The sequence below is a fragment of the Lepus europaeus genome, chromosome 15 (assembly GCF_033115175.1).
Source record: "Lepus europaeus isolate LE1 chromosome 15, mLepTim1.pri, whole genome shotgun sequence".
Lineage (NCBI taxonomy): Eukaryota > Metazoa > Chordata > Mammalia > Lagomorpha > Leporidae > Lepus > Lepus europaeus.
This window is the reverse complement of record NC_084841.1, coordinates 94,642,807-95,160,126: the sequence shown is the minus strand read 5'-3', so window position 1 is coordinate 95,160,126 and position 517,320 is coordinate 94,642,807. Positions and strand designations below refer to the sequence as shown.

Here is a 517,320-nt window from a genome sequence, read left to right as displayed (position 1 = left end):
AGCCACACTTGCCTGTGGTTGGTCGGTCGTGATCCCCTGGGGCTCCTCTCCCTGGTGTGTGCTGTGCAGTTTGCTCATCACTCGGTCGGGGGTTCCTGCTGGCCTGATCATGGTGTGCGCTCGGCCTGGGTGGGGACGGTGCCTCCTCCACTTCTGGGTTCCCTGTGGCCCCACACAGACCTTGGGGAGCCCTCGGTCACTGCTGGATGCCGCTGGCTCCCCCTCGTCTGAGCAGGCTGTGTTTGACTCCCTGACCCCGGCAGCTTCCACAAGCAGGGAGTTTGTCCCAGCCACACCAGGTGGCAGTGTGACCCACGCCTGCAGGCCTCCGAGGCTGGGGTGATTCTGCAAAGACCGTGCACAGCGAGGGAGCAATGGACTTAATGTTGTGTATTCAGTCGGGGATTTAAACAGTCAGGCAGCTGCTGCTGACAGAGAAGCGGAAAAACAAGTCTTACTCCCGCGCTGTCGATAGATGCCCAGGCCTGAGCGTGTGTCCCTCGGGGGTCGGGAGTGGCGTGGGCAGTGATCACACTGTCCCACCTACCAGAAGTCAAGATGAACCTGGTTGTCAACACGCTGTGTTGGGAGTTATGAAGGCTGAGTTTTGGTGTAGCTGAAGGATTTGTGCCGAATACTTCTCATCCATGTCACAGTAAACTCCCATAGCGTTAAAGCTGCGATTCCAGTTGAGGGCCTGTGCATGGAGTACCGAGGGACAATGGCGTTGGTGGCGTCCCTGGCAGGTCACTCCCAGCTCCGAGCCGCGCTCTGAGTGTGGGTCGGGAGCAGGGCAGGAATCCATCCTCCAGGGCCTGCTGTGGACACTTCCGGCCGCCCCGTACCCTTAACGCTGCCTCGTGTCTGGGATGTGCCCACAGCTCGGCGGGGGCGGGAAACTCGCTTTCCCAGCTTCCCTTGCAGCAGGCGCTGGATCTCCCAACTCAGTGCACCTGGGAGTGAGCAAGCTGCCCCCCGGCAGGCAGGCGTGGCAGCAGAGGGGCCGGGGCTCCTCGGCAGCACCCCTTCCGGCGTCCCTGGCCGCTGGACCTGGGCGTCCCCAGGAGAGCTGGCAGCGTTTGTGCGGACCTGGAAGCAGCGGCTCCTGGGAGTGCTGGCTCTGGTTCCTGGCCGCTCACAGCGGCCATACCAGCTCTGCAGCCCCTCGGGGCCCTGAGCTCCCGCTTCGCTTTCCCGTAAGCCGCTCAGGGTCAAGGTAGGTTCTCTCGCTGACCTCTTAAAACCTGCTGGAGCCGGATAAGAGGATTTGTTGTTCTTTTTCTAGATACCAGTGAGGAAGGAAGGGTGTGAGGTGCTTCAGGAAGTTCATGGAAAGTAGAACTAAAAGAATTTACTTTGGCCAGAAAATTTTAAAATCCATGCATAGTTTTGTTGTTGTTGCCTTTCTTTCTTTCTTTCTTCCTTTCTTATTTTATTTATTTAAGAGGTAGAGTTAGAGAGAGAGACAGAGAGAGGTCTTCCACTCCCAAATGGCTGCAACGGCCAGAGCTGGGCCAATCTGAAGCCAGGAGCTTCCTCCAGGTCTCCCATGCTAGTGCAGGGGCCAAAGCACTTGGGCCGTTTTCCCAGACAATAAGCAGAAAGAGGAGCAGCTGGGACTTGAACCAGCACCCACAGGGGATGCTGGCCCCACAGGCAGAGGCTTAACCGGCTATACCACAGTGCCAGCCAGGGGCCATGTTGTTGGGGACAGGGTGAGAAAGGGAGGAGGTGGCTGGCGGGAGGGAGTGGCGTCACAGGAGTTGACATTGTTCATCACTTTAATGAACTCTTGCTTTGGGTAATTGAAGGTACAATCCATTTGAGTATGTCGGTCAGACTTTGGACAGAAACCTACAGCTGTTGATGGCCGTCCACGGGCCTCAGCGCCCCCTCCCAGGCCTGCTTCTGAACCACCACCGCTTCCGGGGGCGGGGGCGGGGGCGGGGCAGGAGTGGTTCCGGCCAGAGCGAGGGCGCCCATCTCACACCGGTCACTGCTGCCCAGCGTGGCTGAGGTGTCCCCTCCCTGTGGGTGGGGCATGGTGCTCTTCGCAGTCTGGGTGATTAATGCTCAAATACTTCTCACCTTGTGGACTACGTTCCGTTCTCTTGGGAAAACGCCCAAGGTGGACAGATGCCGCGTGGTAGCTGTCTGTGCGTGTCTGCGGGCGCTTGGCCCTGTGTTTCCTGCCTCCCCGGCCCCCTGAGCCACTGCGGGCACCTTCTGGCCACCTTCTGGCCGCAGAGGCGTGCAGGACTGTGCTCGCCGCGGGAGCTGAGGGAGAGCGCCCAGGAGGTAATTGAGACAGGGCTGCCCGGGAGGGAGGGCCCCGGGGAGGGTTTTCCGGGGACCAGGAGCTCACAGGTGCTGAGGTCAGAGGGCATGGGCGCTCAGGGTGGTGCGGCCATGGACAGGAGCTCGCGCCTTCAAGGCCCGTCTGCGCCTGTCAGCGGCGCCCTTTCCCGCCCTGTGTGGCTCATTCCAGGCATCTTGGGAGGCATAGGTCGGAGGTCACCTCGGAGCTCTGTCTCTGGTGGGTGTGGGGTCCCGGCGGGGGGCGTGCACCCTGGGGGTTTGTTACAGCGTGGCCGCGGGGAGGTCGGCGGGCGCTCCGGCCTGTGGAGGGGGGCCTCACCCCTGCTGCCGTTCACTGAGACTCAGCGGGGTCTCTGTGGAGTGAGGACCCCGCGGGGCCGGGCAGGTGGTCAGCCTCAGGACGTAGAGGTGCGGATGGGTGTGGCTGGCCGGCCGCACGGGGCGGGGTTCGCGGTCTTTTCTGCCTCTGAGACAGGCAGTGTGGCAGGTGGAGGACTCCGGTGGAGACGCGGGCGCTGCGGGTGGTGGGAGGTGCGCTCCGGGCTGGCCCGGGCCCACTGTGCTGGAGGCAGCGCCCTCGGCCCTGGAGCTGGGTGGTCACTTCTGTCGCGGCTGTTAAGTGGTCTCTCCTGACTCGGAGCCAAACGCTGACTTTGTCCTTGCGTTTGTGGTCCGCCGTCTTCTGTCAGCGTGAATTCCTTTCTTACTGGTTTCCTAAGGTCAGCCTAGTGCACCCCACAAGTCAGGCAGCTCTTGGACTTAGTAAGGACTCTGAAAACAGGGCAAGCAGGGCCCATTGTAAGACTGGAAATGTCTTCGTGAGGCCTTGCACGGGTGTGGGCGGTGGGGGATCTGCCTCTCCTGTGGAGGGAGACCGTCTCTGTGCCTGCGTCTGTTTCCTAAGATCCATCTGCCACCGATGTATTTGGCCTGGGTGTGCATGTGTGTGCACAGTGTACATGTGTGTGCACAGTGTGTGCGTGTGCACAGTGTACCTGTGTGCACGTGTGTGCGTGTGCACAGTGTACATGTGTGTGCACAGTGTGTCTGTGCACAGCGTACATGTGTGTGCACAGTGTGCCTGTGTGCACGTGTGTGCATGTGCACAGTGTACATGTGTGTGCACAGTGTACATGTGTGTGCACAGTGTGTCTGTGCACAGTGTACATGTGTGTGCACAGTGTGCCTGTGTGCACGTGTGTGCATGTGCACAGTGTGCCTGTGTGTGCACAGTGTGCCTGTGTGTGTACAGTGTGCCTGTGTGCACAGTGTACATGTGTGTGCACTGTGTACATGTGTGTGCACAGTGTGCCTGTGTGTGTGTGCTCAGTGTGCCTGTGTGTGCACAGTGTGCCTGTGTGCACGTGTGTGCACACTTATGGGTGTCTGAGTCTCAGCGTCTCCATGGTTTCCATATGATCAGACATTTTTGAGAGACTTATTCACTAAGTCTTTGAACGCAGTGAGAACTGGTTTAACTCCGGCTCACAGGGTTCTCTTGAGGCTGGAATGCAGGTGAAATCTGCAGTGCTCGAGGGTGACAAGGCCTGGCGTTTACTTGTGCTGCAGGAAACTGGTCCTGGCCTCGATTCCAGACAGGCTCGGGGAAGCTGGCGAGCGAGGGTGTCTCAGAACGTTCACGGAGAAGGGGATCACAGAAGAGCTTATTTGGGTTCCAAAAATGAGAAACCCACGTGCAGTTTTTCCACACCGTGCGTTTCCCGCACGTGGTGTTTTGGGACTTTAACTTCCTGCAGGGCTGAGGGCTAGGGTCTGAGGTGAAGCCGGCAGGGAACCACCGAGTGTAGCGGGAGGTGTGCTGCACTGTGAGGCGGGTGACCCCCGAGACCACTGGGACCAGAACGCTGTGCGCTGTCCCTGGCCTGGGGGCCCTTTTGGGACCACGCTCGCCAGCCTCCCCCACCCCAAACTCTGCAGGCACCTGAGCAAGGCTCTGGCTGCTGCAGTCACAGGCAGGCCTGCCATCGTGAGACTCAGCACCTGATGAATCCCAAAGCCTCTGGCCCAGGCCAGAGCTCGCTACGGTGTCTCTAGACCTGCCTCCGTGTCTGTGGGACAGACTCGTCGTGGTGAGCATCACTGCCGGCCTCCTGCAGGCCTGGCCTGACCCCCGACTGAGGCCCAGGGGTGGCTCAGCCCGTGCCAGCGTCGGTGGCCAGGGAACTGCCTGTCACCCTCCCTCCACCTTGGGCACATAGCCAGGAACCACACAGTTGTGTCTTGTGACTCAGCGCCAGGCTGGCAGAATCCATCACTGGGCAGCTTCTCACAGGCCTAGGGATGGAGGCTCTGGATTGGCCCCTGTGCCAAGTGGGGTCCCATGGCCCTAGAAGATGGAGCCCAGCTGGTGGCAGTAACCTTGGGCTGCGAGAGCACACAGCACAGAGAAGCAGGGGGCTTGAGCTGCACTTGAGCTGTGCTGGCCCTGGTGGGCCCTGGGCTCTGGTGTGGCCCAGCATGGCAGCCCTGGTGGCCATGGGGCTGAATGTCGTGGCTTCTCCCAGCTCAAGAGGAGGCTTTCGGGGACAGACTACAGTTGTTTTACAAAATGTTTCTTTATTTTCAAAGTCAGAGTTACAGAGCGAGATAGAGGTCTTCCATGTGCTGGTTTACTCCCCAGATGATCACAATGGCCGGGGCTGGGCCAGGCTGAAACCAGGAGCCAGGAGCTTCAATTGAGGGAGGGACCTGGATGCCGTGTGCCTTCGGGAGATGATGTTAGAAGCCGTGAGCCTGGATAAGTCCACCGAGGGCAGGGGTCCAGATCAGGAGGGAAGCGGAGCAAGAGCTGAGCTGTGGGGTACCCCCTGCCAGCCAGCAGAGGGAGTGGGGTGCACTCTTAGAGCACAACTCCCAGGGGCTGCTTTCCATTTTCTGAAAACTCTGCTGTGCGTGTCCATGTGTGTACTCTGATGCACATGTACACATGTGTACAAGGCATGTGTGCAATGTGTATATACATGTACATGCATGTGTGCATATATGTGTGTGCATGGCCATGTTTGTGTGCAATGTGTACACACGTGTACAAGGCATGTGTGCAATGTGCATATAAGTGTACATGCATGTGTGCATATATGTGTGTGCATGGCCATGCTTATGTGCATGCATGTGTAATGTGTATATACGTGTACAAGGCATGTATGTAATGTGTATATACATGTACAAGGCATGTGTGCAATGTGTATATGCGTGTACACACATGTGTGCATATATGTGTGTGTGCATGTCCCTGTGTGGGCTGGACAGAGCTCTGGGACTTGCAGTAGGTGGATTTGCTGGTAGAGTTGAACCTCTTTCGGGTATTGTGAGCGTCTTTCTCCTTTCCTCCCGTGCAGTGCCGATTCCAGTCAGATTTTACGGGGTGCCCGCTGGATGCCCCCCTCCCCTCATCCCTTCAGCCCTGCTTCCTGGCTTTACAAACTGTTCTTCTTCGATGCCTGCTCCCACTCGGGCTCGTCTCGGTGCCTTGGGGGAACACAATGCCCTTCAGTGCGTTGAAGCGGCTGGATCGTCTGCTGTGAGGCTCCTCTCCCTAGGAGGGAAATGAAGGCAGTCTGATTCACATTAGGGGGTTCTCATTCTCCTCTCAGCCCCTGGAGACCATGCTTGCTCGCGGTACTGGTCGTGCCCGGTCCGTGTCCGCCCGAGGCTCTGCTGTCTCTAACTGAGGTTTGCCTCGGGTCATTGCTGCCACGCAGCAGGCGCCTGCTTAGCTGACTTTTGCCCCAAGACCTGGCAGTCACTGCCGTCGCTGCTCCTTTTGGAGGGAGTCCGTGACACCCCACACCCAGTTAGGGAGCAAATCAGTGATTGGAGCTTCTGTCCCAAGAAGCTGGGCCAAGAACAGCAGGTTAAATCCAAGATTGGAACAGAAACCACACAGATCGAGTCAGAATTGATGAAATACAGAGCAAATATCATGGAAAGGATCAACAGAAACGGAAGGAGGGACGCAGACGACAGAGTGGCTGTAGGTGACCGTTTATGACCTGAAGACGCCGTGATTGACTATGGATGAGGTCCTTTAAAGTTGAGTCCAATGAATCAAAAAATCATTTCATGATAAAATACAGCATGAAACAAATGTCTATTTCTGGTATAAACAGAACTATGAGGGATCTTTTTATTAGTCACTGATTCATATTCTGTGTCCATGTTTTTGCTATGATATTCGCCTATTAAAATTGGTATATGGGTTGCTGGTGCTGTGGTGCAGTGGGTTAAAGCTGTGGCCTGAAGCGCTGGCATTCCATATGGAGGCTGGTTCGAGTCCTGGCTGCTCCAGTTACAATCCAGCTCCCTGCTAATGTGCCTGGGAAAGCAGCAGAAGATGGCCCAAGTCCTTGGGCCCCTGCACCCATGTAGGAGACAAGGAAGAAGTTCCTGGCTCCTGGCTTCAGATCGGCTCAGCTCTGGCCGTTGTACCCATTTGGGCAGTGAATCAGCAGATGGAAGAAAGACCTCTCTCTGACTGTGTCTTTCAAATAAATAAAATAAATCGTAGAAGCCCAGTTTTGAATATCGACATACGTTATCTCCAAGGTCAGGTGAGTAACATCACAGGTCTGCTGGAACGGTGAACCGGGATGAGAATGCCGGGCCAGTTCCTGGCACGCAGGGCTTGCTTGTAGACTGACACAGCAAAGACCCCCGCTCTGCTGCCTGTGCCAGATGGCGGCTCTCATCTTATGCATGGCATCTGGGCTCTCTCTATGGGGGTCTCTCCTTTTAGGGGCGTATTTAACTCCTTCAGAGCAATTCTGTAGTGTTCTTCCTATCAACCATACACTTTTTAGGTTTATTCATTAATATTTTAGGATTTTTGGTAAAGTTGTTATTTTACATAAAGTCGATTTTCTCCCATTTCATCTTTTTGGTCACTGACTACACGGGCAAGACTAGATAATGTAATTTAACTTGTATCTGGCTACCATGCTGTCTTTCAAACATTAATTTAAAAGGCCTTGGGGCTGGCACTGTGGTGTAGTAAGTTAAACCTCCACCTGTAGCCCCGGCATCCCATATGGTGCTGGTTCTAGTACTGGCTGCTCCTCTTCCCATCTAGTTCTCTGCTATGGCCTGGGAAAGCAAGAGAGGATGGCCCAAGCGGTTGGACCCCTCGCCCACATGGGAGACCCGGAAGAAGCTCCTGGCTCCTGGCTTCATTTTGGCTCAGCTCTGGCCATTGCAGCTGTTGGGGAATGAACCAGTGGATGGAAGACCTCTGTCTCAGTCTCTGCCTCCCTCTGTCTGTAACTCTGCCTCTCGGATAAATAAATAAATATTTAAAAACAAAAGACGTTCGGGGGCAGGCACTGTGGCACAGCAGGTGGGGCTGCTGCCTGAGCTGTCGGCATTCCCTATGAATGCTGGTTCACGTCCTGGCTGCTCCACTTCTGATCCAGCTCCCTGCTACTGCACCTTGGGAAGGGAGAGCTTGATGGCCTGAGTGTTTGGGCCCCTGCCACCCATGTGAGAGGCCCTGATGGAGTTCCTGGCTCCTGGCTTACAGCCTGGCCCAGCCCTGACCTCTGCAGCCGTTTGGGGAGCAAACCAGTGGATGGAAGATCTCTCTCTCTGTCTCTCCCTCGCTGGGTGCATGAGGGCGGCAGCTCGAGGTGTGGAGCCGGGCAGAGGGCGTCATGGTGGGCAGGGAGCCACGGCCTCTGCCTGCTTGCCCGCTGGCTGTTCCTGTGGGGCACATCCTGCACTGAAGTTTTAATCATGAAAAGAAGAAGCAGCTGTTACTCAGACACCTGCTCTTTGTTTGAGAAAAGATTTATCTTATTTGAAAGCAGAGTGGCAGAGACAGGGAGAGAGGAAGAGAGAGGATGGAGAGAGACAGGCACAGAGAGAGGTCTCCATTCACTGGCTCACTCCCCAAATGGTTGCAATGGTCAAGGCTGGGCCAGGCTGAAACCAGGAGCCTGGACCTCCATCCTGGTCTCCCCTATGGGTGCAAGGACCTGAGCACGTGGGCCATTTTCTGCTGCTTTCCCAGGCGCATTGGCAGGGAGCTGGATCGGAAGTGGAGCAGCTGGGAATTGAGCCAGCACTCTGCTATGATGTCCCAGTGTTGGGGGCTGTGGCTTCACCCGCTGTGCCACATGGGCCCCACGCCTTCCCCTTTGAATATTTTCAAAGCTAAGATACGCTCCGCGAATACCCCGAGTACTGTGTGTATTCTGTTACATATATCTCTGTTAACATACCTTGCCTTTTGAGCCCTTCTGTGCAGTTAAAGGGTAAGTGGGCAGGGCTGAGCCCAGGTGTCTGCCAGCAGGAGACAATCAGAAAACAGGAGAGGAGGAGCTCCTGGCGTCTGCAGCAACACCTGGGTCTGGGGGAATCCCGTGCAGGAAGAAGCAGGCCCGGAGAGACAGGCGTGGTCTCCCCGCGTGTGCAAACTTGAGAAGCTGAGTTCACGGGTGTGGGCTGTGGGGCCCTGGCCTGAAGGGGCAGCTGAGTGGGCAGGCAGCGGCGTTCATCTTGGGGTTTGTTGGGGGCTCGGAGAGAGGCCTGCAGGGTTTCTAACATGAACACCGGCAGACGCCCAGCGCAAGGGAGGTGCTGACCACCTGACTGTATCGCTGTGCACTGGACAGGGGGCTGATCTCACCATGCCACAGACACAGGCCACCAAAAAGAACAGGAGTTTTTACCTGAAACTGTCGGTGCACGGACCAGGCTGTGACTGTCCCACTGCCCTGCTGCCTGTGCCCTGGGGGTCAGGGCATGGGGCTTCTTTGCAGGACCGGAAGTGGATGCACAGGGCCTCCGGGCTCTGCTCAGGGAAAGCCCGCCCTGTCTCGAGCTGGCCAGCCCTGGGACATGCAGCCCGTCGGGCGAACGCGCCTCCTCCCCCGTGTGTGTCCCTCTGCCTCTGAGTACCCCAGTCCTGGCGGTGACCCTCTGCACGGGTGGTGCTGACCCTCTGCACGGGTGGTGCTGACCCTCTTCACGGGTGGTGCTGTGCAGGGCCCGGCTCACCCACGGCGCTCAGCCCAGCTCTTGCGACTTCCATGAGAAGCGTTGGAGCCCCAGCACGGGAGACAGAGCCAGTGGGAGCCCTTGCATGGGAGGTGCAAACGTGGAGAAAGAAAATGAGTGAGGGGAGCCTTCTGTTTGGCTTTTTATTTCCTCCTCGGGAAAAAGCCTGTTTTGATGGGCGGCGTCATCCACGGCTGATGGCTCCCGGGCCGGTCTGCAGTGGCACTGTCCTGGCGTGTGTGTGGGTTCTGTTGGTGCAGGCTAGGCTGGGGGGGGGGCAGGGCTCACCTTCGTGGGAGGACAAGTGTCACCAGATGCTGAGCATTTAGGGTCACAATCTTCCCCAAACGCCCCAGCCAGGGGCCGGAGGGCACCGTCCCCGTCACGGGGTGTCAGCGGTGTGGGCGGATTCTGTTCATTAAGAACCCACTGAAGCTGAGCATGGCCTGAAGAACTGAGCACAAGTGGCCTTTGTGCTTGATGAGAATTCCTGCTGGGGACACGGGCAAAGGCAGTGCACCCGAGGCCGCCGGCAGCTGCGGCGTGGAAGGCGGCGCATTCCCCTCTGGGCTGCCTCCCTGCCCTGCACACGCACACAGGGAGATTGTAGAGCTCGCAGCCAGCGAGTCAGAACTCAAGCCCAGGATTTCTCTTTTGCCTCCAAACACTGAAATCAGTTGATTTGCTAAAGCAGTAATAATTGCATTCATGGGAGGCAAGAACTGTAGTATCGCTGAGACGAGGAAAACCCAATTTGCGGCATGAGCGGCAGGCAGTTGGAACAAAACGTGTTGGTGATTTTGAAGCCGTCTGTGTGTGTGCAATGAGGAGAAGCGCACGGGGACAGCAGCTCCCCCGGGACCGGCCCTGCGCGGGAGCCGCTCCCCGCCCTGCAGCCCTGGGTCACGGGGAGCTGTGCAGGCGTGGTGCAGCCTGCTGCCTGGTGCACTCGCGGCGCTTCTGCATTCAGCTCACGCAGCCTCCCTGGAGCCGCCAGGAGTTCAAGCTGTTCCACAGCCATCATCAGGATCCATTACGCTCTGTTCCCTGCAGCTTTTGTTCCCAGCTGCCTGTGACGCTGTAATTGAGAAAGAAAATCGAAAACACAGGCTGACTCTGAGGTTGGCTGCCCAAAGCAATATTGAACGTACTGCCCAAAATCTGGCATGAGCAATCCAGGGCAAAGTGACATTTCAGTGGGGGAACCTCAAATCAGCGGTTCTTTTATGTTAAAATAAGTCCCGTAGGGGAAAAATGCTTGCTGAAGGCTGGGATGGATTTACGTGTGGAAAACAGAAAATTCAAACCAGCAATTTAAGCCCTAAAGGTTTACTGTAAAATCACTACCCATCACTGAAGCAAACGAGCTTCCTGAAAACCAATCGTTATAATGGTTTATTTTAGAAACTTTGTCAATAATTTGTACAGGTATTGATTCTACATCTAGAAAACAATATAAGACGTGAGGTATGGTGATCTACATGTGCAGTGTGAGATGTTATGTGTGGTGATCCAGGTGTGCAGTGTGAGGTGTGACGTGTGGTGATCTATGTGTGCAGTGTGAGATGTGACGTGTGGTATCCAGGTGTGAAGTGTGAGATGTGATGTGTGGTATCCAGGTGTGTAGTGTGAGATGTGACATGTGGTATCCAGGTGTGCAGTGTGAGGTGTGACATGTGATCTAGATGTGCAGTGTGAGATGTGTGGTATCCAGGTGTGAAGTGTGAGATGTGATATGTGGTATCCAGGTGTGCAATGTGAGATGTGATGTGTGGTATCCAGGTGTGCAGTGTGAGATGTGATGTGTGGTATCCAGGTGTGTAGTGTGAGGTGTGATGTGTGGTGATCCAGGTGTGCAGTGTGAGATGTGACGTGTGGTGATCCAGGTGTATAGTGTGAGATGTGACGTGTGGTATCCAGGTGTATAGTGTGAGGTGTGACGTGTGGTGATCCAGGTGTGTAGTGTGAGATGTGATGTGTGGTATCCAGGTGTGTAGTGTGAGGTGTGATGTGTGGTGATCTATGTGTGCAGTGTGAGATGTGATGTGTGGATCCAGGTGTGAAGTGTGAGATGTGAGGTGTGGTATCCAGGTGTGCAGTGTGAGATGTGATGTGTGGTGATCTAGATGTGTAGTGTGAGATGTGATGTGTGGTATCCAGGTGTGTAGTGTGAGATGTGACATGTGGTATCCAGGTGTGCAGTGTGAGATGTGATGTGTGGTGATCTAGATGTGTAGTGTGAGATGTGATGTGTGGTATCCAGGTGTGCAGTGTGAGATGTGACATGTGGTATCCAGGTGTGCAGTGTGAGATGTGATGTGTGGTGATCTAGATGTGTAGTGTGAGATGTGATGTGTGGTATCCAGGTGTGAAGTGTGAGATGTGACGTGTGGTATCCAGGTGTGCAGTGTGAGATGTGATGTGTGGTGATCTAGATGTGTAGTGTGAGATGTGATGTGTGGTATCCAGGTGTGCAGTGTGAGGTGTGACATGTGATCTATGTGTGCAGTGTGAGATGTGACGTGTGGTGGTCCAGGTGTGTAGTGTGAGATGTGACGTGTGGTGATCCAGGTGTGTAGTGTGAGATGTGATGTGTGGTGATCCAGGTGTATAGTGTGAGATGTGACGTGTGGTATCCAGGTGTGTAGTGTGAGGTGTGATGTGTGGTATCCAGGTGTGTAGTGTGAGATGTGACATGTGGTATCCAGGTGTGCAGTGTGAGATGTGATGTGTGGTGATCTAGATGTGTAGTGTGAGATGTGATGTGTGGTATCCAGGTGTGCAGTGTGAGGTATAACATGTGATCTATGTGTGCAGTGTGAGATGTGACGTGTGGTGGTCCAGGTGTGTAGTGTGAGATGTGATGTGTGGTATCCAGGTGTGAAGTGTGAGATGTGACGTGTGGTATCCAGGTGTATAGTGTGAGATGTGATGTGTGGTGATCTAGATGTGTAGTGTGAGATGTGATGTGTGGTATCCAGGTGTGCAGTGTGAGGTGTGACATGTGATCTATGTGTGCAGTGTGAGATGTGACGTGTGGTGGTCCAGGTGTGTAGTGTGAGATGTGACGTGTGGTGATCCAGGTGTGTAGTTTGAGGTGTGATTGTGATGATCCAGGTGTGTAGTGTGAGGTGTGACGTGTGGTGATCTAGATGTCTAGTGTGATTTGGGACGTATGGTAATCTAGGTATGTAAACAGAGCAAATGTGGTTTGGTTGAAGCAAGAGAGGTAAGGCACAGACTTGTTCCAATGAGACCTGTGCTTGCTAGCTGGTTGGCTCCCAAGATGCTGTGTTTACTCCCACAGAATGCTGGCAGCGCAGGAAATGAGGGTTTAGAGATGAGCTTGTCATCCAGGGTCGTGAAGCTGTCAGTACAGAGCTGGAACAAGGTCAAGTTCACCTTGGGGCCTCTGTTGTTCCATCACACTGCCTGTGTCACCATCCCTGTCTGATCCCTGGATCGTTGCAGTGCTGTATTTGAAAAATGTTTGTGTTTTTGGCCAAAAGACACTTGAAGAAATGTTCAGAATCATTAACCATCGGGAAAATGCAGATCAAAACAACAGTGAGGTGGTACCTCGCCAAGTTAGAATGGCTCCCATACAGAAATCAACAACTACTGGCGAGGATGTGGGGAAAAGGTACCCTAATCCACTGTTGGTGGGAATGCAAACTGGTGCAGCCACTGAGGAAGGCAGTGTGGAGACTCCTCAGAAAGCTGAATACAGACCTACCACATGACCCAGCCATCCCACCCCTGGGAATTTACCCTAAACTAAAATCAGCGTATGAAATGTTATCTGTACCCCCATGTTCATTGCAGCACAGGTCACAATAGCTAAGATTTGGAATTAACACATATGTCTATCACCTGAAGACTAGATAAAGAATTTATGGTGTATATACACTATGGAGTGCTACTACATAGCCATAAAAAATGAAATCCTGTGTTTTGCAACAACATGGATACAACTGGAAACCATTATACTTAGTGAAATAAACAGGTATCCTATGTTTTCCTGTGCAGTAGTAACTAATAGTGTACCTGAAATGTAATGTATTGGAGTCAAGTGAACACTTTGAGATCCGATGATCGTTTACAGCCCTTGTCTCTTCTGTTCAGGGACCGTGTTTTTTTTTTTTTTTTTCTCTTCATACTGTTTGTTGAACTCTTTTACTTGGTATTAGGTTAACCTTATAAATCATAAGTAAACTGAAAGTAGATCTCTGTAAAAATTAAGAGTGGGAATGGGAGAGGGGGAGAACGGGGTTGGAGCATGGGTGGGAGGGAGGGAAGTTTCACTGTGTTCCTGGATCTGCGTACATGAAAAGCATGAAACTTGTATAACTTAAAATAATGAAAAGTTGTAAGCGTGTGATAGACCTGTGAAAGTCGTACATACGTGTGGGGTTGTAGGAGATGTTTCATTACACACACACGTTGTATAATACTCAAACAGGGCACATATACTGATGCTTTCAGGAACATTTCCTTGCAGCGAGGACATCCACAGGCCTTATCTTCTAGGCCTTCGAAACAGAGACGCGTGCAGCAAATAAACACGTCTTCATCCAGCTGTGCCGTAAGATCCCAGCTCTTCTTGCTCCTACCCAGCTGTAACCTCCTGCCCACCCAGCAACCCTCGGAACCCCCGTCCCTGCCACCTCCCTCCCCAGCCTCTGAAAACCACAGAGCATTTCCACTCCTGTGAAGTCGCTGGTTGTCACAGGTGTCACGCGTGAGTGAGGTCACGTGGCGTTTGTGTCTGTGTGCTTGTGAGGTTGCCTGTCACAGGTGTCAGGCGTGAGTGAGGTCACGTGGCGTTTGTGTGCTTGTGAGGTTGCCTGTTGTCACAGGCATCACGCGTGAGTGAGGTCACGTGGCGTTTGTGTCTGTGTGCTTGTGAGGTTGCCTGTCACAGGTGTCACACGTGAGTGAGGTCACGTGGCGTTTGTGTCTGTGTGCTTGTGAGGTTGCCTGTCACAGGTGTCACACGTGAGTGAGGTCACGTGGCGTTTGTGTCTGTGTGCTTGTGAGGTTGCCTGTCACAGGTGTCAGGCGTGAGTGAGATCACGTGGCGTTTGTGTGCTTGCGAGGTTGCCTGTCACAGGTGTCACACGTGAGTGAGGTCACGTGGCGTTTGTGTCTGTGTGCTTGTGAAGTCGCCTGGTTGTCACAGGTGTCAGGCGTGAGTGAGGTCACGTGGCGTTTGTGTCTGTGTGCTTGTGAGGTTGCCTGTTGTCACAGGCATCACGCGTGAGTGAGGTCACGTGGCGTTTGTGTCTGTGTGCTTGTGAGGTTGCCTGTCACAGGCGTCACACGTGAGTGAGGTCACGTGGCGTTTGTGTCTGTGTGCTTGTGAGGTTGCCTGTTGTCACAGGCATCACGCGTGAGTGAGGTCACGTGGCATTTGTGTCTGTGTGCTTGTGAGGTTGCCTGTTGTCACAGGTGTCACACGTGAGTGAGGTCATGTGGCGTTGTGTCTGTGCTTGTGAGGTTGCCTGTTGTCACAGGCATCACGCGTGAGTGAGGTCACGTGGCGTTTGTGTCTGTGTGCTTGTGAGGTTGCCTGTTGTCACAGGCATCACGCGTGAGTGAGGTCACGTGGCGTTTGTGTCTGTGTGCTTGTGAGGTTGCCTGTCACAGGCGTCACACGTGAGTGAGGTCACGTGGCGTTTGTGTCTGTGTGCTTGTGAGGTTGCCTGTTGTCACAGGCATCACGCGTGAGTGAGGTCACGTGGCATTTGTGTCTGTGTGCTTGTGAGGTTGCCTGTTGTCACAGGTGTCACACGTGAGTGAGGTCATGTGGCGTTTGTGTCTGTGCTTGTGAGGTTGCCTGTTGTCACAGGCATCACGCGTGAGTGAGGTCACGTGGCGTTTGTGTCTGTGTGCTTGTGAGGTTGCCTGTCACAGGTGTCAGGCGTGAGTGAGGTCACGTGGCGTTTGTGCTGTGTGCTTGTGAGGTTGCCTGTTGTCACAGGTGTCACATGTGAGTGAGGTCACGTGGCGTTTGTGTCTGTGTGCTTGCGAGGTTGCCTGTCACAGGTGTCACACGTGAGTGAGGTCACGTGGCGTTTGTGTCTGTGTGCTTGTGAGGTTGCCTGTCACAGGTGTCACATGTGAGTGAGGTCACGTGGCGTTTGTGTCTGTGTGCTTGTGAGGTTGCCTGTCACAGGTGTCACACGTGAGTGAGGTCATGTGGCGTTTGTGTCTGTGTGCTTGTGAGGTTGCCTGTTGTCACAGGCATCACGCGTGAGTGAGGTCACGTGGTGTTTGTGTCTGTGTGCTTGTGAGGTTGCCTGTTGTCACAGGCGTCACGCGTGAGTGAGGTCACGTGGCATTTGTGTCTGTGTGCTTGTGAGGTTGCCTGTTGTCACAGGTGTCACACGTGAGTGAGGTCATGTGGCGTTGTGTCTGTGCTTGTGAGGTTGCCTGTTGTCACAGGCATCACGCGTGAGTGAGGTCACGTGGCGTTTGTGTCTGTGTGCTTGTGAGGTTGCCTGTTGTCACAGGCATCACGCGTGAGTGAGGTCACGTGGCGTTTGTGTCTGTGTGCTTGTGAGGTTGCCTGTCACAGGCGTCACACGTGAGTGAGGTCACGTGGCGTTTGTGTCTGTGTGCTTGTGAGGTTGCCTGTTGTCACAGGCATCACGCGTGAGTGAGGTCACGTGGCATTTGTGTCTGTGTGCTTGTGAGGTTGCCTGTTGTCACAGGTGTCACACGTGAGTGAGGTCATGTGGCGTTTGTGTCTGTGCTTGTGAGGTTGCCTGTTGTCACAGGCATCACGCGTGAGTGAGGTCACGTGGCGTTTGTGTCTGTGTGCTTGTGAGGTTGCCTGTCACAGGTGTCAGGCGTGAGTGAGGTCACGTGGCGTTTGTGCTGTGTGCTTGTGAGGTTGCCTGTTGTCACAGGTGTCACATGTGAGTGAGGTCACGTGGCGTTTGTGTCTGTGTGCTTGCGAGGTTGCCTGTCACAGGTGTCACACGTGAGTGAGGTCACGTGGCGTTTGTGTCTGTGTGCTTGTGAGGTTGCCTGTCACAGGTGTCACATGTGAGTGAGGTCACGTGGCGTTTGTGTCTGTGTGCTTGTGAGGTTGCCTGTCACAGGTGTCACACGTGAGTGAGGTCATGTGGCGTTTGTGTCTGTGTGCTTGTGAGGTTGCCTGTTGTCACAGGCATCACGCGTGAGTGAGGTCACGTGGTGTTTGTGTCTGTGTGCTTGTGAGGTTGCCTGTTGTCACAGGCGTCACGCGTGAGTGAGGTCACGTGGCGTTTGTGTCTGTGTGCTTGTGAGGTTGCCCGTCACAGGTGTCACACGTGAGTGAGGTCACGTGGCGTTTGTGTCTGTGTGCTTGTGAGGTTGCCTGTTGTCACAGGCGTCACGCGTGAGTGAGGTCACGTGGCGTTTGTGTCTGTGTGCTTGTGAGGTTGCCTGTTGTCACAGGTGTCACGCGTGAGTGAGGTCACGTGGCATTTGTGTCTCTGTGCGTGGCTCATTTCACTTCACGGTTGCATCCCGGTTGTTGCAGAAGACAAGAGTTCGTCCTTTCTGTGGCTGAGTGACGTGCCACTGGGTGTGTACTGAGTGACGCACCACTGGGTGTGTGTACTGAGTGACGCACCACTGGGTGTGTGTACTGAGTGACGCACCACTGGGTGTGTGTACTGAGTGACGTACCACTGGGTGTGTGTACTGAGTGACATACCACTGGGTGTGTACTGAGTGACGTACCACTGGGTGTGTGTACTGAGTGACATACCACTGGGTGTGTACTGAGTGACGTGCCACTGGGTGTGTGTACTGAGTGACGCACCACTGGGTGTGTGTACTGAGTGACGCACCACTGGGTGTGTGTACTGAGTGACGTACCACTGGGTGTGTGTACTGAGTGACGTACCACTGGGTGTGTGTACTGAGTGACGTGCCACTGGGTGTGTACTGAGTGACGCACCACTGGGTGTGTGTACTGAGTGACGCGCCACTGGGTGTGTACTGAGTGACGTACCACTGGGTGTGTGTACTGAGTGACGTACCACTGGGTGTGTGTATTGAGTGACGCACCACTGGGTGTGTACTGAGTGACGCACCACTGGGTGTGTGTACTGAGTGACGCGCCACTGGGTGTGTGTACTGAGTGACGTACCACTGGGTGTGTGTACTGAGTGATGCACCACTGGGTGTGTACTGAGTGACGCACCACTGGGTGTGTGTACTGAGTGACGCACCACTGGGTGTGTACTGAGTGACGCGCCACTGGGTGTGTGTACTGAGTGACGTACCACTGGGTGTGTGTACTGAGTGACGCACCACTGGGTGTGTGTACTGAGTGATATACCACTGGGTGTGTGTACCACAGTTTGTGCCACTGGGTGTGTGTACCACAGTTTGTGCCACTGGGTGTGTGTACCACAGTTTGTGCATGCGTCAGTCCCTTCCCTGGCCGTTGTGAGCAGTGCTGTGTGAACACGGGAGTGCAGCGTCTTCCACAGCGCGTTCATGGCCCTTCAGTGCACACCCAGAGTGGGACTGCTGGGTCCCACGGCCGCTCCATTTTTACCTCCGTGCTGTTCCGCACAGCGGCTGCACTGAGGTGCGTTCTCAGCCACAGTGCACAGGGGTTCCGCTTCTCCACACCCTCACCAGGACTTACCCTCTGTCGTCTGACAGTAGCCAGTCCAACTGCAGTGAGTTAGGGTCTCGTGTGGCTTTGATTTGCAGTTCTCTGATCGCTAGTGATGTTGAGCATTTTTTCGTGTTCCTGTTGGCCATTTGTGTGTTCCTCTGAGAAATGTCTGTTTAGATCTGTTGCCCATTTTTAATTGGATTTTTTTCTTTTTGTAATGGAGTTATTTGAGTTTTTTAGTGTGTTCTGGATATTAACCCCTTACCAGATGCAGCCTTGAAATATCTTCTCTCGTTCTGTAGTGCGTTTCCTTGCTCTGTTGGTTGTTCCATCGCCATGCACAAGCCCTTTAGTTGGGTGAAGTAGCATTTGTGTGTTTTTGCTTTTATTTTGTGAGCTGTAGGGGCCTGGTGTAGAGATTTCTTTCCTATCCCAGGGTCATGAAGCGTTTCCCTGTGTTCTTCTGTTAGTCTCAAAGTTTCAGGTCTCACATGTGGGTCTTTATATCCCATTTTGAGATGATTTTTGTACGTGGTGAGAGGAGTTCAGTTTCTTCTGCCTCTGCACAACTGATTTCCAGCGCTCTTTATTGAAAATACGGCCCTTGTTGCCAGGCCTGTTCTTGGCACCTTGGTCAGCTGGCCATAGATGCATGGGTTTACTTTAGGTCCCTATTTGTCCCATTGACCTGTGGTCTGCTTTATGCTAATATCATGATGTTTTGATTGATGTGGCTTTGAAATACATTTTAAGGTCAGGTAGTGTGATGCCTCCTACTTAGTTCTTTTGGCTCAAAACTGCTTTGGCGATTTGGGGTCTTTGTAGTCCATTCAATCTCAGTAGGGTTTTCTTCTGGTTCTGTGAAAAATGTCCCTGGGGTTTTGACAGGGGTTGCATTGAGTCTGTAGGCCACTTTGGGTGCCGTGCTCATCTGAACAACGTTCACTCTTGTAATCATGAATCCGGGTGGTATTTCTTTTTCACAGTTGACACAGTGGTGTGCAGGGCACGTCTGCCACTCTGTTGAGTGCACATGGACTGGAGGTGGCTGATTCTATACATGGCGACAGGGCCAAGGACCCAGGGATGATGGGTGTTCACCGACGGTGCGTGCCAGCCCCCTTGTGGTAGGCAATGGCTCACCTGGCTGGACCGCAGGCACCTCAGAGGAAAACGTGAGTGTACACATGAGGTTAGTGCAGACCACCAGGTGTGCTCTGGTGGCCTTGTGCAGCCGGCACTGCCTGTGACAGCAGCACTGACGCCGGGGGATGCTGTGCTAGTTTCTCCCACAGCCAGCCGTGGGCACAGGTGATGGTCTCGCCAGGTGCATCCCCACCTTGAGAAGCACTCGGCCATTGCAGACGCCAAGTGTGCCGGTGTCAGCCCTGCCTGAGCGGAGGTGCAGTGTCCGGTCCTTGCTCAGGAAACCAGGCGTCATCCTGACAAATGGGAACCTTCGCTCCGGGGTCGGAGGGGCCTGCGGGACAGACTTGAGAGACAAAGGCTGATGCAGGAATCACAGAAGTCGAGAAGGAGCCTGCTGGGCCTGCCTGCGCCCGTGCCCGAGTCTCCTGTCTGCCGGGGCTGCCTCCTCCTGCGCCCGTGCCCGAGTCTCCTGTCTGCCGGGCCTACCTCCACCTGCGCCCGTGCCCGAGTCTCTTGTCTGCCGGGCCTGCCTCCTCCTGCGCCCGTGCCCGAGTCTCCTGTCTGCCGGGCCTGCCTCCTCCTGCGCCCGTGCCCGAGTCTCCTGTCTGCCGGGCCTGCCTCCTCCTGCGCCCGTGCCCGAGTCTCCTGTCTGCCGGGCCTGCCTCCTCCTGCGCCCGTGCCCGAGTCTCCTGTCTGCCGGGCCTGCCTCCACCTGCGCCCGTGCCCGAGTCTCCTGTCTGCCGGGCCTGCCTCCTCCTGCGCCCGTGCCCGAGTCTCCTGTCTGCCGGGCCTGCCTCCTCCTGCGCCCGTGCCCGAGTCTCCTGTCTGCCGGGCCTGCCTCCACCTGCCCTCGTGCCCGAGTCTCCTGTCTGCCGGGCCTGCCTCCACCTGCGCCCGTGCCCGAGTCTCCTGTCTGCCGGGCCTGCCTCCTCCTGCGCCCGTGCCCGAGTCTCCTGTCTGCCGGGCCTGCCTCCACCTGCGCCCGTGCCTGAGTCTCCTGTCTGCCGGGCCTGCCTCCACCTGCGCCCGTGCCCGAGTCTCCTGTCTGCCGGGCCTGCCTCCTCCTGCGCCCGTGCCCGAGTCTCCTGTCTGCCGGGCCTGCCTCCTCCTGCGCCCGTGCCCGAGTCTCCTGTCTGCCGGGCCTGCCTCCTCCTGCACCCGTGCCCAAGTCTCCCGTCTGGCTGAATGGTATTCCTTCACTCTCAGATCAGACTTTGCCGTAGGGAGACCAGAGAGATGCTTTAATCTTTGCTCTGTCAGGGTTGATCAAGATTTATTTCATTATAGTTTAGAAAGGTTTTGGCTGGCACCGTGGCTCACTAGGCTAATCCTCCACCTGCAGCGCCGGCACCCCAGGTTCTAGTCCCGGTTGGGGCACCGGATTCTGTCCCGGTCGCTCCTCTTCCAGTCCAGCTCTCTGCTATGGCCTGGGAGGGCAGTGGAGGATGGTCCAAGTGCTTGGGCCCTGCACCCGCATGGGAGACCAGGAGGAAGCACCTGGCTCCTGGCTTTGGATCGGTGCAGCGCACCGGCCATAGCAGCCGTTTAGGGGGTGAACCAACAGCAAAGGAAGACCTTTCTCTCTGTCTCTTTCTCTCTCTCACTGTCTAACTCTGCCTGTCCAAAAAAAAAAAAAAAAAAAAAAAAAAGAAAGAAAGAAAGAAAGAAAGGTTTCACTACTTGTTAGTGTCAAAATTGTTTAACATTCACTATTGTTGCAAAATACTGGAAAATCTCTGTCCCGGATTCTTCCGTTTGAGCTGTGAGGTTTCAGGGCCTTTTGAATCTGCTTGTGCAGGGACTAATCTCAGCTGTCTCTGAGCAGTCTCTGGCTGGCCTCACTGCCCTGGTGCATTGTGGGCTTTGTGTTACCTGGCGAGAGAGGATTCCATCCCGAATGGGCAGCCATGAGGATGGGGTCTTTCACTGAACAGGCCTGATGTTGCAGAGGTTTTCCTCATGGCTGTCTTCCGGGCTCTTCTGGGCCCTTCTGGGCCACACTTGTCCTTGTGCCAAACACCAGAGAACACACTCACACCTTGGTGTGACATCTGCTCTGGCAGGGCTGTGTCCCGACCCTGACCTGGCTCTAGGGCGCAGGTGCCTCCCTGGAGCCTGTCCTGACCCTGACCCTGACCTGCCCCTGACCTGGCTCGGGGGTGCAGGTGCCTCCCTGGAGCCTGTCCTGACCCTGACCTGGCTCGGGGGTGTGGGGGCCTCCCTGGAGCCTCTGCCAGCACAGGAGACCGGTCCCCAGCTCGTCCGCACAGGAAGTGGTCACATCCATGTGTCCCCCCATCCAAGATGAAATGTTGTCCACTAGGTTGATGCTGAGCTGGCCCCAGATGTGCATAGCCGAGCCCACAGCTTGTGGCATGAAGGGAACTGCAGGGACACACTGTCTCACGGTGCACGTCTGACCGGCTTGCCGAGCGTGGCTGTGAGGTCAGCATTGCAGCCAGCTTGCCTGGGAGGCGTGTTCCGAGTGCGGGTCCTGAGAGCGGCTGAGTGTGTCCCAGCTGCTGAGCTCAGAGGGCAGGCTGGGGCAGAGAGAACGGCTCCTGCTGATCCATGAAGAGCTCAGGCTGTCCACCTTTTCACGTTATTAGTTGTTTAGTGGGTAAAATATCCACATGGTAGAAAACTCAGTACTTGGGGCCGGCGCCCTGGCGCAGTAGGTTAATCCTCTGCCTGCGGTGCCGGCATCCCACATGGGCGCCGGTTCTAGTCCCGGCTGCTTCTCTTCCAATCCAGCTCTCTGCTATGGCCTGGGAAAGCAGTAGAAGATGGCCCAAGTGCTTGGGCCCCTGCACCCGCATGGGAGACCAGGAAGAAGCTCCTGGCTCCTGGCTTTGGATCAGTGCAGCTCCGGCTGTTGTGGCCATTTGGGGAGTGAACCAATGGAAGGAAGACCTTTCTCTGTCCCTCTGTCTATAACTCTACTTCTCAAATAAATAAATAAAATCTTAAAAAAAAAGAAAAGTCAGTATTCAAAAGGAGCATCGGAGGAACTTCCTTCTTGACCTGTGACCCTGAGCCCGCACGGCTCCTGCACGGCTCCTGTGTGCACGTCCAGAGGGAATCACACCACGTTTCTGCTTCTGTTCCTTTTACATGAACGGCAGCATACTCTGCACAGGTTCTGTACTTAGCTTTTTAATTTTTTAAACATTTATTTTTTTTTTTAAAAACACAGAGAGAGAGAGATCTTCCCTCTGCTGGTTCACTCCCCAAATGGACTCAGTGGCCAGAGCTAGGCTGATCCAAAGCCAGGAGCCAGGAGCTTCTTCCCACATGGGTGTAGGGGCCAGGCACTTGGGCCATCCCCTCCTCTGCTTTCCCAGGCCATTAGCAGAGAGCTGGATCAGAAGTGGAGCAGCCGGGACTGGAACTGGTGCCGGTATCGATGCCAACGAGGCAGGCGTAGCTTTACCCACTGGGACACAGCGCTGGTCCCTGCACTTTGCTTTTTAAAAAGCTTTGGTTTTGAGGTTTTTTTTAGGCTTACTGAGGGGCTGCAGAAATAGTTGAGATTCCCCTGCGCCGTAAGAGAACCATCACCAAAGCTGGATTCCCCAGCGCAGTCACCAAACGCCGCCGAGGAGGCGCAGGCTCTGGGAGGAGTTGTGCCTGGGCCGGGCGCCTGGGCAAGACCTCGTGTGCTCCCACACGGCCGCGTCCCACCAGGTCCGTTACAGAGGCGGAGCTGGCTCAGCACTGCTGGGGGGCTGGTTTCTGTGTGAGTGACCAGGTCTGAACGGGGGCGTATCTTCCTGAGAATCTTGCGTTTCTACTCAGAAAACAGAACAGAAGACGCTGCTTTTCAGTTTTAGCTGTGCAGAACCGCTCTCGGTGGACACTTAGTTCAGAAAATACTCTAAGGCTCCAGTTAGGAAGTTCTAGAAGCAGCAGCCCAGGGAGACAGTCCAGGACAGGCTGTGGACTGCGCTCGCATTCTGACAGCCACATGCTGCATGGCCATGGTTCAGTCCACCCCACACTGCTTATGCCACAGTGGTCAGTGGAGCTGGAAAATTCATGTCATCTGGTGCCATGGCCATGGCTGTGTCCCCGTGTAGCCATGGCTGTGTCCCCGTGTAGTCATGGCTGTGTTCCCGTGGAGCCATGGCTGTGTCCCCCTGGAGCCATGGCTGTGTCCCCGTGTAGCCATGGCTGTGTCCCCGTGTAGCCATGGCTGATCCCCGTGTAGTCATGGCTGTGTCCCCCTGGAGCCATGGCTGTGTCCCCGTGTAGCCATGGCTGTGTCCCCGTGTAGTCGTGGCTGTGTCCCCCTGGAGCCATGGCTGTGTCCCCGTGGAGCCATGGCTGTGTCTCCGTGTAGCCATGGCTGTGTCCCTGTGTAGTCGTGGCTGTGTCCCCCTGGAGCCATGGCTGTGTCCCCCTGGAGCCATGGCTGTGTTCCCGTGGAGCCATGGCTGTGTTCCCGTGTAGCCATGTCCCTGTGCAGCCATGGCTGTGTCCCTGTGTAGTCGTGGCTGTGTCCCCCTGGAGCCATGGCTGTGTTCCCGTGGAGCCATGGCTGTGTTCCCGTGTAGCCATGTCTCCGTGCAGCCATGGCTGTGTCCCCGTGTAGCCATGGCTGTGTCCCCATGTAGTCATGGCTGTGTTCCCGTGTAGCCATGGCTGTGTTCCCATGTAGCCATGTCCCCGTGCAGCCATGGCTGTGTCCCCATGTAGCCATGTCCCCGGGTAGCCATGGCTGTGTTCCCGTGTAGCCATGGCTGTGTCCCTGTGGAGCCATGGCTGTGGCCCCGTGCAGCCATGGCTGTGTGCCCGTGTAGCCATGGCTGATCCCCGTGTAGCCATGGCTGTGTCTCTGTGTAGCCATGGCTGTGTCCCCATGTAGTCATGGCTGTGTCCCTGTGTAACCATGGCTGTGTCCCTGTGTAGTCATGTCCCCGTGTAGCCATGGCTGTGTCCCCCTGGAGCCATGGCTGTGTCCCCGTGTAGCCATGGTTGATCCCCGTGTAGTCATGGCTGTGTCCCCCTGGAGCCATGGCTGTGTCTCCGTGTAGCCATGGCTGTGTCCCTGTGTAGTCGTGGCTGTGTCCCCCTGGAGCCATGGCTGTGTCCCCCTGGAGCCATGGCTGTGTTCCCGTGGAGCCATGGCTGTGTTCCCGTGTAGCCATGTCCCTGTGCAGCCATGGCTGTGTCCCCGTGTAGCCATGGCTGTGTCCCTGTGTAGTCGTGGCTGTGTCCCCCTGGAGCCATGGCTGTGTTCCCGTGTAGCCATGTCTCCGTGCAGCCATGGCTGTGTTCCCATGTAGCCATGTCCCCGTGCAGCCATGGCTGTGTCCCCGTGTAGCCATGTCCCCGGGTAGCCATGGCTGTGTTCCCGTGTAGCCATGGCTGTGTCCCTGTGGAGCCATGGCTGTGTCCCCGTGTAGTCATGGCTGTGTTCCCGTGTAGCCATGGCTGTGTTCCCATGTAGCCATGTCCCCGTGCAGCCATGGCTGTGTCCCCATGTAGCCATGTCCCCGGGTAGCCATGGCTGTGTTCCCGTGGAGCCATGTCTCCGTGCAGCCATGGCTGTGTCCCCGTGTAGCCATGTCCCCGGGTAGCCATGGCTGTGTTCCCGTGGAGCCATGTCTCCGTGCAGCCATGGCTGTGTCCCCGTGTAGCCATGGCTGTGTCCCCGTGTAGTCATGGCTGTGTTCCCGTGTAGCCATGGCTGTGTTCCCGTGTAGCCATGTCCCCGTGCAGCCATGGCTGTGTTCCCGTGTAGCCATGTCTCCGTGCAGCCATGGCTGTGTCCCCGTGTAGCCATGGCTGTGTCCCCGTGTAGTCATGGCTGTGTCCCCGTGTAGCCATGGCTGTGTTCCCGTGTAGCCATGGCTGTGTCCCTGTGGAGCCATGGCTGTGGCCCCGTGCAGCCATGGCTGTGTGCCCATGTAGCCATGGCTGATCCCCGTGTAGCCATGGCTGTGTCTCTGTGTAGCCATGGCTGTGTCCCCGTGTAGTCATGGCTGTGTCCCTGTGTAACCATGGCTGTGTCCCTGTGTAGTCATGTCCCCGTGTAGCCATGGCTGTGTCCCTGTGTAGTCATGGCTGTGTCCCTGTGTAACCATGGCTGTGTCCCCGTGTAGCCATGGCTGTGTCCCTGTGGAGCCATGGCTGTGTGCCCGTGTAGCCATGGCTGATTCCCGTGTAGCCATGGCTGTGTCTCTGTGTAGCCATGGCTGTGTCCCCGTGTAGTCATGGCTGTGTCCCTGTGTAACCATGGCTGTGTCCCTGTGTAGTCATGTCCCCGTGTAGCCATGGCTGTGTCCCCGTGTAGTCATGGCTGTGTCCCTGTGTAACCATGGCTGTGTCCCTGTGTAGTCATGTCCCCGTGTAGCCATGGCTGTGTCCCCGTGTAGTCATGCCTGTGTCCCTGTGTAACCATGGCTGTGTCCCTGTGTAGTCATGTCCCCGTGGAGCCATGGCTGTGTCCCCGTGTAGCCATGGCTGATCCCCGTGTAGTCATGGCTGTGTCCCCCTGGAGCCATGGCTGTGTCCCCATGTAGCCATGGCTGTGTCCCCGTGTAGTCATGGCTGTGTCCCCGTGTAGCCATGGCTGTGTCCCTGTGGAGCCATGGCTGTGTGCCCGTGTAGCCATGGCTGATTCCCGTGTAGCCATGGCTGTGTCTCTGTGTAGCCATGGCTGTGTCCCCGTGTAGTCATGGCTGTGTCCCTGTGTAACCATGGCTGTGTCCCTGTGTAGTCATGTCCCCGTGGAGCCATGGCTGTGTCCCCGTGGAGCCATCTGTGTCCCCATGCAGCCATTGCTCCTGTTTCTGTGGAACCTGGTGCTGCACTATCACATACTGTACAGCACACAGCTCCTGCTGCTGCTGACGCGCACGTGTGAGGTTGTGGTACAGCAGGTAAAGCCCCTGCCTGTGACCCTGGCATCCCATACGGGCAGCAGTTCGTGTCCTGGCTGCTCCACCTCTGATCCAGCTGCCTGCTAACAGTGTGGGAGAAGCAGTGGAAGATGTCCCAAGATGCCCCCAATGTGAGAGACCCAGAAGAAACTCCTGGCTTCATCCTGGCCCAGCCCTGGCCTTTGTGGCCAGCTGGGGAGTGAACCAGCAGGTGGAAGACCTCTGTCTCTCTCCCACCCTCTACATGGCATTCTGTCTGACTTCCTCTGTCTGCCTAGGTTTCATGCATGGTTCCTCTGAGCTGTTCTCTTCACATCTCGCAAATGGTCCCGTGTTCCCTAACCATCAGGCTTACACTCAGGGCCATCCTGGGCCCCTCCTCCTCCTGTTTCTGGTGTGTCCATCATACAGCCCAGGGCCATCCTGGGCTCCTCCTCTCCTGTTTCTGCTGTGTCCATCATACAGCCCAGGGCCATCCTCGGCTCCTCCTCTCCTGTTTCTGGTGTGTCCATCATACAGCCCAGGGCCATCCTCGGCTCCTCCTCTCCTGTTATTGGTGTGTCCATCATACAGCCCAGGGACATCCTGGGCCCCTCCTCCTCCTGTTTCTGGTGTGCCCATCATACAGCCCAGGGCCATCCTCGGCTCCTCCTCTCCTGTTTCTGGTGTGTCCATCATACAGCCCAGGGCCATCCTCGGCTCCTCCTCTCCTGTTTCTGGTGTGTCCATCATACAGCCCAGGGCCATCCTCGGCTCCTCCTCTCCTGTTTCTGGTGTGTCCATCATACAGCCCAGGGCCATCCTCGGCTCCTCCTCTCCTGTTATTGGTGTGTCCATCATACAGCCCAGGGACATCCTTGGCTCCTCCTCCTTCTGCCCATGGCGTGTTTGTCCCACAGGCCAGTGCTCAGCTCATGGCTTTTTGCCCCTCTAGAATTTTTGTGTGTGTGATATATTTGAGAGACAGAGAGCTGCCAGCCCTGGTTCACTCCCCAAATGTCTGCACTGACCAGGCTGGGCCGGGAGCTGGGAACCCCGTCCAAGCCTCCCATGTGGGAGCCATTACTGCTGCCATAGCAGGAGGCTGGAGTCAGGAGCCAGAGCCCGGGAAGGGACCCAGGTTCTGCAGGCAGGAAGCCCCAGGCCGAACAGCTACCCTGGCCCTCTGTTTCGGCACCCAGACACGCCGTCCTTAGTCATCATCCATGGCTGCTTCTGTGCCACAGTGGCTGAGTTGAGTGCTCACAAGGAGACCCCCACCCCAGCCCCAGCCCCACAAAGTGTAAAACATCTGCAGCCCGCCCTTTGCAGACAGATGCGTGTGCCCGTGCTCGGCTCCCGCGGCACATCCACGCTGGCCCCAGCCAGGATAGGAACGCCGCCTGCCCGCCCGGTGCCTGCCGCCGCCCAGGTGCTCCCTCACGGCCCCAGCGTCGCTGTGCGGCACTGTGCGTTCAGAGCTGCTGTTAGCACAGGGCTGACATTCGCAACACACGTGTGCTTCCCGCACGTCAGAGATGGGCGAGTGGGAAACGTCACTTGTCTCGGAATCATTGCCGTCCACACCGGTTTGGTTTTAAGGCACTTTGTGTTGTGACAGAAGAGGTGCCCCCAGATTATTTTTATGAAACGTGTCATCACTCTTCCTTTGGATCAGTGAACTGGATGACAGCTCAATTTGAAGCAGGCAAAACAAACAACGTGCCTTAGGGGACGCATTTACGGTGGTGGAAAAAGAATTCTGTTGCCTCTCGGGATAGAGCTATGTGACGCGAGCCAGGAAAACTGTGAGGGAATAAGGGCTGTGTGGGGGGCCTCACCTGGTCCTGAAAGGAGATGTCTCAGTGAGCAGGAAACGCGAGAAAGAAAGGAGATGTCTCAGTGAGCAGGGAGCGCGCTTCCAGTCCGTGCAAATAAAGTCTCAGAGTTCCAGAAACCTGCGAACAGTGTCCCCAGAACTGAAATGCCTGCTCGCTGGGATGCAGGAGTCAGCATTTGTGTGTTAGATACAGAGAGAGAGAGGGAGAGGGAGAGAGAGAAGGAGAGAGAAGGGGAGAGAGAGAGAGAAGGGGAGAGAGAGAGACGGAGATGGAGAGAGATGGAGGGGGAGAGAGAGACAGGGAGGAGGAGGATAGTGAGAGAGGAGGGGGATAGAGAGACAGTGAGCGAGAGAGACGGGGATGGAGAGAGAGGAAAGGGCGAGAGACAGAGGGGGAGACAGAGAAGGTCTCAGTTCTGTCTAGTTTACTTCTGTGTGTGAATCCTGAGGCAGTTGTCTCAAACATGGGTGGATAAATGCTCATACAATCCTGACCTCAACAGCAAAACAGGAATGAAGCAAATAAGAGCGGAAGTATCTGCTGTGTCTCGGGAACGGTGCTGGATGCTGGCGGCTGAACAAACAGGAGTGTGAGGAGTGACGTTGAGCCGAGGCCGAGACCACAGGAGCAGGGGACTCCACCCGTGACCTGCTGAGAAGGTGAGCAGCTCTGTGCAGCGAGGGGGCGGGGGGCGCGGAGGGACAGCTGGTGGGGGAGGCATCTCGCGAGAACAGTGACACAAGGAGCGGACTTGCACTATAAACACGTGCCGTGCGCTGGATACCTGGGCGTCGAGCTCATCTTTCCTTCTTTCTGTTTGTAAAGATTGATTGATTGATTTGGAAGTCAGAGTTGTAGACACAGATGGAGAGACAGAGAGAGAGCTTCCGTCCACTGGTTCACTCTGCAGATGGCTACAACACCCAGGGCTGGGCCAGGCTGCAGCCAGGAGCCAGGAGCCTCTCCCAGGTCTCCCACGTGGGTGTCGGGGCCCAAGCACTCAGGCCATCCTCCACTGCCCTCCTGGGCCACAGCAGGGAGCTGGGTGAGAATGGCGCAGCTGGGACTTGAACCGGTGCCCATGTGGGATGCCGGCATCGCAGGCAGTGGCTTTACCTGCTACACCACAAGTGTGTCTCCTCCACGTCCACTTTTGACCAGAATGCTGCCACATCACCATATTTGGTGGCCGTAGAACCATGGAAATTTACACCTACCCGTGTTTCTACTTAAATCTGTAAAGTGGCAGTTGTGCTGAATGGTCAGCGTTTCTGCTTCACTCTGTCTGTGCTAGGTCAGGCCCCTCCCCTGACCCCAGGCGTAGTAGATTTCAGAGTGTAACTTCGAAAAAATAGCTCTTTTTTGTCTAGAAGGTGGGTTACCACTCACAAGAACTTGCAGAAATCTCCTGCTTCCCTGATGACAGCTGGGTACCCGTGCATAATACGAAGCCGCTCCCCCAGGGTGGGGAGCGTGGGGGTGTCACGTTTCTTGTGCGTGACTTTCTCTTTTGGATGTGATTCTGTGCTGTTTTAGGGCACATCTGCATCGCAGTAACCCACGTCTCTGTCCCCAGAGAGGAACGCCCCCTGCCGCCCTCTGGTACCCACAGCCTTCCCTGACACTTGGTTCAGGTCGCAGGCCACGGCACAGCAGGGCACGGGCCTGGAGAGGGGCTTTTCCCTCAGCATCAGTGCTGCGTCCCTTTGTTGAGTATACTCCTCTGCGTGGGCTGGTCTTGGCCACCGTGGGCTGGCACATTCGTGCCGTTGGCTTGTTTCCAGTTCTGTCTGTTGCTAGCAGAGCTGCGGTAAACTCCGCCAGCAGAGCGTGTTGTGTGTTCTCTCTGCCACAGTTCAGTGTGCAGTGAGCTTGACTCCTTTCCCTCCCATAAAATACCACTTTTCCACGCCACAGATGACTTAATTCTGATTGGACCCAGTGAGCAGGCGTAGCAGCTGTTTTATACTAACTGATAAGACGTTTGCCCGTCACAGGGCAGGACATTAATCTGAAGAACCCAGGGACCTTCTGCCTGAGCGGAGTGTCTGTGGCTCACGGGGTGGTGTGTGCAGGCCCGACCCTGCTTAGCTTCCTGGATCAGAAGAGATCGGACGTGTTCAGGGTGGTATGGCCGTGGACGAGACCCTCCTTCTAAAGCGAAAGGCGAGCTGTTACCCCTGCTCCTCCTGCAGAATCCTCCTCTGGGTGTGTGGCCCTGGCTGCTGGTTTCGAGTGGGGCCTGCAGTGGCCTGCACCCTGCCTCGGGTCCTGGGTGCTGCACCCAGGCCACCCGCTCCAGCAGATCCATGGTGCGTGAAGTTCCAGTGGAAGACAGGGTCTGGTTGTAGCACCTGGCAGGAGGCCCTAGGACGACAGAGCAAGGCCAAGCTGTCATCTGCAGAAGGCTGCTCTCCTTTTGAGAGATAGCTCTTGGCCTGTGGCTAACTGAACACGTGACCTTGGGCCACCAGGTCACCTTGCTTCCTGAGCTGCCTCCTATCCTGGTGTCGTTGGCCCCATCAGGCCGTGAAGTTTGTCTGTGTGCATTGCTAGGCTGAGGAGGCCCTCGGACACAACCCAGTGGCCGATGCCCCCGGCTCCCACGCCTGCTGTGCCGCCTTTTCCCTCCCAGCCTGCACCTGAGGCCTCCCGGGGAGTGCTGACAGGAAGCCAAGACCCAGGCCTGGTTTCTAGGCGGAGCTGCACAACGCACAGGCACCACCCGTTGGGGCACAGCCTCACTGTGGTGTCCCCGAAGGACAGTGTGAGAGGGAGAGCTTCGGCAGGGCACATGGCCTGGGCTTTCCCTGGAAGGTGGCGTCACCAGACCTGACTCAGGTACAACCCTAGAGCTGTGGCCAGCTGTACGCTGGAGAGTCATGGACTTGGAGGAACAAAAATGGAAGAGTGAGGAAAAGCATGGGCACCTGATACAGGACTGCGGTTCCTGATGGTGCACAGGGGTGGTGTGTGGCTCCTGATGGTGCACAGGGGTGGTGTGTGGCTCCTGATGGTGCACAGGGGTGGTGTGTGGCTCCTGATGGTGCACAGGGGTGGTGTGTGGCTCCTGATGGTGCACAGGGGTGGTGTGTGGCTCCTGATGGTGCACAGGGGTGGTGTGTGGTTCCTGATGGTGCACAGGGGTGGTGTGTGGCTCCTGATGGTGCACAGGGGTGGTGTGTGGCTCCTGATGGTGCACAGGGGTGGTGTGTGGTTCCTGATGGTGCACAGGGGTGGTGTGTGGCTCCTGATGGTGCACAGGGGTGGTGTGTGGCTCCTGATGGTGCACAGGGGTGGTGTGTGGCTCCTGATGGTGCACAGGGGTGGTGTGTGGTTCCTGATGGTGCACAGGGGTGGTGTGTGGCTCCTGATGGTGCACAGGGGTGGTGTGTGGCTCCTGATGGTGCACAGGGGTGGTGTGTGGCTCCTGATGGTGCACAGGGGTGGTGTGTGGCTCCTGATGGTGCACAGGGGTGGTGTGTGGCTCCTGATGGTGCACAGGGGTGGTGTGTGGTTCCTGATGGTGCACAGGGGTGGTGTGTGGCTCCTGATGGTGCACAGGGGTGGTGTGTGGCTCCTGATGGTGCACAGGGGTGGTGTGTGGCTCCTGATGGTGCACAGGGGTGGTGTGTGGCTCCTGATGGTGCACAGGGGTGGTGTGTGGCTCCTGATGGTGCACAGGGGTGGTGTGTGGTTCCTGATGGTGCACAGGGGTGGTGTGTGGCTCCTGATGGTGCACAGGGGTGGTGTGTGGCTCCTGATGGTGCACAGGGGTGGTGTGTGGTTCCTGATGGTGCACAGGGGTGGTGTGTGGCTCCTGATGGTGCACAGGGGTGGTGTGTGGCTCCTGATGGTGCACAGGGGTGGTGTGTGGCTCCTGATGGTGCACAGGGGTGGTGTGTGGTTCCTGATGGTGCACAGGGGTGGTGTGTGGCTCCTGATGGTGCACAGGGGTGGTGTGTGGCTCCTGATGGTGCACAGGGGTGGTGTGTGGCTCCTGATGGTGCACAGGGGTGGTGTGTGGCTCCTGATGGTGCACAGGGGTGGTGTGTGGCTCCTGATGGTGCACAGGGGTGGTGTGTGGTTCCTGATGGTGCACAGGGGTGGTGTGTGGCTCCTGATGGTGCACAGGGGTGGTGTGTGGCTCCTGATGGTGCACAGGGGTGGTGTGTGGCTCCTGATGGTGCACAGGGGTGGTGTGTGGCTCCTGATGGTGCACAGGGGTGGTGTGTGGCTCCTGATGGTGCACAGGGGTGGTGTGTGGCTCCTGGTGGTGCACAGGGGTGGTGTGTGGCTCCTGATGGTGCACAGGGGTGGTGTGTGGCTCCTGATGGTGCACAGGGGTGGTGTGTGGCTCCTGATGGTGCACAGGGTGGTGTGTGGCTCCTGATGGTGCACAGGGGTGGTGTGTGGCTCCTGATGGTGCACAGGGGTGGTGTGTGGTTCCTGATGGTGCACAGGGGTGGTGTGTGGCTCCTGATGGTGCACAGGGGTGGTGTGTGGCTCCTGATGGTGCACAGGGGTGGTGTGTGGCTCCTGATGGTGCACAGGGTGGTGTGTGGCTCCTGATGGTGCACAGGGGTGGTGTGTGGTTCCTGATGGTGCACAGGGGTGGTGTGTGGTTCCTGATGGTGCACAGGGGTGGTGTGTGGCTCCTGATGGTGCACAGGGGTGGTGTGTGGCTCCTGATGGTGCACAGGGGTGGTGTGTGGCTCCTGATGGTGCACAGGGGTGGTGTGTGGCTCCTGATGGTGCACAGGGGTGGTGTGTGGCTCCTGATGGTGCACAGGGGTGGTGTGTGGCTCCTGATGGTGCACAGGGGTGGTGTGTGGCTCCTGATGGTGCACAGCGGTGGTGTGTGGCTCCTGATGGTGCACAGGGGTGGTGTGTGGCTCCTGATGGTGCACAGGGGTGGTGTGTGGTTCCTGATGGTGCACAGGGGTGGTGTGTGGCTCCTGATGGTGCACAGGGGTGGTGTGTGGCTCCTGATGGTGCACAGGGGTGGTGTGTGGTTCCTGATGGTGCACAGGGGTGGTGTGTGGCTCCTGATGGTGCACAGGGGTGGTGTGTGGCTCCTGATGGTGCACAGGGGTGGTGTGTGGCTCCTGATGGTGCACAGGGGTGGTGTGTGGCTCCTGATGGTGCACAGGGGTGGTGTGTGGCTCCTGATGGTGCACAGGGGTGGTGTGTGGCTCCTGATGGTGCACAGGGGTGGTGTGTGGCTCCTGATGGTGCACAGGGGTGGTGTGTGGCTCCTGATGGTGCACAGGGGTGGTGTGTGGCTCCTGATGGTGCACAGGGGTGGTGTGTGGCTCCTGATGGTGCACAGGGGTGGTGTGTGGCTCCTGATGGTGCACAGGGGTGGTGTGTGGTTCCTGATGGTGCACAGGGGTGGTGTGTGGCTCCTGATGGTGCACAGGGGTGGTGTGTGGCTCCTGATGGTGCACAGGGGTGGTGTGTGATCCCTGCTGTGCGCGGAGGGCTGTGTGTGATCCCTGCTGTGCGCTGAGGCTGTGTGATCCCTGCTGTGTGCTGAGGGCTGTGTGTGATCCCTGCTGTGTGCTGAGGGCTGTGTGGCTCCTGCTGTGGGCTGAGGGCTGTGTGTGGCACCTGCTGTGTGCTGAGGGCTGTGTGTGGCTCCTGCTGTGCGCTGAGGGCTGTGTGTGGCTCCTGCTGTGGGCTGAGGGCTGTGTGTGGCACCTGCTGTGCACTGAGGGCTGTGTGTGATCCCTGCTGTGCGCTGAGGCTGTGTGTGGCTCCTGCTGTGCGCTGAGGGCCGTAGTTCTGGGTCATTGTTTTGTTCCTGGTGTGGCTGCTGATGCTGAACCTGCCTTCCTCGGGAGCACAGACACAGCGTCTCTCTGTGCAGTTCTCATCACCTCCCAGTGCTCACAGCCCAGCCTTGGCTGCTTCTCTGCTGATGGAGGCCTTGTTCAGGGTTGGCTGAGTCCTGTTCAGGTTCAGAGCTGACTTTTTCTCATGGGTTTGTGCATCTCGTTGAGTGTTTGAAACGGGAGGCCACTGTCAGGCTACAGATGTCTCCCTTCCCCATACATGCTCCCAGCATGCAGTCTGCACAGTGGCCACTGTTGGGGCAGGCGCTCCTGGAGCCGCAGGAGCGCGTCGCCACCGCGAGCCGCCTTCTCCCTGCTGAGGGTCACTGCTCCTCACTGCAGGTCTCACGAGGAGACACTGACTGTGCCTGGGCAGGAGTGGGGCTGCCGAGGGGACCAGGACCCCGCTGTGCCACAGCGTAGGCCACACTCCTGTCATTGCGCCCCTCTTCTGTGTGGGACGCTGGTGCTGGTCCAGCAGCTCAGTGCCAGGTCGGGATGGGGCAGCTGCCCACGAGCTCCGGCGGGCAGCCTGGCAGTGAGAGGCTGCCAGTTCCAGGGCCACCTCTCGCGTGGGGTTTGCCGTGAGATGTTCCTTGTGCCTCTGTGTCCCTGAGAGCCAGTGTCTCTGTGAGCCCAGCACCGTCCTGGGCTCTCTCCACAGAGTGGCCCTCGGTTCCCAGCGGCCTCAGAGTCGAGCTGCCGCTCAGGGCTGCACACCTCAGGGTGGATGGATGTCACCGCGTTGGGTTTCAACGCCCTTCCTTTCAGGAATGATGCCCCAGGACGCTGTGTGTGTGAGTCACCGGCCGCACTGCTGGCAGGCCTTCCCGGGCTGAGGACTAATTACGGGAGCGCTAATTGTTCTGAACTCATCAGAGCAAGCGGTGCTGCCGACAGGACGATTCTGACGGTTTTTCCTTTTAACACTGCCAGCAGGTTGCCAGCGCTTGCCGTCTGCCTGGCTGATTGTGCACAACGGGCGTCCACGCTGTTGTGCTCAGCACCGGCCTGAGAGCAGTCGGCGTGTACCGAACGCATTGATTTCCACCTCGGGTGCCTGTCTTGGTCCATCTTCTGTAACACACAAGAAAAGAGGCTCATCTGATTGTGATTCCGGCAGCCGCGAAGTCCAAACGTCACTGTGCTGGTGACTGGGGAGGGCCTCCCCGCCCCCGGCTGTGTCACTCTGTCACCGCCTGCTCTGTGTGACAGCACAGCAGAGGGGGCCGGGCAGGTGGCAGCCCCACTCTGTCTCCACTGCTCTCACAGTCTGACCTTGTCCTGAGAACAGGAATCCCTTTGCGGGGCTGCCCATGGCCTTCGCAGCTGCCCCCAGGTCCCCCACCTCTCAGTGCACTGGGGACCAAGGCTCCAGCACAGCGACCTTCTCGGGGCACAAACCCCAGCAGAGCACGTTGTCCCTCCTCAGGCCACATTCCCTGGTCCTGTTGTGTCATTGCCCCACTGGAACCCCAGGTGATGTGTGGGGAGTCCAGCAGCTGAACTCTTTGGATTCCCTGCTGTGGCCTCTCCCTGTCTCAGAGATGGACATGAACTTGGCAGAAGTAGCTGTGGCTCAGCTGGAGGGAAGACTCAGCTGGGAGGTGGGCCCCCAGCGCCCGGGCAGGTGGACGGGCGATTTCCCATCCTGGTGAATGCGAGGGTAGCAGAGCTGGCTTCGCGGCGCCTCTCATCTGTCCTGGCTTCCTGTGCGTTTGGAAGATTGGAGCCGACGTGGTCCGGGGTTAGGTGCCTGGAGGTCGGCACATCGTTTTCCCAGTGCCCACTGTTGACATCCTCTCAGCTGCCCTTCCAGAACACTCTTGGGAGGGGGGTTAGAGACTGGAGTTAGAGCCGCCTGCAGAGAGTGGGTGCGGCTGGAGTGTGGGAGAGCGGGTGGAGTGTTGGAGAGCGGGTGTGGCTGGAGTGTGGGAGAGCGGGTGGAGTGTGGGAGAGCGGGTGCGGCTGGAGTGTGGGAGAGCGGGTGGAGTGTCGGAGAGCGGGTGTGGCTGGAGTGTGGGAGAGCGGGTGGAGTGTTGGAGAGAGGGTGTGGCTGGAGTGTCAGAGATCGGGTGGAGTGTTGGAGAGCGGGTGCGGCTGGAGTGTCAGAGAGCGGGTGCGGCTGGAGTGTGGGAGAGCGGGTGGAGTGTGGGAGAGCGGGTGGAGTGTCAGAGAGCGGGTGCGGCTGGAGTGTCAGAGAGCGGCTGGAGTGTCGGAGAGCGGGTGCGGCTGGAGTGTTGGAGAGCGGGTGTGGCTGGAGTGTCGGAGAGCGGGTGTGGCTGGAGTGTGGGAGAGTGGGTGGAGTGTTGGAGAGCGGGTGTGGCTGGAGTGTCAGAGAGCGGGTGGAGTGTCGGAGAGCGGCTGGAGTGTCGGAGAGTGGGTGCGGCTGGAGTGTCAGTGTTTCTTGACAGGTGGCCTGCAGTGCTGATTGCTCCTCAGGACCCAAGGTCTGACCGGTGGGTTTGGGGCAAATGTGCCAAATGGTGGCCGTGGGTACAGGTGCCAGTAGCGACTCTGAATGCCTTGAAGGGGTCCACCTGTGTTTCAGGGTTTGGACTGTGGATGGTCTGTAAGTGGGGAGGCAGCTGGCCCTTCCCAGAGGGAAGGAGTCACTGACCTTGAGGATCTCACGACCACTTTCTTTTTTCTTTTTTTTTTTTCCCAGAGAAACCTTTTATTTAATGAGTACAGATTTCAAAAGTACAACTTCAGAAATACAGTGATTCTTCTCCCCATACCCGCCCTCCCACCCTTGCTCCCACCCCTCCTCCTCCTCCCTCTGATAGTCCCAGTCCCATTCTCCATTAAGATTCATTTTCAGTTAACTTCATACACAGAAGACCAACTCAATACTAATTAAAGATTTCAACTATTTGCATATATATGCACACACATGAAAAAACTGTTTGAGAACTGGTTTTACAGTTAATTCTCATAGTGCAACTCATTGAGGACAGAGGTCCCTACCTGGCGAGTAAGTGCACAGTGACTCCTGTTGTTAATTTAACAATTGACACTCTTATGTGTGACATCAGTGACCACCTGAGGCTCTTGACATGAGCTGCCTAGGCTATGGAAGCCTTTTAAATCCACAGTCTCTGTCAGTATTTAGACAAGGCCATAAGCAAAGTGGAAGTTCTCTCCCTTCAGAGAAAGGAACCTCCTTCTCTGATGGCCCCTGCTTTCCACTGGGGCCTTCCTCAAGAGGTCCTCCATGTAGCACATTTTTTTGCCATAATGTCTTGGTTTCCCATGCCTGAAATGCTCTCATGGGCTTTTCAGTCAGACCAGAGTGCCTTAAGTGCAGATTCTGAGGACAGAGTGCTATTTAAAACGATTATCATTCTTTGAGTCTGCTGTGTGGACTGCTTCCCATGTTGGAGCATTCCCTCCTTTTTAATTCTACTATTATTACCAGACACTTTCTTCTTGGCAGGGTCTGCTCAGGCCCCAGTGCCACTGGAGATCGTGTTGTTCCCACTCAGGATCCCTGCCCCTGGGCTGTTTCGTGGGTGTGGCCGTGTGTGAGTGACTGTACCCAAAGATACCCTGTTCTGGAGCTCCACGTGTGGTATCTCTGTAAAGCCAGCTCAGCCCCTGCCATGGTTCCAGAGCTGTTTGCTGCTCCGTGAACACACGTGCTGTGTCCCCACGAGGACGGAAGCTCATCACTCGCTTCCAGGAAGGCACCCACCGGGGAAGCCTAGAGTCAGCCTGGTTGGTCTCCAGGATGAGGCTGCCCTGTGGCAGCGAGAGTGAGTGATTGGTTCTTGCCTGTTCTGGCAGGTTTTTAATGTGACTGGGCCCCTCAGCCCGGGGTAACAGCGTGGCACTGTTGGGAAGATGGTTTGGCCGTTTCTACAGAGCTGAGCAGAGTGATAACCTGTGACCGCTTCTAGGCACTTACCCAGGGGAGCTGAAAACCTGTGTCCGTGCAAAAGCCTTCACATGAATATTTCTAACAGACTCGTGCATAATCTCCGAAAGACCCAGTACAACAGGTCTCAACAGGCGGGCGGACAAGCGACCGGCCGTGTGCGATGGGAAGGCGTGGCCCAGAAGGCACACGGAGACGTGGAGGAAATGCAGATGTGGACTGCACGTGATGTGTGGTGACAACTGGGGGCATTCTGGAAGCAAAACCAGACAGAGAGGAGAGGGGCTGGCGGTTGCCAGGGATCTGAGGGGGAGGGGGCTGGAGATGTCAGGCCGGGGTGGTGTGAGCGCAGGGAGACACAGGGTGGCAGGGACAGATGTGCAAGTACCTGGGTTGCTGCCACCCGTGTGGAGACCTGGATTGAGATCTCTGCCCTGGCTTTGGCCTGGTCCAGCCCCAAGCTGTTTTGAGCATGGGAATCACCGGATGGAAGACCTACAATTCTTTCTTTCTGCCATCCAGATAAAAAAACTTAAAAGAGTGAGGCTTATCAAACGCCTTGAAAAGAGCATTTAGAGGGTCTAGGGGCCCCAGCGTGGAAGGCAGGCTGTGGGAAGAGAATCCAAGGGCATTAGAAGTATTTGAGACACGCTTGCTTGAGTGGTGGGGGAGGTGGACGTGGCCATGGGTGGTGGAGAAAGTGGCCTCGCTGGCTAGAGGACGACAGCTTGGACAGCTTAGACCTGGTGTGTGCGATCCTGGTGAACACCATCCTGGTGAATGGTCCACCTTCCCAGCCGCGGGAGAACCCCAGGTAATCTGTGGCGGTCCCTGCCCTGCAAGAAGGGAGCAGAACACCCACCTGGCTGTGCCCCCCAGGAGAGAACATCCACCCCGCTGTGCCCCCCAGGGGAGAGAACACCCACCCCCCTGTGCCCCCCAGGGGAGAGAACACTCACCCCACTGTGCCCCCCAGGGGAGAGAACACCCACCCCACTGTGCCCCCCAGGGGAAAGAACATCCACCCTTCTGTGCCCCTCAGGGGAGAGAACACCCACCCCGCTGTGCCCCCCAGGGGAGAGAACACCCACTCCATAGTGTCCTCTGGGGAGAGAACACTCACACCGCTGTGCCCCCCAGGGGAGAGAACACCCAACCTGCTGTGCCTCCCCTGGGGAGAGAACACCCACCCCACTGTGCCCCCCAGGGGAGAGAACATCCACCCTGCTGTGCCCCCCAGGGGGGAGAACACCCACCCTGCTGTGCCTCCCCAGGGGAGAGAATACCCACCCCGCTGTGCCTCCCAGGGGAGAGAACACCCACCCCGCTGTGCCCCCCAGGGGAGAGAACACCCACCCCGCTGTGCCCCCCCAGGGCAGAGAACACCCACCCCGCTGTGCCCCCCAGGGGAGAGAACACCCACCCCGCTGTGCCCCCCAGGGGAGAGAACACCCACCCCACTGTGCCCCCCAGGGGAGAGTACACCCACCCCACTGTGCCCCCCCCCGGGGAGAGAACACCCACCCCACTGTGCCCCCCCAGGGGAGAGAACACCCACTCCGTAGTGTCCTCTGGGGAGAGAACACTCACACCGCTGTGCCCCCCAGGGGAGAGAACACCCAACCTGCTGTGCCTCCCCTGGGGAGAGAACACCCACCCCACTGTGCCCCCCAGGGGAGAGAACATCCACCCTGCTGTGCCCCCCCAGGGGAGAGAACACCCACCCCGCTGTGCCCCCCAGGGGAGAGTACACCCACCCCACTGTGCCCCCCCAGGGGAGAGAACACCCACCCCGCTGTGCCCCCCAGGGGAGAGAACACCCACCCCGCTGTGCCCCCCAGGGGAGAGAACATCCACCCTGCTGTGCCCCCCCAGGGGAGAGAACACCCACCCCGCTGTGCCCCCCAGGGGAGAGTACACCCACCCCACTGTGCCCCCCCAGGGGAGAGAACCCCCACCCGGCTGTGCTGCAGCTCCTCCTCTGACCCCTCCATGGGCACCCACGACTTCTGCACCTGCAGACTGCACCAGCCAGGGTTGAGTCTGCAAACGCTGTCCCGGCTGACGCGCCCATGGCCAGGCTGGCTGGGCAGGTCAGTCTCACACAGCAGTTACGCCGTGCTGGCTTGGAGGAAATCGGAGGTGACTTAAAGCACTCAGGGTTCCTCGTAAACACCGTGCCCTTCTGCACCAGGGACACGAGCATCCTTGGATACTGGAATCTGCAGGGGTCCTGGACCCCCGTGCTTGTACAGGACGGGCTCACGGGAGAAACCTGATGATCCCTGCACAGGCACATCGTGGTTACGAACGCCCTGAGGGGCCCTCAGCTCTGTGAGAAAAGCATCAGACAAATAAAGGGGACCTTGCAGGACTGCCAGGGATGTCAGCGGCAGGGGGTGGGGACGGAGGAGCCGTCACAGCCGAGGGCTTAGAAGAGACTGCTTGGGCCGGCCGAGGGGTCCTGGAGAGAAGCCTGCAGGCGACCCCCAGGGGCTCATTAAGCCTGGGACTTGGTTACATGAGTGCCACGCGACAGCGCTGGGCTCCCAACAGTGGAAACCACTGTGAATTCGCTCTCTTAAAAATAGTCTACTCAACAGACGTGTTCTCCGACAAAACGTGTGTTCCGTTTCGTTGCAGTTGGAGTCTGGAAACAGCAGGCAGAGGGGCCCCACCCCCGGGCCTAGCAGAGACCACTCTTGGTGGCCTCAGCTGGGAACTGAGCTCTGGCCTCTGGGTCACTGTTAACCATAGGCTCTTCCCGGAACTGCACACTGGGTGTGTGTGGACGGTGCTCTGTGGGATGGTCAGAGTGGGGTGTGTGTGTGTGTGAGAGAGAGAGAGAGAATGAGAATGAGACAGAGAGAGTGAGAGTGTGTGTGTGTGTGTGTGTGTGTCTCAGGCCAGGCAAGTCTGAAGCAGTCACAAGAGAAGCCGGTGGAGTCCCAGCGCCCCCCTTGCTCCTCTGCAAGGTCCCGTGTCAGACAGGCCCCCCCTCAGACAGGGCCCAGCTGCACCTGTTTGGCGTGCGGAGCCTCTGCCTCCGGCTGTGCCTCTACCGCCGGAGTCAGAGGAGGTGAGGGTCTGATTCTCACATCGCTCATTCCTCCCATTTCCAGGGCTTCTTCCTGGTTGGAATCGCAGGACAGCAGGAGCTGGTACTTCTGTGTGCACACAGCCTGTGGGGCAGCTCGGGGCTCCATGGCCCCGTGACCCGTGCACGGACCCCACCCGGACACTCTGCCTTTCCTTTGTTCCCGTCCTGTCTCCAGAACCCCCAGCCAGCCTGCTCCTCTTGGGGCAGGGGAGTCACGGCAGGCAGACGAGCGCCTGCCACTCTGCCAGCCATCCCCAGGGGGCGGAGACTGGCTCCAGGATGAGTGATTTCAGGGTACTCGGAAAAGCAGGATGCTGTGGCGTCAGAGGGGGCAGCACAGGCCACACCCTCCCTGGGCAGGGGCGGGGACTGGGGCCCAGGACTGCGTGGTGCTGTCACTCTTTGTGGACAGGATGCTCATCATGGCCAGCCGAGCTCGGGTGGGAGTTGGCAGTTACTGTGGGAGTGGTGTCATGGGACCGGGCCCCACCGCGCTCATGGCTGTGAGGCCGTGGTGCGCGATCTCGGGAGGCAGAGCGGGAGTACCCGTGGCTTTACCCTGTGGGTGCCGCCGAGTGCTTCTGGGGATGATGTTGACGTTAGAGCCCTGAGCAGGAGAGGGGCTGGAGGGTGAGAGGGTCCCGCCCCACCCTCCGCAGGGCTCCCACTGGCCCCGCGTGCTCTCTGCAGGGAGGGCAGGAGTGGTACCTCCGGACCGGGTCGGGGGAGGGCCCTGGAGGAGGACGAGGGCCGTGTGAGGAGGGGGAGTCTGTCCACCCAGGTCCTCCCTTGCTCCCTTTCCGACAGCAGGCTTTCCCCTCGCCGGATGCAGACTGCCTGGACCTGGCTTCTGTGCCCAGCCACTGGTCAGGTGGACAGGCACAGAGGTGCGGTCAGTGAGAAGGCAGGTGCCCCCTTGCTCTGCCACTTGGAGCCCCCCCACCCTGCAACACACATGGGACTGAACACATTGCAGTTTTCAGAGGGTCTCATTCTAACACAGAGAATGGTCTCACAGTCGGCCGAGAACACGGAGTTACCACGTGCATCTCGGAGCTCGGGCTCCTTGGCGTTCTAGAACCCGGGGCCAGGTTTGTGGGGAGGGAGCGAGCACCGCGTGTGGGCTCTTCTCGCCCCACCTCCCCTCCCTGAGGATCAGTGCTCCTCATCGCTCTGGCAGCGAATGCTTGGCTTGCTCCGGCCTGGGCACAGCAGGAATGTTTGGGGCGAGTGTTCTCATGTACACGTCCCCTAGGGTGTGTGCTCCCAGGGTGTGGCTGGGGAGGCACCTGCACTTCCAAGGCGGCCAGCTCTAGAACTGCTTCCCGCTTGTACCCCGCGCACGAGGGTGTGACCCCACCTCCTCACCGTCCTTGTGGTTGTCAGAGTTACCCGATGGTGTGGCTGGGTCCACACTGCAGTTCCTGTTGTCTTCCTTCTGGTGTTGTTAGTAACTGGGCAGGGAGAACGAGTGGCCCAAGGCCTCTCGGTCAGTGGGAGCTGAAATGGGGCGGTGCTGGTGCAGCCTGACTGCGTTGGGAGCCGGTGGCCCGCTGGCCGTACTGCGCCCCGTGCACTGGGGCTGGCCGGGTGCAGCCGTCCAGGGCGGGAGCAGAGTGGAGCCACCTCGGCCCCTTTGCCCCGGGCTCCTCCAGGCACTGCTCCCATGCCTCGTCTGAACCTCGCCCTGTCCACCCTTCCTGTCCTCTGTCTCCTTTATCCCCTATCTCCCTCTCTCCACACTTCCTTCCCGCTCTTTGAAAAGTCAACACAGCTGCTGCTAGGATTGAGACAGGGACACGAATATGCGTAATAGAGCCTGATACTAATTGATTTTCCTTGTGTTCTAGTGAAGGCATTACAAACCCACTCTCGTGGAGGCTGAGCCCGTGTGTGATTGGAGATGGCTCCCGGGAGCAGCTGCCTCTGGTACACCCTGCTCTCGCTTGTAATTACAACAGAGCCTAATCTTCTTAGCAAATGAAATTATGCAGCAAATTTATATTTAACACAGAAATGCTGAATGGGGAGTAGCCCGTCACTCATTACTGCAACGATGTTTTGGCAAGTTCTGTTCTTGGCTGCAAAAGTGAGACCATTGTTGGTGAAAAACTGGGTGATCCACAGGTGTACACCTGGGGCAGTGGTGCTGAGCCAGTGCTGGGTGAGCCTGCAGACCTAGACCTGGGGCAGTGGTGCTGAGCCCAGTGCTGGGTGAGCCTGCAGACCTAGACCTGGGGCAGTGGTGCTGAGCCCAGTGCTGGGTGAGCCTGCAGACCTAGACCTGGGGCAGTGGTGCTGAGCCCAGAGCTGGGTGATCCTGGAGAACTGAACTAGGGGAGTGCTGCAGACGTAGACTGGAGCTCACCTGTTGGAAGCTATAGCCATGGGGGTCACACAGACTTCTCACTCTGATTTAGGGCACATAGGGTGGTGGAAAATACTCTTTTGTCTTCCTCCCGCCATCCAGTTTCCTGACAGGGCCTACCATTGACCTCAGCAGCCGTTACCACAGGTAGGGTGCTTGGAGAAGCTGGTGCGAGACGGGGGACAGCGCCTTGTCACACGGCAGGAGGTCGGCGTCAGAGCCACATGCAGCACAGCAACACAGCAAGGCTCTCCTGAGTGCGGTGTTCCCTCCGCATGGTGGACGCCAGTGTGGGTGCTGGTCCTCCACCCCTCCCCATGGTGGACGCCAGTGTGGGTGCTGTCCTCCACCCCTCCCCATGGTGGACACCAGTGTGGGTGCTGTCCTCCACCCCTCCCCATGGTGGACACCAGTGTGGGTGCTGTCCTCCACCCCCTCCCCATGGTGGACGCCAGTGTGGGTGCTGTCCTCCACCCCTCCCCATGGTGGATTCCAGCTGGGGGCTGCTCCTCCATGGCCTTCCCCGTGTGGATTCCCCGTGTAGATTAATCCTCACTCCCCACAGAGAACCCGTGGTGCCTGCAGTCCTGGCCTCCCCTCACTGTGAGGCTCTGTGCTCCTGCACACCCGAGCCACCGCAGTTCCTGTGTAAATCGTGGGTACTGCAGACCAGGGGTGTGTAGCCACGTAACGCACACTGATTCCATTTCCGTTGGATTTTCAGCTGCGGTAACATACGCTTGGTGCGATCCACACAGTAGCCATTTAGAGTGCACAGGTCAGCGGGCTCGGTGCTGCACACTGTGGTTCAGCCGGCCGCCATCCAGCAAGAGCTCCCTCCCCTCCCCGGCTCGCTGCAGTCCAGGTGCTTTATCTGTGCAGGTGCGACTTGGGCACAGGCGCCTCGTGTGAGGGGGGTTTGCGGGGTTTATCCAAGCAGGCGCGGGGCCCCTCCTCTCCTGGGCTGAGCCCTGCTCCGTCGCACGCAGGCACATTTTGTTATCCGCTCATCCATCTCAGGACGGTCCTGCTTCTGCCGTTTGGCTGCTGGAATCGTGTGGCTGGGTGCACAGCTGCCTCTGTGAGGCTCTGACCCGAAGCCTCTGGGATACTCTCCCATATCCAGAAGCCTCTGGGATACTCTCCCATATCCAGAAGTGCATCCGCTGGCTCGCGTGGCCTCTGTTTTCAAGTATTCGGGGAACTGCCGCGCTGTTTCCGTGGCGGATACAGCGTGTTAGCTCCAGTGCCGCACGGGACTCGGGTGTCTTCAGATCCTGGCTGTACCTGTGGTTTTCTGTTTTAAAAATGTATTTATTTATTTGAGAGTCAGAACAAGAGGGTGTCCCTTTGCCGACTCCCTCCGCAGATGCCCACGATGACTTGGTCTAGAGCCAGGAGCTCAGGGTGGGTTTCCCGTGTGAGTGTCCAGGATCCAACCGCTGAGCCATCGCCCACTAACTCCCAGAAAGCTGGGCTCCAGATGGGACTAGAACTTGCGCACAGGAGCCCCGCCACAGGAGGTCTTGCCACTGGCCTCTTAACTGCAGGCCAAATGCCTGCCCCTTTGTTTGGTTTCTGATAGCGGCGTTGCGATGGGGCCAAGGTAGTATCTCACTGTGGTTTTGATTTTGATTTCCTTAATGTTTAACGCGAATCGTTTTATTTGCTTGGTGGGCACTTGTGTGCCTTATTCTGGGAAATGTCTCTTCGGGTCCTTGCCCACTCCCTGAGTGGATTCCTTGTTGTGGGTGTCGATCCTCACTGGGAGTCCGAGACGCAGGTTCCCTCGCCCGTGCGTTGTGTTCTCACGGTGGGTGGCGTCCCTGCTGTCAGGGGTTTGGATTCACTGTTGCTGTTCCAGTATGCTTTTGTGTCACACCCAGTCAATCATGGCTGCGTGCCGTCACGGGGCTTTTCCCCACGAGCTATTCTAGGAACTCTGTAGCTTTCAGCCTCGCCTTGGGTTGGAGCCGTTCGGCGTTCACGTGTCTGTGGCTTAGGGGCCCAGCCTCATCCTCTCCCACGTGGCCGCCCGGCCGCCCCAGCACCATTGGACGAGAAGCCTGCTCCTTCCCTGCTGCTGGTCCGGGTTCCTCGAGGGAAATCCTCCGGCCAGCTAAGGGCTGCTCCTGGGCTCTCCTCTCTCCTCTTGGTCTGTGCGTCTGCTTCTGCCAGCACTACACGATTTTGATTACTGTGTTTTTTTTATTTAAAAAAATTTTTTTTAAAAACAAAGTGTTTTCTTTATTTAATTGAAAGGCAGACAACACACACGTATGCACACACAGACACACACATGTACGCATACACGCTCACAGAGCCTCCACCTGCTGACTCATTCCCTACATGCCCACCACAGCTGGGCTGGGCCAAGCCAGAGCCAGGAGCTCAGCATGCAGTCTGGGTCTCCCACGCGGGCGACAGGGACCCAGGAACCGGGGCATCGCCGCTGCTTCCTGGGCTGCGCATTAGAAACTGCAGCCAGAAGCGGAGCCTCAGGGCGTCTGGACCGCTGTGCCGACACCGCCGGTGAGCCCGAGAGCTGCAGCCGCGTGCCGCGGAGGCCCCGAGTGCCACTCGCATCTCTGAACGTTTCTCTCTCTGCAGAAATTATCCCTGGGGCTGTGGCAGCTTTGCACAGTCAGCAGCCGTCCCCGGTGGCACGACTTCTTACTGCGGTAATCCTGCCGATCACGACACGGGCTGCCCCGCACTGCCGTGGTCGTCCGGGCTTCTCCAGTGCCGCTCCCCGTTCTCAGCGTGCACCTGTCTGGCCTCCGTGGTGGCGCCTCTTCCTGAGCGTTGCCCCTAGATGTCGTCGTCAGTGCCGTGGTTCCTGTCATTTCCCTTCCGTTGTCGCTCATGTGCAGGAGCGTTTTGACGCTCTGTGTTTTAGCTTCGTTGCACTGATCTCTTGGTTGTCACAGATGTTTGTGGAATCTCCAGCGTCTTCTACAGATATGTCTCATTGTCTGGATGGTCTTCTTTTCGACTGTCGGGGCTGGGACTTTGGCCTGGGGAAGCGACCACGGGCTCCCTGCCCACCTCTGCCCCACCACCTGTACCTGCCCTGTCCCCACTCTGCCCCACCCCACCCTGCCCCTGCCCCGCCCCTGCCACGCCCAGTCATGCCTGGACAGCCTCGCCCCTCCGTTCTGCGTCTCACTCTTGCTCTCGCGGGGTCGGAGCTGAGAGCAGGCTCCTTGTGATCACCCAGGGTGGGCAGTGTGCGCACAGGGCTTGAGGCTGGAAATCGTTTCCCTCAACGCTCTGCAGCCTTGGTCTCTCTCCTGCCGGCTCTCACTTTGCTGCTCTGACATGTGCCGGTATTTGACCACACTGTGCCTGGTGTGCTGGGTGGGCCTTGACGACCAGAGCTCATGCCCTTCCTGTGCGGCAGCCCGTGTGCATGTGTGTAAGTGCGTGTGCTTGCACGTGAGTGTGTGTGTGTCAGTGTAAGGCATCCTCCTCTCCATGTCCGGCTCTCTCTGAAACTTTTTGTAAAAAATTAATTTATTTACTTGAGAGGCAGAGCTACAGACAGAGCAGGAGGGACAGAGAGATAAATCTTCCATCCACTGGTTCATCCCCAAATGGCCACAATGGCCGGAGCTGAGCTGATCCGAAGCCAGGAGCCAGGAGCTTCTTCCAGGTCTCCCATGTGGTGCAGGGCCTAAGCGCCTAGGCCATCTTCCCCTGCTTTCCCAAGGGCATTGGCAGAGAACTGGACTGGAAGTGGAGCAGCTGGGACTCGAACTGGTGCCTCTAGGGGATGCCAGCACTGCAGGTGGAGTCTTATTCTACTACGCCACAGCGCCGGCCCCTCTGGAACTCATTAACTGAATTAGATGCTGAACTTCCTCTTCGTTTTCCCCTCACCACTGTTCTTGTCTTTTCCCTCGATTTCCCTAACTTTGTCCTCTGATTCCTTTATTCAGATTTAAACGTCCATGTCTGTGTCTTCATTTCCAAAGAACTTTCTGTGGACGGTCCCCTCGCTCTGGACTCCCTGTCTTCAGGACGCGATGCTTTCTGTTATCTCATTGACTTTTTCCTATAATCTTATGCCTTTACTTTATTTTTCTTATCATTATACCAAATGAGGGCCTTGAATACTATGTTTTCATTATATTATTTATTTCTTAACTGCCAGGGAAAAATTGTGCATGTTTGTGGTGTACAGTACAGCATTGTGAAATGTGCATACGAAGTCTAAATATGCATCGCCCCACGCAATTAGCCTTCTTTGTGGCAGCGCTGTGGCTGTGGCTGTGATGGACCTGCTGTCTCCTCACCTGTGGGGCTGTGGCTGTGGCTGTGGCTGTGATGGACCTGCTGTCTCCTCACCTGCGGGGATGTGGCTGTGGCTGTGGTGGACCTGCTGTCTCCTCACCTGCGGGGATGTGGCTGTGGCTGTGGCTGTGGCTGTGGTGGATGTGCTGTCTCCTCATCTGTGGGGCTGTGGCTGTGGCTGTGGCTGTGAATCTGGCTGTGGCTGTGATGGATACACACTATCCTCTCTGCAGGGATGTGGCTGTGGTGGACCTGCCGTCTCCTCACCTGCGGGGATGTGGCTGTGGCTGTGGCTGTGGCTGTGATGGACCTGCTGTCTCCTCCTCTGTGGGGCTGTGGCTGTGGCTGTGGCTGTGATGGACCTGCTGTCTCCTCCTCTGTGGGGCTGTGGCTGTGGCTGTGGCTGTGGCTGTGGCTGAGGCTGTGGCTGTGGTGGACCTGCTGTCTCCTCCTCTGTGGGGCTGTGGCTGGGGCTGTGGCTGTGGCTGTGAATCTGGCTGTGGCTGTGATGGATACACACTATCCTCTCTGCAGGGATGTGGCTGTGATGGACCTGCTGTCTCCTCCTCTGCGGGGCTGTGGCTGTGGCTGTGATGGACCTGCTGTCTCCTCCTCTGCGGGGCTGTGGCTGTGGCTGTGGCTGTGGTGGATGTGCTGTCTCTTCACCTGTGGGGCTGTGGCTGTGGCTGTGGCTGTGGCTGTGGCTGTCATGGAGCGCCGTCTCCTCATCTGGAGGAGCACGTGGTCATCAGCAGGCCGTGCACTGGAAGCACAGACCCGGGAGAAGCCTCGCTTTATCGGAGAGCCTGAGGAATCAGACGTGACTGTGCTGATCCGTGCGTGATCTCACCCGTGACTCACTACATCCTGCAGGAAGCATGTCCTGTGCTGGTGTCGCTGTGCCCTGAGCTGGTGTTGCTGTGCCCTGCGCTGGTGTTGTGTGTCCTGCGCTGGTGTTGCTGTTTCCTGAGCTGGTGTTGTGTGTCCTGAGCTGGTGTTGCTATTTCCTGAGCTGGTGTTGCTGTGCCCTGAGCTGGTGTTGCCGTTTCCTGAGCCGGTGTTGCCGTGCCCTGAGCTGGTGTTGCTGTGTCCTGCGCTGGTGTTGCTGTTTCCTGAGCTGGTGTTGCTGTGCCCTGAGCTGGTGTTGCTATTTCCTGAGCTGGTGTTGCTGTGCCCTGAGCTGGTGTTGTGTGTCCTGCACTGGTGTTGTGTGTCCTGCACTGGTGTTGCTGTGCCCTGAGCTGGTGTTGCTGTGCCCTGAGCTGGTGTTGTGTGTCCTGCACTGGTGTTGCTGTGTTCTATGCCGGTGTTGCTGTGTCCTGAGCTGGTGTTGTGTGTCCTGCACTGGTGTTGCTGTGCCCTGCACTGGTGTTGCTGTGCCCTGAGCTGGTGTTGCTGTGCCCTGAGCTGGTGTTGCTGTGTCCTGAGCTGGTGTTGTGTGTCCTGCACTGGTGTTGTGTGTCCTGCGTTGGTGTTGCTGTGCCCTGCACTGGTGTTGCTGTGCCCTGAGCTGGTGTTGCTGTGCCCTGAGCTGGTGTCGCTGTGTCCTGAGCTGGTGTTGTGTATCCTGCACTGGTGTTGTGTGTCCTGCACTGGTGTTGCTGTGTCCTGCACTGGTGTTGCTGTGCCCTGAGCTGGTGTTGCTGTGCCCTGAGCTGGTGTCGCTGTGTCCTGAGCTGGTGTTGCTGTGTCCTGCACTGGTGTTGTGTGTCCTGCGCTGGTGTTGCTATGTCCTGCGCTGCTGTTGCTGTGCCCTGAGCCGGTGTTGCCGTGCCCTGAGCTGGTGTTGCTGTGTCCTGCGCTGGTGTTGCTGTGTCCTGTGCTGTGTTGCTGTTTCCTGTGCTGGTGTTGCTGTGTCCGAGACTCAGGATGTGCAGTCAGGCCCGAGGCTGTGGCATGTGCTCACGAGGGTTGCTCCTTGAGAAGCTTTTGGGTTTTTCTCACATCCACCCTGTGGCATGCTGACATCTCACGGTGGCTGTGCTCATTTGACCTAATCACTACGACAGCCTTGCTTGCTCTTTCTCCCGTGGGAGGACAGGGAATCGCTGTGCCCTAATTCTGCACGTCTCTGGTCTGGAGTGACAGGCCCTTGTTCTCTGTAGCTTCTAGAGACAATGAACAATGTGTGTGGGCTGAGTTGGTTGCCTGGTAACTGCTACTTAAAACTTCCCTCAACCTCCTTGCATCTCTGATCCCACGAATTCGCGCTGAACTCAGCTCCTGTATCCAGTACCACATCTCAAGTTAATTTTTTTAAAGATGTATTTTATTTGAAAGCCAGAGTTAGAGAGAAATTGAGATTGATCTTCCATCTGCTGGTTCACTCTCAGATGGCTGTAATAGCTGGTGCTGGGCCAGGCCAAAGTCAGGAGTCAGAGCTTCTTCCGGGTCTCCCAGGTGGATGCAGGGGCCCAAGAACTTGGACCGTCTTAGATTGCTTTCCCAGGCCACAGCAGAGAGCTGGATTGGAAGTGGAGCAGCTGGGACTTGAACTGGCGCCCATATGGGATGCTGGCACTGCAGGTGGCAACTCTGCCAGCTACACCACAGTGCCGGCCCCATAAAATTACTATTTTCAGAAAGACGTCCTGTCCTGGGGAGCTCAGTGTCCAGGGTTGACACCTGCAGCCCAGGGTGAATAGGTGACCTGGGGTTGGTCAGATGTATTCAGGGAGAGTTACCTCTGAGCTGGGGAACCTGTCAGTGGGTTTGGTGGAGGTTTATTTTTTTATTTTTTAAGAATTATTTATTTATTTGAAAGGCAGAGTTAGAGAGAGAGATAGGGAAAGGGAGAGACATCTTCCATCTGCTGGTTCACTCCCCAAATGGCCACAATGGCCAGAGCTGTGCTGATCTGAAGCTAGAAGCCAGGAGCCTCTTCCAAGTCTCCCACACAGGTACAGGGGCCCAAGGACTTGGGTCATCTTCTACTGCCTTCCCAGGCCATAACAGAGAGGTGGATCAGAAGCGGAGCAGCCAGGACTGGAACCGGCAACTATATGGGACACTGGCATTGCAGGCGGCGGCTTTACTTGCTACACCACAGCGCCAGCCCCAGGGGAGGTTTGTTAAGAGAGCTTCAAGTGGATTCCCCATTTTGAGACTGTGCAGTTAGCTGGAATTCTTGCCCACGTACAAGGCCCAGTGTGGACTGCATTTGGGCCTGCAGTGTAGAACTGGGGCGTTTTTGGTGGAGACGGCTGAGTGCTTCCCACGCAGGCTCACGGGTGTGGGCGTTGTCACCATCACACCTGAACACACTGAGGCAGAGACAGGCACACCGCTTGTCCGGGGCGCACAGCCGGCGGGCCCGGCTCTCTCACCACTGGATGCCTGAATCCCTCTCAATCGCCGCGCCGTGCTGCCTCGTGGAGCAGTGCATGTGGGGGTGGACACGGGCACGGCCGCGTGGCCACAGGAAGTGAGGCCTCCTTGTTAACTCCTCCTCAGGTCAAGGGGACAGTGAGACCTTTTGTCCTTGGGAAGCTGGGTCAGGACCCCCTCCCGGTGAGGGGCCTCGCTGCCTGGACTGAGCCCAGTGAGGTGCGGCCAGGTCCCCGTCCACCCATCACTGACCAGGCGTGTGCTCATGGGAAGTGTGGGCACAGAGAGGGTGGCTGTTTCTGAGACGTGTGGCCTCCATGCGTGGGACTGAGACGTGTGGTTCACCTGGAGGGACAGGACCAGGCTGGGGGACAGACTGGAGGGCAAGACAAACAGCGTCCCAGGGAATGGTGCGGACTGGAAGCGCTCTGGGGTGTGGGGGTGGGGGTCAGGTCAGGACCGAGCTCGGGATGGTGGCGTGAAGGACGCCGGCTTGGTGCCGGGCCTGGGGAGGGGTCGCCGGTCAAGGTGTGGGAGAAGGAGCAGACTCGGGGTGGGACCGTGTGTTGGGAGCTGGTCTGCCTGCACAGGGGCCTCACCCAGGGCTGGAGAGGGACAGGAGTTGGGAGAACTGGGACAGCAGGCCGAGAGCAGGGGTGCCCTGCTGTGGGTGACGGGGAGCAGAGGGCTGAGCTGCCGGGTTGAGGGATGCCCTGGCCCAGGACCCTGAGAGCGGTGGAGACTCCCAGCCACTGGGGCAGCAGAGGCTGCGCCTGCTCCCGCTGTGCCCTCTCTTGCCCCACCTCCAGTGCTGACATCTCTGCAGCCAGGCCAGCCCTGGGCAGGACGCAGGCCCTCGTGGGCAGCCCTGCCCCTCCAGGGTGTGGGTGTCATAGGCTCCCGGGACTCCCAGGGCGGAGCTGTGCTGGGGACACAGCCGTCACTGCTGCCCTCCCGTCCCCTGCCCTTCTCCCCGTGAGCTCTGCAGCCTAGAACGGGTGAAAGCGGAGCATGTGGGCCAGCAGGGCTGTGGAGTGCTGGGCAGGCGACACTGGGGTCCCTGCTGGCGTCCTCGGGGCAGCCCCGCCCAGAGAGGGGCAAGAAGGAGGCCACAGGGGAGCTCCCTCTCAGGGCCGGCGCCGAGTGCGGGGCCCCATGTTGAGGGCCCTACTGGGGCGCTGCGGCCTTGGGCCTCAGTGGCTGCTGTGTCCAGGTCTTAGCACAGAGTCTGGTGCCCAGATAAACCCTTAGAAACGCTTGTTTAATGACTGACAGGTGAGATTTTGCGCAGCGGGTCCCTGTCACAGAGCTGGGCTGCACCACCAGCACCACCCATGGAAGTGTGGTCTCCTACGACTGCCCCGGGCAGCACGCACTGGATGGACACAGTCCACCTGAGCTCGCTCGCTCCTGAAGTTTCTGCAAGAAATGAGAGCTGGGCTTCTCCATGCTTTCCGATTCGTTGTGCGATCTGTAGGCAGCAGGACAGACGGGGTGGCATATTTGTTGTCACTTCAAGGAGACACAAGTTGCTGTAATGTGTAAATGAGCGACTGTTAGGGTTTGGGGAAGGCCGTCAGCTCTGAGGGCGGACGCTGGCTGTCCGAGGCCAGAGGAGGGGTTCTGTGTTGGCCGCCCCCTCTGAGGGGCCACGCAGTCAAGCCTCAGAGCACTCGCTCCTGACATGGGATTTGGGGGGCGCATAGTGGGTGACAGGAGTGCCGCATGCCCCAAGAGGCAGCAGAGCCTGGGGACAGAGGGAAGTGGGGCAGGTGCACCTGGCCCAGCCGTCTCATCCCCAACACGTGCACGCCCAGGGTCTGAGCAGCAGATGGTGGGATGCAGTGTTGTGTCGCTTCACCTACAATACTGGAGAGCAGCTTCTATGGGAAAGAAGAGCTTCCTTCAGCTCACGGCTTCGAGGTCACAGCTCAGGACTGGGAGGCCCCAGAGCCCGGAGGTTGGTGCAGGCTGGGCGTGGCGGGTGTGGCAGCAGGAAGGAGAGAGCCTGGGCCAGACTGGAAGTGAAATGAGCCAACCTCTCAGGAGACCACTCTGCGCGCACAGCCCCCGGCCCCGCCCCACCTCGCAGAGGCCATCAGTAAGCCATGGGTCCCTGCGGACCTAACATGAGGACAGCAGGGGTTAAACAGCCGCTGAGCGCTGGCAGACAAGACAGTGCCTGTCCCCCTGCAGGTACCGATCGCAGGAAGAGCTGCTGCCCCTGCCTGAAGCCCGTGGAGGGCCGCTCGCCAGAAGCACACGCGGTTTTCTGATGGGCTGATCATCCCCCACAAGGCTCCCAGCAGCTCCGCAGTCCCTGACCGGCAGTGAAGAGCGCGTCCGTGCGTCAGCCCGCGGGGCTCCGTGGGATTCTCGGCGGTGGGTGGGTTTGTTCTTTCTGCTCAGCACGGAGAGGGAGCACCAGCTGTGGGTGCTGCTGGGACGGACGGCAGAGCGGGAGTGGGCGCCGCCCCCTGCTCTGTTGGTGCCTGGCCGCTGCCTCACGACGGGAACCGAAGTCCCCGCACAACTGTATTCATCCATGTCCTCGTGGTGCGGCAGGCAGCCCCTGCCCAGGAAGACGCGAACTGCAAGCACTGAACCTTCCTGAGAAACCCGGGACCCTCCCCCATGTGCATCCCCAGCCACGTTACACTCAAGACCCGGAACGCTGTCCCTGCTGACCAGCACCTCGCTGGGAACAGCAACCCTGATTACCACATCACAGCCCTGGGTCCTCACATCACAGCCCTGAGTCCTCACATCACAGCCCTGAGACATTACATCACAGTCCTGAGTCATTACATCACAGCCCTGAGTGCTTACATCACAGCCCCGAGTTATTACATCACAGCCCTGAGCCATTACATCACAGCCCTGAGTTATTACATCACAGCCCTGAGTCATTACATCACAGCCCTGAGTCATTACATCACAGCCCTGAGTCATTACATCACAGCCCTGAGTCATTACATCACAGCCCTGAGACATTACATCACAGCCCTGAGTCATTACATCACAGCCCTGAGTCATTACATCACAGCCCTGAGTCATTACATCAAGCCCTGAGCCATTACATCACAGCTCTGAGTCATTACATCACAGCCCTGAGACATTACATCACAGCCCTGAGTCATTACATCAAGCCCTGAGACATTACATCACAGCCCTGAGTTATTACATCACAGCTCTGAGTCATTACATCAAAGCCCTGAGCCATTACATCACAGCCCTGAGTTATTACATCACAGCCCTGAGTTATTACATCACAGCCCTGAGACATTACATCACAGCCCTGAGTCATTACATCACAGCCCTGAGTCATTACATCAAGCCCTGAGCCATTACATCACAGCTCTGAGTCATTACATCACAGCCCTGATTCATTACATCACAGCCCTGAGTCATTACATCACAGCCCTGAGACATTACATCACAGCCCTGAGTCATTACATCACAGCCCTGGGTCCTCACATCACAGCCCTGAGTCCTCACATCACAGCCCTGAGTCCTCACATCACAGCCCTGAGACATTACATCACAGCCCTGAGTTATTACATCAAAGCCCTGAGCCATTACATCACAGCTCTGAGTTATTACATCACAGCCCTGAGACATTACATCACAGCTCTGAGTTATTACATCACAGCTCTGAGTCATTACATCAAAGCCCTGAGCCATTACATCACAGCCCTGAGTTATTACATCACAGCCCTGAGACATTACATCACAGCCCTGAGTCATTACATCAAGCCCTGAGACATTACATCACAGCTCTGAGTCATTACATCACAGCCCTGAGTCATTACATCAAGCCCTGAGCCATTACATCACAGCTCTGAGTCATTACATCACAGCCCTGAGACATTACATCACAGCCCTGAGTCATTACATCAAGCCCTGAGACATTACATCACAGCCCTGGGTCCTCACATCACAGCCCTGAGTCATTACATCAAGCCCTGAGACATTACATCACAGCCCTGGGTCCTCACATCACAGCCCTGAGTCCTCACATCACAGCCCTGGGTTCTTACATCACAGCCCTGAGTTCTCACATCACAGCCCTGAGACATTACATCACAGCTCTGAGTCATTACATCACAGCCCTGATCATTACATCACAGCCCTGAGTCATTACATCACAGCCCTGAGTTCTCACATCACAGCCCTGAGACATTACATCACAGCTCTGAGTCATTACATCACAGCCCTGAGTCATTACATCACAGCCCTGAGTCATTACATCACAGCCCTGAGTCCTCACTCCTCACATCACAGCCCTGAGCCATTACATCACAGCCCTGAGTCATTACATCACAGCCCTGAGTCATTACATCACAGCTCTGAGTTATTACATCACAGCCCTGAGTCCTCACATCACAGCCCTGAGCCATTACATCACAGCCCTGAGACATTACATCACAGCCCCGAGTCATTACGTCACAGCCCTGAGTCATTACATCAAGCCCTGAGCCATTACATCACAGCTCTGAGTCCTCACATCACAGCCCTGAGACATTACATCACAGCCCTGAGTGCTTACATCACAGTCCTGAGTCATTACATCACAGCCCTGAGTGCTTACATCACAGCCCTGAGCCATTACATCACAGCCCTGAGTCCTCACATCACAGCCCTGAGTCATTACATCACAGCCCTGAGTCCTCACATCACAGCCCTGGGTTCTTACATCACAGAGACCGTGGGGTCCGTGCTAATCACTGGACACTGGAGCGCCAGCATCTGGGCTTCCTGCAGTGTTAGGCTGAAACGGCTTCGCGTGCATCTCGTTCCGCTGCTTTGACAGAGATGGTGACACTCGCTTGAGCAGAGTTGTTTCTGACTTAGGAGAGGAGTCAGCATCCAGGGTGGCTGTGAACTCTCCCTGAGCGTCGCCGAGCTCTGTCTGTGGCACGGCTTGCAGCTGCCCAGCCCGTGTCTTGCAGAGTATTGTGGTTCATCTCAATGGGAATCTTTATCAGACATGGTGAAGCGTCCTTGGCGAGAGCAGGATCTGCGGTGCTGCAGTCGCGGTGGATCTAACGGGCGTCACTGCTTGTGCAGCATCTCTGCCCTCTTGCTTGCTTCGGCGAGCGACACCAGTTTCCACTTCTTGGTTGTGCATCGTCTCCATCTCTGTTCTCTGCTTGTGGTTCTCCTGGCCATGACTGGCAGACGTTGGATGGCCCGACTCCACTTGTCAGCTGTGTATTTGGTGGCTCCTGGGCTCTGAGCCCAAGTCCCCTGAACAGCGAGGGGAACGCGCATCCTCACGGGCGCAGAGGCGGGCCGCAGACTGGGGAGGGGGCCGTGGACGGGCGCTGCTGGGTGGAGGCAGGCAGAGCCACGTGGGGCCAGGGCAGGGACAGACACGCCATTCTCATATCCACAGCTGGAGAACCCCGGCTAGTTCCTTCTAGCCCTTGGGGCACGCCTGGCTGCACAGTGGGCCAGAAGTATCAGCTTCCTCCTGGAAGGGAGACATTAAGAACCAGCTCCCAGGGGAGGGTTCACCTGACTCCCAAGCCTCTGTGCGGTTTCAAACAATACAGTTTGCATTTCAAACCCTGAGCTTTGAAGATCAAAAGCTCATATTCTGAAGGATGTGGTGCATCCAAGTTTCTGCATGAGCACAGTGGCTGGAAGGAGCAGAGTGGGTGCCGGGCACGGTTACCGACCGGCAGGCAGAGACTGGGGTGCGGGCACTCTGAGCTGCACACACTGCAAAGCTGCTGTGCACGACACACCCCAGCTGCACCAATGCGCGTGTGCCCGTCACAGGGGGGCTGCAGGAGCCCCGTCCGTCTCAGGCCTGCTCCTTCCCTTTGCCTCTGCCCACAGCGGATGCCCACGGAAGCCTTTCGCCAGATGCTGCACCTTGGTGTTGGACACCCCAGCTCACAGCACACAGCCTAGACCTCTCTGCTGTGTGAGGCTACCTGGTCTCTGTGTGAGCAGCAGTAAGCAGGAGCACTGTGCACCAGTACCTCTGTGCTGTGTCATGGGCACTAAGCATGGTCACTGTGCACCAGTACCTCTGTGCTGTGTCGGCAGCACTCAGCAGGAGCACTGTCACCAGTACCTCTCTGCTGTGTGAGGCTACCTGGTCTCTGTCAGCAGTACTAAGCACTGTGCACCAGTACCTCTCTGTGTTGTGTCATGGGCGCTAAGCATGAGCACTGTGCACCAATACCTCTCTGCTGTGTGAGACTACTTGGTCTCTGTGTGAGCAGCAGTAAGCAGGAGCACTGTGCACCAGTACCTCTCTGTGCTGTCATGGGCACTAAGCATGGTCACTGTGCACCAGTACCTCTGTGCTGTGTCGGCAGCACTCAGCAGGAGCACTGTCACCAGTACCTCTCTGTGCTGTGTCATGGGCACTAAGCACAAGCACCTCTCTGTGCTGTGTGAGGCTACCTGGTCTCTGTGTCAGCAGTGCTAAGCACTGTGAACCAGTATCTCTGTGCTGTGTTGGCAGCACTCAGCAGGAGCACTGTCACCAGTACCTCTCTGTGCTGTGTCATGGGCACAAGCACCTCTCTGTGCTGGGAGGTTGCCTGTGTCTATGGCCTCTGCAGCCCCGGTGCCATCAGGCAGGAAGCCATGCACCCACTGTTGGGTCTGCAGGAGGCGCCCTGGGCTCCATGTCCAGGTGCACCTGAGCCGGGGCTTGGATCAGAGCCTGAGTCCCACCGCACGTCGGTGTCAGGTGTCAATGAGCCTCCAGCCCCGCGGTGGGCAGAGCAGCTGTGGGCAGTGGGAAGACGATTTGCCCTCTGTGGCCGTGAGCAGCCTGGGGCTGCTCCACAGCCCGTGCAATGGAGGGCCGTCGGCCGTGGGGACCCTGCTGGCCGCTTGTCACAACGCAGTTCCAGAGCTCACAGCCTGCCCGCCCCACCCGAGCCTGGAGGAGGAGGAGGGCGGGAACCAGCGCGAGGGAGAGGACCCACCTGGCTCAGGCCATGCCAGCCTGGGGCTGGGGAGGAGGCTCTCAGCAGGTCCCGAGCTCCACCTGGTCACACGGGCAGCGTGGACACTGCACAGCTCAGACACGTTCCCCGTGGACCTGACGCCCTCTTCTAGAAGGTCGTCGCCCAGCAGCCCCCACCCTGGACCGGCTAAGGACGCTGACCAGGCACAAACACGTGGCTGGCCGGCGCGCAGCTGCCCAGCTCCCCAGGGAGACACCCCAGGCCTGCCGCGAGGGGGTGCCGGAGAGCGGCCGGGAGCAGGGACCCGAGGGTCCCGAGAAGTGGGAGGGGGCTGCGGACACTGCACCGGAGCCGGAACTTCGAATGTGGATGCGCTGGCTGTGGACATGAGCTCCTGGCGGCCCTAGCAGGTGTGCGCGGTCCCCCAGCACTCAGGGACAGGCGGCAGTGCGCCTGTCCGAGCTCACTGGGACCTCAAGGGGCCTCTGCTCTGCCCGTGTGACCCCACGGGGCCTGACGGGGCCTGGGGAAGCCTGGGGGCGAGCTCTGCTCCTGGCCTGCTGCCCAGCGCCCCCTGTACCTCACCCCAAGCCCCCAGGCCTCAGGGAGTCTGGGGCGGTGCTGGACGGCACCGAGCCTGTTCACCGGCTTCTTCAAAGACCCCCGTGTGGCCTTCTGGTTTGAACACCAGGACACCACCGCCGGTGGCTGCTTCGTGCTACCTCTATGGCTGGGCCATGTCTTACCCAGCAGCCCCCTCATAATGGCAGTTAGGCTGTCTCCAATTTTTCCCTATTTTAAGAAATGCTGTGATAAGAATCTATGCCCATAAATTCTTAAGGACTTGTCCTAATACCGCAGACACTTTAAAACAATGCATAAGAGAAATATTATCAGCTTTTGAACAATCTGGGATAAAAAAGGGATACACATGGGAATTCTTTATTTATAAGCATGGATTGCTTTAATAATTGGTCTACGTGCTGTCTTACCTACCCACCTTGACTATCTGTCTACTTCTTTCCAAAAAGATTTTGAGATAGCTTATTAAAACGATGCAAACAACTTGAGACAGGAAAACTTCAAAGTTAAGAGGAGAAAAGCAGGTATGACAACAATAAAATCCAAACAGCCGACTGAGCGTGAAACCACCCTGAGCCTCCAACAACTGGACCAGAGGACAGCTCCATGACACCCTTGTCAGGTGCTGGGGGGGACCCAGCTTCCCCAGGTGCTGTGGGGGGGCCCGGCTTCCCCAACTGACACAGCTGGACCAGGGGACAGCTCCATGACACCCTTGTCAGGTGCTGGGGGGGGACCCGGCTTCCCCAGGTGACACAGCTGGACCAGGGGCAGCTCCATGACACCCATGTCAGGCTCTGTGGGGGGACCCGGCTTCCCCGGGTGCTGTGGGGGGAACCCGGCTTCCCCGGGTGCTGGGGGGGGGAACCCGGCTTCCCCGGGTGCTGGGGGGGACCCAGCTTCCCCGGGTGCTGTGGGGGAACCCAGTTTCCCCGGGTGCTGGGGGGGGACCCAGCTTCCCCGGGTGCTGGGGGGGAACCCGGCTTCCCCAGGTGGCACAGCTGGACCAGGGGACAGCTCCATGACACCCATGTCAGGCTCTGTGGGGGGACCCGGCTTCCCCGGGAGCTGTGGGGGGACCTGGTTCCCCGGGTGCTGTGGGGGGACCCAGCTTCCCCAGGTGCTGTGGGGGGACCTGGCTTCCCCCGCTGACACAGCTGGACCAGGGGACAGCTCCATGACACCCATGTCAGGCTCTGTGGGGGGACCCGGCTTCCCTGGGTGCTGTGGGGGGACCCGGCTTCCCCAGGTGCTGTGGGGGACCTGGATTCCCCCGCTGACACAGCTGGACCAGGGGACAGCTCCATGACACCCATGTCAGGCTCTGTGGGGGGGCCCGGCTTCCCCGGGTGCTGTGGGGGGACCCGGCTTCCCCGGGTGCTGTGGGGGGACCTGGCTTCCCCGGGTGACACAGCTGGAACAGGGGACAGCTCCATGACACCCATGTCAGGCTCTGTGCGGGGACCCGGCTTCCCTGGGTGCTGGGGGGGGATCCGGCTTCCCCGGGTGCTGTGGGGGTCCCGGCTTCCCCGGGTGCTGTGGGAGGACCCGGCTTCCCTGGGTGCTGTGGGGGGACCCGGCTTCCCCGGGTGCTGTGGGGGGCCTGGCTTCCCCGGGTGGCGCAGCTGGACCAGGGGACAGCTCCATGACACCCATGTCAGGCTCTGTGGGGGGTCCAGCTTCCCCGGGTGCTGTGGGGGTCCCAGCTTCCCCGGGTGCTGTGGGAGGACCCGGCTTCCCTGGGTGCTGTGGGGGGACCCGGCTTCCCCGGGTGCTGTGGGGGGGCCTGGCTTCCCCGGGTGGCACAGCTGGACCAGGGGACAGCTCCATGACACCCATGTCAGGCTCTGTGGGGGGACCCAGCTTCCCCGGGTGCTGGGGGGGACCCGGCTTCCCTGGGTGACGCAGCTGCATGGAGTCTGAAGTCCCAGCGCTGATGCTGCTCGGTACCGGAGTGCACACCAACTCACTCCGTGCGAGGTGGGTCTGGGGGCTGCCCTCAGCGGAGGTCCCTGCCTTCTGTCCACTTCCTGGGTCGCCAGGTGAGCGGCCCTGCACAACCCCTCTGCCGTGGCCAGCCTCCGCCAGATGCCAGCGCCTGACTGCGAATCTGCAGACCGCGGGTGAACCTTTCCCACCCAAGCAGCTCCCCTAGGGCGCCTCGTCACAGCAGGAATGGCCTTGCGGCCTCTTTCACGTCAGATCTATTTTAAAATTCAAGCGTAACGGGCAGTGTCTCCCACTGCTGTTCAGAGCGAGAGCAGGAGCAAAGCTTGTGTTTAAACTCTGCTCAGACTGGCGGACACGTCTGACGTCGCCATGCCATGTTGCTGTCAGCAGCAGAGGAACGTGCGGGAGGGACCCTGTCACTCTCAGGAGCAGGGGATGCTGGGAAGGGGCCCTGTCACTCTCAGGAGCAGGGCGTGCTGGGAAGGGCCCCCATCGTGGCTCTCAGGAGCAGGGGGTGCTGGGAAGGGCACCGTCATGGCTCTCAGGAGCAGGGGGTGCTGGGAAGGGCCCTGTCACTCTCAGGAGCAGGGGGTGCTGGGAAGGGGCCCTGTCACTCTCAGGAGCAGGGGGTGCTGGGAAGGGGCCCTGTCACTCTCAGGAGCAGAGGGTGCTGGGAAGGGCCCTGTCACTCTCAGGAGCAGGGGGTGCTGGGAAGGGCCCTGTCACTCTCAGGAGCAGGGGGTGCTGGGAAGGGGCCCTGTCATCTCAGGAGCAGGGGGTGCTGGGAAGGGCCCCCGTCGTGGCTCTCAGGAGCAGGGGGTGCTGGGAAGGGGCCCTGTCACTCTCAGGAGCAGGAGGTGCTGGGAAGGGGCCCTGTCACTCTCAGGAGCTGGGGGTGCTGGGAAGGGCCCTGTCACTCTCGGAGCAGGGGGTGCTGGGAAGGGGCCCTGTCACTCTCAGGAGCAGGGGGTGCTGAGAAGGGCCCCCGTCATGGCTCTCAGGAGCAGGGGGTGCTGGAAGGGGCCCTGTCATTCTCAGGAGCAGGAGGTGCTGGGAAGGGGCCCTGTCATGGCTCTCAGGAGCAGGGGGTGCTGGGAAGGGCACCGTCATGGCTCTCAGGAGCAGGGGGTGCTGGGAAGGGCCCCCGTCATGGCTCTCAGGAGCAGGGGGTGCTGGGAAGGGCCCCCGTCATGGCTCTCAGGAGCAGGGGGTGCTGGGAAGGGCCCCCGTCATGGCTCTCAGGAGCAGGGGGTGCTGGGAAGGGGCCCTGCCATGGCTCTCAGGAGCAGGGGGTGCTGGGAAGGGGCCCTGCCATGGCTCTCAGGAGCAGGGGTGCTGGGAAGGGGCCCTGTCACTCTCAGGAGCAAGGGGTGCTGGGAAGGGGCCCTGTCACTCTCAGGAGCAGGGGGTGCTGGGAAGGGCCCCCGTCATGGCTCTCAGGAGCAGGGGGTGCTGGGAAGGGGCCCTGCCATGGCTCTCAGGAGCAGGGGGTGCTGGGAAGGGGCCCTGCCATGGCTCTCAGGAGCAGGGGTGCTGGGAAGGGCCCTGTCATCTCTCAGGAGCAGGGGGTGCTGGGAAGGGCACCGTCATGGCTCTCAGGAGCAGGGGGTGCTGGGAAGGGCCCCGTCGTGGCTCTCAGGAGCAGGGGGTGCTGGGAAGGGGCCCTGTCACTCTCAGGAGCAGGGGGTGCTGGGAAGGGGCCCCGTCATGGCTCTCAGGAGCAGGGGGTGCTGGGAAGGGGCCCTGCCATGGCTCTCAGGAGCAGGGGGTGCTGGGAAGGGGCCCTGCCATGGCTCTCAGGAGCAGGGGTGCTGGGAAGGGCCCTGTCATCTCTCAGGAGCAGGGGGTGCTGGGAAGGGGTCCCGTCATGGCTCTCAGGAGCAGGGGGTGCTGGGAAGGGCCCTGCCATGGCTCTCAGGAGCAGGGGGTGCTGGGAAGGGGCCCTGTCACTCTCAGGAGCAGGGGGTGCTGGGAAGGGGCCCTGTCACTCTCAGGAGCAGGGGGTGCTGGGAAGGGGCCCTGTCATCTCAGGAGCAGGGGGTGCTGGGAAGGGCCCCCGTCGTGGCTCTCAGGAGCAGGGGGTGCTGGGAAGGGGCCCTGTCACTCTCAGGAGCAGGGGGTGCTGGGAAGGGCACCGTCATGGCTCTCAGGAGCAGGGGGTGCTGGGAAGGGCACCGTCATGGCTCTCAGGAGCTGGGGGTGCTGGGAAGGGCACCGTCATGGCTCTCAGGAGCAGGGGGTGCTGGGAAGGGGCCCTGTCATGGCTCTCAGGAACAGGGGGTGCTGGGAAGGGGCCCTGTCACTCTCAGGAGCAGGGGGTGCTGGGAAGGGCACCGTCATGGCTCTCAGGAGCTGGGGGTGCTGGGAAGGGCTCCCGTCGTGGCTCTCAGGAGCAGGGGGTGCTGGGAAGGGCACTGTCATGGCTCTCAGGAGCAGGGGGTGCTGGGAAGGGCACCGTCATGGCTCTCAGGAGCTGGGGGTGCTGGGAAGGGCACCGTCATGGCTCTCAGGAGCAGGGGGTGCTGGGAAGGGGCCCTGTCACTCTCAGGAGCAGGGGGTGCTGGGAAGGGGCCCTGTCATGGCTCTCAGGAGCAGGGGGTGCTGGGAAGGGCTCCCGTCGTGGCTCTCAGGAGCAGGGGGTGCTGGGAAGGGGCCCTGTCACTCTCAGGAGCAGGGGGTGCTGGGAAGGGGCCCTGTCATCTCAGGAGCAGGGGGTGCTGGGAAGGGCCCCCGTCGTGGCTCTCAGGAGCAGGGGGTGCTGGGAAGGGGCCCTGTCACTCTCAGGAGCAGGGGGTGCTGGGAAGGGCACCGTCATGGCTCTCAGGAGCAGGGGGTGCTGGGAAGGGCACCGTCATGGCTCTCAGGAGCTGGGGGTGCTGGGAAGGGCACCGTCATGGCTCTCAGGAGCAGGGGGTGCTGGGAAGGGGCCCTGTCATGGCTCTCAGGAGCAGGGGGTGCTGGGAAGGGGCCCTGTCACTCTCAGGAGCAGGGGGTGCTGGGAAGGGCACCGCCATGGCTCTCAGGAGCTGGGGGTGCTGGGAAGGGCTCCCGTCGTGGCTCTCAGGAGCAGGGGGTGCTGGGAAGGGCACTGTCATGGCTCTCAGGAGCAGGGGGTGCTGGGAAGGGCACCGTCATGGCTCTCAGGAGCTGGGGGTGCTGGGAAGGGCACCGTCATGGCTCTCAGGAGCAGGGGGTGCTGGGAAGGGGCCCTGTCACTCTCAGGAGCAGGGGGTGCTGGGAAGGGGCCCTGTCATGGCTCTCAGGAGCAGGGGGTGCTGGGAAGGGCTCCCGTCGTGGCTCTCAGGAGCAGGGGGTGCTGGGAAGGGGCCCTGTCACTCTCAGGAGCAGGGGGTGCTGGGAAGGTGCCCTGTCACTCTCAGGAGCAGGGGGTGCTGGGAAGGGGCCCTGTCATGGCTCTCAGGAGCAGGGGGTGCTGGGAAGGGGCCCTGTCACTCTCAGGAGCAGGGGGTGCTGGGAAGGGCTCCCGTCGTGGCTCTCAGGAGCAGGGGGTGCTGGGAAGGGGCCCTGTCACTCTCAGGAGCAGGGGGTGCTGGGAAGGGGCCCTGTCACTCTCAGGAGCAGGGGGTGCTGGGAAGGGCCCCCGTCGTGGCTCTCAGGAGCAGGGGGTGCTGGGAAGGGCTCCCGTCGTGGCTCTCAGGAGCAGGGGGTGCTGGGAAGGGCCCTGTCATGGCTCTCAGGAGCAGGGGGTGCTGGGAAGGGCCCTGCCATGGCTCTCAGGAGCAGGGGGTGCTGGGAAGGGGCTCTGTCACTCTCAGGAACAGGGGGTGCTGGGAAGGGCCCTGTCACTCTCAGGAGCAGGGGGTGCTGGGAAGGGGCCCTGTCACTCTCAGGAGCAGGGGGTGCTGGGAAGGGCCCCCGTCGTGGCTCTCAGGAGCAGGGGGTGCTGGGAAGGGGCCCTGTCACTCTCAGGAGCAGGAGGTGCTGGGAAGGGGCCCTGTCACTCTCAGGAGCAGGGGGTGCTGGGAAGGGGCCCTGCCATGGCTCTCAGGAGCAGGGGGTGCTGGGAAGGGGCCCTGTCATCTCAGGAGCAGGGGGTGCTGGGAAGGGGTCCCGTCATCTCTCAGGAGCAGGGGGTGCTGGGAAGGGCCCTTTCATCTCAGGAGCAGGGGGTGCTGGGAAGGGGCCCTGTCACTCTCAGGAGCAGGGGGTGCTGGGAAGGGGCCCTGTCACTCTCAGGAGCAGGGGGTGCTGGGAAGGGGCCCTGCCATGGCTCTCAGGAGCAGGGGGTGCTGGGAAGGGGCCCTGTCATCTCAGGAGCAGGGGGTGCTGGGAAGGGGTCCCGTCATCTCTCAGGAGCAGGGGGTGCTGGGAAGGGGCCCTGTCACTCTCAGGAGCAGGGGGTGCTGGGAAGAGCCCCCGTCATGGCTCTCAGGAGCAGGGGGTGCTGGGAAGGGATCCCGTCATGGCTCTCAGGAGCAGGGGGTGCTGGGAAGGGGCTCTGTCACTCTCAGGAACAGGGGGTGCTGGGAAGGGCCCCGTCATCTCTCAGGAGCAGGGGGTGCTGGGAAGGGATCCCGTCATGGCTCTCAGGAGCAGGGGGTGCTGGGAAGGGCACCGTCATGGCTCTCAGGAGCAGGGGGTGCTGGGAAGGTGCCCTGCCATGGCTCTCAGGAGCAGGGGGTGCTGGGAAGGGGCCCTGCCATGGCTCTCAGGAGCAGGGGGTGCTGGGAAGGGGCCCTGTCATGGCTCTCAGGAGCAGGGGGTGCTGGGAAGGGCCCTGTCATGGCTCTCAGGAGCAGGGGTGCTGGGAAGGGCCACATAATGCAAGCCGAGAGCTCTCTTGCTGCCTCAGGTTTTCCGGGCAGGAGCAGGGCTGCCCTGGAGGGCGCGCACTCCCCTGGAGGCTCCCGTAGCTGCGCCTGGAATCCCAGCCGTATTCAGGGAGCTCAGTGGTGGTGTCCACAGGGGGCTGGGGGCCGGCTCTGCTGTGTGTGGTGACTGGGCCGTCAGACATGGGCCATTGTGGGTCACTTCAATAGTTTTCACCACTTGGCTACTTTGACAAAGACCCACATGTGCGGTTATAAATACTGCTTCACTGACTCATACCGTGTAAACAACAATGTACTCTGACTCCACACATCAAAAAACAACTCTTGGGGTACTGGTAATGCTTTGTTTTTAATGTGAGTGTTGGTTAGGGGGGTGCTCATATCACCAAAAATACTCGTTTATCTAAAAAATAGAGGACCCACGCGGAGGGGAAGGATCAGGAAGTTTTCATTTTCATAAGTTATAAAATGACAGATGCCACCGAGTCGTCTGACCAGAACGGCTCTGGGAAGCCTGGCTCCCGGAGCAGCCCCTCGGTGGCTTCCTGCTCTGACCACCATACGCCTGCACTGGCCTCCGTAGCCACAGAGCCTTGGGAAACGCAGGGCTGTGAGAGTGACCACTGACCACCAGGAAACACAGGGCTGTGAGAGTGACCACGGACCACCAGGAAACACAGGGCTGTGAGAGTGACCACGGACCACCAGGAAACACAGGGCTGTGAGAGTGACCACTGACCACCAGGAAACACAGGGCTGTGACAGTGACCTCCTGAGTTCTCCTTCCCCCAGAGGTCACCTGCCTGCCCCTGCGTTCTCTCTGCAGGGACCACCCACCCCCTGCTGTGCACTCTGCGGGGGGGTGGGGTGGGGGTGGGGGGGTGGACCCGCCCCCTGCTGTGCACTCTCTGTGTGGGGGGGTACCCACCCCCTGCTGTGCGTGTCACTCACACACTGTCCTCTCCCGCTGCTGCACTGTGACCCCCCCCCCCCCCCCCCGCACGGCACCCACAGCAGCTGTGTTTGTAGCAGGATTGGGCCCTGCTGTGTGGTTTCTGGGAAGGGCCTGGCGGCAGTGCCCCGTGTGGAGCCGTGAGCCCAGGCCCCTCTCCCCGGGCGCCAGGGCACAGAGAGAGCAATGTGCTCACAACTGGTGGCTGGGGTGGAGGGTGTGAGCCCGGGGTCTCGGACGTCAGTCTTGGGGTGTCACCAGGACATACCCTCAGGCTGGGAGGGAAGTGAGCCCCAGATTCCAGAAGTCACCTTCCTCCTCCCTCTTCCCAGTGTCTGACCCCTCACTGCCCCGGTCCTATTTTGAGGGGAAGAAAAATGGAAATTAGCTCAAGGGATCAGCTCTCATCAGCCCAGAGCACTGGACTCACGTGGGGCTGTGGTCCTGCTGAGAGCGAGGTGAGCCGCAGGTGAGGGGCCCGCAGCAGGGCTGTGCCTAGGGCTCACGAGCGGGGAGTCTCAGAGAGGAGTTTACACTCTGTGCTTGCAAGGGATCTTCAAGGACATGTACAGAGGATGTGTTACGAAAACGCAGGTGGCACAGGCTGGGGCAGGGGTGGCCAGAACCAGAGGGGAATGGTTGCTTTTTGTGCCAAAATGACTCTTAATTCCGCCTTCTGCGGACTGTCTGAAGAGCCGTCGTATACTACCCGTGGTGTCGTGAGCCTCGCCGCGGGGACGATGGTGATTGGGGGTCGCATTCCAGCCCCGGTGCACCCGGTGCCCACTGCGCAGGCCTCGAGGGCAGCAGTGTGGAAGCCTGCCCCACGGGGGGCCAGCGCGGTGGCCTCGGGGTTCAGTGCGTGGTGCTCTGGCGCAGCCACTGTCGGAAAAGGAAAAGAAATCAGAAAAACAGAGACGCGCAGGGGCGCCCCAGGAGAATCGGGAACCACGTGGGCCTGCACCTCACCATTTGGGGAGGTGAGCAAAGCCCTCCCTCACTCCCTCAGCCCAGGGGTAGCTCACGGGGCAGGCAGTGCCCTGTGCCGGAGGCGAGGAAGGGTGTGAATGGTGAGGCTGGGGTGGTCACCAGCTGCCCACCGTCAGCTCCCGCAATGTGCACACACGCAGGCCACGTGGTGCTGTCCAGGCACGTCCTCTCGGCCATATCAGACGCAGCCATTTTAATGTCTCTTCATTTATTATTCTAAACTACATGCGTAGATGTCGCCGACTACCTTATGAGTTACAAATACTTTAAAAAGTATAACAAAAAGGATGGGGAGAGGAAAGTAATTGATAGCTAGGTATCACCGCTGGATAGCAGGGCGCGCGACTGTGTTAGGTGAGGAGCAGCCGGGTGCGTGCTGTGGACGTGGGCCCTGCAGGCTTGGGCTGGCACGGTGCCAGCTTCTCTCCACCTCCAAGGGGAATCTTCATTCTTGGAATCTGTGATAAAAACTGAAGTCCTCCCTTGTTTGCTGGGTGAAAAAGTGTGTTTTGGTAGGTCTGACACACGTGACGTCCCGGGTGACACATGCATGGTGCCCTAGGCAGGATTGACACACGGCAGCCCTGGTGAGGCTGACACACATGACATCCCTGGTGATGCTGACACACGTGACGTCCCCAGTGAGGCCAATACCCATGACATCCCCAGTGAGACCAACACTCATGACATTCCCAGTGAGACCAACATGCACGGTTATCCTTGGTAGGTCTGACACATGTGACGTCCCGGGCGACACGCACAGTGCCCCGGGCAGGACCCACACATGGCGGCCCTGGTGAGGCTGACACACGTGATGTCCCTGGTGATGCTGACATATGTGATGTCCCCAGTGAGGCTAACACTTGTGATGTCCCGGGTGACACGCACAGTGCCCCAGGAAGGACTGACACATGGCAGCCCTGGTAAGGCTGACTAGCAGTTCGTCTGCTTCTTAGCTAGGAGCTCCCCCTGCTCTGGCGGCCAGCAGAGTGACCCGGCTTAGCCTGCTCAGCCCTGGAATCCACCATGCGTGTACCGTCCCTGCCAGTGCCTGCTTGTGTTCTGTGTTGTGAGATTGAACGTGGGTTACTGAGTCCAAGGCAGTATTTCCCACACTGAATGTTTGCCCTGACAACGGACATTCTTGTTGGAAACGAGCTGCCTTCTCTCTTGAATGCATCCATTCCCCTCTGGTCCTGCCCCCCCCCCCGCGCCCGTGCCACCTCATGCCCCGAGCCCCAGGTGCTGCGACCCTGGCTGGTGCCGGGCATCAAACTAAACAGAAGACATGAACTTGAGTTGAGGCAGGCGGCTGGGCGTGCTCTGCTCGGTCAGTGTTGATGTTCTACTCCTGGCCTGGAAAAGTCACTTTGTCACTGGAAGCAGTGTCAGCTGATGACTCATTGGGAACGTCTGCCATTCAGTTCATCTCATCAGTCCCAGGGCCTGGATGGGAATGGCAGTGACCTCCACCCAGGCTCTCGCTGTGTTACAGTCTCGTAGGCAAGAGGAGCTTCTTAGATCAGGTGCTTAAACAGAATGAGCTTCGTCCGCAGAACTCTGAGTCTGTGCTCCAGTGCTGGGTCTCCTGGGACAGCCCTGCTCTTTTCTCAACCTTCTTTCCAACGCAGGTGCTGACACCCACACAAAACAGAAGGCTGCACACAGCACACACCACCACGCCAGGCCCATGATTCTGAGTGACAGCCCCAGAACAGAGCAGTGCCCACGGCACCACCCCAGGCCCAGCTCCTGAGTGACAGCTCCCAGACAGAGCAGTGCCCACGGCACCACCCCAGGCCCAGCTCCTGAGTGACAGCTCCCAGACAGAGCAGTGCCCACGGCACCGCCCCAGGCTTGGTCCTGAGTGACAGCTCCCAGAGAGAGCAGTGCCCACGGCACCACCCCAGGCTTGGTCCTGAGTGACAGCCCCCAGACAGAGCAGTGCCCACGGCACCGCCCCAGGCTTGGTCCTGAGTGACAGCTCCCAGACAGAGCAGTGCCCACGGCACCACCACAGGCCCAGCTCCTGATGACAGCTCCCAGACAGAGCAGTGCCCACGGCACCGCCCCAGGCTTGGTCCTGAGTGACAGCTCCCAGACAGAGCAGTGCCCACGGCACCGCCCCAGGCTTGGTCCTGAGTGACAGCTCCCAGACAGAGCAGTGCCCACGGCACCGCCCCAGGCCCAGCTCCTGAGTGACAGCTCCCAGACAGAGCAGTGCCCACGGCACCGCCCCAGCCCCAGCTCCTGAGTGACAGCTCCCAGACAGAGCAGTGCCCACGGCACCACCCCAGGCTTGGTCCTGAGTGACAGCTCCCAGACAGAGCAGTGCCCACGGCACCACCCCAGGCCCAGCTCCTGAGTGACAGCTCCCAGACAGAGCAGTGCCCACGGCACCGCCCCAGGCCCAGCTCCTGAGTGACAGCTCCCAGACAGAGCAGTGCCCACGGCACCACCCCAGGCTTGGTCCTGAGTGACAGCTCCCAGACAGAGCAGTGCCCACGGCACCGCCCCAGGCTTGGTCCTGAGTGACAGCTCCCAGACAGAGCAGTGCCCACGGCACCGCCCCAGGCCCAGCTCCTGAGTGACAGCTCCCAGACAGAGCAGTGCCCACGGCACCGCCCCAGGCCCAGCTCCTGAGTGACAGCTCCCAGACAGAGCAGTGCCCACGGCACCGCACCCAGGCCCAGCTCCTGAGTGACAGCTCCCAGACAGAGCAGTGCCCACGGCACCACCCCAGGCTTGGTCCTGATGACAGCTCCCAGACAGAGCAGTGCCCACGGCACCACCCCAGGCTTGGTCTTGAGTGACAGCTCCCAGACAGAGCAGTGCCCACGGCACCGCCCCAGGCCCAGCTCCTGAGTGACAGCTCCCAGACAGAGCAGTGCCCACGGCACCACCCCAGGCTTGGTCCTGAGTGACAGCTCCCAGACAGAGCAGTGCCCACGGCACCACCCCAGGCTTGGTCCTGAGTGACAGCTCCCAGACAGAGCAGTGCCCACGGCACCGCCCCAGGCTTGGTCCTGAGTGACAGCTCCCAGACAGAGCAGTGCCCACGGCACCACCCCAGGCCCGCTCCTGAGTGACAGCTCCCAGACAGAGCAGTGCCCACGGCACCACCCCAGGCTTGGTCCTGAGTGACAGCTCCCAGACAGAGCAGTGCCCACGGCACCACCCCAGGCCCAGCTCCTGAGTGACAGCTCCCAGACAGAGCAGTGCCCACGGCACCGCCCCAGGCCCAGCTCCTGAGTGACAGCTCCCAGACAGAGCAGTGCCCACGGCACCGCCCCAGGCTTGGTCCTGAGTGACAGCTCCCAGACAGAGCAGTGCCCACGGCACCGCCCCAGGCTTGGTCCTGAGTGACAGCTCCCAGACAGAGCAGTGCCCACGGCACCGCCCCAGGCTTGGTCCTGAGTGACAGCTCCCAGACAGAGCAGTGCCCACGGCACCACCCCAGGCCCAGCTCCTGAGTGACAGCTCCCAGACAGAGCAGTGCCCACGGCACCACCACCCCAGGCTTGGTCCTGAGTGACAGCCCCCAGAGAGAGCAGTGCCCACGGCACCGCCCCAGGCTTGGTCCTGAGTGACAGCTCCCAGAGAGAGCAGTGCCCACGGCACCACCCCAGGCTTGGTCCTGAGTGACAGCCCCCAGACAGAGCAGTGCCCACGGCACCGCCCCAGGCTTGGTCCTGAGTGACAGCTCCCAGACAGAGCAGTGCCCACGGCACCACCACAGGCCCAGCTCCTGATGACAGCTCCCAGACAGAGCAGTGCCCACGGCACCGCCCCAGGCTTGGTCCTGAGTGACAGCTCCCAGACAGAGCAGTGCCCACGGCACCGCCCCAGGCTTGGTCCTGAGTGACAGCTCCCAGACAGAGCAGTGCCCACGGCACCGCCCCAGGCCCAGCTCCTGAGTGACAGCTCCCAGACAGAGCAGTGCCCACGGCACCGCCCCAGCCCCAGCTCCTGAGTGACAGCTCCCAGACAGAGCAGTGCCCACGGCACCACCCCAGGCTTGGTCCTGAGTGACAGCTCCCAGACAGAGCAGTGCCCACGGCACCACCCCAGGCCCAGCTCCTGAGTGACAGCTCCCAGACAGAGCAGTGCCCACGGCACCGCCCCAGGCCCAGCTCCTGAGTGACAGCTCCCAGACAGAGCAGTGCCCACGGCACCACCCCAGGCTTGGTCCTGAGTGACAGCTCCCAGACAGAGCAGTGCCCACGGCACCGCCCCAGGCTTGGTCCTGAGTGACAGCTCCCAGACAGAGCAGTGCCCACGGCACCGCCCCAGGCCCAGCTCCTGAGTGACAGCTCCCAGACAGAGCAGTGCCCACGGCACCGCCCCAGGCCCAGCTCCTGAGTGACAGCTCCCAGACAGAGCAGTGCCCACGGCACCGCACCCAGGCCCAGCTCCTGAGTGACAGCTCCCAGACAGAGCAGTGCCCACGGCACCACCCCAGGCTTGGTCCTGATGACAGCTCCCAGACAGAGCAGTGCCCACGGCACCACCCCAGGCTTGGTCTTGAGTGACAGCTCCCAGACAGAGCAGTGCCCACGGCACCGCCCCAGGCCCAGCTCCTGAGTGACAGCTCCCAGACAGAGCAGTGCCCACGGCACCACCCCAGGCTTGGTCCTGAGTGACAGCTCCCAGACAGAGCAGTGCCCACGGCACCACCCCAGGCTTGGTCCTGAGTGACAGCTCCCAGACAGAGCAGTGCCCACGGCACCGCCCCAGGCTTGGTCCTGAGTGACAGCTCCCAGACAGAGCAGTGCCCACGGCACCACCCCAGGCCCGCTCCTGAGTGACAGCTCCCAGACAGAGCAGTGCCCACGGCACCACCCCAGGCTTGGTCCTGAGTGACAGCTCCCAGACAGAGCAGTGCCCACGGCACCACCCCAGGCCCAGCTCCTGAGTGACAGCTCCCAGACAGAGCAGTGCCCACGGCACCGCCCCAGGCCCAGCTCCTGAGTGACAGCTCCCAGACAGAGCAGTGCCCACGGCACCGCCCCAGGCTTGGTCCTGAGTGACAGCTCCCAGACAGAGCAGTGCCCACGGCACCGCCCCAGGCTTGGTCCTGAGTGACAGCTCCCAGACAGAGCAGTGCCCACGGCACCGCCCCAGGCTTGGTCCTGAGTGACAGCTCCCAGACAGAGCAGTGCCCACGGCACCACCCCAGGCCCAGCTCCTGAGTGACAGCTCCCAGACAGAGCAGTGCCCACGGCACCACCCCAGGCTTGGTCCTGAGTGACAGCTCCCAGACAGAGCAGTGCCCATGGCACCACCCCAGGATTGGTCCTGAGTGACAGCTCCCAGACAGAGCAGTGCCCACGGCACCGCCCCAGGCTTGGTCCTGAGTGACAGCCCCAGAACAGAGCAGTACCCACGGCACCACCCCAGGCCCAGCTCCTGAGTGACAGCTCCCAGACAGAGCAGTGCCCACGGCACCACCCCAGGCTTGGTCCTGAGTGACAGCTCCCAGACAGAGCAGTGCCCACGCCACCGCCCCAGGCCCAGCTCCTGAGTGACAGCTCCCAGACAGAGCAGTGCCCACGGCACCACCCCAGGCTTGGTCCTGAGTGACAGCTCCCAGACAGAGCAGTGCCCACGGCACCACCCCAGGCTTGGTCCTGAGTGACAGCTCCCAGACAGAGCAGTGCCCACGGCACCGCCCCAGGCCCAGCTCCTGAGTGACAGCTCCCAGACAGAGCAGTGCCCACGGCACCACCCCAGGCTTGGTCCTGAGTGACAGCTCCCAGACATTGCAGTGCCCACGCCACCGCCCCAGGCCCAGCTCCTGAGTGACAGCTCCCAGACAGAGCAGTGCCCACGGCACCACCCCAGGCTTGGTCCTGAGTGACAGCTCCCAGACAGAGCAGTGCCCACGGCACCACCCCAGGCCCAGCTCCTGAGTGACAGCTCCCAGACAGAGCAGTGCCCATGGCACCACCCCAGGCTTGGTCCTGAGTGACAGCTCCCAGACAGAGCAGTGCCCACGGCACCGCCCCAGGCTTGGTCCTGAGTGACAGCTCCCAGACAGAGCAGTGCCCACGGCACCGCCCCAGACCCAGCTCCTGAGTGACAGCTCCCAGACAGAGCAGTGCCCACGGCACCGCCCCAGGCTTGGTCCTGAGTGACAGCTCCCAGAGAGAGAAGTGCCCACGGCACCACCCCAGGCCCAGCTCCTGAGTGACAGCTCCCAGACAGAGCAGTGCCCACGGCACCACCCCAGGCTTGGTCCTGAGTGACAGCTCCCAGACAGAGCAGTGCCCACGGCACCACCCCAGGCCCAGCTCCTGAGTGACAGCTCCCAGACAGAGCAGTGCCCACGGCACCACCCCAGGATTGGTCCTGAGTGACAGCTCCCAGACAGAGCAGTGCCCACGGCACCACCCCAGGCCCAGCTCCTGAGTGACAGCTCCCAGACAGAGCAGTGCCCACGGCACCACCCCAGGCCCAGCTCCTGAGTGACAGCTCCCAGACAGAGCAGTGCCCACGGCACCGCCCCAGGCTTGGTCCTGATGACAGCTCCCAGACAGAGCAGTGCCCACGGCACCACCCCAGGCTTGGTCCTGAGTGACAGCTCCCAGACAGAGCAGTGCCCACGGCACCACCCCAGGCCCAGCTCCTGAGTGACAGCTCCCAGACAGAGCAGTGCCCACGGCACCACCCCAGGCTTGGTCCTGAGTGACAGCTCCCAGACAGAGCAGTGCCCACGGCACCGCCCCAGGCCCAGCTCCTGAGTGACAGCTCCCAGACAGAGCAGTGCCCACGGCACCACCCCAGGCCCAGCTCCTGAGTGACAGCTCCCAGACAGAGCAGTGCCCACGGCACCGCCCCAGGCTTGGTCCTGATGACAGCTCCCAGACAGAGCAGTGCCCACGGCACCACCCCAGGCTTGGTCCTGAGTGACAGCTCCCAGACGGAGCAGTGCCCACGGCACCACCCCAGGCCCAGCTCCTGAGTGACAGCTCCCAGACAGAGCAGTGCCCACGGCACCGCCCCCAGGCTTGGTCCTGATGACAGCTCCCAGACAGAGCAGTGCCCACGGCACCACCCCAGGCCCAGCTCCTGAGTGACAGCTCCCAGACAGAGCAGTGCCCACGGCACCGCCCCAGGCTTGGTCCTGAGTGACAGCTCCCAGACAGAGCAGTGCCCACGGCACCACCCCAGGCTTGGTCCTGAGTGACAGCTCCCAGACAGAGCAGTGCCCACGGCACCGCCCCAGGCCCAGCTCCTGAGTGACAGCTCCCAGACAGAGCAGTGCCCACGGCACCACCCCAGGCCCAGCTCCTGAGTGACAGCTCCCAGACAGAGCAGTGCCCACGGCACCGCCCCAGGCTTGGTCCTGAGTGACAGCTCCCAGACAGAGCAGTGCCCACGGCACCACCCCAGGCTTGGTCCTGAGTGACAGCTCCCAGACAGAGCAGTGCCCACGGCACCGCCCCAGGCCCAGCTCCTGAGTGACAGCTCCCAGACAGAGCAGTGCCCACGGCACCACCCCAGGCTTGGTCCTGAGTGACAGCTCCCAGACAGAGCAGTGCCCACGGCACCGCCCCAGGCCCAGCTCCTGAGTGACAGCTCCCAGACAGAGCAGTGCCCACGGCACCGCCCCAGGCCCAGCTCCTGAGTGACAGCTCCCAGACAGAGCAGTGCCCACGGCACCACCCCAGGCTTGGTCCTGAGTGACAGCTCCCAGACAGAGCAGTGCCCACGGCACCACCCCAGGCTTGGTCCTGAGTGACAGCTCCCAGACAGAGCAGTGCCCACGGCACCACCCCAGGCTTGGTCCTGAGTGACAGCTCCCAGACAGAGCAGTGCCCACGGCACCACCCCAGGCTTGGTCCTGAGTGACAGCTCCCAGACAGAGCAGTGCCCACGGACCGCCCCAGGCCCAGCTCCTGAGTGACAGCTCCCAGACAGAGCAGTGCCCACGGCACCGCCCCAGGCCCAGCTCCTGAGTGACAGCTCCCAGACGGAGCAGTGCCCACGGCACCACCCCAGGCTTGGTCCTGAGTGACAGCTCCCAGACAGAGCAGTGCCCACGGCACCACCCCAGGCTTGGTCCTGAGTGACAGCTCCCAGACAGAGCAGTGCCCACGGCACCACTCCAGGCTTGGTCCTGAGTGACAGCTCCCAGACAGAGCAGTGCCCACGGCACCGCCCCAGGCTTGGTCCTGAGTGACAGCTCCCAGACAGAGCAGTGCCCACGGCACCACCCCAGGCTTGGTCCTGAGTGACAGCTCCCAGACAGAGCAGTGCCCACGGCACCACCCCAGGCTTGGTCCTGAGAGACAGTTCCCAGAGAGAGAAGTGCCCACGGCACCGCCCCAGGCCCAGCTCCTGAGTGACAGCTCCCAGACAGAGCAGTGCCCACGGTACCGCCCCAGGCCCAGCTCCTGAGTGACAGCTCCCAGACGGAGCAGTGCCCACGGCACCACCCCAGGCTTGGTCCTGAGTGACAGCTCCCAGACAGAGCAGTGCCCACGGCACCACCCCAGGCTTGGTCCTGAGTGACAGCTCCCAGACAGAGCAGTGCCCACGGCACCGCCCCACGCTTGGTCCTGAGTGACAGCTCCCAGACAGAGCAGTGCCCACGGCACCACCCCAGGCTTGGTCCTGAGTGACAGCTCCCAGACAGAGCAGTGCCCACGGCACCGCCCCAGGCCCAGCTCCTGAGTGACAGCTCCCAGACAGAGCAGTGCCCACGGCACCGCCCCAGGCCCAGCTCCTGAGTGACAGCTCCCAGACGGAGCAGTGCCCACGGCACCACCCCAGGCTTGGTCCTGAGTGAAAGCTCCCAGACAGAGCAGTGCCCACGGCACCACCCCAGGCTTGGTCCTGAGTGACAGCTCCCAGACAGAGCAGTGCCCACGGCACCGCCCCAGGCCCAGCTCCTGAGTGACAGCTCCCAGACAGAGCAGTGCCCACGGCACCGCCCCAGGCTTGGTCCTGAGTGACAGCTCCCAGACAGAGCAGTGCCCACGGCACCACCCCAGGCTTGGTCCTGAGTGACAGCTCCCAGACAGAGCAGTGCCCACGGCACCGCCCCAGGCCCAGCTCCTGAGTGACAGCTCCCAGACAGAGCAGTGCCCACGGCACCACCCCAGGCTTGGTCCTGAGTGACAGCTCCCAGACAGAGCAGTGCCCACGGCACCACCCCAGGCCCAGCTCCTGAGTGACAGCTCCCAGACAGAGCAGTGCCCACGGCACCGCCCCAGGCCCAGCTCCTGAGTGACAGCTCCCAGACAGAGCAGTGCCCACGGCACCACCCCAGGCTTGGTCCTGAGTCACAGCTCCTAGACAGAGCAGTGCCCACGGCACCACCCCAGGCCCAATCCTGAGTGACAGCTCCCAGACAGAGCAGTGCCCACGGCACCGCACCAGGCTTGGTCCTGATGACAGCTCCCAGACAGAGCAGTGCCCACGGCACCACCCCAGGCTTGGTCCTGAGTGACAGCTCCCAGACGGAGCAGTGCCCACGGCACCACCCCAGGCCCAGCTCCTGAGTGACAGCTCCCAGACAGAGCAGTGCCCACGGCACCGCCCCCAGGCTTGGTCCTGATGACAGCTCCCAGACAGAGCAGTGCCCACGGCACCACCCCAGGCCCAGCTCCTGAGTGACAGCTCCCAGACAGAGCAGTGCCCACGGCACCGCCCCAGGCTTGGTCCTGAGTGACAGCTCCCAGACAGAGCAGTGCCCACGGCACCACCCCAGGCTTGGTCCTGAGTGACAGCTCCCAGACAGAGCAGTGCCCACGGCACCACCCCAGGCCCAGCTCCTGAGTGACAGCTCCCAGACAGAGCAAGGCCCACGGTACCGCCCCAGGCCCAGCTCCTGAGTGACAGCTCCCAGACGGAGCAGTGCCCACGGCACCACCCCAGGCTTGGTCCTGAGTGACAGCTCCCAGACAGAGCAGTGCCCACGGCACCACCCCAGGCTTGGTCCTGAGTGACAGCTCCCAGACAGAGCAGTGCCCACGGCACCGCCCCACGCTTGGTCCTGAGTGACAGCTCCCAGACAGAGCAGTGCCCACGGAACCACCCCAGGCTTGGTCCTGAGTGACAGCTCCCAGACAGAGCAGTGCCCACGGCACCGCCCCAGGCCCAGCTCCTGAGTGACAGCTCCCAGACAGAGCAGTGCCCACGGCACCGCCCCAGGCCCAGCTCCTGAGTGACAGCTCCCAGACGGAGCAGTGCCCACGGCACCACCCCAGGCTTGGTCCTGAGTGAAAGCTCCCAGACAGAGCAGTGCCCACGGCACCACCCCAGGCTTGGTCCTGAGTGACAGCTCCCAGACAGAGCAGTGCCCACGGCACCGCCCCAGGCCCAGCTCCTGAGTGACAGCTCCCAGACAGAGCAGTGCCCACGGCACCGCCCCAGGCTTGGTCCTGAGTGACAGCTCCCAGACAGAGCAGTGCCCACGGCACCACCCCAGGCTTGGTCCTGAGTGACAGCTCCCAGACAGAGCAGTGCCCACGGCACCGCCCCAGGCCCAGCTCCTGAGTGACAGCTCCCAGACAGAGCAGTGCCCACGGCACCACCCCAGGCTTGGTCCTGAGTGACAGCTCCCAGACAGAGCAGTGCCCACGGCACCACCCCAGGCCCAGCTCCTGAGTGACAGCTCCCAGACAGAGCAGTGCCCACGGCACCGCCCCAGGCCCAGCTCCTGAGTGACAGCTCCCAGACAGAGCAGTGCCCACGGCACCACCCCAGGCTTGGTCCTGAGTCACAGCTCCCAGACAGAGCAGTGCCCACGGCACCACCCCAGGCCCAGCTCCTGAGTGACAGCTCCCAGACAGAGCAGTGCCCACGGCACCGCACCAGGCTTGGTCCTGATGACAGCTCCCAGACAGAGCAGTGCCCACGGCACCACCCCAGGCTTGGTCCTGAGTGACAGCTCCCAGACGGAGCAGTGCCCACGGCACCACCCCAGGCCCAGCTCCTGAGTGACAGCTCCCAGACAGAGCAGTGCCCACGGCACCGCCCCCAGGCTTGGTCCTGATGACAGCTCCCAGACAGAGCAGTGCCCACGGCACCACCCCAGGCCCAGCTCCTGAGTGACAGCTCCCAGACAGAGCAGTGCCCACGGCACCGCCCCAGGCTTGGTCCTGAGTGACAGCTCCCAGACAGAGCAGTGCCCACGGCACCACCCCAGGCTTGGTCCTGAGTGACAGCTCCCAGACAGAGCAGTGCCCACGGCACCACCCCAGGCCCAGCTCCTGAGTGACAGCTCCCAGACAGAGCAGTGCCCACGGCACCGCCCCAGGCCCAGCTCCTGAGTGACAGCTCCCAGACAGAGCAGTGCCCACGGCACCGCCCCAGGCCCAGCTCCTCAGTGACAGCTCCCAGACAGAGCAGTGCCCACGGCACCGCCCCAGGCCCAGCTCCTGAGTGACAGCTCCCAGACAGAGCAGTGCCCACGGCACCGCCCCCAGGCCCAGCTCCTGAGTGACAGCTCCCAGACAGAGCAGTGCCCACGGCACCACCCCAGGCCCAGCTCCTGAGTGACAGCTCCCAGACAGAGCAGTGCCCACGGCACCACCCCAGGCCCAGCTCCTGAGTGACAGCTCCCAGACAGAGCAGTGCCCACGGCACCACCCCAGGCTTGGTCCTGAGTGACAGCTCCCAGACAGAGCAGTGCCCACGGCACCGCCCCAGGCCCAGCTCCTGAGTGACAGCTCCCAGACAGAGCAGTGCCCACGGCACCGCCCCAGGCTTGGTCCTGAGTGACAGCTCCCTACAGAGCAGTGCCCACGGCACCACCCCAGGCTTGGTCCTGAGTGACAGCTCCCAGACAGAGCAGTGCCCACGGCACCGCCCCAGGCCCAGCTCCTGAGTGACAGCTCCCAGACAGAGCAGTGCCCACGGCACCACCCCAGGCTTGGTCCTGAGTGACAGCTCCCAGACAGAGCAGTGCCCACGGCACCACCCCAGGCCCAGCTCCTGAGTGACAGCTCCCAGACAGAGCAGTGCCCACGGCACCGCCCCAGGCCCAGCTCCTGAGTGACAGCTCCCAGACAGAGCAGTGCCCACGGCACCACCCCAGGCTTGGTCCTGAGTCACAGCTCCCAGACAGAGCAGTGCCCACGGCACCACCCCAGGCCCAGCTCCTGAGTGACAGCTCCCAGACAGAGCAGTGCCCACGGCACCGCACCAGGCTTGGTCCTGATGACAGCTCCCAGACAGAGCAGTGCCCACGGCACCACCCCAGGCTTGGTCCTGAGTGACAGCTCCCAGACGGAGCAGTGCCCACGGCACCACCCCAGGCCCAGCTCCTGAGTGACAGCTCCCAGACAGAGCAGTGCCCACGGCACCGCCCCCAGGCTTGGTCCTGATGACAGCTCCCAGACAGAGCAGTGCCCACGGCACCACCCCAGGCCCAGCTCCTGAGTGACAGCTCCCAGACAGAGCAGTGCCCACGGCACCGCCCCAGGCTTGGTCCTGAGTGACAGCTCCCAGACAGAGCAGTGCCCACGGCACCACCCCAGGCTTGGTCCTGAGTGACAGCTCCCAGACAGAGCAGTGCCCACGGCACCACCCCAGGCCCAGCTCCTGAGTGACAGCTCCCAGACAGAGCAGTGCCCACGGCACCGCCCCAGGCCCAGCTCCTGAGTGACAGCTCCCAGACAGAGCAGTGCCCACGGCACCGCCCCAGGCCCAGCTCCTCAGTGACAGCTCCCAGACAGAGCAGTGCCCACGGCACCGCCCCAGGCCCAGCTCCTGAGTGACAGCTCCCAGACAGAGCAGTGCCCACGGCACCGCCCCCAGGCCCAGCTCCTGAGTGACAGCTCCCAGACAGAGCAGTGCCCACGGCACCACCCCAGGCCCAGCTCCTGAGTGACAGCTCCCAGACAGAGCAGTGCCCACGGCACCACCCCAGGCTTGGTCCTGAGTGACAGCTCCCAGACAGAGCAGTGCCCACGGCACCACCCCAGGCTTGGTCCTGAGTGACAGCTCCCAGACAGAGCAGTGCCCACGGCACCGCCCCAGGCCCAGCTCCTGAGTGACAGCTCCCAGACAGAGCAGTGCCCACGGCACCGCCCCAAGCTTGGTCCTGAGTGACAGCTCCCAGACAGATCAGTGCCCACGGCACCACCCCAGGCTTGGTCCTGAGTGACAGCTCCCAGACAGAGCAGTGCCCACGGCACCACCCCAGGCTTGGTCCTAAGTGACAGCTCCCAGACAGAGCAGTGCCCACGGCACCGCCCCAGGCTTGGTCCTGAGTGACAGCTCCCAGACAGAGCAGTGCCCACGGCACCACCCCAGGCTTGGTCCTGAGTGACAGCTCCCAGACAGAGCAGTGCCCACGGCACCACCCCAGGCCCAGCTCCTGAGTGACAGCTCCCAGACAGAGCAGTGCCCACGGCACCACCCCAGGCTTGGTCCTGAGTGACAGCTCCCAGACAGAGCAGTGCCCACGGCACCACCCCAGGCTTGGTCATGAGTGACAGCTCCCAGACAGAGCAGTGCCCACGGCACCGCCCCAGGCCCAGCTCCTGAGTGACAGCTCCCAGACAGAGCAGTGCCCACGGCACCGCCCCAGGCCCAGCTCCTGAGTGACAGCTCCCAGACGGAGCAGTGCCCACGGCACCACCCCAGGCTTGGTCCTGAGTGACAGCTCCCAGACGGAGCAGTGCCCACGGCACCACCCCAGGCTTGGTCCTGAGTGACAGCTCCCAGACAGAGCAGTGCCCACGGCACCACCCCAGGCTTGGTCCTGAGTGACAGCTCCCAGACAGAGCAGTGCCCACGGCACCACCCCAGGCTTGGTCCTGAGTGACAGCTCCCAGACAGAGCAGTGCCCACGGCACCACCCCAGGCTTGGTCCTGAGTGACAGTTCCCAGACAGAGCAGTGCCCACGGCACCGCCCCAGGCCCAGCTCCTGAGTGACAGCTCCCAGACAGAGCAGTGCCCACGGCACCGCCCCAGGCCCAGCTCCTGAGTGACAGCTCCCAGACGGAGCAGTGCCCACGGCACCACCCCAGGCTTGGTCCTGAGTGACAGCTCCCAGACAGAGCAGTGCCCACGGCACCACCCCAGGCTTGGTCCTGAGTGACAGCTCCCAGACAGAGCAGTGCCCACGGCACCGCCCCAGGCCCAGCTCCTGAGTGACAGCTCCCAGACAGAGCAGTGCCCACGGCACCACCCCAGGCTTGGTCCTGAGTGACAGCTCCCAGACAGAGCAGTGCCCACGGCACCACCCCAGGCTTGGTCCTGAGTGACAGTTCCCTGACAGAGCAGTGCCCACGGCACCGCCCCAGGCCCAGCTCCTGAGTGACAGCTCCCAGACAGAGCAGTGCCCACGGCACCGCCCCAGGCCCAGCTCCTGAGTGACAACTCCCAGACGGAGCAGTGCCCACGGCACCACCCCAGGCTTGGTCCTGAGTGACAGCTCCCAGACAGAGCAGTGCCCACGGCACCACCCCAGGCTTGGTCCTGAGTGACAGCTCCCAGACAGAGCAGTGCCCACGGCACCACCCCAGGCTTGGTCCTGAGTGACAGCTCCCAGACAGAGCAGTGCCCACGGCACCGCCCCAGGCCCAGCTCCTGAGTGACAGCTCCCAGACAGAGCAGTGCCCACGGCACCGCCCCAGGCCCAGCTCCTGAGTGACAGCTCCCAGACGGAGCAGTGCCCACGGCACCACCCCAGGCTTGGTCCTGAGTGACAGCTCCCAGACAGAGCAGTGCCAATGGCACCACCCCAGGCTTGGTCCTGAGTGACAGCTCCCAGACAGAGCAGTGCCCACGGCACCGCCCCAGGCCCAGCTCCTGAGTGACAGCTCCCAGACAGAGCAGTGCCCACGGCACCACCCCAGGCTTGGTCCTGAGTGACAGCTCCCAGACAGAGCAGTGCCCACGGCACCACCCCAGGCCCAGCTCCTGAGTGACAGCTCCCAGACAGAGCAGTGCCCACGGCACCGCCCCAGGCCCAGCTCCTGAGTGACAGCTCCCAGACAGAGCAGTGCCCACGGCACCACCCCAGGCTTGGTCCTGAGTGACAGCTCCCAGACAGAGCAGTGCCCACGGCACCACCCCAGGCCCAGCTTCTGAGTGACAGCTCCCAGACAGAGCAGTGCCCACGGCACCGCCCCAGGCTTGGTCCTGAGTGACAGCTCCCAGACAGAGCAGTGCCCACGGCACCGCCCCAGGCCCAGCTCCTCAGTGACAGCTCCCAGACAGAGCAGTGCCCACGGCACCACCCCAGGCTTGGTCCTGAGTGACAGCTCCCAGACAGAGCAGTGCCCACGGCACCACCCCAGGCTTGGTCCTGAGTGACAGCTCCCAGACAGAGCAGTGCCCACGGCACCGCCCCAGGCCCAGCTCCTGAGTGACAGCTCCCAGACAGAGCAGTGCCCACGGCACCACCCCAGGCCCAGCTCCTGAGTGACAGCACCCAGACGGAGCAGTGCCCACGGCACCACCCCAGGCTTGGTCCTGAGTGACAGCTCCCAGACAGAGCAGTGCCCATGGCACCACCCCAGGCTTGGTCCTGAGTGACAGCTCCCAGACAGAGCAGTGCCCACGGCACCGCCCCAGGCCCAGCTCCTGAGTGACAGCTCCCAGACAGAGCAGTGCCCACGGCACCGCCCCAGGCTTGGTCCTGAGTGACAGCTCCCAGACAGAGCAGTGCCCACGGCACCACCCCAGGCTTGGTCCTGAGTGACAGCTCCCAGACAGAGCAGTGCCCACGGCACCGCCCCAGGCCCAGCTCCTGAGTGACAGCTCCCAGACAGAGCAGTGCCCACGGCACCACCCCAGGCTTGGTCCTGAGTGACAGCTCCCAGACAGAGCAGTGCCCACGGCACCACCCCAGGCCCAGCTCCAGAGTGACAGCTCCCAGACAGAGCAGTGCCCACGGCACCACCCCAGGCCCAGCTCCTGAGTGACAGCTCCCAGACAGAGCAGTGCCCACGGCACCACCCCAGGCCCAGCTCCTGAGTGACAGCCCCCAGACAGAGCAGTGCCCACGGCACCGCCCCAGGCCCAGCTCCTGAGTGACAGCTCCCAGACAGAGCAGTGCCCACGGCACCACCCCAGGCCCAGCTCCTGAGTGACAGCTCCCAGACAGAGCAGTGCCCACGGCACCACCCCAGGCTTGGTCCTGATGACAGCTCCCAGACAGAGCAGTGCCCACGGCACCACCCAAGGCTTGGTCCTGAGTGACAGCTCCCAGACAGAGCAGTGCCCACGGCACCACCCCAGGCCCAGCTCCTGAGTGACAGCTCCCAGACAGAGCAGTGCCCACTGCACCACCCCAGGCTTGGTCCTGATGACAGCTCCCAGACAGAGCAGTGCCCACGGCACCACCCAAGGCTTGGTCCTGAGTGACAGCTCCCAGACAGAGCAGTGCCCACGGCACCACCCCAGGCCCAGCTCCTGAGTGACAGCTCCCAGACAGAGCAGTGCCCACGGCACCGCCCCAGGCCCAGCTCCTGAGTGACAGCTCCCAGACAGAGCAGTGCCCACGGCACCACCCCAGGCTTGGTCCTGAGTGACAGCTCCCAGACAGAGCAGTGCCCACGGCACCGCCCCAGGCCCAGCTCCTGAGTGACAGCTCCCAGACAGAGCAGTGCCCACGGCACCGCCCCAGGCCCAGCTCCTGAGTGACAGCTCCCAGACAGAGCAGTGCCCACGGCACCACCCCAGGCTTGGTCCTGAGTGACAGCTCCCAGACAGAGCAGTGCCCACGGCACCACCCCAGGCTTGGTCCTGAGTGACAGCTCCCAGACAGAGCAGTGCCCACGGCACCGCCCCAGGCTTGGTCCTGAGTGACAGCTCCCAGACAGAGCAGTGCCCACGGCACCACCCCAGGCTTGGTCCTGAGTGACAGCTCCCAGACAGAGCAGTGCCCACGGCACCGCCCCAGGCCCAGCTCCTGAGTGACAGCTCCCAGACAGAGCAGTGCCCACGGCACCACCCCAGGCTTGGTCCTGAGTGACAGCTCCCAGACAGAGCAGTGCCCACGGCACCACCCCAGGCTTGGTCCTGAGTGACAGCTCCCAGACAGAGCAGTGCCCACGGCACCGCCCCAGGCCCAGCTCCTGAGTGACAGCTCCCAGACAGAGCAGTGCCCACGGCACCGCCCCAGGCCCAGCTCCTGAGTGACAGCTCCCAGACGGAGCAGTGCCCACGGCACCACCCCAGGCTTGGTCCTGAGTGACAGCTCCCAGACAGAGCAGTGCCCATGGCACCACCCCAGGCTTGGTCCTGAGTGACAGCTCCCAGACAGAGCAGTGCCCACGGCACCGCCCCAGGCCCAGCTCCTGAGTGACAGCTCCCAGACAGAGCAGTGCCCACGGCACCACCCCAGGCTTGGTCCTGAGTGACAGCTCCCAGACAGAGCAGTGCCCACGGCACCACCCCAGGCTTGGTCCTGATGACAGCTCCCAGACAGAGCAGTGCCCACGGCACCACCCCAGGCCCAGCTCCTGAGTGACAGCTCCCAGACAGAGCAGTGCCCACGGCACCACCCCAGGCTTGGTCCTGAGTGACAGCTCCCAGACAGAGCAGTGCCCACGGCACCACCCCAGGCTTGGTCCTGAGTGACAGCTCCCAGACGGAGCAGTGCCCACGGCACCACCCCAGGCCCAGCTCCTGAGTGATAGCTCCCAGACAGAGCAGTGCCCACGGCACCGCCCCCAGGCTTGGTCCTGAGTGACAGCTCCCAGACAGAGCAGTGCCCACGGCACCACCCCAGGCTTGGTCCTGAGTGACAGCTCCCAGACAGAGCAGTGCCCACGGCACCGCCCCAGGCCCAGCTCCTGAGTGACAGCTCCCAGACAGAGCAGTGCCCACGGCACCGCCCCAGGCCCAGCTCCTGAGTGACAGCTCCCAGACGGAGCAGTGCCCACGGCACCACCCCAGGCTTGGTCCTGAGTGACAGCTCCCAGACAGAGCAGTGCCCACGGCACCACCCCAGGCTTGGTCCTGAGTGACAGCTCCCAGACAGAGCAGTGCCCACGGCACCACCCCAGGCCCAGCTCCTGAGTGACAGCTCCCAGACAGAGCAGTGCCCACGGCACCGCCCCAGGCTTGGTCCTGAGTGACAGCTCCCAGACAGAGCAGTGCCCACGGCACCACCCCAGGCCCAGCTCCTGAGTGACAGCCCCCAGACAGAGCAGTGCCCACGGCACCACCCCAGGCTTGGTCCTGAGTGACAGCTCCCAGACAGAGCAGTGCCCACGGCACCACCCCAGGCCCAGCTCCTGAGTGACAGCTCCCAGACAGAGCAGTGCCCACGGCACCACCCCAGGCCCTGCTCCTGAGTGACAGCTCCCAGACAGAGCAGTGCCCACGGCACCACCCCAGGCTTGGTCCTGAGTGACAGCTCCCAGACAGAGCAGTGCCCACGGCACCGCCCCAGGCTTGGTCCTGAGTGACAGCTCCCAGACAGAGCAGTGCCCACGCCACCGCCCCAGACCCAGCTCCTGAGTGACAGCTCCCAGAGAGAGCAGTGCCCACGGCACCACCCTAGGCTTGGTCCTGAGTGACAGCTCCCAGACAGAGCAGTGCCCACGGCACCGCCCCAGGCCCAGCTCCTGAGTGACAGCTCCCAGACAGAGCAGTGCCCACGGCACCGCCCCAGTCCCAGCTCCTGAGTGACAGCCCCCAGACAGAGCAGTGCCCACGGCACCACCCAAGGCCCAGCTCCTGAGTGACAGCTCCCAGACAGAGCAGTGCCCACGGCACCGCCCCAGGCTTGGTCCTGAGTGACAGCTCCCAGACAGAGCAGTGCCCACGGCACCACCCCAGGCTTGGTCCTGATGACAGCTCCCAGACAGAGCAGTGCCCACGGCACCACCCCAGGCTTGGTCCTGAGTGACAGCTCCCAGACAGAGCAGTGCCCACGGCACCACCCCAGGCCCAGCTCCTGAGTGACAGCTCCCAGACAGAGCAGTGCCCACGGCACCGCCCCAGGCTTGGTCCTGAGTGACAGCTCCCAGACAGAGCAGTGCCCACGGCACCACCCCAGGCTTGGTCCTGAGTGACAGCTCCCAGACAGAGCAGTGCCCACGGCACCACCCCAGGCTTGGTCCTGAGTGACAGCTCCCAGACAGAGCAGTGCCCACGGCACCACCCCAGGCTTGGTCCTGAGTGACAGCTCCCAGACAGAGCAGTGCCCACGGCACCGCCCCAGGCCCAGCTCCTGAGTGACAGCTCCCAGACAGAGCAGTGCCCACGGCACCGCCCCAGGCCCAGCTCCTGAGTGACAGCTCCCAGACGGAGCAGTGCCCACGGCACCACCCCAGGCTTGGTCCTGAGTGACAGCTCCCAGACAGAGCAGTGCCCACTGCACCACCCCAGGCTTGGTCCTGAGTGACAGCTCCCAGACAGAGCAGTGCCCACGGCACCGCCCCAGGCTTGGTCCTGAGTGACAGCTCCCAGACAGAGCAGTGCCCACGGCACCGCCCCAGGCTTGGTCCTGAGTGACAGCTCCCAGACAGAGCAGTGCCCATGGCACCACCCCAGGCTTGGTCCTGAGTGACAGCTCCCAGACAGAGCAGTGCCCACGGCACCGCCCCAGACCCAGCTCCTGAGTGACAGCTCCCAGACAGAGCAGTGCCCACGGCACCACCCCAGGCTTGGTCCTGAGTGACAGCTCCCAGACAGAGCAGTGCCCACGGCACCACCCCAGGCCCAGCTCCTGAGTGACAGCTCCCAGACAGAGCAGTGCCCACGGCACCACCCCAGGCCCAGCTCCTGAGTGACAGCTCCCAGACAGAGCAGTGCCCACGGCACCGCCCCAGGCTTGGTCCTGAGTGACAGCTCCCAGACAGAGCAGTGCCCACGGCACCGCCCCAGGCTTGGTCCTGAGTGACAGCTCCCAGACAGAGCAGTGCCCACGGCACCGCCCCAGGCTTGGTCCTGAGTGACAGCTCCCAGACAGAGCAGTGCCCATGGCACCACCCCAGGCTTGGTCCTGAGTGACAGCTCCCAGACAGAGCAGTGCCCACGGCACCGCCCCAGACCCAGCTCCTGAGTGACAGCTCCCAGACAGAGCAGTGCCCACGGCACCACCCCAGGCTTGGTCCTGAGTGACAGCTCCCAGACAGAGCAGTGCCCACGGCACCACCCCAGGCCCAGCTCCTGAGTGACAGCTCCCAGACAGAGCAGTGCCCACGGCACCACCCCAGGCCCAGCTCCTGAGTGACAGCTCCCAGACAGAGCAGTGCCCACGGCACCGCCCCAGGCTTGGTCCTGAGTGACAGCTCCCAGACAGAGCAGTGCCCACGCTACCGCCCCAGACCCAGCTCCTGAGTGACAGCTCCCAGAGAGAGCAGTGCCCACGGCACCACCCCAGGCTTGGTCCTGAGTGACAGCTCCCAGACAGAGCAGTGCCCACGGCACCGCCCCAGGCCCAGCTCCTGAGTGACAGCTCCCAGACAGAGCAGTGCCCACGGCACCGCCCCAGTCCCAGCTCCTGAGTGACAGCCCCCAGACAGAGCAGTGCCCACGGCACCACCCCAGGCCCAGCTCCTGAGTGACAGCTCCCAGACAGAGCAGTGCCCACGGCACCGCCCCCAGGCTTGGTCCTGAGTGACAGCTCCCAGACAGAGCAGTGCCCACGGCACCACCCCAGGCTTGGTCCTGATGACAGCTCCCAGACAGAGCAGTGCCCACTGCACCGCCCCAGGCTTGGTCCTGATGACAGCTCCCAGACAGAGCAGTGCCCACGGCACCACCCAAGGCTTGGTCCTGAGTGACAGCTCCCAGACAGAGCAGTGCCCACGGCACCGCCCCAGACCCAGCTCCTGAGTGACAGCTCCCAGACAGAGCAGTGCCCACGGCACCACCCCAGGCCCAGCTCCTGAGTGACAGCTCCCAGACAGAGCAGTGCCCACGGCACCACCCCAAGCTTGGTCCTGAGTGACAGCTCCCAGACAGAGCAGTGCCCACGGCACCACCCCAGGCCCAGCTCCTGAGTGACAGCTCCCAGACAGAGCAGTGCCCACGGCACCACCCCAGGCCCAGCTCCTGAGTGACAGCTCCCAGACAGAGCAGTGCCCACGGCACCGCCCCAGGCTTGGTCCTGAGTGACAGCTCCCAGACAGAGCAGTGCCCACGGCACCACCCCAGGCCCTGCTCCTGAGTGACAGCTCCCAGACAGAGCAGTGCCCACGGCACCACCCCAGGCCCAGCTCCTGAGTGACAGCTCCCAGACAGAGCAGTGCCCACGGCACCGCCCCAGGCCCAGCTCCTGAGTGACAGCTCCCAGACAGAGCAGTGCCCACGGCACCGCCCCAGTCCCAGCTCCTGAGTGACAGCCCCCAGACAGAGCAGTGCCCACGGCACCACCCCAGGCCCAGCTCCTGAGTGACAGCTCCCAGACAGAGCAGTGCCCACGGCACCGCCCCCAGGCTTGGTCCTGAGTGACAGCTCCCAGACAGAGCAGTGCCCACGGCACCACCCCAGGCTTGGTCCTGATGACAGCTCCCAGACAGAGCAGTGCCCACGGCACCACCCCAGGCTTGGTCCTGATGACAGCTCCCAGACAGAGCAGTGCCCACGGCACCACCCCAGGCTTGGTCCTGAGTGACAGCTCCCAGACAGAGCAGTGCCCACGGCACCGCCCCAGGCCCAGCTCCTGAGTGACAGCTCCCAGACAGAGCAGTGCCCACGGCACCGCCCCAGGCCCAGCTCCTGAGTGACAGCTCCCAGACAGAGCAGTGCCCACGGCACCGCCCCCAGGCTTGGTCCTGAGTGACAGCTCCCAGACAGAGCAGTGCCCACGGCACCACCCCAGGCTTGGTCCTGATGACAGCTCCCAGACAGAGCAGTGCCCACGGCACCACCCCAGGCTTGGTCCTGAGTGACAGCTCCCAGAGAGAGCAGTGCCCACGGCACCACCCCAGGCCCAGCTCCTGAGTGACAGCTCCCAGACAGAGCAGTGCCCACGGCACTGCCCCAGGCTTGGTCCTGAGTGACAGCTCCCAGAGAGAGCAGTGCCCACGGCACCACCCCAGGCTTGGTCCTGAGTGACAGCTCCCAGACAGAGCAGTGCCCACGGCACCACCCCAGGCTTGGTCCTGAGTGACAGCTCCCAGACAGAGCAGTGCCCACGGCACCACCCCAGGCTTGGTCCTGAGTGACAGCTCCCAGACAGAGCAGTGCCCACGGCACCACCCCAGGCTTGGTCCTGAGTGACAGCTCCCAGACAGAGCAGTGCCCACGGCACCGCCCCAGGCCCAGCTCCTGAGTGACAGCTCCCAGACAGAGCAGTGCCCACGGCACCGCCCCAGGCCCAGCTCCTGAGTGACAGCTCCCAGACGGAGCAGTGCCCACGGCACCACCCCAGGCTTGGTCCTGAGTGACAGCTCCCAGACAGAGCAGTGCCCACGGCACCACCCCAGGCTTGGTCCTGGGTGACAGCTCCCAGACAGAGCAGTGCCCACGGCACCGCCCCAGGCCCAGCTCCTGAGTGACAGCTCCCAGACAGAGCACTGCCCACGGCACCGCCCCAGGCTTGGTCCTGAGTGACAGCTCCCAGACAGAGCAGTGCCCATGGGACCACCCCAGGCTTGGTCCTGAGTGACAGCTCCCAGACAGAGCAGTGCCCACGGCACCGCCCCAGGCCCAGCTCCTGAGTGACAGCTCCCAGACAGAGCAGTGCCCACGGCACCACCCCAGGCTTGGTCCTGAGTGACAGCTCCGAGACAGAGCAGTGCCCACGGCACCGCCCCAGGCCCAGCTCCTGAGTGACAGCTCCCAGACAGAGCAGTGCCCACGGCACCGCCCCAGGCTTGGTCCTGAGTGACAGCTCCCAGACAGAGCAGTGCCCACGGCACCGCCCCAGGCCCAGCTCCTGAGTGACAGCCCCCAGACGGAGCAGTGCCCATGGCACCACCCCAGGCTTGGTCCTGAGTGACAGCTCCCAGACAGAGCAGTGCCCACGGCACCACCCCAAGCCCAGCTCCTGAGTGACAGCTCCCAGACAGAGCAGTGCCCACGGCACCACCCCAGGCCCAGCTCCTGAGTGACAGCTCCCAGACAGAGCAGTGCCCACGGCACCACCCCAGGCCCAGCTCCTGAGTGACAGCTCCCAGACAGAACAGTGCCCACGGCACCGCCCCAGGCTTGGTCCTGAGTGACAGCTCCCAGACAGAGCAGTGCCCACGGCACCACCCCAGGCTTGGTCCTGAGTGACAGCTCCCAGAGAGAGCAGTGCCCACGGCACCGCCCCAGGCTTGGTCCTGAGTGACAGCTCCCAGACAGAGCAGTGCCCACGCCACCGCCCCAGACCCAGCTCCTGAGTGACAGCTCCCAGACAGAGCAGTGCCCACGGCACCACCCCAGGCTTGGTCCTGAGTGACAGCTCCCAGACAGAGCAGTGCCCACGGCACCGCCCCAGGCCCAGCTCCTGAGTGACAGCTCCCAGACAGAGCAGTGCCCACGGCACCGCCCCAGTCCCAGCTCCTGAGTGACAGCCCCCAGACAGAGCAGTGCCCACGGCACCACCCCAGGCCCAGCTCCTGAGTGACAGCTCCCAGACAGAGCAGTGCCCACGGCACCGCCCCCAGGCTTGGTCCTGAGTGACAGCTCCCAGACAGAGCAGTGCCCACGGCACCACCCCAGGCTTGGTCCTGATGACAGCTCCCAGACAGAGCAGTGCCCACTGCACCACCCCAGGCTTGGTCCTGATGACAGCTCCCAGACAGAGCAGTGCCCACGGCACCACCCCAGGCTTGGTCCTGAGTGACAGCTCCCAGACAGAGCAGTGCCCACGGCACCGCCCCAGGCCCAGCTCCTGAGTGACAGCTCCCAGACAGAGCAGTGCCCACGGCACCGCCCCAGGCCCAGCTCCTGAGTGACAGCTCCCAGACAGAGCAGTGCCCACGGCACCGCCCCCAGGCTTGGTCCTGAGTGACAGCTCCCAGACAGAGCAGTGCCCACGGCACCACCCCAGGCTTGGTCCTGATGACAGCTCCCAGACAGAGCAGTGCCCACGGCACCACCCCAGGCTTGGTCCTGAGTGACAGCTCCCAGAGAGAGCAGTGCCCACGGCACCACCCCAGGCCCAGCTCCTGAGTGACAGCTCCCAGACAGAGCAGTGCCCACGGCACTGCCCCAGGCTTGGTCCTGAGTGACAGCTCCCAGAGAGAGCAGTGCCCACGGCACCACCCCAGGCTTGGTCCTGAGTGACAGCTCCCAGACAGAGCATTGCCCACGGCACCACCCCAGGCTTGGTCCTGAGTGACAGCTCCCAGACAGAGCAGTGCCCACGGCACCACCCCAGGCTTGGTCCTGAGTGACAGCTCCCAGACAGAGCAGTGCCCACGGCACCACCCCAGGCTTGGTCCTGAGTGACAGCTCCCAGACAGAGCAGTGCCCACGGCACCGCCCCAGGCCCAGCTCCTGAGTGACAGCTCCCAGACAGAGCAGTGCCCACGGCACCGCCCCAGTCCCAGCTCCTGAGTGACAGCTCCCAGACGGAGCAGTGCCCACGGCACCACCCCAGGCTTGGTCCTGAGTGACAGCTCCCAGACAGAGCAGTGCCCACGGCACCACCCCAGGCTTGGTCCTGGGTGACAGCTCCCAGACAGAGCAGTGCCCACGGCACCGCCCCAGGCCCAGCTCCTGAGTGACAGCTCCCAGACAGAGCACTGCCCACGGCACCGCCCCAGGCTTGGTCCTGAGTGACAGCTCCCAGACAGAGCAGTGCCCATGGGACCACCCCAGGCTTGGTCCTGAGTGACAGCTCCCAGACAGAGCAGTGCCCACGGCACCGCCCCAGGCCCAGCTCCTGAGTGACAGCTCCCAGACAGAGCAGTGCCCACGGCACCACCCCAGGCTTGGTCCTGAGTGACAGCTCCCAGACAGAGCAGTGCCCACGGCACCGCCCCAGGCCCAGCTCCTGAGTGACAGCTCCCAGACAGAGCAGTGCCCACGGCACCGCCCCAGGCTTGGTCCTGAGTGACAGCTCCCAGACAGAGCAGTGCCCACGGCACCACCCCAGGCCCAGCTCCTGAGTGACAGCCCCCAGACGGAGCAGTGCCCACGGCACCACCCCAGGCTTGGTCCTGAGTGACAGCTCCCAGACAGAGCAGTGCCCACGGCACCACCCCAGGCCCAGCTCCTGAGTGACAGCTCCCAGACAGAGCAGTGCCCACGGCACCACCCCAGGCCCAGCTCCTGAGTGACAGCTCCCAGACAGAGCAGTGCCCACGGCACCACCCCAGGCCCAGCTCCTGAGTGACAGCTCCCAGACAGAACAGTGCCCACGGCACCGCCCCAGGCTTGGTCCTGAGTGACAGCTCCCAGACAGAGCAGTGCCCACGGCACCACCCCAGGCTTGGTCCTGAGTGACAGCTCCCAGAGAGAGCAGTGCCCACGGCACCGCCCCAGGCTTGGTCCTGAGTGACAGCTCCCAGACAGAGCAGTGCCCACGCCACCGCCCCAGACCCAGCTCCTGAGTGACAGCTCCCAGAGAGAGCAGTGCCCACGGCACCACCCCAGGCTTGGTCCTGAGTGACAGCTCCCAGACAGAGCAGTGCCCACGGCACCGCCCCAGGCCCAGCTCCTGAGTGACAGCTCCCAGACAGAGCAGTGCCCACGGCACCGCCCCAGTCCCAGCTCCTGAGTGACAGCCCCCAGACAGAGCAGTGCCCACGGCACCACCCCAGGCCCAGCTCCTGAGTGACAGCTCCCAGACAGAGCAGTGCCCACGGCACCACCCCCAGGCTTGGTCCTGAGTGACAGCTCCCAGACAGAGCAGTGCCCACGGCACCACCCCAGGCTTGGTCCTGATGACAGCTCCCAGACAGAGCAGTGCCCACTGCACCACCCCAGGCTTGGTCCTGATGACAGCTCCCAGACAGAGCAGTGCCCACGGCACCACCCCAGGCTTGGTCCTGAGTGACAGCTCCCAGACAGAGCAGTGCCCACGGCACCGCCCCAGACCCAGCTCCTGAGTGACAGCTCCCAGACAGAGCAGTGCCCACGGCACCACCCCAGGCCCAGCTCCTGAGTGACAGCTCCCAGACAGAGCAGTGCCCACGGCACCACCCCAAGCTTGGTCCTGAGTGACAGCTCCCAGACAGAGCAGTGCCCACGGCACCACCCCAGGCTTGGTCCTGAGTGACAGCTCCCAGACAGAGCAGTGCCCACGGCACCACCCCAGGCCCAGCTCCTGAGTGACAGCTCCCAGACAGAGCAGTGCCCACGGCACCACCCCAGGCTTGGTCCTGAGTGACAGCTCCCAGACAGAGCAGTGCCCACGGCACCACCCCAGGCCCAGCTCCTGAGTGACAGCTCCCAGACAGAGCAGTGCCCACGGCACCGCCCCAGGCTTGGTCCTGAGTGACAGCTCCCAGACAGAGCAGTGCCCACGGCACCACCCCAGGCCCAGCTCCTGAGTGACAGCTCCCAGACAGAGCAGTGCCCACGGCACCGCCCCCAGGCCCAGCTCCTGAGTGACAGCTCCCAGACAGAGCAGTGCCCACGGCACCACCCCAGGCTTGGTCCTGAGTGACAGCTCCCAGACAGAGCAGTGCCCACGGCACCACCCCAGGCTTGGTCCTGAGTGACAGCTCCCAGACAGAGCAGTGCCCACGGCATCACCCCAGGCTTGGTCCTGAGTGACAGCTCCCAGACAGAGCAGTGCCCACGGCACCGCCCCAGGCCCAGCTCCTGAGTGACAGCTCCCAGACAGAGCAGTGCCCACGGCACCACCCCAGGCTTGGTCCTGAGTGACAGCTCCCAGACAGAGCAGTGCCCACGGCACCGCCCCAGGCCCAGCTCCTGAGTGACAGCTCCCAGACAGAGCAGTGCCCACGGCACCGCCCCAGGCTTGGTCCTGAGTGACAGCTCCCAGACAGAGCAGTGCCCACGGCACCACCCCAGGCCCAGCTCCTGAGTGACAGCCCCCAGACGGAGCAGTGCCCACGGCACCACCCCAGGCTTGGTCCTGAGTGACAGCTCCCAGACAGAGCAGTGCCCACGGCACCGCCCCAGACCCAGCTCCTGAGTGACAGCTCCCAGACAGAGCAGTGCCCACGGCACCACCCCAGGCCCAGCTCCTGAGTGACAGCTCCCAGACAGAGCAGTGCCCACGGCACCACCCCAAGCTTGGTCCTGAGTGACAGCTCCCAGACAGAGCAGTGCCCACGGCACCACCCCAGGCTTGGTCCTGAGTGACAGCTCCCAGACAGAGCAGTGCCCACGGCACCACCCCAGGCCCAGCTCCTGAGTGACAGCTCCCAGACAGAGCAGTGCCCACGGCACCACCCCAGGCTTGGTCCTGAGTGACAGCTCCCAGACAGAGCAGTGCCCACGGCACCACCCCAGGCCCAGCTCCTGAGTGACAGCTCCCAGACAGAGCAGTGCCCACGGCACCACCCCAGGCCCAGCTCCTGAGTGACAGCTCCCAGACAGAGCAGTGCCCACGGCACCACCCCAGGCCCAGCTCCTGAGTGACAGCTCCCAGACAGAGCAGTGCCCACGGCACCGCCCCAGGCTTGGTCCTGAGTGACAGCTCCCAGACAGAGCAGTGCCCACGGCACCACCCCAGGCTTGGTCCTGAGTGACAGCTCCCAGACAGAGCAGTGCCCACGGCACCGCCCCCAGGCCCAGCTCCTGAGTGACAGCTCCCAGACAGAGCAGTGCCCACGGCACCACCCCAGGCTTGGTCCTGAGTGACAGCTCCCAGACAGAGCAGTGCCCACGGCACCACCCCAGGCTTGGTCCTGAGTGACAGCTCCCAGACAGAGCAGTGCCCACAGCACCACCCCAGGCTTGGTCCTGAGTGACAGCTCCCAGACAGAGCAGTGCCCACGGCACCACCCCAGGCCCAGCTCCTGAGTGACAGCTCCCAGACAGAGCAGTGCCCACGGCACCGCCCCAGGCTTGGTCCTGAGTGACAGCTCCCAGACAGAGCAGTGCCCACGGCACCACCTCAGGCCCAGCTCCTGAGTGACAGCTCCCAGACAGAGCAGTGCCCACGGCACCGCCCCCAGGCCCAGCTCCTGAGTGACAGCTCCCAGACAGAGCAGTGCCCACGGCACCACCCCAGGCTTGGTCCTGAGTGACAGCTCCCAGACAGAGCAGTGCCCACGGCACCACCCCAGGCTTGGTCCTGAGTGACAGCTCCCAGACAGAGCAGTGCCCACGGCACCACCCCAGGCTTGGTCCTGAGTGACAGCTCCCAGACAGAGCAGTGCCCACGGCACCGCCCCAGGCCCAGCTCCTGAGTGACAGCTCCCAGACAGAGCAGTGCCCACGGCACCGCCCCAGGCCCAGCTCCTGAGTGACAGCTCCCAGACGGAGCAGTGCCCACGGCACCGCCCCAGGCCCAGCTCCTGAGTGACAGCTCCCAGACAGAGCAGTGCCCACGGCACCGCCCCAGGCCCAGCTCCTGAGTGACAGCTCCCAGACAGAGCAGTGCCCATGGCACCGCCCCAGGCCCAGCTCCTGAGTGACAGCTCCCAGACAGAGCAGTGCCCACGGCACCGCCCCAGGCTTGGTCCTGAGTGACAGCTCCCAGACAGAGCAGTGCCCACGGCACCACCCCAGGCTTGGTCCTGAGTGACAGCTCCCAGACAGAGCAGTGCCCACGGCACCACCCCAGGCCCAGCTCCTGAGTGACAGCTCCCAGACAGAGCAGTGCCCACGGCACCACCCCAGGCTTGGTCCTGAGTGACAGCTCCCAGACAGAGCAGTGCCCACGGCACCACCCCAGGCCCAGCTCCTGAGTGACAGCTCCCAGACAGAGCAGTGCCCACGGCACCGCCCCAGGCCCAGCTCCTGAGTGACAGCTCCCAGACAGAGCAGTGCCCACGGCACCACCCCAGGCCCAGCTCCTGAGTGACAGCCCCCAGACAGAGCAGTGCCCACGGCACCACCCCAGGCCCAGCTCCTGAGTGACAGCTCCCAGACAGAGCAGTGCCCACGGCACCACCCCAGGCCCAGCTCCTGAGTGACAGCTCCCAGACAGAGCAGTGCCCACGGCACCACCCCAGGCTTGGTCCTGAGTGACAGCTCCCAGACAGAGCAGTGCCCACGGCACCACCCCAGGCCCAGCTCCTGAGTGACAGCTCCCAGACAGAGCAGTGCCCACGGCACCGCCCCAGGCTTGGTCCTGAGTGACAGCTCCCAGACAGAGCAGTGCCCACGCCACCGCCCCAGACCCAGCTCCTGAGTGACAGCTCCCAGAGAGAGCAGTGCCCACGGCACCACCCCAGGCTTGGTCCTGAGTGACAGCTCCCAGACAGAGCAGTGCCCACGGCACCGCCCCAGGCCCAGCTCCTGAGTGACAGCTCCCAGACAGAGCAGTGCCCACGGCACCGCCCCAGTCCCAGCTCCTGAGTGACAGCCCCCAGACAGAGCAGTGCCCACGGCACCACCCCAGGCCCAGCTCCTGAGTGACAGCTCCCAGACAGAGCAGTGCCCACGGCACCGCCCCCAGGCTTGGTCCTGAGTGACAGCTCCCAGACAGAGCAGTGCCCACGGCACCACCCCAGGCTTGGTCCTGATGACAGCTCCCAGACAGAGCAGTGCCCACTGCACCACCCCAGGCTTGGTCCTGATGACAGCTCCCAGACAGAGCAGTGCCCACGGCACCACCCCAGGCTTGGTCCTGAGTGACAGCTCCCAGACAGAGCAGTGCCCACGGCACCGCCCCAGACCCAGCTCCTGAGTGACAGCTCCCAGACAGAGCAGTGCCCACGGCACCACCCCAGGCCCAGCTCCTGAGTGACAGCTCCCAGACAGAGCAGTGCCCACGGCACCACCCCAAGCTTGGTCCTGAGTGACAGCTCCCAGACAGAGCAGTGCCCACGGCACCACCCCAGGCTTGGTCCTGAGTGACAGCTCCCAGACAGAGCAGTGCCCACGGCACCACCCCAGGCCCAGCTCCTGAGTGACAGCTCCCAGACAGAGCAGTGCCCACGGCACCACCCCAGGCCCAGCTCCTGAGTGACAGCTCCCAGACAGAGCAGTGCCCACGGCACCACCCCAGGCCCAGCTCCTGAGTGACAGCTCCCAGACAGAGCAGTGCCCACGGCACCGCCCCAGGCTTGGTCCTGAGTGACAGCTCCCAGACAGAGCAGTGCCCACGGCACCACCCCTGGCTTGGTCCTGATGACAGCTCCCAGACAGAGCAGTGCCCACGGCACCACCCCAGGCCCAGCTCCTGAGTGACAGCTCCCAGACAGAGCAGTGCCCACGGCACCACCCCAGGCTTGGTCCTGAGTGACAGCTCCCAGACAGAGCAGTGCCCACGGCACCACCCCAGGCTTGGTCCTGAGTGACAGCTCCCAGACAGAGCAGTGCCCACGGCACCGCCCCAGGCTTGGTCCTGAGTGACAGCTCCCAGACAGAGCAGTGCCCACGGCACCACCCCAGGCCCAGCTCCTGAGTGACAGCTCCCAGACAGAGCAGTGCCCACGGCACCACCCCAGGCCCAGCTCCTGAGTGACAGCTCCCAGACAGAGCAGTGCCCACGGCACCACCCCAGGCCCAGCTCCTGAGTGACAGCTCCCAGACAGAGCAGTGCCCACGGCACCGCCCCAGGCTTGGTCCTGAGTGACAGCTCCCAGACAGAGCAGTGCCCACGGCACCACCCCAGGCTTGGTCCTGATGACAGCTCCCAGACAGAGCAGTGCCCACGGCACCACCCCAGGCCCAGCTCCTGAGTGACAGCTCCCAGACAGAGCAGTGCCCACGGCACCACCCCAGGCTTGGTCCTGAGTGACAGCTCCCAGACAGAGCAGTGCCCACGGCACCACCCCAGGCTTGGTCCTGAGTGACAGCTCCCAGACAGAGCAGTGCCCACGGCACCGCCCCAGGCTTGGTCCTGAGTGACAGCTCCCAGACAGAGCAGTGCCCACGGCACCGCCCCAGGCTTGGTCCTGAGTGACAGCCCCCAGACAGAGCAGTGCCCACGGCACCGCCCCAGGCCCAGCTCCTGAGTGACAGCTCCCAGACGGAGCAGTGCCCACGGCACCACCCCAGGCTTGGTCCTGAGTGACAGCTCCCAGACAGAGCAGTGCCCACGGCACCACCCCAGGCTTGGTCCTGAGTGACAGCTCCCAGACAGAGCAGTGCCCACGGCACCACCCCAGGCTTGGTCCTGAGTGACAGCTCCCAGACAGAGCAGTGCCCACGGCACCGCCCCAGGCCCAACTCCTGAGTGACAGCTCCCAGACAGAGCAGTGCCCACGGCACCGCCCCAGGCTTGGTCCTGAGTGACAGCTCCCAGACAGAGCAGTGCCCACGGCACCACCCCAGGCTTGGTCCTGAGTGACAGCTCCCAGACAGAGCAGTGCCCACGGCACCGCCCCAGGCCCAGCTCCTGAGTGACAGCTCCCAGACAGAGCAGTGCCCACGGCACCACCCCAGGCTTGGTCCTGAGTGACAGCTCCCAGACAGAGCAGTGCCCACGGCACCACCCCTGGCCCAGCTCCTGAGTGACAGCTCCCAGACAGAGCAGTGCCCACGGCACCGCCCCAGGCTTGGTCCTGAGTGACAGCTCCCAGACAGAGCAGTGCCCACGGCACCACCCCAGGCTTGGTCCTGAGTGACAGCTCCCAGACAGAGCAGTGCCCCCGGCACCGCCCCAGGCCCAGCTCCTGAGTGACAGCTCCCAGACAGAGCAGTGCCCACGGCACCACCCCAGGCTTGGTCCTGAGTGACAGCTCCCAGACAGAGCAGTGCCCACGGCACCACCCCTGGCCCAGCTCCTGAGTGACAGCTCCCAGACAGAGCAGTGCCCACGGCACCACCCCAGGCTTGGTCCTGAGTGACAGCTCCCAGACAGAGCAGTGCCCACGGCACCACCCCAGGCCCAGCTCCTGAGTGACAGCTCCCAGACAGAGCAGTGCCCACGGCACCACCCCAGGCCCAGCTCCTGAGTGACAGCTCCCAGACAGAGCAGTGCCCACGGCACCACCCCAGGCCCAGCTCCTGAGTGACAGCTCCCAGACAGAGCAGTGCCCACGGCACCACCCCAGGCTTGGTCCTGAGTGACAGCTCCCAGACAGAGCAGTGCCCACGGCACCGCCCCAGGCCCAGCTCCTGAGTGACAGCTCCCAGACAGAGCAGTGCCCATGGCACCGCCCCAGTCCCAGCTCCTGAGTGACAGCCCCCAGACAGAGCAGTGCCCACGGCACCACCCCAGGCCCAGCTCCTGAGTGACAGCTCCCAGACAGAGCAGTGCCCACGGCACCGCCCCCAGGCTTGGTCCTGAGTGACAGCTCCCAGACAGAGCAGTGCCCACGGCACCACCCCAGGCTTGGTCCTGATGACAGCTCCCAGACAGAGCAGTGCCCACTGCACCACCCCAGGCTTGGTCCTGATGACAGCTCCCAGACAGAGCAGTGCCCACGGCACCACCCCAGGCTTGGTCCTGAGTGACAGCTCCCAGACAGAGCAGTGCCCACGGCACCGCCCCAGACCCAGCTCCTGAGTGACAGCTCCCAGACAGAGCAGTGCCCACGGCACCACCCCAGGCCCAGCTCCTGAGTGACAGCTCCCAGACAGAGCAGTGCCCACGGCACCACCCCAAGCTTGGTCCTGAGTGACAGCTCCCAGACAGAGCAGTGCCCACGGCACCACCCCAGGCTTGGTCCTGAGTGACAGCTCCCAGACAGAGCAGTGCCCACGGCACCACCCCAGGCCCAGCTCCTGAGTGACAGCTCCCAGACAGAGCAGTGCCCATGGCACCACCCCAGGCTTGGTCCTGAGTGACAGCTCCCAGACAGAGCAGTGCCCACGGCACCACCCCAGGCCCAGCTCCTGAGTGACAGCTCCCAGACAGAGCAGTGCCCACGGCACCACCCCAGGCCCAGCTCCTGAGTGACAGCTCCCAGACAGAGCAGTGCCCACGGCACCGCCCCAGGCTTGGTCCTGAGTGACAGCTCCCAGACAGAGCAGTGCCCACGGCACCGCCCCAGGCTTGGTCCTGAGTGACAGCTCCCAGACAGAGCAGTGCCCACGGCACCACCCCAGGCCCAGCTCCTGAGTGACAGCTCCCAGACAGAGCAGTGCCCACGGCACCGCCCCCAGGCCCAGCTCCTGAGTGACAGCTCCCAGACAGAGCAGTGCCCACGGCACCACCCCAGGCCCAGCTCCTGAGTGACAGCTCCCAGACAGAGCAGTGCCCACGGCACCGCCCCAGGCTTGGTCCTGAGTGACAGCTCCCAGACAGAGCAGTGCCCACGGCACCACCCCAGGCTTGGTCCTGAGTGACAGCTCCCAGACAGAGCAGTGCCCACGGCACCACCCCAGGCCCAGCTCCTGAGTGACAGCTCCCAGACAGAGCAGTGCCCACGGCACCACCCCAGGCTTGGTCCTGAGTGACAGCTCCCAGACAGAGCAGTGCCCACGGCACCACCCCAGGCTTGGTCCTGAGTGACAGCTCCCAGACAGAGCAGTGCCCACGGCACCGCCCCAGGCTTGGTCCTGAGTGACAGCTCCCAGACAGAGCAGTGCCCACGGCACCGCCCCAGGCTTGGTCCTGAGTGACAGCCCCCAGACAGAGCAGTGCCCACGGCACCGCCCCAGGCTTGGTCCTGAGTGACAGCTCCCAGACAGAGCAGTGCCCACGGCACCGCCCCAGGCTTGGTCCTGAGTGACAGCTCCCAGACAGAGCAGTGCCCACGGCACCGCCCCAGGCCCATGCACCGGTGACCTTGTGCTGGCTGGGTCTTAATGCAGCTTGCGCAGCACACGGCCTCTTTGGGGGGGCTGTCGCATGTAACACCTGTGTGCTGTCACTGATTCTCCTTGTGCAGGTTTCTAGGGCCATGCCTGTTCTGGCCCTGCAGGCTGCGCTCCCGTGTCCACCTGGGCCGGCGCACGCTACAGCTCTTTGTAAAGGCTGACGTGGAGGCACACCCAGTGCCTGCAGGTGCGAGGGCCTGTTCTTCCAGCAGTCACTGAACCCAAGTTAAATTTCTTTCTCACAGAAAACCATGTTCATATGTAACCACTCTGTCCCGGGGTGTCTATGAGGACTGTTCCTGACGTTGGCGCCTCTGCCTCCCCCAGTCCTACTTTGCTGTCTGCACAGAGTGGCCGTGGGCCCCTGCCAGCAGTCCCCTGTCAGGCCTGGAACACCAGGCACTTCCTCTTCCCAAGGAGTGTATTGCGGGGTGGTGGGGGTGCAGAGCTTTCAGCACATTGAGATCAATGGTGTTTGACCCAGGAGCTCCGGAGCACAGCCAGGAAGCGGGACTGCCCCAAAGCGTGGCACTGGATTCCAATGCAGCCAGCAGGAGGACAAGAGCACGAGTGTGCGTGCACGTGCATCTGCGACCAAGGGTGTGCAAGTGTGTGGTATTGCATGGACACTGTGTGCATGCGTGTGGTATTGCATGTATGTGTGTGTGTACATGTTCGTGCATCTGCAGGCATGGATGTGTGTGGCTGTATACGTGTTTGCATTTGCATTTGTGTGCGTGTGCACACGTGAACGTATGTGTGTGTGAGTGTACACTGTGTGCATGTGTGTAGTATTACACGTGCTTTGTGTGCCTGTGCGTGTGGGTGTACACAGGTGTGGCACATGCCTCCTCCCCAGCCCTCCCAGGTGAGCAGTTTCTCGTGCACACTTACGTGTGTTCTCTCCCTCCAGCCAGTTCCCCTGCAGGCTGGGAAGATAAAACGCCGGAGATGCTCCATGTCTTTGTTAACTCGCCGCTTCCCGCGACTCGCCTTCGGCACACGCACTCAGCGGTTCTCGGGTCGCTGGTATTTTGGCGCGGGTGGTTCTGTGTCTGATGGGGCCACGACGTGAGGTGTTGTGAGATCCTGGGCCCCTCTGCCAGAGGGGGCAGCACTCAGCCCAGGGACAAGCAGAGCTGTCCTCTCGAGTGAGCGCTCCTGGGAGAGCCGCTGAGGCCGCGGCTCGGCCGCCGCCAGGAGTGGGGATTCAGGTGTCTCCAAACCCCAGACGTGTAAGTTTGCCTGACGCTGCTCTGTCTGTGCCGGTGTACTGTCACCAGGAGACCGCGGGTGCAGGGCAGCTCACCCCCGAGGCCTGGACAGAGCACCGTCACCAGCACGCCAGTCCCCGGCACACACCTGGGGTTCTCCTGCTGCCTTCAGTCGTCGCGTCCTGAACATCGGTGAGCACGGCGAAATTACGACCCGTCGATTCGCTTCTCGTCTCCAGGAACAGCTGGGTCCTTCACCCATGCATGGGGCGGGCTCTCTATTTTATTCCATTTCTGGGGCTCTTGCAGGGAAGTCACCCTGTCCCTGTGACAGCCCTGTGTGACGTCACCTATGTCCTGTGACTGCCCTGTGTGACGTCACCTATGTCCTGTGACTGCCCTGTGTGACGTTATCTCTGTCCCCCGACTGCCCTGTGTGACGTCATCTCTGTCCCCTGACTGCCCTGTGTGATGTCATCTCTGTCCCTGTGTGACGTCATCTCTGTCCCCTAACTGCCCTGTGTGATGTCATCTGTGTTCCTGTGTGATGATGTCATCTCTGTCCCGTGACCGCCCTGTGTGACATCATCTGTGCCCCTCTGTGACTGCTCTGTGTGCCCTCAGTCCTGTCCCTCTGACCACACGTCAAACAAGCTGTTCCCGAGTTCTGTGTTAGGAGAGTAACTGCCCATGGGCAGTGCCACAGCTGCCTCCCCTTGTCCATTCTGCATTTGTTAGCAATGTTTTATAGCTCTCATTTCTTGTCTGATTTCTCCTGTTGTCCCTTTGACAACCATTAGAAATGTCAATATTTCCTTCACTTTTTAACCTGTTGCATCCAGCCAGTGCCTTGGTAAATTCAGCTGGTTTTTCAAGTGGCTTTCTTGTGGCTTCCTTTCATGTTCTGCGCGGTCCCTCCCGAGACAGCCTCTGTGGTCATCCCCTGGCTCTCATTTCTTTCATGTTGTGTTTTGCTTTGTTGCTTTCTAAGTTTTTAATTGCTAATTGACATAATAATGCTGCAGAGCATGGTGCAGTGTGCTGCTTCAGGACCCGTACACACGCTGTGAAGATCAGGTCGGGGGGGCAGTTGGCGCATCCGTCCCTCCCAGCGTTTGCCATCTCTCCGTGCTGGGAACACCGAAATCCTCTACCAGCTACCTCGAGATGAACAGATGTTCTTAGCCATGGCTGCCCTCCTGGATACAGAACGCTGGCATTTATTCCTCCTAGCCAGCTGCACCCCTGTGCCCGCCAGCCGTCCCCCTCCTCAGCGGCCCTTCTCTTCTCTGCTTTCACGACGTCAGTGCCGTTAGCGTCTGGGTGTCAGTGAGCACAGGTGATGCTGTCACTCATCTGTGACTTGTTTCATCAGCATAATGTCCTGCACGTCCATCCAAGTTGCCACAAATGTCAGAATGTCATTTCTTTTAGTGGCTGATAAAGTTCGGCCGTGTGCGTGTGTGCGTGCGTGTGTGTGTGTGTGTGTACACCCCGTGTTTTCCTTATTTCATCCGTGGACGTAGCAGTGGGTTCCTTGCTCAGCTCCGCATCTTGACCGTTGCTTGCTTTGGCTCATCCTCTGGTTACCTCTGGCACTGAGTTGCAGAGCTGGGTTCGACTCCGTGGATCTTCCTAACGACGCTTTCCTACAGCAGCGAGCAGACGGTCCCTTCCTCTCCACTCCTGTGCCGCGAGTAAAACCTTCAATGCAATGTTGAGCGGAACGGGGGGCCAGGCCTCGTCATCTCGCCTCTGATCTCAGGAGATAGCGCGGCGGCGTCAGCTAAGACGTGCGATGGGTTTTCTGCAGATTGTTTTACGTCGGCTTGAGGAAGCTCCATCCGCCGCCATCCATGCCTGTTTGTTACTCTCCTGAGTGAACCTGGGGCTTTTGAAATGTGTTTGCTGTTGCGATGACCACGTGTTTGGTTTTGGTGTGTTGTGGTGAGTCACACTGATTGAATTTTAAATGATAAACCCACCTTGCGTTCCAAGGATAAATTGTTGCTGTGTGATATTGTTGTGTGATCCACAGTGCCGCCTTTGGAGTTCGGTTATCACCGGTCGCAGGCACTGTTTCCATTTTGTGAGTCTGTGAACATCACAGCCGTGGCAGTAAAGGTTCCTGAGCATGGATCTGGGATGCGCTCGCTGGCAGCCTGAGGCATTGGATCTTGCGGTTGGAGTCTGCTGGGTGGCACTGGGCGGGGCTCAGTCTGGGTCAGATGCTCATCAGCCCCCAGACAGGGCCCTGGGTGTGCTCCGCCCCGTGCCTTGGAGTCGCCAGCTCCCGCTGTGGCTGCAGGCAGCAGGTGCTTCTCCTTGCCTGTGGCAGCTGCGAGCACTGTGCCTGCAGGCCTGTGCTGAGTTCCCAGCCTCCGGGGAGTCCCTGACCCGTGTGGTCAGGACTCAGCTGACCCCTTGAGGGGCTCTTTGTAGACCCCTGGAGTCCTTACCCAGTACAGCATTCTCCTCTCTGCGGCTGTACCCCAAAGTGCACCCACCTCGGTCTCCCAGACTTGCAGTGGAGTCTCCTGACCCAGGAGCTCAGCTGGCACCTGCACCTCCCTGCCTGAACCAGCGTGGGGCCCTCCCCACAGCCCCGCCTCCCCTGTGTGGGGTCCTCCCCACAGCCCTGCCTCCCCTATATGGGTCCTCCCCACAGCCCTGCGTCCTCTGCTCCTGTGTGGGGCCCTCCCCACAGCCCTGCCTCCCCTGCTCCTGTGTGGGGTCCTCCCCGCAGCCCCGCCTCCTCTATGTGGGGTCCTCCCCACAGCCCCGCCTCCCCTGCTCCTGTGTGGGGTCCTCCCCACAGCCCCGCCTCCCCTGTGTGGGGTCCTCCCCACAACCCCGCCTCTCCTGTGTGGGGTCCTCCCCACAACCCTACCTCTCCTGTGTGGTGCCCTCCCCACAGCCCTGCCTCCCCTGCTCCTGTGTGGGGTCCTCCCCACAGCCCCGCCTCCCCTGTGTGGGGTCCTCCCCACAACCCTACCTCTCCTGTGTGGTGCCCTCCCCACAGCCCTGCCTCCCCTGCTCCTGTGTGGGGTCCTCCCCACAGCCCCGCCTTCCCTGCTCCTGCGTGGTGCCCTCCCCAGGCAGTCACAGGGCTTCGGTCCACTCTTGCCTCTCTGGTTCCCTCCTCAGCCCCAAGTCTTGAGGACCGTCCCGCTCGTATGTTCCATCATGGCTGCTGCCATCCGGGCTGGAAGGAAGTGCCGGTGTCAAGGGTGGAAGATGATCACTTCTTAACATCTCCTGGAATGTGAGACCCCTGGGCCACATAAAGCTGAGCCAGAGGCCACCGGGGATGCCTTGGTCTGTCCCACCGCATGCGTGGAGTCGCAGCGTCGTGTCGCTGGCTGTGTCATGGCGCAGTGAGAACACCCTCCGTGTCGGCACCGTCGGTAGGGCTGTGCCTAGCTGCCCCTTCTTCCACCCAGTGTGGGCAGAGAGGCGCGCACGGGGGCAGGCTGGCGTCTCAGGGCCTTTGCAGAGTTCCCGAGTGACCGGGCCTCGTGGAGCGGACGGGGCAGAGTGAGGTGGATTTCTCAGCTCTCACTGCAGGCTGGGTCATTTTGTTTGGGGGTGGGGGAATGTGCATGGAGGAAGCCCAGCAGCGGCCTGGCCACCAGCTGCTGGACGTCACCCCCGCCCCTGTTGTAACAGCAGAAAGTGTCTCTAGAAGCCACCAGGAGCCGCGAGGATGGGAGCTGTCACTGTTCCTGTGTCCCCGGCGCTCAGGAACTCCTCGGTAAATGGCTGTGAACGAGTGAATGGGTGACGTCCACGCCTGCTTGTGGAGCATCTGCTCCCGTCCTCCCTGTGCCTGTCTTACTCACAGATCTAATTGGATGCACCTGCCATGCACCAGATGGTCTGCTTTGATGTATGCATGTGCTGTGAGTCGATTCCATGTGGCCGGTTAACACGGGCGCCACCCAAGGTACCCGCTTTGCCATGAGGACACCTGACACCCACTGCAAAAGCAGGATTCCTTGTTACCAGTGCGGTCACCAGGCCACACCTGCCCACTGCTCTCGCTCCGGCCATCTGACTGCTGGGGACGCACGCCTCCCACCCAGCCTCACTGTTCTTGACAAACACTGGACTTCTCCAGGGAACGCCAGGGGGTTGTCAGGTAGAAGATGGATCACCACCACCCCCAACCCTTCAAATAAATCCTAAAGAGGGTGCACCTGCCGGCTGCCCTCACAGATGCTGATCTGCCAGGAGGAGGTGGGACGATGGAGCCCACGGGGGAACAAGCCCCAGAGACTTCTCACCCAGACCCCGGGGCCCGGGGCAGGCTGGAACCCGGGGCAGGCTGCGGACACGACACGACCCTTATACGCCACGCCCGTGACACTGTCTCTGCTGTTTTTTTTTTTTTTAAAGAAACCCTGTTCTCTCTCTTTAAAAAAAAATATTTTATTTATTTATTTGAGAGGTAAAGGTACAGATAGAGAGAGGGAGACACAGAGAGAAAGATCTTCCATCCGATGATTCACTCCCCAAATGACCCCAATGGTCAGAGCTGGGCCGACCCAAAGCCAGGAGCCCGGAGCTTCTTCCAGGTCTCCCTCACGGGTGCAGAGGCCCAAGCACTTGGGCCATCTTCCACTGCTTTCCCAGGTCATAGCAGAGAGCTGGATCAGAAGAGGACTAGAACCAGCCCCCATATAGGGTGCCAGTGCTGCAGGCAGAGGATTAACCTACTGCACCATGATGCCGGGCCCCCTCTGCCGTTGTTACCCTGATTCAGTGGGCATGTGAGAGAGCAGGGCAGGTGCACAGAGCTTCCATGGGACCCACAAGAACTTAACCTGACTGTCCACCCCACCGGCCTCACCACGGGTCTGCTTGGAACTCAACTGGGCTCCTCATGTAAGAGCTGGGTACAAGCAGTGGCCGGGTTCTGTGGTTGGAGCAGGGCTTAGAGCCAGGGCTCCACCTTGCACAACTTCAGGGGCACAGCCTTCAGCCCTGGGGGAGATCCCACAGCAGGCGGCCTGGGACCCCAGCCGCCGTGGCCAGGATGTCACAGCGCAGGAGGGCCAGGAAGGATTTGGATGCTTACCTGTTTCTTTGTTTCTGAAAAACTTACTTGTTTGCAAGGCAGAGTGACAGAGAGGACAGCGAGCCAGTGAGAGCGAGTAGGAGAGCGAGCGAGTGAGAGAGAGAGAGAGCAACACCTCACGGCTGTCGGTCTCTGTGGGACTTTCCCGGGCCCGCTGCCTCATCACTGTCCGTCCCCACGAGTGACTTTCCGACCTTCCTGGCGCCCCAGCTGCAGTGTTTGGCCTCCTGTCCTGGCCCAGGGAGCTCCCGGCTCCCCTCTGCGCTCTGCCCTGCTGTGCCCAGGCCACCACACCTGCTGCTCTGCTGCCCTGTGCCCTGCCAGGGCTCAGGCTGTTTCTCCTCCCCTGGAACCCAGGAGGGCTCTGCTACTGCTTTGACCTGGGGGCAGAGGTTAGAGGTGACCTCCGGTGTCTCTGGGCCTGGCTGCTTCCATGACAGGCTAACAAGTGCGCTCCCTGCCTCGCCCACTGCACACAGATGCTCTGGGCTTGTGGTCCTCCCGTGCTGGGCTGAGGCTCGGCTGCTCCAGGCAGTGTGAGTGTCAGGGACCTGGGGGCCTGCTGTGCCCCCCCCCCATGACTCCTGGCACCACACTCCTCAGGGTAAGGGAAGCTGTGGGAAGCTCCGGCCACAGAAGCTCCAACCACGGCTGGTGAGGGCCAACAGGCTGACCTGGGCGGGGCTGGCAGGTGCCAGGGAGCCATGGAGCTCAGCCTTGGGGTGGGGGGTGGGGCTCTGGGGCGGGCCCAGGGCGGGTGGTGCTGCAGGCATGTGCGGCTCATCGTGGGCATGAGTCCAGGGTTCACCTGGTGCTCGGAGAGGCCACCTGGGGGTGACCTCGCACTAGGAGAGCTGTCCCTGGAGAGATGACTCCCACGGGTGAAGAGTCAGAGCAGGGGGAGGGGATCTGTGTGTTGTCATCTGTGCCAGGCACTGCCCGCTGCTGGGTGTTCAGAGAGCCCCGCCCTGGAACTGGAACAACAAGACCGTCCTAGCTTCATCACCACCACCATCTTCCTTTAAAAACAGTAGGCGCACAGGAAGAGCCCCGGGGAAGGGGATGAAAGGGCAGGATTCTGAAGGGGCACAGGAAAGGAGGGCTCCCTGGAGGAGGTGCTGTTCAAGTTGGGTCTTTTTTTGAAAGGCAAGAGTTAAAGAGAGAAAGGGAGAGACAGATCTTCCACCTGTTGGCTCACTCCCCAAAGGGCCACAATGGTCAGGGCTGGGCCAGGCCAAAGTCAGGAGCCAGGAACCCCATCTGGGTCTCTCACATGGATACGGGGACCCAAGCACTCAGGCCATCTTCTGCTGCCTTCCCAGCACATTAGCGGGGAGCTGGACTGGAAGTGGAGTAGTTAGGACTCGGAGCCGTGCTCACATGGGCTCCCGTGTCCTGAGTGGCAGCTTTACCCACTGAGCTATAGTGCTGCAGGAGGAGGGGGCGGTCACAGGGAGCTCTAGAGCTGAGTGGGGTCTGTGCCAGGGCTGCCGCTGCTCCAGGTCCCCATGCCGCGGGCAGGTTTGACTGTCCCTGGACCCTCAGAAGTTTGCCAGGGGACAGGGACTCCTTTCCCACAGCTCTCAGCAAAGTGCACAGCACGGGGCTCTCGTGGTCAGAATGGAGCTGCTGCGTCAGCGCTTCTGGAACAAAACCCTGCGGCTCTGAGCCAGAGACCCCTGGGAGGGGGCAGGCGGAGCCCTGGCCTTGGGAAGATCCGCAGTGACCGTCCTTGTGCCTCAGCTTTGCCGCTCGGCGCTCCGCCAGGGACTCTATGCCTTACACGAGTCGGAAGTCGGGCTATTTGTCCCAGGTCTGTCTGTAACGGTTACAGGGCCTTGGCCGCTGTCCCGGCCGCCTCCCGAGCCAAACGCGCCGGTCGCTGCAGAAGAGGAACTGAATTTTCCCTTATCTGACCCCCCACCCCGCCCCTAGTGAACCTGATTCCTGGGCTTTCTCCTAGGGTGCCTGGCAGTGGCTTCCCACAGGCCTCTGGGTGGTGGGGCGTGGGCAGCAGAGGGGAGCCACAGCCCAGGGGGCACGAGGATGGCTGTGGCAAGGTGGGTGTGACCGGCACCCAGCGTGGGAGGCAGCCGCCGCCCCACCCCAGAAGCCCCTCTCCCCTGTCCCCAGGTGTGGCCCTGCTCCAAGGACTGGCGGCAGGGAGGGGTCTCGGCTGTTGAGGTGTAAATGGGTACCATGGCGTCTTTGACCCACATCCAGTGTGGTCTGTCCTTGCGGGTGGGGTTCGCTGTGCACCTGTGCCCTCTGCTGTTGGAGGCATTTGCGCTGCTCCCGTTTGGGGCTTTAAATCCATGAACCACATGTAATTGATAAGGAAAAGTAAGATGCTACTCATGGATACGCAGTTGTTCCAAGTGGAATTCCAGCTGGGACAGTCACTGGAGTTAATGCCTTGAAAGCAAGGCCAGACAGACAGCTCCGGGGGCCTCCTGCCCCACACGGCAACCCTGCCTTGAAGCCCCTGGGCATGGGGGCCCAGCGTCCTCACCGCAGCAGGGCCAGCTCCGCAGAGGGCTGCGTGTGGTCAGCTGGGTTTGGTCCTCCCACAATGAGTGCGCTGGAAAACACTGTGGCACACAACACTCGAGAGCAATTGTATCTGCGCTTCTAAAAAGAAGATACAAGTTAGACATTCCCAAAAGAGCTGTTGCAGAGCGGAGTGGAATAGTTCTTGTCTCTCTGCAAGAAACATTTCAGACCGGAGACAGAGATGCGTGGTCAGCGGGGTGGGTGGGGCGGGGCACCCTCAGGACGGGTGGGCGCCTCTCCACACAGAACCGAGACAGAGGTGCCCGCCACTCAGACTGCGGGAAGCAAGGTCACGTGGTTCCATGGAGCGCGCACACCTGCCAGGCAGGCAGGAAGGAGCGGAGAGTTGAGCACGCAGGGTGCACTCGGAAGGGAAGTGGGGGGAGGGTCCCTGCTCTCCTCCTCCCCCTCCCTCTTCAGTGGACCCAGGCTTTGTGAGCATGCTTAAGAGGGCTTAAGAGGGAAGGGGGGCACCGTTCTTCTCGGTTTCTCCCCCCCTTCTCCTGGACAGAGGCTTTGCTGAGCGTGAAGTAGGGGAAATTTCTCCCAAGGTTTTACAACTCACTGCTGTCAGACTGGCCAGCCAGGGCGCCTTCCCTGGGGGAGGCTGTGGAGGAGTCACTGCCCGGTGTCAGCAGCCTGGGTAGCCCACTCGGCACTGGGCAGGGGGACTCTCCCGGGGAGCGTTCCCTGGGGGAGGCTGTGGAGGAGTCACTGCCCAGTGTCACCAGCCTGGGTAGCCCACTTGGCACTGGGCAGGGGGACTCTCCCGGGGAGCGTTCCTTGGGGGAGGGCTGGGCCCACCTGTCAGGTTATCAGGGTGTGGGCGGGACCTCGCGCTGAGAGAGCCTGGGCAGCTTCAGGCAAGCTTTGGAGCTGCTGTGTCCTCTCCCTTCCAAGGCACCTTGCTTTCCCCGGGCCCCGCTAACACGCACAGGCTGATGTCCAGCCTCCTCCCTCACAGGACGGGGAGAGAGGTGACCGGAACCTGCCACGGGACAGTGGTGGGCACTCGTGCCTGTCAGTCCCTGCTGCAGACCCAGGAAAGGGGGCGGTGATGCCCATCTGAGCCCCAGTCCTGAGCAGCTGCGGCCCAGCTTGGGGCTCTGGTCGTCCCTCCCTCCACTGCTTGCCCTACCCATGCTCTGCGGTGGACACCACCCGCGCGGTGAGGGCGCCTCCGTGCCGGCTCTGCTGCTTTATCTCAGCTGCAGGGACCCGCAGCCACACACGCATTATTTCTAAGCAGAGTCTGCCCAGCCCAGGCAGGTGAGCATCCAGCTGGCCCCGGAAGCTGCTGATGGGGGAACTGCACAAACGCGTGGGGCTTAGACCTGGTCCCCGTCCAACCTGCCTGGTGTCCTTAAGTGAGGGATATCTGGATGTGGGCACAACCAGCCCTGCCGACGCCTTGGTCAGGTTCTGCCGCTCAGTCCAGAGTGGAGGGGGAGAGGGAGGAGAGGGAAGAAAAGGCAGCAAGAAGGTCTGTGTCTTTGGCTCCTCCGTCTGCAGAGCCAGCTCCACGCTGGAAGCCGACAGGCACACGGACCAGCGAGCGCTGCACGGGCACGTGAGTGAGCGCCCCACAGAGGTGGACTCCGTCCGCCCAGCTCACTAACTGAGCTCACTGGGAAGGGGCTGGAGAAGGAGGACCCGAGGTGCCGGGAGTCTAGGGGGTGGGCTGTGTGATGTCGCCGTGGCCCCGCTGTGGGCCTCTGGTTTAAAGGCTTTGCTGTCTTTTCATCGCACACTCCCCTTGGAGTGGCAGAGGCACCCCGTGTTTCTTCGGTGGCAGCCTGTGCCCCGCACCTGCCCGGCTTCCCTGGTAACCAAGGCAGTCACAGTCACACCCGTCGGCTTTGGCGATGCTGCTTCCACTCAAGACAGGTGGCAGTTTCATGAAAACGGCACCGTAGCCGTAGAGAGCAGCAGTCAGGGGCCAGATGGAGCCTCACCAGCTCCATCACCTCTCCCTGGCCTTCGACGCCCAGGGAACGAGGGCAGTGGCACCACCTCCTCACGCAGCCCTGGTGGGGATCCTCCCCTGGGCTCTGCAAGCTCCTGACCTGCAGCCATGCACGCTCGGCCCTGGGCTTCTTAAAAGCAGCATCAACGTTGCAGAGCTGGGTCCGGCGCTGCCCAGTGTGTGCGATCAACAACCCTAAAAATCCAGGGATGTAGAGACAAGTTGCAAATCGCGCTGTTCCCTTGGTCTCCATCCTGGCACGCACCTTCTCTGTAACTCAACAGGTAGGGAGGTCGGGGAGGGGCACACACAGCCTCGGGGGTGGGGTCGCTGGCACGCAGGGAAAGGGTGCTCACAGCTGTGCTGGTGGCCACCGCTGGGGAAGCTCATGATCAGAGCCGTGAGGACCCTGGCCTGCTGCGGTGGGCTCCGGGCAACACCAAGATTCTGCCAGGGGCTGGCGGGCGCTGGGTCACACGTGGACAGTGGTCACAAGTTGTTCATTCCTGGAGTCCTCTCTCTTCCGGTGAAGGAGCTGCCCCGTGGCGCCTCTCACCCGACTGCTGATCACAACCCCCGGGCACTGTACAGCTTGGCGCTGAAGCCCGTGTGGAAGCCCCTGCTGGTGTTAATTGCATTTTACCTGTGTGCACTGGACTCAGAGGGCCACCAGCGAGTGACCTGCAGCCGCTCAACCTGTGCAGGGTGGCAATGAGGCCGAGACGAACGCCCAGGGTGGAAACAGCTCCTTCCCGCCACGGGATAGAGGCGCTAGGGAAAGACGACGTGCAGAGGACGGCATCCGGGCTTCCCTCTGGTTGTCTGGATTTAAAATACGGTTGAGCAGGCGAGGCAGGGCATCCATGCATGTGACTGCGCGTGTGTTTGAGAGGTGAAGTTTCGGGATCACAGCATAGCCAGCACCAAGATGAAACCACGGAACCGTGCAGCCACCCTACCAGGCACTCGGCAGCTGCCGTTTGCATGGATCATGAAGAACGCATGTGCAGCCCGGTATGTGACATGTGTGTGTGAAGCGCTCACGCGGGACGCCGTGGGACTTCCTGGCCGCTCGCAGTGGTGAGAAAGCAGCAGCAGGACGTGTGTCCAATCAGCAGGCCGTGTAGCTGGTGCCCCGCAGAGGGGCAGCCAAGGCACCCAGAGAGAACAAGCTGGCGCGGTCCTTTGGGGTTCTGTTTGCCACGGGTGTCACAGAGGTGCTGGGTGGGCACGGGAACAGCTGGGAAGTCACGGCTTAATTGGCAGGGCGCTGCTCAGTGTCACTGGTGAAGCGTGGGACAGGCTTGGCGCTCACAGGGGCCACGTGGAGACCCAAAGGAACCCTAGAGCTTGCGGTACGGCTCCCTGGGGACGCTGTTTCTGGTCCCCGTCAAGCGAGGGCTCCTTTTCCCAAGCGCCACTCCCAGGCTCAGCCGAGGCACTGCCTGCACACCTCTGAGACGTGCCGTCACCGTGCCTCACACAGGCGGCGCTGCGCATACGCACGTGCAGCCGTGCGGGCGCACGAGACCAAGAAGGGACGCGAGCACGGTACCTACAGTGGGCTCCTGGCCAGCTGCACTGTGCGAGGCGCCCTGGGGGCTGAGGCCGGCCCCGATCCCCTGGTCCCTGGACGTAAGCGGGTGGGCGCACCCGACCCCTTTGTGATCTGCTGCCCACCGGCAGAGACCAGTGCTAACATAGCCCTCACTTCTAACTAAAGCACGGGACATGCGGCCGGGCCCGTGCAGCTGTGCTGGGCCTGCGCACTCGGAGGCTTGCGGTCACACACGCTGTTACGTCACACCCTCTTACGTCACACACACCCCCTCTTGCGCATTCTGTGCTCCACGGGGCGCTGTGTTCCCGTGGCAGCCCGTGGCTGCGGCGTTCAAGTGTCCCCCGGATCACCAACGGCTCAGCACCGGAACCCTTGGGGGAGGCCGAGGGGCCGCCGCCCGGCTCCGTGATGCGCACTGCCCAGCGGCTCCTGACTTCTCAGTGGCGACTCCGGGGAGAGTGGAGCCCTCCGGGAGAAGGCAGTGGGTTCTGAAGCTGAGCTGGTCCCGGTGTCTCCTGTCTCCATGGCTCAGCCCTGGGGTCCGGAGCCTGCGTCAGCTGCTCGAGGGACCCGCGCTCTGGACTTGGAATGAGAGGAGCGCGCGCCGAGGTCCATGTGTGCCGGGCAGCAGGCTCCGGCCCTCTGGTCCCGGGCACGAGTCTCTGGCCTTGGCTGGGGCCGAGTGCGGCTGGGAGGCCGCCCTGGTCTCGCCTGAGCGCAGCTGGCCAGGGACCCAGGGGCACCCTCCCTGTCCACGATGCGCGCTTGGAAGTGACTGCGATGGTTTTGTCCTCGGCGGTGGCAGTGGAATGGGGTCCCCCCGCCCCAGTCTGGAGCCGGGGTCTCGGCAGTGGGATGGGGTCCCCCCGCCCCAGTCTGGAGCCGGGGTTTCCAGCCCTGTTGGCGCTGCATTCATCCCCGCTCTGTTACCTCCGGGTCCGGTGTCGGAGATGCAGACAGACCCAGGCTCAGGCCACCCACAGCAGCGCCTGAGCGCCCCCTCCCCATCGGGGGGACCCCGGTCGTCCGGCTCCTCGCGAGGCCGGGACCCCGTGACTGGCGGCCAGAGCGGGCCGTTCGGGTACGTGGGTTACCTGTAACGGTTTGGGTTTTGTTTCTGGCTGAGGCGTGCGCGTGGGGGACAGCCCCGCAGCCTCTGGGCTCGGCTCCCTCGTCCTCCTTTGGCCGGGGCCTCTGGGTGCGGGGCTGACACAGGCCCGGAACGTGGAGCCAGCGAGCAGCGGCTCCTGTCCTGGCCGATGCGAGGTGAAGCCCTCACCACTTGGCCTGATCGCCTTCATCCGGGTTTCTGCCAACCCTGGGCAATTACCACACACACACAAAAGCCCTTCCTTGAAACAGGGCTACCGTGCCTGACTGATAACTCACAGTTTCTTCCGTGAATCTTTTATTTGACAGAGAGGTTTTATCGGTGCTGTTTGGTGGCCGTATCTTTAGGGAGAAATTGCTTGTGTCTGTGGTTGAGGCTTGTTCCACGCAGAGGCACCCTATGGTGTGTCTGATTTCTCCTCTTGTTGCGTGTACACTTTTGATAAATCTACCTCGAGCCAGGTGTTGCATCAGGCGCAATGCCAGGTGCACAGGTGCAGAGAGGAAATTGGCTATGCAACCGCAGAAGTGCCGCCTCCATGGTAACCGGATGCATAGCCCAGGTGTGATCTGAGCCCGAGGTAAGGATCAAACCCTGCTCCCAGGGGAACCGAATCCAGCCTGGATCCACACTGGGACGCACCCAGCGCCCCCATCAGACAGTGCCCCCACCAAGAGCTCAGAGTCACCCTGGAGTGTTTGCAGGGTGTTCTGCCGTGGATGGAGACGCTGTGAGCTGCACCTTTCTAATTCTCAGACTCCTGTGCCTAAGAACCTTGAGAGACGGAGATTTTAAAATGCAAAGACAGCTGCCACCTGTGGTGTCAGCATCCCGTATGGCGCTGGTTTAAGTCTTGGCTGCTCCACTTCTGATCCAGCTCTCTGCTGTGGCCTGGGAAAGCAGTAGAAGATGGCCGAGCATCCATGTGGGAAACCCAGAAGAAGCTCCTGGCTCCTGACTTCAGATTGGCCCGGCTCCAGCCGCTGTGGCCATTTGAGGAGTGAACCTGCAAATGGAAGACCTCTCTGACTCTTTGTCTCTCTCTCTTGCTCTCTGTAACTCTTTCAAATAAATCTGTAAAATCCTTAAAAAGAAAATGCAAGGAGAATTTTTATTCAGTCTACAACTTTATAACCTTACTCTGCCAGAGACTTGCATTAATTCTTAAAAAAGACTTTTTCTTTTTTACTCTGTATGTTTTTCTTTAAAGATTTATTTATTTGAAAGGCAAAGTGACAGAGAGGCAGATACACACACACACACACACACAGAGATATCTATCTTCCATCTGCTGGTTCAACCCCAAATGGCTGCAACGACCAGAGCCAGGATGATCCCAAGCCAGGAGCCAGGAGCTTCTTCCAGGTCCCCCACATGGATGCAGGGGCCCAAGGACTTGAGCCATCTTCCACTGCTTTCCCAGGCCATAGCAGAGAGCTGGGTCAGAAGTGGAGCAGCCAGGTCTCAAACCAGTGCCTATATGGGATGCTGGCACTGCAGGCAGTGGCTTTACCAGCTATGCCACAACACTGGCACCTTCACTCTGTGTGTTTTAGAAACACATTTGGAGATACAGAAGCAAGTGTTAGTTTTTTTTTTTTTTTTTTTTAACTAGCAGAGTTAGAGAGAGAGAGAGAGACAGAGAGAAAAGTCTTCCTTTTTCCATTGGTTCATCCCCCAAGTGGCCGCTACGGCTGGCGCGTTGCGGCCGGCGCACTGCACCAATCTGAAGCCAGGAGCCAGGTACTTCCTCCTGGTCTCCCATGTGGGTGCAGGGCCCAAGCACTTGGGCCATCCTCCACTGCACTCCCGGGCCACAGCAGAGAGCTGGATGGAAGAGGGGCAACCGGGACAGAATCTGGCGCCCCGACCCAGGGTGCCAGCGCCATAGGCGGAGGATTAGCCTAATGAGCCGCGGGCCGGCCCTGTGTTAACAGTTTTACATGATGTCCTAGGAATGATTAAGAAAGACAGACCTGCCCTGGGTCTCTGTGAGCGTACTTAACTAGATACACACAAACATCAAGAGAAGAGTGGTGAAGAAGATGAGGAGAGAGAGGCATAAGAGGCAGTGGTGTGGACGGTGAGCGGTGGTGCAGGGGATACAGTGAGAGGTCTCCAGTGGACACAGTGTAAGAGGTGAGCAGTGGCCACAGCATGAGCGGTGGTGCCTGGACAGTGTGAGCGGTGTGCAGTGGACTCCGGCTGTCCTCTCATGTGGCACTTGGGTCCCAGGAGCTGCGGAGGAAGCGCTGGCCACTGCAGGCTGTGGTGGGCAGGTGAACACTGCTCCAGACATGGGAGACAGAGTGGGGCAGACGGAGAGCTCAAGGGTGGCACCTTCAGGGAGAGCTGGGGCACTGGACCAGGCGTGGGTGCAGGGGCGGTGCCTCCACCCATGCTGCCCCGCTCTGCAGGAGCCTGCCTGGAGGTGAGTGACAAGGCACAACACACAGAGGGCACAGGCAGCCTGCGCTCCACCCGCTGCGTAACCTCTGCTTCCGCCTGGGGAGTCCCTGAGCTTCAGGACTGGGTTTGGTGCGGAGCTCTCGTCACTCGCTCCACTCTTACCCCCAAGGCTTCGTTAAACAGAGCTGTGCTAGGTCCACGCAAGCCAGGAGGAAACTGGGCGATGCAGCCCAGAGGAAGGGGCTCGGACCCCAGCCGCCCTTCCTTCCCAGTCCCATGGGGGAGCCAGGTTGTGTCTGGGCGAGACGGGGGTCGGGTCCCTCTTCTCCCAACCTTCCCCTCTTGAATGTCAGCAGCTAAGCTGTTGAGTCGCCCGGTTCGCCGTGATTTAAGATCAAATGCGACCAAGTTCAAAGGACAGTGCACCTCATCACGGGGGCTGTTTCCTCTCTTCCTTTTATCTTCAGTATTGGGTCTGGAAGAAACTTAAAAAGGAAAACAAGCCTGCGACTTGTCACTGCCTTTGATGAGATAGGTCAGTTTTGATGTTCCTGATTGCTGTGTAACTGTCGCTCTTGTACCTTTATGGGAAGAGTCCCAGGATGTTTTGGTCCCACAACTCTTGCAACATAGAAACAAGGCTCTAAGTAGGAAGAAAGCACAGAGTTGAGCGTTCAGTCTGCATGGCTAAAGGAGGAGGTGCACTTGTGCCTTTGAAAGTGTGATGCTGCTGGGCCCTGTGCTGACTTCATGTGCTGCGACTGCTGCACTGGCTTTTCCGTCCCAACAGCTTCTGGCCGGAGTGCTCAGGTTGTTCCGTGCACAGCATCCTGTCCCTGCAAACATGGACATCTTGGCTTCGTCCTTTCCCATGTCTGTGCTCTTCATTTCTTTCTCTTCCCTGCTTGCCCTCGCTAATACTTCCAGCATGGTATTGAATGGGAGTGGCGACAGCGGACACCCTTGTCTTGCTCCAGCTCTGAGGGGAGTGCTCCCGCCACCGCCCGTGCGGTGTGCTCTTGGCTGCTGCTCTGTCACATACAGGCTTTACAGTTTTGAGCCATGTTCCTTGTACACCTGCTTGTTGAGGGCTTTAATCACGAGCGGACGTTGAAACTTATCGGATGCTTTCTCTGCATCTATTGAGACGGTCACGGTTTCTGTTCTTCATTCTGTTGATGTGATTTACGATGCGTAGTTGTTTGCAAATGTTGAACCACCCTCTCACTGCTGGGATAAATCCACTTGTTCGTGATATATGCCCTTTTTGAACTAGCATTGGATTTGGTTTGCTAATATTTTGTTGAGGATTTTTGCGTTTATGTTCATTGAGGATGTTGGCATGTAGCTTTCTTTGTGTGGTTTTGATACCAGAGTGATGGTGGCCTCCTTAAGCCTTTTTGGCAGAGTTCCCTCCTGTTTTGGATCAGTTTGAGAAGTGCTGGAATTAATTCCTCTGTAAATGTTTTGTAGAATCCAGCTGTACAGCCAGCAAGCCCTGGACTTTTTTGTTGGGATATTTTTATTTATTGCTGAATCTCATGCTTGTGTGGGTCTGGGACGTATCTATTGCTTTGAGGTTTTCTAATTTTTAAAGATTTGTTTATTTGAAAAGCAGAGTGACAGAGCAAGTGGGAGAGAGAGTTGGGGGGGAGAGATATCTTCTACCACTGGTTCGCTCCCCGAATGGCTGCCACAGCTGGGGCTGGGCCAGGCAGAAGCCAGCAGCTCCATCCTAGCCTCCCAGGTGGTTGGTAGGGACCCAAGCACTGGGACCATCTTCCTGTACCTTTTCAGGAACGTTAGCAGGGAGCAGGATCGGAAGCAGAAAAGCTGGGCTGAAACTGATATGGATGCTGGCACGGCAGAGGCCGAACCGCTGAGCCACAGTGCCTGCCTCAATGTTCTCTAATTGATTAGCATGTAGTCTTCATAGTAGTTTCTTGTGATCCTTTGTGTTTTTGTGGTATCCATTGTAATGTCTCCTTTTTATCTCTAATTTTAAGTTTTTCTCTTTTTTCTTTGTTAGGCTGCCTAAAGATGTGTCTATTTCTTTCTTTCTTTTTTTTTTTTTGACAGGCAGAGTGGACAGTGAGAGAGAGAGACAGAGAGAAAGGTCTTCCTTTTTGCCGTTGGTTCACCCTCCAATGGCTGCCACGGCCGGCGCATCTCGCTGATCCGAAGCCAGGAGCCAGGTGCTTCTCCTGGTCTCCCTTGCGGGTGCAGGACCCAAGGACTTGGGCCATCCTCCATTGCCTACCTGGGCCATAGCAGTGAGCTGGCCTGGAAGAGGGGCAACCGGGATAGAATCCGGCGCCCCAACTGGGACTAGAACCCGGTGTGCTGGCGCCGCAAAGCGGAGGATTAGCCTGTTAAGCCACGGCGCCGGCCTATTTCATCTTTTTTTAGAAATCAGCTTTTTATTTTGTTGATTTGTTTTAGTTTCAATTTCATTTATTTCTGTGCTGATCCTAATTTGGAGTGTATCCTTGCTCTCGTAAGTCCTTGAGGGAGATTGTTAGATTGTTTATTTGAGGTCTTTATTTGTTTATGTAAGTCCTTCTTGCTATGAACTCTCCTCTCTATGATTTTTATGCTGTGTTACTTATTTATTTGAAAAGGCAGAGAGGGGGCCAGCCCTCTGGCGCAGTGGGTAAAGCTGCCCCCTGCAGTGCCAGCATCCCATATGGGCGATAGTTTGAGTCCCGGCAGCTCCACTTCTGATCCAGCTCTCTGCTGTGGCCTGGGAAAGCAGTGGAAGATGGCCGAAGTCCTTGGGTCCCTGCACCCACGTGGGAGACCTGGAAGAAGCTCCTGACTCCTGGCTTCAGATCAGCGCAGCTCCAGCCATTGCGGCCATCTGGGCAGTGAACCATTGGATGGAAGACCTCCCTCTGCCTCTCCTTCTCTCTCTGTGTAACTCTGACTTTCAAATAAATCAAAAATCAAAAAAAAAAAAAAAAAAGGCAGAGCAGCAGAGACAGACAGAAGGGAGGGGGTCTTCCGTCTTCCACCTACCAGCTCACTTTCCAAATGGCTGCAGCGGCTGGAGCTGGGCCAGGTCCCATAGGGCGAGTGCAGCTGCTCCTGGAGTCACAGAGCCAGCAGGCACAGGTGCAGGGCCCACATTTCCTGCACAGGTCATGCTGGCATTGTGCACCGGCAGGCACAAACCTGGAGCAGGGGGGTGCAAGTGGGGCCTCTCTGGGTCCCACAGGGAGCGGCCAGGGGCTCTCCTCCCAGGTCCCTTGGGACACTCGGGTCCTGTGGGACACAGCCCGATGTCCCAGTCTCGGAGCTGAGGACTGGCCAGGTGTCGCACCCTGGTCCCACAGAGGGGCCACAGGTTTCCTGGGGACTGTGCCCTGCCAGGTCAGCCCTGGTGCAGTGAGCACGGGTGCCTCTGAGGCTTACAGAACAGACAGCCACAGACCCAGGGCTGCAGAGTGCAGTGGGCTCCTCACCCTGATCCTTGGGGAGAATCGGGGGACTCTGAGAACACAGCTCCCACAGTCCCTGTCCAGAGCTGAGGACTTGGAGGGCCCTGGCCCTGGCCCCCAGTGACTGCAGGTGGGGCAGACAGGGCCTTGTGGCCCTAGAACTTACAGAACCAGAGCTGCAGGCTCAGAGCTGCGGGACACAGAAGGAACTGCCCCCCCACCCCCCGTTCCCATGGGACACGCGAGGGTGACAGTGGGGCTGGCTACCTAGCCACTCAGAGCCCCGTGCTAAGAGATGCAGACGGGGACCTCCTGGGGTCTGGTCCCCTGAGCTTGTGTGTCGGCTGATGCCAGCCTGAACCCCAGCAAACGGGGATCCCCTGGGTCACGCAGAGGGGTGGGTGTGGACAGCATTCCACAGCTGCAGGGTGCAGCTTGCTGTCCACTGTCTGAAGTGCCCTGGTGCTGGGGCTGCCTGTTGCCCCCTAAGACAGAACAGTATCTCAGGATCTCGGTCTGGGGCTTTGGGTGGGCCATGGCGTGGGTTCCTCTTTTGGGACCACAGTGGGCTTTGCAGCCTGGGTCCAGAGCCAGAGAGGGCTGCAGGGCTCTCCTGCGTGCAGCCATGACCGGGCTCCTGGAGCTGTCTCGCTCTTTTCTCTGCATGGGGAGCCCCCCGTCAGGAGCAGCGCTGTGCCCAGTTTCTCTCTCTGGCCCCGCAGAGGTCCCCCATGGCCCGCAGACATAACCCTCCCCGGTGGTCCTCCTTATTCGGGCTCCCTCCGACCCAGGGCTGTGCTGTGCTGGTGCTGTGTCTGTCCACATCCCGGCGGTGACAGTGCTGTCTCTGGTCCACGTGCTCCTTCCTGCTCCAGAGCCTCCTGCAGTGTGGCGCAGGTTAAGGGCTGCTGTGAGGAGCTGACGCCACTCTGTGTACAGGTGTTGGTGAGCTGCAGCCTGCTCTGTCCCTGGACGACTCCTAAAAAAAACACTGGGGAGACTGCTCTTGCTCTCGCTGTCTAGGAAACTGTGCCCCATGGAACAGCCGGTGTCCTGGGCAGGGGAGGCGTCACACAGCCTTGTGTGTGGACAGCCGGTGTCCTGGGCAGGGGAGGCGTCACACGGCCCTGTGTGTGGACAGCCGGTGTCCTGGGCAGGGGAGGCGTCACACGGCCTTGTGTGTGGACAGCCGGTGTCCTGGGCAGGGGAGGCGTCACACGGCCGTGCGTGTGGACAGCCGGCGTCCTGGGCAGGGGAGGCGTCACACGGCCGTGCGTGTGGACAGCCGGCGTCCTGGGCAGGGGAGGCGTCACACGGCTGTGTGTGTGGACAGCCGGTGTCCTGGGCAGGGGAGGCATCACACGGGCATGTGTGTGGACAGTTTGCATCTCCAGGCAGTGTGGGTGACACAGCCAGGCTCTGGTTCCTTTAGCACCATCACAGGAAGCTTCCTGTTTGACCTTATTTTGGCTTCAATCTGATACCTTTACCTTAAAAATAACTTATTTCACTGAGTCTTTAACTGCTCTAAGCCCTTAAAGGAGCTGTGTTCTAACTCACTCCTACGCATTTCCACTGGAGGATGTTTTAAAGCTGGGAAACTCAGGGTGCTCTAAGGTGTGTCTCGGTGGGAATCACTGAGGGGACGTGCGCTCACGTGGCTCGGGGTCCCCCGTGCAGGGTGAGTGAGGGGACGTGCGCTCACGTGGCTCGGGGTCCCCCGTACAGGGTGAGTGAGGGGATGTGCGCTCACGTGGCTCGGGGTCCTCCACACTCTTTCCAGTTCGTCCCTGTGCCTCTGTACCTGCTGTGGCTGTCAGGGCCATCTATCTTGTTCATACTTTGTGCAAATATTTTCCAATTGTGTTTCTGTCATTTTTTGACTTAGAAAAAAACAAGGATTCCTTGCTGGTCAATTACATTTTCCACCCCATTTTTGGAAGCACTTGGCGAGTGAATTGGGTCATTATCACGTCTGAGTTTTCCCATTGCACTTGAGCTTAGAAATGCAAATGCTAGCTTCAGCTGGTACCAGGTACTAAGGGCTGAGTGGTTGTAACGCACTCTGTAGCTCATGAGGTAGGGGTCTACACTCCTGTCTGATAGTCAGTGTGTCCTATCTGAGCACCGTCAGGGGGTGGGGCTTGTTCTGGCCCCCTCAGCTGGGGAAGGGGCTGGTATTGCTCCTTTCCCAATAAACCCCAAGCAAATCCCACCCATTTGGTCTGAGTTCATTTAGAATAATTTTGATAACAGCCTCAAAACTTCCTATAGAATTCTGTGATTTTTTAAAAAGATTTATTTATTTACTCTGAAAGTGAGAGTTACAGAGAGGAGGAGACAGTAAAATCTCCCATCTGCTGGTTCACTCCCCAGGTGGCTGCAACATGCAGCAGGAGGCCAGGCTGAAGCCAGGAGCCAGGAGCTTCTTCCAGGTCTCCCACGCGGGTGCGGGGCCCAAGCACTGGGACCGTCTTTACTGCCTCTCCAGGCACGTTAGGGGGTGCTGGATCAGAAGTGGAGCAGCTGGGACTTGAACAGATGCCCATGGGGATGCTGGTGTTGCAGGCAGTGGCTTTACCCACTACGCCACTGTGCCAGCCTCTAGAATTTTGTCTTTTTTTAATGTGCAGATGGACTTTGAAAGAATGGACACCTTTTTAATGTGCAGATTTTTTTTTTTTTTTGACAGGCAGAGTTAGACAGTGAGAGAGAGACAGAGAGAAAGGTCTTCCTTCCATTGGTTCACCCCCCAAATGGCTGCCACGGCCGGCACGCTGTGCCGATCCGAAGCCAGGAGCCAGGGGCTTCCTCCTGGTCTCCCATGCAGGTGCAGGGCCCAAGCACTTGGGCCATCCTCCACTTCCTTCCCGGGCCACAGCAGAGAGCTGACCTGGAAGAGGGGCAACCGGGATATAATTCAGCGCCCCAAACGGGACTAGAACCCGGGGTGCCAGCGCTGCAGGTGGAGGATTAGCCTAGTGAGCTGCAGCGCCAGCCCAATGTGCAGATTTTTCCATTCAAGGATAACCTTTCGGTAAATTTCTGGGTGTTATGCACGTAATTCCTGCAATTTTTTCGTTAAGCTTATTTTAGGCATTGTTTATTTTCTCTTGCTTGTGTCAACAGTGTTTCCCCAATTATACTTTGTAAAGAGTTCTGCTGCACAGGGTGGCCATGGGATTCTGGATTTTGTCTGCAATCATTTTGCCTCGCAGCTGCAGGCGCCGACAGCGTCTGTGCCATTCCGATGTTCTGTTGCGCCTCGGCTGCTCGTCTCCAGTCCCTTGGCCGCTTCTCCCAAGACTGAGCTAAACGGTGTCGCTAGGGCACGTGTGGCACCTGGCACCCCGTGTTGTGCCGTGGGGACCACATGGCCATCCTTTTACAGCTGTGCCTGGAGTTCCAGAGTGGAGAGGTTTGTGAGGGTCGACATTTCAGTCCTGTTGGAGTCCTGTCGCAGCCGTGAGCTGAGGGCCAACGCGCCTCCTGCGGCCGCACCCGCGCCTTCACTGGGGAGACCTGCTAGGCCCTGGCCTGCTTTTGCAAACAGCACCAAGTCCGATTTGCTGTGATTTTATCAGTATTTTCACATCTCTGTTCAGGATTGAGAATGGTGTACAGGCTTGGGGTTTTCAGTATATTATCACTGTGGGTTTCTCGTATCGTGGTTCTGTTCTTTCGTAATTGGATAGCTTTGACTTTTTTTGAACCTGCAAAATAGTTACCGTAGCTGCAACAATCAGGTATTGCAAAGCTGAAGAATCACTCTGTCCACATCGCCAGTGATTTGTGTCCAGCACCCAGCTGATGGGAAGTCAGGTAGCGGTCTCGCCAGAACCTGTGTGGGGTGAGAAAGGGCAGCCGGACCCCGGGAGCCACGGCCGAGCCGAGCAGCCGCCTAGCGAGCAGCTCCCCAGGGTCTGCTCAATGCCAGCTTCTGTTCCGGAGAGCCAGCCCAGCGGCAAGGCCGGGTTTCCTGCGAGGACCTGGACCCGGGCTGTGGGCGAAAGGCAAGCGCCTGGCGGTTCCCACAGAGCGGCAGGTGCGGCAGGTGAACGGGTGCAGGGCAGAGAGGCACGAGGAAGGGCTCCCGGGAGGCGGCTCCCGCACGGCCTGACGGCCCGAGTGACCGAGGGGCAGAGACAGAGACGGATGGTGTCACCATCAAGGCACCACGGGGACACACAGGGAGCCGCCAGGCCCTGCTCAAGTGGTTCCTGGTTCTGGATGCACGGGGGAAGAGAACAGGTGGTGAAGGCTTGGAGCTGGAGCCGCCCCGGGATCTGGGGTGCACCTCACCCTCCAGCCACGGCGGCCCTCAGGGGGCTCCACCCTCACGCCTCCGGAGCCGTGGGCGGCTTGTGCACCCCTTACCTCAGGGCATCCGTCCACTGCCCAGCCCGGCTGGAGCCCCTCTTGTGAACCGGCCGCCCTGGTGTGCACAGCCCTCCTGCCCTCAGAGGCCTCTCTGCTGGTCTCACAGCCACTCCCACGCGTCCATCAGGTGCCCCTGCTGACCCTGCAGCCTGTCCTGTGCCCCAGACCCTCAGGGGTATCCCAGGCTGTTCACACGAGGATGAGGGGCGGGGTCTCAAAAGAGCCACCTTGGGGCGGGGGTTGTGGCACTGTGGGTTAAGTACCCACCTGGGGTCCCTGCATCCCAAGTGGGAGCTCTGGTTGGAGTCCCGGCTGCTCTGCCTCTGATCAGCTCCCTGCTAGTGCACCTGGGACAGCAGCAGATGACCCAAGTGCTTGGGCCCCCGTCCCCCACGCAGGAGACCTGGATGGAGCTCCTGTTCCTGGCTCTGGCCTGGCCCAGCCCTGGCTGTCGTGGGCATTTGGGGAGTGCAGCAGGGCATGGAAAAGCTCTTTCTGTGTCTCTCACTCTGCCTTTCAGTAAACAAACATTTGCATCAGAGGCGTCTCAGAGCCTGCAGGCTCCTTGCTCCGTCTTCCTCTGGTCTGGTTCCTGTCACTCAGTTTTCTTCTGGTCACTCACCTCTCTCACCCTGCTTTGGCCCACGTCAGTCTCAGGGTCACTTTCTGTGTATTGGGGCCCCTGAGCTGCCGCGGGCCTCACTCCTAGACCTGGCCTGAGCCGCCCTTCACATGGACACCCTGCGGCCCCGCCTGCTGCTGGTGCCTCTGACTGGAGCCCCAGGATCGCCAGCCCTGCCCCAAACCTGAATCCAGTCCAGCGCTCTGTGCCCAGCCCACACACATGATGCTCGGCTTCTCTCATGCTCAGAGTGGACGGCAGGCTCTGAGCTGAGCCCCTGGAGACTGTGCCAGCCTGAGTTGTCTGTGTGTCTCCGTGGCCGCCTGCCCTGCCTTGGGTAGTCCCAGCAGGGGGACACACAGGAGTCTCGACCTCTCTCACACCCAGAGTGGACGGCAGGCTCTGAGCTGAGCCCCTGGAGACTGTGCCAGTCTGAGTTGCCTGTGTGTCTCCGCGGGGAGTCTCAGCGGGGGCCCTGCAGGTACACTGGTATTTCCAGGGAAGCAGAAGAGGAGAGCCCCCTGCTGCCCCAGAGGGCCTGCGCCCCGGCCTGGTCCATCAGTGGCGTTACTGTGCACAGACCCTCGGCAGGGGGCAGACACAGCTTGCACCGCTGGGCATGCGCTCCTCTCTGCAGGGGAGAACCTGGGCGCCGCCTTCCCTGGACCCGAGCTCTCAGCACGCGGCCTGGGCCAGGATCGCCAGCTCCCTGCCACGTGGCGTCGGCACTGTCTGCTGCAGGAGGCGCCTGGGGAGCCGCATGGACCACATGCCAGGTCCCAGCCCTTTCCTGCTGCCCTGTGCCCACCACGGGGCCCCTGGTCTCCACCTGCCTGCTGGCGTCAGTGAGCCCTGGTCACTGGGCATCTGAGACCAAGGTCCCGACATCCTCCGGCCTGGCCACTCCAGCTCTGCCTCGGGACAAGCTGAAGAGCAAACTTTCCAGATGGAAATCCTGGGCACCTCCAGCCCCAGGAAGCCTTGGAGAGCAGCCGCCTCCCCCAGGAACAGGACTGCAAGCTTCCAGGTGCCATCAGAGGCAGTGAGCCCCTCCCTCTGGGGCACCTGCAGGTGCCACAACCCTGGCCCCAGGGCGTGAGGGGGGAGGGTGGGATCCAGGGAAAGGCCTTGTCCCTGTACGCCAGGGGAGCAGGTGCTGCCCCTCGGCCCCAGCACAGGGTCCTCCCCAGGAGCTGGCAAGAGCTGGCGTGGCCCTGGGTGAGTCATCGAGGTGGGAAGCTCCCTTCCTGGGACTCCCAGAGAGGCAGTGACCCCTGCCTTCCCTCGGCCCCTGGGGCTGCTCTAAGAGCACCTGCAGCCCCGAGCTGTGGTGAGCTCAGAAGCGAGACCACCGCACCACAGAGACCTGAATGCACAGGCCGAGGGGCCAGGCGGGATGGAGGGCAGGCCCCTGACACCTCCTGTGGGGCGGGGTGGCGTGAGGGTGTGGCAGTTTGCTTTTTTAAAAAATATTTATTCAATGGAAAAGCAGAGTTACACAGAGAGAGAAACAGACACACAGAGAGGCCTCCATCACTGGTTCACTCTCCAAATGGCTACAGTGGCCAGCACTGAGCCAGGCAGAAGCCAGGAGCCTGAGTCTTCCAGGTTCCCGTGTGGGTGCAGGAGTCAAGGACTTGGGCCATCCTCTGCTGCTTTCCCAGGTACATTAGCAGAGAGCTGGATCGGAAGTGGAGCAGCTGGGACTTGAATCAGCAGCCATATGGGATGCTGGCGCTGCAGGTGGCAGCTTTACCCGCTTTGCCAAAGCGCCAGCCCCAGTGGACAGTTTTCAAACATATTTTTACCAGCAGGGAACAGCTTGTGTCCTCAAAGTGTAGAGAAAACACAAAGCAGACAAACTCTTAGGCCAAATGTTTCCATCGCGAGCATTCCCAGTGTTGTTGCTGCTTAGAGCAAAAAGCCACCTGTGACCCCGAAGCCCAAATCCTGGGAGCTCCCGTGGGGAGGAGAGCACTGTCTCGTACTGAAATGACAGCCGGAGGCCAGAACCCAGTGCGGAGCAGGACGGCCCCACAGACCGAGTCTGAGCCCTGGAACGAGGATCCTCCCTCGAGCAGAGTAACTCAGTGACAGCCGAGGCACGGGCGGACCCCAGCAGGAGGACAGGCGAGACCCGGGAGCCGCTGGGCTGTCGGTCATGTGGACGCAGAGGACCCGCACCTGCAGGTGCACCCTGCACCTGCGGCGGGGCTCAGAGCCCGGGGGTCATGGAGGACACCAGGCTTGCTGCAAGCTGTAGGAACGCAGGGCACTTTGGGGATATCACTCCAGCCCTGTCCAGAGAAGGCCGGCTGTGGACAGGCCCTGGGGCGTGAAGTGCAGCAGGAATGTTGGGAGTGGCAGGAGCAGACCCACACCGTGCATCTGCACCTCGCCCAGGGCAGGCGTTATGTGGGGAGTTGCTGTGGTGTCCCTGGGGCCGGCATTGTGGAGCGCAGGTTAAGCTGCTGTGTGGGGCGCCGGCATCCCACATCCGAGGGCTGATTCAAGTCCCAGCTGCTCCACTTCTGATCCTGCTCCCTGCTAACGCGCCTGAGAACGCAGTGGAAGACGGCCCAAGTGGCTGGGCCCCTGCATCCGTGTGGGAGACCCAGACGGAGCTCCAGGCTCTTGGCTCCAGCTGTTGCAGTTATTTGGGGAGTGAACCAGTGGATGGAAGCCGTGTGTGTGTGTGTGTGTGTGTGTGAAAGAGAGAGAGAGAGAGAGAGAGAGAGAGAGAGAGAGACTGAGACTCTGCCTGTCAAATAAATAAATCTGAGAGGAAAAACATGTGACGTCCTTGTGCTCAGAAGGCTGTGTGACAGAATCACCGGAGTCCAGCGGTACATGGTGGGGCGCTGTGTGTGCAGGAGGCCCCTGCGCCCCCACGTGGGGAGCAGGCACAGGCACTTCTGCCGGCAGGGGTGCCGGGCAGGGCAGCCTGAGGAGCGCCTCAAGGTGGTGAGAAGCAGCCTGGCCGGCCACGGGGTGGCCACGTGACGAGTGGCCGGGCCCTGATGGCAGCAGCCCCGTGGTGGGTTGGCTCCCCTGGTTTGGGGATCACGAGGGGACCTCATGGGAGAGGTGGCCCTGGGGGGGGCAGAGGTGGCCATGAGGCCAGGGAAGGCAGTCAGTGGGTTTGTGAGCTGAGCGGGCTGCTGCTGTGGGCGACTGGGCTGTGTCCCACCAGAGACCCCCAAGAGACCTAGGGCTCCTCACCAGGGGAGCCCCGAAGTGGGGACCCTCAGCCACCCTCCCGCTGTGGTTGTGGGCTCGGGGGCTGTGTGCACGCCCTGGTGTGGTGGTCACCGGGCCTTCCCCTGTGGCATGGCCTCTGATGGGCCCTGGGTGGCACGGGGTCCCCAGGCCTGGGTGTTCCCGAGAGGTCGGCAGCAGGCGCGTCACTTTCCAGACACAGTTCTCTCAGGGTCTCCAGGCTGGGGTGAAGGTGTGGCACCTCGGGCTTCTCTCTGGGACCCAGACTTCAGGAACACCAGTGCCCCCCCAACCATCCCCAAGCAGCAGTGCGCACGAGGCCTGATGCTTTTTAAAAACTATTCTAACCACGCGCTGGGAGCCTTTGGAATGTTCCGGTGCCTCACTGGCTTTTCTGTGTGACAGAAGCTGCCTTGTTACAGACCTGCAGATCAGAGGGGCACCGGCTCCATGGAGGGGCACAGCTGTGAGTCCACAGGGGCCGGGGGGGGCACCACTCAGCCCTGTCTTCCTCACAAGAAACTTCCAGACCTCACAGCTGCCCGTCTTGGCCAGGCGACGTCTCCCATGCCTCACTCCCCGCCCCCACCATACACAGCCTGGCACAGATCTCGCTGTCAGCCCATGGAGATGGACAGCATCCACCTGGGAGAGGTGGTGGGGCCTAGTGACCTTGTTGCTGGAAGACCCAGACAGGAGCTCACCTGGATGTGAAAACCATCCCACCTGCAGGTGCACAAGCCTGGGTGGAGCTGTTGTTCACGATTTCTTCCATTTGTCTTGTACTTTTTCTAAAGATTGATCTGTTTGAAGTCACAAAGAGGGAGAGACAGAGAGAGGTCTTCCATCCACTGGGTCACTCCCTAGATGGCCGCAATGGCCAGGGCTGGGTCAGGCTGAAGCTAGGATACAGGGGCTTCCCCGGGCTCCCCCCATGAGTGCAGGGGCCCAGGGACATGGGCCATCCTCTGCTGCTTTCCCAGGCCATAGCAGGGAGCTGGATCAGAAGTGGAGCAGCCGGGACATGAAGCAGTGTCCATGTGGGATGACGGCATCGCAGGTGGTGGCTTTACCGGCTGCGCCACAGCGCCGGCCTGCCACTTGTCTTGGGTAAGTTTCGCTTTCTTTTCCTCGGGACCGTGGAGTCTCCGGACGAGCTGCAGTCCGCCTGCTGGGAAGTTGCACGTGGCTGTGCGGCGGGATGACAGGGAGTGGGTCCATGCCGCTGTGAGCCCCGTGGAGGACGGTGCTGGGGGAGTTCTGTGGGTGCAGCGAGTGGGGTCCCCAGATGAACCAGGGCTCTTTCAGGAGGGGCAGGTGTGTGTGAGTGTGAGCGGGATGTAAGGACAGACTGAGATGTCTGGGTGCCAGTGGCAGGCAGAGCCGCACAGCAGGCCGGTGGGGGCTGTCCAGTCGGGCGGCTGAGTTACTCTGCCTGCAGCTACTTTTCAGCTGGTCTTTTGTTTCTTGACACGGGGTCCTCCCCCTCCTGCCACATGCGCTGTGCGTCCCCTGCGTCGTCACTTTCTGCACTCGTCATTCTCATTCCTGGGTTTCCTGTGGGGATCTTGAGCTCTGGAGTGCAGAGGCTCCTCCAGGAAGGCTTTGTTCTCCTGTCAGGGCCCTGGGGATGCCAGCCCGGGAACGGCTCCTAGCTTCAGGAGCGCCTAGGGCTGCAGTCTGTGCCGTGTGTGTGCACTGAAAACCGCTCGGCGACCCCACGCCCACCTGCACTTGCTGCACCAGTGAAGGCCTCGGTGCAGCCGTCCCCGTCCCGACGGGCAGGCGAGGGAGGCCGCAGGTGCCTCCCTGTGGAACCTGACACCTTGTGCAGGTCTTGGGTTTTGTCGCCTCTCCCTGTCACTTCATGAGAGGCTGGGAAGAATAGGCCACCGTAAGCCCAGCGTGTGTCTCTTCAGGGTCCCGAGGATGTGTGTTTACGGGATCACGGGATGCAGCCTAGATGCACAGTGTGTCCATAGCAGGAAGCCTCAGCAGGAGCTGCCGTCACAGAGTGCCCAGTAGTGCGCCCCCTACCAGCAGGTCACAGCTACAGAGCTTTGTAGATTTTCTAAAAAGCCACACCCGACTCAGAAGCCAAGGGATGTGCTGTCTGCATTGCAGGAGGCAGCCAGACATGGAACTCAAGAGGCCACAGAATACAGGTGGTGCCTCCAACAACAGGAAGTGTGAAGGCAGGGGCAGGGAGGTGGGCGGCAGCTGAGACCGTCTGGATTCAAAAAACCCCGTTTCTAAAATGGAGCAACCAGCTGTGGAGGAGTGCAGTGGAGGATGGCCCAAGTCCTTGGGCCCTGCACCCACATGGGAGACCAGGAGAAGCACTTGGCTCCTGGCTTCGGATCAGCGCGGTGCGCCAGCCGCAGAGGCCATTGGGGGGTGAACCAATGGAAAAGGAAGACCTTTCTCTCTTTCTCTCTCACTGTCCACTCTGCCTGTCAAAAATTTTTTTTAAAAATTAAAAAAAAAGAAGAAGGAGCAGTGGGGATGGGTTGTCCAGGCTCTGCTCCCGGGGGCAGGAAGGAGGAGCGGCCTGAGCAGCCAGAGCAGCCAGAGCAGCCAGCCACGCCTGGGAGGCCTCGGGGGCGGCGGCTGCAGCTCCCGGCCCTTGGTGGGTCACCCGGGAACATGGGGAGCCACTGCAGCCCAAGTGGCCTGGCCCTGGGCTTCCACCCTCCACGGGTGATCAGTCACCAGAGGAGGACACAGAGGCTGCCTTTGGCACAGGGGGTGGGACACTGGGCCCTGTTGGCCCAGGACCGAGGGTGGTGCCGGGTGGGCTGAGTGTATCGCCCTGAGTGTACACACTGGTGGGTGCACACTTCTGCGTGGATATGAAGCTGCTAACCCTCCAGGAAGTTTCGTGTCCAGGCAGTGACTGAGAGGTCTCGGGACCTCTCAGGCATAGAGTGACCTGGAAGGCTGGGTGTGGCTGCAGCACGCGGAACAATGGGCAGGACTGGGAGTTCCCGAGTGGCTCCTCGCCGGGAGAGGGAAGCTCAGTGAGAACAAGGAGGACACCCCTTCCCACCTCCGGATCCTGTGGTGCGAGAGCTGGAGCCACCAGGTGAGGGCTGTGGGGTGCAGGCTCTTCCGGGCCGCTCTTGTGTGTGCTGGGGGTGTTGACCGGCAGGCAGGACGCTGCGACACCCTTCTGACCCAGCTGCGGCTTAGACACTTGTGCCAACCCGCCCGGGGTTCCCCCTAGCGCGGCTGTTACTTCACTGCACGCTGCCGGCCCAGGCCCGGGATTCCAGGGTCGGCCTCGGCGGTCCTCTGACCTCTTCATGGGATCCTGTGACTGCGGAGGGCTGCTTCTCCAGGGTTTGCTTTTGGGAGCGCGCTACATTGCCAGCACGTTTTGCAATGGAGAGTTTAAGACGCTCTGTGGGAAACCCGGCTGAGAGCCCCAGGGCTGGGTCACAGGCGCTCCCACGGGGCACATGCAGGGCCCTCAAGTCGTGGAACGCGCATGTTCGCAAAAACCCCGGCTGGATCTCAAATCCCTTCGTCCCGAAATCAGGTTGGATCCTCGCGCCTTCTCACAGAATTGGCTCTCCGAAAAGTGGCCACGCGGCGCTAAGCGCACTCACTGACTTCCTGGCTCGCTGACTTCCTGGCTGCCCGACCCGGTGCGGAGCTGAAACCCGCGGGCCACGGCAAGCCCCGGGTGTGGGCGCCACCGACTCACCTCCGCCGTGTGGAGCCGCACACAGCAGCGCCAACGAAAGCAAAGCGCAGCGCGGGCCACAGCGCGTCCCGGGCGCCCCCTGGGGCCTCTCTGCACCCCAGTTTTGTATTCAGATCTGCACCACCAGGCCGGTGGGAGGGCGCGCGGAAGCGCCGAGTGCGGAGCTGGCCAGGCAGGGGCGCGTGGACCACCCCGATGCCTCGCCCTGCCTAGCCCCCCAGGCCCAGCCCCACTCCACGGCCCGGCCCCAGGCTCGCGCGCTCCTGTCCCTGGTGCCTCTGGGCAAGCCGGGTGGCGGCGCGGTGCGCTGCCCGAGCGTGAAGTCGAGGCGCGGGCTCCGCAGGCCGAGGGGAGGAGCGGCCCGGAGAATACACATTTCTCGTGGCTGATAAACACTCGGTAGCGTCGCCCAAGGGGCCGATTCTTCAGCTCAGAGTCCGGCTGTGTGGCCCCCGACACCAGCAAAGTACCCCTGTCTCTTCTGTTTAGCGCTTGGTCCCCCTGCCTGGGCGCAGTGAGGTGGGGTCCAGCCTGGCGGCCTGGGGGAAACCAAGCCAAGTCCAGCGGGCCCAGGCTCCCCAGTCCCCGCGGCATCGCAACTCCGCTGCCCCCAGCACCGGCCGGGCCCAGCAGCCAGGCCCCGCTGCCCCGCACGCCAGCCGTGCCATGGCGCCACGCTCCGTGCCAAGCGCAGGACCGAACCCCTGGACCGCACACCCGCGCCCCGATTCCTCCCGGAGCACCTGCCGCGGGGAGGGGCCTGGCGTCCCCGCCTCCGCCCCGCGCTGCCGCCGCCGCCTCCCGGGCTAGTCGTGCGCCCGCCCCCGCGCGAAGCTGCGCGCCCGCCCGCCGCCCGGCACTGCAGCAGGGGGAGGAGCGCGGAGAGCCCGCAGCGTGCAGGCCGGGAGCCACCTCCCCGCCTCCTTCGCCTCCCACGCGCTCGCGGGAGTAGCCGCTAGCGAGCGCGCCGGGCCAGTGGCAGGCGGAGGCGGCCAGGGCGACGGCGCAGACGCCGCTCGGGGCAGGGGCCCGGCGGCTGGAGGTGAGTGAGGAGCCCCCGGGCCGCGGCGAGACTTGCCGTCCGAAGCCCGGCGCTGGGCGCAGCGGTTTGGGGAACTTTTTACCGCGGGGCGGACACGCAACTCCGCCCCACCCGCCCCAGGGCTGCGGCCGCAGGTGTCCGGGGCCGCCCGGCGGTCGGCTGGGCAGGGGCGGGACTGGGAAAGTCGGCGCCAGGCGGAGGGAGTGACCCTGGTTCGCCGAAGTGGGCTCCCGGGCAGGGCAGCGGGGTGCGGGTCCGCATCCAGCGAGCGCCGCGTTCTGCCTGGCTGGCTGTACCCACAGGCGGCGGATTTAAAACGCGCTGCCAGGACCCTCCCGCAGCCCCGGGCAAGTTTACGGCGGGTCCCCTGCGCAGACGTGCGGGTGGCGCTGGAGGAACCCCGAACGAGCCCCGTGGGTTTGCATTCTCCCGCGTAAGTCCCCGAGGGCTCGCGTGGGATGGCGCGTGGGGAACCCGGGCGGCGGCTCTCGGTGGGCGCTGCTTCGCTTTGCGCCCGCCCAGAGGGGAACCTCGGGCTCCTGCGCGGCGGGCGGCAGCCGATAGTCAGCCTCGCGGGGAGAGCGACGGCTCCCGCGGGTGGCCTGTGGCGGCGCCTGGTCTGGGGGCCCGGGGACACTCTCCTCCGGGCCGCCGCGGGGAGCTCCCGCCGGCTGAGCCCGAGCGACTGCGGAAGACCCGGGTGAGCGTGGCCGGGAGCCGCCGCCCTGGCCGCAGACGCGCAGTCGGGAGCGTTTCCGCGGGCGCGCGGGACCTCGGGCGCCACGAGCAGGGGTGGAGAGGGAGGAGCTGAGTCACGGGGCGGGGGCGCCACGGGGGCGGCGGAGCGGGGCGCGTCACCCGCCGCGGGCGCGAGCGAAGCGCTGCGGACCCGCGCCGTTGGCGGCGTCTCTGTCCGGGAGCGCGCGCCGGGGGCTCTCCGGAGACGCACGCCGGGCGCGCCGCTGCGCGGACCGCGGCTCCGGGGCGGTGCGGCGAGGGAAGCCCGTGGGCCGGGGGCGGGCGGCGCCGCAGTGCCGCAGAGCCGAGGGCGGGGCGCAGCCGCCGCCAGCGCTCCCGGGGATGCCCGCGGGCGCCCTCCCTGCGCGCCGCAGACCCTCAGTGCGGGGAAGCGGTTTCTTGCAGGCTTTGGCGGTAACCTGCCCGGCCTTCGCTCGTTTCTCACCGTTGGGTTCCACGGCCGCGCGAGGTGTGGCGGCCCCCAGGTGCCGACGCCCGGGCCGGGCCTCGCCTTGCTCGTGTTGTGGCCGGAGGCCTGGCCGCGGGGGAGAGCCGCCCGGGGCGCCGCCGCCTCTTTCCTACAGCGGGACTGAAGTGCACCGCGGGTGGAGAGGACCCAGTCCCCTCCATCCTGGTGTGGTGGTGGTGATTTTAAGGACAGCCGTCCGCAGACCCGGTGACAGAGAAATGCGCAGTGTTCCGGCCACACGGAACGAAGAGGGAAAGGGGTCGGCGGTGGTCAGGCCCGATGCCCCTGTGCCCAGCGTGGCGTAGTGCCTGGCTTCAGCCTCGGTCCTCCAGAAACGCGAAGATAGCCCGGGGGCGCCCAGAGTGGTTTGGAACCTGGAGACACACATTTCTATGCATGGAAGATGTTAGGAAACAGCCCCTTCCAGGGAAAAGAAAGCGATGTTATTAGAAATTCTGGAGGTTTCCCAGCTTTGCTCCTTTGGTGAAACTTGACCATCAGGACCAGCGCTGCAGACCACAGCCCTTCCCTGAGCCGCTGGCGCGTGCCAGGGCAAGTGAGGGGTCATGAGTCCCCCACAGCGGGGTAGCTCAGTGACAGGGGGGAGCCATGTCCGCCCTGGGGCTCCCTGCGCGTGGGAGGAGCTGCAGAGGAGCTGGGAGATGGCACCATGTGTCCCAGGGCCAGGAGCGAGGGACTCTGGCCCTGTTCTTACGTAAACCCTGACGCGATTAGTGACTCCAAACAGCTGATGCGTCAGAGCCTCCTGAGCTGGCCCCGGTGATGCATTGGTTTCCGCGAGCCGTGAAGGTGGAAGTGTCCCCTTTGCTCGACCGGGAAAGGCAGCGGCTCCAGCAGGGTCCCCTGGCCCTGGCCCACAGCCTGCCCGTCATCACCCACTTGAGCTCCCACGGGTGGTCTGATTGAGGCGGAGGGCCGCCCCCTGGCGCCGTGTCTGCTGCGATTTTGCAGTCTGAGCAGCAGGGCTTCACTCTGGAGTTTGCTTGTTTCAGGCCCGGGTTGGCCGGGCGATGAATCATTGTTTTGATTCTGGCCTGAAGGCGCCCCTGGGCTGCGAAGTCGCTTGTGCTGTCATCATCCCAGCCTCCCGTCCTCTGGCAGAGAGGGAGCAAATGCAACCGATGGCCAAGGGTGGACCGGGTGGCCGGCCCTCAGCAGTGCCCCGTCCCTGCCCCCGCCCCGGGAGACGCAGTGGCAGACCAGGGTTTCACACTCAGGCTTTGCTGCTACGTGGGATATGGGAGAGGTTCCTTACTCTGCCGCTGACGTTCTGTGCGGAGCGGTGGGCTCTGCTCTGTAGGCAGTCACTGGGTTTGTGTTATGTCTCAGGAGCGTGAAGGGAAGCGTTCAGAAGACTGACTTTGCAAGTCAGAAATTCCGGCTTGACGTGAGGCGAGTATTCTGGTCCGTGCGGCGTGCTGTTTCAGATGTGGGCCACTGCAGGTTCTCTGACAGCCCGTGTTCCCAGGGACAGAGAGCGGATGGCCACGTGATGGCCGCAGCCTCCCCGTGTTCCCAGGGACGGAGAGCAGACGGCCGCGTGATGGCCGCAGCCTCCCCGTGTTCCCAGGGATGGAGAGCGAACGGCCACGTGATGGCTGCAGCCTCTTGGCAGCCGTGGGCCCTCTGAGCACAGAGTGCAGACTGATGACGCACGGGGTCAGGTGCTTTCCTCTGCACTCACCACTGCCTGCAGGTGCCCGAGAGGGACGTCGGCCAGTGGTTCTCACGTGCACTACCCCAGAGCACCCTGGGAGGGTGGTGCTGGTGGTTCTCACATCCACTGCCCCAGAGCACCCTGGGTGGGACGTCGGCCAGTGGTTCTCACGTCCACTGCCCCAGAGCACCCTGGGAGGGCTGGTGCCAGAGGTTCTGACGTCCACTGCCCCAGAGCACCCTGGGAGGGCTGGTGCTAGAGGTTCTGACGTCCACTGCCCCAGAGCACCCTGGGAGGGCCGGTGCTGGAAGTTCTCACGTGCACTGCCCCAGAGCAGCCTGGGAGGGCTGGCAGCCAGTGGTCCTCACGTGATGTCCACTGCCATGTGAGCATTAGGAGGGCCAGAAGCCGACGGTTCTCACGTGCAGGGGGCACCCTCTCCCTCCCCAGGAGGTGCCTGCTCTCCGCGTTTCGGAGCTGCTCCTGGACGTTCTGAGTTAGAGGCTCCTCGGTGGGTGTGGAGCCTGCGGTGTGTGCAGGCTGAGGCGGGCTGGATGTCACCCTTGGGGAGCATGCTTGGCCGTGGTGCCTGACCTAGAACTGGACAGCATGGCAAGGGCTCAGAGCTCTTAGATTCTGTGAGCTGCTCTCTGCTCGGAGCCCCCGGAGAACTCATGCTTTGGCTGGACAGGTGGGCTCCCAGCTGACCACTTCCTGGGAGAAAGCCGTCGGAGGAGCTGTGGGCAGGTGTGGCTGAAGCGGTGACAGGCCGGCCCAAAGGCTGGGAGTGCCTGGCCCTGGCACGCCCTCAGACCCGTCTGCTCCTGCTCCCCGCCGCGCCCCCTGCCCGTACCAGCTCCTGCCTGCCTCGAGAGGCCTGGGGCCACGGCTGTGAGCTGAAGCTCCCTCCTCCCGCGTTGTCAGGCTGGGCGCGCCCGGAGAAGTCTGAATCCGGGGAACAGTGAGGCCTCTCTCAGTGTGACGTGGCCCAAATGCTGCAGTCGCTTTGTGCCGTGGCCGCTCGGTGCCTTCAACGGTCACTTACGAACCACAGGAGTTGATTTCCTCAGGCTGGGGAGCCTGGGGTCGAGGCTCCCACAGATGCCATGCCTGGCGAGGGCCTGTGCCTTGTGGGGTCCTCGCAGCACAGAGACACGGAGGTTCCCTCAGGCCCTTCCCTGAGGCTGTGCGGTGGGGACCAGTGGAGAACATGGGTCACGCGTTCAGCCAGAGCACACGTGTGTGCACCGAGACCTGCTTGTTCTGTGAAGCCCAAGGTTCCGGGGCTGCTGTGTCCTGGGCCCTGGCTCTAAAGCTGTTTCACCCTCTCCTCCACGCCACTCTCTCAACCTGAGCTCCAGGAGTCCGAGGACAGGGCGAGGGACACATGTCCTTCCCCCGCGTTCTCACTCCCCGGCGTCTGGTGTGGCGTCCCTGTGTGATTGGACTCCGGCGAGCAGTGCCCAGTGCGCTGATGACCGCGAGAGGGCACCAGTGCAGGCCTGGTGAGTTCCTCTCTCAGCCGTCAGCTCTGGCTGTCGGAGATTTTGGGGTCCCCTCTCTTGGACTGGGGGTGATGACTGAGCTGCTGGCGTGCGGCAGAAGCACAATGTGTTCAAAGCTGTCATTTCCTGTCTTGTAAAAACGGCGGCCTAAGTGTGATGATACTAATCCCCAACCAGCACTCGGTGTTTCTGGACTTCCTACCAAACGCACAGGGCCCTGTGGGGTCCATTAAGCAGGGGCCGAGTCCTGCCCTTGCTCTGAGGGTCCTGAGGCCCGTGGAGCCGTGGGCATCCCATGGGCCCAGGGCTGTGCGGGGCCATGGAGCCTCAGGTGCCTGGGGACAGCCCCTGTACATAAGCAGTGCACAATGAGCGTGGCACTCAGAGGACCTGTGACTTTTCCACGTGCATCATCCCGCACCTGCTCGCCACCAGCGGGGGACCTTGGGCTCCAGGGTGAGTTCGTGGACGTGTGGCAGTGCATGGCGCTCCCTGCCCACCGTGGCACCGGCAGCAGTGGCCTCTGCCTCAGACTCCTCCCCTCCAACCTTCAGGTGTTCAGATCTGAAAGTTCACACATAAAACGGGGGCCTCGGGGCCGAGCTTTTCCTAGGAGAGGGACGCAAGGTGTTCTGTCCTGTACCGAGTGCCATGGCGGGAGTGGCCGGGAACGTGGTGTGTGCTGGCGCCGGGCAGAGGTGACCGCTGTGCTGCTCCCGCGCCGGCTGGCGGCCTCGTTTAAAGGGACCCGGCTCAGGTCACTTGTCGGCGTGAGCACGTGGGGCTTCCTTTGCTGGTGTGCTCGTGTGTGCCGTGTCCGCGGCACCGGTCTCCTGAGGGCCTTCATGCTGTTCCCAACCCAGGACTGGGGCTGCGGTTACTGCGCTGACGATGGCTGTGTCCAGAGTAGCCGATGAGAGCGCCTGGGGCTCCTGCTGGCCACGTCAGGACGCAGGTACGAGGGTGGGGGACCTCCATGGAGTTCGTGGGGCACGGGAGTGAGGAGGAAGATGCCTTTGGTGCAAAGAGGCTTGGAAGCGAAAGACTCCGCTCACGGGCCCAGGGGTGCGCGCGGCCACTCCTTGGTTCTGTCCCCCCCCAGGTGTGGCCGTCCCACCTGCCCCTGTGCCCTAGGGCTGCTCGCGCTGCCTGATTCTGGCTGCATCACCACCGCAGGGCTGCCTGCCTGCCGTCTGCCATCCAGCCGACGCTGCCACGGGCCCTGAGGTGCTCAGAGTGGTTAGAGGACATGGGAGAGCGTGGGTGCCCTGGAGGACCACGCAGGCAGCACGGCGCCCATCCTCCCAGCCGGCTGGCCCGATGCCGGCCGCACACAGTGCACCCCACGTTGGCTTTGGCCTGTGGTGAGCTTTCCTGGGGGACTCGCCTCTCCCCGTGGATGCGCTCAGGGCTGTGTGAGTGCTGAGGACACAGCACACGGTGTGCACTGCACCTGCCCTGACCTTGCGCGGCTGTGTTTCCTTTGAGCGAAGGGACCTGCCTGCAAGCCTGGGTGGCAAAGAGCAGGTCTGCCCACTGCTGCCTGTGGCCACCAGCGCTGGAGGGATGTCCCCCGTCCTGGACACCCTGCCAGCAGCCGTGCGGTGCCCGTGTAGGTGCTCTCGCTGCTCCGCGTTCCGTTCTGCTCTGCATTTGCGACTGGAGCTGGGTGCTGCTTTATCTCGTCCTGGCTCTCGGCCATCTGTGCAGAGCATCCCGTATCCGCCAGTCTCAGCCCTGGCCCGGCTGCCCGAGGTGCCACTCCTGTGCTGCTGGACCCTGGGCCTTGAGAGTAGAGGCCACATCATGGAGGTCAGGGGCGTTCCTGGCCCTGGACTCTTCTGGGATGGAAGTGTTGTAAATGAAGCCTTTTTGTTGAAGTGTGATGTAGAGAAAGATAAAGAGATATAGAGAAAGTGCACCTCACCCAAGTGGTCCCAAGCTGAGCCCCTCTTTAGAGAGCACCTGTCATGGGGCAGTATTCCTGGTGCTCGGCTACCCCTGGCTGTGTCCCTGCAGCCCTGGCCCTCCCTGGGCTGTGTCCCTGCGGCCCTGTCCCCTCCCTGGGCTGTGTCCCTGCAGCCCTGTCCCTCCCTGGGCTGTGTCCCTGCGGCCCTGTCCTTCTCTGGGCTGTGTCCCTGCGGCCCTGTCCCCTCCCTGGGCTGTGTCCCTGCGGCCCTGTCCCTCCCTGGGCTGTGTCCCTGCGGCCCTGTCCCCTCCCTGGGCTGTGTCCCTGCGGCCCTGTCCCTCCCTGGGCTGTGTCCCTGCGGCCCTGTCCCCTCCCTGGGCTGTGTCCCTGCGGCCCTGTCCCCTCCCTGGGCTGTGTCCCTGCGGCCCTGTCCCCTCCCTGGGCTGTGTCCCTGCGGCCCTGTCCCCTCCCTGGGCTGTGTCCCTGCGGCCCTGTCCCTCCCTGGGCTGTGTCCCTGCGGCCCTGTCCCCTCCCTGGGCTGTGTCCCTGCGGCCCTGTCCCTCCCTGGGCTGTGTCCCTGCGGCCCTGTCCTTCTCTGGGCTGTGTCCCTGCGGCCCTGGCCCTCCCTGGGCTGTGTCCCTACGGCCCTGTCCCCTCCCTGGGCTGTGTCCCTGCGGCCCTGTCCCTCCCTGGGCTGTGTCCCTGCGGCCCTGTCCCCTCCCTGGGCTGTGTCCCTGCGGCCCTGTCCCTCCCTGGGCTGTGTCCCTGCGGCCCTGTCCCTCCCTGGGCTGTGTCCCTGCGGCCCTGTCCCTCCCTGGGCTGTGTCCCTGCGGCCCTGTCCCTCCCTGGGCTGTGTCCCTGCGGCCCTGTCCCTCCCTGGGCTGTGTCCCTGCGGCCCTGTCCCTCCCTGGGCTGTGTCCCTGCGGCCCTGTCCCTCCCTGGGCTGTGTCCCTGCGGCCCTGTCCCTCCCTGGGCTGTGTCCCTGCGGCCCTGTCCCTCCCTGGGCTGTGTCCCTGCGGCCCTGTCCCTCCCTGGGCTGTGTCCCTGCGGCCCTGTCCCCTCCCTGGGCTGTGTCCCTGCGGCCCTGTCCCCTCCCTGGGCTGTGTCCCTGCGGCCCTGTCCCCTCCCTGGGCTGTGTCCCTGCGGCCCTGTCCCCTCCCTGGGCTGTGTCCCTGCGGCCCTGTCCCCTCCCTGGGCTGTGTCCCTGCGGCCCTGTCCCCTCCCTGGGCTGTGTCCCTGCGGCCCTGTCCCTCCCTGGGCTGTGTCCCTGCGGCCCTGTCCCTCCCTGGGCTGTGTCCCTGCGGCCCTGTCCCCTCCCTGGGCTGTGTCCCTGCGGCCCTGTCCCTCCCTGGGCTGTGTCCCTGCGGCCCTGTCCCTCCCTGGGCTGTGTCCCTGAGGCCCTGTCCCTCCCTGGGCTGTGTCCCTGCGGCCCTGTCCCTCCCTGGGCTGTGTCCCTGCGGCCCTGGCCCTCCCTGGGCTGTGTCCCTGCGGCCCTGGCCCTCCCTGGGCTGTGTCCCTGCGGCCCTGACCCCTCCCTGGGCTGTGTCCCTGCGGCCCTGTCCCCTCCCTGGGCTGTGTCCCTGCGGCCCTGTCCCTCCCTGGGCTGTGTCCCTGCGGCCCTGGCCCTCCCTGGGCTGTGTCCCTGCGGCCCTGGCCCTCCCTGGGCTGTGTCCCTGCGGCCCTGTCCCTCCCTGGGCTGTGTCCCTGCGGCCCTGTCCCTCCCTGGGCTGTGTCCCTGCCGCCCTGGCCCTCCCTGGGCTGTGTCCCTGCGGCCCTGGCCCTCCCTGGGCTGTGTCCCTACGGCCCTGACTCCGGCCCCACGTCCTCGGCATCACTGCAGGCTTCCGTGGGCGTCGGCCGCCGTCCTCCCTGTGTCCCTAGTGGGCAGGTTGGAGTGGCAGCTTCTACACGATGGCTTCTCTTCATTCATTCAGGGAACCTCACATCTTTTCATGGCTCAATGCATCATTTTTTATTGCTGAATAATCCTGCATTGTGTGAGTGTACCACACATCGCCCAGACCCTTACTAAAGGATGTGTGGACTGTACGTGGGAACCGTGAATGAACCTGCTGTTGTCCTGTGAGCGTGGTTTTGTGTGGACATCGGTTGCAGCCCGTTGGATAAACAAGGAGCGCGGTGGCTGGGTGTGTGCTGCCTGGTTACCGTGGTCTTCCTCAGGGCTGGCATGACCCTGCGTTACTGGTCAGCTCTTGGTGTGGGCATTACGGCTGGCCTCACCTAACTGCCGTGGCAGCAGCTGCTTACTTTGCAGTTCTTCAGGGATGCACAAGGTCAAACCTTTCCCCACTCACCTCCCAAGTACCCACAATGCTCAGCGTGTCCCCACTCACCTCCCGAGTACCCACAGTGCTCAGCATCTGCTACGCACCTCCCAAGTACCCACAATGCTCAGCGTCTGCTACGCACCTCCCGTGTACCCACAATGCTCAGCGTGTCCCCACTCCTCCCGAGTACCCACAATGCTCAGCGTTTCCCCACTCACCTCCCAAGTACCCACAATGCTCAGCATCTGCTACGCACCTCCCGAGTACCCACAATGCTCAGTGTTTCCCCATTCACCTCCCAAGTACCCACAATGCTCAGCATCTGCTACTCACCTCCCGAGTACCCACAATGCTCAGCATCTCCCACTCACCTCCCAAGTACACAACATTGCTCAGCATTGCCCCACTCCCCTCCTGAGTACCCACAATGCTCAGTGTGTCCCCATTCACCTCCCGAGTACCCACAATGCTCAATGTCTCTCACTCACCTCATGAGTCCCCACAATGCTCAGTGTCTCCCACTCACCTCCAGAGTCCCCACAATGCTCAGCCTCTCCCCACTCACTTCCTCAGTACCCACAGTGCCCAGTGTCTCCCACTCACCTCCAGAGTACCCACAATGCTCAGCGTCTCCCACTCTCCTCCTGAATACCCACAGTGGTCAGTGTCTCCCTCCCGACTCACTTCCCCAGGATATGCAAGGTTGAGAATCGCCCACTCTCATTTCCCAGGGGAACGCTGAGTTTAAAATCTCTCCTGCACCCACTTCTCAGGGCACAAAAGGTGGACATTGCCACACTCAGTTATCCAGAATAGATGACCGTCTTCCCACACTCCCCTGTCTGAGGACACCCACGTCTCCAGGATACTCAAGGCTGAGCACCTGTTCCACGCTCACTCCCACGGGGTGCCAAGGTTGAGCGTCTCCCACACTCCCAGGGCACGGGAGGTTGGATATCTAGCCTGCTCTCTAGCCTAGGGTACACAGGTTGAGTGTCTCACTCTCTTCTTTCCCCAGGGACGTTCAGGGTGGAGAATCTCCCACACTTACTTCCCCACATCACAGTTCTGAATGTCCCCCCCCACTCCCACAGGGAATCCAAGGATGAGCATCTCTCATGCTCACTTGCTCCCCGATGTCCTTTGTGTGAGCTTGTCCAGTTGGGGGATTTTCTTTTCTTTCTTTTTTTTTTTTTAAAGATTTATTTATTCATTTGAGAGACAGAATTAGAGATCGTCCATCTGCTGGTTCACTCCCAAATGGCCACAATCACTAAGGCTGGGCCAGGCCACAGCAGGAGCTTCTTCTGGGTCTCCAGTGTGGGTGCAGGGATCCAAGGACCTGGGCCATCCTCTGCTGCTTTCCCAGGCACTTTCCCAGGGAGCTGGATTGGAAGTGGAGCAGCCAGGACTCAAACTGCTGCCCATATGGGATGGTGGCGCCACAGGCTGTGGCAGCTTTAACCACTGAGCCACAGCGCAGGCCCTGGGTAATTTTCTCTTACTGAATTTTCAGTGTTCTTTGTACATTTTGGGCGTATTCTCTGCCAGCTGGTGTTTGTCTTTTTGCTGTCTTCACCTCCTTTGCGAGAACAGAGCATGCTAACCTGTATGACGTCCAGCCCACCAGGCTGCCCGAGTGAATCGCGGTTCTGGCGCTGTGTCCAGAAGGTCACTGCCAGGACCACGGTCGCCTGGGTTTCCCCTGGACTGCCCTGCAGGAGCCTGGCAGTTCTGAGGGTGGGGTCTATGCCTCTGCTCCCTGCAGCGGTTTGGCTCTTGAACGTGTAGGGCTGCTCTGGATGGGTTACGTTGTGTGTGGGTGTCCACTCTCTCGGTCCCGTTCCCTGAAGGCAGGAGGCCTCTCAGAACAGGCTGGGTATGTCTGTGTGGTTCTGTCCTGGGCTCTCTGTCCTAGTGGTGGGGGATCATCGCTTCTTCTTCCCCTGCTGTGTCTTTGTATTGAGACTTCATAGTAAGCGTGGAAGTGGGGAGAGGCTCCCTGACTGTGCTGTGTGAGACCCCATGGTGAGTGTGGAGTCAGGGGAGGGGCTCCCTGACTGTGCTGTGCTGTGTGAGACCCCATGGTGAGTGTGGAGTCTGGGGAGGGGCTCCCTGACTGTGCTGTGCTGTGTGAGACCCCATGGTGAGTGTGCAGTCGGGGGAGGGGCTCCCTGACTGCTGTGCTGTGTGGGACCCCATGGTGAGTGTGGAGTCAGGGGAGGGGCTCCCTGACTGCTGTGCTGTGTGAGACCCCATGGTGAGTGTGCAGTCGGGGGAGGGGCTCCCTGACTGTGCTGTGCTGTGTGAGACCCCATGGTGAGTGTGCAGTCGGGGGAGGGGCTCCCTGACTGCTGTGCTGTGTGAGACCCCATGGTGAGTGTGGAGTCAGGGGAGGGGTTCCCTGACTGTGTCTGTGTGAGATATCTTCTGTTTCTAATTCTCTAAATTTTTTGTGAATGTGTATTGAATTTCATTTAGTTCTTTTCAGTTTCTGATTTTTTAAAAAGATTTTTAAATTTGTTTTAGAAGCAGACTTACAGAATGAGAGAGAGAAAGAGAGAGAGAGAGAGAGAGATATCTTCCATCCAGTGATTCACTCCCCAAATTGCTGCAATGACTGTAGCTGGGCCGATCAAAAGCCACCAGCCAGGAGGTTCTTCCAGGTCTCGCATGTGGGTGCAGGGGCCCAAGCACTTGGGCCATCCTCCCCTGCCTTGCCAGGAGCATTAGCAGGGAGCTGGATCAGAAGCCGAGCAGCTGGGACTTGAACAGGTGCCCATGTGGGCTGCCAGTGCTGTAGGTGGTGGGTTTACCTGCTGTGTCACAACACCAGCCCTCAGCCTCTGATTATACGTCAATATGTTGCTTTAATAGATAAAGACTATTGAGATTTCAATTTCTTCTTATGTCAGTTTTGGTGTGCTGTGTTTTTAAAAGAAATTTATCACCTTTTTCTGGGTTGTCAGCCTTACCTTCCGAACTGTTGGACTTGTTGCCAGCTGTGGTTCTGTGATTCTTGGGAGAACTGTGTTCCTTCATTGTTCTGGCCACTCGGAAGTTCAGCCAGGCTTTTACATGGATTCCAGAAACTTTACAAAGTCATGTGCATTATACAAAGACTTTTTTCCAGAAAGATTTAATTTATTTATTTTTTGAAAGGCTTACAGAGAGAGAGGGAGAGACAGAGGTCTTCCATCTGCTGGTTCACTTCCTAGATGGCCACAGTGACCACTGCTGGGCCAGGCCAAAGCCAGGATCCAGGAGCTTCATCCAGGTCTCCCACGGGGGTGCAGGGGCCCAAACTCTTGGGCCACATCTTCCACTGATTTTGAAAGAGAGCTGGATTGGAAGTGGAGCAGCTGAGACTCAAACCGACAGCCATAAGGGTTGCCAGCGGATGGTGGCTTTACAGACTATACCACGGTGCTGGCCCTGAGACTTACAAAGCTATGTATTACTTGCATTTAAGAATCATTTCTGTGGGGCAAGAATTATGGCACATTGAGTGGAAGCTGCTGCCTGCGATGCAGGTCCCTGGAGCATTGCTCTGAGTCCTGCTGCTCCACTTCTGATCCGGCTCTGCAGCACGTGGGCCTGGAACGCGTCAGATGATGGGCCAGGTGCTGGGCCCCGGCCGCCCACATGGGCGACCCAGATGGAGCTCGTGGTTCCTGGCTTCCGCCTGGCCCAGCCCTGGGGAGTGAAGCGGCGAATGGAAGCTCTCTCACTATGTGTTTCTCTTTCAAATAAATCCATCAATAAAACCTTATTTTTAAAGAATCATTTGTATTTAATTAGAAAAGGGAAGACTACTTGTCTGTGATTGCATACACATTTTTAAAAATTCGTCACTTCTTTTTTCGTCCTTAAATAAGAGGTCTAAAGCTTGCACCGGGCTCAATAGGCTAATCCTCTGCCTTGCGGCGCTGGCACACCGGATTCTAGTCCCGGTTGGGGCGTCGGATTCTGTCCCGTTGCTCCTCTTCCAGTCCAGCTCTCTGCTGTGGCCCGGGAGGGCAGTGGAGGATGGCCCAAGTCCCTGGGCCCTGCACCCCATGGGAGACCAGGAGAAGCACCTGGCTCCTGCCTTCGGATCAGCGCGGTGCGCCGGCAGCCATTGGAGGGTGAACCAACGGCAAAGGAAGACCTTTTCTCTCTGTCTCTCTCTTTCTCTCTCACTGTCCATCCTGCCTGTCAAAATAAATAAATAAATGAGGTCTAAAAATGTCAGAATGTTAATAAGTAGAATGTAAAAGATCATTTAGGGGCTGTCACTGTGGTGCATCAGGTTAATCCTCCATCTGCGGCGCCGGCATCCCATATGGGCGCCGGGGTTCTAGTCCCGGTTGCTCCTCTTCCAATCCAGCTCTCTGCTGTGGCCCGGGGAGTGCAGTGGAGGATGGCCCAAGTGCTTGGGCCCTGTACCCGCATGGGAGACCAGGAGAAGCACCTGGCTCCAGGCTTCGGATCAGCGCAGCACCGGCCATAGCAGCCATTTGGGGAGTGAACCAACGGAAGGAAGACCTTTCTCTCTGTCTCTTCTCTTTCTCACTAACTCTATCTGTCAAAAAAAAAAAATCATTTAATTAACTTTTAAAATAGCTAAGTGATAGAAGCCAAGTTTGTAGAGGATGCCAGCTCCTTTAAGAGCAGAAATATTGGTAAAACCATCAGTCACGGTTCACCTTGGGTCTCCTGGTGACTGAATGCTGTCTGTGCCGATAATCTAGATGGAAAAGTAAATTGTGCCTTCAGTGCTTGTAACGGAAGTTCTGTCTTGTGACAACTGGTGCTTCCACTATGCTTGTTACGTTCTGCCTGCTGCGGCCCTCATGGACTGGAAACAGGAGGTGTTGTCTACTCTGCCCCAGGGTGACTGTCGGGAGGGTGAGGTCCCCAGGGGCTCGGCCAGTGGCTGCCCTGGCTGACATCTGTCTCCCTCTCCTGCTGTCCAGCCTTTCTCTGCCCTGGCTGACCTTTTAAGAAATATAAAACCCTCCTCGGGTTTACACAGACTCACAGTGAGCCCGCTGGTGCGTCAGGAGAAGCCGGTGTTCTGTTCTGTTAAAGTCCTATTTTTTTCTTTAAATAAAGGGTTTGTTTACTTACTTTGGAAGGGCACAACGTGGTACACGTTGAGAGAGAATCTGCCATCACTGGTTCACTGCAGCAACCAGGGGCTGTGCCAGGCAGAAGCCAGGAGCTCCATCTGGTCTCGCAGATGGGGGCAGGGGCCCCTGCAGGTGGGCCGTCCTCCGCCGCCTTCCCAGGTGCACTAGCGGGAGCAGCTGGGACTCCAGCCCGAGCGCAGAGCCACAGTCACAGGTGGCTGATTGGCCTGCTGCACCCAGTGGCGGCTCCAGTCACTCACTTTCATTCCGCTTCCCTGCAGACGACTCCGAGTCCCCTGTGTCCTGGCAACAGGCGAGCTCCGCCAGGAGTGTTCTCTCCTCAGTTAATTCACTGGCACAGCCTCAGTGGGGCCCTGGGATACCAGCAGCTCCTGTGAGACCCTGGGGCAGCGTGGGAGGGGAGGGGGGAGGGGAGGGGAGAGGGAGGGAGGGAGGGAGGGAGGTGAGGAGGGAGGAGGGAGGAAGGGGAGGGGAGGGGGAGGGAGGGAGGGAGGAGGGGGGCAGGGTGGGAGGTGAGGAGGGGAGGGCGAGAGATGAGAGGGGAGGGCGAGAGGTGAGGTGGGGGGGAGGGAGGGAGGTGAAGAGGGGGAGGGAGGGAGGTGAGGAGGGAGGGAGGTGAAGAGAGGGAGGGTGGGAGGTGAAGAGGGGGGAGGGTGGGAGGTGGGGAAGGAGGGAGGTGAGGAGGGGGCAGGGAGGGAGGGAGGAGAGGGGGGAGGGAGGGAGGGGAGAGAGGGGGAGAGGAGGGAGGTGAGGAGGGGGAGGGAGGGGAGGAGGGGGATGGAGGGAGGTGAAGAGGGGGAGGGAGGGAGGTGAGGAGGGGAAGGAGGGAGGAGGGGGAGGGTGCGAGGTGAGAGGGGGAGGGAGGGAGGTGAGGAGGGGAGGGAGGTGAAGAGAGGGAGGGTGGGAGGTGAAGAGGGGAGGGAGGGAGGTGAGGAGGGGGAAGGAGGGAGGTGAGGAGGGGGAAGGAGGGAGGTGAGGAGAGAAAGTGGTGTCCCAGGGCTCTGACAGTGGACCCTGTGGGTTCCCCAGGGCATCTGTGGCCCTTGTAGGGGTGGTGGCCCCCGTGTGGCTGGGTGGTTGATCTGCGGCCGTGCTGTGAGTTGGTCAGTACAAGTCCCTGCTGTTCACCCAGGAACGCAACGCCGGCGTCACTGGTCTGGTCCTGCCCGGCTGCAGCCCCCTGTGCCCTCGTGTTGTGGCTGGGTTTTGGTTGTCTGGTTTGTTCCTGTTCTGGTAGGCAGCTGCAGGGTGCCCACTGTGCCTCCCAAGCTCCCAGCCGTGAGTTGCCAGATCAGTGCCAGCCGGCAGGGGTGCGTGGGGAGTGGGCAGGGTGGGCGGTGCTGGTGCTGCGTTGGCTGCTCGGTGCCGTGCCAACAGTTCAGGGCTGAGCGCATGGCTCCCGTGCTTTGTCTCGTGGGTGCTGGCACGCACGGCACAGGGCGAGGTCCTGGAGGTGGTCTCCTGCTGAGTTCGTCCCTGACTTCGTCACTGGGGGAGGTGGCATCATGTTTCTCTTGAGCAGAGAGAGATTTCAAGAACAGTCTGGAAGCAGGATAATTAGCGCGGTGTGATGTCCATGTTCTCGGACTTCTCTTAGGGAGTGGGTGCCCCTGGCCTGGGAGGCAGGCAGGCACGTGGTGCTTACAGCAGCAAAGTCTGAAGCCCCTTCCTTCTGTGGTGGGAAGTCCGTCGGGGCCGCCCCGAGCAGGTGAGCGCCGTGCCGGTGTCAGGCTGACCGTGGGCGCTGAGCAGCAGGATCCACTGCTGTGGACGCCTGGGCGCTCCTGGCTGGGAGCCCAGCCTGCTCCCGTGGGCATCTCATTAGTCCTGCAGCCCGGGAGGTGGACGTGATTAGATTCTAACAGGGGAATCCTGTTAGATTCTGAAGATGAAATCATATCGGTTTACAGAGCTCTTCCGGAATATCGGAGGAGGATGGGTCCCCAGCTCACTTTCTGAAATGGTCATTACCGACACTAGAATCGGGAAGAAAGGTCTTAGACACAGAGCCCTGGGGGAAACCCCAGCAAGGGGGGTGGGCGTTGGGCCTGCGGTGTCAACACGCGTGCCGCACTGCAGGGCCTGGCCTCAGTTCCTGACTCCAGCTCCCTGGTGCTGCAGACCCTGGGGGCGGTGCTGGTGACTCAAGCCATGGGCTTTGTGCCACCCACGCGGGAAGCCGGGGTCCCGGCCCTGCCTTCATCCCTGGCCTTTGCAGTCATTTGAGGAGTGGGCCAGTGAATGGGAGCGCGCGCTCTCTCTCTCTCTCTCTCTCTCTGCCTCTCACTTTTAAAAACAGTGGCAGGTAGAGTTCAGAAATATAAAAAAAGGTGGTGCGTGAGGCCAGCACTCATCCTGGGAGTGAGAAGCTTCTGCCCTGATTGACATCAGCACTGTCCTAGGTGGAAACAGCATCCGACAGAACGTAGCTCCCAGGTATGATTTTTGAAAACTCAGTGACCTCCGCAATGGGGCTTCATCATGCCGGGCATCTACGGGGCCCTGCAGCTCAGGAGATGGTGGCGAAAGGCCGTGAGCTTCCTCTCTGCTCTGAGCGCCCGTCTTCAGGGCCACAGCAGAAGCAGCTGGAGAAGCAGTGAGAGCTCGCTGGGAGAGGTAGGGCGCTGTTTGCTGTATACTGGGGTGAGTTACGGCTGCGGCCGTTTCCGACAGCTGTGGCCGGGCCCCCAGCCGGGAAGAGAGGTCGGAGTGGCTCCGTTCTGGGGGCACGAGGACATCACTCCCAGGTGGGCAGCCTGGGTGAGTCAGGGCGGGGACTGCCGTGACGGCCCGCTGTCCTGGGCACTCTCCACATGGGTCCCTTCCAAGGGTAGCGCCCCGGTGACCTCCCAGCCTCTAAGTAGCACCTGGGGGACCCAGCCTCCTTCCCAGGGTCCTTGGGACCATGCCCACACCACGCCCGACCACGGCAGCTTGTGTGTGTATGTGTGGGGGCACCAGTGGGGAAGCTGTGAGCCAGCCCCCAGAAGCCAGGGTGTCCCTGCACCCTGCCAAGCACCTGGGGTACCCAGCCTCCTGCCCAGGGTCCTTCGGGCCATGCCCACACCACGCCTGACCACGGCAGCTTGTGTATGTGTGGGGGCACCGGTGGGGAAGCTGTGAGCCAGCCCTCAGAAGCCGGGGTGTCCCTGCACCCTGGCACGCACCAGCCGGAGATTCAGCTTTCGGAATAGTCCCATTGGCAGTGGCGCGCGGCAGACGAAACCCAGCAGAGTGTGCAGTGTTTGTGCCCGGAGCTGCCCAGCGCTGACAGGAGACTCGGGGTTGACGTAGGTGAGGGCTGGGGCACCCAGAGTACCAGGGCATCGGGTGCCCCGTCGCCCTCTGGGCTCAGCGCCATCCAGCCCGAATCCCAGCTGGAGTTTGCTTTATGTGACGATAAATCAGCAAACGGTCTCTAAGCTGTGTGTGGAAAGACAGGGGCTGGGACACCACGACGGTTTGGGAAGTGTGTTCCTGTCACGCTGCCGGGTTTCAGGCCTGAAGCCGCAGGAACCAAGACGCCATCTACGTGTGACAGCGCAGATGTAGAGGACAGAAAGCGATGGAGTTCTAGAAATAGACCTGCACGCGGAGAGCCCATCGATTTGTGTCTGTAAAAGGCACAGAGGCAGTTCAGTGGGAAAAGAAAAGTCTTTTAACAGCTGGCCCTGCGTTCTTGATTTCCAAGGGCAAAACAGACAATGAACAAACACTCTGCAAAAACTAACCCCAGATGGGTCACTGGCCCTGTGGTGATGTGGAAGCTACAGCAATGCTGGAGAGAAATGTGGGAGAGAGTTCTTGTGCTTTGGAGCTAGGAAAACATGTCTTAAACACAATACTGAAATTTTTTAAAATAATTGGTAAATTGGTTTCATCAGAATTAAGGACTTCAGACAGCACTGACAAATAAAAGACAAGTTGTGGCCTGAGACAGACGACCCGGGGCTGCCCAGGCGCAGCCTTGTCCTGTAGCTCAGCGGTGCTCTTGCTGTTACCACTCAGAACAGCCACAGGAAGGGAGGGGCTCAAAGCCACCCACAGATCCCAGCTTCCCTCAGGGACCGAGGCAGCGAGCCCATTGCCCTCATGGAGCCCCCTGGCCTTTGCCATGAGCCCTGGCAGCTGCCCTCGGCGCCCCATGGTCCCTGGACAGCGTCCAGCGCCTGCCTGTGGTCCTGGGCTCCCAGCCCCATCCTCCCCCAGGGCACATCGCCCTGATGTTCTGGACGCTGGTGTTCTCTGCCCATGGCTGGTGAACCACAGTGCTCCCCCTTGCCGGCCTTTCCAGAGGCGCCGGCTGCCGACCACCCTCCCCATGCCTCAACTGCTGGGGTCAGGTGTGCGAGTTTCTGCTCTCCTACGTCAGTGGTGTCTGTTTAACACAGAGTGGGGAGATGGACTGGTACTGCTTTCACTTATGGAGGCCAGAGCTGTGGCTCTCTGCACGGATCCATGGGCTGAGTGACAGCTTGTCCTGGGCCAGGCCCTGTGGGGGTGAGGCAGCTGAAGCATTTTCTTTTTTTTATTTTTATTTTTGACAGGCAGAGTGGACAGTGAGAGAGAGAGAGAGAGAGACAGAGAGAAAGGTCTTCCTTTTTGCCGTTGGTTCCCCTCCAATGGCCGCCACGGCCGGCGCATCTCGCTGATCCGAAGCCAGGAGCCAGGTGCTTCTCCTGGTCTCCCATGCGGGTGCAGGGCTCAAGCACTTGGGCCATCCTCCACTGCCTTCCCGGGCCATAGCAGAGAGCTGGCCTGGAAGAGGGGCAACCGGGATAGAATCCGGCGCCCCAAGTGGGACTAGAACCCAGTGTTCCGGCGCCTCAAGGCGGAGGATTAGCCTGTTGAGCCACGGTGCTGGCCAGCATTTTCTTTCAAATTTGACTTCCACGTTTGTTTCCTATTAGCTTGTAAATTTGTCGAGTGCTGTCACGTTTATGTGGAAAATGCTAACCGTGTTATTAAGCGTGGAAGTAGCGATCTGGTGTTGAGCGGACTCCTCCTGTAGTTTCCGGCATCAGAGGTCAGTGCAGTTACTAGTAACACTGACATCCAGATGGCTCGCCGGCTCTGCCAGTTCGGTGATAGAAGGCAGAAGCAGTAGTGTTTCTGAGCTTCTCACGCCAGCCTTGTTAATCATGAGACGAAGGAAACAGACCCAACGCCGCTGGGACGCCGGTCTGGAGCTGAGTGATGGCCCTGCGACAGGGGAGGTGTTGCACACAAGCCCCTCCCATCACAGCCAACGGGTCTGTTGACACCGCCCCCCAGCTGGTTCCACTCTGTGCCCTGTACTGAAACGTCCAGGACCTCAGCCCACCATGGAGCAGGAAAATCCCCCACCCACAGAGCTGTCAGGGACACACCCTGGTGTCGGAAACGGGCGATGCGTTTGCTCCAGCCTCGCCAGAACATCCTTCTGCTGGCCCCTGGCCCCTGTTGCCCACACGAAACACCGAGGAGGACGCGGCCACCTGAGTGCAGTCGCCTGGATGTCCTGACGTCACAGAAGCGGAGTGAAGTGTAGGATTGTAGCTGCTTTCTCCTGACGGGGCCTCTGGGTGCCAGTGGAAGACCCCGGACTCTGTGTTTCCCGAGGCTGCTGTGACTCATTTGAAAGCATCAGGTCGGCAGGCAGCAGGCAGGACCGGCGTGGCTGTGGGTCCTGCTACAGGCATTTGCACATGACTGTGTGTACAGTGCCTTCGAGGGGAGCTGGCCAGGGTGCTGAAGTGCCAGCCTGTCCAGCACAGGGCCCTCCCAGGACGGTGGACGGCTGCCACTCAGTCCCCTGAACTGTTTGCCACGCTGATCACCCTTTCCTTGTGCTAATATCAGGACGCTGTCTCTCGCCTCCAAACTTCCCTCTGTTCTCTGTGTGCTGGGGGTGGGACCCTGAAAATACAATTTGGGAGATGGCACCATGCCGGTACGGGGACACCGAGGGGCTGCTCTTTCCTAGTGCCCCGTGGACTTCCTGTCTGCACGTAGGTTCCACCCAAGGAGCAGGTGCATGGCCCAGCAGGTGCACAGCCTGCCTGTATGACTGAACAGGGCCTCCAGAGGCACTGGCCCTGCACGTGCCGTGGCCCCAGGCTGTAGCGTCTCTGCTGTCAGAATCACATGGTTTGTGGCACCTGATGTGCCAGCCCTGGTAAAAAAAAAAAAAAAAAAAAAAGGCACTGCCGCACCGTAGCCATGCACAGACGCACACCCTCGAGCTGGAAGAGGGTCCCTGAGCCGCCGACTGCCTCCTGCTTCTGGGACATGTCTGGCCTTCAGCCCTGCAAGCCTCCCTCTCTGCTTGTTTAATGCTAAAGGCTCGCACTTTGCTGGCCGGCCCTGGAGGGGGTCATTCCCTTTGTGGCCGCCATCACCGTGGTACTGGAGTCCTCTTCCCACCGCCCCACACTTAGCGCTCTGCACTGAAGTCTCTGCTCTCAGACCCCTGGCGCAACCTTGACCCCACACACCACCAACCCCTGTGTCTGATTTCCCAGGAGCCACGCTGTGTGGCCTTCCCCTGCCACGGGGCACTCCCCAGGTCTGGGGGTTGCACTCTTATCCCCTGTGGGCCTGGACACAGAGCTCCCTGCCCTCTGTCTCCGCAGGTGGGGACCTTGCCCACCCTTGTACTCCTCAGCGATGGCTGTGAAGCCCGGAGAACAAGGGGCTCAGAGCCCACGGCTGCTGCTCAGGCTGCCGCTGGCAGTAAAACACAAACTGAACACACAGAGGAACTAACCCCTGCAGGAAGTGACAGAGTCCGCTGGGGAGATAAGGAATCCTAGCATTGAACTCCTTAAGGAAATCAGCACACAATTAAAAATGAAGTCACAGGCAGTGTGGAGCTGTTCTTATCCGAGGACAGCAGCATGTTGCAAAACGTGAGGGCGATCAGGTTGTGCTCGATTCCAGCCAGGTGAGGCGCCGAGACCCAGCTGCTTGTGTGAATTCTAGATGTTTGGTGTCCCTCCCCCCGGGGGTCTCTGCAGCCCGGGTCCCCCCGAGTGTTAGGGTACGCCGCCTCTGAAGGGCTGCCCGGCTCAGCGCCGGGACTTGTCCATCCACGGCACAGATGCGGCAGCGAACAAGGCCCTTTCGTCCCAGCTCCCGCTCAGCTGGCTCAGACCCCACGTCCGGTGGTGAGGAATTGATTGCGGCAGATCAGTAAGGCGCATCGGGAGACCACAGAGGGAGGTGTCTTCTCAAGGGAGTGGACTCTCAGTGTTTGCTGATGACCAGTCATTTAAAAGTAATGTTTAATTCTGGAAATCACTAAAATAGCTGCAGATCCTCTTAAACTTTGCATTGCACGTAAATAGCGTTTCACCAAAGGTCACTGAGTCGGTCTGCACAGCACAGGAGGCGGACGTGGAAGCTGTGCTTCAGAGCCTGGGGGGTTTGTGTGCAGGCGGCTCAGGGGAGGGGTCTGGGGGGTTTGTGTGCACACGGCTCAGGGGAGGGGTCTGGGGGGTTTGTGTGCAGGCGGCTCAGGGGAGGGGTCTGGGGGGTTTGTGTGCAGGCGGCTCAGGGGAGGGGTCTGGGGGGTTTGTCCAGGCGGCTCAGGGGAGGGGTCTGGGGGGTTTGTGTGCACACGGCTCAGGGGAGGGGCCTGGGGGGTTTATGTCCAGGCGGCTCAGGGGAGGGGTCTGGGATGTTTGTCTCCGGGCGGCTCAGGGGAGGGGTCTGGGGGGTTTGTCTCTGGTCGGCTCAGGGGAGGGGTCCGGGGTGTTTGTGTCCAGGCGGCTCAGGGGAGGGGTCTGGGGTGTTTGTCTCTGGTCGGCTCAGGGGAGGGGTCTGGGGTGTTTGTCTCCAGGCAGCTCAGGGGAGGGGTCCGGGGTGTGTGCACACGGCTCAGGGGAGAGGTCTGGGGTGTTTGTCTCCAGGCAGCTCAGGAGGCAGGGGCTGGGGTACATGCACACAGCTCAGGGGGCAGGGGCCAGGGTGCGTGCACACGGCTCAGGGGGCAGGGGCCGGGGTGTGTGCTCTGGGAAGTGTTTGCTGGAGCACAGCTGTCTGACCCCTCTGGGAATCCGCATTGATAAAGCTCAGTGCTGGCGGTGCCGCGGCCATGGTCGTCCTTGCCGTAGTCTGGCGAGGTTTACAGAACAGGCTGCTGCAGGCCGGGTTGGGAGGGGGGTGGGAGGAGCCCAGGCAGGAGCGCTGCCCCAGGCAGGTGAGGCCTGTGCCTGAGGGACAGGCCGGGCAGGGGAGGGCAGGTTCTTCCATCTCAGCCTTCCTCGCCTCCGCTGCACGCTGCACTGTCTGTCCTGTGGGACTGAGGTCAGGACACAGCACGAGGGGGAAGGCGGCACGCGGCGTCCCTGGCCAGTGAAGCAGTGCCCGCGTGGCATGGTGGTGTAGCCGGGCTGCTCATTCCAGGCACAGCCATCTGCCGTCTGGGCGCTCAGTGCTGCTGCCCCGGGGCCTCCCTGTAGGCAACCCCCTCTACCTGGGGAACCGCACCCCAGGTCCCGGTGTGGCTCCGGGGCAGGCACCGCTCTGACTTCCAGAGAGAGCGACCTTCCCACAGCTTCCTGTCTGCCGGGCAGCTGCAGCCGTGCCGTGGACTCTGACCCTGGGGGGCTGCCCTGCCCGCCCAGCCAGGCTGCTCTGGCTTCTGTCTGGGTTTGCACCTTGGGATCCTGTGGAGTCACACACAATTCAGGACCCATGCTTCTCGCCCATGGCCCTCACAGCAGCCCCTGCCGGCCTCTGATTCTGTGCGGGGCGCTGATTCGGTGTCCACACTGCCCTCATTTGTGCAAGAGGCCGGCAGTCTTTGTGAGCCTGAGCTTCGAGACCGGGTCCCTCCTCCTGCCTGGCAGCTGTCAGGAGAGAATGCGCCCAGGCCGGGGTCTGCCCCAGAGTGGAAGGAATCTGCAAGAAGGATGCTTTGGAAACTCGAGTGTTTGCTTGTTACGTTCCTTTGACTTGTTTTTGTGGCTCGATGGTTAGAATCCTTGGGACTAGCGCCGTGCCTCTCCCACGACAGCTGTGGCAGGCGAGGCCCTGTCTGGCCGCCGTGACGCCGCTGCTTGTGGTAGGGAGCAGACAGTCGGATGCAGCCAGCTTTGTGACTGCCGTTCTTGTAGACCATTATTTCGTTTTCTTTATCTAAAAGCCAGCGAGAGAGAACCGCTATCCTTAGGTTCACTCCCCAAGTGCCAGCAGCAGCCAGGGCTGGGCCAGGCCAAAGCCAAGAGCCTGGAACTTGACCCAGGTCTCCTGCCGGGTGACGGGGTTCAGGTAGCTGGGCTGTGACCGGCTGCCTCCCAGGCTGTCGGCAGGGAGCTGGACCAGCAGGGCAGACAGGACGTGGATCCAGGCACCTGGGTGTGGCCGGGGGCTTCCTGCTGCGACGAGGCGCTGGCGTGGGGGCAGGGTCAGCCATGCCTCGGCCCCATCTCTGGCCTCCCTTGGCAGCATCTCGGCTGTCAGTGGCCCAGGAGGAACCGAGAGCAGCGCCTCGGGGGCGGGAGGACTGGCACCGTCAGCTGGGCTCAACGCGTGCGTTCTGTCGGTGTTCAAAGCACGGGCCTCTAAAAAGAAACGGGAGGAACGCCCACCCTGCAGGCGTGTGTTGAGAAGTCTTGTAGTCGTTTGCTTAGCTTCATTGTGCAGCTGCACGTCTGTCCTGCCGCTGGTGCCAACAGTGTGGGCAGGCGACTTGTGGTCCATCACGTGTGACGTTGTCCTGTCTTGGTTGCCGGTTTCTCTGTAGTAGCTGCTGGCCAAGGGCTGTAAAGAGGAGGATGTCCAGGTGGCCTCACAGCGTGGGACTGGGAATTAATGGTGGGGAAGTGACCTGTCCACCGTTCTGCCGTCTGTGGCCGGGTAGGGCAGCCACCAGGAGAGGGTGCAGTGCACAGGTGAGCTGCAGGTGACCGTGTGGTCAGCCCAGGTTCAAGGAGCTAAAGTATAGGCCTCTTGGTGAAAAAGAAAACCCCACGATGTCAGCTGTGGTACCCGAGACAGCAGGCGCCCGGAGTGGCAGTGGGAGGAGTGGGAGGGGCAGAGGTGAAGACAGGGGAGGGCCTGGCTGCAGGGGTGAAGCTGTGACACCCGGGACTCAGCTGTGTGGCTGGCTGGGTGGCAGGTGAAGGGCGGGTCCCACCACCACCATGGGCTCCGACTCGGCAGCCTGGACGCATCTGAGCTGTTGGATGGGCGGTGCAGTTTCCTGCAGGTGGGGCTGCCAACTTGGGGGTGCACTCGTGGTCTCTGTCACCTGTGCTGGAAGGGAGCATGGTGCAGGTGGGGGAGGGAAGCCCCCCGGGTGCAGCCGTGATGCTGTGTGCCAGCTGCTCACTGGCTCAGAGTGAGGAGCCAGGCCATGCTTGGCTCTCCCTCGAAGCGTGCTGGGTGAGAGTGGGCAGCATGACTGTGTTCCGGGTCACGGTGACGCCTCCTCGCACGTCTAAGCTGCCTTGGGTGTTCTTTAAAGGTGCACCTGCCCTGTTTTATTCTTGGGAATGGCTGTTCAGTGTTACCCTGGGGACAGACTTCCTTAAACAGTACTGGGGGCTGTGGGTGCCAGTCCTGCATGGCCATGGCCCTGGGACCCAAGAGGGAAGCACGGTCAGTGGACGGGACCCCGGCCGCTGGGGAGGGGTGCAGAGAGGGACCACGGTGACCCCGCTTCTCTCCTTCTACAGGTCTGTCTCGAGCCCAGAGAGGAAAGCCCCGGACAGGCTAAGAGTGCCCATCTTGCTGCCCGCTGCCCTCGGTGAGATGGACGAGGCTCCCAAGGACAGGACGTCACTGGTGCAGGGCGCCAAGGCTGTCGCCAGGGAGGTGAGGAAGCATGTGCACCAGGCGGTGGACCAGGCCCAAGATGGCTACACACAGAGGTCTTACCACCGCTTCCAGGACGAGGACGACCTCCCCGGGGGGGAGACCTACCCCGGGGACACCCAGGAGGACGAGGGCTCCAGCGAGGCCACGGAGGGCCACGATGAGGACGACGAGATCTATGAGGGGGAGTACCAGGGCATCCCCAGCGAGCCGCAGGCCAAGGACAGTGTCATGGTCGTGGGACAGCCCCCCGGCCCCCAGTACAAGGACCGGCGGGAGCTGGAGTCAGAGCGGCGAGCGGACGAGGAGCTGGCCCAGCAGTACGAGCTCATCATGCAGGAGTGTGGCCACGGCCGCTTCCAGTGGCTGCTCTTCTTCGTCCTGGGTATGGCTGTGATGGCCGACGGCGTGGAGGTGTTTGTGGTGGGCTTCGTGCTGCCCAGCGCCGAGACGGACCTGTGCATCCCAAACTCGGGGTCGGGATGGCTCGGTGAGTGTGGCGGGCACAGGGCGGGCGGGTCTGGCCCTGGTTTATTTGTCGAGCGTGGATGTTGGCATACAGAATCGCTAGTCTTCATCCACAGCACCAGCTGCATTTTTTCCAACAGAATTTTTTATGAGGAGAAATCGTAGACACGCTCAGAACCAAACCAATGGTGCAGTGAACACGTGTGTGTGGCCACCTGTTACCCAGCTGTCAGTGGGTGCCGGGGCCCTGGGGGATGGGTCTGCTCTGACCTGCACCGTGGCAGGTCTTTGTGGATCTGCCCTGGACGATGAACAGAGCTGCTGTGGGACACTGGTTGGTCCCCATCTGGACGTAGAGCCCGCGGCTGCACGGTGCTGACACGTGTGAGGTCAGGGTGCTGGGAAGTGCTGCGTTTACAGCCTTCGGGATCCTGGTGATGTTTAGGTTTCCTGTGATCTGTGGGTAGCTGTTTGCTTATTTTTCCAGTGAGCCCCATTCGCGGAATTTTCTCTGAGTGGCTTTTTAAAAAATATTTTTCAAGGTTTGTACCTAAACAAACTTCATTTCCTGAAATAATTTAAAAGCGATTTCAGATCATTACAGTATTTAAATTACACCTGCTCAAGGTTAGCATGGCCTCTTCACAGCCTGTCTTACTTTTGTTTCAGGTTGCCTGGCCCTCAAGGCTCACCGTCTCACAGAGCTGGGCTCAGGGCTCCCGTTTTCTGTGGGAGGAACGCGAGGGGCTGGGAAGCAGGCACACCGTGGCAGGGGCGTCCCATTGTCTGAGTCGGGAGACTCTGAACCCCCCGCAGATTCTGCCACAGGAACACATTTGTGTGCCTGCTGAACCTGTGTGTGGAAGGAACCTGTAGAAGCCAGGTATTCTTAATACCTGCGTTGGCCCGGGCTGTGTAAACCAAGGCTCGAGAACAAAAGGACCTGATTCTGTTTGTGGAAACCTAATGGCCTTATAAATGAATGTCACAGTCACTGATGCTGGGAAATCGTCCCTGAGTAAAATCAGCTGTCTTGTTTGCTGCCTTGCCGTGTGACACAGGAGCTGTTCATGGACAGCACGTCTTTAACCCCGTGTTGTTACTTTGTGTTGCTTATCTTAATGCTAACCAAAGAAAATAGATTTGTGAAAAAAAATAGATTTGTGGAAGCAAGCTATGGAGGGTAAAGGGACACATTTTGCATATTTTTGCTGGTGGATTGGTGAGAGTTTTTGGCCACCAAAATGCAGACGTGTGAGGTCTGTGAGTCCCAGAGAACATAGGATCACTGATCTGGTCCATCCGTGTCTATCCAGCACTGTCTTTTATTTGTTTTCTTTTGGTGGGCGATTGTCCCCACCCAATGTAAGTGCGGGCTCAACAGACCAGGGCGTTTCAAATGTCTGTGGGAAAGTGGAGTGAAAAGATAACTTTATTTGGGTGCAAAAATGATTGAAGTTAGGGGTAGGTATTGCGGAGTAAGCTGCAGGGTGGGACCCAGGCATCCTCTGTCGGAGCTCCTGCGAGAGGCCCGGCTGCTCCACTTTCTGTCCAGCTCCCTGCTGCTGTGCCTGGGAAGGCAGGGGAGATGGCCCAAACGCGTGGGCCCCTGCACCCACTTGGGAGACCGAAGTGGAGTTCTGGGCTCCCGGCTTCTGCCTGCCCAGCCCTGGCTACTGAATGCATTTGAGGAGTGACCCAGCACATGGGAGATCTCTCTGTCTCTCTTGTTTGCCTTTCAGGTAGATGAGAAGAAATAAAATAAACATAAACCTGAGAAACTTTATGGTGATAATATGGTAACTTAAAAAATTCGAAATCCCTGTGTATGAGGGGGCCTCAGGAAAGTTGCGGGAATGCATATTATGAAAGACACATGCATGGATTTCAAACATCTTTGGTGTCCAAATAAACATAGCTTTAAGAAAATTATTGGAGTCGCATCCTCTGGTTCACTCCCCAAGTATTGGCAATGCCTGGGGCTGGGCCAGGCCAAAGCCAGGAACCAGGAACCCCGTGCAGTTGTCCAGCCTGAGCAGGGACTCAGCTGGGCTGTCTCCTGCTGTCTTCCAGGGTGTGCACAGCAGGAAGTGGGAACCAGAGGGGGGGACCCATGCCCGGGCCCTCTCACACAGAATGCAGGCGTCCCAGGAGTCGCCAGAGGCCCTCGTCCTAACCTGATCTTTCAATTCCATTGTCCATACGCTTTGTGAAGGCCCCTGAGTCTGTTAGGTTTTGCCGCAGCTCCCCCACGCGGATGCTCCACGGCTGCAGGCATCCCCAGAGTAAAACCTCCGGTGCTGTGGTCCTGCTTTTCGCTCCTGGTGCTGATGGGTGCAGAGCCTCCCCACGCCCTCCTACCGGAGCCCTGGTGATGCAGCTCCCGGGGGAGCTCCGGCCTGCGAGAGGCTCCCGGCACCTGCAGCACCGGGCTTGTCATCTGGCCGTGGCTGCTGCCTGCTGCGTGGGTTGCAGCTTCTTCAGCCTCGTGCGTCCCCCCACAAGCCTTCAATGGTTTCCTAGCTGTGCCTTCCAGACTCGCATTTCAGTGATCTTGCCGTGTCATTTCTCATAATTGCATTCTAATGGAGTCTTTTTAGACAGGCATTTAAATTGTTTTCCATTTTCATTTCATCCAGTAATAGCTTTGTAATACAGTTACCACACCGAGTCACAGCAGTGCCATCCACACCCGTGAAGGGAGGACAGGACCTGTGTTGGGGGTGGCCTTCTGAGGATCAGGGTTTGCAAAATAATTTCATTTGCCGCTAAGCATTGTGTGGTTTTGCTCCAGGAAGACCAGGAGCACAAACGTGGCCCAGCTGATCCTTTCTTTGTGTTTGCTGCAAGATTGAGGTACAGGTGGCTAATCTGTGCTGCGCATATCTGTGTACTGTACCAGGACAACCGTCTGTCCGAGGAAGCCGTGGCCTGGTGTGTGCAGGTTTCCAGGACACAAAGCCAGCCTCCATGTGTCCCCGGGAGCCTGTGACGGCCAGGCCCTGGCCGAGGCACAGCAGGGAGGTTGGCATGTGACCCTGGAGGCAGAGCCGGCTCCTTGATTAGTTTGGGAGGCAGGGAGGGGCCGCCGTGGGAGATGGGAAGAAAGGTGGAAGGTTCTGGAACTCTGGTCTTGAGTCCTTGGGGAAGGTCGGAGAGGACGTCACTGGGGAGTGCCCCGTCGGGGCTGAGGTGCTGAGGTTTGGGACTGTCTCATGGTGGCGGGGTCACCGTAGCCTGGGAGAAGGTGGCTTCCTGCTGAATTCCGTGTTTGGGTTCGAGGAAGTGGAGCAGCTGAGGCCAGAGCCAGCGAGGATGAGCAATGCTGGACCAAGAACCAGGTGGACTGCAGCCCATGCTGGATTGACAGGAAGTAGCCGGGTGCCACGAGGCCTGTGTGGGCATCTTGCGGGCTTTCCTGGCTTCCTGTGAAGTTCTGGAAGTAGCCAAGTGCCAGGTACCTACTTATGAGGTCTCGGAAGTAGCCGGGTGTCTTCCTGTGAGGCCGGAAGTGCCGGGCGTCTTCCTGTGAGGCCGGAAGTGCCAGGCGTCTTCCTGTGAGGCCGGAAGTAGCCGGGCATCTTCCTGTGAGGCCGGAAGTAGCTGGGCATCTTCCTGTGAGGCCGGAAGTGCCGGGTGTCTTCCTGTGAGGCCGGAAGTGCCGGGCGTCTTCCTGTGAGGCCGGAGGTACCCGTGTGCCCGGTGTCTTCCTGTGAGGCCGGAAGTGCCGGGCGTCTTCCTGTGGGACACCGAAGGCAGCCGGGTGCCGGGCGCTTGCCGCGAAGCGCACACAGCAGCGCTGAGGGGTGGAGCCAGGCGGGCGGAGGTGGAAGAGATGTCAGGGCGTCAGTACCCAGGCTGAAGTCCCCGTTACTTCTCCTCCACACTCAGGCGCTGTCGAGAATTCTAGAAAACTGAAGGTTGTGTGCGTTGAGCAGTGCTTGGGCGGCGGAGCTGTGGGCTCCCCTTCCCGCAGTGCTGCGCCGCGGCCAGGGCGGGCCAGCCGGTGACCCCGCAGGTGCTGGGGGAGCCCGCGTCCAGCCTTGGGGCGTCCGTTTTCCCGCTCCTGCTTCTCGCAGCAGCGGGGGCGCTTGGCCCAGCGCCCGGGTCCCTCTGCTGGTCCCCTCTGTGCGCCCTGCACGCTGTGCTGCGTGGCAGGGTTCCAGCCCGCGGCCCCGGGCTGGCTCCACGGGGCGTGAAGCGGGCACAGCCACGACTGGGTGGGAAACAGCCGGACGCCGAGTGTTCCAGGCTGTCTCCCGGCCGGGCTCTGCGGCCCTGGCTGCCCATTGCAGCCTCATGGCCCCCAGAGCTCCTCCCAACGCCATGGCCACGTGCCCGGGCTGGGGAGGCGGAGGGGCCCTACTGGTGGCAGCTTTGTTGACATCCGGGGTCTGTGTCTGGACACCCCAGAAACTGTTATAGGACTGAGAGGTACCCAGAGACTGAATACAACCAGACCTACCCCCGAGACCCTGCTCCTAGGAGCAGCACTGTCCAGGTTGGGGAAGGGGGCCGTGGCAGGGTCAGGACAGGCGGGTGGGGACACATCTGAGGGATTTGGGAGTGAACCCCCCATTCGTGATCCCACCTGTGTGCCGTGTGTTGGGACTTCCAGCAGTGGTGTCTGAAGGTGAGGATGGCCCGGCTGTGGACCTGAGCCGCCTCCCGTAACCAGCTCCCCAGCGACGCGCCTGCTGCAGTTCTGGGAGTAGCACTGCAGGCCCCTGGGCCAGTGCAGCCCGTGGGCGGCGGGAGTGCAGTGAGGGCTGTCGGGCTGTGGTGCCGCGGGTGCTCTGAGTGCAGGTGCGCTGGGCGGGCCGTCAGCAAAAGCTGCAGGACTTCCCTGTTCACCGAAGCACCGCAGCGCCCGAGTGCCGGGGCTTCCATGAGTAGACGCTTTCTCCACAGCGGGGAGCTGCTTTCCTCTGCCATGTGGGCTGGCAGTGTCTTCCTGCACGGTGGGGGACACTGCGGGCCCCGGCCACGTCCAGCTTCCCGTCCCAGCATGGGCTGGGAGACACCGGCGCAGTGTGGCTGCTGTGTAGACAGTGTCTCCGTGTGGAGCGCGTCTTCCCTTCTCGCCCTCCCTCCCGTGTGGGTTTCAGAGCTGTGAGTGGCTGTGTTCTCAGCAGGGTCCAGCCGGGTCAGAAGCACTGACTGCACAGCAGGGTTGGAGCCAACTCTGAGAACTGACAGCTAGCCTGTCCCAAGATGGCTGGAAGCCGGCCATGAGCCAGGGCCTCACGGCAGCCTCAGCTAGTGGGGCGGCGTGCCTCCAAGGCGGTCGGCTGCTCCGTGCCCTCTCTCTCTGATTACTGGCTTTGTTTTCTCAGTGATGGAGTGGCCTGGGGTTGACACCTGTGTCCCCTGTGGGAGGGCTGGGTTAGGGTTCACCTCCGACCCCTGACTCCACTCCCTGCTGACGCACCCCTGGGAGGCAGCAGGTGGTGGCTCAAGGACTTGGGTCTCTGCCGCCCATGTGGGATCTTGGCTGCTGGCTTTGGCCTGAGCCAGGCTTGGCTTCTGTGGGCATCTGAGGCGTGAACAGCAGATGGGAGCTATCTCAGTCTCTTGCGCTCTCTCCCTCTCACATACGTGAAAGGTTTAAACGGTTGGCAGTTCTCCCACAGGAAGAGCCTACGGGCCCACGTTCCACCCCTCTCTGTGTCGAGCGTGACCCCGTGCTGTTCTCTTTGGCGGAGCCGTGGCTCTCACAGAAGACGCCGAGGCTGGCGTTGGGGCCGGGCTCTGACTTTCCCAGGGAACCTGCCCTTGCAGGGGTGGGCTGGAGCCAGGTGGTCCCTGGAGGTGGCAGGGGTCCTGCAGTGAGGGGGTGTTGCACTGGGTGCAGACGGTGGTCTGCTCTGTGGGTGGGGAGCACACCGGGAACGCGCGGTGGGACCTGCCTGTTCATGGAGGCCTCGGGTGGAGGTAGTTGCTGTGTGAGAGGGCTGCTAGGCGGGGCTCTCGTTCTGTGCATGGCCGTGGGTGGCTTCACAGGAGAGCAGGGAGCTCCAGTCCCGTGTTGGCTGGCCCATGGGTGAGGTGGGCCTGGCTGTGTAGGGGCTACAGAGGGGCCTGTGGGGCTGCCTGGACCCTCTCAGCTGAGGGGCTGTGGAGCAGGACATGGCTGGCCATCTGGCCTGGAGGCTCAAACCTGGTGTTGTGCATTAGGGATTGGAGCTGGGGCTGGTGGGAGGCGAGTGGGGAGGACACAGGATGTGGGCGGGAGGTTGATGGCAAGGGCTGGGCGTGTCTGTTCTCTGAGCGTACTGCAGAGCCTGTGTGGTGCCTGCTGCCCCTGGGTTTGTGGGGCGCGAGATGGCAACAGGCTGCTCGGGAGGTCTGCCCGGGAAGGCCATGGGAAGTGGTGCAGGGCTCAGTGGGGACACAGCTGTGGCGATGGCCCATTGCAGCGGTCTGGGGGAGCGTGGGGTGGAGGCCCCTGGGGCACACAGGGCTGAGCTGGAGCCTTGGTGATGCTGCACGGGCTCTGGGGAAAGTCATCAGGTAACAGACTTGAGAGCGGCAGGGGAGAGCTCGGAGTGTCCCGGGCAGGGCTAGGGAAGGGGCCGCGAGGCCAGGAGGGGGCAGCTCCATGAGTTCAGGGGACACTCGGGTTAACTGACTGCTGTCCTGATGCCGCTGACCACGCTGGCCAAACTCGGCGTTAATGTGAACCTGTAAAGGGGAGGAAACAGACCAGTGCATACAGGGTGGTTACGGGTGCTCCGTGTGTGGGAAAGCCTGTGTCCAGAGCCCCCACGTGGGCACCCAGGCACAGGTGTGGCCGGAGCTCCTGGGAGGTACACTGCACAGACCAGTGCTGCACACCATGTGTGCTGGGAGTGGGTTTTTAAAAAGACTGACTTATTATCTATTACAGAGAGAGAGCTTTGATCTGCTGGTTATCACCCCCGGTGGCTGGGAGTTGGGCCTGGGCCAGCCTGAAGCCAGGATTCAGGAACTTCGTCCAGATCTCCCACAGGGTGGCAGAGGTAAAGGCACAGGGGCCATCTGCTGCCGCTTTCCCAGGAGTGTTAGCAGGGAGCTGGATCAGAAGTGGAGCGGCTCGGACTTGAACCGGTGCCCGTATGAGACGCTGGCATTGTAGGTGGTGGCTTCACCTGCTGCGCCTCAGCGCTGGCCTCTGTGTATTTTCTATGTTGAAAGGCCATGAATTGCTTGACCTGTCTTGGCACATGGCCACAGCTGCCCGTCCCAGTGGGTGACCCATCTCAGCACAGGGCCACAGCCACCTGTCCCAGTGGGTCACCTGTCTCAGCACTGGGCCACAGCCACCTGTCCCAGTGGGTCACCTGTCTCAGCACAGGGCCACAGCCACCTGTGCCAGTGGGTCACCTGTCTCAGCACTGGGCCACAGCCACCTGTCCCAGTGGGTCACCTGTCTCAGCACAGGGCCACAGCCACCTGTCCCAGTGGGTCACCTGTCTCGGCACAGGGCCACAGCCACCTGTCCCAGTGGGTCACCTGTCTCAGCACAGGGCCACAGCCACCTGTCCCAGTGGGTCACCTGTCTCAGCACAGGGCCACAGCAGCCTTTAGGGCAGATCCCAATATTTATTCCTCCCTCTTCTGGCCGACAGCTGAGGTGTGTGCCCTTCTGAAAACCCAAGGTCACACCGGGCAGCAGAACGTGGGCACTGAGCTTCCTACAGACATGGCCAGAGTTTGTCCTGGGCTAGTCTAGGAGTTATTTTGCCATCTTTGACCCAGATATGAAAACCACCACAGTAGCAAAAGAATATACAGGTAATTTTTCGGTGGCGGGGTCTTGGAGGACTTGTGTGGTTGTTTTCCGATCACTGTTGGCCAGACACCATGTGACCTCTGAGCTCAGGTTCGGGCGCAGCCATGTCCGCATTGTCTGGAAGCGCAGAGCTGAGCAGTGAGCACCCGGCCCTCCAGGCCTTGCGTGGCTGTGTCTATCAGAGGTGTCATGTGGACGCAGATCAGTGTCTCCTTCCCTCCCTCTGAATTCCACTTCCCTTCCTGGTTTGCGCGGCGTGATGGAGTCTCAGCGAAAACCCCTTTCACTGTCTGCAGTTCAACTTGGAGAGAGCAGCGGCTGCCCGTGAGCTGTTTCCCACGCGTCTTCTGGAAGCCAGACCCGTGACGGTGCCGTCCTTCCAAGGCAGCCCTCGCCTGCGTTGCTGTGCCACTGTTCTCTGCTGTGTTTCAGGACACTTGTGTCCCCTGCGCCCCCCCCCCCCCCCCCATGACGCTCTGGGTCGGCCCCGTCCCCTGCTGGACCCTGTCTGTTCCAGTCCCTCCAGCCATGCTGTGCCTCGGGCCGCTCTGGACAGCAGCTGTTGTGAGCCCCGCCCCTGTCTTCCTACCCATGCTGCTTCAGTCTCGACGGGCGGCTTTTGGTTATTACAGCAGAATGGCTACCTGTGGGCAAAGGAAGTTTGTTTTGATTCACAGTTGGATTTTGCCTCTGGCGAAGACAGAGGGTGGCAGTGGTGGAGCTCACGCGGAGGAGGGTCCCCATGGCAAGGCAGGACACGGTGAGGGCACACGCCAGCCCACTGTCACCACCATCACCTGCGTCCACCCTCTGGTACCACCGGCTTACGGCGTTGGGGTTGACCGTCCTGTGTGAGCGCGGGAGCCAGGCCGTGTGCACGGTGCAGCGAATGCCTGGCCCTTGCTTTCACTGCTGTCATCCACACAGGCCTGAGGCCCTTGCAAGCCACCAGTGGTTCTTGGACAAACCTGCGGGTCTTTTCTTCTTTTACAATTTTTTTTGTGTTTAATTTTTGTTCATCTGAAAGGCAGAGAGACAGGCCACACACAGACGCCGAGAGATCTTCCATCCAGTTTCACTCCCCAAATGCCCACAGCAGTTAGGGCTGTGTCAAGCCAAAGCCAGGAATTAGGAACTGAATCCTGGTCGTCACATGGGTGGCAGGGACCCAACTCCTGGAGCCTCCACCTGCTGCGTCTGCACCTGGTGACATGGCTGTTTCAGGCAAGCATGTGGCATGCCTGGGGTTACACAGTGTGACGTGTTGGTGTGGCCCGAGCAGCCGCACCTGCTGTGTCTGTACATGGTGACATGGCCATTGCAGGCAAGCGTGTGGCACGCCTGATGTTATACACATTGTGATGTGTTGGTGTGGTCCGAGCAGCCGCACCTGCTGTGTCTGTACATGGTGACATGGCCATTGCAGGCAAGCATGTGGCACGCCTGGTGTTATACACAGTGTGACGTGTTGGTGTGGCCCGAGCAGCCGCACCTGCTGTCTACACCTGGTGACATGGCCGTTCCAGGCAAGTGTGTGGCATGCCTGGGGTTGCGCACAGTGTGACATGTTGGTGTGGCCCGAGCAACTGCTACTGCTGTGGGAGCGGAACGCAGAGTCCGTGTGACATTGGTAACCGACGTCCACGCCTATGTGTCGGAAGCCTGCCTGACCCGCGTTCTCCCCCCCGCCCCAACCACCGTTTTATTCTCTGTCTACAGCAGTCTCCCCTTCCCCATGTGGTGTGTCTGCTGCCGAATCCACTCCGGCTGCCTCCGTGTCTGGGCTGTCATGAACAACGCTGGCGGGACCGGGGAGGGCAGAGCGTTGCACGGCAGGCGGGCAGCAGTGAGGACCAACGTGATTACCGGGGCAGGCGGCTGCTTGGTTCTGACTCCCCCGGGATCCTGGACCGGATCCTCACCGGCTACGCCTGTGTTCCCACCCTCAACACGTGAGGGGCTCCTGTCCTTATCTGTAGTGATGCTCCACTCCGGCCCTTCCTCCCTCCAGAGGGGTCCCTGTGCCACTGCCACTGCTTCGGGGTTCTGCCCCTTCACGTGTGTAGGGAAGGCGGCTTGTTTGAGACATGGCCCTGCGAGGCCAGCCCCGTGCTCATGCCCACACGTCCTTCTCTGTTGACCTTGTTTAGCCTGTCGCAGGCCACGCTGCCTGCCTCACCCCAGGTTCCCAGGAACTGTGGGTTCTGCCTGCCCAGGCTGCCCCAGCCTCTTCTCCCTTCCCCAGGCACTGGAGTGAGCTGTGGAGAATCGTCCTCCCTCCAGGCTGGGACGCGTGAGGAGGGCAGGTGCCTGGGGCGTGGACGGCAGGGAGCCCCACTTGTGGAGCCACGCGGGGACAGAGCGGACCGCAGGGGCCCCCTCCCTTCCTGCTCCAGCTGCTGGTGTCCTGGGAGTTTTTCAGTTGCCCAAGGGTCAAGCCTGGGTCAGCGCTCGGCTGACCTGACTGCGTTCAGAGGGCCTGGGAGCCGGAGAGGCCGTGTGTGCAGTGTGTCGGGGGTGTTCCAGCGAGGTCAGCACGGGAGTATGGTGGGCCAGATGGGGGCCCAGCCTGGATGTGGGGGCCGGGGGTCTGGAGGGGATACATGCAGAGGCGACTCGGTGCCTGGGGGCTGGGACTCCTCCAGCTCTGTCCAGGAGGCCAGGTGCTGGTACCCAGCCTCCAGGACTCAGACCTGCTGGCACCCGGGCTTCCGGCCTTGCTCGGTCACTGCCTCAGCTGCTCTGGCTCCCAGGCCCTGGACATGGACTGGGCCACGCACCCTGCTTCCCAGGGCCTCAGCTGCCATCAGTCAAACTCAGCAGGGAACATGGTCCTCCTGCCTCCTGGAAACTTTCCAGGGGCCATCCTGTCCATCATCTGAACCCAGCACGCGCACCTCCTCTGTGCAGCCCCTCAAAATTCCCTGGCAGTAATTAAGTAGCCCCTCCTTTCCCACGGGAGCATAATGTGCTTGCCTTCAGCATACCATGTGTCCCATTTGTGGGAATTAGTTTTTGGCAGGTTTAATGTCCCAGGAATGCCCGTGTGTGGCCTGGGCACCTGTGCTGTGTGTGGACCCAGTGTCCCTGTGTGTGGCTCCAGACACTGCTCTCTGTGTGGACCCAGTGTCCCCACGTGTGGCCTGGGCACCTGCTCTCTGGCCCCAGTGTCCCTGTGTGTGGCTCCAGACACTGCTCTCTGTGTGGACCCAGTGTCCCCGCGTATGGCCTGGGTACCTGCTCTCTGGCCCCAGTGTCCCTGTGTGTGGCTCCAGACACTGCTCTCTGTGTGGACCCAGTGTCCCCGCGTATGGCCTGGGTACCTGCTCTCTCTGTGGACCCAGTGTCCCTGTGTGTGGCTTGGGCACCTGTGCTGTGTGTGGACCTAGTGTCCCTGTGTGTGGCTTGGGCACCTATGCTGTATGTATTCCGTGTCCCTGTGTGGCCTGGGCACCTGCTCTCTCTGTGGACCCAGTGTCCCTGCATGTGGCTTGGGCACCTGTGCTATGTGTGTACTCAGTGTCCCCGTGAGTGGCCCCAGGCACTGCTCTCTGTGTAGACGTAGTGTCCGTGTGTGTGACCTGGGAACCTGCTGTCTATGTGGACCCAGTGTCTCCACTGTGGCCTAGGCACCTGCTGTCTATGTGGACTCAATGTCCTCACATATGGCCTGGCCACCTGTGGACCCACTGTCCCCACGTGTGGCCTGGGTATCTGCTGTCTATGTGGACTCCATGTCCCCACATGTGGCCTGGGCACCTGCTGTCTGTGTGGACCCAGCGTCCCCATGTGTGGCCTGGGCACCTGCTGTCTGTGTGGACCCAGCGTCCCCATGTGTGGCCTGGGCACCTGTGCTGTGTGTGTACTCAGTGTCCCCATGTGTGGCCCGGGGACCTGCTCCCTACGTGGACTCAATGTCCCCACATGTGGCCTGGCTGCCTGTTGTCTATGTGAACTCACTGTCCCCGCATGTGGCCTGGGCACCTGCTGTCTGTGTGGACCTACTGTCCCTGCGTGTGGCCTGGCCACCTGCTGTGTGGACCCAGTGTCTCCGTTGTGCTCTGGCCACCTGCTATGTGGACCCACTGTCCCCATGTGTGGCCTGGCCATCTGCTGTCTGTGTGGACCCAGTGTCCATTGTGGCCTGGCCACCTGCTGTGTGGACCAACTGTCCCCATGTGTGGCCTGGCCATCTGCTGTCTGTGTGGACCCAGTGTCTCCATTGTGGTCTGGCCACCTGCTGTGTGGACCCAGTGTCTCCAGTGTGGCCTGGCCATCTGCTGTCTGTGTGGACCCAGTGTCCATTGTGGCCTGGCCACCTGCTGTGTGGACCCAGTGTCTCCATTGTGGTCTGGCCACCTGCTGTGTGGACCTAGTATCTCCAGTGTGGCCTGGCCACCTGCTGTCTGTGTGGACCCAGAGTCTCCATTGTGGTCTGGCTACCTGCTGTGTGGACCCAGTGTCTCCAGTGTGGCCTGGCCATCTGCTGTCTGCGTGGACCCAGTGTCTCCAGTGTGGCCTGGCCACCTGCTGTGTGGACCCAGTGTCTCCATTGTGGCCTGGCCCCCTGCTGCATGGACCCAGTGTCTCCACTGTGGCCTGGCCCCCTGCTGTCTGTGTGGACCCAGTGTCTCCATTGTGACCTGGCCCCCTGCTGTCTGTGTGGACCCAGTATCTCCACTGTGGCCTGGCTGCCAGTGCTTCATGGGGATTTGAAGCTCCCTGGGTGACGCACGTACCAACTGCCCGGTAAGAGCTGCAAGAGGGGAAGGCACACAGCGTTTACTGGACGATGTATGTCTCTCCCATCCCCGTCCTTGGAACCCTGGGGAACTGTGAGGTTAGGGGCTGCTGCTGCACCTGTCGGGGGGTCCGTGGCTGGCACTTTGGGAGCAGGCCCTGTCCTTACCACCCCACCTGCAGCACAGGACTGGGGGAAGAGTCACAGAAACAAATCCCAAATCTCACAGGCATGGAGCTGACACGGTCTCCAGGGTGCATCACAGCCACTGCTTTCGTGCCCCTGATGGCTGACACCTGTGCTGCCGCAGCGCTGAGTCCAAGTGGGTTGCAACTGCCAGATGCCTTGTGGTGGTGGGGTGGTGGCCGCGGAGCCACCCAGGCGTGCTGTCTCCTGACCACTGGGAGGTGGTAGAGATGCGCGAGGGCTGCAGGTGCTGCTCTCTGGATCAGATGGTGTCTTTGGCTCCCGTGTGCTGTGGAGGGCCCAGGTGGACTGAGGCCAGCTGACACAGCACCCCCTGCCTGTGACGGCAGCGCTTGTCCCTGCCAGACCCCTGCCCGCGTGGGGCTTTCCACACCTGCAGCTCAGACACGCTGCTGCTGCATCTAGCATCAGCTCGCCGTGCGGTGCTGTGACTATTGGCAGTGCAGATAAGCACAGTTTTCCCTCTGCACACTTGGCTTTTTTTTAAAGGTTTATTTATTTATGTTTGGAAGTCAGGTCATCCATCTGCTGGTCCACACCCCAGGTGGCAGCAATGACCTGTGCTGGGCCCAGCCGAAGCCAGGAGCCATGATTTCTTCCGGGTCTCCCACTGCGGTGGACGGAGTCTGGTACTTGCACCATCACCTGCTGATTTCCCGGGCTGTTAGCAGTGAGCTGGCTCAGAAGGGTAGCAGCCAGGACACTGTGCCCATGAGGTTGCCAGCATCACGGGCGGTGGCCACACCACAGGCCGGCCCCGCACACCCGCCTTTGGTGCTGTTCCTGTCTGGTTCTGTTTCATTCTGTGGCGGTTCACAAATACCTTTGAGCACGCAGTGCAGGGCCACGGAGCAAAGTGTGGGGGTTGGTTTTAGGAGAAGCCTGGTGACTGTGTCAAGAACTTCAGTTTCAGGAGCGTGTCGTGTCCTTGGAATGAAAAGCAGAGGATGCCCAGAGCTGGCCCAGGCATGTGCTTCTCTGGGTCCTTCCCCTCCCCGGCTGCCCTGTCTCCCCTCACACCCGGTGACGTGAGGGGCCCTTCTCCCGCTAAACCGCAAACGCCTTCAGTGTAGCCCTGTTAGCCCCTGTGTGCCCAGGTAAAAACTGGGGTGCAAGGAAGCTAAGCCACGGCCCCAGGATCACGAAGCCGGGAAGTAGCAGGCAAGAATTCAGATCCGGGTTTTTTGTTTGTTGTTAGAGAAACCTGGTCCTGTCAAACCTGCTTATCTTTTTTAACTCTAAGATTTATTTATTTAAAAGAATCAGAGAGAGAGAGAGATATATATATATATCTCCCCAATGGCCTCACTCCCCAGTGGCCTCAAGGACCAGGGCTAGGCTGTGCTGAGGCCAGGTTCTTCATCCAGGGCTCCCACGTGGGTGCAGGGGCCCAAGCACTTGGCCATCTGCTGTCTCCCAGGCACATTAGCAGGGAGCTGGATCGGAAGTGGAGCAGCCGGGGTTCCAGCTGGTGGTGCTTCTGTATTGGATGTGGGTGTCCCACGTGGCAGCTTACTCCACTGTGCCGCAGTCTGGGATCTTAGCTCTTGGCTGCCCGACTGGAGCTCAGCGAGTAGGTGGTGGTGGGTATGGAGGAGGAAGCCGTGTGTGTGTTTACTACACAAATGGGCTCACCTCCCCAGCACTGTTGGGGAACACAGCAGCAGGAGAGCTGGGCTTAGCTCTAGGTGGTGTCTGATGGCGTGAGGTCAGTGATGAGAAGCAGCAGCAAACTGTAGGCGGAGAGATGCTGTGGCCTTAGCATTGGGAGGGGCGGGGCAGCTGGGGAGGGTCTGCCCACTGGACTTAGCCATTGTGGACAGTGGTGGGGTCTGGCCGGGGCGAGGACAGGTGTGGCTACACTTAGCATTGGGAGGGGCGGGGCAGCTGGGGAGGGTCTGCCCACTGGACTTAGCCATTGTGGACAGTGGTGGGGTCTGGCCGAGGCGAGGACAGGTGTGGCTACACTTAGCATTGGGAGGGGCGGGGCAGCTGGGGAGGGTCTGCCCACTGGACTTAGCCATTGTGGACAGTGGTGGGGTCTGGCCGGGATGAGGCCACGTGTGGCTACACTTAGCATTGGGAGGGGCGGGGCAGCTGGGGAGGGTCTGCCCACTGGACTTAGCCATTGTGGACAGTGGTGGAGTCTGGCCGGGGTGAGGCCACGTGTGGCTACACTTAGCATTGGGAGGGGTGGGGCAGCTGGGGAGGGTCTGCCCACTGGACTTAGCCATTGTGGACAGTGGTGGGGTCTGGCCGGGGCGAGGCCACGTGTGGCTACACTTAGCATTGGGAGGGGCGGGGCAGCTGGGGAGGGTCTGCCCACTGGAATTAGCCATTGTGGACAGTGGTGGGGTCTGGCCGGGGTGAGGCCACGTGTGGCTACACTTAGCATTGGGAGGGGCGGGGCAGCTGGGGAGGGTCTGCCCACTGGACTTAGCCATTGTGGACAGTGGTGGGGTCTGGCCGGGGCGAGGCCACGTGTGGCTACACTTAGCATTGGGAGGGGCGGGGCAGCTGGGGAGGGTCTGCCCACTGGACTTAGCCATTGTGGACAGTGGTGGGGTCTGGCCGAGGCGAGGACAGGTGTGGCTGCACTTAGCATTGGGAGGGGTGGGGCAGCTGGGGAGTAGCAGTCAAGGCTCCTGGGTGAGTGGGGGAGGGAAGATCCCTAAGAGGCATCGAGAGAGACCACCCTGGCCACCCCTCCCTGGGAGCAGAGAGGAGAGCCTGGCTGGCTTTGCAGGGCCCTCCCAGCACCTGTCCCAGCCCCAGCGTTTGGCACAGGGGAAGCTGGAGGCCTGGCCTGAGAGCTCACGGCTAGTTACTAGTCAGTGGAAGACTAGTTCAGTTACTAGTCAATGGAAGACTAACTAGTCCTGCTGTCTCCACCAGCGTAGCAAGGATCTCCCAGGGTGAACCTGGCGCTGGCCCCCGAGTGCTCACAATGTACCCAGGATCTTCACTGCCTCAAAAGAGCCCAAGGACAAGTGGAGAGCGGGGAACGGCCCACAGCAGGGTTTCCCCGGAAAGCGCAGGTGCACTCTCCCCAGGCAGAGTGGCCCCCCTGTGCAGGGTGGTGGTGAAAGTGAAGTGAACCAGTGTTTGGAGTGTTCTGGAAGAGAGCCTGGCACAGACAGATGCCGGGTCAGTGACGTCGGTAGCAGGACTGTTGGCGCCGTTGCTGGGAGATAAGACATTGGGGTGCCAGAGGAATCACCACGGCTCAGTGGTGCCGTCCTGGCGCCTGCCCTCAGGGAGCAGGTGGCTGTGCCCCCAGTGCTGGGCTGGAGCAGACATGGGCACTGTGACCTGTGGGCATCACCCTGGTCTGTAGGGGTTTTAAAGACGGACATTGTCATGAAGAAGCGTGGCTGCTATTACCCTGGGAGGCAGGGAGGACAGACTGAAGCCTCCCAGCCTGTGGACAAGAGGGGGCTGTGTGTGCTGCCTGGGCCGCTTGCCTGCCTAGGGGATTCCCTGTGGACAAGAGGGGGCTGTGTGTGCTGCCTGGGCCGATTGCCTGCCTAGGGGATTCCCTGTGGACAAGAGGGGGCTATGTGTGCTGCCTGGGCCGATTGCCTGCCTAGGGGATTCCCTGTGGACAAGAGGGGGCTGTGTGTGCTGCCTGGGCCGATTGCCTGCCTAGGGGATTCCCTGTGGACAAGAGGGGGCTGTGTGTGCTGCCTGGGCCGATTGCCTGCCTAGGGGATTCCCTGTGGACAAGAGGGGGCTGTGTGTGCTGCCTGGGCCGATTGCCTGCCTAGGGGATTCCCTGTGGACAAGAGGGGGCTGTGTGTGCTGCCTGGGCCGATTGCCTGCCTAGGGGATTCCCTGTGGACAAGAGGGGGCTGTGTGTGCTGCCTGGGCCGATTGCCTGCCTAGGGGATTCCCTGTGTGTGTCATCCATCTGCTCTGGAATTCTCGCACTGTGCATTTCCTGGGCACGTCCATCTGCTCTGGAGTTCCCTGCACTGTGCTTTTCCCAGGCAAACCCATCTGCTTTGGAGCCCCGTGTGTGTGTGTGTGTGTGTGCGCGCGCGCTGGGCGAACGTGTCTGCTCTTGGGTTCCCTGGGCTGTGCATCTCCTGACGAGCCCTCCCGCTCTGGAATCCCTGGCTCTGCTCATGCATCCTTGGAGTTGGCTGCTGGGCGTGTGAGGTCTCGTGCTGTGGTCTGTTGGGAGGGGTCATTTGCGTCTGGTCAGCGCTGTGACAAGTCTGCCTGCACACGGAGGCCCAGGACAGCCACCAGCTGTACAAGAACCCTGTCTCTAAAGACAGCTGTTGTCTTGGTCTGTGGCTACTCCCAGACCTCCGAGCCAGCTGAGCTCAGCCCTGTGCAAAAGCTGCATTGTCTCCTAACTGGCGTGATGGCCACCAGACTTGGCCAGGGGCTGTGCCCCGGGACTCATGTCGATCCGTGAGCCCTGTGGTTAGACTAACCGGGGGTGACCCCTAGCAGCAAGCGGCAGTGTGCTTCTAGAACAGGCTCTCACCTGTCGCTGCTGTCGCTGGACCTGACCGAGAACAGAGCTTGAGGGAAGCAATGGATGTGGGGAAAGATGAGGTCAGGACTCCTGCAGGGCCTCGGCGAGATGGGACCTCCAGTAGTAATCCTGCGCCTCCTCGGGTGCCACGCCAGCTCCACGGGCAACACTGATCACATACTTCCCTCCTCAGAGCCACGCCCAGCTCCCCTCCATCACTGATCACACGGTTCCCTCCTCAGAGCCACGCCCAGCTCCCCTCCATCACTGATCACACAGTTCCCTCCTCACAGCCACGCCCGGCTCCCCTCCATCACTGATCACACAGTTCACTCCTCACAGCCACGCCCGGCTCCCCTCCATCACTGATCACACAGTTCCCTCCTCACAGCCACGCCCAGCTCCCCTCCATCACTGATCACACAGTTCCTCCTCACAGCCACGCCCAGCGCCATCCATCACTGATCACACAGTTCACTCCTCACAGCCACGCCCGGCTCCCCTCCATCACTGATCACACAGTTCCCTCCTCACAGCCACGCCCAGCTCCCCTCCATCACTGATCACACAGTTCCCTCCTCAGAGCCACGCCCAGAGCCTGTCCATCACTGATCACACAGTTCCCTCCTCACAGCCACGCCCAGCTCCTGTCCATCACTGATACACAGTTCCCTCCTCACAGCCACGCCCAGCTCCCGTCCATCACTGATCACACAGTTCCCTCCTCAGAGCCACGCCCAGCTCCTGTCCATAACTGATCACACAGTTCCTCCTCACAGCCACGCCCAGCTCCTGTCCATCACTGATACACAGTTCCCTCCTCACAGCCACGCCCAGCTCCCGTCCATCACTGATCACACAGTTCCCTCCTCACAGCCACGCCCAGCTCCCTTCCATCACTGATCACACAGTTCCCTCCTCACAGCCACGCCCAGCTCCCGTCCATCACTGATCACACAGTTCCCTCCTCACAGCCACGCCCAGCTCCCGTCCATCACTGATCACACAGTTCCCTCCTCACAGCCACGCCCAGCTCCCCTCCATCACTGATCACACAGTTCCCTCCTCAGAGCCACGCCCAGCTCCTGTCCATCACTGATCACACAGTTCCCTCCTCACAGCCACGCCCAGCTCCTGTCCATCACGGAGCACACAGATCCCTCCTCACAGCCACGCCCAGCGCCATCCATCACTGATCACACAGTTCCCACCTCAGAGCCACACCCAGCTCCCCTCCATCACTGATCACACAGTTCCTCCTCACAGCCACGCCCAGCGCCATCCATCACTGATCACACAGTTCCCTCCTCAGAGCCACGCCCAGCTCCTGTCCTGATCACACAGTTCCCTCCTCACAGCCACGCCCAGCGCCCGTCCATCACTGATCACACAGTTCCCTCCTCAGAGCCACGCCCAGCTCCCGTCCATAACTGAGCACATAGTTCCCTCCTCACAGCCACGCCCTGCTCCCATCCATCACTGATCACACAGTTCCCTCCTCAGAGCCACGCCCAGCTCCTGTCCATCACTGATCACACAGTTCCCTCCTCACAGCCACGCCCAGCTCCTGTCCATCACGGAGCACACAGATCCCTCCTCACAGCCACGCCCAGCGCCATCCATCACTGATCACACAGTTCCCACCTCAGAGCCACACCCAGCTCCCCTCCATCACTGATCACACAGTTCCTCCTCACAGCCACGCCCAGCGCCCGTCCATCACTGATCACACAGTTCCTCCTCACAGCCACGCCCAGCGCCCGTCCATCACTGATCACACAGTTCCTCCTCACAGCCACGCCCAGCTCCCGTCCATCACTGATCACACAGTTCCCTCCTCACAGCCACGCCCAGCTCCTGTCCTGATCACACAGTTCCCTCCTCACAGCCACGCCCAGCTCCCATCCATCACTGATCACACAGTTCCCTCCTCACAGCTACGCCCAGCTCCTGTCCTGATCACACAGTTCCCTCCTCAGAGCCACGCCCAGCTCCCATCCATCACTGATCACACAGTTCCTCCTCACAGCCACGCCCAGCTCCCATCCATCACTGATCACACAGTTCCCTCCTCAGAGCCACGCCCAGCTCCTGTCCATCACTGAGCACACAGTTCCCTCCTCACAGCCACGCCCAGCTCCCCTCCATCACCGATCACACAGTTCCCTCCTCACAGCCACGCCCAGCTCCCGTCCATCACTGATCACACAGTTCCCTCCTCACAGCCACGCCCAGCTCCCCTCCATCACTGATCACACAGTTCCCTCCTCACAGCCACGCCCGGCTCCCCTCCATCACTGATCACACAGTTCCCTCCTCACAGCCACGCCCAGCTCCCCTCCATCACTGATCACACAGTTCCTCCTCACAGCCACGCCCAGCGCCATCCATCACTGATCACACAGTTCCCTCCTCAGAGCCACGCCCAGCTCCTGTCCTGATCACACAGTTCCCTCCTCACAGCCACGCCCAGCTCCCGTCCATCACTGATCACACAGTTCCCTCCTCACAGCCACGCCCAGCTCCCATCCATCACTGATCACACAGTTCCCTCCTCAGAGCCACGCCCAGCTCCTGTCCATCACTGATCACACAGTTCCCTCCTCACAGCCACGCCCAGCTCCTGTCCATCACGGAGCACACAGATCCCTCCTCACAGCCACGCCCAGCGCCATCCATCACTGATCACACAGTTCCCACCTCAGAGCCACGCCCAGCTCCTGTCCTGATCACACAGTTCCTCCTCACAGCCACGCCCAGCGCCATCCATCACTGATCACACAGTTCCCTCCTCAGAGCCACGCCCAGCTCCTGTCCTGATCACACAGTTCCCTCCTCACAGCCACGCCCAGCGCCCGTCCATCACTGATCACACAGTTCCCTCCTCAGAGCCACGCACAGCTCCCGTCCATCACTGAGCACATAGTTCCCTCCTCACAGCCACGCCCTGCTCCCATCCATCACTGATCACACAGTTCCCTCCTCAGAGCCACGCCCAGCTCCTGTCCATCACTGATCACACAGTTCCCTCCTCACAGCCACGCCCAGCTCCTGTCCATCACGGAGCACACAGATCCCTCCTCACAGCCACGCCCAGCGCCATCCATCACTGATCACACAGTTCCCACCTCAGAGCCACACCCAGCTCCCCTCCATCACTGATCACACAGTTCCTCCTCACAGCCACGCCCAGCGCCCGTCCATCACTGATCACACAGTTCCTCCTCACAGCCACGCCCATTGCCCGTCCATCACTGATCACACAGTTCCTCCTCACAGCCACGCCCAGCTCCCGTCCATCACTGATCACACAGTTCCCTCCTCACAGCCACGCCCAGCTCCCGTCCATCACTGATCACACAGTTCCCTCCTCACAGCCACGCCCAGCGCCCGTCCATCACTGATCACACAGTTCCTCCTCACAGCCACGCCCAGCGCCCGTCCATCACTGATCACACAGTTCCTCCTCACAGCCACGCCCAGCTTCTGTCCATCACTGATACACAGTTCCCACCTCACAGCCACGCCCAGCTCCCATCCATCACTGATCACACAGTTCCCTCCTCACAGCCACGCCCAGCTCCTGTCCATCACTGATCACACAGTTCCTCCTCACAGCCACGCCCAGCTCCTGTCCATCACTGATACACAGTTCCCTCCTCACAGCCACGCCCAGCTCCCGTCCATCACTGATCACACAGTTCCCTCCTCACAGCCACGCCCAGCTCCCGTCCATCACTGATCACACAGTTCCCTCCTCACAGCCACGCCCAGCTCCCCTCCATCACTGATCACACAGTTCCCTCCTCACAGCCACGCCCAGCTCCCGTCCATCACTGATCACACAGTTCCCTCCTCACAGCCACGCCCAGCTCCCGTCCATCACTGATCACACAGTTCCCTCCTCAGAGCCACGCCCAGCTCCCCTCCATCACTGATCACACAGTTCCCTCCTCACAGCCACGCCCAGCTCCCGTCCATCACTGATCACACAGTTCCCTCCTCACAGCCACGCCCAGCTCCCATCCATCACTGATCACACAGTTCCTCCTCACTGCCAGGCCCAGCTCCCGTCCATCACTGATCACACAGTTCCCTCCTCACAGCCACGCCCAGCTCCTGTCCTGATCACACAGTTCCTCCTCACAGCCACGCCCAGCTCCCATCCATCACTGATCACACAGTTCCCTCCTCACAGCCACGCCCAGCTCCTGTCCTGATCACACAGTTCCCTCCTCACAGCCACGCCCAGCTCCTGTCCTGATCACACAGTTCCCTCCTCAGAGCCACGCCCAGCGCCCGTCCATCACTGATCACACAGTTCCTCCTCACAGCCACGCCCAGCTCCCGTCCATCACTGATCACACAGTTCCCTCCTCAGAGCCACGCCCAGCTCCCCTCCATCACTGATCACACAGTTCCCTCCTCTCAGCCACGCCCAGCTCCCGTCCATCACTGATCACACAGTTCCTCCTCACAGCCACGCCCAGCTCCCCCTCCATCACTGATCACACAGTTCCCTCCTCACAGCCACGCCCAGCTCCCGTCCATCACTGATACACAGTTCCCTCCTCTCAGCCACGCCCAGCTCCCGTCCATCACTGATCACACAGTTCCCTCCTCACAGCCACGCCCAGCTCCCCTCCATCACTGATCACACAGTTCCCTCCTCACAGCCACGCCCAGCTCCCCTCCATCACTGATCACACAGTTCCCTCCTCACAGCCACGCCCAGCTCCCGTCCATCACTGATCACACAGTTCCTCCTCACTGCCAGGCCCAGCTCCCGTCCATCACTGATCACACAGTTCCCTCCTCACAGCCACGCCCAGCTCCTGTCCTGATCACACAGTTCCTCCTCACAGCCACGCCCAGCTCCCATCCATCACTGATCACACAGTTCCCTCCTCACAGCCACGCCCAGCTCCTGTCCTGATCACACAGTTCCCTCCTCACAGCCACGCCCAGCTCCTGTCCTGATCACACAGTTCCCTCCTCAGAGCCACGCCCAGCGCCCGTCCATCACTGATCACACAGTTCCTCCTCACAGCCACGCCCAGCTCCCGTCCATCACTGATCACACAGTTCCCTCCTCAGAGCCACGCCCAGCTCCTGTCCATCACTGATACACAGTTCCCTCCTCTCAGCCACGCCCAGCTCCCGTCCATCACTGATCACACAGTTCCCTCCTCACAGCCACGCCCAGCACCCATCCATCACTGATCACACAGTTCCTCCTCACAGCCACGCCCAGCTCCCGTCCATCACTGATCACACAGTTCCCTCCTCACAGCCACGCCCAGCTCCACTCCATCACTGATCACACAGTTCCCTCCTCAGAGCCACACCCAGCTCCCCTCCATCACTGATATCACAGTTCCTCCTCACAGCCACGCCCAGCTCCCGTCCATCCCTGATCACACAGTTCCCTCCTCACAGCCATGCCCAGCTCCTGTCCATCACTGAGCACACAGATCCCTCCTCACAGCCACGCCCAGCGCCATCCATCACTGATCACACAGTTCCCTCCTCACAGCCACGCCCAGCTCCCGTCCATCACTGATCACACAGTTCCCTCCTCTGAGCCACACCCAGCTCCCCTCCATCACTGATCACACAGTTCCCTCCTCACAGCCACGCCCAGCTCCCGTCCATCACTGATCACACAGTTCCCTCCTCACAGCCACGCCCAGCTCCTGTCCATCACGGAGCACACAGATCCCTCCTCACAGCCACGCCCAGCGCCATCCATCACTGATCACACAGTTCCCACCTCAGAGCCACACCCAGCTCCCCTCCATCACTGATCACACAGTTCCTCCTCACAGCCACGCCCAGCGCCCGTCCATCACTGATCACACAGTTCCTCCTCACAGCCACGCCCATTGCCCGTCCATCACTGATCACACAGTTCCTCCTCACAGCCACGCCCAGCTCCCGTCCATCACTGATCACACAGTTCCCTCCTCACAGCCACGCCCAGCTCCCGTCCATCACTGATCACACAGTTCCCTCCTCACAGCCACGCCCAGCGCCCGTCCATCACTGATCACACAGTTCCTCCTCACAGCCACGCCCAGCGCCCGTCCATCACTGATCACACAGTTCCTCCTCACAGCCACGCCCAGCTTCTGTCCATCACTGATACACAGTTCCCACCTCACAGCCACGCCCAGCTCCCATCCATCACTGATCACACAGTTCCCTCCTCACAGCCACGCCCAGCTCCTGTCCATCACTGATCACACAGTTCCTCCTCACAGCCACGCCCAGCTCCTGTCCATCACTGATACACAGTTCCCTCCTCACAGCCACGCCCAGCTCCCGTCCATCACTGATCACACAGTTCCCTCCTCACAGCCACGCCCAGCTCCCGTCCATCACTGATCACACAGTTCCCTCCTCACAGCCACGCCCAGCTCCCCTCCATCACTGATCACACAGTTCCCTCCTCAGAGCCACGCCCAGCTCCCCTCCATCACTGATCACACAGTTCCCTCCTCACAGCCACGCCCAGCTCCCGTCCATCACTGATCACACAGTTCCCTCCTCACAGCCACGCCCAGCTCCCATCCATCACTGATCACACAGTTCCTCCTCACTGCCAGGCCCAGCTCCCGTCCATCACTGATCACACAGTTCCCTCCTCACAGCCACGCCCAGCTCCTGTCCTGATCACACAGTTCCTCCTCACAGCCACGCCCAGCTCCCATCCATCACTGATCACACAGTTCCCTCCTCACAGCCACGCCCAGCTCCTGTCCTGATCACACAGTTCCCTCCTCACAGCCACGCCCAGCTCCTGTCCTGATCACACAGTTCCCTCCTCAGAGCCACGCCCAGCGCCCGTCCATCACTGATCACACAGTTCCTCCTCACAGCCACGCCCAGCTCCCGTCCATCACTGATCACACAGTTCCCTCCTCAGAGCCACGCCCAGCTCCCCTCCATCACTGATCACACAGTTCCCTCCTCTCAGCCACGCCCAGCTCCCGTCCATCACTGATCACACAGTTCCTCCTCACAGCCACGCCCAGCTCCCCCTCCATCACTGATCACACAGTTCCCTCCTCACAGCCACGCCCAGCTCCCGTCCATCACTGATACACAGTTCCCTCCTCTCAGCCACGCCCAGCTCCCGTCCATCACTGATCACACAGTTCCCTCCTCACAGCCACGCCCAGCTCCCCTCCATCACTGATCACACAGTTCCCTCCTCACAGCCACGCCCAGCTCCCCTCCATCACTGATCACACAGTTCCCTCCTCACAGCCACGCCCAGCTCCCGTCCATCACTGATCACACAGTTCCTCCTCACTGCCAGGCCCAGCTCCCGTCCATCACTGATCACACAGTTCCCTCCTCACAGCCACGCCCAGCTCCTGTCCTGATCACACAGTTCCTCCTCACAGCCACGCCCAGCTCCCATCCATCACTGATCACACAGTTCCCTCCTCACAGCCACGCCCAGCTCCTGTCCTGATCACACAGTTCCCTCCTCACAGCCACGCCCAGCTCCTGTCCTGATCACACAGTTCCCTCCTCAGAGCCACGCCCAGCGCCCGTCCATCACTGATCACACAGTTCCTCCTCACAGCCACGCCCAGCTCCCGTCCATCACTGATCACACAGTTCCCTCCTCAGAGCCACGCCCAGCTCCTGTCCATCACTGATACACAGTTCCCTCCTCTCAGCCACGCCCAGCTCCCGTCCATCACTGATCACACAGTTCCCTCCTCACAGCCACGCCCAGCACCCATCCATCACTGATCACACAGTTCCTCCTCACAGCCACGCCCAGCTCCCGTCCATCACTGATCACACAGTTCCCTCCTCACAGCCACGCCCAGCTCCACTCCATCACTGATCACACAGTTCCCTCCTCAGAGCCACACCCAGCTCCCCTCCATCACTGATATCACAGTTCCTCCTCACAGCCACGCCCAGCTCCCGTCCATCCCTGATCACACAGTTCCCTCCTCACAGCCATGCCCAGCTCCTGTCCATCACTGAGCACACAGATCCCTCCTCACAGCCACGCCCAGCGCCATCCATCACTGATCACACAGTTCCCTCCTCACAGCCACGCCCAGCTCCCGTCCATCACTGATCACACAGTTCCCTCCTCTGAGCCACACCCAGCTCCCCTCCATCACTGATCACACAGTTCCCTCCTCACAGCCACGCCCAGCTCCCGTCCATCACTGATCACACAGTTCCTCCTCACAGCCACGCCCAGCTCCCGTCCATCACTGATCACACAGTTCCTCCTCACAGCCACGCCCAGCTCCTGTCCATCCCTGATCACACAGTTCCCTCCTCACAGCCATGCCCGGCTCCCGTCCATCACTGATCACACAGTTCCCTCCTCACAGCCACGCCCGGCTCCCGTCCATCCCTGATCACACAGTTCCCTCCTCACAGCCACGCCCAGCTCCCCTCCATCACTGATCACACAGTTCCCTCCTCACAGCCACGCCCGGCTCCCGTCCATCCCTGATCACACAGTTCCCTCCTCACAGCCATGTCCAGCTCCTGTCCATCACTGATCACAGTTCCCTCCTCACAGCCACACCCAGCTCCCCTCCATCCCTGATCACACAGTTCCTCCTCAGAGCCACACCCAGCTCCTGTCCATCACTGATCACACAGTTCCCTCCTCACAGCTACGCCCAGCTCCCGTCCATCACTGATCACACAGTTCCCTCCTCAGAGCCACACCCAGCTCCCCTCCATCACTGATCACACAGTTCCCTCCTCACAGCCACGCCCAGCTCCCGTCCATCACTGATCACACAGTTCCTCCTCACAGCCACGCCCAGCTCCCGTCCATCACTGATCACACAGTTCCTCCTCACAGCCACGCCCAGCTCCCCTCCATCACTGATCACACAGTTCCCTCCTCACAGCCACGCCCAGCTCCCCTCCATCACTGATCACACAGTTCCCTCCTCAGAGCCACGCCCAGCTCCTGTGCATCACTGATCACACAGTTCCTCCTCACAGCCACGCCCAGCTCCCGTCCATCACTGATCACACAGTTCCCTCCTCACAGCCACGCCCAGCTCCCGTCCATCACTGATCACACAGTTCCCTCCTCACAGCCACGCCCAGCTCCCCTCCATCACTGATCACACAGTTCCCTCCTCACAGCCACGCCCAGCTCCCGTCCATCACTGATCACACAGTTCCCTCCTCACAGCCACGCCCAGCTCCCCTCCATCACTGATCACACAGTTCCCTCCTCACAGCCACGCCCAGCTCCCCTCCATCACTGATCACACAGTTCCCTCCTCACAGCCACGCCCAGCTCCCGTCCATCACTGATCACACAGTTCCCTCCTCACAGCCACGCCCAGCGCCTGTCCATCACTGATCACACAGTTCCCTCCTCAGAGCCACGCCCAGCTCCCGTCCATCACTGATCACACAGTTCCTCCTCAGAGCCACGCCCAGCTCCCTTCCATCACTGATCACACAGTTCCCTCCTCACAGCCACGCCCAGCGCCTGTCCATCACTGATCACACAGTTCCCTCCTCACAGCCACGCCCAGCGCCATCCATCACTGATCACACAGTTCCCTCCTCACAGCCACGCCCAGCTCCCCTCCATCACTGATCACACAGTTCCCTCCTCAGAGCCACGCCCAGCTCCCGTCCATCACTGATCACACAGTTCCTCCTCAGAGCCACGCCCAGCTCCCTTCCATCACTGATCACACAGTTCCCTCCTCACAGCCACGCCCAGCGCCTGTCCATCACTGATCACACAGTTCCCTCCTCACAGCCACGCCCAGCGCCATCCATCACTGATCACACAGTTCCCTCCTCACAGCCACGCCTGGATGTGACTTCCCTTACTGATAGCACCATTTACCCAGATATTTTCGCCCTTTGGAAACATTCCTCACCTAACCTGGGTCATAGCTACCGTAATGTCCCACGGACAGAGATCTGGACGGGCTGTGGGGCTGTTTTTCTGGAAAGCAGTGGGTGGAGACTCCCAGTGATGGAGACCTGCAGTGAGGACTCCTGCTTCCCTAAGAGTGGAAGCCATCCAGGCCACGTTCAGTGCTTCCCAGCACTCACAGCTCGGTACCCTCTGTCCAGGCTCCTGAATCAGTCTCTTTTAGGAGCAGAGCTAGGAGGGTTTAGGATTAACTCCTGTGTTCGCTCAGCCACAGGTTCTCCAAGGAAGAGCTTCTTCCCCCCCGTGCTCCCAGTGACCCCATCTCCCACTGGGCCCCGGCTCTCCAAGGCCACCAGCAATCCCACCCAGGCCAGTGCCAGAGCAGGATGGAGTCTGGAGGGTTGGGGTGTGGCCCGCACCACTGGTGAGGCAGAGACTTGGAGCAGGGCAGGCTCCACCTTGACCAGGAAGCCCTGGACGTGGTCCTCATCTTGGCAAAGATGGAGCTGCAGTGGGTCAAAGTCCAGGATGCCTGTGCAGGACACTCGGGCCAGCCCGCTGTGTACCGTCTGCAGGGCTTAGAGGCTGCATGTCTGTCTCCTGTGTGTGGGACAGCAGACCCCGTGTCATCCCACCAGCCCTCGCGTGGGCCAGGGGGGCCAAGGTGGCCCCCGCAGCTCAGTTGCCACCTGAATACTGACTGCTGTGTCCCGAAGGGTGTGTTTCATGGAGCCTCCCCACGGAGGGTGCTGGGCGTGTTTTGTTTGTTTGTTACTGTTCCGAGTGTCCTGCCTATCTCTGATGCATCTGTGTTCCGTGTCTTGCAGGCAGCATCGTGTACCTCGGGATGATGGTCGGGGCTTTCTTCTGGGGTGGCCTGGCGGACAAGGTGGGGAGAAAGCAAGCCCTGCTGGTCTGCATGTCCATCAACGCCCTCTTCGCCTTCCTCTCATCGTTTGTCCAAGGCTATGGCTTCTTCCTCTTCTGCCGCCTGCTCTCAGGATTCGGGTAAGGGTGCTCGGCGCTCTGGGCGTGTTTGCTCCCCGTGGTGGTGGTTCTGCAGAACCTTATTGCCAAGAAACTGTCCCTTTGTACGGCCCTGCCCTGCCTCACGTGGCTTTGGGCCGCCTTGCTGGTTCCCAGAAGGCAGTGGTCAGGCTTCAGACACCGCGAGAGGGACCTCCGTGCTCGCTGCTGTCCTGTCTCGCTCCCTTCTGGGAAACTGCTGCTGTTTCGACAATTGCCTGTGCCACAGCCATTCACACAGTGCATTATTTTAAATATTTATTTTACTTATTTGAATGGCAGAGTTTCAGAGGAAAGGGAGAGAGATTAGAGAGAGCCTCCACCTGCTGATTTGCTCCGCAGATGGCTGTAAGAGAGCTGGGCCAGGCGGAAGCCAGCAGCCAAGAGCTTCATTCGGGTCTCCCACATGAGTGCGGGGCCCAGGGGTTTGGGCCGTCTGCAGCTGCCTTCCCAGGTACATCAGCAAGCAGCAGTATTGAAAGTGGAGCAGCCAGGACTTGAACCAGCACCCATGTGGGATGCTGGCACTGCGGGTGGAGGGTTAACCCATTGTGCCACAACACTGGTGCCCCACACACATGTTTATCCTAAACCCTGGATCTAAGCAGGAACTGGCTCTGGTCCTGCCTGCCGTGAATGGTTGAATGAGTGAAAGACCCACACCCATTAGTCATACTCTTAGACCCATAATTAGAGCGTCACACAGGTCTGTGGGCTTAGCCTATCTACTGATAGGAAGCCTCCATCTTCAGACACAGTGGGTTCTTTAGTGAGCCCCTGACTTCTGTTGAATTAATGAAGAAACAATGGTAGCCAAGCACAGTGCATGGTGTGGCGATGATGTCGTCATTTTCTTCAGCTCGAAGCTTTATCACTACTAACTGAATCCCCAGACTTAGGAGCGCCCTTAATCAGGAGTGATGAGAAGAATCCTGCCCTCATCAGGGGCCAGCGTTGTGCAGAGGCAGGAAAAGCTGCCTCCTGCAGTGCTGGTACCCATGTGGGGGCTGATCCATGCCCTGGCTGCTACACTTCTGATCCAGTTTCCTGCTAATGGCCTGGGAAAGCAGAAGAAGATGGCCCAAGTGTTAGGGCCTCTGCACCCATGTGGGAGACCTGGTCGAAGCTCCTGGCTCCTGGCTGGAGCCTGGCCCAGCTTTGGCTGTTGTGGCCATTTGGGGAGTGAATTGGTGGATAGAAAACATCTGTCTGTCTGTGTCTTTCCCTCTCTAACTCTGACTTTCAAATAAATAAATAAATCTTAAAAAAATAGTTTTCCTTAATCAGTAAAGTACTGAAGATGTATAGTTTCTGATTCATTTTTTTAAAAGACTTATTTATTTATTTGAAAGTCAGAGTTACAGAGAAAGAGGAGAGGCAGAGAGAGAGGTCTTCCATCTGCTGGTTCATTCCCTAGTTGGCTGCAACAGGTGGAGCTGCGCCAATCCAAAGCCAGGAGTCAAGAACTTCTTCTTGGTTTCCCCTGTGGGTGCAGGGGCCTGAGGACTTGGGCCATCCTCCACTGCTTTCCCAGGCCACAGCAGAGAGCTGCATCAGAAGTGGAGCAGTCAGGTCTCGAACCGGCACCCCTATGGGATGCCAGTGCCTCAGGCCAGGGTGTTAGCCCGCTGTGCCATGTCGCCAGCGCCCCTCAGATTCATTCTTGAGGATGTAGAGACCTCCTTCTCAAGGTGTCTGGCGTAAAATGAATATCAGAAAATAACAGTAAACAGGGAGTGTGAGGGCGTCGGGGCCGGCGACGGGCTTGGGAAGCCGGCGGTGGTGGTGTGAGTGAGTCAGCATGGCAGCCTGTGGGGCAGGATGTGGTTTTGTGCAGGGGGTGGAGTGGCTGCGTGTCGCCCCTGCTGCACTGTGCCCTTGGCGCCTCTGGGCTCCCCTGCCCGGTGTGCTGGGCGCGGGTGTGAGTGGTACGGTGTCAGGAGCTCTCGTCGGCTGGAGATTAGGGGCCGTGTGGAAATGTCTTCTCTTGGGACAGAAGGTCAGGGTCAGTCATCGCTCTGTGATGACAGAGAGAGGGGCTTTTCCTCCAGTGCCGGGGTTCGATTTGTGTGCCACTGGCTGAGGACACAGTGCTCTCTGGAACAGCTCGGGGTGACGGGGCAGTGGGGTGTGGACGGCACTGTTGAATGCGCGTGGTGTCACTGGGACTGTGTGCTAGGGGACCTCCAGTGAGTGGCATCCATCTTGTCACTGAAGAGGCCGTGGCTTCCGTCTGCCACCTACACCCCAGCAGTGTCTGGGTGCAGCTGCCCGAAGGCTTCGCTGAGAGGCGCCACTGAAACCCAGAGACTCAGCAGTGCTCAACCGTGGTCACATCACCGCATGGATTCCTTGCCAGCCTGGGTGGGGACGCTCAGCCTGCTGCCCTGACAGGGAAGGCTGCCGTGATGGCCATGGTGTGCCCCACACCTGCAGAGTGTCCGGTAGCATATATGGAGCAGGCTGGAGGCAGAGCGGAAGGGGGAAGGGAGGTCACAGCTCCAGGTGCTCCTGCCTCCGGTGTGAGGGTCTGAGTTATTTATTCATATTGGAAAGGCAGAGATTGGGGGGAAGGAGGGAGGGCGGGAGGGAGGGAGAGAGAGAAAGGAGGGGGGAGGGAGGGAGGGAGGGAGGGAGAGAGAGAGAGAGAGAGAGAGAGAGAGAGATCGATCTTCCATCTGCTGGTTCACTCCCCAAATGGCTGCAGCAGCTGGAGCTGAGCTGATCTGATGCCAGGAGCCAGGAGCTTCTTCCTTGTCTCTCACATGGGTGCAGGGACCCAAGGGCTCAGGCCATCTCTGCTGCTTACCCAGGAGCATTACCATGGAGTGGACTGGAAGTGGAGCAGCTGGGACTCAAATTGGCGTCCATGTGGGATGCCGGCACTGCAGGCGGTGGCTCAGCCACAGTGCTGGCCCCAAGGGCAGGTATTGAAGGTCCCTGGTTGGGGAGAAAGTGGTGGTGACTTTGGAAACTCCCTGAGCAGTCCCTGTACCCTCCTCACAGACACACCACATGGACCACCCTCCCCCTGTGCAGGCGATCTGAATCCAGGCAGGTTCACACCTGATCACCTCTCACCTGAGTCAGGGCTGCCTGCCCTGCCCTGTGCCATGACCCAGGGCGTCCTTCGTGGTGATTCTGTCCATCTGGGCCTGTGCCCTGACTCCTGCCCTGGGTCTTGGGAGTCCCTCACCCCACCTGTGTTTCCCAGGTCCACTCCAGTGCAACTCAACAAGCCCCTGACACCCACCCCACCCCTGAGACGGCGCTGGGCCTGTCTCAGGTGGAGCTGGGCCCTGGCCAGGGCGGAAGTGGAAGGAGGCACTGCCCCCACGTGTCAGCCAAGGCCTGGGCGAGGTCACAGGAGGCTGAGGGTGACAGCGGAGGAAGCTAGAGGATCTGCTTTCCATACGAGGCTGCGCTGCTCTGTGCCGGTGCTCTGAGCCCAGTGGGTGGATGTGCTGTGTGGGTTCCCACTCCTCCCTCTGTTAAAACGTGGGCCAGAGAAGCACCACCCCCGAGCAGCCCTGAAGTGAGAATGCCGTTCCCCACAGCTGACCCACACCTGGGAGACCAAGGACATGGGGTCCTGGGGTGTCAGGAACAGGAGTCGCTGGCATTGGATATCTGGTCCCTGCCAGCCTGCAGCCCTGGGAGCAGCGCCTGCCCCTTGCTGGGACTCTCGCCCCCCCCCTCCCCCAGAGGGCGCCCTGGAGCCCTTGCGCTCCTGTCCCAGGCCCACAGAGCTTTGCCTTCTTGGGGCTGCCTCCTCTCCATGGCTGGAGATTGTGCTGGGGGATTCCGGACTGGGCCTCAGTGTCCGTGAGGGGCAGGGCCCAGGACCCCAGCCCGCAGATGCCCGAGTCCCACACGGAGGAGTGCAGTGTGGCGTGGAGCTTCAGATGAGGGCGTTGTACGTGGTTGTTGCCCTGTGTGTGCAGGTCCCGCACCCAGGGATTGGGGGCACTTTCGATGTGCAGTTGGTTGATGAGTCTGCAGGGGGGGGGGGTGCAGGCAGGCGGGCGGTGGTGATAGACGGCAGGTCACAGCACGGTCGCTGTGGACAGATCCAGGGCCATGGCGGGTGGCCCTGCACTCCTGGAGGCGAGATAGAAGCTCCGCAGTGCTCACCTGATCTCTGAGCAGAAGAGGTCACCTCGCCTGGGCCTAAGTCTAATTCAAGTAACAAAAGCTCCAGTTCGAGTCACGACCGCTTGATCAATTCCTAGTCTCAAAGCCCCCCGAGTGGAGGGAGGCCAGGCCCCCGAGGAAGACGCTGCTTCGAGCCAAGGTGGACTTCCTCCCGGCCTTCCCAGCGGGGCCTGTGGCCTCTCACCAGGGTAGCTGCAGTCAGAAAGGAAATCGTTCAATATCTTGGTGCTGAGCTAACCCACCTCTGAGCTGAGACCAATCCCAGGAGACTCAGACGTCCCCGGGGTCCACCGGGCAGAGCAGGGCTTTGGAGGTCGGGCGAGTGGTGGGCCCAGGCATCACCGAGTCCACCCTGTGCCCGTGCCTTGTTCTGGAGCACACGATGGCTCTGAGCCACTCAGCGGTCAGTGCCCCCCCCCCCCCCCCCCCATGGCTCAGGACCTGTCCTAGCTCCTGTGCTGGGACAGAGGAGCACCAGGGGGGCCGGCCGCAGAGCAGCCACACGTCCTCCAGCTTGCGACTCTGAACCCTGGGTCTGGGCGCCCCTGTGCTCTGTGCTCTTCATGGCTCAAGCCCCTGGGCAGCTGTTAGGCTCCTTCCCCTGCGGTCGAAGGTCACTGTGGGTCTGCCCGGCTCCCTCGTTTGTGATTTCATTTTCTCCCAGCGTCTCCCCTTTGAATTCCCTCTGTCAGCTCTGGAGTCTGTCTCCTGGGAGCAGGCACGTGCGTAGCTGCCGTCTTCCATGCGACTTCCAACGTGTGTTCAGTGCGCAGTGATGTCCTGTGGCCTCCACAGCCACTCCCCTGTCTCTCGCCATCCTAAATGAATCTCGCACAGGCACAGACGCTCCCTCCCCTTTGTTCCGGGTAATTAGAAAGATGGGAATGGAGCTGGCATTGAGGGCTCACTTTCCTTTGCTCAGAATTGAATTATTTGTGTCTAGTCACTGTCAATTATGGGGACGATCGCGCATGGGGCGCCAGCCAGTGTCTGAGGAGGGAGCTGCTCAGGGAGGCCTGGCAGTGCTGAGCAGAGCCGGAAGGTGGGGCCGACAGCCGTGAGGCTTCCTGCGTGTGCAGTGGGAGGTGGAAGCGGCGGCGTCACGATGCCCACGTCAGAGCTGTGGTCCGCGTCCACGCTTCCCGGGTGTTAGAATCTGGAGAACACCCGGGCATTGTGGACATGACCACCACCAGTGAGAGGTCTTCTTCAGATGTGACCTCGCTCGCTCACGATGGTTTTTAACGGCTGGGCATGCAAAAAACAGTGCCTCGTTTTTTCTTTAAAGTTTTATTTATTTAGCTGAACGGCAGAGTGACAGAGAGGGAGAGGAAGAGAGATCTCTCTGCTGGCTCACTCCCCAAATTTCACATCAGCTGGGGCTGGGCCAAGCCGAAGCCAGAAGCCAGGAACTCCACCTGGGTCTCCCGTGTGGGTGGGAGGGACCCAAACCCTAGGGCCATCTTCCACTGCCTTCACAAGCCATTAGCTGGCAGCAGGGAGCTGGGTTGGACTTGGAGCAGCCAGGACCCTTAACGGGCGCTGTGATGCCGACGCTGGTGTTATGAGCCGTGGCTTAACCTGCTGTGCCACACGCCAGCCTCTGGACCTGTTTTATAAAAGGAGAAACTTGAGGACCTATCAGGTTACTTCCGAACGGTCAGCAGCCCCCAGGTCTACTTTTTTTTTTTTTTTTTTTTTTTTGACAGGCAGAGTGGACAGTGAAAGAGAGAGACAGAGAGGAAGGTCTTCCTTTTGCCGTTGGTTCACCCTCCAATGGCCGCCGCGGTTGGCGCGCTGCGGCCGGCGCACCGCGCTGATCCGATGGCAGGAGCCAGGGGCTTCTCCTGGTTTCCCATGGGGTGCAAGGCCCAAGGACTTGGGCCATCCTCCACTGCACTCCCTGGCCACAGCAGAGAGCTGGCCTGGAAGAGGGGCAACTGGGACAGAATTGGTGCCCCGACCGGGACCAGAACCCGGTGTGCCGGCGCCGCAAGGCGGAGGATTAGCCTAGTGAGCCACAGCGCCGGCCCAGGTCTAATTTTTAAAACCCAATTCTGGGCTACAAGATTTTCCTATCAAAGGTAGTTTTTCTGTTAAGATATGTCTTGTTCCCCTAATGTATTAGAAAAGTACAGGTTCATGTAAAAATTCATACAACTTTGGAAATATGTCCCGTCAGTCCCCCAGTGCTTGTCCTGGACAGATCTGAGTTCACACTGTGAACACGAGGACACATGTAAGCCTCAGGGACCCTGTGAGGGCGTTCCTGTCGGGCGTACCTTTGCCTGTGCACCCTGGGTAAGGAAGGTCACACAGTAAGTGAGGTTGTCGGGTTTCAGAGCTGGGCAGTCTGGGTCCAGAGCTGTGCTCAGGACCGCCAGGATGTGCTATGCTTGGACTCAGCTGGAAGCATCCCAGGTTTTAAATGGCACCCTGCCTGCCACAGGGCACCTGCCTGCCACAGGGCACCTGCCTGCCACAGGGCACCTGCCTGCCACAGGGAACCTGCCTGCCACAGGGCACCCGCCATGCCTGCCCTGGCAGGTGCCCGCCCTCGCTGTCACAGAGGGACTCACCCTGTCTGCCACAGGGCATCTGCCATGCCCGCCCTGGCAGGTGCCCACCCTCGCTGTCACAGAGGGACTCACCCTGTCTACCACAGGGCACCCGCCATGCCCGCCCTGGCAGGTGCCCACCCTCGCTGTCACAGAGGGACTCACCCTGTCTACCACAGGGCACCCCGCCATGCCCGCCCTGGCAGGTGCCCACCCTCGCTGTCACAGAGGGACTCACCCTGTCTGCCACAGGGTACCCCGCCATGCCCGCCCTGGCAGGTGCCCACCCTCGCTGTCACAGAGGGACTCACCCTGCCTGCCACAGGGTACCCCGCCATGCCCGCCCTGGCAGGTGCCCACCCTCGCTGTCACAGAGGGACTCATCCGTGTCGTGGGAGGGTGAGGTGTGTATGCCAGCGGCTGTGACTGTGTTCCTTCCTCGGATCCTCGCCACGCCTGCTGCCGTCCCGTTCCCTGTGTGGTGCAGTGAGAACGCTCCCTCCCCCTGAGTCGGCGGCTGAATTCTGTTTCTCAAGGCAGCGCTGGGTCCTGGGCCACAGCCGTGCTGCTTTCCCCGGTGTCAGCTCGGCTGCTGTGGGTGCCTGGAGCTCCGAGGTGCGGGGCTTGTGACAGGGGCCGTGGGTGGGGCCTCAGCTGGTGCTGCGTTTCCTTAGCAGAGCACTGGTTTTACCCAGACTCTGCGTTTACAAATGAGTATTTCTAAAATAACCAAGTTTGCTTTCTTCTTTTTAGGTTTTGTTTATTTGAAAGGCAGAGTTGGAGAGGGAGAGACAGAGAAAGATCTTTATCTGCTGGTTCACCCCCCAAATGGCTGCAGTAGCCAGGGCTGGGCCAGGCCAAAGCCGGGGACCTGGAACTTTATTCAGGTCTCCCCTTGGGCCATCTGCTGCTGCTTTCCCAGGTGCATTAGCACGGAGCTGGATCGGAAGTGGAGCAGCTGGGCCTTGAACTGGTGCCCATATGGGATACCGGCATGCGGGCAGCAACTTACATCACTAGGCTGCAGTGCCAGCCCAGATAACCTAAGTTTTCTACCAATTTCTTCTGCTTACAGTTTATATAATGCCAAAAAACTGACAACTTCCCATGTCACAGAATACTGGTCTTGCTCCTGTGACTTGGAGCATGGAGGCCTAGAGCTGACCACGCATGCCCGTGTGCCGATGTGGGCAGAGCAGAGCCCGCTTCTGGTTTTATTGTGGGCGGGGTTGGGCTTCCTAATCCAGGCTCTTGCTTCTTACTTAGAGAAGCATTCTAAATACAGGCACAAACACAACGTGCAAAGTGATAAAGCTCATTTACAAAGTGAGGAAGGCGCTCACACACACACGTGGGCGTTGTTCAGGGAGAGTGGGCCAGGGACAGAAGAGAGGTTTTCATACGCTGCTCACGTAGGTCCATGTGGAGAGACAGGGATTCCCCTCTGCGTCGCCGGGCTTCTTATGATCTTAGAAAGGGAAGTGTTTACATGCACCACCCCAGGTCCCAGGGAAGGGTCATCTGATTGACAGCTGGGTGGATGAGATTACACGGGGCAGGGGAGGTGTGGCTTCCAGCTGTGACCCTACTCCCGCTCCCTGACTTATCCCGTATCAGTTTGACCCTGGGTTTGGCCACCAGTGAGTGTTGGTCATTGTCCTCCTCCCTGTGCCTCCCCCTATGCCCCCTCCCTCCTTCCTGTGTCTCTCCTGATCATGTGTGACAGCTCAGGCCTCCCTCGCAGCCTGCACCCAGCCTGTTGGGGTGTCAGCCTGTGCTTTGTGGCTCACCCCAGGGCTGTGATATTCTGTTTCCTTTAATGACATGGGAGATGCTGGAAGAGCGTCTGGACCCAGCGCACAGACGAGGCACGCCCTCTGCCGGGTCAGTGCCTTCCTCCATCTCTGCTGGTTGTGACTGGGGGTCAGCGAGACGTTTTTCTGCGAGCTGTTTGTGAACCCAGCATCTCCCAGACTGTCCGCTGGTCTTTACGAACCTGAGTGCTCACCCGGTCCTGAGCTGCCAGGGTCTGCTCCCCCAGGCTGTGCCGCTGTCCACCCTCCTGCAGAACACAAGACCTCAGAGCATCATCCAGCTCTCCTACACACGTTCCTCCCAGGTCTGTTTGCAGTGGATGTGGGAAATGGAAGCCGAGCAGCCGCCTTCCCTGGCACAGGGAGCGCGGGGTCCGGCCTCTGTGGTTTCCCTTCAGACCGTTCTCAGTGCACCTGCTCTTTCACCTTAACCTCCCTGCCCGTTCCCTGCGGTCGGGGATGAATCGGACCCACTGACCCGCCGTCTGCTCTGGGCTGAGATGCGGCCTGGCTATGGCTTTGCAGGTTTAGGACATTGGACCTCAGTCTCCCCGTGAACCCGTGCACCCCCCTCCCCCTGCAGGGCTGAACTGATGGAGCAGACACAGCTGCTGTCTCCTGACACAGGAGGGATATTACCTGCGAAGCCAGTGGGTTCTTTCCTTACACAGGAACCCAACCGATGAATTTGCCTTTGGTTATCTCTACAGAGTTATCTGTTTGGAAGAACATCAGAGAGGGAGGGAGGGAGAAAGTGAGAGAAAAGGAGAGAGAGAGATCTCTCTTCTCTCTGCTGGTGCACTCCCCAAGTGGTGGCAAAGCCAAGGCCAAAGCCAGGGAACTCCGCTGGGTCCCCCACATGGGTGGCAGGGACCCAAGTACTTGAGCCATCCTCCACTGCCTTCCCAGGTGCATCCACAGACAGCTGGATTGGAAGCGGGGTAGCCAGGACTCAAAATGGCACTGTAATACCAGATGCTGGTATTGCAAACGGCGGCTTAACCCACTTCGCCACGGTGCCAGTCCCTGCCTCAGGCTGGCAGGGAAATGAATGTTCATGGCCTTTTCCAGGCACATGCACACGTGTTGAGGCGTTGTTTGCATGTGTACTGGCAGCTGCATCACTTGTGTGTCTGTGCGTGGGTGCATTGTGTGTGTGTAAGCTTAGTGTGTGCCTCGGTGGGAGGTCCCAGCTGACTCTCGGAATGTGTCTTCATGTGGAGTGTTTTACTTCTGTTTACATTTCTATCAAGTTGCAAGGACCTAACATTCATGTCACAAAGCTGCACACCTTGACCACTGTCGCGGCTGTGAGGATGAGTGCTGTCGCGGCACGGTGTAAAGGTTGCACAGGGTGTTGTGCACAGTCTGTCCTGTCGTTCCACATCTTGTAAAACGGTTCTGGAATGCACACGTTGCCAGGACATTAACAGTGAACGTTTCCCACACTACCTTACACTGACGTCTCAGCGGTTCCAAAATTCAGGGTTGAGGTTTATTTAAAGTAAGGACTCCGTGGCCCATCCCCCTAGAATGAACAAACTGTGAACCTGTACAGGCCATGTTCTGTTCACACCCGGCCTGCACAGCTGAGCCAGCCCCACTTGGTTGCTGTGTGTACCCGCACCTCCGTGTTCTGTTCTGTCTGCGTCCCTTTTGTGGGTGCTTGGTTCGCGGTGATGTCTGGTAGCTCAGGTCGAGGACTGATCTCAGAAGTGACCCGCAGGTCTGTTGTCAGCCTGGCTGGGCCGCAGGCAGGGACAGCCGTGGGGGAGACGGTGAGGCAGGCTGCAGGCGGCTCTGGGAGTGTTTGACATTGTTCCCACCTATCACAGCATCTCTGCTCAAAAAAAATGAGTTAATGGAAATGCTAGCTAGATCAAACTAAATCATTGCAACTGCTGTTACATATCCTGTGGACCCCCTCCCCAGCCCTGGAAACCTGAGGCCAAGCTCTGCATGACACGGGTGGCTACCACTGCCTCCCCTGGGCCCCAGAGCCTAACTGCAGATTCCGGAGGGAAAGAGAGCCTGCACAAACCGTGCAGGCTAACATCAGTGTAACACAGCAGGAGGAGGTGTGTGCTCCTGGCATGCTGGGGTGGGCAGGGGGAGGCAGGTGTTAGCTCTTCCCTTTGCATCTCACGTGTTCCCTGTGCCTTTTGCAGGATCGGAGGGGCCATTCCCACCGTGTTCTCCTACTTTGCTGAGGTGCTGGCCCGGGAGAAGCGGGGGGAGCACCTGAGCTGGCTGTGCATGTTCTGGATGATCGGCGGCATCTACGCCTCCGCCATGGCGTGGGCCATCATCCCGCACTACGGTAAGAGGCCGGCCTCACGGCAGCCGTCGTGTTCCTCTCTTTCAGTGCTGGTCTCACAGCAGCTCTGCCATCCAGTGCTTCTCGCTTTCAAGGTGTCTGCGAGCCCCCCTACCCCCTGCCCCCAGTGCGGAGATCTGTATAGAGTGGGACTGTGTCACCAGACACGGGCAGTACCTGTTCCCTAGCTGGTCTCCCAGGTCAGTGTCACACAGTTTAACCCCATAGTGACACCATCTGCCTGCGTCTGTGGTCAGGTCCCACAAGACCAGCCCAGCTCTTGGTGCCAGCAGCAAGGCCAGACATGCCATTGCATCTGTATTGCTGCAAAGAGCAGGTTTGCATTCTTTGTAAAGGCTGAATGGGGTGGGTGTGCGCGTGCGTGTGCAGTTTAAACGTTTGCAGTTTATGGATCCCTAACGTGAGGTCTCACATTTAAGCCTTAAATCCATGTTGAGTGGATTCCATGGTGATACAAGACAAGCTCCACGTCCCATGCCCTTTGTGGGTGTTGAGTTTTGCCAGTTGTTCATGGCAGACCTGTCCCTGCCTGCTGTGGGTCTGGGTGCCTTGGTAGGGGCTGGTTTGCCTCTGGGCTCTCGGCTGTGTTCCGTGCTGGTCTCTCTGCGGCGACGGTAGCGCCCTGCTGTGTCGCTGGGGTTTTGTGATGGGATAGAAACCAGGAAGTGCCGTGCCTCCAGCTTCGATCTTCTGTGGATTCCTTCGGCTGTTTGGGGTCCTCTGTGTTCCCATGGGGATTTCACAATTGCTTTCTTCTGTGAAAAATTATCTTGATTTTGCTCAGGATTGCATTGAATCTGTCGATCGCTTCGGGCAGTGTCAGCATTTGGAGAACCGTAATTATTCTAATCCATAAACAAGACACCGCCACACTGACTTGTGTCATTTCTGTCAGAAGAGTTAGGTCATCTTCAGCATACAGATCTTGCCTCTCCTTGGCTGAATTTACTCCAAGTCTTTTGTTCTTTTTTTGATGCTATTGTAAATGGAATTGTTTCTGCAGCTCCCTTTCAGTTGGATCATTGTTCATATATAGAAACAAAATGAGTTTTTCTGTGTTGACCTTATATCCTGAAACCTTCCTGAGTTCATTTGCCTCATAACTGTTGGGGGAGCCTAGAATGTTCTCTGTGTAAGTTCTGTCACCTGCAGAGAGTGCCAGCAGCTTCCTGTCTGATGTCAAGGCCTGGTCTAGCCAGGGCCTGCAGGATCATGCTGGACAGAGGTGGTAGAGGGCATCCTTGTCTTGTTCTCGCTCCTAGAGGAGCTCCTGGCCTGCAGGCGGCCTGTTTGTGCTAAGTGAGGGACAGGCAGGCTGACAGGTCCGGGCAGGGTGGGGGAGACCGCCTTGGGGGAGAGGAAGAGTTGGAACAGGGCGGAGTTTGCTGAACCGCTCAGCTGTGGAGAGGACAGGAGAGGCGACACAGGGCTGCGTGTGTGACCGAGGTGCCTTCCACTCCCAGGCAGCCGCTGAAGCCTGCAGCCCTCTTCCCGGAATCATCTTACAACACAGAAAGTGCACCGAGTAGGCTGTAAGGAAGAGGATTGTTCTGGTTAGATAACGTGGTGTACCGCATCCGAGGGAACAGCAAACAGGGACAGGGCTGCTGGCTCCAAGGCTGCCAATCAGCTTGCACTCCTCCCTAAACACTGGGGACCACTGGGCCCTGGTTCCCTCCATGGGTGCTGGTTGGAGGACACCCAGCAGGCAGCCAGGCCCTCTCAGGCTGGAGGGACCTGAGCTTGCCCAGGGGACACAGTCCCCGTGACCAGAGGAGCAAGAGCCTGGTTTTGCCGGAGGCTGGACGTGAACCAGAGCTGCACGGCAGGCACGGCCCCTCCCATGACAAGGCTCCTTGGTGGCTTGCGCAGGTTTTCACGCACATCAGCCCCGACACAGATGACAGTCGAATTTCTTGGGCACCTGTCCTGTGCGGGCCTGGCGAGGCAGGGGGCCAGGCTGCAAACACAGGCCCTCTCGGACCTGAAGTCCTAGTGGGTGACTGAGTTTCCCTGCTGCAGCGTGGAGGGATCGACTGTTGGGGACGCTTCCGTGTGTGTGACTGCCCTAGACGTGGGCCATTTCCTGTCGTCGCTGCATGGTGGGCGAGTGCGGGCACGTTGGCCGTGGTCGGCTGAACGCTCACTCCCCAGGGAGTGCCTGTGCAATGCACCTGTGCCGCACAGGCTGGGCAGCTCTGCGTCTGCCCTTCCAGGCCCCCAAGGCGATGTTCGCCCGTGTGCAGGCCCCAGTGCATGGCATCACCCCTGCCCGTGGCAGCCTCACAAAACTCCCCGGAGGTTGTCAGAGGAGAAGGTTTCACTCGAACGCTTTGCGTCCTTGGAACCGTGGTTTCCACACTGGAAGAGGTGGGTTTCCTTCTGCCAGCGCCGCCTCGTCCACGGAGAGCGGCTGCCGCGGCCATGACAGCCTCGCTGTGCCCCCGCTGCCGCCGGCCTCGAGGCCCCATCCACGGAGAGCAGCTGGCAGCACGAGGGCACGCCCCGAGTCAGTTCTTCGTCTCTGGGCAGTTATGGGTGGGCTCATTCCCTCGCCCTGCTCTGGCACAGATGTCGGTGGTGTGAGCGCAGTGCATCACCGCCCCGGGGGGCGGAGCCGCCTGATGGATGCTGCCAGGCGGCTGGGTGGGTGCCTGCGCGCTGCTCTGCTCGTCCTGCCGTGACTGCACTGGAGAGATAACAGCCAGCCGGGCCGCGTCGCAGTCACTCACGGAGACAGTGATCGCGGCTGAAGCCGAGTTGCTTTCAGAGCCAGCGGGCGTTCAGGGTTTCCAGCCATCCTCAGCTTGGCCTTTCGGAACAGACCTTGGGTGTGCTGGGACGTAAGTGATAGTTTTCCACAACAGGGGCTGAGACAAGACAAATGGAGATTCATCCATGAAGAAAGGGCAGACAGAAAACGGAGTCAGGAAATGGAGATGAGACATTTGCTGATGCCCTGCGAGGCGCAACGCTGAGGAATAAATTAATATCTTCAGTGAAACGAGGCGATGCCACGAAATGTCTTGGCAGCGAGACGAGCAGGGCTGGGTTCTGTTTTCTCTCCTCAGGGCTGTGCTGGGTTTTGTCTCCTGTTCTGGGCTTTTCTGCAGCGAGATGCACTCCCCTGGAGCGAGGGGCCCACAGCGAGCATCTCTAAGGCTGAGACCCGGAAATGTGTTGAATGTAGTTAATGAGAAAGTACAGAAGAAAGCAGGTCTCGTCGACGTACGACTTGAATACATGCAGTACTGTAGTGCCGGTGGCGCCGGCTGCCCCAGCCTTGTGGTTGAGATGTTCGGGGCTTGCTTCTCTGGAAATCTCAGGCCATCGGCTTGGTGCAAGAAATGAATGAAGATCGAGGAAAAGCACAGCGGGCCGTCTGTTGCCCGAATTTCAGATCAGAAGAGAAGTCCGCGTCCTGCTCCTCCGTAGCTCGCAGACAGGTGCAGCGCATCTCGTGAACTGTGTCTCCTGCGTCCAACTGATGGAAGTGGAGAAGGAGCGGCTGGAGGAGGAGCTCTCCCCCACCGCGCCCGCTGGAGAGGAGGTGGAGGGAGTATCTCAGTCCTAACCAGGAACTGTGGCCGCAGAGGCCCGTGAGGGGCCTGTAGCAAGTCCCGTGCCGTGCCGTGCCGGGCCATGCCGTAGCTGGGCCGCATCGAGAGCGTGGGAACTGGAAGCAGGTGCACCGTGCGCAGGTCAGCAGCCCACCGACTTCAGCTCAGCCCTTTGTGATCCAGCGCCCCGGGGCCCTGGACAGTGGACAGCGGCCAGTGGCCCTTCACAGCTTCAAAACCCAGTTTGTCTATCTTTGCTGGTTTCTCTGGGTCAACGTAACACGTGAGGGCCCTTCAGAGTGTTGGTGGGATTGGGATGAAGAGATAATTTGGGAATAAGCATTTAGCTTAGCACCTGAGGTGCCACCAGAACCACACTGGATCAGTCCCTGGCCCCGGCTCCTTCCTGCCACTTCCTGCGAGTGCAGACCCTGGGAGCAGCCCTGCTGGCTCCAGTACTTGGATCCCAGCCGCCCGTGTGGGAGACGGGATTGAGTTCCTACCCACAGCCAGGCCATGGTGGGAATGTGGGTTGTACACTAGCGGGTGAGAGCTCTGTCTGTGTCTCTGCTTTTCAAATAAATAATAAAATTTTTTGAAGATAAATTTATTTAGATGTGAAAAATTTATAGATCCATGTTTTTTCCTAATACATATTTTCCTTGAACTTTTTGGAGACTCCCCCATAAATCAATACAGATTTCATAGATACAGTTTCAGGGTGTTTTGCACCAAAATTTCTTTTAATGCCATTTTATTGAGCTTTTTGAAGTTCCTGCATGCATCCATAGCCCTAAAGATGAAATGCCCTGAAGACATGAGGAGAAAGAGCAGTCCCAGTTCGCACCTCCAGTGCTTGGTGTCAAGATGAAGTAGCAGTGGTGCCTCCGTCGGTAGGGCAGGTCTGCACTGCACGTGATCTGGTGACTTGTATCAAGCTGAGCTGTGGCGCTGACACAGACCCACCCCCAGAGTCCTTGTCCCATCTCACACGGCCCTGCGTGGCACTGGGGAGGTCAGTGGTCAGAATCCGCGCTGTCTGGCTCCCACTGAGTCAGGCATGGTGTGAGAACACGCTGTCCTGTGCCATTGGTGATCGAGTGTGTCCTCACTTCTTGGTGTCCATGTGTGTCTCCCGGTCTCCCCACATCCATGACCCCACCGTGTATCCACCTGAAGCTTTCCCATGTATTTCTGCCACAGGCCTGGCTCCCCCTGAGGTCTGTGTGCCCGACGCTGCTTGGCTGCGTCTGGACCCACCCTGTGGCACAGCCCAGTCTCAGGCCGTTCCCCGAGAAGAGTGGAATGGGAGATTTCCCCTGTGCCGTTCATTCCCCTGGGTCTGCTGCTTGCTTTGGCCTTGCCCATGGACGTGTTCCTTCTGGGCCGTTGGACGCTCTGGAAGCTGAGCAGGCAGGGCTCGCCACTGCTGCCAGGCAGTGACCGGTGGCCTCTGGTCCAGACTGCCTGGCGCCAGACGGTGCTTTCTGCTGCGCGGAGCCATCCGTCTCCTGATTGGAGGAGGAGGAGGCCTGACTCCTGGGCCCCCGCCGTTCATGTCCTAATTGGAGGAGGAGGCCTGACTCCTGGGCCCCCGCCGTTCCTGTCCTGATTGGAGGAGGAGGCCTGACTCCTGGGCCCCCGCCGTTCCTGTCCTGATTGGAGGAGGAGGCCTGACTCCTGGGCCCCCGCCGTTCCTGTCCTGATTGGAGGAGGAGGCCTGACTCCTGGGCCCCCGCTGTTCGTGTCCTGATTGGAGGAGGAGGCCTGACTCCTGGGCCCACACTGTTCATGTCCTGATTGGAGGAGGAGGCCTGACTCCTGGGCCCCCGCCATTCCTGTCCTGATTGGAGGAGGAGGCCTGACTCCTGGGCCCCCACCGTTCCTGTCCTGATTGGAGGAGGAGGCCTGACTCCTGGGCCCCCACCGTTCCTGTCCTGATTGGAGGAGGAGGAGGCCTGACTCCTGGGCCCACACTGTTCATGTCCTGATTGGAGGAGGAGGCCTGACTCCTGCCGTTCGTGTCCTGATTGGAGGAGGAGGCCTGACTCCTGGGCCCCCCGCTGTTCCTGTCCTGACTGGAGGAGGAGGCCTGACTCCTGGGCCCCCGCCGTTCCTGTCCTGATTGGAGGAGGAGGCCTGATCTGGGCCCCCGCCGTTCCTGTCCTGATTGGAGGAGGAGGCCTGACTCCTGGGCCCCCGCCGTTCCTGTCCTGATTGGAGGAGGAGGAGGCCTGACTCCTGGGCCCACACTGTTCCTGTCCTGATTGGAGGAGGAGGCCTGACTCCTGGGCCCCCGCCGTTCCTGTCCTGATTGGAAGATGAGGCCTGATCTGGGCCCCCGCCGTTCCTGTCCTGATTGGAAGATGAGGCCTGATCTGGGCCCACACTGTTCATGCAGATGGAGACGTTGCTCTGCGTGCCCTGCTGCTCTGAGAAGGTTGTGGTGAACGGCTCTCTGGCTTTCAGCGTCCGAGCATCTCACGTCCCCACCTGCAGGACCCCCGGCCTCCGCTCCCTCAGTTCCAGTGAGGCGCTTCCTGCCCCGTGTCTGCCTGGGGTCCCCCAGGATCTCGTAGGTTCCCTTCCCGCTGCCCTGCCCCTGGTTTCTTTGTTCCCCTCGCTCCTGCTCGGGAGGGAGAAGGCAGAATGTTGCTCGGTTGACCACTGTGGAGAAGTCACACATTAGGGCCCGTGTGGGGCCGGCACACACAGGAGGTAAGTACCGAACCTGGCAGCTCCAAGTCAGGACGCGGGGGACCCGCTGAGCTCTGGACCTTGACTCCTGGACTCGCAGCCTGTGGATCCAAGGCTCAGGAGCCCGGGCTCATCTGGACACTTCTCTGAGCCTGAAGGGTCAGCCTTGCGGGCAGGCGGCTGCCTCACAGGCCTGGCCCAGACCACGTCCCATGAGGGGCCCTTCACAGCCCTGGACTGCCCTGCCTGCCCAGCACTCACGGTCACACAGGGCCCAGGCAGAAGCTGCTGGGAGTTTGCTGGCCTCACCTGGGCAGCCACACGCTGCCGCTCACGTGGCTGCCGTGCCCTCTGCACGAGGCCACCAGCACCAGGACATGGTGTCCACGGTGTCCACCTTCTTGGTGCCCTTCCTTAGGACTTTGGGCTGTGAAGTCCTACGTGACAGTGGAGCCAGATTGCACTCCAGCCATACTGGCAAACATGCCTGCCCTGTGGACAGGTGCTTAATGAAGAAACTCATGTCTTCTAGAAACATCATCAGCCTTCGGGCACCTGCCAGCCTCGCGCGAAGGGCCCGCGGGCTCTCAGGTCCCTTCTCAGTCAACACAAACTGGAGTTTAATTTCCTGGCACAGCTCAGAGGCTCCTCGTGGGGCCCCCACAAGCCTGGGAGAGTTCAGCTGTGAGTGAGCCTGCTGTGGGCCTGCTACAGGCATTGGCTGGGGACGAGTGACCTTTGGAGCAGAGATTTCCTGGGGTGGTCTTCAGTCTGCCGTCCAGTACACGTCAGATGTCAGGCTTAGCACAAGGTTTCGTCCTGGCTGTCATGCCGTCAGGGACCCAGAGCCTCCCCTGATCACCTCCTCCTGCCCCACGAGCCCTCGGGTGCTCCGCAAGTTCACCCTGATCCTGTCCTAGGATCCTGTCCAGGCTCTGGCTTGGGCTCCAAGTCCGTCCCTCTGAGGCCGTCAGAGGGATCCTTCAGATGTCAGCCCACCCTGCCCGGTGTGCGTGTTCTGCTCGTGCTGCTGAGCCGTGGCCCCGGAGGCCTTGCTGGCGGCCAGGGTCCTGCCTGGTCGGCGTCCTGGCTTCCCTCGCATTGTGCGCTCCGCGGTGGCTGTGCTGTGCCTTCCCCTCTGAGTTGGGTTCACAGTCACCTGCATCTGCAGTGTCCTTCCCCCAGACCCCACTGCACTGGCTTCTGCTCCTTGAGTGGCCGTCCCTGGCCACTCCCTGCAGCAGCCGAGCCACCCCTGTGCAGATTTACTGTGGGTGCTCTCTGTGGCTTCCCCAGTTAGAATGAAGCTGCAGGTGGGCAGGAGTCAGCGGCGGATGCCTGACAACAGGCTCCCCCATCAGTACCTGGAGTGGACGCTGGGTGGGTCAGTCGCGCCTGCTCGTGGGTTGTCCTGCTCTCTTGGGAAACACTGATACACAATGCCGTGTGCCAGGATTCAGTCGAGGCCTAGCCCAGTGCTGTCTGACAGAAATCCAGTGCCAGCCCATGCAAATCCTCTCAGTTCTCTAGTCGCCACAACCGGTAAAAACCAGCATGTGTGATGATGCTTCCAATATGTATCCCGTCTATGTCCAGAGAAGCACTGCAGCACGCCATCGAGGGCACAGGTGACACGCGTCACCTTTTGTGGGGACGAGGCCTCAGATCCAGCACGGAGCTCTGACCATGCGTCTCCACCTGGCTGGCGTGGGTGTCCACAGAGACCCTGCACAAACCCAAGCACAGTGCTGTTTGCACTCGCTCCCGAGTTCACTGTCCCCTGGTGCTGAGTGGACTGGGTTCCAAGGCTTGACCTGGTCACCACATTCCCTGCTCGTGACGGGGCGGGTTCTGAAAGGTGAAGGAAGCCGTGAGCAGTGGGTGCTGGCTAGGGGCTGGGCGTGGCTTGTGGGCTCTGGGTCCGAAGATGCTTCAGGATGGGATTGTTGGAGGTGACTGATCCCAGAGCACAGCTCACTCCGAGCCCGCGGAAGCCTGCAGGGCGCTCTGAACGGGGGCTCTGGTTCCGCCATGTGGCGAGGGTTTTGTCGGGCACAGAGCTCACAGTGCAGAAGGGCCTCTCTCCAGGCATGGAGACTGTGGTTGCAGGATTCCGAGGGCAGGTTTAGCTCTTCAGAGTGCTGCACGGTGCCCATCACCAACACAGAAGCGGGGTTCCTGACTCGGTGCTGGCGTCCTGACGGCCCCTGCGTGTTGGGGGATAGCTGGGAGCTTGCGGGGGTCAGCTCCTTGGGCCCACATCTTGAAGGCCATTGTGGGTTCCTTTTTCCTGAGTGCCCCTTCCCCTGTGCCATACAGGGAAACCAGAAGACAACGCAGAATGCCCTCGTGTTTATCTCGGTAGAAAAGTGAGCATCGGCAGCGTACGGCTGCTGGAATGGTCATGGAACTGCGGCCTCAGGGCGGGCTGGGTGGGCCTGGGCTCGGGGCTGTCTGGTTTGTTGTTGCAGCCCTCACGATGACAGCATCCACACGTTTTCCCAGCAGCCCCAGATCCTCAGAGCAGCCGGGGAAGGAGGCCTGTTTGTCACTGTAGACGGTGTCTTCGGCTGCAGGGCCTGCGGCTGTGGGCTGCGCCCAGCAAAGATGCTCTTTGGAGGTCCGCGTGGCGGGAGGGACGGGAAGCTGCCGCGGACTCTGCACTCCGTGTGCAGCCAGCAAGCAAGACGCGGGCTGAGACTCAGGGCCCCTCCCAGCACACGCGTGCTCACACACACACACACACACGCCCTGACGCCACTCCCTGGTGAGAAAGCAGGGCCCTCGCTAGCGGGGACCACGGGGGTGAGGCGGAGGATGGGTGGTGCAGCTGGGAGCTGCAGAGCTGAGAGCGACCCCTGCCCTGCCCTGAGTGAGTGGAAGTGGTGACTTGTCCGGACGGCTCTGGACGGCTTTGACATGTCACACACAGCATGGGGATGGAAGAACCAGCTTGTCCCTCGGAGCCACAGGGCTGGTGCTGCTGACGCACCCTGAGGGAGGGCTCCATAGCCTGCGAGGGCTGTGGGCGGGCGTGGGTGTCTGACCACAAGGGGGCTGTGGGGCGGGCGTGGGTGTCTGACCACGAGAGAGAGCTGTGGGGCGGGCGCGGGTGTCTGACCACAAAGGGGCTGTGGGGCGGGCGTGGGTGTCTGACCACCAGGGGCTGTGGGCGGGCGTGGGTGTCTGACCACGAGAGAGGGCTGTGGGGCGGGCGTGGGTGTCTGACCACAAGGGGGCTGTGGGGCGGGCGTGGGTGCCTGACCACCAGGGGCTGTGGGGCGGGCGTGGGTGTCTGACCACAAGGGGGCTGTGGGGCGGGCGCGGGTGTCTGACCACAAGGGGGCTGTGGGGCGGGCGTGGGTGCCTGACCACCAGGGGCTGTGGGGCGGGCGTGGGTGTCTGACCACAAGGGGGCTGTGGGGCGGGCGCGGGTGTCTGACCACCAGGGGCTGTGGGGTGGGCGCGGGTGTCTGACCACCAGGGGCTGTGGGGCGGGCGTGGGTGTCTGACCACAAGGGGGCTGTGGGGCGGGTGTGGGTGTCTGACCACAAGGGGGCTGTGGGCGGGCGCGGGTGTCTGACCACGAGAGAGGGCTGTGGGGCGGGCGTGGGTGTCTGACCACAAGGGGGCTGTGGGGCGGGCGCGGGTGTCTGACCACCAGGGGCTGTGGGGTGGGCGTGGGTGTCTGACCACGAGGGGGCTGTGGGGCGGGCGTGGGTGTCTGACCACGAGGGGGCTGTGGGCGGGCGCGGGTGTCTGACCACGAGAGAGGGCTGTGGGGTGGGCGCAGGTGTCTGACCACCAGGGGGCTGTGGGCGGGCGTGGGTGTCTGACCACCAGGGGGCTGTGGGCGGGCGCGGGTGTCTGACCACCAGGGGCTGTGGGGCGGGCGTGGGTGTCTGACCACCAGGGGGCTGTGGGCGGGCGTGGGTGTCTGACCACCAGGGGCTGTGGGCGGGCGCGGGTGTCTGACCACGAGAGAGAGCTGTGGGGCGGGCGTGGGTGTCTGACCACGAGAGAGGGCTGTGGGGTGGGCGTGGGTGTCTGACCACAAGGGGGCTGTGGGGTGGGCGTGGGTGTCTGACCACAAGGGGGCTGTGGGGCGGGCGTGGGTGTCTGACCACAAGGGGGCTGTGGGGCGGGCGTGGGTGTCTGACCACCAGGGGCTGTGGGCGGGCGCGGGTGTCTGACCACAAGGGGGCTGTGGGGCAGGCGTGGGTGTCTGACCACCAGGGGCTGTGGGCGGGCGCGGGTGTCTGACCACAAGGGGGCTGTGGGGCGGGCGTGGGTGTCTGACCACCAGGGGGCTGTGGGGCAGGCGTGGGTGTCTGACCACAAGGGGGCTGTGGGGCGGGCGTGGGTGTCTGACCACAAAGGGGCTGTGGGGCGGGCGTGGGTGTCTGACCACGAGAGAGGGCTGTGGGGCGGGCGTGGGTGTCTGACCACCAGAGGACTGTGGGGCGGGCGTGGGTGTCTGACTACGAGGGGGCTGTGGGGTGGGCGTGGGTGTCTGACCACAAGGGGGCTGTGGGGCGGGCGTGGGTGTCTGACCACCAGGGGGCTGTGGGGCGGGCGCGGGTGTCTGACCACGAGAGAGGGCTGTGGGGCGGGCGTGGGTGTCTGACCACAAGGGGGCTGTGGGGCGGGCGTGGGTGTCTGACCACCAGGGGGCTGTGGGGCGGGCGCGGGTGTCTGACCACCAGGGGGCTGTGGGGCGGGCGTGGGTGTCTGACCACGAGAGAGGGCTGTGGGGCGGGCGTGGGTGTCTGACCATGAGAGAGGGCTGTGGGGTGGGCGCGGGTGTCTGACCACGAGAGAGGGCTGTGGGCGGGCGTGGGTGTCTGACCACGAGAGAGAGCTGTGGGGCGGGCGTGGGTGTCTGACCACGAGAGAGGGCTGTGGGGTGGGCGTGGGTGTCTGACCACAAGGGGGCTGTGGGGCGGGCGTGGGTGTCTGACCACGAGAGAGGGCTGTGAGGCGGGCGTGGGTGTCTGACCACAAGGGGGCTGTGGGCGGGCGTGGGTGTCTGACCACAAGGGGGCTGTGGGGCGGGCGTGGGTGTCTGACCACCAGAGGACTGTGGGGCGGGCGTGGGTGTCTGACCACAAGGGGGCTGTGGGGCGGGCGTGGGTGTCTGACCACGAGAGAGAGCTGTGGGGCGGGCGTGGGTGTCTGACCACCAGGGGGCTGTGGGGCGGGCGTGGGTGTCTGACCACAAGGGGGCTGTGGGGCGGGCGTGGGTGTCTGACCACAAGGGGGCTGTGAGGCGGGCGTGGGTGTCTGACCACGAGAGAGGGCTGTGGGGCGGGCGTGGGTGTCTGACCACAAGGGGGCTGTGGGGCGGGCGTGGGTGTCTGACCACCAGAGGACTGTGGGGCGGGCGTGGGTGTCTGACCACAAGGGGGCTGAGGGGCGGGCGTGGGTGTCTGACCACCAGGGGGCTGTGGGGCGGGCGTGGGTGTCTGACCATGAGAGAGGGCTGTGGGGTGGGCGCAGGTGTCTGACCACCAGGAGGCTGAGGGGTAGGCGCAGGTGTCTGACCACGAGAGAGGGCTGTGGGGTGGGCGTGGGTGTCTGACCACGAGAGAGAGCTGTGGGGTGGGCGCGGGTGTCTGACCACGAGAGAGAGCTGTGGGGTGGGCGCGGGTGTCTGACCACCAGGAGGCTGAGGGGCGGGCGTGGGTGTCTGACCACAAGGGGGCTGTGGGGCGGGCGTGGGTGTCTGACCACGAGAGAGGGCTGTGGGGCAGGCGTGGGTGTCTGACCACAAGGGGGCTGTGGGGCGGGCGTGGGTGTCTGACCACGAGAGAGAGCTGTGGGGCGGGCGTGGGTGTCTGACCACAAGGGGGCTGTGGGGCGGGCGTGGGTGTCTGACCACGAGAGAGAGCTGTGGGGCGGGCGCGGGTGTCTGACCACAAGGGGGCTGTGGGGTGGGCGTGGGTGTCTGACCACAAGGGGGCTGTGGGGCGGGCGTGGGTGTCTGACCACGAGAGAGGGCTGTGGGGCAGGTGTGGGTGTCTGACCACAAGGGGGCTGTGGGGTGGGCGTGGGTGTCTGACCACAAAGGGGCTGTGGGGCGGGCGTGGGTGTCTGACCACGAGAGAGAGCTGTGGGGCGGGCGCGGGTGTCTGACCACGAGGGGGCTGTGGGGCGGGCGCAGGTGTCTGACCACGAGGGGGCTGTGGGGCAGGTGTGGGTGTCTGACCACAAGGGGGCTGTGGGGTGGGCGTGGGTGTCTGACAACAAAGGGGCTGTGGGGCGGGCGTGGGTGTCTGACCACGAGAGAGAGCTGTGGGGCGGGCGCGGGTGTCTGACCACAAGGGGGCTGTGGGCGGGCGCGGGTGTCTGACCACCAGGAGGCTGAGGGGCGGGCGTGGGTGTCTGACCACAAGGGGGCTGTGGGGGCGGGCGTGGGTGTCTGACCACAAGGGGGCTGTGGGGTGGGCGTGGGTGTCTGACCACAAGGGGGCTGTGGGGCGGGCGTGGGTGTCTGACCACGAGAGAGGGCTGTGAGGCGGGCGCGGGTGTCTGACCACAAGGGGGCTGTGGGGCGGGCGCGGGTGTCTGACCACGAGGGGGCTGTGAGGCGGGCGTGGGTGTCTGACCACAAGGGGGCTGTGGGGCGGGCGTGGGTGTCTGACCACGAGGGGGCTGTGGGGTGGGCGCGGGTGTCTGACCACGAGGGGGCTGTGGGGCGGGCGTGGGTGTCTGACCACGAGGGGGCTGTGGGGTGGGTGTGGGTGTCTGACCCCGAGAGAGGGCTGTGGGGGTGGGCGTGTGTGGGTGTCTGACCGTGAGGGGGCTGTAGGGGCAGTGGCTGGGATCTGTGGCGAGGCTTCTGGGCTGTGACTGAGCTGGGTGTGTGTTCGCCGGTATTTTCCTGTGGATGTGGTTGTGACCATTGGTGCACTTCTGTTGATTCTCCCTCAATCCGAGTGGCACCGGTGCGCAGCTCCCACTCCCTGCCCCAGGAGAGAAGCGGAGACAGGAGTGAAGGAGACACGGAAGGCAGGGCGTGGCTGCACACACACGTCCTCCTGCAGGTGGCTGTTTGCTGAGCACGCCCGCCAGGCTGTGGGGCAGCCGGCCTGTGCCAGCCTCGTTCACCATCACAGCCTGCTCGCCAGGGAGGCTGCAGCGCCATCTGCTGGGAGGGAAGGAGTCCGTCTTGAGCTTTGAATTTAAGTCAGAACTTTTAAACATTGTGGGGGAAAAGCAGATGTTACGTGTGTTAACAGTGGAGCCACCCAAAGCCCAGCGCCGTCATTGTCAGCCTCTGGGGTCAGTGTGAAACAGGAGACTTCAGGTGGCTGAGGTTTTCTGAGTAGGTAACAGATCAGGCGGGAAACTCAGGGTGTCTGCGTGCCGCGGAAGCTGACTGGTGACCCAGGGTGTGGGGTGCCGGGGGGAAGAGGAGCCGGCCTCGCAGCAGGGAGATTCATGGCGGGCTCCTGACTCGGGCTGCCAGAGGTCAGGCTGTGACAGTGCAGACTGCACAGCTCCTTAGGGCGCGCCTGAGTCCTGTGCCTGTGACAACTCGTGTCAGCCGTGGGGCTGTCTGCCGCGGCTCGAATGTACCGAATAGCCGGCTGTACGACAGCTTTGTCAGTCTGCTGGGGCTGACATCACGGAACCCCACAGTCCAGGGGCTCAAATTTTTGCACACATTGTTTCTGCAGTTCTGGCCCCTGGAACTGGAGGTTGATTGCTTGGTGGGCTGGCTTGTGCTGAGTGCTCTCTGGCTTGAGCTTAGCTGGGTCCCCAGCTGGTGTCCTAAACCCCTCCTCCTGTAATGCAGTCACACCAAGCCAGGTCACACCCAGAAGCGCCATCTTAACTTAATTATCCTTTTTAAAAATTTTATTGATTTATTTATTGAAAGGCAGAGTTAGAGGGAAAGAGAGAGATCTTCCATCTGCTGGTTCACTCCTCATACAGCCACAGGGCCAGTGCTGGGCCAGGCAGAAGTCTAGAGCCTGGAACGACGTTGGGGTCTCCACTTGGGTGGCAGGGACCCAAGTACTTGGGCCATCTTCTGCTGCCTTCCCAGGTGCACGAGCAGGGAGCTGGGTCAGAAGTGGAGTAGCTGGGGCTCAAACCGGCACCTATATGTGATTTGGGTGCTGCCGGTGGCAGCTCAACCTGCTATGCCACAACGCCAGGTGCAAATCTAATTTTGGTTGATTTTCTAAAATTAGTTACGTTGTTATTAAACTGGTAAGAAGAGTAAAACTCTGTGCACTTGTAAAGGGCCAGGAACTGGGGCGAGGGGGACAGCACGCTCACGTCGCTCCCCGAGGCCGCTTCTCCATCGCCTGTGACTCAGGTCCCAGCGGGCGGTCAGAGCTGCTGTGTGTCTGGGAGGGTCAGGCTGGAAGCCCCTCCGTACGCTTTGTTTACTCCGAGAGCAGGCTGTTATTTTAGTGCCCCCACACGGACAAGAGCTGTGTGCCAGAAGACACGGCTGACTTTACATCCTCCATGCCTACCAAGTTAAAGAAAAAGAGCACAGGGAATAAACTGGAAGATGCACGATGCGGTCCCATTATCCGTTCAGTATTCAGCTTTGGCTTTGAAAACTGTTGTGGCTCTCACTGAGCTTTGAGCTGGCTTGGGTAGCACTTTAATAATATTTAGGGCTTCTGCGTAGCTGTATTAGTACCAACAGCTGCTTTTGTTTGGTTAGTAAGATGACTAATTGTATTATTAGCATCTTTAATGAAACTATGGTGAGCATGTGTTTGTCTTGTTAAGGTGTCTGTTTATACCACTCTGCTGGGGTGTGCCAACACCGTCTGGCACTGCCTTGCTGTGGTGTACGGGTGCTCATGGGCCTGCGCCATGTGCGTGGGGTGTTCTGAGGGGCCCAGTGGAGCGCTGAGCTAGCCCGTGTGCGTGGGGTGTTCTGAGGGGCCCAGTGGAGCTCTGAGCTAGCCCGTGTGCGTGGTGTGTTTTGAGGGGCCCAGTGGAGCGCTGAGCTAGCCCGTGTGCGTGGTGTGTTTTGAGGGGCCCAGTGGAGCGCTGAGCCCACCCAGGCCTGCAGAGCCCCAGCTGGGTAACTCCCCAGAGTCCTAGCCCTAGCTGTGTAGCAGCTCAGTCCTGTGCCAGGGCCCCGTGATGAGAGCTTTGCTCTCAGCACTCAGCACGCTCCTGGGGTGTGTGCATGCCTGCCCGCCACGTGTTATTCTGAATGGTCCCCGGGTCTCTTCAAAGTCACTTCTCCAGAGCCTGTCACCAGCTGTGAAGATCCAGCAGCTGGCTTCATGCTTCCTGGTGATGGAGGATCGTCCGCAGATGCTGGCTGTGCCGGCCCCGGCATAACCGTCTGCGGATGCCTGCTCTGTGGCCCGGGGCTATGCACCATCTTTTTTTAAATTTATTAATTTTTTAAAATTTTTATTATTATTTTTTTTTTGACAGGCAGAGTGGACAGTGAGAGAGAGACAGAGAGAAGGGTCCTCCTTTTTGCCGTTGGTTCACCCTCCAATGGCCGCCGCGGCTGGCGCGCTGCGGCCGGCGCACCACGCTGATCCGATGGCAGGAGCCAGGTGCTTCTCCTGGTCTCCCATGGGGTGCAGGGTCCAAGCACTTGGGCCATCCTCCACTGCACTCCCTGGCCACAGCAGAGAGCTGGCCTGGAAGAGGGGCAACCGGGACAGGATTGGTGCCCCGACCGGGACTAGAACCCGGTGTGCCGGCGCTGCAAGGCGGAGGATTAGCCTGTTGAGCCGCGGCACCGGCCTGCACCATCTTTTTGATTCAGGGTCTGTATTCCTTTAGCATAATCATAGAAACTCCAAGCCTAACAGCAAAGGAAATGCCCCCAGACTATCATTTGGCTGGATTCTCGTTCCTTGTGTGTTTTCCACAAGCACACGTACATTTTAAGTCTCCGTGTTGAGGTCTGCCGCTGAGGGGCCGTCTGGAAGTTGCAGGCATCCTGTGTTTCTAGAGTTTGCTTCATTATTCACTTGTGCTGAATAAGCCTCCTGCAGAAATGGCCTCCAAACTCACCAGGATCTGCTATTCCTTTGTAAATTTATGTATTTGATTTACTTGAAAGACAGAGGACAGAAATCTCCCCTCTGCTGATCCAGCCCCCAGAGGCCTGCGACAGCCCTGGTGGGCCAGGGCAGGCAGAACCAGGAATCCCATCTCTCCAGGTCTTCCACGTGGGTGACAGGGACCCACTGCCTCCCAGAGTTGACATCAGTGGAAGCTGGGAAGGGAGGCAGAGCCAGAACTGGAGCCCAGGGTTCCAGTGTGGGGTACGGGCGTCCGCCGCCCCGAGTGCCTTTCCCGGTCCCTGGTATTTCTGAGCACCCCCACCTCTGCCTGCTTGTTAGGTGTGCTGCAGAGGTCACACTGCAAGAGAGGAGCTGAGGAGCTGTGTGTCCACTTGGAGAGGCAGCAACAGACAGTCTTCCCCTGTGCGCCGTCGTGGAAGGTGGCTCCCCTGCCCCGCCTCAGGCAGCCCGTGCTGCACTGATTCAGCTGAGAAGCCCGGGCACTGGACTGACCTCTGTGTTGGATGGAGGGGGTCTGAGCGGCCCGGGCACTGGACTGACCTCTGTGTTGGATGGAGGGGGTCTGAGCGGCCCGGGCACTGGACTGACCTCTGTGTTGGATGGAGGGGGTCTGAGCGGCCCGGGCACTGGACTGACCTCTGTGTTGGATGGAGGGGGTCTGAGCGGCCCGGGCACTGGACTGACCTCTGTGTTGGATGGAGGGGGTCTGAGAGGCCCGGGCTGGGACTGACCTCTGTGTTGGATGGAGGGGGTCTGAGCGGCCCGGGCACTGGGACTGACCTCTGTGTTGGATAAAGGGGGTCTGAGAGGCCCGGGCACTGGACTGACCTCTGTGTTGGATGGAGGTTGTCTGAGAGGCCCGGGCACTGGGACTGACCTCTGTGTTGGATGGAGGGGGTCTGAGAGGCCCGGGCTGGGACTGACCTCTGTGTTGGATGGAGGGGGTCTGAGCGGCCCGGGCACTGGACTGACCTCTGTGTTGGGTGGAGGGGGTCTGAGAGGCCCGGACACTGGGTTTGACCTCTGTGTTGGATGGAGGGGGTCTGAGCGGCCCGGGCACTGGGACTGACCTCTGTGTTGGATGGAGGGGGTCTGAGAGGCCCAGGCACTGGGACTGACCTCTGTGTTGGATTGAGGGGGTCTGAGCGGCCCGGGCACTGGACTGACCTCTTTGTTGGACGGAGGGGGTCTGAGCAGCCCGGGCACTGGACTGACCTCTGTGTTGGATGGAGGGGGTCTGAGAGGCCCGGGCACTGGGACTGACCTCTGTGTTGGATGGAGGGGGTCTGAGAGGCCCAGGCACTGGGTTTGACCTCTGTGTTGGATGGAGGAGGTCTGAGAGGCCCGGGCTGGGACTGACCTCTGTGTTGGATGGAGGGGGTCTGAGTGGCCTGGGCACTGGACTGACCTCTGTGTTGGATGGAGGGGGTCTGAGTGGCCCGGGCACTGGACTGACCTCTGTGTTGGATGGAGGTTGTCTGAGAGGCCCGGGCACTGGACTCGATTCCCTCATTGGACTGCAGCCGTCCGAGAGGCCTGGCGTGTAGGAGGCTGCATGGCTGTTCTGGGCAGCACTGAAGCAGGAAGCTCCTCTCCCAGAGCCAACCCGGTCTTTGTGGGCAGGGGCACAGCTTACTCCCCCCTGAAATCTCGCTAGTGTTTCCTCTCTTCGGTTTCTCTTTTTATAAAAGAGACTTCCTGCCTTGCTCACGAGAAGAGCAACCACTGGCCTGTGGGCCAGGTGTGCCCCTCCGTTACCCTGGCAACGCTTGGGTAACCCCACTCCCATCCCTGAGGTCCTGCTGTTGCCTGACCTGTTGTGGTTGTTGGGGGCAGGCGTGTCACCTGCTGTCCACCTCCGGGGCGTCCCGAGACAGGTGGATGGGGCAAGGAGTCACTGTAAAGGCTTCCTCTCGCCCTCATGCCTGCGTGCTGGGAAACAGCACCCGAAGCCTATGTCTCAGCTCCCTGTGCAGCTGGAGGGTGGCGAAGACGCAGGGGTGGGCCACTGCAGGTCCCGATTGTGCCTGGGGACACCCGGGCTGCTGGTCCAGGTAGCTACGTTGAGCACCACAGCCATCACGGTTGCTCCTGCCTGGCGGATAAGGAGAGCGAGAGTCAGACAGAGGGAGACCTGCATCCTGTCCATGAGGCAGTGGACTTGGGCACGCCCCACGCCGGCTCTGCGGCCCGGACAGGTGTGCAGTCACCATGCAGGGAGACGTTCGCAGTCAGAGTTTCAGCAGAGTCTGTCTGCAGAGGCTGCAGCCCTGCGGCTTCTCCTGAGACCGGCGCGGAGCGCACCCGTGGTCCTCACTCGCCTGGGGAGTTCTCAGATAAGGCACGGCGAGCTCTCGTAATGCCATGGCGAGAAGCAAGGAAGGGCAAGCAGGGGGTACCTCCTGCAGTGTCATGGCTTCTGTGCGCTGCTGTTAACAACATTGAAGGGGGCTCTGGTCAAGTAGGCTGCACCCCATTAACCAAGGCCGTGATGGACAGCTGAGAGCCGGCACTCACGGAATCGGTGGTGTGGCTTCGGTGTGGCTCCTTCCTTTCCTGTTCATGTCCATGAGTGGGGACCAGTGTGTCTGGTGGTGAATCCCAGGAGACGTGAACCAGCGTGTCTGGTGGTGGATCCCAGGAGACGTGAACCAGCGTGTCTGATGGTGGATCCCAGGAGATGTGAACCAGTGTGTCTGATGGTGGCTCCCAGGAGACGTAGGAACCAGTGCCTCTGGTGGTGGATCCCAGGAGATGTGAACCAGCGTGTCTGATGGTGGATCCCAGGAGACGCAGGAACCAGTGTGTCTGGTGGTGGATCCCAGGAGACGTAGGAACCAGCATGTCTATGGTGGATCCCAGGAGACGCAGGAACCAGTGTATCTGGTGGTGGATCCCAGGAGACGTGAACCAGCGTGTCTGGTGGTGGATCCCAGGAGACGTGAACCAGCATGTCTGATGGTGGATCCCAGGAGACGTGAACCAGCGTGTCTGATGGTGGCTCCCAGGAGATGTAGGAACCAGTGCCTCTGGGGGTGGATCCCAGGAGACGTAGGAACCAGCGTGTCTGGTGGTGGATCCCAGGAGACGTAGGAACCAGTGCCTCTGGTGGTGGATCCCAGGAGACGTGAACCAGCGTGTCTGGTGGTGGATCCCAGGAGACGCAGGAACCAGTGTGTCTGGTGGTGGATCCCAGGAGACATGAACCAGTGTGTCTGGTGGTGGATCCCAGGAGACGTGAACCAGCGTGTCTGGTGGTGGATCCCAGGAGACGTGAACCAGCGTGTCTATGGTGGATCCCAGGAGACGTAGGAACCAGCGTGTCTGGTGGTGGATCCCAGGAGACGTAGGAACCAGCGTGTCTATGGTGGATCCCAGGAGACGTGAACCAGCGTGTCTGGTGGTGGATCCCAGGAGACGTGAACCAGCATGTCTATGGTGGATCCCAGGAGACGTGAACCAGCGTGTCTATGGTGGATCCCAGGAGACGTGAACCAGCGTGTCTGATGGTGGATCCCAGGAGACGTGAACCAGCGTGTCTGATGGTGGCTCCCAGGAGACGTGAACCAGCGTGTCTGATGGTGGATCCCAGGAGACGTGAACCAGCGTGTCTGGTGGTGGATCCCAGGAGACGTGAACCAGCGTGTCTGATGGTGGATCCCAGGAGACGTGAACCAGCGTGTCTGATGGTGGATCCCAGGAGACGTGAACCAGCGTGTCTGGTGGTGGATCCCAGGAGACGTGAACCAGCGTGTCTGATGGTGGATCCCAGGAGACGTGAACCAGCGTGTCTGATGGTGGATCCCAGGAGACGTGAACCAGCGTGTCTGGTGGTGGATCCCAGGAGACGTGAACCAGCGTGTCTATGGTGGATCCCAGGAGACGTGAACCAGCGTGTCTGGTGGTGGATCCCAGGAGACGTAGGAACCAGTGTGTCTGGTGGTGGATCCCAGGAGACGTGAACCAGCGTGTCTGATGGTGGATCCCAGGAGACGTGAACCAGCGTGTCTGATGGTGGATCCCAGGAGACGTGAACCAGCGTGTCTGGTGGTGAATCCCAGGAGACGTGAACCAGCGTGTCTGGTGGTGGATCCCAGGAGACGTGAACCAGCGTGTCTGGTGGTGGATCCCAGGAGACGTGAACCAGCGTGTCTGGTGGTGAATCCCAGGAGACGTGAACCAGCGTGTCTGGTGGTGGATCCCAGGAGACGTGAACCAGCGTGTCTATGGTGGATCCCAGGAGACGTGAACCAGCGTGTCTGGTGGTGGATCCCAGGAGACGTAGGAACCAGTGTGTCTGGTGGTGGATCCCAGGAGACGTGAACCAGCGTGTCTGATGGTGGATCCCAGGAGACGTGAACCAGCGTGTCTGATGGTGGATCCCAGGAGACGTGAACCAGCGTGTCTGGTGGTGGATCCCAGGAGACGTGAACCAGCGTGTCTATGGTGGATCCCAGGAGACGTGAACCAGCGTGTCTGGTGGTGAATCCCAGGAGACGTAGGAACCAGTGTGTCTGGTGGTGGATCCCAGGAGACGTGAACCAGCGTGTCTGGTGGTGGATCCCAGGAGACGTGAACCAGCGTGTCTGGTGGTGGATCCCAGGAGACGTGAACCAGTGTGTCTGGTGGTGAATCCCAGGAGACCTAACGTCGGCCCGTTCATAAATGAGCTACAGGGCGGTAGGGGAGTCTCCCTTCATGCTATTTAGCATTGTGCTGCCCATAAAACTCTATTTTTGGTTTAGTAATTGCGCATCAGTGGTAGTTAATTATGTCTGAGTGTACAGTGCATTTTGTGGGTGTTCAGGTGTGTGATGACAGTGATGAACAGCTCAGTCAGTAGAACTCCATCACTTAGAGAACTCTACCACTGAACCACCCATGCTAACTCCATCACTTAGAGAACTCTACCACTGAACCACCCATGCTAACTCCATCACTTAGAGAACTCTACCACTGAACCACCCATGCTAACTCCATCACTTAGAGAACTCTACCACTGAACCACCCATGCTAACTCCATCACTTAGAGAACTCTACCACTGAACCACCCATGCTAACTCCATCACTTAGGAAGCTTGCGGTTATAGTGTGTTGTTTACTTCAGATACTTGGGTTTGTGCAGACGAGGACGGTATAATAAAATCACAAAGTGTGATTCGTGTCTACACTGCGTGAGACGGAATTCTGTGAGAAAGGGAGCGGAAGCTCAGATTCAAGGAGAGAAAGGGCTGTGAGACGCCTCCTTGGGTCCAGTACTTGGCTGTGGTTGCAGGGGCGGGCGGCAGGCTGGGAATCTGGCTCCGTTTTAAGGAGTGCTAAGTGGTGTCGTTTAAAGATGGCGTTGTACAGGATGCTGGGGTCTGCCTTGGTGATAGCTGTTTCCAGAGCCAAGAGGAAGTATCAGTTTGGGGGTGGTAGAGGGGCGTGACTTCCCAGAAGTCCGTGCCAGACTCGCTGACCCTGAACCGGGAGAGTGGCAGGGCTGTTCTCCAGGGTGGTGACGCCACTCCTGCAATGCCGGCGTCCCACACGAGGACCAGTTTTGTTTTTTAATTTTATTTAAGGTATACAAATTTCATGTATTTCTTAAATACGTATTTAGGAACTTAGTGATACTCCCCACCCGGCCCTCCCTCCCACCCATGCTCCAACACTTCTTCCTCCTCCTTCTCCCATTCCCACTCTTAATTTTTACAAAGACCTACCTTCAGCTTACCTAATGATCGTACAGCTAACCCTACACTAACCCTACACTAGGGAAAGAGTTCAACAAATAGTCTGAGGGAAAACACTGAGGACCAGTTTGGGTCTCGCTGCTCCACTTCCAGTCCAGCTCCCTGCCAAAGTGTCTGGGAAAGCAGTGGGGGATGGCCCATGTGTGTAGGTGCCTGCACCCGTGTGGGAGACCTGGAGGAAGCTCCTGGATCTTGGCTGCAGCCGTTTGGGAAGTGGACCAGCACGTGGAAGATCGGTCTCTCTGTGTCTTTCAAAGAAGTAAACATATTTTTGAAAGCATACAGAAAATGAATATTATGAAAAAATGCATGAACTTCAGAATACTCTTTGCACAAAAATAATCTTCAATTCCATCTTCCACAGGCTTCCTGACGCCACTCTTGTCCCCTCCCCACCACATCTCCCATCCCAGAAAGCTCAGCGTTGGCTCCAGGCCGACTTCTTTGTGAAACAAAATGTTTCTGAGTTTCTAACATCATCTGGTTAGTCCTTTCAGCTGTGCCTATGGGCATAATTAATAATTAATTTACAGACTGTTATCCTCACGTATCACAAGAAAAACACCCTCTTCGTGTTGTAAGATGGAAAACTGCTGTGGGATCTTCACCGTCACCAGCCTTGGTGGGAGGTGGAGGTGTGCTGCGTCTGCAGGTCTCCTGGTCAGTCCCCCTCCCCTCCAGGCCTCGGGGGTGCCCGTGAGAGCCGTCCCAGCAGCCGGACAGACCGAGCCCTGGCCCAGGCCTTGCTCCGCCGCCACGTTTGTCCTCAGGGCTGCGCCGCCTGCGGTGACCCTGCCCTTCCAGGAATTAGCTCCTGCTTCCACAGCGGTCTCCCTGTGGGGCGGCGAGTCAGACGCCCAAGGTGAAGGACCAGCGTGCTGGCAGCGTGCGGTGAGCCAGGGTTCAGATCCCAGACTCCTGGTGAACGGAGCTGCGTTTCCTTCTGACCGCTTCCTGTGGTGGTTGTGCCAGCTCCATGCCAGCTGTGTGTTCTGGTGTTGGCACTGGGCTGCTTTCCTGTCTGCAGTGTGCTTGCTTTGCTTGTGTGTGCCATCAGGATTTCTGGTACTAGGATGGAAACTACTAAAAAATTTTACTACTGCATATTGAACAACATCAGTAAGGCTATGGATTGAAGAACACCACTCGCACACTGTACCCATGGGTGCATGGGGACACCTGCCCAGTGGCTGCACACCACCATCCACACGCACCCCATGGGTGTACAGGGACTCCTGCCCAGGGGGCTGCACAGCACCGTCCACACATTACACCCCATGAGTGTGTGGGAACACCTCACCCAGTGGCTGCACACCACCATTCACAGGCTCCATCTCGTGGTATGTAGACAGACACAGTACACCCAGTGAACACATAACCCCATCCACAGATTCACCCCCATGGGAATGTGGGGGCACCACAGCAGTATCTGCAGAGTACCCCTCCTCTTGGCCCCCCATAGAACAGGGGCGTAAATAGCCCACATTCTGTACTGTAGAGAAGGTCCACTGCATTTCAGAAAACCACCCACGGGGCTCTAACCACAATGAGAGCTGGAAATCAGGTACACCCCTAGGGATACCCTCCATGCATTTGAAAATTAGACACAGTAGATAGCTTCCTAAGCACTTCGAGTGTCTTGGACAAACTCATTTTACAGGCACCTGCGAGTGGGCTCTTGGTTAGGGCAGCGTTTATGGAGGGCCTCCTCTCTGGCTGGTGGTACACTGCAGATAAGTGAGAACGGCTCCTGCCTGGGAGAACCAGCTTGCGCACAGAGCATCCATCCCTCTCTGGCGTGGGCTTCCTCTGTGTCTGGGCCCTGGTGAGGGCCGTGGAAATTTACAGGACAACAAGACAGCTGTCTGGGGGGAATCCCTCTCTGGCGTGGGCTTCCTCTGTGTCTGGGCCCTGGTGAGGGCCGTGGAAATTTACAGGACAACAAGACAGCTCGGTCTGAAGGGGAATTTCTTTTACTTCATCGAGGATTTACAGACACGCAGAGTTGTTCCATGGGGGCCGTTGACAGTGAGCTCTGCTGGCCATGGGAGACTCCAGGAAGTGTCTTTGCAAAGGAATTCAGTGAGGGGTGTAGCGATGGACGTCAGAGGTGAGGCAGGGGATGGGGTTGGGGGACAGGAACTTGGTCTTCTGGGCCTGTGGCCACACAAGAAACGTGGGCTCTGCTCTCAGGACGAGCGCAGACCCCTGCTAGGCTTTGAGCCCTTGAGTGCTCTGAGCTGGCTTCTGTTGTGGGAGGGTCTGAAGGCCCTGGAAGACAGAGCCGGCTGTGTGCAAGCCGAGAGTCGCCTGGTGAGGAGTGTTAGGGTCTTACCAGCAGGGCTCTCCGGTCGGCACAGGGGAAAGCCACAGTGGGCCAGCTGTCAGCCCTTGGGTTGTGGCTGTGCACAGCCAAGGCCACAGGACACAGGCTAAGCACAGTGTGAATGCTCCAGTATTTCAGCGGACAACGGACAGGTCACACCCACTGTGCGTCGGCCCTGACAGGTGACCGTCGGAAGGCGAGAAGAGAGCTGGGGTAGGAGCAGTACAGGAAGGAGACTTGAGTCCACAGGGGCTGGCTGGACGCTCGCTGTGGGGTTGGGGGAGCAGAGGCTGGCTCCACATCTCTGGTTGGACGGCTCTGGGGCTGGTCAGGTCACTGCTGGAGCCCAGGTGTTGGGGACACAACCAATGGCACCAAACTGAGGAAACTAAGGTAGCCTGAGCGACGTTCTCTTGGTGGGGACCCAAGATCCGGATGAGCCGGGTCTGCTGGGGCCTACGGCCAGCCCTCTCCGTCCATGCACTCATGTCCTTATGTGTGGCAGAAGGACCAGAAACGAGAGCCCCAGGTCATCATGGCTCGTGAGTGTTCTCCCGTTGTGGAATTTCCCTGACATCCGTGACAAAACTTCAAGGGCCATTTGGGGCCTGAGTTATGAGTAGAGCTGCTGTTTGAGTTGTCAAGGGGTCAGGGGTCAGTGATTTCTTTTGGCTCAGAGACCGCAGGGCAGGAAGTGGGGCCAGAAAAGAAGCAAGTTGGCGAGGTCACAGTTAGCAGAGGTAACTTTGGGCTGCCCCCTGCTGTCAGTGTGGGAAATGTGTCAGCCCCCTAGCGGCTCCCTCCTGCCCCCTGCTGTCTGAAGGCGGGAAATGTGTCAGCCCCCTAGCGGCTCCCTCCTGCCCCCTGCTGTCAGTGTGGGAAATGTGTCAGCCCCCTAGCTGCTCCCTCCTGCTCTCTGCTGCCCCAGTAGGGAATGTCGTGTCAGCCCCCTAGCTGCCCTCTCCTGTCCCCTGCTGTCTGAGTGTGGGAAATGTGTCAGCCCCCTAGCTGCCCTCTCCTGCCCTCTGCTGTCTGAAGGCGGGAAATGTGTCAGCCCCCTAGCTGCTCCCTCCTGCCCTCTGCTGTCTGAATGTGGGAAATGTGTCAGCCCCCTAGCTGCTCCCTCCTACCCCCTGCTGTCTGAGTGTGGGAAATGTGTCAGCCCCCTAGCTGCTCCCTCCTGCCCCCCTGCTGTCTGAGTGTGGGAAATGTGTCAGCCCCCTAGCTGCTCCCTCCTGCCCCCTGCTGTCTGAAGGCGGGAAATGTGTCAGCCCCCTAGCTGCTCCCTCCTGCCCTCTGCTGTCTGAATGTGGGAAATGTGTCAGCCCCCTAGCTGCTCCCTCCTGCCCCCTGCTGTCAGTGTGGGAAATGTGTCAGCCCCCTAGCTGCTCCCTCCTGCCCCCTGCTGTCAGTGTGGGAAATGTGTCAGCCCCCTAGCTGCTCCCTCCTGCCCCCTGCTGTCAGTGTGGGAAATGTGTCAGCCCCCTAGCTGCTCCCTCCTGCCCCCTGCTGTCTGAAGGCGGGAAATGTGTCAGCCCCCTAGCTGCTCCCTCCTGCTCTCTGCTGCCCCAGTAGGGAATGTCGTGTCAGCCCCCTAGCTGCCCTCTCCTGTCCCCTGCTGTCTGAGTGTGGGAAATGTGTCAGCCCCCTAGCTGCCCTCTCCTGCCCTCTGCTGTCTGAAGGCGGGAAATGTGTCAGCCCCCTAGCTGCTCCCTCCTGCCCTCTGCTGTCTGAATGTGGGAAATGTGTCAGCCCCCTAGCTGCTCCCTCCTACCCCCTGCTGTCTGAGTGTGGGAAATGTGTCAGCCCCCTAGCTGCTCCCTCCTGCCCCCCTGCTGTCTGAGTGTGGGAAATGTGTCAGCCCCCTAGCTGCTCCCTCCTGCCCCCTGCTGTCTGAAGGCGGGAAATGTGTCAGCCCCCTAGCTGCTCCCTCCTGCCCTCTGCTGTCTGAATGTGGGAAATGTGTCAGCCCCCTAGCTGCTCCCTCCTGCCCCCTGCTGTCAGTGTGGGAAATGTGTCAGCCCCCTAGCTGCTCCCTCCTGCCCCCTGCTGTCAGTGTGGGAAATGTGTCAGCCCCCTAGCTGCTCCCTCCTGCCCCCTGCTGTCAGTGTGGGAAATGTGTCAGCCCCCTAGCTGCTCCCTCCTGCCCCCTGCTGTCTGAAGGCGGGAAATGTGTCAGCCCCCTAGCTGCTCCCTCCTGCTCTCTGCTGCCCCAGTAGGGAATGTCGTGTCAGCCCCCTAGCTGCCCTCTCCTGCCCCCTGCTGCCCCAGTGGGGAACATCATGTCAGCCCCCTAGCTGCTCCCTCCAGAGGAGAAAACTCTCACCTGACAGTGGTTCCAGTTGGGGTGTTTGTCCTGAAGCACAAAGCTCTTCTGGGAATGACAGATCTCGAGTGAGAGCTTGTGGAGGACACATAGACACAGTGAAAATGAAAGTTTATCTGGAAGCAAACAGGCCTGCAGAGCCGTCCAGAACACGTGTGTGTGTGTGCGCGCGTGTGTGTTTCATTTGAAAGCAGATTGCCTGAGTTGCTAAGCTGTGGAATCATCGCTGTTAATTTGCTCAAAGTCCTCTCCCAAATGTTGTACATTTGTGTCTGAATTAACTGCTGTTTTCAGGGGTTTTGTTCTGGTCAATATTTTCTTTTGGATGTTTCTGTTTCTTGTCATAGATCCATAATCAAAAGAGATTTCTTAGGACCCACTCTGGGGATTGAGGTCAGAACTAGAAAGACCCTTAACCCCAGAAGGAGCTTTCAAGTCTATTAGCCAAGTTTCACCTCATGTGAAAATTCCTAGTATTTACTTGTGTTTGCTTCTCAATCTCTTAAGACTAAATTATATTCACAAAATGAAGATAATTGTTTGTTGTTATTTGTGCGTGGATATCAGCTTATATAAGTTGAGATAGAAGTGCCTACGTTTATATAGCATGTCAGTCTGTGCATTTCCTTTAAAGGAGACGGGTGTGTGAGTAAAGAAGAGAAAGGAGCTCAGTGACTGCCTGTGTATGCTGTAAGATAAGTAGGAGTTCCCGTAGCACAGGTCTGCACACTTACACTGGCTCTGGGTGCACCCGCGATGCCAGCGCCATGGCGTGGGCAGAATGTGGCCATCCTGTTGGATCTTGTGGGGTTGATTTGCGTCAACATTTTTGACGAAGTTCTGACTGACCCGTGTCACTGTAGCATCAATGCTGCAGCCGTGTCTACAGGAGGGAACACAGGGCCTCTGTGGAGAGGAGCGAGCCCACGTGACACCGTACGCGTTTCTCGCGCCAGCTCTGTTGAGGTCCTTGGGCTCGTGGCTTCTCTAGCGGAGCTGAGGCAGTCTCGTGTGCTGGCCCCAGGTTCTCTTTCTGGAAAAGTCCCCTCGTTTGCGCTTTGCATATTTGGAGATATCAGAATAACTGGCCCTGAGAAATAAAGCCATGGATTGTCACTTTCAGAAGCTGCCAGGAAACGTGCGCATTCAGAACCATGGTCCGTCACAGTTCGGGAAGCCAGGGGCATCAGGTGCCTGCCTTCCTCCTGCCGTCGGTCACTGGCTCTGTGCCTTCCAGGTGACAGGGCGGAAGGTAGCAGGGAAGGCCGGCCTGCTGCTGAGACTGGAGTTTAACTTCCACCTCCGGTCGTGCAGGGAGAGCCCTGCCGACTGTTTCCATGCTGATCTCTGTGTCTGCGCAGTTAAATAATTAAATCTTTTATGAGTATGTAATTTAGAAATTTAACTTAAAAAGTAAATCAAGATTATTCTGCTGTTTAGATTTAGAAAAGGGATTCCAAAGAAGACATGGGTCCCTCTGGTCATGGTAGCCTGTGCTTATTCTGCACGTGCTCATTGTGTGTGTGTGAGAGAGAGAGAGACAGAGAGAGAGAGAGGCACTTCCTCTGGGCCAGCACTTGCCGTGGGCCCTAGGGAGATGTAGGAGAGCAGAGAGCGGCACAGACGTAAACAGGCAGAAGCTAAGACATATGACATGATAGCGTTTCATCATGACAGGTGTGCTGGGTGGAAAACAGCTGGGATGTGGTGCAGAGGGGCCTTCAGCGTGTCAGGGAGCTGAGCTCAGACGGGGAGCCCCACCTGCCAGGGAGCTGAGCTGAGACGGGGGAGCCCCACCTGCCAGGGAGCTGAGCCCAGACGGGGGAGCCCCACCTGCCATGGAGCGGAGCTGAGCTGACGGGGGAGCCCCACCTGCCAGGGAGCTGAGCTGAGACAGAGGGAGCCCCACCTGCCAGGGAGCTGAGCCCAGACGGGGGAGCCCCACCTGCCAGGGGGCTGAGCTGAGACGGGGGAGCCCCACCTGCCAGGGGGCTGAGCCCAGACGGGGGAGCCCCACCTGCCAGGGGGCTGAGCTCAGACGGGGGAGCCCCACCTGCCAGGGAGCTGAGCTCAGACGGGGGAGCCCCACCTGCCAGGGGGCTGAGCTCAGACGGGGGAGCCCCACCTGCCAGGGGGCTGAGCCCAGACGGGGGAGCCCCACCTGCCAGGGAGCTGAGCTGACGGGGGAGCCCCACCTGCCAAGACCCTTGGGAGCTGGCACTGAGGACAGATCCCCTCTCACTCCAGCATCTGTAGGAGGGTCGACAAGCACAGCAAACAAGGAGTAGCTTCGGTCGCTAAGATCGCATCAAGCATCAAGCTCAGGTCCCTGGGACTGTGCCGCGTGGGCAAGGGTGTGTGGGAAGAAGCTCGGGGGCTTGGCTGGAGCTTGCTCGGACTTCAGGCGTGCGCACGTCTTCCCAGTGTGTGTGGAGCTACAAGGACTGGGGAGTGCAGTGCGGGGACCAGAGGGGCAGGGCAGCCGTGACACTGTCCCTCGGGGCCTACGCCAGCTGGTACCACTGCCACAGGGCTGTGGGCGTGGAGTTGCTGGTGGGTGGGACCGTGGTGGCTGTGAGCCAGGGGGTCCTGGGTTGGGTTGGAGCACGGATCTCTGGGGTTGGTGGTGCTGGGACAGGGAAGCAGAGGCCCGAGTGTGCTTGGGATCGGATGTCTGTAGACAGATGCTTTGGGATGCCGCGTGGCCTCTGTGAGATGTGCGTAGGCTGGCGCAGGGATGCGGAGCCCTGGAAGGAAAGAGGGGCTGCTTCCGTGGGTCGTGGAGGGCACCTGGGGGGAACCTGCAGCCAGAGGAGGAAACTAACGGCCTGTGGGGTTTGCCCACTTTGGGGGGACAAACAGCGGAGCTGGCTGGGGTTAACCAGAGGAAACCAGTGGGGCGAGAGAGAAGCACGTTTTCCATAAGCAGGGAAGGAGCAGCCGCCAGCATGGCTTGGGTGCTTGAGGAAGATGAGGGTGGAGAGGCGATGGGACCAGCCCCACTCCTGTGGAATTCTGGGACAGAGCCTGCTTGGGTGACGGTGTGGAGTGGTTGCTGTGGACGCTCCTCTGCCCCGCCCTGGTGTGAAGGTGGGCGGAGGAGGCCGTGTGGCTGCAGAGGCAGGTGCATTGGCTATGGGGGTCCACGTGTAAGAGACCCACCCTACCCCACCGCCACCACCACTCTGCAAGAACCCGCTGGGAGGGTTGGCCAGGGGCAGGAGAGGAAGTAGGATGGACGCCAGCCCGTGTGCAGGGGGTCAGAGGGCAGCGCAGACAGCTCGTCTGTTCTAAGCCCCAGGAAGGCAGACCAGGGTGGACAGGTTCAAGGCTGAGGAAGTGGTATGCTTGTCGTTCTGTCTGTTCAAAGTACAGGCAGTGAAGGCCAGCACTGGTGCCGTGGGCTAAGCGGCTGCCTGCAGCGCCGGCATCCCTGAGTGCCGGTTCAAGTCCCAGCTGCTGCACTTGTGGTCCAGCTCCCTGCTAATGCACCTGGGAGAGCAGTGGAAAGTGGCCCAAGTCCTTGGGCCCTGCACCCACGTGGGAGACCCGGAAGAAGCTCCTGGTTCCTGGCTTCGGATCAGCTCAGCTCCAGCTGTTGTGGCCATTTGGGGACTGAACATGCAGATGGAAGATCTCTCTCTCTCTCTGTGTCTCTGTAGCTCTTTCATATAAATACAATAAATCTTAAAAAATGCAGAGTAAGATCAATTGCAAGAAGTGGGCTTGGCTGCTGAGATCTGGGGGAGAATGGACAAAGGGGTAGAGTAGTCTCAGAGACCGAGCGAAGCGTGTTGCAAATAAACGGAAGGAGAAGTGGGGGGCGGAGGTCAGCACGGCTGCCCCTCAGCCCCCTCAGCCCCTTCTCCTGCGTGGGGCAGTGGTAGGAGCCAGGCCCATTAAAAAGCCCTGCTGTGTGCGTCCCCGAGACCAGGCGCAAGGCCTGCAGGGTGTGTTTCCTGCTCCTGGCCTAGTGGCGCCTGTGTGTCGCCTAGTGTCGCCTAACTCCTGAGAGATTGCAGCTTCCTCTTCCTCACCGCGGGGAGCAACCACGTGCCCTGAGGTGTGCGGGGGATCATGTCTCCAAACATTGAGTTCCCAGGAACCTGAGGTGGAGGCAGCACGCCCCAGGTGGGGAGGGTGGGTGTGCACACGCGAGGCTGCGTCTCCTGGCCTGGCGTGGACCTGGGTGCTGTGGCACTGGGGAAACCGTGTCACCTGCACAGTCGCGCTCGTCCCTGTGTGGACTCGAATTCCTCCAGCCCTCCTGGGGTCGCAGAGCCGGCCTGACTGGTCATGAAGCGTCGCAGACGCCGGGCTGGGAGCGGCTGCCCATCACTCCTCTGTGCCTCCCTGCGTCTCTGTGTCATTGGTGGTGTTTGGTGCACCAGAGAATTCACGTTTAGGTTTGCTCTCTGCCAGTTCTGTTCATGCGAGCAGTGGCTGTCTCCCAGCTCCTGGCGAGGGCTGCACCTGTGTCTGGCATTTGTTTCTATTGTGTGATGAAGCATGGGGCTTTGCAGGGCACAGCAAGCGAACCACGGTTTCTGAGCTGTGCTGGCCAGGAGCTGAGTGGAGTATGGGAGGGGGCTGTGGGCCCCTCAGCGAGAAGCAGGGCCTGGTGAGAGCAGGGGTGGCAGGAGGACCCCGGGAGAGGGGAGGCAAGGAGGGGGGCATCCTGACCAGTCTGCCGCTCTGCCCCTTGGCCAGCTTCCTTGATTCCCTCCCAGTTGGGGGCAGTGGCCCAGAGCCCCTGGAGCCTGACCCAAGGGACACCTCCCAGCCCTCAGCAGGGCAGGAAGGAGCAGAGCCCATGTGGAACGGGGAGCAGGAGGAGCCAGCTGGCGCCTGCTGGACACAGCACCGTCCATGAAACACTCCAGGGTCTGCCCCTCTGCACGGATGCCTGCCTTCTTCCAGCCCTGCATCTGGGACCAGTGGTCCTGGTGGGGGGTGAACAATGAGCCCATGGATGGACAACGTGGAGGATCCAGGAGCTAACAGGAGGACGCTCACTGTCCTGTGCCCTGGGAGGACCTCACTGTCCCCTGTGCTCTGGGAGGACCTCACTGTCCTGTGTCCTGGGAGGACCCCACTGTCCTGTGTCCTGGGAGGACCTCACTGTCCTGTGCCCTGGGAGGACCTCACTGTCCTGTGTCCTGGGAGGACCTCACTGTCCTGTGTCCTGGGAGGACCTCACTGCCCCCTGTGCCCTGGGAGGACCTCACTGTCCCCTGTGCTCTGGGAGGACCCCACTGTCCTATGTCCTGGGAGGACCTCACTGTCCCCTGTGCCCTGGGAGGACCCCACTGTCCTATGTCCTGGGAGGACCTCACTGTCCCCTGTGCTCTGGGAGGACCTCACTGTCCTGTGTCCTGGGAGGACCTCACTGTCCCCTGTGCCCTGGGAGGACCCCACTGTCCTTTGTCCTGGGAGGACCTCACTGTCCTGTGTCCTGGGAGGACCTCACTGTCCTGTGCCCTGGGAGGACCTCACTGTCCTGTGTCCTGGGAGGACCTCACTGTCCTGTGCCCTGGGAGGACCCCACTGTCCTGTGTCCTGGGAGGACCTCACTGCCCTGTGTCCTGGGAGGACCTCACTGCCCTGTGATCTGGGAGGACCTCCCTGCCCTGTGTCCTGGGAGGACCTCCCTGTCCCCCATTCCCCGGGAGGACCCCTCCCCTCACTGCTTTCTGCCCTTCTGCAGGGTGGAGCTTCAGCATGGGCTCGGCCTACCAGTTCCACAGCTGGCGCGTGTTTGTCATCGTCTGCGCCCTGCCCTGCGTGTGCTCCGTGGTGGCACTCACCTTCATGCCTGAAAGCCCGCGCTTCCTGTTGGAGGTAACACTGGTCCCGCCCACCACTGCCTGCTGTCTGCCTGTGGGGCTGGCGCATGCTCCCTTCTCCACAGTGCTTGGAGCGCGGGAGCCCTGGACACACACGTTCTGCAGCCCGTGTACAGGAGCCGCCGCAGCAAAGTCCTGATCTGCCTAGTGGCTGACTCTGCTCCTTGAACAGAGTGTGGCTCAGAGATTACCCAGAGATTCAGGCATCCACAGGCCCCCTCTCGAGGTCCAGCAGCTGTGAATTGCTGCTGTGTCAGTGTTGTCAGGACTCTCATATTCCCAGAGGCCTGCACCTAGATACACCTGCACAGGGACAACTGTCTGACCTGAGGCTGGGGGCTGTGAGCTTAGGGGTCTCTGTGCACTAGAGACACCTGCATGGGGACAGCTGTCTGACCTGAGGCTGGGGGCTGTGAGCTCAGGGGTCTCTGTGCGCTAGAGACACCTGCAGGGGGACAGCTGTCTGACCTGAGGCTGGGGGCTGTGAGCTCAGGGGTCTCTGTGTGCTAGAGACACCTGCCTGGGGACAGCTGTCTGACCTGAGGCTGGGGGCTGTGAGCTCAGGGGTCTCTGTGCGCTAGAGACACCTGCCTGGGGACAGCTGTCTGACCTGAGGCTGGGGGCTGTGAGCTCAGGGGTCTCTGTGCGCTAGAGACACCTGCCTGGGGACAGCTGTCTGACCTGAGGCTGGGGGCTGTGAGCTCAGGGGTCTCTGTGCGCTAGAGACACCTGCATGGGGACAGCTGTCTGACCTGAGGCTGGGGGCTGTGGAGGGTGAGGGTCTCTGTGCGCTAGAGACACCTGCCTGGGGACAGCTGTCTGACCTGAAGCTGGGGGCTGTGAGCTCAGGGGTCTCTGTGCGCTAGAGACACCTGCATGGGGACAGCTGTCTGACCTGAGGCTGGGGGCTGTGGAGGGTGAGGGTCTCTGTGCACTACAGACACCTGCATGGGGACAGCTGTCTGGCCTGAGGCTGGGGGCTGTGGAGGGTGAGGGTCTCTGTGCGCTAGAGACACCTGCATGGGGACAGCTGTCTGGCCTGAGGCTGGGGGCTGTGGAGGGTGAGGGTCTCTGTGCACTAGAGACACCTGCATGGGGACAGCTGTCTGACCTGAGGCTGGGGGCTGTGAGCTCAGGGGTCTCTATGTGCTAGAGATACCTGCATGGGGACAGCTGTCTGGCCTGAGGCTGGGGGCTGTGAGCTCAGGGGTCTCTGTGCGCTAGAGACACCTGCATGGGGACAGCTGTCTGGCCTGAGGCTGGGGGCTGTGGAGGGTAAAGGGTCTCTGTGCGCTAGAGACACCTGCCTGGGGACAGCTGTCTGACCTGAGGCTGGGGGCTGTGGAGGGTAGAGGGTCTCTGTGTGCTAGAGACACCTGCATGGGGACAGCTGTCTGACCTGAGGCTGGGGGCTGTGAGCTCAGGGGTCTCTGTGCGCTAGAGACACCTGCATGGGGACAGCTGTCTGGCCTGAGGCTGGGGGCTGTGGAGGGTGAGGGTCTCAGTTTTACCCCCCAGTGTCTCACTCTCCGCTCTCATCTCCTAGGTTGGGAAGCATGACGAGGCCTGGATGATCCTAAAGTTAATTCACGACACCAACATGCGTGCGCGCGGCCAGCCCGAGAAGGTCTTCACGGTGAGTGTGCCATGACCGTGATGCCGTGGGCTACGTGGGCCCTGTGGCCTTTGACACACCCTCGGCTCTGCCCTCGTGGCCTCATCGCATCCGTAGCCACCACGTAAGCCAAGGAGGCCTGTGTTCCGGTGAACGGTACTCGTAGCTGCCCCAGCTGCCGGTGCCGTGCCTCCCTGGAACCAGGCTGTGACCTGTGAAAGGCAGCACCGGCTGAGAGGGGCTCAGGCGAGGCCTGCGTGCTCGTCTTGGGCTTCATCTGCCTCCCAGGCTCAGGGCGTAGCAGGGGCCCTTTCTGGCTCTGTTGAGCCCCCTCTGCCCTCTGCCCCCCGGAAACGTTGCACACAGGACTCAGCGTGGGGTGCACGTCCCCGAGTCTCCCAGGGAAAGCAGATGTGTCTGGGCTCGGCTCTGCCGCTCGCTCTGCGACCTGAGCAGGTAACTTCTGGACTCTGAGCTCCAGGTCCTCACGGCACAGTAGCTACAGCAACACCTCAGGGACGCCACTGAGGCCGACACGCGAGGTGGTGACGCGGGGCACAGGGGCTTTACGCCAGCGTCACGTGCGGGAGTGACATCACACAGCCAGCTTAGCTGACGTATGTACTGAGTTCTCCATGCACAGCCCTGAGTGTCTACAGGTGTGTGCACGTGCACAGGGGGTGAGTGCGGGTACCGAGGGCAGCTGTGCTCCAGGCTAGACCGACGGCCTGCGGTGTCCAGCTTCCTGAACTCCAGGGGCATCCTGGGGACCATCGACTGCCCCTGAGCTGCCGGACCATCTTCTAGGAGCCCTGGCTCAAGACTCACCAAGAAGTGCCCACCTACCCCGAGACGTGTGGGAGAGGAACCCGAGGCCCCAGGCATCTTGTGCTGTGAGAGTGCATGGGCTGGTCAGGCCTCAAGAGGGCGCCCTTGCTCCCAACCCAGGGCAGTCCGTCCCCTAGGGAGGAAGCAGAAGTTCTTGTCTCCTTGGAGCAGCCCAGGAAGGCAGTCCCATGGGACTTTCTGGAAAGTGAAACTCCTCACATCTGCCTCAAGATGAGACCGAACCGAGTGAGCGGGCAGCTTCCTACCAGCCTGCTCTCAGGGTAATAGCAGATATGAAAGAAGCATCAGAAAAATTTTGGAAAAAATTAAAAATTACCAGTTTTTTACATTCTACAACTCTCCAGATTTTTTATACCTGAAGTCACAAAACTTGGAAATAGAATATTTAGGCAAAGCTTACAGAAATGGAGGCTGGAGTATACGTTAGAGCACAGTGAAGATGGAGGTGGACTGGAGCGCGAGGATTTCCGGAAAGTTCATGGGGAGCGCGCGTTACGAACAGCCTGCACAGATGTCCAGTGTTTCGCACCAAAATAAGCTTATCCTCCAACTTGATCTTTAATTTTCCCTGAACGTTCTGAAATACCTTATATACTTTACAAAAAATATAGCTCATTTATAAGGAGAGAGAAAATAAAGGAAGATTCTTTAAACAGGAATCTTAGGGTAAGAAAGGAAATGCTGTTTTAAGTTTTTTTTTTTAGGAAATGAAAATGGTATAAACACTCTGTTAAAGGACAGAAATGACCAGGTTGTGTCAGAGGCCAAAATCCACCCTGTTGCATGTGAGACAAACAGCGGGCACCGCCCACCCCAGCAGCGAGCGTGCGGCCTCCAGCCTGCCAGGAACCAGGAACCGACTCAAGGGCCCCTCCCACCCCGGCTGAGACTGGCTCACAGCCGCCCCAGCCCTCCCGAGGCCTCGGGAATTCTCCATAGTCTGAGGCCTCCGCAGGCTTCCAGCCACTGTAAGACTGAAATTACTTCCTGAGCAGCAAGGAAGAGAGGGAGGGGAGAGCCAGGAGGAAGGAGGCGGGTCCCAGGGCGCAGCTGGGCAGGACGTCACGTCTGGGCTCCCCGGCAGCCTGGGCAGAGGTCAGCAGCAGCTTGTCCCACTCTGGCTCCTGCGGACCTAGTCCGTGGCCGCGTCACAGGGAGCCCCGGACAGCAGCACAGAGGCCGTTGGCACAGCCCTGCCCTGTGAACAGTGTTTTGCACGTGGCCATTTCTGAGGCTGAGTTAGAAGATGGCCATGTGGGAGCTGGGGCATCATCTAGGGGCGTGGCTTCCACTCGGCCACAGGGCCTGAGGAAGCAGCTTCGTTTCCACAAAGGCTACGCTGTGTCCTGTGCACACTGTGGGCACACGCGCAGCACACACTCAGGGTCACGCTAGTCTGGACGCCTCTCTCTGCCCTCCGTCCTCAGCTCCCAGGCTGCCCCTTCTGCCCACCTGCATACACAGTGGGCTGTCCATGGGAGAGCCAGTCTGAGTTCACGCAAAGTGGGGGTGGAGTTTTGGGAAGCAATGATGTTTTTAAATCTTGGATGTGTGCAGTCATACAATTAGATGGAAAATGGTTTGTCTAAAATAATTTAAAGGAATTCAGTTAGATCTTTTTGCTGGCTTGGAAGTAACATCTGTTGGGGTTGGTGTCATGGCAACTGCTGCCTGTGGCACCAGCGTCCCATCTGAGATCCAGTTAGAGTCCTGGCTGCTCCACTTCTGATCCTGCTCCCCGCTAACACACCTGGGAAGGCAGTGGGTGATGACCTGGGTCCTTGGACCCCTGTATCCTCGTGGGAGACCTGGATGGAGCTCCTGGCTCCTGGCATTGGCCTGGGCCAGCCCCAGTCATTGTGGACATTTGAGGAGTGAACCAGCAAATGGAAGATCTCTTTCTGTCCTCTCTCTCTCTCTCTCTCTCTCTCTCCCCCTCTCTCCCTCTCCCCCTCCCCCCTCCCTCCCTCCCCCTCTCTCTCCCTCCCTCTCTCCCTCTCTCTGTAACTCTGCCTTTCAAATAAACAGGTCTTAAAAAGGAAAGAACATCCGTTTAGGTTCTGAAACTTGTGACATAAGCCCTGCTGAGACCTTTAGGAAGTGGAGCTGTCCTGATGCGAGGACAGACGTTGGTTGTCTCTGGTTGTTAACTTGCAGCTTGCTGTGCAGTGTGATGGAGGCGTGAAGACAGTGCCGGGACCCTCCCTGGGGGCCAGCAGGCTTGGCTGACGAGCGCTGGGGCCGGGCCATGGAGAAGAAAGGGCCGCAGGGTGGACTGAGAAAGAGTTGGGTGGGAAGGTGTAAAGGGGACTGCTGGGGACCCAGCTCATCAGATCAGCGGGTCCCGGAGAGAAGCGTTCCTGGCGTCTGGCCCAAGCAGAGTCGTCCCTAACCCAGAGCTCACTCATCGGGGTGTTTTCTCTGCTCACGGTGTCGCCGTGGTCATGGCTCGAGGTGGACGTGTGGCTCCATCTTAGCTCGGTTCCTGACAGGATTCCCTCGCCCTCTACGCCTGTCTGCTGTCAGGGTCCGGGCACTCGAGCTGCGGCCTCTATGTGGAGTGACCGCTGGACACCACTGCTCTTGGGTGTCAGGTTTCGGTCCCTTAGCGTGAGCCCGATCTCGGCAGCTTCAGAGAACTCCAAGCTTTGTGCTCTGTTGGCTCCAGGTGAACAAAATCAAGACCCCGAAGCAGCTAGACGAGCTGATCGAGATCGACAGTGACACAGGGACCTGGTACCGCAGGTGTTTCGTTCGCATCCACACAGAGCTCCACGGAGTAAGTAGCGCGTCCCGCACCAACCTGCCTGTGCACCGATTGCCTTGAGGGTGCATGGGGAAGGGGGTGCCTGGCCTCTGCCACGTGTGGGCTGTGCCCCTGTGCGCAGGACGCCCGACGCTGAGACTGCCCTGGGTAGCCCTTACTACCTCCACCTGGCAGGGACAGGTGTGTGTCCGAGAGGCTGAAAAGTGCAAGTGCCGGCGTTTGTCTCCCTGTGGCCTTGGCTTTCGCGTGTTGAGATGAATCCATCTTGATAAAATCACAGCTTTTTTCTAATTTGGTAGAAAAAATGGGGCGAGAGCAGGTGCGGTAGCTGCATAGGAAGCTAACTCCCTGACATTTCAGATTTGGCTGACGTTCATGAGGTGTTTCAACTACCCCATCAGAGAGAACACCATCAAGCTCACGGTGGTTTGGTTCACGCTGTCCTTTGGGTAAGTCGTGCCTGAGTGTTGGGAGAGCCGCAGTGGTCGGCACCCTCTGGGCCGCTCCCACGTGTGCCGCCTTGGATGCTGTTTACCTGCTGGCTGGGTGCCGTGTGCAGCTCGGATTTGCTCACTACTGTGGTTTCCATAAAGCGGTTATGTCCCCGATCTTGTCTTAAAGCGAGGGCAGCCATACCAGTAGCATTTAGGGAGTCCTAACAGTATGTTTAGGTTCCTGTGTGTGAATTTGGGAGGCACATTCAAGCCATGACGCTACATGTAGGTTCATCATGGGATTCTTCCACCTGTCTCTTCCCCACGGAAGTCTCGGGAATTACGCAGCTAGGGTTGTCCAGGTAACCCCAGCCAAATCCGCACCAGATCAGTTGAGGTGGGGCAGGGAACGAGGCCCTGGTGTGGTGACCCCTGTGGTGCTGTAGGGAGCTAGTAGCACCTGGGACTGCTCCAGGAACCATTGCAGCCCTGTACACGTGAAAGGCACTGTGGCTGCTGGTGTGCAGGACCTTAGCGTGCCCTGTGTCCCTGCAGGTACTGCAGGCTGTGTGTGGTCCCTGCATGGTCCCTCTAGGTACTACGGGCTGTCTGTGTGTCCCTACAGGTACTACAGGCTGTCTGTGTGTCTCTGCAGGTGCTACAGGCTGTCTGTGTGTCCCTGAAGGTACTACAGGCTGTGTGTGGTCCCTGTAGGTACTATAGGTTGTCTGTGTGTGTCCCTGCAGGTGCTACAGGCTGTCTGTGTGTCTCTGCAGGTGCTACAGGCTGTCTGTGTGTCCCTGAAGGTACTGCAGGCTGTGTGTGGTCCCTGCATGGTCCCTGCAGGTACTACAGGCTGTCTGTGTGTCTCTGCAGGTGCTACAGGCTGCCTGTGTGTCTCTACAGATACTACAGGCTGTCTGTGTGTATTCCTGCAGGTACTACGGGCTGTCTGTGTGTGTTCCTGCAGGTACTACAGGCTGTCTGTGTGTCTCTGCAGGTGCTACAGGCTGTCTGTGTGTGTTCCTACATGTACTACAGGCTGTGTGTGATCTCTGCAGGTACTACGGGCTGTCTGTGTGTGTTCCTGCAGGTACTACAGACTGTGTGTGATCTCTGCAGGTACTACAGGCTGTATTGTCATCCCTGCAGGTACTACAGGCTGTCTGTGTGTGTCCCTGCAGGTACTACAGGCTGTGTGTCCCTGCAGATACTACGGGCTGTATTGTGGTCCCTGCAGATACTACAGGCTGTATTGTGGTCCCTGCAGGTACTACAGGCTGTCTGTGTGTCCCTGCAGGTACTACAGGCTGTCTGTGTGTCCCTGCAGGTACTACAGGCTGTCTGTGTGTGTCCCTGCAGGTACTACAGGCTGTCTGTGTGTCCCTGCAGATACTACAGGCTGTATTGTAGTCCCCGTAGGTACTACAGGCTGTCTGTGTGTGTCCCTGCAGGTACTACAGGCTCTATTGTAGTCCCCGCAGGTACTACAGGCTGTATTGTGGTCCCTGCAGGTACTACAGGCTGTCTGTGTGTCCCTGCAGGTACTACGGGCTGTATTGTGGTCCCTGCAGGTACTATAGGCTGTCTGTGTGTGTCCCTGCAGGTACTAGGCTGTATTGTAGTCCCTGCAGGTACTACAGGCTGTCTGTGTGTGTCCCTGCAGGTACTACAGACTGTGTGTGTCCCTGCAGGTACTACAGGCTGTCTGTGTGTGTCCCTGCAGGTACTACAGGCTGTATTGTAGTCCCCGCAGGTACTACAGGCTGTCTGTGTGTGTCCCTGCAGGTACTACAGGCTGTCTGTGTGTGTCCCTGCAGGTACTATGGGCTGTCTGTGTCCCTGCAGGTACTACAGGCTGTCTGTGTGTGTCCCTGCAGGTACTATGGGCTGTCTGTGTCCCCGCAGGTACTACAGGCTGTCTGTGTGTCCCTGCAGGTACTACGGGCTGTCTGTGTGTCCCTGCAGGTACTATAGGCTGTCTGTGTCCCTGCAGGTACTACAGGCTGTCTGTGTGTCCCTGCAGGTACTACAGGCTGTATTGTAGTCCCCGCAGGTACTACAGGCTGTCTGTGTGTCCCTGCAGGTACTACGGGCTGTCTGTGTGTCCCTGCAGGTACTATAGGCTGTCTGTGTCCCTGCAGGTACTACAGGCTGTCTGTGTGTCCCTGCAGGTACTACGGGCTGTCTGTGTGTCCCTGCAGATACTACAGGCTGTATTGTAGTCCCCGCAGGTACTACAGGCTGTCTGTGTGTCCCTGCAGGTACTATAGGCTGTCTGTGTCCCTGCAGGTACTACAGGCTGTATTGTGGTCCCTGCAGGTACTACAGGCTGTCTGTGTCCCTGCAGGTACTACAGGCTGTCTGTGTCCCTGCAGATACTACAGGCTGTCTGTGTGTTCCTGCAGGTACTACAGGCTGTCTGTGTCCCTGCAGGTACTACAGTCTGTCTGTGTGTCTCTGCAGGTACTATGGGCTGTCTGTCTGGTTCCCTGATGTCATTAAGCACCTGCAGTCTGATGGCTACGCACTGCTCACCAGGAACGTACAGAGGGACAGATTTGCCAACTTCAGCATCAACTTCACCATGGAGAACCAGGTCCACACGGGGATGGAATATGACAACGGCAGGTGCGCACTCCTGAAACGCCTTCACTCGTCACTGCTAACAGAGCCTGCTCTGTGACATCTGTACCACACTGGGGCTGCGTAGCTTGGCTTGGCTTTGTTTAGTTTTGTTGTGGTCACTTCGTGCTGCATTTGAATACTTGCAGATGGGGTTTAAGGAAAGCGTGAACTTACATTGGTTAGTGCACTTAAGGTGCTTCTAGAACTGGGCTGCTTCCCGTTTATTAAGTAGTGGGGCTGACCCCCATGAAAAGACTGTGGAGTCCCCCAAGAGCAAGGAAAGCAGGGAAGGGGAGAGTGAGAAGTGTGCGACCAGAAGGTGGGAAGGGGCTTGTTCCGAGGGGAAACCTGAGACGCAGTGCGCCTCTGGCTGGAGATAGCACTTTCCAGACCTCGTCCCTACTACACTGCACTGGCTGCCTCTGGGAATCCGGCTTACATCCCGACAGGAGCAGTTAGCATTCGAGAACTTGGATGAGGGCTTGCAAAATACTCTGTCGAAGGCGATTTACAAATCTAAAATAAAGTTTCCTAGGACAGAACCAGCTCAGGAAGACAGGGGAGAGTTCCATGGCTGCGTGGTCTGTGATGGAGAGGAGGCGCAGCCCTCTAACAGGGGACCCACGAGGGCCACTTCCCGAATGAAGTCCTCACGCGGTCTCACCGAAACCTCGGCATCAAAGGCATAGTGAGTGTAGAGTGAGCATCTACTTTGTGTAAGGAAGTATGGCTCCCCTGCTAGAAAGTTCTAGAATATCTTTAGTGATGTTTGTTAAAGTCCTGAGCTGGATATCCGGCTGTCACTTAGAATGGTTTTGAACTAGCAATACAAGGGTAGTTTAGGAAGTTTATGAAAACTGGAATTAAAAGAAAAGTGTATTTTGTAGCCAAAAAACCATTTTGAAATTCATGTTTGTGAAGGGGACATAGACATTATGAAAAAGCTACGCGGATTTCAGAAACTTTACACCACCTAAGCGTATCACCCATTTCCGTTTCCCATGAGCGAGGGAAGCACCCTCGGGTCAGCCTCTCTTCCTGGTTTCCGTGGCTTCACACAGGGCACCTACAGAGGGGCTGAGCTGCTCATGCGTGGGCCGCCGTGCAGGCTGAGCTCAGCACTCAGACATGGAGGTGAGAGCGCTCTGAGAGCGCCGGGTGGTGGGTGAGTGCACAGCACAGGGTGTCCTCCCACGCCCCTGAGGAGGGTGTTGTGAACAGCCCTGCTCCGGGAGCAAGCATTCTCCTCAGTAACCCTCAGTGTGCATCCCTATCTCTCAGGGACTCATAACACAGCAGTGAACACCTGACTGTCACGGAGCCCTCGAGAGAGGGGCCACTGTGCAGGGGTCCTGATGGCCATGACTGTGGTCCTCAAGGAAATCCATGACAACACCTGGGAACGTGCCTCGGAGGTGCTGAAGTCCTTCCAGATGTGTCCACGCGACCCAAAGCTACAGGAATTCCTGTACTGCCATCGGTCTGAGGGACACTGCTGGCCTGAGGGAGGACTGAGCGCTAGGTGTGAGGGCAGTGCTGACTGAGGGAGGACTAAGTGAGCGCTAGGTGTGAGGGCGGTGCTGACGGAGCGAGGACTGAGTGAGCGCTAGGTGTGAGGGCGGTGCTGACGGAGGGAGGACTGAGTGAGCGCTGGGTGTGAGCAGTTCTGACTGAGGGAGGACTGAGTGAGCGCTAGGTGTGAGGGCGGTGCTGACGGAGGGAGGACTGAGTCCGTGTTAGGTCTGAAGGACTTCTGTTTTTCGTTTTCTGAAAGTACTTCTGCAATAAGGATGACCCCAAGGCTGCTGCTTCTCGCATAAATCGGTGGAATTCTGAGATCCTGTCTTCAGAGTAGGTGCACATTTTGTCTGAGTAGGTAGCAGCCTTGTGTTCTCAGCTTAGGATACTGGCTTCATTTAATTTTGCAGGGACCCTCGAGGGCTATAAACCCCAAACTTAGGATTTTCACATAATCCGAGTAGGATTGAAAATAGTAAGCACAGGGAACCCCACGCCTCAACCTTCTGGTGCACACCCACAAGACCTGCCTACCTACTGTCAGCACTGTCTCTTCACCGGACGGGAAAGCATACTGATGGCTACTGGAGACAAAAGACAGCTGCGTGGGGCGGGGGAGGCCGTTGGAACACCTGCGACCTGTGACCTTTGTAGTTAGTGAAGTCCACGTCGGTCTGACCTGGCTGGACACAGGCCATGCCCTGGTTTTGTGTGTGTGTTGAACAGGTTCCTAGGAGTCAAGTTCAAATCTGTGACCTTTAAAGATTCGGTTTTTAAGTCCTGTACCTTTGAGGATGTGACTTCTGTCAACACCTACTTCAAGAACTGCACCTTCATCGACACCGTGTTCGACCACACAGGTAGGTGAACGTGGTGACCACGTGGCAGCCCAGGCAGCGCACGTGGGGAGCAGAGACCCCAGTTCCCTAGAGCAGCTGGGACAGACACAAGCTGTGTCGTTTGTCTTGTCAGATTTAATGCAGTACAACTTGGTGAAGTTCAAAATTAGCCAAAACAAGAAGGGCCTTTGTTGGCTGCTTTTGGAGCACAGCGAGCCTCTGGTTGGTTTGCTGCGTTGACCCTGACTTCATACGCTGGTGTTTAGCCTGGTCATCCACTAGATCTGAAAACTTCTCTAGGAAGTAAAGGAAACAAGTATTGATTGAGCACCTGCTGTGTGCTGTTGCCTACTGGGCTCATCAGACATCCATCGTCCCGCTCAGTTTTCATGGTGGCTGAGGCTACACTCGTGGACATGGTGACAGGTGACATGACGTCAGAGCCAGGCCTTCACAGCCCACCCCCCAGTGCTGGGAAAGGGTCCAGAGTTACCACCTGGCCCGGCCAGAGGGCCAGCATCTGCTGCTGCCAGCCCTCTGCAGGGTGCCCTGCCCATCTCCAGCAAGAACCCGTCAGGAAGGAAGGTGACGTCTCACTCACAGACTGGCTCTCTGAATCTCTTAGCTGAGCCTGCCACCCCTGCAGACGTGCTGGGACAGCGCCAGGTTCAAGGACAAGTCAGCCGTCAGTGCTGGTGACCCTCAGCTGCAGCCTCCCTGGCCCTCAGAGACCCAGAGAAGGCCCGGTCCCTCCCCTGAGCCCGAGTCCACAGCGGGCAGTGATGAGGCGAGGTGTGTCTGTGACTGTAGCGTGGAAGCTGTTAGTTCTCTGGTGACGGTCCTTACATAGCATGGTCATGAGGACAGAGTGATACTGTAAGGCAGTGGTCAGCAATGGCCAACTACAGCGATCAGAAGCCAGCTTGATTCTAGCTTCGTTTACTCCTTTGTTCAACTCAAGTTCCCTTCATGCAGCTGCTTTGTAGTGTGAGGTCCTGGACTGCACTGTGCCTTGGTCAGGAGAAGGCACAGGAAGTGAAGCCGGCCAGGCATGAAGCCCCCAAGGGTTCGCAGTCCCGATCCCTGCCGGCCCTCAGGAGCTGAGGGTTCCCCGCTGCTGTCTCTGCAGACTTCGAGCCATACAAGTTCATCAACAGCGAGTTCCAGAACTGCTCCTTTTCCCACAACAAGACGGGGTGCCAGATCACCTTCGACGATGACTACAGCGCCTACTGGATTTACTTCGTCAACTTCCTGGGGACGCTGGCCGTGCTGCCGGGGAACATCGTGTCCGCTCTGCTGATGGACAGAATCGGGCGCTTGACGATGCTGGGTAAGCGCTCAGCTCCCTGGGCGGGGCAGCTGCTGCTGCCTGCTCTGCCCCCTGCCCTGAGGGACGTGGCTCAGACCTCTGTTAGCACAGAACTGCAGGGAGAGTGCGGGCTGTTTGAGCGGTGTCCGTGGTTGACACAGAAGTGAGTATGTGTGACTTTCCCCCGAAGTAGCTGAGTGACAGGTGATGTGTGATTCGTACTTGCCGGTCCAGAAGGCCTGCACCTTTCTTCCAGCACCTGTGCTGGAGCTTTCTGGAGCCCACTGCACAAAGCCCCCAGACCCTCACCCTCAGGCCCTGCCCTCCCTGCAGGTGGCTCCATGGTGCTGTCGGGCATCAGCTGCTTCTTCCTGTGGTTCGGCACCAGCGAGTCCATGATGATTGGCATGCTGTGTCTGTACAATGGGCTGACCATCTCCGCCTGGAACTCGCTGGACGTGGTCACTGTGGAGCTGTACCCCACAGACCGCAGGTATGTTGTAGGGCCCCAGGTGACCGCTGAAAAATCGCAAAAATAAGCCGGACTGCTGCCAGACGGCCACTTCCAAGAGAGTGCAAAACCCAAAGTTCTCTGTGCCACGAGACTCCCAGCGCCACCCGTGTGTTTACGGAGAAGACATGGGTGGGGACCGTAGTTCCTAGAGGAGTGAACACGGCACTGGGACCAGCTCAGGAGCTCGCTGCATCTGTGGCTTGGTTTGTGAGCTGACAATCTGGGGGAGCCACAGCAAGGTGGTGAAGGTGAGCGTGTGATTGGGGTTAGTGGGGAATAGGATGACTGGGGTTGGGGTTCATGTGAGTCAGGGTGTGACTGGGGTTGGGGTATATTGTGGGTTAGGGTGTGACTGGGGTTAGAGTATTGTAGGTTAGGGTGTGACTGAGGTTGGGGTATAGTGTGAGTTAGGGTATGGCTGGGGTTAGGGTATAATGTGGGTTAGGATGTGACTGGGATTGGTGTGTAATGTGGGGTCAGGGTGTGACTGGGATTGGAGTGTAATGTTGGTTAGGGTGTGACTGGGGTTGGGATGTAATGTGGGTTAGGGTGTGACTGGGTTGGGGTGTATTGTGGGTTAGGGTGTGACTGGGGTTAGAGTATTGTAGGTTAGGGTGTGACTGAGGTTGGGGTATAGTGTGAGTTAGGGTATGACTGGGGTTAGGGTATAATGTGGGTTAGGATGTGACTGGGATTGGAGTGTAATGTTGGTTAGGGTGTGACTGGGGTTGGGATGTAATGTGGGGTCAGGGTATGATTGGGGTTGGAGTGTAATGTTGGTTAGGGTGTGACTGGGTTGGGGTGTAATGGGGGCCTGGGGTATAACAGATTGGGGTGAGAGTGACGTTAGAGTTAGCACATCGTAACCCCTCTGGGCTCACAGGTTAGTACTCACATGGCTGCCAGGGGCACTCCCTCCCAATTTTCAGGGCTCATGTGAGCCCTGCCTTAAACAACTACAGGGAGGTCTCTGGGACGAACCTCAGCCATCCTGCTCCCATGGAGGAAAACCTGAGGTGGAGATGCAGACCACCCCGCGTGTCAGGACCAGGCTGGACGCAGGCCTGGGGGTGGAGCCAAGCCCCTGAACCAGTCACTTACAGGGAGAGAAGCCCTGTCTTGCCCCGAGCCTGGAGACCTACACCGTACCCTACTTGTGTGCAGCCCTCATTGTTGCCAGGGAGCCTCCTACTGCTGTCCCACAGATGCTGGGTGAGGAAGCAGCGACCCCAGGGCCCGGCCAGGGCAGTGAGACCCCGCCACTTGGCTCGCTGACACAGCGGTGCTTCCCAGGTGGGAGCAGACTCCGGCTGTTGCTCAGAGCTTGCAGGTGCTCCTGCACCCATCCCCCACTGAGCATCTGCAGCCCGGGGTGCTGGGCACATTCACCACACTCTGGTGATGCTCCTCTCGGGTCCTTGGTCTGAAGGATGCTCTGAGGGTTCTTGGTGCGGTTTCTCCTCAGGTCCTTGGTCTGAAGGATGCTCTGAGGGTTCTCGGTGTGGTTTCTCCTCAGGTCCTTGGTCTGAAGGATGCTCTGAGGGTTCTCGGTGTGGTTTCTCCTCAGGTCCTTGGTCTGAAGGATGCTCTGAGGGTTCTCGGTGTGGTTTCTCCTCAGGTCCTTGGTCTGAAGGATGCTCTGAGGGTTCTCGGTGTGGTTTCTCCTCAGGTCCTTGGTCTGAAGGATGCTCTGAGGGTTCTTGGTGCAGTTTCCCCTCTTGGGTCCTTGGTCTGAAGGATGCTCTGACGGTTCTTGGTGCGGTTTCTCCTCAGGTCCTTGGTCTGAAGGATGCTCTGAGGGTTCTTGGTGTGGTTTCTCCTCAGGTCCTTGGTCTGAAGGATGCTCTGAGGGTTCTCGGTGTGGTTTCTCCTCAGGTCCTTGGTCTGAAGGATGCTCTGAGGGTTCTCGGTGTGGTTTCTCCTCAGGTCCTTGGTCTGAAGGATGCTCTGAGGGTTCTCGGTGTGGTTTCTCCTCAGGTCCTTGGTCTGAAGGATGCTCTGAGGGTTCTTGGTGCGGTTTCTCCTCAGGTCCTTGGTCTGAAGGATGCTCTGAGGGTTCTCGGTGTGGTTTCTCCTCAGGTCCTTGGTCTGAAGGATGCTCTGAGGGTTCTCGGTGTGGTTTCTCCTCAGGTCCTTGGTCTGAAGGATGCTCTGAGGGTTCTTGGTGCAGTTTCCCCTCTTGGGTCCTTGGTCTGAAGGATGCTCTGACGGTTCTTGGTGCGGTTTCTCCTCAGGTCCTTGGTCTGAAGGATGCTCTGAGGGTTCTTGGTGTGGTTTCTCCTCAGGTCCTTGGTCTGAAGGATGCTCTGAGGGTTCTCGGTGTGGTTTCTCCTCAGGTCCTTGGTCTGAAGGATGCTCTGAGGGTTCTCGGTGTGGTTTCTCCTCAGGTCCTTGGTCTGAAGGATGCTCTGAGGGTTCTCGGTGTGGTTTCTCCTCAGGTCCTTGGTCTGAAGGATGCTCTGAGGGTTCTCGGTGTGGTTTCTCCTCAGGTCCTTGGTCTGAAGGATGCTCTGAGGGTTCTTGGTGCAGTTTCCCCTCTTGGGTCCTTGGTCTGAAGGATGCTCTGAGGGTTCTTGGTGCAGTTTCCCCTCTTGGGTCCTTGGTCTGAAGGATGCTCTGAGGGTTCTAAGTGCTTCTCCTCTCGGGTCCCTGGTCTGAAGGATGCTCTGAGAGTTCTCGGTGCGGTTTCTCCTCTCGGGTCCCTGGTCTGAAGGATGCTCTGAGGGTTCTCGGTGTGGTTTCTCCTCTCGGGTCCCTGGTCTGAAGGATGCTCTGAGGGTTCTTGGTGCGGTTTCTCCTCTCGGGTCCTTGGTCTGAAGGATGCTCTGAGGGTTCTCGGTGTGGTTTCTCCTCAGGTCCTGGGTCTGAAGGATGCTCTGACGGTTCTTGGTGCGGTTTCTCCTCAGGTCCTTGGTCTGAAGGATGCTCTGAGGGTTCTTGGTGTGGTTTCTCCTCTCGGGTCCTTGGTCTGAAGGATGCTCTGAGGGTTCTCGGTGTGGTTTCTCCTCAGGTCCTTGGTCTGAAGGATGCTCTGAGGGTTCTTGGTGCAGTTTCTCCTCTCGGGTCCCTGGTCTGAAGGATGCTCTGAGAGTTCTCGGTGTGGTTTCTCCTCTGGGTCCTCGGGTCTGAAGGATGCTCTGAGGGTTCTCGGTGTGGTTTCTCCTCTGGGTCCTCGGGTCTGAAGGATGCTCTGAAGGTTCTTGTGTGGTTTCTCCTCCACTGCTCACATCCTCTTCCTTGCTTCACGCCCCGGGGTGAGGGGCCGCCCGCTGCAGGATCAGACCCTGCAGAGCCCATGACTCCTTTCATTGGCCTCTGATCTGCTCACAGGGCCACCCAGCGGTGGACCCATCTGTGCATTTAGCAGCCTTGGCAGGTTAGAGCCGGTTACATCTTTAAAAAAAAAAAAAAAAAACAGATAGCAAAATCTCATATATCCCCTGATTGATCAGCATTTACATGATGGGAAAACACAAAAGAGAATCCAGAAAATTTTTTAAAGATTTATTTATTTAATTGAGAGGTAGAGTTACAGATAGAGAGAGGGAGAGACAGAGAGAGAGGTCTTCCATCCCCTGGTTCACTCCCCAGATGGCCACAATGGCTGGAGCTGGACCGATCCGAAGCCAGGAGCCAGGAGCTTCTTCTGGGTCTCCCACGTGGGTGCAGGGGCCCAAGGACCTAGTCCATCTTCCACTGCTTTCCCAGACCATAGCAGAGAGCTGGATCGGAAGTGGAACAGCCGGAATAGAACCAGCACCCATATGGGATGTCAGAGCTACAGGCAGGGGCTTAACCTACCACACCACAGCACGGCCTTGAGAATCCAGAAATTAAACCTTCTTGTTAGAGTGGAGTGGCATTTCCTGCCTTGGTCTCCTACAGTTTGCAACAGAACAAATCAGAATCAAACCAGAGCAAACCAGCACCAGTGCAGGAGTCAAATGCCTGGTCAGACAGCAGTTTCTGTGCCCCAGGGCCCGGCACTCCCTCAGAGCTCCTGAGAGCCCCCGTTCTGGGCCTCTGGGACAGCTCCAAAGCCAGAGCCTGTTGGGGCCGGGGGCCTAGGCTGCATCTCCCCACATCGCCCCCCTTTAAAAAGCCCCCAGCTGCCGACACACCCAGGCTGGAGCACGACAGGGCAAGAACGCGGTCACACAAGGGGCCTCCAGCAAGTGCGTGGACAGCGGGGTCTCCCGTGTGAACGGCAGGGGCCCAAGCACTTGAGCCATCTGCTGCTGCCTTCCCAGGTGTATTGGCAGGGAGCTGGCTGAGAAGTGGAGCAGCCGGGACTCCACCGGCACTCAAAGATGGGCTGCCAGTGTCCTAGAGGGTAGATAACCGCTGGGCCACGGTGCCAGCCCCAAGACCTCGCTCCCTAAACGTTCGTTCCTTTTCCCGGCTGTGATAAACTGGAAGCTTTGGGTGGAGCCTGAATCAGCAGGGGGCGGGGGAGTGAGCAGAGGCTGAGGGCAGCGCGGCAGCCTGGCCTCCTGCCTGGCTTTGCTGGCAGCCGTCGCTGTTCGCCGCGGTGACGCCCGAGCAGGAAGGCCATGGAAAATGCAATCAAAAGACGGGTTCTCCTGGGTGCTGGAGAGGTTGGAGACCCATGCTTAGAGAACGTCAAACCATCCCGTGGGAGCTGTCGTGAAAACCCGTGCGTGTGCAGCAAGACTACGCCCGGGGCCGCGGCCGCGGCCGTGCCGATGCCCCCTCAGCCTCGTCCGTGTCTCTTGCAGGGCGACGGGCTTCGGCTTCCTGAACGCGCTCTGCAAGGCGGCGGCCGTGCCGATGCCCCCTCAGCCTCGTCCGTGTCTCTTGCAGGGCGACGGGCTTCGGCTTCCTGAACGCGCTCTGCAAGGCGGCGGCCGTGCTGGGGAACCTGATCTTCGGCTCCCTGGTGGGCATCACCAAGGCCCTCCCCATCCTGCTGGCCTCCACCGTGCTGGTGTGCGGGGGCCTCGTGGGGCTGCGCCTGCCGGACACACGGACCCAGGTCCTGATGTGAGGGCGTCCGACGCGACGCCGCTGCGACCGGAAGCCTCGCTGCATCTCCTGCTGCCCCTCCGTGTGACCGACAGGTGTCCCCGCCCTGCTCTCCTCCCCAAACACCAGGGCTGCTCGCCAAGGGGCCCTGGCCGGTCCGGCTGCAGACGCGGTCGAGCTGGCCCGGGGCAGCCACTTCGCGTCCCCAGCAGAGGGACATTTCCTGTTTCCTGAGGGGACAGCCCGCAGTTCTCGCTGTGACAGCACGTGGGCACAGCTGCGGCTGGGCGGGGCTCTTTGGGGCGGACGAGGAAGGTCAGGCTGTGCCCTCAGCCGGAATCTGCGGGAGCTGCATCAGCAGGGGGTGTCGCCCCGTCCCAGGAAGCTTGAGACACATGAGGGGCAAGAGCTGTGCAGGCGTCCAGGGCCGGGGCCTGTGGTGCAGACAGCTGGGAGCCAGGTCAGCCCGAGAGCCCTGCCTCGATTTCCCCTCACCACAGACGGCAGTCAGGGAAGGGCGTCTCTTCACCGAGCTGTGTGCCCCTCCCGCAAGCCTGGGTCCCCAGGCAAGCTCTGGGCTGGGGGCTGCGGCAGGTGGAGGAGGCTCCCACCAGAGCCGTGTGGGAAGAGGGGCAGCCCTGGCCCCCGCCCCACCCTGCTTTGGTGACAGTCACCTGTGGCCTCCCAGGCACATCCTGTCCCTCCAGCTCCCCTGGGCTGGCGCCCCATCCCTGTGCAGCCATAGCGCCTGCCTCCTGGGGCAGACAGGGACAGGGACAGCATCTGCTCGGCCCCCAGCTGCTCCACCTACCTCTGGAGTCTGCGTGGACCATGTGACCTGCTGCTGCCCGAGCTGGCCTGCATGAACCTTTTGAGTTTGAAGCTCCCTCTGCCACTTCCAGGATGAGCAGCAGCTGTGGGGGCGGGGGGGCCTGTTTACACCTGAGTCCTCTCCAGGCCTTTGGAGGTGACCCTTGCTGTAGTGTGGCTCCGTTACTGCCCCAGCCTCTGCCTCCACTCAGTCACAGAGGCCCCACCCCTCCCTCCAGGCCTGCAGGTGCCCAGACCCATGAGAAGCCATCAGTCTCCCCCCCCCCCCAGTGTAGGCCTGGAGGAGAGGGTGGGGGGGGGGGAGGCTCCCTGGGGCAGAGCATCAGGAAACTGAAACCAGGAACAGGGAAGACGACAGGAAGCCGGGCCGGAGCTACCAAGAGCAAAGGGCAGGTCAGGAAGGCGAGCTTGCCGTCTCCCACCGCCGGCACTGCTGACCAGTCAGCACCCCGGTCTGTCGCTGAAGGGCGTCGGCGGTCTGAGCTGAGTGCGGACAGAACCAGATAGGCGCTTGGGGCCCCTGCCCGTCTTCGGAGGCGCTCAGCCCTGCCTTCTCCCACGGGGTCTCCCGAGCCACAGGGCACGGCTGCTCAGAACTGCATCCATGTGATGGGCCGTGTCAGCTGGGGGTGGCCAGCGGAAGCCTGCTTCCCGCGGCCGGCCTTCTTGCCCAGCCCGAGCCCTGGGCACCCAGGATGGGGCTCTGGGCAGTCTGTGCCACAGCTTGTCTTGGCCGCCTTTCCTCTGCCCTCCTCGTGTCGTTCTCCACCTCAGCTGTCCGAGCGCCCGGGGTTTTCCGAGCGCGCAGTGCGCGGCTCGCTGTGGGTTTAGCAGGAGATTGTGCTTTGGCCATGAGGTCAGACAGCAGGTGTTCCCGTGTGTGCCAGCGGCCGGCCCCTCAGCACCCCTGCGATGGCAGGAGACCAGAGGCTGTGCACAGATGCACCACTAGGGGGCAGCCGCATGCACTTTTGCCTCTGCCACTGGTGAGAACCAGAGTGCTCCCTAGACCCCTGAAGGTCCCCAGGGTGGGGAGATGGCAGCCGGGGTCCTGCAGCACCCAGCTTATCTGCAGTGCTGCTTCCCGGTGGCCTCACACCCAGGGTCCTGACGGGGAGACGAGATGGAGGGGTTCTGGGCCAAGCTCCACCCCCGAGCCCGGTGCAACCCATGCCTCACTGGGAGTAGGAAATGGCTGCATGGCTCTGGTCCTCGGCTTCCCCATCCTCACAGGGAGGCAGGGACCCCCGCAGGGCGCCATGATGACAGCTGTGTCTGCTGGTGGCGCTGGGGCTAGACCCATGCGGACAAGCGCCCGCGGGGCTGGTTTGTAACCGAAGCACTGGGGAGTGGTCAGAGCCCCGGGACTTCCTGGGAAGGTGGTGCCCACGTTGTCTGCTGCCAGCTCCCAGGAACCTGAGCTCCATCTCGTGTTGGTGCGGCTCCACAGCTCCCCCTGCCCGTCCAGGAAAGGGACCCTCGTTGTTCCGATCACAGCCCTGGCACAGAGACCGCTTCGGTCCTCACCTTCCTGAATCCGGCATCACCCAGGCCCCAGCCTTCAGAACCGAGTCCTTGGTGGCCCCGTGCACCTGGGCAAGATGCCTTCGTTCACAGATCTCACCTAGTCAGACTTGGGGTTTGCACGGACGTTTCCGTGGCTGGTCAGCAGAGATGGGGCGGTGGAGAGCGGGAAGAGAAGCCCTGGGAAGTTCGCAGAGAGGGGTCTGGGCGCCGTGTGGCCCCTCCCAACCCGGCCATCACACCCAGAGTGCAGGGCGGGGCCCTTTGTGGTCCCCTCTGCCGCCAAAACAGAAGGCAGTGTTCCTGCTCCTAGTCCAGTGCCTGCCTGGCCGGGCACTGCGGCCCCGAGGCCAGTGAGGCCACGTGCCAGGCAGCTGGGGGAGTGCACGCTCGGGGTGTGTGTGTGTGTGTGTGGGCGGGGGAGTGCGTGCCTCCCCAGCGAGGATGAGCTCAGAGCAGAGCTGCCTTGCGCTCTGCGGGATGTAGCCTCCTGTTGGGCGGGTGTGCAATGGTGTTCTGAGGAGTGTTCTGTCCCCACGGTGCCCCTCCGGGCTGAGCCAGGGAGTAGGCGGAGCCAGGAGGCCCCCTCCAGAGCGCAGCCAGCTCCCTCCTGATGCTGAGGGTTTGTGATGGAGCGAAACTGCCTTTGCGGGCACTGTGCTGCACTCTCACCTTCCACCCTGAAGGAGAAGTGAGCCGGAAAACAGGGCCTGGCGGGCACGGCAGGAGTGCTGTCAGCTCTCGGCTGAGGCTGTGCATGGTTCGGACACAGTGTCTGGAAGGTGCCCAGGACCCATGGGGCTCTGGGTTATGGGAAGGCAGAGCATTCCTGCCCCCTCCAACACACACCTCCTCCAGGCAGTCCACCGCCACTGCTCTCCCTTCTCTTCCTAATCTTGTGAGACAGAGCCTCACTGGGCCCTTGACCCCAGAGAACTGCAGATGGTGCCCACGGTGAGGGGTGGGAGCTGAGGGGCCCAGAGCTGACTGCTGGTAGCCGAGGAGTCCCCACCGAGATTCAGAATTCAGGACGCCACCATCCGGGCCTGCAGAGGGCCCCGCCCGGTGCTGGAGGCACAGCTGTGTGCCACACGCATGCTCCCTGCAGAGCGGAAGTGCCCAGGACCCAGAGGGAGGTGGCCCTGCGCCCTCTGCTCACACGCGGGGCCTCCAGCAGGCCAGCGGCACGCCCGGTGCAGGTGTGCCAAGTCCCCGGCAGCCTGGAGGTGACGGTGAGGGGGCAGGGGTCCCCTGAGGCCAGCGGTGGCTGGACCAGGTGCCATGGGCTCCTCAGAGTCAGTTGATGATGGGAATTTTGAGAGCCAGTTGAAAATCATAGCCATTGTTAAAATTCAATATAAATTTATATTTAGATTTTATTTATGTATTGAGAGAAAAAGCTAATATATATGCAGCACGCTGCTTGCTACCGATTTTGCCGCCTTCTGCTGTGACGCAGCCTTTGAGGTCCTCTGGCAGCGTCTGTCACGCGCCGGCACCAGGAGTCCACGCGGGCTGCAGGGCAGGCGCTGGCGTGGGGTCGGCCTGGCCAGAGGGCCGAGGACCCCACTGTGTGCGAGCCGTTCCTGCAGAACACGCAGGCGAGCTGGGAGCTACGCAGCGGCTCCCCTCTGACGCCCAGGTGGGAAACCCTTCTTGCCCCGATACTCCTCGCCCTGCAGCTGGCTGCCACTGTCACCGTGTCCACGTCCAACCTCAGCTCAGAGAATGAAGGTGCTCACTGTGGGCGCGGGCTCCGTGCACGTCCTGCTGGGGTTTGCATGCTGCCACTCAGGGCCCAGAAGAGCCTCTTCTCCGGAAGCTTCCGTGGGTCCCAGGCTAACCTCAGCCGCTCTCCCTGGTGTCGAGATCTTGGAAGGCCGTGTTCCTTGGCCCTGGTGTCTGGGTGTCCTCCTCTGTTTACTTTTCCCGTTTCCGATGCTCTGTGAGTTTTCCTGTCTGGTGTGTCCCGGTGCCCCGTGCCCCGTGTCCGTGTGCTGCATGTGTGAACCCCAGAACATCCTGCGTCTGGGGCTTTCTCCCCGTGTCCAGCCGGCCCCGTTGTGAGCTCATCTTCCCAGGACGCCCCCTGTGTCTGATTTCTGATTGCCACAGTGTCCACGTGCGAGTTCCCGCACACCCAAGCCCGCCGTGCAGTGCGTGTCTCCCGTGTGGAAGTGTGTCCAGTCGTGTGCCAGGTGACACATTTGTGTATCCGCTGCAGAGATGCTCCACGTACGTCAGATTAATAAATGAGCGGTTTTAGCTCCATTCTATTCCAACAGAGATGGCTGTGTGGCTGCTCTTCCAAGCACGACCCGGCCCTCAGGGTCCCTGGGTGCAGAGCGGGCCGGGGCCGGGCTGCTCCGCTGGCTGGTTGCACGCACGTTTTCCAGTGCCGGGAACGCGTTCGGAATAGGCGCTTGTGTGTCTGCCCTGGAGCGGGGGTCTGGGGAGAGCAGGGGGGCGTGGGTGTGTCCCGTGGCTGCCCTGCTGAAGGCAGAGGCATGGGCCACACCACGCCTGCTCTTGTCCCCGCGAGAACACTCCCTGCATTTCACACGAGCCCCAGGTGTCCTCTAACACAGGTGGGGCTGGCCGAGCGCCAGAGACCCAGCCCCCTCGCTCACTGTGGTTCCCTGGGGGACACAAGGCGGCGGCTGCCACTCTCCTATTTTCACACAAAATTGGGGCCAGGAAAGGCGCCGTTCCTTCCTTGTGACGTTCACACGGAGGTGGGGCAGGGGTTTGCCACAGGGACTCCGGCACCCATTAGGACGCCCACACCCCAGGTGAGTGAGAGTGCCTGTGCTGGGGTCCTGGCCCCGCCCCCCAGTCTTGCTCCCTGCCAGGACACACCTGGAGGCTGCAGACTGTGGCCCGAGGACTTGGACCCCAGGTGGAGGGCTGGGCTTCTGAGTGCGGCCAGGCCCAGCCCCGCTGTTGTGGGCGTGGGGGGTGAGCCAGATGGGAGGTGTCTGTGTGCCTGTGGCTCTGCCTCTCGGGTAGTGAAGGTGACTTTGAGACTCAAGGAGCGGTGCCCCTCCTGGGGGACGTGTACCCTCTGCCCCTCAGCAGGCCACAAGCAGGAGGCTGCCCCTGCCGACTGCCTCGCCGGGTCGGTCTCCCCTCCCCGCAGCCCAGCGTCCCGGCGGCGCCTGGCTTCTGACTTGGGAGCAGAGCTGTCAGCTGCCCCACCCCTCGCTGGGCCTGGGGAAGGCGGGGCTCACCCCACCCCCTCAGAGCCTCCGAGACACCTGCTGCCCTTTCCGAAGTGCTGGGGCCCAGGACTGGTGGGCTGTGGCGGGGCCAGGAGGTCCTTGGGAGAGAGCTGCAGAGGGGAGGGCCCAGAGACCCCAGGGGGCCCACAAACCACAACAGCGCCCAGGGAAATGGCACAGTGCGTCCTACTGGTCAACCGCCCGGCGCTGCTCCCCGCCTCCTCTGTGGTGTCTCCCGCATGGCGTCACACACACGCTGTGTGCCACAGAGCCGACGGCTCGGGGAGGCCGTTCCCGCTGCCTCAGCAGTGGCTTTGAGCCACACAAGACGCCCCACGGGCGGGCGCGGCCATGGGGCCGGCCATGTGCCCCATGCAGAGGCCTGGCCGTCCCGCCCGCCCCGGGAGTCAGGAAGGGAACGAGCTGTGGATGCTGCCGTCTCTGGTGGCGCCAGCCCCTCAGAAGCACACGCCCACCCCACGCACCTGCTGGAGGGTGCCCCGCCCCTCAGAGGGGACCCCCGCGGGGGCGGGGAGGAAGCGGCCTCCCTCCCGCAGTTAGAATCCTGACACCTGCCGCCCTGCGGGTGTTGAGGAAGTGAGAACTGGGCCTCCCCGTGCTGGCTTCTGAGGTGGCTGCCCGGAAGTGGTGACAGTTGGTCTTTCTCTGGGGGTTGTGAGGACAGAGTGTCCGGGCAGCTTAGTGAGCGCTGCACACACAAGCTCTCGGAACCGGTGGGAACCGGTGGGAACCGGGAATGCTCCTTCCCTGCAGTACCAGGAGGCTGAGAGCCCACCCCCTGCAGTGCTCAGATGGGCGTGGGAGTGGACGTGGGGATGGTGGGGTGGGCGTGGGTGTGGGAGTTGATATGGGGATGGGGTGGGAGTGGACGTGGGGATGGTGGGGTGAGCGTGCGAGTAGACGTGGGGATGGTGGGGGTGGGAGTGGATGTGGGGATGGTGGTGGGCGTGGGAGTAGATGTGGGGATGGGGTGGGGGGCGTGGGAGTGGACGTGGGGATGGTGGGGTGGGCGTGGGTGGGCAGCTGTCGCAGGTGACTGTGCCTGTGGTGCCCTGGCAGCCCGGCCAGGTCACCCGCCCACATCCCCACACCCCAGGAGCAGCCGGCACCGTGCCCTGCCCCAGCACTCAGATGCCCAGCTCCACAGTGGCCTGTCGCGGCCAGGAAGAGGGGGAGGGGTGGAGGGAGCCAGGACCTTGCACATAGCGGGGCCTGACCCAGGCAGCCGTGGGTCCTGCGTGCAGTGTGGGCCCAGGCGGAAGCCCCGCCCCATGGGGGCTTCTGCCCCTCCCGCAGGAGGTGTTGCCTGTGTCCCTCGGGTCAGGGGCGCTCCCCAGGGGGAAGTCCAGGGCCTCAGGTTTTCCCAGGCGCAGCCGTGGTGGATGGCGCGTGGCCAGAGTCCTGTTGCCTGGGCGTGCAGAGGAAGGCTGGGGGGGCTGTTCCAGCAGACGGAGAATACAGCTGTGGCGGGGGCCACGAGTGGCTCACAGCAGGTGGCACATGGCGGTGGGCCGTGGCCACGCACAAACAGGCACTCCTGAGCGCCACGGCCAGCACCACGCCAGGTGCTGGGGCACACTCTGGAGTCCCCAGACCTGAGCTGCGTGGCCCAGGGCAAGTTCACGAACCTGAGACTCCTCAGCCGGACGAGGGGCCTGTGCCCAGCGCGCTCCCTTGCTGTGCAGGGTTGGGTGTGCAGTGTGGCAGACGCCAGAGACACAAGGGTGCTGGCTTCGATGTGCCGGCGGCCCTGACCCGATGGAAGCTAAGTTATCAACGTTTCTGTTTCGCTCTGGATCACGGGAGATAACCCTTTGTCCCCCAGGGTCTCAGCAGCCTCCTTGCCCGGGGGCTTGCTTGCTTTGCACCTCACATTTGGGAATCCACTGCTGTGTGTCCGGAACTCCCCGGGAGCGCCAAGGACACCTTGGGTGAGAGACAAACTGTGGCGCACTGGGGTCACCACAAGGGGCGCTGTGGAGCACACAGCGGCCAGAGAGGACAGGCGGGCACTGGGGCCCAGAGTGCCCCCTATCCGGCTGCTGGGCTGGCTTGGAGGCTCGCAGTGTGGCACTTGGCTGCCCGTCCAGTGTGGCCAGCAGTGTTCCGTGAAGTGACCTGCAGGCCCGCGCGTGTGGAGCCTGGGCGGAACCCATGAATGGTGACTTCAGTCTTGGGGACCGTCCCCAGCTGCAGACATCCCCAAGTCTTAGAAAGTCAGAGATGGTCCCAGTCGCTGTGGCCTCACGCGAGCCGCAGGACCACACAGGAAACAGCCAGAGACAGCGAGGGGCCCCACAGGCACAGGGCGATGGGCCGTCGCCCCAGCCCACCAGGCCAGCCTGCCGGAGGGACCCCCCGCCGAGTGGCCGTGGGACCCGGGCTTTGCAGAGGTGTTTCTGTGACTGCTAATGGTGTTATAATGAATTATATTTTAGGTACTTTAGCTTGCTTAATTACAAGTGAGCTGTTACAACTTCTCACCTGCGGGCGGCTTGCCTCGCAATCAGTGGTGATAAATTGTTGCAGCTGTCTGGCAGCGCGTGGGTCTAGTCTCGGCCTCCTCGCACAGGTGAGGGGCTGGCTCGGGGGAGTTAGCGACTGACCCAGCTGTCCACAGCCCGGGAGTGACCCCAGCAGGACGGCCCCGCCCAGGGGGCTCCCTTCAGCGGGGAGGCAGTGAGAACAGGTGGGCCGTCGTCAGCCCAGGGGGCACAGGCAGTCCTGCCCTCATGAGCTTCCCCTGTAGAGGACTTCAGGTGGGTGGCGCCCTGGAGAGGGAGCACCACACGGCCACGGGAGGCGCCCTGGAGAGGGAGCAGCCACGAGAGGCCGCCGGCGGACCTGCGAAGCACCCGGCCTCCTCAGGTGTTGGCCAAACATGGTGGAGGGCTTCAAGGGTGCCGGGCCCGCCTTCCGGCATTTTCCACACACCCGCCCCCCCCTCCCCGTGTCCTGCCTGCAGCCCCGCCTGGAGCCTCTGTGTTCACAAGGGGAATGAAGCAGGGGCGAGTCGCCCGAGTGGGGCCCCGGGGAAGCGGCAGGACCGGCACCCCAGCTCCACACGCCCGCCCGCCTCACCCTCGGGGGCACACGGCACACGGGGAGGCGGCACACTTGCCGTCCGTCTCTGCTCGCTCCCAGCCCTGCCGGGCCCACCCCGGGGTGAAGCCGCTGAAGGTGGGCTGGGAGAAAAGGCCCAGTGGTCCCGAGGCAGCGGGTGCGAGTGCAAAACAAGCAGGAAGCGACACACTCCGAGGCTTCGCTCTTCCGCTGTAGCGCAGTTTATGTCACTAAGTGTCTGTGCTGTGACTTGACCCGGCCGGGCTGCTCTGTCTCTACCGGGCCTTCTCCCCCCCCACCCCCGCAGCGAGCTCTGAGAGCTGCTACCGAGCCGTCCCCCACCCCCCAGCCAGGCACGCACAGAAACCCCAGGGCCCCACGTTGACAGCAGCTTAACCCAATTACCGCGCTTGGAGGCGGGCCTGGCCGGGCCTGGCCGGGCCTGGGGGCGCCTCCGACGCCGTCAGTTACAGCAGGTGAGCAGGTGAGCAGGGCAGGCGCATGCTCTCCCGGGCCTCTGGTTTGCACTCCGCACGCGCAGTCCAGGCGCCCTCCTGCCCCACCCACGGCCGGCCCCGCGCGATGCCCAGCGCCCGCCATGGGCCTCGGAACCCCGCCTGGTTAGCAGCTGCCCGTCCCAGACACCCAGTGGTCCAGCCCCCCAGACGCCAGCGGAGAGGGTAAGTTCCTGGCAGGTCCCTAGCGCCCGCTGCGTGGCCGTGGCCAGCGCTGACCTAATGTGACTGTGTTTCCGCCTCGCGGAAGGCTCCCGAGAGACGCGTGCGTACTCGTTCCATGCCCAGGGCACGCCTTCCGCGCGGGGCACACAGCCCTCGTGGCACGAGCCAAGGCCGTCGCGGGGACCCTGTGTGGCCTTGCTCCTGCCGGCCTCTCCTGCTTGGTCCTAGTGTGCAGCCCTTCAGACAAGCATCTGATGCTTAATAGTGTGGGTTCAAGTTTCTTCCAAGTCTTTTAAATAATTCTGACTTTTTTATTTGACTGCCATCCGTTGGTTCACTCCCCAGATGCCTGCAACAGCTGAGGCCAGGCCAGGTCAAAGCCAGGAGCCCAGAACTCCATTCAGGTCTCCCCTGTGGGCGGCAGGGACCCAAGCGCTTGAGCCGTCACCTCCACCTCCTAGGGTCTGTCAGCAGGGAGCCGGAGTGGGAAGCGGGGCCAGGGCTGGAACCCCGGGCACTATGATGCCAGTGCAGGCATCCCAAGCAGGCTCAGGCCCTGAGCCCACGTCCACGGCTTCTCATGGCTTCCTGGCTCATTTCTCTGTCGCCGGGTGGCACCCACTGTCGGGAGCGACCACAGCTACTTAGGGTTCACTACCGAGGGCTGCCCTGGCTGCTTCTGAGGCCGCTGCGAGGCTGCGGGGGTCACCTCCTACGGGCAAACACTGGGGTCACACTGGGCACGCGTCCTCGTGGACACGCTGTCTGAGTGTGAGCATCCTCTCCAGCATCCGGTCTGGCTACTCAGTCACTGTCCAGTCTCCAGCTGCACCCAGCGTCCTCTAGCTGCCCCCTACCAGGCACAGCTCCCCTGCAGGAGCTGGGAGCAGAGCTGTGCCCGCTCCCCTCCCAACATGTGTAACTCCGCCCCCGGGTCCCCACCCGCGGAGGCCACAAGTGACCACTGAAACCAGTGCCTCGGGTGTCCCTGGTCCTATGCACAGCACGGGGTGATGGTCAAGGGCATGGACCTGTGGCCTTTGTGCCAGGTGCGCCCCCTGCCCGTGTCAGGGCTGAGTGGGCTGAGGGTCTGCACCCCCGTTGCTGGGTTGACGCGGGCACGCAGAGCAGAGCCGGCATGTGGCAAGTCCCCCGTGAGTGCGATGACCCCCAAGACAAGCACATTTCTGTCCGGATGGCTGGGGAAGAATGGGGTGTTTTGCACAGAGACTGGGACACCACTGGAGACCCCCACCCACATCCAAGGCCTGGGCTGGGTCCCGGCTCTGCTCCCAGGCACAGGTTCTGCCAGTGCACACCAGGGGGCAGCAGTGAGAGCTCAAGTCTTCGGCCACACCCCACCCCAACGTGCAGACCTGGCCCGGTTCAGGGAGGCAGTGGACCAGGCCCTGGGAGAGGCGCCTGCTCTTTCCCACACACATTTCCTCTCCCATAAGTAGAAAATACATTGCTGACTTAATTACTTAAAACATTTTTACTGTCATCCTTTATCGTTGTCGTGTTAAGGTGAGAGTAACACAAGCAGAAGAGACTCGGGGTGGTTCACGTAGAATTCTCAGAATGGGGTGGTGCCCCGTCCTGCCTGCCAGCTCCCTCCCTCTCCTTGTCTTCCTTCTTCCCTTCATTCCTCCCTTTTTTAGTCCTTGAGACATTTTAAATTTACATTACAGCCAAGGGCTTAATGCTCCATCAAATTAATAGTTGAACAGGTAAATGTAAGACGACCCTAGTGTGGCCGGAACATAGCTGGGGCTGCCGGCAGCAGTCAGCAGTAGATGCCCGTCCCACCCACATAGAGGAGGCTTTGCGATCATCACGGACCCATGAAACTGTAGCAGGATAACATTTTTTAAAAGATTAATTTACTTCAAAGGCTGAGTTCGAGAAGACAGAGAGAGAGAGTGATCTTCCATCTGCTGGTTCACTCCCCAAATGGCCACAATGGCCAGAGTTGGGCCAGACCAAAGCCAGGACCCAGGAACTCCATCTAGGTCTCCCATATGGGTTCAGGGGCCCAAGCACTTGAGCCATCCTTCAACTTCTTTCGCAGGGCCATTAGCAGGGAGCTGAACTGGAAGTGGGGCAGCCAGGACTTGAACCAGTGCCCACAGTGGGTGCCGGCATCCCTGGCAGTGGCTTTACCTGCTCCGCCACGTGTCTGCCCCACAGGGGTACACTCTTACTGATTGGACAGGGCATGAAGCGCAGTCTGACCGAACTGTGCAGCAATACTGGTCCATACTGGCACTTCTTTCGTTTGTTTCTTTTTTTCTTTGTTCTTAAATTTTAGCTCCCACAAACAAGGGAGAACATGCAGTACCTGTGTTTCTGTGTCTGGCTTTTAAACTCAACGTGATGACCACCAGTTGTGTCCATGATGCTGGGAGTGGTGGGATTTCATTCTTAGAAGAAACTAAATGACTTGGAAAAAGCTTCGAAGTGTGGATTCCCCAGAGAACAAACAGGAGAACGAGGCAGGTGGTGCTCCCTGGTGAGGCTGAGTCTGCTGCCCTTGCATAAGGCCACCAATGTCACCTGTCAGCTGTGCACAGGGACCCTCTGTCACCTGTCACAGTGCACGGGGACCCCTCTGTCCCCTGTCAGCTGTGCACGGGGACCCCTCTCTCACCTGTCACAGTGCACGGGGACCCCTCTGTCACCTGTCAGCTGTGCACGGGGACCCTCTGTCACCTGTCACAGTGCACGGGGACCCCTCTGTCCCCTGTCAGCTGTGCACGGGGACCCCTCTGTCACCTGTCACAGTGCACGGGGACCCCTCTGTCCCCTGTCAGCTGTGCACGGGGACCCCTCTGTCACCTGTCACAGTGCACGGGGACCCCTCTGTCACCTGTCAGCAGTGCACAGGGAAACCTGTCACTTGTCACACACAGCCGAGCTGAAGCCATGCTTTGGCAGGCGTGAGTCCCTGCCCACCCTCCTGTAGGTTGCGACCTGTGAGAGCCTTCAGACCCCAGCCCTGTTCTGCCGCCAGGGTCCAGCTGATGGAGTGAAGGAGATGGGTTCTGCAGCGGTGGGAGCCTCACTTTCAAACCTTGCCCGACCTAGACAGGCGCGGCTGCCTGTCCGGCGACCCTGTTCCCCTTAGCGTGTTGGTCTGCTCCCTCAGTTCCCTGGCGCTGCCAGGGAAAGGCTGGGGAGATCTCCCTCCTGGCCACCAGCCTCATTTCCAGGAGGAGCGTCGGGCTGGGAGGTGAGAAGTCAGGGCTGGGGCACTGGGGACTCTCCGGGAGAGGAGCAGGCTCCTCCCCTCTCTCCTGGGTCCCCGTGGCCCCAGTGGCCAGGTCTATGGTCTTGCGTTCAGGGTCAGACACTTGGCTCTTGTGTCTTGGGCAGTGGTGCCCAGGTGGGCTCCAGAGGGCCAGAGTTGGGTCCTGGGTGCCACTCCTGGTTTACCCAGTGGCTAAAAATGCCGCGAGGAAGCAGGCTGTGGCAGGACAGCTCCAGGCTCCAAGAGGAAAGGCTACAGATGTGGCCACGCCCCCCGCCCCCTGCCCCCCACCCTAGCCCCTCGCCCAAGCAGTGGGTTCTGTACACAGAGGAGGACTGCAGAGGCACAGGGGCGTTCCAGGGTGGCGTCCCTGGGGGCCGGGGCGGGGACACAGACACGGGGCCCCCACTGGGCTTCAGCAGTGCGTGACACAGGTGAGCAGGAGGAGGGTGGTGCCCAGCCACAGCCTCCAGGGAGGCCTCGAGCCAGGTCTAGCTGTCCCCCGCCAAGGGTGGCTGTAATGACCCTGGGAGGCAGAGCAGACCCTAAATGCAGCCAAGGGCGTCCACATGCACCTGTGAGCCACTCTGTCCAGGAGGCAGCGGAGTCCACACTGCTCATCCCCTGCAGGGTGGCTATGACAGACACTGCTGGTCCCCTGTAGGGCGGGTGTCACACGGGCACGGAGTGGCTGTGACAGACACTGCTGGTCCCCTGCAGGGCAGGTGTCACACGGGCACGGAGTGGCTGTGACAGACACTGCTGGTCCCCTGCAGGGCGGGTGTCACACGGGCACACGGAGTGGCTGTGACAGACACTGCTGGTCCCCTGCAGGGCAGGTGTCACACGGGCACACGGAGTGGCTGTGACAGACACTGCTGGTCCCCCGCAGGGCAGGTGCCACACGGGCACACGGAGTGGCTGTGACAGACACTGCTGGTCCCCTGCAGGGCAGGTGTCACACGGGCACGGAGTGGCTGTGACAGACACTGCTGGTCCCCTGCAGGGCGGGTGTCACACGGGCACACGGAGTGGCTGTGACAGACACTGCTGGTCCCCCGCAGGGCAGGTGCCACACGGGCACACAGAGTGGCTGTGACAGACACTGCTGGTCCCCTGCAGGGCGGGTGTCACACGGGCACATGGAGTGGCTGTGACAGACACTGCTGGTCCCCTGCAGGGCAGGTGTCACACGGGCACGGAGTGGCTGTGACAGACACTGCTGGTCCCCTGCAGGGCGGGTGTCACACGGGCATACGGAGTGGCTGTGACAGACACTGCTGGTCCCCCGCAGGGCAGGTGCCACACGGGCACATGGAGTGGCTGTGACAGACACTGCTGGTCCCCTGCAGGGCGGGTGTCACACGGGCACGGAGTGGCTGTGACAGACACTGCTGGTCCCCCGCAGGGCGGGTGTCACACGGGCACACGGAGTGGCTGTGACAGACACTGCTGGTCCCCCGCAGGGCGGGTGTCACACGGGCACACGGAGTGGCTGTGACAGACACTGCTGGTCCCCCGCAGGGCGGGTGTCACACGGGCACACGGAGTGGCTGTGACAGACACTGCTGGTCCCCCGCAGGGCGGGTGCCACACGGGCACACGGAGTGGCTGTGACAGACACTGCTGGTCCCCCGCAGGGCAGGTGCCACACGGGCACACGGAGTGGCTGTGACAGACACTGCTGGTCCCCCGCAGGGCAGGTGCCACACGGGCACACGGAGTGGCTGTGACAGACACTGCTGGTCCCCCGCAGGGCAGGTGCCACACGGGCACACAGAGTGGCTGTGACAGACACTGCTGGTCCCCCGCAGGGCAGGTGCCACACGGGCACACAGAGTGGCTGTGACAGACACTGCTGGTCCCCTGCAGGGCGGGTGTCACACGGGCACATGGAGTGGCTGTGACAGACACTGCTGGTCCCCTGCAGGGCAGGTGTCACACGGGCATGGAGTGGCTGTGACAGACACTGCTGGTCCCCTGTAGGGCAGGTGTCACACGGGCACACAGAGTGGCTGTGACAGACACTGCTGGTCCCCTGCAGGGCAGGTGCCACACGGGCACACAGAGTGGCTGTGACAGACACTGCTGGTCCCCCGCAGGGCAGGTGCCACACGGGCACGGAGTGGCTGTGACAGACACTGCTGGTCCCCCGCAGGGCGGGTGTCACACGGGCACACGGAGTGGCTGTGACAGACACTGCTGGTCCCCCGCAGGGCGGGTGCTACACGGGCACACGGAGTGGCTGTGACAGACACTGCTGGTCCCCTGCAGGGCAGGTGTCACACGGGCACGGAGTGGCTGTGACAGACACTGCTGGTCCCCCGCAGGGCGGGTGTCACACGGGCACACGGAGTGGCTGTGACAGACACTGCTGGTCCCCCGCAGGGCGGGTGCCACACGGGCACACGGAGTGGCTGTGACAGACACTGCTGGTCCCCCGCAGGGCAGGTGCCACACGGGCACACGGAGTGGCTGTGACAGACACTGCTGGTCCCCCGCAGGGCAGGTGCCACACGGGCACACGGAGTGGCTGTGACAGACACTGCTGGTCCCCTGCAGGGCAGGTGCCACACGGGCACACAGAGTGGCTGTGACAGACACTGCTGGTCCCCCGCAGGGCAGGTGCCACACGGGCACACAGAGTGGCTGTGACAGACACTGCTGGTCCCCTGCAGGGCGGGTGTCACACGGGCACATGGAGTGGCTGTGACAGACACTGCTGGTCCCCTGCAGGGCAGGTGTCACACGGGCACGGAGTGGCTGTGACAGACACTGCTGGTCCCCTGTAGGGCAGGTGTCACACGGGCACACAGAGTGGCTGTGACAGACACTGCTGGTCCCCTGCAGGGCAGGTGCCACACGGGCACACAGAGTGGCTGTGACAGACACTGCTGGTCCCCTGCAGGGCAGGTGTCACACAGGCACAGAGTGGCTGTGACAGACACTGCTGGTCCCCTGCAGGGCAGGTGTCACACGGGCACAGAGTGGCTGTGACAGACACTGCTGGTCCCCTGCAGGGCGGGTGCCACACGGGCACACGGAGTGGCTGTGACAGACACTGCTGGTCCCCTGCAGGGCGGGTGCCACACGGGCACACGGAGTGGCTGTGACAGACACTGCTGGTCCCCTGCAGGGCAGGTGTCACACGGGCACAGAGTGGCTGTGACAGACACTGCTGGTCCCCTGCAGGGCGGGTGCCACATGGGCACACGGAGTGGCTGTGACAGACACTGCTGGTCCCCCGCAGGGCGGGTGCCACACGGGCACATGGAGTGGCTGTGACAGACACTGCTGGTCCCCTGCAGGGCGGGTGCCACACGGGCACATGGAGTGGCTGTGACAGACACTGCTGGTCCCCCGCAGGGCGGGTGCCACACGGGCACACGGAGTGGCTGTGACAGACACTGCTGGTCCCCTGCAGGGCGGGTGTCACACGGGCACATGGAGTGGCTGTGACAGACACTGCTGGTCCCCCGCAGGGCAGGTGCCACACGGGCACGGAGTGGCTGTGACAGACACTGCTGGTCCCCGGGAGGGTGGGTGGGTATCTCATTTGCTTATCAAGTGCCCAGATTGGCCTGTGGAGGGGTTTCTTATGGATGGCATCCCCCGTTTCCCCTCCCCCTCTCTCTTCTGAGGAGCGGGGTGTGTGTGTGGGGGGGGGGGGTTGACGGAGTGCTCTCTGGGCTGGAATCCGGGGCATTCCTCCCACACCCAGGGAATGGCCCTGGCTGCCCCGAGGCAGGGCAAGGCTTTGCTGTGTAAGCCCTGGGCTGCCCTGGGGCTGCCTGCAGGCTTCCCTCCTCCCCAGGTCCTGCCCTCCAGCCTTCACACACAGCTCAGGTCCCTGGGGGTGGCGCTGGCCCAGGAGCAGCTGGGGAGCGTGCTCGCTGGGCAGCGAGGCCTCCAGTTAGAAAAGACGAGAGGCGGGCGTGCGGCCCCCAGGTCCGCTGCTGGGCTGCTCCGGCTTCCCACACAGGCACAGCGGGGACGCAGCCGTGGTGGCTCACGTCCAGGGTCCTAGCCACCCCCACGGGAGCCCAGGAGTTCCTGGTCCCCCAGCCCAGCTGTGGCAGGAATTTGGGTGTGAACCAGTAGATGGGAGATATCTCTCTCTCTCTCTCTCTTTCTCTCTCTCTCCCCACCGCCCTCCCTTCACCCTCTCAAATAGAAAATTCTTTTAAAATCTGACAGGGCTAAGCCAGTAACATGAGAAAAACACAGTCCCGTGAACAATGCAGCAGCTGCACCCACCAGGACGTGGAGCACCCAGGGGTGCACACACAGAGCGTCACCCGTGGGGTGGGCAGCGTGGACCCCAGGCCTGCCACGGTGTGGTCAGCCAGACCTGCCTCTTCCTCCTCAGCCGGGGCCCCACTCCCCCACCGCTGCGCGGCCCACGAGGCCCTGGCCCCGGGAAATAAGGGCAGGGCACTCCCGGGAACCTGCAGTGTGGACGGGGAGGCTGGGGCGGGTGGTTCTGGGCTCGGGAAGGCAGCCCTGACCCCGGGGACACCAGGCCCCTGTCTCCACTCAGCTTCAGGAGAGGCCAACAAAGGGCACGTCCCCAGCCTCCCCTCACACAGAAGCCACCGTGCGTCACTGTCAGCTGCCTGGAATGTGTGTGAGAGGGCAGGAGCCCCGGCAGTCATTTCGGCCAGGAAATGGAAGCCAGTTTCGGTAAATTGGCAGAGAATTATGTTCAGTTAGAAATCGAGGCGTGAGCTCATTTTCAGTGTTTCCCTTGAGATGCTCGGAGGGAGGGTGCAGGGCGTCCAGAGAGCCTGACAGGACATAGCCAGCAGGCGAGGCTTGTGGCAGGGACACAGGGAGAGGGGTCCCCAGCCCCAGCACCCCGGGGCAATCCAGGAGCTGCGGGGGCTGTGGGAGCGCCCCAGCAGCTCTATGCCTGCTGCCAGCCCCCAGCCCGTGGGGACCCTGCTGGTTTCCCACCACCCTGCGGCACAGGCGTGGGTGACACGCCATCTCCGGGGTCGCTCCCAGGCCCCAGCCGGGCTTCTCCCACAGAAGTCAGCTTGGCCCCCTTTCCCTGGGTGCACTACGGCGCTTGGTCTGGCCATTGTCTGCGCCAGGTTCCACGGCACACGGGAGTTGGGCTCGGCGTGTTTGCCACCCCTCACCAAGGCTTGGCCCCCAGGGCCCCACCCCCGCTGTCACTCCTCTGCACTGTCACCCCTCCCCGCTGTCACCCCTCACCCCGCTGTCACCCCTCCCTGCTGTCACCCCTCACCCCACTGTCACCCCTCCCCATTATCACCCCTCCCCGCAGTCACACCTCTGGGTGTGAGTGACAGGTGCCGGTTCCCCTATATTTCCTCCCTGGCTCTGGTGTGAGTGACAGGTGCAGGGTTCCCCTATATTTCATCCTGGGCTCTGGGTGTGAGTGACAGGTGCCAGGTTCCCCCGCAGGGCTCGGGGCCGCCCGTCAGGAGCAAGCCTCCTGCCCCCTTCTCAGCCGCCTGTCAGAGTCCTGCCTCATTTGGCTCGTTCTTTGCAACCCTGAGACAAGGCCGTGCTGTCTCTGCCCAGGACTCAGACTGTGAGGACTCCCAGCCGCCCTGGTGGCCCCACCTCCCAGGACAGAACAGGCCATGTTCAGCTGGGCGTCGTGGGCACGTCTGGACCTGTACTCTCCCTCCCGCACCGTGAGGAGCGAGAAGCCATTCCCTGATCGCAAAGACCAGGTCACACAGCCTCTGGGGCTGCCCCGTGACAGAGCCCAGGGCTACTCCTGCAGGCCCCTCCCTGTCCCTGGAGACAGGCGCTCCCCACCCCCCACCCCCTGCTGGAGCAAAGAGCAGAGGTGCAGTTTGGAGGGAAACCCTCCCATCTGACCTCCCAGAGAGCGGAGACCTGATGCTGGTGGGGGTCCTGACCCCTCGCCAAGCCCCAGGAGCTGAGGTCCCCTAGCAGCCCCTTCCGGCAGCTCAGGTCCTCTCCCCAGGTCAGGGTCCGGTCAGGGTCAGGAGGGGCACGCGGCTCCCTCTCCCAGCAGCTTGGCTGCCCCCACCCATGATGGCCCTCGGGGCTTCTGGGGGCTGTGCTGGCGAGACCACCACAGGAGGCAGCTCCAACCCAGCCCCACCATCCTCCCTGGCCTGCAGGCTACCCTAGGCTGCCCTCCGTGAACCTGTCGGTTGGCCTCAGAGGGGCTCAGGAGCCCCCCTGGCCCCGGCCTGGGCCGCGGGCTGGTTGTTAAGAACTTGGCCGTTGGTCTCAGTCTGGTTCTAGGTTTGCACTGGGGTTCTTGCTCCTCAGCAGCCCTGGGTTTGCAGGGCTGAGTCCCGGGGCCCCTCACAGAGTCAGGACCCTGCACCGACCCAGTGAGCTCCCGGGCACCCCTGTTTCTCTTCAGACGAGTTGGTCTTGGGTGCCCTCTCCCATGGCATACGCACCGGTGGCAGGTGCTTTGCCGTGTGGACAGTCACAGGCCTGGCTGCAGTCCTGCCCAGACATGGCCCCTCCCCCACTCCCTGGCACCCATGCCGGTGCTCCCACGGTCCCTGGCAGAGGATGGAGGGACTCGGCCGACCCGGGCCACCCTGCCAGGGGAGCTGGCAGCTTCTCGCCGTGGGGGCAGGGCTTCCTCCTGCTGCCCTGGACTTTGCTCCAAGAGCCTTTTCAGCCACGGCCTGGGAGGGGCCTGGTTCGGGATTCCAGGCAGCCCCTGGCCACCAGGGTCTCTGCAGAGCAATGGGGCCTGCAGGGTCTTGGCCCCCGGTTCCAGCTCGTGGGCGAGCAGGTGGCGTCCTTCCTGGCTGCCAGGCCCCTGCGGCCCCGTCCCTGTGGAAGGAACCCCGAGCTTCTGCCCACGCCGTGCCTGCCTCCGGGGGCGGGCTCTGTGCTGGGCGCCGCTGTCCCTGGCCATGGAGCCTGGGCACTGAGCTCTGGCCGCCTCAGCCTTCTCTCCTGTGAAATGGGACGTGCACAGCTTACCGTGATGGTTCATCTGGGTGGCCGTGGCTGGGCCGTGGTCCCAGGTACTTTGTTCTGTGACATCAGCATTTCACTTGGTGGCCCCTGCGTGAAGTGGGTCGACCTCTGTACGGGCCCGGCCTCACCCATCCCCATCGGCTGGAGCTTGCACAGAGTGAAAGGCACCACCCTCCCCACTGCAGCGGGCAGGGACTCGGGTCAGGACTCGCCTGCGCCCTCCCCACTGCAGCGGGCAGGGACTCGGGTCAGGACCTCGCCTGCGCCCTCCCCACTGCAGCGGGCAGGGACTCGGGTCAGGACCTCGCCTGCGCCCTCCCCACTGCAGCGGGCAGGGACTCGGGTCAGGACCTCGCCTGCGCCCTCCCCACTGCAGCGGGCAGGGACTCGGGTCAGGACCTCGCCTGCGCCCTCCCCACTGCAGCGGGCAGGGACTCGGGTCAGGACCTCGCCTGCGCCCTCCCCACTGCAGCGGGCAGGGACTCGGGTCAGGACCTCGCCTGCGCCCTCCCCACTGCAGCGGGCAGGGACTCGGGTCAGGACTCGCCTGACCCGCAGCCGGGCTCCTCGCGGGGTCTCCAGGCTGCCGACCCACCCTGCTGGTGCCTTGGTGGACGCCTCTCTCTCTGTCTGTGGGCACATGAACACACACACACGCACACGCACACACGCCTGCACTCACACGCACACTGCTGCTGGTTGCTGTCTGCTGGGAGCTTACAGCTCCACACGCTGTGTTCCCCGGTCCTCACCAAAGCCCTGCTCTGTGCGGTGGGGAAATGGTGCTCAGACGTGAGCCACGCCCAGCTGGGAGAGGGGGCCCTGGCCCCACTGGGCGCTCCTGCTGCCCTTGTCTGGGAGCTGGGAAGAGACTGGGGACAATGGGCTGCCGTCCAGACCACCCCCCAGAGACCGTCCTGAAAGTGGGGGGCAGCTCCAGCTCTCAGCCCCGGGGAGCTGCCTGCAAGCCCACCAGCGGCAAGGTCACCTCCCTCGTGCAGAGCTGCTCGGCCTGGCTTCAGGGGAGGGAGCCGGCGTGGGGTGGGGCTCCTGCAGGAGGGACGCACAGGCGACCAGGGACTGGACTTTGCTCGCGGCCAGTTCTGAACCTGTGTAAACCTCTCAGGCTGATAAGCCCAGCTTTTACACAGGGCGCCGCATGGCCGCAGGAGGCGGAGAGCTGTGGTTTGCAGGGTGTGGTGGGCGGGGCTCACACCCAGGCGCCCCAGCAGCAGGTGCCAGTGCCCGCCCGAGTTCACCTCCCTGCTGAACGCCTCCCTAGACAATTTCCTTGACCCATGGACAATTATTTTTTTTAAGGATTTATTTATTTATTTGAAGGGCAGAGTTAGAGAGAGAGGTCGTCCATTCGGTGGTTCACTCCCCAGATGGTCTCAGTGGCCAGGGCTGGGCCAGGCCAAAGCCAGGAACCAGGAGCTCCACTTGGGTCTCCATGTGGGTGGTGGGGATCTGAGGACTCGGGCCACCTTCTGCTGCTCTCCCAGGCGCATTCGCAGGGAGCTGGGTCGGAAGCTGAGCACCTGGGACCCAGACCGGCCCCCGCATGGGATGCAGGAGGTGCCTGAATCCCTGGGCCCCCGCGCCAGCCCACATGGATGGCTTTTCTTACGTTGGAAGGAGAAGGACCCAGTGCCGTTTTTAGAAAGTTAGGAAAGCGCCCTGGAGCAGGTGTGCTCGCACATCCACCCTAGAACTGCACAATACCCAGGTGTGTGGGCCTCACTCCCGCAGCCCTGGGCCCAGAGTGCCCCCCCCCCCCGTCTGCCTGGATGCTCCTTCGCCCTGTCCAGTGGGTGTTGCTTGACCAGTGACCGACGGGGGACTTGCTCAGGGTTGCGCGTGCATCCACAGTCCAGATGCCCAGCCCCAGAAGGCTGTGCCCCTCGGTGTCGTCGGCTCTGCAGGACGTGTGCCAGCAGTGACCCGGACCAGCAGGACCTGCACGGACTCGCTTCTGCACTCAACAAAGGGCTGGGGCCCCCACGTGTCAGGCTTGTTTGAGACACTGGGAATCAGACTCAGCCCTGCCGCTCTGGCCAGCGCTGCTACGTCAGGCAGAGCTGTGAACGCCACCTTCAGGGGCCACTGTCGGTGCAGCAGGTTGGGCCTCTGCTTACAGCACTGGCATCCCACAGGGACGGCTCCAGGCCCGGCTGCTCCACTTCCCTTCCAGCTCCCTGCTGATTAAACCTGGGGAGGCAGCAGAGGATGGCCCAGGTGCTTGGGCCCCTGCACCCACATGGGAGACCCGGAGGAAGCTCCCGGCTCCTGGCTCCTGGCTTTGGCCATCTGGGGAGTGAACCAGCAGATGGAAGACATCTCACTCTGTCTTTCTGTGTCCCTCTGCCTTTTAAATACATAAATAATAAAAATTTATTTATGTATTTGAAAGGCAGAGTTACAGAGAGGCAGAGAGAGAGAGACAGAGAGAGAGAGAGATCTTCCATCTGCTGGTTCACTCCCCAGATGGCCACAATGGCCAGAGCTGCACTGATCCGAAGCCAGGAGCCAGGAGCTTCCGCTGGGTCTCCCACGCGCGTGCAGGGGCCCAAGCACTCGGGTCATCTAGTACTGCTTTCCCAGGCCATAGCAGAGAGCTGGATCGGAAGTGGAGCAGCTGGGACTCAAACCGGCACCCATATGGGATGCCGGTGCTGCAGGCAGCGGTTTTGCCCACTACACCACAGTGCCGGCCCCCATAAATAAATCTTTTAAAAATGCCAAGTTCAGCAAAGCCTCGCCTGAAGGATCTCACTTCCTCTTTATCGTGGAGAGATGCAGCACTGGGTTTCCTTCCTTCCCTGGGCTGCTGACCTTGCTGGGCTAAGGTGTGGCCGCAAACACCGCGTCCTGAGCCGCTGCTGCCTGGCGCACCAGCGAAGCGTCTGTCTGTCTTATGCATGTGGCTGTTAGAGGTTCATTTATGTCCTTGACAGGCAGAGTTAGAGAGGGAGAGACAGGGGTCTTCCACCCTGCTTTCTCACGCCATAGTGGGGTGCTGGATCGGAAGTGGAGCAGTCGGGACTCGGACACGGCTTTAACCCATGTGCCGCAGTGCCGGCCCCAGTTCCATTTTTAATCATTGAATTGTGCATGGTTTTCCTAGCTCCCCTCCCGCCAGCCGTGTGCAAGGTGCTGAAGGCGGGCGCGGGGCGTGCGTGCGCAGGGAGGTTGCGGCACGGGTGGGCCCTGTGGTGTGGGCTCTCGGTCTTGGGTTCTGCCAGCACAGGGCGTGGTTGGAAGCCTCTGCTGGAACTCAGTGTCTGTGTCTCGCTCTCTGTCCTGTCTCGGCCTCACGTCCAGCGCCGTCTTGGTGGGGTCCCTCGGCACTGCCAGCTTCGGGGCAGAGGGCGGGGGCTTCCTCAGGGCAGGTCCTCCCTGAACACCCTCCAGGCTCTGCACTTCTGAGCCAGGGGCTGGGGTCTGCAGGAGAGGCAGAAGCCCTGGAATCCAGTGCTGAGTTCCCCGCCCAGGGCCCTTTCCCAGGCTTCCCTGCAGTTTCTTGACCTTGGGCTGTACCTGCAGGCTGAGGGAGGAGCCAAGCGCACCTGTGGGCCTGGTGCTTTGCCAGGGGCCTGGTGCCTGTGGCCATCCCTCATGGCCGCCAGTCTGGGCAGGTTTGCGGAGCCCCGGCTCTGAGGGCCATTCCTGGGAGGAAGCCTGGTTCTGAGAGGAGTGCACCTGCTCGGCCCCCAAAGAGGCCGGAGTCTGGAGCTTGCCCACCCCCCAGGGGAGACAGGACTGCCCACCACTGGCACAATAGGTAGACTGACCGGCACCCAGCCCCCACCTGGCCTGACGCCCGGGCTAACACTCACTCCGTCAGACTTTCCCATAGCCCAGGAAGCCGCTGTGAGGGTGAGCAGGTGCCTCAGCAGAGTGGGCAGTGCCAGCCCCGGGGAGCTGACCCCTGTGACTGTCCAGTGTGCTGGGCTCCACCTGGAAGGGTGCGTGGCTCTGAGAGCCGGCGGGACAGAGCACAGGCTGATGGCCGGGGCAGGGCTCCGAGAGCCAGCGGAGCTCAGCAGAGCCTGACGGCGGGGAGTTAGGAGTCAGCGGCGTCCAGGCTCACTGTGGCAGACGCTGGACTGGAAGCAGCTGGAGGAACAGCGATGGGCAGGGACAGGCAGCCCCAGGGCCCTTCGTAGCCATTGCACAAATCCATTCAAGGAAGAGTCAGGGTGCTGCCCACCTGCCACCCCGCAGACCCTGGCCTGGCCCCAGAAGCCACTCCCCCAACTTGGACAAGGAGAGCGCGCGACTCCGGGAGGGGGCTCTGCACCTACAGGAACCGTGCCTGCTGGTCTTGGGAGTGCTCCCGGGGGTCCCTGGGCCCAGGCAGAGGCCCCGAGTGGCCTTGCGCCTGGCCCTGAGCCGCTCCTCTCTGCCCACTGGAACTGGCGGGGAGGACGCAGGAGCACGCCCGTTCCAGTGTGGAACGGAGTTTGTTCCTCTCTGAAATCAGCAGAGTGTCCTGCTCCGGGGAGCCCAGAAGAGGGGGACCTGGACTTCTCCAGCCCCACCCGGCCGCCTGAGGACCCCAGAGCACAGGGCCCAAGCTGGCAAAGAGTTGGTTGTGGCACCACACTGCGTGGCAGCAAGGCGCCATGAGGGGTGTGAAGGGACAAAGGCCGGTGCGTCCACATGGAGACCCCTGAGCACAAACCTGCCGGGACCACAGCCAGGCACTCGGCAGAGCCAGGAGCCTTTGGACACCCCCCGGGTGTGAGAGCCGCAGGACTGGACGGACAAGTTTAGGGCAGGGAGATGTACTTCCCGTTCTGGGCTCCACGCTCGGCGCTCGGCTCCCGTAACCCACAATTACAGCCGGATTATTGCAGCACGGGAAGGATAAGGATTTGAGTGAAGCAAGGGGAGGTATTTAGGGGATCAGAATGCCCTCCCCCATGATGCATTCAGTTCTTTCGTCCTGGCCACTTTCCTGGTGCTCAAGTGACCACTCACAGCGCTGTCTGGGGGGAGCCGTGCCTCTCCCCTCTCCCGTGGCCCCGGAGACACAGCCGGCACTGCCTGCTCTCCTTCCATTCTATTTCTCATTCACAAACAAGGTTTTGAAATCCTGAGCGTTCACACTATTGTGTATCTGTTACACTTTCCTGGCTCTCCCCGTGCCTCAGTGTCTCCCTGCGTGGACTCAGTTTCCCCAAGAATGCAGCTACCGCCTGGACCCAGTCTGCCCCAGCACCGGCCCACACACCAGGCCCTGAGCCACCTGTGTAGGCTCCCCTGCCACGCTGCTCCTCCCCTTCAGGAGTCCCAGGTTCAAGGCCACAGGGGGCAGGGGGCACACTTGCGCCCTATGCCCTATGCCCTGCACAACGAGGGCTCAGGTCCTCCTGTGTCACCTGTGCTGGCTTTGCTGAGTCCTCTGATGGAAAAGTCCTGTTTAGCAACTTCGAGAGAGAGAGAGAGAGAGAGAGAGAGAGAGAGAGAGAAGGGAGGGGGGGGAGCCTGAGCCAGCTCACAAGGCTCCTCCTCTGGTAGTGCTCACTCCTCCCCCAGGGCCTCCAGGCCACCTGTGACCAGGGCTGGAAGTAACCCCGGCTGCCAGGGCTGGCAGCTCGCAGATTCAGCCACTGCTGTGCGGTGCCGCACACAGAATGAGCACCGGACAAATATCTGTCCAACCCACGGCCGACGCCGTCTCCGCTCCCTCCAAGATGCGGCTCCTGCTCCTTCTTTTGCTGGCCTCCCAGCGGCGGCTTGGGCCTGACGCCTGGCCGAGCCCGAGCCCGCAGATGTCCACTCCTGCAGGGGAGCCTGGGGGAGAACGTGTGCAGAGGTCCGGCCGCAGTCCCGGCAGAAGTTCTCCATGGCGATCCCCAAGCAGGTGCCTCACCCAGAGCGGAATGCGGCAGCAGCGTGGGCAGAATGAGACAAGAGACGGGCGTGCAACCAGGGGAGGACCAGCCACGGCACCCTGTGAGGGAATCCCGGGGAGGCAGTCACCCAACACGGCCGCCCGGACTGGACTTGCGCAGGAGCCTCCTGGGCCAGGCCCGTGTGGGATCACAGGTCCTGCGGCAGTGGCCCACACCAGGAGTTAGTGTGGAGCCACAGTGACAGCCACGTGCTCCATCCACGGCCTGGGGGGGGGGCGGGCCCCGAGGGGCTGGGAAATGCCAGCCACATAAACAGGGAGAGAAGAGGGAGCGAAGCTGCAGGTCCCAGAGTGCCCCCGGCTTGCACTCCTTTCTCGGAAAGCGACTTTGGTGGAATGCACCATGCCACGCCCTCCCTCTGATGGTGGGGCCTGAGGGTCAGGGATGGAGGAGCACACTGCCCGGGAGGACAGAAGCTGGACCATCCATGGCCGCACCTGGCTGTGGGAGAGCTGGGGTCCACGTGGAGGACAGGGTGTGTGGCCGGGTGCAGCCTGGCTGGGGCACTGGGAAGCAGGTGCCGTGGCCCAGGCCAGGTCAGGGGTGGGCCTTTCTGCGGCTCACTGACGTGGGAGACCAGGCCAGGCGTTGGAGAGGGTCAAGGAATGAGGCGCACGCCGTGGACGCTGGGCTGTGCCCTCAGGACACGGCTCCCTTCTGCTCCTGCGCTGTGTTCCACGGGCATCCCGATTCCACAGCCGGGCTTACTTCCAGCCCAGGGACAGAAACCATCCAGGCCCTGAGGGAGGAGTGAGCGCTACCAGAGGAGGAGCCTTGTGAGCTGGCTCAGGCTCCCCTCCCTCCCCCCCCTCCCTCCTCTCTCTCTCTCTCTCTCTCTCTCTCTCTCTCTCTCTCTCTCTCTCTCTCGAAGTTGCTAAACAGGACTTTTCCATCAGAGGACTCAGCAAAGCCAGCACAGGTGACACAGGAGGACCTGAGCCCTCGTTGTGCAGGGCATAGGGCGCAAGTGTGCCCCCTGCCCCCTGTGGCCTTGAACCTGGGACTCCTGAAGGGGAGGAGCAGCATGGCAGGGGAGCCTACACAGGTGGCTCAGGGCCCGGTGTGTGGGCCGGTGCTGGGGCAGGCTGGGTCCAGGCGGTAGCTGCATTCTTGGGGAAACTGAGTCCGCGCAGGGAGACACTGAGGCACGGGGAGAGCCAGGAAAGTGTAACAGATATACAATAGTGTGAACGCTCAGGATTTCAAAACCTTGTTTGTGAATGAGAAATAGAATGGAAGGAGAGGGGGCAGTGCCGGCTGTGTCTCCAGCCCTGAGCAGGAAGCTCCCGGGGCTGGGCAGGTTGTGACTTCAGTCGCAGGTTCTCTGGGTTGCTGACAGGGCCTTGCACCTCTGCATTTCCAGCCAGGGCTCTCCTCTCGCGCACGGCCAGGGAGGCGGCGCGTGGGGCCTGGGCTTTACCAGAGTTCCTGAGTGTAAAACTCCACACACAGGGAGCTTCACTCTCTCTGGCCCATGGGCACTGGCCGTTACTGTTGCTGTTAGCCGCACAGAGGAGTACGAACTGTCCAGGTCGCACGTACACCCCACGGGGGTCCCACAACCGGGCACTGCTTCAGAGATCCGCGGCGGGAGACGCACAGGCTGCTCCTTGTCCCCGCTGCCAAGCACCGCTCCCCTGGTCCCCAGGAGCTGATGCTGTCAGGGGCTGGAGGCCTCCTCCCTTCCACGCTTCCCTCACCTGACCTGCGCGCACGAGTCTCGGTGTGTATTGTGTAACGGTGCTGGGACGTTGTACCTCCCCTGTGTCCTGCTGTACCTGTGTAACACTGCTGTGATGTATCTCCCGTGTGTCCTGTTGTACCTGGGTAACAGGGTGCTGGGACGTTGTACCTCCCCTGTGTCCTGCTGTACACCGCGTAACACTGCTGTGATGTACCTCCCATGTGTCCTGTTGTACCTGGGTAACAGGGCGCTGGGACGTTGTACCTCCCCTGTGTCCTGCTGTACACCGCGTAACACTGCTGTGATGTACCTCCCATGTGTCCTGTTGTACCTGGGTAACAGGGTGCTGGGACGTTGTACCTCCCCTGTGTCCTGCTGTACACCGCGTAACACTGCTGTGATGTACCTCCCATGTGTCCTGTTGTACCTGGGTAACAGGGTGCTGGGACGTTGTACCTCCCCTGTGTCATGCAGTACACCGCGTAACACTGCTGTGATGTACCTCCCATGTGTCCTGTTGTACCTGGGTAACAGGGTGCTGTGACATTGTACCTCCCCTGTGTCCTGTTGTACCTGTGTAACACTGCTGTGTGTTCATGACTGGGCCTCACTGTGACATTGTACCTCCTATGTATCCTGTTGGACACTGTGTAACACTGCTGTGATGTATCTCCCGTCTGTCTTTTTGTACCTATATAACACTGTGCTGTGACATACCTTCCCTGTGTCCTGTCGGACATATATAACAGGGTGCTGTGATGTTGTACCTCCTGTGTGTCCTGTTGTACATGTGTAACAGGGTGCTGTGACATTGTACCTCCCGTGTGTCCTGTTGGACCTGTGTAACACTGCTGTGTGTTCATGACTGCCCTCGCTGTGACGTTGTACGCCCTGCTCAGTCTTCCAGGCTCCTAGTCCACACAGTATCTCTTCAGCCCCTACAGGACCTTCGGTTTGTTTGTTTTTTCCCTGGAGTGGATGTCAGGTACAGGCCCCCCGGTGCTGCGTGGAGCTGCCCTAGAGGGTCCTGGCAGAGGTGGCACGCCCGCATTTCCGGAGGTGCAGACTGTAACCTGAGACAGCACCCGCCCCTCCCGGTGATGGCTCCTGTGCCCTCCCCAGGACTGTGAGAATCCCTCATTCTGCACGACTTGTGAGTTTACTTTTCGTTCCCTGATGAGTGGTGCGGCTCTGCTGAGACGGCCATGCCCCCTGGTCTGCGTCCACCAGCTAGGGCAGCTCTCAGGAGGGCGTGCTAGTGAGGCGGGGGTGAGAGTGAGGACCGGGGCTCTGCTGCAGGCAGGTTCCCCAGGGCTAAGGTCAGGCAGGCGGAGTCGGGGGCAAAGGGCATGCTGGTGGCTAAAGACGGACTCAGAACGACTTTCCAGGGAGCTGGATTGGAAGTGGAGCAGCCAGGACTCAAACCAGTGCCCATATGGGATGCCGGCCCTGCAGGTGGCCCCGAAGGCAGGTACTGAACTTCCCGGCGGGGAGAAGTTATTTGAGGGACACTGAGACCTCTCAACCACCGGCTCACTCCCCAAATGCCCACAACCACCAGGGGCTGAGCCAGGCTGGAGCTGGGCCCTCCATCCAGGTCTCCCACGTGAATGACACAGACTCCGTCGCTTGAGCCATCACTGCGGCTTCTTGGGTCTGCATTGGCAGGGAGCCGGAATCAGGAGCCGGAGCCCGGAATGGAACGCAGGCACTCAGGGTGTAGCACAGGCAATCCCAACAGGGGGTCTGAAACCCTAGGGGAACACCCGCTCCAAGGATGTTTTAAACAATGTTGCTTTAGAAGACTACACCCAGCAGCTTCCCAGTGTTGCCTTCTATTTGGAATTAAAAACTCTGTGCCTGGTGAACCTTTTTTTCACTAGATAGCCTCAGTTTTGTTGTTTAAAGTCCATGCAAGCCGCGCCCCTGCCTGTCACCCACTCCCGCAGCCACACCCGAGATCCAGCCCCCCGCCCCGTTCTGCGTCACAGCCCTCTCACGGGCTGCTGAGGGGGGCTTCACCCAGCCCCATGAGCCCAGACGCCCAGGTGACCGTCAGCCCCTGTGGACACCGGGGGCTCCTGTCTCACAAACACCTGCCACTCCCGGGGAGGCCCAGCCACGGAGAAGCTGGACGAGAAGCTGTGGCCGGCTCCCCTGCCCGTCCCGCAGTGGACAGAGGTGTGTGTCCCCTCCGTGGTGTCTGTCTCGGCTGTGGAAGTGTGTAGCCCGTGCTACTGACATGGCCTCAGCCTGCCGCGGCACCCCCAGGCGCTCGCCTCTCTCTTCCATGGGGTTCGGCACCTCATCCGCTCCAGGGTGCCCTCCCCAGCTCCCCGGCATTGGCAGCTGGTGCCCAAGCTCACTGCTCCCCAACAGTGGACAGTGTCCAGGCCTGCCCCGGGGCCGCTGGTCAGCCTGGCCTCACCTGTGTCCTGGGACGGGACAGTCCCCCTCCGCTTGCGCCCCTGAGCCCCTGACCACCGTGTTCTCAGTGATCCCCCACCTGCGGCCCCACGGCCTCTCACCTGGGCTCTGAATCAGAGCTCAGCCTGCAGGTGACCTGGGCCCGGACTGCCGGCTTAGTAAAAACACCGGGGCAAGGCTCCCCACGCAGGTGGAATCCAGGCCCCTCTGAGGAGCCCTCCCAGCCCAGCTGTGCGCCTGCTTTTTAAGGAGTCAGGCAGGTGTGATGCATTCTCATATCCTGCCCTGCTCCGGGGAGAGCCCCGAGCACCGCCCCTGGCGTTGGCGGCCACGCAAGGTCCCCAGCCCCCGGCCGCGCTGCACACCCCAGCACTGGGGCCCAGCCCGGGTCCCACCGCACTCGGCGAACCCGCTGCCCACCGCAGGGGACGCCCGGTTCTGGATCAGCCTCCGCGGTCTCGTTTCCCGCCGGGCGCAGTTCGCACCCAGTGGATGCGGGGCAGCCTTGGCCCGCGCGCCCGGCTTCCCGTGCGGAGAGCTGAACCCGCATTCTGGAGACCAAAGTCTCAGACGCAACTTGGAAAAAAAAAAAAAAAAAGTTGGCGCCCGGCGGCACGGGCGGAGAGGAAACCGCGCCGCCGGCCCCGCACTGCCGGCCACCAGGCTGGGCCTCGCGCGCCGGCCGGGGTCAGGGCTCCCCGCGCCGCCGGGCTCTCGGCGTCCCGGGCCCAGCGAGGAGGGGCGGTCCCGGGCGCGCGGCGCTGCGCCCCGCACGCGGTAGGGGTCGCTGCGGCGCTCCCGCCGCTCGGAGTAACGGGGCGGGCGCGGAGAAAGGAAGCCCGCGGGGCGGCGCAGGGCGCGGGGCGCAGGGCGCAGCGCACTCCCGCTCGGGGCGGCGGCGGCGGCGGAGCCCGGGGCTCGCTCGGGACACACAGGCGGGCGGGTCGGAGCGCGCGCAGCCCGCGAGCTGGCCAGCGAGGGGAGCCGCGGGGGGCGCGCCCCGGGAGGGCCCCCGCAGGCGCGCAGGATGCCCCATGAGGAGGGGCCGCCGCTGCAGAGGCCCCGCTACGGCTGTAAGTGCGGGCCGCGGGCCGCGGGACCGGCGGAGGAGTGGGCTTCGGCCTCCAGGGGCCTGGCGGAGTCGCCAGCGCCCTCCCTGAATTCCTGTCCGCTGCCGGCAGGCGGCAGCCCGCCCCCCACCCCAAACTCGGAGTGGGCGCAGGGCTGCGCCCCGGGTCGGCGGGGCGGGGGTCCCGGGGGTGTCAGGTGAGGATTCGGGCCGCGGCGGCTCGGGCCGGGGGCGCCGTTGGTCTCCGATTCTTCCCGCCCAGGCCGGGCGAGTCCGCTCTCGCGGGCGGCTACAGGTGGCCCGGGCGCGCTGGGGGCCCCCGCGGGCGCCGCCTCCGGCCGCGCTCCCTGGACTTCGCCGCGCCGAGCCGGCCGGGGCCCAGGTGAGTTCCCCCGGCTGCCGAAGCCGGAAGGGGCAGCCCCGGGCCCCTGGCGCCCGCGCGGGGCCGGCGGCGGGGCCCGGAGCCCGCGTGACCCGGCGAGCCCGTGCCGGGGGCTGCTTCGGGAGGAGGTGGCTCGGACCAATCGCAAGCGGACTGAGCCAGATGAGCGCGGACCACGTGGCTCCGTGCGCAGAGTTCAGAGTCCCAAACCTGTGCCAGGAAGTATTTCCTTTAAAGCAAACAGAAGGTTGGGCCTCTGCCCCCGGGTGTCCCCGGCCCGGGCCGGCCTCGGTGGCGCTGCCTGGGGCAGGTCGTGCACCGGGCGGCCCTGGCGCCCGGCCCCTTTCCCTCCCCTGTCTTCTTGCCCAGGGTCTCTTCCATGCTGGCTGGTTTCCCGCGGGACCCCTGCCGTCGGCGAGGCGGGGCCTGGGTCTGCTCGGCAGGCCCCAGCGCTCTGCCCTGACTTGGAGAACTAGCGGCCCCTTCGGTGCTGGGCGTCAGGGTGGGGCCGGGGCTTCCTGTGTCCCTGCAGCCTGCACAGAGGGGCTGGCGTTCCCCATCGGTCCCCAGGGTGGTGCGGCACAGGGGCCACTTAGCAGTAAGACACGGGGGACATTTGGGTCAGCGGGACAGTAGCCTGCTGTGTTTAAACCAGCATCTGGATGCCTGACAGGTGTGTGAGTGAGGTGCGCTCATGCTGTGTTGGCAAGACACCACCCCAGGGCTACACCTGAGTGTAGACAGGCTCCTCCCGCACCGGGCAGTCAGGCCGGGGGCAGTTCAGCTTCTGGTGGCTGCCTTCCGGGCCCCCGTCACCGTCCCCGGGTCGGCGATGCCGCCGGCTGCTCTCCGGGCGGCCGGGGGAAGGACTGGGCTTTTCCATGTGGTTTGGGGGGCACAGTTCCAGCGGAACCTCATCAGGCTCACTCCAACTCTTAGCAGTCGGCACTTCTGCAGGGCTTAGCTTCTGCTCCAGGGCTAGATGTCCGCGAGATGCTTGTGATAGCGACGACTGGGTGGCTCGGGTTGGGCCGTTGCAGCCGCTCGGGCCTGGCCTCTTTGGCACTGTCTCCCTGGCCCCTGCACCGGCGCCGGGTCTCAGAGCTCTCTCAGCCTGCTCGGCCCTGATACAGCACAGGCTGCGGAAGTCCGGTTACCGAGTTTGACGCCGGCTGCGTGGGCCATGCTCCCCGCAGCCTGGGATGTCCGTATCTGCAGGGCAAGGCTGCAGGCTGCTCAGCCACGCAGTGCCCAGCGGGTGGGGAGCGGCAGCTGTGTGACTGCAATCGGAGACCCCGTGCGCACACACTTCCGTTTCGGTCTGACTTGCAGTGGCTTCCGAGCCGTTGTCACAAGCTGTGGGGGATCTGCCAAGTTACTTTGGAAGACGCCCGCAAGTTCTGTCCCAGTTCCTTGTGTGCTCACAGGCGTGGCGGTAGCGGGGCAGGTGATTTCACTCTTTGTGGGTCGTGCATCAACGCTCGGGCGCCCGCTGCTGGTCACGCCCCTTCGGGTCCCTAACGGCTGTGGCTTCCTACCCCTGCCAAACCCAGATCCTTCCTCTCGTGAGATATGTTGTGAAAGTCACAGTCAGCAGGGCTTCCCTGTTGCTTCCTGCAGAAAGTGCACCCTGCGTCTGGTGCGTGCGGGTCCCGGGGGGTGGGGTGGGGGTGCAGGCTGAGGCTGTCGGGCCCGGCCCCCTGCCGTCGGAGGGCGTGGCACAGAGTTCTGAACCATGGGGCGTGAACACCCGTGCTGCTGAGCGGCCGAGGAGGCCTCGGTGGGCCTGTGTCCAGGGCCTCCCTCGGGTGCCGGTGCTGCAGTTAAGCTTCCTGAAGGGCCTTGAGGTCAGCAGCGGGAGTGTTGTTTTCGTACGCTTTTAGCTCTAATTACACGCGCTCTTAGCCACAGTGACTGGCTTGGGAGGGCCTGAGCTTGAACTGCCGAGCGGGTTGCGGGACTTGGTCGTCTCCAGGGTGTCAGCCGCCCCTGTTGTCTCCGGAGCCATGGACGGGCTGCTGCCCCCGTCCCCTGGGTGACACAGCTGGTCCCTGGCTCCTGCAGCTAGAAGGCAGGTGTGCAAGTGGCCAGTGGTCACCACAGTCCCCGTGGTAGCAGACACATGGAGGATGGCACGGGGGCAGGTGAGCCAGCCGGGCAGGCCGTGGGACAGGGCGTGAAGTCTCCACTCCGGGCTGCTATTCGTGTGCTGTTGTCACCTGCTCACTGTCCCCAAGAGCACCCGTGGTCTCCCCGTGTTACTGCTCCCCGCCAAGCACAGCCAGGCTTCCCAGACAGCACCACTGCTCCCTGGGACGAGGCCGCCCCACTCCAGGAGCCCCCCCGGGCCACTCCTGGCACAACAGCTTGTGACGCATGTGTGTCACGTGCCGGACGCGCCTCTGGCGGGGAGGGGGCAGGTGGCCAGGAGCAGGTGGCATGGGTGGCCGGGCGGGCTCCTCGGCTGCCTGCTCTCCTGTACAGGCGGGGTGATGAGCAGCAGCAGATCCTCTGGAGACTGTACATGTGGATTTGAATTCTGACCTCCTCCTGAGGGGGCATGGCACCGATGTGCCCCGGGGGTGGGCTCCTGGCACAGGTGCACACAGCCACGGTGTGAGTGCCTCCTGTGCACCCAGCGTGTGGGTGAGGCAGATGCTGCTTCGCTGGTCACAGCTTTCAGGAGAACGTGGGACAGGAGCAGCAGCAGGTGTCTCTGCGGGCTGGCAAGGTGTCCTGGGGAGGGTGGGGCCGGTGAAGGTGACCTCGGGGAGGTACCGGGAGTGTTGCCTGGGCTGTGTGTGGTTAGGTGCGGGGCGGGGCCCAGAGGGGAGGGGCCGTGTGCAGAACTGGGAGGGACTGGGTCCTGGAGTCCTTTTATCTGTAGGCAGAGCAGAGCAGGCTGAGTGCGGGGGGGGGGGGGGGGGGGGGGTCACTGGCACGCCCTCCCTGGAGTGCCTTCTCCTTATTTGAAATTCCTTAGAAGGCACTTCTTTCTTCTTCGTTTTGTTGTACTTTTCTTCCCTGGAGAGAGAGACAGAGACAGATAGATGGAGGGACACCTTCCCCTGCTGGCTCACCCCCCATATGCCCATGGTAGCCTGAATCTCCATCCAGGTCTCCCTCGCTTGGGGGGGGGGGTGCAGCAGCAGCAAGCTGAGCCCGAGGTGCAGCTGGGGCTGGGACCCAGCCCCTCAGACCTGCGATTGCTGGCGCCTCAAGTGGCGTCCTGACGTGGGTGGCGCATTCCCTAGGCATCCCTGGGACACACCCCGGAGGACGTTTTCCTTAGGTGTCCCAGGCCCAGTGGCCGGGTGAAGTGGGCGTGGGGAGGCCAGGGACCTCATTTGGAGGCCTCTGGGCATCTGGCTGGCACCTCTGCCAGGCTGGGACCCTGCTGGGACAGGTGCAGGTACGGGAGCATCGGGGGCCAGGGCTTCCTCACCGCCGTCCCCTCGTCCTCTCCATCCCTCGTGGCCATTTCCGCTCCCACATGACCCTGGGCTCAGATGTGTTGGGCAAGGGCTCAGCTGAGTGTCCACTGGCCCTGCAGCTGCCCGGACCTCCTCCCGGGCCCCTTGAGGGTCTGGCGGCCGTGTCAGCAGAGCAGGTTCAGCTGGGAAGCCACAGCAGGAGTGCGTGGCCGGAGCTGAGCCCCCACTTGGGGACCCGGCACACGCCCCGGCATCAGCTTCTGCATGGGTTCTTGTCTGATGACAGTTACGGTGGGGCAGCGGTAAGGTGGCTTTTCTGTCCTGTGGGACACGGATGTGATCTGCAAGGGAGAGCCTGGAATCTGCTGACCGGTCAGGTGAGCTCAGTGCTGGCTTCCTGGAGGCCCGGAGGAGCGGGCGTGGACACCTGGGGGGTCAGGTCGCCCTCCTCCATTCCCCCAGGACAGTTCAGAGTGTGCGTTCCTTCTGTTTCCGGAAGGGTCCCGCGTGTTAGCAGGGATGTGAGTGCTCGGGCGCAGGTGCCCCAGGGCGCCCTCCCCTCGCAGGGGTTACAGGTGTGGGGCTGTGGTGGCAGAGGCGGGGAGGGTGGGGCCCCAGAGACGACACTTTGACACTTCGTCCGTCCTTTCTCCATTAAGCAGAGGGATTCCTGAGAGTTGGCGTGGCTCCCACATTTTATCTGTGGATGCGGTCTTTGGTAGGCAGTGTCGGCATGCCTGTCTGACCCGTGGGGTTCCAGCTGTGGCAGGAAGCGTGGCTCAGCGTCGTGCCGCGGCCCGGCACCTGCACCGGGGGTTCTGGGTCAGTACTTGCCGCTGCTTCAGGTTTTCTTTGATTTGTGTGTACTGCGCCGTGTTAGAATGAGAAAATGCTCTGGTCTCTGCCAGGAAGCAGAAAATAAGATTTGACTTATTTGAAAAGAGAGCGAGCGATGTCGTCCATCGTTCTCCAATCGCCAGGGCTGGGCCAGGCCGAGGCATGGAGACTAATTCCATGGAGTGGTAGGGGACTAACCTTGCTGGGGGCGGGGCCTGGTGCTGGGGGCTGACCTTGCTGGGGGCGGGGCCTGGTGCTGGGGGCTGACCTTGCTGGGGGCGGGGCCTGGTGCTGGGGGCTGACCTTGCTAGGGGCCAGGTCCTGGTGCTGGAGGCCTAGGGCTGGGGGCCTGGGGCTGGGGGAGCTGACCTTGCTGGGGGCGGGGCCTGGTGCTAGAGATGTCCCCCACCCTCCAGACCTTGCTGGGGGCGGGGCCTGGTGCTGGGGGCTGACCTTGCTGGGGGCGGGGCCTGGTGCTGGGGGCTGACCTTGCTAGGGGCCAGGTCCTGGTGCTGGGGGCCTAGGGCTGGGGGCCTGGGGCTGGGGGAGCTGACCTTGCTGGGGGTGGACCTGGTGCTAGAGATGTCCCCCACCCTCCAGACCTTGCTGGGGGCGGGGCCTGGTGCTGGGGTCCTGGTGCTGGGGGCTGACCTTGCTGGGGGCGGGGCCTGGTGCTGGGGGCCTAGGGCTGGGGGCCTGGGGCTGGGGCTGGGGGCTGACCTTGCTGGGGAGGGGCCTGGTGCTAGAGATGTCCCCCACCCTCCCCGACCTTGCTGGGGGCAGGGCCTGGGGCTGGGGACGGGGCCTGGGGCTAGGGGCTGACCTTGCTGGGTTGCTCCCCTCTGAGGTCAAGGGCTGGTGTGGCGGTGGCCTCTGACCTGGAGGTGACCTGCATGCCTTCGCCTTGTGGGCTGCTCCTCTGATGCCCGTCAGCTGTGCTCCTGGGCTCCGTGACATTGTGTCTCACGGGTCAGCACGTGTGTCACACAGAAATGTTTTTCCATGCTTGCTGGGGCCAACAGTCTGATCCCAGCTGAGAACAGTTTCCCACGGCCTGTGGCCGTCTGCGCCTCTCGACGCCCTCAAGCCGGGTACTGGGCTCCTGTCGCGGGCGCTCTGTTTGTGGTGAACACACGTCTGCCCGCTGGCAGCTCACCAGCAAGGCCGAATTAGACCTAATTGCACTCAGGTGCGGCTCTGCAGGAGCTGGCCAGGCCCGCGGTCTTGCTGTGTCATGGCAGGAAGGTCACACTGGAGGGGCTTCTGCGCATCACTTCCGGGTCACAGCGTTGGCTGGGCCTGTGCCGGGCAGACCGGGTCCACTGGCCCCTGCCCATGGCGATGGGCACTGCCCTGCTTTGTGGAGTGGGCCTCACCCGCCGTGCCCCTGGGGGCCGGGCACCTTTCTGGGGAAGCTGAACTATGCCACACGTGCTTCCTCTGCAGGCCCCCGTCCCCGGGACGTGCGTGCTGCTGAGCCGAGGGTGCAGGCTGTGCCGTGTCAGCCCCTTCCGGCTCCCACTGCCGCGGCCGTGGCCGGTGACATGGCCATGAAGAGGGCACAGCGGCCTTGTGCTGGAAGGACAGCCCCTGGCTTCTGCGTCCTGCTGTCCCAGCCCGCGTGGGCTCTCTCCGAGCCACGGGGAGAAGCCTTGCTGTGAGGGCGGGGGGCTGGCAGGTGCTTGGTGGGCACCCAGGGTGGGACCGGGGCACCGAGAGGCACGCAAGGGCCTCCTGGGTGGCAGCATGTCTGTTGTCCTTGGGTACGGGACCCCAGGCACCCTGGCGCTGGGCAAACGCTGCGTGCCCCGTCCCTTCCCATGCTGGAGTGCGTTGGCCTTGCCCAGGCTTTGGGATGCCCTTTCCTGGGCCGTCAGGGCGTGCCGTGGGTGTGATTGACAGCGAAAGGCCCGCCCTTCCAGGAGACAAGGTGTGCGCCCCACCCTGCCCCCAGAGCCCTTTCTGCCACCAGCAGGATTCTGCTTTTTCCACTGCTCAGGGCACAGCTGTGTGTCTGGGATTTCCACCCTGATGAGTCTCTGGTGCTGGGTTTTAAGTGAGGGCTCTCTGGGCCGTGCTCGCCTGGCTAGGGGCCTCTTGTGCGTGGCAGGGCTGGTACACTGCAGGCTGGCTGGGGCCTCCGTGTGGCTCGCAGGCCCCCAGAGATGGGGACAGTGAGAGGCCGCACCTGGAGTAACCCAGCGGTGATCAGGGCTGAGTCACGAGGTGGAGGGGAGGCAGCCGCCTGCCTGAGGGGCGCAGCCGGCTCCTGGCCGCCTGTGTGTGTGTTTGTGTGTGTGTGCACGCTACAGGTGTGCCTGCTCCATCTGCAGCCGTGCAGGTTGTCGGGGGTGGGCATTGCCTGCCGTGGCTTACGTGGCATGGGGGAATGCTTTAACAGGACAGCCTGAGACCCAGGGCTGCACCCCGTATGGGCGTGTCCAGCCCAGCTCAGAGAAGCAGCAGATGGACGGCCTCTGGGCAGCGGCTGGCACCCAGGCCCCATCCAAGCAGAGGCCTCAGGGGACCCCAGCAAAGGGCTCCAGCCCACCTTGTGGGTTGCCCGGCTCTACAGGGGTGACTGGCGGGCAGGCAGGCGCCTGTTTCCCGAGCTCGGGCTGTCTGCTGTGTTGAGCTCTTGCGACCCTGGGACTGTGTCTCTGTGCAGCTGCTGGGTACCACAGGAGGGAGCGAGGCAGGTGCCCTGGGCACTGTGTGGAGAGTGCGAAGCCATCCCCCTGCGGGGGAGAGTGTGCGTGCGTTCTGTCCCCACAGCAGGCACCTGCAGCTCCACGGAGCACTGAGTGCTTCACCAATAAAGGAGGATGGCTGAGCCCGTCGTCTTGGGGGCCCCCTCTGCTCCCTTTGAAAGGAGCCTGCTGGGGGGCTGTGCCGGGCTCTTGGGAGACCACTCCTGCTGAGAGGCCAGGGCCAGTGCCTGCCTGGGGAAGCCCTGGGGACCTGGGCCAGATCTGCAGCACAGGAGCGAGGCACAATTCGTCCCATCCAGGCCACGGGCTGCCCCTGCTCTGCCCAGCCGTGGTGCTGGAGGACAGCCTGCAGGTGCGTCACCCCCGAGACCAACTTCCGAAAAGATAAGAGGGAGATTTTAGAAGCAGTACATTGCCATCCTGGGAGAAAAACCTAGAATGAAGGTTGTGGGTAACCCTCGGGTGTAGTGCGCAGAGGTAACACCGAGAGCATTTGGACGCCCTCTTCTCCAGGTTTCCTCTGCCAGCTGACGGCATCAGGCGAGCTGGTCCTCCCGTCCCCTGCAGGGCCCGAACCTGGCGGTGCTCGGTGGGAGAACTGACGGCCACTGATGGGGACTAGCCTCGCCCACGGTCACACGACGTGTGCTCTGAGTATCCTTGCCGTGGCAGAATAAAGGGGCACACATCACACACAGACATGCATGTGCACACGCACAGAGACATGTACATAACACATGTGCGTGCACATCACATACACATGCCTCACACATGGGCACACAGACACGCATGCGCACACACAGACATGTACATAACACACGTGTGTGTACATCACATGCATATCACATGCACGTGCCTCACACATGGGCACACAAACATGCATGTGCACACACCACACAGACATACATGTGCACACAAGAGACATGTACATAACACGTGTGCACATACATCACATGCATATCACATACACATGCCTCACACATGGGCACACACGCATGTGCATACACACACCACACATGCACAGGCATGTGTATCGCGTGTGCACACACCACATATGGCAGTGCATGTGCACATGCCTCACATACAGGCACACACACCCGTACACATGCACCCACTACATGAACACATACGCACAGCACACACAGACCAGAGATACCATTTCACGCAGGGTGTTAGTGCGTTCCTGGTTCTGTCACTGCGTCTCTAAACAGCCCTTCCTCCTCGCGTGCGAGCGTGGAGCGGGCGCCTCTGCAGGGGCTCCCCCGGGCTGTGTCCTGGCTGGTCCTTTACCTCGCCTGCACCTGTCAGCGGGTCTCAGCAGACTCTTGTCTGGAGCCTGCCTGTGTGGCCTCTTCCCCTGGCTGCGCCGGCAGCTGACTTCCCTTCGAGAGAGTGGGAGGCGGCCGCGAGGGACGGGCCAGCGTGGGAGCTGAAACTGGAACCCGGGGCTCACGTCAGCCTGGCCCCTGTGCTCGGTGCTGTGCGTGCGCCAGTCCGGAAGGAAGCAGAGGGAGCGTCCTGCCTGTCCACATGACAGAGACCTCGTGAGGGTGACAGCCAGCCAGCCTGGGGTCAGCTCTTACAGTTACGTGACTGTGACGTCATGGGGCTTGGTGACGGCCAGCCTGGGGTCAGCTCTTACAGTTACGTGACTGTGACGTCATGGGGCTTGGTGACGGCCGGCCTGGGGTCAGCTCCTACATCACTGTGACATCATGAGTGAGGCTGAGTGACGGCCAGCCTGGGGTTAGCTCTTACAGTTACGTCACTGTGATGTCATGGGGCTGAGTGACAGCCAGCCGGGGGTCAGCTCTTACAGTTACATCACTGTGATGTCATGGAGCTAAGTGACAGCCAGCCTGGGGTCAGCTCCTACATCACTGTGATGTCATGAGTGAGGCTGAGTGACAGCCCAGCCGGGGGTCAGCTCTTACAGTTACATCACTGTGACGTCATGGAGCTGAGTGACAGCCAGCCGGGGGTCAGCTCCTACAGTTACATCACTGTGACATCATAGGGCTGAGTGGCAGCCAGCTGGGGGTCAGCTCTTACAGTGTAGCATTTGGGGCACTTTTGGCAGTGCCACCAGCATCATCCTGTGTGCTGGGAAGAAAGACGTGGTGACAGCGGCCGAGCCTCCTGTCCACACCCTGCTCTGCTTCAGGACCAGGACCAGGCCTTCTGCAGAGCTGCAGGGGGCGGTGGGGACACTCCCGGGAGGGGCTTGGTGACGGCAGCCTGGCTGGGGTGAGCGAGGAGGCTGAGGGGCCAGCACGCTGGCGTCTGCGAGCTCTCGACTCCTCCACACCCTGGCCGAACCGCGTCACCTGAGCCTCCTGCCGGGGCCTCTTCACCCCGTGTCCGTTTCCGTGACCTGCAGAGGAACTCGGCTCAAGCACCTGCTGCCCGTCCCAGCCTGGTGGGCGGAGTCGCCCCTCGCTTCAGGGCGGGTCCTGGGCCTGTTCCTGTGCGCTGGGCCAGGGGGTTCTCATTGGCTACCCAGAAATGCTAGGCAGAGGCTTGGAAACATTCATGGGGGAGTGGAATTATAGGAGAACTTTGTTGCAAAATGGTCAAAGTCCCTGTGCTGTAATCTGTGCATTTCCATGCCCTCCTGGGGGACCCCGGTGTAGTTGCCACCTGGTGCGGGTGCTGTGCAGTCAGTGGAGTCCTGTGAGATCAACGGAACGTGCGGCCCGGCTGCGGGTGGTCGTGAGAGGGGCTGCCGACTCTCCCACCACTGCTGCTCAGCGCCCCCGCTGCTGTTCCTCCATGTGGGTCCCTGTGGGCCTCGCCGGCTGCGTGCCGGTGAAGTCTCTCCCGTCAGCAGGAACACAGAACCAGCTCCCTCCTTGCCCGCTCTTGCGAGGTGGCGTCCGGGGCATGGGGTGGGGGGGAAGAGCCAAAAGGAAGAGGGGATGGGGGGCTGCAAGGGTGCGGCTGTGACAGGTGCTTCCCGCAGAGCTGAGCACAGCGGCCCCGGGCTCAGGCTCGCACCAGACAGATACCCTCTGGCACTCAGCCGCCATGCACGCTGTCACCATGTCTGTACCGTGCGCTGTCCCCGTGTCTGCCCGTGTCCTCAGCGTGCAGTGCTGTGACCAGCTCCACTGCACACACAGCACCCATCTTGCATCAGACGTGAGGGTGCCAGTGCCCCATGTGCCGCTGGCAGAGAGGGCGTTGGAACCTGGGTGTTGAGTGGGGATTTGTATGGGAGGGAGGTCAGGCCTGGAAGCAGTGGGAGGGGGCGCCACTGGCCAGGGAGTGCCCGTGGCGGAAGGGAAGGAACTGGCGGGCGCCGAGCCTATGTCCAAGTCCCTCCTTGCGGAGCTGGCCGACGTGCTTCCTGCGTGCTCCCCGGGTGCGGCCCGAGAGCTGGAGCGGGTGAGGGAGCTGTGTGCACAGCCTGGCCGCGGGGCCTGGCCCCGGCGCTGGGTCTGCTTTCTCGCCTCCTGGGGAGACCAGGGAATTCCTTGTCCGGAAACCCTGGGCAAGGGTGAGCACAGCCATCTGGGGTCGTTTTCTTGGGTGGGAGTGCCGTCCCAGTGGTGAACCCAGTCTGATGGCTCTGCGCGGCCTACCCCGCCCTTGAGCCACCATGGAGTAGGCTGCTGTGTGTGTCCTGGGGTGGAAGGACAGTGAGCCCCTCCCCACGCCCAGGCTCGGGGGCGGGCACAGGGCAGGTGCGAGAACGCCGGCCCCTCCCCTCGTGCAGCTGCCTGTGAACGGCTCCCCTCCCGGGGTCGCTGCTGGGCCGCAGGGCTGCCCCGGGGAGAAGCCCTGGTCTGGGTGCGGGGGCTCCCCAGAGCCTCCCTCATCCCTGGGCTCAGCGGCAGGCTGCGGTCCTCACTGTCATGGCCATCTCGTGTGAAGCGGGGGTGGTGGAGGTCTGGGTGTGTGGGAGGGGCACCCTGGGTGGCTGCCCGGTCTCTGGGCTGCTTTCCTCCAGGTGAGGTTGGGCTCTGGCCCCCGGGTGTCAGGAAGAGCAGGAGCCACATGGGAAGCCCCGGCACAGAGCTGCTGAGCTGAGCACCGGCTGCTGCCACGGAACGTGGCTCACATCCGAGGCCCAGCCAGGGTTTGGTGAAGGGCGGGCGCTCACCTGGGGACTCTGCCGCTGGGGTTTCAGTGCCGTCCCTGAGCAAGCTCTCACTCTGCAAGGTCAAGTTTCAACCCTTTCCTGACACTTTCTCTTTTAAAAAAAGATTTATTTCTTTGAAGATCAGAGTTACAGGGAGAGAGATCTTCCATCCACTGATTCACCCTTCAAATGTCCGCAATGGCCAGAGAGAAGCCAGGAGCCAGGAGCTCGGTCCAGGGCTCCCACACGGGTGCAGGGGCGCGAGTGCTCAGGCCATCTTCCACTGCTTTCCCAGGCCACAGCAGGGAGCTGGACCGGAGTGGAGCAGCCTGGACTGGAACCACCAGTGCCCGGAGAGATGCCAGCGTCACCAGCCACAGCTTAACCTCCTGCACCGCCACGCTAGCCCTGGCCCTGTCTCTGTCAAAGCCACTTTCACATGTTCTTCCCTTGTAATTTGAGTACGGGGGGGGGGGGGGGCAGTTGGCACGCAGTCCGCACGTCTGCCCTGGTGCGGGGGTGCAGGGAGGAGGAAGGAATGACAGAGTCAGCAGCTCACCGTGGCCCCATGCGTGGGACGGTTGACTGCGTGGGCTCACCGTCCCTCCTCACAAGTATCAGAGTGACAGATGGCAGGCAGAGAGTGGACGCGCCGTCCTCAGGTCATCAGCGTGGGCGTCACCGTGTGCCCCGAACTCCGTGTATGATGTCGCGGTGTGCGTGTCACCGTGGGGAAGCGTCTCGTGGTTGGAACTGTGAAGTTGGGGGTCAGCGGGCCCGAAAGACAAGGGCACGGCTGTCCCAGGCTGGAGGAGTGGGACTGGCGACAGCCAGCGCTCCTTGGACAGCAGTGACGTCGGTGGGGACGGAGGGGGTCTGTGCTTGCATTTCCTGGTGCGGAGAGCTGTAGAGCGGCCCTGTAATAGGATCCCCTTGTTTTTCAGGAATAGGATAGAACATGCTGGAAAAAGGGCAGGGAACTCGCAGCCCAGGATGTGGGCCGGCGTGTGTGGCTCTGACCTCTCTGGCTGGCCTCCCCCAAGTCCCCGGGCTCTCTGGCAGGAAGGGAAGGTGGGCAGACACTGCCTGTCCTGAGTGTCCCAGGGGCTGGGCGTGGCCGCAGCTGCCTGTTGACCGTCCTGCTTCCATCGTGGTTTCTAACAGCTCCCCACGTGGTTGGAGTGACGCCCGCCAGCTGCGTGTCACGTCTGAGTGCCCCCCCCCCCCCCCCCCGGTGCACACTGCTCGTGCCAGCCATGGGCCCAGAGCTGGGAGAGGTCGATGCAGAAGTACACCCCTCGGAAGATGGGGGGCAGCACCTGAGAGGCAGGCGAGGCGCTCTCCCAAGGCGTGGGTTTGTTCACGGAACACAGTGCCGCGTGCTGTCGTGGGCAGAGGTGGAAACCCCTGGGGGCAGCGGCTGAGCTAACTCTGTCTTAAGTGAGGGTCACATCAGGGAGCTGCGGCTCTAACCTGCAACTGCGGAAGAGGCCAAGTTGGAGACAGAGCTGTGTGTGTGTGGGGAGCGCTCGGGGTGTGCCGGTGCTGGCTGTCACCGTCTCCTGGGCACTGCTGACCAACCAGTAGCAGGGCCTTTACTGTGCGTCCCATCCGCCCGCTCTCTGCTCCCTGTGCTGACTCAGGAGAAAGGCGGGTCGGAAAACAGCGCATGATGGAGAGTTTTTAGATGAGGGACCTCTGGGTGTGTCTGGGGGCCGGTGGAGGAAGACATTCAGGTGGGAACCTGGGTGTCCAGAGGAGAGCCTAGCCCAGGCGAGGTGTGGGGAGACCAGACAGGGACGCGAATCCTGGCTGCTCCTGGGCCATGCCCTCCCTCCCCACGGTCATGGGCTCCGTGGCTCACAGCGGTTGGGGCAGCGGGGGCCGAGTGCCTGGAATACCATGCTTCCCGGGAAGCTGCCTGCACCTGCACAGCCATGTGTGGGCCCAGCCGGGCGAGAGAGCTGCTCCTCCTGCCCGAGGCCTCACTGCCGGCTGGGAGCCGGGCCTGGCCTGGGGCACTCGTGGGCCGTGTCTTGGAGCTCCGTTTTCTGGTTCGGGGTGAAATGCAGGTCACCGTGCAGTGGGGTGCAAGACGGATGGCTCTTGAAGGCTCCGCGTGAAGGAGACTGTCCCTGCTGAGAGCTGTCTGTGGGCCTCCCCACTCCCACTTGTCCCCGGGGGCTGTTTCTCCATGGCTGACATGGCCTGGGGTGCCTGGAGTGGGGGGGTCCATAGGGCCTGGAAGGCGGGGCTGCTTCCTCCAGGCGTGGGGTGAGGGGCAGGCTGCTGCAGGCTGTGCTCCCAGACGGGAGGCGGCGCCGTCCCAGCCTCTGCGCATCTATGGGACTGTGGATGTCCTGATGGGCAGCCGAGCGGCCAGGCGCACGTGCAGGTGTGCGGGAGACGTGTCTCACGGAGCTGGCTGCAGACGGAATCCACCTGATTTTGTCCGCCTGATTTGTAATTTTACTGTTCTTTCATTTAAGAGACACACAGATCTCATACCCATTGGTTCACTCCCCAAATCTGTCCAACAGCTGGGCTTGGGCTGGGCTGAAGCCAGAAGTTAGGATCCAGGAGCTCCGTCCAGGCCTCCCACGGGCGTGGCAGGGACCCAAGGACTTGAGGGTGTGCACCGGCAGGAAGCTGGTGCCAGGTGTGAGCCCAGGCACGTGGTGTGGGATACGGGGGTCTTAGTCACTCAGCCCCAGATCAGGGCTGTCACCTAGGGGTGCGGGGGACGACAGATCCGTGGGCGCAGAGGGAGGTTTGGTAACTGGGGACGGGGCGGCTCTTGTCCAGTGGGCTGGGGGCCGTTCCACTGGAGCCGTCTCGGGTGCCAGGGCTGCATGGAGAGGCTGTTGCAACAGGAGACACTGCCGACTCCTTGACCGTGTGTTGTCCCCTCACATCCTGTTCCCTGCTCCTGGGCTCCTCGGGAAGCCCAGAGACTTTGGGGAGGGAGAGGGGACAGTCCCGCTTGGGTCTCCCGGAAGCAGAGGCTTTGAGCTCCAGGGCCCAGGGGCGGGTGCCCGGCGTGCCTCTCCCCTGCTCCGGACCTGACTGCAGGGGAGCAGTGTGGCTGCCCCCGTGGGCTGTGCTGGCCTCAGGACCGTGAGGGGCTGGATCACTCTCCGAGTGTTGAGTCTCCTGATGGGAACTTCCCGCGGGCGCGTATTCGCACCAGCTGCATGCCCCTAGCGGTCCCCACGCACACACCCGTCCTCACCCACCCACTCCTCTCTGTGACCGCTCAGTCGGCTGTTAGGAGCCTCAGCCGCCTGGATCTGGGGCCCGTGGGGTGTGCCGGCCCCCTTGTGCTGCACCCCAGGGTGGCTCCCACCTCCTGGCAGGGAGCTGGCGTCTGCAGGAGGAGCAGTGCCTTGACCCTGAAGTCTCACCCATTGCATGTAGGGCGGCTGCTGTGCGAGGGTCTCTGGGCGTTGGATGCAGAGCAGGCTCCCTGTGCAGACCTTGGCGCCCTGCCCTGGTGTCAGACCGGGAGGTGCGCAGTTGGAGGCCGAGCCTGGTCTGAATGCCCACAGCTCTGCTGCCCCCGGGCTGTTACTTCCCCAGGCGGGAGTCACTTCCCACCGTGTGCTGGTGTCACCCCGAGCACGGCACCAGCTGGGCCCCCAGAGCTGATGGTACAGCCGTGTCTCGGAGGCTGTCTGTGATGCACAGAAGTGTGTGTGTTCAGGGCCGGGCCGTGGTTGGCACGGGCGTGGGGCCTTCTCCAGGGCGTCCCCTGCTGGTCCTCAGTGGGTGCCCCCGTCACACTGCAGCGTTCTCCATCCAGGACTGCCGTTGGCACCCGCCGTGTTCCTGGCAGACCCGTCTGGGAGCTGAGTTCCTGGTGGTGTTGTAGGCACTGACGTCCTGACTCGTGTGTCAGTGCTCGCTCACGCAAATGTGGGCGTGGCTGCGTGGATGGGCCCGGCTGTTCTCGCCCGTCTGCTACGAGGCGTTCCACTTGCAAATGCGAGTTTCGGGGTAGAGTCGGCTTCCTGGTGGGTCCCTGGACCCGTGGCTGCGCCTGCGTCTTCCCCTTCGTCGTACGAACTCATCTGTCCATAGCTTGGCTCCTGGGCACCGCGTGGTTGCCACCCCCAGCCTCGGAAGTCACGAAGCGGCTGCCGCTTCCTGCTGCTCCCCTCCTCGTGCCCGCCCTCGCCCATCCTGCTGGTGCAGAGCATCCTGGGCTTCTCCCCCTCACAGCCCGCAGCCTCCTCTGCCCTGCTCGGCCCCGGCGTTCTCAGCTTCTCACACCCCGACTCTTCCTCGAGGTTTGCTCACTGGAAGCAGAGTGACGGAGAGACGGGGCTTCCCCACGGCAGCCGGAGCCGGGAGCCGGGCGCCCCGTCGCGCTCTCGCCCGTGGGTGGCGGCCCGGGGTTGCCTTCTGGAGTTCAGTCTTTGTCTTCTCAGCCCTTGCCTTGCTGGCACAGTCGGATTGCTCTGCTGGTTCTGCGTCTCTGAGAGAGGAGCCTCTGTGCTTTCTCGAGACAGGAGCATGGATTTCACAGGAAAAATACAGTCACAGGAGCCCGTCGGTGGCTGTCAGCTGTGGGGGACCTCAGGAGGGCGTGGCAGGCTCGGCACTGCCCCGGGACCACCCACAGCTGGTGTTGACCCCAGGTGTCTTCCCGGTGCTGGGCAGGGTCTCTGGCTCCTGGGAGAAGCTGGAGTTGCTGGCACTGACCTGAAGACAGGGCTCCGTGGGGGCAGTGCAGGTGACCAGGGCTCCGTGCGGGGTCGTCACACGGAGGAGCATCTGGTGGAGCGGGCTGCTCCTCTGATGGCCCTGGGGGCTGGGGGCTGGGGGCTCGGGGCTCCAGGGCAGCCAGGAGGATGGCTGCAGACGCTGGAGACGGCCGTGCTTGTGTCAGGGCGGTGCCCCCTGCAGGGCCAGCGGGAGCCCACGTCACCTGTGCCTGCAGGCACCAGGTTCAGCACACACCCAGCAGCCTGGCCTGGGCCCCGGCTGTGTGCTCGGCCATGGTCGGGAACTGGAGGGACCTGAGGCCCCCAGGTTTTACCTGTGAGCGTGGTCGCCGTCAGTGTCGGACTCTTCAAGTGCCAGTGAACGTGGCTCCGACCGCGGATTTGCCTGTTTTCGGGGGATTCTGTTTAAGGGCATTTGATCCTGTGGTCCTTGAAGTCCAAGATGAAGCAGCCGCGGTGGCCGGTGTGAAACCATAACAACCTGCCTGGTGTGGCTGCCTGGGCCGTGGACTTCGGCCGGCTCCTCGCCATCCCAGCCCTGCCCCGGTCTTAGTGTCTTGGCGTCAGTTGTGCTTCCGGAGCCGTCTGTGGAGTGTGAACCCCGGCTCTGGGACGACTCCGTACATTCCGAGGGTGGCGGCCTGGCCGTGGAGGGTCCTGCCTGGGTGGGCGCCTCCGTGCACAGCCCAATGACAGCCGAGGACGCCGGAGTTGTGCAGAGCACCTGTGCGCATTGCAGCTGAGCTGTGTGCGCGTCGGCGACTTCCCGTCCCTGATCTTGTCCCCTTTTCTGAACAGCCCTGCCCCGTCCTGTAGTTGATGCCCCCAAGGGCAGGCACCTGTCGTTCTGACAAACTTGCAGAGGCCTGGTGAGTCACGCTAGTCACTTTGTGTCCCCAGGACGGGCTGGCACCGGGCAGCCGCTCTGTGTTTGCGGAGCAAATGAATGAGCTGCAATGCAAAGGGGACGGTGGCCTTGGTGTCCAGGCATGGAGACATTGAACATTGGCAGGGGAGCCCGGAGCACAGGGCGTGGGGCTGTGTGTTCTTGGGAAATGGATCCCAGAGTTCCCGGCAGCTCCGCCTTCCCCGAGGGCACTGCCCGTGAGAAAGGGAGTCAGAAGAGACGTTTGTTTTGGTGCGAAATGTTCTGAAATCCGTGTGTGCTCTTTTCCCCAACACACAGTTGTCGTGGGCGTTCTGAGGACCCCTGGGGTACAGCCTGCGGAATGCCCTGCCCCAGGGTGGGCTTCCCTGTCACTCCTCCACCCACTGTCCGGCTGCCCCAAGCTCCGAGTTCGCCGTCTCAGATGGCTTCTGTGCAATGGAGTTACTTTGTTTTTAAAGATTATTGATATGAAAGTCAGAGAGGGAGAGACAGAGAGAGAGAGGTCATCCATGTGCTGGTTTACTCCACAGATGGCCACAATGTCCAGGGCTGAGCCAGGCTGAAGGCAGGAGTAAGGCCCTCTTCCAGGTCTCCCACGTGGGTGCAGGGGCTCAAACACTTGGACCACCTTCCAGTGCTTTCCCAGGCCATAGCAGGGAGCTGGATTGGAAGTGGAGCAGCTGGGACATACAGTGGCATGCGTATGGGATGCTGGCACTGCAGGCACTGGCTTTAACTGCTATAAACAACACCGGCCGGCCCAGGAATGTAGTTATTTTAGAGCAGCAACATCGGGACAGCATCGTGGCGTGACAGGTTAAGCCACTGTCTGCAACACTGGCATCCCCTATGGAACTGATTCCAGTCCCTGTTGCTCCACTTCCAATCCAGCTCCCTGCTATGGCCTGGAAAAGCAGTGGAAGATGGCCCAAGTGCCTGGGCCCCCGCACCTGTGTGGGAGACCCCGAAGAAGCTCCTGGCTCCTGCCTTCAGCCTGACCCAGACCCAGCTCTTGCAGCCACTTAGGGAGCAAACCAGAGGAGGCCCTCTGATGCTCTCTTGCAAATAAATAATAAGCTAATCTTTATCAGCCAGCGTTGTAGTGTAGCAGCTTCAGCTCCCGCCTGCAGTGCCAGCACCTACATGGGCACCAGCTTGAGACCTGGCTTCTCCACTTCCAGTCCAGCTCCCTGCTGATGCGGCTGGGAAAGCAGTAGAAGATGGTCCAAGCACTTGGGCCCCTGCACCCAGTGGGAGACCTGGTTGGGGTTCCAGGCTCCTGGCTTCAGCCTAGCCCAGCCCTGGCCATTGCAGCCTTTTGGGGACAGTGAATGAGTGGATAGAAGATTCTTTCTGTCTCTCCTTTGTCTTATCTGCCTTTGTGTTTCAAATAAGTAAGTCTTAAAAACAGCAGGGGCGCATTGTAGGCAGCGCAGCTGGTGTTGTGGAGCTGCTGCGAAGTCCAGAAGCCGAGTCCTGCCCTGCACCCACGTTTCTCAGGGCTCAGCCCGGCAGAGGCGCTGGCGAGGGTGCTGTGGGGTGCCCAAGTCTGTTCACACGCGAGCAGCTCCAGGCCCTGGGGCTGTGGGGGATGAGCTCCTTCCCGGCTCACCTGGACCCCGCGGCAGCAGTGGCAGGGGTGAGGGCGGGGCTCTTGTGCCTGCCTGCCCGGCACACCTGGTGTGCCGGAGCCTGGCCAGGCGGTGGTGGGAACTGCATGGCCGCACACAGAGCCCTGCATAAGTGACCATGCTCAGCTCCCCGGTGGCTCTCCCAGCACAGGGCGAGTCCAGTGGCCGCCCAGTCTGTGCTGAGGACTGGAGGACCCGGCGGCTTCTAGATTGGCAGCCTGGGAGGGCGCCAGGGCATGGTGACCAGAGATAGTCTCTACCCGTGAGCAGAGGCGGGGCAGGGGGACGGGCAGCCGTGAGGGACGGTCTCTGCTGTGTCACCTCTGCCCCGGGCTCACACGTGCCCACACGGGAGAGCTGGGAGCTGGACCTGCATGTGTGAGCCCAGTGCACAAGGTCTGTGGCCTGGGCGCCACTAGTGGCCACACCTGTGCTTTATTCAGTGTGCTACGCAAACAGAATTGCCCCACATGGATAATTTGGAGACCTTACGGGGCTTTCCTGGTACAAGACTGTTTGTTCCGGTATGGCCTGGCTGGGAGGCATGCTGGACGCTCCTAGGACGGGTCTGCCTCCCGAGGGGACTGCCCACGCCCAGGGCTGCCCGGAGCTCAGGGAGGAGGAGTTTGGGGTGACCCGGAAGGTGGGTCGGATTCTGTCGTGAGGTCAGCTTTAAACCTTGTGCGTGTGAGCATGCATGTATGTGTGTGTGCATGTGTGCCCTCGGTGCTGACAGGGCAGTCCTGGGTTCCAGCCGAGACGCAGTCGAGGGTGTCACCCTCGGAAGTGGTGGTGGGCGGGGCTGTTCCTGGCTGCAGCACACACAGCAGTGGGAGGAGAGGCAGCTGCCACGCAGAGCTGTGTCCTGTGGGAGGCGGAGCTCCGCCAGACGGCGAGTGGGGGCCGAGGCCGGGCCACAGCACAGAGCCGCTGCTGCAGTGGAGGGGGCGGGGCTGGGCGGCTGCACCTGTTGCAGGAGGAGCCCCAGGCAGGGATGGGGGCATGGAAGTTGGGAAAGCCCCTGCACCCCCTGAAGAATGAGACCCCCTTAACGTGGAGCAGGTTGGGTTATTGCTGAAAAGAGTGGCTGTTGTTGCTGCTGGTGGTGCTGGTCCTGGTGGGTGGGGCCCCTGCTCAGGGGTGGAGCCTAGGGGAGTGCTGGGGGGAGAGGAAGCTGCCCTGGGTGCTGCAGGTGCACACCTTCCTCTGCAGGTCCCTTTCCCCCTCGTTGTCCACAGAGACCCCAGAGCGTGTGCTCAGCTGTGTTCTGGCCTCACTTGGGCACGGCCCCCGCGGCCCCAGTGAGTTTCCCGTGTCTGCAGCCGGCACAGAAAACCCCCACGGGCGGTGCTCTGAGAGGGAGCGTCTGCCCGGGCTCTGTGCTTACAGCCTGGCTGCATCGTTAGGGCCGGGTTGAGTGTCGCGCCCTGCAGCCTGTGCAGTGTAGTGTCCGTGTCAGGTCTTCAGCACCCAGCGTCGTTTGGCTCCAGAGTTCAGCACTCGGCCTTGGTTCCTGTGTCTGCCGGGGTTTTAGCGGGGGCGTCCCTCGCTCCTTCTCCCTCCCGCCTGTGTGGCTGGCAACACTGATGTCCTCCCCTGATGCAAGTGGTGCACGTACACGCGTGTGTGCATACACATACCACGCAGCGAACAGAACACAGCTCCATGTGTGAACACATGCACGTGCAGTACATGTGTGGTCACACACGGGCCACACACATGGATTGCACGTGGCGTGCACATGTGTGAACACAAGCATGCTCGTGTGACGCCTGCAAGCCTGCACACACAGGCACGGGTCTTCCTCCGTGAGTGAACGGACACAGCAGACACTGGACCGGTCACGGGCAGTCAGGGTGAAGAGGGACACACGGCCCCGTGGATGGGAATGAAGGGCAGGAGGTGTGGGCAGGGAGCGCGGCGCCGGTCACCTGGCACCCGGGGCTGTGGCTCCGTGTGCTGCTGACAGGCGGGCAGCCGTGTTGGTGCACAGGTGAGGCCCGCGGGGACTGCGCTTTCTCCTGGGCAGAAGGTTCTGTTGTCAGCGCCAAGAAAGAGGTGAGGGAGGAGCCGGAGACTTTGTTCTCCTGACCTGGGGTCCCTCGTCCTTCTCCGTGCGTGGGAGGGGCTCTAGACTGTGATTCCGTCCAGGACTGGGGACAGACGCGTGCCGTGGGCTCTTTGCTGCCTCCCGGGCGAGCCTGGAGGGACGGTGCTGCTGGCGTGAGTGTGAGTGTGTGGGGCGGAGGCTGCCGGGAGTGACGCTCTGCGCCCTGTGTCCGCAGCGATCGTGGACGATGAGAGGCTCTCTGCGGAGGAGATGGACGAGAGGCGGCGGCAGAACATCGCCTACGAGTACCTGTGCCACCTGGAGGAAGCCAAGAGGTAGAGGCTGGGGGTGCGGGCGTGGGCTCGGTGGCCGTGGTCCTGCGGTCAGACCTGTGGGTGCCTGGGGGGCTCCTGCAGCTCGTGGTTTGGGACCTGGACTGGCCACACGGAGATCAGTGGGCCAGGGTCAGCCCCGCACCCGCCCTGCAGGGACAGAGGGGTGTGTCCCTCGCCAAGCACACACCTGTGGCCGGGATTCCAGAAGTTCGCTACTGCCTTGTGGGTGGCAGACGGGTGGGCAGGGAGCCTGGCTTTCACATGGGCTCAGGCAGGACCAGCCACGGTCAAGGTGCAGCCAGGCACCACTGGGGCAGCCACAGCTCATGTCGACTCCCTGGTCCCACTGCCTCGAATGTGGGATTCTCTCCCTGCAGCGGCCCCTCCCCTCCCCCGCCCTCCCGACAGGACCCAGGGTCTGTGGGTCGCAGGCTGGAGGACGGGCTCTGATCAGCAGTGTCCTCGTTGACCTCTGGGTGAGGCCACTTTGGGTGTTTGGTGTCCGGAACCACAGGGACTCCTGTAGCCGAGGGGCAGGTGCTGATGGTTCCTTATCTGAGGCCGGGCGGAGCTCTGCTGTGCAGGGTGGGGTCGGTGGGGGCGTTGTTGCCTGGGGGCTGCTGCTCCTGCCCCCATGTCCACTTACAGAGCGAACGCGTGGTCATCCGAGTTCATCACCCCTCATCTCTGGAGAGTGACGCGGCCAGGAGGCCGAGGTCTCCATCAGGATGACACATGCCCTAGTTCAGCCTCGAGCAGCCTTCGGGCTCCCTCGTGTTGCTTGGTATTCGATGGCTGTTCACTGTTCACTGTTCTTCAAGCTCCTGAGGTCAGGCCGGAAGTCATGTGACAGTCTGTGGAGTCTCCGGCTTGGTCGCAGGACTCCCAGGGGATCTTAAAGGTGCTGTTAGCCAGGTCGCTGCTAAGGGAGGCGAGCACGGTGGGTGGACGGCCCTCCTCTGCGAGGCGACACCCAGGCTGCAAGGGAAGAGGTGAGCGCCGCGTGGTCACACAGAACCTGCATGAGGCCCTGGGAAGCAGTCAGGGCCACTGAGGCTGTCAGGGCTGCAGGACACCCAGGGAGCGTGGGACACCCAGCAAAGGTAGGACACCTAGTGAGTGTGGCACACCCAGCAAGCATAGGACACCCAAGGAGCGTGGGACACCCAGCGAACGTGGGACACCTAGGGAGCGTAGGACACCCAGGGTAGGACACCCAGGGAGCGTGGGACACCCAGGGTAGGACACCCAGGGTAGGACACCCAGGGAGCATGGGACACCCAGGGTAGGACACCCAGGGAGCATGGGACACCCAGGGAGCGTGGGACACCCAGTGAACGTGAGAATGGATGCAAAACAGTGGACAAAGTGCAAGAGCCGTGTTCACCGATTTCCCCACGTGTAGAGCTCCAGTGAACAAGGCAGGCTGCCATGGACACGGACATGCACAGATCCGTGGGACACAGGACAGGCTCCCAGGGACACAGACATACACACAGATCAGTGGGACACAGGACAGACTCCCAGGGACACGGACACGCCCAGATCCGTGGGACATGGGACAGGCTCCCGGGGACACGGACACGCACAGATCCGTGGGACACGGGACAGGCTCCCAGGGACACGGACACGCACAGATCCGTGGAATGGAATTGGAACCTGGAAGTGCACACTGATGCTGGAGCTCAGCGGATTTCCATTGGAGCAGTCCAGGCTGCTCAGCAGGTGGGGGCAGTGTCCAGCAGGCAGTGCTCTCTGTGAGGACAGCGGCTGTCCGGTGTCTGAGGTGGGCTTCGGCACCCCCAGGGCCTGTGCCGAGAGCCTGGACTGTGGTCTAGCCACAACTCGAAACCTCGAGGGGGATCCCTATGACCTGGGCTCAGCCGTGGTTCTGAGATCCAGCTCCAGGATCACAAGTGACAAGAGAAATGTGGACCAATCAGACGTCGTAAAAATGAAAGCCTTTGCGAGTTCACAAGACGCCATCAAGAAAGCGAAAAGGCAAATCCTGTCTAATAAGGGGGGAGCAGACGCCGTGGCGTGACAGGTCAGCGTGAAAGGCTAGCAGACATTTCTCCAGAGAGCAACGGGCACAGGGCGAAGACGCTCAGCAGGGCCAGGCGGGGAAATGCACAGCAAAGCCAGAGGACACAGCCCCGCCTCCCCCCAGCTGTGAAAATGGCTGCAGCCACCGACGGACGGAGCAGTTGCTGGCCGGGCTGAGGAGGAGCTGGGCCGAGCCTGTGTTGCTGGTCGGAGTGTGCACAGGCCTGGTTGCTGCAGGAAACCGTCCGGCCACTCTCCCTGAAACCAAGCACAGGGCTCTGCCTGACCCGGGCTCCCCTCCCGGCACCGTGCGCCCGTGAAGCGCCAACGCCTCTGTCCACGCAGAAACCTGTGTGCGAGCATTGAGGCCGGCGTCAGGTTAGCAGAAAGTGGAAATAAGCCAGACGTCCACCGAGCGGGGAACAGAGAAACAGCACGCCCACGCCCTGACACGCGGTCGCCCTGCGGGAGAAGACAGGGCGGCATTGGGCACAGCAGTCCAGACGATGCCTGCTTCAATCCCAACATCCTGCTCTCGAGCACCCTGGGAGGGGGCAGGTGCACGCTCATGGATCTGTCCCTGCTTCCATGTGAGAGACCAGAGTTTGGGCCTCTGGGCCAGCGCTGGCTGTTGCTGGCATGTGGGAAGTGAGCCTGCAGACAGAAGCTGCCTCTGTGTCTGCCTTTCAAATACAGTAAGAGCGACCCAGTGCATAGTGAAGGCTCTAGATGACATGCTGGCGCGTGGCGCAGGCTGAGCGCCGGGCAGCGGAGGGCAGAGTTTATTTCTGGACTGGCAGGACTGTCCTGAGATAGGTGGCAGGGTGGCTGCACACCTTCACATATGCTAGGAGACTGAGCACTGACCCCAGGACCCACAGTGCAGTTCCCGTGGAAAGGCAACACCCCCGACTGCTGTACAGAACCACAGAGGGCCCTGGTAATGAGAGCAATCTTGGGCAAAAAGAGAAAAGTTGGAGTCATTACACTGCCTGTCTTTAATTAGCATTGCAAAGCTACAGTAATTAAAACAGTGTAGTATTGTCAATAAACCGACACGTAGGTGAATGGAACATCTGTGGTCAACTGGTCTTTGACGGAAGAGCCAAGAACACACACTGGAGAAAGGACAGACTTTTCAGCTGAAGGGAAAGTGGGATATCCATGTGTGGAAGCCTGACACGGGATGCCTGGCCCTTGTGTGTACAAAGATAATCTTGGGCTGGACTAAAGATCCAGACGTAGGACCTGAGACTTGGAAACTTCCAGAAGGAAACGTAGGGGGACGCTTTAGGACATTGCAATGGGCAGGGGTTTCCTTTTCTCAGATTCCCAAAGCACAGGAGACAAAGGCAAAACTCAACAAAAATGGGATTTCAGCAAACTGAAGGGCTTCTGCTGGCAAAGGAGGCCATCGGCAGAGCCAAAAAGCAGCCACAGGATGGAAGACAACGTCCTCAAACCGTGGTCTGACGGGGCAGCATACAAGGCACGCGAACAACTCAGTGTCAGTGAGATCACAAAACTCTGCAGAGGGGCGCGGACCTACACGTAGACTTCTCAAAGGGAGAAGTGTGAATGGCGAATCAGTATGTGAACAAATGCTGCACGTAGCCCATCAGCTGGGAAACGCACGTCAGAACAGCGCGGTAGCTCCTCGCGCCGGGTAGGTTGTTCCCGAACTCTGGCAGGGACATGGGAACCAGGAACCCTGCACACGGGCGGGCGTGCGCGTTAGTTCCGCCATTGCAGGGGCCGGTGTGGAGCTGCCACAGACCCTCAAGTAGAACTGCCCTGCCCCCCAGCAGCCCTGCCCCAGGTCCCTAGCCAAGGGGAGGGTCAGAAATCTGCACCCTCATGTCGATTGCACACAGCCAGACGAGGGAGACAGCCACGTGTCCATGTGGAGCAAACACAAACAATGGAGCGTGGCATGGCCACGAGACAGGATGAAATGCTGCCGTCTGCATGGGGTGGGTGACCGGGAGGTCGCCGCGCAGCGTGAAGTAGCCAGACACCGTGTAATCTCACCGTGTGCAGCCTCCCGGGGGTAGCGTTCCTGGCACTTAGCGGGCGGTGGTGGTTAGCAAGGCCTGGACAGTGTGTGAAGGGAGTGGAGGGAACAGGTGGACGTAGGGGCTCTCCTAGCTAGGAAGCCGAATTGCAAACCAGAGTTCCGTTGCACAGAGGGAGACCACCAGGGATGTTGGTGTGCTGTGTTTCTCTCAAGAAAGATACAAGAAGAGATTCTGAATTTTCATTATTGAGACAGGATGTTGAAAGAGCTAGGTTTACCCTGCTTGGACGTACAGTGTCAATATTTATCAACACATTCAGTGGTGCCCGACAAGTATGTACAGTTGTTATGTGACAATTAAATACAAAAGGGGGGACTTTGTAGCATGGGTGCTGTTTCACTAAAGCTTTGATTAGATGGACGTTCGCTCAGCCTGGTTAGGTGACGTCCTCGGTGGAGCGCTGGCTGACTGGGGGTATTCAGCAGGTGCATCAACAGGAAGGTTTTCCTGAGGAAAGAGGTATCCCGTGCTGTGTGTGTCTTACAGGGGTCGATTGATTGTGTACTGAGTGTGAGGCAGCACAGCGGGGTGCAGGCGTGTATGGAGTGTGCCCTGGGTGTGAGCACAGCGGGGTGCAGGTATGTATGGAGTGTGCCCTGGGTGTGAGCACAGCGGGGTGCAGGTGTGTATGGAGTGTGCCCTGGGTGTGAGCACAGCGGGGTGCAGGTGTGTATGGAGCGTGCCCTGGGTGTGAGCACAGTGGGGTGCAGGTATGTATGGAGCGAGCACTGGGTGTGAGCACAGCGGGGTGCAGGTGTGTAGGGAGCGAGCACTGGGTGTGAGCACAGCGGGGTGCAGGCATGTATGCAGCGTGCCCTGGGGTGAGCACAGCGGGGTGCAGGTGTGTATGGAGCGAGCACTGGGGTGAGCATAGCGAGGTGCAGGTGTGTAAGGAGTGTGCCCTGGGGTGAGCACAGCGGGGTGCAGGCGTGTATGGAGTGTGCCCTGGGTGTGAGCACAGCGGGGTGCAGGTATGTATGGAGTGTGCCCTGGGTGTGAGCACAGCGGGGTGCAGGTGTGTAAGGAGCGTGCCCTGGGGTGACCATAGCGGGGTGCAGGCGTGTAAGGAGCGTGCCCTGGGGTGACCATAGCGGGGTGCAGGCGTGTAAGGAGCGTGCCCTGGGGTGAGCATAGCGAGGTGCAGGCGTGTAAGGAGCGTGCCCTGGGTGTGAGCACAGCGGGGTGCAGGTGTGTAAGGAGCGTGCCCTGGGGTGAGCACAGCGGGGTGCAGGTGTGTAAGGAGCGTGCCCTGGGGTGAGCACAGCGGGGTGCAGGTGTGTAAGGAGTGTGCCCTGGGTGAGAGCACAGCGGGGTGTAGGTGTATAAGGAGTGTGCCCTGGGTGTGAGCACAGCGGGGTGCAGGTGTGTATGCAGCGTGCCCTGGGGTGAGCACAGCGGGGTGCAGGTGTGTAAGGAGCGTGCCCTGGGTGTGAGCACAGCGGGGTGCAGGTGTGTAAGGAGCGTGCCCTGGGGTGACCATAGCGGGGTGCAGGCGTGTAAGGAGTGTGCCCTGGGTGTGAGCACAGCGGGGTGCAGGTGTGTAAGGAGCGTGCCTGGGGTGTGAGCACAGCGGGGTGCAGGCGTGTAAGGAATGTGCCCTGGGGTGAGCACAGCGGGGTGCAGGCGTGTAAGGAGTGTGCCCTGGGGTGAGCACAGCGGGGTGCAGGCGTGTAAGGAGCGTGCCCTGGGGTGAGCACAGCGGGGTGCAGGCGTGTAAGGAGCGTGCCCTGGGGTGAGCATAGCGGGGTGCAGGCGTGTAAGGAGCGTGCCCTGGGTGTGAGCACAGCGGGGTGCAGGCGTGTAAGGAGCGTGCCCTGGGGTGAGCATAGCGAGGTGCAGGCGTGTACAGAGTGTGCCCTGGGGTGAGCACAGCGGGGTGCAGGCGTGTAAGGAGCGTGCCCTGGGGTGAGCATAGCGAGGTGCAGGTGTGTAAGGAGCGTGCCCTGGGTGTGAGCACAGCGGGGTGCAGGTGTGTAAGGAGCGTGCCCTGGGGTGAGCACAGCGGGGTGCAGGCGTGCACAGAGTGTGCCCTGGGGTGAGCATAGCGAGGTGCAGGTGTGTAAGGAGCGAGCACTGGGGTGAGCTCAGTGGGGTGCAGGCGTGTACAGAGTGTGCCCTGGGGTGTCTCAGAGAAGCTGCCGTTGCCTGTGTGGTTTTTCCTGGAGCCTTTGCCCGTGCCACCCACACCGCTCCTGTCCTCACTGCCCGGCTTCTGCAGGGCCCTGGTTGGTTTCTCCGTCATCCTCTGGCCCCTCAGCCTCTGTCCATGCTGTGGTCAGCCGGATCTCCTGAGAATCTGGCCTGGGGAGGTTGGTCTTGTTTAACACCTTCCAGGTTTCCTCCTGCCTGAAGATAAAGGCCCTCTGCAGGGCCTTCCAGGTTCTGTGTTACCCGCGCTGGGCCTCGGCCGCTCCCGGTCGGGCCGGCTCCCGTGCCGGCTCCCAGCCACTCCCGGTCGGGCCTGCTCCCGTGCCGGCTCCCAGCCGCTCCCGGTCGGGCCTGCTCCCGTGCCGGCTCCCAGCCGCTCCCGGTCGGGCCTGCTCCCGTGCCGGCTCCCAGCCGCTCCCGGTCGGGCCTGCTCCCGTGCCGGCTCCCAGCCGCTCCCGGTCGGGCCTGCTCCCGTGCTGGCTCCGGGGCCTGACCCTCGTGTGTGCTGTGTGTTTCCTCTCCCTCGTCCCTGCCTCTGGTGGTCGCCTGCTCTCGGGGGGTTCTCTGCCCCCCAGGTCTGTCCCTCTGAGTGGTGCTGGCCATTGTCCCGTAGCCTCTGAGGGGCTTGGGGCCCAGCGCTAGATGGGCCACATCCACTCCTAGGGAAGATGGGGTTTCCCTTCATTTTAGCTTCTGTGGGTGGACGAAGAGGACGTGAGTTAGACTGCAGGTGCGCAGGCCTCGGGACGGGTTCTGGGCTGCCGGCCGTAGTCCAGCGGAGAGCTCCGTGTCACAGTCACCTGACACAGGCCCTTCCTGCCCGTCTGTCACCCCTGGGTGTGCGGCTGGGAATTCCGCACAGCCTGGCAGCCCTGATGGCACCTGGGCGTTCTCAGGGACCGTGTGACGAGGCGGGGTGGGGCGTGGCTTGGCGTTGGGGTGACTTCAGCCTTGAAATTGTTGTTCATGCTTGGTAAGGCGATGAGCTTTGTAGGTCTGTGTGCACCGGCTTGGGGTTCGAGTCTCACAATGCGAATCTCACAGCAACCCTCTGTCCAGGAGTGCTAGGCACACCTGCGCTGGGGACACGGGTGCCCGGGGCTGTGTGTCAGTGAACCATGGCCGCCTGCCCAACTACCTGGAAGCCGAGCGGCTCCTCTCAGACTCGGCATCGGGCCTTGCCATTCCCGTGGCTCCCGTCCCTCCCGCAGCTGCAGGGCCTCAGGCTTCACCTGGGGTGCGTCCCCTGCTGGCTCACCTGGCGGCGTGGGCGGGACTCAGATCCGGACCTCTGTTCCCCGCTGCGTCCATCAGAGCCTTCCTCCACGGTGCCACGTGGGTCTGCCATCCAGCCAGCCCGCGACGTGGCAGCCAGCTTCCGTGGAGAGCAGGCGTGAGCCGCGGTGGCCGTCCGTGCCGCAGTGGCTGTGCACCTGCTCTTGGCCTGGCGGCTGTCATGTGTGCCGTTCCCCATTCACTGGCATCAACTTGCTGAAGCCAGGCTGGCCCCAGGGAGAGGGACTCCACAAGGGGCCGATCTGGGGGCCTGGGGGTCTGGGGGGCTGGGGGGTGCCTCAGAAGGTGCCTTCCACATGGGGGGCAGAAGCCTGACAAGATTGACCCCAGAAAGCGTGCCTGAGTGGGGAACCGCTCCCCACACTCCTGCGGCAGCCGTGGTGAGGCCGGGCCAAAGCTGGGGCTGAGTACACGCGACCCGGGTGTCCCCACGAGTGGCTGGGACCCGAGGACTTGAGCCATCACTGCTGCCTCCCTGGGTGTGCGTGGGCAGGAGCTGCAGCTGGGATCAGACCCAGGTGCTCTGATGGGGGTGATGGCTTCTTTTCCCCTTTTAATTTATTTGTTTGAAAATCAGAGAGACAGACGGACACACACACACACACACACGTTTTCTATCCACTGGCTCACTCTCCAAATGGCTGAAGCCAGGAGCTCAGAACTCCATCTGGGTCTCCCACGTCGGTACAGGGGCCGAAACACTCAGGCCGCCTGCTGCTGGTTTCCCAGGTGCATGATCAGGGAGCTGGATTGGAGGGGAAGTAGCCAGGACCCGAATGGGTACCCCATGGGATGCCGGCACTGTGGTCGCTGGCTCCATTGGCTGTGCCATGGCGCTGGTCTCAGTGTGGGGGTCTTAACCGCTAGGTCAGATGCCCACCCTGGGCGGTTCTGTACTAGGCTTTCCGTATGTCTGTCATTCGAGATGAAGCTAAATGAATTTGTAGGTTTTGTCCTGGGCAGGCGCTGGCACTCAGGTTTCTGCTTCCTCCTGCCGCGCCTGGGGTTCCCGCGCCAGGGTGTGCACTGGAGGAGTTTCCAGAGTCAGTGCCGTCGAGCGGGTTCCAGGTTCACGTGTGTAGCATGTGCTCAGATCGTGAGAATCACTCTGTTTTAAACAGTTAGCTTCTTTCGTCTTTTAGACAGCTGAGCATTTAGTACAGCGCCTTCTCCGGGGGAAGCTACCCCACGGCGCCATTGTGAAGACCAGGGGACGTGAAGGCCGGGGAGAGGGCGATGGTACGGGCAGAGGGGCTGCCCTCCTCTCCCGCAGGGACGCCCCGGTGACCTCACTGCCCCCGTTAGGGGAAAGAAAATGCAGCAGGCTCTCGTCCTCTGCTCCTCTGCTCCAGCTGCCTGTCCCACCTCCGAGAATAACAGTGGAGACGCCTCCCCTGGTGGCGGGCTTGTCTGCGGACATCATTGTCCAAGGGCCCTTTGTGTGCCTGTCTGAGAGGCTGGGGAAGTCCCGTACGTGCCAGGAATGAGCACGGGACGTGAACACAGGGCCACCTTGCTGACCGCATGGAGGTGCGGCAGTGGGTGTGAGAGAAGTGCTCGGGTGTCTGAGAGCTGTGCACACGGGTTTGCTTGAGGCCGAGCAGTCCTGGTCCTTCGGGAACACGGCTGTCCCCCAGCCCTCTGTCCCCCTCAGTTCTGCTCCCCACACTTGGAGCTGGAGAGAAACGTCTGTCCTGGAAGCCAGCCAGCTGTCGCCCAATGCAAATGAATGAATTTGTAAGGGATTCCTAATGGCATTTGCAAAACAGAAGCAGCTTTCCTGTTTCTATGGTAACTGCCTCCTCCACCCCCCTTCTCTTCTGTGCTCTGCCCCGCCTCTGAGGAGTCATGGTTGCTCCACACAGGGGCTCCCGGGGGCAGGGGGCATCGCAGGGTTCCCACTCCGGCTGCTCCAGGCAGGGCTGCCTCTTTGGAGGCCCTGGGCTGTGATGCCCAGACCTGTGGGCTGGGGAGCGTGGCCTGCAGGGGGAAGGGGCTCGCTGGGGGTGGCCAGGCAGGGGGTGGGATGTGGAGACATGGCGTGGGTGGGAATCTCCATGGCACAGCGTGGGTCCCGGGGGGGACGTGGTGCTGAGGGTGACAGGCCCCCGCTGAGAGGCTAGAGCAGGGACAGTGGGTAAGGCTGCGGGGTGTGGGAGGAGCTGGGGCAGATGGAATCACCTGGGCGTCTGTGGTGTCGTCGGCTGAGCCTGGCCTCTGGACACGTCGCTGGGAGGACTCTGGCTTTCAGTTTCCCCTGTATGGGGTCCAGCCTTGGATGCTGGCGGCACAGGTGCCCGTCGCCGGTGTTCTGATCCGCGGAAGTGTAGTGTCTCAGAGGGAGGGCATTTTTAAAAGGTATTTATTTTCGTTTCATTTTTAGAGAGAGAGGGAGCTTCCATGTGCTGGTCCCCAGAAGCCTACAGCATCCAGGAGGCCCGGACCAGCACAAAGCCAGGAGCCAGGAACTCCATCCAGGTCCCCACACAGGTGGCAGGGACCCACGGACTGAGCCGGCACTGCTGCCCCCCCAGGCGCATTAGCAGGGAGCTGGAGTCAGCAGAGCTGCGGGACTTGAATCGGGCTCTCCGGTGCGGGGTGTGGGCGCCTCACCCCCGCCCCTGCAGATGAGCTGAGCTGCTGAGGGTTCCGTCCCAGCATTTGTGTTTCACAGACTCCGTGCAGCGAGAGGCGAGAGTCTCTGCTCACAGGCTCAGTGGCCACGGCCTCCACCCTCACAGCCCCGGGCCGGGCAGGGCCAGCCCCACTGATAGAGGAGAAACCAGGTGCTGAGAACGCATGGCTTCTCCCACGGGAGAGACAGTGGGCCGCAGGGATGCATGGCTGCCCGGCCTGTGTGCCCACCAGGACCGCCCACCACTGTCGCCCCTCCTGGCCTTTCCTCCCCGCCATGAGTGCTCCTCCTGCTCCCTGAGTCCTCGTGGAACCGGTGTGACAGAGCCATCCTGACGTCCCCAGTCCTGCCCCTCGAAGCTGGTGCTGCCCAGTGCTGGCTTGGGCAGAGCTGACCTCCTGCTGACCCCCCCCCCCCACTGTCTGTAAAGTTTAGCAGGGATTTCCCGCCCCTGCCCCCCCCCCCCCCCCCCCCCCGCTCGGGGCTCGGTGCCTCCTCTGCCGTGGTCAGGTCTGGGCTCCTCTCTGGCCTGGTGGCCTCCTCCTGCCCGCCTGTGCTCCCAGCCAGGCGCCGGCTCCGGGCAGCCGTCGGGGAAGGCCGTGGAGGCCGCCATGGCCAGCACTAAGAGGCTCCCCTTCCATGTGGCTCTCTGTTGGCTGCTCAGCCTGGTGCCCTCGCTCCTCCCTGAGTCAACTCCTGTTTTCTCACCTGGGGACGCTGGGGCCTGAGACGCCTCCTGGAGAGCAGCCATGGGTCAGCACTGCCGTGGGCGTGGGGCTGGATGCCGGCAGCCGTGCAGGATCAGAGCAGCTTTGGTGAATGGTGGCAGGAGCTGTGGGAGAGCTCACGTAGGGATCCTGAGGCTGCTCCATCAACCATACATAAGCTTCCGTGGGCGACCTGGCCTGGGGAGGCAGAGCTCAATGGCTTCATATCGTGACCCAGGACGTGTGTGTGGGTACACGTGTGTGCATGGGTGTAAATGTGTGCATGTGCTTGTATGCTCCTACATGTGCCTGCACACGAATATGTGTGCATGTATATGTGCACACATGCATGTATGTGTACATGTGTGTGCATGTATCTGTGTGCTCGTATGTGTGTATGATTTGTGTGCTTGTGTGTGTATGCTGTGTGCACCTGTGCATGCATGTGTGTGTGCATGTATGTGTTGCATGCATGTTTGTGTGTATTTGTGTGGATGTGTGTGTGCTGGTATATGTGTGTGTGTCTACACCTGTGTGTGTGCTGGTATATGTGTGTGTGTCTACACCTGTGTGTGTGCTGCAACCTCCACAGCCCTACTGCAACCTGCAGGGCTGTGTGTGAGGACCTGGGTCAGGGTGAGCAGGGCTGTGTGTGAGGACCTGGGTCAGGGTCAGGGTGTGCAGGGCTGTGTGTGAGGACCTAGGTCAGGGTCAGGGTGTGCAGGGCTGTGTGTGAGGACCTGGGTCAGGGTCAGGGTGAGCAGGGCTGTGTGTGAGGACCTGGGTCAGGGTGTGCAGGGCTGTGAGTGTGAGGACCTGGGTCAGGGTCAGGGTGTGCAGGGCTGTGAGTGTGAGGACCTGGGTCAGGGTCAGGGTGTGCAGGGCTGTGAGTGTGAGGACCTGGGTCAGGGTCAGGGTGTGCAGGGCTGTGTGTGAGGACCTGGGTCAGGGTGTGCAGGGCTGTGTGTGAGGACCTGGGTCAGGGTGAGGGTGTGCAGGGCTGTGTGTGAGGACCTGGGTCAGGGTGTGCAGGGCTGTGTGAGGACCTGGGTCAGGGTCAGGGTGTGCAGGACCTGGCCCAGCTCTGACTGTCACAGGCATTTGGGGACCGACCCAGTGGATGGGGCCAAGACCTGTGTGTGTGTGTACACGTGTGTTCATGGACGTATATGGGCCACTCCTTGGCCCCTAGCGTCCCTCTGGACAGTAAATCCTGCTGCTCTCACAGCTTACAGGGCTCGATGCTGGCTGAACCGGACGGGGCCATCTGAGGCTCAGGCTCAGCAAAGGACATCCACACGGCCTGGCGTCCACACTGCCTGGCGTCGGGGAGGTGTAGGCATGCGGCGGGGGGGGGGACCAGAGCAGAACCTCCCGTGCTGCAGAGCCCAGCGCACGGCCCTCCCTCCCCGGGCAGCTGTTTCTAGTCTCCTCACAGGCGGTGGAGGCGCCGTTGTCCACTGCATTCGGCTGTGGCCACCATGGAACACCGGGCTGCGTGGCCGCTGGGATGCTCAGTGCAGCCTCCGGGCAGGCACTGTGCTGTGGTACTGACGGACAGGTGTGGCGGCAGCGCGATGGCCGGCCCGGCCCGTGTGATGCGCCGCTTTCCTTCCTGGGTGGCTCCTCCGTGTCCGAATGACCAGGCGCAGCCCAGGCTCTGTCCTTCAGCCTCTGCATCTGTGAAGTGGGTCCAGGAAGACACTTCACAAAATTGGTGGAAAATGAAATTAAGGGGGGGGGGCTTTATTGTAACACACAGTAGGTGTGCATTGTGAAAAAACTCCCCGTGGATCTCAAGTTTTCTGTTGCAAAATAAGCTTGGAGTTTCGACTCGGTCCTCCATTGCCTTTATGAAGGTCCTGGTCCCTCTCATACCCCGTGGCAGTGTCGCCGTGTGCACGCCGGCCCGGAGTCGAGCCCGAGCCTGGTGTGGGTTACGAGGTGTGGAGGCTCGGGGCCGAGCACCTCCTTCAGGAGTGGGAATGTCTGTGCCAGGGTCCGGCTGCACTGGAGACGGGAATGTGCCGCCGGGTCTGCAGGTTTCCTGCCTGCTGTATGTGAGCAGAGCTGGGGTGGGGCCAGCCTGCATGCAGTCCCCACTCTGACAGCGCTTCCCAGCCTGCCAGCTTGCTGCTCGGGTGGACACAGGTGGGCGCTCGGCCCCTGCAAGGGCTGGGGGCAGCACAGACCCCGCACCCTGAGTTTGCAGTGCCATTGTTGTGTCGTCATCATCTTCAGGAGAAGAAAGGACACTTGCTGTCCACCCCGGGCGGCCTGGACTCACTCGGTGTGGCTCTGTCCGGTGCATTGGGCCACAGCGGGACTGGACTTGGAGTCAGGTGCAAAAAAGCTTTCCCCCGGGGCACTGGGCAGCAATCTCAGATCTGAAGCAAACTCTTGGCTCTGGTCAGCTCCTCTACTCCCTGAGGCTGGGCTGTGAGCCTGCTCTGGCTGAGCCCCCGCCCTAGGTGCTGTCCTGTGCCCAGCCCCCCTGGCACCCCTCGCCAGCCAATCCGGACTGGTGGACAGGGAGAGGACACACACCTTCCAGGCTCCTCAGAGGAGCCCAGGGACAGGCCCGAGTCAGGGAACTGCAGTGGCTTTTCCGGTCTCCTGAGGAAGCTTCTGGAATCAGGGGCTGTGCATGGGTTAGAGGAGATGTCCACCTGGCCGGGGAGGGGAGGTCAGGACGGGGAGTTTTGGGCCATCAGACATGTTGTGCTTCAGGGTTCTCTGCCTGCAGGACACCTAAGGGTTCTCAGGGGTGGTTTGGTTAAGACCACTGCCAGCCCGTACCTGCCTTAAATCCCAACTCAGCTAAGACCCAAAGAAATCACAGGTGATGAGCCATGTTGGGCGTGGCGTGTCGCCTGTTGGAAGGCCCACACCTGTGCAGCTGTGGGCAGGGCAGGTGGTGCCTGGCACCTCTGCACGGCCCCGGGGAAGGGTGTGTGAGCGCCCTGGCTCTCTCCCGTCTCCAGGGCCCTCCCCGCACTCGGCACTGCCCTGGCTCAGTTCCGGTGCCAGGGCGTGGAGCGGGTGGCTCTGCTCCACCTGCGGACGTCTGGCCAGCCAGCATCTCCGCGGCTTTGGTTTCTTACACCCTCTCCCTTCTGCTTTCACACCTGGGGCTGGGGGTGCCGATGGCAGAGGCGGGAGTCGCAATGAGATGCTCAGGCCCCAGGTGACCGCGTGTCCTGGGTGACATCTCTTCCTGGAGTGTGCTGAGCCCTTTGACCTGTGCAGATGTGTCAGAACCCACACGTACACGCATGCACACACGTGGACACGCACATGCTGCAAACAGCGCCCTGGCTTGGTGTGCGTCTCCTGTAGCAGCAGCTCTGAGTCCTGTGCCGCACTGGGGAGGGGATTTGAAGTCTGAGCGCTCTCCTGGGTTTTGGTGAGACCCACTTACTGTTTGCATCTGCGAGGCCTTGGCGTCCGGCAGCACCAGCAGCCGGGGCGGGGGTGACAAGAGTCGAGGGTGGGGGCTGTGCTTGGTCTGTGTGGGCCAGGCCCTGCTCCCCGTGGCCTCTGTTGGAGAGTTCGGGGTGTTCTGAGCGTGTCTCGGCCTTGGGTTTTGATCCGGAGTTTCTCGGGGGGAGCCTGGTGCTCAGTGCGGTGGCTGCCCCGGCTCCCACTTCTCTGGGTTTAGTCTTTGCTTCGCCTTTTTCTCCTCCCAGAATCCAGCGCGGCCCATCTGCGGCCGTCGCCGTGGTCACTTTGGTGGAACCTGGACCTGCGGGAGGCGAAGCCCAGGGCGCTCTCATGGCAGATCTCCTGTGAAATGTGAGGGGAGCTGGCTTTGCCAAGGACGGAACCGGGCGTGTGGGGGTGGGGAGTCCGTTCCCAGGGCCCTCAGGCTTCCTTCAACCACGCCTCATCGGCTTGCGGCCGGCTTGGTCTGCCCGACCCAGCTCAGAGCCGGGCCCAGCGCCTGCCGCCTACCTCCGCCGCCTGCTCTCACCCCGATGAGGCTGAGCTGTGGGCCCCGCTCAGGCTGGCGCCGACGGCGTGCTCCGTGTTGAGGTACCGCGGCCTCTCTTTGAAGCGTGCGTTTCCGTGTCAGAGCCGCGGCCCCGTCGCCGACCCATGGGGTGCTTCCCTGTGACCTTGGCCGGCGTTGCTCTGTGTCAGGTAGACCTCGAGTTACTGTTGGTCTTGGCAGCGTTGCAAGTCAGTGATTTCCTTAGAACAAGCGTTCCCTTGGTGCAGTCAACCTTATCAGACCCTGAAAAGCGACAACACCTGTGCAGAAGAAGGGGCCGCCTATCTGAGCGCCGTAAAAAGGCTGAAGGCAAACTTCCTGCCGGGCTGTTTCCCTCTGCAGCTGCCGCCATGAGCCCAGAGAGAAGGGAGCCATGGTACAGTCTGGGATAAGGTCCGCTCTGGCCAGGCTGTGCGTCTGTGTCTCTCGGACACCCAAGCTTAGGTGTTCCTAGCGTTTGTTGGTCGAGTGGGTTTTGTTTGCACCCTGGCGTGTGAACGTGAACTGGAGGGCGCTGTAGAAGTTTCTTCCTCTGGAAGTTTCCTCCTCCTGCTATCCAGCATGGGGTCAGCTCTGTGCAGGGCTGTCCCAGCCACATCCAGGCACCTGTGTGCACTTGGACAGTGGGGCCTGTGCCTTCCATAGCCTCAGACATGTCCTCAGGGCGTGGGGGACCCCACCTGTGTGTGTCCAGCACTTAGGAGATGGGGGTTCAGCTCTCCCCAGGAACAGGGGTCCTGGGGCTGTGCTTCTCTGGTTCTGCAAATATGTAGGCCAGGGTCGCCCCGGCTTGCACAGCTCACGGCAGCACAACTGACCCGGGCTGCAAATGCCCAGGCTGGAAAGGGGTCCAGGGCTCGGTGTGGGTGCAGGCAGCTGCAAGGTAGGCCTCGCTCAGGGGGTCACTGTCCACCTGCGTGACCTGTGGGTGTCTCCCGAGCCTCCTGGCCCTGGGCTGCCATGAGGATGGGCGCTGTGGTGGGGCTGAAAGTCTTCAGTGCTGTGGCTTCCCTGGGCGTCTGTGGCTGTGGGCGCCTCGTCCTGGAATTGGCAGTGGGAGGGTGGGCAGGGGGTGTCTGCCAGGCCAGGGTATCTGGGGACTCCCTTGACCCACAGGGGAGGGTTGCAGGTTTCACAGGTTCCCGTGATTAGGGGAGGCATGCCGCACAGAAAAGGGCTCGTGGGGAGTCTAAGCTGAGAGCATCCCACCCAGATAAATGCCAGAGCCCACGTCCACTCGCTGGACACAGCTGTGTCCCACGTGCCGGGCATGGGGCCTGTGACAGAGGAGGTGGGAGTGGAGCTCCTCAGTTGTCCTGTTGTCCTGTGAGGTTTGTGTGAGAGAGCTGCCTCCAGGGGAGAGCACGCCAGGACGGGGCCTTTGCAGGCCCAGCTCTCGGCTGCCCCGGCTGTGAGAGGCTTCATCTCTGCAGCACCTCCTGCTGCGTCCCCGGTGTCACTGTGACCTGACCGTGGTCTCACAGGCTACAAAACGCCCTGGTCTAAGACTTTAGTTTTGCAAGTTTTTATTAGGTTGCTTTGAACATTTTTTTAATTAAAGATTTCTGAGCATCAACTACGGAAAAACGTAGAGTCAGGATGTGACGGTTTGCAGTCCAGAAAGGGGAGAGCCGGTGGGGAGCGTTTGCCGTGGCTTCGGTGACAGGTGCTCGGGGGAGGCACATGCTGGATGCACCTGTCTTACCTGTCTGATGGGCAAACACTAAACATGACTGTCATGTTCAGGGCTGGGGAAGCAGGCACCTGTGCCTTCCATGTGGGAGCCTGAGCAATAGAGAACCTTTCAGGAGGGTGATTTCACAGTAAATAACTCTCTTGTGGCTCAGCAAATTCCTCTCCAAGAATGTTAATTGCCACATTGTTTACAGAGGTGAGAAATTACAAGGGAGTTTCATGGCTGGTTAATTAAATGATGTAAACATGGGCGATGGGTTTTTTGTCACTACAGATTAAGTTTGTCAAGTCACCCGATGGTGTGTAGTACTGCAGAGGTCACAGTAAATTGCGTTGTAGTGGAAACAGAGTCGCACAGAATAGTATCTAAAGTAGGTGCTGTATCGGTTCCCACAGATGGATACATTTTCTTAATTGTATTCATTGCTGCGGAAAGCAAGTATCCCTTCTTGATACTTTCAGAGTTTCTTGCTTTTGTAATCGGCCGGCCAGATGACTTCTTTGATCACTTTGATGACTTCTTTGATTAATTATGGGAAGCTGGACAGGTGGAAGCTATGTGATTCCAGGGGGCTTCAATGGGGTTCCTTCAGATTTCGGGGTGTCTTTGTGGGCTGTGCCAACTGAACCCCCATCACCTGAAATGCCCCAGAGCCGGGCCTTCTTCACCCCTGTGCACAGCCAGGTTTGGGGTCTTCAGGGGAGGGGTTGCACGTGGAGGTGGCTGCACATGTTAGTCCCTTTAGGAGCAGTGGCACCACAGTGACTCTAGCTCTGAAGATTCTTCCCCTGTGGTGAACAGATACGGGCGTTTGCTAAAAAGGCCCTCAGTACGACCGTGTTCCACTTTACAGGTCGTTAAAACTGCGGACCAAGGGGAGGCCGTGTGCAGTCGCAGAAGGAGCGGGGGCTCCTAGGTCACAGGAGGCTGGGCTGGTGTCCTGGCTGTCAGGGGCCCTGGGCAGGTTGTCAGCCCCTGCACCTGCCGCTTTCCCGTCTGTCCTTAGGGCACTGCTGAGGTGGCCAGGGCCAGGGGCTCCCCACCCCGCGGCTCAGGGAGCAGAGGGAGAGAAAACCCTCTGGGCCTCGGACTTCCTTCCTGAGGACCAAACACGAAACCCTGAGTCAGGAAGTGATTTCTCACTTCACGGCCAAGGACACTTCCTGGGGATGGGTTTTGCCTCCTGCACTCAGCAGCTTACACACCTGTCACCCAGAGGTCCCTGTGGGTGAGAAGTCTGGGTGTGGCTTTGCTCACTGGGTGCTCTGCTTGGGTCTCTCATGGCTGCATTATCTCTTGTCACTGGGGCAGCATGGACAGAACTAGGGGACAGGAGGGGCCAGCTCTGTGGCGCAGCAGGTTAAACTGCCACCTGTGATGTCACCATCCCATATGGGCACCAGTTCAAGTCCCAGCTGCTCCACTTCCAATCCAGCTCCCTGATAACACACCCAGGAAGCCAGTGGAGGATGGTCCAAGTGCTTGGGCCCCTGTGCTCATCTGGGACACCTGGGTGGAGTTCCTGGCTCCAGGCTTCAGGCTGGCTTAGCCCTGGATGCTGCAGCCATTTGGGGAGTGAACCAGTAGATGGAAGATTCTCCCTCTCCCTCCCCCTCCCCCTCCCCCTCCCCCCTCCTTCTCTCTCCTTGTAGCTCTGCCTTTCGAATAAATAAATGAAACTTTGAAAAAAAACTGGGGAACAGGAAATGAACAGCCACTAAAAGAGGAACAGCAGGAGTCTTCCCTCATGTGGGCACCCTGGACTTGGATCAGGGAAGCAGGGTGGGGCAGGGGCACTGGAGTGGGTGTGAGGGAGGTGTGGGGACCACGTGGCAGGTCCCAGCTGCAGGAGGGAGGAGTGTGGCCTGGTGCTGTCAGCTCCACGGGGTGACTCACTCACGGCCACGGGTTTCTTGTTTTATAGAGAGCTGGGAGGGAGGCGCCAGACACCTCCCCACACAGAGGAGCAACATCTGCGTAGGCAAGGGACTTGCTGGGCCCTGATCTGGAGTTGTCACACCGTCCCCACGCATGTGTCCCGCCAGCTATCCGTCTCTGCGAGTGCTTCCCTGTGTGTGGTCACCGCACCTTCACACATCCCTGGCCACCTGCTCCTCGAAGCCAGCAGGACGGGAGAGCCAGAGCGACAGGTGCAGGACACTGGAGGGCAGAGTCCTGTGCACACGGTGCATTCACCGGGTGCCTGGGTCCTGTGCCCAGCAGTGGCGGTCAGAAGCAAACCCCAGGTCCCGGTGCCCGTGAGAGGCTGTGATCCCCGGTGGCTGATCCGTGGGGGCCTCTGTGACTACACAGGGTGCGCAGGTTCACAACATAGGACAGGCAAATGCATGGCTGGAGAAAGTGATTTGACTGAGAGCAACGCTGGCTGTGCCTGGATAGCTGATGGGAAAACGAGGTGACGCCACAGCACTGCGTGTGCCAGCTCCGACCCCGCCCTGGTCCTGGAAGAGCAGTGACCTACGGCCCCCGAGCCCAGGCTGCTCCCCGACTCTGTACTCTTTATTCTGTAATGAGAGTGTTGTGGAAATTCATGTCAGAGGTGCTTTATAGACGTTTCGTGGAGATGGCATTGTGGTTAATTCACCACCTGGGATGCTGGCATCCACTGGGTGCTGGTTCGAGTCCCGGCTGCTCCACTTCTGATCCAGCTCCCTGCTAATGCACCTGGGAAAACAGCGGAAGATGGCCCAAGTGCTTGGGCCCCTGCACCCACATAGAGACCTGGTTGAAATGCCGGGCTCCTGGCTTTGGCCTGGCCCAGCCCCAGGCATTGTGCCCATTTGGGGGATGAACCAGCAGATCTCTCTCTCTCTCTCTCTCTCTCCCCCCTTCTCTCAAAATCTAGAGAAAAAGTTTTCCAAAATGTGGAAAACTTTGCTTTCATCTGTCATTTTTGCAGTCTTTGTAATAAATGCTCCTTTCAGTGAACTTGAACTTTGCCCTTTCTCACTCAGATCTGTTGTCAGGCGTTCAGCTTTGATTTGTGCTCCAGACTGGAAGGGGCATTTTGCAGTGTTTTGTACCGGCATTCTGAAGGGCGTGTGGCACCCGTGTTCCCTGTGGGTCCCGTCCCCTCCCCCGGGCTCAGAGTTGGGGTCAGCGTCTGTGGGTGGGGCTCGGGGAGCTGTGGGCGTGGCAGGAGCCAAGGTGGGGCTGCTGGCCGCGTGCATGTGCTGAAATGCAAGACGCCTTTGTGTCTGAACATTTGCAGTTGAAGAACGAGGGGTCAGCTGGCCACAGCCTCACAGCGAGGGGCCTGGTCGCTGATGCACAGGTGTGCTGGCCAGCACTCAGCGGTGCCCAGGGGCTGAGAGCCTGGGGGATTCCAACCCCACAGTCAGCATGTGTGGTGTGTGCAGCTGAGCGGCCACTCTCGGGCCGGCACTGGGGTCCTGGGCCCCTCACCGCTGGGAACTCCCGAACAAGGAGACACCGCACCTGCCGCTGTGTGCCAGCTGGCGAGACCAAGACGCCAGTGCCGTCCTCACCACGCGCGCTCTGGGTGTGAGTGACACTGATGGACTCAGAGCCTGGCTAGGTATCTGTGACCTCAGGGCCCTTTATGCCAGAGAGGGGCTGGATCAGCAAACACCCACGCATCTCCGTGGGCCCTGGGGCACGCGCTTGCCTCACACTGAACTTCCGGGCGTCCCGTGGCTCTGCTTCGTGGAATGCCTGTGAGTCACGGAAATGTGGCCGGCGGCATTCGTGCCCCTGAAACGTGAGGAACCCGAGGCTCGGAACTCGACCTCCCCTCCCCCTCACTCCCGCCCCCCTCTTCCTCTCTCTCCCTCTCTCTCTCTCTCACTGCTGACCTGGGTGTGTGAGGTGCTGCAGCACTGGGGGAGCCCCGAGCTGTGCTTGGTCGGGGGCGTGAGTGGTGACAACATGCGAATCCCACGTGGCGGGGGTCTGTGGCCCCGAGCCTGCCTCGTTGGGTTTCCCAGGGTCGGCTTGCTTCTGTTACCATGGTTTCATGTCATTCTTGCTCCCACCTTGTCACAGGCGCTTTCCCACAAAGCCAGGATTTTCAGTTCTTTCTCACCTTGGAGCGTCAGGGAGGCCGCCCTGGTCAGCCTTGCCTCAGTGACCATGGGGTGTCCGACGTGGCCTGTGGCGTTCTCAGTAGGTGCAGAAGGCCAGGGGGCGGCGGTGGCCCCCGTCTTACCAGGTGGAGATGCCACCATTGTGTGTGCCTGTGACCTGCCGGGGAGGAGGCAAGTGGAGGAGCCGAGAGAAAGCTGCAGTCCCAGTGGGCCAGATGCCCACTGCCTGCTGCCCTGCCCACAGCCCCTACCCACTGCCCACTGCCCTCCGCCCACAGCCCACAGCCCCCCGCCCGCCGTGCACTGCCTACTGTCTGCCCCCACAGCCCCCTGCCCACTGCCCACCGCCCACTGCCCACCACCCACAGCCCCCCCCACTGCCTACTGCCCACCGCCCACTGCCCACCACCCATAGCCCCCTACCCACTTCCCACTGCCCACCACCCACTGCCCACCTCCTGCCACCCACTACCCACTGCTGCTATCTCATCTGTACCTTGGGAGCTCAGCCCACGGAGACTTGGCCATTCAGTGTGGTACAAGTGGTCAAAAATTCAGGGAAATTTCATTAGTGTGGGTGGAAAAAACAGCCAGGCACACAGGGGATCTTCAGAAAGTTCATGGAAGATGCACATGAAGAAGCTGTGTCTGAGTGTCACCGTTTCCTCCAAAATAAATGTGAGTTTTAATTCCATTTTCGATGAACTTCCTGAAGTCCTCCCACATTTCTACCAAAGTTGTGTTGTTAAGACTTATTTATCTGAAAGGCTAGCTCACTCCCTGGATGGCTGCGGCAGGCCGGGCCGGGCTAAAGCCAGAACCCCCGTGCTCCGTCTGGGTCTCCCACGTGAGTGCAGGGGCCCGAGGGCATGGGCCATCCTCTGCTGCCTTCCCAGGTGCACTAGCAGGGAGCTGGATTGGAAGTGGAGCAGCCGGGATGTGAACCGGTGCCCAGCCACTGGAACAAGGCTCCACGCTCATCACGATGTTGATGACCGGTGGAGTCAAGGCTGAGGAGTTACGGGGGCCCCTGTGTCAACGTAAAACTGCTGGGAAAAGCCCACTGTTGTCGGGGGCAGTCTGTGGCAGCGGAGCCCCAGCCTCTCCCTGCGGTGTCTGGGCTCCCTCGTTGCTGGACTGACCGCCCCCAGGCCTGCGGCTGCTCCTGCTGACCCCCAGCTCTGTGGACGAGCTCCCCACGTCTGTCCCGCCCCCGGCTCAGCAGCAGCAACGTGATGGCGTCACACGTGCTCTGCCCACACCCTCCCCTCCACTGCACCTCCCGGGCAGGTCCTGGCTCCATCAGAGCCGTGGCCAAAATTCTCATCTACTCATCCCTTGGTCCCCACGCCTGCCTCGTGTGGCCCACACTCTGACGGCTCGATGCCTTTGGAGGTAGCTGTCGTACGTGGTTTGTAACTTTTACATTTGCTTATGTGATATATTTGAAAGGCAGAGACAAGGGCGGGGACAGGGTGGGGTGGGAGGGGAGAGAGAGACCAAGACCGACACAGAGCGATCTCTCATCCCCGACTCATTCCCCAGATGCCCACAAAGCCAGGGCTCGGCTCGGCTGAAGCCAGGAGCCAGGGACTCGGCACAGATCTCCCACGTGGGTGATGGAGACCCCCTGGGGGAGATGCCACAGCTACCTCCCCGGAAGCTGGAGTTGGGAGCAGAGCCAGGGCTGGAAACCGGCACTCCAGTGTGGCACGTGGGACTCCTAGCTGTTGCTAACAGCCAGGCCAGGCCTGCGCGTGGCTGGTGCTGTGCGTTTACTCTGATGGTCACTGTGCCACTTCTTCCTGGCTCACCTGCCGGGCAAGGTATGGATAGTTAGGACCGGCTTCCCTCCTCCTTTGTGTCTGGGTCACCTGTGGTCCCTGAACACAAGGGGATTTCACCAAGTTCCTGGGACATGGAATTTAAACGCTGGTGTATTTAGATGTGAGACTTTGCCGACTCCACGTGCAGTCTTCCCGTAACACGCTCTGACCCTGACCTCTGTGGGGCCCCCTTGTACGATGTGCTACGTTGAGCAAGGAGCTGTGGCCCCATTCTCATCCAGAGCACTGCCGTTAGGAGAAACACAGGAGAAGCCACGTCCACACGAGCACGGGTGTGAGCCACAGCTGGGCACCCCCACGCTGGGTGCTGTCACTCTGTCACTCGTCTGGGGGTGGGGGGTGTCCCTGCTATGGCTGCTGCGCTGTGTCTGGAATTAGAGTCTGGACTGCGAGGCCAGCATCGTGGTGCAGCTTGTGACACGGGTGTCACGTGTCAGAGCGCTGGGTTTCTTCTAAAAGTTTTTTTTTTCTTTTATAATGTTTTGCGGCTTGATTCTAGTGAAAGATTTTTAGCAGCCGGAGGTGTGGTGTAGGAGGAAAAGCTGCCGCCTGCGGGGCCAGCATCCCATATGGGCCCTGTTTAGTCCAGGCTGCTCCACTTCCAGTCCAGCTCCCTGCTAATGCACCTGGGAAAGCAGCAGAGGATGGCCCAAGTGCTTGGTCCCCTGTACCCACGTGGGAGACACGGGAGAAGCTCCTGGCTCCTGGCTTTGGTCTGGCCCACCCTGGCCATTTGGGGAGTGAACCAGTGGATGGAAGACCTCTCTGTCTGTCTCTCTCTCTCTTTCTCTCTGTCTCTCTGTCTCTTTCTCTCTGTCTCTCTCTCTCTCTCTGTCTCCCTCCTTCCCTCCCTGCCCTTCTCTCTCTTTAACTCTTCCTTTCAAATAAATAAAATCTTTTCTAAAAAACCCTGGGCAGTGTAATCCCGTTTTCTTTACAATGCTTGTGGCTGCGTCAGCTCCTCTACCCTCCATGTAAAGTTCGCTCTGGGTTTGTCCAGACCTGGAGGACCATTCTGCTGGGAGTCGTGCTGGGCCTGTGTGGAAGCTATGGTCGGCGTGAGGGACCCGACCTCAGGCACCGATGTCTGCTGGGCTCTGGGCACGGCAGGGCCTTGAGGCTCCACCCCCTGCACAGTGCCAGTGTCCATCAATCCTGACCCTGGGCCTTTCTCAGCTTTGTGCCTGACATACAGTGCTCAAAAGCAAGATTTGGGAAAACTTGTAAAAGTTTGTCACAGTGAAGTGACAAAGAGAAGGCAGGTTTGCGTTTCCCTCACTGCGGAGGGCTTCCAGCAAAGCTGCCGAACATGCAGACCTCACCGTGTTGGCGGCAGTGCCTGGGGCAGCGTGGCCCCCCGGACGGGCAGTGGCGTTCCCACCACGTGGGCTGAGGGCCAGGCCCGCCGCTGTTTCCCGTCTCTCCAGTTACAGTTTTTGTCTTTGGTGAAAAGCAGGCAAAATCCGATTTGTAATGGATAGAATTAGCTCTCCGCTTGAACAATAGAGAACCTGAGTCATAAATTCTGTCTTCATAAAACCTCTCCAAACTTTTGGAAAATGACTCATTTTTAGGCAGCATCCGCCGTAGCTGTTTGCCAGAAAGTGATCTAACTTGGATAAGCGCGCTGCTTTTTGCACACTTCAGAGTTCCCGCAGGGCAAGCCCCAGACCCTCAGCCGGCAGCACGCGCCTCCCTGTGCCAGGCTTTCCATGACGGACACATGTCACTGGGGCGTCTGGAACCTTCTCGTCCAGGTGCCCTCAGACACCTGGAAGGCGTGCACCGCTGCTGGGACAACTGACTGTGGACGGAGAAGCATCCAGCTCTCCTCTCCCAGTGAGCTCTCCCCTCCCGGTGTGAGCTCTCCCAGTGTGAGCTCTCCTCTCCCAGTGTGAGATCTCTTCTCCTAGTGTGAACTCTCCCAGTGTGAGCTCTTCTCTCCCAGTGTGAGCTCTCCTCTCCCAGTGAGCTCTCCCCTCCCGGTGTGAGCTCTCCCAGTGTGAGCTCTCCTCTCCCAGTGTGAGATCTCTTCTCCTAGTGTGAACTCTCCCCTCCCAGTGTGAGCTCTCCTCTCTAGTGTGAACACTTCTCTCCCAGAGTGAGTTCTCCTCTCCTAATGTGAGCTCTCAGAGAGCTGTCCCGTGCTCACCACCACTGTCAGAGTCCCCTGGGGTCCAGCCCTATGGTGTGGGCGGGGCTGTCCCGTGCTCACCAGCACTGTCAGAGTCCCCTGGGGTCCAGCCCTGTGGTGTGGGCGGGGCTGTCTCCTGCTCACCTCCCACCTCACAGCCCGGCCCCTCCTGTGCCGCTGGCTGGGTTGTCTCTGCACTGGAGTTCAGGACTCGTGGGGCGGGGTTCACAGTGCCGTGTGCTGCACGGTCCGTCCCAGCGAGGCCTCTGCTGCTGGACATCTGGGAGCCAGCGCCCCCGGCCCAGGCGTGCACCCGCTGTGGCAGTGCACACAGAGCAGCAGGGGGGACCGGGCCAGCCCCAGCCTGCGCACGCTGGAGGCCATGGTTTCTTACTTCGTTCTTGATGTGGAACCACAAAGAACGTCTTTGATAGCAGTCAGAAAAATGTGCTGCTGACCGAGCCCCAGGAAGAAATGATATCATGGCCCAGCACAATCAGTCCGAGGCGTTTTGATGGGAAAGAGGCGACCTCACCCCCAGGCTCTCCTGGTCTTGTGTGTGCCATAGGAGCCTGCGTCTGAGGAGTGGCTCACAGTGACCTGACCAAGGCCTGGGGAGCATTGGCAGTGCCAGCCACGTGGTAGAAGACCTAGAACGTGCCTCTCTTTCCTGCTGAACCCCCGCGTGTCGATGGAAACATGGAGGATGCCCCGAGCCGGCCCCCAGCACGGCGGCTGCTCGCTCTCTCCCAGCCTCCGTGGGCTCACGTGCGTTGGGAGCGCACTCCTGCCAGACAGCGTCAGTCTGTGGAGGGGATGAGCGATGTCTTGGCGTTCTCAGATACGAGAAATCAGGGGGAACATCACTTGGTGCTCGGAGGCCGCTTCGGAATCCGTTTACTGTTGTTTCGTGGGACAGGTTTTCGGTTTAGCAGCCATGCCATCGTTTGCTGATGCGAGGCATCTGGAGCCGGCAGATGCTGCTGGGCAGTGCCAGGGTTTGTGGCGATGGCAGTCTTTGTGTGAGCAGAGGGGAGCTGGGCATTTGCCCATGACACTTGGAGCCAGTTTGGGACCTAACATCTGGAGCCGTGCGCGTGTGTCAGCGTGACACTGCTGCTGAGGACCCGGAGCCGTGGCTGGGTGCCTGCTTGCATTTGAGTCACTTTTAGGAACTCTGGGGAGTGGAGAGCAAGAGGGGAGTCCACACAGGAACCATGCAGCCACGTGGGGAACAGGAAGGAGGGCGCTCGTGGGAGAGCAGGTGTGCTCACACGGGAGTGCCCAGCACAGAACAGTCATTGGAAAAACAATCGAAAATAAGTTTGTGGGACGTGTGTACAGCCTAGTGGTTAAGATGTGCTTGTCCCACATTGGAGCACTGGTGGGTGCCCTGTTGGGGTCTTAAGCCTGGGCACTCCCAGACAAGGTGAATGGGAAAGGTATGGTCGTGGGTCAAGAACACAGCACAAGCACCGCTGAGTTCTGTTGAAGCAGGAACCACTTTATTGAGGAAGTGTGCAGGCTTATAAAGCTTATGAAGGACTTGCACAGTAGGGGAGCCAATCAGCGAAAAGGTCATGCAGACATGGGTGGACCACGCACAGGGGCATCTTAAGCAAAGTGTAGGGATCACGCACTGTCCATGTGTCCAGAACCAAAGCGGACCTATCCCTGCCGGTGGTCCGATCCTACATAGCTTAACCGCGGCAGCCACAGACACGCCCCTCCAACATCCGCCAGGCGCCATGTTGTAATGGAGGTTTTAGGCAATGCCCAATAGTCCCCTCCCGGCTCTGGCTCCCCACTCCAGCTTCCTGCTGATGTGCGCCCTGGGAGGCAGAGGCGATGGCCCACGTCCTTAGGTGAGACCTGGGTGCGGTTCCCAGCTCCCAGCATCAGCCTGGCCACTGCTGGAGTTTGAGGAGTGGACAGAGACGGACGCTTGTTCTCTACGACATTTTTCTCCCTTTCTTTCTAGAATGTCTTAAGTCTAAATTCCTGAAAATTGTCTTTGAGACCCTTGCACATTTTCCATCACGCCCCTCTCTTGCTTCGGGGCCCCTCGTCCTGCCAGCATCTAGGATGGCAGGAGCCGGCTAGCCAGCAGAGAAAGCTGCCGAACTCGCGGTCATGGCTGTACCTGGGGAGCGACTGGCACTGCACGGGCAGCCAGTGACCCCAGGAAACAAGCACGTGGCACTGCGGCATGTGTGTCTGCAGCGGCGCTCGAGCTGTCAAGGTCAGAGGTGCACAGCACCCACGGAGTTGGCAGCCTGTGTTCCTGGTGGAAGGAACTCCCCCAGGCCGGGGACCATCCGTCACCCCCTTGCTGCTCTGAGGCCACAGCACACCCTCAGCAGAGCTCTCCTGCTGGCTTCTGACTTTGCTGAATGCTCCCCAATGTGGCCGGGCTGCTTCCATCTGCCTGTGTGTCAGATCACCCAGGTGACGTCTGTGGTTGTCGTCCTCATCTCTGGAGAGGCAGGTGCACTCTGGGGGCCGTGGCCGACGGGCTGAGTACTGGTGAGCACCTGGATGGGGCTCGGGGAGAGGCAGTGTCGTGCATCCTCTGGGCGCCTGGCTGGACTGCAGCAGCCGTGTGGCCACCTCTCCCGGAGTCTGGGGTCAGAGCCATGAGCGCAGGGCACGTGGGGTGTGAGCTTGCCCACTAACGTCCTGGTCAGACACACTTCTGATCCAGTGGGTCTGACCGGAAGGAAGGCCGAGACCTGCTCGCTCCTGTGAGGTTCTTCCCTCCATGTCTGGTCTCTTCCAGACCTCAGGCCATGTCCTTGCCCTGCTTTGGCAGCGTGGGCCTCGGGCTCGCTGAGCTGGGCTGTTTGTCGTCAGGCCAGGTTCTCCTCTGCGCTCAGCCACGTGCTGCCCAACACACACGTGCACACAGGCTGGCCCCTCGCTGTCCTTGGTTTTCTTAGATTCATGGATGGCAGATTTTCCCAGCAAGTTAAGTTTCTTATTAGAGAGGAGTGTGCTCTCTTTATCTGGCCTGTCACAGCCCTGAGTGACAGCTCAGTGAGTATCCGAAGGGTGCAGATGGGAGGACCCCGAGTAGCTGCTTCATAGGACACGGGCGTTCGATGGGGCCCCCTGCCTCAGGTGTGCTTGTTTTTTTTTTTTTTTTAATATTTTATTTATTCATTTATCTGAAAAGCTGGTTCCATCTGCTGGTTCCTTCTTTAAATGGTTGTTTTGGCCAGGCAGAACCAGGAGCCAGGAGCTCCATCCGGGTCTCCGACTGGTTGGTTTCTGCTGCCTTCCTGGGTGTGTTAGCAGGGAGCTGGATCAGAAGTGGAGCAGCCAGGGCTCAAACCAGTGCTCTGATATGGGATGCTCACATGGCATGCGGTGGCTTAATCCACTGCACCACAAGCGTGGCTGCTTTATGGAGCCAGATGTTCAGTTCTCCCGCCTGATTCCGACTTGCTGCAGGCTCAGCAATTTCACTCATGAACCGAGCTCAGGGGAGCGACCACCAGCAAGGATCCATATGCAGGCGCTGGGATGCCCGTGGCCGTGGTGCGTGCTTCCCCTCGGCGCGAGGCAGTCAGGCTGTGAGGCCCTCCCGTGTGCCCCCGTTCTGACTGTCATGTAGACGACTGTGCTACAAGAGCGGGGGAGTAGAGGCATCCAGTGCCATTCCACAGCCGCGGGCTTGGGAGCAGCCTAACCCTGCAGACCTGAGCCACGGCCACTGCTGGGGAGCTGGACTGGACGGTGTGGCGAGTGCTGGGCGAGTGCTGGGCGAGGTCAGGTGGCAAAAGAGCTGTGTGACTGGGGTCTGGTGAGTTTCTTTATTTCGTTTGTTCTGAAGCCGGTGTGGCTGGTGATGCTGTGAGCACATCATCTTCACCTATGGTTAGCCGAGCGGATCTTACGTGAAGCATCAGTGTCGTGAACCACGTGTCTGGGCGTGTGGAAGTTGCAGTATTGAGATGCTGTGGCCGTCCACAGGGGCACAGAGGGCCTGCCTGGGCCGTGGCCGTCCACAGGGGCACAGAGGGCCCTGCCTGGGCCGTGGCCGTCCGCAGTGCACACAGAGGGCCCTGCCTGGGCCGTGGCCGTCCACAGGGCACACAGAGGGCCCTGCCTGGGCCATGGCCGTCCGCAGTGCACACAGAGGGCCCTGCCTGGGCCGTGGCCGTCCACAGGGGCACAGAGGGCCCTGCCTGGGCCGTGGCCGTCCGCAGTGCACAGAGGGCCCTGCCTGGGCCGTGGCCGTCCACAGGGACACAGAGGGCCCTGCCTGGGCCGTGGTCGTCCGCAGGGCACACAGAGGGCCCTGCCTGGGCCGTGGCCGTCCGCAGTGCACACAGAGGGCCCTGCCTGGGCCGTGGCCGTCCACAGGGCACACAGAGGGCCCTGCCTGGGCCGTGGCCGTCCGCAGGGCACATAGAGGGCCCTGCCTGGGCCGTGGCCGTCCACAGGGCACACAGAGGGCCCTGCCTGGGCCGTGGCCGTCCACAGGGCACACAGAGGGCCCTGCCTGGGCCGTGGCCATCCGCAGTGCACACAGAGGGCCCTGCCTGGGCCGTGGCCGTCCGCAGTGCACACAGAGGGCCTCTGCCTGGGCCGTGGCCATCCACAGGGCACACAGAGGGCCCTGCCTGGGCCATGGCAGGGGAACTCATGGGTCGAGTTCCACGCTGACACCAGGCCCCAGAGGCAGGACCAGGGGAATGGGGCAATGTTGTGCAGGGGTGGCCAGTGACATCCGACACCCACAGGTTACATGCTGGGGGCCAGCCTTGTGCGTGGATTAAACCACTACCTGCAGTGCTGGCGTCCCATGTGGCTGCCGCACTTCCCATCCAGCTCCCCCTAATGCACCCAGAGAAGCATCAGAGGAGGACCCCAGTTCGTGTTCTCCAGCTTCCAGGATCAGAGTCGTCAGGGGGTGGTGGAGGGGCGAGGTCATCACCCAGCATCCCTGGAGCAGTTGCTTCTCAGAGCATTTAAATCTGGCCAGAAGCACACCGTGCACTGGGCGTTTGGAGCTCCTGGGAAAGCAGTGGCAGCCTGCTGGTTCACGATTGTCCATTTTCTCCCAAGCAAGAAAAGCTTTTACTGAAACGTTTTCTGTTTGGACCTCCTCAGCCCTGCCGGTTCACTAAATTTCATATTTATATATAAAGATTTATTTGTTTACTTGAAAGGCAGAGTTGCGGGGGTTAAGGGGAGACAGAGAGAGGTCTTCCATCTGCTGGTTCAGTTCTCAAAAGGCCATAATGGCCAGGACTGGGTCAGGCCAAAGCCAGGAGCCTGGAACTCCATCTGTGTCTCCACGTGGGTGCAGGGCCCAAGCACGTGGGCCGTCCTCCACTGCTTTCCCAGGCCATTAGCAGGGAGCTGGATCGGAAGTGGAGCAGCCAAGAATCAAATTGCACATTGAATTTCTTACAGAACTCATACGAGGTTCTTGTTTTAGGTGAGCCGTTGAATTTGTTTCCATTGGTGCTTTTCTGGTTGTTCCTCCTGCACTGTCTGAGACGTGGTCCAGGCCATTGGGGCCGTGATGGTGTCTGTGGGGCCCGACCGGGGCTCCATGGGCATTGGCACTGAAGGCCGGAGGGAGGGAGGGGGACCCGCACCTGGGCCCTCGCCGTGGCAGCGGCCCCTGCACCCTCTGAGTGAACTGACGAGTCACGGTGGTGCCGATCAGCGTCCCGGACTTTGGCCTCATTTTACCCATGACCTTGGTTGTACTTTGCAATATTTGACCCTTAGGCAGGGAGCACGGTAGGTGCACAGGCTGTGAGATGGGACAGACCAGCGCATGTTCTAGAAGCTGACAGAAGGCCGGGGAGGTGGGGCCCCAGGGATGAGGGGCAGGGTGAGGCCGAGAGGCCGGCAGGTGCTTGTGTGGATGTGGTGGGCGGAGTCTGGGCTGAGTGAGGAGGCCTTGTTTGTGCTCAGCGGAGAGACACTGGTGTTGGCAGTGTGTGCACAGGGAACACGTGCGTGCCCGGTGCAGGGTCCTTGCCTTGTCCTGGCAAGTGGACGGCTTGTAAGGTGTTTCATAAAATAACACTTGGTTTTTCTTTGTATACCTCGGTGCCCTTTAAGTAACCGGGTTCTGTGCAAGCCCAGGGAAAAAGGAAAATGCGGGGTCCCGTGTTCATCCAGGAAGACCGGAGACGGCAGTGGCAGAGCACCGAGGTGGGAGGGGGGACTGCCCGCAGAGCCCCTCTCCACCGGCCCCAGAGAAAGACGATGGCCCCGTGGACTGCACCTGCCAGGGCCCTCGTTCCCTCCCCCGTGGTGCCTGGGACAGCCGCGAGGTGACAGGAGAGGAAGGGGCGGTGGAGGGGACCCGGAGGTTGTGCCGCTACTGGTTTTATGGGAACCGCAGCCACCGTGGGTCTGTGCCGCAGCCGCGCGGTCTCGGCAGCTAGACACCCAGGTGCCGGCCCTTGCGCTGTCTTCCTGCGTGGTTTGCGGGGAAACTGGTTTCCGTAAGAATGGGTGACACACAGCCTTCTGTCCTGATGTCAGACCTCAGGCCCTTCTGCATCTGTTTTGTGCCCCTGGACAGTGGCTGGGGAAACCTGTGGTGCTCTCTGTAGGTGTCCAGACGTGGAGTTTTTCACTGGAATTTGAGGCGGTGCCGTGTATGTTTCCTGCCGCGGTGTTGAGTCTCAGGGAAAGGTTGGCACCTGGAGAACGGGGTGTTCTGAAATCAGGCCCTGACGTTGGGCTGCCGGGAGCCCTGTGCCCCACGTGGCTCTCATTCCCGGGAAAAGGTGGCGTGCGTGGCCATGGGCCACAAAGGTGCCTCAAAGCCTGATGTCCCCACAGTGACTCCATGGCACATGGGCCACCTGCTGCCATCCCGTGGCGAGCCACGTCCCCGGCTCTGTGTGGCGTGCAGGGCTCTGGGTCATGGGAATGCCACGCCGGAGCTGGGAGGGAGGGTGGTTTTCCAGTGTGGCCCGGGCCCGCGCGGCTGGTGCTGGACTTGACATTAAACACTGGAATTCCACAGTGCGGGCAGCGGGGAAGTCAGAGCCGGGGTGCATTCTGTCCAGAACTCGCTTTTTTTCCTCCTTTCCGTCAATAGTGCTTTGTCCGCGGCTGAAGGTCAGGCTGCTGGGACCGGGACAGGAGTTCCCTGAGTTGCGCTAGGGAGGGGGGAAGGCTTTGGCGTATTTCTGTGTGGCTACACTCTGGCCATCGCAAAGCTGGGCCCCCCAGGTGCCCAAGTGTGACTGGAACTGTGCCCTTCTGCCGGTGGTGGAGACGCCGCTCGGGGCCTGCTCTGCCCTCCCTGCCCGCCTCCCCCACGGGGAAGCACCAGCGTGTGTGTGGCCAGAGTCGCATTTGGGGCTACCCCGTCTGAGTCCCTCGTGAAGTGGTGGCACCGCCACCTCCTGGTAGCGCCGCTGGCTGAGTCCCGGGGTAGCCGCTGAGTCGGGGGCGTGGCTGTGGGTGGCCTGGGTTGGCCTGGGTTTCCAGGGCTGCAGAGTGGGCCCTTCCCATCCCAGGCCACGGGGCTGCCAGAGGCCACTCCTTGGAGAGTGGCCCTAGGGCCCCCTGACCTCGCCTGAAGCTGGGGTCCCACTGGGCAGGATGGGATTGTTCAGGCCGTGGCTGGCGCCCAGGAGGCCCTGCTCCCACCCACCTCCCACCTCTGGGGCACCGCCCGGCACGGCTCTGGCTCCCGCTGTCCCCACACCTGTGCTGCTCCTGCTCGCTGGGCTGGGCAGCAAGGGTCTAGACGTTGCTGCTTGCCCAAGGCTGGCAGCAGGTGAGGAGCTGCCCTGAGCCTGACGCGGGTGCCCCCAGTGCTGTCGGCTGCGACCCCTCCCTCTGGGGGCTGTGCCCCCTCTACGTTGTAGGGTGTTTGGAGCCCCAGCCCCACCCCTGCACTTCCTGCAGGCCTGGTCCAGCAGCCCTGGCAGCCTGCTGACCTCGGGGCTGCCTCCGGGGGAGCTATGCCGACTGCTCGGTCCACTGTCACTTCATGGTGCCAGGAAGAGTCCCCTAAACTCTGCTGGCGTGGGGCACCCCTGCACCCCCACCCCCAAATCCAGCTCGGAAGTGGGCGCCCGTCTCAGGTCCAGGGTGCCCCCACCCCAAGGATGGCGCCAGGTTCCGCAGTTCCTGCCCTGCAGGCCCTGGAGCTGCCCCTGGCCTGTAGCTCAGCCGGCCACAGAGGAGGCCGGCGGCTCCACCTGCCCTTCTCACAGGGGCCCCGGAGCTCCGGCCGGTCCCCAGGAGCCCTTCCTCTGCCCCGATTCTACAGGGGACGCGAAGGCCTGTGGAGGGACTTGCCTCCTGCAAAGCCAGTGCCAGCCCTCGGAATGGGGAGTAGGACTGGCACTCTGACGTCTGACCCTCGGACGAGCCACCGGGCAGTGTCCAGCCCTCCGCAGGGGCGGCTCTCTGAGAGGACGCACAGCCCCGTTGCCTTCAGGGCCACCAGGGCTTCTTGCTGCACGGCAGGAAGTGAAGGGCGGGTGACGAGTGGGCGTGCGCAGCCCGTGGGGGCGTCCCTGCTCCACATCCTGCGCTGGCAGCCACGGCCCCAGGCCTGCGGGACCAGGAAGGCCTCGTCTCCCAGAGAGCAGGCGAGGCTGCCTGCCCACCTCCCGCAGCTCCCCCCAATGCCTCTGCAGTGGCTGCCGGCGCAGCACGGGGAACAAACCGTTTTCCAGACAGGGCCGTGGCCCTGGGAGTGGAGGGGAGGGGGAAGGCTAAGAAGCCAGCAGCTGCCCAGGGGTGACTTGGGGGGCACCACGGAGTGGTACCCGGGAGACTGAGTGTGCGCCTTCCCCAGCCCAGCCCGGCCCTGTGCCTGTGCGCCGCCTGGAGCCTCCTGTGCAGCAGGGGCCCTGGGGAGGCCTGGTCCCCAGGCCACAGCACTTCCTGGAAGGAAGCCCCTGTTTGGACGCCCTCTGCGCCCCTGCCTCTTTGGTTTAACCGTGATGCATGGCAGGAAGTGCACCGCTGTCACCACGTTAAGTGTGCGGCTCAGTGGCATTGAGCGCATTCAAGGTGTCGGCCGTCACCAGCCTCTCCACAAACCTTTTCTTCTTGCAAAACGGAGAGAAAAACTGCACTGACTGAATAGGAGCTCCGTGCCCCCCGCGCCGGCGCCGCGGCCCCCGGGCTGCCGTCTTTCTGAGCAGGCGCTGGGCTCCGTGCTGGGGAAGTGGATTCTCCAGGAAGTGGATTGTGCGATGCGCCAGGTTCCCCCCAGGCTGTCGGACCGCTGTCCCCTCCGTGGGGTGCGCGACTGCGTGGTGAGGTCCCCCACACTCTGTGTCTTCCATGTTGGACAGCACAGCTGTTGGCTCCTGCAGTGGACACGGGAGTGCAAGCCATCTTTGAGCACCGGCCTGGGTTCCTGGTGGTGTGACGAGGGTTCAGCGTGCCTCGGGGTGATTCTGCCGCCTCCTGGGGACCCGCCCACCGTGTGCTGCACCGGCAGGGCGCCAGCGTCTGTTCCTCTGCCTGCTCCCGTCTGTTTAGAGTCGCTGTCCTGCCCGTGTGCCTCTTGTCTGCGTCCGCCTGGGGCCCCTTGCCGTGTCTTCCAGAGGACTTTTCATCCTTGAGAAAGCTGTGCTGTCCAGGAATGTTCTGGAAAGAGCACTGGTTCCCCTGCACGTGCATGGCTGCTGTCCGCCCCCGAGAACTCACCGCACAGCACGTTTCTGCCCCCACGTGGTGCGGGCGGCCCCACCATGTCCTGGGCCGCACATCCATGGATTCAGCTGGCCGTAGATTGAAGATGCTTGTTAACGCTTGTCTGTACAGAGCGTGCAAACGTGTTCCTGTCTGTGGTCCCTCGGCCGGACTCCGGGCGCCTTCAAGAGCCGGGGTGGCGGAGGCGGCAGGCGTGTGGCTTCTGTGCCAGCTGCAGCGTCACGCGTGAACCGGGGTCGTGGGGGACAAGTTACTGCAAAGTCTCGGTGCTTCGTGGGACACATCGGTTCCATCTCCAGGTTAGATGAGAGCTTCAGAAACGAGACAAACTCATAGAGACTGGACACACGACTGCCCAGGAAAGGCCAGGTCTGGCCCTGGCCCTGCCCCGGGGCGTCTGTGGACAGGCCCCGCACGGTGGTTTTCCGAGCTGAATAAACCGGGGGTTATTCCAGCTCAGTCAGTAACTCAAGTGAGGCCGCAGGACTGAGAGCTGTGCTCTCCCCGGCCGCTCAGCGCCCCCAGCGACACCCTGTGTGCCTGTGGACCCCGAGGGCCCCTCATCGGCCCCGCACACGGCGAGGCCTGGGCGCTCACTGCACAATTGACCGACCCTCCCGGTGGACACACACTTCTGATTTGCGCCGCTTGTTCTCTGCTTGTGTCTGTCTGTCCGTCAGGCACAGGAGGGTCCTGCCGCTCTGCCACGCACATGTAGTGGCTCTGGGGTCAGTGGCCACCAAACTCCAGGCCCTGCTTATGATTCTTGTCCACAGGCGATTTCTGAGAATCCGCTGTTCTGTGTTCCTGATCATTGTATGTTTTCGGAAAGACTGATTTATTATTTAGAAGGGAGAGAGAGAGATAGATTGAGATTCCATCCAGTGGTTCTCTCCCCAGATGTCTGCAACAGCCAGACTGGGCCAGATCAAAGCCAGGAGCCTGGAGCTCTATCCTGGTCTCCCAGGTGGGTGCAGAGGCCCAAGTACTTGAGCCGTCACCTGCTGCTTCCCAGTGGCATTAGGGAGCTGGATTGGAATTGAGTAGCCGTGACTGCTATTGGCACTCTGACATGGGAGCTGGCCTGACCCTCCACGGCTTGCTGGGATAGGGCTCGGTGAATGGGAGCTGTTGGTGTCCGTGGTCAGAAGCTGGGTGTGTAGATTGTAAAGGCGATCACTGACCTGGGCCCGGCAGCCAGTCACCAGCAGGTAAAGTGTGGGTGCCTCCCTGCTGCACCTCCCCTAGCCGCAGGCACCGGCTATGCTGTTGCGCAAGCTCTATTTCCGGAAACCTGAGAACCCTGCCAAGCAGACCCAGCTCCTGGTCCCTGAAGCCCCAGTGTGACTGTCCTGGCGTGTGCTCGCTCAAGGCCAGGCCGAAGGTGAAACAGGAGCCCAGTGCCTCGGGGCAGTTGCCTCTTCTTGTGCAAGGCTTTGCTGCCCCTGCAGGCGTCCCGTGCAGGCAGCCGAGCTGTAGAGTGCCTGGGCACCTAGTCAGTTCCCAGCTCGGGGCCTGTGCCCCACCCTACCCCTGCCCCGAGCTCTGTGCCTCCAGTCCTGGTCTGTGACCACCCAAAAGTGCTGTGCCCCCTGGGGCCCTGGTCTGTGATCCCCCCAAAAGTGCTGTGCCCCCAAGAACCCCAGCCTATGTCCCCCCACCCCGATCTCTGGGCCTCCTGTCTCAGGGCCCTGGGCTCTGTCTCCCCAGTTCTGGGTGCCTGTCCTGGGGCCCTGGCCTGTGTCCCTCCCCCCCAGGCTGGCATGCGTCCTGTGTTCCTGGCATGTGTCTATGATGGCTGTCCTGTCCGGCTGCCTCTCCCGTTGGGCTGGGCGCTCACCACCGAGCTGGGTCTGGTTCTCACAGCACAGAGTGTGTGCTATGCTGGCTACCGTGGGCCCCTCCCGGAGCGCTCCTGGCATGCCCTGTCCTCGGGGGAGACTGGGACCCAGGCTCTGAGTGTTCACGTGAGCTTCCTTCCTGCTTTGCCCTTCTGTGTCCATGTCTGCCTGGATGACCCTGGCCTTGTGGGGCCAGGGAACGGCGCTCCTTTGGGTCTGCAGCAGCCATGGTGTGGCTCAGAGGAGGGCCCTGCGGCTGGCAGCTGGGTGCCCGGGCCTGGCCATGCTGCCTGTGCCCCTTGCTGTCCCTTCCTGCTCGTGTGGCCACCTGCCCCAGCTACTGGCGTTTTGACCGCAGAGCTGGCAGGCCACCAACAGGTGGGGCCTTGTTCTTGGAGCTTTGACCGCAGTCACCCAGCGAGGGTGTGAGGACTCTGCTCCGGGGCTCCTGGGTCCCAGCAGAGTTCCCTGGAGCCCAGAGGGGCTGGGAGGATCCCTGGAGTAGACTGGGGTTCTAGCTTATTCACCTGTGCACAAAATCGGGCAGCTGAGCCTCGGCGGGAGCTACTGGGGAAGTGGGGGGGGCAGGACTTGGCGACCCCAGCGGCTCTGCCGGACTTGCACTCTGCTGTGTGTGCAGAGACTCCCTGCCTTAACGCTTTGCGTGGGCTCTGTGCGCACAGTGAAGCCTCTCCTCCCACCCAGGCCTCTGCCCAAGGGTGGCCTCCCCTCCCCCTGCGTCTGCCCAGCGTGTGTAGCCGGTGGAGGGTGATTCCTGAGTTGTTACCTCTAGTTCTGTAGCTGACTACTCCGAGACAGAGCTGCGCGGGTAACTGTAAGCACTGTCCCATCTGGGTGTTCTAGCCTCACGCGACCTTATGTGGACCATGCGCTGGTGACACACGGCGTGACTGAATATCTCCCAGTGACGATGGTGTCCTGCGCCCCTCCCAGGCCATTTTCATCAGAAGGAAACTTGGAGCCAAGCAGCAGGGGAGGTGGCCCTGGCCGCACAACCTCAGCTGTGCCTGGCCTACCTGCAGCGCACAGCTGGGGCTGACCTGCTTGGTAGGGCGTGGCACGGCCTCCCTGGACACACGCTGGCTGGTGCCGGCTCCCTTCTGCCAGGCCCGCTGTTGTGTGTGCCTGTGCAGGTGCGTGATCCCTGCAGGTGGCGGCCATGGCGTGGAAGCCGGCCACTGTGCTGGATGCACAGCTGCTGTATCGCTGCTTTGTGGCGCAGAGCTGAGAGTTCAGAGCGGCTGACGTCACGTTGGTGACTCAGTTTTTGTTGATCACAAACATTAGTTGCACTGACCCGCAGCTGCTCCTCTGACTTGAGAAGTGCTTGTGGCTCTGTAACTGTGCCGACTTTGCTGCACACAGCCAAGCTGTCATCCTGAGTTTTCATACCGCGTAGCGTTTGCTCTACACCAGGGGCCTCCATGTGCATTCATGGAAAACGCGCATCATAAAAAACCTCATGGATTCCAAGGTGATTGGAATCTTAGCTGTTATTGGAAGCTTATCTGTTACTTCCTTTTTCCGGTGTGCCCTCGTGCCGGGCACCGCATCTCACGGTCCCTCCTGTCTGGGGTTTTGTTGCCCTCGTGCCGGGCACCACATCTCACGGTCCCTCCTGTCTGGGGTTTTGTTGCCCTCGTGCCGGGCACCGCATCTCACGGTCCCTCCTGTCTGGGGTTTTGTTGCCCTGGGACGACCGGGGTTACGTCCTCATACTCGTGGTCCTCACAGGTGCTGGGCAGGGGCCACGGACCCGAGAGGACTCCTCCTGTGGTGCGCTCGGTGTGTCCTGTCTCAGTGTCTGTCTTCCAGGTGGTTCTATTTCTAGGGAGTTAGGCTCGGACCTGTTGGCCACAGGAGTGGGTCTGCTGGGGCTCCTGGGGTCGGCCGAGGGGTGGGAGCTGCTTCTCTTTCTCTGGGACCAGTGGCGGCAGGGAGCGCCCTCGGCTACCTGTGTCACGTGTCCTCTGCACCCAGCCGCCACAGGTGTGTGGGCGGAGTCACTGGTGCTGCTCGCTGCGATCAGGATGCACAGCCCCAGCCTGCATGCCGCCCTGCTTGCTGTGGCCCGGGGAGTCCGTGGACCCTGCGCCATAACCACGGACACACAGGTGAAGGTGGGGGAGGACGCTCGTCCTGCCGGTCGGCGGAGTGAAGAGAGCGTGGGAGGCGAGGGTGGAGTGGGGACCGGGTCCTGCTGCTGCTCCGGTCGCTCCCTGGGAGCAGCGGGGGTGGGGACCGTCAGCAGGGGCTGGGTAGGAGAAACGGGCCCCGACCACGGGTCAGGGCGCCTTCCTGTGCTGTCCTCCGCTCTCCCTGCTGAGCGTCCACTGTGGCACCGCAGCCTGCACCCCCCACAAGGTGCGCACTGCGTCCTGCGGCTGTGTCGGCGCTTTTCCCACCTGGCTCATGGCGGTTCTGCTTTCCCGTCTCCCACACTGGGCCCCAGACTCAAGGCTAAGTCAGCAGCCCCGGGGGCGTGCAGCTGAGTGGGGCAGGTTCCACCCCGGGGCTCCGGCTGCAGAGCCCACGCTTGGGGCCGTGAGGGACTGTCCCCTACGGGGCTCACACGCTCAGTGAGGAGTCAGTGGAGCAAGCAGGTGAGGCAGCACAGGAGGCGCAGATCGGATTGGGGGTGCAGGCGTAGCTGTGTCGTGGGGCTGGGGCTGTCACACACAGCAGGGCCCCATACCTCATCTCCCGGAGGCTGGACGGCCACGGCCGCTTGTCCTCCCGTTGTCCCTGTCGGCCTGCAGCCCTGCTGTATCTGTGTCCCCATCCCTGTTTAAGGACACTGCTCAGACTGAGTGACAGCCCACCCCCATGGATGTGCTTCCCACCCAGCGCCTTCCTGGGTCCCTGGGCCTCCCAGCCCTGGTGTCACAGCCGGGAGGACGTCACTGTGGGACCCTTGCTGTCACCTTCTGTGGAGCAGAGGAGGGATGGACGCGTCCACGCACGACGGCCACCACAGCTCTGAGTGCAGGGCTGAGCCCCTCCCCAGCCCCTCCCTGGCTGGCCCTGTTTCCCTTCCCTGCCGCCGCTCTTGTGCACTGACACCAAGCCCTGTATCTGAGACACCCCTTGCTTCTCCTTTCCTGCCTTGTGCTGTCACTCACAGTGGGAAAGGCAGCAGGAGGACTCTGTCCCGGGCGTCCAGAGCCCAAGCTGGCCATCTCTGTCCCGGGCATCCATGGCCCAGGGTGACCATCTCTGTCCCATGCATCCGTGACCCAGAGTGGCCATCTCTGTCCCGGGCACCCATGGCCTAGGCTGGCCATCTCTCTATCAGGTGTTCATGGCCCAGGCTGGCCGTCTCTGTCCTGGGTATCCAGGGCCCAGGCTGGCCATCTCTCAGGTGTTCATGGTCCAGGCTGGCTGTCCCGAGTGTCCGTGGCAGAGGCTGGCTGTCTCTCTCCCAACGTGTCCAGGGCCCAGGCAGGCCGTCTCTGTCCTGAGGCATCCATGACCCAGGCTGGCCATCTGTCCCAGGGTGTCCATGGCACCAGCAGTGGCTCCTCTGTGTATGGCTGGGCCCTCAGGCATGAGCCTCACTCTGCTCCTGGGTGGGCCCTGCAGGCCGGGCTGGGGCCCTGTCTCCCCCTCCCACCCCGCTGTGAGCCCCAGGGCCCTGCTGCTCTTACCCCATGGTGCTCCTAGCTCCCAGCTTCAGTTCCTTTCCCACCCTCCCAGACCTCTGCCCCCGTGGGCCCAGGGCCACGTCCCACTGCTGTTCAGGGTTCTCCTTCCCTGGATGACCCGGCTACGCCCCTGCTCCCGGATTTGAGACGTTACTTCCTTGTTAACTGGCCGCAGCGGCTGTGGGTGTGTGGGGCGCAGTGTGGCAGCCAGGCCAGGCGATGGTCAGTCCCACCTCATCAGCTCTGGGGTCTCCTCTCTCCCAGCTCCTGCCAGTGCACAGTGGCCTGTGGCCCAGCACGGCCACCAGGCGTTCTGTGCCTTGCTTCGCCTCGTGGCCCCACGCACCATGGCTCCCAGCCTTTCCGGACTGCATCGGCTTCCCCGTCATGGCAGGGTTCCTGTCTACATATTTCGCCCTTGCCACAGTTTCTGTGGTGCCGACGCAGTGGCCAGGAACCACTCCTGGGCCTTTCAGAGGGGTCCGTGTCACCGAGACAACGGCTCCCCGCCGCTGGCAGGCCCCTCGGTGCTCCCGTGGGAGGTGTGATCTGTGGTGGGTCCCGGGCCTTGGTTGCTGAGGACTCAGCCCAGCCTGGCACTGGGAGCCGTGGCTGGCATGGGGACCAGCACTCAGAACCCTGCCCAGCAGACTCTCGGCTTCCACCGTGGGCTTGGGCCGCTCCCCTCCCGCCCACGGCCCTGAGCCAGCCACGCTCTTCATGCTCTTTGCTGAACCCTGGCACGCGCTCCCTAGGTTGCACCTCATCCTTGCCGGGAGTTTGTCCTCCGAGCCTGGTCGGTGCCGCCAGAGGTCCTGCTGTTGGAGAGCCCGCGCACGCCTCCCCGCCTCCCCGGCTTCCCAGCCCAGGCGGCTGCAGTGTCCCCTCTCGGGACTGTGCCTCCACAGAGGCCGCATGGGCGTCAATCCTTTGCCCGCTGATGTCAGCCTGACTCATCCCCCCCGCACAGATGGCTCTGCCTTTTCCCCCAGGTTCAAGTGGGCGGTGGGGTCAGTGCCTCACCCGGGGCCTCGTCCCACGATGGCGCCCATGGTGACTCGACAGCACCCGCAGCCTGCAGCCACCACACCTGACTGGGGCTCTCTGCGTCTTTGTAGGTGGATGGAGGTCTGCCTGGTGGAGGAGCTGCCGCCGACCACCGAGCTGGAGGAGGGGCTACGCAACGGGGTTTACCTCGCCAAGCTGGCCAAGTTCTTCGCCCCGACGCTGGTCTCGGAGAAGAAGATCTACGACGTGGAGCAGACGCGCTACAAGGCAAGTGGGGCCAGGCGGCCGCGTTTCCTTCCCGCCCCCGCTCCGTCTGCGCCAGCACTGCGTGGGCGGGGCTTGGTAAAGAGAAGCGCTGAGGCTCGCTGCTCCATGGAGGTCACTGGTGAGAGCAGCTGCCACCCCCGTGTGCACACCCCACGGCTCCCGTCAGGCATGAAGCACCCGCAGGGCCCTGGACGTGAGGCCCCCGGGTGTCCCAGCTGATGTGATAACGCCAGTGGGGGTCGGGAGACAGTCTTTCCCGCGGGTGTGTAGCACACAGCAGCAGTAACCCTTCCACGTGCAGCTGGCTCGGAGAAGGGCCAGGGAGTGGAAGCAGCCACAGCCCGACCACTGTGAGAGCTGGGAGCAGGCGGCTCCACACCAGGCTTGTAGCCGTGAGAGTCGGCTGGGGTGTAGGCTTAGGCTGAGGATTTGGGATTGAGGATTGGGCTTAGGCTGAGGATTGAGCTGAAGGCCTGGTTCACGTGTGAGGTTAGCACTGCGGCAGGGCTGTGGTTGGCTTTAGGTCTGGGGTAGGACTGGACAGGGCTGGGGGCATCAGGTCAGGCTAGGGTTAGGGTGGAGAGTACGTTTCACGTTACAGTTGGCTCTGGGGTGATTGGGTTAGTGCTGGGGTTGAGGGTTAGGGTTAGGGTAGATTTGGGCCAGGGTTAGGGTTAGGCTCGGACACGTCCCGTCCATCCTGAGCGTGCGTGGTCGGCAGGGCCGGGCTTCCCAGGCTCTTTTGGAACACACTATTTCCTCTGTGTGTTCAGCACTGTCTGTCAGCATTTTCATCTGCACATCTTTTTAAATATTTGAGAGGCAGAGAGAGAGAGAGGTCTTCCATCCGCTGGTTCACTCCCCAAATGGCCAAAATGGCCGGAGCTGGGCCGATCCAATGCCAGGAGCCAGGAGCTTCTTCCGGGTCTCCCACGAGTGTGTGGGGGCCCAAGTAGTCTCCCATGCAGGTACAGGAGCCCCAGGACTTGGCCGTCCTCTGCTGCTTTCCCAGGTGTATCAGCAGGGAGCGGGATGGGAAGTGGAGCAGCCAGGACTCAGGCAGTGCCCGCGTGGGATGCCGGTGCTGCAGGCTGAGCCGTAAGCTAGCTCGCCACAGTGCCCATCACCTACCGATGTTCATGGCTGCTTCCCAGCTGCCTGTCAGCTGTGTAGAGCGGTGCTGGGCGTGTTGAAGATGGGCTGCTTTCCCGTCTGTCACCATAGCCACACACCACCTCCGGTCTGTGTAAACACGCAGTCACACCAGCTGGGACGCTGGGGTCATCGTGAACGCACAGCTCCAGCTGGGGCTCGGGGGTCTAATGTCCTCGTGACAACCACCAGTCCCCCCAAGGGAGCCTGGTGGGCGGTACTGAGAGGGCAGGGCCTGATCCTGGTGCATGTGAGAGGCGGAGCTTCTGACAGTTGTGGGGCGGAGCTGCCAGGACTTCTTCCGGGCAGGGGACTTCATCAGAGTCTGCACTTTGAGCACCTCAGAGCCCCGCCTGCACCAGAGCCTTCTCCCGTGGCCGGAGCAGTGGCCTCCCTGAGCGTGGACCCTGAGCCCCCAGAGCTGCCACCCACAGGGTCTCCAGCTAACCAGCAGTTTCCTGAGGCAGAGCTGGCCCCGGGCTAATGGTAGACGTTTGTTCTGTGGCCCAGCCACAGGCAGGGGCTCTCACGCCACAGCTGGCCACCACCCCGGCCTCCTGCCACCACCCGTATCCTCCCCGCCTCTGCTGCCCCACCCCAGACCCTGCAGCACAGCCTGCGTGTCGTGAAGAGAAGTGTGTGGGTCTGTTAGAGGGGCTGAGTCTGGGGAGTCCTGCATCCCACCCCAGAGCGCCCCAGCTCGCTCCAGCTCTCGTAGGACTGTACGACAGAGACTCAGAGACAGTTAAACTCTGTGCAAAGATGTTTTAGAACTGTGTCTAGAAATGCAGACAGCATGGGGAACACCCCGTCTGTGTCCCCTCCCCGCAATGTCCGTGTGCCCGCGAGTCAGACCCCAACTGCTCTTTCCTGTGGCTGTTACAGTGGCTACAGAGGGGTGGTGTCAGTGCCGTCACCCACGTGGGCTCGGTGGCCAAGTGCGGCCGTGAGACACGGGTCCCCACGGCAGGGCCCTGTCCTGATGGAGCTGAGACATGGGGTCCCCACGGCAGAGCCTTGTCCTGATGGAGCTGAGACACGGGGTCCCCACAGCAGAGCCCTGTCCGTGATGGAGCTGAGACACGGGGTCCCCACGGCAGAGCCCTGTCCCTGATGGAGCTGAGACACGGGGTCCCCATGGCGGAGCCCTGTCCTGATGGAGCTGTGACACGGGGTCCCCACGGCAGGGCCCTGTCCTGATGGAGCTGAGACACGGGGTCCCCACGGCAGAGCCCTGTCCTGATGGAGCTGAGACACGGGGTCCCCACGGCAGAGCCCTGTCCTGATGGAGCTGAGACACGGGGTCCCCACGGCAGAGCCCTGTCCTGAGCCTGTGACACGGGGTCCCAGGCAGAGCCCTGCCCCTGAGCCTGAGACACGGGGTCCACATGGCAGAGCCCTGTCCTGAGCCTGTGACATGGAGTCCCCATGGCAGGGCTGTGTCCCTAAGCCTGAGACACGGGGTCCCCACGGCAGGGCTGTGTCCCTAAGCCTGAGACACGGGGTCCCCACGGCAGAGCCCTGTCCCTGAGCCTGTGACACGGGGTCCCCAGGCAGAGCCCTGTCCGTGATGGAGCTGAGACACGGGGTCCCCATGGCAGAGCCCTGTCCGTGATGGAGCTGAGACACGGGGTCCCCATGGCAGAGCCCTGTCCGTGATGGAGCTGAGACACGGGGTCCCCACGGCAGAGCCCTGTCCTGATGGAGCTGAGACACGGGGTCCCCACGGCAGAGCCCTGTCCTGATGGAGCTGAGACACGGGGTCCCCACGGCAGAGCCCTGTCCCTGATGGAGCTGAGACACGGGGTCCCCACGGCAGGGCCCTGTCCGTGATGGAGCTGAGACACGGGGTCCCCACGGCAGAGCCCTGTCCCTGAGCCTGAGACACGGGGTCCCCATGGCAGAGCCCTGTCCTGAGCCTGTGACATGGGGTCCCCACGGCAGAGCCCTGTCCTGATGGAGCTGAGACACGGGTCCCCACGGAAGGGCCCTGTCCTGATGGAGCTGAGACACGGGGTCCCCACGGCAGGGCCCTGTCCTGATGGAGCTGAGACACGGGGTCCCCACGGCAGGGCCCTGTCTGTGATGAAGCTGTGACACGGGGTCCCCACGGCAGAGCCCTGTCCGTGATGGAGCTGAGACACGGGGTCCCCACGGCAGGGCCCTGTCCGTGATGGAGCTGAGACACGGGGTCCCCACGGCAGGGCCCTGTCCTGATGGAGCTGAGACACGGGGTCCCCACGGCAGGGCCCTGTCCGTGATGAAGCTGTGACACGGGGTCCCCACGGCAGAGCCCTGTCCTGATGGAGCTGAGACACGGGGTCCCCACGGCAGAGCCCTGTCCTGATGGAGCTGAGACACGGGGTCCCCACGGCAGAGCCCTGTCCTGATGGAGCTGAGACACGGGGTCCCCACGGCAGAGCCCTGTCCATGAGCCTTATTGGTGTTGGTTCTGACAGCTTTCCCTCTTACAGCCTCTGTCTGCTCGCACAAGGACAACCTCGCCCCTCATTAATGTTACCGGTTGTGGTAGAGGGTGGTTGAAGGAGTGAGTTTTGTGGATTCTTTTTCTTAGCTTAGTATAGACATAAAAAGCCGGAAACAATTTGCAAAGAGGCAGAAGCATTTATTTGACAGGAAAGAAGCTTATTTGATTGGCAGGCGACAGGAAAGTGTCTGGTCCAGGAGACCAGGCAGAGTCCACGCGGGAGGGCTTCAGAAGTGTCCCGGTTATTACGACATTGCTGGTTTTCACGGGGCCACTCTGTGGGGGTGCCCATTGGATGGGGGCTTCACATACTGTATGTTGATTGGCTTGGTGCTCATGGAGACAGCAGGGGTCTCTTGGTGACTGTCCGTCTCCTTAGGGGCTCAGCCCTGTCCTCTGCCAGCCGTGGGTGAAAGATGGCACCCACCCTGGAGGTGTGATAAAGCCGCGAGGTCACGCACGCATCCCGAGGAGCTGTAGTGGGGGAGGCGCTGGTCCATCTGGGGACAGGCCTTCCAGCCACAGCTGGCGGCCTGCTGGTGAGGACACCCTGCCTGCGTCTGAGGGGCCACAGACCCCCAGCCCCACTGGACGGCGGCCACAGACCCCCAGCCCCACTGGACGGCGGCCACAGACCCCCAGCCCCACTGGACGGCCTCAGTTAGTTTTGGGACAGGAAGCTGTCCTCGGGACTGGAGGTGAGTCTTCCATTTCGTGGCCATCTGCGCCCTCACCCTGGGGCCGAGCTGGCGACGGTTGTGCGTCGTGGCACTGACACTCCTCTCTGGCACATGCCGTGACTGCGAAGACGGTCGTGTCATAGAGGCAGGAGCGTGGCTGCTCTCTGCTGTCCCCAGTGAACGGCGCAGGGTCTGCTCCGGGTGGGTGCTGGGGAGCGGCTGCCGGGGAAGGAGGGACGCGAGTGGCTTCGGGTCAGCCACAGGCCCCGTGCCCTTGCTGACCGAGCTTTGCTGGGAGCTCGCAGTGCCTGCCCACGAGCTCAGCCTACGGATGTCCCAGGTGGCTGAACCAGCTGGGTCCCAGGAGTCCGTACGCCAATAGAGCACCTACAGATAACGCTAGTTGTAGACCAAGGCGTGGGAACCCTTGGCTCAGGGGCCAATGAACGTTGAAGCCATAGCTAGCAGTGAGGTCGCTGGGAGAGAGAGGAGGTTGTGCCACGACAGAAGCACGTGCAGGGCAGATCTCACCCGTCCACACCGCACCCGTCAGGGTCTCCCTGTGCTGGCGCTGGGCCCGATGTCATGCGCTTCGAGCTGGAGACACAGACCGGCGGTATTACCCGCTCCTGAGTGGTAGTCAGTGTGAAGGAAGAGAGCAAAGCCGGCAGACGGGCAGGCTGTCGGGGGCGGGGTTTGCTCTGGAGCTGGGAGAACCAGAGGAGAGACAGGGCTGGGGGCAGGAAGAGCAGAGGGAACTCTGGGAGATTCTAGGGGAGAACGAGGGCCGGGGAGGCCACGGGGAGGGATGGTGCTGACAGATGCCATGGGGGACACAGGGGTGAGACCATGTGGTGACACAGGCCCCACAGTGACCTGTGATTTCCTGTGGCATGCACAGGAAGCCACGTGTGTGTGAACCAGGTGCTCCCGGTGCAGCGTGGAAGATCAGTCACTGCACAGAGCAAGTGCGAGGGAGGGGACAAATCCGATGAGGGGATAGTTCAGTCCTCGTGGAAGTGCCTAGGCAGGAAGTGCACGGATAGGAAGTACAGGAACTAGAAGGAAGTGTAGAGACAGGAAGTGCAGAGACAGGAAGTGCAGAGACAGGAAGTGCAGAGACAGGAAATGTACAGACAGGAAGTGCAGAGACAGGAAGTGTACAGATAGGAGGTGCAGAGACAGGAAGTGCAGAGACAGGAGTGCACAGCTTGCAGCGGGAAAACAAAGAATAGATTCTGGAATGGAATTGGAGATGGAGGCCGTGAGGAGAAGGCAGCTGGTGGGCAGGGAGAAAGCCCAAGCCTTGGTTCTGAAGGAGGGGTCGTGAAGAGGTCGTGAAGGCCTCTGCTGAGTGTCCTGGCCCATCTGCTGCTGTCCCAGAGCGCCACAGACGGAGGTTTACGAACAACAGGGGCTTCTTCAGCTCTGGTTCCCCTGGCAGAGGGCGTCACGTGGCGAGAAGGAGTGAGCCACCAGCCCGTGTGTCTTTCCTCCTCTTACAGTGCCACTTGTGCCATCACGGGGCCCCACCTCCCAGTGTCACCACGTGGGTACGAGGTCAAGTTTCCAGCAGGTGGATCTGGGGACACATTCAGACTGGGACAGACAGAGAGGAGGAGGAGGGAGGTCATTGCGTGGAGAAGATTCAGCCTGAAGGCTCCAAGATAAAATGGAATATCCAGGAGGGAGCCTTGATGACAGTGGCCTGTGACCCCTGCGGGCGGAGTGTGTGGGCGAGCCCTGCTCAGGGCTGGGCCGGGCAGGGGTCAGCAGCGGGAGCTCAGGATCCACGTGCTCGAGAGTCCAGTTTCAGCACTGACACTGCCGCCTGTGAGGCAGGGGTGACCACGGCACTTCCCTCACAGTGGCTGTGAAGGGCACACGCGATTGTCCACTCGGCACCGGGAGCGCTCAGTGAGGGGGAGGCACTGTCAGCAGCGGCGGAGCGTTTGGCCTGGACTCAGGGCTGCTGCCGGGGGTCTGCGGCCTGGGCGTCCTCATCACGCATGCCTCAGTTTACCTGTCTGTAGGACTGGGACGGCTCCCGGCTTCTGAGCTCCCTCCTCATTCTGATGTGCTCTGGCTCTGGCGTAGGCAGTCAGCACCCACGGGAGGCTCGTACTCCACCTCGTCACTGTGGTCTAAACGGCCTGTCATGAGCCTGTGGTCAGGGCTGGCAGAGTCAGCAGCAGGATGTCGGCCTTCACGTCCTCTCGCGTGAAGTGCCGGGCCTTTTCCTGACCTTGGAGCGGAGAGCCTTGCCAGGGCAGCCCTGTGCCCTGCCCGCTGTCCTGGCTCACATGAGCTACATCCCCCGTGTAGTCTCACTTCCATCCCGCAGCTCCGAAGCCTGTGTGTGGTCCAGCAGAGTTAGGTTTATCTGCACATCCCCAGGGAGCCCCGGGAGGAAGGGCGAGGGCAGCCAGCCCGGTTCTGTCTGGGAGCAGGCAGCAGCAGGCCGCTGTGGGCCAGCGCACTTGTGATCCATTGGGTGGGATCATTTGTTGGTGCTGGACACAGGAGGGGGCTGCTGAGCTGTGGTGCCTGGGGCCTCGTCACTGTCTTGCCTTGGACTCAATCGAATGCAGGTTTGGTTCTGGTCCCTGTGGTCCCCCTTGTTGGAGAGGCTGCTTTTACCAAGGACTTTTGTGCCTGGCTGTGAGCTCCCCAGCTGCTCTCCTCCCCTTTACCACCCCTCCCCCCATCCCCACTTATGGTAGATTGCGCACTTGACCCTAAGTCCCAGGTTCCTGCTGGGCGAGCGTGGGCACGGGGAGGCTGTTCAGTCCAGGCAGACCTGGTCCAGAATCCCAGCTTTCCTCGTCATTAGCGACCAGCAGTGATATTCACCTGGCAGGGGGCTTTGCAAACAAGAGGGTTAGTCCAGGGCTGGGCACACCCAATCCAGTGGTACATGGAGACCACTGATAGAAAGGCAAAACCCCCACTCAGTGTTAGTCTACTCCTAGCCATGAAAATGGGTGCTGCTGAGTGAGCTCTGAGGTTGTAGAAGGTCAGGGAGTGGACAGAGCCGGTGTCATCCAAGCATGACTGTCTCCCTGGGTGTCAGAGGAGACCCCCTGAGGGGTGCCCTCTTCCCCGGGTGTCAGCTGGTGGAGACACCCTGAGCACAACCCTTTCCTGCTGGGTGGGTCCAAGGAGACCCCCAAGAGTTACTCTGTCCCCAGATGTCAGTGGGAGGAGGCCCCTTCCATGTGACCCTCTCCCAGTGAGTGTCTGGGGAGAGCCCCTGAGTGTGGCTGTCTCGCTGGGTGTCAGTCGGAGGAGACAGCTGAGTGTGGCTGTCTGCCCTTGGGTGTCAGTCGGAGGAGACAGCTGAGTGTGGCTGTCTGCCCTTGGGTGTCAGCTGGAGGAGACCCCTGAGCGGGGCTGTCTGCCCTTGGGTGTCAGCTGGAGGAGTGCTGGGTCTTAGTCCACCCGTACAAGGATGGACTGGGTCTGAGGAAAGGTGAGTGCGCCGCTTGCCCGTTCCCCAGCCTCCCGATCCCAGAGACAATCAGACGCAGCGGGGAGCCAAGTCTAGCAAGAACTCATTTACTTCCTGAGAAACAGAACCTTTTATAGCACAAAACTGCAGAGTCATTGGGGCAGGGCTAAGGACCAACCAATCACTTAAAAAATCACCTTACGGGGGGATTTCTATAGGACTAGCCACATGTCTATACACTTGTTACTAGTTTTGTTACCTCCCCTGATGTTGCACAGCCAATCAGTTTTAGTGGTAAACAACTTTGGATTCCGCCCACCTTACTTCCCCTGGGCACCATCATGTAACTAATTTCCCCACATATTCCCCCTTTTTTGTTTTAGCACGCGGTCCCTGTCTTAGGTTGCCCCTGGCCGTCCTTGCCCTTACCCGTCATTGGTAACCCAGGCAGCTTGGCCATGAGCCCTGTCTTAGGTTGGTGCAGGACGCTGGGTGCTTTACCCGTCTTGGGGTGTCGCGTGACTTGTAATTATGGGAGCGTGGTGAGCTTTCTCCACCGCCTGTCTTAGGTTGTTCCGGTCCATCCGGAATCTTGCCCGTCATTGGCAATGTGGAGAGCACCAGGGGCGCTTCCCCAGTTCAGGGGATCGTAGCCCTCTGTGGCTAGCAGCCTCTAGTAATGAACCTCAACCTGTCTTACCCTTGTTGCCTCTATGTGCTGTTGTATAAACTGTACAAGCCTATTCATTATGCATGGGCCAATAGCAAGGATTAAAAGCAGGGTGAGAAGCAGTCCAAGAAGAGGGAGGAGCTAGGGCAAGAGTCCATTAAGGCCCGTCCAAAGGGGGCTTTCTTGGAGTTCTCTTCGTCTTTTTCAGGTCTTCCTGAAGTGTTTTGATGATCACGTTTGGGTCATCGAATCCCCTGTCACTGGGCTGGGCAATTCAGGATCACAGCGAAGAGTAGCGTCATCACCTGCCTCTGGATCTCTGTCCGTTTCTGGAACAGGAAAGACAAGGGGATCTCCCTCAGGGGCAAACCGCTCCCTGGGTGGGTTGTTCTGTTTTTGAGCATCTTCCTGCATAGAGGAAACAGGCAGAAACTTAAGGTTTCTGGCTGGAAGCCAGATTGGGGCTGTCTCCCCTACGGGGAAGACGCATCCAAATCCTCTGCCCATGGTGATTAAGGGGTCTGGTCCCCTCCATTGTTGCGTTAGAGGGTCCTTCCATTTAACCTGAACCTGGGGCCTGGGGTTTAATTGGCCCCAGTGTCTTTGGAATTTTGATTCAGTTGACCCCTTGGAAAAATTTAAAATATTGATAGTGAACAAAGCCATTTGTAATTGGATATGGGGGCTAATTCCCCCTTTTTGTTTTAAGAGTTGTTCTTTTAGGCACTGATGATTTCGTTCTACAGTTGCCTGGCCCTGAGGGTTGTAAGGTATTCCTGTGATGTGTTTGATATGCCATCTGCTAAGAAAGTCCGACATTGCTTTGCTAATAAAGCAAGGTCCATTATCCGTTTTAACCTGTGCTGGCAGGCCTAGAGTGGCAAAGCATTGAAGGAAATGTGATTGTGAATGTTTAGCCTTTTCTCCTGTATGTGCTGTGGCCCAACAAGCTCCTGAATAAGTATCGATGGAAACAAAAACATATTTAAGCTGACCAAAGGCTGAAAAACGGGTGACATCAGTTGGCCAGAGAGTGTTGGGTTTGAGGCCTCCAGGATTTACTCCCTGTGTCTGTAATGGGGGCGCCTTCAGGAAGGGTTGACACGTTTTGCAAGTGTGGACAATTTTTTTGAGGTCCCATACAGGGACTTGGGGGAGCCTGTATCGTAGGCCCCTCCAATTGATATGGGTTAAGTCATGTAATTGAGTGGCTTCCTGTAAAGTTAATGCTTGTGGGCCGGTGGCTAGTCGATCAGCCCAATTATTTCCAACAGACAGAAACCCAGGGAGCTTTGAGTGTCCCCTCAAGTGCTGGACATGAATGGGAGCCCCCCGTCCCTCTAATAAACCTTTGAGGGTAACCATGAGGGGGGAAATAGGGTTACCGTCCAGTCTAATATGTGCTTGGGGACATGAGGCAGCAGGTTAACCATATACAGGCTATCAGAATATAAGTTAAAGGGCCCTTGAATGTCCTGAAGAACCATAATTACAGCAAGCATTTCTTTATATTGTGCTGACCCTTGGCAGGGTTGGAACCTTTGGCGGCTTGGGGTTTCCTGTTGACCCTCGAAGGCTGCATAGGCAGAGCCTGCTTGACCCCCATCGGTGAAAACATGAGGGGCATGGAGGATGGGTTTGGAAGAGAATAAAGAAGGCATTTTTAAGGGAAGTCGCCAAAGCATGACGGTCCATTTGGATGGCCCATAATGGCAATCGATGTGTCCCAAAAACCCCTCGAGGGAAAGGGCAAGACGGGCATTTGCCCTGGTAAGCCATTCAACGTCTGACATCCGAAAGGGGAAAACAATGGAATGGGGTCAGAGCCATAATGCCTCTGGGCCTGAGTTCTGCCCTTGATTATAGCATCAGCAAGCTGATCAGCCTGAGAGTACACCCAAGGTGTGCCCCCCAAGGGGGTGTGAATCCACTCCATTGGTTCCCCTTCCTGAGTCAGGACTGCAGAAATCAGGGTAATCCCTGCAAACAGCCACAGAGAGAAGGGCTTATTGGCAGAATACCTTTTTAAAGAAACTTTATCTAGGGCTTCTTGAAACTGTAGGAATATCACCCCATGACTATCTGTAAAGGTAATATTATCTTGTGGCGTTTTATTTTTTAGCAGTGTGAACAAGGGCACAAGACTATCCTTGGGGATGGGTACCCAGGGCAGTAGCCAATTAATTTCCCCTAAAAGACTTTGAAGTTGAGTTAGGGTCATGGAGGTTGGGATATCCAACAGAGGTTTAAGGGGACTGACTTGGGTTAGAGTTAAATGGGTACCAAGCACCTTAAAAGGGGGTACCCTCTGAATCTTACTAGGAGCCACCGTGAATCCTCCCTCCGTGAGTGTTGTAAGGACCTGGGTTAAAAGGCCCTCCAGGAGGGCAGGATCTCTGTGTCCAAGGATGATGTCATCCATATAGACATAGGCCAGGGAAACATCTGAACGTAATATGGGCTCCAAAAGTGTGGCCAGGTACTGTTGGCAGAACGCTGGACTATTAGCCATCCCTTGTGGTAATACTGCCCACTCATACCGTTGATCGGGTCGAGAAAAATTAAGGGAAGGGATGGAAAAGGCAAATTTTTCAGTCATCCGGGTGCAATGGGATAGAAAAGAAACAATCCTTAATATCTATTACAGCCAGGGTATACTCTGAGGGTATGGCGGGGGTCCAGGGCATGCCTCTCAAGGGGGTGCCCACCAATTCCATCCTTTCATTTATTTTACGAAGGTCCTGAAGCATGCGCCAGGCCCCAGACGCCTTTTGGATAACAAACACTGGTGTGTTCCAGGGGCTTGTGGAAGGGCGTAAGTGTCCAAGGGTCATTTGTTCCTCCACCAGAAAGCGGAGCGCCGCGAGTTTAGGTTGCGTTAATGGCCACTGCTCCACCCAGATGGGACTTCCCGGCCTCCACCTGATAGGTGGCACCCGGGGGGCAGTGGCCTTTAGGATTGGGGGTATACTCGAGTGGGTTCCTTGGGTTCCTTACAATTGGTGAGACAATCCTTTTGCTTGACCCCTTCCATGCCCCAGTCGTGGCCCTGAGCCTCTCCTTCCTCCAGAATACCCTCATAAAAGGTCTGGTGATCTGTGGTAACCACAGCATCCATTTGCCCTAGCATATCTTGTCCTAATAAATTAACTGTGAGGTTTTTCGCTACCAGGGGCCGTATTTTTCCCTGTTCTCCATCAGGACTGACCCATTTCATGAGGGCAACTGTTTCCTTAGATCGAGAATTGCCCCCCACTCCCAATATTGATGGCCCATCCACTAGCTCCCAGGTGGGTGGCACCTCCTCTTCCCGGAGTACCGTCCTATCCACCCCAGTGTCGATTAGGCAGTGAAACCTTTTTCCACCTATGACAACACTCATTTTGGGACGGAGCCCCTCCATGAGGGGGGCAGTCCAGTGGGCTTGGATTGTTCTAGTACGGGTTACCCCCAGTTTCCCCTTGGATGGGGTTCCTCCTTGAGTTAACAGGGCTGGAGGATGCCCCCCCTCTAGTTTAAAGGCTTCCCTTCTATATCAAATTTGGACCTGCAATCCTTTTTCCAATGATATCCCTTCCTGCACCTAGGGCAGGGGGTATGGGGCGGCTTTGACCCTCCCAGTCTATTAGTCAAGGAGGCTTGAGGGCACTCCCGTTTAAAATGCCCCTCTTGCCCACACTTGAAGCAGGCTCCCTGAGTGGCCTGCCCGAGTGACTTGGAACTTTGGGTGGCCAGAGCCTGAGTAATAGCCTCTGTCATTGCCGATGTCTGGGCTGAGAGGGCCTGGGTCATGGCCGTCGTCTGAGCCTGTAGGGTCATGGCCAGGGATTGATTTTGATGCTGTTGCGTACCTACATCCTGCAAGGCCACTACCCATCGACTTATCGACGCTTCCCTTAGGCCAGCACAGGCCGTCCTATGATCAGCATTCATTCCTTCCCAGACGAGCATCTTAACAAACTGATCCCGAAGGTCCCCAGCTGGCAACTTACGACAGAGACTGTGTTCGACCCTAGCTACAAAATCTGGCAATGACTCTCCTGGCTTTTGTCGCACCCCCGCGATGGGAGATTCAGTGGGCCCCTCATCCAGCTTGTACCAGGCATTAAGTCCTGCCTGCCTCACTTGTTCACGGTACGGAGCAGGTAGCGCAGCTTGCTGGATCCCCGTAGAGAATCCTTCCCCCGTCCCAGCCAGCATAGCGTATGTAATAGGGATAGCTGGCTGGGCTGCTCGGTTAGCTTCGGCTCTCACCCGGCACTCCTCCTTAAAGAAGGCGCACCACTTTATGAACTGTGAACTCGTGAGGACTGCTTTGGCCACGTCCAACCAGTCCTTGGGGACGCATGGATGATAGGCTATATCTTGTAGCAATGTTTGGGCCCAGGGGGAGTTTGGGCCATCCTCTGCTACTGCCTTGCGGAGTTCTTTGAGGTCCTTGGCCTCCCACGGGTACCATTCCAAGGGCCTATTAGCCCCCGGAGCTAAATTAACAGGGTAGGCCTGAGGCGGCAAGTTCCCAGGCCCAGAGTTCAATTCCTTACACTGCTTTATGTCCACCGGACAAGCTTTCGCATAGGTTACCTCCCCAAGTCCCTGTCTTTCAGTGGAGGGCTGGTCATTGGGATTTAGGTCACACAGGTCCCTCTGTGGGGCCACATAGAACGACGCTCCCTCTTCGCTCCCAGGCGCGTATGGTGGGGGCCTGGACTCCTCCGAAATGTAGGCGGGGGGAGGAATTTTTACTTTTGTCCTAACCTCCACTGTCTGTGTCTCCTCATCTTTCCTACTGTCGATATCATCCTCTGTCTCTTCTGTATCCCAGACTGCCTTAAAAATAGAATTACCCATAATAAAGGTTTCACTCACCCTGAGAGACCGCTTGGCCTCGGCCGAAAAGTAACTGTTCGTGCCCCACGTTGGGCGCCAGATGCTGGGTCTTAGTCCACCCGTACAAGAATGGACTGGGTCCGAGGAAAGGTGAGTGCGCCGCTCGCCTGTTCCCCAGCCTCCCGATCCCGGAGACAATCAGACGCAGCGGGGAGCCAAGTCTAGCAAGAACTCATTTACTTCCTGAGAAACAGAACCTTTTATAGCACAAAACTGCAGAGTCATTGGGGCAGGGCTAAGGACCAACCAATCACTTAAAACATCACCTTACGGGGGGATTTCTATAGGACTAGCCATATGTCTATACACTTGTTACTAGTTTTGTTACCTCCCCTGATGTTGCACAGCCCATCAGTTTTAGTGGTAAACAACTTTGGATTCCGCCCACCTTACTTCCCCTGGGCACCATCATGTAACTAATTTCCCCACAGAGGAGACTGCCGAGTGTGGCTGTCTCGCTGGGTGTCAGTTGGAGGAGGCTCCCTGAGCATCACCCTCTCCTGCTGGGTGTCAGTCAGAGGGTGGGACTTGCTGTGAGCACTTCTTCCTGATTACTTACAATGTAAAGCGGGTGACCTCGTGCTGTACGTTCAGTTAATGAGAAGTACACTATGGTTTTAAAGCTCCTGTGGTCCGTTGCCTGTGACAGCGTGGTGGGCTGTGCAGGAGGAGCACAGGTGTCACTAGGCATCGGGAAGACAGGTAGGAGAGACGGGCTGCTGGCCAGCCTCTCGACAGCACGACCGTGTGGCGAGTGCGAGCAGCAGGGTAACGCGCGCTCCGGGTTGTGGACTGCTTTTGTTTCCATCCTCGTATTGCCCAGCACCATCCACGTTTTCTACAGGAAAATTAATCCATGATTAGAAAAACCTTTAGTATGGTAGAAACTGTCTTTCCTGAAGGTGCTGGGCTTGTCAGCAGTGTGCGTGGATGGTGTGTGTGTGTATGTGTGTGATATTTTTCTGTATGTGTGATGTGTGTGGTGTGCATGTGGTGGGTGTATGATGTGCCATGTGTAGAATGCATGTGGAAGGCATGTGTGTGATGTTTCTATGTGAATGATCTGTGAGGTGTATGTGGTATATATTTGTGTGTGGTGTATTTCTGTGTGTATGAAGTGTGTGGTACAGGTATGGTGTGTGTGGCAGCTGTGTTGTATGCACGTGGTAGGTATGTGTATAGTTACTGTGTGGCATGTGGGTTGTATGTTGTGTGTGGTATGTATGTTGTGTGTGGTAGGTGTGTGTATTGTGTTTTTGTATGTTGTGTGTTGTATGTAGTGTATTGTGTATGCTGTGTGCATGTGGCAGGTGTGTGTGGTGTGTGTGATATGTTGTGTGTGGAATGTTTCTGTGTGTGACATGTGTTATGTGTGTGTGGCAGATGCATGTGTGGGATATCTGTGTGACATGTGTGGAGGGTGTTTTGTGTGTGGCGTGTGTGTGTGTGCACTGTGTATGTTTTGTGCATGTGGCAGGTATGGGTATGGCATGTGTTTTGTGTATGGAATGTTTCTGCATATGACATGTGTGCACACACATGTACACACACCTGTGCTGATGCACACGTGTCTTATCAAGCTTCCGTGGGCAGACAGTAACACTGTACAGTGTCTGAGGTCCCAGGCTGGTGTGCACCGTGGAGCCTGCCGCGTGCTGTCCGTGGGGTCTGACTTTGTGTATTTTGTGTGCATCACTAGTGAGACGTGGGACTGCACAGCACCTGCTGTGGGAAGCCTGCTGCTGCTGACTGACCTTCTGTGTGTTCTCTTTCCCGTTCCCCCAACCTGTGCTCTCATTAGAAGTCTGGCCTGCACTTCCGACACACCGATAACACCGTGCAGTGGCTGCGAGCAATGGAGTCCATCGGTCTGCCCAAGGTAAGCCTCCGCGCACAAGCCTCCGCTGGGAGGTGGACAGGTGGCACCTGGCCCCTCATTATGGATGGGGATTGGCAGGTGGTGTCCATCAGCGCAGGGTGGGAAAGACAGGAACCACCCACTGGATGGCAGGACTCCGCCATGGGCGCGCAGGTCAAGAACACGGTGCGCTGGGTTGGGCGAGCCCAGGACAGGTGTGTGCTGGCCGAGAACTCACTCCCCTTGTGCTGCTCCTTAGACGGCCCTGACGCCACGTCTCCGTGCATCCCTGCAGTGTTACAAGCTGACTTTCCCAAGTCATTGTGGTACATCTCAGCACCACTTAAGTGAACAGCTGGGCGGGATGGCTGTTTGTGCTGACACAGGTCTCCCCAGCGCAGTCTTCCAGGGGTGCTCAGTGCTAGATAAACACCAAAAGCAGGCTCCCTCAGCAATGAGAGGGACAGTGGGGGACACGCAGAGATGCCATTGGGGAAAAGTTATAGGACAGGCGTTGTGGCAACTGTGGGTTAAGCTGCCACTGGAGCACCCGCATACCAAAGCCAGGTGCCTGGATCGGATTTTATATCTCAGCCTCTCCACTTATGATCCAGCTTCCTGCTAACGCACCTGGGAGGCTGCAGGTGATGACTCAAGTGCAAGATCATACTGCCTTGGCCTGGGCCCAGCTCCAGCTGCTGTGGGCATTTGGGGAGTGAACCAGCAGATGGAAGATCTCACTGTCTCTGTCTGGCTCACCCCCTCTCTATGGCTGTGCCTTTCAATAAATAAAATTAAACAAACACATTTAATTAAAAAGCTGGAGAGGTTTTTCTGAAGCTTGCTATCCTGAGATAATTATAGAACCAAAGGGAGCGGCTGAAGGCGTCCATCTGTGTCCCCACCCTGCTTCCCCCGTGGCGGCATTTCAGCGATGGTGCTGTATGTGGGAGCCTGCAGGCCTCATGTATTCTCACCGTCTTCCCCTGCGCTCACATGTGGCTCCGTGCAATCGGTCCCTCGAATCTACGTGCACAGCCACCACCAGAGAGGGGCAGACCCCAAGGCCAGACAGCCCGGGGCTGACTCCAAGGGGCAGGCTTTGTCCTCTGTCCCTGTCCAGTGCTGTTACCTTGGGAGCCGTTTTTTGTGGGGGGAACCATGAACGGCGCCCTCTTGTGGTGGGCATCCTCCCACTGGGTGGGTTTCTGCGTGCACCAGCCGCTGGCTCCTGTGTTACTCAGAGACACTGTGCTGGGGGCGTTCAGGGAGTTCGTGGAAAATGGGATTAAAAGAAAAGGGTGTTGTTGGTGCAAAACCTTTTGAAATGTGTGCGTTCAAGCAGTCTCCCGAAATGTCTTGGAGAATGCTCGGCAGTCACGCGTGCAGTGGCTCTGCCCTCCTCCCGGCTGGAGCCCCGCACGGCGCCAAGCCCAGGCCCGCTGCTGGCTGCTCGGGCCTCTGTGCCTCTGTGCAGCCAGACTTGCTGGGAGCACAGCCGCACAGCACAGACAAGCGCCTGCTCTGGCTCTATCACATTTCTCCGTGTTCATTCTGTCCTATCATTTTCCTTTACACGAGTGCCCAGAACATGAGGCACCATCCCCCCTCAAGCCCCGGTGGTGAAACCACACCCATCAGTGACTTTGCCCATGGCCACCAGGGGCAGGTGGCGAGAAATTCAAAAACAAAGTTTTTGCAACAGGCAGCAGCAGGTCGGGGTGATTTCACTGGGTTTGATAATTGAGGTCTGTGCTCAAGGCCAGGCCGGTGCGTGGGTGCAGATTCCGCGTTTTATTGTGGTGGCATTGGGACATCCCCAGCACCCAGCAGGACTGGGCCCAATGGATCCCTAGGTGCCAGCGAGGGACTTGACTGCCGCTTACGCCTTGTCAGTGTCAGAGCCTCCTCCATGCTCTGTGCTCAGTGCTGGGTGCTGGCAACACCATGCCGAGTCCTGGGTGAATGCCTCCCATCATTGCAGAGTCTGCTCTGTGCTCAGTGCTGGGTGCTGGCAACACCGTGCAGAGTCCTGGGTGAATGGCTCCCATCAGTGCAGAGTCTGCTCTGTGCTCAGTGCTGGGTGCTGGCAACACCGTGCAGAGTCTTGGGTGAATGGCTCTCATCAGCGTCAGAGCCTGCTCTAGGCTCCTGGCCACACCGCGCAGTGCTGGGTGAATCGGTGTCATCTCTGCCAAAGGAGGACACACCTCAGTGCTTCTCCATGAGCACAGACATAGGAACCGTTCTCGTCGAAAGGAAAGGGGGGGGGGGTGGCCAACAGTACAGCCCGGTGTGAGTTCAGTTGTTTTCTGCTTACATAGGAGATCCTTTTAGGTCTTAGATTTGCCTGTTTATTTTCTTTATTTGAAAGGCAGGGAGACAGGAAGTGACAGAGCTCGCACCTGCTGGTTCACTCCCTAGGTGTCCACAATGCCCAGGGCTGGAGTAGGGAGCCAGAAACCCAATCCAGGTCTCCCATGTGGGTGGCAGGGACCCAGGTACTTGAGCCATCACCTGCTCTTCCCACGGGGAGCATCAGCCGGAAGCTGTGGGGTCAGGAGCAGAGCCGGAGCTCGCGCCCTGGCCATCTGATGAGACACAGGTGTCGCCAGCAAGGTCTTAGCTGCCACGCCCCTTGTGGGAGAACACCAAGGCTGGTGGACCTCTCCGAGCTGGGAGTCACTTGTCCCCACGCTGCTGCAGGGAGGTCGGGAAGCCCTGGAGACTGCCTGGCTGCAGGTGCTTGTCCCGGTGCTCTGCCACGACCACTGCCCGGCGGAGGAGTCTCACTTCCTCCCTCTGTCTGCCCTTCCAAGTCCAGTGGGAAGTGGCCTTCGAGCATCACGTGCTTCCAAACGGCACATGGTTTCACGTGGGTGTTGATGTCAGGTTTTACAAAGTATTTATTGAAGGCAGGTCATGCCAATATGCTTAAGCTCCTGTTGGAAGCTTCGAGCCTAATGACTCATTTTTGTGCGCAACAGCCTGGAAATTTGGCACCTTGCTCTGAAATCTGTTTAGTTTCATGCTTAGGAAGAACAGCGCGGATGTGTGTTTAACACCTGGAGGTTCAGACCTTCAGTCTGGCTAGCCCACATTAGACCATTCCCCCAGGAGAAGGAGTCGGGTGCTGAGAAATACAGGGACATTGACTGCAGTGGCTCAGGACACGGGAAGTCGGGGAACAGCAGGGGCTCAAAACTGAGAGGATCCTGGACGCCCACTGGACATCACGCTCTTACAGGGTACCAGAGGGCTTGAGCACAGTCAAGCTCTGGTCAGTGTTTCATCCACAGAAAGGTCAGAGGTACACAGAAAAAAATAGCTATGTGCTAATTAATCGGTACAGGGAAACATGGTTACAAGTGATTTGCCTGCTTGCTTATGTAGGTTTCAGATTTTAATCAGTAAGAATGTATTTCAGTAGAAAAAAAGCCATGCCTGTGTGTGTGTATGTGTGTGTGTGCACTGCCTGCACCCTTGTTCACAGCACCGCATAGCCATGTGTGAAAGGGCTGGAAAAGAGAGACCTGCGGGGCCTCTGGACAGTGGGGCGGTGACTGGACACCTCACTCCAGGGAGCCCGCTGTGTCTTCATCCCAGCCATTCCCCGCTGCCACTGGTCTGCGTCCACAAGGGGGCGACAGAGTTGCTCTGCATTTCCACACTCCCAGGGTGGCAAGGACACAGCAGGCTGGGCTGGGTGGAGATGCAGCAAGTCCTAAGACACGCTTGCGTCCTTGTCTTCCAGATATTTTACCCAGAGACCACAGATGTCTACGACCGGAAGAACATCCCGAGGATGATCTACTGCATACACGCGCTGAGGTGGGCAGAGGCGCCGGGTCTCGGGCGTGGACCTGCGGGAGCTGCCATTTCAGCTCCGAGCCACGTCAAAGATTCTCCTTCGAGTCAGCGGTTTTGAACTTGCTGTTGCACAATTCAGATCGCTGTGCGGTAAAAACAGCCCTTACACCTGAAAAATAGTCTTGATTTCTCGAAAACTCTAATGCAGCACAGGAGCAGAGAACGAATGAAGGGTGTTCTAGTGAGATGAGGAGGGAGTTCGTGCTGTGAGGCCGTGTCACCTGTCTCCGTGCTGTTGGCTCGGGAGCTCCGGCGGCTGCGTCAAGGGAGCAGGTTCACGGTCACTGCGGCTGCTGTCTGCCTTGGTCAGTTATCGCCAGGTTTAGTTCTTACCAGGCACTAGAAGGTCCGGTTGAAGGGCGGTCTCTTTGGACCTTCGGCTCCGTAGACATCTGAGGGAAGACGCACAGAGGGTGCTCCAGGTTCGCTGTCGGGAGCGGTTTTAAGTTGATTGTGGACAACATCCGTGTTCTCCGGGCGCACAGGTTACGTGTTGCGGCACCGACGCAGGGACGGTGGCGGTAGGCGGCAGGAAGAGGGTTCCAGACATGGCGCTGGGGGCTGCTGTCGGAGGATGCCTCCTTCCTCTCGGTCCGCACCGGGAGGCTGCGGGGCTCCCTTCCGCAGAGCCATGCGGCTGCCGCGCCCCGAGAGGGCCTTGCGCGGTGACCGTGGCCGTGGCGGTGGCCGTGGCGGTCCCTCCCGGCACGGAGGCCGCCCGCGGTGATGCTCCGCCGTCCCAGCACTGGGGGCGGACCCCGTCCGGCCTGCGGTGGCGCAGTGATCGCTGGCGGCACGTTTGCCACGGAAACGTGGTGTCCGCGCTGGGTCATGTGGTGTCCGCGCTGGGGTCGTGCGTGCCCGGGCTGCGGCCTGCGTGCTCGCGCGGTCTGCGTCCGCGTCCGCGTCCGAGTCCGCGGTGCTGTGAGGAAGTGGGTCCCGCGGCAGGCGCGTGCTGAGGGGATCCTGTGAGGAAGTGGGTCCCGCGGCAGAGGTCCGCGCTGAGGGGATCCTGTGAGGAAGTGGGTCCCGCGGCAGAGGTCCGCGCTGAGGGGATCCTGTGAGGAAGTGGGTCCCGCGGCAGGTGTCCGCGCTGAGGGGATCCTGTGAGGAAGTGGGTCCCGCGGCAGGCGTCCGCGCTGAGGGGATCCTGTGAGGAAGTGGGTCCCGCGGCAGGCGTCCGCGCTGAGGGGATCCTGTGAGGAAGTGGGTCCCGCGGCAGAGGTCCGCGCTGAGGGGATCCTGTGAGGAAGTGGGTCCCGCGGCAGGTGTCCGCGCTGAGGGGATCCTGTGAGGAAGTGGGTCCCGCGGCAGGCGCGTGCTGAGGGGATCCTGTGAGGAAGTGGGTCCCACAGCAGGCGCGGGCTCCCCTCTGCGAGTGTCCCCATTCTGAGGCAGTCACGAGTGTTCGCGCGCTGAGGCGGTCACGAGTGTCCCCACGGTGAGGGGATCCCGTGAGGAAGCGGCTCCAGTGGCAGGTGCGTGCTGCCCTCTGAGGGTGTCCCCGCTCTGAGGCGGTCACGGGTGTCCTCCCGCACGCTGAGGCGCTCACCGGTGTGCCGGCCTTGATGGTGACAGTGGCTTCAGCAGCCCCGTGGCCTGAAGGCAGCGCCTCTCGCCTGACAGGGCTGCTGCACGCGGGTGTGCAGTGTTGGCACCATGCCTTCTAGGCCTGCGTTGGCAGACGCCCAGGCGCGGGTGCGGGACTCCCGCTGGCACACAGCCCTGCCTTAGGCCGCGGCACCGGGGCGTCTACTTCACCCCATGCGGGCTCAGTCACTGTGCTTGCTCCCAGCCCAGCCCGGCCCGGTCCTGCTGCCTGCTCCCAGCTGCAGGTGGCTCTGGCAGGGCTCTTGTCCCACCGGCGTCAGCCCCGGCTTCCGCGCACTGGGCTGCGCGTTCTTACGTCAGCAAGACCTTTTTCATGGTCATCTGAAGCTGAGTGCCTCTCAGGTGGGTTTCACTTAGGCTCAGGACACCCTGCGCTGCCACACTCGGCCGCTGTCCCCAGCCCCGCCCCACGAGCAGGTGTCTGCCTCGCCCCACAGCCGTCCGCTCGTGGTGACTGCTGGCCTGCCCTGGCCACAGTATTAAAGGCTGTGCGGGCCAGGTCCACGCTTCCTTGCAACTCGGGGCTCTCGGCAGGTTTCTCCCAGACATGAGAGGCCGACTCTACCCAGTGCTCTCTGGCCTCGTGCCTGGTTTGCCCCTCAGCCTCCGGCTCGGGGCCTCCCTGTGCCTGATGGAGTGTGGCCAGCAGAGCTGGACGCCCTCCACCTGGCCGCTCCGTCCCTCCCCGTCCTCAGCCCTTGTTTCACTGGAGACCCTGGCTGTGTGCTGGAATGGTTGGCTTGCTCAGAATTCCTGGTCTCCATCCACTCCTGCAGACTACACAGAGCCAAAGCAGACACATCTGCACTGTGTACACTGTCGGAGGACAGACCAGCTACCCCTGTTTCAATAACACTCCCTTTTCAAAAATCAAAGCGAATCAGGACGCACGTGCCGTTGCGTGTCTGTGTGGCAGCTGCCTGCCCTCAGACTCTGTTCCCTCGATGGCTGATTTGAGCTTGCAGCCCTGGGCAGATCCAGCCTGGTTCTGGTGAGCCAGCTTGGCCCGTTGGATCAGCAGGGACCCTCTCTGTCCCTATAGCGCTGTCCCTGATGTCCTTGGGGTGCCCTTCCTGTGGCCAGAGCAGGAGGTCCAGTCCAGTCCTGACCGTTCCTGCTGGAGACGTGGAGTCCAGCCCTCTGAGGAGTCTTGCGACGTCATCTGTTTATGCGGGGTTTCCTGGTTCGACATTGGGGAGCTGGGCTCTGCTTCTCCTGCTGTGCACGGTCCTTGACGGTGCAGTTCGCAGCACTCTAACCCAGCAGCCCGGAGATCTACCAGGCATCAGGATCCCCCCTCAGCGTCGGGGTGGCTGCCCTGCTGCAGGTCCCCCCGTGTCCCAGCTGTCGATGGCAAAATGGTGCACGTTTGGGGCTGACCCAGCTCTGGTTGGCCAGCTGCTCCATGGCCAGAGGCCCCTCCCCAGCTCACCCACAGCAGGGGTCTGCCTTTGAAGCCATCCTTCAGGCCGTAGTGCGTGCCTTCCCATGTCTTCCTGTAGAACCCACACCCCAGCTGACTGCGGGCTGTGGGACGTGCCTGTGCTGACACAGACGTTGCTCGGCCTGGACACAGGCTGCAGGCCCAGACCCCGGTTCCAGGAGGGGTGTCTGAGGATAGGATGAGGCGGCTGCCGCCTCCCCAGTCTTGCCCGTCACTCCCTGCTCACTTCCTCTCCTCTCCGCTCCTTGCGCCTGCACTGTGTTGTAGCTTCGTGTGCCGCTGGACCCTCTGCTGAGGCTGTGCCACGTCTCCGCACAGTACAGGCACCTGACGTGCCAACTGCAGGTCTCTGGAGCTCTTACTGCTCATTCTTTGGGGAGGGTTAGCGGTTCTGATCGCCCCTGATGGGCCGTCTTGGGACTCCTTTGCAGTTTGAGGAGTGGGGAGGGAGCCCTGGACTTCTGTGCTGTTGGCAGCATCATGGGAGCCTGGGGAGGGAAAATGGTCAAATGGTTAGGCTCCGTAGACACGAGCAGTGCCGTGCAGGCCACGAGGGGCGTGCTGGGCAGTTCTTGGTGCAGGGGGAACAGTGGGGAGCCCCCTGTTGGGGGTGGTCGGGTGTGTGCACAGGACACATTTGTTGGACAAAGGACAGTAGTGGTGATAAGGACGGGCTGAGCCTGTGGCCCTCTTAACTCTGTGCCTGGCACTGATCAGTGCTCGGCAGGTGGACTCCTACTCCTTGTGCCACACGTGTGCAGTGGGCACTGCTCTTAGTTTTAAACCGGAGCACGGAGAGGCTGCCGGGGCCGCAGAGCTGGGTCCAGGGCCGGGCTGTGGGGCAGCAGAGGCTGTGCTTCACCCACCCAGTAACACACACACACACACGCACAGACACATGCACACACGCACAGACGCATGCACACACACATGCACACACATGCACACACACACACCTGTACCTCCTGCGCCGCTTCTGCAGGGAGCGCTTCCTGCCTCCTGGGGCAGCAGGGCAGAGCAGGCCCAGCGTGGCCTCCAGGCCCAGAGCTGCAAGGCCACAGGAGGCTGACTTACTGTGAGTCAGATGCTGCGGGCCGGGGGCCAGGGCCTCTGCTTCCTGGCCGTGGTCTGTGGTCTGTGGTCTGCCACCAGGCTTTGCTTGACAAACACCCAGCCCACGTATTAGTGGCACAAAGACATCTCCTTGTTAGGTGTGCATTTCGTTACTATGGTACCTTTCATAGGACACCCTCAGAGTTTCAGGAAAAACCCTAACAATTGTTGAGCCTTCTTGCTTGCTTCCTGGCCTTTAGCCAGTATCACATGTGTAAATAGGAACACAGGGGCCCATGGGGCCTCCCGCTCCCCCTGGCCAGCCCCTCTGGGCGTTGCGCTGAGCACACGCGCAGGTGTGCAGTACCTGTTGGTCTGCTGCCTGTGTGCCAGTGCTTTCCTGGACGGGGAGCGATGGTCCCACCGCAGTTTCCTGGGGAAGCCCTCAGCCCTCTGCGTGGGCGGCAGGCAGTGCCGGGTTAGTGGGCCGGTGCTCAGGAGCTCTGTGGAGCCGAGTTTTACGTTGCACAGCCTGCCCTCTTTAAGATCAGGGCTCAGTTTCTGTACACACCAGCTGCCGGGTGGCTTCCTGTGGATTTTAATGCTGGGGAAGGAGCACTTCCTGCTGCCCATTCTGTCTGACCTGGGGTCCCCGGATCGACAGAGTGTCCCACAGACATTCGCTGGGCAGCACCTCCCACACGGCTGAGTTCAGACTTCAGCATCGGCAACGAAAGATGTAGAAAATCAACACCAAATGTTTATGAACTATTATTAAAGATTTTAACTTTGTAGTAAATGGGATTCTCCCTGACCCAAGACAGCTTACAATGAATCTCCTTTACAATGAGTGGGAAGGCTCTTCATCGTTTTCTTGTTCTTTACATGTGAAGAAACACTCTGCCTTCCAAAAAGCTGGCTTCTCAGCACCCCCTTGTGGTAACGTTTAGTTAAACCATGGCGTTTGCCTGCTGTGGAATTTACATTAACATTACGGTACGCACAGGCGAAGTAGAAGGTGTCATTGGAAACAGCAGCCTGATTATTCATTACCGGAGGTGGAAATTAATGTATCAACATCTTAGTCCATGTTGCCAGCAAACCTGTGTTTTTTGGCAGCCTCAGCAAACACGTTTGTTTAGGGCCTGCACGGAAGAGAGAAGCATGGCTGTGTTACAGGTCTTCCATGAGCGGTGAGTCAGTGGGTGGGTGGGGCCGGTGGGAGACCTGACACAGAACAGCGGCAGCAGGACCGCCCTCTTCATGGCATCACACGTGTGTGTGGAAGCTGCATAAATACGTGTAGTTGTCAAAAATTCCGCTTGAGCAGGTTTTATATGTCTACACGCAGACAATACACGTTAAAAAGCACGTGAAGTAATGCAGATACAAAATGGGTTAGGAGACTTACGGATGTGACTGTGCTTAGGTGTTACTGTCACGGTCTCAAAATTCCTTTCTAGGAATTTTAAAAGCAGGTTTCTGTGTAAATTAGCTCAGGTGTGTCCTTGAGTTTGTGGAAAGGGAGGGAGAAAACATGGGTCAGGTTCCATGGGAGAAGTCACGTGATACATCCTGATGGTTTGTGAATGACAGCGCGCCCTGTGCCCGCTGCCCCTCGCCGCTTCACCCCGTCTGTCAGCTCCGTTTGATTTTGTGCTGGGCGAAGCGAGCAAGGTCTTCGTTCCAGGTGAGGGGAGGTTTCTCCTACCTGGGCAGCCTCCCGGCGTGGCAGCGAGTGGACGGCGTCTTGGAGGTGTCAGCCCAGCGTCTTTGCGAGCAGGGTTGTTGGTGACGACGTGTCCGGCGCCAGCCCTCCATGACGAAGTCCTCCGAGGCCGTGGCGTCCATGGTGATGACTGCGTCCCTGGCCCTCGAGCCGAGGCAGGCGTCCTGTCTGTCCAGCTTTGGACGTGAAGATGTGTGTGTGCTTCACATGGGAGAACAGCCCCAGTCTACTGTGTCTCCCCTGTAGGATTGAATATCAGGATGAAATGTAGGACTGAAAATTACCGTTTGTGGAAAAAAATTGGTTGTCCTTTGGTTTTAAAGGAGAAGGGGAAAAATGAGAAAAAGGTAACACCCCCCCCCATCTTTAAAATTCAAGAATTCATTACTATTCCTGGGAGAGATAATGGCAGACATGTGCAGGGAAGATGCTCCCCCCACAGCTGACAGCAGGAAATGCAGAATTGGACGACTTCCCGTGGCTGTCGTCCTGGGGTAGCTTCGTCGGTGCTGCGCCGTGGTTATCAGGGCTGGGGAAACAGGCGTTCACTCTGTTCTCTGGGCAGACTGGGCCTGGCCTGGCAGGGCCTCTTGGGTCAGCTCAGCGCCCGGATGCACACACCTGCTGTGTCCCTTCTCATGTCAATGTGCTGGCAGGACAGTGCCGGCTGTGGCCTGGCAGGCGGAGCCTTCGCAACACCACGCAGGTGTCCTCACAGCCATGTGGAAGCCATGGGTGCCGAGGAGTGGAACGCTTTGGTGGGTCTCGGCCTGCCTGGCTTGACCTCAGGCCCCTGCTAGGGCCCCTGAGCACAGGAAGACGTAAGGTGCCTTCTGGGAAGATGCCACCTGCTCTGTAGGGTTGCGATCCTCCATGGCAGCCCTGCTCAGGGCCACAGCCCAGGTTCCCGGAGAACAGGCGCAGAGGGCTCAGACGCTCCGACTGGCACGCAGAGGGGCCTCTCTTGAGCCCCTCCCACCAACAGTGGGTGCGCGCAGCCTCTTGTGGGGAGCATATTCTGTGTGCCCATACCTGGTCAGTCCGGCAGTTTTGGTTTTACGGATTTATTGCAACAAATGAGGAATGTGTGCCTATTTCAAGACAGGTAAGTCAGCTTGCGGAAGCACCGTTTGCCGCAGTCAGAAATCCGTGACCACATAAATGCCCAGGAATTGCTGGAGTAAAGCACAGGAAATTCATTGTCCTGTGTGGTGTGTAAGTTTATTGAACAGATAATCCAGAAACAGCACTCTCACATTGGAAATATTTATAGAAAGATAGTTAGTCTTTAACTATGATTTTTTGAAAAGATTATTTGAAAGGCAGAGTGAGAGATCTTCCATCTGCTGGTTCACTCCCCAGATGTCAGCAACAGCCAGGGCTGGGCCAGACTGGAGCCAGGAGCCAGGAGCCCCATCCAGGTCTCCCACGGCGGGGACGGGGCTGAAGCACCAGCCATCATCTGCTGCATCCCAGGCGCATTAGCAGGGGCTGGATCGGAAGCCTGGGGCTCGATCCGGCTCTCTCACACAGGGAACAAGCGTCTCAAGTGGTGGTGCAGCCCCCTGTACCTCAACAACGGCCCCCTTGTAATTTTTTAAACTGTGAATCTCTGATTTTTAATTTTGATCACGTGTTAGTTTTCTAAGAAATTGTTTTTTACAGAAATTATGATCAAAGAAAGTAAATTTCAGTGCAGGTTACTTACACTTAGTTATTTTTTAATAAAGATTTATTTATTTGAAAGGCAGAGTTACAGAGAGAGGTGGGGAAAGAGAGAGAGAACCTCATCTGCTGCTTTGCTGTCCAACTGGTGCAGGCCAAAGCCAGGAGCCAGAACCTTCATCTGGGAAAGTCTCCCATGTGGCCCAAGCACGTGGGCTGTCTTCCCCTGCTTTTCCAGGCCACCAGCAGGGAGCTGGATCAGAAGCGGAGCAGCTGAGCCACCAACTGCCTATGGCCCACATAGGATGTTGGCGCAGGCTGTGGGCCAGCCTGCCACATCGCAACATTGGCCCCTTAGTCATATACTTTAACAGTTTGTTTTACACAATTCAGAAGGCTCGATGTCCACTTCTTTACTGTGTGTCAGTGATGTTTTCTGTTTTATTTCCACTGAAGCTCTTGCTTCGGCATCTGCTGTGATAAATACGGAGATGTTGCGAGCCATCCACTTCGTTCTCCATTTTCCCATGTGTATTTTAAGGTCGTGAATTACAAACCTATCAGAACTGATAAGAAAAGCACAGAGCATTTTAGTTGGTTGCCTGAATTAATCCTGGGGCTGGAGAGGAACGGAGACTCTGGCTTGGTGACTAAGCTGGGAGGACAGAGCTGTAGCTTTGGAGGGACCGGGACACTAGCCCTCAAGGCCCCTGGTCAGCCACGGCTGGGACCTGGGGTGTGTGGCTGAACCTGTCCCTGGGCATCTTCCACATGGTAGTGTGTGCGTGTCATAGTTTATCGTCATTGCACCCAGCACAGCCTCGCCATGGACACCGGGCGTATTGTGATACTTTGAGGAGGGTTGAAAGCTCCCGGGCAATCCAAGCTGTATTTTCGTCAAACAAGAACCCTCTGGGGAATACCGAGGACCTGGCAATTGCCGGTGTCACCTGCTGTCTGCTGTGTGTCGCGCCTGCTCTGCCAGGGGTGAGGCGGGCACTGGCCCTGGCGCTGTGGTGCTGCTCACTGCCCCACCCCACCCCGGGACACAGCGTCCTTATCTCTACGCCGAGCAGGCTCAGGCTCTCTCGGGCCTTTCTCAGCTGAGAAGGGCGAAGCCCTCGGGAGGCGTAGGATGTCTCACCTGTGGTTTCTGATCGCTCTGCATTTTCTCTTTCAGTTTGTATCTGTTCAAACTAGGAATAGCCCCCCAGATCCAGGACCTGCTGGGCAAGGTGGACTTCACAGGTACTGTCCCTCACGACTCTGCAGTCTTGTCTAAAAAGTGCCAGTGCCTTTTTTCCAAAAATCTTATGTTACTGATTGCCCTTCCTCTGCTCTATGGACAAGGGTAACCCGCCTTCCCCTCCTGGTCTGTCCTCACCCTGGTCCCCTCCCTGCCATCTGTGCAGGGAGAAGTGCCAGCTGCCCCCACCTTCCAGGGCTGACTCCCCCAGACGGGGACACGCTCGCTCTGCCTCCATCTCTGGCCCTGGCCGTCGTTGACTGTCTCTTGTGGGGTCTTTGTTTTGTAGAGGAGGAAATCAGTAACATGAGAAAAGAACTGGAGAAATACGGGATACAGATGCCGGCCTTCAGCAAGATCGGCGGCATCCTAGCCAGCGAGCTGTCGGTGGACGAAGCTGCCTGTGAGTCTGCCCTGCCCCTCTTCCTTCCTTGGTCCTGGTGTTGTGAATGTTTGGAGGAGGCCTTAGCACCCTGGGCATGGCTGTCCCCTTCAGGCTGTCACACCATGGCCTGGCAGTTGGCTGTGGCCGTCTCCTGTGCGGCGGGAACTCGGGCGTCTCAGAACCTCTGTTCTACAGAGCGCTCCTGTGCTGTCTGGCCACGTGCAGAGTCTCCTGGGGTTGCAGCTAAGTTGCTGGCGTCTCTTGGAACTGGCATGGTGCCACCCAGCCATGGGGCAGGGACCAGGCCACCCTGGGCCCCGGTGGGTGACTCAGTATGTGGTTTGCTTCTGCCATTCAGGACGAGTAAATGAACCAGGCAAAGGCAGCAGACACTGAGTTTGGACCAAAGACAGCTGGGTGGTGGGGCAGTCGTCGGGTGCTCTGTGACAGTCGATGGCTCTGTTGTTGGCACGGTCACTGGACGCCAAGGAGGGACGCCCGTGCGGCGCCAGCGCGCCTGCCAGCTTCCTGCCGGTGCCCATCTCCGTCTCCGTCCTCTGCAGTGCATGCCGCGGTCATAGCCATCAACGAGGCCGTCGAGAAGGGCATCGCGGAGCAGACCATTGTGACACTACAAAACCCCAACGCGGTCCTGAGCGCGGTGGACGACGGCCTCGCGGAGGGCTACCAGAGAGAACTGTGGGAAGCCAAAAAGAAGAAGGAGGACACGGCCAGGCTGAAGGTGCTTAGCCGCGAGGGGTGGGTACAGCCGTGGGTGCGGCTGTGCAGGGGCCGGGGCCTCTGGGCTCGGTGTGGTTACTCAGGTGTCCTGCAGGGGTGCGGCTCTGGTCCCTCTCCTGAGGTGTGTGCAGGGGTGGAGGCAGCCCCGTGCTCTGCAGGGCCCCACATTGCCTTCTCACAACTGGGAGGGCTGGTGGTCCTGCAGTAAGCCAGCCCCCCACCCAGCAGTGGGGTGTGGCAGCTGCAGACCGCCCAGGGCGGGCCCCAGCATCAGACCCGGTGGTCACAAGGCACCGGGAGAGCCATCGGGGCTGATAGCGCCGTGTGGGGATGTCTGGAAGGGCTGCTGTTCAGTGTCCCGTCACCCTCCTCCCCTTCCTGTTGCAGAGCGCCTGCCCCCTTGCCTGCCCACCCCGCCCGCCCCTGCCTGCCCCTGCCTTGGGATGAGCACCAGTGATCTGAAGGTTCTGGGCTCTCTCTGGCTGGGCACTGCCGCCTTCTCCGGCCAGGTGGGAACCCACCGCCCCCTTCTGATCTCCCTCCTGACCTCCCCAGAGGGCTCTTCTAGCCCCTCCCTCACTCCTCTCTGCCCCTGCTGTCCTCTGAGCCGGCCCCTCCTGGAGGCTCATGGGGCAGAATTAGCCTTTACAGCTCCGGCCCCAGCCCACTAGATACGTCCTGGACTCTCTGGAGCCTGTTGGATCAAGCAGGTCCTGAACATGGCCTGCGAAGGCCTCCAGGCCCCCACGGGGCTCCCTGTCTCTCTGGCAAGCCCTGGGCACCCAGGCTGTGTTGTCGCCCAGCGTGCCAGCCTTCCACCGTGTGACCAAGCCCTGTTGTGTCCATCCTGTTCCCTCACCTTGCCTCAGCCTTCCTCCAGGCCTTTCTCAATTGTCATCTATTATGGATGGTCTTTTTTTAATCCTCCTATAAAATCTGTTCAGTGTTGCTGTGGATTTTCGTTACTTGTGTTCTTGATTTTATCACACTGAATCAAATTAAATGGCCAGTGTTCCGCTGTCTTCCATGTACGAGGCATCGACAGCGCCAGGTGGCGGCCTCATTTGCAAGCCAGCTGCTTGTCTCACAGAGGTTGAAATTCTCAGCAGAGGCCAGTGGTGTGTCCTGTAGGAACAGGATTACGTTAGCAGTAAGAGTAAGCACACGTTCACACGGGAGTGTGGGCCACGGCACAAAGGGAACACGCATGGTGAGTGGGCCGCTGGGCTGCCCGCCAAGGGGGAAATGAGGGCACTGCCTCTGAGCGCGGCTTGTGGTGAAAAGAGCCCTCCCCCCTGCTCCCAGTCCTGTCCAAGAGGCAGGGGTGGCCCTTCATCAGCTACACTGACAAGGCGGGGTCTTGGCTGAGACAGGTGCATCCTGGGAAGGTGGCGTGTCGGGCAGACAGGCAGGGTCACATCGCAGTGTTTAAACCTCAACTTGCCACCGGGCTGCCCCATGTCAGCCCCATGCCTTCCAGGTTAGGAAGCCAGCCCCTTTGGGAGGCCCCGGGCCCGTTGCTCCCCTGTGCAGCCTCGCAGGCACCTGTACCCCGGTTCCCCGCACACAGCAGGCACGGCTCAGGTGCCTGTTGCGCCAGCTCTTGTACTGTTGGAGTTTGCATTGAGCCCTGCGCTTCAGACGCATTTTGCTAATCCCAGGAGTCAGTGAGGATTTTGTTCTGCAGAACAGCCGTGTTGCAGAAGAGGAGAGAGACGCGTACGAGGAACTGCTGACCCAAGCGGAAATCCAGGGGCACGTCAACACAGTCAACAGTGAGTACCGCTCGTGGAGGGAGACGGCGTCTCTGACACAGGCTTCCCAGCAGCACTCGGGACGCGCATTCGTGGAAGACCGCCTAAGAGAGGGAAGCATCTGTCCAGACGCCCGACGGCCCCTGAGCTGTGTGCTGAGCCCGCGCCCAGGCCACGCCACGGCCCCCGCAATGACTGGACTCCCCCTTGCTGTTTCGTCACAGGCACACTGCATTTCACGTCTCAGTGTGTCCCTTACTGGACTAACGGAGAGAGAGGTCAATAGAGGGTCGCAACTTAAGCACTGCAGTAGCTGCCCTGGTTCTGTGTGGGGCTCTGCTGTGGTAGTAAATACTGGGGCTCCAGGCCCTGGTATGCGGTGGAGCTCTGTTGTCACTGTGATACTGGGGTCCCAGGCCCTGATACATGATGGAGCTCTGCTGTGGTAGTAAATACTGGGGCTCCAGGCCCTGGTATGCGGTGGAGCTCTGTTCTCACTGTGATACTGGGGTCCCAGGCCCTGATACATGATGGAGCTCTGCTGTGGTAGCAAATACTGGGGCTCCAGGCCCTGGTATGCAGTGGAGCTCTGTTCTCACTGTGATATTGGGGTCCCAGGCCCTGATACATGATGGAGCTCTGCTGTGGTAGCAAATACTGGGGCTCCAGGCCCTGGTATGCAGTGGAGCTCTGTTCTCACTGTGATACTGGGGTCCCAGGCCCTGATACATGATGGAGCTCTGCTGTGGTAGTAAATACTGGGGCTCCAGGTCCTGGTATGCAGTGGAGCTCTGTTGTCACTGTGATATTGGGGTCCCAGGCCCTGATACATGATGGAGCTCTGCTGTGGTGGTGAATACTGGGGCTCCAGGCCCTGGTATGCAGTGGAGCTCTGTTGTCACTGTGATATTGGGGTCCCAGGCCCTGATACATGATGGAGCTCTGCTGTGGTAGTAAATACTGGGGCTCCAGGCCCTGGTATGCAGTGGAGCTCTGTTCTCACTGTGATATTGGGTTCCAGGCCCTGATATGTGGTGGAGCCCTGTTGTGGTAGTGAATATTGGAGCTCTAGGCCCTGATATGTGATGCTGTTCTGTTGTCACTGTGGATATTGGGGTTATTAAAAGCAAGTGGGAAGTTAGATACATCCATGCTTCTGTTAATCTCCACAATCTTCCATGAAATCTTATTTCTCCTAGAACCTCAGAAAGGCAGTCGGAATTTCTGTTTGAGCTTTCCCTCTCACCCTGATCAGTGTACATACCCCGTGTGTACTCAGAACCTGTGGAGACTGTTGTATGCACTTGGTGAAAGCAGGTGACCCCTCTGCCCTGGGTGAGCTTGGCGTGTCCACCAGGCAGCCTGCCCCTAGACCTGGTTCCCCTTCCGACGAGTCTGCGTGTCCCTGGTTGCTCTCAGCGCCACCCAGGGATGCACACCGGCGGGTGTTCCTCAGACATGCGCTCCACATTGCTGGGGGGGGGGTCCCCCTCGTGTTCAGAAGCCCAGAGCAGGTTGCTGTGCGGCGTTGGGGGGGCTGTGCCTGCTGCCCCACCGCACTGCAGAGAGCTTGTGGGGACTGCTGAGAGGTGCACGCTCATGTGTTTTCTTCTTGCTAAATCCTCAGTTCCTTCTGCTGTGTGTCAGGGCCGAGGATGTCCTCGTGCCGGGCAGAAATGGGTCCCAGGAGCGCGTGTGTCTCACCGGAAACACCTGGGCTGCAGAAGCTCGGGGGGCAGCAGCGCCACAGCCTTTGCCGCTGTTTTTTGAGATGTTGCTGGCCACTGGAACAAGTCCTCTTTTTTACGTTGGGGGGGGGGGGCTTCTTGAATTCCTTGTTCATCGTCACGGTTTCCTGATACAAGGGGGTGCCATTGTGGCTACACCCCCCACCCCCATCCCCCATTTCTAAGTAGCAGGTGTTGCAAGGATTGCACTAACGACAGAAGTGGCTGGAGGTGGTGCAGTGTGTTGCCGTGTGTGCTGGCTCTAACTGTGCCTCACGCCTTCCATCTCTCCCCATCTGAAACGTGGGCTCCAGCTGAACTGAAGGGTGGTCGTGAAAAAACCCTGGAGAGCGTATTTTACTCACGTCATGAAAGTGAGACAGTTGAACGCGTGAAAATCTGGCAGAGCAGTGACCGATGAGATTTTCCCCGGCCAGCAGGTTCTTGGGTACACGTGCCAGGGCTCCCCCGTGCTGGCAGTGCAGGTGGACCTGTCGTCGGGGCTCCCCCGTGCTGGCAGTGCAGGTGGACCTGTTGTCGTCGGGGCTCCCCCGTGCTGGCAGTGCAGGTGGACCTGTCGTCGGGGGCTCCCCCGTGCTGGCAGTGCAGGTGGACCTGTCATCATCGGGGCTCCCCCGTGCTGGCAGTGCAGGTGGACCTGTTGTCGTCGGGGGCTCCCCCGTGCTGGCAGTGCAGGTGGACCTGTTGTCGTCGGGGGCTCCCCATGCTGGCAGTGCAGGTGGACCTGTTGTCGTCGGGGGCTCCCCCGTGCTGGCAGTGCAGGTGGACCTGTCGTCGGGGGCTCCCCCGTGCTGGCAGTGCAGGTGGACCTGTCGTCGGAGACTCCCCCATGCTGGCAGTGCAGGTGGACCTGTCGTCGGGGGCTCCCCCGCACTGGCAGTGCAGGTGGACCTGTCGTCGGGGGCTCCCCAGCGCTGGCAGTGCAGGTGGACCTGTCGTCGGGGGCTCCCCTGCACTGGCAGTGCAGGTGGACCTGTCGTCGGGGGCTCCCCCGCGCTGGCAGTGCAGGTGGACCTGTTGTCATCGGGGGCTCCCCATGCTGGCAGTGCAGGTGGACCTGTCATCGGGGGCTCCCCTGCACTGGCAGTGCAGGTGGACCTGTCGTCGGGGGCTCCCCCGCACTGGCAGTGCAGGTGGACCTGTCGTCGTCGGGGGCTCCCCCGTGCTGGCAGTGCAGGTGGACCTGTTGTCGTCGGGGCTCCCCTGCGCTGGCAGTGCAGGTGGACCTGTTGTCGTCGGGGCGCCCCCGCACTGGCAGTGCAGGTGGACCTGTCGTCGGAGACTCCCCCATGCTGGCAGTGCAGGTGGACCTGTCGTCGGGGCTCCCCCGCGCTGGCAGTGCAGGTGGACCTGTCGTCGGGGGCTCCCCCGTGCTGGCAGTGCAGGTGGACCTGTCGTCGGGGGCTCCCCCGCGCTGGCAGTGCAGGTGGACCTGTAGTCGGCGGCTCCCCCGCGCTGGCAGTGCAGGTGGACCTGTCGTCGGGGGCTCCCCCGCGCTGGCAGTGCAGGTGGACCTGTCGTCGGGGGCTCCCCCGCACTGGCAGTGCAGGTGAACCTGTTGTCGTCGGGGGCTCCCCCGCGCTGGCAGTGCAGGTGGACCTGTTGTCGTCGGGGCTCCCCTGCACTGGCAGTGCAGGTGGACCTGTCATCGGGGGCTCCCCCGCGCTGGCAGTGCAGGTGGACCTGTCGTCGGGGGCTCCCCCGCGCTGGCAGTGCAGGTGGACCTGTAGTCGGCGGCTCCCCCGCGCTGGCAGTGCAGGTGGACCTGTCGTCGGGGGCTCCCCCGCGCTGGCAGTGCAGGTGGACCTGTCGTCGGGGGCTCCCCCGCACTGGCAGTGCAGGTGAACCTGTTGTCGTCGGGGGCTCCCCCGCGCTGGCAGTGCAGGTGGACCTGTCGTCGGGGGCTCCCCCGCGCTGGCAGTGCAGGTGGACCTGTAGTCGGCGGCTCCCCCGCGCTGGCAGTGCAGGTGGACCTGTCGTCGGGGGCTCCCCCGCGCTGGCAGTGCAGGTGGACCTGTCGTCGGGGGCTCCCCCGCACTGGCAGTGCAGGTGAACCTGTTGTCGTCGGGGGCTCCCCCGCGCTGGCAGTGCAGGTGGACCTGTTGTCGTCGGGGCTCCCCTGCACTGGCAGTGCAGGTGGACCTGTCATCGGGGGCTCCCCCGCGCTGGCAGTGCAGGTGGACCTGTCGTCGGGGGCTCCCCCGCGCTGGCAGTGCAGGTGGACCTGTTGTCGTCGGGGCTCCCCTGCACTGGCAGTGCAGGTGGACCTGTCGTCGGGGGCTCCCCCGCGCTGGCAGTGCAGGTGGACCTGTTGTCGTCGGGGCTCCCCTGCACTGGCAGTGCAGGTGGACCTGTCATCATCGGGGCTCCCCCGCGCTGGCAGTGCAGGTGGACCTGTTGTCGTCGGGGGCTTCCCCGCGCTGGCAGTGCAGGTGGACCTGTCGTCGGGGGCTCCCCCGCGCTGGCAGTGCAGGTGGACCTGTCATCGTTGGGGCTCCCCCGCGCTGGCAGTGCAGGTGGACCTGTCGTCGGGGGCTCCCCCGCGCTGGCAGTGCAGGTGGACCTGTCATCGGGGCTCCCCCGCGCTGGCAGTGCAGGTGGACCTGTTGTCGTCGGGGCTCCCCCGTGCTGGCAGTGCAGGTGGACCTGTCGTTGGGGGCTCCCCCGCGCTGGCAGTGCAGGTGGACCTATCGTCGGGGCTCCCCCGCGCTGGCAGTGCAGGTGGACCTATTGTCGTCGGGGGCCCCCCCGCGCTGGCAGTGCAGGTGGACCTGTCGTCGGGGCCCCCCCATGCTGGCAGTGCAGGTGGACCTGTCGTCGGGGGCTTCAGCTCCGACGTGTAGTTGTGAAGTGTCAGGTCCCCCACGTTCCGCCCATCGCACAGCGCGTTTTGCTGAGAGCAGGGCTGCAGATCCTGTTAGGTGCAGCGTGCGCACGGGCAGCTCACCTCTTTGCTGCAAGGCGTGCTTTCTGTAGGGGTCTCAGGGGTGTTTTTTCCTGGATGTCATTTGCATCCCATCATCCAGTCCATGCAGTGCAGGAACCAGAGGGAACGCAGGGTGCTCCCGAGAGTCCTGTGGGCAGCAGCTGCTAGGCCTTGGGCATCCGGAGCAGGACGACAGGCCCGCGGCCAGCCCTGACCTTCCTATGTGATGTTACTGCTAAGTTTGGGAAGGAGTGCTTGGGCCCCCAGGGTCCCCTAGTGTTTTCAGGCTTGAAGGGTTCCGCCGCCCTAAGTGTCTCCTGTTTTGTAGCGACGTCTCTGAGTCCTGGCTGAAGGACACCCCTCGTGAGTACATGTAGGTCCCTCGTCATCTTGTCACAAAGGACGAGGACCATGGTGGCCGACAAGCAGCCCAGCACAGAGCGCTGTAGGAATCCAGGGTTTGCGCTACTGCCACAGGCCAGGGGCTGTTTTACCTGTTACAGACTTGTGAAAAGCAGAGTTACAGAGAATCAGAGAGATCGTCCGTCCACTGGCTCACTCCCCAAATGACCACAATAGCCAGAGCTGGGCCAGGCCAAAGTCAGGAGCCAGGAGCTCCATCGGGGTCAAAGTCAGGAGCCAGGAGCTCCATCGGGGTCAAAGTCAGGAGCCAGGAGCTCCATCGGGGTCAAAGTCAGGAGCCAGGAGCGCCATCGGGGTCAAAGTCAGGAGCCAGGAGCGCCATCGGGGTCAAAGTCAGGAGCCAGGAGCGCCATCGGGGTCTCCTACGCGGCTAGCAGTGGTCCCATGCTGACTTCCCAGGTGCATTAGCGGGGAGCTGGGTCGGCAGCAGAGGTGGGACTCAATGCCAGGTGTGCAATATGGGGTGTAGACATCCCAAGTGGTGGATTAACCTGCCGTGCCCCAGCACCACCCCATGTGCACCCTTTGTAGGGCCACCAGCCCCACGTGTACCCTTTGTGGGGCTCCACCTGCTTGCTCTGGCCTGGTGGCAGCACTCGTCACTCGCTGTCCCGCTGGGTCAGAAATGCCGTGTGTGTGCCCTGGGAATGCAGAACGTGCTGGTTCCAGGTGCCTCAGCTTGGTCCCAGAATGTCAGGTCTCCGTACGTGGATGCTCGCCTGGTAGAGAGCCCCCAGCTTGGGGACAGCGCAGCAGGGTGTCCTGGAGCGAGCCATGGGTTCACTGTGGGTGGTGCCGGCTCCTGGACGGGTCAGGAGGCAAGGCTGCTGGTGTGTGCGAGGTTCACAGCGCCGTGCGGGCCAGACCCAGCTGTGAGCGACTGCAGGATCCGTCCCCAGGGCTGGGCTGTGTGCAGTCTGCAGGGAAGAGGTGTGGCCAGGGCTGGTCCTGAGAGGTGGGCTTTGTGGGGAAGCCGCCCTGCACAGAGACGGGCTTGGAGCGTGCTCCCTCAGTGCTGGGTCCTCGTGCAGACAGCTGCCCGGCGGAAACGGCTGGGGTCTCCGAGCTGGCGTCCCTGCTTTGCAGAGGTCCTGTGGTCCCCGGGGAGGAGGCGCGTCGGGTTGGGCAGCGGTTGGAAGAGCCGACATCGTGACGGGTTGTGAACCCCCGCAGGGCTGGCCGCGGTGGACCGCATCAACGCTGCCATTCGGGAGGGAGACCCCGAGGTCACGCTGCTCGCCCTCATGAGACCGGAGGCCCAGCTGCCCACTGTTTACTCCTTTGCTGCTGCTCTGTATCAAAGCGAGCTCTTCACCCTACAGAAACAGAGTGACACGGTAAGTCAGGTGACCCCGGTGTCAGAGGGTCCCCCCAGGAGCAGAGCCCAGGGTAAGTCAGGTGACCCCGGGTGTCAGAGGGTCACCCCAGGAGCAGTCAGGTGACCCCGGGTGTCAGAGGAATCACCCCCAGGAGCAGAGCCCAGGGTAAGTCAGGTGACCCCGGGTGTCAGAGGGTCACCCCCAGGAGCAGAGCCCAGGGTAAGTCAGGTGACCCCGGTGTCAGAGGGTCACCCCCAGGAGCAGAGCCCAGGGTAAGTCAGGTGATCCCAGGTGTCAGAGGGTCCCCCCAGGAGCAGTCAGGTGACCCTGGGTGTCAGAGGAATCACCCCCAGGAGCAGAGCCCAGGGTAAGTCAGGTAACCCTGGGTGTCAGAGGGTCACCCCAGGAGCAGAGCCCAGGGTAAATCAGGTGACTCCGGGTGTCAGAGGGTCACCCCCAGGAGCAGAGCCCAGAGTAAGTCAGGTGACCCCAGGTGTCAGAGGGTCACCCCAGGAGCAGAGCCCAGGGTAAGTCAGGTGACCCCGGGTGTCAGAGGGTCACCCCAGGAGCAGAGCCCAGGGTAAGTCAGGTGACCCCGGGTGTCAGAGGGTCACCCCCAGCAGCAGAGCCCAGGGTAAGTCAGGTGACCCCGGGTGTCAGAGGGTCACCCTAGGAGTAGTCAGGTGACCCCGGGTGTCAGAGGGTCACCCCAGGAGCAGAGCCCAGAGTAAGTCAGGTGACCCCGGGTGTCAGAGGAATCACCCCCAGGAGCAGAGCCCAGAGTAAGTCAGGTGACCCCAGGTGTCAGAAGGTCACCCCAGGAGCAGTCAGGTGACCCCGGGTGTCAGAGGGTCACCCCAGGAGCAGTCAGGTGACCCCGGGTGTCAGAGGAATCACCCCCAGGAGCAGAGCCCAGGGTAAGTCAGGTGACTCCGGGTGTCAGAGGGTCACCCCAGGAGCAGAGCCCAGGGTAAGTCAGGTGACCCCGGGTGTCAGAGGGTCACCCCAGGAGCAGAGCCCAGAGTAAGTCAGGTGACCCCGGGTGTCAGAGGAATCACCCCCAGGAGCAGAGCCCAGAGTAAGTCAGGTGACCCCAGGTGTCAGAAGGTCACCCCAGGAGCAGTCAGGTGACCCCGGGTGTCAGAGGAATCACCCCCAGGAGCAGAGCCCAGGGTAAGTCAGGTAACCCTAGGTGTCAGAGGGTCACCCCAGGAGCAGAGCCCAGGGTAAATCAGGTGACTCCGGGTGTCAGAGGGTCACCCCAGGAGCAGAGCCCAGAATAAGTCAGGTGACCCTGGGTGTCAGAGGGTCACCCCAGGAGCAGAGCCCAGGGTAAATCAGGTGACTCCGGGTGTCAGAGGGTCACCCCAGGAGCAGAGCCCAGAATAAGTCAGGTGACCCTGGGTGTCAGAGGGTCACCCCAGGAGCAGAGCCCAGGGTAAGTCAGGTGACCCCGGGTGTCAGAGGGTCACCCCAGGAGCAGAGCCCAGAGTAAGTCAGGTGACCCCGGGTGTCAGAGGGTCACCCCAGGAGCAGTCAGGTGACCCCGAGTGTCAGAGGGTCACCCCAGGAGCAGAGCCCAGGGTAAGTCAGGTGACCCTGGCTGTGGAGGTGTCAGGTCATGTCCCAGCAGTATGGAGGCATTTAAGACAGGAAGTGGCCTTGTAGAGTCTTGGACTGGGGCTGCTCCCAGCCTCCCTGGTCCACCCATCCTGCACCCCCGCTGCCGTCTACACAGAGACGTGGAGAACAGCATCAGGAGACGGGACTGGGGTTGTTCCTAGTCTCTATGTGACTTTGAAGAGTTTTGGATAATCTTTTAAATACTGAGGTATTTGAAAAAATTTTAATGAATGTGTTTATTAATTTATTTGAAAGAGTTACAGGGAGAGAGAAGGAGAGAGAGAGAGGTCTTCCATCTGCTGGTTCACTCCTTGGATGGCCACAGTGGCCAGGGCTGGACCAGGCCAATGTCAGGAGCTTCATCCGGGTCTCCCAGTGGGTGCAGGGACCCAAGCACTTGGGCCATCTGCTGCTTTTCCAGGCACAGTAGCAGGGAGCTGGATCAGAAGTGGAGCAGCTGGGACTTGAACCAGTGCCCATATGGGATGGCAGCTTTATAGGTGGTGGCTGTACCTGCTGTGCCACAATGCCAGCCCCTGAAGTATTTTTTTTTAAAATATGTGATGTTTTGACATTTAAAAAAATAAAATGTAAACCTACATTTCTAGAAGTCTGCAACCAATAGCATTAGCTCATAGCTGTGGGTTTTGTAGAATAGTGCTGGCTGTGGAACCAAGAATGGGAGAAGGCTAGTGATCCAGAAAGGTGGGGAAAGAATTATTTAATAAATGAAATTCTCTCAAGCTGTAGCCATTATCTCGCAAATAGTTACTCACTACACATACCATCTGTCAGACTTAATTTACAGTGTAAGATGTTGAATGTCAAAAATAAAAATTACAGTTCTAAGGAAACACAAAGGATGACCGTTGGGCGTTAAAAGTCGGAGCCAGACAGTGGACAAGAGGAGACAGATCATAGAGCAAGAACACACAGCTCACAGAGCAGACACAGGGATGTTCACACTCAGAGCAATTCTCATAGCACACACACATGTTCACACTCAGGACACACTGCTCACAGCACAGACACATGTTCACACTCAGGACACAGCTCACAGCACACATACATGTTCAGTCTCAGGACACACAGCTCACAGCACACACACATGTTCAGTCTCAGAACACGCAGCTCACAGCACACACACATATTCACACTCAGGACACAGAGCTCACAACACACATGTTCACTCTCAGGACATGCAGCTCACAGAGCAGACACAGGGATGGTCACACTCAGAGCAATTCTCATAGCACACACACATGTTCACACTCAGAACACGCAGCTTACAGCACACACATGTTCACACTCAGAACACACAGCTCACAGAGCAGACACAGGGGTGTTCACACTCAGAGCAATTCTCATAGCACACACACATGTTCACACTCAGGACACGCAGCTCACAGCACACACACACATGTTCACACTCAGGACACATAGAGCTCACAACACACATGTTCACTCTCAGGACACGCAGCTCACAGAGCAGACACAGGGATGTTCACACTCAGAGCAATTCTCATAGCACACACACATGTTCACACTCAGGACACAGCTCACAGCACACACATGTCCTCTGTGAGGACACACAGCTCACAGCTCACACACATGTTCACACTCAGGACACACAGCTTATAGCACACACACATGTTCACACTCAGGACACAGCTCACAGCACACACACACATGTTCACACTCAGAACATGCAGCTCACAGCACACACATGTTCTGTCAGGACACATAGAGCTCACAACACACATGTTCACTCTCAGGACATGCAGCTCACAGAGCAGACACAGGGATGGTCACACTCAGAGCAATTCTCATAGCACACACACATGTTCACACTCAGGACACACAGCTCACAGCACACACACATGTTCACACTCAGGACACACAGCTCACAGCACACACACATGTTCACACTCAGGACACACAGCTCATAGCACACATACATGTTCACACTCAGAACATGCAGCTCACAGCACACACATGTTCTGTCAGGACACATAGAGCTCACAACACACATGTTCACTCTCAGGACATGCAGCTCACAGAGCAGACACAGGGATGTTCACACTCAGAGCAATTCTCATAGCACACACACATGTTCACACTCAGGACACACAGCTCACAGCACACACACATGTTCACACTCAGGACACACAGCTCACAGCACACATGTTCACTCTCAGGACATGCAGCTCACAAAGCAGACACAGGGATGTTCACACTCAGAGCAATTCTCATAGCACACACACATGTTCACACTCAGAACACACAGCTTACAGCACACACATGTTCACACTCAGGACACACAGGGCAGTACACACTCCCTCTACTTCCCCCCCCACCCCTTTATCCCCTCTCCTTCTTCTGCCCCTGTCTCCCTCTCCCTCTTTCCCTGTCTGCCTCTCCTCCTCTACCTCTCCTCCTCCTCCACTCCCCCTCCCTCTCCCTCCCTCTCCCTCCCTCCCCCTCTCCCCTCCCTCTCCCTCTCACTCTCCCTCTCCCACTCTCCCTCTCCCCCTCTCCTCTCTCTCCCTCTCCTCTCTCTCCCTCTCCCTCCCCCTCTCATTCTCCCTCTCTCCTCTCCTCTCTCCCTTTCTCTCTCTTCCCTTCAGCTTCTCTCCTCTCCCTCCCCCTCCCCTTCTGACTTCTAAGCAATAAAAAGTCTTTCAAAGCACTTGTGCCCAGGCAAGCACTCACAGTCAAGGGAAGGGTGCCCTGAGGGCCAGCTGGTTGGGCTCCTCCCTTGCTCTTTGTCCAGACTGTGCAGGTCAGTGCAGTAGGAAACGCTGCTTTGTAACTGGGGAAAGCAGTCTCCCTTCCTCAGGTGCCCCCAGGTCTCCCGTGCAGACTCTGCCCCTCCCCCGCAGCTGCGGGCCCACGCCGCCTGTCCTTGTCCCCGCTGTGTCACCTTCTCAGCTTCCCTGGCCCTGTGCCGTGGGCTTCTGTGAGACGGGGGGGACGGTTCCCCGGAGCAGGCAGAGGGCAGGCTGAGGACTGCGTTTGCTTTGACCTGGGATTGTGTAGCTTCCCTGAGACGTGGATGGGATTCGCTCGCGTGCTCCCTGGGAGGAGCCCTCGAGCCCTCATCCCTTAGTTTGAGAAGGAGAATCTGTGCTTTGTCCCTGAGGGCAGTTTCCGTGAGAGCCAGAAATCCGTATGGAAGCGCTTCGGTGCGAGCGTCTGATGCCCTGAATCGCGTGACCCCTAAGTGCAAGCGTGACCCCTAAGTGCAAGCACGTTTGTCCACTGGCTGTAGGAATTCTCCCCCGTGCACCTGCGGTGGGGCGGAAGCTGGGCCCAGGAGCTGTCAGCTGGGGAAGCCGAGGCGGGGGCCCGGGGGAGGGGTCCTGCTGCCTCCCGTGTCAGCCCTGTCTCAGCTTCCGGCTTCTGTACACCTGGGGGTCTGACTGGCCTTGCCTCAGGCCTGCCTCAGGCGTCCTCAGAACACGGCTCGTTGTCGACTTGGAAGAATGCAAGTGCAAGCTGTGGCAGTTAGGTCCGTGTCCTCGGCTCCGGGAGCCTGATCTGTGTCTCTGGGGCAGTGACTTTTGGACGCCATTCTGTCCTGTCCTTTGCCCTTGCTTCACGCGCGCCCCTCGTGGTCAGCAGGGACGACCTGGTCTTGTCCTTGGAGTGAGTCCTGGGGATGGCTCTGCCCATGGCAGCCAGTGCAGCCAGGAGGGGGTCGCGTGGGAAATGTGGGTGTTGGGGAGGCTCAGCTGCTGGCCGTGATGAACATGGTCCCCAAAGTGAGCCCCTGCATGAGACCCAGGAGCCCTCACCTGGTCTTTAAGGACAACGAAATCTGATGGCCAGGAACTCCTTTCTGCCTGACTCTGGAAAATCTTTGACCTTCTGGGCTGACGCTGCGGCGCAGTGGGTTTGGCCGCTGCTTGGGTTGCAAGCATCCCATTTGAGCTCCGGTTCAGTTCTCTGCTCTGCTTCTGATCCAGCTCCCTGCTCATGCACCTGGAAAAGTAGTTGAAGATGCCCAAGTGCTGGGGTCCCGCCCCCACGTCGGGGACCCAGGTGGAGCTCCTGGCTCTTGGCTTCAGGCGGACCAAGCCATGGCTGTTGTGGGCATTTGGGGAGGGAAGCAGCCGATGAAAGATCTCTGTGTCTCTCCCTCTCTTTGAAGCTCTGCCTTTCAAATAAAGCAGTAAAGAACAGCTCTAAAGATCTCCGCCCTTGCCCACACGAGAGGTGTGGCTGGAGCTCACGCGCCACGTGTTGTCCCGCAGAACCACCTGGCCCACGAGGAGCTGTCGATCGCGGTGGAGATGTTGTCGGCCGTGGCTCTGCTGAACCAGGCCCTGGGGAGCCATGACCTTGAGTCCGTGCAGAACCAACTGAGGAACCCCGCCGCAGGCTTCAACAACCTGGACGAGGCGCACGTGCAACGGTGAGGGCAGCCACCCCCAGTGCCTGGCAGCGGCAGGCCTCCCCACACGGGGCGCCACCTGCCCGCCTCGTGTCTCTCGCACGCCTCCCTGTAGGACAGAGGCCCCCGAACACGCTGGCCCTGCAACAGGGACCCAGGGTGGCGTGAACTGCTGCCCATAGGGGTGCTGCTGAGAGCGCCTCCCTCGGGCTGCTCCAGGACACAACAGCTCAGCCCTCGGGTCAGTTCTTCAGTTTCTCTGCCGAGTGGTGGTCTGTAAGCTGCAGACCCCACGGTGGGACGGCTGTGCCACAGCCTGTGCTCCCGCAGCCACGCCAGGCTCCTGAACCCAGTGGGGGTGGAGGCCATGTGGTGTCTGTGTCCCGGTTCCTGAGATGTACCCGAGGCAGCTCAGAGTGTGCGATTGTGAATCGCCGCAGCAGACACAGGGAGAGGGTGGACCCATCAGAATTAGGAGCCGAAGGAGAGGCTGGTGAGACAGCGAGCACCACTGGACGCCGGTGACCCCCGCTGGACGCCGGTAGCCCCGGGGGTGAGGTCTGCACAGCTCTCCACCAGAGCGCTGCTCGTCCCTGACCCCGGAGTTGCCAAGTCCGCAGCTGGCAGGGGTCACGCGTAGGTGCACAGCACAGTTCAGGAGCCTCCCCTTCCCGCCACATCCCGGTCCCCGGTTGTCCTCCTGGGGCAGCTGTGGGCCTGTGCTCCGCCTGCAGCTTCCTGCCCTCGCCCTGCCTGTCACCTAGACATGAGCATGTGAAATGCCCATGAGACCCAGCGCGTGCCCGTGGAATGGTCATTCTGGAAGGGACGCTGACCAGTGCCCGTCTCCACACCCGCTGTGACTGATCAGTGTTGGCCGTTGGCCGTTAGTGGCACAGTCGGGGTTTCTGAGCTCTGTGACTCTCGGCGTGCCTGTGGCCAGCTCCCGGCCTGCACCAGGCGGGACGGGGAGCCACCAGCGCCACTGCTGCATGGAGCAGGGCTTTCTCCCACGCTGTACCCCGGGAGGCGTGGCAGCACACCTGCAGGCACACAGGACTGCGAGCAGCTTGGCCACAGCCAGGACGCGGTTGCAGACTCTGGCATCACAGGCCGTCTCTGGTCTGTAGTGCTGCGTCCCCCAGAGTGCACAGCTTTGTGAACGGGGTGGGGGGGAGCACACGACGCCCAGGAAGTTCCTGGGTTCAGATTTCTAGATGAAGGGAACTTAACCTGTAAGTATTCCAGCGTCTGGGTGACTTCTGGTCTCAGGTGTTTCAGACGCCCTGTCCCCACCCACCCCGGCCTCTGTGGGTGGTTGTGGCTGGCCCCAGAACGCAGGGGCCCGTGTGTGCCTAGAGGCCTGCTCCTTGCTCCCTGGGGGAAAGGTGGGACAGCAAGCCGAATACCTGGGCTTCTCTACTTTGTCTAAAGTTGTTCTTGTCATTCTGAAGCGGTAAAGTTGGCTTTTAAGAAATGAGAGATTTTTAGGCCGGCTCCGCAGCTCACTAGGCTAATCCTCCACCTTGTGGCGCCGGCACACCGGGTTCTAGTCCTGGTCGGGGCGCCGGATTCTGTCCCGATTGCCCCCCTTCCAGGCCAGTTCTCTGCTGTGGCCAGGGAGTGCAGTGGAGGATGGCCCAAGTGCTTGGGCCCTGCACCCCATGGGAGACCAGGAGAAGCACCTGGCTCCTGGCTTCAGATCAGCCCGGTGTGCCGGCCGCAGCACGGCTACCGCGGCGGCCATTGGAGGGTGAACCAACGGCAAAGGAAGACCTTCCTCTCTGTCTCTCTCTCTCACTGTCCACTCTGCCTGTCAAAAAAAAAAAAAAAAGAGAGAGAGAGATTTTTAGTCGTATTCAAGATGGATAGAGTTTTCCCTAAAATTTCTCCAGACAAGAAAAAAAAAAATAGCCTAGGGTTTGACCAAAGGCTGTTTTCCAGAGGGCTGTGTGCAGGGAGGAGGGTCGGGGTCAGGGGTGAGTGTCCACAGTGGGGACACAGGAAACAGGACTGGAGGGCAGGTGGCAGGTGGTTGGAGCCCCAGGCTGTCCTCGCTCCTCGCAGGTGGTCAAGGTCTGATCCCACAGGGCCCAGCATGGCATCCCCTGGGAGCAGGCTGAGCCTCCTGCAGCCCAGCTATTTCAGGGCTGTGCCGGGGAACTCCTCTGGACGCTCGCCTTCTGGGAGGGTGAAGAAACTCCATCAGAGACCCTGATGGCGGAAGGGCCGAGGGCCGCAGGAGCTGAGCTGTGTGTCCTGGCTGCTGCAGGGAGGGAAGTGCGGGGACAGGCAGAGCCCAGCCTCCCCCAGGCCAGGCGGGAAGCCAAGGTGCTCTCATTCAGCAGGTGTCTCAGGATGTAACGCAAGCCTTCCCGTGAGCTCCGTGCTGGCTCGGGGCTCTCGTCCGCCGTGCCCCCACCTCGGCAGAACGTCCCTGACGCGCGCCCTCGTCACTTGCCCTCCTGCAGGTACGCGAACGAGCTGCTGTCGGTGAAGCTGGAAGCCGCGGCCCAAGGGCAGGAGAGCCTGAGCTGGAATGAAATCCAGAACTGCATCGACGTGGTCAACGTCCAGATCCAAGAAGAGGAAGCTCGTGAGTGCGGCCCTGCTGCTCTGGCATCTGGGGGAGCTTCGTCCGCGTGCCGGGGCTGCAGCTCTCTGCTCGGGGCCCCGGCCTCAGGGCGACCTTCTGCGTAGCTTCTGCACCTGCTGCCGTGCCAGGGTCTCAGGCGCACTGCAGGATGCACACGGGGGTTGGAAGTCCTGAGGCTTCCTTCCCGTGCTGCACACGACCGCTGCGTGGGTTGTACTTTGAGCTCTTCTTTGGGCACTTTCCTGCCCCAGGAGCGAGGGCGTCGGCACTCAGGGTGACTGTTGCCTTGTGGTCACTGACCGTGAAGGTCTGCCTTGAGCGCCCCAGGAGGCTGCGGCGTGGACATGCTGCCCCGGTGCTGGTTCTGCCTTCTGTCTGTCACCTGCCCAGCCTGTCACAGTGGACTGAGGGTGGGAGCCGTCGGGACACTTGGTGAGTGTCTGAATGCTGCCGTCTGCTGTCTGTTCCTGGTGAGAGCCACCAGCAGGCCGTCTCCCGGCCCCAGGCTCCGAGCAGAGCCGCGTGGACCCCATCCCTGCTCTGTGACCTCCCTTCCGCCAGCCTGGCTCTCTCCCCTCTGCTCTGAGCTCACTGGTGGGCAGGCAGGCAGGCAGGCACCTCTCCTGGCAGCTCCCCCAGCTCTGTCCTGGTGCCTTGGTCTCTCACGCTGCCTCTAACTGGGGACACAGAGGTCACGCTGGAGACGAGACCCGTGAGCCGGCGGATTCATTCCACTTGCATAGTTTTCTTATTCGCTGCTGTTTCCTGTTAGTGCTGTTTTCCGGTTTTTGAGCGCCGTCTCAGTGGGCTCCCACTGCGAAGCAGGATCCAGGTGTCCGCCGATGCAGCGCGGCCACCCCACTCCCTGGACGCGTCTTCCCATCCCTCTCTGGCCGCGTCCTGTCCCAGTGCCCCAAGCTGCCTGCACTTCCACTCAGTGAAGCAGCTGGAAGCCTACAGCAGGCAGCTTGCTCGAGCCCCCTCCTCCACTCTCGGCTGGCCTGGGAGCCTAGGGTTCCCGCCAGACGTCAGTCATCAGCGAGGCAGAAGTTCAACATCACCCAGGAAGGCGAGTGGGCGGAGCTCTGCGTGGGCGTCCTGCCCCCCACCCCTCCTCCACCTGGCAAGCTTGGAGGGCTCAGGTGTGAGGGCAGTGCACGCAGCCGCTGGGGCTTCCTTCCAGGGCTTCTGTCCTTAGAAGAGCAGAACAAAGAACCTGGCCCCCTGCTGTCTTCTGGCCCCACCCCTGTGGTGGGTGGCAGTGCCCGTGTCTGTCCTTGGGAGGGCTGGGCGAGGAATCTGGCCCCGCCCCCGAGGTCTGTCCACAGGGGCCTCTGCTGCTCCCACCCCGAGGGCGGCCCTTCCCCAGGCGCTGTAGAGAGCAGGACCACTGCTTTCCCTGGCCGCCACACGGAGCCAGCGCGCTCCCAGGGAGGAACACGCAGCAGTCCTGTAGCTGGGAGACAGTGGTCTTTGGCAGGCGTTTTTAGACAAAATTCCTTTGACTGTTCTGGCCTGTGTCGAGGCGGCCGTGCCACAGTGAGCACTCCAGGGCCAGTGTCACGGCCACCACCACGATTCTCCGGCGCCTTTGGGCAGGCGGGGCATTCGCCGTAGCCACAGGGGTCATTGCACACTGAGGTCTCCGCGCGAGAGTTCGGGAAGTTCACACAAGAGTATTTCATCTATCTGTGTTTGGTGTTGATCTTGTCCCTCTTGTCAAAATGAAAGATTTTTGTTGAAAGCTCTTGAAGTATTGAGTTTGGTGTCATCTGATACAGACAGTTGCTTAAAAAGCAAGAATTAGGCCGGCGCCGTGGGGCTCAACAGGCTAATCCTCCGCCTTGCGGCGCCGGCACACCGGGTTCTAGTCCCGGTTGGGGCGCCAGATTCTGTCCCGGTTGCCCCTCTTCCAGTCCAGCTCTCTGCTATGGCCCGGGAGGGCAGTGGAGGATGGCCCAAGTGGTTGGGTCCTGCACCCCATGGGAAACCAGGAGAAGCACCTGGCTCCTGCCTTCGGAACAGTGCGGTGCGCCGGCCGCAGCGCGCCAGCCACAGCGGCCATTGGAGGGTGAACCAATGGCAAAAGGAAGACCTTTCTCTCTGTCTCTCTCTCACTGTCCACTCTGCCTGTCAAAAAGTAAAAAAAAAAAAAAAAAAAAAGCAAGAATTTAAAAAAAAACACAAGGGTGGTGGACACCCGACCTAGTGGTTAAGCTATTGATAAAGACACCTGCCTCCCATATAAGAGGCCTGGGTTCGAGTCCTGGCTCCAGCTCCCGAGTCCAGCTTCCTGCTCACGCACACAGTGGGAGGCACTGGTGATGCCTCAGGTGGTTGGGTCCCTGCCACCCCTGTGGAAGACTCACGTGGAGTTCCTGGCTCCCAGCCTCCATCCACGCCAGGGCTGTTGCAGGCGTTTGGTGAGTGGACCAACGAATGAAATCTCTTTGTGTGCACTGCATAAATCAATCAATAATGAACGGTCAGTGAAGATGTCACACGGATGCTCTGAGAGCGGCAGGAGTCACACAGTCTGGTGACCGGGAGGAGCGTGACCCCTGCCAGCCGGGGGAGGAGCCCCCACGGGGTTTACCCCAAGTTCTTGTCTCGGCATGAGAGAATTCACAGCAGAGACGCAGCGTGCAGGAGTGGGAGCCCGGAGACTGCACGCTCGGCAGTGAGTGCGGCAGCCTCGTGGGGAGAAGCGCCCCCTGTCGGGTGGGGCCGGTACACGCGGGTGGGGTTTGGGCAGGGTTCAGTGTGCGTGGGGTGGGGAGGTTTCATGGCGTCTCCGCGCAGTCTCAGCACACATCCTGGTCTCTGTGTGATGGAGATGGCTCAGGCACATCACAGGAAGGAGGTGTGGCATTGGTGGCGCAGGGCCGTGACACAGGTCTGGCCCCCGTCACGAGGTCTGACCCGGTGTCTGAGCTGTGGGGAGGGCCAGGCGTGTGGCTTGCAGCGATGCTGAGCGTGAGCCTGAACCTGAGCAGGACGGGCTGCTGGGAGCGTTTCTCGGGCGGGGCCGCTGCTCTGCGTCCTACCAGGAAAGTTGCTATCCCATCAGACACAGGGACGTTGTCCCAGCCAGGCAGCCTAGACGAGGAAGCGTCTCCCTGTGGCCTCTGCTCCTCCACCCGGGCAGGCATCCCCCCGACGTCTCCATCCCTTGAGCTCCAGGGACAGCTACCCTTCCAGGGCCTGGGTGTGGCAGTCACAGTGACTTGGAGAAGTGGCGGCTCAGCCGTGTCCCTCTACCTGTGCAGGCAGGAGCATGACAGCAGGTGCCCAGCAGGCACCCGGCAGGCCTCTGAGCTGCTGTGAGGTCATTGACTGTGACCTCAGCGCCTCAGCAGCAGGTGTTCCTAGAGGCACACTGCCCCCTGAGCTGGGGCACAGTCCAGCCAGCTGACACATGCTCATTGCCAGGCGGTCGGCCCCGGGATGTGTGTACGTTCTCTCCCTCAGACCCTGGGGGGCTGGGGGTGCTGAACGGGACTTAGGACAGCCGACCCTGGGCTGATGCAGTGTGCAGCCGGGCACCCTGTGCTCGCTCACGGACACCCCAGGGGTGTGAGGTGCCTCGACCGGAGGGTCCTTGGACACAGCAGAGCTCACCCCGAGCAGGGAAATCCTCCAGCCTGCACGTCGGACGTGCCAGCGCTTAAGTGGCCGGCCGTCTGACAGATAGACCTTTGCATTCCTAGCAAGGGTCGTCTCTCCAGGGAGTATTTAGCCGAATGTTCTACCTCAACTTGACGATCAGGACACGGATGCTTTTTAAAAATTAGAAGTGTTCGTTCTGTCTCATGGCACGTCACGTCTGTAAACTGACTTGTGATCGTTGTTGATGGAAAGTAACTGGCAAAATGAAGAGTGATAAGTTTGACCTGAAGAGTATTTGATATCCAAGCCCGTTGCTTATCAATGCTTAGTTCTCCACCCGTTCCTGTTCATCCACACGTGAGTGTGCCCGTTGTACCCACGTTCTCATCACCTGTGTGACGAGGTGACAGGTGGCGAGGTGATGGCGGGAAGTGGCCGCTGGGTGAACCCGGCTGCCGACGTTGCCCAACTTCTGCCATTCACAGCCGAGGTCCTCCTGTGAGGCATCAATTAGACCAGAAACTTCGCTTCTTCCCTAGTCAGGGCCCCCAAGGCTGTTTTACTAACCCAGTGTGTCCAGTTCATCATCCGTATTTGAACCTTAAAAGTTTTCCAGAATACACGTGGAGGCTGCTACACCTGCCAGCCACGCTGATTGTTTACCTGTAATTACTTAAAATGAAGCAAGGCTGCACTGCCGGGTGCTCATGGTCGGTTGCTCAGCACCGCCCGCTGGGCCCGGCTGGGGGCTGCCTCTAGGAGAGCGCTGAACGCGGACCGCGACCCTGACCCCGTCTGTTCACGTTCTAGGGAACTGCTTGATTGCGCACCACCTGCTCTGGCATCCTGTGCAGAGGGCTGAAGTAGAGCAGCGTCGAGAGTGCCATGCGTATCTACGAACCTCTCGGTACTGCCCCTCCCCGCTCCTCCACCTGGGCAGCACCGCTGCCTACGTGAGGTCGTGTGCCGCTCGCACGCAGAGGTGTGCCCCTGGCTATGCATGGTCCTCAGAACATGGGCGTTAGGAAAAAACTGCATGGGTTTCAAATTTTTTAACCAAAACGAATTTTTAAATTTCATCTTCCTTATATTTAAGCAGTTCCCTGGTATAGTGTTTTTTTTTTTTTTAATTTGACAGGTAGAGTTATAGACAGAGAGAGAGACATAGAGAAAGGTCTTCCTTCTGTTGGTTCACTCCCCAAATGGCTGCCACGGCCGGCGTTGCACCGATCCGAAGCCAGGAGCCAGGTGCTTCCTCCTGGTTTCCCATGGGGTGCAGGGCCCAAGCACTTGGGCCATCCTCCACTGCCTTCCCGGGCCACAGCAGAGAGCTGGACTGGAAGAGGAGCAACCAGGGCTAGAACCGGCGCCCATATGGGATGCCAGCGCCGCAGGCGGAGGATTAACCAGGTGGGCTGTGGTGTCGGCCCCTGTTTTTGTTTTTTGATTTGAAGAGTTTGAAAAGCAGAGTTACACAGAGGTAGAGAAAGGGAGAGAGAGGTCTTCCATCCGCTGGTTCACTCCCTAGATGGCCACAATGGCCAGAGCTGGGCCAATCCAAAGCCAGGAGCCAGGAGCTTCTTCGGGTCTCCCACGTGGGTCAAGATTCCCAAGCAGTTGGGCCATCTTCGACTGCTTTTCCAGGCCCTAACAGAGAGCTGGATCGGAATTGGAGCAGCTGGGACTCAAACTGGCATCCGTATGGGATGCTAGCACCGCAGGTGGTGGCTTTACCTGCTATGTCACAGTGCCGGCCCCGGCAGAGTGGTTTTTTTTTTTGTTTTTTTTGTTTGTTTGTTTGTTTTTTTGACAGGCAGAGTAGACAGTGAGAGAGAGAGACAGAGAGAAAGGTCTTCCTTTGCCGTTGGTTCACCCTCCAATGGCCGCTGTGGCCGGCGCATCGTGCTGATCCAAAGCCAGGAGCCAGGTGCTTCTCCTGGTCTCCCACCCGGGTGCAGGGCCCGAGGACTTGGGCCATCCTCCACTGCCTTCCCGGGCCACAGCAGAGAGCTGGCCTGGAAGAGGAGCAACGGCAGAGTGGTTTTACAATGATCCAGGCACACACTGCAAAGCCTCCCTTTGGCTGTATGCGTGGGCCTCTCGTGTCTCTTCTCACGCAGGCTGCCACGCTGCGCTGTGCTCTCCAGGCCCCGTGCTGGGGGCTGGGGGCTCACGTTTCTGTCCGCAGTCACCCTCAGAGGGTGGAAGCTCGGGCTGTTCTACTCTGTGGCTGTAACAGCCAGTGCTGTAGACGCGCGCCTGTGCGAGTGTGTTCTCTGTGGGTTCCTGCCGGCAGTGGACTCGCTGGGTCCTGTGGTCACGCTGGGCTGTGGCCTGAGCACCTGCCAGCCACTTCCAGTGGTGACTGCAGCTGCGGGGTGCACGTGTGCTCAGCAGCGTCTTTGTGGACATCCTGGAGTGTGCAGTGGCGTCTCGTGGTGCCGTGGTGTCGTCTCCATGCGCCCACGCCACGTCTGTGGAGAGCGGCTCATGTGGCTCGCGGCTGAGCGCTCAGTAATGTCTGTGTGCCCTTGGCATGCCGCCGTTGGTCAGACACAGCGCTCGCACACTTCCTCCCGCTCTCCCGGCTGTGTTCTCTCTCTGTCGTGGTGACTCTGGCTGCCCAACAGGTGTCGTTCGGAGAAAGCCCCGTTCATCTCTGTCACGTCTTCTGTGGCCTGTGCTTCGGGCATCTTAGCTGGCCCCAGCTCCCAAGGATTTACTCCTAGGTGTTCTTGTGAGGGTGTGTGGTTCCAGCTTCACGTTAGGGCCTGTGGCCTGTTCTGAGTTCACTTTTGTGTATGGTAGAAGTGGAGGGTGGGTCCCCAACTCCCTGTGTGTGTGGACGTCGTGAGGGCTGCCCGCCTGCTCCAGGCCCCAGCATCCTCACAACAAAGTTCTGTGCTTGTTCAGGGTTCACTGTGCAGTGGAGTTCGCTCTGCGTCGTTGAAGGCTGAGCTGGGAAGCGCCTTTTCTTCCTTTTGTCGAGGTTTCTTTGGTTCTTTATGGATAATGTTCATTTGCATATTTGAGAGACAGGTGGAGGGGTGGCTCCCATCTGTGAGCCGATTCCCCAGATGGCTGCAATGGCTGAGCTGTGCCACGGCCGAAGCTGGCAGCTGGGCCCTCATGCGGGTCTCCCCGTGGGTGGCAAGAACCCGGTCACTTGAGCCATCCCTGCTGCCGCCCAGCGTCTGCAGTAGCAGCAGCCTGGGGGTGGGAGCAGAGGAGGCGTGGCAGCCGGGTCCTCCGGTGTGGGTCGTGGACGTCGTAACCACGAGGCCAAGACCCCTGCCCTGCCACTGACCGTTCCTGGCCTCCTGCATCTCCCTCGGACCTTGAGCGTGCGTGTCCAGGACTTGGGTGGGTGCTGTGTTGACTGGACCAGGCCGAGGCATGGTCCCCACGGCACAGGGTCCTCCTCCCCCTGGAAGCCTGCCTGCTTTGCGTCTGCTCAACTCGTCTTCACCTTTGGCCGTGGCGTCTCGTGCTTGTTGGCGTCCGTCTTGTGCCTCCATTGTGACGCTTTTCTTGGGTGTTAATTCCTGTTGTAATTGGGACACATTTGTGATTGGAATCCACTGGGAGCTGAGGTCTGAGTTCTCCTTCCAGTCCACCTGCGGAGAGGACAGCAGGGGGCGTCGGCGAGGGTGCCGCCTCCCGCAGCCTTGCTGTGCCTGACAGAGCACTTGCAGCCAGTGGTGTGGGAGGCAGCAGACTCGACCGGAACACCCCACCCTCCACCTCCTGCAGGGGTGTAGACTGGGGGCATCAGTGAGGGCGTGGGTGAGGTGATGTCCCAACCTTCCTCCTCCTGCAGGGTGTAGACTGGGGGACATCAGTGAGGCGTGGGTAAGGTGATGTCCCCATCCTCCTCCTGCAGGGGTGTAGACTGGGGGACATCAGTGAGGTGTGGGTGAGGTGATGTCCCCATCCTCCTCCTGCAGGGGTGTAGACTGGGGACATCAGTGAGGCGTGGGTGAGGTGATTTCCCCATCCTCCTGCAGGGGTGTAGACTGGGGGACATCAGTGAGGTGTGGGTAAGGTGATGTCCCCATCCTCCTCCTGCAGGGGTGTAGACTGGGGACATCAGTGAGGCGTGGGTGAGGTGATTTCCCCATCCTCCTGCAGGGGTGTAGACTGGGGGACATCAGTGAGGCGTGGGTAAGGTGATGTCCCCATCCTCCTCCTGCAGGGGTGTAGACTGGGGACATCAGTGAGGGCGTGGGTGAGGTGATGTCCCCATCCTCCTGCAGGGGTGTAGACTGGGGACATCAGTGAGGTGTGGGTGAGGTGATGTCCCCATCCTCCTCCTGCAGGGGTGTAGACTGGGGGACATCAGTGAGGTGTGGGTGAGGTGATGTCCCAACCTTCCTCCTCCTGCAGGGGTATAGGCTAGGGGGCATCAGTGAGGCGTGGGTGAGGTGATGACCCAACCTTCCTCCTCCTGCAGGGGTGTAGACAGCGGGGCATCAGAGAGGCGTGGGTGAGGTGATGACCCAACCTTCCTCCTCCTGCAGGGGTGTAGACTGGGGGCATCAGTGAGGGCATGGGTAAGGTGATGTCCCACCTTCCACCTCCTGCAGGGGTGTAGACAGCGGGGCATCAGTGAGGGCGTGGGTAAGGTGATGACCCAACCTTCCTCCTCCTGCAGGGGTGTAGACAGAGGGTGTGGGTAAGGTGATGTCCCCATCTTCCTCCTGCAGGGGTGTAGACTGGGGGCATCAGTGAGGCGTGGGTGAGGTGATGACCCAACCTTCCTCCTCCTGCAGGGGTGTAGACTGGGGGCATCAGTGAGGCGTGGGTGAGGTGATGTCCCCATCCTCCTGCAGGGGTGTAGACAGCGGGGCATCAGTGAGGGTGTGGGTAAGGTGATGTCCCCATCCTCCTCCTGCAGGGGTGTAGACTGGGGGCATCAGTGAAGCGTGGGTGAGGTGATGACCCAACCTTCCTCCTCCTGCAGGGGTGTAGACAGCGGGGCATCAGTGAGGGCGTGGGTGAGGTGATGACTCACCTTCCTCCTGCAGTGGTGTAGACGAGGGGGCATCAGTGAGGTGTGGGTAAAGTGATGTCCCCATCCTCCTCCTCAGGGGTGTAGACGAGGGGGCATCAATGAGGTGTGGGTAAGGTGATGTCCCCATCCTCCTCCTGCAGGGGTGTAGACTGGGGGCATCAGTGAGGCGTGGGTGAGGTGATGACCCAACCTTCCTCCTCCTGCAGGGGTGTAGACTGGGGGCATCAGTGAGGCGTGGGTGAGGTGATGACCCAACCTTCCTCCTCCTGCAGGGGTGTAGACTGGGGGCATCAGTGAGGTGTGGGTAAGGTGATGTCCCCATCCTCCTGCAGGGGTGTAGACTGGGGGGCATCAGTGAGGGTGTGGGTAAGGTGATGTCCCCATCCTCCTCCTGCAGGGGTGTAGACTGGGGGCATCAGTGAAGCGTGGGTGAGGTGATGACCCAACCTTCCTCCTCCTGCAGGGGTGTAGACAGCGGGGCATCAGTGAGGGCGTGGGTGAGGTGATGACTCACCTTCCTCCTGCAGTGGTGTAGACGAGGGGGCATCAGTGAGGTGTGGGTAAAGTGATGTCCCCATCCTCCTCCTCAGGGGTGTAGACGAGGGGGCATCAATGAGGTGTGGGTAAGGTGATGTCCCCATCCTCCTCCTGCAGGGGTGTAGACTGGGGGGCATCAGTGAGGGCGTGGGTAAGGTGACGTTCTCACCTTCCTCCTGCAGGGGTGTAGACTGGGGGCATCAGTGAGGTGTGGGTAAGATGATGTCCCCATCCTCCTCCTGCAGGGGTGTAGACTGGGGGGCATCAGTGAGGGCGTGGGTAAGGTGACGTTCTCACCTTCCTCCTGCAGGGGTGTAGACTGGGGGGCATCAGTGAGGGCGTGGGTAAGGTGATGTCCCCATCCCCTGCAGGGGTGTAGACTGGGGGCATCAGTGAGGTGTGGGTAAGGTGATGTCCCCATCCTCCTGCAGGGGTGTAGACTGGGGGCATCAGTGAGGTGTGGGTAAGGTGATGTCCCCATCCTCCTCCTGCAGGGGTGTAGACTGGGGGCATCAGTGAGGTGTGGGTAAGGTGATGTCCCCATCCTCCTGCAGGGGTGTAGATGAGGGGGCATCAGTGAGGCGTGGGTAAGGTGATGTCCCCAACCTTCCTCCTGCAGGGGTGTAGACTGGGGGGCATCAGTGAGGCGTGGGTAAGGTGACGTTCTCACCTTCCTCCTGCAGGGGTGTAGATGAGGGGGCATCAGTGAGGTGTGGGTAAGGTGATGTCCCCATCCTCCTCCTGCAGGGCTGTAGACTGGGGGCATCAGTGAGGCGTGGGTGAGGTGATGACCCAACCTTCCTCCTCCTGCAGGGGTGTAGACAGCGGGGCATCAGTGAGGGCGTGGGTAAGGTGACGTTCTCACCTTCCTCCTGCAGGGGTGTAGACTGGGGGCATCAGTGAGGGCGTGGGTAAGGTGATGTCCCCATCCTCCTGCAGGGGTGTAGACTGGGGGCATCAGTGAGGTGTGGGTGAGGTGATGTCCCCATCCTCCTCCTGCAGGGGTGTAGACTGGGGGCATCAGTGAGGGCGTGGGTAAGGTGATGTCCCCATCCTCCTGCAGGGGTGTAGACTGGGGGGCATCAGTGAGGCGTGGGTGAGGTGATGTCCCCATCCTCCTCCTGCAGGGGTGTAGACTGGGGGCATCAGTGAGGGCGTGGGTAAGGTGACTTTCTCACCTTCCTCCTGCAGGGGTGTAGACTGGGGGCATCAGTGAGGTGTGGGTAAGGTGACGTTCTCACCTTCCTCCTGCAGGGGTGTAGACTGGGGGCATCAGTGAGGCGTGGGTAAGGTGACGTTCTCACCTTCCTCTTGCAGGGGTGTAGACTGGGGGCATCAGTGAGGCGTGGGTAAGGTGACGTTCTCACCTTCCTCCTGCAGGGGTGTAGACTGGGGGCATCAGTGAGGCGTGGGTAAGGTGACGTTCTCACCTTCCTCTTGCAGGTGCATCAGTGAGGGCGTGGGTAGGTTGATGACCCGTCTTCTTCCTCCCGCAGTGGTCGTAGCCGTCGGGTATATCAATGAGGCCATCGATAGAGGGAACCCTCTGAAGACCCTGGACGCGCTGCTGCTGCCGACTGCTAAGATCAGAAACGTGGACCCCGACCACGCCCAGCACTACCAGGACATTCTCTACCAGGCCAAATCGCAGAAGCTCAGGGTGAGCTGGGCTGTGTTTTCCTAGGCTAAGCTGCACCATGTTTGTTGCCTGAGTGTTTGCAGGCTTGGGGGTGGCGGGGCGGGGGTCTCTCCCACTCCTCTGAGCTCTCCTGGACTCCTCGTCACCGCCATTGCCCGTGACAAAGAACGGAGCCCCTGGCTGCTGCCTTCCTGCACCCCCCGTTAGGGAGAAGCCGGCCCCGGGGCTGCCCGTGGCTTCTGCTCTTTGACCAGATGCTATGGCTGGGCAGCACTCACAGTCCAGTCTGAGTGGACGCCTGTGCACAGCGGCGGATGCCATGTGCGTGGCGCAGATGCCATGTGCCCACACGCAGTGGCACGTGTGCGTGTGTGCTGGTGGATCCCGTGTGCACCATGCAGTGTGCAGCCCCTTGGAGGGAAGAAGGAAGGGCATGAGAGGGACACATAGCGCCCTCGGGTGACCTCTGTCCTCACTCCCGAGGCCCCTGCAGACCTGCTGAGGCAGGGGCGTGGCTGTTCTCATCCAGAGGGAAGTGTGTAGGTACCGCAGAAATAAGGCGCCCACGGCGACTCCGCGAGGGCTGGGACGGCCGTGGTCTAGACTCGTGAGGGGAGCTAGTGTGACGGATGGGAGCTGTGGCCCCAGTTGTGGGCTGGGCCTAAGAGGCGGCTGGCCTGGCCGGAGTCCTGGAGGGGAGCAGCTTGTACTAATGATGGGAGGATCCCTCAGAGCCCGGCCACTCCCGGGAGGGCACCAGCCTGTTGGCCAAGAGTGTGGCCGGTGGGAGCGAGACCTCCGGGACGCAGCCACTGTGGCTGCCACGTCCACGGGTGCAGGATCTCCTCTGTGTGGTCTTTGGAACCCAGGAAGACACCCCTGGCTGGGAGAGGCTCTGGTGAGCCCAGCTGTTGGCTGGCCAGCTGGGACATGGACACGGGTGGAAGTTCAGGGTCGAGCCCAGCTGTTGGCTGGCCGGCTGGGACACGGACACGGGTGGAAGTTCAGGGTCGAGCCCAGCTGTTGGCTGGCCGGCTGGGACACGGACACGGGTGGAAGTTCAGGGTCGAGCCCAGCTGTTGGCTGGCCGGCTGTGACACGGACACGGGTGGAAGTTCAGGGTCGAGCCCAGCTGTTGGCTGGCCGGCTGGGACACGGACACGGGTGGAAGTTCAGGGTCGAGCCCAGCTGTTGGCTGGCCGGCTGGGACATGGACACGGGTGGAAGTTCAGGGTAAGGAGGGTGCTGCTCTGTGGGCTGCAGCCCACGCCTGTCAGATCAGGGATGTTTATTATCCCTGGGGTGGGGTGGAGGTGGAGATGTTTAAGGGGGTGGGGGGAGATGTTTAGTGCAGCTCTGTTGGCAGTGACCAAAGATCAAAAATGGCCCAGCTGTTGTTAAGCAAAAAAACAAACAACAAAACAAAACCCAGCACAAGAAACGCATTGCAGCTGCACAGCAGTGAGCGCACATCTGTGGGGCGGCTGGCGTGTGCGTAGAGCGTTTCCAGGAGGCGAACTTGGCTTTGACCTCTTGTTCTTTCTACATGTCTGTACTGCTTGGGTTTTTAAAATTTTCAGAGAGTACATGTGGTCCATACTCGGTGTTCCATACTTTCCACAACCAGTGTAAATCCCTGGCGGGTACCTGGCACAGTGTCCAAGACGCTGTTTGTCCCACGTCAGAGCAGAGTCCAGGTCCCGGCTCTTCCGTTCCCAGTCCAGATCTCTGGGGGACAACAGTGATGGCTGAAGTACTTGTGCACCTGCCACCCGTGCAGGACACCTGGGTGCGGCTCCTGGCTCCTGACTCCAGCTTCCTGCTACTGCACGCCCCGGGAGGCAGCTGTGATGGACATGGGTTCCTGCCACCCACATAGCGACAGCAATTGAGTTGCAGGCTCTGGCTTCAGCCAGGCCCAACCCTGCATTTTCTGGAAATCAAAATGCCAGTGTTCAGGGCTCCACCCACCTAACAAACGGTAACACAAACTGCTTGGGACGCTGTTGTGTTGCAGAACATTGAAGGACAGAGTCGTTGTTTAATGAAACCTTTTATAGGAATCACTGCGGTTCGGGAGGTGGTAGCACGACCTGCACCCGGCCTGGTTCTGGTGGCTGCTGCCATCGGTCACTCTGCTCCTCCTGGCCATGTGCCGTGTGGCTGAGGTGGAGGCGTGGCCGGCCCCGGGCGGGGAGTCCTTCCCAGTCTGGGGTGAACCCGTGTGAGGAGCGGTGTCTGTGAGTTTTGTGTTTAAATCTTGCAGCCGTGATTCTGGGTGCTGTGAGTGCAGTCACCCACGCACAGGCGTTTGGCTTGCGAAGCCTCTCTTTAGCGTGGCTTCTCAGATGTGCTGTCACCTCTGAGGCGGACTCCAGGCCTGTGACGCATCTTCTGTGCCCTCTGGGACTTGGAAGGAGAGAAAGGATGCTTCCGGTGCCGGTCCCTTCTGCCTCCCCCGCTCTTTGCCTCCCGTCTCACTTCCTGTCGGAGCCTCCCCTGTGTGTTCCTGGGAGGACCAAGAACCTCGCTGACAGCTGGGCCCCAGATGCAGCTCGAGATGGTTATGGAAGAAGCACCACGTCCCCTGCTGCCTCTGTTAGCGCTTCAGCTGGCCAGGGAGGCAGGGTGAGCCTGCCCGGGCGTCTGGCGAATGCTTCTCCCTGCCCTGTCCCCACATCCACCTCCCCCAGGAGGTGGGGGGGCAAGCCTGCCCCTCTGGGCCTGTCCTGCTTCAGTCCCGAGGGATGGAGTGGGTTCCCCGTGACTGACGCGGGAGTTGGTCCCCTCCATCCGCCAGTCTCGGCTCAGGCTCTGGAGCACAGCGCTCACTCCTGCAGGGGCGGCTGTTCCCATTCTTTAAACGCAGCGTCAAACTGCCCCAGAACGCCTGGTTTCTGCTGATAAAGAAGGGAGTGGAGCTTCCACTTCCCTTGGCAGCTCCCCTGCCGCGTCACGGCCTGTGCCTGCAGCCCCTCCCCCCAGCGGCCACCTCCCCGTGTGACCCTCGGGCCAATCGTGAGTCTCCCCTGTGGCCCAGGTGAGGTACCCACCACAAAACCCAGCCTCATCGTAGGGCGATTGTGAGAGGACTCACCCTTCTCTTCCGCCACACTCAGAGTCTTGAAGATCATCCTGTTCTTCTCTTTGCTTTTGCTCCGTGTTAGATGCATGTCCGGTAAACTTAAAATATTCCTCAATGGAGCCGGTGCTGGGGCGTAACAGGTGCAGCCGTGGTCTCATGTGGGCACTGGTTCTACTCCCAGTTACTCCACTTCTGATCCATCTCCCTGATAGTGTGTCTGGGAAAATGTGAGAGATGCCCTAAGTGCTTGGGCCCCTGCACCCACGTGGGAGACCAGGACGAAGCTCCAGGCCCCTGGCTTTGGCATGGCCAGCCAGGGCCATCGCAGCCACTTGGAAGGTGAAAAAAATACAGAAGAGCTCGCTCTCTCTTTCTGTAACTCTGACTTTTAAATAAATAAATGTTTCAATAAATAAATAAAACATCCCTTGGCACCCTGAGGAACCTTGGGAAACACAGATACAGAATGGGGGGTGGAATATGAGTGGCTGGAGATGGCAGTGGTGTTTGGATGAGAGGCTGAGTGATAACAAAACCCTGCAGCCGCAGAGCTAGTGTCTGGTTCTGAGTGGGGCAGTGTTCGGGAGCTGATGGGGTGCGGTCATGTTCTGGGGGCTGGGTGGGGTCAGGAGCTGAGTGGGGGGGTGTAGCTGTGTCCTGGGGCTGGGTGGGGTCAGGAGCTGAGTGGGGGGGTTCAGCTGTGTCCTGGGGCTGGGTGGGGTCAGGAGCTGAGTGTGTGGGGTGCAGCTGTGTTGTGGGGCTGGGGTATAGCTGTGTTCTGGGGCTGGGTGGGGTCAGGAGCTGAGTGTGTGGTTTCAGCTGTGTCCTGGGGCTGGGTGGGGTCAGGAGCTGAGTGTGGGGGGGTGTAGCTGTGTTGTGGGGCTGGTGTGGGGTCAGGAGCTGAGTGTGTGGGGTGCAGCCGTGTTGTGGGGCTGGGGTATAGCTGTGTTCTGGGGCTAGGTGGGGTCAGGAGCTGAGTGTGTAGGTTCAGCCGTGTTCTGGGGCTGGGGTGTAGCTCTCTAGCACTTGCAGGCTGCAGTCATGTGAGCTGCAGCCTTAGCATCGGCCTGTGCGCAGCATTGCAGGCCCGCAGGCCCTCGAAGTGGGTGTGTGTTTCCTTCTTCCTGCCATGCAGAACTTCTGGGAGAGAAAGCCAAGCAGCGTGCACTGAGACGTGCTGAAATGTGTGGCGTGAGGCCGTCAGCCTCTCCCGGGGTGTGGGCAGGGCCCCGGTCACAGGCCCGGGCTGCCGTGCGGCTGGCTGACTGCGGTGGCCTGGAAGAGTGAGGTGGTTGTTCCGGGGCTTGGTTCCTGCAGGCGGCATCCGTGCTCGGCTGTGCGGGGATAAGGAGCCGACGGCTAGAGTGGCAGCTGCCGTTTCTGTGTTGTCGCTGCTCACCGTTGTGCCGTGTGTTCTCTGCCCTTGTTCCCAGGATGCCGAGAGCGTCTCCAAGGTGCTGTGGCTGGATGAGATACAGCAAGCCATCGACGAGGCCAACTTGGACCATGACAAAGCCAAGCAGTGTAAGCCCTGGGCCACTGCCCGCCCCGCTCGCCGTGCACACGTGTGGACAGGCGCATCACCCCCTCCTCTCCAGAGTGACTCCAGCTCTCTGACCCAGGGGTTCCTCTGGGGCGCGTCACCCCCTCCTCTCCAGAGTGATTCCAGCTCTCTGACCCAGGGGTTCCCCTGGGGCGCGTCACCCCCTCCTCTCCAGAGTGACTCCAGCTCTCTGACCCAGGGGTTCCTCTGGGGCGCGTCACCCCCTCCTCTCCAGAGTGACTCCAGCTCTCTGACCCAGGGGTTCCCCCGGGGGCGCGTCACCCCCTCGTCTCCAGAGTGACTCCAGCTCTCTGACCCAGGGGTTCCCCCGGGGGCGAGTCACCCCCTCCTCTCCAGAGTGACTCCAGCTCTCTGACCCAGGGGTTCCCCCGGGGGCGCGTCACCCCCTCCTCTCCAGAGTGACTCCAGCTCTCTGACCCAGGGGTTCCCCTGGGGCGCGTCACCCCCTCCTCTCCAGAGTGACTCCAGCTCTCTGACCCAGGGGTTCCCCTGGGGCGCGTCACCCCCTCGTCTCCAGAGTGACTCCAGCTCTCTGACCCAGGGTTTCCCCTGGGGCGCGTCACCCCCTCCTCTCCAGAGTGACTCCAGCTCTCTGACCCAGGGGTTCCCCTGGGGCGCGTCACCCCCTCGTCTCCAGAGTGACTCCAGCTCTCTGACCCAGGGGTTCCCCGGGGGCGCGTCACCCCTCGTCTCCGGAGTGACTCCAGCTCTCTGACCCAGGGTTTCCCCTGGGGCGCGTCACCCCCTCCTCTCCAGAGTGACTCCAGCTCTCTGACCCAGGGGTTCCCCGGGGGCGCGTCACCCCTCGTCTCCGGAGTGACTCCAGCTCTCTGACCCACGGGTTCCTCTGGGGCGCGTCACCCCCTCCTCTCCAGAGTGACTCCAGCTCTCTGACCCAGGGGTTCCCCTGGGGCACGTCACCCCCTCGTCTCCAGAGTGACTCCAGCTCTGTGACCCAGGGGTTCCCCTGGGGCGCGTCACCCCCTCGTCTCCAGAGTGACTCCAGCTCTCTGACCCAGGGTTTCCCCTGGGGCGCGTCACCCCCTCCTCTCCAGAGTGACTCCAGCTCTCTGACCCAGGGCTTCCTCTGGGGCGCGTCACCCCTCGTCTCCGGAGTGACTCCAGCTCTCTGACCCACGGGTTCCTCTGGGGCGCGTCACCCCCTCCTCTCCAGAGTGACTCCAGCTCTGTGACCCAGGGGTTCCCCTGGGGCGCGTCACCCCCTCGTCTCCAGAGTGACTCCAGCTCTCTGACCCACGGGTTCCTCTGGGGCGCGTCACCCCCTCGTCTCCAGAGTGACTCCAGCTCTCTGACCCAGGGGTTCCTCTGGGGCGCGTCACCCCCTCCTCTCCAGAGTGACTCCAGCTCTCTGACCCAGGGGTTCCCCTGGGGCGCGTCACCCCCTCCTCTCCAGAGTGACTCCAGCTCTCTGACCCAGGGGTTCCCCTGGGGCGCGTCACCCCCTCGTCTCCAGAGTGACTCCAGCTCTCTGACCCAGGGGTTCCCCTGGGGCGCGTCACCCCCTCGTCTCCAGAGTGACTCCAGCTCTCTGACCCAGGGGTTCCCCGGGGGCGCGTCACCCCTCGTCTCCGGAGTGACTCCAGCTCTCTGACCCAGGGTTTCCCCTGGGGCGCGTCACCCCCTCCTCTCCAGAGTGACTCCAGCTCTCTGACCCAGGGGTTCCCCGGGGGCGCGTCACCCCTCGTCTCCGGAGTGACTCCAGCTCTCTGACCCACGGGTTCCTCTGGGGCGCGTCACCCCCTCCTCTCCAGAGTGACTCCAGCTCTCTGACCCAGGGGTTCCCCTGGGGCACGTCACCCCCTCGTCTCCAGAGTGACTCCAGCTCTGTGACCCAGGGGTTCCCCTGGGGCGCGTCACCCCCTCGTCTCCAGAGTGACTCCAGCTCTCTGACCCAGGGTTTCCCCTGGGGCGCGTCACCCCCTCCTCTCCAGAGTGACTCCAGCTCTCTGACCCAGGGCTTCCTCTGGGGCGCGTCACCCCTCGTCTCCGGAGTGACTCCAGCTCTCTGACCCACGGGTTCCTCTGGGGCGCGTCACCCCCTCCTCTCCAGAGTGACTCCAGCTCTGTGACCCAGGGGTTCCCCTGGGGCGCGTCACCCCCTCGTCTCCAGAGTGACTCCAGCTCTCTGACCCACGGGTTCCTCTGGGGCGCGTCACCCCCTCGTCTCCAGAGTGACTCCAGCTCTCTGACCCAGGGGTTCCTCTGGGGCGCGTCACCCCCCTCCTCTCCAGAGTGACTCCAGCTCTCTGACCCAGGGGTTCCCCTGGGGCGCGTCACCCCCTCGTCTCCAGAGTGACTCCAGCTCTCTGACCCAGGGGTTCCTCTGGGGCGCGTCACCCCCTCGTCTCCAGAGTGACTCCAGCTCTCTGACCCAGGGGTTCCCCTGGGGCGCGTCACCCCCTCGTCTCCAGAGTGACTCCAGCTCTCTGACCCAGGGCTTCCTCTGGGGCGCGTCACCCCCTCGTCTCCAGAGTGACTCCAGCTCTCTGACCCAGGGCTTCCTCTGGGGCGCGTCACCCCCTCGTCTCCAGAGTGACTCCAGCTCTCTGACCCAGGGCTTCCTCTGGGGCGCGTCACCCCCTCGTCTCCAGAGTGACTCCAGCTCTCTGACCCAGGGCTTCCTCTGGGGCGCGTCACCCCCTCCTCTCCAGAGTGACTCCAGCTCTCTGACCCAGGGGTTCCCCTGGGGCGCGTCACCCCCTCGTCTCCAGAGTGACTCCAGCTCTCTGACCCGGGGGTTCCCCTGGGGCGCGTCACCCCCTCGTCTCCAGAGTGACTCCAGCTCTCTGACCCAGGGGTTCCCCTGGGGCGCGTCACCCCCTCCTCTCCAGAGTGACTCCAGCTCTCTGACCCAGGGGTTCCCCCGGGGGCGCGTCACCCCCTCGTCTCCAGAGTGACTCCAGCTCTCTGACCCAGGGGTTCCCCCGGGGGCGCGTCACCCCCTCCTCTCCAGAGTGACTCCAGCTCTCTGACCCAGGGGTTCCCCCGGGGGCGCGTCACCCCCTCCTCTCCAGAGTGACTCCAGCTCTCTCACCCAGGGGTTCCCCTGGGGCGCGTCACCCCCTCCTCTCCAGAGTGACTCCAGCTCTCTGACCCAGGGGTTCCCCTGGGGCGCGTCACCCCCTCGTCTCCAGAGTGACTCCAGCTCTCTGACCCAGGGTTTCCCCTGGGGCGCGTCACCCCCTCCTCTCCAGAGTGACTCCAGCTCTCTGACCCAGGGGTTCCCCTGGGGCGCGTCACCCCCTCGTCTCCAGAGTGACTCCAGCTCTCTGACCCAGGGGTTCCCCGGGGGCGCGTCACCCCTCGTCTCCGGAGTGACTCCAGCTCTCTGACCCAGGGTTTCCCCTGGGGCGCGTCACCCCCTCCTCTCCAGAGTGACTCCAGCTCTCTGACCCAGGGGTTCCCCGGGGGCGCGTCACCCCTCGTCTCCGGAGTGACTCCAGCTCTCTGACCCACGGGTTCCTCTGGGGCGCGTCACCCCCTCCTCTCCAGAGTGACTCCAGCTCTCTGACCCAGGGGTTCCCCTGGGGCACGTCACCCCCTCGTCTCCAGAGTGACTCCAGCTCTGTGACCCAGGGGTTCCCCTGGGGCGCGTCACCCCCTCGTCTCCAGAGTGACTCCAGCTCTCAGACCCAGGGCTTCCTCTGGGGCGCGTCACCCCCTCCTCTCCAGAGTGACTCCAGCTCTCTGACCCAGGGGTTCCCCGGGGGCGCGTCACCCCTCGTCTCCGGAGTGACTCCAGCTCTCTGACCCACGGGTTCCTCTGGGGCGCGTCACCCCCTCCTCTCCAGAGTGACTCCAGCTCTGTGACCCAGGGGTTCCCCTGGGGCGCGTCACCCCCTCGTCTCCAGAGTGACTCCAGCTCTCTGACCCACGGGTTCCTCTGGGGCGCGTCACCCCCTCGTCTCCAGAGTGACTCCAGCTCTCTGACCCAGGGGTTCCTCTGGGGCGCGTCACCCCCTCGTCTCCAGAGTGACTCCAGCTCTCTGACCCAGGGGTTCCCCTGGGGCGCGTCACCCCCTCGTCTCCAGAGTGACTCCAGCTCTCTGACCCAGGGGTTCCTCTGGGGCGCGTCACCCCCTCGTCTCCAGAGTGACTCCAGCTCTCTGACCCAGGGGTTCCCCTGGGGCGCGTCACCCCCTCGTCTCCAGAGTGACTCCAGCTCTCTGACCCAGGGCTTCCTCTGGGGCGCGTCACCCCCTCGTCTCCAGAGTGACTCCAGCTCTCTGACCCAGGGCTTCCTCTGGGGCGCGTCACCCCCTCGTCTCCAGAGTGACTCCAGCTCTCTGACCCAGGGCTTCCTCTGGGGCGCGTCACCCCCTTGTCTCCAGAGTGACTCCAGCTCTCTGACCCAGGGCTTCCTCTGGGGCGCGTCACCCCCTCCTCTCCAGAGTGACTCCAGCTCTCTGACCCAGGGGTTCCCCTGGGGCGCGTCACCCCCTCGTCTCCAGAGTGACTCCAGCTCTCTGACCCAGGGGTTCCCCTGGGGCGCGTCACCCCCTCGTCTCCAGAGTGACTCCAGCTCTCTGACCCAGGGGTTCCCCTGGGGCGCGTCACCCCCTCCTCTCCAGAGTGACTCCAGCTCTCTGACCCAGGGGTTCCCCTGGGGCGCGTCACCCCCTCCTCTCCAGAGTGACTCCAGCTCTCTGACCCAGGGGTTCCCCGGGGGCGCGTCACCCCTCGTCTCCGGAGTGACTCCAGCTCTCTGACCCACGGGTTCCTCTGGGGCGCGTCACCCCCTCCTCTCCAGAGTGACTCCAGCTCTCTGACCCAGGGGTTCCCCTGGGGCACGTCACCCCCTCGTCTCCAGAGTGACTCCAGCTCTGTGACCCAGGGGTTCCCCTGGGGCGCGTCACCCCCTCGTCTCCAGAGTGACTCCAGCTCTCTGACCCAGGGTTTCCCCTGGGGCGCGTCACCCCCTCCTCTCCAGAGTGACTCCAGCTCTCTGACCCAGGGGTTCCCCGGGGGCGCGTCACCCCTCGTCTCCGGAGTGACTCCAGCTCTCTGACCCACGGGTTCCTCTGGGGCGCGTCACCCCCTCCTCTCCAGAGTGACTCCAGCTCTGTGACCCAGGGGTTCCCCTGGGGCGCGTCACCCCCTCGTCTCCAGAGTGACTCCAGCTCTCTGACCCACGGGTTCCTCTGGGGCGCGTCACCCCCTCGTCTCCAGAGTGACTCCAGCTCTCTGACCCAGGGGTTCCTCTGGGGCGCGTCACCCCCTCGTCTCCAGAGTGACTCCAGCTCTCTGACCCAGGGGTTCCCCTGGGGCGCGTCACCCCCTCGTCTCCAGAGTGACTCCAGCTCTCTGACCCAGGGGTTCCTCTGGGGCGCGTCACCCCCTCCTCTCCAGAGTGACTCCAGCTCTCTGACCCAGGGGTTCCCCTGGGGCGCGTCACCCCCTCGTCTCCAGAGTGACTCCAGCTCTCTGACCCAGGGCTTCCTCTGGGGCGCGTCACCCCCTCGTCTCCAGAGTGACTCCAGCTCTCTGACCCAGGGCTTCCTCTGGGGCGCGTCACCCCCTCGTCTCCAGAGTGACTCCAGCTCTCTGACCCAGGGCTTCCTCTGGGGCGCGTCACCCCCTTGTCTCCAGAGTGACTCCAGCTCTCTGACCCAGGGCTTCCTCTGGGGCGCGTCACCCCCTCCTCTCCAGAGTGACTCCAGCTCTCTGACCCAGGGGTTCCCCTGGGGCGCGTCACCCCCTCGTCTCCAGAGTGACTCCAGCTCTCTGACCCAGGGGTTCCCCTGGGGCGCGTCACCCCCTCGTCTCCAGAGTGACTCCAGCTCTCTGACCCAGGGGTTCCCCTGGGGCGCGTCACCCCCTCCTCTCCAGAGTGACTCCAGCTCTCTGACCCAGGGGTTCCCCTGGGGCGCGTCACCCCCTCCTCTCCAGAGTGACTCCAGCTCTCTGACCCAGGGCTTCCTCTGGGGCGCGTCACCCCCTCCTCTCCAGAGTGACTCCAGCTCTCTGACCCAGGGGTTCCCCTGGGGCGCGTCACCCCCTCGTCTCCAGAGTGACTCCAGCTCTCTGACCCAGGGCTTCCTCTGGGGCGCATCACCCCCTCGTCTCCAGAGTGACTCCAGCTCTCTGACCCAGGGGTTCCTCTCGGGCGCGTCTGCACAGGCGGAGCTGGCGGCTGCCCTGATTTCAGTGCCTAGACGCTGTCTAGTCGGAATGGTGATGTTGCTCTGCAGAGCCCAGAGGTCACAGGTGGATTCCAGGCCCTCTCTGTTCGTAATTGAATCCCGTTCTTTTCCTCTTGGTCTCGAGAAGACTGGCCTGTTTCTGCTTAGCAAGTGCTCCTCCTCCTCTGTCCACACCCTCTGCTGCTGTTGGTCGGGGTTTTCCAGAGAAACACAGCCAGTAGATAGGGTGCCTTGGTGGATAGGTGGGTGGGTGGCTGGCTGGGTGGACTGACGGATAACTCGATGGGTGGACAGGTGGGTGGGTGGGTGATGGATAGCTGGGTGGGTGGACAGGTGGCTGGGTGGACTGATGGATGGCTGGGTGGATGGCTGAGCAGATAGACACACCAGCTGGCCTTGTAAGAGTGCAGTTGGCTCCTAGGGAACTGGCTCGCCAGATGAGGGGCTGGCACACTCTCGTGTTCGTCACCCCAGGAAGCAGGCTTGGCGCCCATCAGGGCACAGTGGGTGGAGCGGACTGGAGGCAGTGGTGCAGCTGGGAGGGAGGATCCTTGCTTGCCATGTAACGTGGGAGAGCCCTGGACACGTGGACAGCGAGGTAGGTTGCATCACACAACAACAGTGTTGCTGCCGGTCAGTCAGCCCACAGTTTTTAGACCCAAAGCCCGTGGAGAGGACCCTGTGGTCCACTGGTCAGAGCAGGAGCCAGTGAGGGTTGTTAAACAGTGTGTTGGGCTCAGGTCCCTCTCATGGTGGGCCTGGTGGGTGCCCCCCATGCCTGTGCTGGCCTGCCCAGGCCCAAAGGTGCAGCGGGATAGACATGTGGCCCCCAGCAGAGTCCCTAGGCTGGTTCACAAGGCAGCATTTCCTGCTGCATTTTTTCTTAAAGATTTATTGATTTGAAAGGCAGAGTTACAGAGAGGCAGAGAGAGAGAGACAGGGCTTCAGTCCACTGGTCCACTCCCCAAGTGGCTGCAGTTGCTGGAGCTGAGTTGATCCGAAGCCAGGAGCCAGGAGTTTCTTCCAGGTCTCCCATGTGGGTGCAGAGGCCCAGGGACTTGGGCCATCTTCTCTGCTTTCCCAGGCCATCAGCAGGGAGCTGGATGGGAAGAGGAGCAGCTGGGACTGGAACTGGTGCCTACATGGGATGCTGGCACTGCAGGCAGAGGCTTAGCCCCTCGTCAGCCTCTGTGTTCAGGGAGGGATGGCGTGGACATTCTTACGTGGCAGGGTGGAGTAGCTCCCAAAGCAACAAAGTACACGCGTCCCTACACCAGGGCCACACGGCCCTGGGGAGTGCTGCTCGTCAGCCGGCCCACTGCTAGAGGGTCTGGGCCCTGCTCCATGCTGTGCGGGAAGAGGCCGCCCCCAAGACCTCCCTGCCTCACTCAGAGACACTCCCTGAAACCGTGGGAGCTTCTGGGAGAAGCATCTGGATTTCACTTCCTTCACTTGGAAAACTACGTGCATTTCTCTAACCTGCCCTCGGGCCCCAGGGGACCCTGCCGTCCTCCCTTCGTGCATCCTTGAGAAAAAACAACAGCTGAGATGTGTACAAGGGAGATGTGAGTGCAGAACCCGGGCAGGGAGGTGTGAGTGTAGAACCCGGGCAGGGAGGTGTGAGTGCGGAACCCGGGCAGGGAGGTGTGCGTGTGGAACCCGGGCAGGGAGGCGCGCGTGCGGAACCCGGGCAGGGAGGCGCGCGTGCGGAACCCGGGCAGGGAGGCGCGCGTGCGGAACCCGGGCAGGGAGGCGCGCGTGCGGAACCCGGGCAGGGAGGCGCGAGTGCGGAACCCGGGCAGGGAGGCGCGCGTGCGGAACCCGGGCAGGGAGGCGCGAGTGCGGAACCCGGGCAGGGAGGCGCGAGTGCGGAACCCGGGCAGGGAGGCGCGAGTGCGGAACCCGGGCAGGGAGGTGTGAGTGTGGAACCCGGGCAGGGAGGTGTGCGTGTGGAACCCGGGCAGGGAGGTGCGAGTGTGGAACCCGGGCAGGGAGGTGCGAGTGCGGAACCCGGGCAGGGAGGTGCGAGTGCGGAACCCGGGCAGGGAGGTGCGAGTGCGGAACCCGGGCAGGGAGGTGTGAGTGCGGAACCCGGACAGGGAGGTGTGAGTGCGGAACCCGGGCAGGGAGGTGTGAGTGCGGAACCCGGGCAGGGAGGTGTGAGTGCGGAACCCTGGCAGGGAGGTGTGCGTGTAGAACCCGGGCAGGGAGGTGTGAGTGCGGAACCCGGGCAGGGAGGTGTGAGTGCGGAACCCGGGCAGGGAGGTGCGAGTGCTGAACCCGGGCAGGGAGGTGCGAGTGTGGAACCCGGGCAGGGAGGTATGAGCGTAGAACCCGGGCAGGGAGGTGTGAGTGCAGAACCCGGGCAGGGAGGTGTGAGTGCGGAACCCCAGCTGTGGTCTTAGAGCCCCTGCTGAGATACAGAGAAGCAGACCCGGGGATCCTGGAGCGGATGTGGAGTTTGCTGAGTGAGGAAGCCCGCTCCGGAGTTGTTCTGTTCCTCTTGCTGTCGCTCTTGCATTTGGCCCGCCAGCCTTGGTTTGCTTCTCATGTTGAGGCTCGTAGTGCTGTCGACTTAAAGCAGGAAATGACCCGCGTGTGTGTGCCCGTGCTCAGGGGGACCCCGTCGTCCTCTGCCTCTGCCCTGCCCCTTGGCCGCACGTGTGCCGTCGTCTCTAGCAGCAGAAAGATTTCGCCCAAACCAGCCGCGTGTTCGATGGAAAGGGGATTTCCTGGGCTTTCGGGGGAGTGTGGTCTCCCTGTGGACAGCAGTCTCCATCCTTTGCATGAAGACTTAGAGGATTTGGCCCCGTGTTGGGATCACCCAGCCCACGCACAGCTGACTGCATACAAAAACACGTTGGCCAGCACCTTTCACCACGGGCAGGGCTTAAAGGGCTCTATGGTCCCATGTTCGTTCTCACCTTGGGCTTGCCGCTGCATATTTAAGCATTTATTTATTTGTTTGAAAGAGTGAGAGAGAGGGAGAGATCTTCTATCTGCTGGCTTGCTCTCCAACAGGCCACAGTAGCTGCAGCTAAGCTGGGCTGAAGCCAGGATCTCCATCCGGGTCTCCTACTTGGGGGACAGGAACCCAGAAGCATTAGCAGGGAGCTGGACCGGAGCCAGAGGTGTCACCAGTCCTGGAGGGGACAGCTGTTGCTGGAGCAGGCTCCCTGGGTTCTTTCCCTCAGCTCAGTATAGAAATAAAAAGCAAGGTGCCAGCGCCGCAGGTGGAAGATTAGCCAAGTGAGCCGTGGCGCCGGCACCCCAGGTTCTAGTCCCGGTCGGGGCACTGGATTCTGTCCCGGTTGCCCCTCTTCCAGGCCAGCTCTCTGCTATGGCCCAGGAGTGCAGTGGAGGATGGCCCAAGTGCTTGGGCCCTGCACCCCATGGGAGACCAGGAGAAGCACCTGGCTCCTGGCTTCAGATTGGTGCAGTGCGCCGGCCGCAGCGGCCATTTGGGGGATGAACCAATGGAAAGGAAGACCTTTCTCTCTGTCTCTCTCTCTCTCACTAACTCTGCCTGTCAAAAAAAAAAAAAAAAAAAACAAAAACAAAAACAAAAAACAGGAAACAATTTGCAAAGAAGCGGAAACTTGATTGGCAAGAGACAGAAAGCGTCTGGTCCGAGAGACCAGGTGGAGGCCCGCACGGGACACTGGCTTGGAGGAAGTGCCCAGGGTTTTAAGGCATTACTGTCTGCTCATTGGGCCATCCTGTGGGGGTGCCCATTGGACAGGGGTTTCACATACTGGATGTTGATTGGTTTGGGGCTCATGGAGAGAGCGGGGGTCCTCTTGGGGGCTCAGCCCCCTCCTTTGCTAGCTCTGAGTGGAAGATTGCAACTAACTCAAAGATGTGATTTAAAACTTCAAGGTCACACGTGTAGCATGGGAAGCTGTAGTTGGGGAGATGCCGGCTGGTCTGGAGACGGCTTTCCAGCCACAGCCGGCAGCCTGCTTGTGAAGGACATTCCACCTGCGTCAGAGGGGCCCACAGACCCCAGCCCCACTCTGCAGCCTCCAGAGGCACCAGGACCTGAGACAGGGCTGTGACACGAGATGCAGGTGTCCCGAGTGGCAGATGAACCCCCTGCACCTCACCATGGTCCCTGCCTCTCCTTTTGACTTCTTAGAGTCAAACCATTTCTTCATTAGTGTGCCCTAAGGAATCTTTGTCACACTGGCCCAGTCACTCCTCACCCCCTCCAGTTTCCCCCTGCTGGGGTGTCCTGTGGCCCCCTGGGAATGCCTTGGCGAGTGGCCGGCCTGGGCTTACCAGGTAAAGCCAGCTTCAGTCTCTTAGGAGGTCATTCCTCATTTGTTCCTTGGCACAAGCACCCAACACCTGGGCTGTCTGGACCAGCCCACGACTCACAGGTGCAGGCAGGCGTGGTCGGCACGTGTCCCAGAGCCCGCGCGGGGACTGCTCTGCTGTACCCACTGGGGCGCCGTGGCAGACGCCCGCCTGGAGTCCATCCTTCCGTAAGACTCTGGCATCTACGGCTGCTGCTCTTCCCACTCAGAGCGCATTGAAGCCACCGGGGGCCAGTGCCGGGTCTCAGGCAGGCATGCGGATGCCGGGAGGAAGCCATAGTGATGCTGAGGACCGGGCAGGGGGTGCAGGATCCACGCCCGCTGTCGGCCTTGAAACCTGCTCACTGGGCTTCAGCATGGGGCAATTGCAGGGACGTGCAGGGCTCTCCTAACAGCTCTCAGCAAACACTGAGCACCTACCACATACCAGGCACTATGGGAAACCGAGGACAGATAGCGCGTGTTTTGTGTGGCCCTCTCCTGGGCGTGTGTTATGTTTTCATGGGAAGTGGCTCCATCAGGATGAGAGTGGGTACAGAACACAACTTCTCACTGGTCCATGCTGCGTCTCCCTCACCCCTCAGGGCTCTCCTGGGGAAGAGGAGGGGTGCATGTGTTGTACGTGGTATATATATGTGTTGTATGTATGTTATGTATGTGGTGCATGTGGGGGGTGTAGATAGCATGTGTGTGGTGTGTGATATGTATGTGGTGTGTGTTATGTGGGGGTATGTATGTGGTATGTGTGTGGTACATGTGCGTATAGTATGTGTGGTGTGTTGGTAGTATGTGGCATGTATGTGTGTGGCATGTATGTGGTGTGTTTGTGTGGGGGTATGTATGTGGTATGTGTTGGGCATATATGTGGTACATGTATATATAGTATTGTGGTGTGTTGGTAGTATGTGGCATGTATGTGGTTGGGGTGGTTATGTGTGGTGTAGGGGGTATATGTGTGGTGCATGTGGTGTGTGTTGGGCGTGTGTGGTACATATGTGTGTATAGTGTATGATGTATATGCAGTATATGGCATATTGTGTGGCATGCATGTGGTATGTGATATGTAGGTGGTGTGTGTTATGTGTGGTGTATATGTACTATATGGTGTATATGTGTGTGGCATATATGTGGTATGTGGTGTGTGTGTATGGTGTGGGGGTATTGTGTGCTGCATGGTGTGTGGTAGATATGTGTGTGTATGGTGTGGTGTGTGGTGTGTGTGTATAGTGTGTGATTTATATGTAGTATATGGCATATGTGCGTGTGGCCTATATGTGATATGTAGGTGGTGTGTGTTATGTGTGGTGTATATGTAGTATATGGTGTATATGTGTGTGGCATATATGTGGTATGTGGTGTGTGTGTGTATGGTGTGTGTGTGTGTGTGTTTTGTCATCGCTGCTGTTCCACTCTTCTAACTCGGTGCATTTGCAGGCCGGGAAAACAGTGGTTGTGTTGCATGGCCAGAGCATTCTTAGTGGGAACTAAAGTTATGGTGCAGAGTCAGAGTTAGCTTTCTCTACAAGAGATTCTGATGTGTCTTTCACGTGGGGAGACAGAAATCTGAGACGGATGAGGTGCCTAGGAGGTCAGCACTGGCTCCAGGACTGGTTTCTGGACTCCGCTGCACATATCGGCCAGCTGTGCCTTTCTGGAACGCTGCAGAACGCTTGTTTAGGTCGCCAATGACGGCCCTGACAAGGTCACTGGCGCCACACAAGACGGCATCAGGATCTGTAACATAGTAGCGTTTTGTTTGTTCTGAAGTGACAGAGCGTGCTCTCAAGCACCCATGAGCTTCACAGGTGAAGCCCTGCGGGTTCCTGTCACCTGTGTTCCCGTGGAGCCTTGTTCTCACAGGCTGCACCGAGGTGAGAGGTGGACAGCGGCTCAGGCCCTCACAGGACAGACTCCCAAAGGGCAGAAGGGCCGACTCTCGGGGGTTCCCGAAAGGCTGAGCTGCGTGTTTGCGTGCCTTTGGAGGAGGGAAGCAGCCCTTAACAGACTTGTGTTTCGTTGGCCAGGGGTCACGCTGGTGGTCGACGTCAACCAGTGTTTGGAGGGGGTGCAGTCGAGTGACATCTTGTCCGTCTTGAAGTCCTGCACGTGTCGCCCGCACGACATCCTGCCCGAGTGCGCCGACAGCTACCACAACTCCCTTGCGAAGGCAAAACAGCTCAAGTCTGAGCGAGGTGAGTTTCCCGTTACTGCGCGTGAGCTCTAAATGCCGTTTTACGTGTGATGGCTCCGTGGCTTAGAGACAAGGACGGCTTTCGATGAGCGTTTCTGAGACGGTGTTTGTCAGCTGTCTGGAAGGAGATTGGTGGGATATTTCTGCTCTCTCTTTCCTGGGAAGCTGGGGTTGAGTTAGTAACCAGTGGCTCTGCGGCCATGAGGACAGTGAGTTATGTAAGGGGACCCGGTGCTGCATGGCCCCTGGTTGTTAGCCACCTTGCAGGGACAGAAAAGATTTCTGCTCTGATTTCTCCCAGGCGATGCCAGCCCAGTAGTAGGGATGCGAGGACGGAGCTGGGAGTCAGTGAGGAAGCCCAGGGCAGTAACCTGGGCCGGCGTTTGTGTCTGCTCACTGCTGTGCCGTTGAGGCCCTGCAGCTTCAGAATCGTTTTCTGATTTAGAAACTGGCACTGGTGAGATCTCAGGCAGAGGCAGAAAATGGCTGACCCAAGGATCGTTGGGTTTTTTAAACTTATTGTGTTTTATTTGTTTGAGAGGCAGAGAGACACAGACCAAGATCTCCCGTCCACTGGTTGACTCAGGTGGCCACAGTAGCTGGGGCTGGCCCAGAGCCAAAGCTGGGAGCTGGGGATGCAGCCCGAGTCTCCCGTGTGGCTGGCTAGGACCATCGCTGCACTGTCATTGCCGCCTCCCGTGGTCTGTGTCAGCAAGAATGGAGTGAGGATCCAGAGCTGGAAACCAAGCCCGGGCGCTCTGATGGGGGACGTGCTGCCTTCATCACGGATGTTTACTCCATCGTTCCTCCAGCGGCTCTTTACCGAGCACCCAGTGTGTCCTACCGAGAAGGATTAGGGTGTCGCCCAGCGTCTAGGCAGATGTTTGCACCACACTGTGGGGTGTCTGTGTGGCATTACTCACCTTAGAGACACAATGACAGTGGATGGCCCAGAAGTGGACTTAAGTGGGGAGAGACCTTTTTAGTTCAACTGGAGACTGACCACCAATCCCTGTGTGCTTTTCAACTTACTTGATGTATTTCAAACTTGGAAGTTCCACCCTCCAATTCAGCAAACTTTCTGTTGGCAAAATGTGGGAAGGGCTGTTGCCCACTGTCTTTAAAGAATGTATTTATTTATTTTGAAAGAGTTAAGAGCGAGGGAGGGAGATATCTTCTGTCCACTGACTGGTCACACCCCAGATGGCCTCAGTGGCCAGCACGGGGCCAGGCCAAAGTCCAGAGAGAGGAGCATCATTCAGGTCTTCCACATGGGTGAGAGCTGGGCCATCATTTGCTGCTTTCCCGGGCTATTAGCAGGGAGCTGGATGGGAAATGGAGCAGCCAGGACTGAAACCAGCACCCACATGGGATGCTGGCATTGCCAAAGGCAGCAGCTTTACCCACGAGGCCACAGTGCCTGCCTCCGACTGCTGTCTTACCTGGGTCTCCTTGATCCCTCCCTGTTCCCTTCACGTTTCTTTGTCAGGAGTGAACGTAACATCCTCTGCCTTATCCTTTGGTGGGAAAGGGTTGTGCATCTATGTTCATGCAGAGATTGGGCTCCTAGGGGACCGATCGTTATGTCCAATCAAAATTCAGTCTGTCTGCTGTCTTCTAAATGAGCCTACCACACTTCAGAAACTGTGTTTCTTTAGATTGATTCTACAGCTGGGGGTAGCGAGTGTAGATCATGCTGGGTCTGTGGATGCTTGTGTTGAGTCTAGATGGTTGTGTTGGGTCTGTAGGTCATCTTGGGTCTGTAGATCATGTTGGGTCTGCAGATGCTTGGCTGGATTTGTACAGCGTGTCCGATCTTACATGGTTGTGTTGCATCTGCAGATCTTTGTGTTGCATCTGTAGATGCTTGTATTGGGTCTGTAGATCACGTTGGGTCTTACATGGTTGTGTTGGGTCCGTAGGTCATCTTGAGTCTGTAGATCATGTTAGATCTGTAGATGATTGTGTTGTATCTGTAGACATTTGTGTTGCATCTGTGAATTATTGTGTTAGATCTGTAGACAATGTGTTGGAGCTATCGAGTTGTTAGAGGTGTAGATCAATTTGAGGAGTGTTTGTCTTGTCACGCATGCATGAGGGATATCTGTTGTCTTAACTAAGTCCCCTTTCATTCTTTCATGTATGTTTTGTAGTTTTTGCTTACAGGGTTCACTTGCTTTTTTTCTTAGATTTATTCCCTAAGTATTTTGTCATTTTATGCTATTGTAAATACTGTTTTCCTCATTAGATTTTGGGGTTACTCATTGACAGCATACGAATATCTCTTCCACATGCAACAAAATGCATCCTTTTATAAAAGTGCAGTTCAGAGGCTTTTGAGATGTTCACACAGTTGTGCATCTAGCACCTGCAGAGAATTCTGGAATATTTCCTTCACACTGGAAGAGTGAAAAGAAAGCTCATCCCAGCCACACCCTCCGCCCCCTCCACAGCCCTGGGCACCCGCTGCGCTTCCACCTCTGTGCCCCTGTGCTGGGGGCTCCTGTGGGGACCCGCAGTGCACTGGCTTTTCCGTCTGGCCGCGTCCTCCCAGCAGCAGGTTTCCAGAGCCCGCTGATGTGGAGTGGGTATCATTCCTTCCTTCCTTATAGTGGCCGATTGTGGTGTGTCGAGTGGATTTGCCTCCTTGTGTGGCCAATTGCAGTGTCAGCTGGATTTGCCACATTGTGTGGCCGTTAATTGCGGTGTGTCGAGGGGATTTGCCACATTGTGTTCATCACAGGGCAGAATTTGGGCTTCCCCCCACTTTGGGCTCTGCTGAGTGGCCGTGACGGGAACAGTCACACCCACATTTTTGCATGCAGTTGGTTTTTTGTGTTGCTCTGTGTCCTTGCTAAACTCACTCATTCTAATGGACTTCTAGTGGGTTCCTTGTGAATAGGTTTCTGTGCTGTGACGGCTCCTCTGGGGCACCTCTGTCGGGAGCTGAGAATGATCCACAGCCCACAGCCCACCAGCTTAAGATGCCCTGTTGTCACCCTGTGTTCTGGACAGGCAGTACAAGGCCGACTTCCCCCAGACACAGCTGTGTGTGTCGTCTCTGAGGTGCACAGGGTGAGTTATCTCGCCTCTCTCAGCACTGCCTCCAGGATGGAGGGGCCCAGTCAGGGTGCACGCTTCAGCCCAGCCATGGCTCTGCCCTTACACACTGGTGTGGTTTTTACCCAGCAGCACCCCGGAGGCACCGCCGCTCTCTGCAAGTTCACCACCTTAACCACTGAGGATCCCAGCCCCCAGCACGGTCACCACCTTAACCATTGAGGCTCCGCTGCCCCTAGCACGGCCACCACCTTAACCATTGAGGCTCTGCTGCCCCCAGCATGGTCACCACCTTAACCATTGAGGCTCTGCTGCCCCCAGCACGGTCACCACCTTAACCATTGAGGCTCTGCTGCCCCCAGCACGGTCACCACCTTAACCATTGAGGCTCTGCTGCCCCCAGCATGGTCACCGCCTTAACCATTGAGAATCCCTGCCCCCAGCACGGTCACCACCTTAACCACTGAGCATCCCAGCCCCCAGCACGGTCACCACCTTAACCATTGAGGATCCCAGCCCCTAGCACGGCCACCACCTTAACCATGAGGATCCCAGCCCCCAGCACGGTCACCACCTTAACCATTGAGGCCCCCTGCCCCAGCACAGTCACCACCTTAACCATTGAGGCTCCGCTGCTGTGGCTTCGTCCAAGGCCGGGAGGACTTTTCCCTCAGGACAAGGCAGCTGCACGCGGCCCCTCAGCTGGCACCCAGCGCTCGGCAGCCTCTGACCTAGCATTGGTTCCAGTGTCCATGGAGGTGGTGGACTCCTGCCTGCCTCCTAGCCTCTGACAGCCCGGTGCACGTGCGGCCACCTCGGCCAGGGCGCTTGCCTCCAGGAACCCCTGCACACTCAGCTCGCAGTCCCGGGAGAGAACACGTTTTCAGCGCCTTCATTCCGTTCTTCCCTGCCCTCTGAGTCCCGCTGAGTCTCTGGAAGAAAAGTGAAGCTTCTAATCGCATCCGTGTTGAGGCTGAACTGTCATACTTACCTGTGACACCCCAGCCTCGCTGCACGGGAAGCTTGCTAGGCCACCAGCACAGAGCACACTTTCGTCCTCGGGTGCACTCCCAGATGGCCACAACAGCCAAGCCTAGGCCAGGCTGAAGTCAGGAGGCAGGAAGTCCTTCAGTCTCTTGTGTGGGCAGCAGGGACCCAGGCACCGGGGCCATCATCGGCTGCCTCCCAGGCGCATTAGCAGGGAGCGGCATTGAAAGCAGAGTAGCCAGGACTGGGACCAGTGCTCAGGTGTGGGGTGCAGGGGTCACATGTCACACTGACCCATCGCCCTGGAACGCCTGCCCCGAGCAGCAGCATTTCTAACCAGGTGAACTGTCAGAGTGCCCACATGGGCCCATCGACGAGGACAGCTGAGGGATTTAAACCAGACAGAACCAGCGCATGCTGGAGGGCCGTGTCACTCGTTATCGAGTGCACCCAAGTATTGTGTGAAGAAATCCAGGGGAGGCCGTTTGGCCAGCACTAAGATGCCACGTCCCAGTGCGGAGTACCGGGGTCAGCCCCAGCTCCAGCCTCTGGTTCCAGCTTCCTGCTGGGGCCCGGCTGGGAGGAAGTGGTGCTGCCTCAAACGGGAGGCCTGGGCTGAGCTGCTGGCTCCTGACCGAGGGGAGTCACTGGAAAGGTTGCCAGCGAAGAGGACCTCGGCTGCGGCGTGCCTGCAGCAGGGCTCTCCCACTCCGGGGGCCAGTCCTCTTTGCTTTTCCTCCTCTGTCGCACGCATGAGAGGGCCAGGGCCCAGAGCCGGCTGCAGACGTGTGTCTCCCCGCCTCGGTGGCTTAGCAGGGAGCCACCACTGCGTGCTCAGAGCTCATTGCGTGTCAGGTGTTTGCTGGCCACTCAGTCTCTGAACACACACGCGGTGGCATACATGTCTGTTGAATTACTTAGCATACAGAAGAGGCTACACTCAGGGTAAGGATCCGGGTACCTCTGCAGAATGTAACAAGCTTCTCTCCTCAGTGTCTAGTGAAGGACCGTGGCTCAAATTCCCCGTGAAGGAGGATTGGGACTACTATTACAACGTCGATTCCAAGGAGGGCTCCTGGGTCACGCCGGAGCCGTGCTTGACCAAGGACTCGTGGCTCACAGGACAAGAAATCGAGGTGGGTGCCAGTGTGTGTGACGGGACGCGGAGCTGTGTGAGAGCAGTGTGGCGGCTTCCCCGTGGCTGAGGCACGGCAGAGCTGGAAGGAGCTGGCTGAGTCTTCCAAGACTAGACGTGGGAGAAGGTCTTGACGGCTGCAGTTGGATGTGTCTGCTACTTGTGGAATTGTCTCCACGTAGGCCTAAAACCAGCAGAGCAGGGAAGCCTGTCCCGAGACACCAGCCTGCAGGATTCCCTCCGCACAGCTCACCCAGGGGCCAGAATCCCCTGGGGTCAGCACTTGAAATGCCTTATTTCTTTCCCTCTCAGCTGACAGCTTAGCACCAAAATGTCACAGAGGGGCTGCGTCTGCCACACACGGAGCCGGCCCTCTCTCCTCACGGTGGCCTCAGCACTGACGGCCAGAGGGGACAGCGTGGGTCAGTTTTGCACATTTGCTTCCCCTGAGATGGTCGTCATAGCCCGCTAAGCGTGATTTCTGGAGCCCTGAGCACACCCTTCTGAGACAGTCACTGTAACACAGAGCTCTGGGGACACCTTCTAGGAGGGTGGTTGTTTAACTTGATTTCCACAGCTCTGAGTGTACCCATTTCCAAATTAAGTGCAAGTGACACAATTCCGTACATTTTCATGGCTTGTGATCAATGGACATAACAGTTTTTATTTAACCACTAAAGGTCCCTTTACCTAACTTTTGAGCCTTTGGAAGCTTTGGTCGACCAGATTTTACTGACCAGGACCAGTCTGTCCCTCCTCCCACTGCTCTTCTAACAGAAGTCCTGTGTGAGTGGTTCCTGGCCGAGCATCTTGTTGGGGTAGAGAAGCAGTGCGTTGGTTACTGTTGGTTTGGGATAGCTCAGGGCTCTGGCCGTTCGTAGCTCCCAGGAAAGAGAGATGAGAGGAAGGAGAAGGAGACTGACCTCAGCAGAGACAAGTTGCTTTATTGGAGCAAAGAGAGCCGTCAGTCTGTTCTTACGAGACAGCACACAGGGCGCGTGTGGGGCTGGGCTTTTATCTGGCTAAAGAGGGAACTGGCGGCCCTGGGAGGTAGGGGGCTTGCAGCTGGCGGGAAGTAGGGAGTGGGGGCTTTTAGAAGCTGCTGGGAACTCTCCTCTTATCTGTTTCACAAGCCGCCCGGAGCAGTTATCTGTTTTGCCAGCTGCTTTGTAAGAGGTCTGGGGGAGGTTGGGCTTGGTGCCCGCGCCAGGGGTCTCAAGAGGAGGAAGTGGGGGAGGGTGGCATTCTGTGGGCTTTGTTGCTGTGGGGAGCCGCCGCCTCCCCGTGTCCCTTGTCCGTGGGCGTCCTGACTCCTTCCCAGTATTCCTGGGTTTGCGTTCCTGCAGGAGCGGGGTTGTCTTCACAAAGGAGGAAGACACACAGGAGCAGAGCCGTGGGGAAATCGGGGTGAAGAGCCCTTTGCGCTGTGTTCTGGGTTCTTTCCTTCCTTCCATTCTTTGGTTCTCCGGCCCTACGTAAAGAGGCGACAGGAGCAGCATGGTGGCGTGATTAGATCTGCGTGTTTGTTTTCTCAGGTCACACAAATAAGAGCCGGATGCTTGGACAAGATTTCCTCAAGCAAAGGCTGAGTGGATCTGGCCGGAAGGGGCTTCTTAGTGAGCTTCCTCCCTGTGGGAGCCTGGGGGGCGGCCATGGAGGAGCAGGAGGGAGAGAAGTTGCAAGAACGTGACGCCGGCGTCACCCACCCTTGCCACACGCTGTCTGAGACGTGGGGGCGGTGGCACAGATGCCCAGAGAGCCCACGGCCCTGCCCGTCCGGCCTCTACACACCGCATGGCCGCCACGTGTCCCTTGTCTGTGTAGTGTGCCTGGCTACACATTTTCACATCGCTCTGATCCCCACACCGTCCTCTAGTGGGGGCAAAACAAATGCCGTCACCTGTGTTGTGCTGGGGGGGACTGCGGCACCAGGAGGTGCAACAGCGTGCATGGCACTCAGCGGAGGTCTGTCCCCAGGGTGTCCCTTCCCAGCCGGGGTGCTGTTTCCCCGGGTGTGGTCGTGGGGGTGAACCAGTTCCAGCCCGTGCCTGTCACGCTGCAGTCAGTGACACGAGATGGGCACAACGAGGACATTAATTCAGTCCCAGAGGCCTGGGACCTTTAGCAAGTGAGTCGTGCTTCCCCGGGGAAACAGCCCAAGAATTGTTCGCCAAGGTTGATCAGAGTTAAGACCAAAAGTTGGGCCAGGAGATGTGGATCCGGGCCTTGCAGATGTCTGACGAGAACACACTGACAAGACTGAGTTCCGTTATGGAAGTGAAAAACCCAGCCTGCTGCGCAGGTCTCGTAGAAGCTCCACAGGGCAGCACTGCCGCGCGCCTCGCCGTGCGGCAGTGAACGAGACCACGTGTGGCCTCTGCTGAAGCTGAACCGGACCGAGTCCGAGGCTGCTTCGGTGACAAAGGCTCCTGGTGACAAGAAGAGAGTGGAGCGCGTAGCTTGCACGACTTCTAGGTCGCAGTGGATTCTTAGCGCCAGTTTTTTGAAAAATGAAATTACGGACAATACTAAATTTGCACTGCATCATGGGAAAGTCACACCCAACTGCGAAGAAGCAACATGGAAGAGTTGCTGTTTGGTGTGAAATCGTCAGAAGATGCCCGGGCTGCTCGCGCGCGCCCAGCACCAGTCTGCTAGGATCGTTAGCTGTGCGGCTCTCAGCCTGCTCTGTAGCTGGAGTTACAAACTGCACGCGGTGTTCAGGCCTTCTCTGGGGGCTCAGGCGTCCGTCACAAGCTGTCACTGTCGGCTGCTGCAGGTGACCGGCCAGTCCGCGTTCTGCCTGCCCTGGCTCGGCACCGCCGGCACAGCAGAGGTGCAGCCGTGGCTTTGGGTCTCTCACTGAGCGCCCACCGCACAGCTTCTCACAACCCCTTCTTCCCTCCATGTCCCCTCACTCTCCCTCTCCTGCCCTTGACCTTGCTCCTTCCTCCTCCCCCCCACCCCGGGAATTGGGCCCTGGCCTCACTCACACTGGGTCGGCTATGCTGGCCTGGGGAAGGAGCGCTTTGGTGAAACCTGTCTCTAAACCGAGCCGAAAAGAGCTTTCCATGTCATCGTCTGCCAGGTGACGTCCCCAGAAGCTGTCGTGTTTTGCTTCCCAGCCGCGTGTGACGTGTAACGTGACAAATGTCTCTTGCCAGGACATCGTCGCGAAGGTCACAGAAGAGCACATCCGGGAGAAGATGTGGTCGGCGTCCCAGGAGTCGCTCCTCGGCTTTCAGAGCACGAGCTTCGGGCCCCGCCTCCGCCAAGAGTTTGAAGCCAGGAAGTCGTTTCTGAGTGAACAGGAAGGGAGTGTGGTCAAAATCCAGGTAGGTGAGGCTCCTCCCGCTGCTTAGTCTGCTTAGCGCAGGCGTGCCCGGCCCTGGAGGCGGCCCACTGGCCAAGTTTAGGGATGCCAGCCTCTTGAGCATCAGGGCAGGGCTCCCTCATTCAGCGCCCCCAGGCACCTGCTGTCTACCTCCAGAGCAGTGGCGTCTTGATGATGGGACACAGAGCCAGGGGACAGCTCCCGTCAGAGTCCGCATGCTCTAAAAGGCTGTGTGTCCGTGTCGCCCCCACTGCCTGGGGTGCTGTGCCGTTTGCTGTCCGTGGCTGTGTGTGGCGTCGTTTGTTGTCCGTGGCTGTGTGTGGTGAGTGGCGTCTGAGTTTCCAAGCCTGCCTAGCCTGTAGGAAAAGAAGAGCAAATTAAACAAAGGCGGCGAGTGCCCCGTGCCATCTCCACGCTCCCGACGACGCTGGCGCTTTACTGGGGCCGGCGGGGAAGTCGCCGTTCCCCTCTGCGTGGGCAGGCGGGGAGCCCGCCACGCCCACAGGCGCCTGAGCCCACAGTGATGCCATCACTGGCCACCGACTGCCTGCACGTGACGGGGTTTGCTTTGCTCGATAACCGTGGAATTCCTGGAGCCCCTCGGGCGTGCGCTGAGGCCTCTGTCCTGCCGTCCGTCGGCTCCCTGCTCTCGCCGCCCAGCTGTCGTGTCCAGGCGGAAGTGGGCTTTGCTGACCGGTGTCGTCTTGTGTCTTGTGTATAAGACAGGCGCTCATGTGTTTGAATTTGCCCACAGCCCAAGATGTCAGCGAGGCAGAGCGAATGTTTAAAGGAGTGTGCGCCCGCCCGGCACACACCGGGTGTTTCTAGGCGGGTCAGTGAGTTTTCCAGTTTATTCCTTCACACGCCGGCTCAGCAGACACACATGGCGTGAACACGACCCTGAAGTGCCGTCGTCCACAGCGGCGGGAGGGCTCTGGTTCACGGAGTCCCCGGTGTCCTGGCGACACCCTGAAGAGCCTTGGGGGCAGGGGTGAGGCACAGGAGAGCAGTGGAGGAGGGCTGGTCCCCACCCTGCCCCTGCATGTGTCCATACCTTTCCTGATGCACACAGCCCGGATCTCACCAGACGCTGGCTGCACAGGCATGGGCCAGGAGCCTCGGGCAGGAAAGGACCAGCGAAGGCAGGCTTCAGGCCGTCCTGCGTCTGCTCACCCTGCTCCGGGGAATGTGCCGGGGCCCAGGGAGCACCCCTGCCCTGGAGCAGTCCAGCCTGGCTGGCTGATCTGGCCCCAGACCCTGTGTTCTTAGCAGGTTTGGAGAGACACAGAGACAGCAGGCCTGGGCCAGGGCAAGCGGCCCCAGCTGTAGCCTCGGTCTCTGCCCAGGGCCTGGTTCGGGTGGGGGGTGGGAGGTGTGCAGCCTCGGCCCTGCGGTCTGACATGCTGCTGGGGCCCCCTGGGAGGTGCGAGGTTGGCAGGGAGGTGGGGAGGAGAAGTCACACAGCCAGGGTGTCCTGGCGCAGCCAAGAGCCCTGATGGGTTTAAGAAGGAGCGAGTCAGAGAAATCTGCTCAAAAGTAAGCATAAGAGCGTTCTGCAGAAAACAGGAGGCGACCTGAACAGCAGGACCCTGATGTGGGTGGTCAGCAAAGTGAGGTCCCTGTCGGTGGTCAGCGAGGTCCCTGTCGATGGTCAGTGCAGCGAGGTCCCTGTCGGTGGTCAGTGAGGTCCCTGTCGGTGGTCAGCGAGGTCCCTGTCGGTGGTCAGTGCAGCGAGGTCCCTGTCGGTGGTCAGCGAGGTTCCTGTCGGTGGTCAGTGCAGCGAGGTCCCTGTCGGTGGTCAGTGCAGCGAGGTCCCTGATGTCGGTGGTCAGTGCAGCGAGGTCCCTGATGTCGGTGGTTAGTACAGCGAGGTCCCTGTCAGTGCTCAGTGAGGTCCCTGTCGGTGCTCAGTGCAGCGAGGTCCCTGTTGGTGGTCAGTGCAGTGAGGTCCCTGTTGTCGGTGGTCAGCGAGGTCCCTGTCAGTGGTTAGTACAGTGAGGTCCCTGTCGGTGGTCAGCGAAGTTCCTGTCGGTGGTCAGTGCAGCGAGGTCCCTGTCGGTGGTCAGTGCAGCGAGGTCCCTGTTGGTGGTGGTCAGTACAGTGAGGTCCCTGTTGCCGGTGGTCAGTGCCGTGAGGTCCCTGTTGGTGGTCAGTGCAGTGAGGTCCCTGTCGGTGGTCAGTGCAGCGAGGTCCCTGTCGGTGGTCAGCGAGGTCCCTGTCGGTGGTCAGTGCAGTGAGGTCCCTGTTGGTGGTCAGTGCAGCGAGGTCCCTGTTGGTGGTCAGCGCAGTGAGGTCCCTGTCGGTGGTCAGCGCAGTGAGGTCCCTGTCGGTGGTCAGTGCAGCGAGGTCCCTGTCGGTGGTCAGCGAGGTCCCTGTCGGTGGTCAGTGCAGTGAGGTCCCTGTTGGTGGTCAGTGCAGCGAGGTCCCTGTTGGTGGTCAGCGCAGTGAGGTCCCTGTCGGTGGTCAGCGCAGTGAGGTCCCTGTCGGTGGTCAGTGCAGCGAGGTCCCTGTTGGTGGTCAGTGCAGTGAGGTCCCTGTCGGTGGTCAGTGCAGCGAGGTCCCTGTCGGTGGTCAGTGCAGCGAGGTCCCTGTTGGTGGTGGTCAGTACAGTGAGGTCCCTGTTGCCGGTGGTCAGTGCCGTGAGGTCCCTGTCGGTGGTCAGTGCAGCGAGGTCCCTGTCGGTGGTCAGTGCAGCGAGGTCCCTGTCGGTGGTCAGCGAGGTCCCTGTCGGTGGTCAGTGCAGTGAGGTCCCTGTTGGTGGTCAGTGCAGCGAGGTCCCTGTTGGTGGTCAGCGCAGTGAGGTCCCTGTCGGTGGTCAGCGCAGTGAGGTCCCTGTCGGTGGTCAGTGCAGCGAGGTCCCTGTTGGTGGTCAGTGCAGTGAGGTCCCTGTCGGTGGTCAGCGCAGTGAGGTCCCTGTTGGTGGTCAGTGCAGCGAGGTCCCTGTTGGTGGTCAGTGCAGCAAGGTCCCTGTTGGTGGTGGTCAGTGCAGTGAGGTCCCTGTTGCCGGTGGTCAGTGCCGTGAGGTCCCTGTTGGTGGTCAGTGCAGTGAGGTCCCTGTCGGTGGTCAGCGAGGTCCCTGTCGGTGGTCAGTGCAGCGAGGTCCCTGTCGGTGGTCAGTGCAGCGAGGTCCCTGTTGGTGGTCAGCGAGGTCCCTGTCGGTGGTCAGTGCAGTGAGGTCCCTGTTGGTGGTCAGTGCAGCGAGGTCCCTGTTGGTGATCAGTGCAGCGAGGTCCCTGTCGATGGTCAGTGCAGCGAGGTCCCTGTCGGTGGTCAGTGAGGTCCCTGTCGGTGGTCAGCGAGGTCCCTGTCGGTGGTCAGTGCAGCGAGGTCCCTGTCGGTGGTCAGCGAGGTTCCTGTCGGTGGTCAGTGCAGCGAGGTCCCTGTCGGTGGTCAGCGAGGTCCCTGTTGGTGGTCAGTGCAGTGAGGTCCCTGTTGGTGGTCAGTGCAGCGAGGTCCCTGTTGGTGGTCAGTGCAGCGAGGTCCCTGTCGGTGGTCAGTGAGGTCCCTGTCGGTGGTCAGCGAGGTCCCTGTCGGTGGTCAGTGCAGCGAGGTCCCTGTCGGTGGTCAGCGAGGTTCCTGTCGGTGGTCAGCGCAGTGAGGTCCCTGTTGTCGGTGGTCAGCGCAGTGAGGTCCCTGTTGGTGGTCAGCACAGTGAGGTCCCTGTTGGTGGTCAGCGCAGTGAGGTCCCTGTTGGTGGTCAGCGCAGTGAGGTCCCTGTTGGTGGTCAGCGCAGTGAGGTCCCTGTTGGTGGTCAGTGCAGTGAGGTCCCTGTGTCGGTGGTCAGCGCAGGCCCCGTGGGGGAAGTGAGATGCTGCTGCCCTCCCATACAGTGGAGCCGGCTGGGGGCCAGGCAGGCAGCCGTGGTGAGAATCCCTCCATGGGGCCCCCGGGTGAAGCTGGCCTTGTGCCGCCCCCTGCTGACGAAGGGCGGCACCTTCCCGCCCTCACCTACACTGAGGTGGGGGTCTGGGGTGGGATCCAGCGTCCCACAATATTCACGTCCTCCAAGTTCCAGTCTCCTGGACATTTCAGATATCTTGCCCACAATAGCCACTCATGCCCACAAGAAAAAAAATCACACTTTCAATTTTCAAAAAATGAGTGGGTGCCAAGAGAGAAATGACAGGTGTGAGAATCATCTGCAGAGATTTTTAAAGTAGCCTCACAAAAATGTCACGGCAAACAAGTGTGAACCCGTTGGAAACAAAGGGAAAAACAGACTCACAAAAAAAAAGAAAAGAAGATATAGGGGAAAACCACGTAGTCACTTTGGAACTTGAGAACAGCGATGAATGTGAAAAGATCGTGGGCGGGATGAGCAAAAGTGGGGAGTAGCAGACACCCCAAGATAGGAACCTCGGGGAGAACGGACTGGAGTGTGGCGAGCAGAGCCACCTGTGACCTAAGATCGCCCGTTTGTGTCGCCCCCGTCCCAGAGGAGCGGGGAGAGGGCCGGTGCAGGACAGGCGCTGGAGTACAGTCGGGAAGGTTCCAGCGTGCCGCAGAACGACAGACCCACAACCCCAGGCAGGATAAACCAGAGAGATTCACCCAGAGACACGTCGCCGTGACGGAGCGTGAGCCCATGCTGGCAGACAGGGCAGCCGCAGAGGAAACAGCTATGTGGCCCCGGGAGGGGGCCCCCCAGCGGGCGGGGAGAAAGCAGGGCCGGGGCTCCGAGCCCAGCAGAACCACCCTGGAGGCAGGAAGGCAGCCGCTGCGGGAACTTCTGTGCCGTGGAGGGAGCCGTGGAAGAGGAGCCGTGCACAGCCCGTGTGCAGCGGGGAAGCAGAGCTCCTGGCAGAGTCTGCCGGCTGCGCGCCAGGTGAAGCAGCAGCCCTGGTGCTGGGGCTCCACGTGTGGCCACAGGGAGTAGTGCAGGTGGAGGAAGGAGACCAAGACGTGAATATGGTGGGGGCGGCAGGCCCACCTGTCATTCACAGGTACACAGTGGAGGCGGTGGGCCCACCTGTCAGTCACAGGTACACAGTGGAGGGGGCGGGCCCACCTGTCAGTCATGTGTCCCCGATGTCCACACTGTTGCTGGCCTGGGAGGCTGGTGGGAGAGGAGGGTGCTGCCCTGGATTCTGGAGGCGTGACTACGTTTCTGGACCTGAAATCGCCCTGGTAGCCTCGTCCAGCAGTCCACCTTAAGGAGGCAAGGTTGTCCATGCGAGAAAAGACTCCGCTTCGTGTCTGTCAGCAGAGAGGTGGCAGCTGGGGTAGATCTGTGCTCACAAAGGTTGTGCAGCCTTGACTGGTAGGGAAGACGTCACACATGGACACCTGGAGATGTGCGGTGTCCCGAGTAGGGAGGTCGTCACATGCGTGACCTGCTGATGTGGGCTCAGGAAGGCTGTGCGGTGTCCCGAGGTCGTCACACGCGTGACCTGCTGATCCGGGCTCGGGAAGGCTGTGCGGTATCACGAGTTCGGAGTTCATCACACACGTGACACCTGCTGATGCTGTGTATGATTTAGAGAAGAGCACCCACCCTGCCATGCCACACACAGGGGCAGGAAGCAACCACAGGCACACCTGTCTCTAGGTCTGTGTCCTCGTGTGCTCTTCCGGTGGTGCCCTCTGTGTCCTTGTGTGCTCTCCCGGTGGTGCCCTCTGTGTCCTCGTGTGCACTCCCGGTGTGTGCATGCTCTTGCCCTGCACGTCCCAGAGGACCGTGGCGAGCTCGTGGTGCCCATGGAGAGGGACCTGGGGAAGTAGGGATGGGCGCGTGGACTCTTCCTCATACTCCCCTCTGTGCGCACTGCACTCTGGGGGCTGGTACTCCCCCTTTGAGCGCACTGCACTCTGGGGGCTGGTCCCGGTGTGCAGAATTGGCTGTTGTGTGGAAATTTGGCAATATTTCATGTTCCTGCCCCAATATCACAGTCTCTGTGCTGAGACACACCTGCTGTTTCCTCGCGGATATAACTTGGAGACCTTCCTGTTCTTCCCGGCACAAAACACTTCCCTGGTCCACGGGTGGGTCACATCAGGTGTGAGTGTGGACACTGCTGTGTGACGTCATCTCTGGTGCGTGTGGATGACGTCACCCCTGCTGTGAGCATGATGATGTCACTCCTGTGTGATGACCTCACACCTGCTGTGAGTGGTAACCTCATCCCTGCTGTGTGTTGGTCTCACCCCTGCTGTGTGATGACATCACCCCTGCTATGAGTGGTAACCTCATCCCTGCTGTGTGTTAGCCTCACCCCTGCTGTGAGTGATGACATCACCCCTGTTCTGAGTGTGGTGACGTCATCCCTGCTTGTGATGACCTCAACCCTGCTATGAGTGGTAACCTCATCACTGCTGTGTGTTAGCCTCACCCCTGCTGTGAGTGATGACATCACCCCTGCCGTGTGATGGCCTCACCGCTGCTGTGTGTGGATGATGTCACCCCTGCTCTGAGTGTGGTGACATCATCCCTGCTTGTGATGACCTCAACCCTGCTGAGTGTGATGATGTCACCTCTGCTCTGAGTGGTGGCCTCACCCCTGCTGTGAGTGTGATGACATCATCCCTGCACTGAGTATGGTGACCTCACCCCTGCTGTGTGTGGATGACCTCACCCTTGCTGAGTGTAATGACGTCACCTCTGTTGTGAGTGTGGTGACCTCAGCCCTGCTGTGAGTGGATGACCTCACCCTTGCTGAGTGTAATGACGTCACCTCTGTTGTGAGTGTGGTGACATCACCCCTGCTGTGTGTGGATGACGTCACCCCTGCTGTGAGTGTGACGGTGTCACCCCTGCCTGGTGTGTGATGACATCACCACTGCTATGAGTGTGACGGTGTCACCCCTGCTGTGAGTGTGATGGTGTCACCCGTGCTATGAGTGATGACGTCACCCCTGCTGTGAGTGTGGTGACCTCAGCCCTGCTGTGTGTGGATGACGTCACCCCTGCTATGAGTGTGATGACGTCACCCCTGCTGTGAGTGTGACGGTGTCACCATGCCTGGTGTGTGATGACGTCACCTGCTGTGTGTGCTCAGTAGGCTGAGCTGTCCTCTCTGTGTGCGGGAGCCATACCACACGCGTTTCCACTTTACGGACTGTGTGGTGACAGAAGTCCTTATGTCTGGCTTTCTACATCATTGCTTGTGTTCCCCTAGGCTGGAACACTGGACACCAGTCCCCACAGGTGAAAGGCGCGAGTAACTCTGAGTTTGCTGAATCCCCCAGAAGGCTCTGTCTTCCTCTGTTCTCTCTCCGCCCCGTGTCCGCGCCTTCTCGTCCCTGGCTGACGGGCGGCCGCGATGGCAGTTGCTCTGTCTTACTGGCTGCTGCCCGAGGCACCCCCGAATTTAGAGCCCCACGCTCTCCCCCAGACACCCCCCCGTTAGGGAGGTTTCCTCTCTGGGTCCCTCTTTCCGCCACTCCCCGGCGCCCTCTCTCCCAGGACCCCCGCCGCCTGTGTCTCCGCCTCTGGGTTCCTGGGCTTTGTGGGCGGTGCTGAGCGTGGCTGGCGTGGCTGACGTGGCCGTGGGGGAAGGGCAGCAGAACTCAGCCCGTGGCTTTGCGTGTTCCGCTGCTCCAGCTCCTTTGCACGAGCGTTTTGAACGGAGCGTCTGTTTCTGGGGTGTGGGCTGGACGCGGAGCCTGGACTTGGTTTGGCTCCGTCCTCACTGCTTGCTGTGGCCCTTGCCCTGCACGTCTGTTGTTTTTGAACTAAGAATTCTGTGGACCTTTTTGAAAAGCATGGGTGAGGTCGATTGACAGGCGCAGACCTGGAGGTTAATGCACGGATAGAGCCCAGTAGCCATGACTGTTCTTGGCGTGGAACCTGCTCTTCGCAGCGGGTGGGGGTCCCGTACAGAGACTGGGATAACCGGGGACCCTCGGGGATTGCTCCTCCTACAGACACTGGCTGTGTCCAGTCTGTGTGCGTCCCGCGGAAGTTCTCTGAGCTGCTGAAGTGTCGCTGAAGTCTGAGGAAATGCGCGAGACCGGAAGCGGCTGTCCCGGCCCTCGTGTCACAGTCCGTGGAGCTCTGCCCTCTGCAGGCTGCCCTCGCTGGGCCCCGGCAGCCAGGGCTGCTGCCCCCAGTCACCACCGCGTGAGCTTCAGAGTCCGGTTTTCACCGCTGCTGCTGGGCAGGGCCTCGGGGGAGTGATGCCCTGAGCTGACCGCCCGGCCCTGTTCCCGGGCGCGGACGAGCCTCAGCTGGGAGCTTCCGCCTGTGCTGAGCGTCCACCCAGAGGAGAGGGCCTGCCGCTGGCCGTGGCCCCATGCTCTCGGTGACTCTGCCACCCCTCTCTCGCCCAGGCCTTCTGGAAGGGACAGAAGCAGCGCCAGGCGTACACGCAGCGGCGACAGATGTTCGCCCGTAGCGTTGGTGAAATCGTGAAGGTAAACGGCACCGCCCTCACAGCCGGGCTCCGCTGGGCCTCCCCTCATGCCGTGTTGATGCTGGGATAGGGCAGGGGGAGGGGTCTGTGAGCCCCCCGGCCGCCCCGCCCCGCTCAGTCGCGTGTTCGGCTGTGAGCACCTTGTGGGACTGTGCTTTGTAGCCTGCCCACCAAGGGCTATGTATTACTCGGCCCTGGAGGGAACCCATTCACCAGTAATGCCTGGGACGCCCAGGACAACACACGGAGAGGGCACAGCCGATGTCCCAGGACCCGTGCCTGAACGTTCTAGAGTCACCCAGTGTGGCTCCCAGATGGGCAGCTCGGGGGTAGACAAGAAGGCCTCGTGGGGTCAAAGCCCAGGAGTGTGGAACCCCAGCCTGGGAGACACCGGCCACAGGGCTTTCTGCTCTGACTGCCGAGTGGACAGGACGGGGTCCCATCCATCGCACGCTTGCTGCGTGTGGACGTGGTGTCCTGTGGTCACCGGGGCGGCCCCTTCCCTCAGAAGAGCACTGGCCACTCTCGGCCGCTCACGGGCCCCTGTGGGACGTTCTCCCTGGGAGACCTAGTGGTGCTGGTACATCACCAGGGCGACGGGAGGAACCGGGCCTGGGTGTCACTCCCTCCCCCACGCAGCCTTAGCACAGCGCCCCGGCCTTCACGAGCCGGGATGGAAGCCACATGGTCTGAAGGGCCCTCACCGCCTCACCCCTCCCACCCCACCCCACTTTCCTGCCGGGCCGGCTGTGCACTCCACACAGTGTGACAGCCGGGGCCGAGAGGGGCAGGAGCTCCCTGCCACAGAAGACGTCAGTAACGGCCGCTCGGTGTTTCAGATTCAGTCCTGGTTCCGGATGGCGGCGGCGAGGAAGAGGTACCGCTCCCGGCTGCAGTATTTCAAAGACCACGTAAGCCACGGCGCGCGGACGGCCGAGTGAGCGCTGTGCTCAGTGTGGGCGTGGGACGTTGTTGTTTTGTTTTGTTTTGTTTTGTTTTGTTTTGTTTTGTTTTTTCACACAAGGTGGATTGACATATTTGAAAGACAGAGTTACAGAGAGGAGAGACACAGAGGGAAAAGGGAGAGATCTTCTGTCCGCTGGTTCACTCTCCAAATGGCTGCAACGGCCAGGGCTGGACCAGGCCAAAGCCGGAGCCTGGAACTCTTGCGGGTCTCCCATGGGGGTGGCTGGGACCCAAGCACCTGGACCGTCGTCCACTGCCTCCCCAGGCATGTTAGCAGGGAGCTGGGTCAGGAGTGGAGCAGCTGGGACTGGAGCCAGCACTCTGGGGGTGCCAGTGTTACGAGCAGCTGCGCCACCCACTGCCCGCACGGCAAGCCCTGGAAGGATTTTACTAGATGCTGGCCGTGAGCGCTTGGGAGAGAACAGCTCCCAGGCCTCGGTGCGGTAGTGCTTGGACGTTTGCGTTTTCTGCTCAGCGGCGTGTTGGAAGCTGCCGCAAAAGCCTGAGCGCTCTCCCTCGTGGCCTGTGCGGCTCGTCTCGCCGATAACTGACGGCCTGGGAGGAGCCCACGGGAGGATACTTCTCAGAGGATGTAAGGAAGGGATAAGCAAACAGAGCGATGGGGCTAAGTTCTGCACAGATTCGCTTCCCTTTTTAGATCGGTTTGCTCAGGTAGTGCCCCTCTGGTCCCGTTTGTGCTTTGAGCTAATGTACCTGACCGCTGCTTCAAAGAGAGAGACCAGCGTGGAATACGCGAGGTTCAAATCTCGCAGCGTCAGCTCCCTAGTGTCCTGAGCTCTAGACGCTGTAGCAGACAGGACACACTGGGAGGTCGCAGCCCATCTCCATCTTTTGCAGAACAACGAAATCGTGAAGATACAGTCACTGTTGAGAGCCAGCCGAGCCCGGGGCGACTACAAGACGCTAGGTGAGTCAGAGCTGTGCTGCAGCCGGGACGCCCCGAGAAGCCAGCCCCGGCCAGCCCCCTTCAGAGCGTCTCAGAGGCCGCTCCAGGAGCAGAGGCCGCCCACCAGTGCTGGCAGCATGATCCACACAGCCCTGGGTTCTGCCTGGTGCCGGGTGGTGTGCGGTGACAGGCAGCAGGCTCCCTGTGGGCAGAGGGGTGTGCACAGTGGGCCAAGTGCTGCTATCTCTCTGTTGAGTCCCTGCGGGAGGCAGGAATCCAGCAGGGTTGTCCCGGAGATAAACTAAGTTGTGTAAGTTGTCAGCAGGCCTGTGAGTTCCCCCACACTTGGAGGATAAGATGTGTTGGTGGGACTGCAAGGGGTGAAGCCCTCAGCCTTCTCTGGGCGGTGGGGGCTGCACCCTCTCAGCCTGGCAGCTTCCCCAGCAGAGACCCTCAGAGGTGGCCAGAGCGCGAGGTGCTGGGTGTGGGGGCTGGTGCTGGGTTTGTGAGCTGTTATGTTACCGATTTGCCTGTTAATATTTCCACATGAAGCCATGTGGGCTCTTGCCATGAATTCAGAGAATTCTGAATACTGGCACAAATAAAGCAGGCAATATGGTAAGTTTTAAGCTTTTTATTTAGTGAGAGAAATGCATAGGAGAGTGAGGGCTCTATCTAAGAGAGAGGGAGATCTGGATTCATACCGAGCACCAGGAGCCAGCCCCGTGGAGGAGCGTGCAGGCCGGGAAGCATGGGGCAGGTGGCTGGATGGCCATGCGCCCCGAAGGCGTGGGGCAGCAAGGGGACCAAGGGCAGGGAGGAAGAAGGGCGGGGCCCACCTTGCGTCAGGCCTTTTATCCACTTCCAAAGGGGCGTGGTTAACTAGCCTGACTGGCAGGTGGGCACACAGGTGGGGTCAGGTAGGGGCAGGAGATCACACAGGGGGCGTGGTGAAGGCGTGGTCTTCCAGCTCACAAATCTGATCAGTTTTATCCTGGATGCCTGCCTCAACAGTTACAGACGAACCCTTCCTGCGCCTGGCGTCACGGCCCCCCAGGGCACCTGGGACAGAATAGACAGCCTTGGAGGTCGCCAGGCCTGCAGGGTCTCCCCAGTTACTTCGTGTACCTCTTTCCGAGCATTTATCCCAGAGGGTCCACATGATTTATTCTGTCTTTAAAGTTTTTTAAATTTTCATTTTTTTGCTTTCATGTTATTTGCAAAATGGAGAGAGAAGGAAAGACAGAGAGAGATCTTCCATGTACTGACTCACTCCCCAAATGCCCACAACAGCCAGGGCTAGCCCAGGCCAAAGCCAGGAGCGGGGAACTCCACCCAGGTCTCACATGCAAGTGGCAGGGACCCAGGCACGTGAGCCACCCCCTGCCGCCTCCCAGGGTGTGCATTAGGAGGGGGCTGTGCAGGAACAGAGGAGCTGGGGCTCGAACCAGGCACTCTGACCTGGGGCGCAGCCGTCCTGGGTTGGCCTCACTAAGCGTGTCTGAAAAAGACGTCTTCAGGAGTCAGAGTGCTGGGGACTAAAGCACGGGGGTGCAGGTGCGAGGGGAACCCTTTCACGAGTCACGAGACCACCCCCCTCCACCCCTGCATGGCCCAGGCCTGTGTGCACACTGCAATGTCTGAATGCCCATCACTGGAGAGCGTGGGCACGCTCGCCGCCGGGGCTCCCACCTCACACCTTTCTAACCCAGCTCTTGCCGGGCCCGGCTCCTGCCCGAGGTCCTTGGGGCTGGAGAAGTCTCCTTCTGCTTCGCACTCCAAAGGCTTTGTGTGCCCCACCTGGCCCAGGTCCAGGCCCCAGCAGGGCTCTGAGCAGGGCTCAGGCCGCCGCCTTCTTTCCCAGGCCCCCGAAAGCGGGGCACATACTCTGTCTGCCTGGGGCATGCGTCGAGGGTGGCATGGCTCCTCTGGGGTGATGCCTTTGTTCGCACGATCTGTGTCCTGCCCAGATTCTGAACCGGGCTGGACAAGCCCGCCTCCGAGCAGACGCCTCCGTGGCCGTGTGTGCCGGGAGCCCCGACACTGATGGCTCCGGTTCTTCCCTGTGCGGAGTCCTTCTGAGCTCTCACGCTCGCCCCTTCCTCCCCTGCAGTGGGCTCCGAGAACCCGCCGTTGACGGTCATCCGCAAGTTCGTCCACCTGCTGGACCAGAGTGACCTGGACTTCCAGGAGGAGCTGGAGGTGGCACGGCTGCGGGAGGAGGTGGTGACCAAGATCAGGGCCAACCAGCAGCTGGAGAAGGACCTCAACCTGATGGACATCAAGATCGGCCTGCTGGTGAAGAACAGGATCACGCTGGAGGTCAGTGGGGCAGGGGGCGGGGCTCCTGCAGTGCAGGGGGCGCTGCCCCGAGGCCACGTCCTGCTGGTGGCCGGTTAGTGTTTGTAGGCTGCAAACTCCGTGCCCCCCTCTCTAACACTTTGTAAGGCTCCTTTCACGTTCAGAAACCGCAGTGCAGAAAATCAGACCTGCTCACCTGTGTGCCTTCACTAGGAGACCCAGGCCTTTGACCGATGAGGGCAGCTACGCACTCAGGACTGTGCTGCACCTGCCGCCCCCCCCACTCAGAGCCCAGAGGCCCTGCTGCCTCGGAGACCCTCTCCCGGGCCCTGCAGAGCAGCCCTGCCCCGTCCCCGGCTTGAGTGCGTGCTGCTGCCGTTCGCTCTCCAGGAGGCTGTCGGGGCCAGTGCTCCGTACACAGCCTGGGCAGGGTCCTATGACCCAGGAGGGGTCTCTGGGGTGAGGCCTCTCCCCACCCCTGCTCCTCCCTGGCATATCGCAGCACTGTTGAGAAAACCGACAGGTCACAAGGGCTGTGGCCCTTCCAGAGATGAGCACAGGGGAGGCACCGTCACCAGGGCAGGCAAGGGCCCCACTCTACCCCGCACACCCCTCCAGCGCCGCGGGAGCGAGGGAAGACGGCAGCCGAGTGGTGCGAGGCCGCGGCTCGAGTGCTGAGCGGTGAACTCCATGTTGATTTTGTCCAGGAAAACGGCAGGACTTTGCTCTTTCAGAAAGAAAATCATGTTTGTTTACGTTTTTATTGCTTAACTTTCTATTATTTGAAAAACAACAGAGGAGAAACAGAGACAGACCTGCGGCCAGAGCTGAGCCAGGTCGAAGCCGGGAGCCAGGAACTCTGTCCAGGTCTCCCACGTGGGGCTGAGCCGTTGCCTTCTGCCTCCAGGCTGTGCGTTGGCAGGAAGCTGGCGTTGGGCGTGGAACCAGAACTTGAGCTCCTGGTCTTAGACACAGGATGGGGGTGTCCTAAGCGACATCTTAGCCACTCCCCCTAGATTTTTAAAAATTTTTTTTAAATTTTTTTATTTTTTGACAGGCAGAGTGGACAGTGAGAGAGAGAGAGAGAGAGAAAAAGGTCTTCCTTTACCATTGGTTCACCCTCCAATGGCCGCCACAGCCGGCACACCACACTGATCCGAAGCCAGGAGCTTCTCCTGGTCTCCCATGGGGTGCAGGGCCCAAGCACTTGGGCCATCCTCCTCTGCACTCCCGGGCCACAGCAGAGAGCTGGACTGGAAGAGGGGCGACCGGGACAGAATCCGGCACTCCGACAGGGACTAGAACCCGGTGTGCCGGCGCCGCAAGGCGGAGGATTAGCCTAGTGAGCCGCGGCGCTGGCCTCCCCCTTGATTTTAAAGTATTTTTCCTTATTTATCTGAAAGAGCGAGAGCTGTTGAATCTGTGTGTTCCAGGGGGTCTTTGGAGACTGCCCTTGCACACGGCACGCGGCACACGGCACACGGCTCGCCTGGGAAGTGCGGGGCTGGTGCGAGCAGGTGAACAGCGGAGGACCTGCGGAAACGCCGTCGGCCGGGCTCCCCTGTCCACCTCAGGGCTGGAGCTTTGGTTTCGAGGGCGTGTGTCACACAAACTGGCAGTGCCGTGAAATAAAGCTAGATTCCAGTTGTGTTCTCGGACCCGAGAACGTGGCCAGCATTTGCTGCGAGTTAAGCTACTGAAGATTAAACGTGGTGTCTTCAGTCCCATCACTGACGGTCGCGTGTTTAGTTGGATGGGCAGGATAGCACAGCCCCGGGGGCTGGCGCTGCGCAGTGTGTTCAGCTGCTGCTTGGGGTGCCTGCGTCCCACATCGGAGCGGAAGCTCCCCCACGCTCCCGATCCAGCCTCCTGCTAACGTGCCTAGGAGGCAGCACATGATGACCCAGGTACTTGGTCCCCTGCCACCACCTGGGAGACCTGGATAGAGTTCCTGGCTCCTGGCTTCGACCTGGGCCAGTCCTGGCTTTTGCAGGCATCTGGGGAGTAAACCAGCGAATAGAAGATAACTTTTATTTCTCTCTCTGCTGTGGTGTATGTGTGTGTATGAGAGAGAGACTCTGCCTTTCAAACAAATAAATGATTTTTTAGAGAAATTATTTATTCAAAAGGCATAGAGTCAGAGAGAGAGAGAAAGAGACAGAGAGATCTTCCGTCTGCTGGTTCACTTCCCAAATGCTTACATCAGGGCTGTTCCAGGTTGAAGCCAAGAGCCTGGAACCTTACCCAGGTCTCCCCTGTGGGTGCAGAGACCCAAGCACTTAAGCCACCTTCCGCTGGCTTCCCAGGCCGTTAGCAGGGAGCTGGCTCGGAAGCTGATGAGCCAGGACCCAAGGCGTTGCTCTGATACAGGTTGCCCCACCACAGTGCCTGCCCCAGCAAGTGGGTCTTAAAGGAAACACAGGGGCCTTACCTAGAGTCCTGCGGATAGGGGGAGGAACCTTGGCTGGAGTGGGGTTTGGGGGGGGGGGCTGTCTTTGACAATGAAAACTTGTGTAGTGAGAAGGGGCGTGACTCAGCTTCGGCACGGCAGCACCAGCGCCCTCGCGACCTCACAGCCCTCCCCAAGCCCGTGGGTTAGCGGTGAGCTCCGTCTGACATAGAAGCAGCGCCACCCCGTGCCCTCACGCCCCCCAGAGCCAGCCACCAGTCACGCCGCAGCGTGCATGCCTGAGTCAGGATTCCCTGCCCATGCGGGCAGCTCCTGGACTCCCAGGGTCAGCCCCCTCCTGTGCTCTGCCTCCAGCTGGCCTGTACCACATCATTCCATCTCCATGGCGCAGGCGTTCAGCTCTGCCCGGAGCTTGCTGACGTGCCGCCCTATGGGACAGGCGCCGGAGATGATTTTGTTCTGAAATCGAAGCACAGTGTTGCAGTGCGCGCGTCCCCTGAACTTGTTGAAGGACCCACATAGTGGCTGAGATGTTTCGTGGTGGATGTGAAATCGGGGTTGTGCACTTGTTCCGTGCGTTTGAGGCAGCTGGTTTTCCTGGCACCCAGTATCTGCGGAGCCGGGATTATTGGCCCTGGGAGCCAGGCTGGCTCTAGTGGTGTCTCAGGGCTGCTGACAGCCGCCTCCCAGACCTCCCCTGAGCTCCCTGGGCGGCAGCTGCACCCCCTTTCTCTGTGTTGAACGTACTTTATGCTGCTTTAAATACCACGGACCTGCCCGTTGGGTCCCCGTTCCCTGCAGGCGTCTGGGGTGACTCAGGGTGGGTGAGCTCAAGGCGAGAGATAGCATCCCAGCCCTGGACATCCTGGGAGTGACCACGTGCAGTGCTGTCACCCAGACATGGGTGGGTCCATGTCCCCCTGGGGTGCTGACCCCAAGCTCTGGGCAGCTGGGAGGTGAGCTGAGTGACGATGGCCCTCCTGCCAGGGGCAGGCAGAACGAGCAGCTGCCCCCTGGTCTTTGGCAGGGCGGGGCCAGGGATGCCGAGGGCAGGGCCTGAGCACAGCGAGACGCTGTCTCTCCCAGAACGCCTACCGTGCCCACCCTCCCGCACCCCAAGTACACGACTGAGGGGTGGTGCTGCCATCCGTTCTCCCAAATTCCAGAACGTTTCTTTAGTCCCGAGAGCCACCAGAGAAAATGTCCCGGGTGAGTGCGTGGGGTCGGGTGCACAGCCCGTGCGGCCGGCAGACACCACCGACTCGCACTTGCTGGCGTGTGAGCTGCATTTCAATCCAGAGTAAGAAAGGCCTTCGAGTTGTTAACAGCGAATCTTTGCTCCCCGCCGTAGCCATGACAGCCGTCAAGGGTTGCCTGTGCTAGAGCCTGGTGAATGCAGTCTCACCGTGGGTGCCGTGCCGACGGGCCTCTCACGCCGCGGAGGTTGCAGGCTCATCTGCCTGTGGCGCGAGCCAGCCCTTTGTCCCCTTCTGTCGTGCCTGAGGTTGTGTGGCATGGACAAGCCATGCTTTGTTCCTCCATGGGGCAACGGAGCTGCTGTGTGTGACACTGCTGTGAACACGCAAGCCCAGGTGTGTGTGGTCTTTTCCTGCGGCTGTATACCTAGGAGTGGTCTTTTCCTACAGCTGTGTACCTAGGAGTGGTCTTTTCCCACGGCTGTGTACCTAGGAGTGGTCTTTTCCCGCGGCTGTGTACCTAGGAGTGGTCTTTTCCCGCGGCTGTGTACCTAGGAGTGGTCTTTTCCCGCAGCTGTGTACCTAGGAGTGAGGTTGCAGGTCGTGTGTGGCAGCTCCATCTCACCTCTGAGTATGGCCACACGTCACACCGCCCGCAAGGCGTGGAGCTTCGGATCCCTGCATGTCCATGCCCATGTTGTGTCTGTGTTGTTCTCATAGCTTGTGTGATGTGTGTCTGCCCACGCCTGGGACGTGCAGGCCCGGTGCTCACTGGGAAGCCTCTTCCTCTCTCCTCAATCATTTGTATTTGTGCTTTGGCAAAGTGACTGTTCACACCCTTGGCCCATTCTTTTCTGCTGGGTGATTTTTTTTGAAAGGTTTATTTATTTGAAAGGCAGAGTCACAGAGAGACAAAGTGGGGAGGCGGGGGGAAGGTCTTCCATCTGCCGGTCTACTCCCCAGTTGGCCATAACAGCTGGAGCTGCGCCGATCAGGAACCAGGAGCTTCATCCAGGTCTCCCACATGGGTGCAAGGGCCCAAAGACTCGCGCCATCTTCTACTGCTTTCCCAGGCCACAGCAAGAGTTGGATCGGAAGAGGAGCAGCTGGGACTTGAACTGGTGCCAATATGGGATGCCGGTACTGCAGGTGGCAACTTTACCCACACAGCGCCAGCCCATGATTTGTGTTTTTGTTTTTCAGCTGTAAGGGTTCTTTACGTGTCCTGGACATAAGCCCTCTGTGCAGCGTGGAATCTGTGAATGTTTTCTCCTGCCCTGGGAGTTCTGTGTCTGTCACTTCACCACGGGTTTTGGTCCTGACGAAGTCCAGTTTGCGTAGTTTGTCTTTGTCATTCGTGCTGTGGAGTCACAGCTAAGAGCGCCGTGCCTGATCCGAGGCCACAGAGGTTCATCCCAGGTTTCCTCGCCCTCGCGTCACGGCTTTTGCTCTTCCGTTCAGCTCTTTGATCTCTTTGGGGCGAGTTTTGTCTGCGGTGTGAGGTGGGGGCGGCTTTCTTTGGAACGCGGCCGTCCAGTTGTCCCAGCGCCGTTTGCTGACCGTTCTCCCCATCGGATGACTTGGCGCTGCGTCACGTTTCCACAGCTCTGGAGAAGCCCCTCTCAGAGGCTCAGACTCGCCGGAAGCATTTCTGTGCTTTGTAACGTTCTTGGTTTCCTCGTGAGAGATGGGAGAGAGAAAGTGCCGTTGCATACCATTTCGTAACGTCTCTTACAGGACGTCATTTCGCACAGAACCAAGCTGAACAAGAAAAAGGGGGGAGAGACGGAGATGCAGAATAACGTCGACAACCAGGGCATCAAGAGCCTGAGTAAGGAGAGGAGAAAGACCCTGGAGGCCTACCAGCAGCTGTTCTACCTGTTACAGGTGAGTGCCCGGGCTGTGCCTGTCGGCCCCGCCTGGCCTTGGTGCGTGTTTCACAGGCCTGCTGAGCACCACGTGCTGCTGTAAGGAACCCAGGCCCAGAAGGGGCCAGCACTGTGGGAACCGCGTATCTCAGAGGGAAAACCGGGGCACGGCCAGGCAGTGGAGAGCCAGAGGCTTGGCCTCCTAACTGCTCTTCGTGTGCTCCGCCGTGTGCAGCCACAGTGTGACTCCAGCAGTAACCGAGCAGGGCTGCCCCCACCACCCTGCAGGGGAGAGCCAGCGGGCGCGGTCAGGCGGGGTGTGCTCACGCTGTCAGCGAGCAGCAGCTTCCGTTGCCTGAGTGTGGTGGGCGCAGTGGCCGTATGAGGCCGTGTCTGGACGTGGACTGGATGGGCACTTACTCTTTGCCATGTTGAGTCACCCCTGCACCTGCTGGCTCCATAGTCCATCTAGGAGAAGGCCGGGATGTCGTGTGCACAGCCCCTCCTGGGCAGGAAGCGTCCCCCGTGAGAGAGGGCCGCTGCTCTGGTGACTCCTCCAAGGCCTGGACGTGCCACGTGTTGTATGGAGGACTTGAGGGAACCACGGAGGGGACCAGGCTCCTCACACAGGTGTGGCTGCCACGGAGGGGACCATGTTCCTCCTGCTCGAGGGAACCATGGAGTGGACCACGCTCCTCCTGCTCGAGGGAACCACGGAGGGGACCACGCTCCTCCTGCTCAAGGGAACCACGGAGGGGACCACGCTCCTCCTGCTCGAGGGAACCACGGAGGGGACCACGCTCCTCCTGCTCATGGGGACCACGGAGGGGACCACGCTCCTCCTGCTCATGGGGACCACGGAGGGCCAGGCTCCTCCTGCTCGTGGGAACCGCAGAGGGGACCACGCTCCTCCTGCTCATGGGGACCACGGAGGGGACCACGCTCCTCCTGCTCGTGGGAACCACAGAGGGGACCACGCTCCTCCTGCTCGTGGGAACCACAGAGGGGACCACGTTCCTCCTGCTCGAGGGAACCACGGAGGGGACCACGCTCCTCCTGCTCGAGGGAACCACGGAGGGGACCACGCTCCTCCTGCTCGTGGGAACCACAGAGGGGACCACGCTCCTCCTGCTCGAGGGAACCACGGAGGGGACCACGCTCCTCCTGCTCGTGGGGACCATGGAGGGGACCACGCTCCTCCTGCTCGTGGGAACCACAGAGGGGACCACGCTCCTCCTGCTCATGGGAACCACAGAGGGGACCACGCTCCTCCTGCTCGTGGGGACCACGGAGGGGACCACGCTCCTCCTGCTCGAGGGAACCACGGAGGGGACCATGTTCCTCCTGCTCGAGGGAACCACGGAGGGGACCACGCTCCTCCTGCTCATGGGGACCACGGAGGGGACCACACTCCTCCTGCTCATGGGGACCACGGAGGGGACCACGCTCCTCCTGCTCATGGGGATCACGGAGGGCCAGACTCCTCCTGCATGTGGGTGCTACAGGGCTGGCACAGACAGCAGCATGTGAATCCCTAGAATTGCCTGGAGACTTCCAGGAAGCAAGGTCTCCTGGTGCTTGATTCAGGTCGGTTGTCAGCAATGAGGTAGAAACGTAGACACCGAACTTTTTCTTTTGTGTAAGATTTACTTATTTGAAAGGCAGAATTACAGAGAGAGGGAGAGACAGAGAGAAAGAGATGGATCTTCCATCTGCTGGTTCACTCCTCAAATGGCCACAACAGCTGGGGCTGGACCAGGCTGAAGTCAGAAGCCAGGAGCTTCCCCCTGGTCTTGCACTGGGCCATCCTCTGCTGCCCTTCCCAGGCCATTAGCAGGGTGTCGGATTGGAAGTGGAGCACTTGGGATAGGAACTGGCACCCACATGGGATGCCGGTGTGGCCAGCGGTGGATTTACGGCTTTACCCACTGCGCCACAGTGCCGGCCCCACGCTGACTGGTTTTGGGTTCTTGAAACCTTTAGGGCTTCGTTTCCCACATGCCTGGCACAGAGGAGTTGGACTTGAGTCCCAGCCTCACACTACACCGTTTGCCCTGCTCTGCAAGTGGAGACCCCTCGGGAAAAGGAAAGAAAGCCAGGGAGCTGCTTAGAAAAATCCCACCTTGAATCATGCCAGCAGCCCACGGCCCACGCACGGCCACTCGGCCGTGTCTGCTGAAGGGGCCCAGAGTCACACGCATTTCCCCCTTGTCGTTCATCCTCCTTTGTTCGTCCAAGAGCCGTGGAGAAATCACAGAAAATCCAGCAGCCTGGGATTCCTGCTCCCTTCGATTCCAGCTGAGCAGGCTTCTTCCCTGAGTGGCAGGTCCGCCGCTGTAAGCTTTGCCCAGGGTGGTGTCCCTGGCCTGCGCCTCCATTCAGTCTCAGGCCGCCCGAGGGGAGTGATCTGTGGCCTCCTTCCGTGGCTCAGCCACACCCCTGGGCAGTGCTGGGAGACGATCCCCGCGGGCCACAGCGTAGAAGCACAGCAGTGCAGGCGATCACCACGAACAGGAAACGCACCCAGCACGTGAAGTCAGCCCAGAGTCTGGGGGTCTGAGGATGTCAAAGCAAACTGCCCAGTGTGGGGGACGGCGTGAGCTGGGGATCCCAGCCCCCTGCAGCTCAGCTTCTGTGTGGCCTCTCCCCGCCACCCCAGCAAGCCCTCGGGGCTCCCACATTGTCTGCCAGTCTGTGTCCTGGCCGTCTGGGTACTGCTGCTCTGGGTCCCCCTCCTGGCAGCCTCCCTGGTGTGGAGTGTTGTGCCCGCCATGCATCTCCACACCTTTCCTTCTGCTTTCTGGGCTCTGGGGAGGGCACGGCCCCTTCTGCACATCCATCAGCCCTTCCTGTGGGCCTGGGTTCCTTGTCCACTCCTGCCTGTCTGCTCTATATCTTATGGTGACCCCTGGCTGCAGAAGGTCAGTGGGGAAAAGCTCGTTAGCCTGAGTTTGTCAAGGGTGACATCCATGACACGACACTCAAACGTGACTCTGTCCTGTGACACGATGCTCGCATGTGACCATGTCCTGTGACATGCCTGTGAGATGATGCTCAAACATGACTGTGTTGTAGGAGACACATATGACACCACACTCAAACATGACTGTGTCCTGTGACACTCCTGTCACACGATGCTCACGTGACCATGTCCTGTGACATACCTGTGAGATAACGCTCAAACATGACTGTGTTGTAGGAGACACATATGACACCACATTCAAACATGAATGTGTCCTGTGACATACCTATGACAACACTCAAACATGACCGTGTCTCGTGACACACCTATGACATGACACTCAGATTTTTTTTTTAAAGATTTTATTTATTTATTTGAGAGGTAGAGTTACAGACAGTGAGAGGGAGAGACAGAAAGGTCTTCCATCCGTTGGTTCACTCCCTAGATAGCCACATCGGCTGGAGCTGCACCGATCCGAAGCCAGGAGCCAGGAACTTCTTCCCTGTGTCCCATATGGGTGTAGGGGCCCAAGCACTTGGGCCATCTTCTATTGCCTTCCCAGGCCATAGCAGAGAGCTGGATTGGAAGAGGGACAGCCGGGACTAGAACTGGCACCCATTTGTGATGCCAATGCCACAGATGGAGGATTAACCTCCTGTGCCACGGGGCCGGCCCCTCAAATGTGACTGTGTCCTGTGATGCCCTGTGATGTGAAGCTCAAACATGATCATGTCTTATGACATGATGCTCCAACATGACTGTCCTGTGACACAGTGCTCAAATGTGACCATATCCTGTGACACACCTGTGACATGAAACTCAAACATGACCATGTCCTGTGACATGTGACACGATACTCCCAACATGCCATGTCCTGTGACATGCCTGTGGCACGACACTGAAACATGACCGGGAGCTGGGAGGCATCTGTGGCCCGGCTTGCTTCCCTAGCGTCCTGAAGGACCATGGTGGTGTCAGCTGGAACTCTGCAAGTCTCACTGTGCCAGGCCCTTCGGTGGCTGTCAGCAACACGTGAGGGTCCGCGACACGTGAGGGACACACTGCCTTCCAGCGGACGACTCGTTAACCTGAGCTCTGTGGGCTCTGCTTCCCCTCCCCCGCAGACCAACCCCTCGTACCTGGCCAAGCTGATCTTCCAGATGCCGCAGAACAAGTCCACGCGGTTCATGGACACCGTGGTGTTCACGCTGTACAACTACGCCTCCAACCAGCGCGAGGAGTACCTGCTGCTGAAGCTCTTCCAGACGGCGCTGGAGGAGGAGGTCAAGTACGTGGGGGCGGGGCTGGGGGAGAGACCGCAGGGCGGGCCGGCGGAGGGTGGGTGAGACCCGGGGCGGGCACGCGGAGGGTGGGTGAGACCCGAGGTGGGCTGGCGGAGAGGTGGGTGAGACTGGGCCGGGGCTGCTGGTGGTGCTGGCCTCCGACTCACTGACCGGTGTTGGAGTCGTGGTCAGTTACTCACCTGTGTCGAAGCACAGTGGCTCCTTGAGAAAGCCTGCCTCCCTGGGGCTGCACTCAGGTGCGGCTCATCCAGGTCCACTTGGGGGTGTGCGCGTCCACTACAGCTTCCTTCCGTGGTCAGGGTGGAGTGTGTGAGCTGTAATGGATGGGGCGTGCACGAGGAGGACCCCTGCCCTGGGGCGCTGTGCCTGCGTCCGCACCTCCTGGGCCCTGGCGCCCTGCTGGCTCCCGTGGGTTTGCAGAGCACACGAGCTGCACCTGTGCCCTGAGCTGTGCGCCCCGAGGGGGTGACGTGGATGGTGCCACCTGAGGGTGGGCTGACGGGAAGATGGGTGCCAGAGGAGGTACTTGGCCCCCGGCCTTGGAGGGGAGCCGGAGATTAAGAAAAATAAGGACCACGGCGGGTGGGGGGGGGGGGCGGGCGGGGAGAGGCGACAGGCATAATACAGTAGATTGGCCTGGCCAAGGACTGAGCTCCTGGCACCAGCAGACATGAAGCTGGGGAGAGGGGCTGGGCGGGAGCTCTGGAGCCCCCAGGGTACAGGCGCCAGGGCTGTGCCATTCACGGCTGGGAGCCGTGAGGGTCTCTGTGCTCTGCTGCTGTGCAGCACCCATGTGGGCGCCCTGGGGTTTCCGGCCACAGCTCTGTGCGCCACCACGGACAAGGTCAAAGGCAGAAAACATGGTTTGGGTTTCAACGCTGTGAGTCGCAGCTGTAGGTGTAGACATGTGAGTGAAGAAGACGGGCAACAAGACCAGGGAACTTCCAGGCTGGACCAGCGAGGTTGGAGCTGCGCTGTGCTGGGGGCCCGAGGGGCGAGCGTGGGTCACGTGGGGCAGTGCTGCCAGCTGGGCCTTGGTCTGACCTTGCACTTGGCCTGTCTGCCCCGCCCCACTCACCGGGACACTTTGGACAGCTCATGGAAAATTGACTTTAAGCTGTTTATTTTCAGGCAGAACTGTCCTGCAGCCCAGGCTTTTCATGATAAGGTCGTCCACACGTGACTGCGGGAAGTGTATGTCGTGTGAACGTGCCCGGTGGTGTTTTTCAGATCCAAGGTGGACCAGGTGCAGGACATCGTCACGGGAAACCCCACGGTCATCAAGATGGTCGTGAGCTTCAACAGAGGGGCCCGGGGGCAGAGCTCCCTGCGGCAGCTGCTGGCGCCCGTGGTGCAGGAGATCATCGACGACAAGGCCCTGGTCATCAACACCAGCCCCGTGGAGGTGTACAAGGCCTGGGTGAACCAGCTGGAGACGCAGACCGGGGAGGCCAGGTGAGGCGGGGGCGGCTGCCGCGTGTGGCTCTGCTAGGGAGGAGGGTGGCTGTGTGCCCAGTTCTCAGTGAGGACGCTGCCGCCCTGTGCACCCTGTGGGTCACCTTCCCAGACCCTCGGCCATCAGCGGTCCCAGCTCCCGGTGCCAGTGACCCCCCCCAGGCCACAACTTCTGCCGTTCTCCCTCTCGTTCTTTGTGTTTCTAAACCTACACTGGAGGCCGGCGCCGTGGCTCACTAGGGTAATCCTCCGCCTGCGGCGCCGGCACACCGGGTTCTAGTCCCGGTCGGGGCGCCAGATTCTGTCCCCGTTGCCCCTCTTCCAGTCCAGCTCTCTGCTGTGGCCCAGGAGTGCAGAGGAGAATGACCCAAGTGCTTGGGCCCTGCACCCACACGGGAGACCAGGAGGAAGCACCTGGCTCCTGGCTTTGGATCGGTGCAGCGCCAGCCATAGCGGCCATTTGGGGGCTGAACCAACAGAAGGAAGACCTTTCTCTCTGTCTCTCTCTCTCACTGTCCACTCTGCCTGTCAAAAAAAAGTCCCTACACTGGAGATGGTGGACGTGTTCTCTCTGCTCTTATGGTCCAGGCAGGGCTGGCTTCCCTCCACGGTGCGTGTGGGTCATGCAGGACCAGCATTCCCTTCCTGCAAAGGCGGCCTCGTGTGGTAATGAGAGGCTGAGGGAGAACAGCGCAGGTGGCTGTCACCGCTCTGGGTTACCGAGAGTAGCAGTAAAGACTCCGGGAAATGGATACACTGAGCTTTCAGGGTCTGCGCAGCACACACAGGGCCGCAGCCCTTTGGGGAGGCGTCATGGACAGACTACTTGTCCTGTGTTCCCAGCTGCAGTTAGGAATATTTACCCACGTTCTCACATATAATAGGGTGGGTGTGGACACCCTGTTATACCCACACATGCACACACACAGGGTGTGTATGGGGCGTGCACACTGTGTGACACCCACACATGCACAGACACACACACAAGGTGTGTATGAGGTGTGCACACTGTGTTACACCCACATATGCACCAATACACACATGGGGTCTGTATGGAGTGCACACTGTGTGACACCCTCATATGCAGACACATGCACAGGGTGTGTATGGGGTGTGCACACGGTTACAGCCTCACATGCACAGACACACACAGGGTATGTATGAGGTGTACACTCTGTTACACCCTCACATACACAGACATACATGGGGTGTACACTGTTACACTCACACATGCACACAGAGTCTTATGGGGTGTACACACTGTTATACCCTCATTTGCACAGAGACACAGGGTGTGTACAGAGTGTGCACACTGTGTTACACCCTCACATGCACAGACATACAATGTATGGGGTGTACACACTGTTACACCCACACATGCACACGCACACAGTCTCATGGGGTGTACACACTGTGTTATACCCTCATTTGCACAGACACACACAGAGTGTGTACGGGGTATGCACACAGTTACACCCTCACATGCACAGACATACAGTGTATGGGTGTACACACTGTTACACCCATACATTCACATGCACACAGAGTCTCATGGGGTGTACACACTGTGTTATACCCTCATTTGCACAGACACACAGGGTGTGTACAGAGTGTGCACACTGTGTTACACCCTCACATGCACAGACATACAGTGTATGGGGTGTACACACTGTTACACCCACACATGCACACGCACACAGTCTCATGGGGTGTACACACTGTTATACCCTTATTTGCACAGACACACACAGGGTGTGTACGGGTGTGCACTCTGTGTTACAGCCTCACATGCACAGACATACAGTGTATGGGGTGTACACACTGTTATACCCTCATTTGCACAGACACACACAGGGTGTGTACGGGGTGTGCACTCTGTGTTACAGCCTCACATGCACAGACACATACAGGGTGTGTATGGGGTGTGCAGTCTATGTTACATGCTCACATGCACACACAGTCTGTGTGGGATGTGTACACTGTGTCACACCCACACATGTACAGACAAACGTGCACACTGTGTCACACCCACACATGTACAGACAAACGTGCACACTGTGTCACACCCACACACAGGGTGTATGTGGGTGTATGAGGCTCGGCTGGTTGCACACGTGAAGCACCAGGAAAGTTGTGCCCTGAGGTACGAGAACTGACAGTCCTTGTGTTGGTGAGGGTTTCTTTTTGCAGATATGTACTTCCTTCTGTGATGGACAGATTGCTTTTTGTAATCAGAACAAATGACCAGTCCAGCTCTCTGCTGTGGCCCTGGAGGGGGCAGTGGAGGATGGCCCAAATGCTTGGGCCCCTGCACCCGCGTGGGAGACCAGGAGGAAGCATCTGGCTCCTGGCTTCGGATTGGCATAGCTCCAGCCGTAGCAGCCAGTTGGGGGGTGAACCAATGGAAGGAAGACCTTTCTCTCTGTCTCTCTCACTGTCTAACTCTGTCAAATAAATTAAAAAAAAAAAAAATGAAAAGAAAGCAAGTTGGCTGGGTCTCCGTTAGCTGGGTGTGACCCTTCTGCTCGAAGGCCCCAGCAGGGAGGCCTGGAGCCCCTCCCACTCCCCTCAGAGCAGGAGGCCCTGTCTGCTCAGGGTGTCCTTGCACTTGGCGATCTTGTCTCTGGAGTCGGTGGGCAGAATCCAGGCCCTGTAGGAAGCTGGGTGTGGAGCCCACTGGCAGGAGCCCCCATGCACCACCCCTGGGGGCCTGTGTTTCAGCAACCTGCCTTACGACGTGACCACCGAGCAGGCCCTGACACACCCGGAAGTCCAAGCCAGGCTGGAGACGTCCATCGAGAACCTGCGCCGGGTCACGGACCGCGTCCTCGGCTCCATCGTCTCCTCCCTCGACCTCCTGCCGTGAGTTGTGTTTGTGGCCACTCTCACCTTTGGGCGGAAAGGTCTAGAACACCGTGTGACGTAGGCACTGGGTGAAGACTGGCGTCTTCCGTGGGTGCTCTCTAAAGATTCGGCTGTGTTTGCCTCTGGAGCATACGGCCGCCGTCCGCGGAGTCCTGGGGTTCCATCTCCATCTCGCCTTTTGTTTAATTTGTAGGCGGCTGCTGCGTCCCCTCCTCGCGTAGCCTTTTCCATGATTTTCTTTTGTCATCTGTTTTACATGTAGTTATGGATTGAGGTATGTAGCCAAAGTGCTGAAGAACTCCATCCATGAGAAATTCCCCGAGGCCTCGGAGGATGAGCTGTTGAAGGTAGACTTCCGGGGGTGGCCCTGCCTTAGCTCACCCGGGGAGGAGCCACCACGTCGGGAGACGACCGTGGTGACTGGTGGTGCAGTGGCCATCGGGACTGCTGCTCAGCTGGGGGTAGTCTGGAGAGCCCAGGCACCACTGAAGTGCGTTGCCATGGAGCGCCTGGGGAGAGAGGCCGCATTTCTCACCAGAAGCTTCCGTTAGCTCTCCTGGTGCTGTGTGGTCACCTCCACGGCCTGCCCAGTGTGTGGCCACCTCCACAGCCTGCCTGGCTACGTGTGGTCACCTCCACGGCCTGCCCAGTGTGTGGTCACCGCCATGGCCTGCCTGGCCATGTGTGGTCACCTCCACGGCCTGCCCAGTGTGTGGCCACCTCCACAGCCTGCCTGGCCATGTTTGGTCACCTCCACGGCCTGCCCAGTGTGTGGCCACCTCCACAGCCTGCCTGGCCACGTGTGGTCACCACCACAGCCTGCCCAGTGTGTGGTCACCACCACAGCCTGCCTGGCCATGTGTGGTCACCTCCCTGACCTGCCCAGTGTGTGGTCACCGCCATGGCCTGCCCGGCGGTTTGTGGTCATCTCCATGGCCTATGCAGTGTGTGGTTACCTCCACGGCCTGCCCAGTGTGTGATCACCTCCATGGCCTGCCCGGCGGTTTGTGGTCACCTCCATGGCCTGCCCAGTGTGTGGTCACCACCACGGCCTGCCCAGTGTGTAGTCACCTCCGTGGCCTGCCCAGTGTGTGGTCACCTCCGTGGCCTGTGCTGAGCTCCTTGTTAGGGATCGTATCAGAAGTGGTCTGATTTCTCCTGGAAATGTAACTAAGATAAGATTATGTAACAACAAAACAAAACGCCTACAGTGTACGTTTCTGCCTCACAAACACTCTGGGCAGGTCGTGGGGAACCTGCTCTACTACCGCTACATGAACCCCGCCATCGTGGCCCCTGATGGCTTCGACATCATCGACATGACCGCCGGGGGCCAGATCAGCCCCGACCAGCGCCGGAACCTGGGCTCCGTGGCCAAGGTGCTGCAGCACGCGGCCTCCAACAAGCTGTTCGAGGGGGAGAATGAGCACCTGTCGTCCATGAACAGCTACCTGTCGGAGACGTACCAGCAGTTCAGGTGACAGGGCCACTGCGAGGTGGTGGGCGGGCAGGCAGGACGAGCGTCTGCCAGAGCTGGGTGCATTCTGTGGTTGCCACCAGGCATGGGAGGGGAGGGGAGGGAGAATGGGCCCGGCCGCCTCCTGGTGCCACCCACCACATGCAGTCCATGTCTTGTGGGTGACTTATGTTCTGTGTGTGAACAGGTCCCCTCTGCCCTGTCCTGAGTGAGCAGGTCCCCTCTGTCCTGTGTGAGCAGGTCCCCTCTGTCCTGTGTGAGCAGGTCCCCTCTGTCCTGTGTGTGAGCAGGTCCCCTCTGTCCTGTGTGAGCAGGTCCCCTCTGCCCTATCCTGTGTGAGCAGGTCCCCTCTGTCCTGTGTGTGCAGGTCCCCTCTGTCCTGTGTGAGCAGGTCCCCTCTGTCCTGTGTGAGCAGGTCCCCTCTGCCCTGTCCTGTGTGAGCAGGTCCCCTCTGCCCTGTCCTGTGTGAGCAGGTCCCCTCTGTCCTGTGTGAGCAGGTCCCCTCTGCCCTGTCCTGTGTGAGCAGGTCCCCTCTGCCCTGTCCTGTGTGAGCAGGTCCCCTCTGTCCTGTGTGTGCAGGTCCCCTCTGTCCTGTGTGTGAGCAGGTCCCCTCTGTCCTGTGTGTGAGCAGGTCCCCTCTGCCCTGTGTGAGCAGGTCCCCTCTGCCCTGTCCTGTGTGAGCAGGTCCCCTCTGCCCTGTCCTGTGTGAGCAGGTCCCCTCTGTCCTGTGTGTGCAGGTCCCCTCTGTCCTGTGTGTGAGCAGGTCCCCTCTGTCCTGTGTGTGCAGGTCCCCTCTGTCCTGTGTGAGCAGGTCCCCTCTGCCCTGTCCTGTGTGAGCAGGTCCCCTCTGTCCTGTGTGAGCAGGTCCCCTCTGCCCTGTCCTGTGTGAGCAGGTCCCCTCTGCCCTGTCCTGTGTGAGCAGGTCCCCTCTGTCCTGTGTGTGCAGGTCCCCTCTGTCCTGTGTGTGAGCAGGTCCCCTCTGTCCTGTCCTATGTGAGCAGGTCCCCTCTGTCCTGTCCTATGTGAGCAGGTCCCCTCTGTCCTGTGTGAGCAGGTCCCCTCTGTCCTGTGTGTGCAGGTCCCCTCTGTCCTATGTGAGCAGGTCCCCTCTGCCCTGTGTGAGCAGGTCCCCTCTGTCCTGTGTGTGAGCAGGTCCCCTCTGTCCTGTGTGAGCAGGTCCCCTCTGTCCTGTCCTGTGTGAGCAGGTCCCCTCTGCCCTGTGTGAGCAGGTCCCCTCTGTCCTGTGTGTGAGCAGGTCCCCTCTGTCCTGTGTGAGCAGGTCCCCTCTGCCCTGTCCTGTGTGAGCAGGTCCCCTCTGCCCTGTGTGAGCAGGTCCCCTCTGTCCTGTGTGTGAGCAGGTCCCCTCTGTCCTGTGTGAGCAGGTCCCCTCTGCCCTGTCCTGTGTGAGCAGGTCCCCTCTGCCCTATCCTGTGTGAGCAGGTCCCCTCTGTCCTGTGTGAGCAGGTCCCCTCTGTCCTGTGTGTGAGCAGGTCCCCTCTGCCCTGTCCTGTGTGAGCAGGTCCCCTCTGCCCTGTGTGTGCAGGTCCCCTCTGTCCTGTGTGAGCAGGTCCCCTCTGTCCTGTGTGAGCAGGTCCCCTCTGCCCTGTCCTGTGTGAGCAGGTCCCCTCTGCCCTATCCTGTGTGAGCAGGTCCCCTCTGTCCTGTGTGAGCAGGTCCCCTCTGCCCTGTCCTGTGTGAGCAGGTCCCCTCTGCCCTGTCCTGTGTGAGCAGGTCCCCTCTGTCCTGTGTGTGCAGGTCCCCTCTGTCCTGTGTGTGAGCAGGTCCCCTCTGTCCTGTCCTATGTGAGCAGGTCCCCTCTGTCCTGTGTGAGCAGGTCCCCTCTGCCCTGTCCTGTGTGAGCAGGTCCCCTCTGCCCTGTCCTGTGTGAGCAGGTCCCCTCTGTCCTGTGTGAGCAGGTCCCCTCTGTCCTGTGTGTGCAGGTCCCCTCTGTCCTGTCCTATGTGAGCAGGTCCCCTCTGTCCTGTCCTATGTGAGCAGGTCCCCTCTGTCCTGTGTGAGCAGGTCCCCTCTGTCCTGTGTGTGAGCAGGTCCCCTCTGTCCTGTCCTATGTGAGCAGGTCCCCTCTGTCCTGTGTGTGAGCAGGTCCCCTCTGCCCTGTGTGAGCAGGTCCCCTCTGCCCTGTCCTGTGTGAGCAGGTCCCCTCTGTCCTGTGTGTGAGCAGGTCCCCTCTGTCCTGTGTGTGCAGGTCCCCTCTGCCCTGTCCTGTGTGAGCAGGTCCCCTCTGTCCTGTGTGAGCAGGTCCCCTCTGTCCTGTGTGAGCAGGTCCCCTCTGTCCTGTGTGTGAGCAGGTCCCCTCTGTCCTGTGTGAGCAGGTCCCCTCTGCCCTGTCCTGTGTGAGCAGGTCCCCTCTGTCCTGTGTGTGCAGGTCCCCTCTGTCCTGTGTGTGAGCAGGTCCCCTCTGTCCTGTGTGTGAGCAGGTCCCCTCTGCCCTGTGTGAGCAGGTCCCCTCTGCCCTGTCCTGTGTGAGCAGGTCCCCTCTGCCCTGTCCTGTGTGAGCAGGTCCCCTCTGTCCTGTGTGTGCAGGTCCCCTCTGTCCTGTGTGTGAGCAGGTCCCCTCTGTCCTGTCCTATGTGAGCAGGTCCCCTCTGTCCTGTGTGTGAGCAGGTCCCCTCTGCCCTGTCCTGTGTGTGCAGGTCCCCTCTGTCCTGTGTGAGCAGGTCCCCTCTGCCCTGTGTGAGCAGGTCCCCTCTGTCCTGTGTGTGAGCAGGTCCCCTCTGCCCTGTGTGAGCAGGTCCCCTCTGCCCTGTCCTGTGTGAGCAGGTCCCCTCTGTCCTGTGTGAGCAGGTCTCCTCTGTCCTGTGTGAGCAGGTCCCCTCTGCCCTGTGTGAGCAGGCCCCCTTTGTCCTGTGTGAGCAGGTCCCCTCTGCCCTGTCCTGTGTGAGCAGGTCCCCTCTGTCCTGTGTGAGCAGGTCCCCTCTGTCCTGTGTGTGCAGGTCCCCTCTGTCCTGTCCTATGTGAGCAGGTCCCCTCTGTCCTGTGTGAGCAGGTCCCCTCTGCCCTGTCCTGTGTGAGCAGGTCCCCTCTGTCCTGTGTGAGCAGGTCCCCTCTGTCCTGTGTGAGCAGGTCCCCTCTGTCCCGTGTGTGAGCAGGTCCCCTCTGTCCTGTGTGTGCAGGTCCCCTCTGTCCTGTGTGTGAGCAGGTCCCCTCTGTCCTGTGTGAGCAGGTCCCCTCTGTCCTGTGTGAGCAGGTCCCCTCTGCCCTGTGTGAGCAGGTCCCCTCTGTCCTGTGTGAGCAGGTCCCCTCTGCCCTGTCCTGTGTGAGCAGGTCCCCTCTGTCCCCTGTGTGTGGGCAGGTCCTCTTCTGTCCCAACCTTGCCCTAAGCACAGACGCTGTGACCTTGTGTTGCCCCGGGGTAGTGGAGCATCCAGGCAGGTTGTGGGAAGGTGAGCAAAGTTGGTCTCTTTCCATGTGCACGTCAGAGTCACTCCCTATTCCTTGGTGCCCCCTGGTTAGGGACTGCTCTGTGGACAAAGGTGTGGCTGTGGTGACATCAGCATGGGACTATGGGAATCGCCCGGCTCCCCTGGCCCAGGGTGTGTGACACTCGGGATGCTGACGTAGCTCCTGCTCTCGGCTGCCATCGGTTCCCACGTGGCCTGCGGGGGCTCAGGGCCCTCAGAACTCCCTGCCTCCCCAACCCCATCCGTCTGTCGGCGGCCCGAGACCCCAGCTGTCAGTCATCTACAGAGAAACAAAGCCCCAGCCCACCCCATCTCTGAATTTATACTTGGGTCCCGGCATCCTATGCACAGGCACTGCCAGGTTAGGGCAGGAAGGACCTGCTCACCTGCTGTGCCCAGCTCGGGGGGGAGGGGTTGAGCTGTGGAGAGAGCCCCGGGGTGACTTCAGGCCTGTGAGATGGCCACAGCTTTACAGAATGGACACGCCTCCCGGTGGTCACAGCACCTGGCTTTTCACACTTCCATCTGTTTGCGTTAGAGTGAGCAGTAGTCCGAGCACTGGCCGTGGTTGTCGCCGGCCTCAGCACGGCTTCCCTCAGCCACAGCTGCCACCGTGTGGGCTGAGAAGGGAGCAGCGTGGCTCCCATGCTTGTCAGAGGGGCCCGGAGCTCTGCAGGCCCAGGGCTGGGCCACTCAGAGCAGCAAGCCTGGCGAGTTTCCCTCCAGCAGGGTCTCAGAGGCTGCCCTCCCAGACCAGGCATTAGCAGTCTTGACGTTCGTATCTGAATTTCAGAGCCCATTTCCTAGGGATCAGCCTCTCTGAGATGACCTGCCCAGAACTAGGTGACCACGAGTCGCAGACGGGACCTGGGGCCCTTCCAGCTCTGTCCAGTCCCGTGGGAGGGGCGGGGCCGGGTGCAGAACCATGGACGCGGCTTCCACGGTCAGGGCCGGGCCAGACGGAGCCACAGCAACTGCAGAACGCACCGCTGGCCGTCACTCAATTCCCTGCCTTGGTTTTGCTTCCTTAATTTTATTTCTTTGAGAGGCAGAGAGAGAGAAATAGAGGGAGGGCTCTCCCACGTGCTGGTTCCTTCTCCAGCTTCCTGCCACGGCCAGGACTGGGCCAGGCCTCTTCCCCAGCACAATCGCCTGGCTCCCAGGTGCGCCCCCCCCCCAGCCAAGACTGCGTAGCCCACAGCTGCGGCTCTGTCTGAAGGCCTTTCCGGTCTTAGGAAGTACTTCAAAGAAGCGTGTGACGTCCCCGAGCCCGAGGAGAAGTTCAACGTGGACAAGTACACAGACTTGGTGATGGTCAGCAAGCCGGTCATCTACATCTCCATCGAGGAGATCATCAGCACACACTCGGTACGGGCGCAGGACCACGCGTGTGAGGGTCAGGGGTGTGTGTGCAGTCACACGTGTGTGTGCAGTCAGACGTGTGTGAGGTCACACGTGTGTGAGATGTGTGGGTCACACGTGTGTATGTGCAGTCAGATGTGTAGGTCAGATGTGTGTGCAGTCAGACGTGTGTGCGGTCACACATATGTGAGATGTATGGGTCACACGTGTGTATGTGCAGTCAGATGTGTGGGTCAGACGTGTGTGCGGTCACACGTGTGTGAGATGTGTGGGTCACACGTGTGTATGTGCAGTCAGATGTGTGTGCGGTCACACGTGTGTGAGATGTGTGGGTCACACGTGTGTATGTGCAGTCAGATGTGTAGGTCAGACGTGTGTGCGGTCACACGTATGTGAGATGTGTGGGTCACACGTGTGTATGTGCAGTCAGATGTGTGGGTCAGACGTGTGTGCGGTCACACGTGTGTGAGATGTGTGGGTCACACGTGTGTATGTGCAGTCAGATGTGTGTGCGGTCACACGTGTGTGAGATGTGTGGGACACATGTGTGTATGTGCAGTCAGATGTGTAGGTCAGACGTGTGTGCGGTCACACGTGTGTGAGATGTGTGGGTCACACGTGTGTATGTGCAGTCAGATGTGTAGGTCAGACGTGTGTGCGGTCACACGTGTGTGAGATGTGTGGGACACACGTGTGTATGTGCAGTCAGATGTGTAGGTCAGATGTGTGTGAGGTCACACGTGTGTGTGCAGTCAGATGTGTGGGTCAGACGTGTGTGCGGCCACATGTGTGTGCAGTCAGATGTGTGTGGGGTCACACTTATGTGAGATGTGTGGGTCACACGTGTGTATGTGCAGTCAGATGTGTGTGCGGTCACACGTGTGTGAGATGTGTGGGACACACGTGTGTATGTGCAGTCAGATGTGTGGGTCAGACGTGTGTGCGGTCACACGTGTGAGATGTGTGGGACACACGTGTGTATGTGCAGTCAGATGTGTAGGTCAGATGTGTGTGAGGTCACACGTGTGTGTGCAGTCAGATGTGTGGGTCAGACGTGTGTGCGGCCACACGTGTGTGTGCAGTCAGATATGTGTGGGGTCACACTTATGTGAGATGTGTGGGTCACACGTGTGTATGTGCAGTCAGGCCTGTGTGAGGTCACACGTGTGTGAGATGTGTGGGACACACGTGTGTATGTGCAGTCAGATGTGTGGGTCAGGCCTGTGTGAGGTCACACGTGTGTGAGATGTGTGGGTCACACGTGTGTATGTGCAGTCAGATGTGTGTGCGGTCACACGTGTGTATGTGCAGTCAGATGTGTAGGTCAGACATGTGTGAGGTCACACGTGTGAGATGTGTGGGACACACGTGTGTATGTGCAGTCAGATGTGTAGGTCAGACTGTGTGAGGTCACACGTGTGAGATGTCTGGGTCACATGTGTGTATGTGCAGTCAGATGTGTAGGTCAGACTGTGAGGTCACACATGTGAGATGTGTGGGACACACGTGTGTATGTGCAGTCAGATGTGTGGGTCAGGCCTGTGTGTGCAGTCACACATGTGTGTACAGTCAGATGTGTGGGTCAGGCCTGTGTGAGGTCACACGTGTGTGTGCAGTCAGATGTGTGTGAGGTCACACGTGTGTGAGATGTGTGGGTCACACGTGTGTATGTGCAGTCAGATGTGTAGGTCAGACGTGTGTGTGGTCACATGTATGTGAGATGTGTGGGACACACATGTGTATGTGCAGTCAGATGTGTGGGTCAGGCCTGTGTGTGCAGTCACACATGTGTGTACAGTCAGATGTGTGGGTCAGGCCTGTGTGAGGTCACACGTGTGTGTGCAGTCAGATGTGTGTGAGGTCACACGTGTGTGAGATGTGTGGGTCACACGTGTGTATGTGCAGTCAGATGTGTAGGTCAGACGTGTGTGTGGTCACATGTATGTGAGATGTGTGGGTCACACGTGTGTATGTGCAGTCAGATGTGTAGGTCAGACGTGTGTGAGGTCACACGTGTGTGAGATGTGTGGGTCACACGTGTGTATGTGCAGTCAGATGTGTAGGTCAGACGTGTGTGAGGTCACACGTGTGAGATGTGTGGGTCACACGTGTGTATGTGCAGTCAGATGTGTGGGTCAGGCCTGTGTGTGCAGTCACACGTGTGTGAGATGTGTGGGTCACACGTGTGTATGTGCAGTCAGATGTGTAGGTCAGATGTGTGTGAGGTCACACGTGTGAGATGTGTGGGTCACACGTGTGTATGTGCAGTCAGATGTGTGGGTCAGACGTGTGTGCGGTCACACGTGTGTGAGATGTGTGGGACACACGTGTGTATGTGCAGTCAGATGTGTGAGGTCACACGTGTGTGTAGTCAGACGTGTGTGCGGTCACACGTGTGTGAGATGTGTGGGTCACACGTGTGTATGTGCAGTCAGATGTGTGGGTCAGACGTGTGTGAGGTCACACGTGTGAGATGTGTGGGACACACGTGTGTATGTGCAGTCAGATGTGTAGGTCAGACGTGTGTGAGGTCACACGTGTGAGATGTGTGGGACACATGTGTGTATGTACAGTCAGATGTGTGGGTCAGGCCTGTGTGTGCAGTCACACATGTGTGTGCAGTCAGATGTGTAGGTCAGACGTGTGTGAGGTCACACGTGTGAGATGTGTGGGACACACGTGTGTATGTGCAGTCAGATGTGTAGGTCAGACGTGTGTGAGGTCACACGTGTGTGTGCAGTCAGATGTGTGTGAGGTCACACTTGTGTGAGATGTGTGGGTCACACATGTGTATGTGCAGTCAGATGTGTGGGTCAGGCCTGTGTGAGGTCACACGTGTGTGTGCAGTCAGATGTGTGTGCAGTCACACGTGTGTGAGATGTGTGGGTCACACATGTGTATGTGCAGTCAGATGTGTAGGTAAGATGTGTGTGAGGTCACACGTGTGAGATGTGTGGGACACACGTGTGTATGTGCAGTCAGATGTGTAGGTCAGACGTGTGTGAGGTCACACGTGTGTGTGCAGTCAGATGTGTGTGAGGTCACACGTGTGTGAGATGTGTGGGTCACACGTGTGTATGTGCAGTCAGATGTGTAGGTCAGACTGTGTGAGGTCACACGTGTGAGATGTGTGGGACACACATGTGTATGTGCAGTCAGATGTGTAGGTCAGACTGTGTGAGGTCACACGTGTGAGATGTGTGGGTCACACGTGTGTATGTGCAGTCAGATGTGTGGGTCAGGCCTGTGTGTGCGGTCACACATGTGTGTGCAGTCAGACGTGTGTGAGGTCACACGTGTGAGATGTGTGGGACACATGTGTGTATGTACAGTCAGATGTGTGGGTCAGGCCTGTGTGTGCAGTCACACATGTGTGTGCAGTCAGATGTGTAGGTCAGACGTGTGTGAGGTCACACATGTGAGATGTGTGGGACACATGTGTGTATGTACAGTCAAATGTGTGGGTCAGGCCTGTGTGTGCAGTCACACATGTGTGTGCAGTCAGATGTGTAGGTCAGACTGTGTGAGGTCACACATGTGAGATGTGTGGGTCACACGTGTGTATGTGCAGTCAGATGTGTGGGTCAGGCCTGTGTGTACAGTCACACATGTGTGTGCAGTCAGATGTGTAGGTCAGACGTGTGTGAGGTCACACATGTGAGATGTGTGGGACACATGTGTGTATGTACAGTCAGATGTGTGGGTCAGGCCTGTGTGTGCAGTCACACGTGTGTGCAGTCAGATGTGTAGGTCAGACGTGTGTGAGGTCACACGTGTGAGATGTGTGGGACACACGTGTGTATGTGCAGTCAGATGTGTAGGTCAGACGTGTGTGAGGTCACACGTGTGAGATGTGTGGGACACACGTGTGTATGTGCAGTCAGATATATAGGTCAGACTGTGTGAGGTCACACATGTGAGATATGTGGGTCACACGTGTGTATGTGCAGTCAGATGTGTGGGTCAGGCCTGTGTGTGCAGTCACACGTGTGTGTACAGTCAGATGTGTGCGGCCTGCACAGGGCTCACTGTACAGATGCGCTCCAGCTTCCAGTCAAGTCTTTCAAACTCCCCACTGTTTTATTCCCCACCCCTCCCCCAAACAAGAAGCCCGGCTGGGCGAGATCCGGGCACAAAGCCAAGCGGTCCGTGAGGGTGGGGGCTTTGTCCACCTGCCGGAACCAGGTGCGTCCTGCGCCCACGGGAATCCCCCGGCTTTTCCCGTCCTATTCTGGGAGGTGAGGCCGTTCGCTCCGTGTTGGGGCCGACAGCAGGAAGAAGGCTTCCTGCCTGAGCTGGAAACCCCACTGCTGAGGAGCAGGCCACTCCCCCCAGTCCTGGGTGTGGGCAGACTCTGCTGTGGCCGGGGCCAAGGGCTGGGGGGAGGGGAGGCCTGGCTGGGTGTTCCTGCATTCACAGTGAAGAGAGCAGCTGAGCACCCGGGGCGTTCGTTTTTAAGTCCAGTTGGAATTTGGTTTCTGAAGACGGTTTTTAAAAGCTGACGGCGGGATTGTTTCAGTACTTGCTCATCAGAGCGGGGTCCGTGTGACGGTGAGAGGGCCTGGACCCGGATTCGGAGCGGCGTCCTGGCGAGCGCCTGGGGGCTGCTAGACTGCAGCTCTGGGCCCCCGGCTCTGGGTCTCACAGAGCACAGTGGAGAGGCGCCTCTCAGAGGTCCTGCACATGCTGTGTGGAGCACATGTCGGCAGGCAGCAACCCGCCGCTCTCCCAGACTCTCACCGAGCTGCTGCACAAAACCAAGGCCTCAGTGTGGCCCGGGAGGAAAGATCACAGCCGGCTTTTTTAAGATTCATTTACTCGTTCCTTCACTCAGTCATTTGGAAAGCAGTTAGAGAAAGAGAGCGAGAGACAGAGAAGGGTCTGCCGTTGTTGGTTCACTTCCTAAATGCCCACAACAGCCAAGGCTGGGCCAGGCCGAAGCCAGGAGCCTGGAACTCCATCCGGGTCTCCCACGCGGGTGCAGGGGCCCAAGCACTTGGGCCGTCCTCTACTGCTGGATCAGAAGTGGAGCAGCCGGGACTCGAACCAGCGCTCATATGGGATGCAGGTGTCCCAGATGGCAGCTTCACCCCCTGTGCTACCACGGCGGCCCCTGGATGTAGCTTTGGCTTCTCTGATATTTGCAACAAGCTCTCAGTGCATCTTCATCGATGAGACGACTGACCTCCCTTCCACTATACACGTGTATGAAGAAACGCCCAAAATCACAGGGAGGCGGGCGCCATGGCTCAACAGGCTAATCCTCCGCCTGCAGCGCCGGCACACCAGGTTCTAGTCCCGGTTGGGGTGCTAGATTTTGTCCCGGTTGCCCCTCTTCCAGGCCAGCTCTCTGCTGTAGCCCGGGAAGGCAGTGGAGGATGGCCCAAGTGCTTGGGCCCTGCACCCCATGGGAGACCAGGAGAAGCACCTGGCTCCTGGCTTTGGATCAGCGCGGTGCGCTGGCTGCGTTGCGCTGGCTGCAGCGGCCATTGGAGGGTGAACCAATGGAAAGGAAGACCTTTCTCTCTCTCTCTCTCACTGTCCACTCTGCCTGTCAAAAAAAAAAAAAAATCACAGGGAAAACTGCCTGCCAGTGCAGGATTCGCAAAATAATTCTCGACGGGTGAGCAGAGTCCCAGCAGTCAGATTCTGTGGCGCCTGGTCCGTCCCCAAGCCCAGCACCCGCGCGTGCAGAAGGCGTGGTCGGAGTCCACGTGTGCCGGGAGAGACTGTGTCCCGTGAACGGCATGGAGAGTGTTCCTGTAGCGGCTCCCCTGCTGCTCTGTGGCTCCGGCTCCTTTTGTCTACAAGAGTTGAAAACAGAGCCCAGCCCTGGGAACGGGGCTTGTGGCTGACTTGGAATTCTTTGATGCACTGGGTTGGGAGGAGAGGTGCGATGGGGCCGCGTCCCCAGCCGTCAGGCTGTGCAGCACTGTCACTCGGGCCACACGCCTGCCTCTGTCTGTGAGGAACGTGAGAGCCGTGTCTGGATGGGTCTCTAGTCTGTGATCTTCAGAGCAGGCGTAGAAGCCGCCCGAGGCACACGTGTGCAGGTGGCCAGCATCGTGCTCTCGTCTGAGTTACGTCCTCCCAAAACGCCGCATGCCCCGCCCATCCCAACATCACTCTTTGTCACCTCCGTCACCCGTTTCCCATTGTTGTGTGAACCCACTCACCTTTGTGACAGCAGCACGTATTTCTCAGCTTTGAACCGAGTACCTAGCTGTAGTGGAGACTCCCCGCTGTGCCGTCCGCAGGGGCTCTGGGGAAGTCTAGCAAGCAGCAGAGCCACACATGGGCACTGCTGGGCTCGGGCTCTGCGAGGGGCTTTCCCCTGTGGAAGCTCCAGGCAGCAGGTGTTGGGGGAGGGGTCCGGAGCATCTGTTGTTTTTAATTCCTGCCGTTAGACAGATAATGCTGCCCTTTACAGTCACAAAGATGGCGGCGATGCTGTGGCATAGCAGGTAAAGCCACCGCCTGCAGCGCCAGCATCCCATATGGGCACCGGTTCAAGTCCTGGCTGCTCCACTTCTGATCCAGCTCTCTGCTATGGCCTGGGAAAGCAGAAGAAGATGGCCCAAGTCCTTGGGCCCCTGCATCCACGTGGGAGACCTGGAAGACGCTCCTGGCTCCTGGCTTCGGAACGGCTCAGCTCCAGCCGTTGTAGCCAATTGGGAGCGAACCAGAGGATGGAAGACCTCTCTCTCTCTGCCTCTCCTTCTCTCTCTATTTAACTCTGGTTCTCAAATAAGTAAATAGACTTTTAAAAAAAATCACAAAGATGGAAAGAGGACCCAGAAGCTGTTGTCCAGGCAGCACTGTACTGGGGCGCAGGTGGACACTCAGGGCCTCAGCAAAGATGCGCTGTGTGTGGCCCGTTTGTTCTCAACAGAGGCTGAAACAGCTCGATGGGAAAAGAACAGCAGCAGACGGAGCTGGGACAAGCAGATCACCACATGGGAGACAGAGTGGGGCCCCTGTCCCACTCCTATGAGAAATGAACCCAAAGTGCGTCATGGACCTAAGAGTGAGAGCTGAAGCTGAAAATAACAACAAAACTCTGAGTGAACCGCAGACGTAGATCTTTGTGACCTGGGCTTTGGCAGTAGATTCTTAGATATAAACACCAGAGTCAGCAGAAGAAGGAGAGAAGTAACATTTCATCAACACTGAACACATTTGTGCCATAAACCGTGCTGTCTGGAAATTGAGGGGACCCCGAGATGGACTGTGAGAAAGTAACTGCCAATAAGCTGGTAAGGAATTTGTATCCAGAGCACGGAAAAAACTCCTACGGCTCAGTGCAGAATTAATAGATACATAATTCCGCGTGAGATCGAGCCGTGCCCCCCACAGGGCACAGCCACAGGGCACAGCCACAGGACAGGCAGCCAGGGCACGGGGGGAAGGGAAAGCGGTAAGAGCTCTGCTCTGCAGGGAACCCTGCGTCTCAGCAGCCACGCCCCGAGCCTCTCCCAGGCGTGCCAGCAGTGCACGGCACGTGACGGATGTGCCGCCTCTCGTGACCGGGCGCTTCAGGTCAGAACCACAGCAGGACGAGGCGACCGCTGACAGTACAGCAGCAGCAGACAGTAACAAGCGTGGGCAGAGGAACAGGAGAATGGAGCCCCCCACGTCCATCCGAGGGGGCGGTACTGCTGCAGGCACAGTGGAAGACAGCATGCCAGCTCCTCGGAAGTCATGAAGGACGTTGTCACGTGACCCAGCAGTTCCACTTCTGGACGTGTCTCCATAGAGTTGCAACCAGAGTCCAAGGGGTAGGAGTGCCCCCGTTCACACAGCGTCACTCACAGTAGCCCACGTTCAGTGGCAGAAGCACGGATGCACTGTGGTCAGCCCAGACGGGGGAGATCAGCCAGCCCAGACCGGGGGAGATGCTCACACTTGCCACGCACAGATGGCCCCTGAGTAGCATGAGGTGGTCACAGAGCAGGCACACACTGGCAAAGTCCACTCCTATGAGACACCTGGGACAGCTGGATCCACAGAGCTGGCAAGTCGTGGCTTCCAGAGGCTGGGAGGAATGGGCAGCAGGTGGTGACTGTGAGGGACACGCGTCCTGTCAGGGAGGGACAACAGGCGGTGGCCGTGAGGGACACGCGTCCTGTCAGGGAGGGACAACAGGCGGTGGCTGTGAGGGACACGCGTCCTGTCAGGGAGGGACAACAGGCGGTGGACATGAAGGACACGCGTCCTGTCAGGGAGGGACAACAGGCAGCAGGTGGTGGCTGTGAGGGACACGTGTCCTGTCAGGGAGGGACAACGGGCGGTGGCCGTGAGGGACACGCGTCCTGTCAGGGAGGGACAACGGGCGGTGGCTGTGAGGGACACGTGTCCTGTCAGGGAAGGACAACAGGCGGTGGCCATGAGGGACACGCGTCCTGTCAGGGAGGGACAACAGGCGGTGACCGTGAGGGACACGCGTCCTGTCAGGGAGGGACAACAGGCGGTGACTGTGAGGGACACGCGTGCTGTCAGGGAGGGACAACAGGCGGTGGCCGTGAGGGACACGCGTCCTGTCAGGGAGGGACAACGGGCGGTGACTGTGAGGGACACGCGTCCTGTCAGGGAGGGACAACGGGCGGTGGCCGTGAGGGACACGCGTCCTGTCAGGGAGGGACAACGGGCGGTGGCCGTGAGGGACACGCGTCCTGTCAGGGAGGGACAACGGGCGGTGGCTGTGAGGGACACGTGTCCTGTCAGGGAAGGACAACAGGCGGTGGCTATGAGGGACACGCGTCCTGTCAGGGAGGGACAACAGGCGGTGACTGTGAGGGACACGCGTCCTGTCAGGGAGGGACAACAGGCGGTGGCTGTGAGGGACACGCGTCCTGTCAGGGAGGGACAACAGGCGGTGGACATGAAGGACACGCGTCCTGTCAGGGAGGGACAACAGGCAGCAGGTGGTGGCTGTGAGGGACACGTGTCCTGTCAGGGAGGGACAACGGGCGGTGGCCGTGAGGGACACGCGTCCTGTCAGGGAGGGACAACAGGCGGTGGCCGTGAGGGACACGCGTCCTGTCAGGGAGGGACAACGGGCGGTGGCCGTGAGGGACACGCGTCCTGTCAGGGAGGGACAACAGGCGGTGACTGTGAGGGACACGCGTCCTGTCAGGGAGGGACAACAGGCGGTGACTGTGAGGGACACGCGTGCTGTCAGGGAGGGACAACAGGCGGTGACCGTGAGGGACACGCGTCCTGTCAGGGAGGGACAACAGGCGGTGACTGTGAGGGACACGCGTGCTGTCAGGGAGGGACAACAGGCGGTGGCCGTGAGGGACACGCGTCCTGTCAGGGAGGGACAACGGGCGGTGACTGTGAGGGACACGCGTCCTGTCAGGGAGGGACAACGGGCGGTGGCCGTGAGGGACACGCGTCCTGTCAGGGAGGGACAACGGGCGGTGGCCGTGAGGGACACGCGTCCTGTCAGGGAGGGACAACGGGCGGTGGCTGTGAGGGACACGTGTCCTGTCAGGGAAGGACAACAGGCGGTGGCTATGAGGGACACGCGTCCTGTCAGGGAGGGACAACAGGCGGTGACTGTGAGGGACACGCGTCCTGTCAGGGAGGGACAACAGGCGGTGGCTGTGAGGGACACGCGTCCTGTCAGGGAGGGACAACAGGCGGTGGACATGAAGGACACGCGTCCTGTCAGGGAGGGACAACAGGCAGCAGGTGGTGGCTGTGAGGGACACGTGTCCTGTCAGGGAGGGACAACGGGCGGTGGCCGTGAGGGACACGCGTCCTGTCAGGGAGGGACAACGGGCGGTGGCCGTGAGGGACACGCGTCCTGTCAGGGAGGGACAACGGGCGGTGGCCGTGAGGGACACGCGTCCTGTCAGGGAGGGACAACAGGCGGTGACTGTGAGGGACACGCGTCCTGTCAGGGAGGGACAACAGGCGGTGACTGTGAGGGACACGCGTGCTGTCAGGGAGGGACAACAGGCGGTGGCCGTGAGGGACACGCGTGCTGTCAGGGAGGGACAACAGGCGGTGGCCGTGAGGGACACGCGTCCTGTCAGGGAGGGACAACAGGCGGTGACTGTGAGGGACACGCGTCCTGTCAGGGAGGGACAACGGGCGGTGGCCGTGAGGGACACGCGTCCTGTCAGGGAGGGACAACGGGCGGTGGCCGTGAGGGACACGCGTCCTGTCAGGGAGGGACAACAGGCGGTGACTGTGAGGGACACGCGTCCTGTCAGGGAGGGACAACAGGCGGTGGCCATGAGGGACACGCGTGCTGTCAGGGAGGGACAACAGGCGGTGGCCGTGAGGGACACGCGTCCTGTCAGGGAGGGACAACAGGCGGTGGACATGAGGGACACGCGTCCTGTCAGGGAGGGACAACAGGCAGCAGGTGGTGGCCGTGAGGGACACGCGTCCTGTCAGGGAGGGACAACAGGCGGTGGCCGTGAGGGACACGCGTCCTGTCAGGGAGGGACAACAGGCGGTGGACATGAGGGACACGCGTCCTGTCAGGGAGGGACAACAGGCAGCAGGTGGTGGCCGTGAGGGACACGCGTGCTGTCAGGGAGGGACAACAGGCGGTGGCCGTGAGGGACACGCGTCCTGTCAGGGAGGGACAACAGGCGGTGGACATGAGGGACACGCGTCCTGTCAGGGAGGGACAACAGGCAGCAGGTGGTGGCCGTGAGGGACACGCGTCCTGTCAGGGAGGGACAACGGGCGGTGACTGTGAGGGACACGCGTCCTGTCAGGGAGGGACAACGGGCGGTGACTGTGAGGGACACGCATCCTGTCAGGGAGGGACAACGGGCGGTGGCCGTGAGGGACACGCGTCCTGTTAGGGAGGGACAACGGGCGGTGGCCGTGAGGGACACGCGTCCTGTCAGGGAGGGACAACGGGTGGTGGCCGTGAGGGACACGCGTCCTGTCAGCGAGGGACAACGGGCGGTGGCCGTGAGGGACACGCGTCCTGTCACGAGGGACAACGGGCGGTGGCCGTGAGGGACACGTGTCCTGTCAGGGAAGGACAACAGGCGGTGACTGCTCAGTCAGGGACATGTGTCCTGTCAGGGAGGGACAACAGGCGGTGGCTGTGAGGGACACGCGTCCTGTCAGGGAGGGACAGCAGGCGGTGGCTGTGAGGGACACGCGTCCTGTCAGGGAGGGACAACAGGTGGTGACTGTGAGGGACACGCGTCCTGTCAGGGAGGGACAACAGGCGGTGACTGCGAGGGACACGTGTCCTGTCAGGATGGGGCAGCAGGCGGTGACTGTGAGGGACATGCGTCCTGTCAGGGAGGGACAACAGGCGGTGGCTGTGAGGGACACGCGTCCTGTCAGGGAGGGACAGCAGGCGGTGGCTGTGAGGGACACGCGTCCTGTCAGGGAGGGACAACAGGTGGTGACTGTGAGGGACACATGTCCTGTCAGGGAGGGACAACAGGTGGTGACTGCGAGGGACACGTGTCCTGTCAGGATGGGGCAGCAGGCGGTGACTGTGAGGGACATGCGTCCTGTCAGGGAGGGACAACAGGCGGTGGCTGTGAGGGACACGCGTCCTGTCAGGGAGGGACAACAGGCGGTGACTGTGAGGGACACGCGTCCTGTCAGGGAGGGACAACAGGTGGTGACTGCGAGGGACACGTGTCCTGTCAGGGAGGGACAACAGGTGGTGACTGAGGGACACGTGTCCTGTCAGGGAGGGACAACAGGCGGCGGCTGTGAGGGACACGTGTCCTGTCAGGGAGGGACAACAGGTAGTGACTGAGGGACACGTGTCCTGTCAGGGTAGTGACAGTTTCTGAAGTCAGCGGTGATGGCTGCACAGCTTGAGAATGTCTCAGAAACCATTGCATATGGTTTTTTAGATTTATTTCTTTTTTTGCGAGGCAGAGTTACAGATAGAGAGGGAAAGACAGAGGTCTTCCAAAATCCGCTGACTCACTCCCCAAATGGCCGCAACGGCCAGAACTCGGCCAATCAGGAGCAGCAACTTCCAGGTCTCCCACGCAGATGCAGGACCCAAGGACTTGGGCCATCATCCACTGCTTTCCCAGGCCGTAAGCAGAGAACTGAATCAGAACAGGAGCAGCGGGACTTGAACCAGCACTCATATGGGAAGCCAGTGCCGCAGGCGGAGGCTTAACCTACGAGGCTACAGTGCACATACATTTAAATGCACTAATGGATTTAGTGGTGTGTGAATTGTATCTCAGTAAAGCTGTTGGGAAAAAAAGATTGAAAATAGAGAACAGACTTAGTCGTGATTCAGAGCCTGATGACATAGTTGCTCAAACATCTACGGTTGTGTCTCCTCTGAGGAGAATCCTTGGCCCTGTGGTTTGGAACATTGTTTGAGTGTCTTTATGAATAAGAAAAGAAGCTTTTTCGTGCTAATCCTGGAGACTGAGATGCGCCCCCGCCCACCTCTGCCCTCAGCCCTGACCCAGCCCTGAGTGTTTGGGGTCCACGCCATGGGAAGCCACCCACCCCGTCTGGGTCCTGGGGAAGAAATTCTAGGGCTTCGCTGCCATCCCCACCCGGAGCCCTGTCCAGCACCAGGCCGTAGGTGGAAAGAGCTGCTGGCAGAGACAGACACGCGCAGGAGAGAAGTGTGATGACTCCCTGCTCTGCTCCGGAGAGAACAGGCCCCACTGCGGCACTGCGGCCTCCTCCTGGCCTCTCTTGCCCCGGTCCTTGTCTGCGCACGGTGAGCGCAGAGGTTAGGCGGGAGACACGATGCAGTCTCACTGGATACGGGTTTCGGCACACCTCAGGCTGTGGTTTCTTGAGGAGAGGAAGCACTTCACTCTGGGGAAAACATCGCTTTGTTCCCTCTTGTATTAGATCTCAGGCTTGTATTTGAGACTCAGACGGTACCAGGAGGAAGCTGTGAACACGGACGTGTCTGTCACCCTGTGCTCTGTCTGCCGAGTCAGTCACAATGGCAGAGCTGACTGTGCTCCCCTCTGTGAGCTGTGTGAGCCGATGTGTGTGACCACTGCAGAGCTGACTGATGGTGTCGCTACACAGACTGAGAGCTGACTCACCTGTGTGGGCTGTGTGAGCTGACGGGTGTGACTACAGCGGAACTGACTGTGCCCACTGTGTGAGCTGACGGTGTCCCTACACAGACTGAGAGCCGACTCACCTGTGTGGGCTGTGTGAGCTGACGGGTGTGACTACAGCGGAACTGACTGTGCCCACTGTGTGAGCTGACAGTGTCCCTACACAGACTGAGAGCTGACTCACCTGCGTGGGCTGTGTGAGCTGATGGGTGTGACTACAGCGGAACTGACTGTGCTCCCCTCTGTGAGCTGTGTGAGCCGATGTGTGTGACTACTGCAGAGCTGACTGACGGTGTCTCTACACAGACTGAGAGCTGACTCACCTGTGTGGGCTGTGTGAGCTGATGGGTGTGACTACAGCGGAACTGACTGTGCCCACTGTGTGAGCTGTGTGAGCCGATGTGTGTGACCACTGCAGAGCTGACTGACGGTGTCCCTACACAGACTGAGAGCTGACTCACCTGTGTGGGCTGTGTGAGCTGACGGGTGTGACTACAGCGGAACTGACTGTGCTCCCTTCTGTGAGCTGTGTGAGCCGATGTGTGTGACCACTGCAGAGCTGACTGACGGTGTCCCTACACAGACTGAGAGCTGACTCACCTGTGTGGGCTGTGTGAGCTGACGGGTGTGACTACAGCGGAACTGACTGTGCTCCCTTCTGTGAGCTGTGTGAGCCGATGTGTGTGACCACTGCAGAGCTGACGGTGTCCCTACACAGACTGAGAGCTGACTCACCTGTGTGGGCTGTGTGAGCTGACGGGTGTGACTACAGCGGAACTGACTGTGCTCCCCTCTGTGAGCTGTGTGAGCCAATGTGTGTGACCACTGCAGAGCTGACTGACGGTGTCCCTACACAGACTGAGAGCTGACTCACCTGTGTGGGCTGTGTGAGCTGACGGGTGTGACTACAGCGGAACTGACTGTGCTCCCTTCTGTGAGCTGTGTGAGCCGATGTGTGTGACCACTGCAGAGCTGACTGACGGTGTCCCTACACAGACTGAGAGCTGACTCACCTGTGTGGGCTGTGTGAGCTGACGGGTGTGACTACAGCGGAACTGACTGTGCTCCCTTCTGTGAGCTGTGTGAGCCGATGTGTGTGACCACTGCAGAGCTGACGGTGTCCCTACACAGACTGAGAGCTGACTCACCTGTGTGGGCTGTGTGAGCTGACGGGTGTGACTACAGCGGAACTGACTGTGCTCCCCTCTGTGAGCTGTGTGAGCCAATGTGTGTGACCACTGCAGAGCTGACTGATGGTGTCCCTACACAGACTGAGAGCTGACTCACCTGTGTGGGCTGTGTGAGCTGACGGGTGTGACTACAGCGGAACTGACTGTGCTCCCTTCTGTGAGCTGTGTGAGCCGATGTGTGTGACCACTGCAGAGCTGACGGTGTCCCTACACAGACTGAGAGCTGACTCACCTGTGTGGGCTGTGTGAGCTGACGGGTGTGACTACAGCGGAACTGACTGTGCTCCCCTCTGTGAGCTGACGGTGTCCCTACACAGACTGAGAGCTGACTCACCTGTGTGGGCTGTGTGAGCTGACAGGTGTGACTACAGCGGAACTGACTGTGCCCACTGTGTGAGCTGACGGTGTCCCTACACAGACTGAGAGCTGACTCACCTGTGTGGGCTGTGTGAGCTGACGGGTGTGACTACAGCGGAACTGACTGTGCTCCCCTCTGCTCTGTAAGCTGTGTGAGCCGATGTGTGTGACTACTGCAGAGCTGACTGACGGTGTCGCTACACAAACTGAGAGCTGACTCACCTGTGTGGGCTGTGTGAGCTGATGGGTGTGACTACAGCGGAACTGACTGTGCTCCCCTCTGTGAGCTGTGTGAGCTGATGTGTGTGACCACTGCAGAGCTGACTGATGGTGTCCCTACACAGACTGAGAGCTGACTCACCTGTGTGGGCTGTGTGAGCCGATGTGTGTGACTACTGCAGAGCTGACTGATGGTGTCCCTACACAGACTGAGACCTGACTCACCTGTGTGGGCTGTGTGAGCTGACATGTGTGACTACAGCAGAACTGACTGTGCCCACTGTGTGAGCTGACAGGTGTCCCTACAGCAGGCTGAGACCTGACTCACCTGTGTGGGCTGTGTGAGCTGACATGTGTGACTACAGCGGAACTGACTGTGCCCACTGTGTGAGCTGACAGGTGTCCCTACAGCAGGCTGAGACCTGACTCACCTGTGTGGGCTGTGTGAGCTGACATGTGTGACTACAGCGGAACTGACTGTGCCCACTGTGTGAGCTGACGGTGTCCCTACACAGACTGAGAGCTGACTCACCTGCGTGGGCTGTGTGAGCTGACGGGTGTGACTACAGCGGAACTGACTGTGCTCCCCTCTGTGAGCTGACGGTGTCCCTACACAGACTGAGAGCTGACTCACCTGTGTGGGCTGTGTGAGCTGACGGGTGTGACTACAGCGGAACTGACTGTGCTCCCCTCTGTGAGCTGTGTGAGCCAATGTGTGTGACCACTGCAGAGCTGACTGATGGTGTCCCTACACAGACTGAGAGCTGACTCACCTGTGTGGGCTGTGTGAGCTGACGGGTGTGACTACAGCGGAACTGACTGTGCTCCCTTCTGTGAGCTGTGTGAGCCGATGTGTGTGACCACTGCAGAGCTGACTGACGGTGTCCCTACACAGACTGAGAGCTGACTCACCTGTGTGGGCTGTGTGAGCTGACGGGTGTGACTACAGCGGAACTGACTGTGCTCCCTTCTGTGAGCTGTGTGAGCCGATGTGTGTGACCACTGCAGAGCTGACGGTGTCCCTACACAGACTGAGAGCTGACTCACCTGTGTGGGCTGTGTGAGCTGACGGGTGTGACTACAGCGGAACTGACTGTGCTCCCCTCTGTGAGCTGTGTGAGCCAATGTGTGTGACCACTGCAGAGCTGACTGATGGTGTCCCTACACAGACTGAGAGCTGACTCACCTGTGTGGGCTGTGTGAGCTGACGGGTGTGACTACAGCGGAACTGACTGTGCCCACTGTGTGAGCTGACAGGTGTCCCTACAGCAGGCTGAGACCTGACTCACCTGTGTGGGCTGTGTGAGCTGACATGTGTGACTACAGCGGAACTGACTGTGCCCACTGTGTGAGCTGACAGGTGTCCCTACAGCAGGCTGAGACCTGACTCACCTGTGTGGGCTGTGTGAGCTGACATGTGTGACTACAGCGGAACTGACTGTGCCCACTGTGTGAGCTGACGGTGTCCCTACACAGACTGAGAGCTGACTCACCTGCGTGGGCTGTGTGAGCTGACGGGTGTGACTACAGCGGAACTGACTGTGCTCCCTTCTGTGAGCTGTGTGAGCCGATGTGTGTGACCACTGCAGAGCTGACGGTGTCCCTACACAGACTGAGAGCTGACTCACCTGTGTGGGCTGTGTGAGCTGACGGGTGTGACTACAGCGGAACTGACTGTGCTCCCCTCTGTGAGCTGTGTGAGCCAATGTGTGTGACCACTGCAGAGCTGACTGATGGTGTCCCTACACAGACTGAGAGCTGACTCACCTGTGTGGGCTGTGTGAGCTGACGGGTGTGACTACAGCGGAACTGACTGTGCCCACTGTGTGAGCTGACGGTGTCCCTACACAGACTTAGAGCTGACTCACCTGTGTGGGCTGTGTGAGCTGACAGGTGTGACTACAGCGGAACTGACTGTGCTCCCCTCTGTGAGCTGTGTGAGCCAATGTGTGTGACCACTGCAGAGCTGACTGACGGTGTCCCTACACAGACTGAGAGCTGACTCACCTGTGTGGGCTGTGTGAGCTGACGGGTGTGACTACAGCGGAACTGACTGTGCCCACTGTGTGAGCTGACGGTGTCCCTACACAGACTGAGAGCTGACTCACCTGCGTGGGCTGTGTGAGCTGACGGGTGTGACTACAGCGGAACTGACTGTGCTCCCCTCTGTGAGCTGACGGTGTCCCTACACAGACTGAGAGCTGACTCACCTGTGTGGGCTGTGTGAGCTGACGGGTGTGACTACAGCGGAACTGACTGTGCCCACTGTGTGAGCTGACGGTGTCCCTACACAGACTGAGAGCTGACTCACCTGTGTGGGCTGTGTGAGCTGACGGGTGTGACTACAGCGGAACTGACTGTGCTCCCCTCTGCTCTGTAAGCTGTGTGAGCCGATGTGTGTGACTACTGCAGAGCTGACTGACGGTGTCGCTACACAAACTGAGAGCTGACTCACCTGTGTGGGCTGTGTGAGCTGATGGGTGTGACTACAGCGGAACTGACTGTGCTCCCCTCTGTGAGCTGTGTGAGCTGATGTGTGTGACCACTGCAGAGCTGACTGATGGTGTCCCTACACAGACTGAGAGCTGACTCACCTGTGTGGGCTGTGTGAGCCGATGTGTGTGACTACTGCAGAGCTGACTGATGGTGTCCCTACACAGACTGAGACCTGACTCACCTGTGTGGGCTGTGTGAGCTGACATGTGTGACTACAGCAGAACTGACTGTGCCCACTGTGTGAGCTGACAGGTGTCCCTACAGCAGGCTGAGACCTGACTCACCTGTGTGGGCTGTGTGAGCTGACATGTGTGACTACAGCGGAACTGACTGTGCCCACTGTGTGAGCTGACAGGTGTCCCTACAGCAGGCTGAGACCTGACTCACCTGTGTGGGCTGTGTGAGCTGACATGTGTGACTACAGCGGAACTGACTGTGCCCACTGTGTGAGCTGACGGTGTCCCTACACAGACTGAGAGCTGACTCACCTGCGTGGGCTGTGTGAGCTGACGGGTGTGACTACAGCGGAACTGACTGTGCTCCCCTCTGTGAGCTGACGGTGTCCCTACACAGACTGAGAGCTGACTCACCTGTGTGGGCTGTGTGAGCTGACGGGTGTGACTACAGCGGAACTGACTGTGCCCACTGTGTGAGCTGACGGTGTCCCTACACAGACTGAGAGCTGACTCACCTGTGTGGGCTGTGTGAGCTGACGGGTGTGACTACAGCGGAACTGACTGTGCTCCCCTCTGCTCTGTGAGCTGTGTGAGCCGATGTGTGTGACTACTGCAGAGCTGACTGATGGTGTCGCTACACAGACTGAGAGCTGACTCACCTGTGTGGGCTGTGTGAGCTGATGGGTGTGACTACAGCGGAACTGACTGTGCTCCCCTCTGTGAGCTGTGTGAGCTGATGTGTGTGACCACTGCAGAGCTGACTGACGGTGTCCCTACACAGACTGAGAGCTGACTCACCTGTGTGGGCTGTGTGAGCCGATGTGTGTGACTACTGCAGAGCTGACTGATGGTGTCCCTACACAGACTGATACCTGACTCACCTGTGTGGGCTGTGTGAGCTGACATGTGTGACTACAGCGGAACTGACTGTGCCCACTGTGTGAGCTGACAGGTGTCCCTACACAGACTGAGACCTGACTCACCTGTTCGGGCTGACGTGTGTGACTACAGTGGAACTGACTGTGCCCACTGTGTGAGCTGACGGTGTCACTACACAGACTGAGACCTGACTCACCTGTGTGGGCTGTGTGTGCTGACGTGTGTGACTATAGCAGCGCTGGCTGTGCTCACTGTGTGAGCTGACATGTGTGACTTCAGCGGAACTGACTACGCCCACTGTGTGAGCTGACAGGTGTCCCTACAGCAGGCTGAGACCTGACTCACCTGTGTGGGCTGTGTGGGCTGACAGGTGTGACTACAGCAGGGCTGACTGCTCACCTGTACTTACTGTATGAGCTGACGGGTGACTACAGCGGAACTGACTGTGCCCACTGTGTGAGCTGACAGGTGTCCCTACAGCAGGCTGAGACCTGACTCACCTGTGTGGGCTGTGTGAGCTGACATGTGTGACTACAGCAGAACTGACTGTGCCCACTGTGTGAGCTGACGGTGTCCCTACACAGACTGAGACCTGACTCACCTGTGTGGGCTGTGTGAGCTGACATGTGTGACTACAGCGGAACTGACTGTGCCCACTGTGTGAGCTGGCGGTGTCCCTACACAGACTGAGACCTGACTCACCTGTTCGGGCTGACGTGTGTGACTACAGTGGAACTGACTGTGCCCACTGTGTGAGCTGACGGTGTCACTACACAGACTGAGACCTGACTCACCTGTGTGGGCTGTGTGTGCTGACGTGTGTGACTATAGCAGCGCTGGCTGTGCTCACTGTGTGAGCTGACATGTGTGACTTCAGCGGAACTGACTACGCCCACTGTGTGAGCTGACAGGTGTCCCTACAGCAGGCTGAGACCTGACTCACCTGTATGGGCTGTGTGAGCTGATGTGTGTGACTACTGCAGAGCTGACTGACTGTGTTGCTACACAGACTGAGAGCTGACTCACCTGTGTGGGCTGTGTGAGCCGATGTGTGTGACTACTGCAGAGCTGACTGATGGTGTCCCTACACAGACTGAGACCTGACTCACCTGTGTGGGCTGTGTGAGCTGACATGTGTGACTACAGCGGAACTGACTGTGCCCACTGTGTGAGCTGGCGGTGTCCCTACACAGACTGAGACCTGACTCACCTGTTCGGGCTGACGTGTGTGACTACAGTGGAACTGACTGTGCCCACTGTGTGAGCTGACGGTGTCACTACACAGACTGAGACCTGACTCACCTGTGTGGGCTGTGTGTGCTGACGTGTGTGACTATAGCAGCGCTGGCTGTGCTCACTGTGTGAGCTGACATGTGTGACTTCAGCGGAACTGACTACGCCCACTGTGTGAGCTGACAGGTGTCCCTACAGCAGGCTGAGACCTGACTCACCTGTGTGGGCTGTGTGGGCTGACAGGTGTGACTACAGCAGGGCTGACTGCTCACCTGTACTTACTATATGAGCTGACGGGTGACTACAGCGGAACTGACTGTGCCCACTGTGTGAGCTGACGGTGTCACTGCACAGACTGAGAGCCGACTCACCTGTGTGGGCTGAGAGCCGACTCACCTGTGTGGGCTGAGAGCCGACTCACCTGTGTGGGCTGTGTCCCCTCACAGCTCCTGCTGCAGCACCTGGCCGCCATCGCCCCCGAGAAGAATGACTCCCTGGGCGAGCTGCTGGCGTCGCTGGGAGAGGTGCCCAGCGTGGAGTCGTTCCTGGGTAAGAACCGTTCCTTCCTCTGTGCCCCTGCTTGGGTTCGTTTGGGGGTGTCCTGTCCTAGAGCAAAGGGGCGCTCTGGACCTGGGGAAAGCGTCGGGGCTCCGCAGTGCGCACACCGGGCTATAAAGGGGCTGGGAGCTGGGCTCGGACCACGGACGGCGCCTGCCAGCCTGTCTGAACACCGGGGCCCCCGCCTAGGTTTCCTAAGGGTTTCTGTGGCCACGGCTGTGCTGTGAACCACGTTTGGAGGATCTGTGTCCCGTGTTCTCATAACGTCCACAGGTGTGGGGGACACTCAGGTTGTGAAGACCACGGCCTCCCCTCCCACGCCTGAGCTCCCGTGTTCCCACACAGCCTCTCTCGTGTGGTGAGGTCGTCCTCGCGTGGGAGCTGGACCAGTGACCCCCTTGCCATCTCCCTGCAGGAGAGGGAGCCGTAGACCCCAACGACCCCAACAGGGCAAACACACTGAGCCAGCTCTCCAAGACGGAGATCTCCCTTTCCCTGACGAGCAAGTACGACGTGGGGGACGGCGAGGCTGTGGACGGCCGGAGCCTCCTGATCAAGTAAGTGCCCGCCGCAGGGCGCGGGGCCCGGCGCCGTCCCACACCAGAGAACCCACGCAGCGCGTCTCAGAGCCGGTGACTAGTGAAATACACTCGCGCGTGAGACGCTGACCAGAGCAGAGCTGACTGCAGCTCGGAGGAGGGAAAGCCACGCCACGGTGGCCTAAGTTCTCCGTGCACTGTGCGGTTTCTTCCAGAAGTCCCCGGAGGCTGCATGTTGTGCGGCTCCTAGGCGTGAGTGTCGGGTAAACCTGTGTTAACCCCTGTGAGCGTCTCAAGGGGCCGTGCAGGTTCATTCCTTAAAGTGCTGACTCAGCCTGGGACAGTCCCAGCTGACAGAGAGGCCGAGAGATGGGCGGGCCGCCCTCACCCTCACCCTCACCCTCACCCTCACCCTCACCCTCACCCAGTGCAACAGCTATGACGTGGAAGCCGCACACGCGTGTAAGATGGGTGGCGCCCACTCACCCTTCACACCTGGGACCTTGAGGGTGCTTAGGTCTTTCCCTGCATCCAGGCCTTGCTCCGGCCCCCGAGCTGTCCTCAGGGCGTTGGCCCCGTGTTTCTCCCCCGAAGGTCTCATGAGTACCCGTCAGCCCCTTGCTCCCAGCGGAAAGAGTGGGACTCCCGAGGAAGCGCAGGCGCACATGTGTGCTTCCAGAGGGTGGGGATGCAGCACCTGAGCGGCTGTGTCTGGGGCAGGCGGACCCCTGGGAACGGGGCGGAAAGTCGGTGGGGTGGAAACAGCTGGACGCGCTCCTTGCCAGCTGCCTGTCGTGTGCTGAGCCCGTTCTGGCGACGAGGGCTGCCCCTGCCTGGCGTCCAACAGTGGTCATGCCCACGATTTTCCCCGGATACTCAGTGGCCCAAGGAAGCAGCCCAGAGCCCTCTCCGTGGGCGCTGCTTCCTTGGGGCCCACGTGCCCTTCCCACAGGTCCCCCACACTCCCTCCCCCAGGAGCAAGTGTGTGTCCCCACTCGGGCACCGAGGCAGGACGCAGCAGGAGCCTTGGGCAGCCTCTGTGTCCCAGGGGCTCCCAGCGTCCCGGCAGAGGGCACGGCTGGACCGCAGGTGGCCTCAGCCTCGCAGGGGTGAGGGTTTTGCAGTCACGGTCACCAGCCAAGCCGGTCAGGACACAGTGCAGGGCGGGCGTGAGAAGGGGAAGGTCTGCCCTCACACGCTCGCTGAGCAAGTGCCAGTCACGGGCGAATGTGAACCAGGACGGCGGCTCCGCGGTGCGCGCCACGTGCTCCTGCCCTCGTCCTCAGAAGTGCGGAACAGACGGCGCCTTCATCGGCTCTGTCTGTGGCTGAGCTCCGGTTGCTGGATGCGTGCAGTCTACTCAAATATCTGCGTTAGTGAGCGGGCATCACAATTTGGGTCTAAAACATCAGATGATCTGAATGTCGTGTTTTTAGTATTTCCCAGCAAGTTCTCAGAAGTTACGTGTTAGACACAAAGCCATAAAAGGCAGGCGTTCTGGCCAGGACTGCGCCTGAGCCTGGGACCCCGGCACCCCCCACTCCGGCCTCTGCAGCCCAGCCCCCGCCTGGTTCCCTCCTGCTCCGCCTGGGGCTCCCTACTCCCCAGAGCTGGCCAGTGGGCTTCTTCGTGTTTTATCGTGAAACACATGTGATGCACCACGTCCCACATACAGCCCAGCGGCCTGCAACCCACGCGTAGTGTTTCACTGGCACTGCCGTGCTGCCATGCACAATATCCCATCCTCCCCCGAGGGAACCCCTGCGCGTCACAGAGCCACTGCCCGTCCCCACCTCTCCCAGCCCTGGCGGTCACTCCTCTGCCTCCTGTCCCTGTGAACCTGTGTGTTGTGATCCATGTGGACGACCCTCGGCCTGTGGCGGTGGCCTCTCCTCGGCTCATGGTTCCTCAGTCTCCTGCGTGTTGTGGCTGACTGGGGCCTCACTCCACTTTGTGCCTGGCTGGTGCTTTGTTCCACATATAGGCCACGTTTTACTGATCCTCTCGCTATGGCGTGGACATCTGGGTTGTGTCCACCTCGGCTCCCACGCGTGGTGCCGCTGTGTGCATTTCTTCGTGAGGTTTCTGCTTTGTTTTGTTTTGTTTTTAACGTATGTTTATCTGAAAGAGTTACAGAGAGGGAGGGAGAGACAGAGGTTCATCTCCCTGATGGCCACAATGGCCAGTGCTGGGCCAGGCTGAAGCCAGAATCCAGAAGCTTCTTCCAGGTCTCCCACATGGGTGCAGAGCCCAAGCGCTTGGTCCATCCTCTGCTGCTTTCCCAGGCCATAGCAGATAGCTGGATCGGAAGTGGAGTAGCCGGGACTTGAACCGGCGCCCATATGGGATGGTGGGCCTGCAGGCGGCGGTGCTGTCAGCTGCACACTGCCGGTCCCTGCGCGCAGGTCTCTGTCTGGGCGCCTGTGTGCGGGACGTGGCCGTGTAGGAGAGAGTGGGTGGCAGGTTGGGTCATGATTCTGGGCACACTTCTCCCAGGAGCCACCAGGCTGTTTTCCACAGCCACTGCACGATCGCGTTCCCCCAGCAAGGTGGGAGACGTCGTTTCTCCACGTCTCTCCAGCTCGCTCCCTTTATGTAACTGTGTTTATTTGTCATTATTTTATAATCGCCGCCCCTGGGTTTTGGTTGGAAGTCACTCGTGCTCGTCCACCCTGCCTGTACGTCCCATGGAGACGCCCACTCTGGTCTTTGCGGTTTTCAGTTGGGTCACAGTTGCTCCACATTCTCACTGACAGTTTTTGCCTTCTTTTTCTGTGATAGCTCTTCTAGCGGCAAGAAGTGGTTTTGAGTTTTTATTTATTTGAAAAGCAGGCAGAGTAGCCAGCTGGTCATTCCCCAGACGCCTGGAATACAGGGTCTCAGCCGGGTCAAAGCCAGGAGCCTGGAACTCCATCTGGGTCTCCCACATGGGTGGCAGGGGCCCGAGCACTTGGGCCAACTTTCACTGCTTTCCCAAGCGTATTAGAAGGGAGCTGGATCGGAAGTGGAGCGGCGGGACTTGAACCAGCACCCTGGGAGACGCCAGCACTGCAGGTGGCAGCGTACCCAGCTGTCCACTGCCCCCCAACCCAAGCTGATGGTTTTGCGTGAGGACGTCCTGTTCTTGTTGAAGAGACTGTGCCCTCCCCAGGGGCTGGTCTTGGCTCCCTTGTGAGAAACAACAGACTGTGCACGTGTGTCTCCATCTGAAAATCTGGGTACAGCCAATAACCGAAGTGTGGCACTGACCGGGCCTCCGGGCTGCCTGTGCGTCTTCATCTTTGATCCAGGAAACTCCGTTCTGAAATTCAAGGCAGAAGCAGTCTCTGGCAGGCGTGAAGGGCCTGTGTCATGGGCACTCGTTGGAGCTCTCAGCAATACTGGCTTGAAAGCTCTCGAGGGAGGGACTTGTTTTGAAACTGCTGAACCAGGCTCCTGTCCCTGCCCCAGGCAGCCAGAGGTCACGGCAGCCAGACAGCCGCTGTCCCACGCCCTCGGGAGTGGACGACAGGAAGTGCAGGGCCGTGGGGGAGAGCGAGCCCTGGCGGAGCCCGACACTGGCTTCCGTGTGAGACGAGCAGCTTGGGCGCTCCCTCTCAGAGGCTGCCCAGCCCCTCAGGAGCACAGCTGCCGGGGCTCCCACAGAGCAGGGCTGCTGCCTTGAGCGTCCTGCACTAGCCAGACCCTCTCCTCAGAGGAGCCGGCGGTGCTGACACACGCCTGTGCAGTGCCTCCCGTGCTGTCGTTCCCAGCGACGGCTCTGGACGACACCTGTGGGTCCCTGGAGAGACGGCAGCCTAGGGTGTGTGGTGTGACATAACGACACATGTCATGGATATAATGCACCTGTCATGCGTCGTGTGATTTAGCAAAACGCATATTGTGTGCTGTGTGGAATAACATGTATATGCCATGTGATTTAGTGGCGTGTATATCATGTGTTGTGTGACATACTAATGCAGATAGCATGTCTCGTGTGATCTAATACATTTATCATTGCTGTGTGATACAGTGACATGCATATCATGTTGTGTCACCCTGTCACACATGTCATATGTTGTGTGGCATAATACAAGTCATGTGTCGTGTGATACAACACATGTATTGCATGAGCCCTGTGCTACAACAGCACCTGCAGCACATGTCGTGTGGTGCTGCCCCCAGCCCCAGGAGGGCTGCTGACTGCCAGTGTTGCGCGGACAAAGACCCTGGGCCCAGAGCAGACCCAGACATCGTCCGGGGTGATTTAGCTGGAAACAGGAGCGGAGACGAACGCCGGCAATGCTAAGCCCTCTGGAGCCCACGCTGACCGCACTCCTGGGAGTCTGGGATAGGCCATGACCACCGCAGGGTCGCTGCCTAATGGGTGTCGGAGCCACGCTCTGGGCCAGACGGGTGATGGATGGGCTGAGGGACACACAGGGCACGTGCTGAACCTGGAAGACCCTGACTGCCCCCTCCCTGTGCGGGGTCACAGGCAGGCTCCTAATCCCTCCTTACGTGAGGTCATGGGCGGGCTGCTGCCCCCTCCCTGCGTGGGGTCACGGGCCGGCTGCTCCCCCCTCCCTGCGTGGGGTCAGGAGGGGGCTGCTCCCCCCTCCCTGGGTGAGGTCACGGGCACACTCCTGCCCCCTCCCTGCGTGGGGTCACGGGCCGGCTGCTCCCCCCTCCCTGCGTGGGGTCAGGAGGGGGCTGCTCCCCCCTCCCTGGGTGGGGTCACGGGCACACTCCTGCCCCCTCCCTGCGTGGGGTCACGGGCCGGCTGCAGGCTCGGCAGTGTGAACAGACAGAAAACCTGGGTTGGGGAGTGGGGGCACAGCGCTGTCCATCAGGCAGTAGCCTTGGAACCCAGCGAGGAGCCCAGCCACGGTGTCCTCAGAGCGGGGGGGGCGGTGCTGGGAGGGTCTCATGGTGCCCGTGTTGCGGCCCCAGACGTCACAGCTCCAGTGTCAGACCCCAGCAGCAGGCTCTGCCTGTCCTCCCTCGGTCCATTGCTGTGGGGGTCCCTGAGGGGTCCCTGTTTTATCAGTGAGAGGGACGGCCCCGTAGGAACACATGACATGTGTGAATCACGCGTCAGCGAGCCACAGCCAGATGCAGCCTCAGGTCCTCTGACCCTGGGCAGGAGCAGGGCTGGGTGGCGCACACGGGTGGGACCGGGCAGAGAACTCCACAGCGCTCCGAGGCAGACGGCCGTTTGGCTAGGTCCTGCAGCAGCTCCAAAATGAAACACTGTCCCCCGCGGCCGAGAGCTGCGCCACTCCTTTGAGGCCCAGCGCAGCGGGCCTTGCTGCAGCCTCACGCAGGGGGGCGGTCAGGGTGCTCAGGTGGCCCTGCCACTGACTTGGCGTCCTGTGGAGCACACTTACGTTGGAGGAGGGGCTGTCCAGGGAGGAAACGGTGTCCTGGGTGTGACTGGCTGTGTGCTCGCCCCTGAGTCTCAGGCCGGTTCCCCTGGGCTTTCCCACACAGCCCCCGGGGCCCCAGGGCCAGGGCCAGCGGAAATGGTTCTCCTGCAGCTTTGGGGACAGGAAGCCCTCGAGCACTCGTGTGGTAACTGGGAGTGAGGAGGCCGGGGGATGGCGCGTTGGATCGCAGCCTGGAGAGCTCATTTGGGAACAGGTGCTCTTGAGCGTCGGCGTGTGGAGGCGTCGTTGCGTCCCAGGTCTCCCCGCCCGCAAACCTCCGCTGCCACAGTCCCGGGAGGAAGTGGGGCCGGGGGAGCCAGGCCAGCACCTGGCTGAGCTGAAGCCGAACCCAGCGAGCTCCGCACTCAGCCCATCCCCCTGGCCCAGGGCAGCTCCTGTGTGTGTCATACCAGCAGTGCTGCTCCCCCCTGGGGTGACACCCGTGGGCAGACATGACCAGTGACCTGTTCTCTTCAAATCTGTTTCCGTCACCCTGCCCCATGCCCACTGGGAGCAGCTGGCTGTGCTGTCGGAGGTCCCCAGTACTGGCATCCAGGGGCAGGGCTCCGGCCTCTGCCTGCCGACCAGGTGTGCTCACCCCCCAGGCCCCCGGACACCAGCCTCCTGCACTGCATCCGACAGCAGCTCACGGCCTCGCACGCCCCCGGCTGGTGTGGAATCAGCTCACGGCCTCGCACGCCCCCGGCTGGTGTGGAATCAGCTCACGGCCTCGCACGCCCCTGGCTGGTGTGGAATCAGCTCACGGCCTCGCACGCCCCCGGCTGGTGTGGAATCGCCTCCCAGCAGGGGGGTCCCAGCTGCCCGGCTCCCGAGGGCTTGAGGCACTCTAAGCAGAGTCAGAGAAGCACATGGGCTGTGGCTCCTGCTCCCTCGGCAGTAGCTGCCCTAGAGCCAGGCAGGAAGTAGCCTGGAGGACAGAGCCTGCAGATGAGGGGTCGCAGGTCGCTCCTGTGTGTGGTGTGGACAGCGTGGCCCAAACCCAGTCACGGATCCTCACGAGCTTGCGGGGTCCTGGGCCGGGCCTGGTCAGTCACTGAGCGCCGTCTGTGAGTGACGGCCCTGGCGCCCCACCCTGTGTGTGAGGCCCGTCTGAAGGTCTCTCTCCCATCTCTCTCGTAAGGACCAAGAAGCTGATCGTGGACGTGATCCGGAGCCAGCCGGGGAACACTCTGATGGAAATCTTAGAGGCCCCAGCCACGGAAGAGCAGGTAACTTGTCTTTCGGTACAGAACGGCCAGGAGCCGACGTTGGCTGTCCTCTGTCCTGTGGCGGAAGGGGCCTCCATCTGGGATTGAGGCCCACTGTGTGCCGTGTGCTCAGAGCCCGTGTGGGGAGCCGTGGGAGCGAGACGGGAGCCAGCCGGAGGCGGTTCCGGGAGACAGGATGTGGAGGGATGCCTCTCATTCCTCGTGTGTCTGCTGACGGCCAGCACAGTGCAGCTGTCCTCACGCTGCAGTCTGTGTCTGGAGTTCCCCGCCAGAGCCCACGGCGTCCCTGCCAGACGCGAGCCCCGTGGGACTTGTGATTCACCTATGTAAAATGTGTCGCTGTGCAGCCAGTGCAGCCAGTGCCACTCCCGACACGCAGCAGCCAAGCTACATGTGATTCTCCTGAGTATTCCCTCGCGGTCCGGGCTGCCGGGGGATCGCCGTGCCGGCTTTGAACTTTAGAAATGTCAGACAGGACGTGGGATCGTCAGGGGTTCGTCAGTGAGCGCGTCTCAAGCTCTGTGGGGGGACAGCGTACTGATCTGCCCTCGGAGGCTTTGTCCTTGTTCCGTGTTTCGGTCCTGCCCGGATGCAGCTGCGCCGTGACTAGGAGCCCAGGCTCCTGGGTCAAGTGTAGCATCGCGCCTCCCTGGCAGTCACCCTGGGCCCTCAGGGCTGCTTCTGTGCCTCGGCTGTAAGATGGCAACAGTGAGAGTGTCCCCGATGGACAGGCACTGTTCAACGAGCTATGGCCTGGGGATCAAGACGCCTACATCCGGTGTCAGGGGGCCCGGGGTCAACTCCCAACCCCAACTCCAGTCTCCAGCTTCCTGCTAGCAGACGCTGGAGGGGCAGCGACGATGGCTCAAGTAGTCGAGCGCCTGCCATTTACATGGTAGACCTGGCTGGAGTTCCTGGCTCCTGGCTTTACGCAGCCACGGCCAGCATCTGGAGAGTGACCCAGTGGACGGGTGCACTCGCTCTCTGTCCCTCAAATAAGTAAGAACAGTGGAAACCCATGTTAAGTGGGCTGAGTGCTTCCTGGCATGTGGTCAGTGCCCTCTGAACAGCACTGGACCTGCTGTGTCTAAGAGCACTCGTGGTTTGTGGTCCATGGTCCGGTGTGTACCACACTGAAACGGGAGGATCGCCACCATCCGTGTACGGGACACTGATCTCGGGACTTGCCGTGTGCAGAGTACCCCAACTCCCTCTGGTGCACTGACACCTGCGGGCTTTGCGGAGTGGAACCCTTGTCGGGGTGGGGCGCCCGGACGCCCCCGTGGGGTCCCGCAGGCATCTGCGCACGGGTGGATGGGGCTGTGCTGGCTTCTGGACCTCAGGCCAACGTAGCTGCTGTTGGCCGATGGTCTCTGGCTTTTCAACGGAAGTGGGAAGTAGCACTGGTCCTGCGAGCCCCGCCCATTTGTGATCGCCACCTGGCAGGCGTCAGGCGTCCGCCCTGGAGGCCGATGAGGTGACAGGAAGGGCAGGTGCTGGCTGCGGCCTGGGGGCTGCTGCTTTCCTTTCTTTCCTTTTTTTCTTTTTCTTTTTTTTTTTTTAAGATTCAGTTATTTAAAAGGCAGGGCAACAGAGAAGGAGGGAGAGGGAGAGACAGAGAGAGAGAGAGATCTCCCATCTGCTGGTTCACTGCCCAGACACCCACTGTAGTAGGACTGGGTCAGGCCACAGCCAGGAGCCAGGAGCTCCACGTCTGGGTCTCCCAGGTGGGGGCCGGGGCCATGCTCTGTGCCTCCCAGGAGCATCAGCAGGGAGCTGCTTCCGAAGCCGGGCGGATCCAGGACCTGAACTGGCACCCATGTGGGACGCTGGCACCCAGGCTGCCCCCACACCGCCCTTGAGGGTTTCCTTTTGATGTTAAATGGCGGCTGTGTCAGGTGGGGGTGCGGCTCCTGCGACCAGGGTCAGAGAGAAGTGGATGCCTCGCTGTGTCCTTGCAGGAACAGGACCATGCCGCGGACATGGCGAGCCGGGCGGCCAGGACCGCAGGAGACCAGGGGCAGAGCCAGCCCCTGGTGGAGGACGCCCAGCTGCCCCTGGAGCAGAAGAAGAGGAAGATCCAGAGGAACCTGCGGACGCTGGAGCAGACCGGACTCGTGTCCTCCGCCAACAAGTACCAGGACATCCTCAACGAGATCGCCAAGGTCGGGCGCTGTCGCTTTGCGCCGCTCAGCGGGCGTCTGCGAGCCGCCAGCCAGGGCTGGAGCTGGGCACCCTGAGGGGCACGGGAGCCGCCAGCCAGGCTGCAGCTGGGCACCCTGAGGGGCACGGGAGCCGCCAGCCAGGCTGGAGCTGGGCACCCTGCGGGGCATGGGAGCCGCCAGCCAGGGCCGGAGCTGGGCACCCTGCGGGGCATGGGAGCCGCCAGCCAGGGCTGCAGCTGGGCACCCTGCGGGGCATGGGAGCCGCCAGCCAGGCTGGAGCTGGGCACCCTGCGGGGCATGGGAGCCGCCAGCCAGGGCCGGAGCTGGGCACCCTGCAGGGCATGGGAGCCGCCAGCCAGGGCCGGAGCTGGACACCCTGCGGGGCATGGGAGCCGCCAGCCAGGCTGGAGCTGGGCACCCTGCGGGGCATGGGAGCCGCCAGCCAGGGCCGGAGCTGGGCACCCTGCGGGGCATGGGAGCCGCCAGCCAGGGCCGGAGCTGGGCACCCTGCGGGGCATGGGAGCCGCCAGCCAGGGCTGCAGCTGGGCGCCCTGAGGGGCATGGGAGCCGCCAGCCAGGCTGGAGCTGGGCACCCTGAGGGGCACGGGAGCCGCCAGCCAGGCTGGAGCTGGGCACCCTGCGGGGCACGGGAGCTGCCAGCCAGGGCCGGAGCTGGGCACCCTGCGGGGCACGGGAGCCGCCAGCCAGGGCCGGAGCTGGGCACCCTGCGGGGCACGGGAGCCGCCAGCCAGGGCCGGAGCTGGGCACCCTGCGGGGCACGGGAGCCGCCAGCCAGGGCCGGAGCTGGGCACCCTGCGGGGCACGGGAACCGCCAGCCAGGGCTGCAGCTGGGCACCCTGCGGGGCACGGGAGCCGCCAGCCAGGGCTGCAGCTGGGCGCCCTGCGGGGCACGGGAGCCGCCAGCCAGGCTGGAGCTGGGCGCCCTGAGGGGCACGGGAGCCGCCAGCCAGGCTGGAGCTGGGCGCCCTGAGGGGCATGGGAGCCGCCAGCCAGGCTGGAGCTGGGCACCCTGAGGGGCATGGGAGCCGCCAGCCAGGGCTGGAGCTGGGCGCCCTGAGGGGCACGGGGGCCCAGCTGCCTGCTCCCCTCTGCAGAGATCATTCAGGTTTCCCATGGGCCGTAGCTTTGAGCTGAGACTAATCGCAGTTCCGGGATGTGAGGAGAAGGTCGCACACTAGGAGGGGACCGGAGGGGCGGCAGGGCCTGCTCCCCGGGCCAGGCCCCGCCCCCACCCCCAGCCTGCCAGCACCAAGCTCGGCGTGCCCTCGGGACTGCCCTGGCCAGGGTGGTGAGAGGGCTGGGGCCTGCTCCCAGCGGCTGACACTGGGAGACTGTTTCTGGTTTTCTCATCCCGTGAGTCCGTTCTTGAGAAACTTCCCCAGAAAAGTCTCCAGTCTGTACAGGAAACAGGAAGTGGCGGAGGCCTGCCTGCCAAGGATAAGCACGTGTGCGTTTGGGACAAAAGCATGTTTCATTCTTTTGTTCCAAACTTGCTGGCTGGGGCAGGGCTGCAGGCTAAAGGCGGCTGAATACTCGGAAAAACAGGCTCAGGACTCCGGCCGATTCCAGTAGGTTCCGGCCATCAGTGCCTCCCCCGGCCAGAGTGACGCTGGGGCCGGAAATGTTTCTCTTTGGGCCTGGGAGATAGAGAAGTCAATGCTTTTGATTAAAAAGTCCTTTTTAAAATACGCACTCTGAAAAAAGAACAAGGCTGCTTTGAAGGCACCCCCAAGGGGTTCTGTTTCATGAAGGCTTGCTCTGTGGAGAGGGCGTGGGGGTGGGGGTGCCCCGGGAGGGTGGGGGTGCCCCTCGGGTCTGCGGGGACGGTTCTGGGCACGAGGGGGACGCGGTGTGGCAGAGGCCTGATGTTCTCCAGGGAAGCGTCCTGGGAACTTATCAGGGAGGCCCGCGGGACAGGCGCGTATCTGCCAGCTCACATGGAGCGTGGCTCTTGTCAGCGGTGAGCAGCCCCCTCAGCTCTGTGTTCTGGGAATTCTATCTGCATCCAAACACAGCCACTTCTCGGTGGCTGGGGTTCCAGGAACCACCCCCCCCCCGCCACCCCCACCTCCACAGATGCTCCTGTCCCCTCTGAAATGGCAGAGTAGGTCGGTGACTCGTAATGCGTGACACAGCGAGACACGAGACCCGGCACCAGTGCTGGGAGTGCCGTCCTGCACAATGGCTACCAGACAGCCCGTGCTGCTCCCACACAAGCAGATCCTTGCAGTTCGGCGCGCGCACGGGCGCAGTGCCCAGGGCAGAGGGCAGCCGTGACGGTGAATCCCTCCGTCTCCTCCATCGGTGCCGAATCTCCCAAGCCCAGCTGCCGTCTTCACAAGCCTCGCGCAGTATTTGCCAGATGCGGGGTTTGTTACGGCTAACGTGAACCCAGCAGTTAGCTGCGGGCCTTCTCGGCCAAAGGCAGGGGCTCACAGATCACCTGCTCACTTCCTGGCGGTACCTCTTGGGGAGCGCTTCTTCCCTAAAGAGTGCTTGTTCTACAGTCACTTCCGAATTCCGCCCAGAGAAGCAGCCTCAGCGGGTTCTTACGGACCCGGGATAGGATCCCGCCCCGTCCTCACGTGGAAAGAACGGGGACTCGCGGGCAGAGCGCAGCCGGAGCCCGAGCTGAGTGCCAGCGACAGCCGCTCGCCGCGGGGCAGGCGTCCCCCTCGGCCTCATGCCTTCTCTTGTCGTTTCAGGATGTTCGGAATCAAAGAATCTACCGGAAGCTTCGGAAAGCTGAGCTGGCCAAGCTGCAGCAGACGCTGCTCGCCCTGAACAAGAAGGCGGCGTTCTACGAGGAGCAGATCAACTACTACGACACCTACATAAAGACCTGCCTGGACAACCTCAACAGGAAGTGAGTGCGCGCCCCCCCGCGGCCCGCGGCCCGCGGCCACGTGCGTGTCTGTGCCAGCCCCCGCGGTCTGTGCTCACGTGTGTGGTCACGTGCGTGTCTGTGCCAGCCCCCGCGGCCCGTGGTCATGGTGTGGTCACGTGCATGTCTGTGCCAGCCCCCCCGCGGTCTGTGGTCACGTGTGTGGTCACGTGCATGTCTGTGCGAGCCCCCGCCCCCGCGGCCCGTGGTCATGTTGTGGTCACGTGCGTGTCTGTGCGAGCCCCCCTACGGTCCGTGGTCATGTTGTGGTCACGTGCATGTCTGTGCGAGCCCCCCTGCGGTCCGTGGTCATGTTGTGGTCACGTGCGTGTCTGTGCGAGCCCCCCTGCGGTCCGTGGTCATGTTGTGGTCACGTGCGTGTCTGTGCGAGCCCCCGCCCCCGCGGCCCGTGGTCATGTTGTGGTCACGTGCATGTCTGTGCGAGCCCCCCTGCGGTCCGTGGTCATGTTGTGGTCATGTGCGTGTCTGTGCGAGCCCCCCTGCGGTCCGTGGTCATGTTGTGGTCACGTGCGTGTCTGTGTGAGCCCCCCTGCGGTCCGTGGTCACGTGCATAGTCACGTGCGTGTCTGCAGCGCTGGCCAGTCTGCCGAGCTGAAGGCCATGCCGTGGCCAGGAGCTCCCTCCGCTGTGTCGTTTGTGAACTAAGACGTGGGGCGCGGATTCCGGCTCTCTCACCCTGGCAGCGCCGGGACTGCAGTAGCTCAGCCCCGAGTGTGGCAGGCGAACAGATCAGCACTCGGAGACGCCCTCCACTGCCCCCCGGTCTCAGTCCACGGTGCTTCCAAAGCACCGGTAAAACCATCCCGTCTCGTATTTGGAGTGTGTACGGAAAGCAGTGTTTGATCGTGTCAGGTGACACCAGGTGTGTACAGGTGGCCCAGAGCCACTCTGCGGCTTTAAATTGCTGTGTGGTTTAAAAAAAAAAAAAAAAAAAACTCACACAGCTGGCAAAATCCGGCAGCGCTCTGCCACCTGTTAGACACGTACAACCGATTTCTGTGTGCACTGCCACCACTTGCGTGGTCCTCTTTTTATTTTTTTTTAAAGATTTATTTATTCATATGAGAGGCAGAGGCAGAGAGAGAGAGAGAGGGAGAGAGAGAGAGGTCTTCCATCCGCTGGTTCACTCCCCAAATGCTGCAACAGCTGGAGCTGGGCTGATCCAAAGCCAGGAGCTTCTTCCAGGTCTCCCACGTGGGTGCAGGGCCCAGGCACACAGGCCATCTTCCACTGCTTTCCCAGGTGCACTAGCAGGAGCTGGATCAGAAGTGGAGCAGCGGGACTAGAACCAGCACCTGTATGGTGCTGCAGGCCATGGCCTTACCCACCAGGCCACCGGCGGCCTGCAGTAGTCCTCTTTGCTCACGGGTGTTCTTACCACCAGGCCGGGTTCGGTGCAGCTCTTTGTTACCGCTTACATGTGACATGCGGGATTCTGCCGTGATGCCACCAGCCTGGTGCGGGAAGATCCTGGGGGTCGCTGCCCCGCCACAGGTGCCCTGTGCTTGTCCTGCCAGGAACTCCCGGAGGTCCATCAAGCTGGACGGCAAGGGCGAGCCGAAGGGGACGAAGAGAGCGAAGCCGGTGAGGTACACGGCGGCGCGGCTGCACGAGAAGGGCGTACTGCTGGGGATCGATGACCTGCAGACAAACCAGTGAGTGGGGCCCGCCCACGTGGCCCTGCCTCCCGCACACACACACACACACACACACCCGGGGGCCTCCATGCCGGGGGCAGGGCAGAGTCCAGGGAGAGCCGGGCGCCGGGCCAGCAGCGCTGACTCAGTGACCCTGCCCCCTGCACGTGCCCCTGTGGCCGGGTTTTCAGCCCTCACTGGATGGGAAGCCTGCCCTGGGTCTCGGAGTCGAGTCATCTACACTCGTGGGCTGTGCGTGTGTGTGCGTGCGGGCACAGCCCACGCCAGGCACACCAGCTCCATGCCGCTTCTCCCTGTCGGCCGTCCCAGGCAGCCGGGCTCACAGCATCTCCCTGAACCTGGCGTCCACTTCCTTGTCCCAAGACCTCCTCTGGCCCACACCCCCCGGGGGGCGAGCTTTCTGCGGCGGCTCCTGGAAGAGCTCCGTCCTCCTGCTGGGGTGCGGGCCCGTGTTCGGCCCACTGCTCTGTGATTCGGCGTTCTCATGCCATCGTGTGCTCCTGGGAACAAGGCCGCGTCCTCCACCCCTTAGCCGGGCACACACGTCCCAGCTCTGTGCACTGCCCTCAGCCTGGCGTCTGGGGAGCAGAGCAGTGGACGGTGGTGTCCCCGGGAGCCACCACCATGGTCCCCTGGGGTCCGTTCCTCCCTGCAGCTCTGAGCGTGCCTGACCGTCCGTCCCTCCTTCCCAGGTTCAAGAACGTCCTGTTTGACATCGTGGCCACTGAGGACGTGGGCATCTTCGACGTCCGGTCCAAGTTCCTCGGTGTGGAGATGGAAAAGGTGCAGCTCAACATCCAGGTGAGCGGGCCGGGGCGCCCACGGTGCCGGCCCTGGCGCCCACGGTGCCGGCCCTGGCGCCCACGGTGCCGGCCCTGGCGCCGGCTCCGCAGAGGCCTGCACGAGCCTCCGATGCCGGAACTCCTCTGTGAAGGGCCTGAGGTCTTTAAGGCTGCGACTGTCCCAGTGACGGGGGTAGAATGCTTTCAGACGGCGAAAGGGAGTGGTCAGTTTTCCTGTGAGAGCAAGGAGATTTTCTAAGTTTCTGAAACCCACTTTTCCCATGGTTGGGTTCACAAGAACCAAAGAGCTGATGCAAAGCAGATGTTTAGGAAAAGAGCGGCGGCTCTGCGTGTGAACCCTCCGTCCTCCCGCAGGACGGCTGGGGACTCCAGTCGCTGTGCAGAAACAAGCTGGGGGAGGGGCGCAGCCAGATCCCACCCAGCGTCTGTCCTTGGCCCCCTCAGGCTAAAGAAGGGACTGCGATTGTGCAGCGTCTACACCAGTCACCTCGCTGGGCCGGGGCAGTGACGTCAGCCCTGGCCTCCTGCCTCCCCCACCGCCCACGCAGGCCAGAGCCCCTCCTCTCTGTCCAGCAGCCGTGGAAGGCTCAAGCCAGAAAACCAGGCCGAAATGGCCCTGAGAACGGCACGGAGATGGCAGGGTCTCGTAGGGTGCAGCGAGGAAACTGAGACACAGCGTGGCCGTGGCCGTGCCGAGGGTACTGCAGTCACGTGCTGCCTTCTGCCCTTGGGGGACTACACAGTGCAGCTGGCAGGGGTCTTCCATGCTCCCTGTCGCTGTGGGGGGTAAGACAGCCTGCAGGACGCCCCTCAGGGGCGGCTGGCCCCCGGCAGACACCGTCCGGGCTGCTTAGACCCGAGGCCCCTGCCGTCACCCGCTCCCACAACACCATCTGTTCCCATGACAGCTGACCATTGGCAGATGGCCACGGACCCCCGGGGGCTCTGTGATTCACAGGCACCACGCAAGATACACATGTAGGGCCCCTCCTCAAAATTGTGAAAGATTTTGGGACAAGAATCCGAAAGCCTGAAACAGTACAGGGCTCCTTCTGAGCGTGGCCCCGGGTCGCTGGCAGCCTGAGCCTCAGAGGGGCCAGATGGCCGTGTCAGGCAGCGTGTGCCTCCACGCGGGCTGGTCGGTTAGCCAGGACGAGACGGCCAGGTCTTCCGTGGAAGACAGTGGGGAGCCCGAGGGGGTCCCGTGCTCCCAGGTCCTCCCTACCTGGTCCTCTTCCTACCTGCAGAAAACACTAGGGCGGGGTCGTGCCCAGTGGAGAATTCTGTGTCCTGCAGGCCAGCACGGTGTCCTGTGTCCGAGCTGACACACACCTCCTGAGGGCTCTCACACCCGCCCAGCAGGGTGTGTGGCTTGTGTGGCAGGCGTTGTGCGTGTAGCATTCAGGCCCAGTGTCCTTCGAGCTCTGCCAGGGCCCCGCTCCCCCACCCCCATGGCAGGTGAGGCTCCCGGGGCCGTCATGGCCGGCCGGTGTGAGGTCTTCCTGGCTCTGCCCCACGGCAGACGCCTCCAGCAGCGGTTCCTGCGGCTGCGCCCGCCCGGCGCCGTGTCCTCACGCACGGAGAAGCTGGAGACACCGTGCGGGTCACGGCGGCTCCGCGCCCCGTGCTCACCGCAGCCTGTGTGGACGCTGCTCCCTCCCTTCCAGGACCTGCTACAGATGCAGTACGAGGGCGTGGCCGTGATGAAGATGTTCGACAAGGTCAAGGTGAACGTGAACCTGCTCATCTACCTGCTCAACAAGAAGTTCTACGGGAAGTGAGGCGGCCGCGCCCTCGCACCGGGCCCTCACCGCACAAGGGATGTGTTGAGTATTTTTTTTAAACACGATCAAAATCACTGCTTAGAAACGTGTGATTTTTTTTTCAAAGACCAAAACTGTCCTGGAAAATGTACCCATGTGCCTTCTTGCCAAATCCGTGCCACAGTGGAGTGAGACGTGGAGCTGGTGGGTGTGAGGGCGCCAGTGGTGCCGTGGCGGCACCGTGGCCGCTGTCAGCAGGAGATGCGCTGACTGGGCCCCGTGTCGGCCCGGCCGTGAGCAGTCCGAGCGCCCTCCTGAGTCCCGGGACGCTTCCTGGATTTCTTGTTTTTCTCAGCCTTGGGGAAATAGAAACCTGATGATTTGAATGAATTATTTAGACCGTTCTAAGCCCTGTCTTCTGGGAATTACTGATTTTAAAGAGAAATTTTGTGCAATTCAAAATGGGGTTTCCCGAGTGATTGAAGGTGACGATCACCCTGTGCGTGCTGAAGCCTGCGTTGTACGTGGTCCGTTCCTGGAGGGGAAAGCACTACTGGCCGGGCCAGGGCCCAGGGACGACCCCTGCCTCGCCCGGCCCCGCCCCCCCGCCCCACCCCCACAGCTCAGCTCAGCACTTCAGCTGTGACGCTATGAAATCGGTGTCTAGATGGCTCTAAGTGTATTCTCTGCAAATTGTTTTCCATAAAATAAACATTACTTAATTACATTGATTTCATCTTAAATCCAAATCATTTCATGGGCACAGGATTCCTGATGGAGCATAGCTGGTAAAGACACTACCTCAGGCCGGCGCCGCGGCTCACCGGGCTAATCCTCCGTCTGCGGCGCCGGCACCCCGGGTTCTAGTCCCAGTCTGGGCACCGATCCTGTCCTGGTTACCCCTCTTCCAGGCCAGCTCTCTGCTGTGGCCCGGGAAGGCAGTGGAGGATGGCCCAAGTGCTTGGGCGCTGCACCCGCATGGGAGACCAGGAGAAGCACCTGGCTCCTGGCTTCGGATCAGCGCAGTGCGCCAGCCGCAGTGGCCATTGGAGGTTGAACCAATGGAAAAGGAAGACCTTTCTCTCTGTCTCTCTCTCTATCCACTCTGCCTGTCAAAAAAAAAAAAAAAGACACTACCTCGGGCACTGTGCTGATTGCCCTCTCGCTGTACCTATTAACCTGGTCACTGTACTAGTTACCCCAGTACTAGTTATCCCAGTCACTATACTGGTTACTCTGGGTGCTGTACTACTGACCCTAGTCACTGTACTGGTTACCCTGGTCACTGCACTGGTGACCAGTCACTGTACTAGTTACCCCAGCACTGTGCTACTTATCCTGGGCATTGCACTAGTTACTCCAGGTGCTGCACTAGTTACCCCGGTCACTGTACCAGTTACCCCTGGTGCTGTACTAGTTATCTCAGCCACTGTACTAGTTATCCCAGGCACTGCACTAGTTACCCCGGGTGCTGTACCAGTTACCCCAGGCACTTTACCAGTTACCCCGGGCGCTGTACTAGTTAGGGCACAGAATAGCTGCTGTGAGTAAGAGACTGGAAACACTGGTGGCTGAACAGGACAGAATGGGTTTTTCTGTGAGGTCCCCGGGGTCATCCGGGATCAGGCTGGCCAGTCGGCTGGAAGGGAGGAAGGGCGGGGCAGGCGGGGCTCACAGGTGCCTCCCGCTGGCATCCCGTGGGCCTGGCCGTCGCCGCAGGCTCCCGGCTGGCTGCATGGACCGAGTCCTGCCCTGGTACGTTCCGTGACAGAACCCACAGGGCGGCTGTGAGAACGTGGGTTCAGCCGCGGCCCAGGCGTGGGAGCAGAGCACCTGCCTGGGGCTGTGAGGCCCCCGACACTTGGCACAAGGTGTATGAGGAAGAGATACTCGCCGAAGACTGCCGTGGCTGCGTGAGCTCTGCAGGGCAGGGTCAGTGGGTGACCCAGGGGAGGCTGGGTGACGGAGAATGGCAGTGTCAGGGCCCCGTGGTCCCAGCGGGACTTGCTTCCCACTCGGTCCCAGCAGCACTGGTTGATGGCACGGATCAGGTCTGACCCACTCGTGCTGTCTGGGAGGCGGGCCAGTGGGGGGTGGCGGCAGCGGCAGCTGGGGGGGGGGGGTGCTTAGGTGGCTGGTGGGGAGCAGTGCTCATGGGCAGGCTGGTTGTCCACGCCTGGGTGGGCCTGCGGTTCTGTGTCCTGGCTCCCCACGTGGTCCTCTGCACACAGCGTCCACACCCTGGTCACACCCAGACCAACGGGGTCACCCAGCCATGGCCCGGGAGCTGCGGGATCCAGGAGCTGGGTATACCTGCTGCCTTCCTGAGGGGCCCGTGGTGTTGGACTGTAGAAGGGACAAGCTGACCGCGGGTAGAGCAGACAGCCGGGGAGCCCCAGCCCCAGCACTCCTAGGAGGCAGCCGTCCGACCCCCCTGACCCTGCCCCACCCCCGAGCTCTCGGCTGTCTCACCACGGGGTGGGGGGTTCACTTATGTATTTGCTTTTAACCCGCTGAGCAATCTGGGAGTCCAAGTCAGCGGGCTACGTCCTGGTAGCCGCCACGCATGTTGGGGTGGGGCCTGGGGGCTGCCATGCATGGGCACGACAGAGACGTTTAGGACTTTGGCCATGGGAGCAGGCGGATGGAGGAGGCTGGCCGTGCCTTGGCCGACTGTGTGTGTCTCACTGCCGCTGAACTCAGGACTCCATTAAAGCAGTGGTCTGTGCTCCAGGGCCCAGAGCTGGGTTTCAGGAGCTCTGAGCCCAGGGCCTGGCCGTGGCCTCTGGCAGGGGGCGGACCCAGGATGAGGTCATCGGTCCTTGGCAGGGCTGTGTGAACGTCCTAACACTGAGAGACCCTCGGTGCGGCCTCACTGTGACCGTATGTGCAGCCAGCAGCTCCCAGCTGGGACGTGTCCATCAGAGGTGCCGGCTCATCGCACACAGTGGAGACGGAAGTTTCGGAGTTTCATTTCCTTAACAGACACTGAGCATGGCCTTGCTCAGCACCCCAAACCCCAGGGGTGGCCTCTGATTCTGTCCACGGCACGACAGGTGGAACAGAGCTGTTGACCCATTGTGAGAGACAAACTTGACTTCCGAGTCCAGAACACCGGTCCAGGTTTGTGCAGCACAGGCCAGGGACAGGCCTGCTGGTGGTCAGCGGGCCACTGCACGGCCGCCCACTGCGGTGCTGTCTGCGCTGGCGTGGAGGGCCTCACGCCTGCGTCCAGGAGAACCCGCTGTCCTGCGTGTGAGCTGCAGGGACAGGTTCTGCGGGCACACTCTGGGGAGCCTTGGGCAGGGGGCGCAGGGACCACCTAACGGGCCAGAGGGAACTGCCTCCTCTCACCTGGGGTTACAGCTTTCGGCACAGGACGTCGTGTTTGTATGCAAACTCCGCCAGCAGCAGGCACCCTGGGGCCCGCACTCCTAGGTGACAGCGACACAGAGAGCCAGCGAGCACCACCAGCAGCACCGGGCTCCCACAGGACGCCGCCCTCCCGGGAACCCAGGGGACATCAGGTCTGGGAACGCGGAGTTCAGCGCCGCCTGTTCTGCTCTTCACAGCACACAGCTGCGGAGCGAGCGCCCTGGTCCCAGCTCCACCTGGGGGAGTTCTGCTGCGCAGGAGCTGGCCTGGGGCTGCCAGCACGGCGGCAGAGCCACTGGAGACACTCACGCCTCCCCCACCGGCTCCCAAGAGCACACGGGCTCCCCTGGGACTTCCTAGTCTGGGGACAGAACGGGAAAGGAGGAGGGCGTCACCCACAGACCACACACGGGGCCAGAAAGTGCTGGGAAAATGCCCCTCTGAACTTGCGGGTGGTCCATGGGGCCATGGCTTAATGAACTTGACCACACTAGTTAGGCCCAAACTACATGCATATGTGTCTCAAGATCCGCACAACGTGGCTGTGGTGGACGAGCAGGTGAACATCGAGCCGTCAGTCCCCGTTAGAAGATTAAAGAGCAACACTAAAGCAGCCACAGAGAATTACCAACCCGGGTGAGGGGCCGGCGCTGTGGCCTAGCGGGTAAAGCCACCGCCTGCAGTGCCGCATCCCATAGGGGCGCCGGTTCAAGTCCCGGCTGCTCCACTTCCCATCCAGCCCCTGCACCCGCGTGGGAGACCTGGAAGAAGCTCCTGGCTCCTGGCTTCTCTCTGGCCCAGCCCTGCTATGGTGGCCATTTGGGGACTGAACCAGCAGATGGAAGATCTCTAATAAAATTAAAATCCATAAGAAGGAATTGTTTAGACACCGTGAACAATAGATGAGCCGACGGGCGGCAGCGCTCAGGAGCACCGTGTCCACTTCGCCACGTGCAGCCCTGCACACGCGGGGCTGCTTCGGAGCCGGAGCCGCGTCCGCGCCAGCAACCCGCGGTCTGGGTCCCCAGGGCCGCGCGCGTCAAGGGCGCCGGAGCGGCCTGGGGGTTGGGCAGCGCCGGTCTCAGTGGGCGGCGACCCAGGGCCAGCGGCGGCACAGGGGTGCGCCCCCCGGGCTCTCTCGACCCCCGCCCGTGCGCCCGCGCTAGCCCCGCCCCCGGCCCCGCCCCCAGCGTCTCCCGCGCTCCGCCCCTCCAGCTCCGCCAGTGCCCGCGCGCCCGCAGACCCGGAGAGCGGCCGAGACTCGGGACAATGGGGCCGCGGCGGCTGCTGCTGGTCGCCGCCGGCCTCAGCCTGTGCTGGCCTCTGCTGAGCGCCCGCGCCCCCCACCGCGACCCAGGTGAGCGGCGGGAGCGGGTCGGACCCTGAGCCCGGCCCCGAGGGTGCCCGGCCGGTCCCCGGGGCCGCAGGGCGCCCCGGAAGCCCCCGGCGCCTGGCTGAGGCCGCAGCCCTGCGCGGTGCCCGCGGACGTGGCTCGGGGGCGCAGGGTGGGGCAGGGGCGTCCCGCAGCAGGAACGCCTCGCCCGCGGGTCAGGGCGGGGTCCGGCCGCCTGCCCAGGTCAACAGGGCAGACGGCGTGCTCGGCCGCGCTCCGGAGCTGCGGGCAGGGCGTCCGGCCGGTCACGCCCGCGCGCTGTGACAGACGCGGGAGCCGTCGGGGCCCGGCGGGTGGGGAGGGCGCCCCACTCCCGCCGCGTGCGCTGGGCCTTCGGGGTGGCGCGGCCGTCGGGGAGCCCGCAGGCTGGTGGAGACGCGGTGGGCAAGATCGGGGCCCCTGACCGGGTCCTGCCACGTCCCCCGCTTCCTCCCGTGAGACGGACAGCGCAGAAAGGGACTGGCCGGCGTCCGGGGGGGCTGGAGCCTCGCGGGGAGTGGGGGCTGGGGGCGGCAGGAGGGAGGCTGAGGGCAAAGCGGCCTGGCGCCGGCTGGGACTCACCGCCGCGCCATCTCCTCGCTCCCTCTGGAGTCGCCTGGTTGAGGCGGGGACTCGGTTCCTCCTGCCGGTTCTGAACGCTGGGCTCGGAGCGGACACCAGGTGCAGGAGGGGGCCTGTCCGGGGCCCACCAGCCTGCACCGGCCCCAGGGTGGCCCCTGGGCGTGCCCTGCTGAGAGCTGGTTCCTGGCTTTCCTGGGCGCCCTGGCGCCACCCGTTCTGCTCTTCGTGTGTGGGGTGCCTCTGCTGTCACTCTGGGGGGCTGACCAGGAGAACCCCCCGGGGATCCGGGTCCCTGGTACATGCATGGCTGCGCCGCTGAGGTTCAGCGCAGGCTTTCCCACCTGTTCCTGCTTTGTGGCTTCTCCCCCCTCCGGTCTCCCTTTGCCCGCTCACTCCCACCTGGAGCGCTGCAGTGCGGACCTGGCGCTGTGGCCGCGTTCTTTCTGGGGTGACCTCGGCTGGGCCCACTCCCACCCCACCCTGTGACCCGGAGACCCCCCGAGCCGGGTGACGAGGCAGCGTCTGCAGGTGCTGCAGAAGGAACTCCCTGTGAAGTGAGCGAGGTTCCTGTAGGTTTGGACAATGCGTCTGTAACTTTAGGAGGGGTGTGGTGGGACCTTCGGTCCCCAGGCGGTTTTCGGTTTTTCCTTGTGCAAACCCTGAGTGAGAACTGGAAGCCGCAGAGCTGCTGCACAGGCAGCGAGGAGAGCACGGCCCTCACCCAGGAGTTGCCCTGCCTGCTCTCCGGGAACGTCCTACACCGTCTGTGTTCCTGCTGTCGCTGTAGCTGATGTCAGGACCCCTGCTAGTCTCCCCCGGGTTCACAGCCGCCGCCGCGGCAGAACCCGGGCTCCCGGCTTTGGGAGGAAGCCGCACCAGGGCTGCTCCTGGTCGTCGCTCGGGTCAGGGGCCGCAGCAGGACAGGGAGGGGTGCAGGGACCAGCGTGGGACCTGTGGGAACGGAGGGTCCCGGGAGGCAGCAGCCGACCCCCTGCACTGAGCATCCGGCTTCGGTTCCGCCTGGCGTCTCAGACGATACAGGCAGAGCGAGACAGAGACTGATAAGACACAGAGAGAGAGAGAGAGAGAGAGAGAGAGAGAGATCGTCCACCTGCTGGCCGCAGCAGCCAGGGCTGAGCCAGGCCAAAGCCAAGATCCAGGAGCGCCATCCTGGGCTGCTGGGGCGTCACCGCGGGCTTCTCGGGCGTTAGCAGGAGCCGGGTCAGATTGGAGCAGCCAGGACCGGCAGCCTCCTGTGACCCTGCGGCCAGCGTCACCTTCCGTGCCCCTGTGGTGCTGCTCGTCCACTGGCTGCTCTTGATTCTGCCCCCTCTCTCGAACGTCGTCACCTGAAGTCACTGAGGGGACGGGGCCCTCCCACGTCGCACACTGGAGCGTCTGGGCTCGAGTCCCGGCTCCACCGCCGCCCCAGCGCCCTGCGCACGCACCCTGCCCGGTGCGGGAGACCTGGATTGGAGCTCTCTGCTCTCGGTCAGACTGAGCCCCTGGCTCTGCTGCTGCTGAAGACGGGGCTGCACCCCGAGGCCTGTGCACTTTGCTGCGCTGCGTGTGGGACCTGGGCCTGGCCCCGGCCTCTGCTCTGCTCATCTCCCAGCTTGAGCCGCACAGGGCAGCACAGAGTCCCGCCGGCTGGCGGCTGGGGGAGGTGGACTCGCTCCCAGGGTCAGGTGGGAGAGGCGTGGCCCGGCTCAGGCACTCAGGGAAGCTCCCGAGAGGGCGCCCTGTGGTCGTCCAGTCCCACGGCCCCGTGTCGTCCAGTCCCGCGGCCCCGTGTGGTCGTCCAGTCCGCGGACCCGTGTCGTCCAGTCCCGCGGCCCCGTGTCGTCCAGTCCCCCGGCCCCGTGTCGTCCAGTCCCCCGGCCCCATGTCGTCGTCCAGTCCCCCGGCCCCGTGTGGTCGTCCAGTCCCCGGCCCCGTGCCATCCAGTCCCCCGGCCCCGAGGTGCTCCGAGAAGCCGGGGAGGCTGCAGCAGGGCAGGTCAGCTGACTTGAGGACCCGCGCTGCTCTTTTTGCAGAATAACAGCAAAAGCACAGTGACTCACCGGGCACCGGGCACTGGCCCCTGACCGCAGCCCTTGACCCCTGAGCCTGGGGGAGGGCAGCGACTCCCACGGAAACCTCAGGCCGAGAGGCCGGCGGGGGAGTTTCCAGTCGCCTTGCTTGCTTTTAGCCTTCTGTGGTGCTGTGTATTTTATTTTTCTGGCGTTCTTTAATTTCACAAAAACCAGAATATCAAGCCCTGATGGGAGGAGAGGGTAACACCTTAGGCGGTGACATTCAACCAGGGGGTATGCGTTCTTCCTGGCCCTGGGCTGTGACGCTGGGTTTCCAGGGTGTGACATCAGCCGAGCTGGGCTGTGCCGTGGTGGCTGGGCCTCCCTCTCGGCTCCCATGCTCACTGTGCTGGCTGAGGCACCGGCGGAACGGGCTCGAGATGGGTGTGGAGGGGGCGTCCCCAAGGGAAGGCAGCGACCCTCGGGCAACGCAAGACTTGAAACGGATCTGCAGCTCCGAGTCTCTGGGCTGGGTGCTCTGTGACCTGTGCCCTGGGCATCGGAACATCGGAGTGCGGTGCCCAGGTCCCACCATGTCCGAGAGAGCGGGCAGACGGCTGTGTCAGTGCGTGACGTGGGGGCCGGGGAGCTGACCACGGCTGCTTTCGGGGTGTCCTCTCTGTGGTTTCCAGAGTGCCTGCGGTCCTGGGCTGCCACGCGTGGTCCGACAGGGGCTGGGTCCAGCTGCAGGCTCTGAGCGGAGCTCACAGAGGTGCCGTGAGCCCTGGCAGAGCTGTGCTGGGGACCCAGAGACTCGGGCGGGGCCAGGACTTGCCAGAGACCTCCGCAGGGGCCGTTCCTGGCGACCTGGCCCCCATCCGGAGGCAGATCTGCTGACCACCACCACCTCGGGCCCGCCCATGACCCTGCTGAAGGTCTTTGGCCACAGCCTCCCCCACAGGCTGTCCCTGAGCGGGCACTGGCCCTGCATTGCTTTCCAGGTTCCGCTTCTAGAATCCTTGTCCTTTGCTGGTGTCTCCTAGTTTTTCATTCATGTCAGTGCAATGCGGCGGCTTCAGATGGGGTCTCCCCGCTGAAGGCTCACGCTGCACCCTGCCAGTGTGCACGGCTGGGGGCCGAGTCAGCGTGCACAGCTGGCCTCCCCACCCCCACCGGCCAAGACAGTGTGCACGGCTGGGAGCGCCCTCCCCCAGGGCCGAGTCAGCGTGTGTGGCTGGGGGCGCCCCCCCACTGCCTGCTGTGAGCCTGCACCTCTGCAGCCGGCAGGCCCCCCTCACCCCCACCCCCCACCCCCCGAGCTGCTCACAGCGCTCCAGGGAAGCTGATCATAGGGCATTGGGAGGACGTGGTGACCGACGTGGGGCAGGGCGCACGTGGGACCCGGCGTGGGGCGTGGCACACATGGAGCGTGGGGTGGGGCCGGCACTTCCATCCCCGCTCTGGGGTCACCCCCGGGAACCGGCTGCTGTTTGTGTGGACACGGGTCCTTTGGGGTTTGGGGCCAGCCTGCAGCCCCTGTCCCCTGCCCAGAGGTTGGGGTGAGAGGGGCTGTCTGCCCGCCCTGTCCCGGGGAGCAGCTGCCACCATTCCACACTCTGAACTTCAGGACAGGAAGTGGGGCGAGACCCCATGCGGTCACAGGGCCAGCCTGATGCGGCCTCCTTGGCCAGGGCACTGAGACAGGAACCCCGTCCCTGGATCCAGACCGCCCCTCCTCCAGCCTCCCCTCCCGCTGCCCCCAGGCCCAGACCCACAGGTGCGTCTAGAGGCTTCCTTGCATTTGAGGCACTGGATGTGGGAGGGCCTCCCTGCTGTCCACTCTCTCAGCATCGCCGGAGCCACTTCCCTCCCCCGGCACCCAAGGCCCAGTATAGACCCCGTCCCTGTGCCAGTGGCAGCCCAGTTCCGTGGGGCAGTGTCTCCCAGCCGCTCGTCTGCCCGGTGTTCCCGTGAACCCTCGCGGGGGAGGAGGGTGGCGAGGGAGGAATGAGCCTTCTCTCCACGTCTGGTTGAATCTCCAGAGAGCCCGGGTGGCCCAGGGTAGCCTGGAGGCAGTCGTCGCTAGGACAGAGCTGGGGAGGCGGGGAACGGAAGTGGCGGCACCTTGTAGCTCTGTTGGATGGAGGTTTGGACCCAGAGGTGGCGAGGCACTTGGGACAGCTGCTGTGTAATTAACTGGAGTGCAGGGGCCGGTGCTGCTGGCCTGGGAGCCCTGTGTCCTGCTCTGAGGGTGCCTGCAGCCCCAGAACTTCAGGAGCCCCTCAACACCCCTGCGGGCTCAGGGAAGCCTGAGTAGACAGAGAGCGAGCCCTTCCACCCGCTGGGTCGCTCCCCACATGGCCGCCCGGCCGGGGCTGGGCCCGACTGAAGCCAGGAGCTTCTCTCGGGTCTCCCGCGGCAGGCAGGGGCCCAAGCACTTGGGCCGCCCTTGGCTGCTTTCCCAGGCACACTGGCAGGGAGGTGGATGAGAAGTGGAGCAGCCGGGACCCGACCCAGGGCCCATCTGGGATGCTGGCGGCATAGGCAGTGGCTTCACCTGCTGCACAGCGCCGGCCCCTCATTCACCTTTTAACTTCCGTTTTCCAGGATTCGACGCAACCAACCACACCGTGGGTCCCCGGACCTTCTTTCTCAGGGAACCCGACCACGGGTTTGAGCCGTTCCCCATCGATGAGGACCAGGAGCAGAACGCGAGCGCGCTGGCTGAAGCCAGGCTGCACCCCGCCAACCACAGCCGCCCGCCGCCGCCGCCGCCGCCGGCCGTGTTCATCTCCCCGGAGGCCGCCGGGTACCTGAGCGGCCCCTGGCTGAGGCTGTTCATCCCCGCGGTCTACACGGGCGTCCTCGTGGTCAGCCTGCCCCTGAACATCATGGCCATAGCCGTGTTCCTCCTGCGGATGAAGGTCAAGAAGCCGGCCGTGGTGTACATGCTGCACCTGGCCACGGCCGACGTGCTGTTCGCGGCCGTGCTGCCCTTCAAGGTCAGCTACTACTACTCCGGCAGCGACTGGCGGTTCGGCTCGGGGACGTGCCGCCTCGTCACCGCGGCCTTCTACTGCAACATGTACGCCTCCGTCCTGCTCATGACGGCCATCAGCGTGGACCGCTTCCTGGCCGTGCTCTACCCCATGCGGTCCCTGGCCTGGCGAACGCTGGGCAGGGCCTCCTTCGCCTGCCTGGCCATCTGGGCCACGGCCCTGGCCGGCGTGGTGCCGCTGCTCCTGCAGGAGCAGGCGGTCTGGGTCCCCGGGCTCAACGTCACCACGTGCCACGACGTGCTCAGCCAGGGGCTGCTCGAGGGCTTCTACGCCCACTACTTCTCCACCTTCTCGGCCGTCTTCTTCTTCGTGCCGCTGCTCGTGTCCGCCGCCTGCTACGTGTCCATCATCCGCTGCCTCGGCTCCTCCGCCGTGGCCAACCGCGGCAGGAAGTCCCGGGCACTGCTGCTGTCCGCCGCCGTCTTCTGCATCTTCCTGCTCTGCTTCGGACCCACCAACGTGCTCCTGGTGGCGCACTACGCCTCCCTGTCCCGCGAGCCCGCCTCCGAGGCCGCCTACTTCGCCTACCTGCTGTGCGTGTGCGTGAGCAGCGTGAGCTGCTGCCTGGACCCGCTGGTCTACTACTACGCGTCGTCCGAGTGCCAGCGGCAGCTGCGCGCCCTGCTGTGCTGCAGAGAGCACGCCGACGGTGCCAGCTACAACAGCAGCGGGCAGCTGGTGCCCAGCAGAGGGGACACCTGCTCCAGCCATCTGGCCCACAGCGTCTACAAGAAGCTGCTCACCTAGCCCGGGCTGCTGGTCGCTGACGGGGAGGACGCGCGGGGCGTGGGCGAGCTGCGGACTCGCTAGTCACCTCCAGGACACACGCGTCAGCACGAGCGAGCTCCCCCAGCCGGGCGGCCCCAGGGGCTGTGTGTGGCCAGCATCACTTTCCCAACACGCCAGTGCACTTGCTCTGTGTGTGTGTGCACGCTCGTTCTGATTGCCGTGTGTGTGTGTGCACACACTCGTTCTGCTTACCCTGTGTGTGTGTGTGGTGCGTGTGCACACGCTCGTTCTTGCCCTGTGTGTCCGTGCGTGCACACACTCGTTCTGCTTACCCTGTGTGTGTGTGGTGCGTGTGCACACGCTCGTTCTTGCCCTGTGTGTCCGTGCGTGCACACACTCGTTCTGCTTACCCTGTGTGTGTGTGGTGTGCGTGTGCACACGCTCGTTCTTGCCCTGTGTGTCCGTGCGTGCACACACTCATTCTGCTTACCCTGTGTGTGTGTGGTGCGTGTGCACACGCTCGTTCTTGCCCTGTGTGTCCGTGTGCCTGGTGGGTGCCGTTCGGCCCCGACCTGGGAGGACGTCCACGCACAGGGAGGGCTCCCTCGGCTTGTGCGGATGGGTGTGTTGAGGTAGTTCCGCAGCGGGTGAAGTTGTGGAGGGATGAGGCTCTGTGCGCAGGAGGAGGACGGCGTTCGCCTTGTAAGCACTTGGAATTCTTAACACTGACAAGAACCCTGTCTGGGCGTGAACCTCTCTGCTGTTCTGTGCGCGTGTGTGTCAGGATGGAGCCTGGGTCCCAGTGGTGGCCACGGCCAGCACGCAGAGCAGCCAGCCCTGGAGGAGGTCCCCACACTGCAAACACGCGCAGCTGGATTGGCCAGGAGCCTCCCAGAGAGCAGTGAGGCCGAGACCCCATCCCTCGCTCCCCCTGGGGCCCCGAGGGTTGTGATGTGTGTGCTGTGCAGGGGGTATGGTGCAGGTGCCACGTATGTGCTGTGTGTGAAGAGCGTGGTGCGGTGCCGTGCGGATGCCGTGCGTGTGCCGTGTGTGAAGAGCATGGTGTGGTGCCGTGCGGGTGCCATGTGCGGAGCGGCGTGGTGCGGTGCCGTGCGTGTGCCGTGTGCGGAGCGGCGTGGTGCGGTGCCGTGCGGGTGCAGCACAGAACGGGCGTTTCCAGCGGCGGTCACCGAGAAGTGGCCGAGGAACGTGGGGCGGGTGGGCGCTGCCCGGCCGGCGGAGCCGCGCCGTGGGGCCCCGGGCTCTGCGGGCGGAGGACGTGACCCTGAGCGGTTCTGACCCCGACATGAGCGGCTGTGGAGTCCTCCCGAGTCTGACTGCGTTGTCTTTGTTTCCTCACGGCAAACGGGGACATTTAAACCAGAACGGGAAGCCGCGGGGCCAGGGCTTGGCTGTGTGAGAGCAGATGCTCGGGCGCCGCGCAGTGACGTCGCACACGGCGTGGAGACCCCGTGCTCCTGCCGTGCGTGGGGAGCGGGGTGAGGAGCGGGGTCGCCTGGCCGGCAGCACCAGGTTCCACCCGCAGAGCTGGGGGCAGGGAGGCCCCGGGGAGGCGCAGTGGGGCAGCCGGCCCCGCCCTCGGCTGCTGTCCTAGCACAGAGTCCAGAGGCCACCGTCACCCTCGCCAGCAGAGGCCAGCTTCCTGGGCGGGTCCGCGGCGTGGGGGATGGGCGCTGCTGTCCCTGCCGGTCACCCCGGTGTCGCCCCCTCCCGAGTGCAGGCCCCTTGGGCGGCAGGTGCGGCTGCCTCTCTGTCCCTCTGAGCCTCCCAACCTCCCCCACCCAAAGCGAGAGCTCGCGTTCCCTCCACCCCCACCCACCAGGCAATGGCGGGCCCTGGAGGGGAGGGGCCGAGGCGGGAGCTGCGCGGTGAGCAGGGGTCGCAGGTGCGCCTGGCTTCAGCGCCGCCCCCGCACGGGCCGCGCCGCCTCGCCCCTCGCCTCCTCCGCGCCCACTGCCCCGATCCGACGGGACTGCGAGCCCCGAAACCGTGAGCCAGGACGAACCCCCTCGCCCCGTGGGTGGCGTCTCGCAGGTGCTGGTCCCGGGGAGGTGAAGCTCGGGCAGCCGGGGAGGGGGAAAAGCAAAATCCTCCCGCGCCACCGAGTTGAACACAGCTGTGGGCCGAGGGCTGTGGGCGCCGGGGGAAGTCCCCCGAGGACGTGGGACCGGGGTCTGCGGAGCGGGGTGGGCCTGGCCCAGCAGAGGGGCCCTCCCCTCCCCAGGGAGCTTGGCACCCAGCCGCTGTTCTTTTGCACAACTGGCTTGCGCTCCGAACTCACACTTGTTTGTTTCCAAATCGCCCGTTTAAGGAAATGGAACACTGGGCTCTTGAACATGGGCTGGAAGATGTTAGGCCACACTCGCCAGCTGCGGCACATCTCGCGGGAGGTCTGGGGTCCAGGGAAGGGGTCGGGGAGACAAGCGGGGGGAACACCCTGTCCACAGGTGCCGTGGGGGAGCCCGGGGAGAGACGGGGGCGGCTGAGGGAGACGTCCTGGTGCAGCCGCTGTGCCGTGTGGCTGTGCCTTAAGCCCCTGGGCCCGGTGTGCAGGGCGGGGCGAGCTGTGAGGTGCGGCGGTGACCCCCTGTGAGTGCCCGCCCGTGGCCAGTTCAGGCTCTGACCGTTCCCAAGCACGGAGGTCCTTGCTGCATCTACCCAGGCCCATGGCGTCCCCAGATGGCCTGGTCGGGTGTCCTGGGGTGGCTGGCGGGCGGGGTCTCCCGGCCTCGCTAAGTTGGAGAAGGCGGAGGCACAGGTGCCGACTGTGTTGGGTGAACACAGCTCCCAGCTGCGGGCCGCCCCATGGAGTCTCCAGCTGCCCCACGGCGGGGGCATCCGTGTCTGGAAACTGAAGTGAGCAGGTGCCGTGTGGCCCACAGGTTGGGAAGCTGTCATGAAGTCTGGTTTTCAGGCAATCACTGTGTGACACGAGGAGGGGGATTCCTGCAGAGCGCGGTCTCAGCCCGGCAGGCTGGGGGCAGGCTGGTTCCCAGCAGAGTCTCCCCAGGGTGGTCTTCCTGCCCAGTGGAGATCCGGCTCTGGGCTTGTCATCACGGAGACCACGGACTCTGCTGATCTGGAAACGGACGGAAAGCCAGGGGCCACACTGAGCAGGGCCTTGGAATTCAGATTTCACGGCAGGTGCGCCTCCCACCCTGTGGCTGTGTGGTTATCGCTGCAGGAAGTGACTCAGGAGCCCGGGAGAGGTCGGCTCCGAAGGCAGGTGGGGCCCGTGGCCGGGCTGCCGTCCGGCCGTCTTAGCACCGCGCCGCTGGCTGTGTGCTGAGCTGCCGCCCGACACGTCCAGGGCGGGAGGACACCCTGCAGAGCTGCGCCCACGGCACGAGCACACGTGTGCCTTGGCTCCTCCTTCTGAGGTAGTGGCCAGGAAAACAGAAGGGAAACGCCCATGGAGGACGCGGTGTGCGGGGGCCCGGAGTCCGCAGCCCTGGGATTTGGCCGAACCCCCAGGCCTGTGCCCAGCCCCGCCGCAGGCTGCCGGCAGCTGAACAAGGCCCACGCCGGCCCCTCGCGCAGCCCCTGCTGAGAGCCATGGGCCCGGGCAGGGAGGGTGCGATGGAGCGCAGGGCCCACACGGTGGCCCGAGGTCGCTGTGCCTCCAGTCCACGCAGCGCAGGCGGCCCGGGCATGGGCTTGGTTTGGCTGCCGGCCCAGGTGGCTCGGTGAGTCCAGCAGCTCCCCGGGGGCTGTGGGCGCAGTGGCCCTTGGGCCTCCCCGGGGTCAGGGCCCTCGGGCCTCTCCTGAGGCAGATTGGCGGCCCGCGAGGTGAGCTGAAGTCCTCGTGTCCTTGGCAGGCTCTGGGCGGCCGCGTTGCTGTCGGGAAATCCGGGCGTTTCCAGCGTGCTGGTGGCGTGGCGCAGTCAGGATTTGCCGTGGGGGCAGCGGCCTGCTGTCTGCCCCACCCCCCGCCGGGGTGAACACAGCTTGAACAGCCGTGAGCCCCTCCAGAAGCCTTGGCACAGCCCCCTGGGGGGTTTCAGCGGCGACCCTGTGGGTTAGAAGACAGCACCGGACCGGGAGTGGAGGAGGATGTGTGTTGTCCAGGCCTGGCTCAAGTGTGGTGAGCACAGGGCCTGGAGGTGGCTGGCGTGGAGCTGAGTGACCGCAGGCCCTGGTGCTGGTTAGCATGGAGCTAAGTGACCACAGGTGCAGGGGCTGGCTGACCTGGAACTGAGTGACCACAGGTGCTGGGTGACCACAGGCCCTGGCGCTGGTTCATAGGGGGCTGGGTGACCTCAGGTGCGGGTTCACGGGGGGCTGGGTGACCTCAGGTGCTGGTTCACGGGGGGCTGGGTAACCTCAGGTGCGGGTTCATGGGGGGCTGGGTGACCTCAGGCCCTGGTGCTGGTTCACGGGGGGCTGGGTGACCTCAGGTGCGGGTTCACGGGGGGCTGGGTGACCTCAGGTGCGGGTTCACGGGGGGCTGGGTGACCACAGGTGCGGGTTCAGGGGGGCTGGGTGACCTCAGGCCCTGGTGTGGGTTCATGGGGGCTGGGTGACCTCAGGTGCAGGTTCACGGGGGGCTGGGTGACCTCAGGTGCGGGTTCACGGGGGGCTGGGTGACCACAGGTGCGGGTTCAGGGGGGCTGGGTGACCTCAGGCCCTGGTGTGGGTTCATGGGGGCTGGGTGACCTCAGGTGCGGGTTCACGGGGGGCTGGGTGACCTCAGGTGCTGGTTCACGGGGGGCTGGGTAACCTCAGGTGCGGGTTCATGGGGGGCTGGGTGACCTCAGGCCCTGGTGCTGGTTCACGGGGGGCTGGGTGACCTCAGGTGCGGGTTCACGGGGGGCTGGGTGACCTCAGGTGCGGGTTCACGGGGGGCTGGGTGACCACAGGTGCGGGTTCAGGGGGGCTGGGTGACCTCAGGCCCTGGTGTGGGTTCATGGGGGCTGGGTGACCTCAGGTGCAGGTTCACGGGGGGCTGGGTGACCTCAGGTGCGGGTTCACGGGGGGCTGGGTGACCTCAGGCCCTGGTGCGGGTTCATGGGGGCTGGGTGACCTCAGGTGCGGGTTCACGGGGGGCTGGGTGACCTCAGGCCCTGGTGCGGGTTCACGGGGGGCTGGGTGACCTCAGGCCCTGGTGCAGGTTCATGGGGGCTGGTGACCTCAGGCCCTGGTGCGGGTTCACGCGGAGAACTCGCCGGCCCCGAGGCTGCTGAGTCGGCCGTGAGTCACCGTCAGGGGTCCGTGACACCACGTCTCCTGGGGAAAGCAAAGACTTTGGAAGTCAGCGCAGGAGCAGAGACTTGGGAAAGTTCAGGGAAAAGCAGAGTTCAGAGTGAGCGTGTCTTGGTGAAAAAGAGCTAAAGTCTGCTGGCTTTGTCCCCACACGTTTTTCATCAACCTTGCGAGCACCTCCGTGCCTGACTTGGAAGACGCTTCGCACCAGAGTAAACCTCTCGTAGCTCTGTTTTCCGTGCGCTTTGTGAAGGACTCCTGCGCGTGGCATGTCCGTGCCCCGGCTGAATCCCCAACCCTGGGGGCCCCCGCAAGAGGTGAGACAGCGACTGAGGGGCGCAGGGACACGTCACCTGTGGTGCTGCCCGCGGAGGCCTTGCCCTCGGGCGGCCACACAGCTGCCGCGTGCAGCAGGAACCCCGGCTCCTCCCGTGGCTGTCGGCAGCTCACCAGCAAGTGCCGGGGAAGCGAGGAGAGACGTGGCGGGGTGGGCAGTGCGGGAGGACACGCTTTAGCAAGCTGACACAACGTCATCGCTGTTAGAAACATTCGGAACTTCGGATCTCATGTACAGATTCTGGGAGCCTGGCCTTAGCTAAATAATAACAATAAAAGAGCCTTGGATGCAAGCAGGCGTCGCAGCCTCATTTGCACGTTAGCACAGGAGCAGAGTTCTCGCAGCTGCGTCCTCCGGCCGACTTCTCCCCCGGCGGCAGGCCTCTTGGAAGTGGTGTGTTACGTGTGCGCGATGCAGAGAGACGTGCTCGTGCGATTTCACTTCAGGACAAAGATTTATTTGAAAGGCAGAGTTACAGAGAGAGGGGGAGAGACATTGATCTGCCTGCTGGTTCACTCCCCGAAAGACCCCAACAGCCAGGGCCGGGCCAGCCTGGAGCCAGGAGCCTGGAGTTTCATCCAGGTCTCCCGTGTGGATACAGGGGGCCAAGCATGTGGGCCATCTGCTGCTGCTTTCCCAGGCACGTTTGCAGGGAGCTAAATGGGAAGTGGAGCAACTGAGACTCGAACCCGCGCCCATACAGGATGCCCGCATCACAGGTAGCAGCTTAACCCACTGTGCCACAGCACTGGCCTCGTACTGTTTAATTTTGTAAAAGGCTGGGACCGGCACTGTGACGCAGCGGGTTAACACCCTGGCTTGGAGCGCCGGCATCCCATATGGGCACCAGTTTAAGACCCAGCAGCTCCACTTCCGATCCAGCTCTCTGCTGTGGCCTGGGAAAGCAGTGGAGGATGGCCCAAGTCCTTGGACGCCTGCACCCGTGTGGGAGACCCAGAGGAAGCTCCTGGCTCCTGGCTTGGGATCGGCGCAGCTCTGCCCCGTTGCGGCCAACTGGGGAGTGAACCATCAGATGGAAGACCTCTCTCTCCCTCTCTCTCTTTCTCCCCCTCCCTGCCTTCCTCCCTCCCTCCCTCTCCTCTCTCTGTGTAACTCTGACTTTCAAATAAATAATCTTTTTTAAAAAAAAGGGCTGAGGGTGGGCTCCTTCCCTAACAGAACGGTGGCCCGTGGAACAGGACACGGCACGCGGTGGGCAGGGCACCCTCTGAGTAGCGCCCGGCCCGTCAGGGTCTCGCACCAAGGACGAGTGCTTCCGTGCCAACATCCTCCCGCGGCCATCTGTGGGCCTTGGAATTCTCCGCGAGATTCTGACGCCAGGACGCGTGTGTGGGTCCCCAGCAGGGGCAGCACGCAGCACCCACAGCCGGGCCAGAAAGCCTGCTCCCTGGTTCCCCATGGAGGAGCAGGCATTGTGGTCCCCAAGCAAAACAGCTTCGTCAGGATGGAGCCACGGTGTAATTGTGCTAGTCCACTTAGAATGAGCGTGCGTGTCTGACCCACATTCTGTTACCCAGTGTTTGAAAAGCCAGATTAATTCTCCCACGGATTCAGTTTCGTTGGTATTTGTTTATTTGAAAGGCAGAGAGAGAGAGGACAGATGGACAGACAGAACGACGGGCAGCTCCATTTGCTGGCTCACAGCCCAAGTACCCAGGAGAGCCTGAGCGGCAGGGCCCCACTGCTTTGAGCCGGGGCCTGCTGTCTCCCGCCATGGCCTGCTGTCTCCCACTGTGGCCTGCTCTCTCCCACCGTGGCCTGCTCTCTCCGGCCGTGGCCTGCCGTGGCCTTCTCTTTCCCGCCCTGGCCTGCTGTCTCCCACCGTGGACTGCTGTCTCCCACCCTGGCCTGCTCTCTCCCGCCGTGGCCTGCTCTTTCCCGCCCTGGCCTGCTCTCTCCCACCGTGGCCTGCTCTCTCCCGCCGTGGCCTGCTCTCTCCCGCCCTGGCCTGCTGTCTCCCGCCGTGGCCTGCTGTCTCCCGCCGTGGCCTGCTCTCTCCCGCCGTGGCCTGCTGTCTCCCGCCGTGGCCTGCTGTCTCCCGCCGTGGCCTGCTCTCTCCCGCCGTGGCCTGCTGTCTCCCGCCGTGGCCTGCTGTCTCCCGCCGTGGCCTGCTCTCTCCCGCCCTGGCCTGCTGTCTCCCACCGTGGCCTGCTCTCTCCCGCCGTGGCCTGCTGTCTCCCGCCGTGGCCTGCCGTGGCCTGTTGTCTCCCGCCGTGGCCTGCCGTCTCCGGGTGCGCGCTAGCTGGAAGCCAGCACTGGAAGCAGAGCCAGCGCAGGCCTAGGCCTCCCCAGCAGCGCCCTCACCGCGTGCCCAGCGCCTGCTCCCAGAAGCACTTAGAAAACCACAAACAAAACCTGAGCCCTCAGTTCTTTCTCTTCTGCTTCTGTGGATGCAAACGCTGGGTGCTCACCTGCGCTGACTGCCGACGGCTGTAGATCAGGCGCTGTCTCCCTTGGTGAGGCGGAGTCGGGCACCCCAGGCCCGAGCGTGTGTGCAGGGCGGGCAGCTGGGGGCGCTGCCGGAACCTCTCGGCCGTGGCACCCTGTGCGGCTCGGCCCACAGAACCCTTCGAGCTGCTGTCGGCTCTGCAGATGGTCAGAGCTCTGGTCCGGGGCTGCCGCGGGGCTGGGGGAGCAGGCAGCACTCAGCACCCCAGAATGTCTGAGTGGACGCCCCCCAGCCCCGGGCCCCTCCTCGAGGCAGCCACGTGCGGCCCTGGGTTTGCTTCAGACACCTCAGGGCCGGGGAGAGGGTGCGGTGTTTGGTGTTTAAATTCTGTGTCTGGGTTTAAGAACCCCTTTGAGCTCTCCACCACTCCCCCCTCAGGACCGACCCAGGAAGTGTCACCGACCCGTCACAGGAGGTGTGGCCGCAGCGCGACCCCGTGTCTGAGTGACGGGCGCTTGGGCCCATGGCCCGTCCACGTGGGTCTTCGGGAGGACGGGACTGGTGAGGCCAGGTGCCGCCCAGTCTGGCTGCTCCCAGGAGAAGCGGTGAGCGGGCTCCAGGGGCCGCTGCGTTGAGCAGGCACAGCCGTAAAAACAAGGGCGTCAGGCAGGGACCGGGGCGGCGGTCAGGGCCTGCCTGGGCACCCTCACCCCACGTAGGAGCGCCTGGCCTCGGGTCTGGCTCCGCTTCCTGCCGACGTGCACCCCGCGAGGCACTGGTGATGCCAAGCCCCTGGGACCCTGCCACCCACGGCGGGGACCTGGGTGGGGCTCCCAGCTCCTGACTCGGCCCGGCCCAGTCCCTCGAGGAGTGAAGAGCAGGAGGAGGCTCAAACCTTCCACATGAAATGAGAGTAAACACCGTCTAAAAACGAGGCCGTCGGGAAAATCTGACGGGAGGGGCCCGGGGCTGGCGGCCTTGACGGAGGAGCTGTGGGCTGCACACTGGTGTCCCAGTTGTGAGACGGGCGGGGTCTATGGAAGACCTCCATAGAGAGAGGTGACAGAAAGACAAGTCCGTCGGCAGGTGCTGTGGAGTGAGGGATCGGACCGAGCCCCGCCAGTGGCCAGGGTGGGGGCGGCGTCGGCCGCTGGTCCTGCTCGAGAATCCAGGGTCTGCCAGAGCCTGGGAATGCCGCAGCTGCCAGGCGACCTCCCCAGGCTCCACGTGCTGCTCACCGTCAGGCCGATGCTGGCACGTGCTCGGGGCGCTGGCGAGGAGACAGTCGGGAATAAGAGGAAATGCGGGAGGAAATGTGTCCCACACCCAGCCCAGGCTGCAACCCCAAATCCCTGATGTTGCAGAGTCACGGCCCAGAACCCACGGAGGCAGGAGACCTCCAACATGGCTGCCGTGTCCCCACGACGGCCTGTCCCCTACTGGGTCATTACAGTGACGTCACCCTGAAGCCCCAACACTTCCAAGACGACCTACAAAGGCCAGAAACTGGGCCAACACCCGATGCCTACAGAGCCCACCCTTTTCTGGAAACCTCCACCCAGGGCACCGCCCCGTGGCTCTGGATCGCTTTGGGTGGCCCCGACCCTCGCGTGCCTCTCACTGCAGAGCCTTCCACGTTCCCTCCTGCGCGTGTGACTTCGGCTCTGCTCATCGTCTTGCTCCTCGGCTAATCTTTACCCACGTCTCATGGTTGGATTCTTTGCTGTGTCAGATAGGGACCTGGACCCCTCGCCCCCCAACAAGCAGGACCCCTGGCCACGTGCCGCACCGCAGCCTGGTGCCGCTGGTGACACGGGCCATCCAGATGCAGGGTGTGGAAAGCCCGCGAAGGGATCGTCGGCGTCACCGGCAAAGCCAGGGCTGTGGGGGTGATGAGGAAGTGGGGCTGTCACCGAAACCCAGCCCACATGTCACGGAACGCTTTGTGGTGACGCACAGCCCTTCACCGTCGTGCCCTTAGGGAAACGAGGCCATGCTTCCTGGAGGTTTCTTAGTTAAGTCTGTTTGGCGTCAACAGAGGGACGTGGAGACGTCTCAACCCTGAGTCCAGGCGGCTCGGCCTCCCCTGCCGCCTGTGCCATGAGAAAAGCTGAATCCCAACCTGTGCCCCCCGGGGGGAGACCAGGGATTGGGTGCAGGGTGCCCATGCCCACTGTGAGACCTGGGATCCTGTGCAGTGTGCGCCCCCACCCCTGGGGAGACCTGGGGTCCCGTGCAGCATGCATCTCCACCTCGGGGGAGACCTAGGGTCCGTGCAGTGTGTACCCCCCACCCCCGGGGGAGATCTGGGATCCTGTGCAGGGTGTACCCCCCACTCTGGGGGAGACCTGGGGTCCCATGCAGTGTGTACCCCCCACCCCCGGGGAAGACCTGGGGTCCTGTGCAGGGTGCACTCCCTCACACCTGGGGAGACCTGGGATTGGGTGCAAGGTGCCCCCCACCCACTGGGAGACCTGGGGTCCCATGCAGGGTGACCCCCACCCTGGGAGACCTGGGGTCAGGTGCAGGGTGCCCCCCACCATGAGACCTGGGGTCCTGTGCAGCGTGTGCCCCCCGGGGGCAGACCTGGGGTCCCGTGCAGTGTGCACCCCCACCCCTGGGGAGACCTGGGGTCCCGTGCAGTGTGTACCCCCCACCCCCGGGGGAGACCTGGGGTCCTGTGCAGTGTGTACCCCCCACCCCCGGGGGAGACCTGGGGTCCCATGCAGGGTGACCCCCACCCTGGGAGACCTGGGGTCAGGTGCAGGGTGCCCCCCACCATGAGACCTGGGGTCCTGTGCAGCATGTGCCCCCCCGGGGGCAGACCTGGGGTCCCGTGCAGTGTGCACCCCCACCCCTGGGGAGACCTGGGGTCCCGTGCAGTGTGTGCCCCCACCCTGGGGGTGAGCAGCATGTTTTTGGAGATGGCTGAGTTCTGAGTGAGGTCTGGCTTTGTGAAACCAGAAGAGCTGTGCTCTCGTCTCCATAGCTAAGAACGGCCCTGACGCAGCCTCTGCTGCCCACGGAGCTTCGCCGCCGCTGGGCTCTGCTGGTTTCCATAAACTCGTTTCCGAAGACAGCGCTGCATCAGCTGCTATCCACAGCCTCATCCCCATCTAACAACACAGAAATGACCTTTAGAGTTTGCAGGAACGTCCACACCATGTGGGACTGTCTAGACACCGAACAGTGAACCAGCAGTGACCCGTGCCCCCAGATACAGAGCACACACTGTGGCCTCCGTGTATAGGAGATCTGGAGAACGCAGAGCCATCTGTACTGACAGAGCCACGGGAGGCTGCCTGGGGTGGGGTCCGGGGGAGAGCGGGGCCCCAGGGGTCAGCAGGCGGTGCCGGCGACGTCGCGTCTGCTGGTGATGGGGATGTGCACGTTTGTCACGGGACGTAAGAGAGCTGTAAGAGCTGTAAGAGAGCATCACCAGTCACCGGGAAGCACATGAACGCCCCCTTCGGGTCCACGGCACGCGGGAGTCGCAGGTGTTAGCCGCATGTGGCGCTGCTGGGAGTCCTGCGCGTGCTTCCCGGGGACGTGACGCGGTGCACCTGCTGTTGCAATCAGCAGGAGGCTCTCTAAACACTTAGCTACTGCCTGTCCCGGCCATTGCACTCCGGGACTGGAGAGTGGAGGCAGGGCTCAGCTGGCCTCTGCATTCATGAGAACATCATTCACTCCGGGCCCAGGACGTGCAGCGTGGGCAGCGGGACGCCACGCACTCTAGGAGGGAATGACGCCCGACCCCGGCCGCAGACACGAAGGGACGTGGCACAGCGCCCCCTGTGCAGGGTACGCCGCGTGGTGAGGTTCACAGACAGGAAGTGCCGGAGTGGTGGCCAGAGGCTGGGGTGGGGGACGTGCTGGAGATGGACAGCAGGGGGGCTGAGCAGGAGCGTCAGTGACTATAGGCCACTGACCCCCACCTTGACAGTGAGCAGGGAGGGAGGGAAAGGTGCCAACCACAGCCGAGGCCCTTGACGTCAGAGTCCGGCACCCCTTCCTCTCCGTCCGCAGCTCTGCCCAGGCCACCTCCAGGGAAGCGGCGGCGATGCCCTCCGCTAAGCCCAGTGCGCCCTGCGTTCCCAGAACATTCGCGACCGCCTCGCCGCCACTGCTTCCGTGGTCACCATCCCCACCCGCCTCGCCGTCCACCTGCCTGCCATCCAGCTGCCCGCGCAGCCGTCGGGTGTGGCAGGAGACAGGTGCTCCGCAGGCGGACGGGTCCCCAGGTGACCGCAGAGCGGGACCGGGCCGTCCCAGGGCGGGCGAGGCCGTGGGGGTGCAGGAAGAGCACACAAGGCCCCCCCTCCCCGCCGCCCAGGGGCGGTCCTCGCGCCGACTCAGGGCGGCCTCTGCCGCGTGGACCTCGCGCGCCGGAAGCAGGCGTGTCCTCGGCGCTGCCCGCCCTGGGCCTGCGCGGCCTCCTCCCGCGGTCCTGCCCCGCGGGCCTCACGCGGAACTCTGGGCCTGCCCCGCGCTGGGCGAGCAGAGCAGAGCCCCTGTGCCCCGCACCTGTCGCTGCTGGGGACGAGGCTGCCCATGAGCCTGGAGACAAGGTAGGACAGCAAGTGCGGGCCCTGGCGCCCTGGGCGCGCAGCGAGGCGGCAGGTGGGACGCCAGCCGTTTCTTCCGAGGATGGGGGTCTTTTTGCATGGCCGCAGCGGGGTTTTCCGGAGTGGAGGACCCCCCCTGGCCCCACTGTTCTGGTCATGCGTCGAGCACGGCTGGGAAGCGCGCCGGACACGGCCAGGCCTCTGCCCAGGGCTCGCTGGGAGCTCGGATCCCGCGCTGCGAGGGAGGGGCTCGGGTACGCGGCTGCAGGCGGGGACTGGGCTCTGGCTGCTCTGGGACTGTCCTTTGTGGTCCGGTGACGAGTGAGAAAGACTTGCACAGGTCAGGCTGCAGGGTGGGATGAGGCCGGCTCCTGGGAAGGCCACGCTGGCCGCTCCTGTGCGATAGAAAGAAACTGAGGGAGACCGGGGAGGTTCCAGGCAGGGCGCCGTGAGCACCAGGGTCAGCTCCAGCCACCGGCTGGGCGAGTGTACTCTCCGGGAGTGCAGCGAGGTGGGCTCAGCCTCAGGCCAGCGCCCACCACCAGGTTCCCCCAGGAGCCGGCATGGGCAGACCACCAGGGGGTGGGGGAGGGAGGGGACCAGCATTCCTGCCCCATGGCCCCAAGGGTGCCGCGGCTTAGAGTTTCTGTCCCCCGGGGAGCGTGTCTGGGGATTCTCAGCCGCACCCAGGGAGCCATGGTCTGTCCTTGTTCCACCAGCACGGCCGTGAGGAGAGCAATCTTTGTGCTCAGTGACCTCAGGGCTCATCAGACTGTGCCACAGCACAGCATAGGGAAAGACCTGGGGTGGGCGGGGTGCCGTCCAGTGGGAGTCGTGTGGCCGCAGCGTGGCCAGCACCACCATGGGACAGCTTCTCCAGGCTAACCGTCGGGCAGTCCTCGGCGGTTCTGTTCTTAGCCCTGGTATCCGAGGCGAAGGGTCAGTTTTTAATAAGAGAAGGCGGCCCTGGACCCCTGAGGGTGGCCGAGTCACAACTGAGCGCGGAGTACGGGCATCACTGTTTGTATGTTATTGTAGTTTCTGTTTGAAGGGCAGAATTTCAAGGAGAGGGAGAGACAGAGAGAGAGAGACAGAGAGATTGTCCATCCACTGGTTCACTCACCAAATGGCCGGAGCTGGGCCGATCTGAAGCCGGGAGCCAGGAGCTCCATCCCTGTCTCCCACGTGGGTGCAGGGGCCCAGGCACTCGGCCATCCTCCGCTGCCTTCCCAGGTGCACTAGCAGGGAGCTGAATCAGAAGCCGAGCAGCTGAAACTCTTAGAGAACCCTGGGGTGGGAATGCTCCGGGTTCAAACGGGCACAGCGGAGGACTGAGAGCCGTTCATTAACACCGGCGGGCTCAGCTGGTCTCGCTCCCGAGAACAGCGTCCGTCCCCTCTCTCACAATATTTGTAGGTCCTCGGCATCACACGCTGGCTGGCACAGCACTGGTGGGTTTGCACTGCAGCCTGCGTGGCTGAGGACCACACTTCCCGTGGCGGGGGGGTTCGGTGTGTTTGTAAAAGCGATGCCTGGGGCAGATCATCGGACAGATTTACGACTGGCGTTGCAGAAGGCGAGCTTCGGACACCTCCCTCCCTGGACAATGTAGCCGCGCACAGCCGCTTCTCAAGGTTGGTGCCGGGGGCCCCCTTCCTTCCTTTGTCTCTGGTTGTGAACATATTTCCTCTCCAGGACTCAAACCCCGGCTCCAGTGTAGGCTGCTCTGTCATGGGTGGTGGCTCCATCGCCGTGTAGGAGTGCGGCTTGGTCAGAGGTGTGGAGTGTGGGTGCGGCTCCCACAGTGGCCTGGAGCTGCGCGTTTACAGGTAGTTCCCAGGCTGGACGAACCCAGAGACGCGGCACGGGGCTGGTGTCTGGGGCGCTGGAAACATTCCGGAATCAGTCAGGAATCCAGGGAAAACCGCGGCACTGTGGGCTTCGCGGCAGTGGACTGCGCGTTCTGTGAAGTTTATCTTGATGAACACCAAGGCTCAGAAACCCGGAGTTGCCCCAGGGGCCCAGCCCTCCCCGGCGGCTGGGCTGTCCTGGCGTGAGCGTGCCCGGGCCCTGTTTGTCTCAGGTCGCAGGACCTGGCTTTTACTTTAGTCTTTCACTTCAGCCCCTCCGGGAAACCCCACCCCGGTGAGGCCCGGAGCGCGCAGGTGCTGGCCTGAGA

At 60.9% G+C, this 517,320-nt stretch overlaps 3 protein-coding genes across 3 annotated transcripts; all 3 read left to right on the top strand.

Moving 5' to 3' along the window:
* Positions 1 to 132,750: 132,750 nt before the first annotated feature.
* On the top strand, positions 132,751 to 246,808 carry SV2C (synaptic vesicle glycoprotein 2C). Its single transcript, XM_062212040.1, has 13 exons — positions 132,751 to 132,795; positions 157,182 to 157,810; positions 185,737 to 185,917; positions 196,631 to 196,782; positions 229,186 to 229,319; positions 230,871 to 230,960; positions 234,457 to 234,567; positions 234,916 to 235,004; positions 237,456 to 237,620; positions 239,862 to 239,995; positions 241,104 to 241,307; positions 241,620 to 241,779; positions 246,625 to 246,808. The coding sequence occupies exons 2-13, from the start codon at positions 157,258 to 157,260 to the stop codon at positions 246,806 to 246,808; spliced, it is 2,157 nt and encodes a 718-aa protein (XP_062068024.1). The 5' UTR covers positions 132,751 to 132,795; positions 157,182 to 157,257.
* A 30,463-nt stretch (positions 246,809 to 277,271) lies between these two features.
* Positions 277,272 to 491,577, top strand: IQGAP2 (IQ motif containing GTPase activating protein 2). The gene is made up of 36 exons (XM_062212560.1): positions 277,272 to 277,441; positions 298,418 to 298,517; positions 339,459 to 339,615; positions 354,748 to 354,825; positions 358,559 to 358,635; positions 367,357 to 367,424; positions 367,712 to 367,825; positions 368,371 to 368,549; positions 370,236 to 370,323; positions 376,573 to 376,736; positions 382,598 to 382,758; positions 385,209 to 385,333; positions 395,990 to 396,153; positions 400,651 to 400,741; positions 413,289 to 413,456; positions 418,496 to 418,638; positions 421,802 to 421,972; positions 430,240 to 430,323; positions 431,162 to 431,233; positions 432,147 to 432,216; positions 434,309 to 434,517; positions 439,840 to 439,989; positions 444,057 to 444,220; positions 445,467 to 445,691; positions 448,413 to 448,553; positions 448,819 to 448,903; positions 449,801 to 450,033; positions 454,691 to 454,823; positions 474,869 to 474,971; positions 475,396 to 475,537; positions 482,069 to 482,156; positions 484,118 to 484,321; positions 487,048 to 487,208; positions 488,765 to 488,902; positions 489,598 to 489,706; positions 491,376 to 491,577. The coding sequence occupies exons 1-36, from the start codon at positions 277,396 to 277,398 to the stop codon at positions 491,487 to 491,489; spliced, it is 4,719 nt and encodes a 1,572-aa protein (XP_062068544.1). The 5' UTR covers positions 277,272 to 277,395; the 3' UTR covers positions 491,490 to 491,577.
* Positions 491,578 to 496,080: 4,503 nt separating this feature from the next.
* F2R (coagulation factor II thrombin receptor) lies at positions 496,081 to 503,144 on the top strand. Its single transcript, XM_062212559.1, has 2 exons — positions 496,081 to 496,203; positions 501,423 to 503,144. The coding sequence occupies exons 1-2, from the start codon at positions 496,116 to 496,118 to the stop codon at positions 502,619 to 502,621; spliced, it is 1,287 nt and encodes a 428-aa protein (XP_062068543.1). The 5' UTR covers positions 496,081 to 496,115; the 3' UTR covers positions 502,622 to 503,144.
* Positions 503,145 to 517,320: the final 14,176 nt, after the last annotated feature.

Bases quoted from the DNA above. Each gene is read 5' to 3' on its own strand.
- IQGAP2 (XM_062212560.1), top strand. From the start codon at position 277,396: ATGCCCCATGAGGAGGGGCCGCCGCTGCAGAGGCCCCGCTACGGCT. The intron at 339,616-354,747 runs GCAAGTGGGGCC...TGCTCTCATTAG, and splicing joins TGGAGCAGACGCGCTACAAG to AAGTCTGGCCTGCACTTCCG. The intron at 396,154-400,650 runs GTGAGCTGGGCT...CCTTGTTCCCAG, and splicing joins CCAAATCGCAGAAGCTCAGG to GATGCCGAGAGCGTCTCCAA.
- F2R (XM_062212559.1), top strand. From the start codon at position 496,116: ATGGGGCCGCGGCGGCTGCTGCTGGTCGCCGCCGGCCTCAGCCTGTGC. The intron at 496,204-501,422 runs GTGAGCGGCGGG...TCCGTTTTCCAG, and splicing joins CGCCCCCCACCGCGACCCAG to GATTCGACGCAACCAACCAC.
- SV2C (XM_062212040.1), top strand. From the start codon at position 157,258: ATGGACGAGGCTCCCAAGGACAGGACGTCACTGGTGCAGGGCGCCAAG. The intron at 229,320-230,870 runs GTAACACTGGTC...CTCATCTCCTAG, and splicing joins GCCCGCGCTTCCTGTTGGAG to GTTGGGAAGCATGACGAGGC. The intron at 241,780-246,624 runs GTATGTTGTAGG...TGTCTCTTGCAG, and splicing joins CTGTACCCCACAGACCGCAG to GGCGACGGGCTTCGGCTTCC.